The sequence below is a fragment of the Eulemur rufifrons genome, chromosome 16 (genome assembly GCF_041146395.1).
Source record: "Eulemur rufifrons isolate Redbay chromosome 16, OSU_ERuf_1, whole genome shotgun sequence".
NCBI classification, from domain to species: Eukaryota; Metazoa; Chordata; class Mammalia; order Primates; family Lemuridae; genus Eulemur; species Eulemur rufifrons.
Window position 1 is genome coordinate 77,825,434 of NC_090998.1, and position 504,793 is coordinate 78,330,226.

The 504,793-nt window shown below is 39.2% G+C and overlaps 3 protein-coding genes across 7 annotated transcripts; 2 read left to right on the forward strand and 1 right to left on the reverse strand.

Moving 5' to 3' along the window:
• The first annotated feature begins 486 nt into the window (after nt 1–486).
• GAS2L3 (growth arrest specific 2 like 3) lies at nt 487–27,020 on the forward strand. 2 transcript variants are annotated; one of them, XM_069489888.1, is made up of 11 exons: nt 487–1,191; nt 8,753–8,900; nt 11,914–11,961; nt 13,920–14,088; nt 15,225–15,340; nt 17,127–17,268; nt 20,332–20,395; nt 21,046–21,184; nt 23,784–23,891; nt 25,418–26,720; nt 26,842–27,020. In XM_069489888.1, the coding sequence occupies exons 3-11, from the start codon at nt 11,938–11,940 to the stop codon at nt 26,877–26,879; spliced, it is 2,103 nt and encodes a 700-aa protein (XP_069345989.1). In that variant the 5' UTR covers nt 487–1,191; nt 8,753–8,900; nt 11,914–11,937; the 3' UTR covers nt 26,880–27,020. The 2 variants fall into 2 exon arrangements, with proteins under 2 accessions (XP_069345989.1, XP_069345990.1); XM_069489889.1 differs by having other exon boundaries at nt 25,418–27,020.
• Nucleotides 27,021–98,837: 71,817 nt separating this feature from the next.
• Nucleotides 98,838–424,278, forward strand: ANO4 (anoctamin 4). 4 transcript variants are annotated; one of them, XM_069490103.1, is made up of 28 exons: nt 162,862–163,103; nt 263,023–263,214; nt 277,434–277,538; nt 288,785–288,921; nt 291,892–292,050; nt 321,984–322,084; nt 325,496–325,540; nt 335,346–335,477; nt 357,689–357,795; nt 358,193–358,248; nt 360,856–360,977; nt 362,846–362,980; nt 364,065–364,161; nt 368,645–368,705; nt 382,886–382,968; nt 386,815–386,955; nt 389,879–390,043; nt 396,422–396,458; nt 398,672–398,783; nt 399,788–399,845; nt 399,984–400,081; nt 401,751–401,893; nt 406,825–406,977; nt 407,984–408,131; nt 413,070–413,189; nt 418,664–418,769; nt 420,855–421,050; nt 423,493–424,278. In XM_069490103.1, exons 2-27 carry the CDS (start codon nt 263,160–263,162, stop codon nt 421,044–421,046), a joined length of 2,868 nt encoding a protein of 955 aa, XP_069346204.1. In that variant the 5' UTR covers nt 162,862–163,103; nt 263,023–263,159; the 3' UTR covers nt 421,047–421,050; nt 423,493–424,278. The 4 variants fall into 4 exon arrangements, with proteins under 4 accessions (XP_069346209.1, XP_069346204.1, XP_069346208.1 ...); XM_069490108.1 differs by lacking the exons at nt 162,862–163,103; nt 325,496–325,540; nt 423,493–424,278 and adding exons at nt 98,838–98,916; nt 108,059–108,310 and having other exon boundaries at nt 420,855–421,046; XM_069490107.1 differs by lacking the exon at nt 277,434–277,538.
• A 10,689-nt stretch (nt 424,279–434,967) lies between these two features.
• Nucleotides 434,968–475,956, reverse strand: SLC5A8 (solute carrier family 5 member 8). Its single transcript, XM_069490934.1, has 15 exons — nt 475,606–475,956; nt 470,193–470,258; nt 468,120–468,171; nt 460,635–460,702; nt 459,496–459,650; nt 455,779–455,919; nt 452,685–452,814; nt 450,558–450,646; nt 449,563–449,675; nt 447,031–447,098; nt 445,391–445,477; nt 442,337–442,542; nt 438,102–438,205; nt 435,407–435,486; nt 434,968–435,093 (listed from the first exon to the last, which is right to left on the reverse strand). Exons 1-15 carry the CDS (start codon nt 475,954–475,956, stop codon nt 434,968–434,970), a joined length of 1,836 nt encoding a protein of 611 aa, XP_069347035.1.
• Between the last annotated feature and the right edge of the window lie 28,837 nt (nt 475,957–504,793).

Below are 504,793 nucleotides of genomic sequence, written 5' to 3' on the forward strand. Positions count from 1 at the left end.
TCTCAGGTCTCTCTCTCTCTCCTCCCCGGACCTGGGAACCTCCCCCGGGGCCCCCTCTCTTGGGACCCGTTACCCTCATCCGGGAGCACTCCAGTAAAGCCTCTTTACTTATCCCTTTCAACTCTGCTCCTCTTTCTTTCTCTGGCGCCGGCCAATCCAAAAAAAACCTTACACTCACTGGGTTTGTTGAGAGAATGAAGGAATAACTCTAGAGAGAGACTACAATTCCAATTTAATGCCCACACTTTACAGATGGGGAACTAAGGCCCAGAGAGGTGACACGATTTGACAGAGCTAACATCAGAGGCAGGACCTCCACTAGAAACTATGAAACAAGCCACACTTAACAGTTATTACAGATCTATGTATTGTAACATTGTAACATTGACATTGTAGTTACATTGTTACACTGATGCCCAGTCTTAGTTTTTATTTCAACCCTCGGAGCTAGTAAGCCTCCCTTATTTGAGGTTAATAGGGTTTTTTTTTTTTTTCCCCCCCGGGTTCTGGTGTTTCCTGAAGAGCCAACATCCTCCTTTCGCTTCCAGTTGTGACTTGGGGCTACAGGATTCCTCTCCATCCTTCACACCCACAAGAAGACAAGGCTCCCTGAAAGATTTCTGCTTAGGATTCCATTCCTCCTGGGTTACAGTTTGTGTCTCTGGAAACCGCGGAGCCATCAGGACAGCCAGTTCCCAAGTGGATCTGGGGTGGGGAGCGGCTCTGAACAGAACAAGGTAAAACCCAGGGAGACGCCCTTCAACTGCACCGGGCAACGTCCCAGCAAGCAAGAAGCAACCCTCGGAGGCCAGGCTGATTCACCTCTCCCGCCTGTGTCGGGACAAACAGGAGGGGGTGTCGCTGAGAGGCCAGATCGGAGGACATGTTCGGCGACTAAGCCACTTCGCCTTTCAGTTAAGAGAGGCCGAGCCACCAAGATCCGCAGACGCCCGGAGGTGCAGGGCTGGACCGCTGGCCTGAGGCAATCCCGCTAGTCGCGTGCTCCAGGGGCCCCGGGGGCGGGGCCTCCAGACCACGCCCCCTCCCTCTGATTGGTCCCTTCGAAACAGGCTGCGGCGAACCGCGGCTAACCCTGAGGGCCAGCTGCGGCGGTTGGTCAGGGGCGTGCCGGCTCGGCACAGATTGAGCCGAGATGTCGCTTCGCAGGGAGAAGTGATCCTCCCGCTCCTGGTGAGTACTTCCCTGTTTGCCTTCCCTTTCCCTCGCGAACTTTTACTCGCCATCCCAGGGCTTCCTCGCCTCCGTCCGTGGGCTCTCGGGCCCCCCCCAGCGCTCTGCGGGGTCGCAGCGGAGCTTTGGTTGAGTCCCCGGACTGGGGAGCCAAGATGCTCTGCGATTGGCTGGCTGCGGGAGTCGCGTGCTCTGATTGGTCCCTGGGGCCGTCAAGGTGAAGGTATGCCTGCCTTCACCTGCCCACCCTGGTGCGCCGAGAAGGGCAACAGGTGTGCGGAGGCGGGAGCGGGGGCTGTCGGAGCAGCAGGTGCGGGCGAGCTCTGCTGGGCCGTGGGGGGCAGGTTATTGAACCGCTACCCGCCCTGCTTCAGACCCAGAGAGGAATCGCAGCCTGAGGCCAGTGCAGGGTTTGCAGGGGCACTTTCGTCCCCAAGCGCCTAGCACGTGGAGGGTCACTTGATTCTTCATCATCACTCGCGGAAAGAATTGATGAAGTCACTGACTCTGAAAAAACACCAGCACAGACTGTCATCCTTCCCTGCAGCAGGGCTTACAGTCTCTTCCCTATTTGTTCTCTGCAGTCCAGGCAGGGCCCAGAACGCCCAGATTATGTGGAACTAGGGAATGTAACTGGAGACCCCGAGGATGCTTTCCCACCCACAGCCCTCACTTCGGAGGACCGCACTGGGGGAGGCTGGCAAAAGCAAGGCGAGGCTTGCAAAGAAGTTAGAGGGAAAATTTTGGAGGGCGTGCTTCCCTGTGGAGTCACGCCTGTTTCCTTCCTAATCTTTTCAAACCAAGGGATTCAATCTTATAAATTTAGAGTGCTTTGTGGTATGTTACGGTGGGGTAGCTGATCCAGTTGTTATTAAGCGAAGAGATTTTCTTTTTTTTTTTTCCCCCAGGCCCAGTCTAGGTCAGAGCCAGGGTTTTTCTTCCCTTGTGTGGAAAACATTAGAAACTGCTCTCTCAGAAGATAAGCAGTTTGTGAACTGCTATCTGATCACCTCGCTTGGCACTTAAATAATTAGAAATTGGAATTCTCACCACCTCAGAGTCCCTTTGGGAGGAGATAGGAATTGTTTCAAATGACAAAGTGGGAACGCTAGATATGGTGTAGATCCTGATAGGTATTGTTGGTCTGACTCATCTGTTTCAAAACTCATTAACAACCGACCAACTGTCATTGATCCATAGATGTCTGCTATTTTGACGTTATTGAATTAAAAGTAGTATTTCTTTTTAGTGTGGCAGAGTTGCTAAGCATGTGGTCTCTGAAATCAGGCTTTACTGGGCGAGTGACCTTAGGCAAGTTATTTAATCTTTCTAAGCCTAAATTTCCTAATCTGTAAAAGAAGGTCGATAATAGTTCCTTCTTTATTAATATGAGGGTTATTGTGAGTATTAAATGAAATAATCCATATAACTTATTTAGCACAGTGTCCAACACACAGTTATTATTATTTTTTCTATACTGTTTAACTTGAATTAAAAGTTTTGAGCTATCCCTGAAGGGTGGGGAGAAGCAGAAGATGAAGGCAGTGGTAGTTATCATTTGCTGACTAAATTATCCCTGTAACTTATTTAGCACAGTGTCTGACACATAGTTATTATTATTTCTATACTGTTTAACTTGAATTAAAAGTTTTGAACTCTCCTGAAAGGGTGGGGAGAGGCAGAAGATGAAGGCAGTGATAGTTATCATTCACTGACTAAATTATACCTGTAAAGCACTTAAATCAGTATCTGGCACGTAGTAAACACTTGTGTTATTATTTATCAAACACATTATTACCCAGAATGTGCCAGGTACTGTGTTCTGGGTGTGTTCTCTATTTATATTATTGTTACACGCCTTAGTAATCCTGCAATGTAGTTGATGTTATCTCCATTTTTATAGGTGAGGAAACTGAAGCTTAGAGAAGGGAATTAACTTACTAGGGTCCACCCGGAATTCAGTCCAGGCCCTTTTCCGTATCACACTACCTTTGAATTATATTCCTAATATTAAGCAACTTTCCTGCATTGGGTTGTTTGTATGACCCAAATTCATTTCTGCTGTAGGTATGGGTTTATTCAGAATATTATATGAATTACAAAATAATGAGAAAAAACTTGTAACAACACTGTCAACAATATGCATACCATTAGTGAAAACCAATCATGTTTTGGAGTTTTGATGTGTACAGGATGGTCAGTTCAGAAATAATGTTTCCTAATTTACATTTGATAAATATAAATAATAGTTGGAGAATTAGTTCAGAAGTAATGTTTCCTAATTTGTATTTCCCATTTAGTTTTTGTTTATTCATTATGCTTTTAGTAAGCTACTCTTCTATTTTTTTTTTTCTGTAATATCTCAATTTAAGTTTGGCGATAATGGGAAAAGTTTCAGTTATTTTTTTCAAGCCAACCATTGATGAGGAAAGCAAGAGATTAAACTTAATATGTACTATTATGTTTTACTTTCTTATTGTAATGTGTGTGTATTTTACTTTCTTCTTATGACTTGTTGCTTTCCATATGTTGATATTAGATATGTCTTTACATACCTAATGAACTGCGTGATGGACATAGAATTTGAGAGAATAGAAAATTGGAGTCTGTCAGCCAGTTTATCTAAAGTTGAGTTTCCTTATTTTTAATTGAGATTTAATTGTGATAGAAAAATGCTTCAGAAATAATGTTTACGAGATATACACCATAATTATAACTGTATTTCTTTAATGTTTCTTTTCCTAAAAACTCAAAAAGCTTCCTCATTTTATTACATTGTTACAGAAAAGGGTGTTTGGTTAATGGAAAGCTACTGTGTATTTCATAAATGTGTTACAAATTTGCAAACAACTAGCATGTAATGATATATAGCAGATTACTAAATGTAATTTCACTTGTGCCTGTGAAAGCGTCATAGGAATTTGCAGTATTATGACCATCAATCATATGCCGGGTATTGCTGGAGTGCTGACTCATAGAGACTCCTGCTTACTCTCACACACCATAAACTTTTCTGTAAGAAAGTATAACATTAGCTATGGTGAAGGGCTTACTGTATGTAGAGTGTTGGCTGTTGAGAAAAATGTTTAACTGTGTTCAGAATTTTTTCTTTTTTATATGCACACATAATTTAGAAAAACCCTGTGATCCCAGTAACGTTATATATGCTCTTCTACAGGTTGTTTTGTTCACATAACATATAAAAAACATCTTTTCATATCAGTGGATATGTCTCTACATTATTCTTTCCAGTGACAAAATGAGTCCACTGTATGACTGTCCCATAAGTTATTTAAGCAGTTTCCTGTTAATGGACACTTAGTGTTCTTTTTTTTTTTATATTGGTGCTTGTGTATGTCTATGTTTTTCATACAGTCTTTTATCATAGGTAAAGGCAAATTGATTTCAAGTTCTTTAAGAATTTTTTTGTATCCCACAAAGTTTTATGACAAACCAAAAATTATATCTGATATAAAACTAAGTTATTCAGGTTGAATCTCTACCAGACATTTCAAGAGGAAAATTTTAAATAAAAGTTTCTCAACAAATGAGCAGTTTCTATATTTTGTAAATAATGTCATGTTTTATTAAACTGTAAAAATCTTGTTTCTTTCTCTTTAAAGTCCTCATCTATGGAAGATGCTTTTTCCTGAAATAAATGTACATGCCATCATTATCATTTCATATTTCTTTTAGTGATAGATACAAACATTTATTGTATTTGGAAGTAATTCCATTACTAATTTTAGCACAGATTTCTACAATGAAGTTGAAGACATGAAGACTATTACCTCTTTAAGGAGTTTATAAAAAAGACATAGAGTACAGTAAAATAGAAACATGTAATATTGCTATATACCCTAAATTGGGGAGGTGGTTCAGGGGAGACTTTTGGAAAAATTGAGTCTGAAGGACAGGTGAGACTGGAAAAGAGGAGGAAGAGTGCTTCATGTAGACGAAGCAGCATGTGCAAAGACCCAGAAGAGAGCATGGTGCTCTAAGTGTCTAATAAACGTTGAATATGGCCAGAGTGTAAGGGTCAGGAGTCAGGGCTGGCTGGGATCCTATAAGCCTTTGTGAGCTTTGTTAAGGAGTTTGGACTTTATCCTGAAGGCACTGGAGAGCCATAAAGAGCTTTAAGTAGGTAGTATTAATAGTAAAATGTCTTTGGATGGGCGCTTGTGAATGATCACCCGGGCAGCAGTACATGAAGAACAGGATGGAGGCTTACAATGCTGGGCAAAGTGTGCCTCTCAGTAAACCTGGGGAAAGATGATGGTGGCTTGAACTAGAGGAGTGGTGGCCATAGATATTGAAGGAAAAATTTGGAGGTAAAAGCAACAAGATATGGTCATTGATTGTTTTGACTGAGGAAAGGTATGGACTGGTGGTGGGTAGAGGGGTGAGAGAGGAAGGAATCAAGGATGTCCTAGTAACTTAGTGAATGTTGGTGCTATTCCTTAAGGGAGTATACACAGGAAGACTCTTTAAAGATATAAGTGAATGGATGGTTGATAGATATACAAAGGTAGGACCATTTGATGATGATGATGACGGTAAACACACAGCACTCTCAGTGGATTTTATCTATTAGTTTTGTATCTTTTTTTTTTATTTATTTCAAGATATTATTGAGGGTACAAACATTTTGGTTACATTTTATGACTTTGCCTCACCCAAGCAAAGATTAGAGGCATGCTCTTCCCCTCTACAACACTCACTGCATCCATTAGTTGTGAGTTTACCCCCATACACACACACCCTAATCCCTGGAGAATATTGCTACTGTGCGAGCACCATAGTGTTGATCAGTCAGTGCCAATTTGATGGCGAGTACATGTGGTGCCTATTCTTCCATTCTTGTGATAACTTACTGTGGAGAATGGGCTTAAGCTCTATCCAGGAAAATATGAGGTGCTAGATCACTGTCATTTCTTATAATTGAGTAGTATTCCATTGTATGCGTATACCATATTTATTAATCCACTCATGGATTGACGAGCACTTGGGTTGTTTTCACATCCTTGCAATAGTGAATTGTGCTGCCATGAACATTTCGGTGCAGATGTCTTTATTATAGAATGTCTTTTGCTCTTTTGGGTAGATGCCTAATAGTGCTATTGCTGGATCGAATGACATCATTTTTTTTTTTTTTAAAGCACATTATAGATAGCTAGTGCTCTTTCCTCATTGCTTCAGCATGTTGGGCTCACTGCATTGCCTAATCATATTTTGGATACATATTATTTTCTCTAGATTAAATGCCCTGACCTCTGAGCAAATCTTCCTTTCTTCACTTAAGATGTATGTTAGTTTCCTATTACTACTATAACAAATTACCACAAATTTAGTGGTTTAAAACATCACAAATTTATGATCTTACAGTTCAGGGATCAGAAGTCAGAGTCATATTATGCTAAAAAAGATGTCAGCAGGGCTGTGCTCCTTCTGGAGCCTCCAGGGAGAGTCTGTTTCTTTGCTGGGCACCTGCATTCCTTGGCTCCTTCCTCCGTCTTCACAGCCAGCAGCGTAGCACCTCAAACCTCTCTGACTCTTCCATAGGACATCTCCTTCTGTCTCTGCTTCTGCCCTCACTTCACCTTCTATGATTCTCCACCTTTCTGCATCCCTCTTATGATGGGAGATTATCCTGGGCCTGCCAGGATGATCTCCCATCTCAAGTTCATTAATTTAATCCATCTGTGAGGTCTCTTTTTACCTTGGAAGGTTACATACTCACAGGTTGTGAGGGTTAGGATGTAGACAATTTGGGGGGCCATTGTTCTGCCTACCACAGATGGAGTTTATTTAAGATGTACTTGTCCACTGGGGAAGTTGTATGAATTCCTGAGTAGTGCATTGGTCAGCACTGGCATAGCTATCCTGTCCTGTGCACCCAGACCCTCTGCCTACACACTGGCCTTAGTCTTTCTTTTTCTTAGTGATCCTCTGGCATAGCAGGCAGCTCACTTGACCTGCTGGTACCTTGACTGTAATCATATTCTACCTTGAACTTGTTGGGGTGAGAGGCAAAATCATGTATCAATTCAGGTCACATAATAATAATTAATAATATCAAAAAAGGTCCCCCGTCAGACACCTGTCTACCATGTGGCTGCTTCTAAGCTTTGCTGCCACATTTCTTCCATAGCAGAAACTTTGTGGAGAAGGGAGACAACCATTTTTTCTTAGGGACTCTCACGTAATCTCCCACCAAAATTGTTTCATAAGCTTCAAGCTTGAATACTTCTAGAAACGGTATTTCTAACAACAGTCCAGAAACTTATGCTTGGCCAAGCAATGTACAGTGGAGACACTGTCAGATTCTAGCTCAGCCACCATCATTTGTCACTAACTACTGCAGTGGACCCTTCCCCCTCCAGGCTACTCTCCCTCTCATTTTTGCTCTCACCTTTTCCACCCCTCCCTGTTTTTCCTTCTCTCATTGTTTCCTCTCATCCTTTTCCCTACATCTCCATCTGCCTTCCTTTTTGTTTCTCCCTTTCCTCTGTTAAACCCATCACTATTTCACTCCCATGTTTCTCTCTCTTCCTCAGAGAGCTTTTAAAACTGTGAATTAGGTCGTGTCACTACTCCTTTGGTTAAAACTCATTAGTGGCTTCCACTGCATTTGGAATAAAATCTAATTTCCTCAACATGACCTTATGTGATGGGGCTACCTTCTAACTCTTCAACCCTATCCTAAGCCACACCTTCTCCACGCTTCAGCCATACTGGCTTCTTTCCATTCCTGGAATGCATCAAACTCTTTCCATCTTGGCAAAAATTTTTCTCTCTGCACAGAACTCTTCCTCTTCATTCCCTGGCTAATTCCTACCATTCTTCAAATTCATGTTTTTCCTCCAGCAAAATCATTTCTAATCACTGACTCTAAGTCTAAAGTAGGCCCCTGTTGTTTCTCTCTCTCGTGGTGCTCTGTTCTTTCCTTCAAAGCAATTATCATGATTTAAAATTATGTATTCATTTGTGTATTTGTTATGTGCAATCTTCTCAATTGGTATATTAGCTCTGTAAGATATCTGTTATGTTCATCACCGTGTCTCTTGCCTATGGTGCCTAGTTCAATAAAGGGGGTAAATAAATGCTTGTGGAATAAATGAGTGAGTGTGTGCCATGTGAAAAAGGATATAGCCCAAACAGTGATATCGTCCCAGAAATAAGCAAAATTAGTAAAGAGGGCATTGAAAGGACAGACGGAATGGGGCAGAGGGCCCATGTTAAATAAATTCCTCAAGACACATGTTAGCAAAGAGAATTTTCAGTCACAGATTTGTGTCTGAGCATCCTCCTAATTATAAAGTGGTGATTTTAAAACTTTTACTTTCATTTATAATCATACTTATTTTTATGTTAGTAAAGGAAGCTCTCCAAATTATACTTAATGTCTGAGTATTAGATTTGTTTTCTTATCTTTTTGATTTGATAAGTTATATTAAACTATAATTACATCTCATCATAATATTAAAAGTAACTCATTTGTTAAGTGCTAGCTATGTGTCAGATACTTTATATGTATCATCTCATTTAATTTTTACAACAGCCATAAGAAGGAGGTGGCGATATCCCATTTTATGTACAAGAATATTGAGGCTCAGAGGAGTTAACTACCATATAGCCAGTATATGCTGGAGCTGGAATTCAAGCCAGATGTATCTGATACTTTCTGCTACCACAGTGTTGCCTTTATGGTAAGTTATTTTATACACATTAAAAATATATGAAATATGTCTGGTATGGATATAGCACTTCTATTTTCTTTATTAGGCAATTCGGAAACATTTAACTCAAAATTTTAAAGGTGAGAAACATTTTTTTTTCCTGAATAAACCCGAAGGATGTGTTCTTCATCTGTTTTTCTCAGTGAAACATTAAGAATGATGAAATTTTTTTTGACAGGTAGAAAGGCATACAGACTAGTATAGTAACACCTGTGTTCTCACCACTCAACTTGAAATAAAATATTACTGGTACAGTTGAAAGGCCCCTGTGCATTCCTCCCCAGTCTCATTTTCCTCTCTCTCCTCAGCAGTGACTATAACTTTATCATACCCTGGCAGCTTGTGTGTCTTGACAGTAATCTGGTGGCTGAATGGATGTGTGGTACAGTGGCAATTAGTATTATTCTTTTTCTGAAGAAACTTACCTTATTTCTTTGCTTTTCTTGGCCACTCTTCCTGTTTAACCCCAGATTTGTATCAAGCTTGAGCCATGACACTTTGAGCTCTCCTCATCCATCATGTCTTATCATATGAGAGAGAAATGAAAATGTACATTTCAGAGCCTGTAGTTTTGGGACCAAGGGTCAGTTTAACAGTTGGCTTTTTTCCCTATTATTATCTGAAGTCAAATTCAAATGAAGAGCCTTCCTGCAAATAAACTCGAGAATTTCATGATGGAAACTTTTTAAGATGAGTGGGTTAGGCACAAATCCTGGTCAAGTTTCAGGTGGATGAGTACATTCTGTGCCTCTAACATTTTCCCCAGCCTTTAAAAGTTGAGTATAGTATTCTTAACTTAGGGTCTATGCATAGCTTGCCTTGTAAAAGGTTCCCAGCAGGGTGAGAGAATAGTTTGGGCTTGATCACAGGAGAGGTCTTTTTCCCCAAAAAATCTAAGGGAAAAGACTTCCTCAACTGGCAAAGAATTGAAGTAGATGTCTCCAAAAAGAAAGACAAAAATGAAATAATGCCAATGAGTTGCTAATTAAGATGCAGCTCCAAAATGAAGTGTTACTGGTTCAGTATAATTGGTTTATGTGAAATAGAGTTTAAACTTTTATGGAAAGAGAGAAAAGAGGAAAATAGGTAATAAAATGAATGAGAGGCAAAGGTTGTGATTCCAATACAGATTGGAACTGGGGCTCAGAAGATACTCCTGGGATTAAATGCCTGACACAAAAATGTTTTAGAAAGACAACAGTGAATGGCTAGAAAATATCAAAAACTGGCTCAGTGTCTGGAACATAGTGAGTACTCATTAGTTAATTGATGATTGACTGATAAAAATCTCATCAGTTTATAAACGTTTTCCAATAAAAGCATATTTTCATGTTTATAATAGCTTTTCATGTGTGAAGATACATTATAATTTATCTGAGTACTATTTTATTAAAAAATGTCTTTTTTTAAAGGGAATACAGATGGATATATTTTTGTTATCTTAAAAATAGTCTTTATTATGTAAGAAGGATCAAATATATATATATGTGTGTATAAAAAGACTCTTTTGCTAAAGTTCAAGTGACTGAATGTTGTGCATGAATTCTTTATTTCTTTCATAAAACTAATTTTTTCAGATTTTCCACAAAAAGTGCAACTACTAAACATTCTTATGATAGCTTCTTTGTGAATGTGTCACTGTTCTTGATTTGCACACGCCTTATAATTTAGGCTTTCTTTTGTTTTGGGTTGGCAGTTCCAACTGTTAAAGCTCTTGTCTGATTATGTGGAACTCCATTTTAATGGGAGCAGCTTCTTTGCTGCACTTTTAAAAAATGGTCTCGGAAGCTTCTTACTGTGGATCTTTGTTGGAGACAAAGGATTATTTATGCTAAAGGAAAATGTATTCCCCACTGGATTAGCTCGTGGGAAGCATAACAAGCTCATTAGTAATGCTCACTTGTACTTTGGCCTTTTGCTGTGGTAGAGAGAAGGAAAAATGACATCAAAAAGGACATTCTGTTGTCTTTTGCCTTCCCGCAAAGAAAATGTGATATAATATTAGGCTTTTCAGTAAGGCTTAGCTAAGGTTCAACTTTGGTACCAGAAGAAATGTTCCTGAAAGGAAAGTGGTATGTATAGTTGGCACTGGGTGTGAGGGATGTCTGATATAACTTAGAGGAAAAATAACTTTTCTTTGGAAAGTGATAGCATTATAGCTTTATAATTGTATATTTTTTCTTAGAATGTTTTAGCGGTGGTTTAAAATAAAAAATAGTCCAGCTTATTATGCTGCTATAAGCAATCAAAAATCCTAGGTTTTATATAGTCTATATTATTCTGAATGTTTTTAAGCTCCTCACTTTTTTTTCTCTCTGAAAACACATTAAAGAATTGCATTAACCTAATTTAATTAATTAAAGTGTTTTTTTATTGTAGATTTTAAGAATTGCATTTTGGAGCTAAAATTGCTATTCCTTTTGTTTTTTGTCTTTGAAAATTATTATAGGAAGGCATTGAGCATTTTTGGTTCACAGTTAAAATTGATGTTTACCTTTACTACCTTGTCTAGTAGAAGAAGCTTATGGTTAAACTTGTGAATTTATATAAAGTCCAGTTGACCTTCTATGATCTCTATGAAGATAAGATGAAAGATACTTGACTTTAAATATCAATTGTTGTGATATTTATATTTATATTATGTTTACAGGGGAAAGTAAGATTCTGGGAGACTTTTATATGAGCTTTTTTTTTTTTTTAATAGCCAGATACTTCAAGAATTACTTTGATCCTAAAGCCAGAAACTACAGATTAAAGTGTGTCTCAGGTTTTCCCCTTTCAAATAAGGAGTACCTTTATAAAGTAAGAAACAAGGAATGATTAATGAATTCCCTTACGGTCAAACTATTCTAACTATAGAAAAAGCTTTAGGTTTTTAGTCAAATAGGAGAGTAAAGCACATCTCTAAATCTTATAATTTGGGGGTTTTGAGGAATAGGAAAGCTGCCATTATCTGCATGTTAATATTTCATTCTGTTTTCAGAAAAGCAGTTTCATCTCAATATAGATGACCATGCAGCCTGCAATTCAAGTAAGTGCTTTTCTTGCCAAAAAAAAAAAAAAAAAAATTTAAATAAGATTAATCACAAAATGTTTTTATTGTGCTATTTTTTTAAAGCATCACAATTTAATAACAGGAATACTATATTTTGACATTCTAGTTCTGAAAAGATTTTAATTCCAAGCTTTCATTTGTACTGAATTTGTGAGAATCAAAAATACCCTAGGGTTGGTGGGTCCGTCTTATTTATACCACCCTGGGAAAAGAATTGGAATGTTTTGTAGTTTTTTCCTTATTGCAATTTAGTATATACTTGCTGTTAAAAGAGATATTAGTGAAAGCAAATATAAGTTTTTCATTTTAGATAATTGTTCATGTGCTCTGTAAGTGCCTCTATATGAGTAGGCATTAAAATTTTAAAGGGTGGCTTTTTGTTTGTTTTTTGGTGGAGGGGCAGCAAGCTGGGGGTAATGAGACAAACCAAAATAATCTTATATTTGAATGATTTCTAGAGTTAGTGTTTACTATATTATTCTTATATCCTAATAGTTTTCTTTCTTTTGATATAAATAGAACAGGATTGAATATTACAGATAAAAGTCACATTGAAGGTTTACCTAGAAAGATACAAGCAGCTGATAATAAAATTTGCCTTGGAAAAGTGAGAACTTGAGAGTCAATCAGATTTCAGTTTTGATCATAGTTCTGCCACTCTGACTGTGAGATTTTGGCAAGTTATTTTACCCCTTCGAGTCTCTGGTTCCTTACCTCTAAGGTGAGGATAATAGTCCTTATTTTGCAGGGTAGTTTGTAAGGAATCAATGAGCTATTCCTGTGCAAATGGCCTACTATTAATAGAATGTATATTGCCTAATAAGCATTTCAGAAGTTTGATTGTATCATTGCTGCAACAAAATTTTTCAGATATAAAACTGGAGATAATACCTGTGTTATGAAAGTCTGTCTTTCCTTCATTTTTAAATAAGAAAGAAGACTTATTAAGATAAGAGTGGATGACAACTTAGAGAAAAGAATTTATTTATCAAATGGTTAAGAACAACCCTGTATGTGATCCTGCTTGTACACCTTCCTATGCTATGCAGCTATGTCCTACTCTACTAACAGAGAGCTCCATCATACTTTTCCTTTTGGAACTTGGGAGTCCATGATAGTCTCCTGAAAGGTCTTATTCTTCCCCTTTGGGTCCTCTCCTTCAGTATGCTCAGAACTCCTTTATTACTCAAAACCGCTTTTTTTTTTTTGGAGACAGAGTCTCACTCTGTTGCTCGGGCTGGAGTGCCATGGCATCAGCCTAGCTCACAGCAACCTCAAACTCCTGGGCTCAAGCAATCCTTCAGCCTCTGCCTCATCCTCCCGAGTAGCTGGGACTAAAGGCATGTGCCACCATGCCCAGCTAACTGTTTCTATATATTTTTAGTTGTCCAGCTAATTTCCTTCTATTTTTAGTAGAGACGGGGTCTCATTCTTGCTCAGGCTGGTCTCGAACTCCTGAGCTCAAACGATCCACCCGCCTTGGCCTCCCAGAGTGGTAGGATTACAGGCGTGAGCCATCACTCCCAGCCAAGTACAGAGATTTTAAAGGTTCTGATTAATCCCACAAAGATGTATTTTCCAAGGCAGGAATCATTAACCCATTTTATAGCTAAGATGCTAAGACTCTGGTCAAGTAACGCATTAAACTTACTCGGTTAACAAGTGAAGGAAAAATGTTATTTGTTGAATTGTATCCTCTTGGCTTGATAGTAGAATCCATTTGTTAATTAGGGGTTCACTTACATTGATCACAGTATTGAATACTGAAAATGTCTCAGGTATCTAGGACTATTATTTGCTTCTTGTGAGCTGCTGCAGTTTTGTCTATATGTCTATTATATACGGTTTATACTTTATCATTTAAATCCAGATGTGGATTATGATGATTTTTAGCAAAGGTTGCATTCATTCAGTTGATTTGGTGTTTTCTCTAGGTATGGTTTGGAGAAGACCTGCCTCTAAGTCCACGGAGTCCTCTGACTCCCAGACACGGACCAGGACTGGCTAACGTGTGTCAGTATGACGAGTGGATAACTGTCAGGCATGCAGCCACTCTGTTGCCCATGCAAGAAGATCTGTCAATCTGGTTATCTGGTTTATTAGGTAAGGCTTGATACAATGCCCAAAATTGGATTCTCTTATTCAATAACTATTTACCGAGAGCCTGACTGTTTGTCAAGGAGTGATTATAATACATGCTAGGATCTCTAGTGAGTGAAGTATTCAATATCCTTGTTCTTACCAAGCTTACATTCTAGTTGGGGAGGTATTCTGATTCACCCTGAATCTTGTGTCTTGAATATTGGGAAATTTGACATTTAACTGAAGAGGTCAGTAAGCTTTGAATAATCAACATTTTCATTGTTAGCATTAAAATCTTCTTTAAAAAGTACACAGGTTTTTTTTTTTTTTTTTTTTTTTTTTTTTACTGATTTTCCCACCTAATCTTGTATAAGGCATGAGACTCTGAGTGAAATGTATACTGTAGTTAAAATGATTACTATTTCTGAGGCATTGAGGGATAAAGGCATATGAAACCCAAAAGGAAATGTCAGGTTAGAGAATGTCCAGCATCATAATTTTTACTCTTCTAGAGAACATGATTAATGCTCCAAACTTTCTTCCCAGAAAATAAATTCACTTTAAATAAAGAATTTCATGTAGTATTCCAAGGTTTTCATAAAAAGCAATATCCTAAAGGTGAATATAATTGCCTTCCAAGGCAATTATACATTCACCAAACACTCACTCTAGTTGTCTGATATCAGTTGATTTCGATAGTTTTTAAAGCTTATTATGCAATAATGCTTTTAAAGAAGGTATTTCAGAGGTAACAAATTAATATTCCCTGGATATTTGTTATAGTATTATCTTTAATTTTTAAATTGCAACAAAGTCCATCTTATTTATAGGGAATCTTTTTCTTGTGTAAGCAATATTAATATGCAGTGAATTTATTTCATTCTAAATGAAATCAAAGAGATGTTAATTTTATTTTTTCTACACTTCTACCTCACAGATATTTTTGTTTCAGTGTCTTTCATTTAACTTGATATTATTTGCTGTTTTGACTGTACCTTCTAAGAGTGAATAATTTGGAACCTGATCTGATATTTGTGTAGTGTTTCAGCTATAATCTGATTCTATTTAATTAAATTTTAACCATATTTTTTAAAGAATGTAACCATATTTGAGTTTACTGTTTCTAGAAGAATCTTAACTTTGAAATATGCTTTTAGGCATTGAAGTTAAGGCAGAAAGATTATTGGAAGAACTTGATAATGGAGTCCTGTTATGCCAACTGATTAAGGTTCTTCAAAACATGGTGAAAACATGCAACTCTGAAGAACCAGAGGTAAGTAAATGTTTGACAGTATTGATTTTATGTCTTGGTACATATTAATTTGTTTATATATATTTCTTATCATTTGTACAAGGTTGTAAATGTCCACCCCAGCTGGCTAAGAGACCTTGAATGATTTACTTAACCTTTTTGAGCATCCAGAAAAAATGTTCTCTTTTGTAAAGTGGAGGTGTTAATATTTACCTTGTAGGATTTATTTGTGAGAGTTCAGTGGAATTAAATGAGATAATGTATAGATGATGTCTAGCATAGTCCTTGATTCACAGTAGCTACGCAGTGGCCAGCTCTTCTTGAGAACAATCATGATGCCTTCCTTCTAGGATTGCTGTGAGGGTTAATTGAGAAAAGAGCTTGTGATGGTTCCTGGCACACAGGTAGCAGCTGCTGTTGTTATTATTATCTTCTTCATATTCTCCATGTGTTACCTTAATGGTAAATTCTATAAATATTGGATTGAATCAATAATAATTTTTTTAGATAGTTCTTCTTCATTGACCCTAAAGTCATGATTTGAAGTAGATAAGGTTTCCTCTCTTTCATCAAACGTAGGTGTTTTTAAGAGTTTGGGGTCTGGACACTTATACACTAGTTGGTGGAAATATAAAGTAGCATCATGGTTCTGGGGGAACAGTGGGATATATATCACACTGAAAATAAAGCACGTCTTTTAATATGTAATTCTACTTATAAGAATTTATTCCAAGAAAATAATCACAAATTCACACAAATGATAGTATGAAAAAATTAGGAACAACCTAAATGTTCATCAATAAAGAAGTTGTTAAAAATTAATTATTATGCCTAAACACATTGGAATAGTATATATTTGTTAGAAATGATTATTTAAATCTGTTACTTTCAACTCCAAAAGACTCTAGCAACCCATTGTTAAGTGTATATACACACAGAAATCAAATTGCAGAATAGCATATTTATGTGACATTTTGTAGGTACAGGTGTGTGTATAACTGTGCACAGAGCTGTTTCACCAAAATGTGAGCGAGAGGATTTCAGTTTATACTAACCTTCTCTGTGGTTTTGTATTTTGCTGTTTTTTTTTTTTTTTACAATGATTATATGTTCTGTATTCAATCAGAAAAAAATTCATAAGGCTATTTTAGTTTTGAAAATTAATAGCAACAGGAAGAGTACACAGGGAACTGGTAATAGTGGTTTTCTCTAGGGTGAGAGAGGAACTGCGAGGTAGAGGTGGGAGAAAGACATTATATCCTACTTTACCTATCGTGTAAAAACATCATATTCATGAATTGCTTATTTAAGTAAAAATTTCAACTAAAACAAACAAACAAAAAATCCCTCAGCCTCAGCAGAATTATCTAAATACTCTTGGGCCAGAAAGTCAAAAAATTAAGATTCTGGGAAACATAGATCATTAATTTTCAAAGAACTTGAATTAAGAATGGCCAACTACTTCCCTATTTGATAGTTTCAAGAAACTCAGAACCAACTTTAGGAATCTGCATGTAAGGAAGTAAGCAAAAAGGAGTGTCTGTTAACTTTTAGCATAGCGGTAATTTTATGTTTGTATTGAACTATGTGTGAAGAGACATACCATATACCAGATTGTTTTCCTAGTAATCATTTTCTGGAATATACTTTAAAGTAAAATAAGATAGTTTTTGAAGATATCTTTTTTTCCCTGAAGGATACTTTTTAGTTACATGCAATGCATTGAACATTTATGTAGTATATTAAAGTGAATATCTAATGAAAAAATGCTTGATTTTTTTTGAAATTATTCATTTGTCTTTTCTAGAATTTTCCAATGGGAAAGGTGCCCTGTAAGAAGGATGCTGCATCAGGTTCATTCTTTGCCCGAGACAATACTGCAAACTTCCTTCACTGGTGTAGGCACATTGGGGTTGATGAAACTTATCTCTTTGAATCTGAAGGTTTAGGTAAGTGTTGTAGTCATTGTTGTTGTTTTTAATGTTTATTAGAATGCTTTTATATCCCTCACTTCTAATTTTTCTTACCAAATAAGGACTCAAATGTCACATCTCATTTTCCTAGGAAAGTTTATACTTTAAATATTTGTAAAACAATTGGAGAATTAGATACTAAATCAAATATATTAAGCTTTTCATTTATGGTTAAAGATTTTGCATATCTAGAATGTCCCCAAAATACTTTACTTACTAAATAAGTTGGCTACAGGAAGATTCTGGACTAATGCTTTACTAATTAATGTTTTCATCAAGAATTATTCTACCAAGTCTAAATTACTAGTAATTTCTCTTTAACCAGATAATTACAGAAACAACAGAAAGCCTAATGATGTGTAGTCATAGTATTTAGATTTACCTTGTAAACAGCAGCTGCCAAGTCAGTTATCTACATGGATTAATACTGTTGACAGTTCATTTTGAAAAGTCATGCTCTACTGAAGAATTATTGATATACTTTCTCCTTTCCTTTAAGTCAACGGAAGTATCTGTGCAGTGAGTAAATTGGTAGCTAAGTTTTATACTATATATATGTGTGTGTGTGTGTGTGTGTGTGTGTGTCAAAGCATTTATATATGTATATACATATATGTGTACACACACACACACAGCGAATTTATACTGCTGCGATGGGAGCAGTAGCATACCAAGGGCGGGGGCTGTGGGAGTCATCTGCCCTGGGAGAGAGAAGTTTTATCACTGACATTTAGAATTGCTGGTTCATGGTGATAATAAAAAGCAAACTGACTTTTAGTTGGTTTTATTATTGTTTTTAAATTATTGCCTGCACGCAGGTAAGCTGCTCCCACAGCTGTGCCAGTGGATACTCCTACCCAGTATAAAGTGTCATGGGTTTGCAGCTGCTTTCAGTCCAGGTGTGCTGATATTTATTGACAGTGTAGGTGATTTAATGGCACATCCAGCTTCTAGAGATGAAAGGGAAGAGGAAATGCTTTGAATGTTCCAGCTTCCAGTTTATTGTTTCCAAAAGGATGTAAGATAATTGTATATTTCTCATTCTCAGCAGAAGGCCTCTTCTGACTGTCCCCAAGGTCAGTATAGAACTAAATAAAGCACTGCCAATACCAGTAATTCATTTCTAGGCTGGTCTCACAGACATGCCTCTTAATTTTTTACATTTTGCTGGGAACTCAAAGCTATTTTAAGAAACAAATCTATTTTAAGGTACTTCTAAGTGTTTAGAGACAAACAGGTGTAATAAAAAATTTAGGATAAGTTCCTTTATTGGTAGGAGTTTTAGATTCAAATGTAGGCTTTTTTATTTGAAAGAGTATACTTTGTGTTTGGGGCATATAAGAGATGCTATTCATACATCAAAGAACAACTGCTGTTTCTATTGGGGAAGTCAGTATACCTGTAGTTCATCACACGGTGCACATTATTAGATTAAGATTCAGAAGTTTCCTAGAGTTTCTAACTCTAAGGACAGGAACAGAATGGTTGAATATCCCTAACTACTGTATCAGTGCATTTGTGCATTTAGCATGAGTTCTATGATCAGAGCTTTTTTTTTATTAAGGATCTCTGTTTACTTTTGCATTTCAGTTTCTTTTAACTTTTTAAAATTTTTTTTAGAATACTAAATTTTATTTCATGTACATTTTATCACAATTTTAAAAATTAAAATTAAAAAATAAACAAATGATAGCCAATAAATTTCTGAAAAATTTTTATTTTTAAAAATTGTGTTCAAATATACATAACAGACCAGGTGCAGTGGCTCATGCCTGTAATCCCAGCACTTTGGAAGGTTGAGGTGGGAGAATCGCTTGAGGCCAGGAGTTTCAGACCAACGTGGGCAACATAGCAAGACCTCATCTCTGCTAAAAAAAAAAAAAGAAAAATTAACCAGGCATGATGGCACATGCCTGTAGTCCTAGTTACTGGAGAGGCTGAGGCAGGAGGATTTCTGGAGCCTGGGAGTGGGAGGTTACAATGAGCTATGATCATGCCACTATACTCCAGCCTGGGCAACAGAGCAAGACCCTGTCTCAAAAATATATATACACATAACAAAATTTACCATCTTAACCATTTTTAAGTATATTAGGTTCCTTTTTTAATAGCATTTAAAAAATTGAGATATGCTGTACATAACATTAAAATTCATAGTTTTAAATTGTATATACTTCAGTGGTTTTTAGTATATTCACTGTGTTGTACAACATTATCACTAATTCCAGAACATTTCTGGAAAACCTATACCTATTAGTGATTTGTCCCAATTACTCTCTTCCCCCATGTTCTCGCAACTACTAACTTCTTTCTCTATGGGTTTGCATATACTGGACATTTCATATAAATAGAATCATACAATGTGTGGCCTTTTGTGTCTGGTTTCTTTCACTTAGCATAATGGTTCATTCTTGTTCTAACATGTAACAGTACTTAATTCCTTTTTTGTTTTTTTGTTTTTGTTTTTGTTGTTTTTAGAGACAAGATCTCACTCTGTTGCCCAGGCTGGAGTGCAGTGGCACAATCACAGCTAACGGCAGCCTTGAATCCTCGGGTTCAAGTGATCCTCCTGCCTCAGCCTCCTGAGTAGCTGAGACAACAAGCACATTCCACCACCTCTGGCTAATTTTTCTTAATTTTTATGGAGACAGGGGCTCACTATGTTGCACAGGCTGGGTTTGAACTCTTGGCCTCAAGTGATCCTTTCACCTGGGCCTTCCAAACCTCATTCCTTTTTATGGTAGAATAATGTTCCATTGTGTAGATATACCACATTTTTTATCCATTCATCAGCTGATGGACATTTGGATTCTTTCCACTTTGGGGCTATTATGAATAATGCTGGTATGAACATTTGTGTACAAGTATTTAAGTGAAAATAATAACATATAGAAAAAATGAAAATGTCTTTTCTAAGTTTTCTCCAAACAAGTAAACCCACTGTCTTCATTATTCTTTTATTTTATAATCTTCCATGCCATAAATTTATTTCCCCACTTAATTATGCTCCTGAAAATATATGGTCTTTTTTTTCCACAGTTTTGCACAAAGATCCAAGACAGGTGTATCTTTGTCTTCTTGAAATTGGTCGAATCGTGTCAAGGTATATATTCTACAATATTTCAGAATTTTAATGTCAGAAACATTTTTTAAACTACTTAATATTAGCTAAGAACACTATTGTCTATAAATAAAAGAAAATAATTCTTGATTGAAATAAAGTAACCTATTTTCCTATTTTATCCTTCTTTTTGTTTCTTTATTAACTTTGTTCTATTTGCATGAGCATATGTCAACATCTGCTTTCTCAATATAACTTGCCTTCATTTAATATTAAACTGTGAAAGTGGTTACTTAATATTTTTAGTTTAACAATAGGGCAAGAGCATGTAGTCTTACAGCAGTTCAAGGCAAAGCAGGTCCTCTGAGGACAGAGAGGATCTGGTTAGAAGGTCGATCCGTACTCATCCCCATCTTTACTCAACAGCTGATTTTATAGCTGCCTTTCTGGATCCTGGGTAGAATATTGGAAGCATCCAGTAACCCAAATATATGCTATGATGTAAAGATTATAATCTATTTTTGGCGATTTATGAGACATTAAACAGCATTTTCAAATGTCCCAGTGAAACAACTGGTAGAAGAGAATTGTACAGACCTTGCTTTAAAAATAAAATATAATCTATCTTGATATTCAGGGAAATGCTTGGGTCATCTTTGCTTGACTGATCAGATCTCCTGGTTGGTTTTCAGATATGGGGTTGAGCCACCAGTATTAGTAAAACTTGAGAAAGAAATTGAGTTAGAAGAGACCTTGCTTAATACTTCTGGGCCTGAAGATTCCATCAGCATTCCAAAATCGTGCTGTCAGCACGAAGAGCTACATGAAGCTGTAAGTATTGCCACATCTTTCTTTTGCCCATGATGTCTTGAAGTCTCAGTTTTATTGCTATATGTGATATTATGTTTAAAAGAAAGTGTTTCTTTCTTTTATCAAGCCATTGGTATATTGGTATATTCAGAATATACACCAGTACTACTCTCCACTCCCTGATTAGTTCAGGGTGCTATATTTTAAAGGTGATTTCTGTAGTGTGTGTACAATGAGGACTGGATGTGCAGTTGAGGAGTGGTGGGGCTAGTAAGCTGGAACCCATCATGAGTACCATAGGCCACGAGGATTCATTGATTCTGTTTTTAACATGGTAGTCTTATAATCTGATTTACAAATTATAAGGATTCATTATCTTAACAGAATAATCATTTTATGTGATCGTTACGATGATTATGTAGCAAGAAGAAAAATATTTATTTTGTGAAAAATATGTATATGTAGACAAACTGTAGAAAAAATGAGTATGAAAATAATTGATAGTCATGTAGTACCTTTGTAGATTATTTTATTTTCCTTAGCTATTTCCTTTAGTGTTATAATGTAAATTATGCAATAAATAAAACCAGAAGAAAGCATTTCTTATCCACAGCTCTTACTTCTTTCAGGCTCACTCCCTCATTTAGATTGTGGGTTAGTGCTGATTTGTACTGCTCAGTATAAATGGTACTTGGATATTTTAAAGAAGGAAAATAAAAGACTTCTTATCTCTGCATTCTTGTTATAAAAACTAAAAAAGAACACATTCCTCTATATATGTGCTATATGTATACATTCAATGCCCATCTATAAATATGGGACTACAGATTTCTTGGGGTCATGTTTAAAATAAGGAACAAATATTATCTGATTCATCATTTAGGGTCCTGTTAAGAGGTATACATCTGAAATTCTGTGTACTTACTGAAATTTTTACAGACAGAAAGTAGTGACTAAAAGAAATATCTCCTTTCAAATTACTTTGGTCAACTAATGTATATACATGCTTGTAATCATTGTAAACTCTTTACCTGAGTTCAGTTTATTTTTAACCATTTTATGCGTATGGTATGTATATGAATGCACACATATACTCAGGCTATGAATAAGACAAACTTGATTGAATGACTTGTGAAAATCAGTTCTATTTGTTTATAAGCATGTTATCTTGTTCGATGAAGGATATAGAAAAATAAACAAATTCTGGATTTTTCTTTATGAGGCCCTGGAAAATCCACAAGTGTCCATTCATTTGGGATAGATATTTAAGACAATCATTTAAATTTCTATTAGTGCTCAGCTAACTTAGGCATATCTAAAGAGACCTTCTTCTATGAATACATCATGCCTAAGATCAATTTAATTTATTTAGATATACTCTGTGTGACAGGTAATTGAGAAAAATATTCATGACATTGTTTTTTCAAAAATGTAATTTTAGGAAAAGCCAAATATTTTCCATAGTGGTTGATGTATTTTTTTTTCCAATCAAAGATATTTCAACAAATATCTTCATTTAATAAATTTATTTTCAGTTCCATGTTTTAAATATAGAATTCTTGAGTTTCTTTTTATATTTACTACAGTGTTACTATTTTAAAAAATATTATATTTACTGCAATAAAATTCTGGCTGGGCACTGTAGCTCATGCCTATAATCCCAGGGACTTGGGAGCTGAGTGGGGAGGATCACTTGAACCCAGGAGTTTGAGACCAGCCTGGGCAACATAATGAGATGCCGTCTCTAAAAACAAATAAAAAAATTAGCCAGCCGTGGTGGTGCACACCTGTAGTCCCAGCTACTCAAGAGGCTGAGGCAGGAGGATTGCTTAATTCCAGGAATTCAAGCTTGCAGCGAGCTATGATGATGCCACTGCCTTCTAGCCTGGATGACAGAATGAGACCACGTCTCTAAAAAAAAATAAAAATAAAAATTCTGTAAGCTTCTTGAGTGATGGAAGTAGAGTTTTCCCTGACTCCCATCTCCTTAGCAGGCTATGGAAACAAAGCAAGCACTTTTAGAAAAACCCTTCTTAAATTGAAATTTTAAAGACTTTTACTCATTCTTAGCAAATAGATGTGAATATGTCTTACCCATTTTAACAATAATTTTAAACAAATCTAGATATTCTCCTGCAGTATTAGTTTGGCACAGTGTTAAGGGAGAAGTGAAAATTCCTACTTAACCTTTATCTGACTGACCTGACTTTGATTTGACACAGATATGTTAATTCAGAGTCTAAAACAATTCAAGCTAAATAATGAACTCAATATGTTTTCTAGAACTCAACAAATGTGTTTTTAATCAACTTCCTTCTCTTACCTGTTCGAAGACCTTTAGCAGTCAGTTGTATTAATACTCACTGCGAGCCTGATTGCACTTGGGAGAAAAGAGAGAGACTCAGACTTCATCAGTGTGGGTTTTTATGTTAGATTCGCAATGTCTAATCTCAGTATTTGTTAACAAGCAAAGGAGAAGAGATATGAAGTAGCTGGACTGCCTTTGAATTTTTATCTTTGAGTTTGATTTTCCTAGCTATCAAATAACATTGCATTTTGATTTTAAATAAAATGCTTTTTGTAACAAGCGTTGAATTTTGTTATTTATGTTTAATCTCAGGTTAAACATATCGCTGAGGACCCTCCTTGTAGTTGTTCGCATCGATTTTCTATTGAGTACTTATCCGAAGGACGGTACCGACTAGGGGATAAAATTCTCTTTATAAGGGTAAGTCTGTTATTTACATTTACATCCTATTTGCATATAGACTTTGTTTTGAAGTTGAGTTGAATGCTTTACCAATCTCCTTTTGCTCCCCTTTTACTGTTTAAAGAAATTAGAATAGTGGCTTCTATTAATAGAAGAATTTCTCTATACAGGAAAACTATAGAGTACTTGCTTTCATGAGTACATAATGAATTTACGTAAACATTTTTAACATAGCAAATAACTAACTTCAGGAGAGCTAAGACTATTTAGACATTGAATGTAATTGGGGAAAACAATCCTTTTATATCCCAGGGAACTTATTCCATTTTTCATATTTTATAAAATGGAATAATTTTCCATCATAAGAAGAAGAAAAAAACAAAACTAAACATATAATAAGATTGAGTATCCATAGTAAGAAAAGGAAATAGAAACATTGCAGTTTATAATAATACATACTTTGGACCTTAAGCATAAAATCTTCCCATATGCTGGTATACATGTTCATTTCCTTCCTTTTTCTGATCTATAATTGATTAATTGTTCCCTTTGCTGAGAAGGAGATTGAAATTTCACCTGTCAAGCATTCTTTCCACTTCTGATACAAGTGCTGATTTATTTCCAATTTAGGAAAATAATGGAAAAGTATTTACAAATATAATTTCAACATCCATATTTTCTTTTATTTCATGTACTGTTATTACTTCCCCACCCCCACCCAACTCACACAGAAACATCCACATGCACTTTCTTTTAATTATCTTTCTTTTTTAAGGCAACATGATATGGTGGTTCGCAGAGCGTAGGACTTAAAGTTTGTGGACAACCTCATACAATTGTGCAAATTTGTCTACTGAGTGGACAGGGGCCTGAAATCTAGCTTGGGCTGTATTGGCAGAGTCAGGGTATGTCGTGTCCCTACCGAAGTGCCATTTGAGTTAGGGGCAGCCCAGTGCATTTGAGGCCAGGCCAACCTCTGTCACTTGGACAAATTCCTTAATCTCTCAGAGCCATAATTTTCTCTTCTGCAAAGAACTAAGAATAACTTATACCGAAGTGTTTTAAGTGGATAGAATACATATGGACATAGTTTATTAAATTATAAAGTATAAGCTTTAGTTCTTATCTTTCATAATTATTTTTTTCTTTATTATGAAGCATTTTCTTCTGTAAGTCCCCATTTCTCCGCTTGTCCCTCTCCTTCCTTCTCTTTTCTCTCTCCTTCTTTCAATATTCAACTCTTTATTGAATAATATTGCTCTTGCAATTTTGTATATTAATAACTTGGATATTTAGGATGCAGGTTATATGTAAATATCTTCCTTACAAACTGGAAGACTTCGTATTGTTAGTTGCATAATTCAGTATGAGTTAAATTTATTATACTGAAAATATAAGAAAGAGATTGTCGATTTGTAGTGAAGCTGTTGGCAAATACTCTGAATTTCATAGATCACAGACATTACAAATTGTGACTGCTAATGAATTGTAACTGTGAACCTCACAGTTTTATAGCTTTATGTTTTCTTTTCTTTTGGGGGCAGATGCTTCATGGAAAACATGTCATGGTTCGTGTTGGTGGAGGCTGGGATACTCTTCAAGGATTTTTGCTTAAATATGACCCCTGTCGAATACTACAGTTTGCTACACTAGAACAAAAAATTTTAGCATTTCAAAAGGGAGTTTCTAATGAAAGTGCACCTGATTTGCCTACCAGAACACCTCAGCCTCCTGAAATGAATCCTTTGTCAGCAGTTAACATGTTTCAGAAGCAAAATTCAAAACCTGGCACACCGGTTGGTGTTCCAAGGGGCAAAGAAAAACAGACACGTCAACCAGGTGTATTGCCACCATCATCTTCACCGAAAGGAGGTAATTTGGGCTCAGTGTCAGTCCGTTCTAAATTGCCAAATTCTCTAGCAGCATCTTCTCATCCCAAACTCAAGCCTTCCAAAGGCATAACAAAGAAACCACATGCTCCTTTGAACAATGTTGCTTCTTCAAATCCAGTAGGTAAAAATACTTCTTCACCAGCTTTATCAAGAACTGCACCATGTGCATCCGAGTCACTGAGAAAATGTATCGCGTCCCCCAGTACCCCTAAGGCCAAGGTTATTCCAGCCAAGAATTCAAGAGATCTGCCTGATTCTACACGTTTGCCAAGTAGGTGTTCTGGAAAAACGGAACCAAAGTATTTGAAACACAACCATATTTCTTCCAGGGATGGTGCAGCATTTCACTTAGCTGCACATTTGAATTCATCATCAAAGTGTCCCAAGTTACCTAAAGCAAATATACATGCAAGGCCTAAACCTTCTCCCTCTTTCCAGCCTTCTGCAAAAATGACAAAACCTAGTTCCAAAACCATAGCCACAGGTCCAGGAACGAGGTCTCAGCCATCTGACAGAGCCCCACAGGCAAAGCCAATCCCTGCACAGAAGCTTAAATCAGCCTTGAGTTTAAATCAGCCAGCTTCTGTATCCTCAGTTTCTCCTGCAAAAGCTGCACAGGAATTGAAAGATAAAAATACAGTTTCAGTTGCCAAAAAGCAGCCTCAGAATAAAAGTACATGCCAGAAGAAAGGACCCAGCCCCTCAAAGTCTCCCGGCCGTACCCCTCTGTCCATTGTGAGCCTTCCCCAGTCTTCTGCCAAAACACAAACTGCACCAAAGTCAGCACAGACTGCCACTAAGGGCCAATGTTCAGCTAAAGGATCTTCAAAAAGTAGTAAAACCCCAACTTCGACCAGGAAACCACCCTCATCTGTTAAGGAAACAGATAGTGGAGATAAAAAACCTACTGCAAAGAAAAAGGAAGATGATGACCATTATTTTGTCATGACTGGAAGTAAGAAACCTAGGAAATAAATACATATGTGTCATTTTAAGAAAACAGAGGAAAGGAAGAAGAGAGTGAATGTGTTAGTTTTACATCTTAAAGTTTCTCCTGTTTGTGTTTGTCCAAATAGGTGCAGACAGTAAGTACAAGATAGAGGTTGGAGGTTGAAATGAGAAGAAAGTTCATTAGAATTCACCAGAAGTGCTCTTTTTGAGGTAAACAGTGTAAAATCACCCCAAGTTTCTTATAAATCATAGACATGTATATGATTTTCAAGCCATACCGTTTTTGTTAACGTCCTTCCTTGAAGGGAAGCGTAACAGTTAAATAACACTACAGAAATTATAACTACAGTAGTTATATTTTTGAATACGTATTAAATGTGGAGTTTATATACCTGCTAATATTAACAGTGGTGCTCTTACTGTTAGTTAATTGCATTTTAGTAAAAAAAAGCAATGGTTTGGCACTTGTCCTACAAAAGGCACCTAATTTAATTTCCGGTCAGGATTGCCTGATTCACCAATACTAAGTACCAGTGACTGCTGCTAATTAGCTTGGCACTACTCTGAGTTAGGTATAATTCTTATTTAAATATTTTTAGGCCTTCCAAATCAGAAGGAACTGATTATTTACTTGGCATATATTAACATTGGCAATATTTTGTTACCAATATTTTTGGTAAAAAAAAAAAAAGCCCCCAAAAACCCAAATTATTGAAACAAATTGTAATTTGGTTAGAAAAAGTTTTTTAAATATATTATCTGTAAAACCTTAAGACACCTTATAATTTAGATGGATGTTGTGCAATGTGACAGGGGAAACTGATTTAGTAGCTTTTATCATGTTAAAAATAATTTTTAATAGTGTCAGCTCCTATGAGTGCAGATATAAATTTTTACATTAAAATATTTTAACATCAGAATGTTTTAACACTCTTAAAATTAAGATGCTATTAAGAATCTCAGAATGATTTATTTATAATAAAAAATTCTATCATGAGATTAGTATTTGTCTTTAGACAGCACAATACCAATTTAAATTAGTTTCTTCCAATTATGTTAATTTTCTTTAATAAAGTCATGCTGCCTCCAGTTTTCCAATGACAAGCACACAGCACACATAAAACATTTTTTGCTCTGTAGGCAGATTCTCTCAAGAAACATATCCAGATCATGTAATGACTGCTTAGACACCACCAACCTAAAATGATACCTGTAAATAATTTATTTTTAAGGGATTATGATTATTTAAAATTATTAATGTACTTTGAGAAATTTTAAGGGTGTTTTAAATAACTTCACAGTATTATCAGTTATCATTGGTTATTCAGTATTGAGGTTTCTGGTTTTCTATTTATTTTAGTGTTTCCTAAAGAAAAAAATAATAGTTTACACAAATGTACAATCATAGAAGAAGCATTTTAGGCTGGCTACTAATGTTCTACAGATTATAAAGCAAGAAAACGTCATATAAAAATAAGTGATCTTTTGCCTGAGGAGTGCAGTTAAAATCAAAGATATTTGCAGACTAGTTTTGGGAATAATTCATGCTTCTCTTCATAAAACAGGGAGTCCCCAGATATTTGGTTTAGTTCTATTGATCTGGGCACTGAAAGAGATAATATTATAATTATATCTTTGGAGAGTGAAATCAATGTTCATGCAGTGCTAGAAGCTTTACATTTTTAGTGATCAGAAATATTTAATGTATCTTTTAGAGAAAGAATTTTATCATCAAAAAGGAGTTTTTTTCCCTTATAAGACCAAACAATACTTCTGTATCAGTAACTTTCAAAACTTTTAAAATAAATAAATAAATAATTACATGGTATGATACCCAACCTATGAATCCAGGTAGATTTACAATGTATAATTTACATTGTTAATAATATGTACACATTAATTTTTGTGTTGTGAATAATTAGAAATAAAAGTATCCCACAGGCATCTGGCACAAATTCCAGAGTTAACCAAAGAATTATTTGAAAAATTGGAAGTCAATTTATAAATAGTTCTAGTCTTCAACAGTAGGGAATTTCTCCAGTTATATTCATGAGGGATGAAGTTTTATTTATATATAGCTTACCCTTCCAAAATAAAGGTCTTGTTTGAATAAACAATGCCTGAAAGATAATTTCTTTGAAGATATGTTTAAATTCTCCTAAAGAGCTAATATTTCTCGTCATTTTCACAATTTTTAAAACAGCTTTTACGTTGTTGAAGTTGGAAAGAAGGTTTCATTTCTTCTTAATAGTAGTGCAAGATTTTGTAAGGTCTTTTTTGTGTTTAATAAAATGAGTATAAAGTTTAAATTGCTCAAGTACCTGGGAGAAGAAATAATGTGTGCTTTCAAAAATGGGGAATATTTTTATTTTTATTTGCTATAATTTGTTAACTAACATATAAAATTAAACTTCAGAGAACAATGAAATGCTGATTATTTTTACATTGTTTGGGCTTAGAGTCGGTGTTTAATGCTTATGTCTTCAAAATGCCTTGATAAATTAGATGACCTCTCACTTTCCTCTCCATACTGAATTTACAATTCTTAATGGATAAGGGGATTTTTTTTTTTAAGGAAAAATTATTGTTCTTTCGGCAATCTTTTAATCTCTGATTTAAAATCTGTTACTTCTTTAAAAGGCTTCAATAACAGGTTGTTATGATACATTCTCACATCCACGTTCACATATTGACTCCATTCAAATTCACATTTGTTTATATTTTCTTGTGCCAGCAGTATTTGTATTAGATTTTAACTTATATTTTCTCAAGTATTAAAATTTAAACATCTACACCAAAGTCTCAATTTGTTTTTTTTTTTTTTGTTGTTGTATTCTGCATAACATTCTGTTTGCTCAATTCATGTGGGAAATTCCATATATGAAGCATTCATAATTTGAGAATAGTTTTAATCCTATTGCTATTTAAAATGCCTTTTTTATATTTGTGGAATTTATTTCACTGCACCCAGGAGATTAGAAGGCCTTGCCATTAAGCAGCAGTTTTTGTCCCCTACATTGCTGTATCTTCTACATATTTGTTCTAGAAAGACCAGTCATATTTAATAATTGTTCAGATAACAGAAATAATTTATCAGTTATTAAATAGAATTCTGTAGATCACACAAGCATTGTGTTCACAGAAGTCTACTGGTAATAGGAACTTCCACTTTTCAATTCCTATAATCCTGTTATAATTTCACACTTTGATACAGTGAGAATATTCTTGAATATTCACCTTTTTCCTTTATGACCAGAGCAATTACAAAATAGAGTTAATCCAATATGTATTTTCTGTGAAAACACAACTTAGACAAAATTTGTGTTATATTTTCCTAACCCTTTGTGAATGTAAAATTATTAAATTTATCTTATGAAATTTTAGGGAATATTAGGAAAATATTAACAAAACATTTGCCAGTTCATATGAAAATATGAAGACAAACATTTTACTAAATTTAAGCTGTTTTCCTATAAGTATACTGTTTTGTTCTTGTAGAAAAACACAGTAAAACTCTATCTTGAGGAATTATTAAATAATGCATGTAAAGGTTTAGCTATAAGGATATAAATCATAGCATATTAATATTGGTATAGCCGTAAATTAAAATACTATATTCAAGAATCTTAGGTTTATACAGCACTTTGCAAGTCACGAAACACTTTTAATTACATAGCATCCAATCTTCTCAATTCCATGAGATGAGCCTTATCTTCATTAGAATATAAGCTCCATGAAGACAGGAATTGTGTCTATTTTGTTTACAAATGTGTTCCCAAAGCCTAAACCAATGCCTGGCACATAGCAGGCATTCAAACTGTTGATGAATAAATGAATGAATTCTCAATTTACAGATGAGAAAACTGAGGCTCAGGAAAGTTGACAGTTACTCAGTGAATATAAAAATACCTGCTGGAATTGAGTGATTGAATTTTATTTAAAGGATAAAATCATTTTACCTATTCATACCTTCCTACAAACTGTTGAGTTGCTCTTCAAGTTAATATACAGAAAATAGGACTTGTGTGGCATCTTTAAAAAACATCTGGACTATCACCTCCTGTTTTTTCTTTGTCTTAGAAAAATCTTGATTTAATTGTTTTTGAATTTATATATTGTAAGCTTTAATACTTAGAGATTAGTGTATTCTTATGCTTTTAGTTTAATATTTATAAACCACTTTGCTATGTTCTTAGAACATAAGCACTGTTCTTAGAACAATGAACTATTGCATTCAATCCCCTGGACAATATAATAAAGGTGCTCTGTAAATATTTGGTGGATAAATGAATGAGAGAAAAATAAGTTAAATCTAGCACAGAATGCTTATACAGTATTAGCAATTAAAATTAATTTCCTCATAATGTAGTGAAAATAGATAGTGGTAAAAAGGTCACCTATAGAATGTCCTTTAAAAAAAACATTTAAAAATAAGTAATTGTCCTCTGAGTAAGCAGGTTTCATAGGCTTCTTCCAAAAGGAATAAATTTCACTTTCTCTCACATAGCCTTGAAAATATGGTACAAAGCTGTGTTACATAGATCCCTTCAATAATTCATCACACCGTGTTAGGTGTGTGCCATTCCAATAAATAATTGTTGAAGAATAGGCCAAACTGTGGTGTGTCTTGAAAGAGGAGTGAAACATGACATTTAAAATTTTTATTATTTTAATCCTACCACTGAAATAAAATGAAGGTAAGTGCCTTTAAACAGCAATTTGCGGTAGTTTCCATTTACCTTAAGCATCAGCAAAAGCAATTATTAAGAGTACACCAAGGCCGGGCGCGGTGGCTCACGCCTGTAATCCTAGCACTCTGGGAGGCCGAGGCGGGTGGATCGCTCAAGGTCAGGAGTTGGAGACGAGCCTGAGCAAGAGCGAGACCCCCGTCTCTACTAAAAATAATAGAAAGAAATTATCTGGCCAACTAAAATATATATAGAAAAAATTAGCCGGGCATGGTGGCACATGCCTGTAGTCCCAGCTACTCAGGACGCTGAGGCGGAAGGATTGCTTAAGCCCAGGAGTTTGAGGTTGCTGTGAGCTAGGCTGACGCCATGGCACTCACTCCAGCCCGGGCAACAAAGCGAGACTCTGTCTCAAAAAAAAAAAAAAAAAAAAGAGTACACCAAGACCCATGACTCCTTACAGGTCGAAACCAAAACGAATGAAACCAAAAAACTGAAAACAAACCCTGCTGAGAATTACAGCCTTTGCATAAGGCTCTGAGGCTCAAAGGGTAGTTAAGAAGGGAGAATAGTTTGGAGTCTTAAAAGGATATTCCAGCAGGAAATGGGAGCCAGGCGCTTTTCCCTTGAGTTTACCCACTCCTTTTCCCCATCCCCAACTTCACCTGGCTCACAGTTACCCTTCATGTCTCAGCTTAAATATTACTTGTGCAGAAGCGTCCAGACCCTTCCCTCCAACCCTGGGTTGGATGTGTCTAGTGTACCTTCTTCCCACCTTACGTGTTTCCTATTATTGTATTGCATCTGACACTGTAATTTCCCATTTGCCGATCTAAACTTCTCCCCAAACTGAGAGTGGGAACTCCGTGTCTCACTTGTTCACAATTGCATCCCCTGCATTTAGCACGGGCCCGAATGTGTGTGGAAGAAAGAAAGGAGGGAAGGAAATGTCCTTTTACTGGGAGAAATAAGCCATCAGTGTGTGTAAAGAGAACCCCTAGATTAATTTGTTGACCCACCTACAGTGCAAGGATTTTTCCTGAGAAAATGTCATGGCAGAGTGTGGCGAAGCCTGCAAACACAGCCTGCTCATTTTTGGAGGAGAGGAAAAAAGAAATGAAAAGAGGGCGGTAATAAGAGAGGCCTCGAAGTTACAGATTTCTTTATTTACGTAACACTTAACTAGAGAGTGTGGCATTTTTACAGAAGAAAAATGTTGAAAATGTCCAAATTTACCGTCTAGATTTTTGTTTTAAAATGTTTTAGGGTTGTGAGAGGCTACTCAGACCATGACATATTGACTTAGATTGACCAGTGTCCTGCTGCTACTGAGTCAACTCTCTCATTGAACAGATGAGGAAACTCAGGCCAGGGAGCTTATTGATACAGTCTATTAGTTCCATTTCTTTAAAACCAACCTCTGAGCAGCAGACTGAAGTCAAAATGGTAGAGGTAGTCATCCCATGGGGCTATTGGGATCATCCCAGGTGCTGGCCCCTTCAATGAGACTCAATGCATTGGGTCCAGCCTGCAGATTCCTTGTGTTAGCTGTATTATGATGGGTTCTAAAGCAATCTACTTGGCCACGATGCAGTCAAACACCAATTCATTCATTTGTTCATTTAGCAAATAATTTTTCTGAGTGCCTGCTCCGACATTTGATATCTACTCAGACACTAAGCCAGGTGCTAGGAATACAGTGACAAGCCCAATCACTGCTCTTAGGAGATTACAACCTTCATTCAAGTGGGTTTTTTAAAAAAGTGTGATGTTCTTTTTGACTGTAGCCCACTCCTTTCCTTGTGACTTATTTCACTCATGGGATAAAATACCTCCACGAGAGCAGCTTGTGTTTTCTTATATTGCTTCGGATCAGGAGCCCATCAAAAGAAAGAAAGGAAGGCTGGTCTCCTGGCAGCCCCTTCAGTTACATGGAAGAAGCACAGCTTTGAGCAGACGCTCCTATGATTTGACATCTCCATGTCTTGTCCTGCTGCCCCAGCAGATGAGAGAGGAAACTTGTCCTGTAAAAAACAACACCTTCAGTGTCTTTTGCATCCTCCTAGCTGGCCTGTAGCCCAAGGGACCCAAGGGCATCCTGGGAAGAGCTGGTGTGTGTAGTTCAGCTCTATTGGCTGCACGAAACAGAGATTCACCTCAGCATTCTCTAATAACCGGTTATTGTATGGATACACACAACCAAAAGGACAACAGGAATCTGGCAGCAACCCATAAATATTTGTACAGTAAGCCTCACGGAAGCTGACATTAAAGAGTCATTCAGAAGTCTAGAGAGTTCTAGAGACAGGTAATCTTATCTCCCTTTCTGCAGCCTGAGTTCCTGCTTCTTCACTCTGGTGCTCTGCCATGAATGTATTCTTGCCAGTGTTCAAGTTTCTGTTCCTCCTTGTGTGCTCTCTTGTGTCTTCTCCAAACAAACATGAACTGATACCACTTGCCAGTTCAAGGTCTCAAGAGAGAATCTGATTGGCTTAATTACCATTGTTCCTTTGGGGCAGAGCTCCAGAGTTTTGCTCCAGTCGCTGAATCAGTCATCAGACAACCGATGAACTCACTGCCTTTAGATCATGGACCCATCCCCTTGACCAATCAGCATGGGCAGTAAAACACCAATTGTTCATTTGCTCATTTAGCAAACATTTTTTCTGAGTGCCTACTCTGACACTCAGTGTCCGCTCAGACAGGTCGCGTGGCCTAGAGCATGCACTTCAGCACAAGGAAAAGCCTGGTTTGCTTGTCTCAGCAGAAGCCATAGCCATGCTGCACATGTACAACTCTAGGGAGCACCATTCACAGTGGGTTCTAGGTGAATGGCGCCCCCTGGAGTTGTGCAGTGGAGTAGCCCTGCGGGCCCATCCAGTTGACCTTACACACTGTGCCTGTTGTAATCTTCCTACAGCTCAACTTAAATCCTGACACACCACTGCTCAAAAATCTTCCTTGGCTTCCCACTGTAACCTGAATGAAGGCCACATGCTTTGGCTCTATCCACCCACAGGTCACAATGGAAGTCGCTCTTCCTCTTCTGAATTTCCACATCCCTCCTACACCAAGTAGCACTTTTTATCCTGCATTTTAATGAGTTAAGAACACCGTTACCTCTTTGATGAGTGAGAAGTTATTTCTTACTTGAGGGGTTAAATTAATAAAGATTAATTTGTTGCAAATGATGGAAAACTCCAAGTTGAAATGGCTTACATTTAAAAAGAGAATGTATTGGCTTCCATAAATGAGAATTGCAGAGAGGACTTCCTACTGCTTCAAGCATAGCTGGATGTGGGTTGAACTGAAAGCCTCTTCGGGACTCCCTCCCTCCCTTTCCATTTGAGGAAGCTGAAACCACAGAAGGCCTGGCTGGTGGAGCTGGAGCCAAGGAGGAGACACGGCAGCTGCCAGAGATGCTGCCCACAGCAGAGAGACAGGAAGGAAAGCACTCTGGCTTCTCTCTTTTCCTGTCCTCTAGCGGCCCTCTGGGGGCTTCCACTGGCTGACCCTGGAGTCTGGGCAATGCAGCCTGCAGGGCTCAGAGCAGGGGAAGGGGAGGGTATGGGGTGGGTCTGAGAGCAAATAGGAAAAATCACCTGCAACAGTAATACCACAACAGTAAGTGGTGGAGCCTGGCCTTGAACCTGTAGCTGGAGCTCAGAATCCTGCCAACCCATATGCTGCAAAGCAGCACAAAAAAGCATTCCAGCTGTGTGAGCAACGGCCAGGAGGGAAATTCTGAAATGTGCATGGAAATAACAGAGAGTTCCTTTAGGTTGCTGTGTAAGGTGCTTGCAGAACAGTAGGGAATAGGAGGAGTCCCTGCTGCACAAAGCCTGAAGGTCTTGGCTGGAGTTTGGTCTTTTTTGAGGGCGCAAAAGGGAAGCTATCAAAGGAAAAGAAAAAGTTAGGGCAATTTATTTATTTACAGTTACAAAAATTTCAGAAACAGGAAGGATATCCTTGGACTCTCTTCAAATAAAATCAAGATACGAAGTGAAATAATGATAAAGAGTAAAAATCACAAATATAACAGAGTTGATTTGTTTCCTAATTTTTGCATGGTTGCCATCTTTGATACTGATAATGGAAATTAGGAATGAACATTCCTTTATTCACTCAAGTGGAAACCTACTATGAGCTGGGTACTGTATTGGGGCTTTAGAGTGTGTTAACATGAATCATTTGTTGGGCTTTTTTACTGTTTCCCTTGTCTTTTGAAGTTGTAGGAGGGCACCCCATGTAATGACCTTTGGCCTGAACAGAGATCCATGGTGTTCAGAAAGTGCATAAAATGGTTGTTCACTTTGTACTCACTTTGTGGTTTTAAATCTCAAGGTCATGTGCTCTGGCAGGCTTTATTTGAAGTTAAGTGGTGTGACCTCACTTGCAAATAATATTGATGGAATGTGCACAAAAAAAGAAGTGCCAGTGAAGAAGAAAAATGCCTCTGGGTGAGGGCAGAAAACTGGGATATTTTTGCATCTTTCATGAGTGAGATTGACTGGTTATTAAGCCACTTGAGTCTTCTTTGAATCACAGGCTGAGGATACCTGCCATTTAATAACAAGTATGTCATTGGCATCTTCAACAATACAGATGCACTAACTAAATGTCTGACTGAGGGCCATATGATATTTGGCACATCACAAAGGGACACTATATATTACATAAATTAGGTATTTACAAAGGTGTAACTTTACAATTTTGAATCAACAAGCAGTCAATAAATATAAATCCTCAGATGGTCAGAAAATTTAGTCCAACCTCCCTCCCAGCCTAACACTTATAACTCATGCATTCATTCATTTATTCATTAAACATTTATTAAGCACTTGCTTAATAAACAAAGATTTTAACAAAGATTTATTAATTGCCTACATGTGCTCAGCTTTGCATAATGGTGAACAAAATAGATATGGGCCAACCCCTCACGGAGCTTCCAGCCTAATGGAAGTAGCATCTATATCCACGGTTTGATGCAGACTGTGCTGTCAAAAAGCTCAGTCTTTAGCAGGGAAGACAGACTTGTAGTAAGCATGACTGCAAACACAATATGAGTGCATGAAAGTATGCATGGGAAGGAGTGGTGGTCTCTTGGAGTGTCCAGGGAAGGCTTTTCCAAGAAGCTCATACCTTTTCAAGGTAGCCAGACCTTGAAAAAAAAACAGGACCTACTGGCTATTGGAGAAATGCATTTTAAATTGAAAAAGCAATAGGATGCTGAGATGTGGAAATGTGACACATCACTCACAATTTGGAATGTAGAGCTCTGAGCTCTGAGGGTTTGGGAACAGATGGGCAAAGCCAGGTCATGTGGTCCCTTGTGAGCCATGTAATAGAGTTCTGTTTTATGGGGAGGCTTATGGAGGCAGTTGACTGATGTCAAACAGAGGAGTGACATGACTGGATTTGCCTTTTTGGAAAACCACCCACCAGCATTGTGACTCCAGGAGCTACTAAAGAGACAAGATCAATGTAATTTGGCCATTCTCTGGATGTGTGTACGAGGAAGATAGTAAGTACTTGATAAACATTTGTTGAATGAATGAATGACTATCAGATCCTTCATAAAAATGTAACAAACAAAACATTACCGAAAAATAAAAACCTAATGACTCTATCATTCATTTACTCAATAAGCATATACTGAGTAAATACTATTCGACAAGCATTGTGATAGTTTCTGAGTATTCAAAAAATAGTTACACCTGGAGTCCACCCTCAAAAAATTCACTGTGAGAATAAAATCATTACCCTATGGAATCAAAATCTGGTAAATATTTGTATTTTTACATGCATAAAAAATCAGTAAGGAGTAGTACAAGCAATAAAATTTTGTTAAAAAGAAAACAAGAATTCACATCCCTTAGATTTCAACATTTAAAAAATCTGATAATACCAAACCTCAGTGAGGATGTGCAGCCACAGCCACCTTCAAACATGGCTAGCAGGGAGGAAAATTAGCAAATCACTTTGGAGAGCAATTTCCCGGGTAGCTAGCAAAGGTGAAGATGTGTGTAAAAGACAATCCAGCAATCCCAGCCCTATGTAGAAAAACTCTCAGCCACTTGCACGTGGAGACATGTACAATCATGCTAATTGCAGCACTGTTTAAAATGAACAGCTAGAAACAACCAAAATGTCCCATCAATAGCAGAATGGATAAATAAATTATGGTTGTATCCAAACAGCAGAATCTTCTGGAGCTGTGAGAATGAATGAACTTGAGTTATAATTATCCACATGACTCAGTCTCACAAATATATTGAGCTAAAAAAAACACAAGTTGTAGAATGATAATGCAGCATGATTCCATTTCTACAAGGTTTAAACATAGAAAATAATACAATATCTTATTTGTGGATTGATATATATGTAGTAAAAGTATGAAACATGCATGGTAGGGTGACCAACCACCTCAGTTTGCCTAGGACTGTCCCTCTTTTAGCACTGAAAGTCCTTTATCCGGGAAACTCCTCAGTCCCAGACAAACCGAGGCAGTTGGTCACCTTAGCTGAAAAAGATAAACACCAAGCTTATAAATAGTGGTTACTTCTTGAGGGAGGGAAGGAAATGGGATTGGGTAGAGGTGTACTGGGTGTGATTCTGCTGAATTTGCAATGTTCTATCTCTTAAGCTGCGTTATGGGTATGTGAGTGAGATAATGCAACCTGGTCAGGTTAGGAACATAAACACAAAAGAATAAAAATAAATTAGAAAAAGAAGGGGTATCTCAAAGCAGTCATCTACACATACGCTTAACAGATCATGGAGGAAGGGCAATCATTTGATCTTCAATCATAACCTAAAAACTGCCAAGAGCAAGAGCCATCTCCTCTGAGATGTTTCTTTGAATGTTTCTCCCTCTATGCTCACCATCCCCTCCCATTCCTTGCACCTGGATAATGATTGCAAACTCCAAGATTGCAGGGCTCCCTCTCCCGAAATGCAACTAGACACACACGCACACATGCACACACATGGAGTCAACATTCCCACAGCGGTTTCCTAAACTACCTGAAAATGTCTCATGTCTTATTTAGCCAAGTTCCCTGAGGGCTGGCACCATTTGGTACCACTTTCTAAATTGTGCTGGTAGGAAAGGGGCGTGGTCCAGAGCCAGGGCCCTGGAAATACTTTTAAATGACAGTTTCACCACTTACTACCTGTGACATTGGGAAAGTAACCACACCTCAATTTCCTCAACTATAAAATGAGGGTAACAGTCCTCATAAGGTGGATACAAGGACCAAGCAAGAAAATGCTTCCAAGGCATTAAGTACAAAGTTTGGGGACATATTCTAAGAGTCTGATAAATGCTTGGTTGGTAACATTTTAAAAAATTAAAAGTAATGACTTTAAAGGATAGGAACAAAATACATTAAATACATATTTCAATACTATGCAAATTATTTTAAACTGTGATGTAGGACTAAAATAAATCTAGCGAGGAAAGATGGGAGGAATAAACTTCACATTCTTACCAAACCATCTGTAGAAATGTTAAAATTAGAACATTCTTATGACAGAGAATTGTCATGTTCGTGGAACTGAATTATGAAAAAAAAAAATGGTCAGGTTCTGTTTAATGTAACGGTTCCTATGAGAGTAATTAAAATCTGAAGCTCTATTTCTTTTTTTGGAAGTAATGTCTGCTTCAAATGAGCTCTAATTGTCCCTATTTACACACTGACTGCAGAGTGCCCATCCTGCTGCAGACAGCTCTGTAATTAGCTCCATTCAAGAACAAAGCAGTGACCATCTTTCAGCTGCTTTCTGGCTTTTGAGCTTAGGAAGCAAAGAAGAGATTTTTGGCTCTCTTGCAAAATGGAATTTAAATCTGCCACAAGCAGCCAGTTGCAAGAATGATAATTACACAGTTTGTTACAATTGATTTATATAAGCCCCAGGAAAGAATGAAGATCTTGCGTCTAAAATGGTCAAATGAATAATCAATGAAATGTGAAATTTTTCTTCCTTGGGATGTTATTTGGCTGCATCTAGAAAAAACTGGTAATGTTGCTCTATTACTCATACAATGTAGAAACAAGCTATTTTGGTGATGTCTTTTAATCATTCTCATAGATCTCACCCTCCTGAAGAGTTACTATGACTTGCTTCACATTCAGTATTCTGCACCTTTTAGTTGAAGAACTTTCATTGAAAAAAAATCTTAACAAATTGAATTACAACTTTTAAAAGAACATATGCATAGGTTAAAACTGTGCTACTGGGTCCATAAAGCTTTTATCCCCCACCAAAATCTTTTACAAAGAGCATGTAGACTGGATTCATGTCCTTCTTCCCCTGCTACACACACACATGTGAACACACATGCACACACATGCACATACAGACGCATTCAGCTCAGAGGAAATGGAATGATTCCACCTTTGTGTGTCGCAAGCAAATATTTTATTTTGCCTGTTTAATTCAATTAGAAGTCTTTTTATCATGTGAATTTAATCCATCTACATTTATTGTGGCTACCGATGTATTTGAACTACCTGCCCTCTGAGTTTCTCTTTTCATACTTTGTCTTTTGCTTCTTTTTTCTCCCTTCCTGTCTTCTGTTCTCTTCCCCCCTTTTTCTTTTTTACCAGTTTGCAAACATTCTATTTCTATTGTTTCAACGGTTACATTAAAAACTTAAAAGCATATAAAATACGACTCTCAAACAAAACAAGGAACTTGGCAGGCTTATCTTCTTTCAGCCCCACCCATCACCATCTTTTCATGTTGTTATTATTATCCAGAATTTCAGGTCCCTTCTTTAAAGAAGAAAAAATAATTATTATTTCTATATTTTGCAGCCAGTAATTATTTCTATTTTACAATCAATAATTGCATCCTTCCTCATGGATTTAGTTTTCTTGCTTTAGAAATTCTGTCAGGAAAGAGCTTTGGATAATAAACTAGCTTAGTCTTTGCATAAAGATGTCTATTTTATCCTTACTCTCCTCACTCTTTCTTTAAAAAATTATACTTAGCTTTGTGAACAGGAAATACCTCCACATGATACAAAATTCAAGTAAGTTAAATGTTGTTCTAGTTGCTACAGAATTCTATGTTGAGTACTGCTTTCCTGAGGTGCTTTGGAGATACCACTCCATTTATTCTAGCATCTACTTTTACTCATTAGAAATTTTGCATCAATCTGATTGTCACTCTTTGTTGTTTCTCTCTGGTGGCTTTTAAGATTTTTCTCTTTTTGCTTGAGGTTCTGCTGTTCTGCTTCTACAAGGTGTCTAAGAGTGGAAATTTTTAAAAAAGTTGTTCTGTTTGGCACTTGGTATACTTTTTTATCCTGAAGACTTGCGTCAGAGCATTACAATCTGTCTTTCGTGTCTCTTAAATTCACCTTCATATTTTCTGCCACTTTACCTCTCTGGGCTGTGTTTTGGGTGATGTCTGCACCTTTCAATCATTAATTCTTTCTTTATTGAGTCCTGTTGACTTTTTAATGTCAGTGACTATTTTTTTATTTTCCAGGATTTTTTATTAGTACTTTTTAATAACTTACTGTTCTTGATTATAACATCTATTTTTAGATATTCTCTCCTTTATCTCTTTCAAGATTTTAAACATAACTCAAAGTCCTTTGGGGATTCCTGTATTTCTATTTCTTTGGGTATAAATTTGTTGGATGTCTTTTATGGATTTGGATTACCTCATGAGTTTGCAAGCTTGTGGCCTCAGCCCTCACTCATTACTCTGGAGGACTCTCTTTTCCTGTTCTATAGAATCTTTTTCTCTCTTTTTTAATGTGACTATAGGTTTTTAAATTTAAAAATATATAACCTATCATTTTGATGTATCTGAGCTAGAAAAAAAGGTCCACTGTGACTGGAAATTAATTTATTTGATTTAAAAAAAAATCAAAGTCTGCTGGTACATACCTGTAGTCCTAGCTACTAAGAAGGCTGAGAGGGGAGGATCCCTTGAGCTCAGGAGTTTGAAGCTTTAGTAAGCTGTGATCACATCACTGTACTCTAGCCTGGGTGACAGGGTGAGACCCTGTCTCTAGAAAAAAAGAAAATCAAAGCCTGAGAGAAAAGATACAGCAGAAAAATATATCAACACATTTGGATAGAGTGAAATAGGACACAATGAAAAAAATTTCACAGATAGATTATAGCTGTAGGACATCTCTATATAAACCTGAGTTTCTACCTCTGTTTGGATTAGATGTAATTAAGTGCAGTGTTTTTCCGAAGATGTACAATTGTAGATTATGGAGACATTCATTTACTTTTTTAAATTCAACAAACATTTATTGAATGCCCCTGCCCAGATCTGTGCTGTGTATAGTTATACAAAGACCAGTAAGCCTCAGCTTTTTTCATCTTTAAATAGAGATCATAGTATATTCCATGCAAGGTGGTCGTTAAGAGTAGAGATGATGATTATAAAATACCTAGCAGAGTGTCCCCCACACTGTAGACATTTAATAAATGGAGTAAAAATTCCTATTAGTGTTATCAGTTGTCTTGGTCATTATGGAGATGGTGTTAGTTTGGAAGATAAACAGGTAAACAGATACTTAAATACCCAAACACTTATAAGACAAAAAGAAGGGACTGATCAGCCACACTTGGGATGGCTGGGCAGCCTTTGTAGAGTAGAAGGAGAGAGGCAAGGACATTTTGACGAGAAGCTGCAACAGTTTGGAGGAGAGAAATGAGGGCCTCAAGCCGACAAGGAGGGTAGGAGTGAAGAGATGGGAATAGATACGAAAAACTGTTATGAGGTAAAACATACAGGGCTTGGCAACTGACGGAAAGTGGAAGTTCAGTAAAACCACAGCTGTGGGACTTGGCAAGTTATTGTATTTAATCTCCCTGGGACTTAACTTCCTCAACTGTAAACTGGAGATAAAAATAGGGCCTACCTCGTGGGATCGTATTGAATATTAAAAGAGACAAGACATACAAAGCATTTTAAAAAGCACCTAACTCATATACAGGCTCAATGAATAACTATTATTTTCAGGTGGGCTGCGGAGGGCGGGGGGGCGGGGGGGGAGTGGGCAATGCAGCCCGGATTTCCGGCTCAGCGATTGGGAGCTGGGGCTGCCGCTCATGGAGGGGGAGCAAGGATGCATCAAGCTATCTGAGGGGTCAGGTGTGACGGGCCGCCTAGGAGCTGGGCATTTATTTGCCTCCTTAGACAAACCAGCGCAGAGCTTTCGTGCCACAGCTGTCGGCAGGCAGAACACACAACACAGGGAGTGAAATGTAGGGCCTAAGGCAGAAATGTCCAAGGAGGTCCCTGGGGAATCTCTGGTCACCTTAGAGCCACAGTGAGAAACGCATCGAAGGAAGCTGAACAAACTCAAGCAGCATTTTAGGAAGCAAGTCTAAAAATAGCTAACTCTGCTTCAAAGCCGAGAGGAAGACGCCCTCCACGAAGGGCTCAAACTCTTGATCCTGTGGTTTTCAGGTAGGATTTTGTGTAAGTTTCTATTATATTTGCTAATAGCATACCCTCGTGCTTAACTGTTTTTTAAGTTGTGTTATTTTATGTCATCCTGTAATAACTTTGGCGGATAAAAAAGAACAGACATTGTTATCTCCATTTTACGTATGAGAAAATTGAGGCTCAGGGAGATGTTATTTGTTCCACTCCCCACAGCTAGAAAATATGGCAAAATCAGGACTAATGCCAAATATTTTTACTTCCACTTTTTTGCTCATTCCATGTCTTGTTACTGTTTCTCGATATACATCTTATTAGTGAGGAGCCGTTCTTCCCATCTCATGATATTTCCTATTTCCTTCATATGAAGGGGTTGATTAATTTAACTCCTGGCCTCTCTCCCTTTCCTCACGCCACCCCAAGGAGGTAGTAACTTATCTGATTGGTTAATTTTGGAAGAGTTTCCCCGTTTATTGCTTTATGGAGGGAGCCTGGCTGACCACAGCAAAATTCTACTCTGCTCTGCAATTTCAAAAGGTTTGGAGGCTGGATGCGGTGGCTCACACCTGTAATCCTAGCACTCTGGGAGGCCGAAGCAGGAGGATAGCTTGAGCTCAGGAGTTCGAGAATAGCTTGAGCAAGACTGAGACCCAGTCTTTACAAAAAACAGAAAAATTAGCCGGGGGTGGTGGCCTGCACCTGTAATCCCAGCTACTTGGGAGGCTGAGGCAGGAGGATTGCTTGAGCCCAGGAGTTTGAGGTTGCTGTGAGCTAGGCTGACCCCACGGCACTCTAGCAGAGGACAGAGCAAGACTCTGTCTCAAAAAAATAAATAAAATGTTTGGGGCAGGTGGGTGGGTGGGAGTGGAGTAGGTTTTCCGGTTCATTTCTGCCTGGAATTTGGAGCTTAAATTTCCAAATCCTGTCAGCAAGCCCATTTGGTTAACACCCTAACTTTGCCCTTCCCTTTAGCTTTTATTACAAATGTCCTTGTTATTTTGGCTTCTATCTTTAGTCAATATTTTATTTCTCAACTTGCTCAGAACCCAGACAGAGAAGAGGGTCACTATTTGTTGGGCATTCCCTTGGAGACCTCCTGAGGAGTTTAGAAATAAGAACAAAGGGTGAGTTCAGACAATCATGGCCAAATACCGCAATAATCACAGGAATGTTACGTGACTCAGAAAATACATTAGACATTAACAGAAGTTAGCTTGGAGAACCCACTTATGGTATGAGTAGCAATTAATAGATGAAAATGCTGAAAATGAAACCCATTCTCTTAGGGGAAAAATCAATGGACTTGACAAATTAACCTCTATCCTCTACTTACGTCTCTAGGAGAAAAATAAAATCAATATGAGTCAAGTATGCAGCGGTTCTAAGAAATAGCATCAGAAACGAAAACTAAGATGAAGCATAAGCTTTTGGGAAAAACAAATTTCTATAAAATAATCTTCCACATGAACTTCTTTCCGTAAAAAGCATCTTAAAATGCAGCCTGCCCAGATTAACTTTATCCAACCCCTCTTTCTTTTAGTGCTTACTTTATGCCAGACACGTACTTACCATTAAAACTGACACAAATGTACAGGTGAAAACAGAACAGGGTTCCTCACTGAAGAAAGAATTTTAGCAAACTTCTGAACTGAGAATAAAGATGAATTTGCAATAAGAAAGAAGACCCTTCACTTTGGACCAGGGCCAGAGAGCCCATGTATGTGTATATGCAGGTGCTAGTTCTTGTAGATGGCTGGTTCAAACGTTAGAAATACCAAACTCCTCCCTTTTCAGGTCAGAATAGTTACCATGTAACCAATCCCAGAGGGAAAGGAGCAGCTTGGTGTCTTTCTGGATCTTTCCAAGTCTCCTGCTTCTCTCTGAGAACTGTCAATGTGTGTGGCCAATGGCTTGTTTGTCTGAGCCTCTAACAACGATGTTCACCACACAGATGCCTATTTGCAAAGAATCTCTGCTGAGTTTCTGTTGCTTTCTCACTTACTAACAAAGTAACATGACATCAGCCATGTACATCATTCTAGAAACTTTGCATTGAAGATGGTATGATGTGAATACAGTAAAGATTTCAAAATAGAAATGTCACAAAGCATCCAACACTTCTAATAGTGACTTTTGTTTTCTATTTAATACTTTGGATTTTTGCTTGGCTCTCTTCAACATGACACATGAACTCTTCTCCCAGACTCTAAGCTTCCTCGGGGCAGAAATTGTGCCATAAATCTATGTACCTCTTCCAGTGGTGTGCATACAGATCATGCTCAATAAATTCCTGTTAGATGAAAGATTGGTCACATTAGCAAGAGAAAAAAGAACTCCTAGGCACCCTGAGATTTACTGGTTAATGTATCATCAGGCTTATAATCCTCCACAAAGGCATCCAAATGGAGAATAAAGATGTTTCACAGTAGGAAACAATAGTTTTACCAACAGAATTGTTTTCCTAAATAATTAAAAAGTTTGCAGGTCAACTTTAAAGTACGTGCTTGTAGCTGAAAACAAAAGAATCCTTTAGTGTGACTAGTCTAAAAATATTTTTGTCAGAAATACCTTAATTGTATTAGTACTATTGATCAATGTCAAAGAATGTTTTTATAGTTCTCAGTAAATATCACCAACTGCTTTTCAAATGTGGTTTTTGGTTTCCAAAGCCACCAGCAGAGATAACAACTTGCCTTTCATAGTACATCTCCCCTTCCCCAACTCTGGGTTGTTTCTGGGTAGTAATCTTTTTTTTTTTTAACTAACATATAAATAATGCTAGTTTGCCATTCTACTTATTCTCATATCTTTGACTGCTCCTGAGGCTGAACAAGTTCTTCTATTAATGTGCTTTGCTCATTCTTATTCCTAGTGGTCTTTGTCTTCTTGTTAACTTACATAATTGTTATTACATAAAAGTAAAATATATTAACCCTTGCCTTTTTCCTTTTTGCATATTTCCCAGTCTACCTTTTGTTTGATTATATATATATATATATATATATATTTATTTGTTTATTTTTTTGGTGTGGAGGGAGATAGGGTCTTGCTCTGTCACCCAGGCTAGAGTGTAGTGGTGTGATCATAGCTCACGGCAACCTCAAACTCCTGGGCTCAAATGATCCTCCTGCCTCAGCCTCCCGAATAGCTTGGACTACAGGTGTGAGCCACCATCCCTGGCTAATTTTTCTATTTTTGATAGAGACAGGGTCTTGCACTTGCTCAGGCTGGTCTCAAACTCCTGGCTTCAAGTGATCCTTCTGCCTTTGCCTCCCAAAGTGCTAGAATTACAGGCATGAGCCACAACTCCTGGCCTGATTATTTTTTTATATGAAGGCATTTTAAATTATGTGCATTAAAATCTCTCACTCTTCAATTACTCCCAAGTTTAGAAAGTTATACTGCCCTCAGAAGTTTGATAAATATTTATTTTTGTGGTTTGGTTTCTTTAATATATGCTCTTAATCCATTCAAAATGTATTGGGATATGTGTGTGTGTGATCAAGATCTAAATTATTTTTCTGCCGAATTGCTAACCAATATTCTAATACCACTCTTCACCACCGTTTGTACACCCCACCAACACTACTACTGACTTTTTAAAAATTATTTATTTCTTCACATGAACTTTAAAACATTATCCTTCCCTTTTTTCCCCATAAAAACAATCCCATTGGAATTTTGTTTGAGTGCCATTACTCTAGAAATAAATTTGTGAAGAACTGACATCTTAAGATATTTTTAAAATTTTCCAACATGGTATGCCTTTTCATGAATCAAAGGATTCATGGAAAGTATTTTAACTCTCTGGATAAAACTTTGGATTTTCTTTATAGTGGTCACACACTTTTCTCATAAAATTTGCTTCCAGGTACTTTATCTTTTTCTTGCTGCTGTAGCTAGAATCTCTTTCTCATTATATTTCCTAATTGCTTCTCAGTGGTATGTAGAAATGTTACTGATTTTCACAAAATGCATTTAGCTCTTATCCAGACTTTTTTTTTTTTTTTTTAAATCATGTGCCCTATCTTTTGTCAAGGAGTATTAGGAGAAGCATTCATGAGAAGAACATTTCTGTGTCATTTACAAAATTCATAGTCACCATGAATGTAGGTTTCTTTTATGATACAAAGCAATCTATGGGCTCTATATCCCTGCCCTTGAAACACTGCTTTCCCTCCTACCCTGTGGCTGGCCAGGCAATTCCAGCTGTTGCCCACAGCTGTTACTCAGGAATGCTCTTTCCTGCCCCCGCCTGCTGCCTTTGTCCCCTCGGGTTGGCCAACCCATTCAGAGTGCTGCTTGTGCCTTATAGAGTTTGGCCTCTCACCCATGTCCTCACAAAGCCACTCCTCTTGTTTTGGTGTCACCAGATACTACTGAGAGATTCCTTGTCTCCATTTGCCCTGCTTGCCTGGGAGTCCTAGACAGAATAAACCCCGGCTCTCCTTCAGAGGTGAGGAGCTAGAAGCAATAGCCCATTGTGTTTCCCCCTGAAATTCAACACTAAAATTGTGACTATATAGCTTACCTATGCTCATCTCTCTTTTCTTGATGGTCTTTTCAATCTTACAAATATTTTTCCATTGCCTTGTTTTATATACGATTTAGTATCATAAACCACCTCAAATCTTTTCTTGAAATAGGCATGATATAAATCATTAGTAAATAGTACTATTAAATAAATCATACCATATACACTATCTGGATGGACAGCATTAAAAAAAGTATAAAGGAGTGAGAAAAGCATACCCAAAAGTGTTTCTGTATGACCAATTTTCTATTCAGAAAACAAGATAGAATACTTCCAGGTGTCTACACGTGTCTATATATACATGTGGGCATATATATCTACCCATATATTCATAAGTGTACAGCTTGGTATTAAAAACATACTTGTGGGCACAGGTGATTTAAAATACTTAAAAACAATATAGTATTCTAAGTTAATATATAAATAAATGTATACACAAAATTTAAAAAATACATTCCCTTTTATTCTGTAGTAAAACTGCTTTAAATGATATGAGTTACAGTGCATACGGCATCAAATAATTCCAATAGTTTCTAAATTGTTTGCTGACTTCCAGAAATTGTTAGTGTGATCTTTTGTGTGACCTTGCTGTCACTGACTAAGTGATGTCCCCTTCTGAGCCATGATTTGACATACTGTATCAAATTCTTCCAACCACTTCCGCATTGAACCGATGGTCGTTAGGTTCCTGTAGCCAGAGACTTGGCTGCAGGCAGAGTGACAAAGCCTGCCCCTACTGCCACCGGCAGGCACCGCTCTGGATGCCAGGGCTGCCCACGGGGACTGGACCCAGACTGCCTTCACCATGGCCCTTGCCCGCGACCTGCAACCTGCTGGGAAAGCAGGGAAAGGGAGGTGCGTCTCCCTGAATACCCCTGGCCAAACTCCCAGATCGGGTCGAGGAAAGGGGTGCTACCACCAGGAGATTCCTGAGGTTAGTGCTGGTAGGACCCAGAACAATCCCCTTCCGTAAGCAGATAATGACCGCCAGGTGGCGCCAACAGCAGCAGACCTGGACAGATTAGGATCTTGCAGCCCTGGCTGTTAAAACCTCGGTTGTTTAGTTAACCTGGGACTATATGACCTTACGTTTACACAATTGATTTTTTGGGACTTCTGTGTTATAGGTAGGAGAATTAAATTTCAGACTTTTATGAAGCTTAATTTTTTCCCTTCCCATCAATGTTTTATTTGGAAAATTTTGAAACACAGAGAAAAGTTACAAGAATAGTACAATATGTAAGGAACACCCGTCATATTTTTCACCTGGATTCACTAATTCTTAACATTATGCCACATTTTTTTCTCTCCCTTTTTCTGTCTCTTCATATCTATGTGTACATTTTTTTTTCTGAACCACTTGAGAATTAGCTGCATCTTCCTGACTCTTCATTCCTAAATACTTCATTCAGCATGTGTCTCTTAAGAACAAGCACATTCTTCTACATAACCACAATCACACTCAGAAATGTAACATGGTACAATAGCATTATCTAATATATGGATATTAGTATTGAATTGCTTAAATTGTCATGATGATGCCATTTTTATATATAGTTTTAAATCTAGGATCAAAACCATAGATCATAGACTGTAGTTGTCATGATTCTTGAGTCTCCTTATTCTAGAGTGGTCCCTTAGCCTTTTTTTGGGTGGGTGTCTTTTATGAAATTGACATTTTTGGATAGTCCAGCCCAGTCTTTTGCATTTGTCTCATTCTTTTCTCATGATTAAATTTGGGTCAAACATTTTTGGCACGGATACTACAAAGGTGATGTTGCATTCTCTTAAAAACAGATTTGAAAAGATTTGAGAAGCTGTATTTTAACAACATATTTTTTATTCTAGAGAGAAAACCACTAATCATTGGCTTTTAAAGTAATTTAAAAACACACACACAAACCTTATTGGTGCTTCCTGGTTTGTCCTTCTGATTCCATTTTAACAAGTATTTCCCAGATAACAGAGAGGCTATAAAACAAAAGGAAATTAATGCCATGGATACTGGCAGACCCAAGTTCATAGGGGATTAAAATCTAATTTAAGTTCCAATTAGTTTTATTAAATTCTGTTTCTAATGGACACCTGGGTTTTGTCCAGCAAACTTTCCTTCAAAGACCTGCCACTTCCCTCTTCATGTGACCTTGGTGGCTTGTCAATAATGGGACTCAACTTCCCCGCTGTGGTGATTGGTTCAAGGCTAGGAGCAATGTGACCTGAATGGAGCCAGCATCTTCCTTGAGACATTACACATGGATTCTGGAAAAGAAAGGCTGTTTCTTCCTCTGGGATCGTGAGATAAATGATAACCTTGCCTGGAATCATTTGTGTTAAGCTTCCTGGTCTTATGGAAGAACCTCTGCAGAAGAGAATAAAATTTATACATACAAAATGAAACTGTGGAAAGCTGAGATAAAAAGGTCAATGAAGAGAGATGAAGTTAGTCCATGTGACAGTTTTTAATCCATGGATCTGGTGTTGCCTGACATTAGTTAGATCATCTGTAAATTCCTTTTTTTTTTTTAACCCCTTAAGCTAGTTTGAGTTGGATTTCTGTCTCTTGCAACTGAATCTTAACCAATGTGCTAGTGACTTAAGAATCCCTTAGGGATATTTTTCTTTGCCATTGTGGAAGCCTAGACAAGTTACGAAGGAGCCTCAGTTTCCTTGGCTATTGGTAAGGATAATAATACCCACCTCGGGGGTAGCTGTTGTGTAGATTAGGAGGTAATTAAGTAACCACTTCACAGAGCCTGGAACATGCTATGGAATCAATCAATGATAGAAACATGGACAAAAGTCTAGGGTACCTGCCAGGCTTCTGCCATTTGCTCTGTGCCCTTGAATTTTTTCTCACTCTGCCCAGACTAAATCAGACTTTGCTGAGAGCAGTGCTTGGTCAGGTAGTGATCATTGCTCACTGTCAACATCTTGGTTATAGTCTCTCTATTTGTCCTATAAGCAACATGAACAGAGCATTAATATGTCTGGAGGGCATGCAGCATTTGTCTAGTTATTATTTTTCCAGGTGAGGGAGAAGCCTTGAGTGAGGCTAAGCAGAACTTAATTGCACTGACATTTTTGGCAGCAGGCATTCCCAGCATGAGCTGAAGTGCGGGGTGGAGGTGGCAGGGAGAAAGAAACATTGGGGTCGGTCTGTTGATTTTTTGCAACCCATTTGTACCTGTTTTGGCCTCATTTGTGCTATTTCTGCAATGGTTTCCAGAAAGAAGTTGGTTCTGTCAGAACCCACAATGTCCTCATGTTTTCTGCTGTCAAAGGGGCCAGTAGCAAATAGTCTTTCAGAAAAGCAAAATTCCCGGAGAAGAAATCATGAGATTTGTGTTCATACCTTGACAACTCAAGCGTATCACAGGGATCCCAGATGGCAAGGACTCTCACAATTGCTGCATTGTTCTTGGCTCCTGCTCTAAGTACCTTAGCAGCATCAGGAAGTGGCTAACCCAGGTGGGAGCAAACAGGTATCCTGACTTACTTCAGGCCCAGGAGGTTGCTGGAGGGTGACACAGAATTGCTGGTGGGGGCAGGCTATGCCCTGGCATGAGTTTTCGGCTGGCTCTGGACTTTCTGCCCATTCCTTGGTGTGTATGGTTGGGGAGCGAGGGTGTGGCTGTGACCTCCCACACCCTAAAAATCCACCTGAAGTGGGGAAAAGCTGCTGGGCTTGCTTTGTGGAACTCAACCAACCCAGTTTCCCTTGACCCCTTTATGTTTTGGAGTCAAGGGCTGGAAGCAGGTGGTTTGACTGTACGGTGGTTCCCAGGGTCCTGGTTGAAGAGTAATCTCTTCCTCTACTTGGGTCCACTTGTATAGGCCAGGCACTGGCGGGTGGGCCTGGCAGGAGCCTCTTTGCTTGAAGAGCCATTAGATCCTCCTAGAAGAGAATTTGTCCTAAGGTCAGAGATCCAGGCACACAATTCATTGCCACAACAAAGTCCAGGTGGTCTGAGGCCGGAGTGGTTAGACTATAGCGCAGCCCACTTCCCAGGCACCCCCATCAGAGTCCTAGAGGAGGAGCTAAAAGTAACAACTAAGAGCTCCTTTCACACATCTCCCATCTGTGAGTATCTGGAACACCAGTCAGCATTGTTTTGGGCCACACTTGGGGGAGGGCCCAAAAGGCACAGAAAGAGCATTTCCTCCTGCTAGCAGAGCAGCTCCAGGCATCACGGTGGGACTTCGGGAATTGATGTAGTGCACATTAAGGGGATGGCAGCAGTGGTGGCCACACGGAGGGCCCTGAGCGCAGCCTCCAGGAGCAAAGACTCCAGCAGCTGCCATGGGCGACAGTGCCCCCTGGTGGGCACCAGAGGCAGTTCTGTGCTGGCTCAACTTGGTGAGGTTGAGACCTTGGCAGAGACCAGCTGGTGGCGTCAGGTGGCAGCACAGAAGCCTCACTGGTGAGGCCATGAGCTCCCCTGCTCACAGCTTTCCAGAAATAATGAAGGAAATGTCGAGACAGGACTCATGCCCCTGTAGCTGTGAGGGAGTGCCGTGAGACATCTGGAGAAATATGTTTGTTCCTGTCAATGTAAGCCCATTGTCAGCCTTTTACTCCCAAGAAGTGTGGCTGGGGCGGAGGGAGACAGGGGGACATGGGTGCTACCTGTAGTTTCAAATCTGCTTATTCAGATGATAACAGCTTGTGACACGGAACAGGGGAAATGAGAAATGACACAGGGTTGTTTCACTTAATTGACTGAGAAGCAGAATTTGGAGAAGCCTGATTTGGTGCCCTGGGACCCTGGACCAGCATGAAGGAATCACAGAGGGTCCTTGAATTCCCCACAAGGATGGGGAGTCTAGAGGTAGCTTTAGAAATGTCTCAGGATTGGTAAGCAAAGATTCTGGAGAGCAGGTTTGAGCTGAACTGTTAACATGAGGGATGGCCACAGCTAAACCCACGTAAGGTTTCGGGCATTCATCTACTCACTCGTATCCATAGCAGGGCAGTTCCATGATTGACAACAAAGTGAAGTAAATGGGAGGGAATAATACTTAGGAAGCTATGATACAGGCTTTTTGGAAACACCACTTGCAGAAATATTGACTATACTGATTGTATAAAATCTATTCTACTCTAGTGAGGCCAATTTGTACACAGAAGTGTAGATCCGTAATATGATTGCTGATGCCATAAAGTCTAGAGTTTTGATTTGGTTCTCAGGAGGTTCAGTGTGGCACCATCCAAGGACATTTACATTGTAATCATAACCTGGTTTGCCCTGCTTTTTACTAGACTGTGTGGCCTCAGGAGATCACACCTCTCAGCTTTAGTTCCCTTAGAGGTAAAAGGTGGATAATATCTTGCTGAGTTCCTGGTACTGTGTGCAAGAAATAAACATCTCTAGGTTTCAGCATGGATTATTAAGATAGTATTATATAATATCTTTTGTGATCTGATTTCAACAAAGTCTGTATAAGCAAAAAAATAGCTCTAATAATCACGTGTTGTGAATTAAGCTGACCACTGAAACCCTAATGGCAGGTGTTGGCATTTAGAACTTCAGGTTGGGTCAGCACTGTTTGCTCTCACTTTTCTACTGGATGCAACTTTGGGGGTTGCTGAATATAAAGCTCAGCAACTCAAATCAGAATTACAGCATAGTTGTAAATAATTTGAACTTTGGGCTATCTATCGAGGTGAGATGGTTTAATACCCAAGAGAAATAAAACACAAGTACTTGGATTAAGCACAAAGCAATAAGGGGCTGTGATTATGCATCAATGAGCATTTCAGAAAAAACAAAACCAGAAGAGGAAATGAAGGTTAAGCTCTAGTTTCCCTGTTTGATTCGAGTTTCTACCCTTGATTACCCTGTAAGTCATTCTCGGTGACTGCACTTTGTGGCTCAGGCCCCACAAAACCTGAGATCCAGCCTTGGATAGGACACACAGCATCACAAAGGCACAGGGATAAGACACTGTATCAGGCTAGAAAGACTTCCAGTAGGAGATGAAATTTAAAAATGAGAATTAAAGGATGATAAGGAGGTTAGCTCCACACATAGAGATAGAGTAGTATAACATTCCTGGCAAAGGGAACAGTCTGTGTGAATGACTGAACGTATAGGTATCCTTTGCCTAGAAATAAATTTGTCTTCTAAATCTGGGTAGAGTTTATTCTAGTTAATGAATAATACTGAGCCTTCTCCCACTGGAAATGTCACAGTGGCTAAGGGCATGCCTTGTATGATTGGCTAGACCCTGTCTGAATCCTGGCTATGCTGGTTACTTATTGCTGGGTGATCTAGAACTAGTTATTTCCCATACCTTTCTAGGCCTCAGGTATCTTAGTTTAAAAATGAGGACATTAACATCCACCTCATTAGGGTGGTTGTAAAAATTAAATGAAAATTTGTAAAGCTCTTAGCACATCCTCAGCATATGTAGTAAGTCCTGGATAAATAATAGCTTTAACGAACCATCCTCCATCACCATCATGATCAGGTGATTCCTATCCAAGAAAAAGCAGCGACTCACTGTAACAGCCACTTGAACAACATTTAGCAAACACCAAGGTGAGCTAGGTAATCTCAAAAACAGATATTTCCAAAAGAAATGCACAGCGATGTCATCTGAGATCATTACCGGTCCAAACACAGGTCTCAGCCTATGAGACCAGGGCCTGGTTTGGAGGGTCAGCCACCGAACTGGCACAGGGAATTGCGTTCTACCCAGGCAGGACAAAGAAGCAGAATGTTCATCTAGAAAGGAGTTCTAGGCGTTGTCGTCCCTTATAAGAACTGACACCGTGGACTGTATTTTTTCCCCTACAGGGAGAGTTGTGGCATGCCTGAAAGAGACCAGTTAGGATACTGTCTCCAGAACTTACTGGCTGTATAACCTTGAATAAGTTATTGATATCTCTTGCGTTTCTTCATCTTTAAAATGGAGACACTCTACCTAACTCCCAAGGTTGTTGTGGGGATTAGACAAATGACTAATCAGAATCATTTGTCAAGTGACAGAATCACTACGATTAATGGTGTTGTTCCCCAAAGGCATCCAATTCTTAGACAACTTGTTTTTCTCAGAGAGCAGAATGCCACCTACCTATAATAAATATTTCAGGGAAGATGAATTATTAATTTATTATATACTTAGATTTACAAGAAAGGAAGTTGGTTCCTTTAAAACAATCACATTGATTTGCTTAAATAGCAGAAACAGCACCCTGCCATCCTTATTTACAGACCCTGGACCCAGTTCAAGCACACAATGACACATTAGAGATGTACCTTCTGACCTGCTGACAAAATATGAGGGTCAGAAGATCAATTAAGTAACTGAACTCGTGAGTGGCAGGGAAAATATCTCAGCGAAAACATTGATCTTGATTCTGAAATGCAAGACAACGGAGCTAAATCAGTTCATGTATTCACAAACAACAGCTTCCTTTTCTGGTTTGTCTCCAAGCCTTGGGGGAATGTGACTGATGGAAGGAAAGCGGAACCCAACGGTGGGAAAAGAAGGGAAACAAGTATTTATTAAGCACTTATCCTGGCCAGGCACCCTACCTGTCTGTTTCACACAAGTAGGTCACCTAATGTCTTTCAATCTCTGAGAACCTACAATTACCCCACAGAGTGGAAAAGGTGGGACCAGAGGCCAGTTTTACTGTGAGGCTTCAGCTGCAGGACTCCTCATTTGTATGTGTCCCTTCTATATAAATACCCACCTTTATGCCTAAATTTGTATTTGTAATTTTGTATTATTCTTCTTAAAGCAGCCCCTCAACTTGTATAGACTTCAGGACCCACCAAGCCTGGGTTCAGCCCCTGGCAAGATACAGAGCACCCTGGTTATGGAGATAGTACATCTACACCAGCCAGGAAGGCTTCCAGGAGGTGGCACTTGAAGTGAGACTTAAGCAAGAGAAAGATTTCACTACAGAGAAGTGGAAGGTGGCAGGGGTTGGGGAGCAAAGAGAACAGGGTGTGTGCAGGCCAGGGGCAGGGGTGGTTTAAAACCCAGTGTATTCAGGAAGCAGTGATGTCACAGAGCTGGATGTCGAGACAGGGGTGTTGCTGTTGGGGCAGGGGGCAGGGGATTGGTGCCGGTGAGGGAGGGGCGGGAGAGATGCTGAGGCCAAGGTAGGAAGGGATGTTTGTGCTGAGCTCTACAGAACATCGATGTTTATCCTGCGTGCTAGAAGGAATCACTGAAAAATGTTTAGGATCCATCCTTTTAGGATTATCTTTTAGAAGTCCTCCCCTGGCAGCAGAATGGAGGATGGCCTGGAGTTAGAGAGATCAACCATCTGGTTTACCCAGGACTGTCCTGGTTTTAGCCCTGGAGGTTCTGCATTCTGGGAAACTCATCAGTCCCAGGAAACCAGGACAGTTGGTCACCCTCCCCGGAGGAGGAGGGGACCAAAGCTGAGAGGACCACTTTGGAGGTCATCTCAGGAATCTCCCCTGAACTCCAGACTCTGTGCATCCAACTGCCTACCTGACTGCTCCATTTTGATGTCTAATTGGCATCTCAAAGTTAATGTGTTTAAAACCTCAGGGCCTTTGCACTTGCTGTTCCCCCTGCTGGAAATGCTGTTCCCCAGAGTAGCTACATGGTCCACTCCTCCACCTCTTTCAGGCCTTTATTACAATCTTACCTCCTTAGCAAGGCCTTCCTTGAAACTCTCTTTGTAATCACAACCCCTCCCCCAATGTTTCCTGTCCCTACCCTTGCTTTGGTTTTGTTCTTAACACTTACTACCATCCAACATATTTAACGTTTATATTTTTTATGTTCAGTTTTCCCCACTAGAAAGAAACTTCAAAGGGGTAGAAACTTTTGTTTTGTTCCTTCACTGTGTCGAGGACAGTGTCTGGCATGTGGGACGTGTCACTTTACTGAATGAATTGAGTCATCCTTGATTCCTCTCTGTTCTCTCACACCCGGCAGACAGTTCATCAGCAAATTCTGTTGGCTCTCTGTTCAAAATAGACCCAGAATACAACCAGTTCCTACCATCTCCACCTCTCCCACCCTGGTCCAAGCCACGTTATCACTCACCTGGGTTATTGCAAGAGCATCCCTGCCTGGGCTTCCTGTTTCCACCTTTGCTTCCTGACAGCCTATTCTCAAAACAGCAGCCAGGGAGATCCTGCACAGATTTATGTCAGATCATGTCACTTTTCCACTCATTATCCTGCCACCGCCTTCCTATTTCACACACAGTGAAAGCTCATGTCCTTACAAGCCCCGTACAAGTCCCTCCTGATCTACTCTCCGCTCTCCCCTCGCCCCCACCTATGCTCATCTCAGCTTCTCCGCCTGTAACCAATGACTGATGGGAGTCGGTGCATCTCAGCCCTCTTCCGACTTGGGTGGGAGAGTACTGAGGTGCATTTTCCACACTGGCACCTGGACATTCCTTCTCAGTAGGATTGTGCCTCAGTGGCCCACAAGTAACTGTGTTGATAATGAACCTTCTATTGGTTGTTTTCTTACTTCCCCTACTGTATCCTGGGATCATCTTCTAAATAAATGCTTGCACTCGAATCCTCATCTCAGGATCTGCTTCTCGGGGAACCACACTAAGTGAAGGCCTTGCCGACAACTGCATGGCCACCAGAGCTGAGCTGTAGACTCAAGTTGCCAGAGTCCAGAGCCTGTGTACTTAGTCACGACGCTCTAATCCCTTCCTTCTCTTTATTAATTTATTTTTTCTTTATTCTATCCCTCATAGTGGTGATAACTTTTTTCCTAATGTTGTGAAATCATAGTAAAAAATGGTTGCTGCGCTTAAAGATTTTAAAAGATGTGCACAAAACCATAGATAGAATGAATAATAGTTAATAGCACAACAAAGTGACTGTACTCAAGAAGTTAGGGTATACTTTATTTTTTTTATTTTTTTTTTTGAGACAGAATCTCACTCTGTAGCCCAGGCTAGAGTGCAGTGGTGTCACCGTAGTTCACAGCAACCTCAGACTCCTGAGCTTAGGTGATCTTTCTGCCTCAGCCTCCAGAGTAGCTGGGACTACAGGTGCACTCCACCACACCTGGCTAACTTTTTCTAATTTTAGTTGCCCAGCTATTTTTTTCCTATTTTTAGTCGAGACAGGGTCTCGCTCTTGCTCAGGCTGATCTCGAACTCCTGAGCTCAAGCGATCCTCCCCCGTCCTGGCCTCCCAGAGTGCTAGGATTACAGGCATGAGCTACCACCCCAGCAAGGGTGTACTAAAAGTTACTTAAGTAACTAAAAGAGTCGAAAAAAAATTTTTTTTAAACCTATCCTGATAATCCCATTGAATAATGCTAGCAATCTCTTCAGATTGAAAATTTAGTTCATAATGACAGATTTGTCATAGCTGTGAAAGGACCTGTTTCCACAAGTCTGCAACCTAGTGGGGACACCATGTGACATGAGTCACGACAGGAAGAGGGGCCAAGGTGGACAGATGATGTTGGGGATCCTTTGTTAAGTTAAAAATGAATTAACTTTGGGCAGGGGCTTAGGTAGATTATAAAACTGAGACAGAAGCAGAACAGTCAAGTCCCAGCAAGAACAGAAACCAGGGCAGCTTTGAGGAAACAGGGACCAGAAACGAATACGCAATCTTTGCAGGGTGCCTAGTCAGGTTGATTCAGCGTCAGTCATTTTCCATCTTGGTGTATAGTCTAATTCCAGGGACAGAGAGGGTCTGACTGGCTGAGCTGTGACGGGGGACAGAGGAGCACCTGGATTCATGCAAGCAATGATGGATGCTTTTCCCCAAAACAAATCATCTTGCTGCTTCTAGAAGGGGTGGGGTTCTGCGCAATCAAAATAACAAATGTAATTGAGAATGAGAAAGCAAAATGTCTGCTCAGTAAAGAAAAGGCAAGAGAAGTGGAGATCGGTAGCGCCCAGAGGAGACACACAAGGCATTCTGCAAAGTCAATGATGGGTCTCCCCAGCTGCCTGCGGGGCCATGCAGTCTGCTTTGCTGCTTTTTGACATAATCTCCTGCTGTTCTCCCTTTCGTTCATTCTGCTCCAGACACACTGGTTTTCTCAGTTCTTCTATCATACCAGGTACATTAACACTTGCTGTTTCCATTTCTGGAATAATCTTCCCTCAGATATCAGCATGACTATTCCCTTATTTCCTCATGTCTTTCTTCAATTTCACCTTCCAAGAGATACCTCCTCTGACCCCTCGGTCCCTATACGTGTGACGTTTCGGGAGTGCCCTTAAAGAAAAGAGGCGTGCCTCTCTCTGTGCCTTCCTCCTTGCTGTGCTGTGTACGCGATGGGGCTGCTCCAGCAGCCGTTTCGGACCGTGAGGTTTGATGCCATGTGCTGGGATGGCCGTCGCCCATGCTGAGCTGCGTCTCCTAGATTTACCAGCCGTGTAAATCGCTCCTCCTCCCTTGGGGATCCCAGAAAAGCCAGGAGTGTTACTCTGATGGACGATCCATTTTCAGAGAGACCTCAATAGCAAGGGACACTTCTGGCTTAAAAGAGTTTCACAGGCTCCTCCGGCTGACAAAATGCAGAGAGAGAGAGAACGCCGCCGGAGCTGAGGGAATGTCGTTCTGCACAGCAGCAGGACCAGAGCACTTGGGTTGGAGAGAGAGAAAGCTCTATTGTCACAAATCCACAGTCAGCATCTTGCAGGGCATGTGGGAGGGACTCAGTGCTTCCCATGGGAATAGACGGATAAAGACTCAGAGTTCAGTGAGAGCCGTACTTGGCCCACGTGCTGGAGGGAAGGTTAAGACTCTTGAATAAGGTGTCTGTGGTGACAAGAGCAACGTGGGCCACACAGATGAGGATCTGGACAAAACCTGCTCCAAGAAAGTTCTCTTACCACATCCTTAGGAGGAAGGGCTGGGAACTCTTATCAGAACCTGCTGTGCATCCTTTGTGGAGTGCGGACAGTGAGTTTGTGCTGAAAATATAAATAGTTCATGTCACAGATTAGGATCGGTTACTCTCGATAAATCACTTTGTGAGCTACACAAATTCTTGAGCTAAAGAAGCTCTTCAGCTTTGTTGGATACAGAATCTTAACCTAGAGGATCCTACGAGAGAAAGAGAGTCAGTGTTCTCTATGGGAGCAAAACAAAGCCATAAGCCCCGGCTCAGAATTGTGTTCTATTTCAAGTGAGGCCCCATCCTGTCTGTCTATGCAGGACATTTTGCCCCAGCCCTGTTCTCCGTCACATCTCTCCACTCCCTAAGAGAATCTGTTCCAAGGTCCTAGTGTTTTTGATCCACCTCACTTGTTTTGAGTCTGTTTTATTTCTCCCAAGGTTGAATGGCAAAACACATGCTCCTCTGTGCAGATTCTGTTTGTTTCCTTGTGGTGGCACAGTGCTTCTCCAAGCACAGAACTGTAGACATCTCACCTGGAAGTATCAGAGGGTGAAGGTGTAATACTCACTGGTTCATGGACGAGCTTCTGAGGGTCCATGAGCTCCTCACTTTAATGGATCATGTCACTGTGTTCAGTTTTCTGGGCATCAGGCCTGTCAGATTCTAAAAGGACTCTGTGATTCTCCCCAACTATTAAGATCTGTTGAATTTGTTCCTATTTTTTGGAAATTTTAAACATTTAACTTCAAAGTGTGTCCTTCTTTTGTCCTCCGTTCCCCCTGTCATTTTCTTATACTTGGAAATGTGGACTTGTCGTCCTTTCTTCCTATCACTTATCATCATTATTTTTTAAAATTCTGGACTTTTCAGAGAAAACTCTTTGGGAAACAAGGAAATGGACAAATGGATAGTGTTGAAACTAATATTTTTAATCTGGGTGTAGAACATTTAGAGTAAAAATATTTAAGTATTAATGAGAAGCCACTAAGATGAATTTTAGTTAGTAAAAATATGTAAAACCAGTGAGACCAAAAATCATTATGTAGATAGGAAGGAGTAATTTTCACCGGAGAAAGGGTATAATGAGTTTAAGAATAAAGCAGAAAACAATGGAGCAAATAAGCTCCTCTAATCCCTGGCTACTGAACGTGTATCCCTGGATCAGAGGCATGTACATCAGCTGGGAACATGCCAGAAATGCAGAGTCTCAGGCCCTACCCAAGGCCTGTGGAATCAGAATCTGCATTTTAGCAAGATGGTCCCCAGGTGATTTGTGTGTGATTAAAATTTGAGAAGCACTGCTCTAATCTATTTCCCCTGTGCAAGTACAAGGCCACGACTAACGATTGCACTCTAAACATCAGAGCTAGTATATGCGGGTGGTGACAATATGCTAGACATCAAGCTAAACACTTGATGTGGATTATTTCATTAATTCACATGACAATCCTTTGAGGTAGGTACTATTACTAATCTCATTTTATAGTCAAGGAAGCTAAAGCTTAGAGAGGATGAGTGAATTGCATAGGTCTTTAGCCTGGGTCTGACTCCAAAGCCCAGGCATTTAACCGCAGCCTTAGATGAGAAATTTGCCTACATGTAAGGAGGAACCCCTTTCTTCTTCTAACCTTCCACCATGGGGTATGGATCACATGCTGCCATCTGGAACACAAAGGGGAATCTTGTAGCTGTCAGGTAGGATTTTTTTCCTTGCCAACTTTTTATTTCAAACTATAGAAAATTTGAACACCCACATATCCTTTTTCTAAATTCACAAATTGTCAGCATTCTACATTCACACTCTTTCTCTGTACAAGATAGAAATTTTCCAAACTATATGAAAATAAGTTGCAGACAGTGTGATATTTCACTCAATTCTTCAGCATGCGTTTCCTAAGGAAATTGAGCACTTTCTTGCTATCTGACACAAAATGTCTTAATATCACCTTTTACTTTTCCTGTCCCATACCTGGAGCCAGCCATGAATTTTCTCCATCCTGGCTTCTCTGAGTGGGAAATAGAATTTAGCAATAAGGAACTGAATGCCAGATGTGCTACTTGCTACTAAAGTATCATTGCTTCTGGGACGTTTTATAGACAGAGCTACAGGAAAAAAAAAAAAAGAAAAAAAAAGAAAAAAGAATTTATAATGATTCATCAATTCTAGCAAAAAAAAATCTAAAACCACAATTCCCTCATTCCACATGTGTAATATTTTCCTTATCCCATAGTGAAAACCTTGGTTCTCTATACAGTTGACCTTTGTTCAACAGGGGTTTGAACTGTGCAGTTCCACTTATGCATGGATTTTCTCCCACCTCTGCCAACCCCTGAGACCGCAAGATCACCCCCTCTTCTTCCTCCTCCTCCTCAGTCTACCTCAATGTGAAGACAATGAGGATGAAGACTTTTATGATGATCCACTTCCACTTAGTGAATAGTAGATATATGTTCTCTTTATCATGTTCTTAATAACATTTTCTTTTCTCTAGCTTACTTTATTATAAAAATATAGTATATAATACAGATAACATACACAATGTGTTAATTGACTATGTTATCAGTAAGGCTTCCAGTCAACAGTAGGCTATTAGTAGTTAAGTTTCGGGGAGTCAAAAGTTATACTTGGATTTTCAACTGGGGGTGTAGGGGTCAGGGCCCCTAACCTCTGTGCAGTCAAAAATCCACATCAAGGTCAACCGTATTAGAAAGGCCCTGCTGGGAAGCTCACTCGGAGGGAAATGGGGCATAGTGGAAAGAGCACTAGATGTAATGTGAGTCCCGATTCTTCTCCTAACTAGCTCTTTGGCTCTCTGAGCCTCAGTTTCCCTATTTGAAATATGGGTGGTAGAACATAATGATAAAGAACATAGATTCTTTCACCTACATAGGGGTCAGTGTCCCTAACCCCCATGTTTTTCAAGGGTCAACTGTGGTTCTAATCAGAAAAATCTTGTACCCTATTGCCTACACCCCATCCACCCACCCGCTATAGGCAACAAAATTCATTAGTTTTTTTTATTTATCCTTACTGATTTTCTTTTTGCAAAAGCAAGGAAATATATCTATACATGTATTTCTCCTTCTTTATTATACAAAAGAACACACGCTGAACACTTTTTTGCACTTTGTTTTTCCTCACTTGATAGTGTATCTTGCAAACTATGCCATAGCAATTCATAGAAATCGTCTTCATTCTTCTTAATAGCTGCATAGTGCTCCATTGTGTGGATGAACCATAGTTTGTTCATACTCTATGGATGGGCATCTGGGTTGTTCCTACTATTTTGTTGTTACAAATAATATAATAAATAACTTGTATTTTTTTCTTTTGTATTTGTGAAAGTATATTTTCAGGGTAAATTTCTAGCAGTGGAATTACTGGGTCAAAAGCTTAATACAACTATAATTTTGCTAGAAAATGTCAAATTTCTCTCTCTATGGGCTGTACCCCTTTGCCCTCCCACCGGCAATGTATAGCCTTATGATGATATAGAGTATATTGTCAAACTTTTGACATTTTTGCCAATTGGATAGTTGAGATATGGTATCTCAGTGTAATTTTAATTTGCATTTCTCTTATTATAAGTGAAACTGAGAATTATTCATATATTTAAAGGCCATCTGCATGTCTTTGTGTGATCTTCCTGCTCATATCTTTTACTATAAGGTAGATTTTTAATGCGTATTCCAAAAATCATCAGATTCTCTTTATAACTTTGAAGTCTAAAAAGACTTTCACAAGTCATCTTATTTGATCCTAAAGATTTTGACAACCTTAGGAAGGATAAGGACAGAACTATTGAAATGGAGCCATCTGAAAGATAGTCTTATTAGTCTGGAAAATATGGGAATACTTGCAATTATACGCATGAAGCCTCTTGTCTGATGCCGTTAGAGACCTTGAGTGGAATATTTCACGTAGAAGATTATCAACACTGGCTGAGGGCAGCTTGTACCATCCTTATAAGCATTTAATAAACATTCTAGTATGTCCAAAGTTATCACATAAAGCTTGAATTGTTTTCTGCTTATAGTTTGCCTGAAGGGAGCAAGGTGGGTTGAAGGTGGGAGGTGTCAAAGTGGGAATGATACCTGGAAACATCACAGTTGTTGGGTCTGTTCACTTGGCTAGTTTTGGGTTTGTTTGTTTTTTATTTTTTCTTTTTTTTTTTTTTTAATCCAGAATGTAACTTGAACTCTCCCCACTTTCCTTAACATTTGCTAAGTCCAGCAATTTTCTTTAAATGGTTCCCTGCTAAGAATCTTCCATTTGGTAAACCAAACCACTAAATGCAAGAGGGGTGAATTATTGCTTAGCAAATGCAGAATAGTTAACTCTGCCACAATGTGACCTAGAGAAAGATTTTTAGGAAATCAAGATCATTCTCCTCAGATAGAATAAAACTGCTCTGCAAGAAGTGAAGTTGGCCCTCTGTCAGCACATTCTTCTAAAAGGAAAGAGAGAAAGACAGATATGCTTTGTCCACAAATGAAGCTGGCCAAGCAAACTGGGGAAAAAAAAGCCAAACCTTACCAGCTTCCCAATTGATCTGAAAATCACCTCCTTGAAGTAGTAAGGTGAGAGGGTCCACACATCTCAAGTTTACAAATCGTTTTCCCTCACAGGCAGGAAGCAAGAATCTAGTGTCTCCATTAAGCTTAGAACTATCCTCAGAAATCATGTTAAAAATGCACACAAGGTTGGAAATGGAGGAGAATGGATGACTCAGGATTTCGCATGATGGATGCAAAACAGCTACCCTCTAGGGCATTCCTTTGACTAAAGCAGAGGTCAGAGATGACTAAACATGGTTACCATCCAAAGGTAAGCACTGACTATAGCTAATGGAGTATTCAAGGCCTCAGTATTGCTATAGAATGGGGTTGCAAACCCAGAGGCAAAGTCTTTGCCGAATACTAAGATGCTCCTGCTTAGGATGAACCTTCACAAAGTCAGGCAAAGAGAAATCAAGAAATAATAGATAAATGTAGTTAGTGGATAAATCAAGAACAGAGAGAAATGAGAACACACAGAAAAAGCTATTTGCATCAGTGGATCACAGGCCTCTTTCAACACATAACCACAGGGACTGTGAAAGCATAGAGGAGGTGAGAGCTGGTTCAACAGCTGACGTCATGGTACAGTTCATCAGAGGATGGTGGACAAAGTCCCAAGGCAGGAGGGAGAAACACTTTTGCTGGTTCCCTTCCCTCTGTACTCTACTGTGTTATATTCTGCTGTCTCCTGATCAAATGTGAAAAATATGTGGTCTTCATCATACCTAGTACATTGTTCATTTTTTATTATCAAGATATAATTCACATGATATAAAATCCACCCTTCAGAGTATACAATTCAGGGATTTTAGTATAGTCAGAGAATTATGCAAACATAACCATTATCTAATTCCAGAACATTTTCATCACCCCCAAAAGACACCCCATATTGGCCATCATTCCCCATTCTCTCCTTCCCCCAGTCTCTAGCCACCGCTGTGGACTTTCTGTCTCAATACATTTGCCTATTCTGGGCATTTCGTGGAAATAGAATCATATATGTGGCCCTTTGTGTCTGTGGCTTCTTTCACGTCGCATTTTTTTTTTATATTTTAAATTAATGAAATTTATTTTTTAGAGCATTTTTTTAAGTTTTAGGTTTATAGAAATTAAGCGGAAAACACAGAGCGTTTACCTCCTCATCTCCCCCACCTCTCCTTTTTGTTTTTCTTTTTACCATCTTAACCATTAAGTATATAATTCAGTAGTAGTTTCAATTACATTTACATTATTATGCCAGTATACTTTTTTCTCTCTTTAAAAGTAGAGGAAGAGGAAGTCTTCAAGCCAAGGAGGAAAAAAGTTGTGCCCTCCCTGGAACCATGAGCTCACAGCCTTTAATAAAACTCGTTTCTCATTGTCATACAGCACCCCAGAGGCAGCCCCGCTTGGCTCTGCTGGCTTCCCTTGGCCTTTCAGGAAGCGCAGAGAAAGGCCAGAGATGAGCTCTTGACTTTCCAAGAATATGCACATCCCTCTTGACCTTGGTGGTACAGCATTGATTTGTTCTCTTCCACTTTAGTAAATATTTTAAGGCATTGAATTGGATTTTAAAAATCAGAGTCTTATTTTTATCCTGCATAAAACTTGACTGAATTAATATTGAAAGTACTAAATGATTCGACTCTAAATACAGGCACTCCTTGACTTACGATGGGGTTACATCCTGAGAAGCCCACAGTGAGTTGAACATTTAAGTTGGAGACCATCTGTACTTGTTGAATAAGTTCTCCTAAAACTATTTAAATTGTTTATTTGTAAAACATTTATTTCTTCTGAGCACAAAGACCATTTGATTTATAATCTTTGGAATATTAAATATATTCTTAAACATTAGAGGTTTTTACAAAATGGGGGGTAATTTAGGAATAATTCCCATGGGACTGAATTACTTTTCCATGAGTGCAGAGGATAAATTGGATAGAAAGTATAAGGATGTGATAAGATCCTCTCTTCATTTTAAGTTAATCTATGTCTAGCAGAAAAAACATTGGATTGGCAATAATAATCACTACCATTTTTTGAATGAAAAGTGTGTGCCAGGTACTGTGCTAGGCATATTTACAGTTTTATGAGTTAGACGCTATTATCATTCTAATTTCAGGAAGATGATGAGGCTAAAAGAAATGAAATAACTTGCCCACATTCCTCTATTTTGTAAGTGAATTTAACTCCAAAGTCAAAGTGGTTAAGCACTTGCTGACAAGAGAGTTAGATCAAGTAAATTCGCATTCTGATTATGTGGCTTAACATAATTGGGCCTCATTGTCCTTATCTGTAAAATGAGGATATTGGACCATATCTGTGATTCTTAACCTGTAGTTGCCTTGGCAACCCATTGCTCCATTTCCTTCAAAATAACCTGCTGTGGGGAACATGGTTGACTGACAGCTCCCAGCTATTGCTGAGGCCATATACATATCAGGCTGCCCCCAGCTAATGACTCAGCATGGTAGGGGGACTGGTGCTGGCCCAAGGGGGGATTCCTCTAGTGGCAGGTTTGGCTCGGGGACTCCCCATCAATTGGCCAAGACTTTCTCAAAACTGTGCTCTGGTATGAGGCTCTTCCTACCCAATCCTACCTTTCCTCTCTCCTCCCCAGGTGTTGGACCTACATTGTGATCTGAAGGCTTTCCCCTCCTACTCCTGCCCCTACCCCATTCATCTTTCACAGAAATTTCCCTCACTAAATCTCTTGCACTTCTAATCCTGTCTTGGCTCCTGCTACTTAGTGGGCCAGAACTGCCACAATATCCATCCTGGAGGGGTTGAGAACATATTTCAAATGGTCCAGAAATTCCCATGTTCAACAAGCAATGTCCTAGACATTGTTCATTTCATGATTTTTATGAATCCTAGGTCTCACATTATATGAACTGCTACTTTCCCAGTGAATATGGATGATAAATAGAATGCAGAGTCATTTCAGAGCATTATTGAATTTATAGCTACTTTTATCACTATATATGTTTCATTCCATGCATTTTAAGAGAATGGTTGATAAAAGGGGTCTTCGTGCTTGAAAATATTGGAAGCCACCAGGCTAGATGCTCACTCAGGGTCTCTTAGGTCTGACATGCTTTGGTCCACAGCAGAGGCAGCACAGCATAGTATCATAGAGCAGCGCTAAGAGTGTGGGCTTTGGGATCAGATGAATCTTACCTCTCACATTTTCAGAAAGGGAGATAGTACTTCTCTTTTTCCTAAATCATGTGGTTCGTCCTTCTGTAGAAATTGCATGCCATGTTTAATATATCCCGAGTTTTTTGAGCTTAGATCTTTGTAACCAGCTGAGCTTTTATTTATTTGTCTGGAATAATCTTGTCCTTTGTGTAATATCCTTTCACAGCCAATTTGTCTTTGATCCTCAGACTAGGGTCATGATGGCAACATGAAGAATTGAAGAAATCTTCTATCATTCACACAACCCCATTTCAAATAGATGACTGTTTCAGGAAGATTTAGGGGTTTGAGGTTTTAGGGTATGGCAATTTTTGGTATAATAACAATTATTTATTGGAGTGCTGATTTTATAGTTGATAGCAAATCTTATGGGGTAGCTCATTAGTGGGACAGGTGCAAAGGCAGCTGTTCTAATTAATGTGTTAGGAATCCCCATCCTTGATTTCTATTGAGGATTATAGAAAAGCTGTGCTATCTCCCTGATTATACAAAAGGACTGGACTGAGGAGGGTTAATCATTAGGACTGTAGTTAGCTGAAAGTAATAAAATACATGACTTCAGTAACTAAAATAAACAGGAGTTTATTTTTCTTATGTAAAACAAAGTCAGGAAACAGATGGTTGCTGGTGTTGGTTTATCAGCTTGACAATGTCTACCTTTTGATCCCTAGGATTCTTGGGGCCTTTCTTTCACTGTCCCAAAACAGCTACAGGAATTCTAGTCATCATGCTCACGCTCAAGGCAAGAAGAAGGCAGTGTTGGGGAAAAGCATCACTAGCAGATGCCAAGCATTGGCATGGACTGTGTGCTATGGCCCCCATCTAGCTGCAAAGGAAGCTGGGAAATTAAGCGCTTAGCTGGGCGTCTTGCTATCTTGGACAAAATCAGGATTCTCTTAGTAAGGACAAGTGGGAAAAGTATATTGGGAAGTCAACCAACATTATCTGTTCTCAGAGGTAAGCCTAGGAAGGTAATTGGTGTTTATGACTTGGAGCCACTTTCTTTTTCATCATGAGAAGGATGAGAAGAGTAATGAATGTTGTAGTAAACATGTTGGAGATCAAAGTACATCACAGTAAACTTCAAAGAGGTGTTTACAATGCTCTCTCTATTTAAACTTCCAGTGTACTGAGAAATATTTGTGGTTAAACTTAGAAATAATATTTTTAGTCATGAAGAAATTTTTGGTATAATTGTGCCATGGCAATACAATTTATCTGCAATTACAGACTTACAGAATGTAACAGAGAGTCTTAGGAAGTTGCATAACTTCTCTGAAACAATGTGTTACATTTAGGGAAGAGTACATACTAGAATCTGAAAGGCAGTTGTAATTCACTGATACTTATTGTCTCCAATTTACAAAGTTTTTAAAAAGATTTGAACTACATCAGGAGCTCAACCAGAATAAAAATAGATCTTATAGTCCTGAGGTGTGCAATATAAAATAGGCCATGCCTCAGGAGTTTCTTATGAAGATGCCTGCAGTGTGAACTTTTGGACCCTGATTCTGCAAAAATCATCCATCTTCAGAACTAGGTAAAATTGTGAAAGTTGAGCTGTGTTTTTTCTCAAGTGTTTGACATTTAATTACCTTTGTCAGAAATCGCAATTGAAATATATAGTTTTCATTTCATTTATATTTTATGTACTGCTTAAAAATCAATTGTATGTTTGTCATGGGTAAAATGAACATAACTATTTGTCTAATATCATACAGTTACATTAGTTATATACTTCCCTTCCTTGATATCTTTACTCTAATATCTTTAGATTGTTTAGACCTCATCTTTCCCTTTTTAAAAATGCAATGCTCCTTTGTACCCAGAATGGAAGGAGAGCTGGAACTTTTGGTAAGCAGCACTAGTATCTACTCCAGTCTGCTTTTCAAATGCACTCTTTTCTGCATACGGAATCCACTTCCCCATCTGCAAGAAGACAGACAACCCAATAGTTGCATTTCATCACAGCCTCAAACTCAGAGTCCAGGATGAAGCATGCTTCAGATCCAAATTTGGCTTTTCTTGATCCAGAGCCCTATGACATAAAGTTCATAAAGTTCCTAGTGCCTGGTACAAAACAACTCATTGTGACCGGTAGTCAGTGACAGTAGGTTAACAATAGCAGCAACAGAAGTGTCTTACCAAATACATTGTAACATAAACAGCATCTTCTTCATCAGGATATTATAACAGCCCAGGACATCCACTGTTTGGCAGCTCAGCATCCAGGCCCCTTTCTTGAGGAATTCACTTTTCATCTCAGTCGATGTGATTTATACAGGATTGTTCCCCTCCTCCTACCCCTGAGGGTGAGCATGTGACCAAGGCATAAAAAAAATCTATTTATTCTATCTTACCGGCCACAGGGATAGGTTCAGAGATAGATTCAGAGTTAGGTACTTTACTTAAGTTGGTCCAGGAAGACTCAGTCTTAGGACTTGCCCTGGAAGGTGGGAAAAATCCACTTCTTTTTCTCTGTTAGGGTTGCTGAGAGAACAAGATAAAAATCCACATCTGGCCGGGCGCGGTGGCTCACGCCTATAATCCTAGCACTCTGGGAGGCCGAGGCGGGTGGATTGCTCGAGGTCAGGAGTTCGAGACCAGCCTGAGCAAGAGTGAGACCCCGTCTCTACTAAAAATAGAAAGAAATTATATGGACAACTAAAATATATATACAAAAAATTAGCCGGGCATGGTGGCGCATGCCTGTAGTCCCAGCTACTCGGGAGGCTGAGGCAGTAGGATCGCTTAAGCCCAGGAGTTTGAGGTTGCTGTGAGCTAGACTGATGCCATGGCACTCACTCTAGCCCGGGCAACAGAGTGAGACTCTGTCTCAAAAAAAAAAAAAAAAAAAAAAAATCCACATCTGCAGTCACCATGTGACCAAAGGGAGAGCTTTCCAGGAATGGGGCCCAATAAGGGAGAGCTGAGGAATGGTGAGAATGAGACTGAGTTTTGCTGATAGCATTGAACCCCTGGATACAGCCATGGTTGGTGCCCTGGAATTTTCAATAACTTGAACCAATAATTTCTCCTTTTACTTAACTTGTATTGATTTTAAGTTGTGTTACTCGTAGTGAGACATTGCCAAAACAGCCACAAGTTTTTTCCTGTCTATGTATTCATACCCACTTGCCATATATGTAACTTTGAGGGCCTTTCCACTATGATTCTGGGCCTATTCATGTGACTTGCTTTGGACAAAAAGGTGCCCATAAACATGACACAGAAGAGGCTTGAAAAGCATGTGCGAAGTTGGGTTTGTTGTCTCTTGATGCTCTTTGGATCCCTCATCATTGTTGCCATGTAAATAAGTCCAGGCTACCTTGCAGAATAATGAACAATTAAATGGACCAGAGAAGACTCGTCCTGGCTGAGCCATTCTAGATTAGCCAATCCCAGCCAATCCACGGACCACAGACATGTGAGAAAGCCCTGCAGAGATCAACCAAGCCTTGTCCAGACCACAAAACATGAAAAACATCCCAGCAGTACCATGAGACTAATAAATGACTGCTGTTTTAAATTAATAAGATTTGGGTGGTTTGTTATGCAGCATAAGCTGACTGATATACTTGCCAATGAAAGAGTACTGCCTCCTGCAACCATACTATTGTTGTTCTCCTTTTATATCTTCTCTAGCTCTCTTTTAAAACATACTAATTTTGTGATAGTTTAATGTGCATGGAAGCAGGTACTCAGTAGCTATTTCTTAGATAAATGTTTGAAATGAATAGGAACCTTGAGAGACAATGTCTTAGCCCCAAGAATTTAGTCCAATGCTGAATATTTTAGGCATCAGCAAAGAGCTACTGAGAAGCTGAGCATCTTTTCTTGCATTTATTGGCCATTTGCAGTCTTCTTGTAGAGAGTGTCTGTTTAAATGTTTTGCCCATTTATTGTGGGGGAATTATTTGTCTTATTACTGAGTTGTGAGAATTTTTTATATATTTTAGACACAAGTCCTCTTTCAGATATAAGTATTAGGAATATTCTCTTCCAGTCTGGGGCTTACCTTGTTCATTTTTTTAATGGTGTCTTTTGAACATCAAATTTTATAATTTTGACAAATTCTAATTTATCAGTATTTTAAAAAGTTCATGACTTTTATGTTTACTTTTAGAAATGGTTACCTAGCCCAGATAAAAAAGAGTTTCTCCTACACTGTTTACCAGAAATGTTATGGTTTTAGCTCTTACATTTAAAGATGTGATCCATTTCAAATTAAACTTTGTATATAATGTGCGATAAGGTAAGATTCCTTCCCTCCTTCTTTGTTTGCTTCTTTCATTTCTTCTTTCTTTCTGCATATGGATTTCCAATTGTTTCAGCAACATTTATTGATCAGACTATCCTTTCCCTGTTGAATTACTGTGGAATCTTTGTTGAAAATCATTGACCATATAAATGTGGGTCTATTTCTGGATACTTTGTTCTGTCCCATTGATCTATGTGTCTATGCTTATGCCAATACCACACTGTCTTGACGATGTAGCTTTAGAATCTTCAGTCAAATAGTGAAAATCTTCCAAGACGGTTTTTCTCTTTTAAAATTATTTTGGCTATTTTAGGTCATTTGCATTCCCATATAAGTTTTAGAATTAGCTTGTTTATCTCTACCAAAAGGCTTATTGGATTTTCATATGAATAATATGAATCTACAGTTCAATTTGGGGAGAATTGACATCACAATACTGAGTCTTTCCATCCACAAAATGGTATATCCTTCCATTTATTTTTCTTCTTTAGTTTCCTTCAGCAATGTTTTCTAGTTTTAAGAATAGAGATTTTGCTAAACTTTCATGAAATTTATTTTTTAAGCATTTATGCCATTATAAATGGAAATTTAAAAATTATTATTGGTATATAGAAATAGAATTAATTTTTGTTCACTTTGTTAGTTTGTGTCTCTAAAGGAACTTGTCCATTTTTATTTAAGTTGTCAAATTTATTGGCATGAAATTATCATAATATTCCCTTATTCTCCTTTTAATATCTGTAAGATGGGCTGGGCGTGGTGGCTCACACCTGTAATTCTAGCACTCTGGGAGGCCAAGACGAGAGGATAGTTTGAGCTCAGGAGTTCCAGATCAGCCTGAGCAAGAGCGAGACCCCATCTCTACTAAAAATAGAAAGAAATTAGCTGGACAACTAAAAATATATATAGAAAAAATTAGCCGGGCATGGTGGCACATGCCTGTAGTCCCAGCTACTTGGGAGGCTGAGGCAGAAGGTTCACTTGAGCCCAGGAGTTTGAGGTTGCTGTGAGCTAGGCTGATGCCACGGCATTCTAGCCCGGGCAACAGAGTGAGACTCTGTCTCCAAAAAATAAAAATAAAAAAAAAATAATATCTGTAAGATGTATTATAATGTTCCTCCTTTCATTTCTAATATTGGTAGTTGTGTCTTCTCCCATTTTTCCTTGATCAATTTGGCTATGTAGTCTCAGTTATATTAATCTTTTCCAAGAAACAGGTTTTAGTTTTATTGATTTTCTTTATTGGTTTTATAATTTGGATTTCTTCAGTTTCCATGGTTATCGTTATAATTTCCTCCCTTCTACCTGCTTTGAGTTTAATTTATTCTTTTTGTAGTATCTTAAAGTAGAAACTTAGATCATTGATTTGAGACCTTTCTTATTTTTTAATATTAGCTGTCAAAACTATAGATTTCCCTTCAAGTGCTTATTTAGCCATAGCCTGCACATTTTGATATAATGTTTTTAAAATTTTTATTTAGTTCAAAATATTTTCTAACTTTTCTTTGTATCAGTTCCTTGACCCATAAGTTATTTAGAAGTGTATGTTTCATGTTAAAATATTTTGGGATTTTCCAGGTACCTATCTGCTATTGATTTCTAAGTTAATTCCATTGTGATTAGGGTACATACTCTGTAGAATTCAATCCTTTTAAATTCCTTTTAAATTTGTCAGAGACTTATTTGTGACACAGCATATGGTCTCAATGAATGGTCCATTTGTAAGTGTTTTTCAAGGATATCTTCTATATCCTTACTGATTTTTTTTTTTTTTTGGTCTACTTGTTCTATCAATTGCCAAGATAGGGAATATTAAAATAGCCAACTATAATTATAGATTTGTAAATTTAATTTATTCCTTTAGTTCTGTCAGTTTCTGTTTGATGTATTTTGTTTTGTTTTGTGTTTTTGAGACAGAGTCTCACTCTGTTGCCCAGGCTAGAGTGTTGTGGGATCAGCCTGGCTCACAACAACCTCAAACTCCTGGGCTCAAGCAATCCTACTGCCTCAGCCTCCCAAGTAGCTGGGACTACAGGCATGTACCACCATGCCCAGCTAATTTTTTCTATATATATTTTTAGTTGTCCAGCTAATTTATTTATTTATTTATTTATTTTTTAGTAGAGATGGGGTCTCGCTCTTGCTCAGGCTGGTCTTGAACTTCTGAGCTCAAAGGATCCACCCGCCTCAGCCTTCCAGAGAGCTAGGATTACCGGCATGAGCCACCATGCGCCACCACGCCTGGCCTGTTTGATGTATTTTGAAGCTTTGTTATCAGGTGCATTTAGGATTGCTATATTCTTTTGGTGGATTGACTGTTTTAACAGAAAATTTCTATCTTTATTACTGGTAATACTCCTTGTTTTAGAGTCTACTTTATATGATGTTAGTATGCCTCCTCTAGCTTTCATAGCAGTGTTTGCATGTTATATTTTTTCTTTAGCTTTTAACATATTGGTATCTTCATATTTAAAATGCTTTTCTTTTTTTTTTTTTTTTTTTTTTTTGAGACAGAGTCTCACTCTGTTGCCCGGGCTAGAGTGAGTGCCGTGGCATCAGCCTAGCTCACAGCAACCTCAAACTCCTGGGCTTAAGCGATCCTACTGCCTCAGCCTCCCGAGTAGCTGGAACTACAGGCATGCGCCACCATGCCCGGCTAATTTTTTGTATATATATATATTTTAGTTGTCCATATAATTTCTTTCTATTTTTAGTAGAGACGGGGTCTCGCTCTTGCTCAGGCTGGTCTCGAACTCCTGACCTCAAGCGATCCACCCGCCTCGGCCTCCCAAAGTGCTAGGATTACAGGCGTGAGCCACCGCGCCCGGCCTAAAATGCTTTTCTTGTAAACAGCATATAGTTAGGTCTTGGTTTTTTGAATCTAAAAATCTTTTCCCTTTAATTGGCATATGTAACACATTTATATTTAATGTAATTATTTATGTTTCTGTGTCTACCTTGTTGTTATTTGTTATCTATTTGTCTCATCTGTTTTTGTTCCCCCTTTTCCCTTTTTTTCTGCCTTCTTTTGGAATAAATATTTTTGTATTCTCTTTTATCTCCACTATTGGCTTATTAGCTATAACTTCTGGTTGTACTTTTTAGTGGTTATTTGAGGATTACAACATGCTTTCTTAACTCATCACATGCTAATATGAATTAATAGTATACCACTTCACATATAGTACAAAAATCTTTCAACAGTATATGTTCTACTCTTACCCTCTCTTGTCTTTTGTCATATTTGTTATATTGTTGTTATATATTTCATATCTATAAACTTTGTAAATCCTACAATATGTTGCTATTCTCATTTTTAGATTAGCTCATGGCCAGTGGAATGCCATGAACTGGCTTAATTTAGCTATCTGAATCAGTTACTGCCTAAGAGGATGGGTTTATCTTTAGACCACTCAGGCCTGTGGAAATACTAAACTGAGCACACTTTCCCTGAAACACATGAAATTTGGAAAGAAGAAATGGAAACACAAAGAAAATTTTTTTTGTTATTTTTTAAAGGGAACAGGGAGTAATTGATGTGGTCTAGATAACTAGCAATGGCCACTGGTTCAAGTTATTTCCTTATTGTTTTTTAATGAGTCTGGCTCCACTACTTTAACTGGCTATGACATACTAGAAACTCACACAGGCACATTCTAAGGAGGGCCAGTGTGTATGATTTGATTGATTAGAATATTTCATTGGTATGGCTTAATATTATTGTTGTATAACACCCATGTCAGTGTATTTTTAAGTGGACTGCTACGTAATTAATTTTATGGAATGGTGGGTAGAATTTCTCATTGCTTTGCATAACATGACTGGGAATCTAAGAAATGTAGGACAAGTATCTTACCATAAAGTTATATTAAGAAGTTTAATTAAAAGAAAATAGTAAAATGACAAACTTTCTCTTTTCTTTTTCTTTTTTTTAATTGAACGATGCTCCAAAAGGTCAAAAGCAGAAAATGTTCTATTCCAAAACAAGCTGTCACTGTCCTCATCCAGAGCTTGCAAATGAGGTGGTCAAACACTGGTTTTGCAACCGCCAGCCCTACCTACACCTACCTCAAGAATATAAAGTGTTAAAAATGAGAAGGGTGAACTATGAGACTCCTAGGGGCTGAAAGAAGAATCACAAGAAGCCAGCCAGAGGAGAGGCATTGCCGGTGTCATGGGAGGTTCAGATGGATGTTACCAGAGGGTAAATCTCTGAGGAACCTACAGACATGCCCCATGAGAGACAGAAAGGTCTAACCTTACATGGAGGGCCTAATTTGTTGCGATCCTGTGTTAGGTATTTGGAATTGGGGTTGTTTCACCAGATGGAGAAACAGTTCAAGCCAATTGATGGAGAATCTGGAAGTTCTTTCATTTAACGTGTCCTTTTCACATAAGGACTCTGCAATCTCTATTTTTTTTTTTTTAAATCTTCTCTGGGTTCTGTTTACTTTTTATTTCTTAGTCTGCTTTCTGCGGTGGAGGCAAATATTTTCCTTCCTAATCACCATATTCCTCTCACATGAAAGTTATTCTCAGTAGGCAGCTAACAAAATCCATTCAGCATTTCTCTTGGTTATTAGTTTGTTTATTTTGGATGATTTGATTGGTGTTATTTTCAAATCCCTTGGACTTCATACCCTTCCCTCCATGTTGCTTGCATTTCACTCAGTATGGAATTAGAAACTAAAATAATGTTTGAGATGAGAAGTTCTAGTTTGTTCTGTGGAGTGATTAGGAAGTTTGGTGGTTTGGAGGTTTAGGGTGGGAATGTGTAAAGCAGAACTGATATGCTGCCAAAACACACTGATACTGCATTTAAAATATTACAATAACTTCATCAGGGTTGGTAATAAACAGGAACTGCCCTGAGATCCCCCCAAAATTCCCCATTGCCTGGCACTTTGGTTCTCCTAGACTTCTCAACAACTCAGCAGCTAAAGGGTTAAGCCTGGAATATCTGGGTCTCTCGTTGATTGGTGATGCCTGGTGCAGTATTAGCTGTTAAGTATTCTGAATGTCATCCCTTGGTGAAAGGAGTGGAAAGGAAATACTACTTGGTTGGCATTCTTGAGGTTTCTCAAGGGAATCCTGAAAAACTGGACATGCTATTATACGTCTAGTGGTTAACATCTGTTGAGAGCTGTTCCAAAGGCTTTATATATACTAATTCACTCAATATTCTCAACCAACCTGTGCTGTAGGTATTACTGTTACCTACATTTTACAGATGAGGAACTGAGGTCCAGGTTAAATTATTTGCCCAAGGTCACACAAATAATAAGTGGTGGATTGGAACTTAGGATGATCCCAGAACCAGTGCTCTTTTTTCTAAATCTTCTTACGACTCTGACCTTCTGTGAGTCTCTAACAATAAACATTTATGGGGCTTCTACTGTGTAGAGTACTGTGCAAAGCACCATAGGTGAACTAAAGAGAAATAAGATCTAAAACTTGTCCTCATGTAGTTCATTATCTAGTGAATTCAGTCAAGCTTTCCATATCTTCTCCATCTCCTGTTCTAGACAACATAAATCCACACAATCCCTTTCCATGTCAGAGAGACTATGTAACAGGCAAACTCTAGAGGAAATATTTGGTGTTTGGGATTCTTATTTACAGTATTCATTGCAGATTGGAAAGGCAATATTTTCATAGATTACTTTCTAGGACACGAAAAATAGAGTTTTCATATGGAAAGTTTTGTTTTTCACATAGAAATGGAGGTTTGTAATAATATTTTTCATAAATATGAATTCAGAATAAGGCTGATCAACTTAAATTCCATCCAAGTGGTTCTGAATATAAAACATTTTCACCCATTCAGGCATTGCAACACCCAGAATTTGAGGATGAGATACAAGTACCTGTTTTCAGAAAAAAATCATGTCATTTCTAAAGAATAAAAAAATATAGCACATTTAAGGTAAATAAGATTGGATCTCATTAAATTTTTTTTCTGTATTAATGCATGAGATTCAATACCAAGGCAGTATCCCCCCAAAAGCAAACTCTATTTTATCTATTTTAAACTCCATTTTAAATTTAGTTAAATTGTCATGGGGATAATTAGTGTGATATATTATAAAAGGCTTTCAACAAGGACAGAATTCATGAAGTGGTCTCCAAACCCATGTTATAGGTAAAAGTGTTTTCTGTTATAAATTGAAGAGAGAAGGTCATGACACTTGATAAATGGAGACCAAGAAGCCAGAATAATCTGTTCTCTTCCTTGAGATAAGAACTCACTGTTCATGTTTACTTCTGCAGTTTGTTTCAACTGGCTGGTCCTGATGTTCTTAGGAAAATCTCTTTTAGCCTCATCTTTACTGTTACACCTCACTGCCTTTCAGTACAATTTACCTATTAATTTTTAAAGAAAAATATCTAAATAAGATAATACTTTAAATAGAAAGAAGACTCAGGAGGCAAAACAATGAGATGGTTTATGTGCATTCAACAAGATTAGGACGTATGGGCCATAGTGTCCAGTTACAAATCCTGGGTCCATCCATTACTAGCAGTTAATTAACCACTCTGTGCCTCAGTTTCCCTCTCTGCCAATGTTTGTAACAATAGAATCAATTTCATTACTGTGCATGTGCTTATGAAATATATATGTACTTATACATACATATAACTTAGAACAGTTTCATGGTACACAATAACTTTAATTATTTTCACTGTTACACATCTACAAAGTTTTATAAAAATATCTTATAAAAAACATTGAAGTCTCAAAGTACAAACTTGATGTATCTGCTTCTTTGACATCTTTTTTTTTTTTCAGAAAAATAATTTAATTGAGGATTTACAATATTTCCATTTAAAAACCTTAATTTAAATGTGAAGGCCTAACTGCTTTATATAATTTAAATTCATTTAACTTTGGAATTTTTAAAAACAAACGTTATCATTTTGTTTTATCTTTATTTTTCTTCAGGTATAGCAAATTATAGCATGGATCCAAGGAGGTCATTATTGTTATAACAAAAGGATATAATATTTAGTTAGAATCCTCCATCATTATAATTAGTTTTCCTTACAGGGTGCATTTCAGATATGAAATACTTGCTATGTCATTATTTTTTATCTCTGTTGGTTCAGGCTTACTACTGAAAATCTGCTGAAAACTATGTATATTTGTTTGGGTTCTCCAGGGAAACAAAACCAATAGAATATGTATATATATAACAAAACCAGTAGGATGTGTGTGTGCATATATATGTGTGTGTGTATATATATATATATATATAAAGATTTATTATTAATGTAAGATATTAGCTCATGTGATTGCAGGGCCTGAGAAGTCTCATGATCTGCCATCTGCAAGCTGGAGACCCAGGAAAGCCAGTGGTAGTTAGAAACCAGTGTATATAGTAGTTCTAAGGCCTGAGAGCCGTTGGGCAGTTGTAGGTTCCAGTTCCAGTCTGAAGGCCTGAGAACCAGGAGCACTGAGGGCAGGAACAGATCCAGGTCCCAGCTCAACAGTCAGCAGAGAGAGAGAGGGAGAATCCAATCTTCCTCTGCCTTTTTGATCTATTCAGGCCCTCAGTGGACTGAATGATGCCCACCCACATTGGGGAGGGCCATCTGCCTTACTCAACCCACCAATTCAAATGCTTATCTCTTCTGGAAACACCCTCACTGATGCACCTAGAAATAATGTTTAATCAGATATCTGGGTATCCCATGACCCAGTCAAGTTGATACATAAAATTAACCATCACACTATGGGTCTTCTTGGAAAAATATACATACACACACCTGTTTTGAATGGAATTTTCAGATGACTCATGAACCCCTGAGGCCCATCCATGGACTCTTTCCCCAACCTTCCAGTTCAGAAGAAGCACGAATTCAACATAAGAGTTTTCAGGATAACAACCCATTTTTTGGTGCCTTCACAGAACAGACATTGCAATTCTGACGCAGTTCGCTGGCCTCACCAAAGTCTTTTGTAGAGGTTTCCCTGAGTGAGGAAGATAGCTGAGATCTTCAGCACAAAACTCACCCCAACTCAGGATTCCTAAGCAATGAAACTTTTCTAACCCGCATAATCAAACCTTTTTTCCCTCTTATACATTGCTTCATTCAATTAATATTTATAGAGTACCCAGCATGGGCCAAGTACTGTGCTAGGTGTTAGGATACCCTTGAAATATAAGACATGGTTTCCTCTTTCCAGAGGGGAAATGGATGGTAAATAGATAAATTATAATATGATGTGATAAATGCTTTAATAAAGATTTTAAATCTTGGCCAGGCGCCGTGGCTCACGCCTGTAATCCTAGCACTCTGGGAGGCCGAGGCGGGTGGATCGCTCAAGGCCAGGATTTCGAGACCAGCCTGAGCAAGAGCGAGACCCCATCTCTACTAAAAATAGAAAGAAATTATCTGGCCAACTAAAATACATATAGAAAAAATTAGCCGGGCATGGTGGCGCATGCCTGTAGTCCCAGCCACTTGGGAGGTTGAGGTGGTAGGATCACTTAAGCCCAGGAGTTTGAGGTTGCTGTGAGCTAGGCTGACGCCACGGCACTCACTCTAGCCTGGGCAACAGAGTGAGACTCTGTCTCAAAAAAAAAAAAAAAAAGATTTTAAATCTTATGGGTGTATAGAGGACAATAACAGCAATATTTTAAAATGTTCAATTTGTTAAACTTTTAGTAATGGATTAAATTCTAAGTCAAGTTCATTGTGGGCAAATGGAAACTAAATTACTTTGTAGATGCAATAAAGAGTATTTGTAGGATGGTTACTAAACTACAAAATTAAAATGAATTATTAAAAATGTTAACTGCAGAGAGTCAGCCTCTTCTAGCATCAAATACAATATAACGTTCAGGGCAGTTAATGAAAGTTAAATAGTTCAAGTTCAAAACATGCTTAAAAGGGAAGAACTAGTTCCCCTCAATCAATCATCTGAAAAAAAGCAATTTTCCTGGAAAGATTCAGAACACAGCTTTCCTCCAGGTTGTGGCAGTTCATATTTTACTCCTGGAGAATGAATAAAACATAAGAAAAATTGAATGACAAGCTTGTCTTTAAGAAATTTTATTGGCAACTTAACACAGATCCTGGACCTCATCTTTCAAATGTCACTGCCTTGGCAAAGTCATGTGTGAATCCTGCTAAGACAGAACCACTTGCTCCCCCTGGAGTTTCTGTAACACCCTGAGTTTCATCTCCGGTATTCTAATTCTTCCTTTGCCTTTGTCCCGTTAAGAATGTGAGGTAGGTGGAGACCACCATCCATCACTGCAGAAGGGGACACAGGTAGCTGCCTAAAGATCTTATTATCACCTGGCAGTATGGAGGCTGAGAATACTGGAAGGCTCTTAACAAAATGGACAAGGAAGGAGGTGTATATGTCCCTCAAGTCTTCCAAAAAAGGCCAAGTGTTCTCTTTCTTTTTTTATGGTCCAGGCTAGTCTAGAACCCGGGCGTCAAGTGATCCTCCCACCTCAGCCTCCTGAGCAGTGGGGACTACAGATGTGCCCAGCTAATTTTTTTTAAATTAAAACAATTTTGTAGAGTTGGGGGGTGGATCTCACTATGTCGCCCAGACTGGTCTTGAATTCCTGGCCTCAAGAGATCCTCTTTGCCTCAGCCTCCCGAAGTCCTAATTTATTGAGGGATCTGAGTATCTCAAGAACTTGTAGTAGTGTTATGTGTGCAGAAGTTCAAGTAGCCTTAAGAGAGGTTAATTATGCTGCTATAAATATTCAAGAGCTGGAACCCATTCTACTAAGTGAAGTATCCCAAGAATGGAAAAAACAAGCACCACATGTACTCACCATCAAATTGGTATTAACTGATCAACACTTAAGTGCACATATAATAATAACATTCATCGGGTGTTGGGCAGGTGGGAGGCAGGGAGGAGGGGATAGCTACATACATACCTAATGTGTGAGGTGCGCATCGTCTGGAGGATGGACAGGTTTGAAGCACTGACTCGGATGGGGAAGGGCAATATACGTAATCCAAACATTTGTACCCCCGTAATATGCTGAAATAAAAACAAATTTAAAAAAAAGAGAGGCTAATTAAATTCCACTTTTTAGTTCCTGCTAATTAGAAAGAACTACCAAAAAGAATTAAAGTGCAATTTGCAACTCATTATGATTGTCCTTCCTCATGACTCTACCTGAGCTGAAGCGGTGGCGAAGGGAGGAGAAGACAACTTGCAAATGGCCTTGGGGCCAGCACAGGCATGGGGGGACTTGGGGGAACAGCTCCAGGCTCTGGAAGGGGCACCAGGTGGAACAGACCAAGATGAGCACCTGGTCTGTGCTGATGAGGTGGGATGGGTGGGCGTGGTGAAGGTGGAGCAGAGACGTTGCCAACGCGGGGAGGCCGGCCTAGCACGCGGCCTGGCACGCGGCCCGCCCCGAGGCTAGGTGGGCCACCACTCGCAGGAGCTGAGGGCAGGTTTCCAAAAGACTCCAGACTCAGGACACCATGTCCAGCCAGGGGTCAAGTAGAGTGTGAGGTTGAGGGGACTTGGCGGGGCGGGAGGAGGCAGGTGGGGCCTTCAAAGGCAAGGTCGAGGCGGGGAGCACCCTCAGGGATGATAGTATCCCGGGTCCCACCTGATTCCTGCTGCCTTCCTGTGATGTGGGCACAACAGCAACAATGGTCGCCGCCACTTTACAGATGGGGAAATGAAGCCTCAGAGAGGGTGTCTGGACTAATGGTTACCCGCTGGGAGTTGGTTGACGGAGCGCAAATAAATCGCAGGATCCTGAGCTCTTACTACCTGGGGCAGGCCTCGCCCTCTTCCCGGCCTGGCTCCACCAGCCGCAAACTCTGAGCCTTGCGCTCAAATGGAGGAAGCGTGGGCACCAGGATTTCATCCCACGGGCCTCACCCACCTGTCACCGGCTGTCGCCTAGCTGCCCTCGCCCAAGCGCGGGAAGGCCGGGAGGACGTGGAGGCGGGACGCGCCAAAATCCGAAGGCTGGGTAGGCCCTGCGGGCGCTGAGAGCTGGGAGCGCGGAGGGTTCCCAAGGAACGCCCGGTTTTGCCTCCGCCTGATTTCTCAGCTCTTGGCGCCTCCACCCGAGTTGGCACAACGCCAACGTAGTTAATTAGCCTTGACAGCATCACCCCCCCCCCAATTCATCCTGCTCTGACGTTTGACAAGGCCGACTCCCTGGCGACCCCGACCCGTCGGTCCCAAGCCGGGAAGCCCCCGGATGTGTTCAGGGTGTTCTCGTGAAGTTACACGTGGGAATTGCGAACTTGGGTGCGCCTGACCTGAGGTGGCATTCAGTGACCTTTCCTTTTCTCCTTCCCCCCAGGGGTGCCACGTGCTTCTCAGGTGTCTTTTGCCCTCTCCCATCCTCTTTCCCTCACCCAGCTGATTCCAAACGGAGAACTGGCACAATAGGGTGGGTTTCTAGGGAGGGCGGGCCGAGAGGAGCTCGGATATTCAGTCATTCAACAATCATTGAGTTCGCGCCCTGGATCAGACTCAGGGCAGTCAGAGTGGAACAGGGCACAGGTAAGCGCCCCGTGGGAAGACAGAAGCACGAATAACGGTGAAGGATGGTGTGCTGGGACAGGTCTGAACTGTTGAGGTCAGAACTCGGTACTTAAGCAGTCAACGACTTGATTAGTAAAACTCCGAAGGACAAGGTTGCCACTCTCTCCCGGGTTTTGGTCTCGAAGTCAAACCTTTCCCAAGACTGTCCACTGGGCTGGGAATCGCGGCCAGAGTCACAGGCAGCCGGACCCACCCCCTGATCCCCAGGCGAGCTCTCCAGTGGAACCTCCCTAGGAAGGGAGCTGGAGACGAGTCCCCGGAGGCTGTGGCGCGCCCGGGACTCCCCGAGCCCTGCCGCGTCACCTCTGTCGCCCCCACCCCGGGGGGAGGGGGCACCCTGCTTGGCGTGGGCCCAGCAGGAGTCCCTCCGGAGCCGGCCACGCTGGGCCAAATCCTCCGCTCGCGTTCGCCCAGCACCTCCCACCGCCTGCTTCGCCCCTCCTCTCTCCCGGCCGCGCGTCCTCCGCTGCGGGTTCAATCCCCGCGGGGACCCGGAGCGCGGCGGCCGGTCTGCGCCCTCGCGTCCCGGGCTCTTGCAATCAAGCCCTGGCCGGGGGCACCTGCGCGCCGGCACCTCTCCGGGGCGGACGCGGCGGGCTGACTGGGCATGCTCAGCGGCGGGGCGGCCGGGCGCCGCGGGAGCGAAGCGCATGCACTCGCCGGGCCGGGTGCCGGCCGTCCAGGGGCGCGGCGCGCAGGCGGCCGCTCTCGCCGACGCCCTGGCCAGCCTGGGCAGGACGCGGGCCAGGATGGCCTCCCTCACTGCGTACGGTAGGTAACGGCGAGCCGTCGCGGGCTCCCCGGGCGGCGGGGGCGGGTAGGGCTCTAGGAGCCGTCGGAGCACCCTGGGGAAACTTAGGGGTTCGGCTCCCCGGGAGGGCTTGGAAGGGAGGGAGCCGGGGGCAGCGCGCGCCGCCCTTGGGGGTTGCGGGGGGACTGCCTGTAACCTGGGAAGGGGTATCAGCGGGAGAAGTCCCTGGAGTAAAAACGCGTCAAATTTGGGAGAGGGTCTGGGAGCTTCAGGACTCCAGAAAAATTCCACTGGCTTCCGGCCACTCAGGGGAAAGGGTAGAGTGTTAAGTCCTCTTCTAGCGAAGAGAGACTTGGAGTTGGGAGGTGGGCGTTCAGTCAGCGTTGGTCTTGTCCCTGGGTGACCTTGGGCAAGTTATTTAAACTTTTCTGTTCCTGCGTTTCTCCATCTGTAAGTGAGAGATGAGAACCTCTCTCTGACAGATGCTGTGGAGTTAAAATAATATGCACCGAAATATGTTTTTAATGCAAAAAAGAAATCAGTTTGGAAATAAAAGTTCCATGGAAATAGAAGGCATTATCTCCCTGCCCCCACTCCCATTCTCTTATTTTTTGGTTAAAGAATTATATATATATATAGTATTTATATAGTATATATATGAAGTAAATATATTTCGGTGATTAAAGGAAAAGGGTGGCAGTTTATATGTGTGTGTGTGTGTGTGTGTGTGTATGTGGGATTGCACAATTCTGAAGGAAAACAGAATCAGTGTGAGGGTTTCAGACTCGGCTAGAAATCCCAGCCCCCTGGGGAAGCCAGTAAGGCTTCTTATCAACATTCCTGCTTGTGTGGAAAAAGCAATTCTCTCTAGTCCTTTATCAGAAATGCTATGAGACTTGCTTATAGGAGGCAGAAACTCAAGTAGACCTCCCTCCTTTCCCCTTGCTTGCAATCATTTACTGTGGTAACGTTTAAATTTGGGATTTTGAACAGGAAGGTTGTGAGCAGTTGTTGGGGAATGTTCTGCGGGGACATCCCAAAGCATGGCGTTGGTGGGAGGGAAATTAACTGCTCTTTGGTATGGAGGCTTCATTTGCCAGGCCAGTGATGTCTCTTGTTCATTTTCCCAAGGTGAAAGGGGTCAGTCCGTCTCTCTCTTTCTCTGGATTTAAGCTGTTTAAAGTGATCATTCAGCTGGCTCAGAGGATTTGCAATTGATGCTTGGGAACCACTGACAAATTGTGAGCAGATTAAGAATTGCATACTAGTGGCCTATTTTTCTTTCTTTCTTTTTAACTCAGAGCATTTTTGCTGGAATGTAAGTTGTTCTTATCCACATGTACATTTAACACTCAACATTGTTGTTCCTGGGTTACCATCTGGGGATAATTCAATATTCTGATGGTGTTTTAGACATATTCATTGGCAAAAACTCTATTTTTACACCTTTTCCTATCAGAGGGATCTGACTTCTGTTTTTTTACATCACTTTAGCTTTTATATGCTGCCCCATGGATAACTGTCAGTAATAGGTTTACCTAATGATCAGTTCTATAAACTTCTAGAAGCTTTAAAAGCTTAATTGAGCACCCAGGTGGAGAAAATGAAGTCAGAATAAGTGAAATGATTTTGAAAAGCAAGAATATTTCAGTAATTAAAGGAAAAGGGTGGCAGATCAGTTTTTTGGCAATTAAGAGTGTCACAGGTTTCTCTTTAGAACCTATAAGGGAACTAAAACAGATTTAAATAAAGATATCAATTAGAATTTGTGCTATTTTAATATATTTTTGACACATTCTCCTCTTCTTCCCATCCCTAAAATGGTGAATATACTTGGCCACAAAGTCCACATTAATTCTTAGGTCTTTAGCAATGTCAAGACATGACAAAATATTAATAAGTTAGTTCATTGGGGTTTTCAACCTAGTGAACAAGTAAAGGAAAAACAAATTTGAGCACATTCAGTATATTCTTTGGATGCTGTTCATATAATTATCTGATGAGAGCTTAGCCCAGCTCTGGGACCCTCCACAAATCATCTCTGTGACAATCCTACTCTTTAAAAAAATGTCCCCTTCCAATTCTGCTGGATTTGGGCTTAGATATCATGATGGGAGATGATCTAAATTGTTTACCTGGAATTTATAGGGTTCAATTTTTATATTTATTTGACTGATTTAATAAATGGTTTAGTCCTGTCTTTATCACAGGGGCTGCCAAGAGAATGAACAGTTATACTATAGACCATATGTTTTAGATTCCTAAGAGCAAGAAATTTGTCTTATTTATACATTTCATTAGCAGCAGCCTCCAGTAAACCTCATTAGCTTCCCTTCCAATACGCATTTTTGATCCCATTATTAGATCTTGATCTTTCTGTATTTTAGCATGAATTTTTACATTCAGTCTGCTATCTAGACTCATATATTCTAGAAATGTTAAACGAGATTAGGGTAATCAATAACTATAATGGCCTCTAATGAATGTTCAATAAATGATGTGATTTTTAAAATTCCATATTTTTAAAGCCTCAACCCTCTATACTCACCACTGACATTTCTTTCCGTGTCCTTTAAATGGTTTAGGTTCTTAACCACTTTTAGCTCATTATATAACTAGGTGCACGAGACTAAGGGTGGGTGACAAGTCTCTTTTAGAGAGAAATGACTGGGACTTGATTTGTTCTTGGCCATGCAAAGCAAGGCACAGGAGCCATGTCCCAACCTGAACTAGGAAGGGCCTTGTGGTTAGACCTGCAGGCCTGGCATTGAGCTGTCAGCTTTGGATTTTAGGAGGCTATTAAGCCTCAAATAATAAGGGGCTCAAAGAGCTGATAGAGCACAGTGATTGCTATTTCAGATTGGGAAGTCCTCTCTGAGGAGATACTTGAGCAGAGACCTAAATGAAGGAAAGGAATGAAGCATTCCATCATATGGGCAAGAAAATTCCTGGAAAAGTGAACAGTAAGTGCAAAGGCCCTGAGGCAGGAATAAGCTTGTCACATTCAAGGTTAGCTAGAAGGTCAGTGTGGCTAGAGCAGAGAAAGCAAGTAGAGGACAGGAAGAAAATGCAGTCAGAGCTGGTATTATAACTCTTCTCCCCTCATTTTCCTCCTTCCTTTTAAGTTGCTGCTTTTTTGCAGACTACTACTCCTGTTTATGTTGACATTTGCCTGTGTTCTATTCATGACCTTCTTATCTCACTCTCAACCATTTGGATGATGTTGATTAGACACTTCCCAAACACTAGACCGTGACTCCATAGTAAGATGCCTATAACCGGGGAAACAAAGTTTTCTGAGTTGTAAGTAGAAATGTGGAGTATGCCTGGACACAAAGAATAATAATGACACTTTATGTGAATTAGCTCAGTTAATCCTCACAACCACCTTTAAGACATTGGTCCAGGCTGGGCATGGTAGCTCACACCTGTAATACTAACACTCTGGGAGGCCAAGGCGGGAGGATTGCTTGAGGTCAGGAGTTTGAGACCAGCCTGAGCAAGAGCGAGACCCCGTCTCTACTAAAAATAGAAAAAAAAAAAAATTAGCTGGGCATGGTGGTACACACCTGTAGTCCCAGCTACTCAGGAGGCTGAGAAAACAAGAAATTAGTCTAATTAGCCCCGTATTTATTAGAAGAAATTGAGGCACAGATAGGTTAAGGAATTCACTTAAGGGCTATATAGTTGGGACTAAGCCTAATCATGGAATGTAGGAATCAAATGAGGGGAGAATAGATGAGAGTTAAGGACATCATTTCCCCTTCTGTGACTTCATCTTTATTCAGGTGACTCATACATAGGAATCACCAACTCAGAACTTCTTTCTTGCATGTGCTTTGCTTGTATAGTATACCCAGCTCTCTGTTAGACTTCTCTACTTGTATGCTCTTCTAGCATCTCAAACTCATTGTGTCCAAAACAATTCCCATTTTCCTCTCCCATGCCTATTTCCTATAGACTGTCTCCAACTACTCAACTCAAACTATGTGCCAGGCTCTAGCCTGAACCCAGGGTTACCGGAATGAATAAGATCTCACTATTTCTCCTCCAGAGGGCAGAGTCAGCTGGAGGAGACAGACTCCTAAATGGAGAATTATAACGCAGTGTCGTAGGGGATAGGCTGGGAGGGGTAAGGGATAGGCCAGAACAGTTCCCTGGAGGAGACGATGTTAAAAGACCGACTGGGAGAAGGAGGGCATTCCAGGGCGTGACAACAGCATGAGCAAAGATGAAGGGGAGCAATGTCAGGGGGTTTGAAGGCAGCTGCTAGCAGCACAGTGTTGGTGGAGCATGACATCCGAGAGAGGGAGTGGCTGCGAGGTTGGCTGGGGCCAGCATACTCTGCAGTCACCCAGGCCAGAATCCTGGGAGTCATTGTTGAGTCCTTCTTTACCAGCACATACTAACAGTGACATTGGGTAAATTAATTCACCTCTTGTGCCTCAGTTTTCTTATCTGTAAAGTGGGGTCACTATGAGGTTTAAATGCAATAGTACTCATACTCTGGTTTCTCTTTAGATTGTATAAATCTTTCGCCTTTTAAAATGCAATAGTACTTGTAAGTGCGTATAAGTGGTCCCTAGTAAGTACTCAGTAAGCATTAGCTGTTACTGTCAGCTCCGTCTCCTAGCCAGTATACTCTCAATCACCAAGTCCTGTTGATTCTTCTTCCTTAACATCCTTCAGCTCTGTTTTCTCCTCTCCTTGCCCACTGCTCTTATAGTCCAGGCCACCATCGTTGTTCCCTCTGGCTGCAGCAGTGGTCTCACAGCTGGTCCCCGTGCCTCTAGTCCTCTCCCCTTCTGACCCTAATTGCAAATCTGACCCTGTTATTCCCCTGCTTAAAACTCTTCAATGGCTCCCCTCTGCCTACAGGTCAATGTTTAACCTCCCCACCCTTTTCTCTTGCTGTCCGTGGCCACAGCATCCCACCCTTTATGGAGGGAGGTGATCTAAGGCTTTCTCAGGTTTCTGGACCTTGGTGCATGCTCTGAAACGCCCCTCGTCCTTCCCCCTGACTTGTGGCCTCTCCTGGAACCTCCTAGGGTAAATCCTTTCCTTAATAGGTTCTCATTTTGTACTGTAATGAGTGCCCCTCTCTGTGGGTTATAGAATTGCAGAGGGCAAGGACCGTATCTTTTATCTTTGTGTTTCTGGTGCCTGGCATAGCACCTGGCTCGTAGGAGGTGATCAGTACTTGGATGTGTGACTGACTGAGATACTGAATGGGTTATAAAGCAGGGGGCAGTACATGGTTTTTAAAACTCCATTTTCCTATTGTAAATAACAAGCAAAGTAGCTTTTACCCTTCCGAAAAGAGGAGCAAATAAAAGACCAAAAGCATCCACACGACATGGTGAGATCAGATGCATGCTGACCGACTGGGATTCACGCTTTAGCTACCAAAGAAGTCCAAAGAGCTCTTTGATGACTTCTCTTGTTTTTGCCCTCCCACCACCTGGCATGCTTGTTGTTATGCAATCCAGACACTCATGGTCAACATTGATCAGGATCGTTTTGATTAAGAAGCTGCAGCAAAGCATGAACAGATTAGTCTTTGACTTTCAGCCCTTCACATTTTATAAGTTTTTTTCCTGGGGTAAAATTAAATTCCAATTTAATTTTGATCTTGTGAAGAAGCATTTCAATTCTTTCCTTTAAAACACAATGTTCTTTGTAATAGTGTCAGTCTGCTCCAGGCTGCTATATAACATAATACCATAGGCTGGTGGCTTAAGTAAATGTGAGACATTTATTTCTCACAGTTCTAGCAGCTGGGAAGTCCAGGATCAAGGTGCTGGCAGATCAGTAGGTGAGGGACTACTTCCTGGCTTGTAGACAGCTGCCTTCTTGCTGGATGCTCACCTGGCTTTTCTTGGTGTGTGCTCATGGACAGAGTGAGTCTGTCTTCCTCTCATAAGGGCACCAGTCCCATAATGGAGTCCCATCCTCATGAACTAATCTAAACCCAGTTACCTCCCAAAGGCCCTTCCCCCAAATACCAGCACAGTGGGGTTTAAGACTTTAACATATGAATTTTGGGGGGAACACAAACAAATAGTGATGTGGAGTTTTCTATTAGAAAGTAGTTCTAGATAAACAGTCCATAGCTCCCAAGGAAGCTTCTAGAATAAACAATGCAACAGGTTTTTGTGAGCACTGTGTGTCAGGCACCGTAACAGGTTGTGGAATTAAAAGCAAAAAGTGCCTGTTTAATGAATCTTACATTGGAATGATAAGGCATGGATCTTTACCGTCTGAAGATAATGAAAATAGAATATAAGATTCTCAACACTGACTCAAGTAGGTGTAAGTAGGAAAGGAAAGGCTTTTCTCTAATTAGGGTTCATGAAAGGCTTTTGTCACAGTGCCTGCTGCTAGAGTGGAATCAAAGGGAAGCTGAGATAATAAGTATCAGGCACAGTATTTAAAATGCAGGAATGGTTTTAAGAATGATTCAAGTATTTGAAAGCTTACCGGAGGCTTTGGCAAACATAATGCCTTCTATGCATCAGGCAGGCCAGGCACTGAGGACACAAGATGGGTAGGGATGACCTTGCCCTCTGGGAGTTTGGGTCTCACTCAGGTTTGGTGCAGGATGCAGAGGAGGATGCTACTAGTGCTAGTACTACTGCAACTAGCACCCGCCCTGCCTGTCTTCTAGCGCAGCGGCAAAGAGCACATGAAAAAGCAAATGCAAAAACTTTATGAAAACCTGGCAAGCCCTATAGCAATATAGTATATGGTACTATGATGTATGTGTTTATTATCCTTATCATAGCAATAAAGAGAGCTGTTTTTATAGGACAAGCTCTGTTGAGTGGAAACACACTTTGTCCACGATGGCTGATAGATTGTCAGTACCTTAGAGAGACCTCCCAAGGTGCCAGTTTCTACCTGGGGCTGGCCTGTGTCTACTGTATTTTTTTTTTTTGAATGGATGAATTTCAATCATAATAAAAAGAAGAAAGTCTAGCCCCCAGGGAGGATAGGTGAAGAGATACAGATTACCCAGTTAGGGGAAAAGGGTAGGTCTTGAGTATGAACTTCTCTGTAAGCCTATAAAATATACAGCAAACATGGGAATCAATCAACACACTGATATTTCTGAGGAACACACACATGCAGACACGTGTACACACACGCACACACACACAAGTGCACCACAGTATTTTTTTTCTTAGTAGTTAAGGTTCTCCAGAACCTTTTATAAACAATTTGAAGTGGTTTTAAAAAATCAGATGGTGTAAGCAGTTGTGGCTCACTCTACACAATGAATATGTATTTTGTAAAGTAAATGGTATTTCTGGTGTGCCAGTGTAGGTAGTTATTAAAGGAATCATATGTTAATTTTTTCCCCCAAATCAGTAGTTATGTATCATTTGTTTGGCAAATTCTTGAGTTTTATCTATCTGTGTATATAAACAGGCTTGTCATATGATTTTAAAGGTTTAATGAAAACCTTTTCTTTTTAAAAATTCCTCCTTACTTTCTTGTGGGCCTGGGCTCTGTGGACTGCGGATTCCAGGGGAGGACTTTTCCTCAGCCTCAGGGTCGTGTGTCTCTCAGTCAGGGGAGTCTGAATCTTAAGTCTGTCAACCTCACTATGTCTAATTTATGTCCAATAACACATACATCAGGACTTTGGAGCTTTATAGTTGATAAACGACAACCAAGCAGTTGTAAGAATTAATAAAACTTCCCAAGTGAAGAGTGAAGTGAATGACATAAAGATGAGTAACTTAAAACAATTGCTTCAGTAAAATGCTGCTTACATACCAGGCTAGACTCATGTCAGGATGTCTGAGTTCTGGTTCTCCCACTTTCCAGCAATGTGACTGGGAGCAAATGACTTAACCTTCCAGGTGCTCCTATCTCAATAAAAAGGAAAGGGCAGGATCCCATCATTCTTGTATTTCCAGCAGTCTGGGCTGCCGCCCCTCAGAGTGCAGCCCTGTTGTGGTTGCCAGGTTTACCTGGTGATGTGAGACCTGCTCAGCCTTTCCTGTTCTTATGCTTTCTCAGGTAATTCTTTTAAGTAATGTCCTCTTCCCTGAATTTACTTGGAGAGGGACTTCTCCTCATGGTAGTTGTGTGATGGGTTCATTTTGTGACAATTTTCATTGAATTGTACACTTAGGATTTGGATGTTTTATTGTATGCGGGTTAAACTTCAATTAACAAATATGTTTCTTTCATTTTTTAAGGCCTATCTGCCCTCAGGGCAGGTCTTTCTCAGAAATAGCTCTCTGAATCACACAGCTCTTCCCATCCTTTCCCCAGCCTCTGTCTGTCCATATTCTAAACTAATTTATGTCCCGTGCTTTCTCCCTTCCCGACCACACTCTAATTCTCCCAGTTTCTAGCGCAAGGCAGATCATACAGGTCCTTAAAAAGTCTTTGGTTGATTCCTAAGCCCTTGAGCGCTTTGCTTGTAGACCTTAGAGTTATGCTGCAGATCAATGCTTTTCACTTTAAAGAGACTGTGAATCACTTGGCTTCTTAAAATGAAGATCCTGATTCAGTGGCTCTGGGGTGGGCCTGGATTCTGCATTTCTGATAGACTTCCAGGTGATGGGGTTGCTGCTGTCTGCCAGACCACACTTTGCAAAGCAGGCTTGTAGAGACAGTAAGTAGATAGTGCCTGAACAGCAAATGTTATCATGAGTTATTCATGTGACTTTCATAAAGTGGCTCTGGTTAAAGGAACTAGACTTGGAGTTTTATTCCTTTAATTTAAGCATTTTTGGTTGTATTTTGCTTGATATAAATCTGCTATTTATATTTGGCCAGTAGTGCAACATTAAAAAAACTTCCTTTTTAAAAATTGGCGATTTATACACACATACACACACAAGCACGCAAAAGTGCATGAGTACTAGTAGACACCCCTCCGCCCTTTCTGTCATCGTAGATTAGATCTATGATCATAGATCAGAAAACATGGCCTATAATGAGATTTATTTTTTAATTGTTGAGATTTGCTTTATTGGCTGAATGTGCGGTCTCTTTGTAATAGTTGATCATGGGCTTAAGAAGAATGTGTATTCTGTGATTGTCAGATGCAGGGTTCAGTATTTGTCCATTAAATTGACATTCATTGTCCCCTTCAAATTTTCAGTGGTTTTACTAAACTTTTGCTTGCCAAACTTATCAGTTGTTCAGTGTGTTATGATCTCCCCCTCTGATGGTGGATTTGTCATTTTCTTCCTGTAGCTCTAGTAATTTTTGCTTCTTATATTTGAGGTTATTTTATTTTGGCATATAGATTTAACATTTTTTATATCTTCCTAGAGAATTGAATCTTAAACCTTTTATCATTATTACTGACCCCCTTTATCCTTAATAATGCTTTTTGTCTTAAAGTCTTTTTCATTTAAAAATAAAATACCTACCACAGTTTTATTTTAGTTAGTATTGGTTGCTGTATCCTTTTATATCTTTTATTTTCAGCATTCTATGTCCTTGTGTTTTAGATGTTTCTCTTATAAACAGCATTTAGTTTTTGTTTTTTTAGAAATCCATTTCTCAATCTTTTAGGTAGCAAATTTATACCATTTACATGTATTGATATTACTAATATATTTGAACTTATTCCTACCATTTTACTTTGTGTTTTCTCTGTCTTGTTTTTTTTCTGTGCCTTTTGTCTTATTTATTTCCTTTTTCTAATTTGAATATTTTTGTTTAATCCCTTCTCCCGCTCTTCCCCACTACCCTACCCCTACCTTCCTTGAACACAACAAACTGGTTTGGAAATTTAGTCTTTCTGTTGTTTTAAATTGCCCTTGTGCTTTTACTTAAATCTTCCTTAACAAATCCTGTATTTATTCACTATATTTTAACTAACTTTAATATGTTAACCTTTGCCCTGAACAATATTTTGACTTTGAGCACCCAGTTCCTGGTTTGTATACTATTATTATTTAGTATTGTAGTTCTATTCTTTTTTTAAACCTACCACATTACACATTATAATTATTATTTTATACTGACAGTTTTTTGTTTAGAGTTGCCTGCATATTTACAAAAATTCCATATTCAGTGGAAATACATCAATATTCATGGTGCTTTCCTTTTTGCCTTGGTTAGAATAAAAGGTAAGATAGGTTGAGTGTTGAGATGGGCCTGATTTTCTTTCGTTATAATAGCATATTGTTTATGAGTTTATCCCAAGTAATATGAGACAAATAAAATGTGTGTTAGTTTTTTCCACACTTTTCTGCTAAGTGGACCTCTGACAACAGAGTAGATCCTGTTCCCTTTTGAGCCTCAGTTCTTAGCACATCAGATCAATGACTGTCAAAGGTGCAGTACCAGATACAGGAGGAATCCACCTAGCTCAGCTTTCGATATTAATCTGTGCTCCTTTTTGTCTTTTCCTCTGTTCTCAATTATTTTTACAGTGTAAAACAAACCTGGGTTTTGTTTCATTCTTTTTTAAATTTTTTTTTTTTTAAGTTTTTACCAACACCTTCATTTTAGACCACAAACCTGGGTTTTAATTCCAGCTTTCTGACTGCTCAGAAATGTGACTCTGGAAAAGTTCCTTAATTTGTTTTAGCCTCCAATTCCTCATCCATATAATAGGATTATCATATCTACCTTAAAAGACTTGTTTTGAGGCTTACATGAAATAACGATATAAATGAAATAATAAATGTTTAGCGTAGTCCCTGGTGAAGATCAGGTACTCAATAGCTGGTTGTCCAATCCCACTGCCTTCTCTTTTTCCTAGAAATTTTTGCAGAATTTATATTTCAGGGTTGCCCTGCCATAATATTTATACCTCTTTACTCCTTTAAAAATGTTATTGTGGACTATAATATACATATAGACAAATGGATAAGACAAACTTATAATTTAAGGCATAATTATCAAATGAATACCATGTGGCCACCACCTAGGTCAAAAAACAGAACATTTCCAGCACTGAAGAACCCACTCCCACCCCATACTCTTTCATAATTCAAACTTCCTTCTCCCCCCACCCTGTGAGACCACCATGCTGACTTTTGTGCTAATTATTTTATTACTTTACAGTTTTATCATCCATGTATGGATCTATAAACAATATAATTTAGTTATGTTTATTGTTGAAGTTTTCATAAATAGAAGCACATATATCATTTTCAGGTTGCTGCTTTTATTCCACATTGTGCTTGGGAGATTCGTCTATGAAATTTCGTATAGCTTTATCATTTTCTTTGAAATGTAATATTCCATTTTATGGCTATCCTTGCTCTTCATAAGTATAAAATAAAAATATAGCTAACACTAATTGAACACTTTCTATGTGGTAGGTGCTGGTATATAACAACTTTCTCATATAACCTTATAATGTAGGTGCCTTTATTATTCCCATTTTACATATGGAGAAACTGAGCCATACAGAGATGAAATAACATGCCCAAGGATTGGAACCAACTAATCTATTATATTACTAGATACAACTCTAGAACCCATAAAGTTGATTAATCTCATTCATAGTTTCAATTTTTTCTATTAGTTACTTGATTTTTTTTTTCATTTAATTGCACTTGGTTTCTAAAGGATTAAATGGATATTCAGGCTCTTCCATAAAACCTAGCATTTTTATTTTAATTCTAATAGGTAAGTGCATCTTCCTTCACGTCATCACTTTGTGCTGCAAAGGCTCTTTGGGCTCTTTGTACTTTTACTCTTGGAGTCTTTTCAAAATATTGCCACCAAAATTATTGCCCTAGTTTTACCATTCAGATTTGATTGAAATCAGAATAATTTTGCCATTGAAGTTTATTCACAGCCTCTTCCCAGGCATGCATTCCTACTTCAAGCCTTCTGCTTCTTTGTTGATGACTAGCACCCTTTTCTCCTTCATTCCTTTCTCCTCCCCATTCATAGCCATTTTTGTGCTTGTGGCTACCTCTCTCTCTCTTTTTCTCCGATTGTATACATTTTTGATGCCATTGGCCTTGTCCCTTGAAGGTTTCCTCCCTTCCAAAGTTTTTTAAGGATAGATCACCAGTGAAGGGCTTAAAAAGGATTAGGAATGACAACTGTAGAGTAGTTTGATATGTTTTAGGTCTGGATTTTGTTGATTCAGTAATTCCAGAGATATATATGGAATTATTTGCTAACTATACATTTTGTGTGGCTGGTTTATTTTTATTAACCGTACTTCATCCCCTCCCCCGAAAAAGTGAGATAAGCATTATTGTCACCATTTGCAGGTGGAGAAACCAGTACTAAAGGAAGTTAAACAGCTTGGCCAAGTTCAAAGAGCTCATGTGTGTAGCAAAGCTGGGCTTCAAACCCAGGTCTTCGCACTCTCAGCCCAGTGCTTTCTCTTTTATCACAGCAACCGCTTTGAAATTATAAAGGGAAGGAGAGTAAATCATTTGTTTGTTCCTTCTTTAATTTCATTTCTTCCTTTTCCTTTTTTTTGTAACCAATGAACATTTATTGAGCATTTACCTTATGCCAGGCACAGCACTAAGCTCTGGAAATTTCGAAATGAATAACGTGTGGGTCTGTCCTTGACAAGCCCGTGGTTTAGGAGATGTGTAAAGCAGTGCAATCTCGAATGCTTGGTGCTACTATTGGAGTTGTGGCTAGCTTTTCAGGAAGCACCCTAGAGGTTGGAGATGGTCTCGGAATGTTTCTTAGAGTAGGAGTTGGCCATATACACTTGCTAGAATTAGTTTTTTTACATTAAAAATAGTTTTAAAAATTCTTCTTAGCATTTTAACTTCCTGTTTATGAACCTGTAGTGGCCTTGATGTAGACTCTGAGAGCCAGCATCATTTCTCTGCTCTCTGGCTCGCCATTGCTCCTGTCAATATTTTCCAATTGCTTTCAAACTATAAGGGCACTTGCAGATCACACCCTACAGGTGACTCCCACTTCCTGGCTTCTCTGTCCAGGTGCCTGCTGTTCTTTCCTCCTAGGAATGTGCACCTACAAAGCCATGTTCTCTACCAGTCCACATCATGTTCTCATTAAAATCTGACTTAATGTGTTTCTAGACACCCTTACTCTTTAGATGCGTTGGACTGATTCTTAATAATTATTTCTTTCCCTCAGACCTGTAATTGCTACCATTCTAGATCAGAGTTTTCTTACTGTCACATAGTATTCAAATACTTTCTTTAGGCCAGTTTTGCTACCATTCAATTATAATGACTCTTCTAACCTGTAGTGTTTTATATTAGACAATGCATATTCATTTTGATATTTTAAAATCATTTGTGACCTGCCATGTTGTTATTAAGACTTAAATTTTTTTAGATAAACACCCTCCCTGCTCTTTCATCCCTCCCTCCACCCTCAACCTCTGGCAACCACTAATATCTTTATTATCTCCATAGGTTTGCTTTTTCCACAATGTCAGAGTTGGAATCATCCAGTATCTAGCTTTTTCAGATTGGCTTTTTCACTTAATAATATACATTTAAGGTTCCCTCATGTCTTTTCATGAGTTGATAGCTCATTTCTTTTTAGTGCTGAATACTGTTTCATTGTATGGATGTGCCACAGTTTACTTATCCATTAACCTACTGAAGGGCCCGCTGGTTGCTTCCAAGTTTTGGGAAGTATGAATGAAGCTGTTGTAAACATCTGCATGTAGGTTTTTGTGTGGACATGTTTTCAAATCTTTTGAGTAAATATGAAGGAGCAAGTTTTCTGGGTCATATGGCAAGAGTAAGTTTAGTTTTGTAAGAAACCACCAAACTGTCTTCTAAAGTGGCTGTATCCCCATTTTGTATTCCCATCAGCAATGGATTAGATGGAGTTCCTGCTGCTCCACATTTTTGCCAGCATTCAGTGTTATCAGTGTTCTGGATTTTGGGCATTTTAATAGATGTATAATGATATCTCATTTTTGTTTCCATTTGCATTTCCTTGATGATATATGACGTGTAGCATCTTTTCATATGTTTATTTGCCATCTGTATATCATCTTTGGTGAGGTGTCTGTTCAGGTCTTTGGCTCATTTTTTTAAGTGAGATTGTTTTCTTATTATTGAGTTTTAAAAGTTCTTTGTATATTTTAGATAACAGTCCTTTATCATCTATGTCTTGTGCAAATATTCTCTCCCAGTCCGTGGCCTATTTTCTCATTGTCTTGATAATATCTTTCTCCAGGCAGAAGTTTTGAATTGTAAAGTTTAGTTTATTATTTATTTCATGGCTTTTACCTTTGGTGTTGCATCTGAAAAACCACTGCTATGTGCAAGGTCGTCTAGATTTTCTCCTATCTTATCTCCTCAGAGTTTTTTAGTTTTGTGTTCCTGCAATGTCTCATAAACAGTTTGAACAGTACTTCTGATATAGGCCTGAGCTCTGTGCCACTTTGTGCTGTCAGTATGACCTTGGGCAAGGCCCTCAGCCACCCGGAGTCTCTCAGCCTTTCCCTCAGAGACATGGTGATGGTACCTACCTCCTGCGTTAAATGGTGGGAGTGAAAACGCTGAAATGTGATGCACCCGGGAGGTTTTGATTTCTTTTGCCCTGCTCCCTCCCCACCCCCAACATTTTCTTTTCACAATAGTGAGGAATTCCATGCACTGTGCTGCTCTTTCAGCCTTGAGGGGACTTGCATGCCACACCTCCTGTGGTTTGCCACCGCTCTCTCTCATCAGGGTTACTGCAGCAGCCTCATAAATGACCCTTTCTGCTCTCAGTTCACCCTCTTCCAGTCGGTACCCCACGCTGCCACAAAGTGAATTTTCTGAAATGAAAATGGGATCCTGCTCTCTAGACAAAATCCAAACTGGTTAATGTGTTTTATAAGACCCTTTGTAATCTGGCCACTGCTCATCTCTCCTCTTACTGTGTTCAGCTGCTAGCTCACGAGGCTGGCTGTGGCCGCGCAGCCTGCAGACATGATGCTAGCCCCCTGCCTGGATCTTTCCCCACAATCCGTCCTCCTTTTGCCTAGGCAGGTAGTGCTCACCGTTTAGGTTTTCACCGTTGATATAACTTCCTCCAGGAAGCTTTACCTGATACCTTCTAGTCTGTGGTCAGATCAGGTGTCCTCTCACCCGCCCACCCTTAGCTGCCCAAGCACCCTTCACTCCTCCATTATAAGAATGTGACACCTAACTGAAATCGCCTGTGTGTGGCTGTCTGGGTTGTTTATTGCAGTGTTGCAAGCACTCATCCCAGTGCCTGGCACCTAGCGCTGCCTGAGTGTGGAGGAATGAACCAGTGGATGAATATGAGAGTGCCTGTGTCAGACACAGAAAGCTGGTTTATTTATCGCTAGTCGTACATTTACATTGTGGTCATGGTGTCTATCAGGCTATAATTAACCTTTTTGTGTTTTGTTTTCTTAGCAGACAAAGATATGAGCAGTGCAAGTTATAACCTTTCTTCTGCAACAACGGGCAGCTACTACAGTTGTGTCAGCCAGATCACCATAGGTGAGCAATTGTGTCATTTTGTTTTATAAAAATTATTATTGCCTGGAATAGGGGGCGGAGGGGTGAGGCTAAGAAGGAGAGAGAAGGAAATATAAATGCGTAAGCATTTGTTTTCCGAATCAGCAATTGCTTGTGGACTCACCTTTCTGGGGCGCCCTCTTGTGGACTCTTATGGATGTTGCATAGAATTAGAGAAAAAGTCTAGGGAGATAAAAAGTCACCTCTGTTCTGTAGACCAACTTGTCTTTCCCAACTTTTCATCATTCGCTTTAATCCTTTCATTCATGTATCACCTGTACTATTACACACTTACTATTACAATTGAGTTACTTTTTGAGGATTATATTACTCTATTTTAAAAATAAATTTTGTATTACAACTGTAAAGAAAATGTGTAGTGAAAATCTACTTTTTCCTGTTTAAAGAGCATGCTAAGCAGGTATTAGAGTGATGTTAAAAACCAAAGTGCGACTTCCTCCTTGTTATGATCACTCAACCTTAAACATGGTTTATTTTGGTCAACAAGAGAAGAGTGACCCTCATTATTTTTCTCCTGGTTGAATCCTTCTCCTTTCCACTTCCTTTCAAAATTTTCTTGATTCCAGAATCCTGGGCGGTGACTTAGAGATCAGAAAAAAAATAATGATGATAGCAGACAACATTTATTTTGCACTCATTGTCTGCCAGCTGCTCCTGGCTCCCTACATACATTATTTCACCTAATCAGAACTCAGTGAGGAAGGGACCATTATTTCTCCATTTTACAGATAAGGAAACTTGCTCTTTTTTTTGAGACAGAGTCTCACTCTGTTGCCCGGGCTAGAGTGCCATGGCATCAGCCTAGCTCACAGCAACCTCAAACTCCTGGGCTCAAGTGATCCTACTGCCTCAGCCTCCCGAGTAGCTGGGACTACAGGCATGTGCCACCATGCCCGGCTAATTTTTTCTCTATATATTTTTAGTTGTCCAGATAATTTCTTTCTATTTTTAGTAGAGATGGGGCCTCACTCATGCTCAGGCTCGTCTCGAACTCCTGACCTCGAGTGATCCTCCCGCCTCAGCCTCCCAGAGTGCTAGGATTACAGGCGTGAGCCACCGTGCCCGGCCCCATACATTTTTCTTTTTCTCATCTTTCACTGAGCTATGCTGAGTTCGGCAATTTCAGAGAAACTGCCTTGCTGCATTATAAGCTCTTAAAGGCTGAGAATTAAATGTTTTATTTCTCTTATTACCCCTGGTTAATAGATAAAACAATAGTACCTTATAAACAGCTGCTGCTATACTGATTTCAGAATTAACAGAAAAGATTTGAATTGTTACTGCCCGAGTTTTATTTCAAACTGTCTGACATGAGATCATAAGCTTACTGATTCACACACCTCAATGGTCAAGCCAGAAATTAATTATCCAAGATTTCAAACCAGGTCTGTTTGATGTTAAAGCCCATGCTCTTAAACACTATGCCATGATTTCTCAAACTCCAGCACTGTGAACCCCTAAAAAAGAAGTAATGATGAACCTTTAGAGTTGAACAAAATGATTTTTATTACAAGATTACTTTAATATGTTCAAACATAACACTAGGTATAGACATCTTATATACAAAATATAGCCATAAAAATAAAATCAAATTTCTAAATTGAATTTAAAACACTGGAATCTAAACAAAAATACACCAATTAAGTTCACCACATTAATTTAATATAATATATGTTGTTATTTTGCTGAAATGCAATTGCTGCTTGTCATGCAATGTGGTACTGGTTGCAGTGGTGAGGTTCTTTGAGTTCAGTACAGTTTTACAGCCAGGTATTTTATAGTAACTCTGCCTTTCTGCCATCTTTCTCTGCTCAACCCGCTGTGAAATCTGTTAATGCTCACTGATGTGAGGTTATTGGATCTTCATTTGGTATGAATGCACCTTGGCATATCCATCTCTCTCCCTTTCTCATTCAGTGTACCAATTGGTGCCAAGCTGATGGGAACACAAAAGTAAACCAAGGCATTACAGTAAGGAAGAACTTGGTCCAGAGTATATGTATGTTAATTTTTAAGTGACTAACTTTTAAATGAAAAATAAAGGCAATATAAAAATTCTTGTGGAAAGCTCATGGACCCTGGTTTGAAAATGTTGAGTAACCAAAAATATTATTCCTAGAGATATTGGTTAAGTAGTGGGAGGTCAATTAGGGTTCACATGTAGACACATGGATGAAAAAAGATTATTTCGGTGGTGAACAGGGTGGAGTTCGTGTGGGCAGGTTAGTGGCTGTGACTACAGTCTTGACATGAGGCAGAAATAAACTAGGCAGATGGGATAAAAAGGCAGGTCTGGAGGACGAGAGGTAGAATTCTGGCAGGACTAGTCACTGGCTGGATATGAGGATAGACAAGTGTGCCCTGAGGTTTTGGGTCAGGGTGATGGAGAGTTAGAGCCATTCCCGGAAGTGCGGAAGCTGGGAAGAGGAGGTGATGGGGACAGGTTAGATGTTTTGGGGTTGAGGTGCCCATGAGACTGCCCATCTCAGAATGCCTCACAGGAAATTAGAAATGTGGGGAAAATGGTCAGGAGATAAAGATACTGGTGCTACCTGCACAGTCAAATCTTTGGAAGAGGATGCAATAGTAAGAGTGAGAGTTAGTTCCTTGAATCAGTACACGGAGGTTCAAGGGCCAGTCTCTGGGGGAAGCACAACTGGGGTAGAAATAATGATAGAGGTAGGAGAACCAAGCAAGCACATTTCTTAGAAAGCCCCGAGAATTTCTGGAAGGGGAGATGGAGGAGGGTGAAAGTTAGAATGTGCCCTGGTGACATCCTGAGAGCTACGTTAGCGTATGGTGGCATGGGAGCCAGGCTGCTGAGCTCTGAATAAGGAAGATGGGCTGTGAGTGGAGACTGCTCTTTTACGACACTTTTCAGCAGAAGCAGAGGGTTAGATAGTAAGGATGACATCATAGCTAACACTTTTTGGGAGCTTTCTCTTTGCTAAGCACTGTTCTAAGTACTTTTCGCATATTTATTCATTTACTCTTCATGAAAATCCTGATTTGCAGTGTTATTTTCCCCATTTTACAAATGAGGACACTGAGTTTCTGAGAGTTTAAAGTGTTTCCTAAGGACACACGGGGTAGCAAGAGCTGGGATCGAGCCCAGGTACATGAGCTCCTGTTGGATGACATTCTTGTTACCTGCCATCTTGCAGACTTGGGTCAGGGGCTCTTTCCTGGTCCAGTCAGCTGTAGCTACCATGTCAGGGTGTTGCATTGAATTGTGTCCCCCAAAAAGGTATCTTGAAGTCCTAATCCCCAGTACCTGTGATTGTGACCTTGTTTGGAAATAGGGTCTTTGCAGATGTAATCAAGTTAAGATGAGGTCATACTTGATTAGGGTGGGCCCTAATCCAATGTGGCTGGTGTCCTTAAAGACGAGAAGAGACGCAGAGACATACGGGAAGAATGCTGTGTGACGGCAGAGGCAGAGATTAGAGTGCTGCGTCTACAAGCCGGGGAACACCAAGTGTTAACAGCAACCAGAACATGGAACGGATTCTCCTCCAGAGCCTTCAGAGAGAGCACGGCCCTACTGACACCGTATTTTAGACTTGTAGCCTCCAGTGCTGTGAGAGAATAAGTTTCTGTTGTTTTAAGCGACCCTGTTGTGGTACTTTGTCACAGCAGCCATAGAAAACTAATCTCTGAAGGGGAGGTGGATATGACAGACACTTAATCTTCTCTGAAGGTGAAGGGATATCCAGAGGGCCTTGAATACTCCCTCAGTTCCCTGACTCACATGGGCTGAAACTATAAGGAGATTCATTATTTCACCTAACAGGAAGACCAGAGGCAGGCCTGTCCTTAGGATGGGTTGATTAAGCTGCTCAATGATGTTGCAAAAGACCTCCTCCCCTCTGCCTTCCTTGGTCCATTTGTCTTCGTGGTGGCAGTCAGATGGCTGCTGTGGTTCCGGGAATTGCATCCAGACATGACTATGATCAGAGGGAAAGGAACTTTGGTGCCTTCCTCAGGCCTTCACTCGAGGGGCTGAGAAACATTCCCCTGCGGGTCCTCAATAGACCCCTCCTAGCTCACTAGGTGGGACTGGGTCCCATGGCCATCCTTGAACCAGCCATTGACAAGGGAGATGGCATTATCTTGTGCCCCCTCCGGCCCACCTGAGGCTTTGGATGGGGAGGGGATGGGAATGAGCTCTTGCTTCCCTGAGTCACAGGGCCGCGTGGGGGTGGGACGGGTTCCCAGATGAAATAGGGGCTCTGTTGGGAGGAAGGATGGGGGCAGATTCTGCACAGGCAACTGCCCGCAGTCTGTCCACTACAAAGCACTTTTGCAATATTTATAGTAAAAGCTGAAAATAATTTACAACCTTAGACTCAAGGTACGAGAGGGAGGACAGATTTCTTTGGATCATCCAAGGAGTTCTTTTTAAAAGACTCATTTGTTTTCTTTCATCCCCTGCACTTCAGTCCTCCTCTTCCAGAATCGTCATCTCACACAGAAGCATCGCATTTGTGAGGGTATTCCATTGAGGAAAACAGCACGGGTGTGGATTTCCTGTTAATGTCGTTCCCATAGAGCACTATGTCCTGCCCAAAGTAGAGGTGCTAAAAAAAAAAAATCCAAGGAACAGAAAAAGGACTCTTTTTCTGAAATCATTCTGTTTATCCATGAGAGGCTTGAATAGCTCCTTATTTTCTAGTATTGAATTCCCATTTTACCCATGTAGGAGAGATTTAAGGACCTTATACTTAATTAACATTATTTTTTTCTCAAGATAGCTGACAATTTTGGGTGTTCCTTCCATGTCTTCCTTAACAATTTTGGGTCCAGCGGGTGCTAGTGTTGATGTAGAACTCAAAGGGAACCGAGACTCCTGTTCCCACCTCCCTCCCCAACAGGGGACGTGATGGGGGTGAGGGGTGGTGGGGCTGAGGGGGGATGTGCAGGCTGTCAGTGCTACCAAGGCAACCACATTCCTGTTTCTTGCCTCTTAGACGTCAGCTGGTCCCCTGGATGATTGTCCCTTCAAAATATTTTGATCTCATTGCTACTTTTAAATTGAGACTTACATTTACATCCCACTGTAATTATGGAGATATTATCATAGCTCATTTGTATCAATAACATGGGTTAAAATATTTGCTGATGAACTCCATTTCTGGAGTAAATGACGTGGTAATTTCCTGAATTAGAAAAAGAATTGTTAGCTTTATGAACTATATCTTTTCAAAATTAAGAATATGCTATAAATTAGCTATAATTTTACATAAGAAATCGTAAAACCTGAAATCTTAGAGTCCAGCGTCCTTAGAGACTTTTATTTTTGGAAGGAAAGAACACATATTTATTTACTAAGTGCTTATGAGGAATCAGGCACTATATAATTTATGTATTTATTTTATTGTATATATTTAAGGTGTGCAACATGATGTTTTGATATACCTAGTGGAATGATTACTTCAGTCAAACAAATTAACATACCCATCATCTCACAGAGTCACCTTTTTAGTGTATAGGTAGTAAGAACACCTAAAATCTACTCTCTCAGCAAATTTCTGGTGTACAATATGGTATAATTAATTGTGGTCCCCATGATGTATATTAAATCTCTAGACTTACCCATCCTACATAACTTAGCTGCAACATGGTGCCCTTTTACCTACATCTCCTCATTCGCCACTGCCCCGGGCCCCTAGTAACCACCGTTCTATTCTTTGTTTCTATATATGCAACTTTTTTTTTTTTAAAAAAGATTCCATATATAGATGACATCATGCAATTTTTTTTTATCTGTGTCTGGCTTATGTCATTTAGCATAATGTCCTCCAGGTTCATCCATGTTGTTGCAAGTGGCAGGATCTCCATTTTTAAGGCCAAATAATATTCCATTGTATATGCATACAACAATTTATCCATTCATCCATCGATGGACACTTTGTCCTTAGAGACTTTTAAGCATATGCTTTCACAGTGTGCTCTATTCTGTATAATGACTCCAGAGGAGCTTGGGAATATGGAAAGAGAAGAGAGACTTAAGCAAGTTTCTGAAGGAAGCAATAGGCAAGGGGAAAACATGGTCCTGTAATTATTCTTCTGATAGAAGGATTCTCTGGTATAAATAGCAGGCAATAAATTTTCAAATTTTTAATAAGAACATAATGGAGTATCAACTTAAATAGAACATTCTGGAATTTCATGGCCCAGTCTTTTTTCGCTTCTATGGCCCAGTCATTTCTATGGACTGTCTTGGGAGCTACGGGAGATCCAAAAGTATCGATCACAAACAAATGTGCATCAGAGAGTTAGTCCAAGAAACACCATCAGGTCCGGTCCTGGGGCTGGTGGCATTCTGTTCAGTCTTTTACAGCATCTTCTGGCTCCACCAACGTTCTGAGCATTGAGAATTTGTGTTCTCATTGGTTATTTCCAGGGGCTTCATATTCCTCACTTGAAGGATTCACTGACACTCACTGCATTGCACTTAGTCACCTTTTAGGAAAGTGACCAACCAAGATGAGTTGAAACAATTCAGTCAGTGTGTCTTCAGCATTTCCCTTTCCTCACGCAGTCCTCTGTGAAAAAGGGTTCAGACAGGAATAAATAATCTGAGAGCAATTTGTCAGGGAACAGGCCCTGTTTCCGGCTCCCAGAATCCCTCTTGGTTCTCGCTCTCTTGGTGAAAAAGTGCAGCTTAGTGGCCCAGGGCACCTGTGTTGCCTTCAGTGAGCCTGGGCTTGAGTCTTGACTGTTATTTCTGTGTAACTATTGACTTCAGGAAAGTTATATTGTCCCTTAGCCTCAGTTTCCTCCTCTGTCAATGGGAATAATAGTCCCTGCTTGACAGGGTTATTGTGAGGCTTAAATGAGGTGGCGCTGGTAGGTCCCTTAGCACCGTGCCAGGGAGTGTCAGAGTGTATTGTCATTTTTAGTGGATTTATTATTTTGTGACAGTGAAGTAGATTGTTCGTTCCTAGGCTAGGACTTCTGTGTGGATGACTTCCACATTTATGACGCTGGTCCCATTTCTCCTGATGCTCATTTCCATTTTTTTCAGCTTCCTGCCAGACATTTCCACATAGATGTTTCCACGAAAGCTCAAACGCCTCATGTTTTACAAACACACTAGACCTTCCTCAGCCCAGGCAAAGCCAGTACTTCTGATCACCATAGTTACTGTGAGGAAATCACCATTCTCTTTGTCATAATTTTCTGCCAGGGAGGGACAAAGCTACCTGGTGGCCAAAAACTTTTTTTCCATGTCAGTGTGGCATATCTCACTGGATGTCTTTTTCTCTCTTGATGCCAACACTTTAATTTGGTCCCTTAATGTTAATAACTCTCACCAGGCCTCTACTCAATAACCTCTCACCTCGTCTCTTTGTTGCCAGTGTTTAGGAAGAATTCAGGGAACAGTGGGCATCTGTTGGGTGTCAGCCCTGAGCCTGGCCTTATGCTCGGTGCTGGTGAGAGGGGAGTGAGGAAAAGAGCCAGATGGAGAAAAACTGGGAGGGGAGTTCAAAAATGACTAAGTTTCTCACCTGAGGGGTGCTCCATTCACAAGGCAAACACACGTAGAAAGGAATAAAACTTGGCTGTTAAGTGTGGACAGAGACAGTCTGATACGTACCTGTGTTCAGGTGATTCCCAGCAAGGTGTGTGAGACCTGCCCCAGACACCATTGTTCAGTCTTCAGAATCCATGCAGGCCTCCTCTCTTCTTAGCCCCTGTTGGTTTTTCTGGGTTCCTCCATATGCCCTCCCAGATCTGGACTTCCTACATTCCTAGTCCCTACATTCCAGCACCTTTCACTGGGCATCACCAGGGAGGAGGTGACAGCTTGGGGGAGTCATGAGAGGCTTCCCAGAAGAGGTAACCACCAGAGGAAGAAGTAACAGATGGTTACCTTTGTTGCCATTAATTTGATAATAACAGTTTTCACTTTGCAAACCTTTAGAGACAGTAGTTTGCCTGCCGAATGAAATCTAGTTTTCTTAGCATTTAAGGTCTTCTGTCAACTGTCTTGTACCAACCTACCTTTCCATTCTTGTTCTTTTCTGACTGCACCTATTTTCCTATATTCTGTAACTAGGTTGCAAATGCAAAGGCCTACAGAGCCTGGGCATGTAAGGCAAATGAGTGAAGCAAGCTGAGAGTACGGTATTAGGGAGTGGTAGAGACTGTGGCAGATTGGAACTCCCTTACTCTACCTCAGGGAGTGACTGCTATCATTGTTCCAGCTGACGGTTGCTGGCCATGTGGGAATGTGGTTCAGCATTGCTTTATTTTCAGGAGAAGATCAAAAGATTTTTCAAGAGAAGCCAGAAAGCTGTATTTTTGTGAGAATGCTCTAGAATTTTATTGTTGTCAATTTTAATTTTACTTCACATTTATAAAAAGGAATGGGTTAAAAAAAATCACATCTGCAGAATAGATTTGTCCCTCTAGCCTCCAGGCTGCAAACTTTGTCCCTAAGGCCAAATTCATGTCACCTTCTCTATGACTTAGTCCCTCCATTTAGAAGGGCTCTCTCCCCTGAACTCCTAAGGGACACTTTCTATCCTACTTTAAAACTGTTTCTTTCATCTTGCTTTGTGCTGTAGTTAGCTGGAGTTTAGGGGAAAGAACATATACTTTGGAGTCAGATCTGGGCTTAAATTCTGCCTCTGGCACTTACTGGCTGCTTGATCTAGGGCAAGTTGACATCTAGTTTCCTCCTCTTTAAAACTGAAATAGCAATAGTCCCTTTGTACAATTGCTATAAGGATTAGAGATCAGTTATGCAGAGTGTCTAGCTTATAGTAGGCCTTTAATATTTTTTTTATTATGGGCATATAATAAAATTGTAATTTTAGTAAACATTTTTCATAATAAAAACATCATTTATTAGACTCTGAGCTCCTTGAGGGCGAAGAGTGGGTGCTTAGCATGTGCTTAATAAACATATGTTGAATAAGTGAACAAGATCCATCAAGTGTGATGATACTTTATCTGTTTATTATAAACATGTGTCCTTATCTCAAGCTGTGATTTCAAACAAAATCACAGCTAAGACTTTTGGGAAATACAAACACAAACACAGTATAAGACTTTTCTTGCTGCTACTGACCTAATGTGCTTTTCTCACCAGGTTATGATGTTGCTGGGCCTGTTGCAATTGGGCTCACCCACTGGAAAAATCCGTACGCACAAGGCAGACCCACCCTCCCATCAGATTTGCCTCTCTTCATCTCCAAAGATGCGGGCATCCCTGTGTACCACCGATCTTTCACCTGCAAGACTGACCTGGCCACGCCTTTGTCTTGTCCAGCCTCGCTGTCCATCACTCCAGTGCCTTCTTACAGCAGCAGCAGCCAGGAAACCCTGAGTCAAGACACGACAGGTAACAGTGTTGGCTTCCTGTTGGAGATTCAGGACTTGGTGTATCTAAGGTTCCTTCATACATTTGCCCACTGACCAGATTGCATCCGCACTTCTTCCTGTGTGATGCTGTGGACTTCAATAATACCGCCACATTTACTGGCTTTTAATAGCTTGTTTATACCAGCAGGAAGGTTGGATGTGTTTAGAAATATTCGACCTAAGTGCTAGTTCTATTTGGTAAACTGTCATCTGGAAATCAACTCTGAATCGGAATTCCAAGTTCTTTCAAATGGCTTTTTTTGTTTAATTTCTCCAATGCTCTGTGTAGTGACAAGATATCTATCTTGGATTAAACTCTCATATTCAAAAAAATCATCAAAAAGTCATTTTTGAATACGGTGGTTGATACCAATTCATGTTGCTCCACTAAACTGATCTGTCAGGGGTTTGCAGACCGCTGCCCATGGGGCAAATCTGGCTCGCCACCTGTTTTCGTAGAGCCCAAGAACTAAGAATAGTTTTTATATTTTTAAATAATTGGAAGAAATTAAAAGAATAATATTTTGAGACTCGTGAAAATTGTATAAAATTTAAATTTCAGTGTTCATATTAAGGTTTTTTTTACCGAGACACAGCCACACGCATTCATTCATGTATTGTCTATGGCCGCTTTTGCATGACAATGGCAGAGTGAGTAATTGTGAAATACACCATATGGCTCGCAAAGCCTAAAATATTTACCGTCTGGCCCTTTACAGAAAATGCTTGCCAGCTGATGATCTATGTGAATCCTTGGAAGTCATGACTTAAACAGTCAGCGCGAGAAGAATGCTTACAACACCCTGTCTTAAAATTTATCACTTACAATACATCATACGTGAAATCAGCCGTAGAAAGCTCTACCTATGCTAGGATGGCTAGTTAACTTTTTTTATTTCTTAAGTCTGAATTGGAGGCTTAGATTATGCAAAATCTATCCTGCCACGCTTTTCTTCTATTAGAGACAGCACTTAGAGATAATGGTTTAGACAGTCATTTCCAATGTGTGGTTCCGACTCTGGAAATAAACCTTTGAAGGTTGGCATTCCATGAGACTCAACAGTTCACAGATGCTGCCACCTAGAGGTAAGATCCTGACATTGCTGAATTCCAGATTATCAAACACAATCTCTAAAGAAAGCAGTAGATTGCAGACTTCACTGAATGTTAAGAATCACCTTTGAACTTGTTAAAAATGAATTCCTGGGCCCATCCCAAGAGATGCTGTGTCCATGGTACAGGGTGAGCTTCAACAACCTGTGTTCTACAGGCTTCCCTTTCCTGGGATTTTGATTCCTGAGGTTCCCATGTGTATCTTGGCGGACCCCCTCCGAAGTGTCCTTAGTTAAATGGACAAATAGAAATAGAAAAGATTGGTATTAAAGCATATTGGGGAATATGTTCATAACATTAGCTCTGCACATGGCAAAACTAACCACCTTTCTAACTGTCCTGATGAAGGGTCGGTTTGACAGTAGAAAATCATGATTGGGGGCTTGAAAATTTTCGGTATAGTAAGTTTGAAATCTCCTGGGTTTTGATTTTATCATGAAGGAAAACTGACTCTGGTTGCTTTAGTTTAATAAAATTGGAAGTCAAGAAATAAAGTGTCATCTTTGACCAGTGCAGCTGAAAGGTTATGGCATTTTTTCAGCAAAAAGTAGTGTGATATGGCAGCTGCCAGATTAAGATTTTATCATGTTTCCCTTTGAGTTGCCTTTTTCCCCCCATAGGGCGTGATACTCAGAGGCAATCTGATTTTTGAAGGAGATTTTTATTTTTAACTTGCAGGTTTTCAAAAATAAAATTAAAAAAATAAAAAAAAATAAAAGCCCACAATACTCTTCGTTTCTGGGAATTTACCATTACCCATAAAATATTGATTTTTTTTCCAAGCAATTTATTTTTATTATTATTACTATTTGTATACTTATAAAATAAGCCTGAACATCTAACAATATACCACACAAGCATGTGATATCATTTTATTATAGAAAATTGGGGATGCCAGTGTCACTCCTGTAAGTCTCAATTAAGATTTTGTATGTAGACCAATTATTGGATTCATTTGATTTCTAACATCAATTTATTTATTTTAATATGTACTTTTGTGTGAAAGCTTCTAGTTTCCTTCTTATTTCTTTCTGTTTTAAAAAAAATAAAGTTAATTTTATTATTTATAATTTATTTTTTAAAAATAAAATTAATTTTATTATTTATATTTTATTTTTTAAATAAAGCTAATTTTATTATTTATATTTTATTTTCATTTTTTTTTATTTTAGCTCATTATGGGGGTACAAAAGTTCAGGTTATATATATTGCCCATGCCCTCCCATCCCCCCAAGTCTGAGCTTCAAGCGTGTCCATTCCCTAGACCGTGCACATCGCACTCATCATGTAGGTGTGCACCCATCCCCTCTCCCTACCCCCATCCCCCCCAGTCAGAACTTTAAGCGTGTCCATTTCCCAGGCAGTGCGCATCGCAATCATCAAATAGATATACACCCATCCCTTCCCCCCAGCCCCCACCTCTGTCCAATACCCAATTGGTGTTATTCCCAAATGTGCACTTAGGTGATGATCAGGGAAACCAGTTTGCTGGTGAGTACATGTGGTGCTTATTTTTTTTTTTTTTGTTTTTGCTCATATTCCATACTTTTTTTTTTTTTTTTTAATTTCATCTTGTTATGGGGGATACAGAATTGCAGGTTACATACGTTGCTCCTGTACCGCCTTTCCCCCCAAGTCAGAGCTCCAGGCGTGTCTGTTCCCCAGGTCGTGCGCATTGCACCCATCATGTAGGTATATATCCCTCCCTTCCGCCCCCCCTTCCCGAGTCAGCACCTTCAAATGTTACCACTCCCCAAACGGTGCGCAGTGCACTCATTGTGTAGGCATACCCCCATCCCCTCCCCCACCCCCCACCTCAGTCTGATATCCAATTGGTGTCTTTCCCAGATTTGTATTTAGGTGATGATCAGGGAAACCAATTTTCTGGTGAGTACATGTGATGCTTGTTTTTCCATTCTTGGGATACTTCACTTAATATAATGGGTTCCAACTCTCTCCAGGAGAACCATAGAGATGTTGTATCTTCATCATTCCTTATAGCTGAGTAATATTCCATGGTATACATATACCACAGCTTACTAATCCAATCATGAATTGATGGGCATTTGGGTTGTTTCCACATCTTTGCTATTGTGAATTGTGCTGCTATAAACATTCGGGTACATGTGTCTTTGTTACAGAATGACCTTTTTTCCTTTGGGTATATGCCCAGTAATGGGATTGCTGGGTCAAATGGCAGGTCTACTTGAATCTGTTTAAGATACCTCCATAATGCTTTCCACAAGGGTTGCACTAGTTTGCAGTCCCACCAGCAGTGTATTAGTGTTCCTGTTTCTCCACACCTACGCCAACATGTGTTGTTTTGGGTTTTTTTGATAAAGGACATGTGGTGCTTATTTTTCCATTCTTGGGACACTTCACTTAATAGAATGGGTTCCAACTCTCTCCAGGAGAACCAAAGAGATGCCATATCGCCATTATTTCTAATAGCTGAGTAATATTCCATGGTATACATATACCACATTTTGCTAATCCATTCATGAATTGATGGGCATTTGGGTTGTTTCCACATCTTTGCGATTGTGAATTGTGCTGCTATAAACATTCGGGTGCAGGTGTCTTTTTTATAGAATGACTTTTGTTCTTCTGGGTAGATGCCCAATAATGGGATTGCTGGATCGAATGGTAGGTCTACTTGAATCTGTTTAAGGTATCTCCATATTGTTTTCCACAGGGGTTGCACTAAAAAATAAAGTTAATTTTATTACTTATTTTATATTTTATTTTTGCTTCTGTTCCTATTAGAAGAAAACTCTGGGGTGTGAGATAAGTCAGTTCAACAATACCAGAATATCCTACAAATTCAGAACGTTGCCAGGCATCCCTTTACAGTTCTAAGCTATCTTTCTTCTCTATAAACTTTAGGACTGATGTAGAGGATCTAACAAGTTTCAGGTATAATATGATGCACAACTGTTTATTGTTGGAATTTTCTTACATTTGAGAATTTCCCAAACATATTTAAAAATTATTTTCGCATACTATAACTGCCTACCACTCTACAATTCTAGAAGGAATGAAAAGGACACTAAATGATGAGAGCTTGTTGAGTTTCTCATTTTATTTAGCTGTTTTAACTCTTGCCACCATCCTATTCCATCATCCTTTCCCTTCTTGTCTGACTAACTTCTCTTGTATTAGACTTTATTTAACCCCCACTTGCCACAACCTGTGAAACTTCGCATAGTGGTCCTCGATGCGGTGTTCTTTCCCCACGACAGAGAATGTTTTAATCAGTAAATAAACTGTAGCAGGTTAAGTTGGCAAAACAGTCTCCATTGTGTGGCCTGCTCTTTCCATCCATCCATCCATCCATCCATCCAATATACACAAAGTTCCCCCTCTGTGTCATGTACTGTGATAAGCCCTTGGGACAGAAAATTGAATAAGGCATCACTCCTGTCTCAGGGAGCTTAGAGTCTAGCCGAGGAGACAGATAAGTAAACCAAGTATTTTAATTCAGTGTGATAAATGTTAAGATAGAAGATTTCACATTGAGTGATCATATATATACTTTTTGTTATTAAATTATTTAATATACTATTAAAAATACTAATAGTATTAAAATATACTATTATAAAATATATCATTGAAATATTAGTAAAAATATATTGGTTGCAAAAGCTAATATTATTTCTCCAATTAAAAGAAGATAAATTTGAGAGAACCATAGGAGGAAAGTTTGGAAACTGTCTCCATCTCAGATATTCTGTGTAGGTTTGATACCCAGTTTTTGACAGTTAACTTTATAACTTGCATCACCACCACCTCAGAGCTCAAATGTTCATCACTCCCATACCCCCAGCTGATCCTCAACCACTCTCTTCCTTTGTATTTAATTCCCAGCTGCATGCTCATGCCCCAAAGAGATATTTCCATGTCTAATTTCTCTGACAAGTTTTTTAGATGTGTATTAATAACTGTCTACTGAATCTTTCAACCTGCCTGTCACCAAGATGTTTCAAAATTTATGTGCGCTGAATAGAACTTTATTCTGGTAGCTCTCAAAAGTTGAAGTTCCTACTCTGTTTAATGGTGGCACAGTCCGTTGGCTTAGTTGGGACTGCTACAACAAATATACCATATAGTCTTCTCAGTGTACCCTCCGATTATGGAAAGAGAGTGAGCTAGCTCTCTGGCTTCTTCTTATAAGGGCACTAATCCCATTCATGAGGACTTCACCCTCATGACCTAATCACCTCCCAAAGGCCCTATCCCCAAATACCATCACATTGGAATTGAGATTTCAACATATGAATTTTGGGGATATATACAGTCCATTGCATCATCCAGACTCCCAAGCCAAAAGCGGGGTGTCCTCATGCTCTGCTGGCCATCAGCCTCACAGCCAGCTGGCTAAATATTCCTTATGTCTATCTTAGAAATATCTCTACTTCACAGCTTCTTCTCCATCGCTACTAACACCATCTCAGCTCAAGCCCTCACTATCTTCACCTGGCAGTTTTGTTACCAGCCTTTCTACATCTTAATTATTCCATACCCACATGGTTAGCTTTCCCAATTCATCTCCCTTTCTTTCCCTCTCTTCCCCCTCTCCATTTCTTCCTCTTCCTCCTACCTCCCCATGCCCTCACTTCAAAATTTCTCTTCCTTCTCCATTGCCAGTAGAATAAAGTCTAAACACTTCACACATGGTACAGGCCCATAGTGCCTTCCTAACCAGCTTTAACTGACTCTCAAGCATCTCTCACAATTCTCTACAGATGCAGCCACATGGTCATTACACTGAATTCCTTATTGTTCCCTAAATACCCATGATTTTGTACATGCTCTGCCATCTATTTGGATGCTTTTCCTTGTATTCTCCTCCTAAAAATTTCCTTTTTGTTCTTCAAACTCAGCTAAGAGTTTCCTCTGAGCTTCCTCTGTGAATTCTTTCCTTTTCTGTCTCAGCATATTTAGACATTCTTTGTTTCCATTGGAAATGCTTACACACATCTTGGATTCTGCTCTTATTATACAGCAATATAATTTTTTTTTCCATATGTCTGGCTACCACAATAGATATAAAGTTCTTGAGTTAGGAATTAGTTTCTTACTCATATATATATGTGTGTGTGTGTGTGTGTGTGTGTATTTTTGTCAATGCAGAGCTTGGCATATAGGAAGTATGTTTTCCATGACCATTTAAATTGCAGATTAGACACAGTTAAAGAAAGAATTAGGCCTGAAAGATAGATATGAAGAAATTACCACTAGTATAGAGAGATATGAGATACAAAAATAAGGAGAAGGTTGCAATGTGGAAAACAGAAAGTCCAACATACATTTAATAGAAATCCTGTTATGAATTAAAAGGATATAAAGTACATATAGAGAATATTTAAAAAGAGAATGGCTGAGAATTTCCCAGAATTGATGAGAGACACAAATACTTAGATTCAAGAAACACTGTGAGTGTCAAGCAGAATGAATAAAAATAAATCCATATGTAAATATATGGTGAGTTAGCAGAAAACAAACAGAAACATCTCAGAAACAGCTTGAGGGAAAAGATAGATTACCTGCAAATGAGAAACAAACTGATGATAGACTTTCCAGTAGTGACAGAGACCAGAAGACAGCAGATTGCTATCTTCAAAGTGCTGAAGGCAGTGAAGGTAAATTCAGAATTCCACATCCAGCTAAGTGACCACTGGAGAGAGAGGTCAGCATAAGAGCATTCTTGAAAAAAGACTAGGAAAGTGCATCCTATGCACACGTCCTGAAACAATGACCAACAGCCTATTTTAGAAAAGATGGAACTTGATCTAGAAGACAGGGCTAAGATAAAAGAAATAATGAGAAAAAATATGTATATAAATTAAAAAATCTCCCTCTAGAAGAATGGTTTTCAACCTGGGATGATTTTGTTTTGCAAGGGACATTTGGCAACAATGTCTGGAGATATTTTTGGTTGTCAAAGCTGGGCAGGAAGTATTACAGGCATCGCGTGGGTAGACACCAAGGATACTGCTAAGTACTCTACAATGCACAGGACATGGTCCCTAACTCATTGTCCTGTGTTTACTGTCAATTCTCAAATCTACTTCTTCCCTTCGAGTTTCTCTTCCTGTGTGTTGTATCTTGCCCTTGCAATGGGCTGCCTCCTAAAGGGCAGTTCCAGGGCTCTATTTTCTTCCCTAGGACTGTTCCTGATGAAGTATGTCCTTAGCACCCTTTGATTTCCCCTTTTCAGGTTTCTTTGTGTCCTTTAGCTTTCCATAAATTGTATCTTATGCTGTTCTTAGGACTTTCTTGTTCACTTATGCCAGTTTCTCAACTTTAGTACTATTGACTTTTTGGCTTGAGTAATCCTTAGCTGTGGGGGGTTGTCCTGTGTATTGTAGGATGTTCAGCAGCATTCCTGGCCTGTACCTAGTAAATATCAGTTGTGACAGCAAAAATATCTCTGGACATTGCCAGATGTACTGTGGGGGGCGAATTCACCCCCAGGTGAGAACCACTGACTTACACCAATTAAGTCTGGCCCTGTTTTCTAAAGCTCTGCTTAGTGGGAGGAGTATGATGGTCTAATCATTGAGAATGGGTTCATGGGTGATAATGAGTTTGACCCTATTTTCATAAGGGCTTTTTGCAACCTGTGCCCTAATCAAAAGCATGGAGATAATTTCTTTCCAAAGCAGGAGACTTTTCTTCCCGAGGATACAGGTGACGCCTTTGACACTTGCCCTCCCTCTCCACCATCCTGACCCTTCTCTGAAATTTTCTCATAAATCAGGCCTCCTCTGTTTGTGTTCAAGACCAATGGTGATCTCCCTGCATCTCCATATGCAGGAATAAGTGAGAACTCGTCCGTTTTGCCTTGTACCTTCCTTCCCCAGTCTCCTGTGTCTCACAACTTTCCGTTTATTGGTTTCCTGGCAAAGCTGGATTTCAGAAAGAGAAAATTAATGAATTCCAACATTCCTTATGACCTTTATAAAATATCTTCCTTATTTGTGAAAAGGAAAGGAGAGGTGAAGTTACTATTCTCAGTTCCAGATCACGTCCCAAGAGTCTAACTTTTCCCTGTGTCCCTGAAGCCTGAGCACAGTACAGACTTGTCATGAGATGAAAGATGTTCACTCACCTTTCCAGGTGACCTTGTGGGCTTACTGGTGCTTCTGTACATGTGAGCTCTGAAAACTTAGGTGCCCAACTGTGGTGCTGCTATGAATTTGAAGTATAGAGTCTCTTAGAAGAGGTACCCATTTAATAACATGAATTCCATGTCTTTCAACAAATTGTGACTAGATACTTTCAGAATTGATGCCAAAGGAAACAGGGCGGTTTTAAATTTCAGAGTTAGGGTGCCACAAACAGTGACCCTGCAACCTGAGCTACTGATGTGACCATGAGATGCAGAGTAATCTGACCTCACTGGGAGACCTGTGGGCTCCTTTTTAGAGATGCCAGAGACACTCCTTGACCTGCCTCTGAGTGCATACCTTGTGCCCAGCCAGCCTAAAGACTTTCTTCTGGCGTGTTAGCCCAGCTAAATCCATGCTGCAGACCAGCTACCCTCTATAAAAAGCAGGACCATGTAAATTAGGAAGAGTTTCTAAACCATTATCCTTAAAGTGGGTCGTTGTAGAAAACAGAGTTGGGTCTTGTGTCTTTATCCACTGTGACAATCTCTGTCTTTTAATTGATATAGTTAGACCATTCACAAGTAAAGTGATTATAAATATAGTTGAATTAGTATCTGTAATATTTGTAATTATTTTCTATTCATTGCATTTGTTCACTGTTTCTTTTTTTACCCCTTCTCTGATTTTAATTGAACATTTTACTAATATATGATTTTTTTAAAAAGGAATGGCATCTACCTCCTTCTCTCTGTGTTTTTAAACATTTTATTTTTGCCAAAATAGCCCTGAAAGGGTGTTTCAATTTTAATCACATGTTATAGAATAAATTTTCTGGTTTGGTTTATATGGGATATGGGTATGAGGGTTAATTTACTAAGTTAGGAAGTTGTAATAAGTGAAACTACTTGTCAGGGCATTTATATGCTTTTTGGAAGGTGATTTGTGGTTTCCTAGGATGCTGGCTGGGTAGAAGACGTCACAGTAAAAGGACAAGTTTAAGCAGAGGTTGTTCAGGTAAGAGACTGGTGTTCTCAGTAGTGGGACAGTGTGCAAAGGCTGATTGCAGGACAGCTGGGGGTAAATGCCTCCTTCACATTTAAGGTTGAGTATTGAATGTGTTATCCGTAGAGGTATTGTTGCACAGTGTCGTTGAGTTTTCTGGGGATGTTACTCTGGTATTCCACGGCATCCCGTGGGTTAATGGACATTTGTGAGCAAGCCCAGAACCTTAACTACCATGCGTATGCTACTTCTCCAAGAGAAGCTGACATCAATTGGGAACCGCCTGCACTTTAGAACTGAAAGGACCATTGGAAACGTTCATTTTGACAAGAGAATTAATGCATAGAAATAAATCACTGAGCTTTCTTCAAGTTTCCTGTTTTCCTAAATTGGCTATATTGGTCTTTTCAGAATTCAAGGCCACATTCTGTCGTTTAACTACTGATTCCAGCACAATCTTGTTAATTCCTTCACCATGTGTGGTGGTTATTTAGTTTTAGAAGACTGAAAATATCAATGAATCAGGGAATGACTAATGGTACTTGAGGACAAAGTCGATTAAATGATGTAGCTGTGAGGATTTCTGACATAAGACACTGAAGGACTTGGATTAAAGCTGTATTGAATCTGATATGCAAGTAATTATATACTTTAAAATCAAATGGCAAAGATGCTCCAATAAAGTCATCCATTCACTCAGTTATGCAAACTCTTGCTACTCCAAGTGTGGTCCACAAGAAATAAGAGGGCCTGAGTTGGGGTTTAGCAACATAGTCCAAAAGGGATGGACATGAGGGAACTTTTGGAGATAGCTTCAGTAGCACTTGGTGATTAATGGGATGTGGTATAGAACTGAATGGATATCCCAAGTATTTCCAATGAAGTTAAAATATACCAAGGCTTCATAGTTTAGGGCAGTGATTTCTCAAACTTTAATGTGAATATAAATCACCTGAGGGTCTTGTTAAACTGCAGATCCTCATTCAGTAGGTCTGAGTCGTTGGTGATGGATTCTGCATCTCTAAGGAGCTCACAGTGATGCTGCTGCTGCTGCTTGTGGAGCTCAGAATTTAGCACAAGACACAGCAAAAAATATTATATCAAAGAATTTATGGTCACTAACAGGTAGGAGCTATGAAAGAAAGGAATAGTCCTCTTCTTAAAGGTCCTTGGCTATATTGTTATCAAAATAGGCCTCTGAGTTCCCAAAACAGAATTCTTTAAAGGATGTTTATTTGCTTTACTGCCAGTTGTAAGTAGGAGGTCTGCTTTATATCCTTTTATGAGAATGTTATTGACCTGTGAGATATAAGTGTTCTAGTTTTTTCATAGACATTATTTATATATGAAAAAACCAACAACCGTGGTATTGACTAGAGAGGGAACTTAGCTCTCTTCGTTTCGACTCCGTGGGAAATAGATTCTGAGTCAGAGATGTGCATGCAAGAAGTTTACTGGGTGCCTTCAAACTCTAGGAGGAGGTAAAAAAAAAATTTACTGGGAGATCCCTTGAGATCAGTGTGTATGAGTGTGGGCAGAGGGAAGATTTGAGCTCTGAAGATATACATACAAGGTCTCAGCCATCACATAGGGAGATCTGAAGCTGGGGCAGTCCTTCAATGTTGTCCCACAACAAAGCTTTTGTGCCGTCCGATCGTTGTCTGGATGCGAGCTGCTAGAAGGCAGTGTTGTGCTCCTGGGGAATTCCATTTGAGGGCAATACCCTAAGAGAGATTCAGCTGAGAGCCCTCAATGCCAGCACTCGTAGTGGCTAGGGGAGTATAGTGGGGCGCTGCAGCCTCCACTAAATCAGCTGGCAGAAGTGAAGTGATTAGGACGATATAAATGGGAAAGCAAGTTGGCGAGCACAGTGGGATTCTCAACTCAACCACAAGGTGGTGAGGGTCTGAGGCTTTTACTAGGAGGGAGTGAAGACTAGCAGCTTGTAGGTTAGAGTGCTGAGCTGAAGTAGGCCAGAGTTTTTGAGTTCTGGCTCATCAGAGTTCATCCAACGGGTTTGTGGCCACCAGCTGACTTGTAAATCATTTTGCAAGCGAAAACTGAGCAGAGAATCAGGGCCATGAGGTCTTTGGGGAAAGAGGTCCAGCATCTGGGCAGGTTTTCCAACCACCAGGAACTACTGAGCACCTGGATTCTGGTTCCCTCTGTGGTTCTTTCCAGCAAACAGGAACCTAACAGGTTGGGAAACGCCGTCTAAATGTTCTCTAGTTACGAGGGGCTGTGTTTTGGAAACTTTGTGCAGGTTTTGTCTTTTTCAGGTGTGGCTGTGGCATAATTTAGATTAAGCGACAACCCACACCATGTTTTTTTACTCCCATTATTTTTAGTTCTTCCTAGGAAGAGATTTATACCATTGTATTATAGTATTTTGAGTTGATTTATGAAGTTAGATATCTAAATGAAGAGGTTTTAATGAGTAAAGCTACCAATAGTACAGTATATGTCAAAAAAGTTGTTCATCCCAACTTTTTCCCTCATATTTAGCTCTGAGTTTCTAGCTGTCTGTTGGACATCCACACCCTTCTGTTCCCACAAGCACTGTCTGAACCACTTCTGGGCTCCCTGTTTAAAACAAGCTGTGTCACCATCCATCCACCTTCTAATACAGGAAGCAAAGGGTCATCTTGTACCTCTCGTTCAGTCATTGTCCATCAGTTCTTTTTCTCTTGTGAATCATGGCTAGCACCATTGTTCAGCCAGACATTGAAATTGTTCTTTGTTCATTTATTGGGTCAGGTTCTGAGCTAAAACCCGGGGTGTGAGAGTGACTAACTAAGAGATGACTCTTTCTTTCTGAAGCTCAGCATCTAGTTGAGGAGGTGAACTGTGAACACGTAACACACATTATAATGTGGGGCTATGAAGAATGTGTTCTCTTCCACCCCTCCCACATCTAATTGCTCATCAATTCTTTCTCATTCGGCCTGATAAATGTCTCTCAAGTTTACTGTCTTCTCTTTATTTTTGTGGTCATTGTCCCTGGCATGGATCAAGGTTTTCTGCTCTCTTACCTGGGCAGGGGCAGTAAGTAGCCTCCTGGCTGGCCACCCTGTCTTTATACTCCTTCCAATCTATTCCACTCCCACCCTCACCACTTGCTGTCATCGTCTAAAACATTGATCCAGATCTGCTATTTCTTGGCTTAAAAACCACCATGGCCTTGGCAATTCTTCAGTAAGTTAAACAGAATTAGCATATGACCCAGAAATTCTACTCATGGGTATATACCCAAAAGAAAACAAATTCAAATTCAAACATTTGTAGCAAATGTTCATGGCAGCACTAGTCACTATAGCCCAAAGGCAGAAACACACCAAATGTCCATCAGCTGATGAATGGATAAACAAAATGTGGTATATCCATATGATGGAATATTATTCAGCCATAAAAAGAAATTAAGTACTGATATATGCTACAACATGGAGGAACCTTGAAAACATTATGCTAAGCCAGACAAAAGACCACATGCTATATGATTCCATTTATGTGAAATATTCAGAATAGTCAAATCCATAGATACAGAAAGTAGGTTAGAGGTTGCCAGGGGCTGAGGGAAGAGGAGAATGAGGAGTGACTGCTTAATGTGTGTAGGGTTTCCTGTTGGGGCGATGAAAATGTGAAACTGGATAATGATGGTGGTTGCACATTATGAATATACTGAATGTCACTAATGGTAAATTTGATGTTATGTGCATTTTACCACAATAAAATAAATACAGCTCCCACCTCCAAACCATCAATTGTTCCTGACTATCTAGTTTGAGTCCAGACTTCATAGTACGGGGTTCAAGACCCTCATGGTCTGGCCAATCTGTCATATTAGCTTTGTTGCCCCCAAGCATCCTGCATTCCAGCTCTACCTGGTGTACTGCTAACATCTTTTGCTTATGCTGAACCCTCACCTGGAGTGCCCTATTCCTCCTCGTCTTCTGCTTGATGAAATCCAAGGTCTAGTTCAAATGCTGATTCCTCAGTGAGGGCTTCCCCACGCCCTGCGCTGCTGATTCTGTGATCCCATTGCACCCTATTCAGATAACCACAGTGAATCATAGCTGAGTATGTAGCTCTGCCTTGCCAGATGGTGAGCACCATGCAGGGAAAGTGTCTGATTAGACATTTTCGTGTGTGATACATAATAGGAGATCAATATTTATTGAATTAAATGAGTTGATTATTTAAGTCTGGGTTCTGGTCCTTAAACTAATGTTGTATTCCTAATCCTTAATTTAAAACTCTGCAACAATCACTCTACCTGTACTTTGATTACAATCATCCTTGATTATCTTCATCTAATTACCATTAATTGTCTTAGCCTTAACAAATTTCTTCCTAGTTTGCTTGCACCTGCTCAACTCAAAAATTTGTTTTCTTGGCAGTTTGAGCACTCACTTTGCTTTCAGCTGTTCTCAAGTTTGCTGTGATACTACAGCTAATGTTCTCTCACCTCTCTTTCCTATGCAGAAAAGTCCTTGGAAACCTTAACATTTAATCTTTTTTTTTTTTTTTTGTCCTAGGAAAAGTGTGATAGAGGACAAGTCTTTTACTATTTTATTTACTTTTTTATTTTTATTTACTTATTTTTGACATAAGGTCTGGCTCTGTTGCCCTGGGCTAGAGTGCAGTGGCATCATCATAGCTCACTGCAACCTCAAACTCTTGGGCTCACGCGATCCTCCTGCCTCAGCCTCCCGAGTAGCTGGAACTACAGGCGTGTGCTACCATGCCTGGCTAATTTTTCTGTTTTCTTTTCGAGATGGAGTCTTGTTATGTTGCTCAGATAGGTCTCAAACTCCTGGCTTCGCACGATCCTCCTGCCTCAGCCTCCCCAAGTGCTAGGATTATAGGCATAAACCACTGAACTGGCCTTACGATTTTACTAGAGCATTTTTGGGCCTTAGAATGACATAGTTTACAAAGAAATTCTGAATGGTCTAGCACTAGGAGATACAGGATAGTTTCCCCACTTAAGCCTAAGTTAGGTCTTCTTCTTGCGTCATTATCATTATTATTAATCACCATTATTATTTTTCCAGTGTTAGGTACATTTTTCTTACTAAATAAAATGCAATCACAAGTTTTAAAAAGTTATATCTAAGTAATTTTAGATGTTTTACTGTACTGCTATCATTGAATTTCAACGTAGTAAATTTTTTGAGTGCTTTCCTCAATTAATTTTAGAAGGGCCAAGATCTCAACATCATGTGTCCTGAAATACCACTTTACTTTGGAGCATCACTACATAAAAAAGCAGATTAGTGAAGATTCAGGATGAAACTGAAGGTGCCACTTTAAACATGTGCAGGGAACATTATTTTATAGTGTGATTTAATGATGGAACAAGCATTGACCAGAAAGTCCAAGACTTAACCTAATAAGAAGTAGAACAAGAAATTAGGTAATACCTCTTTTCTTTTCAGCCCACCCAACATTTGAGCTTTTTTTTTCTTTACTCTGCCTCACATCTTGAGAGACACACTGCTGCATAAATTTAGCCGTGCTACTTAATGAGAAACACTTTTATCCTTTGGCTAAAACTCAGAATAGTAAGCTAGAAAATCTGAGTTTTCAACTTGGTTTTATCGTTTATTTTCTCTAACTCTACTTTAAAAAGTGAGGATAATAACACCAACATCATTATGTTTTTGTGAGAATTTGAAGAGTTGATCAACTTAAAATTCTTAGAAAAGTGCTGGCATATAAATACTGCTATTATTTTTATGACCTTGAAACCAGTTACGTACTTAATTCCTCCAGTATTCATTGAAGACTCTATGTGCCTGACGTTGTGAAAAGTGCTGTAGATTTTTGTAAAAATGAAAATGTAGAGTTTCTGGCCCCTTCCAGCAGAGAAGATAGTTCCATAAATAGTTATGATTCAGTGGGATACACTCATCTCTCATTTCCCTTTCCCTCATACTGCTCTTTTGGTCTGTGACTACTATTTACAGGAATGGCTCCCATCCCTTTGGCCTCTCCAGGGACTTTGCTTTTTCAGTTGTCCAGCTTCTTTCCATTTGGCACATATAGTCACTCAAATTCTACATCTTATAAACCAGTAAAACCCAATATTTAATCTATAACCAAAACAAACAAAAAAGACCCAACAAAACAAACCCAACTCTTAACTCTAGAGACCCTGTGCCTATTTCCCTCTGCCCCTTTCTTCACAGGCAAACTCCATCAAGGGGAAGGCGGCACTCATTCTCTTCTCTTTCACCTTTAATTCATTCCCTACCTCTGCATCTGACATCTCCTCCACGGGATATGGTATATTCCTCGTGAGATGTATTCTTCACCCTGTAGATATCTTCCCATCCTTACCTTTCCTCCAGTCTCTGTTGGATATTTCAACTCTTGGGAGATCTCCTCCTTGAAGGTCCTCAGCTGTGGACTCTGTTCTAATTTTCCGTTTTACCCCTTATCCTCCTTCACTAATCTTTCTCCATATATCCCTGAAATGCCAATGTGCCCCAAATATCTGCACTTGGCTGTCCTCTCTTGCTCCGTCTGCCCTTCCTGCTTTTCTCTACTACCCCTATTTCACCCTCGATCTGTATTCTGTAGTTTTGGCTCACACCTCCCACCTGAACTTCTCTGACTTCCTTCTAGACATTTCCATCTGGATGTCCTGCAGGCACCCCGACTCAAGTTAACCCAAAACCATCTTTTTGCTCCAATTTTCTTTCTGTCTTTTCTGTATTTTCACCCATGGCGAATGCCCCCAGTTGCCTAAGCCAGAAACCTAGAATAATCATAGACTATCCTTTGCCCTAACACCCATATCCGGGGATAAGCCTATTGAGTCTGTCTCCTTCTTCCCAGCCCCTCTCCCTGCCTTGGTTCAAAGCCTTGTCACCTTTGACTGGACCATTACTTTGTTACTAGTCTTCCTCGGAGTCTCTCCCGTCTACCCTCCACACAGCTGTTGGCTTAATCTCTCCAAAGTGCGAATCTGGTATCTCACTTGGTTTTGTAAAACTTTTTAATGGTTCCCAATCATGTTGTCTAGAGAATAAAGTTCATTCCCTGCAGCACTGCCTCTTTTCAGTCTCATCTCTGGTTACGCCTACATACTCTCCTTCTCTGTCCTCCCTACTAAGGGAGGCCTGGCTGGGAAGGCCTCGGGTGCTGCAGGCCATGAACCTTGACTTTATGGAGGGTGGAGACACTGTAGACTTTGCATTTGAGGAAGGTGAATTTGAAAATTGGAAGAAACCTTTGAAGGTCACTTAATTAATTCCCAATGAGTACATGTCTGTTCTCTGAACATGGACTGTCAACCTGCCTACTGTTCTTTGTTCTGATTTATAAAATGGGAACAGTATATTGACTTTCATACAAGCACGTTGTGAAGTATAAAGTCACCATTAAATTCATCAAGGATGACACAGTCCCACCTTTCTCTTACCCCCCTTTTCCTTTATGGCTTCTGCAGCAGTTTTCCCTTCTCGGTGGGTCTTTATCCATCTATGTATATTTTACTTGTTTTGCTCAACTGCTCTGATCAGTTTGCATCTATTCCTCACTCCTTCTAGAACCATGGATTTTTAACATAAAGAAAAAAATAAATTCAACACTCAAAACTCCCTTTAAAAAGAATAGGTCAGAAAAGATCATGAGGATCACATAATACCCAGAAATGTCTTAAACGAGGCACTTTGGATTAGAGATTGGCAGTTGAGAGCCTTGTAGAGGGCCTCCCTTCTTCAGCTTTGTGCCTGTCTGCTCTGAAATACTCTGATCCAGAATTGCACTGTTCATGGAAATATTTTGGCCCCAGAGTCACCCCGCCCTTGGTCTTGGCTCATTCAGGATTAGAGTAAGGCTGACATTGAACTGCACTTGGATATGAGTTGCAAGTGCAGATGGTGGCCTCGCTGTGTAATGCTTGCCATGTGACCAGTGCCTGGGAGCAGATGGGTGCCTTCTTTCTGTACCAGCTGACACCTGGATCTTCCTCAAAGGCACAAGTGCAAGTGCAGTGAGGCAGTCTGGAGCCGGCAAGGCGAGGAGATGCATAACCTTAGCTCCTGTCACCAGTACTCTAACTGTCCTTTCTGGAAAGAACTGCTGGGGGTGTATCCTTAGGTGCAGGCATGGAATCTGGTTCCTGACAGAAGACATAGTAGTCTCCCAACTTTTGTGATTCAATAATGACAGCTACCACTTACATCACTCTAAGTAGTTCATAGTGTGCTTTCTCACACATGATCTGTTTGATGTCCACATTGACCTTATAAAGCTAGGATATTAGTTTCCTAGGTCTGCCACAACAAATGACCACAAGCTCATTTCTTGAATGAGAAATTGAATTATTGAACAGAAATTTATTCTTTCACAGTTCTGGAGGCTGGAAGTTTGAAATCAAAATGTTAGCGGGCTGTGCTCCCTCTGAAGATTCTAGGAGAGGATCCTTTCCTCTTCCAACTTCTGGTGGCTCCTGGAATTCCTTGGTTTGTGACAGTGTCACTCCAGTCTCTACCTTTGTCTATGGATGGACTTTTCTTTGTGTCTGTCTTCTCCTTCTCTGTCACTTGTAAGGACACCTGTCATTGGACTTAGGACCTATTCTAATTCAGGATGATTGAGATCCTTATTATTAACAACATGTACAAAGACACTCATTTCTCTCTTAGTGTATAGAATGGTGAGAAGGGTGCTGGTCAGGAGCACTGGCTGTATGACTCTAAATGACCCCGACCTCTCTGATCTTTCCTCTTCTATAAGTGAGGAACGTTGAGCCAATCCCTAAGGTTCCTCCTGTTTTAAAATTCTACAGATCGCTTAAAAATATATAGATATAAATGCTTTCATGCTGTGGATCTCTATCTCAGGCCCTTTTTCTTTGGTCTCCTTCTAAGACATTCAGGTGGACACCACTCTATCACCATGAAGCTCCTTTTTGTAACAGCCACATCAGCTTGGAGCTCCTCTCCTGTTTCTGCAGGCACAGAAGAGGACCTATATATACAACCATGGGCCAGCCCAAGTGATAAGAAATGCGAAGTACTCAAGCTGGCATCTTGGACCTCCTCTCCTCTCCACCTGCACCTTCTGGGCTTGTTTAGATAGTGGAGTCAAGGTGGAGAAACTCATCAAGGTAGAACATGGTTGGTTCTGGGTAAAGAGAGACTCAGGCTAAGTTTGACATAAGCACTCTTCTCTTTCTCTTCCATTGCTTCTCTCCCTTCTCCCTTCCTTCTTTCTCCTTGAGAGTTCTCTCCCCCACCTCTTTGGTTACCAGTGACTTCCTCAATTCCTTCTAGCTACTAACAGCTGAGCCCACCTTTATGTTGCCTTATGCTCCATCTCTCCTTTTTTTCTTTTCAACTCCTAAGTATACTCTCTCCCCACTCCAGGCAAAACTCCAATTATTGCAGATCCTCAATGGTGGAGATGGAAGGTGTCTGTCTGGAAGGCACATTTGACATTCACCTGCTTAAGCCCCAGGCTCATGTCTTATTCTTGGGCTGATTTCCAGTGGGTCTTTAGCATTGGGGGTCCCCAAGACCACCTCCAGGTTTGGTGACTTGCTAAGAGGACTCACAGGACTCAGCATGTAATTGTACTCACAGCTAAGATTTATCGCAATGAAACAATATGAAACAAAATCAGGCAAGCTTACAAAAAGTGTATGGGGCAAAGTCCAGAGGAAACCCGTTGCAAGCTTCCAAGAGTTTTCTTCCAGTAGAGTCACACAGGACAAGCTAAATCCCTCTAGCATCAAATTCTGACATGTATGAAGTGTCTTTCAGGGAAACTCATTAAAGACTTAGCACCCAGAGCTCTTACTAGTCATGTAGATACCTCTGCCTAGCATATACCCAAATCCCAGGAAAGCAGGTGTTCACATAAACCACACTGCTTGCACAAACTGTTTAGGCACAGTGAGCAATTACTATCATTTAGAGATTAGGGGGAACCCTCCTGAAATCCGAATTCTTAGATGCCAGCGAAGCATCAACCTTGCAAACAACCCCTTCTAAGGAAAGAGTTTCAGGCCTGCTATGTTGACTCTTCTGCACAGTCCTAGTCTTCCTTTCCTAGGTCCAAGATTCTCAGGTGCTCTCTGAGTTCTCCCCCTGTCTCCAGAGCTGCCCTTCATTGCTTCCTGGGCTTCCTTTCCTGGAGCTCATAGTGAAAGAAGCCATGACCGCCCCTGCCCTCTGTGTCTTTGCTTCCCATGCACTAAGCACACAGAGGATCTATTAATCATCAGTAGGGGGAAAGGGGTTGGAACAAAAGTTGTAGAAACCTTACAAAGTTCTCTTAATCATGAGCATAGTCTGCTTCCATTTATTACTCCCCACCAGTCATTTTTATAAGGTGCTGGAGGCCTTCCAGGTGATTCTAAATGTTGGGTTTTTCAGGACCCACTAATTAACCCACTAGATTTTGGGACTAGGTGAGAGATAGGTGCAGGTGTTCAGCATATGAAAGTGCCCCTTTTTTTCCTGATAGGGCTGTTTGGAGAATGTGGCCCAAGCTGGATAATGCTCCCCTCTGCACTTTACATCCAGACCCTGGGACCACCCACCTCAGGCATAATCTGAGCCAATGGAGCAGCCACTGATGTCAGCCAGTCCAGGTGGAGAGGGAGGAAAGCAGACCAGAATCTCTGGTGCTTTTGACTTTTGACTAAGTGACCTCTTTCCAATGAAAAAACATGGCTCCCCTGGCAAGGGCAGGAGACCAGGAGGGTCAGTTATTCTAGAAAGTGCTCTACAGGAAAACCTGGAGGATAAGTGCGCACCTTCCCAAGGACAAGTATTTACCTTCAACACTAGGTGACACTGTAGTTGGAAGAAAGTGCAGGTGGGCTCTCTGTTCTGCTGGTGGAGGTCTCAGGCCCTTCTAGAACCTGCTTCTTAATTTCTTTCTAAGGCAGGCCCTATACAAAAAAAGGAGGGGATGTTCTGATATTGACACGTCCTGAACACGCAGTCTGTGCCAGGGCTGATGCTAACCTGTGGACGCACATCCAGCCTCTAGAATGCAGTTCCCATGCAGGCAGGAAGTTCTTCCTGTTGTGTTCCCTGCTGAGTCCACAGCACGGAAACAGTGCCCAGAACATTGTAGGCACCCAGTGGTTATTTGTCAAATGAATCAATTATCCCACTGAGTCCTCCGAACAGCCTTTTGAAGTACTGATATATATATATTAGATAATTGTTTTTAGAGAAATCTAAGTCTCAGTGAGATTAAATAACTTGCCTAAGACATGTAACCTAATAAGTAGGTGAACAGGGATTTAAGCCAGGTTCATCTGGTTCTTCTAGACTATGCCTACTTGGTTTGCCTGTAGCATTCTGGGTGTAGTGTGCTACACTGGCAGGAAATTTGTCTTCTGTAACTTTTGTTCAGTGTCAGCATTGGTCACAAGGGTCTGCAACTACTGATCAGCAACCAATGGGCCTGGCAACACGTCCCCCCAGCAGCCCATGGGACTGCCCCTGCAAGGGATTTGAGTAGATCCTCTTTTCTTAGTTTGGAGCAGTTTTTCCATAACAGAAGTGAAATAAGGCATATTTTCACCAAATGAAAAGGTTAAACGAAGGCAGCTAATTCACACTAAGGAATAAGTGCTCCTGAGGGTGTTTGTTACCTTGGTAAGCATCCACTTCCCTGCCCTGCACCGCTGCTCCCAGCTCCTTCCACATTGTTCCCCTTCTTCACCCATAGCCAGCTGTTTACAAAGCCTGACTTCCCAATGGGCAGCTCTTGCTAGAGTCCAGTCCTGCTGCAGGAGCTGCTGCTGGCATCCCGCATACTCCATTTTCAGTTCACATCGGCCTGGGGCCTTTATTTTAGGTCCTGTGGGCTTTTGTGAGTTGGCCTTGAATTTTAACAATACTTCTAACTCCATTTCTTCCATTCATCCATCAGTCCTCCTCACATTTATTGAGGACATGCCAGGCTCGGTGTTATGATGTCCTGGCAATGTAAGGTGAATACATACTCCCTTGGTCACGTGGGTGGTTTGTTTTCTGAGTTCTAAATAAAACGCCTAGGAACCACTTTTTTTCCTAAATCGAGGACCACATGTTATGCATCTCGAATCCCTGTAGCATTTGATTTTGGCCTTTTTTTCTGTTGGGGAATAGAAGACAAGGGAATAGTGCTTAGGTGAGCAGTATATCAAAATTCATATTTTCCATTGCTATAATTCCACAAGATCTCAAGTAGTGTGCGTTTTGGCATTCTGCAGATTGGAGCTTGAATATCTCCTCCTACTGTCATTTTGTCGTGCAGCTTCATTCCACTAATCACATTCATGCTTCCAGCATAATAATGGTACTCAAAGGCAGCTAAGGTATGGTGCAATGTGGCATTATTGGGCATGAACTACTTGGATTTGTTTAGGACTCTCTGACAAATCAGTTATGGAGCTGGGACTTAACTAAGAACCCAACTCAAAATCCTGACTTTTTGATGGCCCCCTCCACAAGTTTACTTTGCTCTTCCCTCAGGACATCAATAAAGTGTTCATGCCTCAGAGTTTTAAGAAAACTCAAGGTTTTGCCAAATTATCATTTCATCTCAGTACATCTATTTCTTTAAGTAAATAAAGCAATGCAACATTTTTACTCACTTTAATGGGTGTCCTTCTCAGACAGAACACTTTCTCCATGGAAACCCTAATAGCTATAATAACATATAATCAAGTAAGCACTACCATTAACTTGCCCATAATCAGCAATGGCTGCTGGACTCACCTCTCGTTATCCTCAAATAGGAGTGTAACCAATAGTATTAGTTTTTACTTTATACACAATTAGCACTCTTCCTTCCAGAACATGTTTGATTGAATGATGCCCCAAGGAAGCATATGAACAAAAATGGTCACCTGGTAATTATGCATGGCTATCTGGAGGGTTTTAGTTTAAATGGAGCCTGCAGCTAAGCGTATTAGGTCTCTTCAGAGGCCTACTTGATAATGGTGTATAATCCTTTAAATATGCTGTTTAATTACTTATGCTAGTATTTTGTTGAGGATATTTGCATGTATGTTCATCAGGGATGTTGGCCTGTAATTTTCATTTCTCGTAGTGTCCTTGTATGGCTTTGGTATCAGGGTAATGTTGGTCTCATAAAATGAGTTCGGAATTGTTCCTTCCTCTTCAGTTTTTTGGAATAGTTTGAGATAGATTGCTGTTAATTCTTTAAATGTTTGATAGACTTCACCAGCGGAGACATTAGGTCCTGGGCTTTTATATTTTGGGAGGGTTTTGATTGCTAACTCAATCTCTTTTCTTGTTATTAGTCTGTTCAGATTTTATATTTCTTAATGATTCAGTCTTGGTAGGTTGTATGTTTCTAGGAATTTATTTCTTTTAGGTTATCCAATTTGTTGATGTATAATTATTCATAGCAGTCTCTTATGGCCCTTTGTATTTCTATGATATCAGTTAATATCTCCTGTTTTGTTTATAATTTTGGTTATTCAAGTATTATTTTTTTCTTAGTCTAACTGCAGATTTGTCAATTTTCTTTATATTTTCAAAAAATAGCTCTTAGTTTCATTGGTCTTTACTATTTTTTACATTAATTAACTAATTAAATTCACAATTATATATATATGAGGTAAAATGTGATGTTTTGATATGTGAATACATTGTAGAAAGATTAAATCAAACTAATAAACATGTTCTTCACCTCAACTAGCTATCATTTTTTTCGTGGTGAGAACATTTTAATCTACTCTTTTGGAAATTTTGAAATGTACCATTTTTTTTTAATTTCAGAATATTACAGGGGTAGAAATGTTTTGGTTACATGAATTGCTTTTGTACAGTTTCAGTCAAAGTTATAAGTGTGTCCATCACCCAGATAGTGTGCTCTGTACCCATGAAGTTAATTTAATCATCCCCTCCTCCTCCTTCCCACCTGCTTGAATTCCATTGAATTTTACTACCATATGTGCATATGAGTATTGATCAATTAGTTCCAATTTAATAGTGAGTACATGTGATGTTTATTTTTCCATTCTTGCAATATTTCACTTAGAAGGATGGTCTGTAGTTCCATCCAGGTTGTTACAAAAGGTATTAGTTCAACATTTTTTTATGGCTAATATTCCATGGTATACATATACCACATTTTATTAATCCACTCATGTACTGATGAGCACTTGAACTGTTTTCATATCTTTGCGATACTTAGGAACATATTTAACCAAGAGGTGAAAGCCCTCTACAGGGAGAACCACAAAACGCTAAGGAAGGAAATCCCAGAGGATGTAAACAAATGGAAAAACATCATGCTTATGGATCAACAGAGTCAACATTGTTAAAATATCTGTACTACCCAAAGTGATTTACAGATTTAATATAATCCCCATTAAAATACCAATGTCACTTTTTGCAGATCTAGAAAAAATAATTCTATGCTTTGTGTAGAACCAGAAAAGACCCTGAATAGACAAAGCAACCTTAAGCAAAAAGAACAAATAAAGAGGCATCCCCTTACCAGACTTCAAGCTATATTATAAGGCTCTCATAACTAAACAACATGGTACTGACACAAGAACAAAGACATAGACCAATGGATCAGAACAGAGAGCCCAGATATAAAACCATCCTCATATTGCCATCTGATCTTTGACAAAATAGGCAAAAACATACACTGGGAAAAGGAATCCCTATTCCATAAATGGTGCTGGGAAAATTGGATAGCCACATGTAGAAGACTAAAACAGGATCTGTAGCTCTCACCACCCACAAAATTAAAATTAATTCACAATGAATAATAGATTTAAACCTAAGGCATGAAATTATAAGAATTCTGAAAGAAGTGGTTGAAAAAACTCTTATAGGTATCAGCCTAGGCAAAGAATTTATGAAGAAGACTCTAAAGGCAATCGCAGCAACAACAAAAATAAGTAAATGGAACCTGATTATATTAAAACTTTTCCACAGTCAAGGAAACAATCAATAGGGTGAATAGACGAACTACAGAATGGGATAAAATATTTGCATGCTATATATATTTGATAAAGGGCTAATAACCAGAATCTACAAAGAACTCAAGCAAATCAGCTGGAAAACATCAAACAACCCCATTAAAAAGTGGGCAAAAGACATGAACAGAAGCTTTTCAAAAGAAGATAGACTAATGGCCAATAAACATATGAAAAATGCTCCATGGCTCTAATCATCAGGGAAATGCAAATCAAAACCACAATGATCTCATTGATATATCACCTAACTTTAGTGAGAATGGCTTTCATCAAAAAGTCCCCAAAACAACACATGCTGCCATGGATGCAGAGAGAAAGGAACACTTACACACTGTTGGTGGGACTGCAAACTAGTACAACCTCTATGGAAAGTAGTATGGAGATACCTCAAAGAACTAAAAGTAGACCTACCATTTGATCCAGCAGTTCCACTACTGGGTATTTACCCAAAGGAAAAAAAGACGTTTTATAAAAAGGACGCTTACACTCAAATGTTTATACAATATGTTTTTATTAACTCTAGTCACCATGTTGTACAATAGATCTTACTCTCTTCAATGTGTCTTATTTTTGTGCTACACCCAGATGATGTAATCTGTCACCCAGATTCCTTGGCTCTCATTAAGGTATTTTTATGTATGGATAGTTGTTCAGATCAATGTTTCTTCAAGGGGACAAGCACTGGAAAGTACTGTTCTGCCACCTGACGTCACTCCCTGACAAAGCATTTTAACTTATATGCCTATTTTTCTGGCTCTTTCTTTGGTCTCTGAGTGCCCCTAGGTCACAAACTGTGTCATTTCTGTATTTTCGATGGCTAGCACAGTGCTGATGCATAGTCAGTCGTAATGGATTTGTTGAATTGAATTTCTTTATTTGGTTTGTTACAGCTTTGGGTTGTAAATGCTATACTTTTATGTTAATGTTTTTACTAGTATCTTTGAAAGACAGAAGATTTGATATTTTTTAGCAACTTTTTTTTTAACCACCAAAGTATACCTGCAGATGGGTATCTTAAAATGCTACAATTTCCCCAAATTTTCAAATTTCCTATAGTGAGTACATATCATAGGTAAACCTTTCAGGGAGTGTGGGTGTAGCATTAAATTTAATATCACAATTCTGTTTTCATAAAATCTCAGAGTCTTTGACTCTCTTAAATCTAAGTAATTAATAGCTATTAAAATGTCATGTCATGAATCTCTGTGTCGATGATAGTATCTAATTTGTGAAAGACCATTGTTTAGGTATTTACAATGTGTTGGATAGCTCTCTATTGAAACAAGGAAACACACCAAAATACAAAGACAAAGAAAAAAAAAAAAGAATCTATTCACACAATCTTTTTTAAACCTACAAAACATCCATGTTTTCTCATGGGAAGATTTTTGAAACCAATTTTCTTGGATCACATTCATTTAATTATGAAATTATGCATCTTCCTTTTCCTCACATGGATGCAAGAACATCCTGAGAGGTATGCATGTGTGATTTTCATACAAAGGAAGGATGCTAGTGATCTAGCTGGGTCCTGAAATTGATGTGAATTCTTAATAAATAATGCAGAAAAATAAACAGGTATTCATGAAGTAATAAAAATGTAATTGTTACTTTGGTGTTATGATCTAACCATGAGAGTTTATAGTGTGGTCATCCCACACTGGAGCAGAAAAAGGACACCCTGGGGTTTCATTCTCTCCTCTGTCCTTACCAGCTATTGTCTGTGAGCAACTCCCTTGGAATCTCTGAGCCTGATTTTCCTACTTGTGAAATGAGGCTGTTAGAAATTTACAAAAAGTGGTGTTGTGATGCTTAAATGAGTATGGAATATCTTGATATGAACTATAAAAATATAAAGGATTATTGTCATAGAAGGGAAGGTCATCCGGATGATAGATTATTTTTAAGAAAATTTTAAGTCAGTTGGACATAATTAAGTGCAGATGCATCATAGAATGATATATTTTCATTCCTATGTCTAATATGACCTCTTCTTCTCCCACCCCGTAGCTCTGTGTGGCTCCATTAAATTGCTTGAACTTAAAATACCTACCATAAGCGACCTTTTATGGAAGCTTAGGAGCCAGAGCCAAATTATAATAGTTGGTTATAGGATATTTGTTTAACACATATTTCTGAGAGTAAAATAAACTTATAATTTTGAGTACTATTTGATGTATTTCCACGTAATTTTTTTTCTTAGCCAAATTCTCTAATTTCAAATTTCTCTGATTTGAAATAATTCAGCTTAGAGACTGTTTATTATGTAGCTAGTAATAAAACAGATTATGTTACTTTTAGGATTTATAAAATGTTTGTTTCTCTGGTTAAATATAGTGATAGTTATGTAACACACAGTGTTTTCCCTATTTGCTTTGGCTACCAGGAAACTCAAAGCTCAACTTTCAATTATAGTGACTATTTTAGCCAATGTCATTGTTGTTTGGAGGTTTGTCTTTAGATACTGGCATCAGAATCACCTGGAGCTCTTGTTCATTTGCATTCTGGTCCTCACCCCAGATCTACTGATGTAGAATTTTTGGATTCTGGGCCTAGAAATCTGTTTTAGACAGAATACTGGTTATTTTTAGGCACACTAAAGTTTGAAAATTACTGGCTTCGGATTTCAGATTCTTGTTTCTTTCTCTCATTACATGGGTTTTGATTTTGTTTCTATCTTAATAGCTATATTATCACTCTTATAATAAACCACCCATAGCTTTTTTGGAGGTAGGAAGGACAGAATAACTAATATCATAGATGTTCATTTGGAAAAGCTTATAAAAATAAGATAGAGTCAGAGTAAAAGAAAATAGTTTCTCCTAGTTGCCTTGTTTCTCTTTCCTTAGGTGTAAGAGCTGAAAATCAGCTCTTGCATTGTAGAAGGTGAGAAGGGACCTGCTGGCTCATATTTAACCCCCTCTCTCCGGTAGGAGTGATGGTGCAGATGTTATAAAAAGGCCCTGGAAATCCATAGATTTCATAAATAACACAGTGAAGTCTTGACTTTTTTACTTATTTACTTACTTATCTGTATCTAGTTTGATTATAGGACCCTTTCTTATAAATGGACAGGGACTCTTTATTTGTTTTATATCTTTTAGGCATAGCACAGTGCTTAGCACTTAGAACACAGTTGGAAAGATGGAAGAATGGCAGGTGAATTAGTGGTGTTGTCGGGCATCCAGAATACAAACTGAACCTATTGGTTTAAGTTACTAAGAATTCTTATATCATTAGATATGCTTATTTTTAAAAATACACATTTTAGAGCCAAATCTAAGTTATTTAAAAATATGATCCAACACTTTTCAAACCACCTATTCTACCAAAAGAGGAATGGGTTAAATTAGAACTAACAGATTTTGGCTGGGGTGACAAACTGCTGTGGGCAGGAGAGAGGGGTCAGTGGGGGATGTCGGGGAGGACCTGGTCAGTAAGCTTTTCTGGGCTCAGATCAGTGGGTAGGCAGAGAAGCTAGAGTGTGCAAATGACAGGCAGAAACTGCTCTGCTGACTCTTGCAAAGACCAGTGGGTCTGTCAGGGGCTTAGCAGAGCTAGAGAGAGTTGAGCTGCCAGGTGTCAGAGTAGCCAATTAAGACAACAAGCCAAAGTGAAAGTCACAGTCAAGCCTTCAATCGCTTAACTGCGATAGCTTAAGCAAGTGGCTAAGCTGGAGAAAGCACCGATCAATCCCACCCCGTTCCATTTTCCCCCATGGACTGGGGCACTGGTCAAAGGTTGGCTGGGTCAGCCTAGACATGGGAGTTATCTCATTGCTGAGGCAGCCCTGAGCAAAAGACTCCTACAGTTTTATGGACCCAGGGGCCAGGAGAAGGGAGAGGAGAAGGGATAGGCATGAAAAAGTACTGAGTACTGAGTCAGAATGGAGGAAAGTATCTTCAAGGTTTCCTCTACCTCTGATAAGGAGGTCTTGGCAGAGCCACCTGAGGAAGGCCTGGGCGACCTATGGCCCCAGATAAAGAGGCCTCCAAATGAAGACACCTGGGTTAGGAATGTAGGTGTACGTAAGAGTGTGGCCAGGCAGGTGGTACCTGGGTCCTTGACTGCAGCTCCCTGCAGAGATTCCCATATATTGTGCACCAAGTCTGGTGTGGGGAGGGCAAATTTCCCCCCTGAGTTCTGCCAAGTGAAGTCTTTGTCATTGCCTATGATCAGACTTGAGAAATCCCACATAGGATTTTGGCCAACAGCCAGGTTCCTCGAGGACTTCAGTGTGAAATTGGCTCCATCAGGATAGCATTTGGAGGACCAGAACTGGGCTGGGCTATTTCAGGGGTAAGTAGGTATGTCAGCAATTAAAGGGCATTTAGCAGGGCCTGTCATATATGTCACATATATTTATATGGCGAGGCGGAGGCGGGGAGGTGGACACAGGGCCACTATTATTATCACCATCAGAACATTCAGGTTGGTACTAGTTGAAGAAGCATGACAGGGGAATATGCTCTATAACTGTCTTCAGATACTTGAAGAAACTATCAAGTGCCTATAAGAGGTGGGCAATATGTATTTGTTGATGAGTTAGGAAGAGTAAGAGAGAGTTTCATGTTGATTCAAAGTGCCACATTACATATACGCCTGTGGTTTCCTACCTCTTTTCTTTAAATGTGCATACTGTTTTGGCCCTCTGCCTGGCCTGCTGGATCTCCCCACCCTTAAATCTCCACTTGTCTTTCATCACCTAACACAGATGACGTCTGATTCACAGGGAGACCATGTAACATAGTGGAACAACTATGGGACAGGAAAACCTCAACCCAGGGATGCCAGATCATCAGGGAGCACTGATACTTCCTGAGATCTGTGACCAGGACAGACACTGCCAATTGATTGAAGAATTTTTTCCTTTGGAGCCTGACACAGCTGCACAATCCCAAAGCTGTGCTTTAGTAAACTGCTACCAACTAGTTAAGTGGATACAAAAGAAGAATCATATTGCCCTGTTGACCTTCAGCCTTTCATTTCTCCTGGTCAGAAGTAACCTCTCCTTCTCCTTTAATTTTTTTAAAAATGGGTTTTCATTAATTTTTGAGTAGATATAAAATATTTATAAAGTATAAGGAAGATATAAAAGATCACATGACCTCAAACACCTGTATATCCACTGTCCAGTTTAGACAAAAAAACTTGAACATTACCTTTGAAGTGTCTTGTGGCCTCTCCTTAATTCTGTCCCCTTCTGTATCCCACATTAGAGGTAACCAGTCTCCTAAATTTGGGGTAGTCTTAGCGCATTTGGGATGCTATAAAAAAAACCCATAAACTTATCAGCTTATAAACAGTATAAATTTATTTCTCACTATTCTAGAGGTTGGGAAGTCGAAGACCAAGGTGCCAGCAGATTTGGTGTCTGCTTCCTGGTTCATACATGGTGCCTTTTTACTGTGTCCCCACATGGTGGAAGGGGCAAGGCAGCTCTCTGGAGTCCCTTTTATAAGAGCACTGATCCCAGTCATGAAGGCAGAGCCTCATATCTAAAGGCCCTGTCTTCTAATACCATCACCTTGGAGTTTGGGAATTCAACATATGAATTTTGGATGGACACAAACATTTAGACCATAGCAAGGGTTTATAATAGTTTTGCTTTATTTTGTAGTTTTGTATATATACATTCATATCCTTAAACATACAGTTTAGTTTTGTATATTTTTGAGCTTTATATAAACATCTTCACATTATATTATTTTTTGAGACTTTTTTTACTTTAAGATAAACTGTGTGAGATTCATCTATGTTGTTGTGGACAGATACAATTCATTCATTTCTGCTATTGTACAGCATTCCAATGTATTAATATATTGAATGCACTTATCCATTCCACCATTTATGGATACTTTGTGTGATTCTAATTTTGGGCTATTAAGAAAAATGTTGCTATGAATCATCTTGTGTATGTCTTCAGGTACATGAGTTGTTTATACCCAGGAGTGGAATTTCTGGGCCATAGGATATGAACCTGTTTAACTTTATTAGAAAATGCCAAATTGTTTTTCAAATTGGTTGTATCAATTTATACTTCCACCACCAGTACATAGTAATAATTTCTGTATAATTATGATGGTGATGATGACTGATGATGATAGTGAACTCCCATAGCATTTACTGAATGCCAGGCACTACTCTAAGCACTTACATGCAAACTTGTTTAATTCCTATGACAAGCCTGATGTCCTAGTTGTTCTGCATCCTTGCAACGCCTGAAATTGTCTGACTTTTAAATTTTGTCAGTTTGGTGGATGTGAAATGGTGCCTTACTGTGGTTTTATTTTCTATTTCTCTGGTCGCTAATGAAGTTGAGCATCTCTTTATCTTCGTATGTCTATGGAGTGCCTGTTCAAGTCCTTCCTTGTTTTTAATTGAATTACCTTTTTAATTATTCTTTAAGTCCTAATATCTTTTCACTTTTCTTTTTTTTTTTTTTTTTTTTTTTTTGAGACAGAGTCTCACTTTTTTGCCCAGGCTAGAGTGAGTGCCGTGGCGTCAGCCTAGCTCACAGCAACCTCAAACTCCTGGGCTCAAGCGATCCTCCTGCCTCAGCCTCCCGAGTAGCTGGGACTACAGGTATGCACCACTATGCCCGGCTAATTTTTCTATATATATATTTTTAGTTGTCCATATAATTTTTTTCTATTTTTAGTAGAGACGGGGTCTCGCTCTTGCTCAGGCTGGTCTCGAACTCCTGACCTTGAGCGATCCACCCGCCTCGGCCTCCCAGAGTGCTAGGATTATAGGCGTGAGCCACCGCGCCCGGCCTTTTCACTTTTCTTTGTTTTAATTTTTATTGTAGTTTATGTCCTGTCTTACTTCTTTGATTAGACTGCAGGCTCCCTAAAGGACTGACAGTATCTTAGATATCTGTGTTCTCAAAGAGCCAAGCATTATAAACCGAACCTGGTTATTGTACAAGAATATTTATTGAATGAAATAATTAGAGATGGACAACTTTTGCTTTATAAAATGGTAATCCTTCTCCCCACCCTGGCCTTAGACATATTCCCTCAGAGGTTAACCTAAGTTTCTTCCAATTCCAAAATTTCTCAATCTCTGGGAAAAGCTCTGACCTGTACAGAAAGAATCCCTTTGTATTCGGCCTCTAGGCCTTGTCCTACTAGCTTCCCTGGATCCCTTGGTCCTTTGCTTAAAAAGCAAAACAAAACAAAACAAAACAAAGTTTATTGTGAAATGTAGCACAGATATGCAGCCAAGTGCATAAAACATAAATGTACACTAAAATGAATAATTACATAGCTCCCAAGCCATTTTTAAAATAGCCTCTGTTGTGATGCTAGGTTGAAAATCAGCCACCTTTAGAAATTCAGCCCCTTGGTATGATGAAAGTGTTGGCAAGCTACCGCCTATGGGCCAAATATGGCTCACCACCTGGTTTTGTAAATAAAGTTTTATTGGAACATAGTCATGCTCATTTGTTTTTATGTTGTCTGTGGCTGCTTTCATGCTGCAATGGCAGACTTGAATAGTTGCAGCAGAGATAATATGGCCTGCAAAGGTGACAATATTTACTATCTGGCTCTTTATATAAAAACTTTGCCAATTCCTGTTGTAGAGTCTGACTTGGAAAAATAACTGTCTCTATATCCTGTGTGGTTTTACCCACTCAATAAAGTTAGTCTAACAAATCTCTGTTTGAGAAAAGGAAGTTAAATAATTATAACATTCAAAAATATTAAACTGTATGTTCTATTTTAATGAAATATTAAGAATAGCCAGAAACTAAACCCAAAGCAAATTATCTCTAAATCTTGACCTCCTTAAGGGTCTGCTGAATTGCATCAACAACATTTTATAACCAGAAGACCGGAGCAACCCAATAATTTTTTAGGTCACAGGCTGTAACTAATTGAATAGCAAAAGAGATCAACATCTTGAGATTATATCCCTGGAGAAGGTAACACCTGAAACAGATTGAGTTTTATGATTAACTTATTCCTTAGTGAGTAGAGGTTAAACATCCAAATAGATGAAAAGACCTAGAAGGAAACAGAGTAGAGCACACATAATTCTGTAATTGACATTTGGAAAACGCATGTGCACACTGTGCCCTGCCCCTCCATGCCCATGCGCACGCGCACACAAACAGAAACGAAATGGGCGCTCTGTGTGTGTTTTCTGCTTGAACAGGAGAATGTTGGCTTTAATTCTTTTCTACAACCGTCAACTTCCCTGTAGCAAAACCAATTTGGTTTCCTTGGACAATCTCATAAATGAAAAGAAAAGGTAGCGAATAACTGCCCACAGGGGAAATGTATTTGACGACAAATGATTGTATAAAGTTCATTTTTCAAAAATCCAGTGTAAGCTCTCCTTCAAACTGTATTTCAATCCAAAAGGCTCTAATGCTCAGGGGGAGGTACTTTTTGTTGTGCTTCTCTGAAGCAGAGAGAGAGTTGTAATCTGAGAAAAGGATACACAGTTCAAAACCTGATTACACTGCCTTCCTCATCCATCCCTCCACAACTTAAAAAATATACATAAAAAACACTTTGTTTTTCAAATATGCGTTTAAAAAAATGCTTGTTTGAGGCTGAGCAAAAAACTGAACATGTTAAAATCACTGTCTTTTAAATATACAGAGAATTATTTTTCCTTCCCCAAAGGAGCATTTGATGGAAGTTCTGCTCTTTGGAAACATATTCCTTGCAAATGATGTGTAGAGCGTAGACTCACAGAGTTTGAGATCAGAAGGAGAGCATACATCCAAACTGAAACCGTCTCATTTAAGAGAAAAACTAATCCATGTGTGTGAATGCCTATTTCTTTTATTATTAGTTGCTTTATATCCTTTATCAAAGCAGGATGGCAGTGGGACCCAGTGGTTGGGGAATAGTGTTTGCTATTCAAACAGATCTGGGCTGGATTCCTAGATCCATCATTTCATGATCGTGTGACCTTGGGGAAGTTGTTTGTGTTCTCAGAAGCTCAAGTGTCTCACCCGAATAATGAAAACAATATTGATCCCTACCATTGTGTTGTTTTAAGTATGAAATGGAATAATATATATAAAAATCTAAACATGTAGCCTGGAATGTTGTCAAGGAATGAGAGAAATATGAGCACAACATTTATGTGCTTGTTAGTAGCCACTGCAGGGCTAGAGGTAAAGCCGCTAACTTCTAGTCCAGATTTTTGTTTCTTTTTTTTCTGATTACCATTATGACTTCTTGAAGTAAAGAGCTTTTTATTTGTGTGTTTGTTTTCTAAGAGAAAAAATAATCTCATGGCTTTCTCCCAGCTGTTGTGTTTTTAAGCACCTATGATTTTTAAAAATTTGCAGTCTATACTAATTTGTACCGTAGCCACTGATTTTTCTTACCAATCGATGAATGTAGGCAGCACTGAGAAAAGGAGCCCAAAGGCTGAATAGTTAACACTTAATGAGTGCTTATTTTATGCCAGCCACCACTCATTCATGAATTAGTATAGGGTAGCAGTATTATTATCCCTGTGACACTGGAGGGGAAAAGGAAGCGCTGAGAGGTAAAGTAACTTGTCCAGGTTTCATAGTCAGGAGTGGGTAGACTTAGCTGGCTCCATGCTTGCTCTGGGCTTGTTTCTGCATCCTGGATGCCCAGATTTCCCCAGCCTGATCTGGGCAGTGACCAAGTGCTTGCCAGAGCTGAGGCTGTCAGAACCACTTCTTCATCCTCCCTGCAGCTCTGCAGACCCACCCCAGAACTTGGATAAGTTAATGGTTTGATTCATAATCACTCCAGGGCTTCAGCACCAGAAATGACCCAGGGCCCTGCCTGCCTGGACAGATGAGAGAGCTTGCCACTTGAGTTTACTTTTCTTCCTAGACCTTTTGCTGGAGGATACAGGTGTAAGGCTCTAGCATAATTGCTGGAAATGTGTTAAGATACTTTTGTGGACTGTGTTTGGATAAGAGTAATTTTTAATGTGAAGGGGCTACTTGAGTTTGTTGTAAAAATAATAGTAGCCTTTAGGAGTTAGTTTAAGGATTAACTTAATTAAGATTTCTTTTTTTTTTTAATCCCCTTCTCCTTCAAGGCCCACCCACTGGTCACCTGACCTTTTGCCGTTCTTTCTTTTACAAATACTTAAAAAAAAAAAAGTGAAGCCTTTTTCAAAGAATTTCTGGCCTTTTCTTTTCCTTTGGGGGTAATTTTTCTTTTCAGACTAAACTTTGGAGGACCAGCTGGGGGTGAGAGAAAGATGAGCAAGAAGGATAGAATATGAGGAAAATATCCAGGTAGTGGTGTTTATAGTGCCCCTTTAGGGACATTCCTTATCAAATGTCTCTCTTAGATGGGACAACAGGTGTTCAATCCAGTTTTAGAGTTATAAGGGCCCTAAAGACAATTTAGTCCTCATTTTTGCAGCCGAGAAAGATGAAAAAAAGCAATTTAGTGACAGAGCTAGGACTAGAAAGCAGGTCTCCTGATTTCTGTGCCCCCTTTTATTTTTTATACTGACTGTTGCTGGGAAGAGCAAAAAGCTATGAGAAAGAGGCAGCCCTTAGGATTCCCTCTTGGTTGAGAACTATAGCTCTAGCATTCAGTTTACCTAATATTTGGGTTCTCCCATAAGGAGATTCCGTAAGTTAGAAGCCTTTTTCTAAGTTTTATGTGAGAAAAGGAAAAGGTTGCCTGTCTTGTATGTAAAATTTGGCAATAAATAGTGCCATTATTTTGTAATATTATTGCTTGGAATTCAGATTTATAGATTTAATCCCTATCTTTCCACTCTTTCTCACAAAATGAATTTTAGCATCTATAAAGATTATAATTTTTACTCATATTAGTATTTCCCATTCAGCAGTTGTGATTTTCTATCTTGATATTCACTTGTGTTCAGGAATGCTGATGCTAAAAGGGCCCGGCACTCTTTCTTGGTTTCAGAAGACAATGCTTAAAATTGTTGAAAACTTCCTTTTCCTTTCTGTTTGCTATAGACTTAAATACTTTTGGTGACAAATGAGGGTTCACGTATGCTTGAATTTTCTCTGGGATCTTAAAGTACTTGAAGGCAATGTGAATTAGTAAGGGAGACAAGTATAATTTAATCAACTATGTAAAAAGTAAATACTATAGCAGTCCAGTTCTGGAATATTCAGTGTTGTCTTCTGCCACCGGGAAGAATCCAAACATAAGAAATCCCAGTTGTCCAGAAAAGGAAACTCCCACAAGCCTCCTTTCCCAACCTGGGTTGGGGTTGCCTCTGCTGCTGGAGGTTACATGGAGTGGTGGAAAAAACCTACTAGACAGACTGTCAGAAGATCCAGGTTCATGGGATCGCTGCCCTCTACCCTGTGATCTAGGGCAGTTCACGTCACTTCTGTGCCCCAAAGTCCTCTCATTGGCAAACTTGAGTTGTGGCTTAGAGCAATGGTTGTCAACCCTGGCTATGCATTCTGGTCAGTTGGAGAGCCTTTTTTTCCTTAACATTTTATTATAAAGTTTTAAAACATACAGAGATGTTGGGAGAATTTTACAGTGAACACCCACCACACAAATTCTACTGTGAACGTGGTATTAAACTTGTTTTTATCACGTACCTCTTTATGTATTCATTAGTTGGGAAGCCTCACTAACATACTCCTGTATGTTGTGGAATATACCTTTGGGATGAGGCAGGATGAAAAAGGGAGATTTCTGTTTTTACTTTATTTACTTGTATTGTTTGAGATTTTATTTGTTTTAACATTGAATATGTATTACTACTATTGCTATTACTAAAAAATCAAAAAACAAAAAAATCCTGCTATAACAAAATAAATGCACCCTGGGTCTCCAACCCCCCAGGGTTTGATACAGGAGGTCTAGGGTGGGGCTTAGGCATCTGTACGTTTTGAAGTGTAGCCAGGATTGAGACTACAGGACTATGCATTTCTTTTTTCTTTTTTTTTTTTTTTTTTCGCGGAGGAAAAGGGGTTTATTAGGGAGAACTGGCTCACAGGGTTACAAAGGCAAAGTCCCACAGTAGGCCTTCTGCAAGCTGGGCAATGAGAAAAGCTGGTAGCTGGCTCAGTCCAAGTCTAAGGCCTCAAAACCAAGGAAGCTGACAGCGCAGCCCCCAGTCTGTGGCCGAAGAGGACTATGCATTTCTAAAGTGCCACTGGGATTTGATATTCTGAGGGGTTATGAACTTCCCTTCATTGCCAATTTGATACTCCCCTCTGTAGTAGATTGGTTCCAGTTTCTTCTAGATTGGCTCCAGATCCTTCCTGGTTCATACTAGGCATGCAGCTGAGTGCTGCTATTGACATGGCGATGAGTTTGTAGCCAACGAAGGAACACTGTAGGTGGAGACAACCTCAGGTTCATAAGATGCAGCCTCACTTCTTGACAATTACCTTTTTATTCTTACTGATTCTACCATGGCAGCTGTTTCAGACCTTCATTCTTAAATCCTTAAAACCACCTCCTTTGCCTCTTTCTCCATAGATAAGTTCCTAGTTTGCCTCTACTGAGTCCACTGCCGGTTGCTTTGGTTCACATGCCAAGGATACTCTCTCCAGGGGAAACTTCTCTAATCCCCAACTCTGGGTTGGGTGTGTCAAGCTCATCAAACTTCCTGGCCTTTCCTCCTTTGAGGTACTTGTCTCAGCCATGTTGCCATTGCGTGTCTGAGTTTCTGTCTTCCCCACTGTGCTGCCTCATTCATTTTTTAGTCCCAGTTGGTGACACATAGTAGGTACTTGCTATGTAGGCTCTAGATATTTGTCCCTCCATATCAGTAATGTATGTCATTGTGAATTATTTGGTATCCTTGATGGGATTCTTGTGCCCCCAAAAGGCTATTTGTATTTGCCAGCCATTTAGAAATGAATATTCTAGTATTCATTAATGTTAAGAATTTAAAAATCTAGTTTTTCCTTAAGCTTTTAACAAACAAACTTTATTTTTCAGTTTTAAATTTATAAATGTTTATGGTCACTTATAAAAAATATGTTGGTTACTATTTGGCTTTATTTAGTTAACTAAATTCCCTTAAACATTTTAAGACATTAATAATGATAAAATTATGGGTGGTTTTTTGTTTTTTTTTTTTTTTTGAGACAGAGTCTTACTCTGTCACCCTGGGTAGAGTACAGTGGCATCATCATAGCTCACTGAAGCCTCAACTTCTGGGCTCTAGCCATCCTCCTACCTCAGCCTCCCTAGTATCTGGGACTACAGGTGTGCCCCACCACACCTGGCTAATTTTTTCTGTTTTTGGTAGAGATGAGGTCTTGCTCTTGCTCAGGCTGGTCTTGAACTCCTGACCCCAAGTGATCCTTCCACCTTGGCCTCCGAGAGTACTAGGATTACAGATGTGAGCCACTGCACCCGGCCAAAATTCTGTTTTTCAAGACTTCATTTTCCTGCCTAGCAAATGAAATCTTCCTAATTCTTACAAATCTAGTAAAATAAATGTATTAACATAGTGAAACTTAAGTTCCCCTTATATTGTAGGTAGAATGTAGCAAAATTCTACCATATCCTTTAACTTAAAGTCACAAGTCTTAGTTACTCAATCACACAATTTACATTAGAATCACAACGTTCATCTAATAGATATTCCAATGTGCCAAACTCTCTTAAACATTATAAACACTTTAAAATATCAAACATAAAAATATTTATATGAGAGATTTGATTTATAACATTAATTCCATGTATTTCTAAGTTCTCGCAGGCTTAATGGATATTTATCCACTAAGGAAGCATTTCTATTAACAACTGCAGAGCTGTTTTGCTAGTTCTTGAGGTTGGGAGTTGCCAAGTGTCCAGGTGGATTTTCCTTACAACCACAGGGGATGCATAGACCCCTCTTACACAGAAGCTGTACTAGTGAGGTCTCCAAATCCACATGTCCACCTGGAATGGTCTTATAGCCTCCATGCATTGGATTCTGGTTGTATCTTCTCTAGTCTAATTTAGGTCTGTAATCATCTACCTGGGTTGCTACCTGAGTAGATTAGATTTAATTAATCTATTTACTGCTTGATTTCTTTTTGCTTTTTGGCCACAACACTTTTAGATATTTAAATAATATTTTATTGTGTTGTGTATGTCCATAGTTCTTGAGAAACAGCCTTTAATTCTAATGACAGTTAATAATTGTTTTGCTACAAAGGGCTGCTTTCATTTTCCTCACCATGGATGTATGTTTTGGAAGACTATTTAAAAAGACAGCATTTAATGAATGATAATTTGTGATCACTGTCTTTTGGTTAAACAAAGACAAATTTAACTGTCTATCAGAGTTTCTTATCAGCATGAGATAATCGGTATTACAAAATGGGTTGATATAATTCCAGTCAAAAGGAAATAAATCGTTTCTGTTTCTGTGCAGCCTGATAGGAGGCAAATGTATAATTTCTGTTAGTCTTATTGGCAAACCGGAGATTGTTTTTCAAATCCTCATCACTTCCTTTGTGGACATCAGGTTCAGGACCACAACTTAGTCTTATCAGTCTGTCTTCTTTCCCTTCTCAAAGGCTGACTCATCCCTTCTCTCTGTCTTCTTGGGACCTTTCTTATTCATTGCCTTTACTTCCTACATCTCTGATCTCCACCTTTCACTGTTCTCTTCTTTTGGCCCATACACATCTCACATCTTGCTTATGTTAAAGAAACTCCTGCTTGACTTTGCATCTCCCACATATGATTGTCTGATCTCTATCCTTCCAATGACTGTCACACTTTTTCAGTGTGGCTCATGGAAGGTCCCTATTCTTTCTCTTGTTACTACGAAAGAATATAGCTTCTGTATGTCTTTTCTACCTTGCCCTTTCTAGGATCACCTGATTATAGTTAAACACCATGGATTCCTCTTGGCATTTCCTAGTCTGCTCTCATTTGTGTGTGTGTGTGTGTGTGTGTGTGTGTGTGCTTATTGGCTTCTGTGTCATAGCATTTCTCTGCTTCTCTTCTTTCTTCTCTGACAAGTCCTCAGTCACTTTCTCCAACTCCGTTTTCCTGTGGAGGCTGTGAGGGCATATGAGGTGTACAGGTTTTAGAGTCAGACAGACCTGGGTTTGAATCTCAGCTTTGTCATCACCAGTTATGTGACCTTGGACAATGCTGAACTTCGCTGAGCTTCAGTTTCCTCATCTGTAAAATGGGGATAATAGTACTTTATGTGTAAGTTGTTGTAAGGATTAAAAGGACAGTCCATGTGTAAACATAGTGTCTAGTATGGTGACTGATATTTTATAAGCTTTCTTCTCTTTGTAGTTTATAGTAATATGAGCATTACCCAAGGTTTACTGAGGCATTCTCTTTTCCATGAAATAGTCAGCTTTCATTCTTTGTAGTGACTCCAAAATTTGTGCCAACTCATGTATTTCTCAACCTACAGATTCATATTCCTGCCAGTGTGCTAGTTTTCTTCACTTGGATGCTCCATTAATCCAAGATTCAACATTATTCAGGCAGTACTCAACCTGTAATTACTTCTTTGGTTTACAGAATCTCAGTCCTCACAGTGGCTCTGAGGTTGAAGTCTTCCTCCCTCCCTCACTTCCTTCCTTCCTTCTCTATTATAGGTCATTCACTGTGCTCTGCATTTAGGGTGCAACATGGAGCAAAGCAAAGGCAGTCTGAAGCCTGAAGTGAGGTGGAGTTTTGAGGAAGTGTGGTAGGTGCTGTGACAGTGGGAATGCAGTGGGGACACTTCACAGGGTCCCCAGCAGAGGTGGGGACCGAGTTTAAATTTCTTCTCCTATTCCAACTTACCCCATTTCCAGTAGATCCTCTAAGTCCTATTTATGAAATATCTTGTCTCTATCCCTTCTTCTCCATTCCTACTACAACTATTTCATTTAGCCCAGGTATTCCAGGTATACTAGTTTCAGCTGGACATTCCTAAGAGGTTCCCAGATCTGTCTCTAGTCAAGGCATCTGCTTTCCAATACATCTTCTAAGTGGCTGCCAAGGTCACTTCCTGAAGCACAAATCTGATCATCTGTCTCCCTTATTGAAAAATCCTTATTGGCTACACCAGTCAGGACTCATAGGAAACAGAAGCCACTCTGAGTATTTTAATCAGGAAAGGATTTAATGTGGGATAGTTGGGAATTATCAAATCATAGGAGACTTAGAGGGGCAGGCACAGGAATGATGCACCAAAGGTCTACCTCTAAGGTCTCTATTGCAGGTCTGGAGTTCAAGAACTTCCAGCCATATCTGCTGTTCATGGTTCAGGAAGGCAGAGATGCTACTAGCTCACAGCTGCTTTTCCTCACTCAGAACAGTGATGGACCCTCAAATGGTGCTGCAGAAAAACCTCATAGCTCAATGATCTTACTTGTCAAAGTGGAAAATAGCCCATAAAGGTCAGGAAGATGGTCTCCCTCTCATTTTCACCTTTCAAATGTATCTAATTGGTGGAACCTAATTGTCCTTCAGAGTCCTAGCTTCAAGGAATCTAGTAAGTGCAGGTTGTACCTTACTGCCTCTGCATAGGAGGGGAGACTAGAGGAGCAAGGAATGGAGGGTAAGCAACACACTCCATGGCCTCCATCCCACTAGGCAACCTGCTGCCTATAGCAAATGCAATCTAATGTGCAAAGCTGTGTGCAGTTTTGTCATTGTTCATTGTATTTTGCTTAACCTCTTGTCTTCTGCCATCTACAATTTCTATCACTGGCAAATGTGAAACAGATACTTGCTGAATGCATGAATGAACAGATGAATCCACTCCGACCCAGTTCTCTCTTACCCTCTGGCCATAACTTCAGCAGGCATGGTCTTCCTGGCCCGTCTTGACTTCCTCAACCTGCCAAAATCCTGCCCTTTCTCTGAGGCCCAGCCAAATCTTCCCTCCCAGGGGATCTCCTAAAATCCCCTTGGAACACACGGGTTCCCCCTTCTGACACAGTAACTGTTTTCTTCATTGATCTGGCACTGTCTCTCCATCCTTACCTTATGCTTTATTCACTGCTTCCTTCCCTTCTCTCCAGACAAAACAATTGCAATTCTCTTCATCTAAAGATACTCACTTCCCTCTCTTTTATTTTCTTGTAATTGCACTTGATATTCGATAATTTATAGATGTAGTTAAATCTTTTGTAGCTGCTTCTCTCCTGCCCGTACTCTTGCATAGAGCTCCATATGCATTTTTTTTCCCCCTCTACTAACACACATTTCCTGTTTTAGCCCTAGGCAGTCATACAAAATAAATCTAAAAAGGGAGGAGCCTTAGGAGGAAAGAGGAAGAATTGTTTCTTTTTAAGTTTCTTTTTAATTTTTTTAGTGGAATTCACAATATGTTCAAGTGTCCTGGTTTGTTAGCTCTTGACAATGGAAACAGTGTTATAGGAATATTCTGTTCCTCTAACATTCATAGTTTGGATTCAGTGGTGTAAAAACTGGGCTGTGTGATTTGTCTGTGTGTTCGTCAGAGTGAAACCCTTAGAACTTGGTTTGGCTTTGTGTAGGGTGCAGGGAATCTCATCATTTCTTCTTCTCTTTCTCTTTCTTTCTTTTTAAAGACCCTTGTTTTCCAGATGTAGCTACTTTATAAGACAACTGAAATTGGTTTAAAAAAAAAAAAGACTATACAGTCTACAGGGAATTTCACTTTTGTTTTTTTGTGTTGTGTTTAAATATATTTGTTAGAGGAGTTTTAGGTTCACAGCAATACTGAGCAGAAGATGCAGAGATTTCCCATATACCTCCTGCCCCTACACATGCACAGCTTCTCCTACTATGGACTTCCCCCACCAGAGTGATACATTTGTAGCAATCGATGAACTTATATCCACACATCATTATCACCCAAAGTCCCTAGTTTATCTGAGGACTCACTCGTGGTGTTGTACATTCTATATATGTACGTGTCAAATTTATAATGACATGTATCCATCATTGCAGTATCATTCAGAGTAGTTTCACTGCCCTAAATATCCTTTGTGCCCTACCATGTGTCTCTCCCTCCCCCTAACCCCTGGCAACCAGTGACCCTTTTATTGTCTATAGTTTTGCCTTTTCAGAATGTCATATAGTTGGAATTATATAATATGTAGTCTTTTCAGATTGGCTTCTTTTGCTTAGTAAGGTGCATTTAAGGTCCTTGCATGTCTTTTCATGGTTTGATAGCTCTTTTTCAGTGCTGAATAATATTCCATCATCTGGATATACCACAATTTAGTTATCCATTCCTCTATTGAGGGACATCTTGCTTGCTTCCAAGTTTTGGTAATTATGAATAAAACTGCTATAAACATCTGTGTGTAGGTTTTTGTGTGGACATAAATTTTCAGCTCATTTGGGTAAAGACCAAGAAGTGCAATTGCTGGCTCATATGGTAAGAGTATGTTTAGTTTCATAAGAAACTGCCAAACTGTCTTCCAAAGTGGCTGTACCATTTTGCATTCCTTCCAGCAATGTAGATTTATTTTTGTTAGAGGTTCAAAGGACTTTCTTAAAAATTTATAAAAGGAAAAATCCATTCCCATAAAGGTGTAGAATGTTCAGTGTATGGCCTAGTTTTATTTTACCAAAATCTGAGCATGTCACAGTCCTTTAAAATAGGACTTTTCATTCTACTTTCTCCTCTCAGCTCACATAATAGAACTTGAAATTGGTTACAGAGAAATGAGGGGAAATTCTATAGTAATGGCAGACTAGATAATCACATCTGTAGCACTGATATTATCATTCTTTCTTGACTTTCAGTGTATGGAGCAGCAAGACTGAAAGAATGTGGAAAGGAGGCCAGGTCCCTGCAATCACTTGGGTGGGCTTCCCTGCTGGTTTGAATTTAGCTAGACCAAGGGGAGTGTAGTTCTTTAGGTGCCGATGGTCATTGCAGTTGTGAGTAGAGGAGTTTTATTTATTCCAGTTCTTTGGATGCACTGTAGCTAATTACCTGTGAGGTAGAGAAGTGGAGGAGAAAATTGTATAATCCTCAAGCTGATGTGGAGCGTTCCTTGTTAGCCCCAGGTCTTGCCCTGCTCTTTGAGTGACATGCCTTCCTGCAATAGTGCCTGTGTATTGGGGCAGGTTACCCAGCTGCCAAGGAACACCAACAGCCCATTGGCAGCTCCATTCTCTACGCTGAAATTCTGTGTTCAGGAAGACTTTTTTCCCTCCAAACTTAAATGCTGGTGAAATCTTCTCCAAGAAGCCTGTTTTGCCTGAGAGAATCAATACCCATTCCTCTGCCAGGCAATTCCAACTAGAAGGTATGTGTGGAATGCCTTATTCTCCCCAAGGTGCCTCAATTAGTTGAGTTAGCATTAAAAGCCAGGAGTTTCAGAGGATGAATCTTTGTGGAGTAAATTAATGCCTGTGGTATTTTATAATCTTAGGAAGAAGGAGAAATTTTAGATTTAAATTTTTAAAAATGAGCTCATTAGAAATATGCTCAGAGGGATTTTTTTGTTAATACTTTGGACTGAAGGGGTTGTTTTCTTTTTAACCAATCATATTCAAAACAATTCTACAGATACGCACTGAGCATCCATATGTGGCAGGGATTGAAATAAGCTGAGAGGTTAGAAAGATTGATAAAATAGTCTTCCATCCCTCAGGAAACATATAGTCTAGTAAGAGAGCCAGACAGGCAAAGAAGTGCAGTCTTTTTAAGACCATTATCTGAGTGTCTCCAGGGAGAGTTTATCTCTGGGGATACAAAGATGAATAAAACTCAGGATGGGGACTTCCCTGAAGGATGTACCTAATAAGACATTTATAATACTGGGTGATCGGTGCCAAAACTTGGAGATGGTTAACTCCATTGAGGTGTAGGGAGGGAGTGTCAGAGAATGCTTAGAAGAGGAGAGGGGGAGATGTTTGAGTGGTCCTTGGAGAATTAGTAAGAGTTCTCAAGGGGAAGGACAGGGAAAAGGAATTCTAAGCAATGGAAAAAGACTGTGCCAGGACCCTGAGGTTGTAAACAGCTTGGGGAGTTCTGGAATCTGAGTGTTAGGATGTGAATGAAGGAGAGCTCCACTGCAAGTGGCAGTGATGGCAGGAGGAACAATACTCCTATTGTCACAGCAGTCACAGGCTCTCACGTGACTAGGCGAAGGAGCACACCTCATCCTGCCCATGGTAAGAAGCAGAGAAAAATCTTCTGTGGGAGAAGGCATGCTGGTGTCTCCATTTAAAAGTCTTCAGGATTGCACAGCATGAGACTCAAGGCAGGGAGGTTGCTTCTGAGACTAGCACATTAGCCCTGGGGAGAACTGACAGCTAGACTGGGGCAGTGGTAGTGAGATGAGGATGGAAGGAAGAAAGAAATGTTCAGGAGGTGACATGGACAATATGGGTCCAATAAGGTGAGGATAATGCTGAGATTTCTAGCTGCCCTATAAAGTGGCCAAAACAGTCATCCATGTAAGAGTTCAATAAATGTCATTTTCTTTAGGTGATAGAGTAGATAGTGATGCATTTAAATGGAAAAAAGGAAAGCCAGAGGAACTGCAAGTTTGAGAGGATAGGTTTGGTATTGGGTCTAGGATGCTTTTTTTTTTTTTTTTTCCTAGCTACCTGTTTTCTATTTCCTGCTAATGACAAATAAATTCATAAGCCTATTTGGTAGACAAGCATGCTATTGCTAATTGAAACTATTCTAATTGAAATGACCATTGGAAAGTAACCTTCATACATTATACAGGATTGTCATGGTTATTTATTTATTAGGTCTCCTCTAAGGCTGGGCCAAGGCCAGAAACAGGCATGACATTGTCAGGCTTGGGAGGATTTTGTGTATCTTGCCTTTGAGACAGCTCCCTAGGAGGAAAGAAAAATTGCCTAGATTCCTGGGCTCCCTGAAATTATTTGTTCTAGTTGATGCTTCAGAGATCAAGGACCTTATAAATTTCTTCCCAGGCTAGTCTTGGACCAGAACAATTTTAGCATAAAATAAGGGAAAGAAAATGTGAAGTAGGATCCAGTGAACTTCCTGATTTATCGAACAAACATAATTTAACGTTTTTGCTGAGTACCTGAGTTCCAGCTGTATAGGTGAGTGTCAGCATGCCATTCTTGGTCATTCCTGTTTCTACAGGGGGCAGGAGTTGGCATATTATTTGTAGGTTCCCCCGTCCTTGGATTGCATTTTAATGTCTATTAATGAGTGTTACACATTATTAAATATGTATACAAACTTGGACATTGTGGTGCTACCCTAAGTGCCATATTAGGTGACATTCTAGATTTCATTCCCACTCAATAGTCAAAGATAATTGGAAGTTTATACAGATGTAGAGAACATGGGAGCAGTTGTACTAAGATTGATCATTCTGTAACTGTTCAAGAAATGTATATCGAGTGTGTGTTATATTCTGGACACTATTTTGGACTGAAGAACTGGTGTGGAGCACAAAAGAAACAGTCTTTGCTCGAGTGGTGCATACATTATGGTGCAGAGGATAGACATTAAACAATCGAACAGAGTGGTTACAGATAGAAATGTTATGAGATAAAGGAAGAGAGTAATGTGCTGGAAAATGATTGGTGGAGTCAGGGGTCTTTCTGATGAGAAGCCATGCCAGGATCTAGGGAAAAGGAGTTCCAGGTAGAGGAAACACATACACAAACCCTGGGGTAGGAACGAGCTCAGTGATTTCAAGAAATAGAAGGAGGGCAATGATTGGAGGATGCCGATATTATAGAGTTGGGGAGAAATGACTACATCTTCCCAGCCACTCATGAAATGCTTATTGGAGACTCATAAGAGATGTATATATATTAATACTCTATATAAATACCTATACCTCGTCTCATTTAACAACACAGTGATGTAGGCATTGTTATTCCTGTTCCTGGGTCTCAGAGACCAGGTCTACATAGCCAGGAAGTAGCAGCGTGAGGCAGAGTGTCAGGGCCTTCCCCCTCCACTCTTTCCACCTCACCTTAACTGCAGACCCACGGGGTGGAAGCAAGGCACTGGGAATGACACAAGTGCCAAATCATTGGCCTCCTAGGCTGGCTTGCGTAGGATACCCATCTGAACAAATTTTGTGATGGCTTTGTTGGGATATTAGCAACAATAACAATTATAAAACAATGATGACAACAATGGCAATAACTATACCCACACTATGTACTTTTACAGTTTGTAAAGTACTTTACCATACAGCACCTCATTTGTAGCTCCGAAAAGCCCTCAACGATAAGCAGGGCAAGTTTTATTCTTCTCCTTTAGGTTAAGAGCTTGCCTGAGGTGACACAGGGCACAGGGCTGGGGCTGGCTCTTCTGATTCTAATCCAGTGCTCTTTCCTTAAACCACAGAAAGTCCTGATTGAAGAGTTATATATAGTTCATAAGCTTCTAGGCCTGCAGACTCCCAGAAAACAAGTTTATCCTTTCTTCCAAGTGCTTTGGACTGTAAAGAAGAGGCATAAAAGATGAATTCATTCATCATGTACTTATTGAGCTCCTATCGCGTGTCAGACACAGGAAATGTCAAAGAATCCCAGTTAAATAGGTTAAAAGGTACTAATTTAGCACAGTGTTCTATGTTATTTGTATTTGATAATATAAGACTAGAAAAAACATGATGGAAATACAGAGGAAGAAATGATTAAATCAGTCACTTTGGGGAATTTGAGGAAGGCCTCAGCATGAAGATGACATTGAACTGGGCCTTGAAGGATGAAGAGTAGGATTTCTCCAGAGAAAAAAGCAAGGAAGGTTATTCTAGGAAAAAAGGATTACCGTGATCCAAGAATATGGTGTCTGTGGGGAATAGTAAGTAATCAGGTATAACCGGGGCATGGGATAGATAGGAAGTAGTGGTGGAAAATGATGATGGAAATGTAGACTAAAGTCAGGTCGCGGGAGGGCCTTGAGTGTCAGGCTCAGGAATTGTATTTGACTGGATCATTCCAGGCTTGTGGGAAGGGGATGGCATGATTATATTTGCTCTGTTTTAGATAGAAAATGCTAAAGGCTGGGAGGAGTTGTGTGGGAACAGGGGAGAGGTTACAAACCATTTTAATAGTTTAGGAGAAAGAAGGAGGCCCTGAATTGGTTGTAATCCCTAATTATTGAGGAGAAATATACAGGTAACATTGATGAGACTTAAGGACTGATTGGATGTGTAGTCATTCCAATTGCATTTTAAATGCACGTGATAGTTTTCTAACATTTGCACACATGCACTCCTTATTTTGGCTTCCCCAAACTCACCCTAATTCTCCCTGAGTTTTTAAGTCAGCTACTGATTTATTTTTCTATCTTACAAACAAAAAGGAGAAAAACTTATAGGTCTATGATCTTATGTATTCTTTCTGTGTGATTTGATTTTGATGATCCCATAGGATTCTTCTGGCTGAGGAATGCTGAGTACAAACAAATTTTTCAAGACTTGGATACTATAATTATATTTATATGCCGCTGATACCTTTTATTATTTGGAACTGTTGTTGCATATTTGAAAACCCGTCTACTAAGCACTTTGGGGAAATTATTCTCAGCCATTGACCTCTGGCAGGGAAACATTAGCAGTTCAACCTCTTCTCTCTCCGCTTCAGGCCTCCTGCTGAATGTTGAAGGAGAATCCAAGTATTAGATAAGGGACCATACTTTAACATTTGTGTCTGTACCACACTTTTCTGTAATATTCCTTCCTTCTATTCTTCTAGTAATTCGGGACTGCTCATCCTGGCCTTAAAATGTAATTGTAGGGTAGGAGTTGAGGAAAATAAATCAACAAATATAAAATATTTTCTCTTTAAATCATATGCATCAAGAATTTATTTCTTTTGCATAAGAGGTTTGCATATAATTTCTGAGGTAAAAGGAGTTTTTCTGCTTTAATTTGGACTTGTCTCATTCCCACTTCACACAAATACATGTAACACAGTGGGAAGGGTCCCCAGATAGTTTCATACATTTGGTGGGAAAACATTCCCGGGGGCTCCTCCCATGTTAAATCAGTATGTTTCCATGAAAAAGAGGAAGTATTCTGAGGCTGTTCCGGTCACTCCCATCCTGGCTTTGCCACTTGGGTGAGCCCCTTCAACCTCCCTGAGCCCTGGGTGCTCCATGTATGTAATAATACTCGTGTCCTGGGAGTGTTGTGAACACCCGAAAAGGTGGGTGTAGCCACCAGAACAAAGTCTAGCACAAAGTAGGGGTCAGTAAGTATTAGTTCCTTCAGACGCTGGCTTAAAGAAGTTAGATGAAAGAAACACAGGCTTTTCTTATGCAGATTAGAGCTTAGTTTTCAAAACCATTAATTGGCAGAATGTTATCTAAAATTCCTGATTCTGATACCTCCATTAAGAGATTCTGATGTCAGAAATGGAATTACATGGCCATTTATCCTCTTGGTGGTATAGAAAATAGGTATGTTTTTACTTTTTCTCCTCAGGCTGGTTACAGAAGGTAGAACCCAGTTTCCATGAATGGTGTTGAAAGTCTCAGCTTGAAGAATCCTTGTCTTTAAGACTTTAGCAAGCTCTGTCAGCAAGCTGCTAGGAAGAAAATTTCCTGAAAAAGCTGTCTTTTTTCTTTTTAAACAAGTAGCACATATAGGTACACAAGTCAACTTACAGTCTGAAAAAAGGCTTTAAATCATGCTATTGTAGAATATTAGCCAGATTCTTTTGGCCATTCAAATGGCCATCCAATAAATATTTATTAAGAACTTATTTTTTTAGTAGTAGTAGCTAACATTTACTGTGTATATGCTATGTTCTAGGCACTGTGCTTAGATTTGGTTATTTCATTTAATCCTCACAAGGCTCTATGAGATAGACACCGTTACTTTACACAGACACACACACACACACACACACACACCCCTTACATGTGAGGAAGCTGGACTTCAATAGGCTTAGTAACGTGTATAAACTTACACAGCTAGTAAGTGACAGAGAGCCCAGAACCAAACCCAAGTCGTCTGACTCTGTTTGAAGTCTACAGTCCCACAGTCTATGGGAGATTTTTTTTTTTCAGAATATTATGGGAGTACAAACGTTTTGGTTACATCAATTGCTTTTGTACAGTTTGAGTCAAAGTTATAACTGTGTCCATCACCCAAATATTGTGCATTGTACCCATTGGGTGTGAATTTACCCATCCCCACTTCCCCCCTCCTACCTGCTTGATTTCTGTTGAATTTTACTACCGTATGTGCACATGAGTGTTGATCAATTAGTTCCAATTTAGTAGTCAGTACATGTGGTTTTTGTTTTTCCCTTCTTGTGATATTTCATTTAGAAGATGGTCTCCAGTTCCATCCAGGTTGTTACAAAAGGTATTAGTTCACCATTTTTTTTTTATGGCTGAGTAGTACTCCATGGTATACATATGCCACATTTTATTAATCCACTCATGTATTGATGGGCACTTAGGTTGTTTTCACATCTTTGAAATTGTGAATGGTGCTGCCATGAACATTTGAGTGCAAGTGTATTTTTTATAAAAAAATTTTTTTTTTTCCTTTGGGTAGATACCCAATAGTTGTATTGCTGGATCAAATGGTATGTCTACTTTAGTTCTTTGAGGTATTTCCATACTACTTTCCATAGAGGTTATACTAGTTTGCAGTCCCATCAACAGTATATAAGTGTTCCTATCTCTCTATGTCCATGCCAGCATCTGTTGTTTTGGGACTTTTTGATAAAAGGCATTCTCACTGGACTTAGGTGATATCTCATTGTGGTTTTGATTTGCATTGCCCTGATGATTAGAGACATTGAGCATTTTTCATATGTTTATTGGCCATTAATCTATCTTCTTTTGAAAAGCTTCTGTTCATGTATTTTGCCCACTTTTTAATGGGGATGCTTAATTCTTTTTGCTGGTTTGTTTGAGTTCTTTGTCGATTCTGCTTATTAGCCCTTTATAGGATATATAGCATGCAAATATTTTATCCCATTTTGTAGGTTGTCTATTTGCTCTATTGATTGTTTCCTTGGTTGTGCAGAAGATTTTTAATTTAATCAGGTCTAATTTATTTATTTTTGTTGATGCTGTGATTGCCTTTAGAGTCTTCTTCATAAATTCTTTGCTTAGACCAATGTCTGTAAGAATTTTTCCAACCTCTTCTAGAATTCTTATAGTTTCATCCCTTATGTGTAAGTCTGTTACCCATTGTGAATTTGTTTTTGTGATTGGTGTGAGGTGTGGATCTTTTTCAGTCTTCTAAATGTGGCTATCCAATTTTCCCAGCACCATTTATTGAATACGGATTTTTTACCTCAGTGTATGTTTTCATCTGCTTTGTCAAATATGAGCCTGTTTTTATATCTGGATTCTCTGTTCTGATCCATTGGTTTCTCTTCTTGTGCCAGTACCATGCTGTTTTGGTTACTATAGCCTTGTAGTATAGCTTGAAGTCTGGTAAGGAGAGGTCCTTTTTGCTTAAGTTTTCTTTGTCTAGTTGGGGTCTTTTCTGGTTCCATACAAAGCATAGAATTATTTTTTCTAGATCTGCAAAAATGACATTGGCATTTTAATGGGGATTGCATTGAATCTGTAAATCATTTTGGGTAGTATAGACATCTTAACAGTGTTGTTAGGTAGGGATGAGTGTAGGCAGGTGGCAGGGCAGGCAGTTAGACTTGCAGGTGGCAGGGCAGGTGATAGAGAGATGTGGTCAAAGGCCAAGGGTCAGGACCAATAAAAATAGAGAAAAGAAATCACAATAGCAAGAACTTGAGGTTAGGGACTTTCCCAGGAATATGCACAAAAGCTAGGAGCTTATGACCAAAGGTAACCTTTCCCTCATTAGCATAGTAATTAGTCATACCCACTATTGCCATGACAGTTCCTGAGCCAGCCATACAGGGACAGAAAATGGGAGGGTACATGATTCCGGGAATCTCCCCCCACTTTCCCAAAAAGACATGAATATTCCACCCCCAGCATAACATATCATTAGGGATTAACATAAAGGACAGACCCTAACCCTGGAGTGACACTGTTCCTTATTGGAGCAGTCCACTCTCTACTGACTTTGAGAATATGCTGTACTTTCTATACTCTGTCTTTAAGCTCCTGGTCATCTCCACTCGTGGGGACAGAACTGTTCCTCTCTGTGGAATTTACTTTCACTTTGCATTAAAAGCTGCTTGTGTGGAAGTGCTTCATGTCTGTCATTACTCTGTGGCATCAGCCCTGCTTGCAATTCTTCCAAGCATGGAGCCAAAGAACCAGGACAACATCTCTCCCTAGCCACCCCTGACAATGCTGATTCTGATGATCCATGAGTGTGATATGTTTTTCTATTTGTTTACATCCACTGCAATTTCTTTCCTCAGTGTTTCCTAGTTCTCCCTGTAGAGGTCTTTCATCTCCTTGGTTAAATATATTCCTAGGTAGTTTATTTTCTTTGTTGCTATTGTGAAAGGTATTGAGTCTTTGATTTGATTCTCAGCTTGATTATTGTTGGTATATAGGAATGCTACTTATATGTGTACATTGATTTTGTGACCTGAGACTTTGCTGAATTTATTTATCAATTCTAGGAGTCTCTTAGCAAAATCTTTGGGGTTTTGCGGATAGAAGATCGTATTATCAGCAAAGAGCAATAGTTTGACCTCTTCTTTCCCCATTTGGATGCCTTTGATTTCCTTCTGTTGCCTGATTGCTCTGGCTAGGACCTCCAGCACTATGTTGAACAGAAGTGGTGACAGTGGGCAATCTTCTCTGGTTCCAGTTCTAAGTGGGAATGCTTTCAGTTTTTCCCCATTCAGTATGAGGTTGGCTGTGGGTTTGTCATGTATGGCTTTTATAATCTTGAGGTATATTCAATATTTTGCTATGCCTAAGGGTGCTGAATTTTGTCAAATGCTTTTTCTGTGTCTATTGAGAGGATCATATGGACTTTGGTTTTGCTTCTATATATGTGGTGAATCACATTTATAGATTTGTGTATGTTGAACCATCCTTGCATCTCTGGGATAAAGCCCACTTGATCATGGTGGATTATTTTTTTTTTTTTTCATGTGCAGCTGAATTCGGTTTGCTAGGATTTTATTGAGAATTTTTGCATCTATTAAGAACTTATTTATATAGTAAGTGCTGATGCTACACCTCTGAGCAAAACACAGTCCCTGATATCATCCCAAGTTTAATTGACTTGGATAAATATTTTATGCATTATAAAAATTAATTGGTGTTTGTTGCTGTCTGAAATGGGAGGCTTTTCTATCTTTTAAGCAGGGAGGAATAGAGAAGAGACTGAACTTTAAAAATTAATTGCATTTGAGTTAGTAACTGGATACCCATTTTTATTGACCTAATTGTCTTATAGATGTGCAATTATTTAATCTGCTAGGCAATTTGTATTTCTGCAGTATTATCCTCTTCATGCATCATTATCACCCTGTATATTCAAGGTATTGAACCTGTTTCACAAACAGTATTAATCTCAATTAATTTAGGAGCATTAAATAATATTCGCTTGTTAAATATATTCTTTGATATGCCTCCCATGTTTATGCAGTGTCAGAAGCTGTTGAGGCTGATAAAAACAAACATTTGGTTAAAGAACCTTCTCATATATTAATCTGATTTTTAAAATTACTTGTGCATTTATATTTTGTAAATGGTTTTGGTTATGGAAAACACCTTATTAGGCTAATTCAGAGGTTTGAGGCTGAAGTCCAGCCCCTTGGCTTGGTTTCATCTGAAGAACATTAAAATAGTAGAACATTTTCTGTCTTGGCAAGAATCATAGTGTTGAAATTTTAAACAGAGGACTTAAATTTGTCCATGAGACTATAAACTTCTTGAAGGCAAGGACTCATCTCTGTCCCTCAATGCACAGTTGATATTCTTTAAATGTTTGCTGATTTGAGTTGAACTGAGGTGCATAACAAAACAGAATTTGAGAAGCAAAGTCTCTCAGGTTTTCTTTATTTAATAGACATAGGACTGCCCTGGCAAACCATCCTTTCTTCTTCATTTAAAAAATTTCACTTTATTATGTTCGTCTTTGATGTGGAACATTTTTATGGCTCCTGCTGTGACTCATTTTGGTGTTGAGTTAACTGCTTCCTTGGAGCACAGCCCTTCCTTTTAAGCTGTGGTATTCAGGCTCCCCAAAGGCAGCTTGCCTATGGGTAGAGATCACAACAAAATGTCCAACTTCTATTTCAACTTCTAGGTAAAAACAGAGAACTAAAATTAAAAACCATATATCATGTAAGTCACTTGAAAAAAAAAAAAAAAAAAACGAAAACCCAGGGGCATTTGTATATACCTATTAACTATTGACCAGCAAAAGGAAGTTATCTTTTCCGCAGAGATAAAAAGGTGACTCAAGGCAATCTCCCCAAGTTAAAAAAGTTTTGAAGTTTTACTGTGGAGTCCAGTAAAACTGGCATTTAACTTCAGGAACTACCCCCCTATATAATGTATTCATCACAACCAAACACAAATTAATTAACATATATGTCCTAAATTTATAAATGCAATATTAATGTAGAATGGGGAAAAAGGTAAGTGGGAATAGTTGAGAATTCTCCACACATCCCTCATTTACCACCAAGGGATTTGTTCCTTTGCGCCTTCTGTTAGTGTAACTTAGATTTCCTCAAACTTCAGTGTGCTCATGAATTATTATTGTTTATCCAAAACACATATTTTCTATCTTAGAGGGGATTTAAGAGATCTCAAAGGGACATGTTAATTACCTTTAGAAACTCACCTCTAACCATACTTCTATACATATATTACACAAGAAAACTAACAAAGACCAACAGTCAAATTCCTGGAGAGACCTTTAACCCTTCTCTGTGTAAATTTTTTACTTGTGAAATAAAAAGCCCGGTCCCTGGCCATGTCATCCTGTACTTAGGGCATAAGGAAGCTTAAGTACAAGTTGCCATTATTGTGCTCATGGTGACCTCTCGGAGGCATGTCAGCAGGGCTGTCTTGTCTGTGAGATGTCATCAGACATCATTTAGGATGAGCTTCCAGTCTGGCTTCGTACAGAGATGCCATGGGATACCTCAGAAACTTCCTGAGTGGCTAGTATAACTATGAGGCTTTGGATCTTGGTTAAATACAAGCAAATTTTAACAGCAACCTGGTAGAGGGTAAAATGCCAATCCTGCCAAACTTCTGTTCCAGGCAGGGGGCTGTCCTGCCACTCTCAGAACTGGCTGTCATCTGCTCCTCTCTTGTCACACTGACACGGCCCCCTGGCTGGGCTGATTGGTCGCTGGCAATAACTGATATGGAATACTGATTTGTCTCTGGCAGTTCCTTTCACTCCAAAGAGGCTGCTTTCTACCCCTCTTCTTGCCTTCCCGAGCCCAGCCTGGTGCCCACCTTCCCCCAACCCTACCACCCCTGCACCCCAGGGGGAGGACCAGTCCTGGCGTGATGCTCTGAGGAGGTGGTGAAATCCACCAGGCTGCTCTCACTCCGGCTCGCTCTCGGGAGAGTCCTGTTCCAGACTTCTCAGGGTTTTTACAGCACAAACAACTGCATGCGGCCCGAGGGGAGGCTGAAAAGGACTTGTGTGTGGTGGTTTTACTGCCTCTCGTCACTTTTGTTGGCCTCCTCCTGACTCCTGGAGGTTCAGGCTGGATTTCTTTCTGCCGGAAGACACTGAAGAAAGATCCCTTCTCCTTCTGTTGACTCTTTCTATTTTTATGGTAAGTGCTTGCATTGAATGAGCTGCTCGGCTGCTGCAGTGAACTGAACCGGCTTGCTCTGCTCGCTGTCTTCCCAGCTAAGCTTAGTGACCTTCCTTCTGCATTTCTTCTGTTTTCACGGAACCTTGTCTGGGGCGATCCAGCTAACTAAAATGCCAGGGTCCATTTGCCTGGATTGTTTGTCTTTTTATGTTTTTTCCCATAAACGTGAGCTCTTCGGCTGTGATGGAAATATAAGTGCTCTCTCTTTGTCCTTGAAGCAGCAGCCAGGGAAATATGTTCACGATGGTAAACTGCAGCAGTGTGCAGGGAGGATGACTGACAAATTTGGGCAAGATCAACCCTCAGCATGCTGAGGGCACCCTCTCAGAATCGGAAGGGCTGGGGGTGATCTGCCCACATACCAAACTATCTCATCATTCTGGGTGAAGATGAGCACACACGTGTGAGTTATGTGGAGTCTGCTGTGGGCAGCTTTGCTTTACTCACCTGCCCGTGGGTCCAGAATGACCCTATATCTTGTGGGGTTTGTAACTTGGGCAGGAACATTCTCGGCGGGAGGAATCCTGCGCTGGCAGATGGAGTAGACTGCATGACCTCATTGCTTCTTTCCCTTCCGAGTCTCAGGGTACCCAGCTCTGCAGCCTCTTCAGAGGGTGGTAGGGCAGTGATGAGAGGAACATTTTTGAGTTGACAACATAGTTTTGTCCTCTTGCTGGGAGATAAAATGCTTTGAGGCTATTGGAATGGTTAGACTTTTCTAAGAGAAAATAAGCAGGTTTCTGATGAAGAATATGCATGTGGCAGATTGTTTATTCCACGGCGTTACTCTTAGAATAGTGCTCTAATTTTTCCCCTGGTCTCCTGCGGTTTGCTGAGAAGAGCATCACAACTTCAAGTCTATGACTGGCTGCTGCTTGACACCCAAAGGAAACCAAGAACATTTTGGTAGTTTCACCTTGTTGAACCTGTGCGTTGCAGGAGTCTCGCCTTACGGGGGGATTTTGTTGTTATTGTTGTTAGCAGGTGTGTTGAATTATTTTAATCAAATCAGAATTCCAAAGAATAAGCTTCGCAGTTGTAATTCTGCTTAGTTCTTTTCAAGTCTTGGACTGGAGATGAGTTATCTTACTTAATATTGTGTGGGTTTCCCAATTACGGTCCATGTCACTCTAGGGAGGGTTCCCATCAAATGTAATTCAGTCTCTGATTCATAACCACTGTACTAATACAATGTGATTTTTTTGTGATAAATGAGGGGGAAAATGTAGGGTAAAATTGCTGGCCTCTCCCTGTGCTGATTGGGAGTTTGGAATGTAAAGTTCCTTAACTGTCTTGCTCATTTTCACCACTTTTATTTCCACTGTTCATGTGGATTTTTCTTAAAATAGTGGTGATGACATCAGGCATATGCTTTCATCCTGTTCCCTGGGTCCAAAGTAGATACATTTGGTATTTTTGTTGTTTTTTTGCTGAAGGGTTCCTTGCATATATGAAGGCATACATTTAAAGAAAGAGTAAGAATTTGTAGATCTTTACATGATACTCCAGTTCAAGAGTAAAGCCAGCACATAGGTTAACAGCACCAAAAAAAAAAAAATTTTTTTAATACTGTAGTCTCTGAATCTTTAAATAATGTTTGAAATATTTTCAGCATTGTTTGGATTAGCTGTTCTAATATCCACTCTTTCCTACATTGATTGTGGTTTGCAGCAATACTGTATTGGACTGGCAGACTTCTCTGTTTCCTCTAATGTTCTTTAATGTTCTGCTGTTTACTTACATCCTTAATGGTGTTTTCTTACTTAGCTTAATCTTTTTTTTTTTTTCTCCAATTGAAAGGATTTTATATGGTGCCTGGCAACTCAACTGGAGATATTCATCAAGATGGAAAGAGTTAGAATCAGCTTGGGTGTCATGGAAATAGACTCAGTATTTCACACTGCAGGCAATTTCAGATGCATTTAGAAAAGATTTCATTTTAATTAGTAGCAACTTCAGCTTAAGGAGAAAAAAATTCCTTAGGCTTCCTTTATTTTGCTAAACAAATTGTTTACCTATGTGGTCAGAATTGTATGTGTGTGTGTATTACACACAGGTATATACACATACAAGCATATACACAAATGTACTGTTTATTTACTTGTGACTTAAATGTATACATATTTTTAATAGGTATAGCATCCTTATTTAGAGAATAGAAGGAAATTTCCTGAGATATTGCTGTAGTTAGCTTTTCTTTTCTTTCTTTCTCTTTTTTTTTGGTAAGGATTTCCCCATTTCCTATAGCCTACCTCCAGATAATGCCTTTGGGAATTTCTTTGAATTGGGAGAGTGTATTCTTCAGCGTTTCCTTGTCTCACAGCATGATGTCATGTTAATTCCTTTGCAGGGTCTCTAAAGGCAGCATAGAAAACTACTGCAGGAAAAATTGACAAAAGCTGTGCTGAGTGGAGCCTGTAGCCTCTTGGTGTGATGAAGTCACTGCAACATTTTACTTGTGTGTGTTTATTTTGCTGCTGTGCCTTGCAACTGATTTTGCTCGCAGCCCTAGCAAGTTGAAGTTGTTTAAAATGGGTCTAGAAACACCTAGATTGGTGTAGATGCAGTTATTCATTTTTCACACTCTTTAATTATAGATATCATCAAAACAGTGCTTTTACTGTTTCCTTTGGTGGTGTTTTAATTTGAAAATTGCAGCTCAAACTATGAATCAAATCTTCAACTTTTATCCTCTTACCTCTCCTTTCTCTATTCCTTAGTTCTATTACATGTTTATGTATGTGAACACGCATATATGTACACAGACAAACTCAGAGAATGAAAATTGTATGAGGGTTGGCTACAGTTTCTCTTTTAGTAACCAAACTCCAAATATTCAACTTATAATCATGTAACTGAGAGAAGACATTGCCCCCATTAATACAAATATAACTTCATACTTCTGCAGGCATTCTTGTCATTGAAACTATTTTCCATAGTTGATTACCAGGACCAGAAATAGATTCTGTTTTGCATTTTAATTAATGACATTCTGGATCCATCTAGGTTGTACTGCCCTCAAATCTTGACATGTTTACTGTCTGGAAGGTTTTTGTGTTAAGAAGGGGAGTTTATGAGTGTTACAAAGTAAAATCATTTGATTATGTGATACAGTCTTCTTTTGGGAACTGAATGAATCTTATCATTAGGATGTTGCCTGAATTTTTTTTGTTGCTTTTTCCAATATAAGTCAGTATAATCCCTTTTACCATCTCTCCATGAGACCCTTTAACAGAGTAAAAAGAGTCATGTGCAACTCCCACATAAAGCTTCTTAGAGGGAAGACCATTCTTTAGCAGAGATTCAAAACCACTTCTAACACCAGCTATGGTGATCTACTTTGAAAGGAACTCGCTATTCAATTGGCAACTCAGACAGATTGTATAAAATAGGAGAAATGCTTCATGAGCTGGGTTGAAAACTGCATTTTTGATCTGTGCCTCTCTACTGAATTCATTTAGGGCTATAGTCACTAGATTAGTTTCACAGGGGAAAAAAACCCCAAAAAACACATGTCTTCAGTAGCAAAATAATCTATCCAGACTGTCATAAATGTTTATGTTGCAAGTTATACCTCTTGGGTGGTAGAGGGAGATAGCAGATTTGTGGAGGGGAGCCAAATCACAGCCCCAAAGTAATGCAAGACAAAAGGGGAAAATTCTTCCCAAATTTAGCATTTAATTCTCCACACAGACTGTTTGCTCTTAAGTCTGAAGAACCAAGAAATTGACACATAATGACAGGTTTTGTGGGCTTTTTCTCTAATAGAAATCTTTGACACTTAATTAGGCATCCGCTGACCAGCCTTTTGGCTTGTGTGAGCCAGCAGCCATTCTTATAGATAGCAGACGCATTGTAATACGGTAGGAATTCACTTACATTTTTCCTGTTGGTCCCCCACTGGGGACCTCCTGTGAGTGTCAGAGAAGGAACGAGTGTATGGAGACCATCAGAGACCATGGCCAGTTGCAGAGAGATATCTTCAGGACCCCTGGGTTCCAGTTCAGCCCCACCACTAACTGGCTGCGTGACTCAAATTCTGTATCTGCTACATTAATTAGGCTTGGGCCAGATCATTTCAGAGGGCTCTAAGCCAGCCATTAAAGATTGTGAAATGTTATTTTACCTCTATTTGTTACCAGATGGATGGTCATTTTAATTGACCTATATGAGACATTTCTGGAGGGGGTGGGCTGCACCTTTCTTTGACCCTACAAAGCCTCTGAGACTATGACAGTGACATGAGCATCAGAGTTACTCAGAAAAGTGTGAAAGTGGTGACCGTTCATGAACAGGGCTCATATGTATATGATGATTACCGGTGTACCCTGGGACATTTTGAAAAGTCTCTTGCTATCAAAAGGGACCTTGAGAAGTATCTTACCTGTCCTCTCATTCCATAGACAGAAGTGATGCGACGTCCCCTGCATAGCACCTGGGCGAGATGACTTCAAGGCAAGGTGCATGTCATTTACTCAGAACCCTGCTCCCTTCCCAGTGCGAGGCCCCTTCAACTGTACACAGCTGACACTTACTGTCATTAATTGCTCACAAAACTGCTTTGTGGCATCTCTCTCACTGGTGTCCATTCTTTCTGGGTTCATTTCATGCAAATTACGTGGCTGTACCAGTCAGAGTGAGTCACATCAAGCAAATGTTTATGGAAATTTGTTTATGCTTGTGTGGAAATGCGTTTTTTTGATGTTGAAATTCTGCTTTTTCTATGAACATTTAAAGAATTTTACAAACACTGTGGTTAGTTTTTCCCTCTGTGTCTATACTATTTAAATGATTATTTATTTCTGTTTTGTAGAGGGGGTGATGTTTATGGATTGATTCCGTCATGCATTCATTCATTTACCTAGTACTTATTGAGCGCCTGTTGTTTCCCCCCTAACGCTAAGCAGTGGGGATGCAGTGGTGAAACAGCCTGACGTGGCCATTACTCTAGAGGAGCTCAGAGTCTACTTATGCATTGTGGTGTTTGTTGTCTTTTGATTCTCTGTTTACTATTTCATACATCTTCTCAAAGAATCCGGTCGAAAAACAGTTTGCTTGGGCAGTTTTTGCCTGTGGTTATTCCACTGAGAAATTCTTTTCATAAAAAGGCACCTTTGCTGTCATTACAACATATATCTTCCAGTTTTCCAAAACATTATTTTTAGCTTCTGATTTTGTGACCTGCCTGAACAAAAGAGATTAATTAGCTAAACTTGTTTGTACTATGTTGTGATTCATGAAATGACAATTCCTTTCTTTGGCAAAACTACCCTGTTCCCTAGAATCCTAATTTGATTGTCTGGAGAGCATAGTGTCCATGGACCTAATTGCAGATTAAAGACCAAACTCCTTGGCCTGACATACCAGGCCCACCATAATGTATTGCTTCCTTGTTGTTCTGTCTCTTGTTCTGAATCTCCATGGAATGCTCCAGAAGTAACAAAAGCATTTGCAGTGCTCAGAAATATGCAATGCTCTCATTTGCCTCGGTGCCTTTGCACATGCTATTTCTGCTGTCTTGAATGTCTCTCCTTTCTTCAGACTACTAAACTTTCAAAGCAAGTTCAAATATCCTGTCCCCTGAAATCATTTTGACACCTTTTTTTTTTTTTTTTTCTTCTTTTGCCCAAAGCTGAACTAGGTAGACCATCTCTGTTCTCTTATATCCCTCAGGACTTTACAGACTGTATGGTAATTATTTGTCTTCTTGTCTCTCTCTCTCTCCCAAACAGACTTTTTGTTCATTGAGGGCAGAGACTATATGTTCATCTCTGTACCTCAAGGGGGCCTGGTTCAGTGACCACGGTGTGGCAGACACCCAGTAATCCTTGAACAAACAGATGGGAAATCACCATCTAAAACCTATGGCGCTGGCATTCGCAGTCACTGCTCTACGTGGAGAACTTAATTTTTCAAACCAATGTGAATATATGCGTTATACTGAAAAATTTAAAGAGATTGGCAGACATCCTGATGTAGTCCACTAGAAATTCTATGTAAAACCCCAGAAAATATCTCTGCCTCCAAATGAGTTTCAATAAAGTAAACGACACGAATTTATTAAGTGCCTTCTATAAGCAAAGCATTGCGTTAGGTCCCAAGGAATGAAAGATTTTTTTTTTTTTTTAAGCATAATTCCTCTCCTCCAAAAAAAGGCCACAAGCTAGTGAGGGTTTGTCCCATGTATAAATGACCTGGTAACAAGGCAGACTGAGATTCTAGTAGGCCATATACTTGCAGATAAGGAAGAGGGTAGAAAGGGCATTCCACACAGAGGGTCTGGCTTGAGCAAGAGCCAAAAGATCTGATGGGAGTGTCAGCAATGAGGTGGCTTTGCTGCAGCAGGAGGTGGGGGCAGGGGATGAAGAAGGAATTCAGAAGAAGATGAGGAACCTTTGGGTGGGGGAGATGGGAATGATATCGGAAGATCTAAATGCTATTTATTATTTTTGAAAGCACGGCCGGGCGCGGTGGCTCACGCCTGTAATCCTAGCACTCTGGGAGGCCGAGGCGGGTGGATCGCTCGAGGTCAGGAGTTCGAGACCAGCCTGAGCAAGAGTGAGACCCCGTCTCTACTAAAAATAGAAAGAAATTATATGGACAACTAAAATATATATATACAAAAAATTAGCCGGGCATGGTGGAGCATGCCTGTAGTCCCAGCTACTCGGGAGGCTGAGGCAGGAGGATCGCTTGAGCCCAGGAGTTTGAGGTTGCTGTGAGCTAGGCTGACACCACGGCACTCACTCTAGCCCGGGCAACAGAGTGAGACTCTGTCTCAGAAGAAAAAAAAAAAAAAAAAAAAAAAAGAAAGCTGGGGGCTAAAATTAATAGGGTCCTGAAAAAGCCAAATGGAAATTTGTTTGGAATCTCTCCTCAGGTTTAATTAAATCAAAAGTCTGTATTCTGCAGGGAAGGAGGGCAGTTGCGCAGTGCATAACCGCATAAGACGTTTGTTTCTCACCCATCCTTTTGCCCTTCAGGGCATACTTTGACATTCAAAGTCATCACAGGGAAATGAAGCCAGGAAATCTAACCTAAATCAATCAATTTAGACCTGGAGAGAGTTTAGGATTGAGATCACTGAGGTGCCTGTTAACAGACTGTCCAGCGTGTGAAGAACCCCATGGGTCCTTTGGTGCTTTATTACTACTGTAATGATTTAGTTAGGTTTTTACCTTTGGCAGTTGACTTTGGGCTATTTACAAGGAATACAATTATTTTATGAACCGTTGAGATATGCATGCATGGGTTTGTTTCACACAGGTGAAAAAGTAGCTTAGAAAATTCTATCTGTAATAGATTCAGTTCATCTCCAAAGCCTGCTTTCTGCTGTGTCCCTCCCTTCCTTCCTTTTTTCCTTTCTTCTTTCCTTTCTTCCTTCCTTCCTTTTTTTTCTTTTTTTGTATCTTTTTTTAATTTCAGCATATTACGGGGGTACAAATGTTTAGGTTACATATATCGCCTTTGTCCCACCCGAGTCAGAGCTTCAAGCATGTGCATCCCCCAGATGGCACACACTAAACTCACATTACTAGAATTTTTTTTTTTTTAAGACAGGGTCTCCCTCTCTCACCCGGGCTAGAATGCAGTAGTATCATCATAGCTCACTGCAACCTCAAACTCCTGGGCTCAAGTGATCCTCCTGCCTCAGCCTCCCAAGTAGCTAGGACTACAGGCATGTGCCACCACACCTAGCTAATTTTTCTATTTTTGGTAGAGTCAGGGTCTTTCTCAGGCTGGTCTCAAACTCTTGGCCTCTGGCCTCAAGCAATCCTTCCACCTCAGCCTCCCAAAGTAGTAGGATTGCAGGTGTGAGCCACCTCACCCAGCCCCTCTTTTCTTTTTCCTAAAAGAATCAGTGAACATATTCTTAGGGAATGGTATTTTTGTAGGTTTTATGCATCTCAGAACTGGATCTGATCAGATGACTCTGTACCTTGAAATTAACCTAAAGATTGAAGAATTTGGAAGAAAATCTCTAGATATCTTGGCCAGAGCATGAAAGCGATTACATTTTTCTTATGGAGTAAGAGATGGTGAGATAGAAAAGAAGATTCATTCAATCATTTATTCATTTATTCATTTCACAAATACTTACTGGCTACTTACCATGCTTCAGGCATAAGAAACAACAGTGAACAAAACAGTCCATGTCCTACCTTCATGGGACTAACACTCTGGTAGGAGTGGGAGGAGGAGACAGACAAGCACATTAGCAAATACAAGGCATGTCAGGTCGTGAGGAGCACTATGGAGGAGCAAAATGAAGACTGTTCTGGCTACTCTTATTTTCACATTTGGCTCTCATTAGAGTTAATTTATGCATCACGTTTAGATTATTTTCTTTTCTCCATTCATTGTTAGCTTACCGTTTTTATATTTACTTTCTCAACTAGTCTGTCATAAACCACAATCTTGAGGGTTTTTTTCCCCTCCTAGATAAAAGCAATTATTGGAGCAATTGGAGTACTATGAACAAAAGTGATAATCAAACATTTCATTCTTGTATTGATTTCATGGAAAAATACTATGGATATCAAAGGTTATGAGTATTTTTCTCAAAGGTAAATTTGTCAAAATTTATATGAAGAATATGAGATAGAAACAGATCTGTCTCTCACTTAAGTCTGAGAGGAGTAGATTGGGGTGTTTGGGTAAAGGGGAGCTTTGACTATAGGGAACTTCAACCCTGGGAGGGGGCAAAGAAATGGTAGGCATCACCAGTGGGCACAACTCTTTTGGAGAGGGAGATGGGATTGAACTAGAAAGTGAACATGCAAGAGGTTTAGCAAGGAATTTCTATTTTGGAGGTAAGGAGGTAGGGAGAATAAAGCCAGTGAGATGTATGTATGTCAGTAAACAACAATTTACAAAAATAGGTTCTGCCTGATGTAGAACATCTGGGTGAGCTGATTAATGGAGAAATGGTGCCTTGAAACAAAAAGCAATATTTAGGGATTTCCAAAAATTCCCATTCTATATTCTGTGTGATCTTTAATTAATTCAGCATCAGTATTCCATTCTATTCCAAGCAAGCTTTTGGCCAATACTTTCTATCTTGCTTCTACAAGAATTAGGATTTACAGGAAAATATTTCCTGGTGGTGGAGAGCTTGGGCTCTGGGGCAAACAGTCTGTTCCCATCCTGGCTTTGCCACTTACTTATCTTTAGACATTGGGCAAATTATTAGTTTCTTTGTGCATCATTGTCCTCAATTATAAAAATGGGGTTAACTAATAACTCCTACCTCAGAGTTGTCATAAGTGATAAATGAGATTGTACACGGAAAGCCCTTAGTGCAGTGCTGGCAAGATGATCACATTATCTGACAATTGTTAACTCATTATTATCATTATTTGTCTCTGATGTTAGCAGTTTGGAGAAGTTCTTGTATGTATGTATGTATTTTCTTGCTTAGCAGAACTTTAATAATTAGGATCATACTTTCTTCTTCATGTTTGTGATTAATGATTTTAGGATGAAGATTTTGGGAGGGATCTAACCATTTTTGTTATCAGTCTCTTAGATGCTTATTGTTATTTGGAATTTACTTAGATTGTAAATCTGTATCACGGAACCTAAACAGGGAAATTGGAGGACAATGTTGGCCACAAGTCCCTGGTAGGAGACCTACTAGTCATGGTAAATGACATTTTGGTAGGAAAAGAGAAAAGTGAAGTGGAGGAGAAAAGGAGGAAGATAGCAGCAAATAAATAAATATCTCTGTTGACATTCAAGAGGACTTAGGGATGGTTGCTCCTCTGGTGGTGTGTAGTCCAGACAGGCTAATGTTGCAACATAGCTTGCAGTTTTCCAGGAGGGAATAACCAAGGAGGTGCGACTTGCATAGATAGATGCAGGTGGTTATGCAGTAAGTTTGTAAGAAATTTTTAGCAAAGAGTAATCAGAGCCCTGACAATACAAGAAATTGGCATCTTGGTAGGACTGGCGTAGGAGAGGAATAATTTGGGGGGGGGGGGTCAAAGAAAAGGACCCACACATCATGGATCTTGGCTGTGTGGAGAAAATGAATTAAATATGGCTTCATATTATAAATCGCCTAACATTACATTCAAGTGTTTTTAGCTAAAATTGAGCGAAAGGGCTTTCTAAAGCCTAGGTACTTTTTTTTCCATTGGCAAAGGCTTATAAAATGTTCCAGGGAGTTGACTCAAGGACAGTTCTCTTATCTTTGGAAGTTATCTTTGAGTGATGCAGTGCTATCAATTTCAAATCATAGTGTATTTCTGTAAATCATGTGATGTGTTATATAATGAAACTGAAAATACATATGTGAAAGTTTTTTATGGATCCCAGCCAGGTGCCCCTTTTGTCGGACCTTGACTTTTGAAGGTTTTTAGGCTGCTTATGGGGAGTTAGATTTCTCCTGCAAAATTGAAATTGAAAAGCATACCCACAGACTGCCCCAGTCACTGTGCACTGTGAAAATTTCCATAGTATGAGATGAGTAAAAATCAAAGCTGAACAAGAGTGGGGAGTGTTCTCTTGCATACCTGACCAAAGGTTCTAGTTTAACCCACATTATTGTTCTCCAGTTAACTGTACAGTAAACTGTGCGCAGTCCTCATTGTATCGGGTGAGTTCATTCTTTTTAAATTTAACCTATTGTTATCATCATAAATCACAAAGCTAAAAAACTCTTCAGTTATTATACAGCCAGAGTGATGGATGAGATGGACTACCCTGTACCATGACAGTCAATGTAAAGCCTTTCTTCTGTATACAAACACACACACACACACACATGCACACACACATACACACACACACATATGCATGTCTAACTCCTCCCCTCTCCCCCATAGACCGTAGTAGGCTTTTTGAATTATGAATCACTCTTATTTTTCCTTTTAATTCTTTACATCTAGCTCAATATCTGGCATAAAGTAGGAGCTTGAAAATGGTTGTTGACTGAAATGTGGAAACAGGTTTTGCTTTTTGTAATTGCTTTGTTGTTGTTGTTCTGTTGATTAAATACTCCTGTACCCTGTTTAGTTTGTGTATTACTTTTGGAGACCCAAATGATGGTACCTTGTGTTCTTGGTAACTTGATTTTATGTGACAGTCTATAGCATATTCATGACTCTGAGCTTTAAAAAAATTGCAATATTTTATAAGGAAGTAGCTCTGTTTTCTTTAAGGATATAGCAGCAGCATGAGATTATAGGAAAAAAGCTCCACCATAGACATATTTTTATGTATATTACCTTATACATACATAATAATGTGTATACATACATAATAGTAAGAAGTAAAAGTAACGAAGAGGTGGGAACAATTAAGTTGCATGCCAGAATGACCTAAGCGTAAGACACAGAGGCCACCTTTAGCTTTAAGCTTTCTATCATCCAGAGGGAAGAGGACATGCTTGTGGGAGGAAAGATAAACCAGTTGCTCAGGATGATTTTAACTACTCTTGGCACCAACATCAGACAAGATTTTCTCCCAGAAGTCCCCGTAAAAAGTACACTGTATTTTGTTATGAAAATCATCAAGCTTTGCAAGGCTGATTCTTCTAAACACTTTTGTTAATAGCAGAGCCTCAAAGCAAAATTTTATAAAGGGAATTGGCAGAGTTCTACCTAGGTACCAGTTCTCTGCCGATCTGGTTTGGCTCAAGGATATGAAAAGTGGATGGACTACTTGTCATTCAAGCAATCTCTCCTGTGTATCATTTATCTCAAATGAGGTTTTGAGAAATACTGATGCTGAATTTGAGGTGGTATCACTCTCTGGCAAATAAGGGCCTAGTGTGCAGCTATTCTGTGTGTCCAGTTAAGAACAGACTTGGTGTCTCAGTACTGTCAAATTAAAGGTGGGGTTGGCATCCTTTTGAGCAAGATGAGTTGCCTAACAAAGACATTTTCCTAAATAGCAGATTGCCCTTTTTATTTCCAAGGGGGAAATGGGGGAAGCAAGAAGCTAGGCCAGGATTACACATAGAAGATTTTTCGGACTCTCATTATTGCTCAGACAAATGGGTGATCCACTCCAGGGGCTTTAAATAGGTGCCCTTGGAGGGGAACCCAAACACTCAGCTAAGTATGGAAGGTTTTAAGAGCATCAGTTCCGCAAAGTCTGGACTAAATGCTCAGTCTCATTTCTCACCTCTCCATTTACAATCATTTTCTCCATTTTAGCAAAGCAAGACATTCCTCTTATCCATCTTAAGTCTTACTATAGTGCATTGTGCAGGGGTGTAGAAACAGCCTGGCCACCAAATAGAGCAGCAATTTGAAATATTGCAGAAAAGTATGGTAGTGTGAACAATAAAAGACTTTCCAACATAAACATATGCTACATTGGGATAAAATTCTGTGGGTGAAGTGGGCTGGATATGAGTTAAAGGAGAAAAACTAGCTATATAAATTTTCCAGCTGATAAAGAGGAGTTTGAGCATGGTCAGATATTTTTTAAATAGATGAAGGTGGGGTACAAAAGCTTTGTTTTAAAATCTCATTATTTACATATGCCAGAAATTACATTCTTTGTAATCCTATAAGCTTATGATGTCATCAACTTAAAACTTCATTGGGCGGGGCAGATCTTCCAGAGAGGATACGTAAATTTTTGTTTTGTTTTTGTTTTCAATCTTTGGGTCATACCCAGACAAACATGTTTGAAAACTACTAATCTACTCTATGTAGTATGGCCAAGGTAATTTTAGCCAGACTCCTGCTTTACCTAAAGAAAAACCTCAGTTAAAGAGCAAAGGTTAGTTTCTTCTTTAGACAAAGAACATAGGTTTGGAATAGATTGGACTATGACACTTATTACTTCCACGACCACCATCCTGGTCAAAGCCACTGTCATCCTGTGACTGGATCATTGCAGTAGCCTCCCAGCTCTAGTCTTGGCACTGTGTTTTCAACAGGGAAGCCTAGAGTTATCTGATTAAAACAGAAGTCATACCGTATCAATCCTCTGCTCAAAGTCCTGTTTTGACTTCCCATGATCCAAATGATTTCCCCACCCCATCTTATACTACTTTCCCTACACTTGGCTCACTCTGCTCCAGCCACAGGGGCCTCCTTGCTGGTCCTTCTGCACGTCACCATGCACTTTGCAATCCCAAGTCTTTGCACGGCTATTCCCTCTGCCAGAGAACACTCCTCTCCACTTTTCTTCTTGGCTGATCCTTACCTACAAGTCTTTGCTCAAATTCTCTGTGAAGACTTCCTTGACCACCTCATTTGAAATCACACCACTTCCCACCTCTTGATATTCACAATCCCTCTTGGAGCTTTATTTTTCTCCATAGTACTTACTATCTTCTAATATACTATGTGATTTACTCACTTGTTTTGATACTGTCTGTTATCATTGACTAGAGAGCAGGGATTTTGTGTGTATTTATTGGTGTTTCCCAGTGCCAGAACAGTGCCTGGCACATCGTGAATCTTTATTCAGTGAATAAGCCTGTATTTTGTGTAGTTTTCATAGATCAAATTCAATATTATATCTACATTTTATTAACTAATAGAGAATAAATAATGAATTTTGGTATAGAATCTTGAAAAGACCTAGTTATTTTTCAATGTACTGAATTTGAGTTTAAAATTTTCTTATTTTCCCTTTTCCTTAATATTGATTTTGTTAAATTTAAATTTTTAATTCATCTTGTTTGACTATTTTAAATTAAAAATTATTTATTATTTTAATCTTGATTGAATGCCTACCATTATTTCATAAACTTCCTCAAATCCATTTTAGAATGAGTGGAAGTAGATGTAACTACATGCAGCTGGGCTTTCTGGGCGGCTGCAAGACCAGAGGAGATGTGTTTATGGACACCTGGGTGTTGATTCTGCTTCCCTAGGTCTCCTCACCTTCCCACCTGGGAAATATGACCTTGCTGAAATGTGACCAGTTGGGCTCAAGAATCAAATGTTTATAGAGCCACTTCAAAAAGAAACAGGGTTGTTAGCATACATTCTTCCAGGATGTGAACTAAGCCTGAGAATGAAAGGACAGAAACTCGGTTAGAATTTGGTTTATTTTTCTTCTCTCTTTTGTTCACCTTATTACAATTTAATATCTGGGGTTTGAAATGATTGACCTTCAAAATTATTTCTCTTGCTCATTGAGTGTTCTGCTACTTTTTTCATGGTAGAAAGCAGAGCTAAAGGACACTTAAACCATGAACAAAGTTTACTATTTATGAAAATTAGTGAAAACAGTTTAGTCACACATTTACTATTCGTACTCTTGACGGACTGATAGCTTTGATTCTTTGTACATTTGCTAAATATGGTGTATTAGTCATTTTTAATCACCTTTATTGAGGTATGATTGATGTACAAAAAGCTGTACATATTTAACATATATAACTCAATGAGTTTGGAGATAATTATTCACTTGTGAAACCATCACTACAGTCTATTCCATAAACCTATGCATCACCTTTAAAAGGTTCCTCCTCTTACCCTCTTCACTTGTTATTATTTGTGTGTGTGTGTGTGTGTGTAGACCACTTAACCTAAATAAGGTCTACCTTTCAACAAAATTTTAAGTATACAATTCAGTAATGTTAACTATAGGCACTATGCTGTACAGTAGATCTCTAAGACTTATTCTTCCAAAATTGGTTTCTCTCTCATTTCTGGCAGTAACCTGCCCACCTAGAGTGGGAGGGTCATTGTCAGCACCAACAAGTAGTGGAGGGAATCAAGGAAAAAGGGAAAATTTATGCAAATATATGCTGTATCTCTCCCTATTTTGTGTAGCTGCCTTTTTTTTGTTAAATTCTGTTTTCTTGGCTAAGTAAATTCGGAATTTATAGCAGAGCTGCGTGTGTGTGTGTTGCTGGTGGCATTAGGTTGGTTGTTGGTGGTGTTGATGGTCATTGCGATGGTTTTGGTGGTGATGGAGAAGGAGGATTGTCAAGAAGGAGGAGGTAGTGGTAGTGTGCAGAGAGAGTTCTTTCCATCAATCCATAATAAGGCTCACTGTGCTATACAAACTAAATAAAATTATTTATATATATATATATTATTATTGTGGAATACCTCTAAAGTAGTCATAGTTACTTATTAAATAAATGACTGTATAGATGTCTTTCAAGAAATCCTAAGGTTTCCAGGAACTTCCTTGAGTCACTATGTTAAGGCCACTTTTCTATTTGTGGTCCTTTGTACTCAATCCAGTCTTCAGCAAGTCGAGCTGTTTGTGCCTCTGTTGCTCATGCACACGTGCTCTCTCTTACTCACATGCATTCTCTGTCTCTGTCAGGCTAAAATATTTTCAGCCTAGTGTCTTAATACCATCCCAAATTCCTCAAAGCAAAGGTGAAGCTTTTGTTTCTCCGTTAAGCCTGCCTTCCAGTGTTAGCATCTTAATGCCACATTGCACTTCCCAGCATATTTCACACACATTGTCTCATTGTGTCCTCATAGTAGTTATGGGAGGTAGGCAAGGATTATTATTATCTTTGTATGTCATTTTAAAGTTTGCTTTACAGATAACAAAACTAAGACTCAGCTGAAATGAATTATGTAAAGTCAATACATCCAAAGCAGGATCAAGACAAAGACCCAGGTTCCCCAACGGTTGACCCATTTACCAACCCTGTTCTTCCTTTTCCCATCCCCAGTGGTCCCACTTCATCCTCCCCCTCTGACACTGGCCCCTCAGTTTTAGCCCCTGGCCTGGATCCTTAAAGTCCTTGCTCTCGATCAGGCATATTTTACATATCATATAATGAGGTATATTTTGCATGTCATATGATTCACCCATTTCAAGTAAAAAATTCAATAAATTTTAGTAAATTTACCCAGTTTTAAAGGCATTACTACAAATCAGTTTTAGAATATTTCATCATCCCTATACGATTCATCCTGCCCATTTACCTTATTATTTCTATGCTTCTCTAATGTTCAAGGGGCTCCAAGTTTACATGGCAAAATGCACAGAGAATAGTAAGGACAGAGAAAAGCAGGAAGGGCAGGGCCCCAGAATTTTATCATCTAGTCCTTCATATACTTTGATTGATACAAATTAGCAAGATGTTAAAGTGGGGCTCTGTCTATCTCAGTTTTGGCTGAGATCCCAAAGGCCAAAAATAATATAATGGGTTCTCCCATATCAGTTCCCATTCGGAACATGCTAAGAGTTGTGGCGGAATGAGTTGTTGTCTGCTTTGTTCTATGTGTGGGACTGAAGTTGGGGCCCTGGTGAATGTGTGGGGGGTGAGAGAAGGGTGCTCCATCCTTCACCCCAAACCAAGTGAGAGGAGCCCTCATTGAGCTTGATGTGTGTACCCTGGCTGGCATTTGGGGACATGGGGTTCTGGAGTCTCATTTACATCCCAAATCTGAGCATGTGAAAAGCTGTGATGAGAACAGAGTGGAAGAGGGGGCTGCAGGGGGACAGCTGCCAGTTGGTGGGCCAAGATTGTGTGAGATTTTATCATGGGTCAAGTGAATGTGCTGGGATCATTTTAAAAAGGGAATCACTCAAGAGAACTGCCTGAAGGGGCTGGAGATGAGAGAGAGAGAGAGGGAGAGGGAGAGAAAGAGAGAGAGAGAAAGAATATGAAGGATTATTAGTTCCCTAACTATTCTGGATACAGAGGAATGTAGCGCATAGAGATATACAAAAATTGACCCATTACTGTATAGAGCTTTGGAGTCTGACAAGCCTGAATTTAAATCTCTCCATGGCCTGCAGCAAGTTACTTAACTTCTCTGAGCTTTAAGAGTTGTCATGGCCGGTATTTGTTGTAATAATATAATTGTTGCTTTGACAGGTCCTGGAATTTGCTTTCTAATATTTGACATTGGCTAGTGAGTAAATATTTAATAAATATGAATATTTACCTAAATATTCACATTTAGATAAATATATACAATTAGTATATAGGTATATATGGATAAATATTTAGACAAATTAATACCATGATTTAGCTAGAGAGCTAAATAGTCATTAATAGGTACCATAAACATTTAGCATATAACATTTAATATTTTGTAAAACCCATGGTATTTCATTTGCTATACTGCCATTTACTTTCTTATTTGGATTAAATTTTTTCAAATTTTTATAAACCTGTTTTCATATACTTTGAAAGTATAAGTAAAATGATTATATATAAATGGTAATTCTGATTTTTCTGTAGAATACAATTCAGATTTACCAGTTTTAAAATAAGAATATTTTAGACATTATTGTTAATAAATAAGACTTTTATTTAGCAAATAACATTATATATATCTGTATATATATATGTGTATATATTTTTGTCAGCCAAAATTGAGTATTTGTCACCACAAAACTATAAACAACTAAAAATTCTGGCATATTTATATATCGCAATAAGCAATAATACTTATCTGTTTATGCAACTTGTGTACAGATACAGATCTTGCAGATTGGCAGATGGGATCCATGGATGTTAAAAGTTTGATAAAATTTTGAAGAGAATGAAGTTAATTTTTAAAGTCTCTTTAATTCAACTCTTAATTCTTCTGTAATAGTGTTCGCAAAACATTTAAAATATTTAACTGTCACAGTACTAACCACATGGCATAATGTCATTTCATTAATTCATTGACTTATTTAAAATTATTTACTGAGTACCTACTATATGCCAGGCAAATTGCTAACCCGTGGGCGTACAATAGTGAATATATACATGGTATAATCTCTTTTCCTATGGAACTTAGAGTTCAGTGGGATAGACATATGAAGCAAATACACGAATCAATATGTAATTACAAATTGTGATCATTGCTATGAATAGTAAGAAGCAAATGGCATAAGAGAGACTAACTGGGGAAGCGTAATTTAATTAGAGGTATTAAGGAAGACTTCTTTGACAAAAGATCTGAACGATGAGTAGGCATTTGTCAGTCTAGGGTGGCTAAAACAGTATTTCAGACAGAGAGTGGCGTATACAAAGGCCCTGTGGTGGGAAGGAGTATGAAATCAAGGAATGGGTAGGTGCAATTAGGAGGCTGTGGGAGTAATTCAGTCTAGAGATGAGATCATATAGAGATGAGACTAGATTAGTGGCAGGAAAGTTAGAAGTGAATGGGTTTTAAGAAATAAGTAGAAGGTAGAGTCAATAGGACTTGAATTGGGTGTAAAACAGGATGCATTAGGTATAAAGGAGAAATGGGAAGGAGGTGTTGGTATAATAAAGCTGTTGGTAAAGTTGGATGAATTGGAATCTAGCAGATTGAACTGTTATTTTTACATGATACTTTATCTTCTGTAAACATTGCAAGGAAGTTTATGCACTTATTTTCAAGTTTTGATGTGTATATTTTTATACTATTCATTTTCCTGAACTTTTCAATTGTATGCTTCTTAGAATTGAAAATTGTCTCCTCTTTCCTTGGTATATCTCCAGAGTTCTTACCCCTATAAACTCAGTTGTTGTTCAGTAAATTTTATTTTTTTTAAAGTAGAGATTAGAACATCCAGAGATTAAAAAAAAAAAACTTAGATATTTACTTTGTGGGAAATGGCTTAGGAACAGTTTTCTTGAATGCAGAGATTTGAAATGTAATTATTTATCAATTTGCCTTTAAGTCATCATTTTGTAGGAATCTTGGAAGATATAAAATTCATAAGTAATATGATTGGGCATTTATATAGTTCCTTAAGTGTATGTTAAAGAGAGCCTTCAATATGTGTGTTAAATGGTAAAAATTGCTTGATTATCATAGATTGAGTAACCAGTTGCAGTTCCCACTGTCTCATGGGCCCTTACGTTTGCTTTTGTCATTTCTTTTCTTGAAATGCTCTTCTCACTTTTTTCCCCCTGCCTGGCACTCTAATATATCATCCTTCAAAACTCGGCTCAAGTGCAGCTTTCTTCACGAAACTTTTCTCTGTACTCCAGTTTGGGCTCATTGCCCCTGGTTTTTGTTACTATGGCGTCCTTTGATAGAAGTATTTTAAAATTAATTGTGTACATTATACACTGGATCGTAAGTCTTCAAAGGTAAGCACTGTCTCATCTACCTTTATACACAGGACTTAGCAAGGTGAATGTACTAGTCACTCAGTGTTTGCTTAGCTGAAGGACAATGTGCTGAATGAAGTTCTTGCTTCGCAAAGCTCAAAACAACCATTCAGGTATAGAATTTTACCTTAAAGATAGGCCTCTATAAAGGTTGGATGTAGAGAGCAGAACCTTAGCGGAGGACTAAAAAAAGGTTAATCTGAAAATTGCATTTTCAAATTGCTGGAGATGTAATAGATTTATATCTTGGCTACACAAAAATATTATGTCAGCCTTTGAAAAATTTGGGTCAGTGTTCGCAGTATATAAGTGGTGGAAGCTTAAATGTGTTCATCCTAAATTCGAACATCTTTGTAAATCATCCCAGGCTAATTTTCAGGTAACCTGTAAATCTTAGATTAGCCTCGTGTAGCTAAAAAAAATGGAGGGTGTAGAAGTTTTCATGTGGTGCCAATAGAGTAATTTCTTAAGATTTCAAAAATATGGTTTATTATTAATGAGCTTCATCATTATAAACAGGACAAATAATTAACCATTTAATTACCTAATAATGAAATATTTAATGGGAGAAATAGGCATTGTTGGGTGAACTTAGTCTAAGATTCAGATAATTTAGCTCTAGTCCCACGATGGCTTACTCCATGTTTGTGATGTTTAATAAATTACTGAACTTCTCTGGATTCAAATTCCAAATCTACAGGCTGGTAGTTCCCAACAAGTTGTGATTTTGCTTCCCAGGGGACATTTGACAATGTCTGGAGACATTTTAGATTGTCACAATTTGGGGGATGTTCCTGTCATTTAGTGGCTAGAAGCCAGCACTACTGCTAAGATCCTGCAATGCACAGGACAGCTCCCAACAACAAAGAATTGTCAGTTCAAGATCTCAGTAGTGCCAAGGCTGAGACTCCCTGGGCTGGATAATCTATGAGGGGCTTTTCTACTCTAAGTATTTCTCATTCTCAAACTTAGGCTGATTTTATGTATTGATATAAAATTTTAAGTGACCTGAATAATATAAAAAGGAGGACATTAGATGAATTTAGTTGTTCGGTAGGTCTTTAAATGGTGTTATACTAATTTTCAATGAATTATAAACAGGGAAGAATAAATATATCCAAAATTTACTACTCTGCACCTTTTCTGATTCAGGATTCTCAAATGTAAATTAAATATAATTGTAGAAAACCCAGGATAGACTAAGATGTTTATTCTTTCAGTCGTGTGACAGTTTCCCAGTGCTAACTGTCAGGTACCAGCAGTATTTACAGGGAAGGGGGAAAGCCATTTAATGTTGGAGAGCTTAAATACTGCAATTTAGGTGAAAACTGTATTTCAGCTAATAGCAAATTCTGGGAGATATGTATATATATCCCCATGATTTATTTATTTTTTATTTATTTTTTGTTGTTGTTGAGACAGAGTCTCACTTTGTTGCCCAGGCTAGAGTGAGTGCCGTGGCGTCAGCTTTAGCTCACAGCAACCTCAGACTCCTCGGCTTAAGCGATCCTACTGCCTCAGCCTCCCGAGTAGCTGGGACTACAGGCATGCGCCACTATGCCCGGCTAATTTTTTCTATATAGATTTTTTTTAGTTGTCCATATAATGTCTTTCCATTTTTAGTAGAGACGGAGTCTCGCTCAGGCTGGTCTCGAACTCCTGACCTTGAGCAATCCACCCGCCTCGGCCTCCCAGAGTGCTAGGATTACAGGCGTGAGCCACCGCGCCCGGCCATCCCCATGATTTAAAGTAAGATTCATCAGTGGTATAAAATGATATTTTAGTGTGCTGAATTTTATAGCTTGGGATCAATTCAGCATGAGCATTAAGGCTAGGAGGATTCTAAATTATTTTGGAAGAAACGTGTAATTTGAACATGGTGATGACTTATCTGCTCCATATTTTTTTATGAAATAAACATTGACTTAAAGAACGTGAGAACAGGTTTCAAAAGTAACAGAATAGGTACCAATTACATTTTTTCTAAGTTTTTAATTTGTTGACTCAAATGCTTTTTTAAAGACTGTGGTGAAAGCACACAAGCCTTGAGATGGCTGCAGAAGGAGAAACTGGAGTGATTTCTCTTCTTGTCTTGTTCCCTCCCCCTAATTCTTTTTCTTTGTCCTGCCTGCTCCAACCCTGTTGGAGCCCAATTCAAGTGCCTTAGTTGGTGGGGCCATGTCTGACTCAGTTGTCTTTTGATCCCTAATGTCTGGCATGTAGTATCTCTAAATCATCTCCCTGACCCCAGGCCTCGTGCTCTTTCCCTGTGGGCAGCCCTTGTGTAGTTTCTGCTGATTATAAGCTCTGGCATTGGGTCCTTCCCTTTCTCCATTCTCCTTCGTCCATACAGCTTCGTTTGGCATTTACAGCTTTTGTGGCCATGTAGCTACATTTCACCCAGCATTTCTAGATGTTTAGAGCAGAAGGGGGGCCCTCCCACCTGACCTCAGCCGGCTACATTGCTGGACCCCATTCATTCTTCAATCTGTTACGATCTTATTCCTTCATTTCGTTACTGAAGAAACTCTTTCAAACAGCTAATTGATGGTCTCCTGGTTTTCCCTTCACCCCACTCACCCCAGCAAGAAAATTGGTTTCTCAAAAAGAAAAAAGTGCTCCCCTTTCCCTACTCTGATTATCATGTAGCACAAGAATTGACAGGACATGAGCAACAGATGATTACAAAACAACTTTTTTTACTGTATGTTGAAATATGCTTGTGGCATTACTGCCTCAAGGAAAGCCAAACGCATGCCTCAGAATTGAGAAAAATATAAGTCGGCAAGCTTATCTCTAACTCCCCGTGATAAGAGAAATTGAGTGTTTTAGAGCTGTCAGTAGGACTTGTGCAGTTCTTTCCCTACTGCTATGTCAATTAATTTTTCCCATCTCAAAACCGGTGAATAGGCAAAATCGAAGCCAGCAGTTGAGATTCTGAGCTGCTTCCACCATCGGGTTTAACTCCAAAGTGTCTCCCTAGGGCCTGTTCATCCCTGGTTTGCAATGCAGGGTTGTGTTATTAATTATTTTTTAAGGTGCTGATGAGGAAAATGATAAACGAATGAACATTTCTCTTCCTTCTGCTTTGTCATCCTGACACCGATTGTGCTGGGTTGACTTTCTCATTAAGGACACAAGGTCCAGTGATTTGCATTGTGCTCAGCTGGGCATCATTTCTCGTAACTTATTTTTATCGGTCAGCATTATAGTCGGTAGTTGGAACTGATTTACCTAGCACTCTCTGTCTGCCTATACTGTGGCCAGCACACTTCTGAATAGAAGTGCTGATGATTATCAAAACTGAAGGGACAGTCCCGTAGTTTTGATTGGCTCCCAAATTTATCTGTTGATGCCCTGGAGGTAATTTTCAACTGCTTTATTTATAGAAATGGCTTAGGCAGTATAGTCATGTCTAGTCAGTTGCCATATGGTACCTTAATATGCCATCAGATGGGTAATCAAACTTAGGAGTAAATTTCCAGGAACTAATAAAACAACTGTGCTGTATAGAATGAGCTTCATTTGGGATAGTAGACGTCAGCGGCCGGAGCACAGAAAAAGGCTTTCTCTTTCTCTCAGCTATTGGAAGTTTTTAAACAGGCATTCCCACAATAGTACTTAAAATTTATTTTAAATTATAATAGCACTATGTGCTTATTATTAAAAAATCAATATAAAATGAAAGAATAAAAATGAAATGAGCTAATTAATCCCGCTGCTACTTTGATACCAGTCTCGGAGAATATGTTTTCAGATAATCATAGAGTCAGAGAAAGAATAGAGATGGAGGCCCGGCGTGGTGGCTCCCGCCTGTAATCCTAGCACTCTGGGAGGCCGAGGCGGGTGGATCGCTCGAGGTCAGGAGTTCGAGACCAGCCTGAACAAGAGCAAGACCCCGTCTCTACTAAAAAATAGAAAGAAATTATCTGGCCAACTAAAAATACATATAGAAAAAATTAGCTGGGCATGGTGGAGCATGCCTGTAGTCCCAGCTACTCGGGAGGCTGAGGCAGAAGGATTGCTTGAGCCCAGGAGTTTGAGGTTGCTGTGAGCTAGGCTGATGCCACAGCACTCACTCTAGCCCAGGCAACAGAGGGAGACTCTGTCTCAAAAAAAAAAAAAAAAAAAAGAATAGAGATGGAGTCAGAGTCATATATGTGAAGTTTAAAAAATATAAATGTGTTATACTATATGATTCTCCAACTTGTTTTTTCAATGAATTGGTCTTGGAGAGGGTTAGCTGTCAGGTTATATACGACCACCTCATTCTTTGTAACAGTAGTGTCACACTCCAGACCATAGGTGCAACAAGCCATAATTGATTCCATTATTGATAAACATGAGGTTATTGCCAATGTTTTGTTGTCATTAACAGTGAGTTAGTGAACATTCCTGTGCATATATCTCTGAGTATGTAGGCTGACATTGTTGTGGCATCAACATGTAGAAATGAAACTGATCACTCAACAGTTAGGTATATTTTGAAGTTTGATGGATATTCTCAAATTGCACCTCCCCCAAGACACTGTATTATTTGATGTGTTCACCCACTGAATGAAAGTGCTCATTTCCCCCATCAGTGTCCAGTGCTTTTCTTGATAGAAAAACAGTTTTAGGGTTTTTAGTGTTTTGACCCACAACCCTGGCCATGACCACACTCACCAAATAGAATCTTATTTTACTCTATGGAGAGAACAAAACAAAACAAAATAAAAGTAACAAGAAACCACTCTAGAGATATGGGTCTTCTGAGTAGCTTAACCAAAACCTAAGCAAGGCAAATTAAGGGTCTCTTTGTTATCCTTAAAGGCTTCTGTGTCACCTGTGCTAAGCCACAGTCAGGTAGGCGGGATGGCGTGGAGAACTCCTGAACAAAACTGGGTTGTCTTGACCAGTCAGCAAGTGGAAGGTTTTTCTTCACTTCTTTCCAGCCAAAGTCCCAACCTGAGTTTTGGATCAAATTACCATTTGAAGGAAGTCCACATCTACCAGTGTACGAGTGACAGAGAACATTTTCTTTGAGACTTAGCAGTCACCCTGCTCAGATCTTCTTAAGGGAGACAGCAGCCCCCAGACCTGGCAGCAAGAGTGTGAGAAAGACAATTAGAGAGAGAAAGAAGACTGCACACACACCCACACACGCACACGCACATAGACACAGAGCGAGACAGAGAGATGGAGGGAATATTTTTTCCAAGGGAGTCCAAAACAGTGGGTGAAGAGAATGGAGAAGAGAAAGTGCTAAGTGGACATTAACCCAGGTACTGGAAGGGAAAACAAAAATAAGTCTTACATATGATCAGCCAACAAGCTTATTACTTGATGAGGTGAGAGGTGGAGGGGCAGATGGTGGAAGAAACTTGAACTTCCAGTAGGAACCAATACCAATTGTATTAGATGTTCCCCTTATCTTTGGGCTCTTGTCTTATACTTCCTTTGTGGTCAATTTGGGTTTTTCATCATGCTTCTTTCCTCAATATTACAAAGTTTGACATATTTCTATTTGTTTTGTCATTTCTTTTCAGATCTCACAACTTGCTACATTTCACTTTGCTTAATATTTTATTTTCTTTCTCATTCTGCATTGTTTGCTTTCAAAACACAATCCTCTAAAGAAATCCAAGCTCAACCTTTTAATTCAAGTGTGTTTTTGAAAAAAAAAATCATATTTGCAGATAATGCATAATACCACGGAAGTCGTTGTATGCTGTAATTATACTGGGGTTCAATGTCATCTTTGCCACCTACTTCCTGTGTTATTTAAACATTTAGTTTATTAAAGGCATAAAAACATCTTTTTTACTGTACTAACTAGGAAATGGCCAGACAAATTATTTATTTTATAGTTTAAAATTAATTTTCTTAATACTTACATACACAGTAAATTCTAACGCAAGCCAGCTCAAATTCTGTGCCAAATCCAGGAAATCATATATAGGTGGATTATCATGGGGATGGTAAAATATCTGTTGTTTCATTTAAAGGTAGAAGTCTTCCCCCAATTTGTCATTTAAATGCTAATTTTTCTTCTCCTTTTCCACACCTCCCGTTTTCCCTCTTGTCTTGTGTTCACTTACGAGAGAGTTGGAGCATATATTGATGCTCTCTTTCACTATTGCATATAAGATGGAACTCTGAGAAATTGAAAAAGCCTTTACAGTCTCTCCCTAAACTAAAATCACAAGCCAGGTATTTCAAAACAATTTTATATTCAGCAATTTTCTAAGCTAGTTTATCTGTATGAATCAATAAATCTTTTTTCATGGATGTCTTACAGTTTTTTCCCCTTGGCTACTTGGGCTAGAACTACAAACTGTACAATCTCCAAATGATTTTGGAATCTGAAAAAGCTATGTCTCATAGTTTGAGATGACTCTGTAGGTAGCCACTGCAACAAAATCTATTTGGAGAATGAGCTAGTGTACGCACACAATGTGTATCTGATGAAATGGTAGGCAATTGAAGTTCACATAAACATGTACTGTATTAGAATGGTTCACATATAATAAAGATAATTACAGTTTTTCATACAGACCATATGAATAAAAATGCTATAAAACCTGTTTATGAAGAGTGTCATTAAAAGATAGTCCCCTTTAATATTGCTTGAGAATTTCTCTGGGTGTGAGTGGGCAGATGAGTAATTGAAAAAATAACATCAACATAAAAATTAAGGAGGTTCCTGAGTTTTGTACAGTTGGAAGCTTTTGAGGCTCTATAGGAAGACTGTGCTGTGTAGACAGAGCACTGGATTAGGAGCAAGAAGATCTGGTGTTTGACTAGTTTGACTACCGTAAATTAGTCATGTGACTCACTCCCATGAGTCTCAAACTTTTCATTTTCAAAAAGAAGAACCCTGTACTACAGAGTAAGAGCTCAATAAATGTTTATTGAATGAATAAGAATGAACAAAGCTTTTAAAGATTGCTTTCCAAGATCTGAAATTCCACTAGGAAATTGAACAAGTAATAAAAAGTCAGCATTGCAAATTTCAAAACTCCAGCCAAACATTTTTCTATTTAGTTTAAAGTTGTAGGTTTACAGATTTTCTAAGCAACAGTTTTCCTCAGATGGGCACAAAATGACTTCTGGACTCAGAGTACAGTATTACATTAGCTGGCTTAGGGATAGGCTCATGTTCTATAGAAATAGGACTCTGGATAATGCCAGTTTGTCACAGATGGGGATGAATTCAGATTTTGTCCAAAACATCCAAATGCGTGATGCATAAAACAACATTCGCAGCCAGTGGGGAAGATCTTATCAATGAAGTACACAAAGCTCTGAATGTTTACTTCACAGAGGAAATGGCTTCACAGACCAGAAAACTAAGTTGTCATAGAAACCGCCATGCCAGATATTTTGTTTTAATCCTAGTATTGACAGATTAAGTGGATTCAGAGACAAAGAAGCTATATTATGAATATTAAAATTATTTATACCTGTTTTACTTTTTAACTTAATTGATATCCATTACTAAAAGGACTTTTAATCTCCAGAGGAACAAAAATATTTTTGTGCAAATTATTCATAGATTTCTGTTGAAAAAGCATATGACATCAAATCTCTTGCTATAAAATGATGTGTTTTCTCATGTTTATTTTTCATTGTAAATTATTTTTTTTTACTTTGTATCATCAAAATAATTTCACTGATATCAATTAGTGACATAAGAAGGAATATATCCTAACTGTCTACATTTTTATACACAAAATCCTATAAGTAATCAGATAGTAACTGCTATGGTTTTAGAAAGGAAAATTAATAGTTTTACAATCTACTTAATAGTCAAACATTTAGGAAAACAGGCAAATACTGAATCACTTCATTATCAAGAAAGCTAATATTTATCGAGGGCCTGCTATTGGTCTGGGTATGCTAGACTCTTTGTGTGTATGATCTCATTTTGTCCTTTAACAACTCTGACATATAGGTAATTTCATTTCTTGATGCATAAGCTGAGGCTGAGAGATATTAAGTGATACTCTGGTAAATAGGCAGAGCTGGAGTTTAAGTCCATTGAGCATCGAAATGACACCATGCTGCTTCATGTCATACAGTTAACTAAACACAAATATCTAAGGAGCAGAAGAGATACTTTATGATAAATAAGATATAGCTGACTCTAGTAAGAAGAACTAGGAGGATGACCAGGCCTCATATGCAAAGGCTTGTACTGGACCAAGCTAGACCTTGAGTTAGATTTCAATAACCAGCCTCCTAGCCTGATGTGAAAATTTGGAATGCTTAATTATGAACATCAACATATTTCCACATAATTCACACTAATGCCATTTTGGAAAATTATTTTTAAAATGACTGCATGTGCTTTCAGCTTTTTAAAAAGGAATGATTTGATTTTGGGTTCTCAATCATGATCAGCCTATTGACTGGACATTTTCATATGTTTCCCTGGAACATTTAAGTGTTATTTTTATAATATAATAGCTACTATTTTTTAAATAAGAAGGTTAAAGTGCAGAAAATTACTTTATTATAGAAGCTGTTACCAAAATCAACTTTCTCAGGAATGTGTACTGCTGAGAAATTTGAACCAATCAAATCATTAGCCAGAGAAATATAATCATTCATAACTCAGCCAAGTTCTTATGAGAGGCAAGTTAATTGCACCATTCTCAGCTCTCCTGTAGTTGATATTATGAACATCAATTATTTGAAAAAGAGCAATGTTTACAGGCAAAAGACAATGTAACAGAGTGAAAATTTGAATTGGAATATAGAAAATGACTAAAGAGGGAAATATTGGAAAATATGTAATCAGATTTTCTGAAGTATGTGTTCAAAGACAGAAAAATAAATATTTTTGAAGATGCAGTCGAGAAAGAAAAAAGGATATGGAAAATGGAGATTGCTCACAGAAAAAGATTCACAGAGCACATTCATTCAATGTTATGTAATAATGATTTGACAGATGCAATTAACAAAATGTCTACAAAAAGCCCAATGGTATCCATTAACATTGATGCATTGAGTTCCACTAATTCATTCATGGATGTATTATGGCCAACACCATTTTTCTTTTTATATTTGGACCACATCAACAGGTTGGTTGCTGTCCATGGTACTGAACCAATGTTACCTGCTAGGGCCTGGTGTTTGGGAAGTTTTAGGGATGGTTTCCTCTTCCCAACTGCAGTGCCCAGTTCCCTTTATCCTACATTGTGCTTGGAATGTAAATGCAACATATTAAGTCTATTAGTAACATTTTTTGTTATTGCAGTTTCCAAGTTTCTTAATAGGGGTCTCCAAACTTAACATAGCTAAAACTGATCTACCAATATTGCCCCCAAACCAGTTCCTTCTGCAGTGCCCCCCATCTCAGTCAATGGCAACTCCATTCTTTGTTACCCAGGCTAACATATTGGTATAGTCCTCTACTCTACTCTTTTTCTCACATCCCACATCTATCAGATCTACCTTTAAAATATATTCAGAATCTGACCAGTTTTCACCACCTCACTGTGATCATCCTTGTGCAAGGCACTGTCAGCTCTCACTACAACAGACTTCTAACTGGTCTTCCTTTTTATGTCCTACCTTTCTATTCCTTCTTTCAAAGTCTGTTCTCAATACAGCAGCTAGAGTAATCTTGTAAAACATAAGCCAGGTCATATCACTCATTTGCTGAAATCCTGCAGTGGCTTCCTGCTTTCATCAAAGTGAAAGCTAAAGTCCTTATAACAGCCCTTGCATGATATGGCCTTCTTAACTCTTCCTCATGCACCCTGTCTCCTTTGATGATCCGTGAGCAGACCCAATTATGTTCTTGCTTTAGGACATTTGTACCTGCTATTCCCTGTGCCCATTATATGCATGGCTCATGTGCTCACTTTTAAAAAGAGATTTAAAATCTTTTTCATTGATGTTCTTCCTGATCTTCCTATTTAAACTTGTTAAAATCAAAGTAAAGAAATCCCTCTCCTCATAACAATTTATATTTTTAGTTAAATACATGGTTGTTTGTTTCTCCCTCTAAGACGTTAGCTCAATGAAAATAGGGATTTTTGCTTTTGCTGTTCTGTCTACTGCTATGCCTAGAATAATGCTTGGTACATAGTAGGAACTCAATATTTGTCAACTGAATGAATGGAATAGTATCCACAAATTAATGATTTTAGGGGGAATAAAATGTCACTATTTGAGGATATAAATAGACATATCACCTCATTCTGTCAGATTATTAATATTTTGGGTAACAAAGAAAAATGTTTTTAGTGTTGGTTGATTTATGGTTAGGATTCTATATTTGGAGATGCTAAAGTGGGTATGAAATCCAGCCACTGTAGATGCAGAGGACTTTAGCTGAAGCTCTGGAGCTGGTGAGGTCCCCAGGATAAAGCTGACATGAACCCCCTGATCCTACATTTCTTATCTTCATTATTCACCCCCACGTCTAACATATGTATGTTACTAGGGAAACAAGGTTTCTAGTGGTGTGAGGCAAAGATGGGTGTCCCCTCAAGCCATTTCAGATGGATAGAGGTAAGCTGTATCTATAGTCTTAGTTCTAGAAAAAAGGTTTGATACATGCTCCTGTTAAAAAAGATTTGATAAATATGCATCAGCCACTAGGGGGTGCTGGGCATTCATAGTCAGAGTAGGGTCTATGGTCTCATTGGGCTTACCTACCAGTCTTACCTACCTTCAGACTATTTCCTTGTTTGTATTCTTTTAAGCATTTTGTGTAAAACTTACATTTATTTAATATTTCCCCCACTCCCGTTTTGTCCAGTATGTTCCCCAGTTTGAGAGGGGAGTTATGGACACATCTAGTTTCTCACCTTAGGAACTGTGTTTAATCATTGACAACTTTATTTCCATCTGCCAAGTGACTCCTGGGAGGGTCAAGATACTGGGTCCCCACTGGTGCTTTTCCTCAATTTCCTAAAAAGTGTAATAGTCTTTTAGGTGATTCTGCTTATGTGTATATGAAAGAGATTTTAAGAAAAATGATGTTCAAAATGAATAGTATTCATACTTATGAGTCCCTATTCTCTCAAGTTTTTAGTTTTGTGCTATTTTAGTTTAGGAAAATAGCAGTCCATGAAGCACCACTTTTTATTCTTTTTATCTTTTACATGTCATTGATTGTAATGGTAACAAGGACACAAATATCCATCACCAAGAGTTAAACAGAAATCAGATAGAAGCAAGGGGTAAAAGGTAAAGATAGAAATGCATATACAAAGAATATTCTTCTTCTCTGCAACTTAACATAGCTTACTAAATCCTTCATTTAAACCTTGGTCTTACAGTGTACTCCGCTATTCATGTGGGAAAGACATATATTTTGGTTTCTTTAAATAAACTTATAGATGGAAAAGCTGAATCAATATATGTTGTCAAATGAAGTGGTTAAAATCAGCTTCTTTGATATTAATAGAGGTTGGTTTAAAAGTTAACTGTGCTGCTCATTAGGGGGGTAACTATAGGGAAGTTACTTTTTAACTCTCTCTTGATCCTCAGTTTCCTTATCCATTAAATGAGTTTTATAATTTATACTTTGTAAAGTTATTGTGAAGATTCCTGGAGAAACATGTATTTATACATATATAATGACCATCAGCACAAAGAAAGGCGTGTAGTAATTGCTCTATAGAAGTTAGTCCCTTTCTCCTTTCATGTAAAGATTTTTAATCTGTTAGATGATCTCAGTCCTAGTGGAAAAGTTTGAAATTGACTTTGTCTTCCCTTAACATAGTTTAATATATGCGTAAATCACTAGGAGAAATTCTGTTACTAGAATTTTTAAAAATGTAAGCAAAAATTAATATTTTGCTTTATGAAGTTTTTTTTACTACTTCTGGGTGGACTTCAAAGAAGAAATCAATACAGGACAGTCACTTAATATCAAAGTTTTATATATATAGAATTATGCTTGATTATAGTAGCATGGGCAGAATCAGTTGAAGATATAGTGAGCTGCACCAAAAACCTTAAATGAAATTCTTTCTTTGGCTTGATAAATGCCAAGACCTAATCCTCTGTGAAGTGGGTGCTATACCTTTCAGTGATACATTATCCACGTAAAATTATCTGTTCCTCTGGCGTATTTTCTATGGGTTTTGAAGGTCATGTGCCCACGATTTGTTTAAGATGCTGTATTGTGGTAGAGTGGTGACAGCTTTACACTTAAATCTTGGCTCTTCAACTCAATAATTATGTGATCTTGAACAAGTCCATTAATTTGAAACACAGCTCTTGCCTATGAAGAGCAGTAGTACAGTAGTCCTTCTGCCTATTGCATTTCATTGTATTGAGGCTTGTGTGAAATAATGTATATGACAGCACTTTGTAAACCATAAAGTGCTCTCCAAATGGGAGATGGTTTCTCATTGCCAGAACTGTGGCAGCTTCCTTTACTTATTAAATCACATTCCTAAAACAACACAAGTTGCTGTTAAAGTGGAGAATATTTTAAGGGGCCCAAGGTGATCTAGGAAGCCGTTTTCTTTACATTTTGTTTTCTAAATAGCAATGGTATGAAGTCTGTGAGATGGGAAAATAGGGAAGGAATTAGGGGATGCTTCTACATTTGCCTAAGAAGAGGAACAATGTTTAATGTATTTTGGAAATTAGTGCTCAGAAGTCTGGGTCACCTTTCTACTTGAGTGTTTCAATGTATTTATTGAGTAGGACCCAGGCAGATGTTCTTACTTAATCCCAACATGCCTTTGCCATTACTCTGGGTAACCCCATAGTTGGTTCTGTCATCACAGACCATCGGCCCTCTGCCCTTATAGCCGATGAACTGCCCCTGGGGCTGCTTCTTGGGTAATAGTGGACATCACACGGGCCCCCTAGTCTCTCTTGCAGGGTTCTTATGTCATCCTTCCTGCTCAGATGAGGATTTCCTGCCAGGGGTTTCTCCTGCCATTGTTGTAATCCAGCCACTAAGTTAACGCTTCTCACATTTTATTTCACTACTACAGTGCATTTATAAGTCGTATTTAATTTGACTTATGTTCCTCGGTGGTTGTACCATGAGTTCATTTTAGCTTAAGTATCCACTTTGAGCACAAAAAAGTCTGGATCGGAAAAAAAGCAGATTTTACTTTTTTCTCTTTCAATGAGTATACCATAAGCTTTTATAAAAGTATTCTACAGAAATCTGTTCCTTGTGGAAAGTAGGCTAGATCCATCCCTCAGTGACTAGCATAAAAATCTATTTCTGCCTCACTGAGAGTTTAACATGTGTACAGTACATTTTAAATTTTAATGTGTCTGTAACTCGTTTTTTTACAATGCTTTTTTTAATGTATTGTAACTTGGCTAAATATGCCATTTCAAACTGATATTTAAAACTGTACAAAGTTCCTGTGGTTATTGATAAAAGTACTTAATAGAAAACGCCGTGACATTTAAAAATTGTCTGGCTATATTGTATGACTTTTCCTTGAGGTTGTTGCAAACATCCCACAGTCAACATTTAGCCACTATTCCTGATGCCAGGTGCCTTGCATAAGGCATTCCGAGTATGTTGGTGCCTGTGTCTTGTGCGTTTAAGAGGTACCCGGAGAAGACTCCTGGCCTCTCCAAAAAGTTTGCTCTATCAGTTTCCTGATGCAAATTTACCACAATTCCAAGTTGATTCCTTTTGCATTTTTGTTTTTGAACAGTTTGTTTCACGAGTAAAGTCATTCAATGAGTATTTCTTGTGTGCCTGTTATATAACAAGTACTGCATAGTTACTATAATCAGTTGTTTCAACTTGTGGAAAAATAGCTGGTTTTGATGGGGTTGGGGAGAAAGAAAACAATTTGAGGGCACCGGGTTCCTGAATGTGGTGAGAAAGGGCTGGCAGAGAAGAGAAGGTGTTTGAGACTTTGACCAGAGGAGATGTTTAATACATACTTATTAAGTAAGATGTATTTAGTAAAAATAAATCTTTGGTCCTAGCTTCTTTAGGTTGTGAAATATCAGAATGCCTACTTCCCTGGGTGTCCAGAAACATGGGCTTTGCATGGCTGGCCCTGCCACTCAGCCACTTAGCTGTGACCGTTTGAGCAAGACATTTCACTTCTCTGGGCTACAACTTCCTTATGACTAGAGTGATAGAGTGGGACTAAAATGATTTAAAAAATTCTGTGAGTCTTTTAATTTTTTTCTGAAGCATGTCACTTGCATTTTAATGATAAGGCTGATTGTTAGTATTTCTTGAGAAGTTCACAAGTCGTGGGCTGGTACCATCTTTATTCCTATATTACAGATGAAACAATTTGTAAATTAACAATCCCCAAATCTGTTCTGATGTTAGAGCCAGGATTTGAACTGAAATCCGTCAATCTCAGATATGTTCATGTCCAACTGTTATGCTACACGGCCTCCAGAGTGAAGCTGATGAAAATTTGAAATTTTATATTTAAATTTATGTTTCTTACCAAATTTGTTTCTATCCTCACTTTCATTCCTGAGTCATGGTCAGAGATGGATAGTCATAGCCTGAAGATTTAAATTTAGATATTCTACCACTTAATCTCATTCTGCCTCATACTTAATCTCTAACTTTATTTAGCACCCCTCCAATTAAGCAGTTCTTCTGTTAGTCATTTGATCTTATATCACAGTCTTGCTTAAACCCTCTTGAAACCATGCTTTGATCTTGTCTCAAATCTAAGCTCCACCTTTGTCTTACTAGTTGTAGATCTTGAGGAATGTGTCTAGCAGAGTACCCGACTCATAGTAGGAGGTTTTCATGTATTGTTTTTTTCCCCCCTTGCCGCAGAGCCTCATCCTTCTCCAACCATCCAGATCCTGTCTGCTATTCAGAGACTAGATCCGATCACATCTCTTTCCTGGAGCGCATGGACTCCCGGTCTCCTCTGAGCCAAATGAGGAAACTTATTTGTCACTTAGTAGATATTCCTCTAAATTATTATTTTCTTTTTCATGTTGTATCATTGGAGTTCCTTGGGGACAAGCAATAGAAATGGATTTGGCTGACTTGAGTGAAGAGAGAAAACTTTGGGAAGGCTGTGGTAGCTCACTGGATTCATCAGAGCCTGGAGAACCAGCCCTGGAAATGGATGGGAACCAAGGAGAGACCACATGGGTGAGGAGAGAGGCATGGGCAATGGTCTCATAGCAGGAGCAGCCTGATGAGCAAGCCACTGCCCGGATGAATGAATTCTAGCTGCCTCTTCCACTGTCGTTGCAGTTTCTCAGGGTGCAAATAGGAAGAGACTGTGTGATGGCTCAGCCCAGCTATACCAGGGCAGTTAGTGGAAGGATTGGCCCTAGGTGAGGCCAGGCACCTGAATTTATAATCCCCAAAGACTTCACATGGCCAAGGACAGAGAAGCCCGTAAAAGGAAATCTGGATGCTGTTAGGAAGGAGAAGCAGATATGGCCAAACCAACAAAATGTTCTCTACCAGTTTTGCCCTTCAAGCTCTAGAAATTTTCATTTCCTTGAGAGCCTAGATTATATTAGGCTAGTTTTTGGAGCTTCATTTTTGTTTATAGTATGTTTATTCCTCACATATTTATTAATCCCTTATTATGTGTGTACCAGAATCTATCTTAGGTGCTATGTATACAGCAGAGTATATGTAAATATTCCTGTCTCCTAGAAGCTTGTATTTTGGTGCCAGGGTGAGACAGACAATAAGCAAGAGGGGATTTTGGGTTGTATTAGTGATGTGTGTTATGGAGAAAAAGACATGGCAGGGCAGTAGAAAATGCTGTGGTAAGGACTTGAAGTTTTAAAAAGTGGTCAGAGAAGGTCTCACTAAGAAGGGACACCTGAACAGAAACTTATGGATATAAGGGAGCTAGCAATGCAGATATTTGGGGAAGAATGATCAAGGCAAAGGGAACAGCAAGTGCAAAGGCCCTGAGGCATGTGTTTCCTTGGCATGTTGAGGACCAGCACAGAGGCCAGCGTGGCTGGAGTGGAACGAAGCAGAAAGAAAGTAGTTGGGGATGAGGTCAGAGATGGGAGATGGAACCAAACACCACGGATGTAACACATGAAGAAGATGTGGCTTCTGCTTCCAAGGGCCTTATGATCTAATGGGAGTCACAGACGCGTGAGGATGTACTTCAGTGCATTATAACAAGTACTGAAATTAAGCATGGGGCAGGGGCTAACTACACTGAGGCAGGAAGAGAGGCCTGGCTAGGTCTCTACTTGGCTGTGAGCTCTTTGAGGGAAGGATTTATCTTATTCATTTTACATCCTGGGTGGCTTGTAGAGTTCCTGGCATGTACCTTTTTTATGTACTTCTCAAATTCATTTTGAGTGACTGAACAATATATAGCATGGGCACAATGTGTAAGAAATAGCAGGATTTTCCTTACTCAGGAATAGCGGAGGCTTAGAGAGATTAAGAAAAGTAGGAAAGCCACAGAGGACGGAAGAGCTGAGAGTTGAATCTATACAGTCTGTTCTCTACTCAGTACTTTTTCTGTCCTTGGAATCATTGCTTTGATGTTGTGAAGTAGTGAAAACAGAAACTACTATAAAGATTTTGGAGAGGTAAACACAATGTCTGTATTGGTTACATGTTTTATAACATTAGAGTAGTTGGTCATCTTACTTCAATTTAGGGTTCTGATTTATTGGTTTATTTGTGCTGTTTTATCCCCATGTGGAAATTTTTAGAGACAAGGTCTCACTCTGTCACTCAGGCTGGAGTGCGGTGGCACAATCATAGCTCAGCATAAACTTGAATTCCTGGACTCTAGTGACTCTTGTGACTCAGCCTCCTGAGTAAATGGCACTGCAGGCGGTACACTACCACACCTGGCTAATTTTTTAACTTTTTGTAGAGACAGGGTCTTGCTGTGTTTCCTAGGCCGGTCTTGAATGCCTGGCCTCAAGGGATCCTCACTGTAGCCTCCCAAAGCACTGGGATTACAGGCGTGAGCGACCATACCCAGCCCCCCATGTGGAAGTTTTTGTGCTTGTCGTTATACTTTTTCTCTACAATGTACCCAAACAACACGCAAATGTAAAATGGAACTGCACTACTGTACGGCTGCGGGCAGCTGCCAGAAAGGCTAATAATTTGAATTTTTCTATTTCAATTGGTGCTGCCAGTATATTCAGTCACTTAGTATTATCTAACACTGAGTGGCTCCTTCCACGATGGCCTCTTGAATCGTGAAGTGGAAATTTGGTGCCCTTATGTAACTGAGCACTTGTATTATTTAATTAAGCAAGGTGCTACATGAATCAACAAAACAACCCAGGCTGAATATCAGGAAAACACATTTCAATTAGTGACAGCAGGACCAGTGCCTGAGGGCTCCATTCATCGGGTAGAAAATATGACAATGCCAGGAAAAAATTACAAATTCATTTCTTGTAACATTCTGGGTGCTAAACTAATATCTGGAGTCAGTAATCTTTGCATATATATTTTGCTTACTTCCTTTTATATTGCATCTATCAATACCTTTTTGGAGTCCCCACAGATGGAAATGTTAATCTGTTAATATTTAGAACACCTAGTAAAGGCTCATCTGGGCTCAGAAGTCTATTTATTAATCAATTTGAAAAATATTTTGTGTCTGGCACTGTACTAGGCATTAGGGGTGAAAAAATGAATATAATAGGAAGTATTTACTTAAGCTCTGTCTTAACAAGAAAGAGAGAAACCACTAGCTATCATACAATGTGGTAAGGTCTGTGGTATAGAATATTTGACAGAACTTTGAGAGTCTACAGAAAAGAGAAACTCCTTTAACAAGGGCACAGGCAATGCTTCTAAGGGAGTTTATGTTGAAATGGAGGAAAAGGGAAAGGGATTCTAGATGAAGGGAACAGCATTAGCCCAGGCCTGGGAAACTGAAAACGATGGCATATTAGTCTTAACATAGAGTATAAGTCTAGAACTCACAAGGGGAGCTTGTTCAATAATGTCCCCAAAGGAGAGATTTTACACTGGAAGAGAGGCAGGCTAGTGACAGGATGTTAGAGAAAAGTAATACTTAATGAGCAGTTAAAGAAAGAATGTCAGAGAAGCCAGGCTTTGCCTTGTGTTAGAAACAGGCCTGCCAGCAGATGCCTTTGGTAGTAAATGGTAATAACAATAAATAAAATATTTGTTTTAATAAAAAATAATAAAAATGATGATAGTAATGGCAATGATAGTGGTAGCTAATGCTTTTTGAGAACTTACTCTGTACCAGGCACTGCTCTAAGAATTTTTCATTTAATCCTATTACAACCCTATGAAAAAGTAGTATTGTTATCATTTCCCTTTTACAGATGAGGAAAGTAAGGCACAGAGACTTTGAAGTCACTTGCCCAAAGTCACACAACTAATAAGCAAGGGCTTTACGACTCCAGTGGAGGCAGTTTGGCTCCAGAATTTATACTCTCAACTCACTACCATATTTTGTCTTTTAAATAGTGTAACCATTGTGTGGGAGAAGTCTTATAAAAATTAGTCTCTCATACCCAAAGTTCAGGGCAAAAAACCTTTGAGCAGTCAAGTCACATTAAAGTAGAGCTTTAACAGACCTTTTTCCTTTAAATTTCCAAGTCAGCATGAGATTGTCTGATAACAAGCATCTTAGACACCAAGACATCTTAGACACCATGCAAGTCTGTTTCTCAGAAAGCCCCCTTGCTTCTTGTAACTGCCACCTCCTTTCTAAGCTAACAGACCAGCTTAGTGTGCTCAACACGAGTGAGCCTTGGGCATTCCATATTTCACAGGAGCGTATCGGGCCTGCTAGTGGCCATGGAAGGGGGCATGGTGGGTGTGCTGACCCTTGTGATTATTGAGCATGGATTTAAGATGCCAGATGGCTGAGATTGGAGGTGGTGAAGATGAAGGGATGCAGTAGCAGGGGGTAACCCTTGCAAATAACCACGAGGAGCATGGACTAAAAAATGAATTGGGTTTTAACTCAGCAGGATATGACTGAGCCCCAAGATGTGTTCTGCTTTTGATGATTCTTAGCTGATAGTCTTATAGGGAAAAATAAAAAGAATGCACATTCAGTATAAAACCAAAACACATTCACCGTCAGCATAACAGGAATATGGAAGAAGAGGATGTCCACAGGACCTGGAAAAGTCAGAAAAATCTTTGTCAGAAAAAGATTAGAAGTGGATACATGGAGGAGGAGGTAGCTTGATCAAAGCTGTGGTGTTGGGAATGCATATGGTGGATATAAAAGATAGGGAGGAGAGCAGCCTAAGCATCAGGCCAGATGTACGAAGAGGAAGGTGGGAAATAGTTTCATAAATACAGTGAGGTCAGATTATGTGGCCTTCAAAGGAGTTTGGTGTTTGAACCATGGGAAAAGTGAAGCCAGTGAGAATGTTTGAACTAGGAGTTAATGATGAAAGAAATGTTTGAAAGTCATTAATCCTAATATGTTGGATGCAGAGAGACTGCAGGTGGGAAGGGCAGTTAGAAAGCTGCAGTTACCTAGCGTTTGAAGTGGGTTAAAGCCTGGAGGCAGATCTAGCCATGGGACTGAGCAGCAAGGAGCAAGTCCAATGTATGCTGCAAAGCAAGGATTGATAAGGATGTAGTTATTAATAGATGACAGAGAAGGGAGACTAAAAGTAGGTTCCATATCCCACCTTGAGGCTCAGAAGACTGAGAACACCACCAATCAGTTGCTTAGGAAGACAAACCTATTTTCATCATTAATTAGAAAATTATTTTTCAGAATTGATTCTCCTAAGGATTCTATGCCGTATTTTATTGTTCCCAAGATGTACATCATTATGTCTTTGAGATCGGATGCATCTTATACTTGCTGTTGGCCAGACCACAGTTGTGATGTCATTGCTTTCGATTGGATTTGTACAAGAACTTGCAGAATAGGTGTCAGCGGCTCAGAAGAAAATATTGGAGATGATATGAGGTCACTCCTTGAAGAGCTGCTGTATCCCCATCACCTTCACAATGGCACAGACAATAATTTTGTATGGAAAAACACAGAGATTGAAAATGCCTAGTCAAAATTGATTTAGGAGATTCAAACTCTGCAAATGAAGAAAGTTTAGGGATATATTAACCAATTTATTTCTTTTTAATGTATGTACAATAATATATATTATAAAAATCAATCTAAGTAAGCTTAAAAGTGCTTCTCAATGAAGATAAAATAAAAATTTTAAGTGATAAGAAAGCATTCTTTCATAGTTTCATTAGCTGTATTTTTCCACTAGCATGGGGACTACTGATGCCCTGTCACACAGTCTCAATGGCATAGGGTCTGCATAGGTGGGCTGGCACTGCTGTTTGGCCCAGGTTCTCCCCCCAAACCTAGAACCCACTGATGCAGTCACCCCAGGCTTCCCAAGTGGTTCTTGTGGCATCTCCCACTCTGTTTGGCTTCCACACCAGGGGGGAGGCATGCTAGCCCCCAGTCACAGGACAGTACACAGGGGATCATCTCTTCCCTCCCCAGCTCAGCAGGGGTGATGCAAAGACTAGTGCTTGGAGTCTGGGTCCCATGTGACTTGGCTCCATGTACCATAACAATGAGGATGGCATCAGGTGCAGAAATCTGGGATTGGCAGGCACCAGCTCTCTGATGCACCTGCTCTTTGGTGGAGTGTCTCTGCACAGACTCTGAGCAGCTCCCCAATCAGCCCAGAGGTCTGCAGTGAAGAAGGGAGACCCCGCACAGATCAGGCTGCCTGTAACTTTTGTTTCTCTCCTTTTTTTGTGGGGGTAGGGTGGGGTGTGGAGGGTCTCACTCTGTTGCACATGCTGGAGTGCATTTGCATGATCATAGCTCATTACAGCCTTGAATTCAGGTGGTCCTCCTGTCTCAGCCTCCTGAGTAGCTAGAGCTACAGGTACATGCCACAATGCACAGCTAATTATTTTTTTCATTTTTTTAGAGACAGGATCTCACTATATTTTAGGCATGCTTGGAACATTGGTTGACAAAACTCAATGGCCACCTCCATTTCTCTAGCCAGAGGATCTTAATAGGCCGTGAGACACAGAAATACCTTTATTAAAAAGATGCCTGTGTCTCACCTCATACTTATTGAAACAGAAATTTTGGGAGAACAGCCCACAGATGGCTACTATGATTGTAAATATACTTGGGAGATTCTAATGTATCCCTGAGGTACTGCTGTTGTGCTAACAAAGTCTAAAATACCATCTTAAAAAATGCTACGACCTAACTTTACTGGCTCATGCAAATCTTATCATTTGATACTGTCATGACCTCCAAAAACTATTACCAAGGTAGAGCTCCCTACTCATGAACACATTCGTTCATTCATGCAACAAATACTCACTGAGTGCCTGGTATGTTCTAGGTACTATGCATAAGGTGAATAAGACAAAGTCTAGATCCCACAGAGGTATGTTCTAATTTGGAGGAAGATAACAAACAAATAAGCAGAACCATCTCTTAGGTAGCGGTAAATGCTCTGAAGAAAGGTAACTCTGGGCAAGGAGATAGAGAATAATGGAGAGGGGGTTGTGAGCTGTTTATAAGTAGAATGGTCAGGGAAGCTGGGGAGGTAACATCTGAGAAGAGTCCCGAATAAAGTGAGAGACTAAGCTAGAGGAAGATCCAGGTAGTCCAGGCAGAGGGAACAGCACATGCAGAAGCCCTGAGGCAAGGATGAATTTGGACAGTTAGCCTTCCTGTTAATTTAAAATCATTGTTTGATTTTGCAAGACAGTTAGGCTAGTCTTTCAGAAACTTGGGATATAATTTATCAGGGCCTGAAGGCTGAACTTGATTAAAATAATGGAGCTTCTCATCATTTTCTTCTCTTAGCTTCAATTACTTTTTAACAGTATTTAGTCTACCATTTGCTGTTTGCTCTTTGTAGGAGACAATAATTAAATACAAGTTGGATGCATCATCTATGCCATTTTTGTTTGTATGTTTTAAGAAAAGTACATTGCCTCTTTGTGGGGGTCTGGAAAATTCCTGGTAGCTGAGTCAGCCAGATTGGTGGACACAACACTGGCATATGTCTCAGCCAAATACCCTGTATAGCTTCTGACAAATGCTAAACTACTGCTACGTGTCCACCCACCACTGAGAGCCAAGGACATAATATTCTTTATTCATTTCCTAGCCCTGAATGTCTTTTCTTTTTGTTTTTGCAGCCTAACCTTTTTGTCATCTTTGGCATTTTTCACAGGCTGCAGCTCATTCCTGGCTTTAGTTAAATGTTTCTGACATTCTTCATATAGGTCAGTGCGACTTCTATATTTCATTCTTTGTCATATGCTTCTCCTTCCATCTTTTATGTGGTTGTTTTGAAGTTTGAACCCCTCAGAAAGTCTCCTCTGAGGGAAAGTAGCCACATTATCATCTCTGGAAGCCTGTGCTCTTTTGTCTCCTTTCTGAAGCTATTTGCAAGTGTGTGTGTGTGTGTGTGTGTGTGTGTGTGTTGAAATGTCATTCTTTAGAGTCTCCAATTCCTTTTTGAGGTAGGTAGTTTCCTATTTAGAACTTTTGAGTGTAATATCATGTTTGTTTTACTTCTAATTTTAATGAATTTTATTAAGATCTTGTCTTCATCCATTTACACTGCTATAACAGAATACCTTAGACTGGATAATTTATAAATAGTAGAAATTTATTACTCACAGTTCTGGAGGCTTGGAAGCCCAAGATCAAGGCACCAGCAGATCTAGTGTCTGGTGAGAGCCGCTCTCTGCTTCCAAGATGGTGCCTTGTTGCTGTGTCCTCACCTGGCACAAGGTGGATGGGCAAAGAGGCCTAGATAGTTCCCTTTAGCCCTTTTATAAGGCACAAATCCCGACCATGAGACTAGAGTCCTCATGGCCTAGTCACTTCCTAAAGGCTCCACCTCTTAATACTGTTGCATTGGGGATTAAGTTTCAACATGACTTTTGGAGAGGACACAACTTTCAAACCATAGCAGATCCTAACTTCATGCCTTTCTTTTCTTTCATGGACAAGCTCCATGGTGACATAATTTCTTTCTTCCAAAATTTCTGTCACACCAGCATCACACTAGCCAGTGGTGGCTTTCTGTTAGAATTATGATAGAGGAGCTATTGCTCTTCTTTTAGCATAGCAATTAAGAGTGTGGGCAAATCTGGGTTTGTATCTGACTCCGCCACTTACCCTCTGGGTGACTGTAGGAGAATTGTGAGGAAGATTTAAATAACCCACACCAAGTGCTTAGGACAGAGCTTGGTATATTTTCAGTCATTGATAATTGCTAGTGGTCATCACACTATCATTATCAACATCAACATCATGATTCCAAGAGAAGAAATTATTGCCAAGGCAAGAATTAACAGGTTCTCTAAATAAGTATATGGATTGTTGACATTCCCTATCACCATAATATTGTAACTATAAAAATGTTTCTAATCTATATTCAGAAAATAGCCTTCACATCTCCTGTTCCTGAGAGCTTCAGTTTTATTTTATACAATAGTTTAACTGTCCTCAACTTCTGGCCCCAAACTTATGTATTCAAACACTCATTAAGATGTTCAACAGAATGAAGGGCCTTACTGATAGTCAAAAAGGCACCCTTTAAAAATATCCTGTCAAAGTACCCTATTATTTAGAAGACAGATGAACTATCACATGACCACAGAAAATCTTGTTATTGTTAGGAATGACTATCGTTCCCTCAAATGTATACAAAATCACTTTGAACTTGGTTAGAATTTTTGCATAAGGAGAAAGGAATGGCTCAATTAGTCATATTAGAGTAAATAATTATATCATGCTGATAGAGCGGTATGGAGTAATCTGAGAGTGATTGTGGGTGTTTAGATTTCAATTTGAAATATATAATGAGTTCATACTGAAAAACTGACCAGAAATAAAGAATGCTGGCATTATTAGATTATTCTCTTCCGATAGAAGTTGAGCTAAAAATAGACATACTGCTTGCTTTATTTCTGTTCCTTTCATCTAAAGTCAAGACAATGCACATCAAATATGTCTGTGCTGCATTCATTCATTCATTCATTCAGCAGTTGTTTAATGAGTGTCCACTGTGTATCAGGCACTGCTCTGGGCATTAGCTCACAGAGGTGAATAAGACAAGCAAGGTGTCTGCCTTCATGGGGCTTACATTCCAGAGGAGGGAATTAGATGTTAAACAAGGGAATAAGTCAGGAAGGTAATTTCAGATAGTGCTAAGGACTGTGAAGAACAGAAAACAGGATAATGGGATGGGTCATGCCAAGAGGGAAGAAATGAGATGCCTAAGGAAGAGACGGGAATGATGAGAAGTTTCAGATCTGGGAGAAAATACTCTGAGGTGAAATTTCGTCTTGTATTTTATCCATATGGACTTAAAAGCCATTTAGGGGTTGCAAGCAGGAGGGTAACATGGTCTGGATTTCATCTCACAGCAATTGCTCTGTCTTCCTAAGGATAATGTATTGGAAAGAAATTAGACTGGATATGAAGAGACCCATTTAGAGTCTGGTCCAGAAGAAAGAAGATGATGGTTTGGAGGTGAGGGAAGTGGGGATGGAGAGGGGTGAATAGATTCAATGTGTATTTGGGGGAATAATTGTTGGGAACTAACAATAGCCACAGCTGTGTGGAGTGTTGAGCTAAAGGGATGCTTCTGACCTGCCTACCAGGTGCATGGTGGAATCCTCTGTTAATATCAGGAAGGTGGAGGAGCAGACTTTTTGGAGAGGGTGGATATGAAGAGGGTGGGATGGAAAATTAAGGTTGGGGATTGAAAAGCCTATGAGGCATTCACATGGAGGTATTAAGTAGGCAGCCAGAGAAGCAGTCAAAACAAGAGGTAAATTTGGGAGTGTCAGCAGATTCTTAATGTTAATACTGTGGGAATGGAGCGGTCAGCAAAGCAGAAAGGAGAGAGAGAGAAAAAGAGGGCCCAGGAAAAAGCCCTGAAGAAATTAGTTTAATTGGTGGGCAGAGGAAGAGGAAGTTATCAAGAAGATTGAAAAGAAACAGCCAGAAAGGAATGGGGAAAACCAGGCAGATGTTTTTTTGCAGAATCCAAGAGGAGAGCATTCAGGGGGCTAGTTGTCACTCATGTTAAATTCCCACTGGGAGAGTAAGAAGCTGAGAGCAGAAAAGGGCCACTGTAGGGGCCAGGTGGAAGTCATTGTGCTGTAAGCAAAAGTGGCTTGAGTGGGGTTTAGGTGGGTGGAGAAAAGGGATTGCGGAGGTTTAGGGAGTGAATGGAGGGGAGAAAGCAGAGGGAGAAGGTGAGCACACATTGTTCTTTTCAGAAGCTGTGAAGGGGCCAGAGAGAGGAGGGGGGCCAGGGAGAGGAGGGAGACCTGGGGGGAGAGGGGATGTGAGTCACAGAAATATTAGAGATTTCTGAGATGGCACCTGAAAGAAAAGTTGATCTGGGAGAGGACTGGGTATCATGTAGTAATTACTCTGGGGGTTAAAGAGAAGAAATGGCTTGGGGTCAAGGTCTTTATTCCGTTTTTAGCTTAAGGCAATCTCTCTTTCTCCTTCCTCCGTCCCTCCCAGGGGACATGGTTTGAGCACACATCCATGACTGAACCTGGCCTGCCTGTCTTTGCACATTACAGTAAGTAACATGAGCTAGTACATTTCCTTATTTTCTTATGGCTTAAGATATTTTCCATAGAACCTTTTTACTGTCTATATGGTACATATGTCTATATCTATATGACACATTTCTATATAATCACATAGATATATTGTCCACATAGGGTTTCATGGAATTACAGAAAGCATAGTCACCCTGTAGTTCACTCTAATAGCCATCTAGGCTAAGGAGAAGGGGAAAGAAATGAAAAACAGTAATATATTTTATTATAGAGTTGCTTTTAGATAGCATATATGACATTTATTTTACCATTTCAGTGTAAGGTAACAGATATTTAGAACTGGAAATGAAATCAGAGGTCATCTGGTTCCTCTTCTTCATTGAATACAGGACATGGATGCCTAAAGGGAATGAATGACTCATAGAAGGAAAAAACGTGGGACCTGGCCTTCAACTTAGAAACCAGGGCTTTGGGGCCACACAGACCTGGATTTGAATCCTGGGTCTGCTATACTCTATACTCAAAGCCGTGAGACTATGGGCAAATTATTTAACTGCCCTGTGTCTGTTTTCTAATCTGTAAAATGAAATTATAATACATTGATTTTATAGTTATTGTGAGGTATAGATGAGATGGCAAATTAATTAGCAAGGCATCTGGCATCTAGAAACCCTTGGATTAGTGTTAACTCTATCATGTCACAAGACCTTGAATGAATTAGGAGTGAACTCTGAAAAAAACGAAGATCTTTATAATATATAATGATCATAATATCCTCTCTTATCTTCTTATTGTTAGTTTTTGAGTAAATAAATAATTTCATTTTTCAGTTGAAGTTATTATTCTATTCAGGTAGTTATCAATTCACAAGAAGTTGTAAGAAATAATGCAGAGATAGCCAGGCACAGTGGCTCACGCCTGTAATCCTAGCACTCTGGGAGGCCAAGTTGGGAGAATCACTTGAGTTCAGGAGTTTGAGACCAGCCTGAGCAAGAGCGAGACCCTGTCTCTACCAAAAATACAAAAAATTAGCTGGCTGTGGTGGCACATGCCTGTAGTCCTGACTACTCGGGTGGCTAAGGCAGGAGGATCACTTGAGCCCAGGAGACTAAGGTTGCTGTGAGCTAGGCTGATGCCACGGCACTCTAGCCCAGGCAACAGAGCCAGACTCTGTCTTAAACAAACAAACAAACAAACAAAACCAAATAATACAGAGAGAACTTGTGTACAGTGTACCTAGTTTCTCCTAATGGCAACATTTTGAAAAACTGTTATATAATATCACTCAATAATTTGGTGTTATGAACAAAACTATTTTTATTGATGCTAATATCTAATAAAACATTAGAAATTGTGCTTTAGCCCACATCTTCTCAACCAAGAAACAAAAATTATGAAGCTTCCAAATTGTTCCATTACTGAAACAGAAGTATGGATAGCATACATTTCAATTCTTTTCTTTTAAATTATTATAATTTTACATAATTGAGAGCTAAAGCAATATCCTGATTTGAGTATCTGATGGAAGCATTAGATGAATGGATCTAGTGTGGCAGACTTCTGACTTTGCTCTTGCTTGGTGACCTTGGCCAATGCACTTAACTTTTATGTTTTAGAGCTAATTATAAATTGGGACAAAAATACCCATCTCTGCCTAATTCATGGGAATGTTCCAGATGAATTATATACCTTGTGTATCTATTCCCTGCCTATCTCTACTGCCTCCTTTCTTGATACATTGTCTGTGTTTTCCTTTTGCTCTCTGCCCAGCCATAAGAATTTTGTTAGTTCTTAAAGCATACCATGTTCTATCTCATTTCTGCACATTTGCTAATGCTGTTCCCTCTACCTCTTATGCTGTTCTTTCTACCTCTACCTCATTCCCTTCCTGCCCTGCCTCCCAATCTATGCACATACTTATCCTTCCTCCTTCTCTTCTTTCCATCCTTTCTCTCTTCCTAACTCCTGCTAATTTTTCAAGTCACAGCTTTAGCAAAGTCCCTAAGGAGAAACTCTTCATAACCCCCATAATGGATTAGGTCCCTGCATTGTTCATTCCCTTAGCATTCTATATCTCCACTTTACAGCACTTTACCAAATATCCTTGTTGTGCTTTGTCTAATGTTTGTTTCCACCAGTATGAGAAGTAAGCGCAGGGAGAGGACTGTGGTGTTCACCACTTTATCATATTTATTGCAGTGCCTGCCACAGGATGGGTGCCCAATAAATACCCATCGAATGAGTGAATGAACACATTGAACAAACATACGCTTGCTTTTTGGAAGGAAACACTGTGCAGATCAGGTGGAATTGTGGCTGTTATTTCTGTTTAGTATGTGACTCATGTAGATTTAAGTCTTTTAAATGTTTAAAAATATATCTTTATGTGGTAGTTTGGTTTTCCTAATTTTTTTCCTTTCTTCTGTTTTCATGTCAGAATTACTGTGTAATTATGCCTTGCAAAATACCTCCAATGGTAGCTAAGATGAATTTTAGAAAGGAAGACAAGCCCAATGTGGAGATGAATGTTTACCATGGTGCATTAAAGCATTAAAGAGTTGTGAATGTGAAGCTCTTGCCAATCTTCAGTAAACATTGTGTTATCTTGGTACAGGGGCAAGTTGCCACTTCTCATTTTGCCTCTGGTGGTGAAAAAAATCCCCATTTTAAGCTAACTGAGGTGGTATGTGCTGTGTGCATATGAATGCCAGATATGAGGCTCTTCCTCCAAATATGTGGCTGAGATAAAAGTAATGTTAAATTGTACCCTCCGCTTTGGTGTTTTGCACTGACTTAAAAAAAAATCAAAGAAAGAAGAAATGTTTGTATCTATGACAACTGGGCTCTCATTTGTTTTTTTCCTTTGTAGGATAAGATTTATAAATGTTCGCCTTTAGGGGACTGGCCTTGATTTATCCCATTATTCCTGCTTTTTGTTTTCTTTTTCTCTGGTGTTGAGCAGCCCAATAAAACCAGCTTCTTCCGTACTCACCATTTCCATTAGGAGGGAAGAGCAGAGAAGTGTCTTTCTTGTTTTATTCTCAGTTACTAAGAGGCATTTTGATGCTTGAGGAGTCCATGTCAGTAGATCCTAGATATCAGTGGTTCCTGTGGTTGGTTTACTGTCAGAACCCCCAGGCAAACTTTTAAAAATGCAGATTCAGGGCCCCATGCCCTAAAATTCTTATTCAGTAAGTCTGGGTGGGAACTGAAAATCAAGCTCTTTGGTGATACTGATATACAACTAAGTTTTGAAGCTACTGTTTGGGAATCCTAAATGCTTGAAAACCTTTGTATCATTTTGGTGTCTTTGGGCTCAAATCCCAACTGACAAGCATGGTCCTCTATGATCTCAGTTCTCCGGTCCCACTGCTCCAGCTTCATTTCTACTCATGACTCTCTCACACTCTTCTCTCAAGCCAAGCCAGCTGCCTGTAGGTTCCTGAATGCACTGTGGATTTTCTTAACTTTTGGATGTGATGGAGCGTGTTTTGCCCCCCTCCATGGACTGGGTAATTCCCACTTGTCTCTTGAACTTCTCTTGCCTCCTCTGAGTGAGCTGGGTGCCCCTTGTCTCAGCTCCCTTTGTGCCTTGACTCTTCTCTTTCCTTTCACACTTATCACACTATATTGATTTGCCAGGCACACAGTGGATGCTAAATAAATAGGTATGAACTGAATGAGTTGCTTGTTTACTTTTCTGTCTTCCTTCCTATATTGTGAGCTCCTGAAAACAAGACTTGCATCTTTTCCACTTTGTAAGTCTAGTGCATGTGTTGGCACGTGGAGAACACTCAACAGATAGATCATAGTTAAATGGATGAACATGTGAATTAATAACTGATAATGAGAATAAAAGAATCCTGTGCTTTAGGTAGAAGCATCCTGCAGTAGTTAATATTGTTCTGAGCCTGTTACAATAGATACATATTTTTCTAGTATTAAAAAAGAACTTGGGCCATTAACAGTAATTGAAACTATTAGTTAGAAAAACAGAGAAACGTACCATTAAATTGTTCTGTATGCATTTTTCAAGTGTTTTAGTTTATTTTTATATAGGCAATACCATCATATGTTACAAATTCTAAAGGTACAAGAGAGTATACAGGGAAAAGTTTCCTTCCTGCCCCAGTCCCCAGCTACCAATTTCTCAATTCCAGAGGAAATCAGTGTTTCAGTTTTATACCTTTTTTTAATTAGTTTTTTTTTTAATTTTAGAATATTACGGGGGTACAAACATTTTGGTTACATGAATTGATTTTGTACAGTTTGAGTCAAAATCATAAGTGTGTCCATCACCCAGATAGTGTGTATTATACCCATTGGGTGTGAATTTACCCATCTCCTTCTCCCCCCTCCCACCTGCTTGATTTCCACTGAGTTTTACTATCATATGTACACAAAAGTGTGGATCGATTAGTTCCAATTTAATAGTGAGTATGTGTGGTGTTTGTTTTTCCATACTTGTGATACTTCACTTAGAAGGATGGTCTCCAGTTCTATCCAGGTTGTTACAAAAGGTATTAGTTCACCATTTATTTTAAGGCTGAGTAGTACTCCATGGTATACATATACCACATTTTATTAATCCACTCATATATTGATGGGCATTTGGATTGATTCCATATCTCTGCAATTGTGAATTGTGCTGCTATAAACATTCAAGTGCAAGTGTCTTTTTTATAAAATGTCTTTTTTTCCTTTGGGTAAATACCTAGTAGCAGGACTGCTGGATCAAATGGTAGGTCTACTTTTAGGTCTTTGAGGTATCTCCATACTCCTTTCCAAAAAGGTATACAAGTTTGCAGTCCCACCAGCAGTGCATAAGTGTTCTTTTCTGTCTACATCCATGCCAGCATCTGTTGTTTCGGGATTTTTTGATAAAAGCTATTCTCACTGGAGTTAGGTGATATCTCATTGTGGTTTTGATTGGAATTTCCTTGATTAGAGACATTGAGCATTTTTTTCATGTTTATTGGCCATTAGTCTATTTTCTTTTGAAAAGCTTCTGTTCATGTCTTTTGCCCACTTTTCAATGGGGTTGTTTTATTTTTTTCTTGCTGATTTGCCTGAGTTCTTTGTAGGTTCTCGTTATTACCCCTTTATTGAATATATAGCATGCAAGTATTTTCTCCCATTATGTAGGTTGTCTATTTGCTCTATTGATTATTTCTTTGGCTGTGCAGAAGCTTTTTAATTTAATCAGGTCCCATTTATTTATTTTTGTTATTGCTGTGATTGATTGCCTTTGGGGTCTTCTTCATAAATTCTTTCCCTAGGCCAATAAGATTTTTTCCAACCCCTTCTAGAATTCTTATAGTTTTGTGCCTTAGGTTTAAGTCTGTTATCCATCACGAATTAATTTTTGTGAGTGGTGAGAGGGGTGGATCCTGTTTCAGTCTTCTACATGTGGCTATCCAATTTTTCCAGCACCATTTATTAATTAGGGATTCTTTTCCCCAGTGTATGTTTTCATTTGCTTTGTCAAAGATCAGATGGAAATATGAGGCTGGTTTTATATCTGGGTTCTCTGTTCTGATCCATTGGTTTCTGTTCTTGTGCCAATGCCATGCTGTTTTGGTTACTGTAGCCTTGTAGTATATCTTAAAGTCTGGTAAAGTGCTGCTTACCAATTTGTTCTTTTTGCTTAAGGTTGCTTTGGCTATTCAGGGTCTTTTCTGGTTCCATACAAAGCATAGAAATATTTTTTCTCAATCTACAAAAAATGACATTGGTATTTTAATGGGATTGCATTGAATCTGTAAATTGCTTTGGGTAATTTAGACATTTTAACTGTGTTGATTCTGCCTATCCATGAGCATGGTATGTTTTTCCATTTGTTTACATCCTCTACAGTTTTATTCCTCAGTGTTTCATGGTTCTCCCTGTAGATGTCTTTCACCTCCTTGGTTAAATATGTCCTTAGGTATTTTATTTTCTTTGTTGCTATTGTGAAAGGGCTTGAGTCTTTGATTTCTCAGTTTGACTGTTGTTGATGTATAGGAATGCTACTGATTTGTGTACAGTGATTTTGTAACCTGAGATTTTGCTGAATTTATTTATCAATTCCAGGAGTATCTTGTCAGAATCTTTGGGGTTTTGTAGATAGAAGATAATATCATCAGCACAGAGTGATAGTTTGACCTCTTCTTTCCACATTTATGTAACCTTGATTTCCTTCACTTGCCTGATTGCTCTGGCTAGGATTTTCATCACTGTGTTGAATAGAAGTGGTAAGAGTGGACAACCTTATCTGGTTCGATTTCTAAGTAGGAATGCTTTCAATTTTTCTCTGTTTAGTATGATGTTGGCTGTGGATTTGTCATAGATGGCTTTTATAATTTTGAGTTATGTTCTGTCTATTCCTATTTTGTTAACAGTTCTTACCATAAAAGGGTGCTGAATTTTGTGAAGCACTTTTTCTGTGTCTATTGAGAGCATCATGTGGTCTTTGTTTTTGCTCCTATTTACATGGTGAATCACATTTATAGATTTGCATATGTTGAACCATCCTTGCATCTCAGACTACAATGGAATAAAATTAGAAATCAGTTCCAACTGAAACACTCAACTTTACACAATGTCATGGAAATTAACCAACCTACTGTTGAACAATTATTGGGTCAAGGAGCAAATTAAGATAGAAATCAAAAGATTCTTTGAACCAAATGACAAAGGGGACACAAGTTATCAAAATCTGTGGAATTCAGCAAAACAGTCCTAAGGGGAAAATTTATAGCATTAAATCCCTATATCCAAAAGACAGAAAGACTACAAATCAACAATCTAATGAGTTGTCTCAAGGAATTGGAAAAACAAGAGCAAACCAATTACAAACCCAGCAGAAGAAAATAAATAACTAAAATTGGGCAGAACTAAATGAAATTTATAACAAAAGAATTATACAGAAGATTAATGAAAAAAAGAGTTGGTTCTTTGAAATGATAAACAAAATCAACAGGCCTCTCACTAGATTAAACAGAAACAGGAAAAAAAGAACCCTAGTAAGCTCAATCAGAAATGAAAAAAATAGATATTACCACTGAGAGCACAGAAATACAAAATATCATCTTTGAATACTATAAAAATCTCTATGCTCATGATCTTGAAAATGTTGAGGAAATGTACAAATTCTTGGAAACATATGACCTCCCTAGGGTCAATCAGGAAGAAATAGAGCTTCTGAACAGACCGATATCAAGTAAAAAATTGAAGTAGCAATAAAAAAACTCCCAAGAAAAAAAAAATCCTAAACCAGATGGTTTCACCACCAAATTTTAGCAGAACTACAAAAAAGAACTGGTACCTATGCTTCAGAAATTATTTCATAACATCAAGAAGGGAGGAATCCTTCCCATCTCATTCTGTGAAGCCAGTATCACCTTGATACCAAAGCCAGGAAAGGACACAACAAAAAAAGAAAACTAAAGACCAATATCCATTATCAATATAGATACAAAAATTCTCAATAAAGTCCTAGAAAATTAAATTCAGCTACACATTGAATAAACAATCCATCATGATTAAATGGGCTTCATCACAGTTTTCCACCTTGTAAAAGACAAATGGTAACACAGGCTGCAGTCTGTTTCTGTTCTACTCTTTGCTTTTTACTTACTGGTTTGTCTTATTGGCAAACTTCTTATATGAATGAGTACACAAGGATCTTTTTATCTGTTTTACAGCTTTAACGTATTCTATTCTATGAGTACATCCCAATTCATCTTACTAGTCCCTTAGATTTTCAAGTTGCTATTTCAATCTCTGTATCTATAAATTTGTTTCCTCATCCATGTCATTTTGCATATACACATGTATATGTAGGAAAATTTCTAGATCTATACTTGCTAGGTCATTGGATACATGCCTTATAATATTGCCAAATTGCCAAAAATAGGGATTATATCAATTATCCTGTTAAATATCATCACAAACCTTAAATATCTGGGACCTTGTGGGTTCTGGCCATCAAGCACATGGTCTTTCAGGCTCTGCAATATGTTCGATAATACATATCTTTGGTTGAAATGAATTGAAGGTATTTGAGGCAACTGGAGCTTTGAAAGCTACCTCAAAGTTACCATTGAGGCTGGGTTTTTAGAACGTTAGTTTTTATAGATTAAATTCATCATTTATTTGGAGATATTTAATTAATTAATAATTAAATACAATATCTAATGAAACCTAAACATTTTCTCATTGGATTTTCACCATTATTTCTTCCATTGATCCTTGGGAAAGGGAATTTTGTTATATATGTTTAAAGTAAGGAATTTGGAAATTGTAGAAAATATCAGCAAAGTTGACTATAGACTGAAATAATTAAAAAATTGGCTTAGATGGATGTGATTCTTCCTTGTACACCTATGGTCATGCCTACTGAAGAGAATCATTCTCCTCCTTCTAGTCTTTCCATTTTGATAAGGAGTAATGATAAAAGGTGATGCTTTCTGATAGAATTTCCATAGTGTTGGTGCCAGGTTCACCGTCATTTTCTGTCTTTTGGTTTGTATTTTTGTTTTGGGGCTATCCATTTTTCCCTTAGGTAACTTTTCTAGCATCAGAAAGTGATAATGTCTTTCATTGCTCATATCTAAATGAGAGGTACTAATTTTACCTGAAATACCTAATAGAATGATTAATATTCATTGTGACTCATAATTAATATGACAGAACTTAGAATTATGAATGTCATACTTTAAATGTGTATTTTTATTTTCTTTTAAATAATATTTATTTACTCTGGGATTTCTTTGGTCATTGATAAAAATTTAGGAAATTCAGAAATATATTTTTAAAAGAAAAGAAAATGTCTCTAATTTTATCATATAAATGAAGAAATTATTGATATTTCATATATTTTCTTTGACTTTTTTTATTTTTTTATATATATTTTTTTAGCTGTTCAAATCATTTTTTTCTATTTTTAGTAGAGCCTGGGTCTCGCTCTTGCTCAGGCTGGTCTCAAACTCCTGACCTCAAGCGATCCTCCCGCATCGGCCTCCCAGAATGCTAGGATTACAGGCATGAGCCACCGCGCCCGGCCTTTCTTTGACTTTTTTGATATAGATTTTTTTCACAAACTTGAAAGCTTACATTGTGTAATCCATGTGGCATCCTGCATTTTTTCAACTGTCATAATGTTACACATTTTACTGGGTTGTTAAACAATTTCTAGATAATCTTAATGGGTTATTAGTAGTCTATGTTATGTATACAATATAATTTATTTAACTATTCTCCTCTTATGGGACATATGTTAGAATATGTTGCAGCTAATAACATTATCTGTGAATGTAAGTCTGGATTTATGACTACTTTGCTATATATATATTGAAAGTGGAAATACCAGGTCAAAGGGTATAATTATTTTTTAAACCCTTCATATAAAATGTCAAAATGCTTCCAGTAAGACTCTACTAATATATATCTCCATCATCAATTTATGAAATTGCCCATATCACTATATTCTTTCAACATTGTCATTTTTTAAAACCATGAACAATTATATCTTCATGCTTAAATTTTTCATTTTAATATTAGCGAAGTAGAGTATTTTAAAAGGTTGTTATCCATTTTTCTTTTTTTGGTTAAATATCTATCCTTGCCTGTCTTTTTGTCTTTGGGAGACTGACCTCTTCTTCTCAGATATTTTAATGCTTTTTCTAGATAAGCAATATGTCTATGCAATTCCAGTTTGCCTTTTGATTTTCTCAAACTAGGCAAGTTCAAGAATTTTATTCAGATCAAATCTACTGATCTTTTCTTTGTGAATTCTTTCTTTGCTTTTGTGTTTAGAAATCATTTCCACATCCGCAATGCACATAGGTATTTGTCTATATTTTCTCCTATATATTTTAATAATTTCATTATAGAATTAAAAGTTCTTACAGGCATGATTCTATTATGTGTCAGTTGATGGAAAATGCGAAGGAGCAAAGCAAATGAAGTAGGAGGTTTATGTGAAGTGCGGCTGTGAAGGAGGCTTCACTGATCAGAGCACACCTGAGCAGAGACCTGTGGTGGGGAGGGAGGGGGCCAAGCCAAGCCACGTGATGTGCTGAGCAGAGGGATCACAAGTGCAAAGGTCCTTAATGGAAGCCAGCTCAGCACACTCAAGGACTATCAAGACTAGTGTGGGTGGACCAGAGTGAGTGAGTGGGGGAGAGCAGGAAATGAGGTCTGACAGGGAATGGGCTGGGGGTAGGAGGATTCCAGCTCTCATAAACCACTTTGGGTACTTGGGTTTTTACTCTTAATGACATGAGAGCCATTGCAAGGACTTAAGTACAGGAGTGACCTGACATATCTTACTTTTTAAAAGGATTACTATGGCTGCTTGTTAAAGCATATGTCTATGCTTTATGCTAAAGGAAAATGTCCCGGGCAGAGCAAAAATCATGTCAGGGATGCTAAGGTGGGAGCAATCTGGCATGTGGGAGGAGCAGTGACAAGGCCAGTGTGGCTGAAAAACGGGGAAGAGGAAGACAGAGACGATGTTAGAAAATGTGGGAGGTGGGTGGCAGAAGCCTTGGAGAATTAATATTCTTTCAATTTCTTAGTTTCTTATTGATTAGCTAGTTTCTTTATTCCTTCTTGAGTTAATTTTGATAGTTTATAGTTTTTCAGAAATTGTTGATTTACATTTCTGTTTTTTTCAGTATTCAGCTGTGTTTCATTTTCTCTTAGAACTTTTCATCCATCTGTACTTATCACATATATCCTTCTTCCTTTTGAAATTTGTGCTTTCTGCTTATAAATGTGCTAAAATCTACACTTAATCTATTACAATGTATTTCCAATAAATAAGAAAGGAATGCATGTATCAATTAGGTTGTAATGATATATATATATATATATATATATATAACAAGTCCTACTTTAGGGCAGCAGTTCCCAACCTTTTTGGCACCAGGGACAAGTTTCATGGAAGACAATTTTTCCGTGGACTGGGGTGGGAGGGGATGGTTTTGGGATGAGTCAAGCACATTACATTTATTGTGCACTTTATTATTACATTGTAATATATAATGAAATAATTATACAACTCACCATAATGCAGAATCAGTGGGAACCCTGAGCTTGTTTTCCTGCAACTAATGCCACTGCTGATCTGACAGGAGGTAGAACTCAGGTGGTGATGCAAGTGATGGGGAGTGGCTGTGAATACAGATGAAGCTTCCCTCGCTGGCCCCAATTCCTAACAGGCCACAGGGGTTGGGGACCACACCTTTAGTGGTTGAATCAAATGGGGCTTTATTTTTCTCACATTACAGGAAGTCTTGAGGAACACAATTCAAGGCTAGTTCAGCAGCTCAAGGAAGGTATCAAGGATGATGGCTTCTTTTCCTGTCCTAAACATGTATGTGTGTGTCGGCCTCATGTTGACAAGATTGCTGCCTTCCTCCATACGTCAAGTTCTACATTCCAGGCAGGAGGAAGGAGGAAAAGGGCAGAAGACAGCTGAGACTTTCCTTTTTTTTGCTGGAAAACAAATAATTTTTCTGGAACCTACAGTATTAAGCTTCTGATTACTTTATGGCCAGAACTGGGTCATGTTGTTCCTAGCTTCAGGGAAGTTGGAGAAGCAGCGTCTTGAACTGGGCACATTGTTGCCTTGAACACACTCTGTACTTTCTTATTGAAGAAGAAGGAACTAACAGTGTTTGCCATAACAGATAGCCTATAGAAAAATTGGTACAGATAAGTCTTAAAAGAAAAATATACAAATATACATGTTCTAGTCAATACATATATAAAATTACAAAATCTTTAATATTCTAAAATGCAAACTAAAACAATTAGTTACCACTTTTGTCTATCATGTTGGCAATTTAAATAAAAGCGATGGCACTCAAAGTTAGTAAGCTTAAAGTGAAAGGGCATTGTTTTGTACTGCCAGAGGAATTATAACTTGGTGTAACCATTGTGGGAGCAATTTAATAATTCATGTGGTGTGTAAGGGTATCTTATTTAGGGTTTGTTTTGCATCTCTCTGATGACTAATGAAGTTGAGCACCTTTTCATAGGTGTTGTGACCATTTGAATTTCCTCTTTGGTGAGTTACCTGTTGAAGTTTCTTGCCCATTTTTCTACTTAATTATAATCTTTTTCTTATTAATATGAAGAAGTTATTTGCAGGATATAAGCCATTTATCTAGGATATGGATTGCAAACATCTTCCCCCAATATGTAGCTTGCTTTTTCAAAGCTCTCTCAATAATTTCTTTTATGAACAGAAGTGCTTAATTTTAATGTTGTCTAATTTATCAGTCTTTTCTTTTATTGTTAGTACAATGTGTATTCTGTTTAAGAAATCTTTCTTCATCCCAAGTTCATGAAGCTATTTTCTAATGTGATTTTCTAGAGATTTATCGTTTTTACTTTCATTATTTAGATGTAAAACACATCTACTAAAAAGACTGTTCTCTCCCAATTACTTGGTAACATTACCTTTGCAATAGTTTCAATGCTTTTATATGCATTGGTTTCCATTTGAGTTCTTTTTTTCTGTTCCTTTGGTTTATTTGTCAATCACTGCATCAGTACTGCTCTCTTACCTGTAGTTTTTAAATAACTTTGATATCCAAGATTTAGTAAGTTCTTCCTCATTTTTTCCTGTTAGTTCAGAACCTATAAAATCTTTCATCCACCTTTACTCTAGAAATTACAGCATACTTCCTTGACCTATTAAATTCTGATGTCAGCTGGAGTACACATAAATGTTTTACAAGTATACTTATAAAAGGCTAAAAATAGTATCTCTATCCTCTTCCCAAATAGCACACGGATCTAAATACTGTTACACTACAGTCTTCCCACTCTTATGTATAATATTATGGTTATTCAGTATTTTACTTATACCTGATTTGTGATCATCCCCAAATTAACCCTTATTACCATTGTTTTTTGTTTTTGTAGTCAATAGTTTTATGTAACCAATGTGATTACCAGTTTATTTACTTGTTATTATTATTTTGCATTTCACACATTCCTTCTGGATTCTGTTTGGCTCCTAACAAGGAGCATTTTAATGGATAGCTCTATGGGTGGTAAAAATATTTCTGTCTTAACTTTGTTGAAAATACCTTAGTTTTGCTTCTTTCATGAATGATGGTGTTGCTGAGTATAGAATTCTCAAGTGACAGTTATTTTCCTTCAGTTCTTGGAAGACACTTTCTCAGAAGTTCTAAGGAGATATTTTGTCATTGCTCTCTGGCATCTTTTGTAGCTGATGAGAAGTCTGTCAACCTAATTATGGTTTCCTTGTTGGTAATTGTTGTTTTCCCCTATTTGCTTTAGCTATTTCCTCTTTTCTTTAAAGGAGTGAAGTTTTAGTCATGGTGCTAGCTGTGTTTAGATTTAGAAGTACTAGAGACCTGTCTCTTCCTTCAATTGTGGAAAATTTTTTATCATTATGTAGAATATTCTCTCCCCCATTCTCTCCTCTTTCATTTTGGAACTTGTGTATACACGTAGTGGACTATTCTATGCCTGATGTTTCTTAATGAATCACTCATATTTTTCTTATTTCTTCATTTCTCCTTGCTGCATTCTGCATGATTTTCCCAGGTCTCTCATCTGCCTTATTAACTCTGTCTTTAGTGGATTTCTTTTTGGTTCATTTTCAAAGCAATCTTGTGTTCCCATAGAGTTGTGTCCTAGCCCTTTTTATTCATTCCATGTATTTATTTTATAGTCTCTTTTAGATTTTTCTATTTCTTCAGTTCTTGAGGTACAAATTATTGTCTTTATTTTTATCTGCTTAATCTTGCTCATCATATTCCATTTCCTTCTGGTTTTTGGTTTTTGTAGCTTTTCTTCTTTTCTGCAGGAGGTTTGATTATTATGGTTTTTCACGTGTACCTTAGTAGGGTTTCATGTGTCATGGCTTGTGCGTGGTGCATGGATCCTTTCAGAACCAATTCACATTTGCTTCTAACTGACCTTGATCTTGAACTGGCTTCTATTTTAATTCCTCAGCTCAGGATTCACATTCCATGCGAATGTGAATTTGAATTTTATGCCCACCCATGATCAATCCTAGGGTTTAGATTTCTAACAGGCGATTTCTTTTTTGCTCCCTCATGGCATTTTGTAATCATGATTCCTTGCTACTTTCCTGGGTGAGTGGACAGTTTACCCCATGTCCTATTATCTAGTGGCCTGGTGACTTTTTGAGTTCTCTGACTTCATGTAGCGGGACTTAATACCAGCTCTCACCTCACACGGTCCCCAGTACATTTCTTTTATCTCCTCATATACTTTATGTCCCAAGCCACTATGTTCTTATGCTGTCATCTGAAACCCATTTGGACCACAAGTGTATAAAGGCCTGCTTTACACAGGAATGGAGTGGTGCCTTTTTTGTTTCCACAGCTGGGATATTCCATTTCTTCTTTTCAAGCTTGGCTCTCCATTATTAATACTGTCTTTGGTATGTTTGTATGCATCACTTCTATGTAGTAGTAATATCAGCTTGGTTCATCACATCCTTTTCTTCTCCTTTATTTCTGTTTTTATCTTCAGTAACTTCTATTTTTTGTCCTTAGCTTTTATTATAAGTATTTACCAACATAACTTATGCTAACATTTGAGGAGGTTTATAAAAAATAGAAAAATTTCCCCATAATCCCATAATTGGGGCAATATGGTCTATTTTTATCGTCTAGACATCCTTTGAATCTTTATTCATGCAATCATGCCATATTTTTAATTTTGTGTCTCTAACTCTCTTCTGGTTTATATTTTTTTCATATTTCTAAGTAATGTTCAAATTACTACTTTTAATGGCTCTGTGATAGCCTCTTGAATTGGTGTACTTTATCATGCTTGGAAAGCTTCTTGTTTCCTGTTTTTCATTCTTATAAACAATTTTTCCAAGAATATTTTTGCATATATAGCTTTTTGCATTATTTTCTATGGCTAAAATCTCAGGAGGGAGGATGTTAAATTAAAATTTCTTATTTAGGCATTGCCACTTGGAACTTTGAATGTTTTTTCTCATTTTATGTGACATCACGAATACATTCACACACTAACAAAAATTTTACACCTACTGTGTGGGAAGCTCTGTGCATTTTGAATGCCATAGTGACAAACAGGACCTATTTCAAGTTCCAAGGTGCTTGCAGTAAAGTCAAGGATATAAACATGTTAACAACTTGTATATTAGGGCAAGTGGAGCAAGTGCTGCAGTCAAAATCTAATCAAAGAAGGAATTTTACAGAAGAGCTTGCATTGCAGCCAGGAGTAGAGGAAGGAGTGGAATTTCCCTGGACAAGGATAGGCTGGACAATGTTCCATGGTGAGAGAACATAATGGACAAAGAGCCAGAGGCATAAAAAATCTGCAGTGCATTTGGAGGATATTGAAATTGATGGTATGTTGTAACAATGGGTGAGGTAAAGCAACAGGTGGGGAATGAAGTTGAAGGAAGGCTTTTAGATTATAGAAAACTTGGAATACTTCGCTAAAGGATTTTGTATATAATCAGCCAAAACTTTCCCTTCTGACTCTAATTGCAAATGCTGGTTTTAGAAAAACATGCATTGTAGATTCATGGTAACTTTTGGTTGGCATAACCAACCAGTCCCTTATTTTATAAAGGAGGAAAATGAGTGCTATAGAAGTTAAGGAATTTTTCCAAACTTACACTGGTAACTAGGAGTATATCTGAAGGTAAACTTGCTCCCTCTTTCAGGAAATATTTGTTGAGCATCTGTTCATGGCTCTATACTAAAGCACTGGGAGAATAGAAGGTGAATAAAATATAGAGCCAGCTCTTACAGCCAGCTGGGGAAAATAGACAACTCAACAATTGTAAAATGGCAGGATAAGAACAATGATAGAGATGGGCAGAGGGTATTCTGAGAACACAGAAGAGGGGAAGCTTTTTCAACTTGGCAAGGGGAGGCAGGAGTGGAAGATGATGGCCATATTAAATCATAAAGGATGCGTAGGAGGAAGTTTACCAGATTATACCAAGACCATGATGAGGGAAGGATGTTTCAGCATAAGCAAAGTCATAGGGTAGGAAACAGCATGATAATATGGGAACCAAAGCAGTTTCATATTGTGGGAAAAATCACATGTGAGGCAGAGTGGCAGGCTCTAAAGTGGGCTCCAGATAGACAGTGTTTCCTATGGTAAGCAGCAAGGGCTTGATCTTTTAGGGCAGCTGAGGATCTTCAAATATTTAAGAGGGAAACTTGGCAGGACTTCCTGATTGCTTGGATGTCAGGGTAAGGTTGTGAGGGAGAGAGGAGCTAAATGGGATTCTCAGGTGGATTTATCCTTTCTTCTCTAGTTAGTTGAGTTCATCAAGATTTAAGGTGGTAGCGGTTTTGTTACAGTAGAAGCAATGCCGTGCAGTGTCATGTGGTGGTGGAGAAACCCTCATTAGGCATATGGACACTCAATGTCTCTGAAATGCCTGAGAAGACATCCAGGCACATTTGAAGGTCACTACCAGAGGCCCTGCACATTGTCAAATTTTCAATAGTTCTTCTTCATTGCTAAGAAGCCTGAAGATGTAAAAAATGCATTTAATAGAATTCAGAAAATCTTCTTAAAGGGGTAATCTCAAATGGACAATAGTCAAAGCAGAATCAGAAGTTTTTATGGATGGTAGACCTCATCAGTACAGGATAATGACAATACTAGATGATAATAATAGTGACTAATATTTACGAGGCACTCACTGTTTTGTACATCTGATGCTAAGGGCTTTACATTCATGATATTACTCAATCCTTACTACACCCCTTACATGGGGAAAGAAAGATACAGAGAATATTACTACACCCCTTACACGGGGAAAGAAAGATACAGAGAATATATTATAATTACTTGCCCAAGGTCACTAACGTTAAGGCAAATGCTGAGTTATGCCAAGTCCAGAGCTCTCACTCATAAACTCCAGGCCATACTGCCTTCCTGTGAAGCTGATATGCAGACAGGTATGGTGCCACATTGAGATTTTCTGGGTTCATTTATCAAAATGATGACATCACTGAACCATCCACATGTAATAAGAGGTGAGTCTGCTACATCAGCTGTTTTTGAGGAACAGTAGGATATGGTATGAAATAAAGAGGTTGGATTATTTCTGAAGCCCTCTGAGTTTGTAAAAGCCCTGCAAACTCCTTAAACTAAAATTATAAAATAACCTATGTCACCGATTTTCTTTTGAAAGAATTTTCTTACTAAGTTAATGTGAGAAAACAAAATCAAGTCAATTGAAGATAATATTAAAGGCTCTTCTTTGAAATTTAAACCATGAGAACCAGAAAAGAAAATGAAATTTGACTATCTCTTAATTCTTCAGCAGGGATGCATGTATGAAAACATAATTTCTGTCATTGGTGATCGCAGAACTTGAGATTGAGGACTTCGTGAATTGGGAGAGCAATTTTTAAGCTAGAGTAAAGAAAACCCACGTAGTTAACACAGTCATGAGTTGCTTAACGACAGGGACGTATTCAGAGAAATGTGTTGGTAGGTGATTTTGTCATTGTGCAAACATGATAGAGTGTACTTACACAAACCTAGATGTGATAGTCTGCACACCTATGCTATATGGTATAGCCTATTGCTCTTAGGCTACTAATCCGTACAGCACGTTACTGTATCAAATACTATAGTCAACTGTAGCACAATGGTAAGTATTTGTGTATCTAAACATAGACATGGTACAGTAAAAATGCTGTATTATAATCTTATGGGATCACTGTCATCTATGTGGTCTCCCATTGACCAAAATGTCGTTATACAGGATATAACTGTATTTTATATTTGCTAAGATAAAACTGTAGACCTCAGACTGAATACAGAACATTGACATTATCTATATGGACACAGATATGGACTGTATAACTAATTTCCACTTAAAATACCCTTTGTTTCCTAAAAACTTTAATTTCCTTCAGAGTTTAAAAAAATCTCTCTTAATTTCTTCTGCACATAAAAAGGCTTTTGTTTTTACTTTCTTTGCCTGGTTCTCTACTCAAATATTCAATGCCTGTGTGACTTAGAATTCTTACAAGATTTAGGTTTCTGTCTCCGTACAGATATGGAGTGGTATTTCAGGATTTGGCGTCCATTTTTCCCTCAGCTTCCTGTTTCTTGCCAGTAGCTTCATTGCAAAAACCACTCTCTACCATCTGCCTTCCTTCCTTTTTCTATTTCCATCCCCAGTTCCCTCATTTTCTAATTACTCCCAACAGCAATGACTCAAACATACATTGGAAGCAAGATTCCCACAGTTGCCAAATAGGGATACGAAAGTGTCATATACCAGATTTTCACAAAAGATTCATTGTACATCTGGATTTTCATCTGCCAGGGAAGAAAAGAAACACTCAAGGAGAGTCAAGTCTTAGAGCAAAAAAAGTAACATAATAAACATTTGGAAATCACACTTTCAAACTTCCATTGTATCTTTGTGGTAGTCTTTAGGGGTGTTCACAGATTTGGTTCCCTCCCTTTTTGGGATATACTACAGTACAATTCAATGCTAGTATAGTATACTACAATAGAGTAGCAATACAGGTTCTTCCCCACTGCACTGAATTCAGATATGACCATATGACTTTAGCCAATGAAATGTGAGTGGCAGGGTCAGGTGTCACTTCTCAGCAAAAGCTTTAAAAGCCAATAGCTTTAAGATATACTTTGAGGTAGTCTAATTTTTAACAGTGGACGCTCTATCAACTTGAGTCTCTAAGTGACAATTCGAACACCTCCCCACACGGGGCTGGCTCATAATAGACAGGTAACATGAGCAAGAAATACACCTTTGTTGTTTTAGGTCACTGAGATTTGTCGAGTTGTTAAGGTGGCAGAACCTAGTCTATTCTGACTAATACACTGAAACACTCCTAGTGTTGTAGGTCTGTCAAAAATGTATAACTTGCAAATCGCATAATACCTCCTGTACATGGATGAAAGATAATCTGGAGATTTAAACATTTAAAGTGTTTTTAAAATATTTACTCTAAAAGAATGCAATTTTTTTTTGTATCCATATACTAGCACTTAACCTATCGCACAATAGTTCTGTGTTTATAGATCAGCCACTGCTCTGGAGGCTCCGTCAAGGCAGGGATAATGTCTCGGTCTTCTTAAATCCTGGGCACCTAGCACTATGCATGACATTTAGTAGATACTTAATAATGTTCATCAGATTAATAAAAAGGACCAAAAAATTTGCCTGGCACATGATAGGTGTTCAATAAATATTTGGTACAGGTGCTAACTATCTTAATATTTATGGTTGTACAAAGTACATTTATGATATTTTACCTTCTTTGTAGTTCTTGGGCTAATATTTCAGGCCTAAAGAAGCAGTTTAATGTGGATTCAAAAGTTGTATTTTCCATGCCCCCCCGGGCCTTTAAAGCCTTATTCAAAGATGTACCATTACTGCAACTTTGGCGGGAGGGATGATATGTTTTCATATAAACTGGTTTGGAGTTGGATGCTGAGCTTGCATCTTGATCACATTTCCATTAAGCATTATAATTAGGAGGAAATTCTGCTGCTGAAGTGTGGCCAGTGCACAGTTATTGATTGAAAGTTTGTTATTTCACCAGGAATTGTGAAGAATTTTATTTGGTTTAAAGAGTGCTTAATACACGTTATTCTGAAGTGTTGAGAAATTATCAACTTGGCTGCTTTGTGTGCTCTCCTTGGTCCAGTGAAAGCCTCCCTTCACTCCCTGGCCCCTGCCAGCCCCCATTTTATTTGTTTCTTCCCATAAGGATTTCAGGCATCTGGGAACACATATGTACACAAGGCTATTGACATCTGATGCCTGCCTGCCTACTTCCTTCCTCCTAAATTAAATCCCCTAAATGGGGTATACTTCCCCACGTCTCTATCCTTTGTCTGAGCAGTTTCTCTGGTGCCCCAAAGGTTCTTCCCCAGATTCATTCATTCATTCTCAAATATTTATTAAGAGCCTACTCTGTGCCGGGCATTATTCTAACCTTGTAAGTGTAGCTTTCCTGGAACTTACATTCTGTTGGAAGAGAGCAATGATAAACATTTATTAGCATAGGCCTACGTAGGGCCAGTATCACCAATATCACTGTCTTTTACCTCTACATCTTGTCCCACTGGAAGATCTTCAGAGGCGATAACACACATGGAGCTGTCATGTCCTAGGATAACAATGCCTTCCTCTGGATACCTCCTGGAGGACCTACCTGAGGCTGTTTTACAGTTAACTTAAAAAAAAATAAATAGAAGGAGCTCACTCTAAAATAAAGGTAAAAAGTATAGTGTAGCAAATACATAAACCAGTAACATAGTCATATATTATCACTATCAAGTATTATATACTGAATATAATTGTATGTGCTATACTTTTATAGACTTGCAATGCAGTAGGTTTGTTTATACCATCATCACCACAAACATATGAGTAATGTGTTATGCTATGACATTATCATGGCTACAATGTCACTATGTGATAGGAATTTTTCAACTCCATTATAATCTTATGGGACCACCATTGTATTTGTAGTTCATTGTTGAATGAAACATCGTTTTGTGGCATATAACTGTGTATGGTAAGTCAAGTGGCTACAAGTGCTATAGTAAATAATAAAGAAGGGAAGGGGGTTTATATTTATGGAGGTGGAGTAAGGTGGTGGTACTAATCATGCAGGAAAAGGAAATTCTAACTGATAAGGTATTATTTAAAGAGAGCAGATACCTCAAGGCAGTAAGGAAGAAAGCCTTGGGCACATGGGGTCAAGAAGAGCTGGAAGAGTTCCCAACAGAGGGAACAGCAAATGCAAAGGCTCTGAGGCAGGAACATGCTTGGAGGGTTCAAACAAGAGGAAGCAGGCCAGAGTTATAAGGTATGGGGGGTGTGGGCTGGAGTGGGTTATACAGATCATGCAGGGCTTTTTGGTCAGTGTGATTTGGTCTTTAGCCTGAGTAAAGTTGGAAGCTACTACAAGTTTTTTGAGCAGAGGGTATCTTAAAAGGAGCTGGCTGAAATAATGAGAATAGATTTTAGCGTGGCCAGAACAGAAGAAGGATGAGTAACTTAGAAATCTGTTTGAATAATCCAGGCATGAGATGAAGGCATTGACTTTCAATAATCAGCTCACATGTTTGCTCTACTGGGAAGCCTTTCTAACTCCCCTAGGCTGAGTTGGGTCAACCTCTTCTGAGCTCCTATAACAAACTTACTCTTGAAATGAAGGCACATAGCTGAGTCCATTTATATCTGGAGGCTGTCTATATAGCAGAGAGTTCTCTGAATTAATTTCCTGTTAGAATAAAGTTTACTTAAAGATAATAGATTAAAAGGGCTAACTTAAAGTATTAATATTTATTATGTAAAGTATATATGTATATTACATTATATACATTAAAACCTAACATAATTGCAACACTTAGAATTTTAACCAATAAAAAGATTTTTGGGGAGGAGTATTTTGATAAAGTTTAAAATTGCCAGAGGATAGTAATAATAAAAAGTAGACTGACTCATAATGGATTTTATTATTATTTTCAAATTCTTTATAAAATACCCTCTTAATGCCTACACCCAAGGTGGGCTGATCTCACTGCCCTGCCCTTGGTATATCACTGATGGTCAGAACTTTTTCTATTGCAGGTGGCAGAGCACCCAGTTCAAAGTGCCTTGAGCAAAAGAAAATTCCAAAGGCACATCTACCTTCAGGCAGGTTTAATCCAGGGAGCTCAGACAGTGTCATCAGAGCTGCTCCCCATTATTCCAATCTGTTTTCTTCTGAATTGACTTCCTTTTCAGGAAGGCTGTCCACTCTTAGTTGTGAGGTGGCAGACAGTGACTCTAGCCTTCTGCATGCCGTGCACCAGCTCACTGCAGCTAAAGCATCAAAATGTGACTCTAACAATGTCATATATCCATCCTTGAATCAATCATGGTGGCCAAGGGAATGTGATACTCCAATTGGCCAGACAGGCCTGTGTCACTTGCCCCTTTTTGGAGCTAGAAATGGGTTGGGTCCATTTCACATGAATTACCTGGAAGTAGAGGAAGGGAGGCAGGCCCTCGAGGAAAATTAAGATGCTATTAAGAGAAAAAGAGAGAAGATATTGGGTAGTTTAAGCTACAACCATGTACGACAAGCAATTATTTCCTATTTCTACCCAGATTCTGTCCTAAAAGGATTCCCACTTGGAAAATCAGGTACATGGATGTGAAGTTCTCACCCCTAAATTGATTGCCCCTACAACTTCCTCTCCCTTTAGGCTTCACCACCACCTCCCACACACATATACACACCCACACACAGACATCTTTCATAATAAGCCCTGATTTGCCTCAGTGTGTGTTAATATGAGTGTGTGTGTGTTCAGAAAAACAAAAAATAATTCCTCACAAAAGCAGCATTTTATTTTTCCCTGTTGATGCTATATAAATCTGGGTCTCAGCAGGAAACAGATGGAACGCTCAAATTAGGATAATTTGAGAAGAATGTAATAAAGGGGCCATTTGCAAAGGTGTGGGCAGGATATAAGAAAACTGCAGGGACAGTTCAGCACTAGTAACTGTAGCTCTGTTTACCTCCCCCAGGCCTGTGAGGTGGGGCAGGAGGGAGCCATTGCCAGAGCTTTCAGACCTTGGTGGGGGGACACAGCCACTGTTAATGATTCCAAGAGGAAGGAACTGGGGGAGTATACCCTTATATCTCTCCCCCTTAGCCATTCTGTCTTCTGCTGGTGCCTCCCACTGGCAGAAGCCACAGGACAGGGGAGCCCATTGACTGAGTCCATTCCAGTCAGCCCCTCAGAGTGGAGAGCATGGTGGAGAAGGGTGGAGAGCCAATCTGGAGGGGCATTGGGTGTTATCTAGAAGAGTCCATCTGTTTTGTCCCTCAGTATATGTGCTTGTCTTTAGTCTAAGTGCAAAGTTCCTGTGCCCTTCACAGAGGACACAGGAAGGCTCATTGTTGGATAATTTCACTTCAGTCCTATGCCCTCCTCAAACCAAGAGGGAATAAAGGAACAATGGAAAGCATAGCTGCTACAGTTCTGGATTCTGAAGCACAAGCTATCTACTGCCACCACCACTTCCTGATCCCCATAGCGTCTCTAGCTCCTTAGCTGGAGGGGGCTGGATGGCAGTGATCCAAACCTTTATTCCTACAGAATCTCAGTCCTTGGTGGCCCGTTCTTTGTTGGGTTGCTTCAGTGTTCCCTGGTTCCAAGCATAGTCCTTTATGTTATATCAGCATCCCAGTTTCAGTCTGGTAGTTGGAATTAATCAGTAAGACCTTCTCTGCATGTTGGTTCAATAGCATGATGAACACAACCTATCCTGGGGAAATCTCGGCTTCTAACTTAATGGAACTGTGACTGTGTTTCCTGATAGAAGCCTTTCTTCCTTAGACACTAGAACTTCCAAGTTCAGGTGGTCAAGGTCAAGATCAAAGTCATGGGGATGAAAAACAAAAATTCCACAAGTGGATTATTAGGTGTTAGGGTTAGAGTTAAGATAGGAACACTACTACCTCTCCTTATTTCTGGACCTGTGCATTCTGAGGAGGAGATAAACTATGTAAAATGCTGTTTATATAAAATTCTCTTTTAATGAATATACTGAATCCTGTGTGACAGCAGCTCAACCTTGTTGAAGTTGTCTCCTGGCTACCACTGAGCCTTCACCAGCCATTCCACCATTTGTTAAGCTTCTCGGAACTGGGGAACATGGTAAGACCAGGGAATCCAGGATCATGAGTGCAATCCTGCACTTCTTTTGCCTTAAAAACACATTCTCTTCTCAGAGGCAATGTTTAATGAGATACCACAGCAATGGATAGGACATTCTATAAGTCCACAAATAGTGGCACTGGCTGAAATTCTCCAGATGGTAACATGGCAGAGAGGTCTGATGCTAGCAGTAAAGATATACTATTATCCCCAATAAATGAAAGCAAATGGACTCTGATTTTCCTTACTGATAAGGATGGGGGTGCATTTGCCTGGTCAGTAGCTGCATACCAGGTGTCTGTGTCTGTGTTGATTTCTCCAGTAAAAACATCACTTCTGGAGTCACAGCTATGATTGGTGATATTACTTGGTTCAGTTTGTAATTGTCTCTTAATAGTCTTCATAGATCATCTTGTATTAGAGAAACAGAATGAGAGAGAGAGACAGAGAGAGAGAATAAGGAATTGGTTCATGCAATTACGGAGGCTGAGTAGTCCCAAGATCTGCAGTCAGCAAGCTTTAGACCCAGGAGAGCCAATAGTATAGTTCCAGTCTAAATCCAAATGCCTGAGAAGCAGGAGAGACAATGGTGTATGATATAGTCTGAGTCCAAATCCAAAGGCAGGAGAAGACTGATGCTGCAGCTCAGATATAGGCAAAGAGAGTGAAGTCTTCATTATTCACCTTTTTGTTCCATTAAGGCCTTCGGTGGATTAGCTGAGGCCCATCCTTATTGGGGAGGGCAACCTGCATTACTCAGTCTATCAATTCAAATGTTAACCTCATTCAGAAACACTCTCACAGACACACTCAGAATAATGTTTAACCAAATATATGGGCACCCCATGGCTCAATCAAGTTGGCACATAAAATTAATCATCACGTATCTGGCTTTTGCTGAATTAAATGAAGATCAGATAGGAATCATCATGCCTGCATTCTTTGAGTCTTGGATAGTAGTGCCAAGCTCTGCATTTCCTCCAGATGTGTGGCATTGTTTTTAATGTATTCTATGGGTAGGGGCAGTTCTAGGAGGGCCATTTGCACTCATTCATTGCTCTTAATAAATCAGTAAACCAACAAGGTGGGGGGGGGGTTGCCAGTTGATAAATATGTCTACTTCTACTGTACATTTTGGTACTGGGAAAACAATATCAGGATGGGTCTCTGGTGCCATTGGACCCACTATGAGATGAACTCAGGCCAAGACTTTATCACCTGTCTCCACAAAGCCCCCCATTTGAATGGTTCACCACAGTAATATTTCAGAGAGCTCTCCAGAGAGCAGCTTAAGTTTAAATCCATATCTAACCTGTAGAAGATATGAGTATTTCCATTTCTCCAGTGTATAGTCACTCTGGAAACAGCCACAGGATCATGTGTGGAAGGTCTCAGGGGCAATTCACAACATGCACCTGAGGCAGCATTGCAGGTCCTCCTCAGAGTTACCCATGGCTCCCTCTGTTGAGAAGCTATGGGTCAGTGGGACTTGGCAGGAGGCTGGAATCCCCACTGTAGTGACTGCATTATGTTCCAGCCCATGATACCTAGAATTTTCCCTCTTGTATGTGCCAAGTAGCACTTTAGTACTAGTTGTCCATCTATTTCTATTTTATTTCTTAGAATCCTGACATCATTCAGTCATCAGCACAGATCCCTGTGGATCAAGACTTTGGTTACCATTCATCCCTGCGGTTTGTTGCATCCCTCTCATTGCTGACAGTTAAGTGCTACCAACCAGTTGGTCCCTCCCGCTCTTGGATGATCTCTATTGATATCAAAGACTCTGATTCCATGTCAAACAGCCACTCTCCCTCCCATTTCCAGGCTGCAGGGAACAGCCCCCACACAGAAGACAGCTACCACAAGCTTTTTAAGAATGCTCCCCCTCCCCCAGTCTTAGTGAAGTGTGAGAGTTGTGTTTAGGGAACAGCTATTGCTCATTGTAGATCCACTTCAGCACCCTCCTCTCTGAGCCTTCAGATTACTTCCTCTAAGCAGGGGTTGGCTCAGGGCCACGCTCAGGCCAGATAATAAGTATTTTAGTCTTCGTGAGCCGAGAGGCAAAACTCAGCAAGTATTCTTGCCAAAGGCCAATAATTTTGTTTGTTTGTTGAACATTTCAAAATTTTAAAAACCATTCTTAGTTTTTAGACCATACAAAAATGGATGGCAGGCCAGATTTGGCCCATAGACCGCAGTTTGGCAACTCCTGTTCTACAGGATTCTGGGGAAGTCCAATTTGACCCCATAAACTTAGACCATCTTTTTTATTATTATTTCAAAATATTAAGGGAGTACAAATGTTTTTGTTACATGGATTGCTTTTGTAATGCTTGAGTCACAGCTATAAGGGTGCCCATCACCCAAATAGTGTTCATTGTACCCGTTAGGTAGGTTTTTGTCCCTCCCCTTCTCCTCCTCCCCCTTGCTTGATTTCCACTGAGTTTCACTTGTTTTTCCATTCTTGAGATACTTCACTTAGGCTAATGGTCTCCAATTCTGTCCAAATTGCTGCAAAGGGCATTAATTCATCCTTTATTATGGCTGAGTAGTACTCCCTGGTATACATATATCACATTTTGTTAATCCACTCATGAATTGATGGGCACTAGGTTGATTCCACATCTTTGGAATTATGAATTGTGCTGCAATAAACATTCGAGTGCAGGTGTCCTTTTTACAAAATGACTTCTTTTCCCTGGGGTAGATACCCAATAGTGGGATTGCTAGATTGAATGGTAGGTCTACTTTTAGTTCTTTGAGAAATCTCCATACTGTTTTCCACAGAGGTTGTACTAATATGCAGTACTACCAACAATGTATAAGCATTCCTTTTCCCTGCATCCATGCCAGTATCTGTTAATTTTGGGCTTTTTAATAAAAGCCATTCTAACAGGAATGAGGTGATATCGCATTGTGATTTTAATTTGCGTTCCCTGATGATTAGTGACATTGAGCATTTGTTCATGCATTTGTTGGCCGTTTGTCCATCTTCTTTTGAAAGCTTCTGTTCATGTCTTTTGCCTACTTTTTAATGGGGTTGTTTGGTTTTTTTTTCTTGCTGATTTGTTTGAGTTCTTTGTAAATTCTGGATATTAGCTCTTTATCAGATACATGGTTTGCAAATATTTTCTCCCATTCTGTGGGTTGTCTATTTGCTCTATTGATTATTTCCTTAGCTTTGCAGAAGGCTTTTAATTTAGTCAAGTCCAATTTATTTATTTTTTTGTTATAATTACCTTTGGGGTCTTAGTCATAAATTATTTGCCTAGGCTGATATCTAGAAGAGTTTTTCCTACATTTTCTTCTAGAATTCTTATGGTTTCATGCCTTACATTTAAGTCTTTTATCCATCTTGAATTAATTTTCATGAGTGGTGAGAGATAGGCGCCCTGTTTCATTCTTCTGCATGTGTTAGGCCACCTTTGAGTCCTGGCTTTGACTGGCCAATTAGGAAGATTACTGACACCACTCCCTGGTGCTCAAGCTAAAACATTAAATCCTAAATCCTGGGTGAGTGCATCTCATCAATGAATTCAAGCAGATCAAGCCTTATATTTTGTCCTCCTTGTCCCAGTGCCCTTAGAAACTCAGACATGCTCTCTTGACTCCTGCCAATACAGATTGGTGAGGTTCTGTAAATCTTATGTAAGATTTTTTATGTAAGAGATATAGGTTGTCTCATATTTCTCTCTCTAAGCTGTGCTGTAACCTAACTTAGGCGTAGATCTAGAGGCAATAAGAGGTGATAGGACTGAGTCCTGAGGGAATGACCAACAGGTTATTATGTAGGGAAAGGCTGCTTTCTTAGGAAATATCTGTTCCCATGGGCAGCAGGGTTTTGTAGGTTCAAAGTTTTCAGCTTTGTCTGTGTCTGTCCAAATGATCCCATCCCGTTTATCATGGTCACACTCTCTTCCCACCAGTGCCTTACCTTGATATCAGACACCTGAGAGAGCTGATCATATAATTGGTGCTGCAGCTCTGCAACCGTTAGTCAGGCTCTGGGCTTGTGCTCTATCTGCCCTGCAACTCTGGAAGAAGAGAGATTGCTGTAACTGCAGCAGATGAGTTGTTTTGATTTTCTTCTATGCATACTCTCAATTGTACATTCAAAGATTTCAATTTCTCATTTTCCTTTTTGTATACCTCCTGGGGCTGTGAGGAGAAGCCAAGAGACTCATCACCACAGCAATTAAGTGTCTCAGCTGCTGACCTCCCAGAACCTTCCCTTCCACCTGCACTTCATCTCCTGCCACTGCTGGTGACAACTTGAGTAACTGATGTCACCATTTGCCCTGGATTATTTGTCTTCCGTTTCCTCCTGGCAAGGAAGTTCTGACTGTGTTTCTCAAATGCATGAGCAATCCAATCCCAGAATCCCATTTCCGGATCTCAGTAGAAAACAGCTAGCATGCTCAAATTAGGATAATTTGAGGAAAATTTCGTAAAGGGGTATAGAAGCTTGGCACAGTGATGAGAGGGAGCAGTTGCTGGGACTTGGAGACAGACGTAACTGTGTGGAGAATGTTGCCAGAAGTAGCTGAGATCCTAAGTTTAGGGACACAGTTAGTACTTTTGACATTTTCCTCTAATATTTTATGCAGTTATACAGCAAATTCTATTTCAAACATACCTTATTTAAAACTCTAGAGCATCATATGATTCCTGTTTTTAAAATTCCACAAAATAATTATTTCCCTTTCTTTAGTTATCCTTATCATATTCTACAGCTGATGGAATTCAGTTAAGCAGTATTGGTTGTCTATTGAAAAACTAAATTAACACAGTGAGGATTTATTTTAAGTTTTCATTAATTTTTTTGAAGCATAGACCTTGGAACATGACAGTTTGTCATTCCATATATTTGCAGGATTTTTTTTTTAAGAACCATCCTGATCTTCTATTTTCTTACTTTCAGATACCATCACAGCATAATTTATTTTAATCCCTTAGACTGTGGGTCACTTTTATCTGATGATTTCTTTCATTTAAACCTTAATTAGGGTTTGCAAAGTCTTTTTTTAGACTGCAGGACAATAAATAGAGTTTTGTAGTGTGTCAGGGTGATCTATAGTCCAGGAAATCAATATCCAGGTTTCTATATGCAGAGACTATCTATTCAAGGCAGAAACTATTTTCTCATTTGTTTTTGAAATCACTTTAGGTTTTCAAATGTATAATTATATATGATTCCATAAGTTAAGAATAGGTTTGTTGGTTTTAAAGAAGTCTTCTTTGCCACAGTGATATTTTTCAGGTGTTGTTGGGTTACGTCCTTAGTTATCTAAAGCATGAGTACACTTATTCTCTGCCTTCATTGCATCATTACTACCCAGGACTAGGAGATGACCAAAAAACTCATCTAACAAGTGGCACACGTACTTCTTAACATCACTATTTCCAAATATTAATTGACCCCTGGGAATCCTTTCACTAGGGTGGTTGCTGCTGGTGGTCTATCTCCATTCATCACTTTGCGATTACTGAGTTTTTATTATCACCTTAAATCTTTGATGAGCTGTTGTTCCTCAGAGAAAGGTCATTTATCATGTCTGCTCTACTGAAAGAAGGACAAAATGAGACAAAGAGGTATTATATAATTCATTGCACCTATGAAATTTTCTAGGCCATATTCCAAAATAGATAGTAATTTCTTTAATCAAGCTCTGTATAAAATAAATGGGGTGTTGTTTGGTGAGAACCTCCCCTCTCTTCATGCCAAACTTGTTAGCACCCTTAAATTTACAGCTTGCAAGTCAGCTTCTCGATGTCATGGTTTTTGAGAAGGCTGGAGGCAATTAGCTATTCCCAGAGCTGTGCCCCAGTGCACTTTGTGTGCCCTTCTGTTAGCACTGAACACCTGGTGGTTTGTAATGTATCTTTTTACAAGTCTTTCTCCTGTCGACTGAGTGCTCTGAAAGCAAGGACTGTTAATTATTCACCCCTGTGTACACAGAGTGTTTAGTCCATTTGGGCTGCTATAACAGAATACTACAGACCAGGTGGCCTGTAAACAACAGAAATTCATTTCTCCTTGTTTTGGAGCCTGAGATGTCTAAGATCAATGTGCCAGCAGACAGATTTGGTGTCTCGTGAGGGCCCACTCCCTGGCTCATACACGGCCATCTCCTCACTGCATTCTCACATGACACAAGGGGAAAGGGAAATCTCTGGGGTATCTTTTATAAGGGCACGAATCCCAATCCCATTCATGGGGGGTCTGCCCTCATGACCTAATCACCTCCCAGATGTCCCACCTCCTAATATCATCACATTGGGGATTAAATTCCCAACATATGAATTTTGAGAGATCCTAAACATTCAGTCTTTAATAAAGGCTGCCTAGTGTGTGGTGGCCAAATGAGTAGATTTTGAACAGAAAACTTAGCTGACATGTCTTTGAATTTATAGGTGATAGTCATTCACAACTCAAACTAGTGAATTTGTGTTTCATCAATGATGCCATTTTCCTAGTCTTATGGCCAAATGGCCGCTGTATTACCTTTCTCACTATTTTTCATTCATTTATCCAACATTTATTGAGTACCTACTAAATGCCAAGCTCTGAATGAAGCTTTGAGAAGCCAGGAAGACTAAGTCCTTGTTCTTGCCTTTCTCTTTAGTTAGGAAGACAGGTGTAACAAGACAGTTGCACCACAACATTACAGATGCTGTCACAGGCAGAGTGGAAACAAAAGGAGATTGAGCTGAAAGATGCCTACCAGCCCCTAGGGAGAGTAAATACATAATCTCAAGTTCAGCTCCATTTCTCACCAATCCTGGTAGAATAAGTATGGTCAGGAACATAGGTTTATGTGTCCAGGTAGGCATTTGCATTTCACTTGGTGATGCTAAATGATTATGATGATTAGTTGCAAAATTAACATACATTTTCAGCTAAGCCAGCCATTAGAAATAAATATAAGCCCAATTTAGCTACTCTTTCAGCTTCAATAAACTAACGTGTTACAATAAGAGCCTTGTTAATTTGTACATTGTTGGGGAAAAGGCACAACAATGACCTGATTTGCACTTTAATTTATGTTCAAGCAGCTGTAATTTTGTAAAAATGGGACACGTTCGCCATCTGAAAAGTACTTAGTTATGTAATTCCTACAAGTCATTGAAAGTAATTATTGTATCATTATCCAAAGGCTTCTCTGAGGTTCCCATAGGAAGTAAAGTATATTCTGTCCTAAGCCATCCAGGGCCTTTTCTGCCCACCATCCACTTATTTAACAGATACTTACTGGGTGCCTACTATGTGCCTGTGAACAAAAAGATAAAAACCCCAACATTGTTCTTGGCCTGACTCCTAGTGAGGTCACATGTGATAATTTATTACTGGAAAGGATATGCTCAGAGGCTCCCTCTGACATCCTGCAGGCTCTGATTCCTAAGCCAGTCGTTTGTGAATCGCTCCCCACTTTTGAAACTGCACACAGCCCAGGAGCTGATACCAGAGAAGCAGTGAGTTGTATTCATTAAAGTAACTCCTGTTGTTGTGGCAATAAACATTAACATCCCTATGTCTTAGCACAATATAATTTTCTCATTCAAGTCAAGTCCAACTGTCCTGAGGGGAGGGTGAAGCTCTGCCCCACTTCCAGGGGGGTAGGGCCAGGCTCTGCCATCGTCAACACATGGTTTCCAAGGTCAACCTGGGACACACCAACCAGCCAGCAAACCATGAAGAAAAAGAGTGGCTGAGTTCATGCAGGAAGGTTCTATGAGCCGAGGCAGCAAACATCACTTCTGCCCAAGTGCAACTGGCCAGAACTCAGGCCCATGGGCACACATACTACAAGGGAGCCTGGAAATGTAGCCTAGCTATGTGCCCAGGGGTGGGGAAGGGAGAAATAATTGGGTTTGGTGAGTAACTAGCTACAATGATGCTAAACTTTTTGTTATTAATCACATTATTTACAGCTTCCATTTATTGAGCAACCAAATTGTAGTAATAAGAACTTTATACTAAATTGCTTCATAATTTTCACAACAACCTCATTCACCCATTTGTTCATTGACAGATATTTACTGTACTCCTGTTTTGTGCCAACATTGAGCTAGAGTGGAAGCAGTAGACGTGGTAAAAAGTTGGTCAGATTGTAAAGCTAACGAGAGTCGCTGACGGATTGGATCTGGGATGTAAGAGCAACGAGGGGAATCAAGAATGACTTTCAAATTTTGGGCATGAGCAACTGGGAGGATGAAGGATGATGCCATTTATTGAAATCAGAGCATTGAGGCAGGCAAAGGTTGGGCGGTGGGAGGTGAGGATGGAGAACTCAATAATTTGCTTTTGGCCATGTCAAGTTTTAGATGTCTGTTAGACATTTTGGTGGAGATGCCAAGGAGACAGTTGGATAAACAACTCTCTGGTGCCCGGGAGAGAAGTTGGGAGTAGAGATTTAGCTTAATGTCATCACTAGAGGTATGGTTATTAAGCCTTGGGAGCAAATGAGATCCTCAGGGGGACAGCATAGATAGGAGAAAATTCGATGTGGTGCTTGTGGACTCTCTAAACTTTAGATGAAGAGAAACCAGAGCCAGCTTCATGGCCTACAACCTGTGCAGTCCCACAGGACTCCCACACATGGAAGGGTCCCACATTGCACCTGGCTTAATGATTTGCTGTTGCAGTCTTGAAATTCTTAATAATTTTAAAATAAGGGCCCCAAATTTTTATTTTTCATCAGGCCCCACAAATTATGTAGCTGGTCCTGGGAGGAATCCTTAGTGAGGCAGAGGAAACCCATGACAGCATAGGGTTCTGAAGGAAAAGAAAAGCTTTTAAGATGAAAGACATTGTGAGAGATGGAGGAACACAAAGACAGAGAAATAACCATGAGATTTATCAAGATGGAATTGCTAGTGACATTGGCAAGAGCCATCAGAGTGGAATGGGGAAGACAGAAAGCCCACTGGAGTGAACTGAAAAGAGGAGAGCTCCTGTGCACACAGTTTGGTTGTGGGCAGAGAGCAGAGCAACGGGATGGTAGCTGGAAGTAAAGAACGTTTATCTGCTAATGTGCATGATTCAGTAGAGAGGAAGAAACTGACCAGGCAGTAGAGAAAGGGAAGAATTGCAGGGGAAGGCGCCTAAGGTGGTGGGAGGTCAGGGACATGGAGGACACATGGGAGGGTTGGCTATGAGAATAGACATGTGCTTCCATTTCAAAAGCAGAGAAGGCAGATTTCTCAGCACCATGTATTGAAAAGACTATCTTTTCCCCTTGTGTGTTCTTGGAACTTTTGTTGAAAATCAATTGACCATAAATGGGTTGGTCTGTTTCTGGACTCTCTATTCCTTTCCATTGGTTGATATGTCTGTTTGTAAGCCAGTGCCATGCCATTTTGTTTACTTTCGTTTTGTAGTATATTTAGAAATCAGGTAGTGTGAGGCCTCCAGCTTTCGTCTTTTTGTACGAGATTGCTTGGGCTGTTCAGGGTCTAAAAAGAAGGAAATTCTGTCATTTGGGACAACATGGATAAACCTGAATCTGAAGGACATTATGCTAAATTAAATAAACCAGGCACAGAAAAAGAAATACTGCATGATCTCACTTATATGTGGAATATTTTTTAAAAAGATGTATATTGTAAAGATATCTGCACCCTCATGTTTATTGCAGCACTATTCACAATAGCCAAGATATGGAATCAACCTAAGTGCCCATCAATGGATGAATGGATAAAGAAAATGTAGTGTAGATATACAATGGAATATTATTCAGCCATAAAAAGAATGAAATCCTGTCATTTGCAACAAGATGGATGGATCTGGAGAACATTATGTTAAGTGAAACAAGCCAAGTGCAGAAAGACAGAGCTCGCATGTTCTCACTCATATGTGGGAGTTAAATATTAAAACAATTGATTTCATGAAGACAGAGAGTAGAATGGTAGTTACCAGAGGCAGTGGGTGAGGTGGGGTGGTAAACTGGGGATGGTTAATAGGTGCAAAATTATAGATAGATAGAATGAACAATATTTGATAGCACAATAAAGTGACTATAGTCAACAATAAGTTAGGATATACTTTAAAATAACTAAAGGAGTGCAATTGGAATGTTCCTAATACAAAGAAATGATAAATGGTTAATACCCCAATTGCCCTGATTTCATTATTACACATTGTATGCCTATATCAAAACATCAGATGTATCCCATAAATATATTCAGCTGCTATGTACCTATGGTAATTACATATAAAAATCTTTTAAAAAATAATAAAATAAAATAAATGGAAATCATAGAAGCAGAAGGTATAATGGTGATTTCTAGGGGCTGGAGGTTGGGGGTGGGGAATGGACTGATGTTGTTCAAAGGGTATAAAGTTTCAGTTCGCCAGGAAGAGTAAGTTCTAGAGATAATTTTACAGCATGGTGACTATAGTTAATAATAATATATTATACATTTGAAAATTGCCAAGAGAATAGATTTTAAATATTCTCATCACAAAGAAATGATAAGTATGTGAGGTGATGGATATACTAATTAGCTTGATTTAATCATTCCACAATGTGTACATATATCAAAATGTCACATTGTACACCATAAAAAAGCAGAGAAGGCAGACTCTACGGGTTGAAGAAGGCTGGTAATTTAGTGTTGGTTCTAGACCCTGTGCTTCTTTTTTTTCTTTAATGGAGTATGAGGGGAGTCAGCAGCTGAGATGGTGGGAGGTGTCATGAGTTTGGTTAGAGTTACTTCAGAGACCTGAAAGATTAATTTACTAGAAAAGAGTTCAGATTGTTGGGCAATCCTGTGCTGGGTTGCCATGTGAGATTTTGTGAACATCCAAATACAGTCAACATGGTTGAATGATTTTTCTCCCCAGCATCTTTAGACATGATTCATTTTATTATAGTCTGTGTCTTACAGATGAAGAGACTGGGGTTCAGGGAAGTAAGTAACTTGCTAGTAACTGACAGAATGTGGACACAAATCTTCCCTGACTCCAGACTCCAAGCTCTTGAGCACTATGTCATATTTCAGAGCTGTTCTTGAAATCATGGACTAATCAGTGTAGATTCTGCAAACTTCTGTTCTTTCCCCTAGTGGTGAGCAGGTGGGTGAATAATACTATAATTTGTATCTCAACTTTTTTTCCCTAGAATTATTCAAAAGAGGTATGTTCCTCAGCTAGTCACCAAATCCTGGCCTTGGGAATCACAAAGCAATATTATGCATTGAAGATATGCTAGTGGGGTGGAAAAAGTATTACTGAGTTTGAGTACCACCTGTCCTGCCTACTGGCCATGCAGCTTGCAGCACTGTTGTGAGAATCCATTCAACATTAACTGAGCACCTATAGTATGCCAAGCAGTATGGAAGTTGCTGAGGAGATGATGGTGAATCTGATTCAGTCTTGTGCACCAACGAATTCCAGTCCAGTGAATCCATTGAGATAATATATGCACAATATTGTGTCTAACTCAGGGTGGGCACTTACTTAATAGGTGTTAATTCTCTTTGCTTTCTCTATGCAGTTTGTTCTCAAGTATTTGATGACACCACTCATTGAAAATATCAACACTCACTGAATTAATAAATGAGGGTCCCACTTGTGTAAATATCCAGTGGTGTTACTATTTAAAAATTGGTTCCCACCCAGCTGAATCAGAATCTCAACAATTCTGAGCCAAGACAGGACTCTTACCAGTTGATTCTTCCTATACTCATAAAACTATACTGTATATAACTTTTTCCTACAACAATCCGAATAAACACAAATTATCATGATTGTCTATTGGCAATGCTGGAATAGTTTCCCTAAGGAGTGCCGTTCTCTGGCTGGCAGCTATTTTATTCTGTTGCATTGTATTTTTTAATGAAGGAAGCATCTGCTGTTCCTGGTTTATTTGCTTTTGAAAAGCAATGAGAATTCTTTAAATGAAGTGAATCAACCATTGATAAATCTTAAGTTGTACCTTCTCAATGATTCATGCTTTAATTCACCAGTCAGTATTTATTTCTGAGCCTTCAGAGCTTGAAAAGGTCTATATGTGGTGCTTGAGTTAGTGTGTTTCATGTAATCAACCCCTGGGAAGGTGTTTGTTTTGGAACACAAATGAGGCTGGATTTTATACTCCTGGAGGGGAGATGTTTTGTCTCTTATTCCTGTATCAGGGCACTTGTTGTAGGTAAGTTTGTTAAGTGAATGAAGGAATGGATCCACAGTGGGGAAAAGGAGCTTGCTTAGTATCACTGTATTTGAGTTTAGTACCATAAACCTCACTTTCTAAGAGTTCTAGTGCTATCAAAGTTGCTGACAGTGAAGCAGGCCATTAGAACATGTCCATGTGAATATTAGATATGCTATTATACACTCAGTTTATCCTTTTATTTTATATAATTTCTCTCCAAGTGGAAATCATGTTCTAGGTATAGGAACAAGAAATTAAGAAGTGTGGAGACCTGTGGGTTAGACTTAAATTCCATTAATAGAGAGGCTGACTTTGGATAACTGTTGGCCCCAGTTTCATTTGGAGATCAGGAATTGGATAATTAATCTATCAATAATTGTAGTTTCCTTGTGAGATTGGGAGACTCTCAGGGCTGAGCGCAGATCTTCTGCTTCTCTTGCGTCTATTTCAGCACCTAGTCCAGTGCTACCTGCATTGTAAATGCTTAACAAATATTTGATGAATTAGAAGCTAAGTAGTCTGTTTATTCTTTGGAGAAAAATACATAAAGAGATATTTTTGCCAACTGATGAAAATGAAGTCAGTGACCATTTCCTGTTTATCTTGTATTCCCAGCATCAGGCGGAGTGGTATGGACATGGTAGGCACGCAATAATTGTTAATTCGCTCCTTCCATCCCCCTTTACTTTCATCCTTCTACAGAAAATTATTGAATGCCTTCTAAGTGCCAGACACTTGGGGTACATCAATGAAAGAACACAGTCCAGAAAGGACAGAGCTTTTTGTCTAAGCAATTACAAAATAATTAGATAATGCCTATAATAGAAGTCTGTACAATTTTGCTGAAGCACAGAAGGAGGAGAACCTATATCCACTCAGGAGTTGGGGAATGCACTTCAAATGGTGATTGTTGAGCTACCTCTTGAAGGGGAAGTTGAGTTTGTCAGAGTAGACCAGGATAGAGGGGGTGGGGCTATGGTCCAAGCAGATAGGATGGCACATCCATGTTTACAGAGCTGTGACATGGCATGGCACACAGTGGGGTTAGCTTAGGGTGGTTGGAGAAAGGTGTGGGTAACAGAGGGAAGGAAGTATGGACAGAACTGAGAAATAGGAGATGATCCTGGGAGGTTATTAGAGGTCAGATCCTGAAGAATATCACAAATCAGGAAAAATTGGCATATGCTATTCTGGAAGGTTGATAGTAAATTCTTCAGGTCCTCTCTAAGTCGTAGCAGTGGTAGAAATAGCAATGGCTGACATTCATTGAGTGTTTACTTGCAGACAGGTGCCATTCTAAGCATGTGACTCATTTAATCTTCATAATAACTTATATAAGATAGATACTTTATCACCATTTGACATATGAGGAATTGAGGCAAAGGGGTGCTTCATTCAAGGTCACATAGCTAGTCTGGACTTTAACCCAGAAGGTCTAGCTCCATAGTCTGTTCTTAATCACTTAACTAATGTTAACTGATGTTGCAAGGCAAAAAATCTAATACTGTAATGCTGAAGTTAATTTATAAAATAATAAAATCACATACATCAGAACTTAATTCTCATGTTATATCCAAACAGCAGCATGGATCACTTTATCTACCCTTCAGATTTTTTTTAATGGCTTGACCATGTCTCTTCCTTATGATTTGATTGTTACCTGAGGTGTGCCAAGTTAAGATCACTGCCAGTGGGCCCTCACTGCTATCACCCATATGCAAGACCTCAATAAAAGATGTCTATAGAGTTAGTGCAACTTCCAACTTCCAACTTGCACTGGAAGGGTATTTAGTCTGCCTGATCCATGAAGACATTTATCTATGGGACCATCTGCTCTGGAATCCTTCTCTTCACATCCCCACACTGATGCATATATCCACCCAGTGTACTCTTAGGAGGGGCCAGATTTTTGTGGATGTGGATGCTTTTTCTTCAGAGTTTATTTGCAGAATATACTCCAAGCATTGATTGGTTCTGCTTCTCAAATTCTCCATTATTTGATAACCATCTGTGTAAGAGGATTTTCATTTAGGTTTCTACCATTAAGCCTTAGCCATCGATTGTGACGGAAGGGGCTGAGACCAGATCTGATTTTAGTTTTTACTCTGCTGCTAAAATTGTTGTGTGGTCTTGGGCCAATCGTTGAACTGTTCTGCACCTCAGTTTCCTCATCTGGAAGATGAGAGTGTTGGAGTAGATGATCTGTAAGCTCTCTGCCAACTCTAACATTCTGTACTTATGGAGTTTTTATGCGCCAACACAATTGCTAAAAGGGAAAAAAGCAGTTGTCATGGCAACTGTTATTTAATATACAACCCTGTTTCTTAATTAACCTTTTTTCCCTGAAGAAATTTGCTTATATTATGATGTAGGCCCAAAGGTCTCCTAATCTTGCCTTTAGAAAGGCTAAGATTCTAGCTCCATCACTTAAGAACTCAATGAATGAAACCAGTTATTTAACCTTCCTATGCCTAAGTTCCCTTATCCTTAAAGTGGTGTTGATAGTAATATACCTCATAGTACAGAGCATTTAGCATAAGGCCTGATGCATAATAGTGGACATATTATTGATGATGATAATGCTAATGCTGATAATAATAAAAATAGCTAACATTTATTGAGTATATACCCTGTGCCGGGCATTACTAAATGTATTAACTCATTACCCCTATGGGGTAAATTTACTATTATTCCTATAGTTAGGTCAAGTTACTGGTCCAAATTCACACAACTAGAAAGGGGTGGAACCAGAATATTTGTCAACCCTGGTAGGCCAATTTCTGAGCCTATGCTCTTAACTAGTTATGTTTCTCAATAATGATGTTGTTAATATATGATTGCAAATAGTCAACATTTTTTATATCACTTGCTGTATCTCAGAACTGCTCTATCCTTTAAGGTAGATACTGTTACCATCCCATTTTATAGGTAAGAAAACTGAGGCCCCTAGAGGTTAATTACAAACACACAGTTGGTAGTAGTGGAGGCAGAACTTGGACTCATGAAGTCTGGATCCTGAGTCCATGTTTTTAGCCATGATGCCTCAATGAGAGCTGTTATTACACCCAATTCAGTTCAGTATCCATGAACAACATAAGAAAATTATTATAGCTCTACCCATTAGGCCATGTGAGCCATTTGGTGGTCTGCTGGAGCTCTGTTTATGCTCTTCCCCATTGATTCTCTGTTGTGCCCCTAACTACCACATTAGTTTGTGAAAAGGCCAAGTAGCTACACAGGTACTTTGCCATGTCTTGCCAAATAAAGCAAAAGGAGATAAGTGCAAAAATCTATGAAATCTCAATCCATTAAGACTTGAAATTTCAAACAACAAATACAATCTGTAAAACGAGAGAGAGAGAGAGAGAGAGAGAGAGATGGTTTGCATCAGTGGATCACAATACCTGAGCAATGTTTTCCAAATATCTTAGTGGTATTGATTTAAGGAGGTGGACAAACTTGTTCTTTAAAGATCAGATAATAAATATTTTTGGCTTCGAGGCCCTGAGGTCTCCATCATGAATATTCAGCTCTGCTGTAATAGTGTAAAAACAGCCATAGATGATAGTAAACAATTGACCATAGCTGTGTTCCAATAAAACTTTATTTACAAAAGCAAGTGGTGGGCCAGATTTGGCCCATAAGCCATAGTTTCTCTTAGACTCCTAATCTAAGAGAAAGATAGTCTACTATGACAGACATTTAATGCCAATGAATTTTGGGATCAGTTGCCTCTTGGAGGTATGTATTTAAAAACAATGTTAATGACATGTTTATTTTTCCCTTCCCTCCTTATTTTCTATGAGATCTGATCTTGCCATCCCATATTTACTGAATGAGGTACTTGCAAACCATGATTAGCTTAGGCTTACATTATTTACATTGCTATGACAATGGTGCATTCCTGATTCCAGCCATCTGACTCTTTAATATATTGCAATTTGACTTTAGGGACAGGCTTTCAATACTATGTAGTAGTGATGGCAAAACAAGTTTTGAAAGATCATATAGAATGAAAATGTGAGAACATGTACCTTGCTTTGAGCTATCTCCAATCCTTTTGCTAAATAAGTAGGGGGTAAATTATTTTAAATAAATACTTAAGGAAATGGAAAGCAATTTCAAAAATATCTTAAGGAATTTCAAATGGGCCTTAAAATATAACAGTTGTCTGCCAGGGGGGTTTTCATTAATTATTAACCATATCAGAAATGTAATTAAGTTAGTGCTGAAATTGTTCAAGATCAGCTTCATAACTCAAATCACAGAAAAAAGATATATTGGTCCTACGAATTAATTATTGTAAATTTGATTAAAAAGTTACATTTCAAAGTCCATGCAATTTAATGGTATTTTTTGTCTGTTTATCAAACATTTGTTAAACTAAGTGTCTTATAGAGGTACATTGTGTGGCTAAAAATCTAATTATACCATTATTAGCATAGAGCCATAATCAGTAAATAATTAGTGGCATGTATTCTGAGGTTAGTTTTGATAAATTTTTAGACTTCTCCGAATTAACATTTATTTTATGGTCAGTTAAGTAAATTAAATATTGATTAAGAAAATTCAGGCAGGGCCAGCTTTGCCGTCTCTCTCCTTCACGGGGCCCCTCAAACACTACTCCCCCGGACATCCAGGAGGTTCGTCTGGGGAAGGCCCTTTGTCAGTGGCTGTGACCTGGGTCAAGCTGGTGGAGCAGGGGCTTGTAATCATTTTGGAGAATATTGACCACATTAAGGAGAGATTGGGATGTATATTAGTTTTTTATTGTTTTGGTAACAAATTACTATACAGGCAATGGCTTAAAATGTTACAAATTTATTATCTTACAGTTCTGCAGGTTAGAAGGCTGACACAGATCTTACTGGGCCAAAAATCAAGGTTTCAACTGGCTGTGTTCCTTCGGAAGCTCTAGGGGAGAATCTATGTCATTGTCTTTTCCAGTTCTAAGGCTGCCACTTTCCTTGGCTCATGGTCCCTTTCTCTATCTTCAAAGCCAGCGCTGTATACTTTCTCTCTAACTCCAGCCACAAACGATCCCATGTTATTAGATTGCCTGTTTCCCCCAAATATCCCAGGACAGTTTCCCCATCTTAAAGTCCTTAATCAAATCTGCAAAGTCCCTTTTGCCAGGTAAGGTGACATATTCACAGGTTTCAGGGATTAGGACTTAGACATTTTAGTGGAGCCATTACTCTGTGTCTACCACATGACCTGAATGCAGCGTTGGCTTCACTGTCTGCCCTTCCTGTTTACCGCTCCATCTTCTCAATTCAGCTTCTTGTGGTCTGACATCCACTTCTGTCTCAGCTCACTTTAAATCATCTTCTTCTCAGTTCTCCACTTCTTTGACCTTCTGTTAGCATGCAGTCCAGCTGACTCCGTTCTGCTGAGAGCAATATTGGTGGCCAGGCTGCCTGGGTGCAAATCCTGGCTGTGCCTTTTAGGTGTGACCTTTGGTAAGTGACTCACTATCTCCATACCTCAATTTTCTCATCTGTAAAATGAAGATAATGCACGTGCCTGCACTATGTATGATTGACTTGATAATTAACTGAGTTAATATATTTTTCACTCTTAGAACAATGCATGGCATGTAGTAAACCCTCAACAAATGCTAACCATGGCTGTTCATTTGCTTACTTTCCTTCTGGCTGTTGGTAGAAGTTCCCTCAAGATGTTAACTGTTATCTCTTCTTCAGAAATTGCAGCCTCTCTCAAGCTTCAGCATTCATCTCTAGGCAAAGAACTCTGGCCAGACACGTTGCCAAGCTCCACACCTCTATTTCTGCCAATGCTGGATGAACATTTTTATTCGGATGTCTCAGGGGAACCAAAAAATTGAACTTATCATTTTGCCAATCTATCAAAATATTCCATCTATATTCTAATTTCTATTATCTTTAGATCCAAAGTCAGTTTTGATTCTTTCCTCTCACTTACAACTAAACATCAAAAAGGTTATCAAATTCTACAGAATCTACTTTCAACCTGTCTCTTTATTTGTAATCCCACTGCTGCTGCTCTGATCCAGGCCCTGTGGATGTGACCCTGATCTGTTGTCCCAGCTGGTGGAGAGCAGTCTTCTGAATTCTCTGCTCTGGGAATTCCCTGCTTCCTAATTCCCTCCCCTCACCTTGCTCACATGTCTTCAGTGATTCCCCATTGTTTTAACATGAAGATTACATTCAGTGCAGCATGCAAGTCTCTTCACGAATTCTCCAACAATTAAAAAAATTCCATACAAAAGTAAGTTGTCACCATCATTACTTTCAGTCTGAGCAGGCCCGTTACTGCTCACACATCTTAAACATGCTTGAAGCTGGACACCTCTTCTTTGCATGAGTGAGCGCTGTTCTTTCCTACCCTTACACCTTCTCTGTGGGGCAGGCTCTTTCCCTCCGTCTCTGCCTATGAGAAACTGACCCAGCAATCCAGGCTTACTGACAAAACCTGCCATGCTTTTTGTGAAGCCTTCCCTGCTAGCCTCCCCCCAACTCAGCTCTCTTAAGTCTGGGGTTAGCAAACTACAGCCCACAGGCCAAATCCAGCCCACTGCTTGGTTTTATGTTTTATTGGAACTCAGCCACACTCACTCATTTATGTATTATCTATCTATGGCTGCTTTTGGAGCTACAACAGCAGAGTTGAGTAGCTGCAACAGAGATCATATGGCCTACAAAGCCCATAATGTTCACTATCTGGCTATTTACAGAAAAAGCATGCCCATCGCCTCCTCCCCTTGGAGATTACCTAGTCTGCTCATAGTCTTGTATGCCTTTGACACTTCCTTCTGTTAGAGTTACTTCTGCACACCTTTCTTCTTTGCAAGAACACTCTTTTCTTATAGACACAGATTCTGCCTTTATCATTCTTATTTCTGTCCTTGGGTCTACCAGGGTGTAGGGCTTGGTAGTTGTTGGTAGAAATAGATTACTCTGTAAAAAATTCTCACTTGTTAAATTTTGCTCACTTGCCTAAATGACTAAAATCTTACATAAAGCAAAAGCAGTGCTCCCTTCAGGGGGTTAGTGCTCTTAGCATTTGATGTTGCTGATAGTGAATTTTGTATTTCATTTCCAGAAGCTTTTTTTTTTTTTTTTTTTTGCTGCCAAGATAAACTGCAAAATTGAGTCCAAGGATCTTAAGGGATAATGTGCTTATGCTATTTAAGTTGCTCACTTGGTGGTCTCATTTAATAGATGGTTCCACTGAAATTCAGGATTGTAGAGCAAACTTTTTCACAATGTGTGGGTTTCACCATGTGAAACAGATACCTAGTTCCTACTTAGCTATTTTTGTTGCCTACCTGGGGTATGATAATATTTGACCAGGCTACTCCCTTATGACAAATGCCAAACAGTTAAGTTCATTTTAGTAAAACTAGAGTTGCCTCACTGGCTTATGAAAGAGAAACCAAATGACCTTGATTTTTCTTTTTTTAAACCCAGGAAGCATTGACGTTCTCTTCCGTGTTACATTAGATGCCCTTGCTCTTCCCCTACGTTAGTGCTGGGGGATGCGTGCCGCCTCTGTCGGACTGTGAGCTCACAAGTGCAGGAATTCTGTCTTTTAACCTCTGAATCCTCAGTGCTTGGCACAGAAAAAGCTCCTGACTAATGTTTATTAAACAAATCAACAAACAAACAATTGACAATCTCAAAAAGAACTCTTTCCCAATGTGGTAATTTTTAAGCCATATACTTATAATTCCATCTGGTTCTCATTCTTACATATCACCTATGAGAATTTCCTGTTATGATAATATAAAGTTTCTATCTAGCTATAGGGGGTAGCGAGAGGGGTACGTGGTGCTAAGTCCACAGAACACAAGGAAAACCCTTAAACTTTTATGAGGTGGCAGGAAATCAATAGCTGCTCTCTCGGTGTTTCCCTGAGTGAGAATGGAAGGATTTAGGATATATTAAATATCGCAGGATGAGGCGAAGTGAGAAATCCAGGGTTTAGATTGGCATTCGGAACAGGGAAGGAAAAAAGATGACTCAAATTGACACACAGTGAGAAAATCTTGAGGCATAAAGGTAAAGGGTGGCAAACGTGGAATATTTAAGAACCTGCCAAGGAAGTTTTCAGTGATGTGGTTGCTCTATAGGATGTAGAACCAGTAAGTGTTAAAATGGGAAAGGATCGATGTCTAAGATTCTCATCGTCATGGTTCAGTCAGGAAACAGAATTCCAGTAAACAAACAGATTTTAATACAGAGACTTCTTGTGTTGCAAAGGAGTGGCTGGGTTATGGAGATTAAGAAGAGATGGTGAAGCACTCAGGGTCTAGCAACGTGGGGAGACTATACAAAACGCCCCTAAAGAGGCAAGGGTGGTTTTAGAGCACAGCAAGTGCAGGAGCTATGGAACAGGAGCCACCCAATAGCGTGGACCTTGTACAGAGCTTTCATACATGGTCAGGGCCCTCAGAGGTGCTGAAGCAGGAGGGAGCAGGGAAGAAGTAACCCAACCTCTCTTTCCTCCCACTCTCCAGCTCCCTCGGGTACCTCCCGTTGGTGGAGGCTTCTGGGAAGCTTGTGAGGACGCTCAGGTGATATAGTCCGCAGGGGTCAGCTTCCCAGGGCACAGAATGAGTGGAAAAGGGCAGAGAATAGACTTGAGGCAAGTGGAGGCCAACAAAACATCACCAGCACAGGGACCACCCCCACCCTCTCAGTTTACAAATGAGGAAAATGAAGTTTAAATGAGACAAATGAAAGCCGTGGAAATGCATCCCTTTCAACTTTAACACCTAATGGTCTACATCCTTGTCAATCAGTGTTCAAAGGGCAAAGGCATTCAATAAGCATTGATTGATTAAATGAATAGAAGAATGAATGAATTGGAACATTTTTCTCTCTTGAAGTCCATTTTTCACCAACATGTCTGCTACGTAACATTCTCACATATAAGTGGACCGTGATGTATTTAACTACTCCCCTATTAATAGATATTTTTCTAATTTCCCATATCATGATTATAATAATTATGTTATCAATTATAATTATGATACTAAGTAGTATTTATTGAGTACTTATTATACATCAGGGACCTTGCTATATGAACACACACTCTTTTAGCCCTTATCACAAATCTTTGAGGTATGAATTTAAACTCCCATTTGCAAAGGCAGAAATTGAGGCTCACATGGTAACTCAATGATAACTCAACAAAAATTTCACAGCTCTTACAAGATAGACCCAGAATATGCACCAATGTCCATTCAACATGAAAGCCCATCTCTCTGTGGCTTCCCTGTTTTATAAAAAATTCTGAGTGGAACATTTGCCTTTTTGTACATAAGCCTTAGTATGTCTGATCATGTTCCTGAGATAACTTCCTAGAAGTGGAATTATTGGGTCTGAGAATATGATCCTATTTTTAAGTAGTAAAAAATAAGATTTAGTTGCAATTTGAAATATATTAAATGTTTATGGAGAGAAACATTTGAGTGTAAAATTTTTAGTTTTGTCAAATTGTCTAATTGCAAACGGTAAAGTAGCCATGTATGAGAACCCCTGTTTTGTTATGTTCTCACCAGTAAGTGAATAGCTTCTTTTTAAAAAATATGCTGTATGTGGCAGCTCATGCCTGTAATCCCAGTGCTTTGGGAGGCCGAGGAAGGAGCATCAGTTAAGGCCAGGAGTTTGAAACCAGCCTGAACAGCATAGCAAGACCCTATCTCTACAAAAATAAAACATTTAGCCAGGCCTGGTGGCACATGCTTGTAGTCCCTGCTACTCTGGAGGCTGAGGCGTGCAGATCACTGGAGCCCAGGAGTTTGAGGTTCCAGTGAGCTATATCAGGCCACTGCACTCCGGCCTGGGCAAAAGAGTGAGACTTTGTCTTTAAAGAAAAAAAATAATAGGTTTTATGTTTTAGAGCAGTTTCAGGTACACAGCAAATTTGAGTAGAAAGAACAGAGAGTTTCCATATACCTTCTGTCCCCACACATGCATAGCCTCCCCCACTATCACCTTCCCACACCACAGTGATATGTTCATTACAATTGATGAACCTACATTGACACATCATTATCACCCAAAGTTCATAGTTTACATTAGGGTTCATTCTTGGTGTTGTACATGTTATGGGTTTTAACAGATTTAAAAAGACATGTATCCACTATTGTAGTATCATATATTAATATTAATAGAATAGTTTTAATGCCCTAAAAATCCCCTGACTATTCATCCCTCCTTCCTCTTTGCCGTGGGAACCACTAATCTTTTTACTGTCTCCACAGTTTTGCCTTTTCTAGAATGTTATATAGTTGGAATTATAAAATATATAGCCTTTTCAGATTGGCTTCTTTTACTTAATAATATGTATTTAAGCTTCCCACGTGTCTTTTCGTGGCTTGATAGTACATCTTATTTTAGTGCTGAATAATATTCCATTGTCTGAATATAACACAGTTCATTTATCTATTCCTCTACTGAAGGACATCTTGGTTGCTTCCAAGTCTTGGCAATTATGAATCAAGCTGCTATAAACATTCATGTGCAGGTTTCTGTGTAAACATGTTTTCAACTCATTTGGGTAAATACCACAGAGCATGATTGCAGGATTGCATAGTGAGAATATGTTTAGTTTCACAAGAAACTGCCAAATTGTGTTCCAAAGTGACCGTACCATTTTGTATTTCCACCAGGAATGAATGAGGGTTCCTGTTGCTTCATATCCTTGCCAGCATTTCACGTTGTCAGTGTTTTTGAGTTTCACCATTCTAATAGGTATGCAGTGGTATCTCCTTGTTTTAATTTGCAATTCCCTAATGATATATGCTTCGATTTTAATAATTTATTTTTATTTTTAATTTATTCTTATATTTTATCTACTGATTTTTAATTGACAAATAAAAATTGCATATGTCTATTGTGTACAGCACAATATTTTGAAATATACACATTATGGAATCGTTAAATCAAGCTAATTAACATATATATTACCTTGCTTATTTTTTATGGTAAGAAGGCTTGATATCCACTTTCTTCATGATTTCCAAAAATATAATATACTGTTATTAACTGTAATGTTATACAATAGATCTTCAGAACTTATTCTTCCTATTTAAATGAAATTTTGTATCCTTTGACCAATATCTCTACAACTGACCTCCACCCCCAGCTCCTGGTAACCACCATTCTATTCTTTGCTTCCATGAGCTCAAAATTCCACGTATAAGTGAGATCATGCAGTATTTGCCTTTTTGTGCTTGGCTTACTTCACTTAATGTACTCCAGATTCACCCATGCTGTTACAAATGACAGGACTTCCTTGTATCTTAAAGCTGAATAGTATTCCACTTTGTGTGCACACCACAGTTTCTTTGTCCATTTATCCATCGATGGACACTTAGGCTGATTCCATATCATGGCTCCATCTTGGCTATTGTGACTAATGCCGCAATGAACATGGGGTACAGATATCTTTTGGACATATTGATTTCATTTCTTTTGGATATATACTGAATCCTTCTTAAAGAATTTTAAATCACCGATTATGAAGAAAAAAATACCTTAGGTAATTTTCACTGTGGATGGGCTTGTGGGGGTAGGGAAACGAGAGTGGGAAGGCTAAGCTGTTCAAGACACTCTTTACTTGCCACTGCCCCTTTCTCCTATCCTCTTCCAAGCTCAGCCACCTTGCAGGGACTAAACAAATACTCTCCAAACAAAATCAACGTAACAAAGGTGTGGAATTTGAGAGGATTTGAGAAGTTTAGTTACCTACAGTCTTCATTAGGTATCCTGAAGGAGAGTTGGTTCCAGGACACCACCCCCCCATGAAAATCCAAAAATTGCAGATGCAATTTATTTAAAATGGCATGGTATTTGCATATAACCTATGCACATCCTCATGTATATTTTACATCATCTCTAGATTATTTATAATGCCTAATACAAAGTAAATGCTATGTGAATAGTTGTTATACTATATTTTTTTAATTTGTATTTTTATTGTATTGTTATTTTTTATTTTAATTTTTGTCCAATATTTTTGACCCAGGGTTTGTTGGTTGAGTCCATGGATGTGGAACCTGCAGATAAGGAAGGCAGACAGTGCTGTGTTCTGTGCCTGCCCCTCCTTCCCTCTGTTCCTTTCTAGAAATATTTACATTAGTGCTATCATGAGCCATGCACTGTGATAGGCATTAGATACTATAAGACACAGTCCCAGCCCTGAGTTGGGGGGACAGATATGTAGACAATTATAATATAATGCAGGTGGATAAGTTTTGATATTGGTATGTTCCAGATGCTAAAAGCATACAGGAGGGAAATGTGTGCTTAGGATATTGGGGTGATTTGCAGAGAAGGAGGTTGGGAGTAATGGGATTTCTTCAGAAGGGTGATGAATGAGCTGATTCTAGAAGGTGTTGGGTTAGGGATCTGAAGGAAAACATTTTAGGCAAGAAAGAAGGTGTTTTATTTGTGAACTCACCACTTTAACCAAATTATAAGCACCAGCACCATTTCATTTCCACCTTATGAAGCAATTATTGGGGCTATGTTCACCAAGTCTCTGTTGTGTACTAACAACCCCAAATCTCACTGATTCACACCCAGAAACATCTGTCTATTTTTATCCAGGGGTCTTTAGGTCGCTGGTGTTTGACTGATCTTAAGTGGTTTAAGTGAGGCTTCTGGCTCCAGGTTGCAGACGAGGTTTGAGTCTGTTCCTGTATCTCCTTCTGGGACCAATGCTACTTGGGACTTGTGCTTTTTATGATGACAACAAAAGCACTAAAAACCAAGCCAAGACCATATAAACACATCCTACTTTTGTCACATGTACCAATACCCCTTGGCCAAAGGAAGTCATGTTGACCAAGTCTAAAACAAGCAGAGCAGGGAATACACTTTCCCTGTCTACTGGGAAGTACTGACAAGTCACATTGCAGAGAGAAGGCGGGAATTAGGAGAATAATCTACTCTGCCGCTGTGGTTTCCTGCGATGAAGTCCTTCTAGTAGAATTCAGTAGTGGGGGAAAAGGAGACTCTACTTCAGCCCCAGCAGCAGGAGAGATAGATATAAGTTACAAAAAGGCCTATAGCCAAAACATTTGAAACATCATAATATTCTGAAATAAACAATTTTAAAAAAAGAAAAAAAAGAATCTAGAGGTAGATTTGAAGGAGAGAAAACACTGGTAATCTAACTGCAGCACTTTGTCTGAATTCAAGTAGTGACAGTTAAACATTCTCACAGGCTCTTATCCTTTCTGATTCTGTAAATTATTCATATAGATATTGAGCCCAAAGTTAAATATGGGTAATATTATAGCTAGCCCTTAGCATTTTGATTTCTTTTCAAAGTGCTTAGAATGCCCAGTTAACGTGACTTTAAACATACAACTGTCACAAAATTACAAATGACAACACTTGGCAGGAAGTTCTCGTTTTGATGTGTTGGTGCTGCCAGATTTGTGTAACATGCAGATGCTAATCTGTCAAATAGCCTGGCACAGCATGAGAAGACGAAGCAGAAGGAGGCATGTCATGGCCAAGGGCCTGGTGAGGTGGAGGATGGTTGGGTTGTAGTAAATCCTCTCATCAGGGCCTCTGAGACTAAGTCCACTGTATCTTCGGGTCTCTAGGGGGTCCTACATGGGCTAAAACTCAGACCTCTCCCTGGAGTGCACCCATTCTAGTGCTCACAGGGCCTCAGCATCTGTTTTCTCTGAGTCCGCCTGAGCCCACCTCGCTACCACGGCACACGCTCTGCGCCCTCTAAAGGGAACATACTTAAGTGAATGACACATGACGTGCTCCGTTTCCTACCTGTATTCCTGTGTGTTTGAGCTTTTTCCTCCCTAGGATATGGGGAGGTAGCAGCCTATTTTATAAACATTTTGTAAAGTGTTCTTTGAGCCAAATAGGAGAGGATATTAGAAAAGCTCGAGAAAGTTTAGGAACGTTAATTCAATCTTGAGAGTAGCGAAGAGAGCTTTCACCTTCCCTTCTTGCCAGTGTTCGGGAAGGTGAATCACTGGATTTGTTTTCTACTTTGTAATCAAAGAGACAACTGGAAATAAATGTCCTCTTCCACAGATTTTCTTTTTCTTAATTAAAAATAGGGGAGTGTTATGTTGCGCTCATGGTGCTGACTTTCAAAACATAGTTTTTCAGTGGTTTGAAAAGTAATTTACCTAAGAAATGCCAAGGAGAGTGATGCAACACATAGACACTCTCGCCACAAGTTGTAAAACATTGACAGAACTACAAATGTTCCTATGGCACACAGCGCCTCTGAATCACAGGAGTGACATTTAGAAGAAAGCAAATCACTTTTACACAGGCGCACTTCTAGCTGTGTGGTGCAGCCAGAAATAGTGCACATTGGAAGTGGGCCAGAGAGAAAGAGCCCCTAAGAATTTCATGTTATTGAGAAAAATTTTCACTTTTTAGACAGAATTTTTGAGAAGTAAAGAAACTATATGAGAACCTTGAAGAAAATCTGAGCTTTTGTTTTTGTTATCAGGCTATTAAACATTTATTATGTTTCTGTGGACTCACTGAGTCTCTCCATAGAAAACTCAGACCAAGTAGGACAGGTGGGCTTGAAATTTAGGAGACAGAGCAAAGCAGGAGAAATGACTTGTGGATCTGACCACACAGAGATGACAGTTGGAGATGGAGACATGGAGTGTGTAAGATCACCGAGGATGCATAGAAGGTAGAGAATAAAGGCCAGAGTCAAAACCGTGGAAAACCCACCGTGGTGGGCTGATAATGGTTCCCAGATATCTGTCCACATTCTGGTCCCCGGAACCTGTGAATGTTGCCTTATTTGGAAAAGGGGTCTTTGCATATGTGATTCAGTTAAGGACGCTAGGATGAGGAGATTATCCTCGATTATCCAGGCGGTCCCTAAATGTCATCACAAGTGTCCTTATAAGAGAGGGGCAGGGGGAAATGAGATATAGAGAAGGTGATGTGATCACAGAGATGGAGACTAAAGTGATGTGGTCACAGGCAGGAAACACCGAGCACTGCTAGCAGCCATGAGAAGCTGAAGGAGACAAGGTACGGATTCTCCCCCAAAGCTTCTATGGGGGAGCCCTGCCAACACCTCGATTTCAGATGTTTGGCCTCCAGAAATGTGAGATAATAAGTTCATGTTGTGGAACCCCCATAGCTGTGATTTGTTACAGCAGGCTTGGGAAACTAATACCCCTACCTCTGAGAAGAGGAAAGGGAACAGAGTTTAGGAAGGTAGGAGAGGTAGCAAGAAGCTGAAGTGTTGGAGAAACCAAAGAAAGAGTTGAAAAAACAGCTGAGCAGAGACAATGGTATTAAATGCTAGGGAGAAGGATGAAGATTGAGGGAAAGTCATCAATATGACAGAAGATCATGTTGGCAGCTAGCTTGTACTGAGCACCTACTGTGTGTCAGACACTGCCATAAACAGTTTGTAGGTATAAACTCAATTAATTTTCACAACTCTATGAGGTATGCACTGTTATTAGCCCCATTTTACAGGAGAAAAAACTGAGGCACAAAAACCCATTAGATAACTTGCACTAGGTAATAAATGGTGTGGCCGAGATTTGAACCTAGAAACTCTGATTCTGGTATCCACATTTTAGCCACTACTTTTACTTCCCTCTCCTCATCCCTAGAGGTGTGTGTTTCCCCAGGTTCTGACTTTAGGTCTTTTACCAAGTACCGTAGATGATAGGTTTAAGAGGAAAAGGTACTTTTGTAAAGACAATTTGAGGTGGAAAGGAGGGAAGTTTAGAAACCTTACATCACCTGGGTTCCATCTTCTTAGCTGAGTTGGAGAGCACTTTCTCTGCTGAAGCTGAGGGAGGCAGTGAAGTTTCAGGCCTCAGGGCGTCTAAGAAAGATGGTAAGGATATAACAGAACAGAAAGCACGAAATTAAAACTTTGTTGCACAGGTCATGCTCAGTGTCACTTCCTTGACTTGCTCTTGGCCCATGCTCCATCTATGCCCAAGGTGTCTTTGCACCAACTAGGGTGCAAAATGCAGGGGAGAAGGGACTGAAGACAGATTGTCATTTCACACCTGCCCTATGCAAAATACTTTGTCCAGAGCTGAGGAAGGAATCAGAAAAGTACATAATATGATTCTTGCCCTTAGGGACTCTGGAACTAGTTTGAGAAATAGGCCATCCACGTAAAGGCAGGTGAAGGAGAGTTCAAGGGCTCTTGCATGACAAGGGCTCATCGCAAGCTTGGAGACTGGCATGGGCCAGAGGAACTGGAAGGGCATCCAGGGGAAGGTACAGCTCCAGCCTGCTCTTACTGATGAGGTCTTTGATTGCTGGTCAAGAACCAAGAGGACATTTTTAGCCTGGATGGTGACATAAGCCAAAGATGGAAAAGGGGAGAAAGAGACAGTTCTAAAAGAGCTTCGGTCAAAGAAGTGTCAGCATTTTGCACCTTCTAATCCCCACTTGGATAGACCTCTGTGAAGTTACTGTTCAGAACCACCTCAGACTCAAAACAGTTAGTGTATGTATTGGTATTGAATTTGTCAGACTGCATGGCATAGTGGAAAAGAGCAGGGTTAAAATTCGGGTTAATCACTTGTTGCGTGACCTAAGACAAGTAACTTCTTGAGCCTTAGGTTTCATGTCTATAAGATATAAATACCAATTCTGTCTTTTATGATTGTGATGAGGCATTAATGGGATGATGATCAATATCTAATGCAGTGCCTGGCATTTGATAGATAATCAGTGTCAACAGTTTTTTCTAAAGTAATTAAGAACAAATTGAATGATGCAATTTATTGGCTGACAACTCATTTCTAAAGATGAGACTTCTGAATCTTCTATAAATGTTAATGTTTTCAAGTATCTGGAGTATATTTGCTGCCATGTGTAGTAGCTATTGTGTTTACCAATCCCTCTCTCCATGGACTTAGCCCTTGTATGAGGAAAGCTCTCACAGGCCAGGTCCTTTATCTGTACTTCTGAGGACTCTTAATTCCTGGAGGACTGGGATGGATTTGCTCAGGCTTTAAGGGTTCCCCCCAAATTTTCATATAACATACCCACTTTCCTCATAGCCATCTTTTCCTGGTAATACTCATGAATTATTTTTTATTTTTATCACTTTTATTATGATCTACACTATTATACTTTTTAAATGTAGAATTCAACAGTTTCAAGTACCTATGCCAATTATTTCCAGGGTGTAATTTTTATTCTCATTTATGTCATTTTGTGCTTCCTTGAGGGAAGTTATATAAAAGCTAGAAGTGCCACGCTGAGTCAGAATCCTGTTCCCTTCAGGCCAATAATCCTCTGCAAAAGGGACAAGAAAAAATGTTTTTAGGAGAGCAGTCTATTTCATATTTGCAGACTGAGACTGCATGTATCCTCTGATAGTGACTTAAAATGTCTCTTTCATTCCCTTCATCTGTCACCTACAAATCTGTCTACATTCTTCTGGAATCTTGATGGGTCTACAGATGTTCACTTTGCACCTCTGTGGAAATGTGGAACATACAACCGTGGTACAGAGCATGGTAGAGAAGAAGAAAATAGGCTGATGCTGTCATGCCTGTCCTACTAGAGAGAGAGCCCTGGGAGTAGAAGGCTTGCACATGCCCAGGTACCTGGCCATCAGAGCTGGGCATGCATTGCTAGGGGAAGCCAGCCAGGCTGTCTCCCAAGGGGCCGCCCAGCATGGCAGTCCTAACCTGGTGAATCTCCTGAGACTGGGGATCAAGGTCACAGCATTGTGGGCTTAGAAACTGGATCTTGGGGGCAGGTAGACATGGACACTAGTGTGAGTACTCTCTCCCTGTACTGGAAGCTGAATCCTAACCCTAGGCTGTCTGGTGAGCACTGTCAGAATGAGGACAGTGAAGTGGACAAAGGAGAGTAAAATCATATGTCAGGACAGTCTGGCTGTGCAATTGGAATTCTTGAATTTTGAGGCTATTGCTCAGATGGGCACTGCCCATGACTGTCTCTGTGACATTGTATGCTGTTTGTTTGTTGGTTGGTTGTTTTAATGCTTTCTTGGCTGACCAAACTCCATTCTGATTTGAGTCATCCTTCCTTCTGATTTGTTAGAATTTAAAAATTAGCTCCGGTCATGTTCTTCTTTTTCCTCCCCCCTGGGGAAATTTAAGGTGACTCTTCATGCCTTTGACATGACCTGTGATTGCTGGTTTTGCAGTTTACCTCTGAGCAGTCTTGTTACTTCTCTCATTTCTGGGATTTTAGTTGATTTCTCATTGTATCCCCCAAGTACCGATAATCCATAAACCAACTCTTTTACCTCACCAGGTCTCAGTTTCCTCAGCTGTAAAAGGCACCAGATTAGTTAGCTAAACAGTAATGTAATTGCCAACTTTAAATGTCTACATTCAAGTTTCAACAGATTCTCCTCTTAATCAAAAATTCTGTGGTTTGGTGAAGCTTAGCTTTCCCCTGTTGGATGACAAGATTCCTGACCAAGTCCTGATGGCTTGTTGGCATTAAATAAGGCTAACACCTTTTCTGGCTCTTTTTAAAGAACAGAGCTGGATTCAGTCATCCATGAGTTTGAATTCCAGCTCTGTGCTCACAGTGCTTCTTTGGACAATTCATGTCAACTTTCATACTTCAGTGGGGCTTCTAGAATGATTTTATAATTCTCTTTTCCATCAGTATTTATTAGCAGGATTTCTTCTCCTGTGAAAAACTCCCCTTCATCAACTCTCTGGTTGCCTTGAAATGTGGTTACTAAAGGAAAGGCAGAATAAATGTTTGTTTCTTTCCCTTTATCAATTTTCTGAGTAATAAATTGGTATCTTAGCAGCCTCTAATGGTGATCAATGAGGGTTTTTCAAAGATATTCTTTGAACTCATAGATTTTTTTATACAGTTGCATGCATCAGTAAGTAGAATCCATATTAATGTAATTTATGTAAGTTAATGCAATCAGTATTGCTTTTAATGAGATTGACATGATGTCTGGGATTCACTTTAAACTACTTTAGTGCCTAAAAAGCAAACCAACAAGGGGAGTTGGATTGATGAAACAAGTTTGGAAAAGTCAGCATTTGTCGAAGTTGGGTGATGAGTACACCACGTTCATTATACTGTTTTTGCTCTTAGTACATTTGAAATTTTCCTAAATAAAATAGTTCTAAAGATGCATGTAATTCTAAGGTTATCAAAGCTGTAAATATGAGTGAATCAAGTGGAGAAAATTCCTTGCTTTTTATTGAAATTCCAGATACCCCAGCACCAATTCCTAAGCCCCATAGACCCTGACAACAGCATGCCAAATATGTTTGTGTTTCCCAGGGTTTTGAAAATAATTTTGATAAGAGTTTTCATATTTGATTTTGTTGGATCTTACATAATTAAAAGTCTTGTTATGATAACTAAGGAAGTCCACTTTTGAATGAAGCATCCCTTAAGAATTTGCAACACAGTTGCTCCTGCTGTCCGGATTTCATACCAGAAAATAACTTAGCGTTTTAGCCATTCTGAACTGACTTCTTCAGTCTCATGGTGCTATTTCTTATTCCAGGTTTAAGTTTATCTATTCATGGGGCTGAAAAGCGTTTGCAAATCCATCAACGGCGAAGTGTGGCAAGCCGCCCGGGGTCACACCGCCTGCCCGTGGTCAGGCATTCCTCACTCCCACCAGGCAGAAGGTCAATAAAAATGGAGGCCAGCTCTTCTGGAATCACTCATGGAAAAACCAAAGTCTTCCACCCAGGTAATGCATGGGGAAGTTCAACAGGGACCCATCTGAGCAGCAACCTGACACAGCCTGCATTATATTTTTATTAAACGATTATGCCACATGTCCAGTTAAGCTTGCTTTTTGGGGGGAGTCTTGTTTTTATCCCTCTTTTCACCTCAGTAGGTGATAAATGTCACCAAAACCAGTAAGAGAAGACAGAGCTGGATGTACCAGAGAAGGTCAAGGCTACATTCCACATATAGTGGTAGAATCTGAATGAAAATCAGAGTGAATAAACCCTTGCTTGGTTCAGAAAAACTTCTTGTATAATATAACAAAATAGAGATTTGGCCATTTTCCTGATAATTTGCTCTAAGATAACCCAGGAAAAAATTTCAAGCTAAAAATGCCCACTTTGAAACCTAAGTTGACTGTACTGACTTGCCCACATCCTCCTACAGTAAAGAGAGAAGACTGGAGTCGTTATATTAAGTTTTAAGGCTTCTGGGAAGTATCTGTGAGCTCGTAAAAATGTTAAAATGATTCTTCATTAAACCAGGTGAAAAAAGTTTTATGTGCTTATTTTGGGGAGAAGCTCATTTTCATTCATGCATTCATTCATTCAACAAATATTTATTGAGTGTCTGCAACATGCTAGGCATTGTTTTGGATGCTGAGGAAGCATCAGGCAACGTTCCTGCAAAGGGATGTTATAGAAATGTTAAATTGTGAGGGAATTCAGAAATCATTTAGAATAACTGTTACCCATCCCTATTCCTCTCTGTAATGTCCTGGCAGGTGGCCACCTAGTCCCCACTGAACCCAAGCCTCCCAAGCCTCCATCTTCAGCCATATCACACCATCTCCTTGTTCCCTAACCTCACCAAGAAACCCTGGGGCCATTGGGCATGAATTCCTGGAGGTCCGCCATCTTCCATCTTCAAATATATCACTGTTTACTTCCATCCTTCCCCCTTTCCTCAAGTTTTCAGAAGATGAAGGGCTTCCCACTGTCCTTGACCAAACTTTCGTCTGTATCCTTTAGCCTTGGCCACCTCACCTCTCTGGAAGTTTGCTTAGGAGAATGTGTCCCCTGTTTTCATCTCTCTTTCCCTCTTCCATACTGATGGTTACTTCCCTCAGTCCATGACAAGTCTCAAGCTTCTCCTATTCTAACCATCTTCATTTGACACCATATCCTCTTCTCTCTTCCACCCCCTTTTCCTCCTCCCTTCTAAGCCAAACTTCAGAAAGAGTCACCTACCTTTGTTTGCTCTGCTCTCTCACTTCTCATCACTCTTCAACAAACACAATTGGTTTCTCACTCCTCTGCTCCATTGTGGCTGTTGTTGAGGGCCTCAGTGACGTTCTTTCATCACAACCTGGCGGATACCTGCCAGGCTTCTCTGATGCACCAGGTCAGGGTGGACCACGCACTTCTCCTCAAAACACTGTTTCCTTGGCTTCCATGACAGACTTCTTGGTTTTCCTCTGACTCCTCTCATTTGTAACTTTCCTGATTTCCCAACCTCCAGCCTCTCTCTTCCGCTTGCTCCCTGGCCCAGTACAGCATTTATATCAAATACAGAATAATTTATCTCTACCCCAGATCATGCCCTTCACTGTGCTTGTCCTGTGGATTTTATGGTCCAGATCAAACCTCTTAGCATGTTAAAAACAAATGCACTTTATTATTTGGGCCCTGCTGCTTCTTATGCTTCACTTTTTGCCCTCTCTGCCTTAAACTTTATTACTGCAGTGCATCAGTCAGGGTTCAACCAGAAGAGCAGGACCAGTGGAAGATATATTCTAGAGATTGGTTACAAGGGATTGACTTTCATCATGGTAGGGGCTGGCGAGGCAAGTCTAAATTCACAGGCCAGGCTATCTGGAAGGGAAGGCTTGAACTCTTGGGACTGATGCTGCAGTCCACAGGTGGAATTTCTTCTTCTTCAGGAAAGCCTCAGCTCTGCTTTGAAGGGCTTTCAACTGATTGAATCAGTCTGACCTAGATTATCAGGGAGCATCTCCTTTACTTAAAGTCAACTGACTTTAATCACATCTACAAAACACCCTCACGGTAATACCAGATTAGTGGTCATTGAGTAATTGAAGACTGTAGCCTAGGAAAGGACTCATCAAATAGACCATCAGATCTAGTCACATTGATGAGCTTTCAGTTCTCTGAATACCTAATGCGGTTGCATGCCTCCCAACCTTTGCTCATGCTGCTCTCTCTAGGATGCCCTGGTTCTGCTCCACTGTCTTTCAACATTTTGAAATTACCTATCTGTGCACTGAAAGGTCTTCAAGGGAAGGGCTTCTGGATTATATAACTTTGTACTTTCAATAAATATTTGTAGGATAGGACCGAACTGAACCTTCATTAGCTGTTTTTTAAATTATTACAATAGCTTTGTAATTGATCTGCCTGCTTTTCTTTCAATGAGTACTTGAGATACATCAATGAACAAAGGAGACAAAAGTCCTCGCACTTGGGAGTTCACACAGTAGTTGGGAGAGATAATCAAAATAATAAATAAACTACATATTAATAATATATAAAAACTTTATCACATATATAACTATGTTATAGTTATAATTATATTCTATATTATTATTTATAAACTATATATAATAGAATGAATCTATAGTGTTTAGGAAGGGGATAAGAATTATGGAGAAAAGAAAAAGTAGGGGAATCAGGTGGTAGGAAGCGGGTGGCACATTGCAGTTTTAAATAAGGTGGTCAGAGTAGGCCAAATCGAGGAGGAGATGTGAAATCAAAGACTAGAAGTTGCTGAGACAGCCATGTGGATATCTGGGCAACTTCATTCCAGCAGAAAGACAGTCAATAGACAGATTCTGGGGTAGGAGTGAGTTTGGCAGTTTAAGGAACAGCATGGAGGCCCCTGAACCTCAAGTGGAGTGAGTGAGGGGACACGTCATCTCAGTGAGGTCACAAGGACCAGTGGGGCAGGACCTTGTAGGCCACTGTAGGAACTTTGAGCCCCATATGAAGTGGGAACTCTTACAGCTCTGAACAGAAGAATCCCATGATGTAACCTATATTTTAACAGGATATAATATAGACTATAGGGGAGAATAGATTTTGGGGGGAGGGTAAAAGGAGGAAGGTCAGATAAGAGGTCTCCAAAATGATCCAGTGGAGAGATCATGGTCACTCTTACTAGGAGTGGCAGAAGTGTTGGTGAGAATTTGGATTCTGGATGTATTTTAAAGTTGGGACAACAGAATTTCCTAATGGATTGGATGTAGGGGAAGAGAGAAAGAAGAGCTACGGATGACTCCTAAGTTTTGGGACTGAGTAAAATCAACTGAGATGGAGAAGGCTGCAGAAGAAGTAGATTTGGTGGGTTTGAGGGCAAAGGTGGGGCTGAGATCAGAAGTTTGATTGTGGATATGATAATATCATAAACTGGTAAGATCACATGGGTAGTAGTTTGATCTCCCTGTCGGGAGTTTGAGAGATGGGTCTGGGAAAAGATATAAAACTGACAGTCACTGAGGTGTGATATGCTATTTAAAGCTATGAGACAGAAAGAGATGATCAAGGAAAGAAGGACAGAGGGAGAAGGGAAGAGGATCACAGGCTGAGATCTGGGGCTTTCCAATGATAAAGGGACAAAGAGGACATGAGCCACCAAAAAAGAAAGCCAAGGAAGTATGGCCAGCAAAGATGGAGAAAAACCAGAAGTTCCACCTCTTGGAAGTTAAATAAGTTTATCAAGAAAAGAAGAGTAATTATCTAGGTTAAATGTTGTTGAAAGTCAAGTAAGATGAGGACTGAGAATTGACCACTGACTTCAATAAAGTGGAGGTCAATGGTGATTTTGCTAAGAGCAGTTTTGGTGAAGTGGTGGTGATAAAACCCTTATTGAAGTGGGTTTAAGAGAGAATGAGAGGATACAAATTAGATGCTGTGAATGCTGGCAACTTTTTTTGAGCAGCTTTGCTGTGAAAGGTAGTGAAGAAATAGGGCAGCAGCTGGAGGATAAGTAAGGTCAAGAGAGAGTTTCATTTAAAATTGCAAATCTCCAGTAGATGATTCATGATGTTGAAGAGAGGGGGGAATTTGTGATGTGGGCATCAATGAGAAAGGATCCAGGTTAGTTTATCTGTGATAACAAATAACAAGTGGGAAGGAGGAATATGTGGATGTTGGAAGGTATGATGAAGGTCTAAGGAGTTCTTTTCCTACTATGTCAGTTTTTTCTTTAATGTGGGAAGAGGAAGGTCATTAACAAGAATGAGAATGGAGCAATCAAGGTGGGGTGGGGGAGAGAGAAAGAAAGAGGGGGGGTATAGACAGGGCAGTATGTTTGCTAGCTTGCATTAAAGGGCATTTGAAATTCATAGTCATGAAATTAAAGTAGGACTAGTTACCATCATTGTGTATTTTTCCTTATTCAGCTACATAGTAAAGGCATGGAATGGGTGGAGAGTTTAATTTGATCAGGATTGTGGTTTTTACCAAGGAAGTAAGAAAAGAGAGCGTAAATCAAAGGTGCATGAAAGGGAGTGATTGCAGTGATTAATGAGGCGATTTAATCTTAATAAAGAGGGAAGTGAAAAGTTGGTAGGATCAATCAGTTGGAGTTCCAAGAGGATTTGAAAGGTTGTGTTGGGGTTAGGGTAAAAGAAGGAGGAGCTGAAAAGATAAGAGGAGTGGTCAGAGAATGGAATGCACAACAGTGATATCCTGGGGTGGGAGTGCTGTTATTGGCAATGACAAGGCCTAGACCAGGGTGTGACATGAGAGAAGGTAATAGGGTAGAGGGCAAGATCACTGGAGGAAAGAATTCCCAGGGACTGAGAGGCCAGGGTGTGAGAAGGAGCATCTACGTATATATTGAAGTGGTCAAGAATTGAGTAGTTGTGGAAGACTTGATAAGCCAGGCATTAACCTCATCAAGAAGTAAGGGAGTATGGCTTGAGAAGTAGCAAGTGAGTACATAGATAAAGGGTAGAAGGTGATGCAGTATTACAACATGAGATTTGAGGCTGGAGGTGTTTGGGAAAGGTGGAAAGAGAATGGTCTGAAGGTGGCTCTGAGACTCAAGGAAGATGTCCACTCCTTCAGATCTATTGGCACCAGGGATATGGGAGAAAAAAGAGTACCATGCAAAAAAGCCACAGGAAGCGGTGACCTTTGGAAAGATCCAGGTTTTCATTTGAGCAAGAAGATGAATGGAGAAGAGACTGGTGATGTTCAGAGAATTCTGGAGGGCCCAGTGGAAGGATTTTAGATGTTGGGTAATTGCCATCAGTGGCTCTTTCTATGTCATTTTCCAGACCACCCCAAAGTTCTCCTGCAGAGAAGATAATTAATATCAGCCCATCTCTTCTTAAAAATCTTTATGGCTATCCATAGGATAGTGTGAGCCCAGTTTTTCAAGCCCTCTACAATTTACCCTCTCCCTACTTTCCCAAATATATCCCCTTTGATACTGTCATTACCTACCTTATTCTGCTTCAACCATCAGAAGCTTTTCCCTATTTCTCAAGTGGACTTTTATTCTTCCATTTCTCTGCCATTGCTCAAGCTCCTGCCTCATCTTGGAATGTCCCTTCCCCTAGTAAATGTCTATCTAGCTCTTCTTGTTCCTCAAAATGTAACTCAAATTCCACTTCCTCCAAGAAGCTTTCTAGATCTCACTAGTCAGAATGGATCTCCCATTTCATCCTTCCACAGAACCTGGAAGCCTTATCAAAGTCCATCTGTTTTTATGGTTTTATATGAAGTTCTCCTGGAAGATAGGAACTGTCTTCAACTCATCTTTATACCTTCCATTACTCCTAACACCATGCATTATTTAGAGTAGGGTCTTCATAAATGATTACCTGTGGTTTGTAGAAATCTGTTCTACCCACCAGATATAGGTTTGAATTCTGAAGTTATACAGAGTAAATCAAATTCTTCTTTCCTATAACAATGCTTCAGTTGTTTAAAAACTCATTCTGAGCTATTTTCCAAGTGAAACATTTCCTAGTTTCTTCAGCACTTCCTTGAATGCCGTGATATTCATATTCTTTACTATCCTACTCTCTGTTCTTAGAAACAGTCTTATTTCATTACTGCCTCTTTGAAAATGCAATGCCCAGAATCGTTAGAGTCAGATCCAGACACAGTAGAGTCAGTCTGTCCTTTCCTTTAATTAACATCCTGTGCTGATATTAATATAATAAAAATTAAATCAATGTTATGAAGGCATTTCCTAATGGTGTAATGTCAACGTGGGATAATTTGGCATATCTCAAGTCACTGGTCTCACCTTATAAACACATCACTGTATTTATCTCTCCATCATTTTATCATAGGTTCCTAAACCCTATATACATTGACTATTGGTTGAAAGTATGAATAAAGCCAATTCTTTACCATTCTTTCCTTAATAATAATTAAGGAAAATATATTAAACAAATTATAATTAAAAGCCTATTATCTAAAAATGTATTTATAAAATTCATATTAGTCTGGCAAGGTAGCATGTGATTTAAGTTCCATTCTCTTTATTTTTAGTGTACTTGCACTAATTCACCATAGTTCTCTGTTGGGGAATTACAGAAGAGATCTCAAACTGAGTTTCTTATTTGTAGTGAGTCATAGATCTTAGAAGCAGCATGGATACTGTAGTCATATTGGGCCTATTAAGTTATCCATCTATTTTTTTATAAAGTGAATAATCTTAGTTCCCAAAGTACACTCTAAAAGCCCACTCAGACTGGTTGTTAAGTACAAAAAGAAAGAGCATGAGAGTCTTGTAGATCTTCTGTGTCATCAGCCTGAACAATTTCAGTTTGTTCAACCCCCTTTGAGTTTAAAAATATTTCTGAGTGCCTACTATCTACTAACAAATATTTATTTGGAAGATGCCCTCCTTGGAGCTGGGATGATGCAATACTCTATTAAACATGGCCCTTAAGGAGTTCACAGTCGTGTTCAAGACAGACAATCTGTCAGTGTTCTTTGTTATAAACAACAGAAACCAATTCTTTAAGCAAAGAAGGAATTTAAATTTGAAGAATGTGGATGGAAAACCTAAAGAACCAGCCTTGAAAAGGGAGCAGAAATGAAGAAAAGAAATTTTATTTGACTATCTGGGATGAAGGAACTCTTACCATTTTTCCTAGTTTTGCATCATTTGGCTCAAGTTTTGAAGACGGGGGAGAGAGTCCTGTTGGCCATGCGCCTTTCCCTTGGTTGGATAGTGATGAGACAAAGGATAGAGTAGAAGACCCCTCCCTTCAGCCTTCATAACGGGAAAGCAGGACCCCTTGATTTCTCCTGCCGCCTGGGCTGCACACAAGAGAGGGAGAGGTACTTCCCATAAAGGAAACAGAGGTGATGTGAGGAAAGAGAAATGTATGTGGAAGAATATCCGCTATAGGGATGTGTACTTAACCTGCTATGATAGAAGTCAAACAGTGTTAAGGCTGAAACAGAGATATAAATAAAGTTATGAGAGCATCTGACTGGGGAGCTGCTCAGAAGGATTCACATCTGGTCCACAAATGTGACTTTGAATTCAGCTAGGATATCAACAAGAGAGAGGGGAATGACCATCCAGATGTAAGAAAGAGTGTGATAATGGAGACAATGCGTTATACTGGTTCTGAATGCAAGCTTTACTGTTAGGTGTTTAAAACCCAGATATGTTAACTGATCTTGGACAAATCACTTCATTTCTCTGAATCTTAGTTTCCTCATCAGTAAAATGAGCATATTAATGCCTACCTCACGGTATAAGGGTTGTCAGATTAAATACAGGGCTCCCAGTTAAATTTAAATTCCAGACAAAAAACAAAGTACTTTTTGAATATATGTCTCAAATATTGCATGGAGTACATTTATAATAAAAATCACGGTATTTATTTGAAATTCACATTTAGCTGGGCATCCTGTATTTTTATGTGTTATATCTGGCAACTCTATATAGCCTTGTTATAGCAATTGAACAAATTAATTCACATAAAATGCCCAGTATCATCTTTGACACATACTAGGTGCTTAGTAATAAATGACAGTGATCCTTTTTGTTGTCACTATCATCATAAGTAAAATTCAAAGGCTTAAAAGTGACTATGTCCCAGAATCCTTCCTCAGTCACTGTATCGTACAGCAGTTTCGCAGTTAACTTGCGCTGGAATACCAGTAAGATGGTCTCTCATTATGCTGTGTCAACACAGAAGCCTTTCACCATCTTCTTGACTTGTATGGTTTCCTTTTCCTTCTGGTTGTTTCAATGGTTTCTCTTGTGTATTGATTTCATTTTGACCTTACCCTTTAGCCATGCATAATTAATTAATATTATTTTCTACCCCCCTTTATAGGCCAATAATAAAAGTATTAAATGGTACTAGGCTTAGGAATGCAATTTAAGGGTCAAATGCAGAGTAAACTGAAACATTGATTTTGATTTTTTGAGTTTGAAACTATAAAGCTTAGTGGATATGGATCAAATTATCCCAGGTAGTGACTGTGCCATATAAAATAGAATCAGAAGCTTCTAAAGCCTAAACTATTTCTTTTTTTGCTTCTCCTTTATCTATTAGGCCCATCATACAGCCCTAGAGAAGTGTCATTAATCACAGAATATGCCCTTTGTTCTCTTTTAGGATTTGTAAAATGAATTTTGCTGATCTGTTTCATTAATTTCCCAAGTAATTTCTAATATGATTTCTTTTTTTCTCACTTTTAAAACCTAAGTGGCTCTTTCCTCCATTCTGTATGACTATTTTTCTCTGAGATATGTGTGTGTATATATATATATATATATATATATGGTATTTAAATGCTGGGACACATTGATTTCACAGGAAAGAACCTTTAGGATTTTGTTTCTAGTGAGCTAGAATGGTGGTAGTGTTGTCTTGTACATATACACAGGCATTAAATACATCATTTGACAATAATAAAATTATAGCTACAATTTATTAAGCACCATATTCCCAACCTCAAGAATTGTCAAGCTATTTGCATTTTTTATCTCATTTAATTCCTGTAATATCCTCATGCTATTATCCTCATTTTATGAATGGAGAAACTAAGGCACAGAGAAGGGTAAGTAAGTAACTTGCCCAAGGTCATACAGCCTGTAAATGGTGGAAGCAAGATTTCAACTCAGGTGTCCTGATTCACTCATTCAATGTGCTGATACCTTCTTCTTCAGACAACTTGGTAGCAACATTTCTAGCAAGTTAGCATTAAAAAAAAGCCTAGGAAAATTTAAATTAGTGGCTCTACAATAGTTAAAACCTTAGCATGAGAAGACCATACTAAAGAAGGAACCAGTTAGGTTCTATTGAGCACAGATGTTGTCACCTTAATGGTTATTATTTCTTTATGTATAAGTGATGTTCCGCTTTGTAGCTTCTCTTTTTGTTCTACTCTGCTCTGGACTTTTGTTTTTCATCTTCACTTTTTCTAGTTCTGATTTTATGAAACTCATTCCTTTTCCCGCAAGTTTCAAAGATTACTTTCTAGAACCAATGTCAGGGTTTGAGCTCAAATTAGAGAACAGACCGAACTCAGCAAATATCTTTCATAACCTGTTTTATCCCTTAAACGGTCATACCAGAGGCTGTTGGGAGAGGAAGAGGAGAAGAGCATTAACCAGAGATTTTTAAACAAGAAACACTTATCTCTAGTTCTGCTGAGATGAGAGTCAAGATACAACTCATGCTTTAGGGGGAAAAAATAAGGAAAAGGTAAATGTATGGCCAGTCTTTAGAATAATAATCATGATACCACCATCTTACATTTAGATGATGTTTAGGTGATGTTCTTTTGTTTCCAAAGGGCTTTCCCAAATGTTTCTCCTTCATGTCAGTTAAGTTCTCACAGCAGTCTGTGAGGTGGAATTACTCTACTATTTCACTGTGGCACAGGAAATGAAATTACTTGCCTGAAAGCACAGAACTGGTCATTGATATGGCCCCTGACTAGAACCCAAGTCTTTAATTTCTTATGGGTATTTTTTCCACTGTACCAAATGTTTTTCTTGAAGATGAAAATTAGTTGAGTGTGAAATTTTGGTGTTTTCTCATCTTCTTTTTAGAAAACAGACATTTTATTGGATAGGGTGGCCAAGACTTGTTTACTGAATCTCAGGAAACGGGCTACTCTACTGGAGTGAATCTGAAGCTTGGATGCAATTACATCTTCCTATCTGTGAATGGATTTTTGGTGTGGCTGGAGGATAAGGTCTTCCACAAGACTTTGAAATTGTATGGAAGAAAACCCGTAAGGGCTGCTTGGGACTTCTGTTTTATTTCTCATTGTGTTGAAGGTGAATGTGGTGCCTTTCAGAACAGTTAGTGCCATAGTTTAGAAGAAACACTAATCATCCTACGTTTAATCGCTTCCTTTTTAAGTGGGTGTTTTTAGACGTGTGATATGAGTCTAGTCAATAGGGGGCTGCTTAGGAAAACAAGCTATTTTGGGCCTTGGCAAATGTGGGCATTGGTGTCTGTGCTCCTTGATATCATTTGCTGAGTAACTAAATTGTGTTTTCTAAAAATATACACCAAGTTCTTCTCTTATTTGCATTTTCTTTTTCCCTTTGCTGAGGGGCATATACACATATTTTGACCAACGTGTTACATTTAGAGAGAATTTCCTGAAAAATCTTTTCACAGCCATTTGAGCCTACAAAGTGAATGAAGAAAAGGCATAGAAAAGGCAGCCACAAAGAAAACCAAATGAGTAATTTCTGGAAAGAGTATGGTGTTTTGTGGGATTTAAAACTGCTTGTTCTGCCTGAAGCTATTCCAAATAATTTTACATTTAAGAAGCTTGGAGAGATTTAAGTACGGCGGTCCCCTGTACCCGTGGTTTCTTTTCTGTGGTTTCAGTTACCCGAGGTACAATACAATAAGATATTTTGAGAGAGAGAGCGAGAGACCACATCCACATACCTTTTACTACAGTATATTGTTATAATTGTTCTATTTTATTACTATTGTTGATAATTTCTTACTATGCCTAATGTATAAATTAAATTTTATCATAGGTATGGATGTCTAGGAAAAAACACTATATATAGGGTTTGGTACTATTGGTGATTTCAGGCATTCACGGGAGCAGGGGGTCTTGGAATGTATCTCCCAAAGGCAAGGGAGTAGGGGACAACTGTAACTATTGTATGTAACTATTGTATATTGTATATAGCTCCAGATCATACAACTATAACTCATAGAGTTGGGACTTAAAGGCCTAAGCCCTTAACCATGATGGATAATCAGTTAATGTGAGTTTCTATTATGATTAATTGCCTGAGTTATTGCTGAGAGACTGACTCACAAGACAGGCAGAGTCCCCAGCTTTTATGAGGTTTATCATCTTGAAAGGGCTAATATTCCTTCAATATTCATCTGAAGTCCTTCTGTATATAAAGACTTATCATTCCAGTTAAGAGAATAAACAACGTTGTTCTAAGGCTGAAAATCTCAGTTTCTCTTCTGTAACCCCTCCTAAACCTGAGACTCTCTCTTCCCCTCATCTGCAAGAGTCCTTGTTATCATGGCATAGATGTCAGCATCTAGGAGATTGGAAGACACCACAGAGTTCTACCTCCCTGACTCACAAATCCTTCCTGCTATTTGAAGCTTTGCAGTTCTGACTCCCAGACCCTCCTGGGAATTTTTAGTGCATGGATGCATTGTAATTTAGGAGATCACAATCTTGTTAATCCTAGGAAACATGGAAGTGATTTTGTTGAAGATCAGCCATTATTGGCTGAAGTAGTAAAATTATTATTATTAATAACATTTTAGACCTGAGAAACATCTTCCCACTATTAGCCAAAGGTGGTTCTCCAGTCAGGACCCAGTCCAAAGTCGGGTTGTTAGGACTATGCATCATTAATCATTTGAGGGAATAGCTTTAGCCTTATAGGAACTAGTGTGGGTGAATCAACCTGTTGATTCCTGCTAATACAAGCCAGGCTTTCTTTCGTAAAAGAATGAACTTACAACATCACTAGATTTATAGTTACATAACACTAATAATGTAGAAGAGCGTCACATGTATATCTGTTACAATAGCACTTATGAAGCATCCTCTGTTGTGAAACTATTTTTAGTGTATGGCACAATAAATAGATTTTGGTAAGCACTATAAATAAAGTTAAGAAACAGAGATGGAAAGTTTTCTCAGAACCAGTGTACTATCCCACATGTAAATCCAGGGTTCCCAGTGTCAGCTCCTCTAGAAGAACTATATTTATTTCCTTGCTCTCTTCCTTAAAGATCTATCTTGAGCACTGGCTGATGCAGGTGAAGTCTGTAAGGACACGTGGGACCTGCCTCCCTTCTTAATACTGTTCTGTATCTTGACACTGTCGTAGGAACACTGAATTCACCTATGGGGAGTTCAAAACAAAGCTCTAAATTTCAAAAATGGTATCTTTGCAGCCTCTTAAGTACAAAAATACTACATGAGAAGATTTATTTTAGATATGTAGCTCAGGTTTTGAAATATCACTGCCACCTATTCTGTAAAAAAATGCTGCATTTGAGGATTTATATAAAATATACCTCCCAGGACGATTTTTATTTGTAAAATATGAACAGCATGTAGACAGAAGCTCAGATTTGGCATCATCTATTATGAGGAAATCACATAAAATATCATGTGTCCTCCTAAGCCTACTTTACATATTCCCAACATTTTATGTCACATGGGGAAGATAAGACTGGATTTGTCAGCCTTTTCTTTCTGTTTCAATATAAACTAACTATTCCAAGTCCCAAATTATAGGATTTTTTTTTTTTTTTTTACTGAATTGTTTTTATTTAACCTAGGCCACAAACTTGGAATAGGCCCTCATTTTGCAGAAAATGATTGTCATTTAAAGTTTTTTAGTGAATCACCCTGATCTAACACGATGGGCCAAATTATTTATAATACATATACTGTCTATAATTTTTACTAGAACCTCCCCAAATTTTCATCCTCTTTATTTTATAAATGAGGATGGTAAGAGTTATTGAGCTCATGATTTACTGGCTCAAGGTCACATAAAAGTAAAATTCAAATCCGGGTCCGTTTAGTACCAAAATCTTCTCTTTAGCTCACTTGTCTTAATTTGCAAATATAAGGTCTGTCTAGATTTGATTGAATAAGCAACGGAATTTTCAGTAATTTATTTAATCTCTTGGAATTACTAAGAACAGTGATTTTGTAGGTGAGTGGAGGGCAAGTGGGGAGGGGCAGTAGCGTCAGTTATATTGTCATGTATCATAGCGGAAAACAAGCAGCAGTATATAAAATTGATAAATCAAGAAACAATGCAATGCACATATAGAAGTATCCAACAGAAACTCTTAAATGTGATCAGACTGGGGAAGAAGACATGGCAAAAGGGGTAGCTGTTGATTTTCATTATAAGCCCTTTGGTACTCTGAGATTTTATTTATTACTTGATACAATTTAACAAGATTTTACAGAAAAAGTAAAAAAATATATTATCTAGAGTATGTCTTTCATAGTAGTCTACAGATAGCCTATCAAGGTGCCTTAAATTGTGCGTATTTTCTTAGCCTATATCCATTATGGTTACTAGTAATGCGAAATTGTAGTAAAAGGAGCAACTAATATGTTCAAGGTGTTGTTCTAGGGTTTGTAGGAGATAAAAGGTAGATGCAATTTGGTCCTGGGCCGAAATGTGTTACAGTCCAGTTGAAGGTGCTGACAGTGAGGAAGATGTCTAGATGGGAACACGTAGGAAATCACATGTTATCTGTCTACTCCACACTGTGCTAGGTACTTTACCTACCTTATTTTTCATGGAAAATATATGCTATAGAAAAGATAAAATATAATTTTGAAGAAGATGGTACCATAAAGTATTTGTGTTAAATGTCACTTTTTAATTCATGTGGAAGCTGAAAATAATTTTAAATGTCCTTGAGTGGAGGCTAACATGTTAATTCACTTAGGAAATTTTCAACAAATGCTATGAAGTATGTTGCATTGTAATAAACTTGTTGCCTTATTTTTGCATTGGAAATACAAGTGAACCTTTATGGTCCTATAAGGAACAAACGGCTTGTGTGTGTTCCTCTTCTTCTTTTATTTTTTTTAAAGTCATTTGCACAAGAGGGAGGATCACTGGCACATCAGCTAGCTGTTCACTTTGGATTTTGACATTGCTTCTTTTTGGGACCCTAATGATGGGCTCTCTGATAACCGGTGCAAACTCCATGAATATCTTTCATTTCTCTAGAAGCAGGTGTGGATTTGCAAGGCTACCAGCTGGATATGCAAATACTACCTGACGGGCCAAAGAGTGATGTGGACTTTTCAGAGATTCTTAATGCAATACAAGAAAGTAAGTTTCACTCAAATTTTAAAAATTCACCGTGAGTGGAGAAACTATTAGAATACTTGGGAGGGGTGATAAAATTAGAAACCTTAGATGCCAAACTTTGGAAAATAATAATAAAATGATGCCATAAAAGAGACACTGTGAAAAATAATTTTGAGACTACAAGAGGTGGTTTAATTTTTGAAACTAAACCACACAATGTTTTGAAGAAGCTGTAGCGGAACTATGAATTCTGTATACTGTATTTAGTATGTTATAATATTTAGTAAACCTCCAAGTATTGTAATATTTTAGATTTCTTGATTAATCATAATCAAAGAAAAATTCTTTAGAAACCAAAATACAATTCCTCTACTCAAATGTAAGCTGTAAGAAGTAAATGCTGGTGCAGTAAGCTGACTTCAGAAGCCTATTCTCCAGAAGGAGTATCTGGAGTCATTTATGATGTATTGTGTCCCAGAAGTAAAGCCCTCTCTTCTGAGCATTTTGATTAATCAAATAAATAGTCTTCTTAGACTATTTTATTTATGTTTTATAATTTTCCCTCAGAATTTTATCAGGATCGTCACGTTTACTCAAGTTACAGATTTAGCTCTGGCCATGAGTGATGTGGTCTCACAATGCTCGGTCATTACCGTTCACGTTTCCTTTTCAGAGCTCTAATTCTAGATGATGACAGTCCTCTTTTATTTTTTTGACACTCCTCTTTTAATATGAAATAGTGTTATATAATGTTGGATTTAAGAGGTTTTGATATGAAGAGCATTGCGTAAAGAACCACTGCATTTTTTTTTTCTGCTTTTAGTTTTGGGACGTTACATTTCTATACTAATTTTCTTATGAATAATTTTAAATGTTTTTCTAGTAGTTATTCCCATTTATCATTATACTATCCTCTTGACCTGATGAGGTGTTTAACATCTCCACCTTAAAGATGGGACAACTGAGGGTGGGAGAAATTAAATGACAAGGTAACCTGATAGTAATGGAGGCCAGACTGGAAGGGAGCCTGTCTGTTCCTTCATTTCATTCCTTTATGAATGCGCTCCACGTGGGATTTGGACACACTGGGGTGAGGACCTTGAAATGGAAGATGAGGCTACTTTTGAGAGAAATATTATTAATGAAGAATATAAGAGGACCAGCTATTTTTTTTCTGGTTGAACAATCCCTTTTTTATTAATGAATAAAAGAGAAAAATTTTCCCCAGGAGAATAAAAATCAAATTAATAGGCATTGGAAAGAAAATAACCTTTCATGGAAAGTTATAAAGTTATGTAATTACTTCATTTGATTTGAAAGATGGATTGTACAATGCGCAAAGGATTTTTTTAAAAATTTCAATAAATGATAAAAAAGTTGGCTTCTCTGAAAGTGTTAGAGATAAACTTAAATTTTTTTTAGGGCTAAATGAACTTACATCAAAATGAACTTATAAAAGCTTATAAGGGACTATTTTTACAGTAATTTTTTTTGAATCTTAGTAAAGACACATTTGTATATGATGTTAAGTGTTCTATCATTTAGAATGGTGGCCACTTTATGAACAGGTAGAGGAGTATAAATTTATGTGTATTTAATAACTAAATTTAAAAATAAGAAAAAGGAAATATTACTTGACTTTAAAATGCAAATCAAACTCTATAGATTTATGAATTTTCTAGTGCTTTGAGATTAGCAAGATGATGGAAAAATTTCACTGTTTTCTACAAATTTAGTGATGCTGTCTCTTTGTACATACATAACGTTCAAGATCAAGCTAGAAGAGTTTCTGCTAAATACAGAATTAAATAAAAATGATTAGAAAAAATGAACTACTTTGGGTTTTAAAATTTTTATTATGGCTTTACATCTTGCTGCAAGAATTTCCCCACCATGCTTCTACATTGTAAAATACATTTACATTATTTTTGCCTATAGTGTGCATGCCCTAAGTGGAGCTTCATCTATTCTAAAGATGTCTCGGAGTGGCTGGCCGTAGTCAAGTTGTTTTTCAAATCTTCTGTATTAGATGTGGAGCCTATAAGACAGGAAAGAATTATTTTATCCATTCATCCCTCCATCTCACCTGCCATGTGCTAAGCACAGTACTTTAAAGCAGTGTTGAATGTTTTTGTACAAAGTCCAATCCAGGAAAAATAAAAACATTTACAGATCACATCTTGTTTTGTCGTTCAAAATGAAAACAACTTGATTGCTTTCTTGGAAAAAGGCATTTATACGTGGAAGTATAATGTAAAGGGATATTTATGTGTGTGTGTGTGTGTGTGTGTGTGTGTGTATGTGTTTTTTTTCCTTTATGTTATTTTTCCCTCCCTCTTTATTCTCATCCATCACTCCTCATCCCAAGATGGCAGCCAGGTCCCTTGAACTTTTTTGTTTCAGCAGAGTTTTGTCTTGCCTGAAGTTCCTGGCTTTTGTTTTCTGAAAGCCTGAGCTTCTGAGGGACTGATGCTTGGGAAGGAGAAGAAACTGGGGCAGAGATGGGAGGAATTTCCTAAAACCAGGTCCCTCAGGGTGTCCTGCAGAAGCAGCATGGCTTCAGGCAGGATGGATGGAAAGGAGGGAGTGGCTGTGTTGTGTGCATGGGAGACTGCACTGGAGCCTTCTCAACTGCCAGCCGTGGCAGAGAGTCCCCAGCATCAGGAAGGAACTTTGGAGGCTCTGGGAAGGTGGCAGTCTCATCTTTCTGTTTCTTTGTTGTATCTCCAGTGCTTTGAACAGAGGATGGAGTGTGGTAGGTGCTTACTAAATATTTGTTAATGAATGAGTGAATGAATGAATTCCACTGTAGACTTGGCACGTCAGCAGCTCAGTAGTAACCGAGGTGGCTTGGAGACCTGACTGGTCTCTCTAGATGTTGTGCTCTTTACAAAACTCCTGGAACCTTTGCACAATCCTGGACACATGAGGCAGGAGAGTGGGGGTGTTAGCAATAACTGAGATTAAATTTTCCACCAAGCCAGTGGAATGGGAACTTGGAGACAGATTTAGTTTGATATGATGATAACAAAGTCACAGGGCAATTCTTATTCTTGAGTTTGTCCAGTAAGATTCAAACCCTCTACTCATAGTCTAAAGATTTGAGTGACTACTCAAATTTTATACATAGCAGCATCAATTAAAACCAAAAAAAACTTTGCTTTATAATCACCAAACCTTGCTTTATAATCACCAGTTTTAGAATCTGAACATTTTTAAGAGGTAGATATTTTAAAATATTTCCTTCTGAAAGCTCTGCAGTCCATGGATCAGGTGTATGTGTGTGTATGTACATGAGCATTTATTCTATTGGCTAACCACTATGAAGTATGTCATTCAAAGGTTGTACTCAACCTTTTAATTTTTGCTTTATGTTATTACCAATGCCCAGCCCTTTCTTGAGACCATTCACCTCCCCCCAGCCTTTCTTCTCCACCCCTCTAGTTTTGTTCTTAGTTTTTCTTTTCTTGATCTCCAGCATAGACAGATACAGACTGCAGGGACTCCTGAGTGGCATTCATACCTTGGAAGACATTATTGTTTTATATTCCATTAGGTTCTAGTGAAGGGAAAAGGGCAAAAGATAGTGTTTGAAATGAGAACTTGAGAGTTAAAGGATTATTGGATCCTTGTTATTCTATGGTCTGACCCTTTGTGCTTGGACCTGTGCCTACATAATGACATAGCTGTTCCTACATTGGGGGTGGTCTGTGCTTCTGTGGCTGAGGAGACTGAGTCATTTCTCAATGACGTCCAGTGAGTCATTTTGAATTCAATTTCTTGAGCCCTGATTTCCAATTTTATTTTTAACCCGTGTGGTCATGCTGTTTCAGAGGGAAAGATGGTGGCGTGGCTGGGGGGCGGCGTTGGCATATGTTGAGCATGTAATCTTGTCTGACAATGTTGTGGTTAACCTTTGACCTGTGTGATTTTATGTAGCCTTAAACTCTCTTTGCCTCAATTTCCACATCTGTACCAGGGAAATAGTAACGGTAAATCTGTCTAATGCCCATAGCATAGTGCCTGGTGCATGGTAAGGGCTGTGTAAGTGTTGGTTGCCACCTTCATTTTCATTCTTCATATCAGTCCTGTCAGGGAAATGGTATTATCCCAACTTAAAAGATAAAAAAAAAAAATAAACTTGAATAAGTTAAATAACCCAATCTAATAGCTAATAAGTGGATGAGCTCACATTGGAACTCAGGTATGTCTGGTGCCAAAGCTCATGCTCTTTCCAAAGAAGGGGAAGTTATGATCAGTAGACTTTGAGGATCTTTAATGCAGAACATCACTGACCTCATTTCATGCTGTGAAAAGGTAGCTACAGCTAATGAGCAAAGCTTGAATTAGGTACACAGGCTCTTTTCTAAATACCGTTGCGAGGGTTGGAAGAGGAGGTGCCATCATTATCTGACTTGTTATAGAGTAACCGAGGTGTCTGCCTTTTCTTTAGAATGGAGTAGTAGTAAGTGTAGCTCTTCACAGGAATGTGCTAAACCAGTAACAAGTTAATGATCTTGGCCCCATTCAGAGCATGCTGGGGTGCATGCAATGCCATCGTCTGTGCTGTTTTGTACACATCGCCATTATTGAGCCAGGAAATGGCAATGAAATTATTATTATTTTTTTTTTTAGTGATCATACATCTAAAAAAATCTCACGACTTTTGGTTTATTTGTTTGCAAAGGTATATTTTAAATCTCAAAGTATTTCAAGTAACTTTCCATGGCAGAAGGAAAGTACCTGCTGTCACATCTATAACAATTAGAGCTCCAGGTTTTCTTTAGGGAGATGTTAACAGAACCATTTAATTATTGCCAAATATTGCCACACTCGCTGAAGTTTCTAAACTTTTTTTAAAGCAATAGAATCTGTTCTCCTCCCAAAATATTAATATATTTTAAACACATAACCCCAATATACAAAACAGATATAAGCTGAGCTGTTTGGTATAGTTGGAGGTGGGCTTTGCCCACTCAGTTTCCTCTTTGTCCCCTCCATGGCCCCAGAAGCTCCTCAAAAGGATCCTGAGGTTCCAGGGAACACATTTTGAAAACTGCTGGCCTATTGGAAAGGAATAAAGCCAGCTAAGGAGGCATTTATGTCCTTTCCAATTACTTTATTTATTTATTCTGAGTTCTTTAAATTAGGTCCTTTTTTTTTTTTTCCTTATTGGTAAACCAGGCAATCTCTGCCTTAGGGATACTGTCAGATGCATTTGAAGAGTAATGAACATCTCAAGAGTTTTGGGCTTGTTAGTGTCATAAAAATGCTAAATAGTGTTTAGCTTTTAAAATCCCAGTCTATATTGCTCAAATCTGTGCTGTGTCTGTGCATTTCCCTGAATTTTTAAAAGCATTTAATTTGATCTATCTGTTAAATTTTAGGAAGTGTCAGACCTGTCGGGCTACAGACATAAAGTCTAGCTTTATTCAGATAAATGTTAAAATGACAACAAGATAATTGTTTGGTGGTTAAATGACTTTCTGTTCTTGAAAGCCAAACGTGATTTAAGAACAGTGAAATGCTTCCCACAAAAACAAGAAGCCAGCTAGGAATAGCGTGGTTTCAGGAGTCAGAACTGGGTTAGAATTCATCTTTGTCACTTACTAGCTGTATGGCCATACTTAACATTTCTGAACCTGGCTGCTTTCTGATAATACCCTCTTGCAGGTTGTGAAAACCCTTCACACACAGTAGGTTCTCAATAAATTATCCCCTTCCCTTAGTCTCCCTTCTCCCTTCCTACATATTTAATCTCTGATTCTAAAACAGAAACACTTTCAAGCACTCTGTGATAATCAGAATAACAAAAACAATGTTGTAATCTTACAATTAGCTACTATTTATTTTAAAATAAATATTGAGTGTCTCCTATTTGCTAGTTTTGGAGTCACCTTAGCCTTCATCTTAAAGGGGACCCTAGTCTAAACATAGAGATTATAAAAGAGTCTGGTTAGTGTTAAAATTGAGAAATAAACAATCTTTTTTTTTTTTTTTTTTGCATTCTAATTGTTCCTGAAGGTGTCCTTTTTTGTGTTTTCTAGTGATGCTTTGAGGTCAATATACAATGTCTTCAGAATTCTGAGTATCAGATGTAATAATTTGTAACTTAGGACAAAAATAGGATAATGAACTGGCACTCTGGAGAACAAATATAGTTACCTGGATTATGCTGCAAAGCCCTCTCGTGTCTTCTTCAGTGACCTGTAACTTGACCTTCTTTTCTCTGCATCAGAAAATATGGAGATTAAAGTACTCCTGTACTGTAATAGAGTATTATCCTGCTACTTTGGGAAAATAGGAGAAAATTAAAGAAAGGAGCAGTGAATCAAACTTTGGGGTTTGTATTTGGGGTTGTATTTCTAACTCTCCTTTGACTATTTCTGAAACACATTTATTGTTTGGGGTTTTTTTTTTCCATTGCCTTCAAAGCACGATGTGCGAGGGCTTCCCACTCATGTCTTGTGTAGCAACTAACACTAACTATTGCCTCAATGAACAAATGGCATAAAATTATTCATAAATTAGTTAGTTTATTTATTTGAGTCCTAGCCATATATTTATGATCTCTTTTCCCTAGAGAATGAACAATAGCTAACATCTCAAATGATTTTTGCTGGAGGAATAATTTAAATAATAATTTAAATAAATATTTGATGAGTAGATTCAGTACTACCAAAGTAAATTCAACTTTCCATCACATAAAGAATGTCAGGACCTGCCTGCACGCTGGCCCTCTGACTTTTCTGCTCTGTCCCCATCCTGGGATAGTATATAAAGAGCCAGCCCTCAGAAATCACTTTTGTATGCTGAGCTTAATGCCTTACTCAGACTCTCTAGCTGATTTTTGGTGTCCTAGGCAATTTGAGGTCCTTGACCCCTGTTGTTCAGTTGTAATATGTAACTCCCTGCTGTTTCGTTCCCAAGTCTTTTTTACTCTCGGTTCCTAATCTTTGCAATAGAGTATCATTTGAGTATCTCCCTTGCCTTCCCAAATGCACCGCATCCACCTTTGCTGACCCATCTGTGCTGCCCCGTTCCGCTCACACAGCCCTTCCTGAGTCTGCTTGCAACGCAGATCCATTACTTAGGTTGCATGGATTTTTTTGCATTTTCTCTCCTTCTTGTCATTCTTAATTGACTCCTCAGAGAATTTGGCTCTCTTTCTCATCTAATGAGCATAACAGCAGCAACCTACCAGGAAGATAATTATCAAACATTTTTAGATTCAGGAAAAAAATATAAGGGAAGTCAATGAGTGCATTGCGCACCGTTTGGGGAATGGTAACACTTGAAGGTGCTGACTCGGGAAGGGGAGGGTGGGGAAGGGAGGGATATATACCTACATGATGGGTGCAATGCACACTACCTGGGGAACAGACACGCCTGGAGCTCTGACTTGGGGGGAAAGGCGGTACATGGGCAACGTATGTAACCTGCAATTCTGTATCCCCCATAACAATAAGATGAAATAAAAAAAAAATATAAGGGAAGTGATGGAATCCATTCACCGGTGAACTTGTTTGTATAAACAGCATCTTTGTGACACCCATGTCTATGGATAGAGAGGCCCCACTCCCACCCTGGCTGGACAGTGAGCTCTGTGACAGCAGGGGTCACCTATACCTGTCATGTCCACTCCTGCAGGCCCAGTGCTAGCCCAGCACAATGTCTGGCCATGGTAGGCACTCCATAAATGCTTGTTGAATAAGTAGATTTTTAAAAATTGGTTAACTTTTAGCAGTTAAAGATTGCTTATTCTCCTTAGAGAAATGATATAAGTTTGTATCAAATATTGTATTTTGTTCCCAAAACTTACCTTGTACTTAAACCTGATAATGTCAGAAACAGGGTGAAATATTGATGAGGGGCACATGCTTCTTATCCTGTAGAGTGTTTGCATGGTCTGCACAGTCTTCTTCCCATATACAGCTGAGCATACTGTGTTCGGCTGAGCATTCTCTGATAGTTCAGCCTTTCTAATCTGCTGAAGCCATTGAGAGGCTGGCAGGTGATAACGATGCCTTAATATCACTTACTCTCTAACAATCAGATTGCCATGACACACTGATTTCCCTGAGCATTCAGATGACAGCAGCCCTGTGACTTCCAGACAGTAATTCTGATGTACAGCAATAGGGAAAGTGAAGGGTTCGCTCCCTTTCCCAAGTTAGCTGCTTCCTTAGAATAAAACAGTTGGGCCTTTCATACACAGTAGGGTTTCTCAACCTCAGCACTATTGATATTTCGGCTGGATCACTGTGATAGGAGCTATCCCATGCATTGTGGGGTACATAGCAGCATCCCCTGCCTCTATTCACTAAATCCACTATCACTGCCCTCCTCACCCCAGTAAAGACAATAAAAATGTCTCCAAACAATGCCAGATACCACCCAGGAGACAAAACTCGTCCTAGTTGTGAATCCCACTAGAGAGCTTTATTGAACTGATTGTGCCAATGCCTGAAAGTAACTGGCTGAGGGTGGCCTGGTATTTCCTATCCTTGGCAAAAGCATAGGGGCAGTTATCATGGGTGGATGAATATATATATATAGATATTCAAGAGTTTCTCCCTAGTGTGAGCCAGTCTCCTAGATACGAATCTCAGTGTCCTTGTTGCCATGCCCCTGTATCTCATACCCCATCCCAACCTATAACAACTATTCCGACTTGTAAATGGCTCTTCTGCCTTCTTGGATTGATAAGGCTAAAATGCTAACTTTAAAGTCCCAGAGTCTAGAATTGACATACCAGAATTTCTTGTGGTTCTGCTGTGTAAGCCACTCTGCTAACACATACATTATCTCGTTTAATCTTGGTCGCCCTGAGAGAGAAGTTTGCTATCCCTTTCTCACCAGTGAGGACACAGAATTGCAAATTTTCCTGGTTAAGTGGCAGAGTTTGGGATAGCAAGTGGGTCTTCTGACTTTGCTAAATGGTATTTTTATCTCATTGTTCAAATCAAATCAACATCTGCTTTAAATTTAATTTAATCTCTAGCCACTTGAAAATTTAATCACTATCTACCTGAAACTGTGGAGTCCTGGCTTGTGAATAAGAATCATGTTAAGAAAAACATGTATGCAGAGTCCTGGAGTTGTAGAATGTCAGAGGAAGAAGACTCTCTGACATCTTTAGACTGTGACCACCTTAAGAGCATTATTCTGTCATTTAACAAATATGTGTTGAAGGCCTACTCTGTGCCCAGGCCTCTGTACACCAGTCAAGACAGACAAGGTCCCCACCTTTATGGAACTATCAATAAGTGAATGCAATAAACAGACAAGCAAGAAAATTATAGACTGTGTTAGGTGCTGGGAAGGAAATCAACAATGAGAGGAGAATGATTAGAGGAGGGGGATCTTTCTACATAGGGTGGTCAGGGAAGTTGTCTTTGATCTTGTCACTTTCCCAAAACACTGGACATACTACACTTCCTCAAAAAGTGTTAGTTCCTCTCTTTGAGCACCTAGCATAGTACCTGGCACAGGTATGAAACAACCATGATATTTTTTTCTCTGTAGCCTTGTGGTGTAAAAACCTATAGTAAGTGTATTAGTTTCCTTTCGGTACTGTAACAAACTACCACAAACTCAGTGGGTTCAAGCAACATAAATTTATTGTCTTACAGTTCTGGCTGTCAGAAGTCCTAAAATCAAAGTGTCAGCAAGACTGTGTTCTTTTTGGAGGCTCCAGGGGAGAATCTGCTTATTTGCCTTTTTTCTCCTCCAAAGGCCCCCTGCATTTCTTGGCGCATGGTCCTATCCTACATCTTCAAAGCCAGCAGCACAGCATCTTCCAATCTCTCTGTCTGATTTTGACCCTCCTGCCTCCCTCTTTTAAGACCTTTTTAATTGCATCAGGCCTAACCATGTACTCCAGGACAATGTCCTCATTTTAGATCACCTTTGGGAGGTCCTAATTCACCCTATCACAGTAAGCAATAAATGTTCATTTTATTCCCATGCCCGTTTTATTTTACAGATGAAAAATTAAAAAAGTTAAATGAATTGCCGAAAATCACATGCTTGGATATAGCTTTAGAACCTGGTCACCCCACGTAGGTAGATCATCTCTATTCTCTCTACATTCAAATTCAGCTCCTTTCCTTATAGTGTTTGCCACAATTTACATTTCTTTGTTTGTTTTGTTTACTTACTACCACAAAGTCAGGAAGCCAGGTCACTTGTATTTATCAGGGTGCAGTCATCAAACAGCTCTGCACTTGACACAAAAGATGCACATCTCTAAAATGTTTTTGAATGAAAGAATGAATGCTCTATTCCGTACTTGGGTAAGAAGAACCCAATCTCCCATGAGTTATCTTGTGCAGTGGCTTCTGACAGGTTATAAACCCTCAGCCATTTTTAAAGCATCAAAAGAAAAAGCGAACTGCAATGTTGGCCCATAATTCAAGTAGGTAAAGAAGGGACCCACACCTGGCATTGTGTTCTCTCCTTCTCCCCTGGTGCTGAACTTTCCTTTCTGATGTGCTGCCAGGCACTATGCATTTGACGTGGTAGTCCTTACCTAGAACTCTGGTATACAACACTTTATATATTGACATGTGGTTAATATCAACAGTCTTTTGAAAGAGCTCAGGTTGTGTCTCAATGGAGTTTAATAGTTCTTTTATATACATACCAGGCATAGGTAATAGGTACACAGAATCACTTCATTATTTCAATTCATGATAAGAGAAAGAAGGAAGGCAGAAAACCTAACTGCATGCTTTATTATGGCATTAGGTTTTCTCTTTTCAGTCTTAGAGAAGTAAAAGAGGAGGAAAAAAAATCACACTTCCTCCTAAATAATGCAAGTGACACATTTATGGGTTTACTGAACAAGCTGTATGGCACTTAAATGAAAAAAATAAAAATAAATTATAAAGTAGAGGTCCTCTCCACCCCAGAAAATGAGTTCTTAGAGGTCTTAAATGAAAGTACCTTATGCTAAACAACTATGTGAAGGAAAGCTAAATAAACGCAACACCTGCTATCACAGAAGACAAATTATATTTATATTATGAAGGTTCTTTACTTGCTTCTTATTTTCCTTAATCTTGCTTAATGAATGCACTGTGTAGTCCAACGTGTTTTACACCTGACATCCTTTTCTCTTAGGAAATAATATACCTATCACTCAAGGTGGCATTGAAACAATGAGAAAATGTGAAGCCAAAGGGAGATGTCTTCTCTTTTAGTTTTGCTTTCAAGATCCCAGATTCTTAACTCCACTTGTAATGTATTTACTTTGGTTCTAGTGGCCAAGGATGTCAATATTCTTTTTGATGAATTAGAAGCTGTCAATAGTCCTTGCAAAGATGACGATTCTCTCCTTCACCCTGGAAACCTGACTAGCACTTCAGATGATGCCAGCAGATTGGAAGCAGGTGGAGAGGTAAGAGTATATGATTTCTTTAAAAATCTAATTCTTGATCCAGGCTGGGACCTGTGAAACATGTTTCAATGGACTGTTTAAGGTCGTAATCTTATTTAACTGTAGGCTCCTGGAAAGTAAGGAGTAGGTTTTTATATACTTTTGATATCCCCCATGGGTCTGGCGCATTGTTAGGGACCCTAAATCTACCTATGCTCAAAACAAACGTTCAGTGGGTTGTGCTACCTTCTTCTATTTAAAGACATTAAATGTATACAAAGGAAGATTCTTAAAAACCACCTGTCATTTTAAGATCTCCTGTATTGTGGGTGTCGCTAACCAGTAAAAAATAAGCTTCACAAGGATGGACTTTCTTGTGTAAATCCCCCCGCACGTAGAATAGTGACATAAAATGCACAAGCATTTAGTAGATTGTGTTGTCTGAAACCTCTCTGAGTTTCCATTTGCCTCTGTAATCTGGAAACTTCATTGCAATTATAAATAGACCCATCCGTTCATGTGCCATTGTGGACAAAGAAGTATTTTGTTGGAGGCATTCCCATTGCTCAGGTTGTAGCTCACTGGAGTTTACTGTCTCCTTTGGACATGCACTGGATATAGGTAACGGACACACAGAATCAGAGTAATTCATTTATTGCATATTCCTAATGTTTTTTGCTATTCCAGAGCCAAATAACCATTAGGTCAAATAGGGAAAATTTAGGTGACTATTTACCTAAAAATACCAAGTGTTGGTAAGGATGTAAGCAACTGAGAATTCTTATATTCTACAGGTGAGAGTGAAAATTGATACACTCTGACTCTAGAAAACATACTTTCATTATCTCGTAAAACTGACACTTGCAGAACATATAACGCTAGAGAAATTCTTGATAAGGCAACTAGGAGACATATATAGGAATATTCATAGCAGCATTGCTTATAATAGTAGAAAAATTAAAAAAGGGTGAAGCAAGTCAAATGTCCATGGGATGGACAATACACAGATAAATAAATTGTAGAAAAGTCATTCAGTAGAATATGATATAGTAGTGAAAATGAATAAACTATACTTGTATTTAACAATAAGAATAACTCTTAAACAAAACATTGACAGAAAAAAGGTAAGTCACAGAAGACTTCATTCCACGTGATACCATTTTTTGACCATTTTTTATACAGCACAAAACAAATAAATCCAAAAAAAAGTTGATAAGACTACACATGTATGTTGTAAAAACTATTTTTAGAGCAAGAAAATAAAAAACACAAAAATTCAGAAAGATGGTACCTATGGTAGAGGTATAGGATTGCAAGTAGCACAAAACAATTGTTTATCCTTTCTATTTGCATGCACTCTAATATTAATTTTCCAGCCCATTAAAAAACAACTGGAGTTTGTAACCTACAATTAGGTTGTCACCATAATTTGAAAAATAGCATTCTAGTTCATAAGTTAGACGGTGGTTCAAGGTGCTCATTTTATTATTTTGCTTCATAACTTACATAGAAGTTACAAATATTATTTTGTAGTAATCAAATATTACATTTATTAAAAAGTGAAGAACAAAGGGAGCAGGTTCAATTTTCATCCAGGCTCCTTAGGATTATTGTAATAACGTACAACACTGAAAGAAATAAATCATCACGTATGGGCTGGTTGGAATGGAGCCAAGTTTCTCTGGCTAACAGATTTCAAAATTGTGTCTGTTAACCTAGCCAAGTGGAAATGGAGGATCTATCTTTTTTCTGGGTCACAGAATACATCAGTTTCCAAATAACGGTAAGAAGGCGGCAAAGGTGCCAGACCTCCAAGCCATAGCTAGAAACCACATTCTTGCACAAATGCCATGATGCCACCTCATTTAAAAGTAAACTCTCAGCCAGGAGGAATGGAATTCCCACGTGCCAGGTCTTGGTGCAGATGTTTTCAATCAATGACCAGTCCTCACTGACTATTTTTTGGCTTTCACATTGAGAGGCACCCAGGAGTCTACCCAAATAAACGTTTTATTAACAAGTATTTGCCAAGAAAGAAGACTGTCTTGTGGATTTGGCACATGAGCACTTGCCTTCAACAGAGCTTCAAATATATGAACACAAAGGCCGGGCGCGGTGGCTCATGCCTGTAATCCTAGCACTCTGGGAGGCCGAGGCGGGTGGATCGTTTGAGCACAGGAGTTCGAGACCAGCCTGAGCAAGAGCGAGACCCCATCTCTACTAAAAATAGAAAGAAATTATATGGACAACTAAAAATATATGTAGAAAAAATTAGCCGGGCATGGTGGTGCATGCCTGTCGTCCCAGCTACTCGGGAGGCTGAGGCAGGAGGATTGCTTGAGCCCAGGAGTTTGAGGTTGCTGTGAGCTAGGCTGAAGCCACGGCACTCTAGCCCGGGCAACAGAGTGAGACTCTGTCTCAAAATAAAAAAAAAAAAATGTTTAAAAATGAATATGAAAACCTGGTGGGAATGGTATCTTGCTCTTTGCAAATATTATCACTAAATACTTTTTGGTAAAATATCTACTAGAATGTGCATATGATAAACAATATAAAAATAAAAAACAAACTAGTATACATGATTTTTAAAAAAATAAAAAACATGGCTTCAGTCAAGGCATCGGGAGGAATGTTGTCCCTCAGCAGAACAGTGACCTGAGCCACCTTCGGCAAAGCCCTAACCTTTCTGAGACAGTTTTCTCATTTGTAAGTTAAGGGCATGAGACAAGCTGCTTCTGATGTCCCTTTCAAAGCCCCTTCATTATGCCACATTATAGCCTTCAAAGTATCTGTGCTAAGAGTTGATGACAGAACGAGTTTTGCCTTAAAAAAAAAAAAAAAAAAAAAAAAAAGGATAGCTGTTATAGTATTTGTGGGAAGAGGTTTGTGAAGCCTGGTAAAAGTAAATAATTTTCCCAGTTCAAAGGTGTCATCCTTTCAACCTCAGTTTGATGAGTGGCTTTAAACTGCTCCTTTTCTCTTTGTGTGCAGACAGTGCCGGAAAGAAACAAATCAAATGGACTTTACTTTAGAGATGGAAAGTGTCGAATTGACTACATTCTTGTGTACAGAAAATCCAACCCCCAGATGGAAAAGAGAGAAGTATTTGAAAGAAATATTAGAGCAGAAGGATTGCAAATGGAGAAAGAGGTAAATAGTTTGCTTGGATGAGAAAAAATATATACATCTATTCATATCAAGATGCAATAAAAAAAATAAGCAATTAGTCATGATGTTAACTGAACATTTCCTTTAGTCAGAGTTTGCCAATCTTCAGGGTTTGGGGAATGTTCCAGCAATTAGACTTTCACAGTACAATTTGCCTTTGAGATAATTTTAATGCCAACTAGTTCCATGAAAATCAAAATTATATGAAGAAACAAAAGATCTGAATTGCCACATAATCTGAAATAATGGAAGTCCTTCCTCTGATCCATTCTGACTTTGTCAAAATTCTGATTCCCATCAAAACTAGATAGCTTTGTTCAATTCATGAAAGATTTATTATTTAAACTTTGTAAGTATTCTCTCCATTCCTAGGGCTCCTTCTGTACAGGTCATTTCATGACTCATAAGTTAAAACTCAAAAAGCTTAATGCTTTTCCAAGTAATACTCATTACTAAAGCGAAGGCAAAACTCCCGTTATGTATCCTAAAACGTGATCCGTCCTGCAGTGTTCACCAACCAGAATTGGAGCAGGTAGCTGCGGAGGATCGTTCTGCCTTTCGTACAGTTGTGCTGCATGTGCAGTATTGACCACGGTGTGATAGATGGACTGCTTGTATGATTTTGTCTGTATATAAAAGAATTTTGTTTGTTATAATTTTTTTTAAATTTTAATAATTAGGTGTTTATTTCATGTATACTAGAAAAAATAGCATTTCCAAAAAGAGTGATGTCACCAAATGGCAAAGCTTCATAAAAACTTATCTAGGCATCTCTCCCCTCCCCACTTTCCCCAAAAAATTCTTTCCTGGGTGGCAGTTTCTGTATTTCTCCTTTTCCCCATAATCCTCTATACACTACCAACAGCTAGGTCTTCCTCTTCCTGGAAACTTCTTTCCAAGCAGCCTTTCCTGTGCCTGGCTCCAGTCTTGCCCTGCCTTTGCGCAAGTGGCACAATTTGTCTCCAACTCAGCCTTTCTGCTCTGCTTTGTGTCCCCACGTTCTCAGCCTGCTCAGCAAGAGATGGGGCCTTTTGTAGGTCCTCTTGCTTGGAAGGCAGCAAGAAAGTACAGATAGATTAATCTTTCCCTGCCACAGATAGTTAAAGTGCATGTCCCCTGGTTTAATAATAAACCAACCTATACCTGTGTTGTGTTATTAAATTTAGAAACCATCGGAAGCACTCTTATTTAAATCAATATTTTATAAACAGCTACAGCAGAAAGATAACAATTTTAATGGCTATTTCAGCTTTCAGGAGCTCCGTCAACCTTTTATAGGACATAAAAGAAAGAACTTAGTTCAAAGTGGAAAAGAAAACAGAAAACCCCAGGGAGCTTACTGTGAACCCGTGTACATCTGAAACGATTGACGCTGAATACATTTTATGAATTATTAGTGTCTTCTTCATTAGGCATGTGTCATGGTGTCCAACAAATATAAGAAACATGTTTCACAGGCTGAGGTTTATGTTTCCAAACAGATAAAGGTAGGCTTTGTAGTTCAGTCTAACATCCTCGTCTCTTTTAACACTGAATTTCAAGAAACACGACTAGTAGAATCCTTAATTCATGATAAAGTGAGGACATAGTCAAGTTTAATCTTTCTAAAAACCTTTGCCTCAGCCTGTATAGTCAGCAGGTAAGTGCTTGCTTTGGTACCCTGGGTATTTAATTTTCTGCCATTCAGCTTTTATATGAGCCCAGAGAAAGCAACTCACAGCAAAGTTCCCAAATGAATTATCAAGTCCAAGTGATTTGCTTCTTAGTATCTGCCTACTTAAAGTAATTTCCTTCTTAAAGGTAAACTCATATTTATTAATTCACATTTTCTATTTTTGATTTTTTAAATTTTTATTTGTATGTCCATTATTGATCCTCTGGTACCTGATTTGAAATCATTGTCATCAATAAGAGGTCTATCCTTTCCTTTGTATAACTAATCAAGTTGTGGATTACTTGGAATGTGTGAGTAGCAGTTGTATTAATGGAGCACCCTCTCCCTTTAGAATCTTGTGGAACATGGGAAAAGACCCCTAACGTTACAGCCATTACATAATAGCTGTAATTAGATACATCATACCATCTTGATGATGTTTAATTCATTCAACAAATATTACATGCCCACTCTATGCCAGGCATTGCTTTAAGCACTAGGAACTCAGTAGCAACAAATAAAACAGAAAAAAAATCCCTGCCTTATTGGAACTTAAGCACAAAATAAATAAATAAAATATATAAAATAACAGTAAATGCTAAAGAGAAAAAAGTAACTCAGAAAATATTAAGAGGGGCTTGCAATTTTATAAAAGTTGGTAAAAGTGAGTCTCTCTTTCATAGAAAGAGAACAGCAGGTGCAAAGTCCCTGAAGGAGGAGGAGCATTCCTGGTGTGTTTGTGGAACAGTGAGGAGGCCAGTATGACTGGGGTTAATTGATCAAGTTGGAGAATAGTGAGAAATTACACCAACAAGGCAATGGGAGTCAGATAACATCACCCTTAGTGATTGCTGGGGGACGTTAGCTTTTCTCTGAGTGACATGGGAAGCCACTGGAGAGTTTTGAGCAGAGGTATGACAAGATGTAGTTTTGTTTTATTAAGTCACTCTGGTTGCCTGGTAATATTTGACTGTGGGAGGGGGAGAGGTGGCAAGAGCAGAAGCAGGGAGACTAGAATCTGTCCTATAAAATTATTGTAAGAATCTGGGAAAGAGATGATGGTGGCTTGGTCAAGCACATAGCAGAGAAGATATTGAGAAGGGTAAAAAATAGAGCTGATGGGAGTTGCAGACAGATCGAATAAGCAGCGTAAGAGAAAAGATGAATCGACAGGCTATTCATCTGCCATATGGTATTTATCTAAGCAGTTGGAAGAAAGGAGTTGCCATTTACGGGGATGCAGAGAAGAATGGGTCTCATTGTAGACTTGTTAAGTTTGAGGTATCCCAGTGGAGACGTTGGGTGGGATAAAAGAGTCTGAACTTCAGGGGAAGATCCAGGCTAGGGATACACATTTGGATGAGATCTCCAAAGGAATAATTGCATATAGGAAAGAGAAGAGGTCCAAGGATTGAGCCATTGGACACACCAGTGTTGCAAATTTGGAGGGTAAAGAACAACCAGCATAAGAGACTAAGAAGGAGCCACTAAGGAAAATCGAGAGGGTATGGTCCTGGAAGAAAGTGTTTAAGGAGGGAAGGAGCGATTGACTGTCGCAAATGCTGCTGATAGGGTAAGATCACACTGAAAGTTAATCATTGGAGTTAGCAATGTGAAGGGTTTGGGTGAGCTGGGCAAGAGAAGTTTCAGTGGAGAGATGGAGGTAAAAGCATCATTAAAGTGTATTCAAGACAGAATGGGAGGAGAAAATATTTAGACAATGGGTATGAATAGCTCTTTCAAGGAGTTTTCCTATAAAGAAATGGAGAGAAGTAGAGGGATAACTGGAGTATGAAGTTGTGTCAAGAAAGAGTTTCTTTTTATGTAAGATGGGAGAAATAACTGCATGTTTTCATGCTAATGAAAAGTATCCATTTGAGAGGGAAAATTGATATTGGGGAAGAATGAAGGAAGAATTTTTGGAGCAATGTCCTTGAAACAATAAAGAAAAGAATGACTACAGCTTTGCCCATTGTGTGGACCGACCTACCTGCATATACGCCCATAGATGCTACCTTCCCCCAGTGCTGAAGATATCCTGTCTATACTCCTAGCAGAGGCCAATCCTTCACTTTGTGCCTGAGATCCCATCCCCTTAGTCCCACTCAAATGCATTGCCTCCCCCTAAAAAATATAGTAAGCTTTAAAAACTGAAATGTACAAAACAATGCAATTTGTTGAAACCATTTGTTTTTGTTTTTGTTAACCTCTCAGTTGAAAAATCTAACTGTAGTAAACACATACACACAGACACCATGCACTCATGCTTGAGTATCTTCGACATTTTTCTTTAAGATGACAGAAATAGTATTATTAAAATTTTTGTGCTCATATTTATCAACCACTTACTATTATCATATCCATTTTACAGATGAGACAATTGAGGCAAAGCAGTAACTTTCCCCAGGTGACTTAGCTAGTAAGAGACAAAGTCAGAATTAAAACTAAGTATACTTAGTCTTTTCCCTTATATTGTGTTGATTCCTGATGTCTAAAGGTGAATCTCAGGGTTAAAGAGATTAGGAGATAGGCTGAGAAGACAGGTGGAGTTATGGGAAAAAAAGGTAAAGGAACTAGGAAAATTGAAGGAAATAATGAAGTTGAGTGCTCCCCAGACTGTGGTTCTTATGAACTTTGGCTTCCAGTAGCCATGGATTTGAATCTGGGTACAACCACTTAAAAGTTGAGTGGTTTTCAGCAATTTACCAAACTTTTCTGGATCTCAGTTTCTATTTTTAATAATGAAGAGAATGCCATTTACCATGAATTGTTGTGAGGATTAAGTGAGCACCTATATGTGAATACATGGTAGTGTAAGTCTTTGTTTTTTCCTTTTTCTTTTTCCTTTAATTTTTATTTCATAATATTGTTTTGCTTTCAGTGTGTTTATTCAGTTACCTTCTATTTAAGTCAAATGATATTAATTTTCCACTTATGACTGACATTTAAGTTTTTGGAAAAGAAATAATTATTTTAAAAAGGGTGTTGATATAAAGAAACACATGAAATTAAAACATTGTAGATGATATTACAAATTTGGCAAAAAATATAAAGGTGGCACAAGAATGATGGCAGTCTGTGTTACCTGGCTGGTCCTCATGGTGAACAGACCCTAGGGTTTATGATGCCTGCTTCCTTTTTATACCTTTGTATAATCCCCTCCCCTTGAGTTCAGGTAGGACCTGTGGCTTGTATCTAACCTACAGAATATGGCATTTGCCATAATAGATTATGGCGAATGTAATGGGAGGTCACTCTTGTGATTATTTTTTGATATATAAGACCCCATCTCAGCAGACTGAAGTTAAAGAGATCCTCCCTGGCTGGCTTTGAAGAAGTAAACTACTATGTTGTGAGGCAGATGCTAAAGAGGGCCACCTGGCAAAGAAAGGTGGGGTGGCCTCTAGGAGCTGAGAGTTGCTCCCGGCTGACAGCCAGCAACAAACAGGGACCTCAGTCCTACAACCACAAGGAGATGAATTCTGCCAACAACAGAGAGATCTCGGAAGCAGGATTTTCCTCAGTCGAGCCTCTGATGAGACTACAGCCCTGGCCAAGAGCTATATTGCAGCCCAGTGAGACCCTGAAGCAGAAGGCCCAGCTCAGCCATGCCTGACTTCTGACCTACAGAAACTGTGAGATAATTAATGTGTGTAGTTTTAAGCCACGAAGTTTATGGTAATTTGTTATGTGACAAGAGATAATTAATACAGTGATTAAAAGTCTGGGGTCAGACATTCTGAGTGCACATCTGGTTCTACAATTACAAGCTGTGTGCTCTTGGGACAGTTAGCTTATCTGTGAAATGAGGCCAATAATGGAATCTGTCTCTTGTGTTATTATAGTTAAATGAGATCATTTATATCAAATGTTTATCTCTGCACCTCTCACGTGGTAAGCATTTAGTAAATCTTCATTATTACCATCATTACTGTTATCACAACAGCTAAATATGGCATGTTAACACTCTTACTTTCAAAGTAGTTTTCAAGGCAAACTTTTTAGGAAATTTTTCATACAGTTTACAAATCCTTTAAAATGTAACCATTAGGAATAGCAATATCAACTAGCCATGTACCATTAATTTTTATGCATTAATGAGATTTATAGTTATCTTTAATGCTCTTGGAAGAGCTCAGAATGCATTAGGTAACAAGTTCAGCATGGTCAAGGTTCAGACATCTGCTTTAAGAGGATTTGCTTTTGCATTCATTAGGGAATGAAATTATAGATAAACTCAGAGCTAAAAAAAACAAAAACAAACAAAAAAAACCACACCAAACTGTACTTTATTGTCCATCTTAGTCTTTCTTTACCCCCATTCAAGGGAAAATTTTACAAATGTTTCCCTATTTAAAGCGCTAAGCTCGTGCACATTGCTTGCTGCCCTCATAAGCTTCCTACCCAAACTACTCTTTCTATTTTTCATCCCCATTTACTGTTCTGCAATCACATCCAGCCTCTTGCTGTAGATGCTCTCAGTGTCCAGAGTTCTGAGGATATGAGAAGAGAAGAACTAGTGCTTTCTCCTTTCCTTCACAGTTAAAATCATGATAATGAGTGTCTAAAATAAATGAGTATCAGGGCAACCTGAATTACCCAAATCTCTGTCCTCTAGTGCTTTCTGGCCTCAAAAGAAAGAAACGCAGACCTTACTGTGCTTAATAATCTCCACTTTCTTATATGCTACAAATATATATTACCAAGAGTCTAAAGTTGGGGTGAAGAGGAGGGAGAATTAAGGATAGTTATAACCAAAGAATGAAGAAAGCAGTTGTCCTCTGAACCTCAAAGCCTTGGAGATTCCATGAGTGTCTTTTCAGGAGTTACCAGTGTTTTTTTTTTTTTGTTAACTGGTATCTTAGGTTGGATTTCCTAAGCAGAAGCAGAGCCTGAGATAAGGATTATTAATAAAATTGTTTATTGGTGAGGTAGTCTCAGGAGAAAGAGGAATGAGAGAACCAGATGAGAAAAGCTAAGCCGAGAATGTGGCCTCAGCTAGAGACTAACTTCAGCCTGGTCCGACAGGGATGCTCTGGAGAAGAAGGTGCACCATGGAGCTGGTCCACCTTTATGGCAAGGGCACCCACACCAGTCGGTCACTGGTTGAGGTCTGTAGAGGTGGAGGGAGGCAGGTGCTACTTCTGTTTGGCTACGGGTCATTGTCCAACACTCATGGCAGCTCAACTGCCATCAGCTGGACACCATCAGCATCCACTATCACTGGTATTGAGTTAGTAGTAGAAATGCTGCCACATCTGCAGTATTCAGACAGCCCACTCTGAGATCCCAGCAATCATGGAATTCATGTGGGTCCTTGGACAGAGTGACGAAAGAGAGAACAAGTACACGCCAGCATTTATTCTATTTGAATTTGCCAAGTTTTTCCTCTAAGTTTAGGATGCTACATCTTAAAGGTAAAGATTCCACCTGGCTGGTGTAATCACTTTGAGGGCAGAGCCTTTGTCTTACTGGTTTTTACATCCCAAAGCCTTCTGCTATTGCTCAATTTGTGGAATCTTGATTTGGTACAAAAGATGGTGAATAGCTGATTTCCACAGCCGTGTTTGGGTAATACCAGTCAATTCAGCTCCAGGCTTTCTCAATATTAGCACTATTAACATTTTGGGCTAGATAATTCTTTTTTGTAGGGAGCTGTTCTATGTATTACAGGATGTTTGCTAGCATCCCTAGTCTCTACCCACTAGATGCCAATAGGACTTTCTCCAAGTTATGACAACCAAAAATGTCTCCAAGCATTGTCACATGTTCCGGTGGTGGAGGTGGGATAATTTTTCTTGTTTGAGAATCCCTGAAATAGACCTTGATCCAACATTATGTAGTTTGTTGCAGTGTCCATCAGGTAACTAGAGGAATTAAAGGCAGCTATTCCATTCTTTCATCTACACGGACCAAATTTAAATACTCTTAACATCAGACTCTTGAATCAGAAGAGAGGCCTACGCATTTGAGGGGAGGACTAGGATCCCTTAAGACTGGCCCCTCAAACCAGACAACTGGGATTTAGCTTGACTTACTCCTTCGCCACTTTCTAACTAAATAACTGGGGAAGGGTTCTAATCTCTCCATGCCTCAGTTTCTTCATTTATTGAATGGTAGATGATTCCTATCTCATGGGGCTATTATGAGGATACGATGAGTTAATAAATTACAATATGCTTAGGAAGGAGTCTTGCACATATTGAGTGTTTCAACAAATGGTTGTTGTTGGTATTGGTAAAGAAGGAAGTGGCTTCAACCACTGCTGATCCTGTTTCCCAATCTCGGGCTTTCAACTCTGTTACCTCTTGGACTGAGGGTTCTGTGTGTAGGGAAAGCTGAAAGGATCTGGTGGATGGCGAGAGATACCAATGGTAAGTCCCACCTCATCACACGGGCTCAGTCCACCTGCCACTGCCCCATATCAGTCTGTAGAATCACAGCCTGTTCTCACTGGTCCATCTTCTTAAGGTGGTTTTATCAAATTGGTGATAGTTGTGGGAGGTACTTTCTCATCTGCCCTTTCTCTCCCTTCTTTCCTCCCTCTCCTACCCTTTTGGTCTTTCTCTAATTTCTAAGACCAGTTTAAAGATCTAAAGACTTCATTATCACCTCAACTGCTTTTACTTATTTAGGAAGAGAAAGTTTAATCACAACATTTCTGTTTTCAGGTCAAGATGACCAGTACAAAGTTATCTTGAACTGATTTACTCAAAGGATTATTCTCAACCAATATGTATTTTCTATGATTCATGCGTATTAGTTCACTCAAGACAGAAAAAGTTTAAGGAAAAAAATTATTCATTGTACAAGACATAGCTGCAGCATTGAAGTTATGTTATGAACTATTATTACCATCCCACCAGAAGAAACTTATTTAGTCTAAAAGATCTTCTCAGTGGTCTAAATGGAACTTTTCTGATGTAGGGCATATTTTGCATTGTCATCATTATGTACCAAATGTGCACATTGTATTGTATTTATGAAAGAAACCAAGTCCTTTCTTTATGGTGTTATTTTTGTTCCTGTTGTTTTGACTACATTCTATGTCCAATTGCTGAAAATTATAGAAATTTTATATTACAAACATTAATGACATGGAGAGATTTAAAAACTTTGAAGCAGTCCAGAGACCTGCAGATTCATGGTCTCTTGATTATAATCTTTACAAGTGAAAAATTTGAAAAAGATGAATTATAAGCTGAATATTATTAATCAAACCTGATATGCCTTAGTTGCAAAAGTGATAATACAGCACCATCTCTTGAGGCAGGAGCCAAAGTTAACTCACTTTCTATTGTGTCTTAGGCATATTTTAAGAGCAGTCATACCTGGTGACTCCATTTCTAGATGGAGACATTCATTTATTCATTCATTCATCAAATATCTAATGAATGTCTGCTATGATTAAGGGAAGAGAGGCATTAAATAAACAAATATGTTAGGTGTGATGACTGCTGTGAAGAAATATGCAGGAATTCTGATGGGGAGTCACTGTTACATTTTGGGAGTTCAAGAAAAGTCTCTATAAGGGTAAACTAAGCACAGAGAGAAATTGGAATTTGTATTCCTAAGCCTAACTCTGTAAAGCAGTTCAGAGTTTTCCTACTATTGGGATTACCTTTGCCTTGTGTTTCTCCTTATGTAGGCTGGGATGGGTGTAGTAAGAATAAGGGGACAATTTAATGAAGGTGGGGGTACTACAGGAGGGATAACTGGCTGCATTTGGCTAAGGGCAGGGGAAAAACTGTGGTGTTTGCGTCTAAATGAACCCTTACAGGGCACGTGAGCCATGCTGGGACCTCTGAGAGGCCTGACCTGGTTGCAAACCCTTCCCTAACTTGTCCTTTGCCATTAGTCAGTTTAGCTTTCATTCTGGGTGCTACCTCTTCAATTTGTCGGCCCGTAAACCCAAAGTTTCTTCTTGGAAAGTCTTCTCTAGTGCTTATAACTGTGTGGCCCCTCTTATAGTTGGGGATGTGCAGGAAAACCAGCCACTCTGTGTCTTCCAAGAACGAAGTGTTCAGTACAGAGGCTTCCAACACTGCTGAAAAGGCTGGAGTGAAGGTCAGGGACACCAGCTCCAGCCTGCACCATCACAGCGGTGGGTCTCGGGAGTGGCACAGAAGCCACCGGGGAGCTCAAGGATGTCTGACTGCAGCACAGATGATTCTCAAAAACTTGCCTCACATCTCCTACACAGCTGTTTCTAACTACCTGCCTTGGGGAAGAAATGGCCTCTTCTCATTGTAGACTTTAACCCAGAACCCACAGGGAAGGGGTTGTTGTGGTCTGATTATAGAATGGGGGATGAATATATAAATATAAAGAAATAAATAGACATATAAAGATGGTATAAGACTATAGTGTTGAAAGTATTAGTTGTTTTATTTTTATATTTTTTGTCTCGTAGTTATTTTTTGGTGTGTGACTTTTTTTGATGTCTTGAGGTAATTTGTTTTATTTGTTAACAGTGATTGTTTAAGGGAGGTGAATGTTTGTATCTCAACCTCTTGATTTTATCACTGTGTGTAGACAATGAGACGCCTTGGCTTGTGTGTAAGACCACAGGCCCTTGGCTATTCATCACAGGGAACAGGTTATGTGATTAGCAGGCCGTGTGTGGACCTATCGATTATCAATGGACCATGTGTGGACCTATTGATCTCTGGCCTCAAGGAGTACGTCTAGTTTTACTGACTCTGGGCAAAAACCAATTTTTTGCCTAGGAGTGGCCCCTACAGGGGTTGCTGGAAAATGTAGTCCCAGCTTCTCAGCAATGCAGAGAAGGCCTCAGAAGGAGGTGGCAGAGGCTGGGCATATGGCTCACACCTGGAATCCTAATACTTTGGGAGGCTGAGGTGGGAGGATAGCTTGACTCCAGGCATTCAAGACCAGCCTAGGCAATAGAAAGACCCCCATCTCTACAAAAAAAAATAAAAAAATTTAGCTGGGCATGGTGTTGTGCACCTGTTGTCCCAGTTACTGGGGAGGTTGAGACAGGAGGATTGCTTGAGCCTAGGAGTTGGAGGCTTCAGTAAGCTATGATGATGCCACTGCACTCTAGCCCAGGCAACAGAGGGAAGCCCTGTTTCAGGATAAAAAAAATAAATAAAACAGATGAATAGCAGAGATGCCAAGTTGACAACAAACAGTACAATGTGGCCATCAGCCCTCCTCCTAACAGGTTTGACTACCACCTGTCCCTTCACTTAAGGCTATGCCAGCCCCATCTCTGTGATACCCAAATGCTTTTATAGTCGTAAGACACGAACTCTAATACCTGCTTTCGAGATGACAGAGGAGTCGCTATTTCTGGTTTTTCACTTGGGCACGGCTGAGTAAATTGCCCACAGTCAGAGTTTCTCCCTCCCCAACACCCACATCTTTGTTCTGATGCTAACATTAGGCAATTGTCTTTGTTCAAAGCAGAGCTGAATTCGCTGAGACCCGATCATTAATCGGAGTGTCAGCAGCAGTCACAAGCCTGCATAAGGAAACATCCTTGTATTTGTGATACAGGGATTGGGAAAGAATAAAGGAAAGACAAGCTGAAAATTTCTTTCCCCATACCTACCCACAGAGGGATAAAAGAATCTTCCCTCCACCACTTCCGGCCCCTGCAGTGTTGAGAGTATCAATCTCCTGCACACATGTGTTGTCTGCTATATGCCAGGCACCTGGCGAATACATTTTGTTCTAGTTGTCTATTGTTGCATAACAACTTCAAAATTGTGGCTTAAAACAATAGTCATTTATTTTGCTGTCAAATCTGCAATTGGGCAGGGCTCAGCAGGGACAGCTTCTCTCTGCTCCATGGAACATCAGCTGCGCTGGCACCGCTCAGGCCTAGAGGACCCCTGTTAAGACGGCTGACTCACATAGCTGGAAAGTTGGTGCTGGCTGTCAGCTGAGAGCTCAGCCAGGGCTGCAGACCTAGGGCCTCCGCACAGGCTGTTTGGTCGTCCTCATGACATGGTGGCTGGGTTCCAAGAGAACAAGGTAGAAGTGCATTTTTATGACCTAGCCCTAGAAGCATTTCTTCTGCTGTACTCCACTGGGAGAGGCAGGATCAAAGGGAATAGACATAGATTTCACCTCTTGCTGGAGAGTAGTAGTAAGGTTCTAGAATGTGTGTGGGATGAGAGAAAATGTCAGGGCCATCTTGGGAAAATATAACCTGCCACAATATATGCTCAGTGTATGTGGGGAGCTCACTGACTAGCGATGAGGTAGACGTGAAACCGATGAATAGAATGGTTTGAAAAGTTTCTATGAAAGTGCTATGGGAATTTCATACTCTGCCCAGAGGTTTCGGGAAGGCTAAAGGAGATGACCTGGGTCTTAAAGGATGAGCAGGTATTTACCAAGCTGGAAGGTAGAAGAGCATGGCATTCCCGATGGGGAACAACATGAGCACAGGTGCAGTGAGCTGCTGATTGAGGCCATCGAGGCTGCTCTGCACATCTCTGCTTCCCAGTGGGAGTGTGAATCACATGAGGGCAGCACAGGTTGCCCCACTGTGCCTGGCTCTTCACTTCATCTTGACTTAGCAATTTCCCATGAAAATAATTCACATCAGATGTAAATGTTCTTCTAGGCCTGAATGACAGAGCTAGCTAGATATGCATTTTTTAGTCTTTTTTTCAACATGCTCTAACCTACTATCATTTTTTTATTTTTTTCACACACATATAAAATTTTAATTTACTTAACAAAATTGAATGATAGTTTATGATAAATGTACAAGGCCAGGCACCAATTAACATTGAAACTGTTAGTCACAATAACTATTTCAGTGATTTTTTGTTATTTCAAAATATTTTGGGGTGCAAATGTTTTTGTTACATGACTTGCATCCAGGCTATAAATATGCCCATCACCCAGATAGTGTTCATTGTACCCATTACGTGGGTTTTCACTGCTCCCCTGCTCTTTGCCTCCACTTGACTTCCAATGACTTTTACTCCCCTCTGTGCACGTGTGGGCCCATTGGTTCCAGTTTATTAGAGAGTGCCTGTGATGTTTGTTTTTCCATTATTGAGATACTGTGCTTAGGATAATGGTCTCCAATTCCTTCCAAATTGCTGTAAAAGGCTTTAATTTTTCCTATTTTTTGGCTGACTAGTACTCCATGATATACATATACCACATTTTGTTAGTCCATTCATGAATTGATGGGCACTTGGGTGGATTCCACATCTTTGCAATTGTGACTTGTGTTGCAATAAATATTCAAGTGCAGGTGTCTTTTTTATAAAATGATCTCTTTTCCTTTGGATACATACCCAGTAGTGGGGTTGCTGGATTGAATGGTAGGTCCACTGTTAGTTCTTTGAGAAGTCTCCATACTGTTTTTCATAGGGTTGTACTAATTTGCAGCAACCAATAGTGTATAAGCGTTCCTTTCTCTCTGCATCCACACCAGCATCTATTGTTTTGGGACTTTCTAATAAAAGCCATTCTAACAGTGGTATGGTGATATCTCATTGTGGTTTTAATTTGCATTTCCCTGATAATTAGTGATGTTGAGCATTTTTTCATATGTTTGTTGGCCATTTGTCTATCTTCTTTTGAAAAACTTCTGTTCATGTCTTTTGCCCACTTTTTAATGAGGTTGTATCTTTTGTCTTGCTGATTTATTTGAGTTCTTTGTAGATTCTGGTTATTATCCCTTTATTGGATGTAAAGTTTGTAAATATTTTCTCCCATTCTGTAGATTGTCTATTGGCTCTATTGATTATTTTCTTAGCTGTAGAAGCTTTTTGATTTAATCAAGTCCAATGTATTTATTTTTGTTGTTGCTGTAATTGCCATTGGAGTCTTAGTTGTAAATTCTTTGTCTAGACCAATATCTAGAAGAGTTTTCCCTACATTTTTCCTAGAATTCTTATGGTTCCATGCCTTATATTTAAATCTTTTATCCATCTTGAATTAATTGCTGTGAGTGGTGAGAGATAGGGGTCCTATTTCATTTTTCTGCATGAGCTATCCAATTTTCCCAGCACGATTTATTGAATAGGACTTCTTTCCCCCAGTGTATGTTTTTGTCTGCTTTGTAACAGATCAATTGACTATATTTATATGGTTTTATATCTGGGTTCTCTATTCCATTCCATTGGTCTATATCTCTATTTCCATACCAATATCATGCTGCTTTGGTTATTATAACCTTGTAGCATAGTTTGAAGTTTGGTCATGTGATGCCTCTAGATTTGTTCTTTTTCCTTAAGAGAGATTTAGCTATTAAGGCTCTTTTCTGGTTCCAAACAAAGCGTAGAATTATTTTTTCTAGATCTGTGAAATATGATGTTGGTATTTTGATGGGGATTGCATTGAATCTGTAAATCACTTTGGGTAGTATGGACATTTTATCAATGTTGATTCTACCAATCCATGAGCATGATATGTTTTTCCATTTGTTTGTGTCATCTGTGATTTTTTTTCCTCAGTATTTTGTAGTTCTCCCTGTAGAGATCCTTCACCTTCTTGGTTAAGTATATTCCTAGGTATTTTCTTTTCTTTTTAGCTATTGTGAATGGTATTGAGTTTTTGATTTGAGCATCAACTTGATTGTTATTGGTATATGGAAATGCTGCTGATTTGTGTGTGTTGATTTTGTAACCTGAGACTTTGCTAAATTTATTTATTAATTCCAGGAGTCTCTTGGTGAGTCTTTGGGGTTTTCTAGATACAACACTATATCCTCAGTGAAAAGATAGTTTGACCTTGTCTTTTCCAATTTGGATACTCTTTATTTCTTTCTTTTGCCTGGTCACTCTGGCTAGCACTTCCAGCACTATGTTGAATAGAGGTGGTGACAGTGGGCACCCTTGTTTTTTTTCAGTTCTTAGGGAGAATTCTTTTGACTTTTCACCATTCTGTATTTTATTAGTGGTGGGTTTGTCATATATGGGTTTTTATAATATTGAGGCATGTTACCTCAATGCCTAGTTTGTTGAGAGATTTTATCATGAAAGGGTGGTCAAATGCCTTTTCTGCTTCTATTGAGATGATCATATGATCTTTGTTTTTGATTCTGTTTATGTGGTGAATCACATTTATTGATTTATGTATGTTGAACCATCCTTGCATCACTGAGATAAAGCCCACTTGGTCATGGTGTATTATTTTTTTAATGTGCTGTTGAATTCAGTTTGCTAGTATTTTATTGAGAAAATTTGCATCTATATTAAGAAGGGATTTTAAGAAGATTTTTTTGTTGTTGAATCCTTTCCTGGCTTTGGTATCAAGGTGATACTGGCTTCATAGAATGAGTTGGGGATGATTCTCTCCTTCTTGGTATTATGGAATAATTTCTGCAGTATGGGTACCAGTTCTTCTTTATAAGTCTGGTAGAATTTGGCTGGGAATTCACCTGGTCTGGGGCTTTTTGTTGTTGTTGTTGTTGTTGTCGTTGTAAGACTTTTTATTACTGCTTCAATCTTGTTGCTCATTTTTGGTCTGTTCAGGAGTTCTATTTCATTCATTTAGCTTCTTCACAGCCAAATACATCCCACTTTTTTTTTTTTTTAATGAGACAGAGTCTTGCTCTGTCACCCTGGCTAGAGTGCAGCAGCATCATAATAGGTCACTGCAAACTCAAACTCCTGGGCTTGAGCCATACTTCTGCTTCAGCCTCCCGAGTCGCTAGAACTACAAGCACATGCCACCATGCCCAGCTAATTTTTCTATTTTTTGTAGAGACAGAGTCTTGCTCTTGTTCAGGCTGGTCTCAAACTTCTGGAGTCAAGCAATCTTCTCACCTTGCCCTCCCAGAGTGTTAGGATTACAAGGATTAGCCACTGCGCCTGGCACCATTGCATTTCTGTTCAAATAAAGAATCATCTCATTGCTGATTTCTTTCAGGCCAAGTGTTTATACAAACTGAGCCAGCTGTTGCCTGCAAACTTAACCAAGATCACGATGGTCTTCCAAGAAGATAGTGTTCATTGCTCACTAGAGTCCTTTGTTTTTGAGCTCCATTCTCCGTTCTCTTTTTTCTATACATGTTGACATTAAAAAGAGTTTTATAAAAGACCAGGAGTAAAGCAGGCAGAAGAATGAAACTATACTACACACAATTTTCCTTGACCTTAGCAGTCCAGCAGGCAGGAAAAAAAATTACATGTGGTGAGACCTCAGGCCCATTAGTATTTCAGAAATGCATTATGTTGCCTCTTGGGATATCTCTTCCTCCTCAGTCTGTAGGTTCCTTGGCTCTGCTAGGATGTTATTTTAAATTGTACAGTAATAAATCACTTTGGTGTTCATTTGAGGCCACCTTGATTCAGTTTCTCAGATTCTAATAAGTGCCTTCTGAAATCTGGTCCTTTGCTCAGTGACTCATGGATAATGCTGTATAGTTTTAAAAGAAGAACCTGTAGACCTTTCTTATAAGTGAAGTATTGCAAGAATGGAAAAACAAACACCACATGTACTCACTATTAAATTGGAGCTAATCAATCAACACTCATGTGTATATATGATAGTAAAACTCAGAGGAAACCAAGCAAGTGGGAGTGGGGAGGAGGTGATGGGTAAATTCACACCTAACAGGTACAACACATGCTATCTTGGTGATGGACATACCTATAACTTTGACTCAAACTGCACAAAAGCAATTCATCTAACCAAAATGTTTGTACCTCGCTAATATTCTGAAAAAATAAATAAATAAAAAATAAAAGGATAACCTGTTTGAGATGTCCAATGTTGCTTCTGATTACACAAAGGGATCTCCCACCCTGCAGTTCTCTGTAGAAATTCCAGTTGACTGAAAAACTGTTAGTCTTGATTCTTTATGTCACATAATGCTTTATGTGGTTGACAAAACAAAGATAAGCAATCAGCAAGTAAGTACTAAATTTCAGTTTGTGATTTTCCTTTTTTTCTGTTTTTCTATTTATACATAGCAAAACTGTACCTTAATGCCCCTTTAAAATTAAGTCTTTTTAGGAAAGACTAAACTAAGTAAGTTCTAAGTAAACTTTTAAATACCTAGAGCTGATACTTGGAACTGAAACTTCGTTTGAATGGCATCTTAGCCCATTTTGTCTTGCTGCACAGAATACCTGAGACTGAGTCATTTATAAAGTAAGGAGGTTTATTTAGCTCATAGTTCTACAGGCTGGGAATTACAGGAAGCATAGAGCTGGCATCTGCTTGGATTCTGGCAAGGGCTTTTGTGCTGCAATATAACATGGCAGATGTCAAAGGGGAAGTGGAAATCTGCAAAGAGACAAAACCCAAGGGGTGTCCTGGCTTTGTAACAACCCACTCTCTCAGGAACTAATCCATCCCCACAAAGACTAATCCAGTCTTGCTAGTGTAGGAACATACTCAGGCTAGTGAGATCAAGCCACCCAGGAGAGCAGAACACTCCTGACCCTAACACTATCAGGCCCCACCTCCCAACACCACCACACTGGGGATCAAAGTTCAGCATGAACTCTTGTGGGGACAAACAGACCATATCCACACTATAGCACACAGGTTTAAATGTTCCAAAAATGTCATTAGGAAGTATATGGCACATGATAACAAGCCTGCTGATGAATTGCTCTTCATTACTTAGCTTCGATTCTGTAGTCCGTCATCATGACCACTCACTCACGTGCACCTGAATTCTCTCACTCCTTCCTTCCTTTGACTTATTTGCCTGGAAAAGCCTTGACCTTGATTAAACCCCACCTTCTCTGTGCCTGCACCTGAGTGTTTGAATGTTCTGGGAAAAAAAAAAAAAAACATACTGACTGGTTCACTTTAAATCATGACCGCAGTCTCAGATGGGTACCAAAGAGAGCTCAGTCAGCCTAGGAGTTTTGCTTTCTTCCTCTCTATAACAATTAAGTCATTTTCTTTCTCCCTCCCTCATTCTCAACCCCTTCTTTCTTTCTTTCGTTCGTTGATTCTTTTTTTTACATTTTAATCATTGAATTAATATCTAGTGCCTGGCCCAATTCTAGGCCCTTGGGATACATCAGTAAACAAAACAATGAGCCCTCATTCTTGTGAAGCTCACATTCTAGTGGGGAAGACACTGAACAGTAAACATAATAAATAAGTAAACAGCATAATATGTTAGAAGGTGATAAACAGTATGGCAAAGGAAAAAGTAGAACAAGGTATGGGTGTCATGGTGCTGTGGGTGAGGGGATAGTCATCCTAAGTAGGGTGTTGGTTAGGGGGCTCACTGAAGGTGACGTGTGACAGCAACCTTGACTAAGTGGGGAGCTGGCCCACTGTCACTTCACATTGTCATCTCTCCCACTCCTCAACTCTCTCACCTCCTTTTTCTGCACCTTCCCCACCCCCACACACAAACAAAGGCTCTGCTGCTAACCTTGCCTATACTTGGAGAGAAAATAGAAGTAATCAGACAGAATCTTCCGTGACTCTCCCCACACTCTGCCTTTCCTCCTGTTACTACGCAGGAAGTGTCTGCACTATCCTGGGAGCTCTTCTATTATTCGCTGAATCTCCTCTCATTTCACCTTCTCAAGGACTTTGCTCCTGTAATTGTCTTCTCTCTTTCCTGCATCATCAGTTTTTCCTCTCTACTCAGTCATCACAAACGTGCTCCTGGAATTCATGTCTTAAGGAGAAAAATCCCTTGACCCCCAAACTCTCATCTGAGACCACCCCATTCCTCTTCCACATTTCACAGAAAAACGTCCCAAAAGATTTGCCTCGTGTTCTGTCTCCATCTCCTCGCATACCATTCTCTCTTCCACTACCCAGTCTGGGCTTTCTCCTTCACCACTTCACAGAAACTGCTGTTATAAAGGTCGCCTAGGAACCAGTCCTGCAGTCACGCCATCTCTGTTATCTTACTGGCCTCAACAGCCCTGGTAAGGAAAGGGGGGATCATTCTCTCCATAAAAGCATTCTTCTCTAGGCTCTGGAGACATCTCATGCATTCCTGGATTTCTTCCTTCTGCATTGGCCCTTTCTTAGTCCCCTTTGCTCACCCTCCTGTTCTGTTTGATCCTCAAGTATTAGGTTGTCTTAATACTTGACCCTGAGTCCCCTATATTTATATATTATAATATAAATGCATTATATATATAATCCCGGTAATGCATGCAAGAGGAGTTACATCAACATTATGCCAATGAGGAAGTGATATGAGTTGAGGTATATTCTATCAGTTATATTTCTCTGTTATCAAAAATCATATAAGCCCCATTTCTTGACAGTTTTTTCATGACCTTTAGGTAAAAACACTTGGTAGACTATACCACTGCATGCACTGTGGCATTCTCTAATTTTGATCAGCATTTCACCAAGAGATAAATATAATAGACCTAGGAGGGATGTCATAACCTGTTCCAAGTGCATGAGAGAGTATTTCCAAAGTTAAATTGCTTCTTCACTAGCAGAAGACACCCAATTCTTCTGTCTTTTCTGGGTCATGCTTATGTCATGGCTATTAATCCCTGCAGCTTACTAAGGACACAGTGATTCATGGGTTACTGACTGGGTCATAACTGTGAATAGTTATCAATGGGTTAATCATTTGTGATAATAAAAAAATATAACTATGGTGATAAAGTTGTCCCCAAGTTCAGCTTATCTCATGTACCATCTTAAAGGAATAGAGAAAACATTTATGGTGGTCTGTAACAAGTGAAAGGACTTTTGGAGTTTTAGAGATCAGAACTGGCACTGCTTACTTCTAAGGAGAGATGTAGTACTGCATGATAGGAGTACCCACAAAGGGAGCATTTTCTCTCCCAGTGGACATTGGACCAACCTCTGTTCATATCCACCAGTGTTTGCAGTTAGGGTAATAGTTGCTTTACTAAGTTGTGAGTTTCCTGAGATCTAGGACCATGTCTTGGCTTCTTTATATCCCTATAATCAAACATAGTGCCTATGTACTAGGAAACATAGTACATAGTAGTTAGGATTATCTTCAGATGTTAGTTGAATGACTATGAGTGGTTTTGTTGTAAGGCAGATATAACATTTGTTTTCCATAATATTAATAGATCTACTATTTTCCTAAGAAGATGATGGAATAAGTTATTCTATATCAGTGTGAATTAATTAACACTATATCAGATATAATCCCTCTTCCTAGTGGTCTTGTGGATAGATGTGGGCATATGATTACTTCTGTCCAGTGAGCTGGGCACAGAAGTAATATGTGTCTTTATGAGACCCTCTGAGCTCTGCCCTCTGACCCTCTGGCAGAATGACCCATTAGCATGCACCACTAAGTCACTAAAGCTAACTGACCTGCAACAGACATGTAGCATGAAAAAGAAAGACACCTCTATCATAGCACTGGCCAATAGAAATAATGTAATTTAAAATTTTCTAGTAGCCACATGTAAAAAGTAAAAAGAAACAGATGAAATTGATTTTAATAATGTTAAAAGGTAAAAAGAAACAGATGAAATTGATTTTAATAATGTATTTTATTTAATCCAATAAATCTAAAATATTATCATTGCACCATGTAATTAATATAGAAATTATTGATATATTTTACATTCTTTTTTTTTTTTTTTGGCATGTGTGCTAAGTCTCCAAAATCTGGTGTGTACTTTTCACATACACACATCTCAATTTGAACTAGTTATATTATAAGTGCCCAGTAGCTGCATGTGGTTAGTGGCTACAATACTGACAGTACAGCTGTACTGTTTTAAGTCACTGATATTGGGGGTTTATTTGTTGCTGTAGCATAACTTAGTCCATCCTGACTGCTACACCAAATGTTGATTTTCCTCCGACACTTGGATGAAGCTAAGTTTCCTAGGCTTGATGTAAGGATCACCAGGGTTGATACAAAGTAAGCGAGAGTATGTCACATCAATATTCACTTACTGGCAACACAGAAGACCTATGATGAAATGTGGAAAGATTTGTGCTCAGCACTGGACATTGCCTGATTGTGGCTTAGAGGAGGGTTTACTTGAGTGTCTTGTAAATTTAGCCACATCGAAACCTCTGGGGTGGCAAGGTGAATTTTTTTCCATCTAGTAATACTGTTTTAACAAGGTAATCAATAATGTGAGAAAGCTACTCATAGTCTAGATCCCAAGATGTTCATAAATGAATTTAAGAAGGATTCATTCTCGATGACTATGTGCTTGGTAATATACTGGGTGCTGGGGATACGGCTGTGGAGAAGCTGTACAGTCTTACAGAGACAATAATAAAATATATAATTACTGCATTAATTAATTAAAATACGACCTGCATTGCTGCCAAAGAGATTACTTCAAACTTAGAGGCTCAGCACAGCCTGTGTTCAGGCTCCCATAGCTTTTGTGGGTCAGGAATCCAGGTATAGCTCAACTGGGTCCTGTGGTCAGGGGCCGTACGAGGCTGCCTCCAGGCTGTCCACCAGGCTGTGTTCCCTCCTAGAGCTCAAGGTCCTCTCACATGGTTACTGGCAGACTTTAGTTCCTTGTGTTATAGGACTTAGGTCTTCCTTTTCTTGTTGGCTATCAGCCGGGGACTATTCTCAGCTTCTAAAAATCCTTCAGAATTCTTTGCCCTCATAGGCCTTCTCACAACATGGCAGCTTATGTCTTCAAACCCAGTAGGAGAATCTCTGACCTCTAGATTGTCTTTTAAGGACTTACTTGATGAGTTCCGGCCAATCCAGGATAATTTCTCTTTTGATAAACTCAAAGTCAGCTGATGAGTACCCTAATCACAGGAGTGACATCTCTTCAACTTCACAAGTTCCGCCCACACTTGAGGAGTGGTGCTCATGTACATGGGGTGTGTACGGAGAGTGGAAGAGGGGATGTGAATCTTGGGGACCATCTTAGATGTCCACCTGCCACGCAACTTCAGACCTGAAGGAGTGGGAATTTATCAGGCAGAGAAAACAGCATGTGGGAAGACCTTGAGAACATTAGAGGCTTGGCAATTTAGAAAGAAGAAGAATGAAGTCTGGTGTGGCTGGAGCCCAGAGGGAGGAAAATATAAGGGAGCTGCTAGGTCATGCATCGGTCACTTTAGTGATTTTACAGAGAATGCATTTTTAAAGATGTCTCTGATGTCATTGAGAACACACAAGGCAAGAAGGGAATAGAGGGAGGACAGCACGAGGCTGCTGCAGTATTCAAGATGACAGATAACGGTGGCTTAAAGGAGGGCGGTGGCAGTAGAGATGGAGAGAAGAGGACAGATTCGAAAGGAACATAAAAGGTAGACTCCATAAGTCTTGGTGATTAATTGGATATGTCATAAAGAAAAAAATGACTCCTGGACTTGAACCAGACTTGAGCCAGCCACTGGGTGGCTGGTTGTGCCATTTCCTGAAACTGGGGCCACTGAGAAGAAGAACAGTTTTGCCAGAGAAGTGGGTTGATTTAAGACACATTGAGTCTGATGTGCCAGTGAGACGACAAGGACAGGTATCACCTTGGCCATTGGCTGAGTGATCTGGAGCGCAGAGGAGAAGTCTAGGCCAAAGGCATGAACCTTGGAGACATCAGATGATAGGTAACATCTGAAGCCATTGGGAAAGGATGAGATCATCTAAGAACAACAGGTAGAATGAGGCCAGAGCCTGGAGAGGGTCCTTGGGGACCCCCACTTAAAGGTCTGCTGAGGAGGAGTGGCCATTTCACACACCTATCTCCTGTTGCTGATACTAATGTCATCTTCATGAATATCATGATGATTTATGAACATACAGTATCTCAGAGGCTTTTCTCCACCAGAGCACTGTGTATGTGTGTGTGTGTGTGCACATGTGTATGTATGTGTGCACGTGTGTGTGTGTGTGAGAGAGAGAGAGAGAGTTGTAGAGAGGGAATTGCATCAGAATCAACTGAAGAGTTTTTTTGAACTGAACTCACAAATTCTGATGGGTGCCTAAGGGAATCAAGAATAACAGACACAAAAAATCTTTTTAGAGATATATGCCCTCATTTTTTAGAATAAACTGGAGCTCAGAAAAGTACAAGTCATTTGCCCAGTGATACACAGCTGGTTAGATGGCAGTCCCACTGAGAGAAGCTGAAATTGCCTAGCAACTACCTGAGCCTTTTAAGCCCCCAGGAATGTACATTTCTCTATCAGTTTCACATTCTAGATTCCAGACACATCGAGAAATTCTAGCATCAGTTATGGGTTACCAAAATGTCCACCAAGCATTTGGTAACTGTAGGAGGAAGAAGGAAATTCTCATTTATTGAACCACAGCTATATAACCATGTCAGCTTCAGAATAACCCTGTAAGATGGGTATTGTTTCCCTATTTTACAAATGAGGAAACTGAGGCTCACAAATTAAATAATGTACCCAGAAATGGCAGAATCAGGCTTGAAATTTGCTCTTACTCCTGGCCTTAGGTTAATTTTAGGATGTTTAGAGGGAACCATATGTACGCACTGTGCTTTGGATTCCAATATGCAATTAAGCATTTCTCCAAAAAATAAAATGTCAATGAGTTCATGAGCCAATACATTTGTGTGAGCCCAGCTTTCCTCTCGTGGCACTTTCCTCTTCTGAAGGCAGACTGCATTGGTGAGAATCCCAGCTCCAGCCCTTTCTCACTGTGTGACCTTAGCCAAGGTATCAGACTTCTTTGTGTTTCAGTTCTGCATCTGCAATAAGTTAAGATAATACTAATGCCTATTTCATGGGGCTGGTGTGAAGATGAAATGATTTAATGTCTACAAAATCTCTGAGACACCACCTAACAGGTAGTTGCAGTGTGTAGCTGCTCCCATCTCTACAACTGCTGTTTGTTCACATTCACTATGATTTTTTTTATCCAAGAGACTTATCTGAGTTCCCAATTAATATCTCCTTTTTATCCCAGAATTTTAGGATTTTGCTTTGCTCTTGTAACAGCATAGTTATAAGAAAGTGATATCCTGTGGTCCCCTAAGGGGATACAGAACAGATGCAAGTGGCCACCCAGATTTGATCCTTCACACTCAGTAAATTGAAACGTCAAACATATTTATGCCTCGGGGTCTTTGCCTTTTACTCTTCTCACTGCCTGGAACATTCTCTCCCTGTATTACAGAACAGCCTCCTTCAGTACTTTCTTCTCTGTTCAAATGTCACCTTATCAAAAGTCCTGTCCACACTTCTCTAAAATACTATCTCTTTCCCAGCATTGTTTTCTGTTTCTTTACCCTCTTCAAAGCACACCATCAGAAATATTATGTATCTATTCAATCACAGGCTGTCTTCCCAACAGAACTTGAGCTCTGCAAGAGCAGGGACTTGGTCTATTTTGTTCTCAGCTGTATTTCCAGCATCTAGGACAGTCCCTGGCACGTCATAGGCCCTCATAAAGGTTTGTGGGATAGGCAAATGGATGAGCGAGTGAATGCTAAATTGCAATTCACATGGCGGGTTACATGGTCATCTGCAAAGACCACCATGATTTCCAGGTACACTGTCACCTGCACAAATTTGGGGCAAACTGAATGGTTCCAGCCTCTCCTCCTGCAGGTAAGGGTACTACCATCTGTCCAGTTTCCAGGCAAAACAACTTGCACATTATTCTAGATCTCAGTTTTTGTTTTTGTTTTTTTGTCACTCTCCTCATTTGATCAATCCCAAGCCTTTTCGAATCTACCTCTACTAAATCTCAAGTCTGTCCATTTCTCTCTTTTCTCTGGTTCTAGCCACCATCTTGTCTCACGTGGCCTACTGGATAATTTTCTTATTGAACTTCCCACTCCTGTGCTCCCTCCAGACCATTCTCCATAAAACATTTAGCACACACTCTCTGAAACGAGTGATTCCTGCCTGTAATCCACTAGTGACTTCTTAGTGACCTTAGAAAATAAATTCAAGCTCCTCACCACATTGCACTTGGCCCAGCGTGGTCTGTTCCCAGCCCTCCCCTCCAGCTCCATCTCAGATAACTCTCCCCACCTCACACTTTACAATGTCCAGTCACCCCCACCTTTCAGCTCCTAATACAGTCTCCGGGCCTTCATACTTGCTGTACCCTCTGCTGGAAATGCTTTTCACTTGGCTCCTCCCATGTCATCTGGTACATAGAAGCCATTCAATATATTCTTGTTGAATGAGAGAAAGAAAAAAGGAATGTTCTCTGTGAATCTTATCTATTTCTACTTCAGGTACTTCTCATGCTACTTGTTATAATAATTTCTCCAGCCATTCTTCTAGGGATATTTTTTCCTAAACTTTTCTAAATGGTCATTTTTCTTTTCCCCCGAGGTTCTAACCTAAGGGATTCTTATTGCAGCATATTAAGGAAACAACTCTGGTTTATATAAATTATTTTCATTTGTCTTCACCTTGGCACTTGCACACTTGGATTTATGTGGAAAGGAATACTTAATGATGAGGAAAGCTCTATCTGGAAACAGCAGTGTAATCACTCAGCAGTAGAGAAGAGTGATATATGGGCCACATAATTAGCAATCATCTGTTTCACATTTATTTTTTAGGGCTGAAGTTGAGAAGGCATTCAGTAACAAGCGGTAGGTAATGCCTTCTCAGTTCTTCTTTGAAAAACTGAACATTAATTATAAGCCCCATACACTAATTTTTTTCTCTTAAGTATGTAAAGTCTCCTAAGTCTATACACACACGCATGTAAACAGGACTCCTGAATACATATTCATTGTCATTCAAGGGAATTCAGTTAACAGTTTTTCTCAAGATAATCAAAATAACTTTTAATAGCCTCATATCAAAGCTCAGTTCATTAGTAGCTTGATTTTACTTTACACTGTGAAGTGCCTCTTTGTTTTTGTTGCTTTGTTTTCTAAAATATGAAATTCTTTTAAGATTACTTTGTATAAATTGATAAAGCCATAATTCAGAGAACATGCATCTTAAATGCATGCACGCTCCATGGATTTGTTTAAACCTCAGAAATTATCAGCTATATTAGGTCATTAAATATGAAATGTCCGATTTTGAAACAACCATGTAGTTTATAATATCTCAAACAGGAAGCAGTACAATTAATCAAGGTATGTGCCTAAACCATCGACACAGTTTTGCCATCTTAATGGTAGCTTGCTTATGCCAGAAGCCAAGAAGCCCAGAGAGTGACTAGCAATGAAAACGTGAAAGGCGTTTTCTACAACTTGTTGAGAATTGAATATTTTTCCTTGCAAGAAGTGGTCCAAAGCCTGGAAGAAGTGGTAGTCAGCTGGTGCAAGGTCTGGTTAATGGTAGATGACAGAGAGTTTCCAAGCCCAGCTTTTGTAGTTTGAGCAGCGTTGTTTGTGCGACATGTGGTTGAGTGTCGTCTTGCAAGAGGATTGGCCTATCTCTATTGACCAATTTTGGCAGCTTAACCACAAGCATCCTCATCATTTCATCCAATTGGTTGCAGTAGAAATCCACTGTAATTGATTGACCAGGTTTCATCAAGCTGTAGTTGATAATACCAGTGCTGGACCATCAAACAGACACCATTAGCTTTTTTTGATGAATATTCAGTTTTGGACTGTATTTTGGTACTTCGTCTTTATCCAACCATTGTGCTGAATGCTTGCAATTGTCAAAAATAATCCATTTTTCATCACATGTAACAATATGCTGTAGAAATGGTTCACCTTTATGTCGTGATAGCAAAGAAAGGCAAGCTTTGAGACAATTTCTCTTCTGACGCTTGTTTAATTCATGTGGTACCCATCTATACAGCTTCTTTACCTTGCTGATTTGTTTCAAATGGTCCAATATTGTTGGAACAGTAATGTCAAACCTTGCTGCTAATTCACTCATAGGTTGAGATGGATTTGCTTCCACTACAGCTTTCAGCTTGTCATTATACATCTTAGTCTCAGGTTGTCCACATGACTCATTTTCAAGATTAAAATCACCAGAATGGAATTTCTCAAACATCAATGTACTGTGCCTTCATTAGTCACAGCCTTCCCAAACACTTCATTGATATTTTGAGCTGTCTGTGCTGCATTGGTTCCATGATGGAACTCATATTCAAAAATAACATGAATTTTTTACTTATCCATGGTTTCACAAAAATTGTTATAAAAAACTTTGAAAGATAATCACAAGCCAAAACATGCATTTGAAAGAATGAAGATGTACCTTCACAATTAAAAAAAAAAAAAAACCAGAGATGTCAAACTTAGTACTTAAAGAAATCAGACATTCCATACTTAATAACCTAATTAATTCACAAGAGAGTCAAGAGATACAGGTATGGATCGGCTCTGTCTGAAATAAACATTCGTTTTGGCTGGGCAGCGGGGGAGTCACTTGATCCGTTTCTGTTTCTTCCTCTAAGAAATTGAAGGAAAATCTCTCCCACAAGGTTTGTTTGGGAACAAAATGAGGCAACATGAGAAAGTGCTTTGACATTGCAAAGCACAAAAAGTAAATAAATAATAAATAAAGTAAGTTACGGTGTTATTGTTAAAATAATAAGAAAAATAATTTTATCAGATTAAATAAATCAAAACAGCTACGCTTTTGTGCAGAAAATGGTTGAGACTCCACTTCAGCAATTTAGTTGACTCAGTATTTGTTAAGATAATAAACTTGGCTTTTCCACACACAGAAATGTGGTATTCAAGATGTTTCCTAAGTGAAATATTTTGATATATTCTCTTTAATGTTTTCATACATGCATGAGAGATCTCCAAAATGATTATTCTTACACTGATTGTTTATTTTCTGTAAAACTAGCAATCACAGTAAATCCATGGAGAGAATATACCCTAGGAATTATATTCTACTCTAAATCAAGGTTTGTTTGATTCAGCGAATCAATCACATTCCCAAAAGTTGTCTTCCTGTGTTGCAGTTTTCCTCTTTCTCTCATAAAAGATGAAAGAAGAAACAATGGTAAGTATAGAACGTTGTAGGAAAGCTAAATGAATTTAAAGAATTCTCACTATCACAATTAAAATTTCCAAGTGAGGAAGCCAAAAACCTTCCCAGACTCTGAAGTGTATCTTAAATAAATAAAAGGAGACCCATTTTTAGGAAATATAGTCTCTCTTCTGCTTTGTAACTTGGAAAACTGTACTATGTATTGAAGAGCAAGCAGCAATCTTTTCCAAAGCCAAAAAAATGCTCAGTTGAAAAGCTATGAGACCATCTCAGATCCCCAAGGCATCAGTGCATTGAAGGCATAAATGGGGCAAGACTGACAGTGCGTGTGTGTGTGTGGTGTGTGTGTGTGAGTGTGTGAGAGATGTTTCTGTATGTTCTGTACAGGCACTGCAGCCTGTGAGCTCATTCATATCCCCTGACTTAGCTCTAAGCACCTGTGTAGGGAGGACTGGCTGTAATAGGTTACTGCACAGAAAACCAGTTTTTACAAAGCGACAAAGCATTGGCCAGCTCGTCTTCAGTTGTTACTGGCATGTGCATCCCCTGGGTAGGTGCCTTATTTGCAATAACTTCGTATATTAGCTCCAAAAGTCATTTCTTTGACAGTCACTTCCTGATTCACAGGACTCACAATGTTTGCTTGGGCCAGGTAGAATTATTCACATTTTACTAATCATATTCATGGATTAGACAAATATTGGGCGCATGCTGTAGCAAGCACTGTGCAAGGGCCAGAAGATTCAACTATGAAAAACAGAAACATTCCTTGTCCTCAGGGGAGTTAAACTCAGGGCATTACTTGTCCCAAGCTGGAAGATCAAACCTCATTTCTGCCTTAGCTGCCAGAAAGCTTGATTTTTCAGACCAATATCAGAGGGTGCCCACCACCATTAAGGAGATGGGCACTGGCTTTCCTGCCCATGAGAAATTCAGCTTTGTACCAGGATCCCTGACAGCATTGTAGTTGACACCAGTTTCATGTTCATGCTATCTTGATGAGTTCATATAAATTAAGTACAATATTTATAAGCCCACCAAAAAGACCCTGAATTAAAGTATGAGAAATGAACTAAATACCATTATACGTCATCTGCAATTTAAAAATAATTCTCTGGAGTGCAAATTTACCCCATGTAGAATATAAAGTTGAGCTTCTATTTTTGTCAACTGTGCAAAAAAAATTGGATTGTTATAAATACAGTACTAGTGTTAATATTTATTAGTATTAGCCACAAAGTCCTAACATATCCGTCAACATTCTTAAAGTGTAAAAACGTAAATGCTGTGCAGTCTAGAACAACCTTATATGAGAAAGATGAGGATAAACAAATGACCACTGTGCTAATTTAAACCTGTTTGACTCACTGTTTTCTCACTCTCCTTCTACCTCCTTCCATAGCCGACCTCTCCGCATGAAAGGCGACGTCCAAAAAGAAATCTCCTAATTGCTTCTTCATGCACCTTTGGCCAGAGGCATAGACCAAAAACTGTTGGGTGGTTATCAGAGTGTGACATCCCTAGTTTTACTTCCCTAAGTTCTGTGTTGCTAAAAAGCCCCGAAGGAGGCAAAGGTTTTGGGCCAGAGAACACAGTCCTTTAAAGAGTGTGGCTGGAAATCCACCCACCCCTCCACCCAGACTTAAATCTCACATCTCTTAGGGCTCTCTGTCCCCACCACTACCACCTTTTGCTTTTGCCTGGATGAATGAGGACATTTCTCCTCTGTGCTTTTGCCGTGACTCTTCCTTATAATTTATTCTCCATGCAGTAGCCACAGTGATCTTTGAAAACCCAAATCAAAGTGGCTTCCCAGTGTCCTTGAACAAAATCTACTGTCTTGTGCCTTGTGAAGCACTGGGCACGCTTGTCTTCTGCTCACTTTCTCAGCCTCTTCTGATGCCACTGTCCCCCACTTAATGCACCTCGGCCAATCTGCTGGCCTTTTTCTCCCTCAAACAACCAGACAATTTCCCAACCTAGGGCCTTTGCACCCAGTACACTCACCCCATTCCCTTCACCCAGCTGCCTCCTTCTTCTCCTTTAGGTCTCAGCTCACATGTCACCCCCAGGGCGAGGCCTTTCCTTGAGCCCTTGTCCCAAAGTAGTTTGCAACTCCTTCCCCATAACTTTCTCCCATTACTTTGTTATCTTCAGAATACTCATCATTATCTGAATTTATCCCTCTCCTATAAACTTGTTTTTTTGCCTATCTTCTTTTCTTTAATATTTTTGCAGAATGTAAATGTCTCTTGTACCTCTTTTGTTCACAGCTGGGTTTCCAGCTGACACACAGTGCCTGACACACAGTGGGATATTTGTTGAATGAATATGTGCACCCTCAAGGGCCTGGCTTATTACTGAGAAATGCCCCAAATCATAAACTCCATACAGGTTCATACATTCTAACTTCCAACTCAATTTAAACCGCAGGACACTTGGATATACTTTTCAATTTAGTGTCTTTTTTCTGTTTCAGTCTTCTCTAATAAATAGTGACATTATCTTTGTGAAGTTGCATGCCCCATGGGAAGTCCTTGGAAGATATGCAGAACAAATGAATGTAAGAATGCCTTTCAGGTAGGTGTAAATGTATTTCTCCCCCACTCTCTCTGCTGCTTCACTATAAACCTATTGTTTTCCTCTCTTGGAACAAATAAATCTGAAATGCAGACTGGGAGGCTATGAGAGGAGAAAATCCTTCAAAATTTTAGAACATGCAAATAAGTCTCCATGGCCAATAATGATTTTAAGCCTTTATGCAAAAATTTCTGGCTAATTCATTTCTTAGCAGGTAGATATTTCCAGTGCCTGTAATAAAGAAGTATTTTCCAAGTGGCATTTTCATTTCCAAAGTGCCATTTTTAGAAGTCCTGTGTACTTCTGCTTTGAACAGCCAGGCCCCAGGCATCAGGGACACAGAGGGATATGTTCATGCTCCTTACTGACCAGTTCCCTCTGGAAAGACATTAAAATCTACTTCCATAAAAACAAGTTCAAGAAATTTCAAGAAAATGTGATCTTTTTAAAAAAAAAAAACCTATTTTTAAATTTTTAAAAAAGTCATGAATACTGTGCAAACATGAATATTGATATTTGTTCCAAGGGGAATAGAAAATACTTGTATTTATTCCTTCATTATTTAAAAGAGTTAATTTACCTTCATCTCACAATGAATATTTTTATTTTCCCTATGGATTAAGGAAAAGTGATCTGCATTTGCTATATAGATATAAAATGATGTATTAAACCTTAAATTATAAATGCCAAGATATGTGGGGGGGTCCATAATGGAATCTGCTAAAGGACATGGGGGGATTTAGTACCAAGGACAGATGCAATGGGCCTTAAAGAATTAAGTGCTTTTGGTTTGCACTTTGCAGGTAAGACCAAGTCGGATGACAGGAATTAGGCCAAGTGGTACCAACTCTCCAACATACCCCTTAATGAGCTGTGGAAAGTTATGGAGTCAAAGAATCAGCTACATTCATAGAGACAGAGAGAGGAGCCAGGGACACATTTAGAAAAGGGCAATTTCCATTCATAGCCCTGTAATACATCTCCCTGGTGCATCTTGTCTTCTTTGTTTATTGGCCTTTTTGTCCTAATACCAAGTCAAAGGAGAGGCTGGGATTTCTAGCATCTGTTTCCCTGGAGGCAAAATTCTCAAAATAAATAGATATAGTTCTGATGTTATGATTTATTTTTATATTTAAATGTTAAAAAGGAAATCTGAGAACACAAGGACTTAAAAAAGAAAACAATATACACACATATATATACACATACACTCGTATATCTCTCTCTACTAAGAGAGATAAGGAGTATCAACTTGGTTTCCATTGAAAATTGTTATACTAAAATAATTGACTAAAGCCAGTTATTTATCAATGATATAACTATCTAATATGGATTAATAATAGCATATTGTACCTAAGAACCAAAAGAGAATGAAAGAAAACATTACAAAATATGCTTGAATAGAAGTTGGTATTCCCTCCTCAGTATAAATCTCAAAAAACCTTCTGCCAGAACACACTTCTCTAACAAAGAACCCAGGGAGATTGTGGAAATTTGAGCCATGTTAATGCAAAGCAAGTTCCCTTAGTACTTGCAAGGATTTCATATCTGAAGGGCCTGGCCACGTCACAGATAATGTTTCTGCACGCCCATTACAGAGCAGAAATGTGCTGCCTCCAAGCAGCATTGACACCCTTTTTGTGCAGCATTAGAAAAATGTTAACCAAGAAATAAAATGAAAATGAATGTGAATAATAATCTTCTTTTTAGATATAGGAATTCCTATAGGACAACAATTCTAGAAGAAAATATTGTTAATGTGTGATGCTAATTATCCTCATTAATACTGATACGGTTTTACCTAAGCATAGCTCCACTTGTTGCAACCTGGTGCATTGAAAATTCATGCTATCCACAGTTTCAGACAAATAACTCTAGCCTAAGGACATATAGGCATTTCCAAAGGAGGAATTCTCCTGCCATATCATTTCAACATAAAATACAAACATCATTTTGGCCTAATTTAAATACCCCAAAGAACCTTATGCATGTTTATTATTTTCTGTAGACTGCATTCTGAATCCCAAGTTTAATCTTCTTGGATTTTTATCCCTATAATGATTAAAAGGAAATTGTAGAATAGGTTTCTTATGAGAAATTGCTGATAAAACCTGATTTTTGTGTATGTCCTTGGATATATTTTTGGTTAATTAATAGACCTTATTTTTAAGAGAATTTTTAGCTTTACAGAAAATAGAGAAGATACTAAAGTGTTCCAATTCCCTCTCTTTCCCAACTCATAGTTTCCTTATTGTAACATCTTGAATTAGTGTGGTATACTTTTTGCAATTGATGGACCAATATTGATACAATACTATTTACTAAAGTCCATAGTTTACTTTAGGTTTCACTCTTTGTTTAGTTCTGTGGGTTTTGACAAATGCGTGTCACGTATCCACCATTGTAGTATCATACCAAATAGTTTCACTGCCCTAAAAAATATCCTGTGTTCTACCTATTCATTCCTTCTCCCCTGACCCAAACCTCTGGCAAACACTGATCTTTTCATTGTCTCAGTAGTTTTGCCTATTTAAAAAATGAATATGTTTTTAAGTTTCCACAAGTATGCAAAACATTTTGTAGTATATAAGCTTCCCATTTTCCAAAAGCACAATAGTTCAGTAACAGTTCAGAATATACATAAACTGTTTGAGTTTCATCACTGGCCCATAATAAAGCATCTACCAACTATACTCTCCATTCAAACTATACCCAGAAAATTCATTTTTAATATTTTGTAAAGGTAGATATACAGCAATATGACAGAACCTCAAGTCTTATTTTTTAATTCTTTTTCCAGAATTTTTTGGTTTTACCTGTTTAATTTACTATAACCTATAATTTATATAAGGGCTGATGGTTATGTAAGTTTCCCCAAGGTGGTTTATTTACAGCTGGGTGTTGATGCTAAATTAGTGTCCATCTGATACTGGTTGATATACATTTTTTTAATGTTACCCCTATCTATATCATGAGAAAAGTGTTCTATAAACTTAAAATGCTATATAAATATTAGTTAATATGATAGTGTGCCCATTAAATTATGTATGTTGCCCCCTAATCCATCTCTTTTTCCCTGGGGAAAAATTTTACTTCAGCTGAATCTGTACAAATACCAATCACTGCAAATAATCACTCTGCACACACTTTGTAGGCAAGGCACAACCATAACAAAATTATGGTAACGAAGAGAGGAAGAAACATCATGAAAACTGTCTCATAAGATTTCATGACGCAAAAACGCATGCCCTGTGTTCCCACTACATTTCTCACTGTTAATCTCTTTTTAGTTTTTTCTTCTTCACCTCTTACAGGCTTCTATCTTCAATCTCCTTTCCTTCCTTGCTAGTTCAAACTGTAACTGACGATGGGTTTTCTTCTCGACTGGCTTCATTTTTGCTGTTCTTCCAGGAGAAAAATCTATTACCTGCCCCGCCGGTACAAGTTCATGAGCAGGTTAGTATTCATACTCCATCAGGATAGTGTTTGCCTGTCTGTTGGCCTGTGTACTCCAACAATGACAAGGAGCTACAAGCTAGGGAAGATGCGCCTTTGTCATGTGGGAAAACTGGCTGCCATGCACATTTCAAAAATAGCTGTTTCAGGTTAGCCTGGGGGGAAAAAAAAGCAGAGATGAAAATGTCTCTCTCAGTCTTCCCCATGACTTCTGCATACTTGGGAGGATGCCATTCATCTGCAGGCCTGTTGGGGCTGTTGTATGTTTAGTCCATTCTATTAGGTAAATTGTCAAAAATTCCATCCGTTCAGAGCACCTTTGGTTTGGATGTTATTTTTTTCACACAAATTCCTCCCTCTGCTACATGAAATTTGAAAGCTCAAAATACAGATAGTCACCCTTTAAAAAAGCTATTGGCTGTTTGTCTTCCATAGGTGGGGCCCTCCTGTATTAGTAATATTTTGTTAATAAATAATTTCTTAGTTATTAATAACTTATGAATAATGACTTGTTATTGATTAACTAATTATTAAGTTATTAATAAATGCAGACACATACCCTCACTCAGGAGCACTTTCTACCAAAAAAAAAAAAAATCCTACTGGGTAAAGATTGCATTTACTATACTTTGTATTCTCCCAAAGCTTGTTTTTCCTTGTTGTTTTTTGAGAACCCGGGGTAAGGGGAATGTGTCGATGATGATGTCCTCTAATTGGGTTCTGTTGTGATCAATGGCAAATCTAATTTTAAAATCTTAATTAATCTTATATTTCCATTCACCCTGAGCTGAGTTGATGGTTAAATTGGGAAAAAATTGAATTTCTCTGAAAATCCTCTAGTTATGTCAGTTGTATGAGATTTAGAATTCAGGTTCTGGATCCTCTGTGTATATGCTATGCAGAGTGATAAGTAATAGAGTAATTGATTTATTTTGGTGGGTTTACTGAAATGCACGTGCACTCAGCAAAGTATGATGTGAGAATTGTCATACAAAGAAACTAAGATGTTGTTTCTCTAAGTTTTCTAGTGTGGCAACTTATCAGTAGTGCTTCCTTCATTAGGCAGTCAACGTGGCATTCAGATTCAAAACACTTTACCCTGTATTGGTAGTTCTTAAACTTCAGCCAGCATCAGCATCCCCTGGAGGGTTTGTTACAATACAGATCTCTAGGCTCGCCCCCAGAGTTTCTGATTCAGTAGATCTTTGATGGGGCTGGAGAATTTTCATTTCTAACAGGTTCCCAGCTGCAGCCAGTGCTGTGGGTCCTGAGACCATGATTTAAAAACCACTGGTCTGCATGACAAGTCCACCTCCACCTTCCCATTAAATTAAGGATTTGACTGACTATAGATGGAAAGAACAAAAACCCAAATCAAGGAAAATCTGAAGGAAACACAACAAGGTGAAGAGAAGCTTTTCCCAACTTTGATGGCACAATGGAAAAATCGTTTGTACCCGATATTGTTTCAATCTGCTGAATGAAATATATTCCAGATTCTAAAAGGAATGTAGGGTGAGAAGAAGTCTCATTGTTGTCCAAATTTGCCAATTCGGTAAAGTTAGTGTGTGTGGGACAAAGCACATCCTTTGGGACCATAAAACCTATGTTGGCACTAGATGGCTTTAGGCGAGTTACTCCGCGTATCTGAGCCTGAGTTTTCCTCATTTATAAAATGAGGGTACTAATTTCTACCCTGTAGGACTGATGTGAGGTTTAGTGACTGGTGTGTAGTAGATGTTCATAAATGTTATCAGTTGGTGATTATTATGTATAATGTTTATAAGAACAACTTTATATCTTTGCATACCTCCTATTCTCTTTCTGCTTTTGAACTTATCATCTCCTCTAGTCTCCTCTTTCTTCTGTCCTTTAGTAACCAGTCCACTAACTGTTCTGATTTTACCTGCCGAGTAGTCATTTTCCCCATTTATATTCCCTATCCTGGCCTTGGCTCCACTATTTGAAATGTCACCTAACTTAAAACCTAAGGATCCTTCTGGATGTTTCACTCCCTCATCTAATCAGTCTCTCAAGTTCTGCAGGTGCAGATGAATATTTCTAGAATCCACTCTTCATTCTCACTGCCATTGCCTTAGCTGAGCTCCCATCACCTCTGGCCTATTATACATCAATTTATCTTTCTTCCTCTGTTTTGACCCCCTTCCAAACTAGAAGAGAGTCATCTTCCTAAGTAGCAAATCTGATCATGTCATATGGTGGCTACCCTAGAGTGATCAGAATAAAGCTGAAAGCCTCAGATTAAACACAGATTTTATAAACTGTCTTCACCCATCTCTTCCCTCCTATGACTCTCTGCTCCATCCATATTGAACTACTCATGGTTCCCAAACACATTATGCTCATTTGGGTTTAGGTGCCTTTGCATATGGTGGTCCTTCTGGAAGGTCCTTTCCCATCTTCTTGACCAAGGTAATGCCTACTGAGTCTTCCAAACTCAGTCCACGTGTTTGAGTCTTTTGACCAGGTTAAATGATGCTTCTTTTCTTTTTTTCCATTGACACCCATGGCCCCATCACTGTGTGCTGTAATCTGTGATGTAGATGTCTATCTCCCCACCTGGATGGTATTTGAAGGCAATGATGGCTCATTCAATTCCATATTTCTAGTACCTAGCACATAGCAGATGGAATGAGTGAACAAAGGAATCTACACACACACACACACACACACACACATGTGGATTAGAGTGGAGAGAAAGATAGTCATAAAGAAAAGAAGCATAGAAGAACCAGGTCTTCCCAAAGTGTCAGACACAGACTTGGGACTGAAACATTTGCTCAAACCCAAGGGGGAGGAATGGGTAATGAGTGCTTGAAAGAAAATGCTGAAAAGGGAACTATAGAATCTCAAGGTTGGATGGGATATTAAATGTCATCAACTCCAACTACTCATCAGATATTTAAACCTCTGATGTCTGGTCAGCTAGTCCATGTCTGAACATCCCTGGATATTGGGAATTCCATGACCCATCTGTGGGCAGCTCTGACTGTTAGAAAGTTCTTTCTTAAAATATGCCATAATCTTTGTCTCTTCTCTTTAGCATTCTCTCTTTGATTGTAGTTCTGCCCCCTGGATATATGTATAAAAATCTATAGAACAAGAAGGCAAAGTATGAGAGAATGATTATAAAATTATAGGCAAAAGGTTTAGCACTTAGAGGCTATTTGGAAATTGAGAGTTGGGGAGAGAGAGGTTCCCACACCTAAGGGATTGGGAAAATATTGTTGGAGGTAAAAGAAGAATGAATATCCAGAAGAGATACAGGTGTGGTGAGGAAGATCATGATTTTTCTTTTAATAATTCTGTATTATATAACTCACAGTAGGGCTTTGAAGTGTTGGTGTCCTGGAGGCCTCTGGAACTGGTGACAATGCTAGAGAATGCAATTTGGGAGTCAGCATCATAGGGAAGTATATGGAAGTTCCCAGGAAAGAGTGAAGAGAAGAGGGCTTGTTGCAGATTTTCTGAGAAATTGCCACTAACCCTCTTCTCTTCACTGAAATTCCAAACTGAAGGGCATGTGTTTGACTTGCCATCCAGTGGTACCCCAGTAATGAAATTCTGACTTCCAATATTCTAAAACTCTCATGCCATACCAAATATGGATATTTAATTCAGCTTTTTGTTTCATCCATATACATGATATTGAATTTCATCAATCCATGAAGGCATCCCTGAGACAAATATATAGCCTAAGAATAAGAGAAATGTATTAAAAATTAAAACATTTCCAAGCAAGCAGAGAAATAAAGCATTTTTTCCCACAAATACTTTACTTTTAAAAGTCACCTGATTCTCATAAAGCACACTCATGTAGTTCAGACATGTATTTCTGGAATTAATGCTCTTTTTATCCCTATACTTTGTCTATTAAATGCCACTTTGACTCTTATCTTTGCTCAGGCTTATAGGAATTATAAATTACCTATCCAATAAAAAAAGGAAATTTATCATCTGCCTTTTCTTTCTTTCATAAGATATTGCAAATATAGTCTGTAAAAGATGTGATTACAAAGTAACAAATCTGATTCTTGTGGGTGGCTTGCAGCTAAAGTCTCATTTCTACTTATTCCTTACCCCCCACCCCGCCATACATATTCTGCCTGACTTTATCCTTTGCAATGCTTGACAGCGTGAATGCTGGACTCAATTGCATTGTATATTCAGTGTAGCCACAGTCTTATCAGATGAGCATATAGGCAAAATGACAAAATGCCTTGTATATTTCCATTCCTGTTTTAAAAAATTAATACAGGTAAATGTTTCAGAGCCTTTGGACTCTTTGTAAAGTATGTAGGCTGTGCCCCAAATAATAGCCTTGTGACCTAAAAGAATCACATTAGCTTCCTAAGATCACTAATTCCTATCCAGGTAGAAGCTGAAAATACAGGACATTTGGCTCTAAGAAAAGGAAAAAGAAATCGAAGCCTCCTGTTGTCTGTTATCAGTCCAGGAGGGCTTTATTTACTGCAATGTAGGGCTGTGTGCTGCCTCCATTTAGAAGAAGAAAAAAAGCTCATCTGTATTTTTCCTCTAGGCATATTGTCCCTGAAAATGTAATCTGTTAGAAACATGATGCTATTATTATAATATTCTTATCTAGGGAAAAGCAGGTGTTTTTGAAGTAGGCCTGTTTCATTTAATTCAGTCTGATTAAGTTGTCCTTAGTGCAAATTCCCTCCTGGGTTGTTAGTGGCTCCAGGGAAAGGACCTGTCTTCCACTTTCTCGGGGTATACCCAGAGCATCCGCACTGGGACTCTGCACATAGTAGGTGGTAAAGGCCTCCTAACAGGTTAGCATGTTGGGAGTGAGGTCCTTTGCACGTGGCCTTTTCTTTAATCATCACCTCTTCCAAAGTGGGTAGGATTATCTCCCCTTTACAGCTGAGGGAACCAAGGGCCAAAAAGATTAAACGGAACTTTCCCAAGACCCCCCTTGGGAAGCCATGGCAGAAGTGACAAGCCTGTGCCCATCTGTTTGTGTGACATTTCCAGCTCCTCCCAGGTACCTGGAACCCCACTTGCCAGGAACCAGTATTTTGGGGGGAATCTGAATTTACCATCAAAACAAGCTTCTATTCAAGTAACTCATCTTGCAGTCCAGATACTAACTTGACAAGTCAAGGCCAGACATGCCCAAGTGGATGATCCATCTTCCCTGTATTGATTTGCTTATGTAGTCTGTAAGAGCCCTTTTGCTCAGTAAATGGCAGAAATGGAACAAAGTGCCAACATATCCAACTAAAATCAATACTAAATCATTAAGCCAATGTTTTCTCTTTTCTTTTCCCTGTTAGTGGAGACTTTATTAAGTAAGCTCCACTCCCATACTAGAAAGAAAAATGGGATGCCTTCTGGTTAACTGGTTTCCTGATTTTAGTATAGCCAGGTAAATTTCGAATTGCATATTCAGAGATGTTTATTAGACACAACATGGGAGCACAGATCTCAGTATACAAGGGAATATCATAGCTTTTGAATTTCTGTTGGGAAGAGAACTCTACATAAAAGTTCATTGTCATTATTTTCTTCATCCTGGAAACTACCACATTATTGAGCCCTTTGTATAATCCAGCCAAGGCATTGTGCAAGTTCTTGATACTCATTATCTTATTTATTCCTCACCACTGACTTAGGCTATTTGTACTATTAGCTCAGAGAGGTTTAGCTATTTGCCCAGCAAGATCTCTGCGACTGGGATGTGAACCTGCTTCCAGCTGACTCCAGAGTCCATCATTGTATCTCCTAACAGTTATCCACTAGGTGTTGCAAAGAGGAAAGCTCTTCATTAACTCATGTTTGTTTAGAATGACATAACCAAGATATTATCACCCAAATCACCAACAACATGTAGTATCTAAAGAGCTTCTGATTGATCATCATTTTAGAGATGAGCTTAGTAAGGCTCAGTGAGGGTAGAAGACTTGTTCTAGGCCACAGTAGTGTGTGATGGCAGGATCAAGAATTCAGCTTGAGCCTCATGCTTTCCAGCCTAGTGGCTCTTTGCACTACATGTTTCTCCTCTGCATGGTTGAAGCAGATCCTTAGTGAAGTCTGAGCGTGGCACAGTTTGGACACAGCACAGTATTTGTGGAAAAGCAGCCTAGGGGAGCTCTCACTCCTTATCCCACCACAGAGAAATAAACTCTTTGTTCCCGGAGCCGCCTAACTGGGAGGTGGGAACAGCGTGTGGATGGCAGCCTTAGCACAACAGGAGCCTGGCTAACTGTGGCCAGGTCTCGAGGGGAGGATCAGACCAAGACGGTTTTAAGAGATGTATGAGTTTCCTATTGCTGTCATAATACATTGCCACAAACTCAGCTGCATAAAACAACGCAAACATATTATCTCACATTCTGTAAGTCAGAAGTCCAGGGGAGGGGGGACTCAGCTGGCTTCTCTGCTTGAGGTCTCCCAAGGCTGACATTAAGGTATTGGTGGGCCTGGGCTGTTATCTGGAGACGGGGGTCAATGCACTTCCAGGCTCGGTCAGGTTGCTGGCACAATTCAGCGTATGCAATTGTAGGACTGAAGTGTCCCTTTCTTTACCGGCTGTTGGCTGAATGTACATCTCAGCTTCTGTAGGCTGCCTGCATTCCCTGGATCCCAGCACTTTGCATCTTCAAAGCCAGCGATGGCGGATCAAGCCCTTCCCATATTGTGAATCTCTCCGATTATCCTTCTGCTGCATCTCTCCTGTCTCCAGCCGGAGAACATTCTCTGCTTTTAAAGGTTTCAGTGGTTAACTTGAGCCCATCTGAGTAGTCCATGGTGCTCTCCCTATCTGAAGGTCTGAACCTTACTTAGATCTTCAAAGTTTCATTTGCCATGTAACATAACACAGTTACAGGTTCTGGGGGTTAGGGTATGGACATCTTTTGGGGGCAATTCTGCCAACCAGAAGAAGACACAAACCTCTGACCACATTTGAGTGTTTGTTCCTGTCGTTGTGAAGAGCACGCAGCATGGACAGGCATGTGTGATGGAACCCGGACCACCCTGGCTTCGGCCACGTGCTCCTGCTCCAGCTTCCCAAAGAAGGCCAGTCTGCACCCTCCACTCCCATGTCCAGCCAGTGTCTCAGGGCTTTTGTTTTTTAATGTCTTTCTTCCACCCTAGTGTTTAAAAAGCCCAGTTCCTCCGCTCCATCATTTTTGCATTAGTCCCGTGGGGTCCTCAAGAAATTACTAGTAACGCTTGCTATCTGCCCGGCAGCTTCTCCAAAACATTTCCTACTCACCATGTTTTATGAGCCTCCTAACCATCCTGTGAGGTCAGTAAGATAATGGTGATGGTGATGACTATCATTACTATTTATCCCCATTTTATAACCCTGGAAAATAAGACTCAGAAATGTGAGTGGCTCGTGCAAGTTCTCACAGTTGATAGGCAACACAGCCAGGTTTTAGGCACCTTGATTACAAATCCCAGCTGCCTTCCATCATGCCAAACAGCCTCCTCTCACTCCCTTCTCACTTCCTCTTACGCCTCCTCTTTTTTCAATTAATCATTTTCATTACCCTGTTCTGCTCTCCGCTTCACTATCTCCACATTTCATTTAGATTGTGGTGTCACAAGCTGGCTGCTGAAAGCTGCCATTCACTCCCATAGAGTATTTAGGCCTGATTTTTTCACAGCTTTGTTTGTGTCCACGCTGAGCGCTGTCCCCAGCTGGATTTAATTCATAGTCATTGCACGCAGAGCCTAGATTCTGTGGGAATGTGAATTTTGCAAAGTGTGATCCAATTAGAGCTGCAGACCAGAGATATGTGGGAGGTAAAATCTCTATCATAAAAAACCTTTGGGCCAATGTCCTCTTTCTCGAATGAGTTTTAAGACAATCAGATGAAATAAAGTCAAGAGCCACAGGGAAGGCCACTAGCCTAGGAAGTCTCATTTATAAGTCCATTTAAGGACTAAGTCATTGAACACAGACAAAGGATAGATGCTGGTGAAGCACAAATAACTTTGAATTGAAAAGCAAAACAGACCTAAGTGTTAAAAGGCAAGTTGATTGCTCAAATTTTTAGTTTTGAAAACAAATAGAAAAATGGTAATAATAGCCAGCACTTACTGTATACCAGACATTATCTTGAAGACTTTATGTATATATTAATCAGTCCATCATCACAACTCTATGAATCGGGTATCATTATCATGCTCATTTTACAGATAAGAAAATTGAGGTTGAGCAAAGTTCAATAACTTGCCCAAGGTTGTGCTGTTCGTATCTACAGAGCAAGGATTTGAATCTAGGCACTCCAGCCCCAGAGTTCAGGTTTTCAGTCACATGTCATGCAGCTTCTCTGAAGCCCGTCGACTCACTGTATTTTACGTCTACTTCTGTGTGTGTGTGTGTGTGTGTGTGTGTGTGTTGGGGGGAATTTCTCTTTGGGAGGAAGGATCTAGAGCAGCTGCGAGATTCTTTCCAGTTTGGCTGTTTAGTGTTCTGAAAAAGAACAGTGATCACCAGACAGAGCTGGTGTCCTGGTGAGGCTGGAACAATACTGAGAATAAAGTGAAGGAGCAGTTTACCAGTATTTTTCAGTTTGGAATTGATTGGTTATATGAAAAATATTGCCTTCAGCTGGGAGTTTTACTCTGATGATTAATTTTATGTGTCAATTTGGCTAGGCTCAGGGGTGCCCAGATAGCTGGTAAAACATCACTCCTGGGTGTGTCTGCGAGGGCCTTTCCAGAAGAGATTAGCATTTGAATTGGTGGGTTTAGGAGAGAACATGACTCTCACCAATGTGGGCGGGCACCATCCAATCTACTGAGGGTCTGAATAGAACAAAAAGGTGGAAGAAGGGTAAGTTTGCTTCTGTTTGAGCTGGGATATCCATCTTCTCCTGCCCTTGGGCTTCAGCACTCCTGGTTTCACCACTGACTCCTAAGATTTTGGAGGCTAGAAGTCCCACAATCTGCAGTTTGTAAGCAGGAGGCCTAAGAAAGCTAATGCCACAAGTCCCATTCTGCATCTGAAAGCCCGGGAACCAGGAGCGCCAATTATCAAAAGCAGGAGAAGATTAATGTTCCAGCTCAAGCAGAGAGCAAATTCGTCCTTCCTTCACCTTTTCATGAAGCCAGCTAGGAAACCACGGCTTGAAAACCACCTTTAGGACACTGTTGTTGTTTTCCTTGACTTGGCCTCATTGTGTGCATTAGCTAGAGTGACACATGTGTGTCGTGATGCCCCAGCACCATGATAACTGTGGAGTCAGCTTGAAAAGAAAGCAGTGAAAGCCAGAGATCCTGCTGCCTGCCGAGAAGCTGCTCAGGGAAGGTGTCAGAGGCAGGAAGCTAATGTGGCATTGAGCTCTCTGTGCACACTCAACCTGCTGGAATATGCTGCCAGTGCCCCGTCCTCAAAGTGAAATACAGCTAGCCTCTCTGACCTCAGAGCTTTTCCAAACACAATATGAGTTTCTAGAACCAACGGAATATGAGAAGTTCAGGTCTCAGCTGCTTTGCTTAAAGGCCTGTCAGCTTCCTTTTCAAAGCCTTCCAGCCTTGTTATGACTACTTGGTCAATTATTGGCATGTGAGTGGGCATCTAACTCATGACTGCTATTTCATAAATGATAACACTGAGGCCACTTGGTGAAATCAAAACACTGGGATTCCAGTTCTCTTCTTGCTATCTGTAAAACAAATATCATGAGTGCAACGAGAGTGCTTGGAATGTGTGTTGTGTAATTATGGCTCTGTGGAGCCACCCTGTGTTTTGGGGTGATGCTGACGTGCTGTACCCTTTGGTTTTGCCTTCCATGTACCACAGGATCGATAAACAAATAAGCAGGTTTCGGAGATGGTTACCTAAGAAGCCAATGAGGCTGGACAAGGAGACACTGCCAGACCTGGAGGAGAATGACTGCTACACTGCCCCTTTCAGCCAGCAAAGGATCCATCAGTGAGTGTTTCGGGTCAAAGCCCCTGTCTTACTAAGGACGTGTGGCTGTGATAGAGCCTTACCCTGCACGCCTTTGATTCCTTGGTGCGTGGAAGGAACGGCATAGTGCCCTTCTCCCCTAAAAATTCTGTGAGTGCTCATATTCCTTTTATTTTAGTCAGGGGAAGCTAACTGCTGTAGCAAACAATCCCCACATCTCATGGCTTAAAATGACACAATGCTTGTTCATCTGCATGTTGTGTGAATGAGTTCCTCCGGGGTAATGGAGAGACCCAGGCTCCTTCAGTCTTGTGGCTCTGCCCGCCTCCTGTGTGCAGAGCCCCCTGCAGGCTCCTCTGCATCTAGCCAGCAGATGGGGGAAGGGGTCTACATCTTTTCCTCTTGAAAAGAACACTTGTTGTTTCCTGGTTTTTATGTATCTCAGTTCACTTCTCAGTTTCCCTTTCTCCAGCAATTCGCTAAGTTGCCTTAGGAAAAGCTGCATCACCAGGCAGCCCACTTGCTGACTCATCTATCAGACTATCTCAGAACAGTAATTTGTCACTTTTGACATATGAGTAGGGAAAAAAAATGTTGGCTAAGTAACTGAGCCTGTGAGGAATTGCAAAAGTGATAAGAGAATTTACTCTAAAACTTCTGAGATGACAGGAAATGATGGCCTGACGGCAGGGCAGGCAGGAGAGAAAAGTGTGCCGAAGACTGTAAACAAGGAGAGAAGCACAGCCTCTCACAGAGGGCAGAGATCAGGCAGCCCTGCCTCACTCAAGCAGCCTTCAGGAATTCCTGGCCCTCCCTGTTGCAGCCGTAATGGCAGCCTCAGTAAAAATGAGTTACCTGAGGGAAGGAAAGGGATAACAGATTTTTTAAAAATACATTTGGCTAATTTTGTGAAAAAGTAAACCAAATGGCAATTGTCAAGATGTTTCAGGGAGTGTGTAAAATGGGGGTATCTTCCAGCAACAGAGTATCAGTTAAAGTCTGTGGATGCCTAAAGAACAAAGGAGAGAAGAAAAAAAATCAAAGATCAGATGTTCTGCATCAAAATTGTAATACTCAGTAAGATCAATCTAATACCAGGGAAGCAACTCAATAAGCCTCTAAAATAGCCAAACCTTGGATCCCCACAGGTTTTTCTTTATCTCAGTTCATTTCTGAGATAATATACCAGCCCAGCCATATTATGTGAACATTTGAAAGGGTCATTGAAGAAAACAAAACTCACAGCCCAGCCTCAAAAACTTAGTTTAGTCCTCCACAGAAAAATAAGAACTGGGAGGAAGATAATGTTAATTCAGAGATCAGGATCTATAGGTTTTTTTCTTAAGAGACAAAGACATATAAAAGCTGACATATTCCCAGTCTTAATTTAAACCCTCACCATGTCTATGTTGTTCATCTTGGAAGTTTTTTAGGCAACTGATTATTTCTTACATTCTTCTGAAGTGGAGTCTGGTTTACATGCAGATTTTTCCTGTGTTTCTTACCTGCTTGAAAGAGTTCCTAGCACAGTACAGAACTAGATGTCAAAAATTTTGGATAATAGATGGATAGGTCAATGATGGATGGATATATGGGTGAATGTGCAGGTGGACAAATGAATGGAGGAATAAGCCAAGTTCACGGTGTGCACTCTGGGGTTTTGTTTCACTTCAGAGGGGTATAAGTGAATTAAAGAGCAATGATGGATGGATAAATGGATAGATGGATGGAGAAATCAATGAAATATATGGTATGTGCTCTGGGGTTTTGTTTCACTTCAGAGGCATATAGATATATGGAAGAGGAAGGTTTCTCACCTCTTCATGCTGGTAATGTTCCATGATGTTCTTGCTTTAGAACAATACTTCTCAGCATGTTTCTCAAAGTCAGAAGCACCTGGACACCCATCAGGATTTCTGGGGACCAGAACCAAAAATCGTATTTTTACAAGTAATTTAAAATACATAATAAATGAAGGAAGATCACACATGAGATGGGGATATTCAGCCATCTCTCTCCCATATTTGAAAAGCCTTTTTTTTGACATGTTTGAGTATTGATTTGCCAAATAATTGATTTGTTCAACAGTCATTAGTTGAGTGTTCACTTCTTTCCAGGCAATGTCTGGATTCAGAGGATATAAAGATAAATAATACACAGTTTTGACCCCAGCCTAGTAAAGATGCTGAGTATTTGAAATAATTGTGAACAGTATAATGAGTGTGACTTAAAGAGAGTGTTCTCAGTTCTCCGTATTTGGAGGGAGGTTGGTAAGTGGTGAGGGTTGGTCGTAAAGAAGAAAATGCTTGATAGGGGTCTTGAAGGATAAGACTTGCCCAAGTAAGTAGGGGAGAACAGAATCCCAAGGAGAGAGAGCAGTGTGTGTATGAAATAACAAAGGCATGAAACAGGATGGAGTGTTTGAGGAACCACAGGTAGCTTTCTGTGGATAGGAGTATAGGGTGCGAGTGTTATTGTTTGAAAAAAGGAGAATGATCAGTGAAAGATGAGATTTCAAGACAGAAGACCAAGGAAGAAAAAGTAGAGGGATGGCTGAAATGAAGCAAACTGAAGGACCAGACCTCAGGAGACCGAGAGAATAGAGACAGTTATATCTTGCAAGTGGGAGATGAAAAATTAAATAAATATCTTGAATGTTATCAGTGGGAATTCTTTCTCTTTGAAAATTGTCATGCCACATGGGTAACATCCCTTTGATGAGTGTGTAAAAGTATGACTTGAAGAATGCTTGCTGTCAAGTTGGAAACAATTGTTTGGTACGGTCAGAAAAAAAATTCCCTAAGGATGCTTTGAGAGTGATATTAATGGATTTAAACTAGTCAGAAGTAGCTGGTTAATAAGCTCTGGGAGTTATAGCAGGATCTCCTAGCTTTCCAAATACAGTCTAAAATCCCATGTGACTTCTTAGTTTTGTAGAACGCTTCATATTGTGTTTGTCTTGGAATAAAGGAGAATAATAGAAATTTAAGCATGTTGGGTGGGAAGTAGGGTGGAGTGGAAGGGCATGAATAGTATAGGAAAAAGAGAAGAGAGAATTGAAGGTTTAATAAATATGATCAAAGTGGGAAAGAGCCTTAAAAATACCTTGCTCTCAGGATAAAACCTAGACTCCTAAATTGACTCACTAACTCTTGTTTCCATGAGCTGTTTTCACCTTCTTAAGTCACTTTCCAACTCTTTTGTCTCCTGTCTACACAAGCTCTTCCTTCTGCCTGGAATGCCTTTTGCTTAGGAGTCCTTCTCTCAGATTTCATGAAAGACATTAACTCCAGGAAACCTTCCATGATTTCTAACCTCCACCCCCGATTCTGGCGTAGTTTCACTCTTCTGTGTTTTGGTAATATTTTTCTTGTCCTTAATTAATAGCACCATCCATTTTAATTGCTTTCTCCTAGACTATAAGCTCCTTGAAAGACTATGCCTGTCTCACCCACTTTTGAACCCCATAGAAGGTGCATAATAATGATTTGTTTACTGAATAGATAGAAACAAAAATAGGAGAATGATGTGAGTAAAGAATAAAGATGATCTGAAGTTCGCTGACTGCACACTCATCTCAAACCCAATTCAAGACGTCTTCTCCTCAAATGTGGTCCACCTTCCCTGTTCCCTGTCTCAGTAAACAGCACTGGTATTTGTCCACTTGCTCAAACTGGAGTCTGGAAGCTATTCTAGGCACCTCTCTCATCTCTACTTCCCACATGTTATACGTCTCCAAGGGCCGATGGTTTTACATCCTACGTGTCTCTTTATTCCAGCAACTTCTTCCCATCTTTGCTACCATTATTTCACTTCTGAAACCCAGAAATAATGTAACAGGTCTCCGTGGTTCTACTCTTGCCCACCTCTAGTTCATCCTCTCAAGTGCATACAGAACAATGTTTTCAAAATGTGCTCTTGATCATGTCAATTCACCGTGTTTAAAAACCTTAGAATAAACACCAAAATTATTGCTATGACTTGCAAGCCCTCAAATGGCCGCACCATCTGCCAACTACTCTCCAGCCTTGTCTGCCTTTCCTGCCTCCCACCCTGCACTTGTTATGATCCAGGCACATACAACCTCTCTCAGTTCTTTGTTTTTTTTTTAATTTGTTTTTATTTGTATAAATTTATGGGGTATAATACAATTTTGTTACATACATAGATTGTGTAGTGATGAAGTCAGGGCTTTTAGGGCATCCGTCACCAAGATAACATACATTGTGCTATTAAGTAATTTCTTATCATCCAGCCCCATTCAACCCCCTCTGAGTCTCTGTTGTCTATGATTCCAAACTCTCTCAGTTCTTTGTTTTTTTTTAATTTGTTTTTATTTGTATAAATTTATGGGGTATAATATAATTTTGTTACATACATAGATTGTGTAGTGATGAAGTCAGGGCTTTTAGGGCATCCATCACCAAGATAACATACATTGTGCTATTAAGTAATTTCTTATCATCCAGCCCCATTCAACCCCCTCTGAGTCTCTGTTGTCTATGATTCCAAACTCTCTCCGTTCTTTGGATATACTCTGCCTCAGGGCATTTGCACATGCTGTTTTCCCTCCTGAAATTTTCTTCCCAGTCCTTACCCCTTTGCCTAGTTTATTCTTACTCATCCTTCAGAACTCAGCTGCAAAGACTTCCCACTGGAATCCTCCCCCAACTCCATCCTTCCCCACCAGTCCTTCCAAAGATCAGATCTCTTTGTTCTCTATTCTTTTAGCACGTTTCCTATATAAAATTTTTCACATTTAAAATTTTATAATTATTTGATTATTAAATGATTGATGCCCATCTCTCCAGTTAGACTACCTATTCTATGGAGGCATGGGCCATATTTGGTTTTGCTTATGATTGTATCTCCAACACCCAACACAATGCCTAGCATACAATAGTGCACAATACTTGTCTAGTAAATGAATGGAGTAAAATTAAAAGTAATAGATAGCACAGAATAATATAATCATAAATCTTTGTACTTTGAAATTCATTGTCCAAAAAAATTAAAATTGAGAATCAATTATAAAACAAATATCCTAGCATTCTATTTGAAAATTTATCTATGCTTAAGATGAAATAAAAGCAAACCTGTGGGTGTACATGTCTATAAATCAATGTACAAATGCCGTTTGGTCATTTTATATGGTATTACCAAAGGTGGGCCTACAGGTAGGAAAACTCTTACTGTATGCCAGACACTAAGAAATTTAATTCTCATAATGACCCTCAGAGGGTGGAGGTATTATTAGTATCACTCTTTTACAGATGAGCAAAGTGAGGCACAAACAGGTTAAAGAACACCTACACTAGACCACTTGCCTAAAAAAATCCCAATTGTCAGTAGTTTAACAGTGTAGAAGTTTATTTGCTATTCACATACTGTCTAATGTGGGTCATCTTGGGAGGAGGCACAATGTCTCTGTTCCATACAGTCATGCAGGTACTTAGGCTCCTTCTATCTGGTAATTCTGCCATCCCCTAGATCCCTTACAGACAAGGGAAAAGAAAGATGAGTGGTTTTTTTAGGAAAGTTTTCTGGGCCAGGCTTAAAAGTGTTGTACAGCACTTTCACCCACATTTTATAGACCAGAGCTCAGTCATATAATCACCACTAAACAAGAAATGCTGGAATAGCTAGTCTACCTGTGTGCCCAGGAGAAAACAGGAAGCAGGTTTGCTGAACAAATATGTAGTCTGTCTGAGTGATGAAGCAGGAATTCAGATTCAGACAGGGAGGCTCCAGATCTCACACTCTAAGCATTATGTGTTACTTCAGGATTTCTCAACCTCAGGACTGTTGACATTTGAGGTTGAATAACTCTTTGTTGTGGGAGCTGTCCTGTGCATTGTAGGATGTTTAGCAGCATCCTTGGCCGCTACCCACTGGATGCTAGTAGCATCCACCTCCCACTTAGTGGTGACAATCAAAAATGTCTCCAGACATTGCCAAATTTCCCCAGGTGGTGGTGTTAGGAGGGGTGTACCATCACACCCCTCCCCCCAACCTTGAGAACCATTGCTCTGTTATCTTTCAACACATGACGCCCTTCAGGCAGGAACACACACTCAGAAATCTGTGATAAATTAAACTCTAGTTGAATCTGATGACTATGACAGACAAGGTCATTCAAGAATTAATTTATTCCTCTTCACCTCCCTGCCCATGAATGTCGCTTAAGTAGCACTGCCCTTCATTCTTAAAATGGCATTGGCAGTAACACCCTTGAGGCAATTACTTTCTAAGGTCAATATTCGTAATAAAGGTTTTCTGCTAGTAGACAGAAAAAAGGAAATATGGAAAAAAGTCATGTCACTTTTTATAACAGATATGTAGTACATTCTTTCAAGAAATAGATTAATTTTGAATTGCCTTTCAGAAAAATGTGCTAGATACATGCAGATAGAAAAATGTTCTTCCTTGCATTTTCATTATTTTTATCATTATCATTACTTTATTTATCTTTATAAAAACCCATGAAGAGTGAGGTTAAATTAAATATTGGCCACTTCCTAACAGAAGAATCTGAAATTTATGCTATGTTCTATGTGCATACATTTAAATACATACTCATTCATTCATATGCTTCAAGCCAGTTGTTCTGTGTGCTTGGGAATCGATGGTGAACAAACAGGCAAAGATTCCTGCCCTCTTGGAGCTTACATTTTAGCTGGGGGCAACTGGCAATAAATTACTAACCAGTGCTTGTCAACCAGGGGTGATTTGGCAATGTCTGGAAACATTTTTGATTGTGAACTCAGGAGTGAGAATCACTACTGGCATCTAGTGGGTCGATGTGGGTGGCCAGGGCTGCTGCTGAACATCCTACCGTGTGCACAGGACAGCCCCTCCAGCAAGGAATCCTCCAGCCCCACAAGTCAATAGTGCTAGGGTAAACATTTGTTAAAAAGTCCATTTAAAAGCATGTGAAAAGGTGATAAACTCCATGCGAATAGAGAAAAAGAGGAGTGGGGAGGGTTGGCATGGGGGTGCGGGTGCAGGTTGTGTTTCTAAAAGACAGTATTTATATTCTTCAGGCTAGGCTTCTTATAGAAGTTGTGGTTGGAGAAAGACTGGCAGGAGTTGAGAAGCAAAGGAGAGAGTTCCAGGTGGGGGGAACGGCCAGAGCAAAGTCCCTAACCTGGGAGCACCTCTGGGTGTGTTTGGGGAAGTAAGAATATGGTAGCTAATATCTATATGGTGCTCACTAGGTTCCAAGTAACTCACAGTTATAAATTCATTTGGTCCTATGAGTAAGGTGTGGCCATTATCCCCATTTTTACAGAGGAGGAAAATGAGGCACAAAATGGTTAAGTAACTTACTCAAGGTCACACAATTGGTAAGTGGTAAGGTTTGGATTGCAAGGCCAGGCATTCTGTTCCAGTCTTATCCTATTACCATTACACCTTGGGTTTCTAAGGCTGCTGAAACAAATTACCACCAACTGAGTTGCTTAAAACAACAAAATTTATCATCTTACAGTTCTGTCAGTTAGGCTCCAACATGGGTCACACTGAGCTAAAATCGAGGTAAGTCAGGGCTGCCTTCCCTTTTGGAGTCTTTGGGGGAGAATCTATTTTCTTTGCCTTTTCTAACTTCTAGAAGCTGCTGCCTTCTTTGACTCATGGCCTCTTCCTTCATCTTTAAGGCCAGCAGTGGCTCTGACCTTGCTTCTATCATCATATCTTCTTCTTCTCTGATTCATCTGCTTTGCTCTTCCATTTGTAGGGATGCTTGTGATTCTCTTGGACCCACCTGGATAATCCAGTTAATCTTTCTATCTTAAGGTCAGCTGATTAGCAACCTTAATTCCGTCTGCAACACGAATTGCCCCTTTGCCATATGGCTTAACCTATTCACAGGTTCTAGGGATGAGGGTGTGGACAGCTGTGGGGGCCATTATTCTGCCTTGCACAGCTGTATAAATTCGCCAACCAGAAGGTGTCAAGGGTCTGGAACAGAGGACAGGTAAATTTTGATGGAAGAAAAGAAAGAAAAAAGGAAGGGATAGGGGGATGGAGGCAAGGAGATGGCAATAGTTTGGGGGACATTAAATGCAATGACATATGTGAAAGTCTGGTACCTGGCACATAGAAAGCACTTAGCAAATGCTAGCTATTATTATTACTACTACTGTGAGCCAGGAATATGCTGGGAATCCTTGGGAGAATCTCTGAAAAGTTGCAGGCATTATGTAAAGGGAAGGTTTGAGGGGGCAAAGACTGACTGTGCACAGGTCAGTATCTGACCTGAACTGGAAATAGCATTACTTTTAAACAAAATGTTATTCAGTGTCCCAGATACTTTGCCATTTCACATTTATTTATCAGTGACATGTGCCTATTTGGTTTTGAAACCCTCTCAGTATAGATATCTGGAGATACTGATTCTTCTAGCACGCGCCCTTTACTGTATGTTCTTTTCAGAGCATTTGGAGTTTTTCTGTTGTTTTCATCGACCTGAAATCCTTAGAGAATCCTCCAGGCAAAGAGATACCAAGATTGATTTAGGTAGGATTAACGTTCTTTTAGTGCCCCTATGACTCAAAGCAGTCTCAGAACACTTGTTTTATTGCAGTTACTTATTTGGCATTAGGCTCTTCAATATGCAGGTTGTCTATATTGATCCATAGAGTCAGGGGAAACATATCTAAGATCTGGAAAGGTTGAAACTGAAATGAAAATGAAACAAGCCACACCGCTGAGATGTGTGCTTCCCAAGATCATGTGTCTCCTTTTAAGTAGGACATAATGACTTTAAAGGGACAAGAAGGTCACCTACTCGTGTGGGAAAAGCAGACCTCTGGGTGTCTGGGGGTCCAGTAGGTAGTTGGATATGTTATCTCAATATTTGTGAGACTATCTGTGAATAAGTCACTTGGAAATGTTTTACTGCATTAATCTGTAAATACATAGTTTGTTTTTCCCTTTATCAGCTCACTCATTCAGCAAATACTTTCAGTGTCTATTATATGACAAGTATTATACTACAGTAGAAAAATATATATGTCACTATGTGTTCGTATGTATATTTATGTTTGTATGTATATATTTTTAAAATTTTTAGCCTTAGCATACTAAATTTGATGGTCCAGAGGCTATTTTTCTCATCAAAATGGTAAAAGGCAATTTAAAGCACCTATAGGAAAAAGGGAAGATGTGTTAAATTTAGGTGCAATAAAATAAGAAAGGGTTAACATGAAGGGGAAGGAAGGGAACTAGGATCACATGTGTTGGTGGAGTGTCCATGTGTAATCAGTTGTGCATGAAGTCACGGGAACCACAGTGGTCGGAGGGAACAAGGAAGAGCAGAGGTGATAAAACTATAGAGCCACACAGATGGGTCCTCTGAGCCAGGCTCTGTGCTGCATCTTCTTCATCATCATCTTTTTTGACCCTTGCAACAACCCTGCGACATAATTTTATTATCCTCATTTTACACAGAAGGTGTAACGGGCTCACAGACATTAAATACTTTATCCAGGGCCACACAGTAGCGAGTAGACTTTGGGGTTAGAACCCAAGTCTGCCTAATTGCAAAGCCATGCTCTTTCTGTGATACAACAGCTGACAGTTACTGAGTGCTCACTAGACACAGGGCTACCCATGAGACTAGTAGTATTGTTATGGCCACTTAGAAATGGAGAAATGGGATACAGAGAGGGTAAGTCACCTACCTGAGCTACATAGTGGGCAGAAGCAAGAAGCCATTCTGAGCAACTGGGGATAAGAACTGCAGGAAGCGAAGCAGCTACTGCCTCCAGGGCTGGGGGAGCAAAAAGAAGAGGTGGGGGCAGAACCAAGGAGCTCAGAGGAGGAGAGGCTGCCTCGCTGGGGCTGGTACCTCAGGGGTGTGGGGCAATGGAGTGAGCCTAGTTTGGGGAGTGTTTATTTTCTTTAAGCTAGAAATTGGAACCAACTGCCATTGTGAGGATGGAGGATCATTTCTCGTGCAACATTGACAGGAGCAGGCAGGCAAACAAGAAGAACCAAGTCCCTTCCACCTGTTTTCCCTGCCAATCTCCCTTTCATGCCCCGTACTGACAGAGCAAGTCGTAGAGACAGTTAGCAAAGCAGAAATATAGTTTTCAGAGTCTCTGCTCCAGCATCATAGAGAAGGACATAGAAGCGGTAATTAGATAACTTAATAGACACCACACTCTCTAATACCTGGAATTTTACAATTTAGACTTTAATTCTTTGGCTAAAGTCATCCTCAATTAAAATAAAAATGTCCCCTGGAAAGAGGAAAATTTCAGTGCTGTTCTTTGTTTACACCCCCTTATGAATAGTTTAAAATAAAGAAGGGGAGAAAAAAAGAGATAGGGAGGGGTATTTTGGCTGTAGCAGGGACAGATAAAGGATGCCACAAAGATGGTAAAGGCGGAAAAAAGCCAAAGGGGGAAAAAAATGAAAACAGGGGGATCATGGAAGGTAAATTTCACCAACTTCCAAAATTTTCAGATGCTTGGCAGAGGTTCTAGGACTTTACTGCTCACAGCAATACAAACAAGCTGCAGGGAAGTAGATAGATCTGTCCCTTCAGTCAACACTCATGACAGCTCACCTTCGATAAGGGAATGTGAAAACAAGACCCATGCCAGAGACCAGACTGAGATGCTAGTCATGGATGAGTCACTCAATAATAAATTTATGCAGCGACAATTGCCTAAGTAATTCAAACAATCTTACTATTGACTGAATTATAGTAGCACCTTCATTAGTGGAAAGCTGAAGGCTTGGCTTGTTCTAAATTGGATTTTTCTGGTCTGAGGATTAATTAAGAACCCATTTATGATGCTAAACTTGTTTTACATATTTTTTAGAAAAAATAATTTCCTCTTTATTCTGAATTACTTTTGAATAGCAAATAGAACGGATCTCTAATAAATTTGAATATTGCGATGCTTTCACGTTTTCATTCTCAATATTTCAGTTCAGTCTGTGTCAGGCATCAGTTCTGTGACAGGCACTGTGTAGGGCCAGACGAAGATGAGTGAATCACAGTCTCTGTCCTTAAGGGTTAGTGATGGAGCTCCAAGGAGCTCTGGTTAGGAACACAGGCTCTGGAGTCAACTGGACCTGAGCCCCAAATCCCGGGTCTGTAACTCATAAGGCATGTGATTCTGCACTTCAATTTCTTCATCTGTAAATTGGGAATAATAATACCCATATAATATTGTGAAAGTTAACACATCATATCAGTTCCTATGGTAAATATTCAATAAATGCCATCTATTTTGTTAATAATGTTGGTGGAAATTGATATCTAAGTATATAATATATGTGAATTCTATATGTGTTGATTTTCATGGTCTGGTCTTAGACATAGGATTTGATCTAAAGTATTCCCAATCCCAGGATATCATTTTTTTCTCTCTTCCTCTTTTTCTTTTCTACAGCATTCTTTCTCCTTTTCTTTCCCCCATCATTTCCTCTTCCCACCCCCTCCTCTTCTTCTAGAATTATCCAGATTACTGTCCACTTTCCCAGTTCTCTTGGTTGCACATACCTAGCCAATGCCAAAGGTACTGTTTGGTCTACTGTATCTCACCAATAGGTTTTCAATCTCTGACCAAATTAATGCATATCCTTTTGTTAGGTAACTGACTTTTTAAAATACTATTTCAATCAACAATTTTCCAACCTTTTTCTGCCATGACACATGGTTATGTTTACTTATGCAACATACTCCCTCATGTTTTTCTGTTCCTGTAGAAAACATACTAGAATACATGAGAGTAAAATGAAGCTATTAAAAAGGCACCTCAAATCCATTCTCATTTATTTTTAAAAAATCATTCCCAAATGTAGGCACTCTAACCATTATTAGCATCAAATTCACTGTAACACACCTCACCATTGATCATGTCACATTAGGATATTGTGACATATGGGTGAATAAAACCCCTAAATTTGAATTTTACTTCTTTCTTAAGACCTGTCCTAATGTACATGTACCCTTAGACCCACCTATGCCATTCCTAAGTATGTACATTGTCCAGAAACACTTGCACATGTGCATTTTACAAAATGTTCACCATAGCAATGTTTATAATAATAAAACTTTGGAAATAGCCTAAATATTCACCAGCAAGAGAATGAGCCAGTAAACTGTAGTGTCCCCATACAATAGATTTCTAAGCAGCAGAGAGTATGACGGGACTAGAACTTCTCGTATCAACATGAATGAACTTCAGCAAGCAAACAAGCTGCAGTAACGTAAGTATAGCATGATGCCATTTCTGTAAAGTTATAAAACATATAATACTATATTTTTAGGAATACATACATATTGTAGATTATAAAAAATTCCTGATAGTGTTTACCTCTAGGAGAGAGAAATGCAGTTGAGGAAGGGCACATCAGGGAACTTCAACTGTATTTGCAAACTTTTATTCCTCAAGTTAGTAGGAATACAGGTGTTTAATATTATTCTCAAGTGCATTTTTATGTGTCTAAAACTATTTTATTAAACAAAAAAGACTTCATAAGATCTGATTTCAAAATAGCATGTACTTATATCATACATTGGGGCCTGTTTAAACCATGAGAGTCAGTAATTCCTATAAAAAGTGACCGATAGAGAGCTAATAGTAAGTCATAAAGCCACCATTTAAGAGCATGATATGCACATAAGTACACTGCATGCAACATCTCCTAATCTCAAACATCCTTTTGAAGTAGGTATTATTGTTGTCCCCATCTGAAAGATAAGAATCCTGAGATTTAGAGCAGTTACTTTTCTAAATTCAAACAGTTGGCGCTTGGCAGAACCAAGACTCAAACCCAGGTTTGTTTTATCTTATTTTTCAATTATACCAGAATCTATTGACTTCCCACTACAGAGAATAAGGATTTGCTGCTTTTCATTCTCACAAACTCTTACCACAATTCTTCTTATCCTTTATCCTTTGAATGTAGCTATATCACAATTTTATTACATTATCATAATGTATATCAGTGTTTACGTTATTATGACTGTACAAATGCTACTCAGAACTAAGTTTTATAGTGCAATATGAATCATTTGCCTTTCCTGCACTGTTTTTGATTGAACTAGAGGAACTCATTATCTTGATTTTTAAATTTCAAAGTTTTCTAAGTACTTATCATTAATTCCACCCTGAACTCTGCCAATTGTTTGACAGAGTGTGTCTAAATTGTCTAAGTTCAGGAACTTCAGATTCATCAGATATACAACCAATTTCATCTTCTTCAGAAAATCACTCTGTACCCTTATGACAAGTTCCAATCTGAACTTGTTTTCCATTCCTGGTACAAATTGTCATCCTGGGATCTTTCTATTCCAATATCCTAGGATTCTCTTTGTCTTTCATCTTTGTTGCAACTTCTGTTTCCTGGATCTGATTTATTCTACTCTTTTATTGCACCCTCACTTTCCATCCTCCAGTGACTTCCTGATAGAAGTATTGCATGGCAGATAATTTTTTGAGATCTGGCATACCGTTATGAGCTGAATTTTGTCCCCTGCAAAAATTCACATGTTAAAGTTCTAACCACCAGTACCTCAGTATGTGATTCTATTTAGAGATAGGGTCTTTAAAGAGGTAATTAAGTTAAAATGAAGTCATTAGTGTGGGCCCTAATCCAATATGGCTGGTATCTTTATATGAAGAGGAAATTAGGACACAGCCACACGCAGAGAGAAGATGATGTGAAGACACGTAGAGAAGACAGCTATCTACAAGTCAAGGAGAGAGGACTCAGAAGAAAACAACCCTGCTGACACTTTGGATCCTGGGCTTTCAGCCTTCAGAACTGTGAGAAAATAGATTTCTGTTGTTTAAGCCACCTAGTGTGTGGTGCTTTGTTACAGCAGCCCTAGAAAACTAATACACATTTATTATACTTCACTCATTGTGATAGTTTGGCTAGGTATAGAATTCTATACCCAGAATTCTATAATTTCCCTCAGAATTTTGAAGGTCTTGTTCCTTTAATTTCTAAAATTCAATATTGCTTCTGAGAACTTCATTGCAATTCCTAATTCTCTCTGTGTAACTTTTCTCCTTACAGAAGCTTATATGATTGCCTCTTTGTCCCCAGTGCTTTCAAGTATAACAGTAATGTATCTTGATGTGGCTCTGTGATCATCTATTTTACTGGATACTCAGTGGACCCTTCAACCCGTATACTCTTGTCTTTCAGGTCAGGCAAATTTTCTTGAATAATTCTTGAATTTGTTAGACGATTTGTTCCTTTTCTTTCTTTCTGGAATTCCTATTTTTCAGATATTAGACTTCCTGAGTTCACCCTAAAATGTCTTTATCTTCCTTTCCTCTTTGATAGTCTATATCGTTTTGTTCTGGGAGATTTCCTCAAGTTATTTTCTGGAAGATTTCCTCAACTTGTATTCAAATGATTCTATTGAGTTTTTAACTTCTACTATCATTTTTATGATATTTTATATTATAATAATATCTTATGTTCATAATGTTCTGACTTTTTAAACATATTTTGAGCTTTATTTTACAATTGCAATGTCTTCTCAGCTCTCTAAGCATACTGATTTTTTTTAATGTTTCATCACTTCAAATAGCCTAATTTTCTCTAACGTATTTCTTTCTTTATTTTTATTTGTCTCTTTGTATTATTCTCTTTCTTTTATGTTAATAGATTTTCTCAGATACCTACTAAACTTTGGCTGACTGTCTGTATTTAAGAATAGAAAATGTAAAACTTTAGTAGAATTTCTCAGTAATAGGTGAGTCTAGTCAAATGTGGGCCTCATTGTAGGGAAATGGCTGGGTGGTTTCATTTTAGACCCTCGAATGTCATTATCATTAGATCTTTCATCTTAGGCTGGTCATATTCCCCAGGGAAATCCCTGCCAGTCTCCTTCCTGGAAAGTCAAGGCCTGGTTGGCAATGTTCTGGAGCCAAGTTAGAAATGACCACTTGAATAAGAAAAATGTCTCACATTGCTTTATATTCTAGTAACTTATCATTTTAATCCAAGAAATAGGCTTGAAAATCTTTACCAAGCAGTCAGAACTTCCGAAATTATATATTTGATGATCTAATAATCTTATTATCCTTTTACTCATAACAAGTGTGCTGAAGATAAGAAGTTAGTTATTGTACTGCATGCAATTGCCTAAAGTCCAGAAAACTCTCAAAATAGGCCTTGTCACATAAAAAAAATTAATTGGCTGCTTTGTTCCTACTTAGATTGTCATTAATTTGAGGACATAATTTAAGTGACACTGTATCACCTTTGCTTCTCCCTGTTAGAAAAGAAGTACCTATTTAAAAAATCTAATTAAGAAAGTTTCCCGAAATATTTATTTTAAGGCATTAACCTTCACTTTTCTTTTTGTATTATGAAATAATACAACTTCAGCCATTAAAAAAAACTGGTATATTGGTTATCTATTGCTACATAACAATACACTGCAAAACTTACTGACTTAAAATAAAAATATATATATTTTATTTGCTCATTATTCTTTTGTTTCAGCAATTTGTGCTAAATTCAGCAGGGCAGTTCTTGGGCTGGTTTCTCCTGCAGTTAACATGTGGCTACAATTGTCTCTTTGCCCAACTGGACTGGGTGGTCCGAAATTGTCTCATTCACAGATCTGGTGGTTGGTGCCAGCTCTTGGCTGTATTACTTTCTACACATGGCTCATCTTCAGAGAGGCTAGTTCAGGCTTCTTTACCTTGGCAGTCTTGAAGCAGCATTCCAAGTGGGTGGGCAAGAATGGAAGCTGCAGAGCCTCAGCCTAAAAATCATAAGACTCAGTTCTACCATATTCTGTTGATTAAAGCCATTCACAAGTCCCACTCATATTCGAGAGGTAGATGATGCTACCTCTTGATGGAAGAAACAAGAAATTCACAGCACAATGAAGTGTGTACACATGGGAGTAGGAGGAATTGTGGCCATCTTTTTTCTTTCACTCTAGTACAGACTGCCCTCTGGGAGTAATTTATTCAAATTTTTTCCACACAGAAAATGTACTCATCCCCATCCCAGGATCCCCACAATTCTTATCCCAATGTTTCATCAGACTCAAAGTCCAGGATCTCATATTCTCCATCAGTTAGTTAAGGATGAAAATCCTTGGATATAGCTCCTCAGACATGACTGTTCATGAATCAGAAACTAGTGAATGAAAAAGACAAGTTATCTTCTCTCTACATTTTCAACATGTAATGACTGGACAGGGACAGAATAATTACAACAGATACTACCATTCAAAACAGAGAACAAGAAGAAGCATATAGCAATCACTCGCTCAGGTGAATTCTGAAATCCAGCTGGGCACACGCTTCAAGCTCCTTTACTACAGAGGCAAGAAACATGCCTTGATTAGTTATCTGGTCCTGTTTCCTACTTTGCCACAAGCCTCGGGTTTTTAAATTTATAGCAGTCAATAATATGACTGTATTTCCAAAATAATCGTACAAAACTGTCTGTAGGTAGTTAAATGCTTCTTGACAAAGTTACCACTTGAAGTTTTAAACCATGGAGATTTTCATACTTTTGAGAATACTTGTTGTATAAATCTCAGAAATTCCATAATATATGTAAAAAATCAAATTGAAAACTCTCTTCATTGCCTTTATTTCTCCCAAAGTAGTAACCCATACAAAGCATAATTATAAAATGAAACTGATTTTGAGAATCTTCCAATTAGAAAAAAATATAAAATTTATCTATAACATAATCTGACAATTTCTGGAACATCTAGTGGATCTCTATGTGGAACACATGATTTACTTATTTCCTTGGGCCCTAGAATAGAGTACAAGGCAGACCAAGCCCTGCCCTCATAGAACTTGCATTCTGCAGGGGGAGGGAGGTAAACAACAAAAATGTAGATACATATTCCCCCACCCCAGCCCCATTCTTAAAATTTTCAAAGAGTAAAACATAGGAAAAAAATAAAACAAGGTAATGGGAAGGGAGACAGAAATTTGTGGAGCAGGAGATTGGACTATCTTAGCTAGAATGATAAGGAGGCAACATTTAAGTTGAGACCCAATGTTGGGAAGAAACAGATTGTGCAAAAATCTGGGAAAAGCATGGGCTAAAGCCCTGGACAATAACAAGTTGGGTTTGTTCAGGGGCAGAAAACAAGGGCCATGTTGCTTGTTTACAGTGGGCAAAGGTAAGAGGAGATAAGGTCATTGGTGCAGGCAGGAACCATGTAGGACTATGTGGAAAGGAGTTTAAGCTTTCTTCCAAATCTATGGGAAGTCACTGAAGAGTTTTAAGTTGAAAAGAATAAGATTTTATTCATGTTTTTAAAAGGTCATTGTGGTTGCTGTTTAGAGGATGAACTGGGTGAGTGAAATTAGATACAACAGTTAGGAGGCTATTGCAGTAGTCTTGGAAACACCTTTGAAGTAGAAGGGTGAGAAAGGGTGAGATTCAGGGTAACATTTGGGATGAGAGACCCAAAGACCTTGATGGATTGGATGTTGGACATGAGAAAGAGGGTCAAGGATGCCTCTCAAGTTTGCAGCTTGTGAAATTGGCACAGGAATGCCATTTTGTTGTTGTTGTTGTTGTTGTTAGGTCTAAAAGACTAAGGGAAGAGCAGATTTTTCTTTTAAAAGGGTATATATCAAAAGTTCTGTTTTGGAAATGTTTGGTTTGAATTGTCTCTTAGACATCAAGTGGGATGTCAAATAGGCAGTTGGGGATAGCAGTTGAATCATCTACCAGCGAGGCTTGATGACCTGCCTCTATAGTCTGAAGTCTCATGTTGTGACTACCTAACCCTATCTTCGGGCGACTAAAAGATGTGACCCTCATTTTCCTGACAAGTAAGTGTGTTCCAAAGAAACTCGATGACTTCCTTGAGGCCACAGGGCTAAAGTAGAAGAGAAGGATTTGGACCTGGTCTTCTGGCAACCTGTACATAGTCCTGTAGGGTACTCCTCACCCACTCTCCTCTTTAGATATTGTAATCAAAGGGAGATACAGTGTGAAGAGCCCGTCTTGCAGGCTGTGGGTAGGTTCTGCCATATGCCCAAAGTGCCATCCACAACTTAGGCAATTGTTTATCTGTGCTGTCCATACAGTATCTACTAGCCACATGTGGCCATTTAAATTATATTTTATTCAATTAAATTAAAATTCACTTTCTCAGTTTTACTAATCACAGTTCAAATGCCCAATAGCTACATGTAACTAGTGGGCACCATATTGGATAGCACAGATTAGAACATTTTCATTATCTCAGAAATTTCTACTAACAGTACTGGAGTCTAGATAATTCAGACTAATCTAACATTTCCCTCAGTTATAAGAATTTGTGAAGAAAGGGTAGTCTTATTCTGATAACTGTGGTCTAAGAAGAAAGTTTAGAAAAAGAAATCAGTTATCTGTTTTAAAAGTGGCACATTTTATAATAAGTGAATTTTAGAACTAGCACTAATGAGTACCTTTCCCCAATTCTTACCGTTGAATGTTTGCATGTTTCTTATTTTATCTAATTAGAATATAGGCTTCTCTGAGGAAGGGAGGTAGGTTCTTTTTACCTTTGCATTCCCCTATCTCAAAATACATACATCCCTTCCCACACTCTAACCACTTCCATATATCCACACCCTGGATGCACACTGTTTTGCACAGAACAAGCATAATATTTACTTGTTAAAAGACCCAGCATATTGCAATATTTTATATGTAAAGAGGATATATGCATAATTTTGATAGACCTGGTCAAATGGCCCTTGTAGAGTTTGCACCAGTTCTCTATCCCCCAAGCAATATGTGGGACTGGGGCCGAGTTTCTAAGGCAGCGTGGACCCCTGCTCAGAGACTGAGCCCCAGGTGTCACAGAATTTCTTTAGCCAGAATTTCTCAGCTTACTGTGCATGTGTGTTTGTGTTTGTGTGTGTGTGTGTGTGTGTGAGAGAGAGAGAGAGAGAGTGAGGGTGAGAGAGAGAGAGAGAGAGGTTCCATTTGGAGAAAGTTGTTTGTGGCTAAGAAAAGTGTGAGAACCATGACACAGGGAATCATCACTGTTCCTTCTCATAATCCTCCAGTTTGAAAGAGTGACAGAGAACATGAGACTGTTCCATATCCCACGAGAAGATCCTTAGACATGCAGTGTGGAAGGAAGAGATAGAGTGGGTACAAAGATCTCCAAGAAGCAAGAGTAGAGGCCAAGGTGTAAGGAAATGAGATTGCATCTCATAGCCCCCAGCGTTAGCTAGTGTTCTCCAAAAGTTCAGTTCATTCGAGCCAACTTTAAGGGTTTGCTGTGTGCTAAGCTCTTTGCTGGTGCTGGGAATTCAGAGATGAGCATAGCTGGTCTCTGCCCTCAAAAAGCTCATACAGAGAAGTGGGGCATGGAGGCAGGCAATTTTGATATGAAGTAGTAGAAGCAACAGCAATGCCTATAGCTGACTGTGAGAGCTTCTTAAATGCCAGCCAGTGGGCTCAGCACTGCCTGTCATCTCCGCTAATCTACAAAAACCCTATGAGAGTGGTTACAGTGTTATCCCCATTTCACAGATGAGGAAACTGAGACCCAGAAACGTTGAGGGATGACCCCAATCCTACTTCCTAAGTGGCAAAGCTGGGGTGTACACTGAGGTCTGTCTGACCTCAGTCTTTAGCAAAAGCAGAGGTGATGTTGAGCACACCCAGAGCTAAATGCCCATCTTCCTTCTCCTGCACTCAGTGGTGTTCTGCTTGCTTCTCTACAGCACCACACTACATTTCACAGTGCGGCGTCAAGTCAGAGCCTGGGGGGAGATATGGCCTGAGCTGAGGTTCAATGGATGCACGGAAACAAGAGACCAACCTCCAGGAGTCAGGAAGTTCCTGCCATAGAGAGGGAGGCAGGCAAGCAGAGTGGCTGTGCAGGCAGCCTCTGGAGCCAGACTACCTGAGTTCAACTCCTGGCTCTGCTCCTTTTTAGCTGAGTGACTTTGGACAAATCACTTAACCTCCCTGATACTCCACCTGTAAAACGGAGCCAATAACTACTTTACCTCGTGGGTTATTTATTGTAAGCATTCAATGAATTCACATACTCAGAGTGTTAAAATAGTGCATGACACATGCCCTGTACGTTTGCTCCCACTATAGAATCTCAAGGCTCCAGGTATGACCTGGATGTAAGGAAAAGGGAAACAAAAATTTGAAGCTTGTCTTTGGTGCTTATTATGGAGAACTATTATGTGTGCTCAGAAATGTAATGTCATGCTGTAAAAAGAGATGGAAGCAGAAAACCATTTAATGGAGGAGAGACATGGGCTTTTAGCCCTGAATCTTCTCGTCAAGCATGGTTGTACTTATCAGCTTTCGGTTATCATCTAGGATTGTGAGTCAAAATGTGCTTTTTATTTGTTAGCTATTTCTTTATGACACCTTTACTTTGTATTAAAATGTAATGGCTTGTCTCAAACAAGGTGAAAAAGCAGAGGAGGGTAAAATACAAAGCATCACATTTGATGTGACTCTTGGTTTTCTCCTCTTCCTCTTTAATGCTATAAAATGTTTTCAGATATCCCAAGAGAGAATATCAGATAAACGCTGCAGCTTCCTCATTTACCCACCAGCATTTGTCTCTCATCCACCAGGGCAAATTATTTCCCTCCAAGAGCAATATTCTGTAAAAGAATCCAAGAGAAGTGAAAGTGGGAAGAAAATACTTCTCCAAGAAATCAGTTCACATGATTTACTTTTTGTGTTCATATTCTGTGGCCTTTCTCTCCTTTATCTGTTGTCCCAAAATTCACATTCCCAAGTCTGTTTCTAAACCAAGCTCCTCATCTGGACCACACTTCCTCTAGGCCAAGTTTATTTCTTCCTCTCATCATCTGAACAACTCCTGAGAATCCATCTTCTTGAAGAAAAACATTGAATAGCAATTTCCCCAATATCTAAAAGACCTTCACACAGCTGTGCACCCACCACTCACTAGATCTTAGGGCTACGGAAGTTATGATTCAGCCTTTTGTCCTGAATAAGCTCACAGTCTCAGGTGGAGAAAAGGCATGCAAAAGGAGGTTGATTCAGCCCTTCTCTGCCACACGATCATGTTCATTTCCTTTATGCTCTGTCTTCAGTAGACTGTAAGCTTCTCAAGGACAAGGGTTTTGTCTTTATAATCATTACCTTACAGAGTGGCCTGTGTAAACATTTTATGAACAAGTAGGAACAAATAAATGACAACACAGAATGATCAGTAAATTGATATGCTTGCAAAATAAGAAATAGCACAGAGAAGGGAGTAGTAAATTCTTTTGGGGAAAGGAGTACAGTTGGAGGGGTCGGGAGACTTGCTGGAGGAGGTGACTTCTGAGCTGGGTTTTAGGGGTGATGGCTACCAACGTTTATATGACTTTGCGTGGTATCTGACTTATAGGAAGTATGTAATAAAAGTTTGCTGAGTCGATAAACTTTATAATTTATGAAGCAATTACTCTTACAATATCTCTAATATTCTACCATTTATCACATTCCCAAGAAGGGAAGAAATAGCCACTTTATACTGAATTATGTAGCCCTGGAAGCTCTATCTGTTATCCCTCAGTAGGATAGGAACACCTATTAGAAAGCCCAGTATGTGTATCAGAGGGGGACGGGTGTGTGTGTGTGCATGTACGCTTGCCCTTGACAAACTTTAGAGACTGACTGGGCCACTGGCTGAGAGTGAAAGCAATCCTAAGTGTGTGCTTTAGAAGAAGGGTTCCGTATAGGAAAGACTATGGGAAAGGGGGTGGACAGGAGTGATTTCCAACGGCTGACCTCTCACCTCACCCATGAGCCAGACCGGAGCTCATTCCTGTGTCTGCCACTCAAGTCAGTTTCAGGTCTTAAAATTTCTGAAAATCCACTTAGTTATGATATGGCAGGGGGAAGAATAAAAGACAAGAGGAGATAAAAACAAAATGAATTTTTAGTTGACCTTATCTAATGACCTTGCTGAGAAAAAACAAGATACAAGACCTAGACTTGCTATTAGTTTATTTTAGGTCTTCTTAGTTTTATTTAGTTCCAGATCCTTCCTAACATGCTGATGTTAATGCTCAGGATTCTGAGAACCAAAACTGCTCAGACTTATGAGCCTCCTACTCTGGTGTAATCTCTGGGATCTCTAATGCTGCTCCAGACACACCTTCTCTATGACTGATGGAAGATACCTGCATCTGAACAACACCAAATTATAACCAAGATTAGATCTCTTGCCTCCAATTAATTCTCAACTTGTGTTTTTAATGTGTGTGCAGCTTCATCATACACAACAAAGACACGTTCTTCAACAACGCCACAAGAAGTAGAATTGTGCATCATATTTTACAAAGAATAAAGTATGAAGAAGGAAAAAACAAAATTGGTAAGTAGTATGTTAGTATAGCAAACTACATTTGGTATTTGGGGATTTCAGACTTCTTCCTTTGGTTTTAAGTTTGCATTAATTCTAGCCATGCTTGTCATTCATAAAACCTCTACTCCCTTGATAACACCTTGGATATATTCAATCTTTGACAATTAGATATTTTAAAATTTAAAAAAAAGAGAGAAGAAAAACTGATTTCCCGGCCCTTGATCCCAATTTCCTAGGAGACAGACAGAAAAGCTTTCCATCTAAACTGTTGGTGCCCCCAAGGGGGTCTGAATCACTTTTGAAAGCTTAGATTGTTTTCTACAAAAAGTATCACGCTTACATTTGTCTTGAACATTGTGAGGATTAAGACTGAATATTAATCACGTGGACTTTTGTGTTGTTTTAGGTCTGAATCGTTTGCTCACCAATGGCTCCTATGAAGCTGCATTTCCCCTGCACGAGGTATTGTGCTGCCTTGAGTCCTTATCTTTCTTTCAACTTCTTGTTACTGAAATCAGCTTCTAGGGATAGGCATTAATTGAATTTGTTGATATGACGTTTGTTCCGAATGAGTTTAATTTGTCCAATGGGTAATTAGGGAGCAGTCTACTTGCACTGTTATATCTCTTCCAGGAGTCACTCAGCATGAATTAAAATTAAAATTAAAAAGGCATTGAAACTTTGCATCAAACATCAGACCCAGGGGGAAACAAATAAATGTATAGCTATTCCTTAAAAGAGTGGGTGGAAGCCATCTTGCAAAGTCTCTGGTAACCAAAGGGTGATTAAATGGAAATTAATAGTATTGTACTCATTGTTCACCTAAAATGTATAAATGTTGATATTCTCCTTACTTGCTGCATGGTCTTTGCCATATATAGCAACTTTCATATGTGTAGCTGTGACTACCCTTAACTATTTTCCCCAATAGATCTTGGATTGTTTAACCCGGGATTCTCCTACACATGGGTTTCAGGAACATAATCCTCTTGAGTGTTGAGAGATTACTGTCGTTTTTGTGGTATTGCGCCCCTACTCTGGTCACTGCATGACACAGAGAATACAAAGATAAATGTCACAGCCTCTGCCCTCTGGGACCTCGCAAACCAGCCAGGGTGAAGCTACTGTGAGAGCCATCTTCAGTACAGTCTTCTGTTAGAAACGATGGTAACAACTTGTCAATAAACACATTGGAGGACAGTTCCAACTCTCTAAGTTGGCAAGTCTTTCCAAAACATACTTTTTGTTTGGCTCGCAATGTTTCTTCTCTTGATCTTAAACACCAAGAGGATGTAAAAGGTGAGGTAGACTTTTAAAACCTTATGTATTAAGAAAACTGGCAGCTGTGATCTGAGACCCTGTTTACAGACTACCAGGAAACATTTTTGGAGTACTCCTTTTACTGACAGAAGCAAACATTTTGACACAAAGGGTTGCTAGAACCACAGACAGGTGTTTCTGAATTTCAAAGACAGATTTCCCCCCAAAATATCATGTAGCTTCCCATAGCAATTAGTTGGCCTTGCCCAGAAAAGGGTGTTGGTGAGAACCGCATCGTCCCCCCTCCCAGTCCCAGCCATGATACCGACAGTGTCTGAGCAACGGTAGGCTCAGCAGCATCTGTGCAGGGAAGTGCGTGGGTGGGAATGAGGAGATGCAGCCACAAAACCCCAGAGTAACCAACTCGTAGCCTTCTCTATGACTTTCCCATCTCATTAAAGCCCTATATTCCACAAGAAGAGAAATTTCAAATTAGTAATAGCAGCAGCAATAATAGCATCATTGTTCTTTTGACTTTTTCCTCTCTGTTTAACTTAATTATATTATTTAACCTCGTAACAACCTACAGAGGCAGGAAGGCAGGAAGGGCAGATATTGTTGCCCTTGTTTCACGTTAAAAATTTAAATAGGGGTTTAAAGAAAGGTTAAACCTCCTCTAAATCACACGCTGAATTGGTGGTTGTGCTGAGACTAACCTGAGTTTCTTTACTCCCAGCCTTGTGTTCTTGCCATCAAGAAAGGACTTTTCACGTTCATGTGAACAATTAGTTTGCCTCCAGAAAGTACATTTTCTGGTTGTGAGACTAGCATTGCCACAAACTGACCTCAGAAAAGCACCCACTTCTCTGGCCCTTGGTCTCCTCCTTTGTTCAGTGAAGAGTTTGAATTAGATTTGAATTATTAGGATTCAGAAGTGACTTCTAGCTTTTACATTCTAGGATTTTCTTGTAGATAAGGCCATGTGACTAGGTTATAGCTACAGCTGTTTACCAACTACCCCATCTTAAAAGAAGTAGAGAAGGCCGGGCGCGGTGGCTCACGCCTGTAATCCTAGCACTCTGGGAGGCCGAGGCGGGTGGATCGCTCAAGGTCAGGAGTTCGAGACCAGCCTGAGCAAGAGCGAGACCCCGTCTCTACTAAAAATAGAAAGAAATTATATGGACAACTAAAAATATATATATAGAAAAATTAGCCGGGCATAGTGGCGCATGCCTGTAGTCCCAGCTACTTGGGAGGCTGAGGCAGGAGGATCGCTTGAGCCCAGGAGTTTGAGGTTGCTGTGAGCTAGGCTGACGCCACGGCACTCACTCTAGCCTGGGCAACAAAGTGAGACTCTGTCTCAAAAAAAAAATAGGAAAAAAAAAAAAAAAAAAAAAAGAAGTAGAGAAGAGAACTAGTGAGCCTTGGGCATGGCCTCTGGGCCACACACTTTACTCATTCAAGCCACAGAAGAAACCCAATAAGGAAGATATTATTAGTTCCATTTTGGATTACGAAACCAAGGCTCAGAGCATTTAGGTGGCTTGTCCAAGGTCTCCTAGCTAAAAAGTAGCAGAAATGAATTTGAACTCAGTTCAAACTTGCTTGATTCTAGCAAGCATGAACTTTTTACTAGACATCATCATCAGCAAGACAATGTCCAGAATAACCCATCAAACTGCCTTCCCTTTCATAAAGGATATGTTTCTTCATCATGTCACCCCTACTCCTGCCATAAGACACTAGTATCACCATTACCTTAAGGCTTTTATGGGTATCACCTCACTAGCAGTGTTGTTTCTATCCCAGGGAAGTTACAGAAGTAAAAACTCCATTCGAACCCATGGAGCGGAAAACCACCGACATCTACTCTATGAGTGCTGGGCCTCCTGGGGTGTGTGGTATAAATATCAGCCTTTGGATCTTGTAAGGTGAGTTTTTAACCAGCTGCAAATATAAAGCTTGCACAGAATGCTTAGGGCAGACTGTCAGCTGGGACAAGCCGTCATTAGAGCAGAGTATGGAGTGTACAGCTCTCACTCAGACCTGGCTCCTTCACAAGACGGCAACTCACCGGAGGACATCAGTTATTCTGGGTAAACCTGCCATCCCTCTGATGAGGACGGAGTTTCCTCCTAAAGGGCCTTAGAAAGGGACCCAGGAAGGGGCATGTAGGATCAGCCAGGCCTCCCACGAGACTCCATAAGGAGTAGGTCATCCAGTGACTGTTACTGACAAACTGTCTTGTAAAAAGGTAACACTGCTTACATATATTACTGACAAAATATTAGTTACTATCAATGCAAATAGGGCATAAGAGATACTGTCATTCCAATAAATATCAGGCTTATTTTAGTTTTTATTTAAAACTAATAACCTTTAAAGATATTTTTAATCTACATGTCAAAAAACTTAGCTTTTAACTTATGATAATTGTGCAATGAAAATGTATGTTTTTTTTAACTGTCTATATCTGTCCAAGTTTCTACCTTGGCAGCATTATGCTCTGACATCTCATTGTTTATTTAAAGACTGGTTATTGAGATTGGGTAATAGCAACCCATACTTCATGGATTCCTTACTAAAGAGAAAGTCATGCCTCATTTCTTAGAGTAGCTGGATATGTTTCACTTATACCAGGGCCCTAAAAAATAAGCCCAGAGGGGAGGGGGAAAGAAAGACAGCTCACTTTGTATTTTATCTCCTTGGGTAGTGATCTTCCTACCAGAGCCCCTGTTACCCTGTTACCAGGTATTTATTCCTGATGTTGCAAGGACAGTGATGAATTGTGACTCTTGTGTTGGTAAAAAATGATCCAGATGATCTGGGTGCATGGAAAATATTTTCTGAGATGGGACCATTTTCCTTTGTCCAGACTCAACGTATGATAAACAGTGGGAAAAAAACAAAATAAAAGTAAATTCTCTTCCCAGCCTCAGTGCCATAGTACAGGATTACATTGATTAGAAGTTACAGATAATTGCTGCAGGCAACACATTTCCTGTCCATGATGGTGTTTTGATTTTGTGATTAGTCAGTGAGTATTAATTAACTGTCCATTGTGTTTCTAGTACTGTGCTAAATACTATCGGCAAAGACAAACAGAAGCCAATGTCTCTGGCTTTGAAAAATTCAGTTCCCCTTAGGAACATAGACCCTGTATACTTGAGACAACTAGAAAAAAAGACGAGACCACACATAATCAGGTAAAATGTGTGACGGAGGCCATAAGTTTTACATGAATTCAGAAAAAAATGGAAAGGATGGATGGAAGTCAAGAGCTGAGCCCTGGAAGAACAGTGGGATTTGTGTTGGGCAAAAGGAGGGTGGTGAGAAACACAACCAAGCCTTGAGGAGAATGAAGGTGTGTAGCATCCAACGAAGCTCATCTCTTAAACAGTTCTTGTCCTGTAGGTTTTACTTCCTCCATATCTCTCAAATCTGGCCAAATCCCAGCATCTCCACTGCCTTCACCTGTCACCTGGACCACAGCAGTTGCCTTCAATTCGATTTCCCTTTTTCCACCCTGGCCCCTTCCAATCCATTCTGTGTTCTTAGAATAAGCTTGTGGATAATCATGTTCTTTTGTGAGAGGGCCAATTCTCGTTCTGATATAGAGTAGTAGGAGTAGAAATTTAAGCCCAGAGCCTAGATTTGATCAAATGTTCCGTTCTCCGGGCTTACCTTGTCTGCAGTCTACCAGTAAGGCCACTACAAATTAAAATGGTTGACCGAAGTGTCACAACGCTTAACTTTACACACTGCACTGTAATTTGCAAGGCTGTTGTGTCTTTAACAGGCGGTACTTTGGAGAGAAGATTGGGTTATATTTTGCCTGGTTGGGCTGGTACACCGGCATGCTCTTCCCAGCTGCCTTCATTGGATTGTTCGTCTTTTTGTATGGAGTCGTCACTCTGGATCACTGCCAAGTCAGGTACGGGGAGCTCTCGGGTGAGCCTGCCTTTGCTTATACTTGGAGATGGCTGTTTGAGCTTTGAGGATGTTCACAGACTGTGGACACACTTAGTTTTTCACCCTAACTTCCCTCCCACTCTCTCATGGAAAAGTTGAATTAGCAAGGTCCTCTTCATCCATTGCCCTTGCAATAGTCTTGTAGTCGTCAGCTACCATGGAAGCAAAAGTCACATTTACAGACATACAAACCACTCTGCATCCATGGAACAAATCACTTTCATTCACTGTTTAAAAGTGCTCTCTTTTTGACTTTTTCACCTTTCTTTCAACTGACACCACAAAATAATGAGCTGACAATCCTTTCTTATGGATTCTATGTTTTTGTAAGAACCCTTTAAACCTAAGCCGGAAGGACATCTCACAACTTGCTAGTGCCTTGGGAATGGTTCAGTGTCAACAAGCATTATCTTGGTTGTGTCACCAGAACATAGTTTAAGGTATTCATGGAGATCTTATTGCAAGGCTGAGCAATGATCTTAAATTATAAACGTGCCTTTCTAAAGTAATTACAAAAATAAAAGTGAGTGATTGAGTCTCTCACCTACAAAAATATTTTGCTTTCTGGTGAAATTGTTAATGAAATGTAGTTTTCTCCCGGGGCAGGACTAAAATCCCTACTCATTTTTATTTATTCCTCCATATCAGTTTTAATTGATCGTGCACATAGAGATCGAGACAGGCATTTTTTGGTGTCTTGTTTTTCCCATAATTCAGTATGAAATTGCTTCAGATCTATGAAATGTTGTGAAGGACTTTTGTATAATTTGGGATATAACAATCAATGTTTTGCTATATATATTTGTCTGAGTTTAACTTATTAATATGTAAAGCTGAGGAAAAGCCTCATAAATAAATAGGTTTATCAAAGTATTAAAATGTATATGAATTTGTTTACATTAGTAACAGACAAGGCTAAGAAGCATCTGAGGACAAAAATCTAATCTACTGGATCTTATTTACTAGTTGCACATTCTGGTGACATGGGAAGGGAAAAAAATGTTCCGTGTCATCAAAAAGCAGTCCTTCTCTGTTCTCTTTTCCAGTAAAGAAGTCTGCCAAGCTACAGACATCATCATGTGTCCTGTGTGTGATAAATACTGTCCATTCATGAGGCTATCAGACAGCTGCGTTTATGCCAAGGTAATTTCAGATATGCAGCATTTTAGGTGGATTGAATTTAACATACACCTTGCTGAAGGATGGTGGGTAACTATATTACATAATTTCTAATCTTTGATTCTCAAGTTAATGTTGCAGGATAGACTTATCTCCATCATTCACTATTCTAACCCAGATATCTTTCTTAATGCACACATATTTAGACGTATGGCTCTAGACACCATCACAAGAAGCTTCAGCATGGCACAGTGCAAAGGGCACAGTTGCTGGAGTCGGAGAAATTTAGGTTGAAACTTTAGTTCTGCTCTTTACTACTTGTTTATCTGGGAACAAGTTATTTAACCTCTCTGAACCTCAGTTTTCTCATCTGTAAAATGGAGAACATGATGCTTGTTTTGCATGGTTGTTGTTAGAAGTGAGATAAGGTGTGTACCAAGTACAGTGCTTAGCAAATAGTAAGATCTCAGTAAATGACAGCTGCCATCATTTTCCTCCTCTTCATCATCTTTATTGTCAAAGTGACCTCAATTCAAGGCTAGCTGAGCTGCTTACCTGCTTATACTTGCATATGTGCAGCCTTTCTGAGAGTGAGCTTTCTCATCTCTAAAATACAGGTCCTCTCTGTCCTGCCCTATTGGCTTGTCATGAGGACTGAAGAAGAGAGTAGATGTAAAAGTGGAAAAAATACATGACACTACTATTTCTATTACATGTTATTGCATGTCCCTTTCTCATTGTGTGCCTTACTTTATTAAAACGTTAGACATGTTCATCAAATTGCTAGGATTTTTTTACTTAAGGGTGTTGTCACTAACTTGAAACAATAACTAGAGTTTGGATTAATGAAGACTTTTCCAAGACCTATCAGCTTGCCCAGATTCCAGATATACAAGGGGTTGGCAGACTTTATTGAACCTTTACAATCACTGCAGCCTGGATCTATCTAATTACTCTGTTGGCATTGCAGAGTTCTGTTCATTTTAAATGAGAGAACATTTGCTAGGCAACCCAGGATCCGACCTGTCTATAATGTCTCAGTACTGCAGGTGGCTGGTCTGTGTGGGAGGAGCCCAAACTGCAGCAGTGAGCTGTGATTTTAGAAAGATTTTGGCTCTTAGCATATGTTGCAAGGGACCAAAAAAGCACAAAATTCTCTCCTTATCATTGGAGAACACACAGATAGACCCAAGTAGATGTGGACAAATTTAACAGAGTGACCTCGGAAAATAGAGATTTGGTAAGGATCAAGAGTTTTGTCAGTAATATAATTTGGTTTAAAGGTCATGAGATAAGCCTGAATGTCTGAGGTTTAAAAATTCTGCTTTGGGGGAATCCCAGAAGCAGAAGCCCAGTTTTTTTTTTTGTTTGTTTTTTGTGGTTTTGTGTGTAGGTGTGTTTTATTGGATTTTTTGTGTTTTTTTAACGAATGAAGATATACCTGAGTGAAATTCTCTTTTTAGGATATCCTTGATAACTCTTTAAAGGGATCATCATAAATAGTTTAGACTGCTTAGATTTTATAGGGACTTATTTTGGCAGTTATCTTCCCTAACGTAAGATCTATTATAGAACAATAATAGTTATGATAGTTATAGCTATAATAATAGCTTGGCAACCTAGCTTTATTATTTCTAATTCTCACAGCAACTTCAAGATAAGTGTTAATATTCCCATTTTACTCAGAGACTCAGAGAGGTAAAAATTACTCACCCATGGTCACACGGCAATGAGTAGCTGGGCCTTGGCTTATTGGACTGCAAAACCTGTCTTCTTTACTCCTGTGCCATACTGAGCGATAAGATGTTTAGGTTCTGGATTTAACATTTGCTCTCACTTAGAAACTTAGTTAAATTAAGGATAAACATCCCCAGAATGACAGAACTGGAGTTATACAGGGTTTCCTTTAGAAATATTTATTTCACATGTCAGAGTGATTTCAAGGGATTGTGGATGCACAAGAATATTGGATCAAATCAGAGCCCAGATCCAGTCAAATCAGCAGCCGTTCTGTTGATCAAGGATGCTTTATCCTGGACACTTGAATTTGCAAGAGTCAGAGAAACCCAGCTCCAACTGGCTTAGGCAGAAAGAGACTTAATGGCACATTTCCTCGGAGCAGATACTGGGGCAGCTCACACTACGTGAGAGGGCCTCGCGGCCTGCGACGGTCTCTCTCTGCCCAGGTGATCATCTGCAGACAGGTCCTCTTCAAACAAGGGGAAAGTGGCTGCCGACTGCCCTGGCTCCAGCCTTGTGTCTTCCTCCCTTTATCTCCTTAAGCATATTTTTTGTGAATATTTTAAATTCTTGATCTGTTGTTACAGAATATCTATTTCAGGTGTATGTTGCCTAGTTGAGGATTTTTTTTGGGGGGGGGTTGTTGCCTTCCCTATATATTTCGCTATTTTGGACTATGTGTGCCTGTTCCCTGGAGGTGTCCACTGCTTGAGTAAGGGTCAGAAACCAGCCCCAAGTCTGTCATTCTGGTGAGTTACAGGGAGGGGAGGACAGTGTGCCCAGGCACCATTGTGTGCTACCACTCTACCAGAGGACTTTTCTGGTCAGAATTTTATTTTTAAACCTGCTTAGAACAAAACAGAATTGGGAGGAGGCCCTCTCACCTGTAATGTACCAGCCCTGGGGTTTAAGAGGGAATCTACTGAGAAGGGAATGCCCCAGGGCAGCAGCTACTTTCATCCCTGTCTCAGCCAAGCAGGACTTTGAGCATTTCTGACATTGTTCCAAGAACACTGGCAGCTGTGGTTTGGCCCGCGCAGCTGATTGCACAGGGAGGGGAAACTAATTGTCCAATGACTGTTTGAGAGAAAGTCTCAAGTAGAACTTATGTATTTCTCTGTCCTGTTCTCTCCTTCTGCTTGGAATCTGCCACCTACCTCTCACACACCACCACCATCACATACACCCACCCACACCCACCCCCCACACACATACGACACACATACAACACACATACCAGTTCAAGGCAACCTTCTGTCTCCCTGGGGTTTCTCAGAGTCTTCGTTTTTTGTTTGTCTTTGCATATTGTTAGTTCCTGGAATCTACTATCTTCCTTCTCCAGGGTTGATTTTGGCATAGGGTGCCATCTGCCTAAGCTGGCTCAGCATCTTGTTAGGAACCAGAAGTCCCTATAACCTCACTCCTCCTAATTCACATACTCCCAAACTGATGTCCACAGCAGGAAACTCTCTCTCCAAATGTTTGCCTATCGGCCCCAGGGAAGTACTCTGATGGATTCCCTTTAAGCTGTGTGTCCCTTGGGATCAGCATGAGCGAGATCTGTTACCTGGAGAAAGGAGAATGGAGAAAAAATGATCTGGGCAGCCAAAAACAATGACAACCACAATCCATTCTAGAATGGACACTGATGGTGCAAGCTAAAACTTCCAGCAACTCCCAGTAGATACCCTGAGAGAGAGCACAAACCAACCACACACTACTGGAACTTCCAAGCTTGATTTGATACCAAGTGCCCAATATACACCATAACACTCCCTCTAGCACATGAAATAGACAGGCTTCAGACATTTGTCTCATGGTAGGTGTTTGAATGCTGCCCACCTTTCCTATGTTCAAAGAAAAAGAAGGCATAAACTTTAGGAATAATCAGAAATACCTCACACTCTGGTAAAACAGGAAAAAAAAAAAAAACCTTGTTTATACTTGGCACATTCTCCAAGGGACAGTATACTTTATAGGGAGCTATAAAATACCAAAAAAAAAAAAAAAAGGTTATGCTTTATGAACCTATCAGTCATCATTTCAATGTGTCATGGACAGTGGCATGATTTATACTGGAGGCAAAAATGAGCTTGGCAGTTTCGCGGTAAGAATGGATATTTTTGCTTTCTACCATGGTGTTTGCAATAGAATATATTATCCTAGCAATAAAGTATTGTTAGCTGTCTTTGTGTTATGTGCAGCAGGTAAATATGATGATTACCTGAGGCTTTAATAAAGGTGGAAGTGGATTTGCTTAATGGTTCTGCTCCTTCTTTTTTATAATGCTGAAATCCAGAGGGCAGCCCAGAAAATGTTTGCTCAAAATTACACAAACAAGATAGCCATATTTTCAAAGCGAATAAATGAGGCATTAAAAACAGTGCTTGGGAAGTTGGAAACCTTTAAAGTACCAACAATGGTACCTTCCTGGTCCTACATATAACCATATCCGTGTACATATGTAGGTGTATAAGAGTTTTTGTGGGGCACAAAAGGGAACTGTTAGGAGCACTATTGGGGCTGCCAATAAATGTTCAACTAGATGACACTCACTCACAGGGAACAAATTCTCTCTTCCATATCTGAGCTACTTCACAGTCAGAGGAACCCACTTCTTTCTCACAATCCAAAACGAATATCCCCCAAAGAAACCCTGTAAAACTCATCGTATCATCACAGCCATTTTTATAGAACTTGAAAAAAAGTCTGAACTGGAATACCATATATGAGAAATTAGCTCAATGCTGATTCATGTTATTCCCAGGTAACCCACCTTTTTGACAATGGAGCCACTGTCTTCTTTGCTGTTTTCATGGCAGTCTGGGGTAAGTGTTCTTCAACCATAAAACTTAAGTCCCCCATATGTACTCCGTGATCTGTTCCTTTAGAAGTCTCACTTTGGATGTGAACAGAAGTAAATTGAGTTGACTATTCTATTAGCAACAAGTTGGTAAATAATTCATTTTGTTTATTTTTAAGTGATATTATAGAGGAGAAACATGACTTCTCTTAAACCTTCAACAATTTCCTCAATGCTCCATTATTAGAGTAAAATTCATCTTCTATTGGAGACAAAAATAAAGCTCATAGTACAACAAAAGGTCAGAGGAGAACCAAATACCCATCTCAGTATATATAGACTTTCTATTATGAGTGGCCAACATATGAGCATCTGCCTTTGGCTTTCTTCCAGCTCTGGGAAAAATGACTCCCAAAAATGAGAACTACTCACAGGACTGAATTCAACCTTTTGATACCAGTTCAAGCTAATATCCCCGTTAAGTGTGATGGAAAGTGTGATAGAAACATTCAAATCTTTGGAAGCAACAGGACTTGATTGAAATTTCAACTCCTTCACTTATTAGGCTGTGTAATTTTTGGCAAATTACTTAACCCACCTCTTTGTAAAGTGAATTTAATAATAGATACATAGTCAAATAATTATAAAGCTTTAATTTAATGGTGTAGAAAAATATCTGGACAAATTCATAATCAACAATGAATGGCAGTTACTTTTGGAGAGGAGGACTCATGGGAGAATAAGTGACTAGTGATGTGAGACAGACTTTTTGCTATGTATTTTCAGTTTGGTTTGAATTTTTTATGATTATACATTTCTCCTATAACTTAAAATGTCAAAATCTGAATTTTGATGTTACAAAACTCTACTAACTTTAGGCTTAGGCTCATCTTGTTTGTTATGTCTTCTATGAATATTAGAATCTTCCCCATCTTTCAGGCCCTAGCTGAAATGTCATCTGCTCCAGCCCGAAGATGTCTTCTTCCTTTGAGCTTCTTCCGTAGCATTTGGTTTATGTCATTCTTAAGGCACTTACAATTATTTGCATACACAGATTATCTCCCCTAGTAGGTTTATGGTCCTCAAGGACCATTATGGTCATCAGAGACATCATACATTTCTTCAGGAGACAGATTCTACTGTATTTGATGAATGGATGAATAGATGGATGGATGAATGGATGGGTAGAAAGAAGAAAAAAGAGAAGAGAGAGGAAAGAGAAGGAAATTAACAAAAGGATTTGTTTATGAAACAATGAATGTATTTAAGTGGTCTTTTTTTTTTAGATAAGTGGAAATATGAAACCTTGTTCTCTTGAGGAGGTTTGTTCTAGATATGTTGTATCTTTCCTACCTAGAGACCATCAAGGGAAAATTTTCCCACCCACCATAGCTCTGTTGAAGGGACATGTTTTGATCTCTGTGACTCCAGCCCCTCTCAGCAAGTAAGCATTTGTCCCAAGATCAGCCAAACCACAGGCTGGTGAGTGGCCTGGGGGAAGGCCTGAGTTTCTTCCCAGATGGGGACTGATAGGGCCACCCAGATTATTATTATCAAGAATGTAGACTGGGAAATGTGAAGGGGGACAGGGAGTTGCCAGCAGGAACTGACACTGAAAGATGCACTGAGAGCAGGAGGGAGGGGAGAAGAGAAAGAAAGATTGAAATTGACCAGCAGGTAGAAGTACGGACCAGGAAGAATTATGAAGAGGCTGAAGTTGTGAGAATCAGAACCTAGAAATAGGCAGAGGCAACAAACTAGAGGAAATGATATGGAACAGAAGGTGCAGAAGCCAACTGGGGGATGCAAGACAATCTCCCAAAAAGAAGCGAAGACAGAATATAGCCAAGTCAGGCTATTTGTGGAGTATCAGGATGAAGACCCAGGCTTTCCTGTGGCTGAGGTCTCTCAAGCTGTGGGCTTCCATATCTTAGCTCTGAATAGGCCCAGTATCTACTCCTATAGGATTCTTGCCTCCCTTAATGGACCTTGTGAAAAGCTCTCACTATTTGCACTATCCTTCCTGTGTCTCTGTCCCTTGCAAACAATAGAAACTAACCCTAAGAGAATTTTGGTCACAGGTCTGAGCTCTCAGATCAAGACTATGTATCTGGTTTTTCTAGAAACTATTAGTGTCAGTAACCATGATGAAGATAAGCCATCCAGCATTTAAGCTTTTCCACGGTGAAGGGACTTTGGAAAAATATATTCATTTCTTAAGCCAGTGGTCCCCAAACTTTTTCAGATCATGGCACACATAATAAATGAAAACAATTGCACAACATACTGATATACAAAGAAGATCCTGCTCATGGCCAAGGATAGAACTTCCCCAAGCACCCTAGCCCCAGAAGCCCCAAGGGATGAAGGGATTATTATTATTATTATTATTCCTGGCATACTGGTATCATCGTATGGAAACTCTGCCTGAGCTACTAATCTGCTGGGTAATGAGTTGATGCTTTCTGGTATAAAGAGTGGTAAGCTGGTGGTATTCTGGAAGAACTAAAATGCAAAACTCCCTTACTCACTTCAGTATTTCACCTATTTTGGATATACTTTGACTGAAATAGCCATTTCTTCTCTCACAATTTACCTCCTGAGACTGCATAGAAGTAAATTTTGGTATGATAACATTTGTCTATAAGGCAGAGGTTGTTACCTTCCCCAGTACCACCATTATAAAAGGGGTTGCATCCCTTCTTTGAAAATTGTTGTGTTTTATGCGGCAGATGACAAATAGGTTTTCTTTTATTTCCTTGCCAATCTCAGCGGATTGGTGCTGGCTGCCCAGAGCATGGAGTTGAGAAGCTTCAGAGGTTGCAAGTGGGTGGATTGGAGATTTGACAGCCCTTGTGCTTTGGCGTATACTCAGTCAGATTCTGATAGATGTCCTATAATAAACTTTGGGCACAAGGGAACCTTTTAGGGCCACTCCAGGCAAGGCAAGTCTGGAATAATTCACCTTCTGAATTGCTTTCTTTTAGTTGACAATTCATTGCTTACATCCTGTATTATTCCCAGAAATGTGCTAGTTTGAGAAAAAAGAATGATTTACCCCAGGTGTTTCTTTGTAGATAGGGATATGCCTTTTGCAGAAATCTAAAATAACCAACAATACTAACAGTTATAATACTAGCATATATTGAGGAATTACTATGTGCTGAACACTGTCCTAAGTGGTGTATGTGTATCATCTCATTTAATCTCTACAGAAACTTTTAAGAAAGGTACTATTAATATCCTCATGGGATAGATAAGGAAACTGAGGCAGTAGCTAAAGCATGGCAAATCCAAGAGTCAAACTGAGCAGTCTTAGGTCCTGTACTGCTAACATCACGTACTGTTTGTATCCATGTGCTTCTGCTTTGGAGATCTGAACCTTAAAATAAAGGACTATTATGCTCATCTTGAGCCCCATTTATCCTGCTTTGAGGCAGTGATGTTCTATAAAAGCGTGTCAGTTCTAATGGAGCTCAGTTTAATGGTCTCAGGATCATCACTTATGATTGACAAGTTACAACATTTAAGAAAACAAATGCACTCTGTTTCCAGGAAATTGCTAGATACAGAGATGATAACAGATGTAAGTGGTTTACAAGATCTCCGAAGGGACAGGGTTGATGTGTTTGTTTTGTTGCCTTTTGCTTTGTGTATTCACCGGAGAAACAATAAGGCTCCTTTTGGAACCAGTTTGGAGCAGCTGGGGAGGGGCTTGGTGTTGGGTTAGAAATCTTGACAGAACTCCCCTGCCTTCGTTCCAGTTCACACCGTGTGCTAGCAGGGTTCCCTGGGGACCTGGAACCTAGGGCTCTGGGCTTGGACTACAGCATGGCCCCTTCCTCAGTGCTCACTTCTGTTCATAAAGGTTCAAAGACAGAATAATTATGGACTGAATTAGCTTCTCTCCCTAGGAAAAAAAATTGAGTCACCAGGGAACCAGATGTTGACAGAGACCTGTCAGGAGTCAGATTATCTCCCTCTATTCTACATTTCTGGGGTTTTTTTTCCTCCCTCCTCCTTGTTTTCCTTTTTTCACTTTTAGGGTTACAAAAAATTAAATTATTCTCTGTAAACAAAGCAAGATCCTCAGAGCTTTCTAATCAAAATGACAAGATTGTGGTTATTTAGTGAAAATTCAAAGATTCTGTATGATCCTGCTTATAAATGGTGAATAAAGTATGTCTCATTTAAAAACAATAGATTTCATAATAATTGGCCTTTTGTTTCTAGACATTTACACTAACTTTATTTTTTATAATCTCATCTGTAGGTCCCACAAAAAATGGTGATTATATATTCAAAAAAATATGTTTACTAACGGGCCTATCATGTATATATATGCATTCCCATATGATACTTCATCAATTTCTTATAACCCATCGGAAAGAAATGACTATCCCTAGCTTATAGATGAAGCTACCGAGGTTCGGAGAGGTTATGCAACTTACCCAAGATTACCCAGTAGCTGATAAATGGTGAAGTCTGAATTTTAAACTACATCTGATCTGCCTAACCCCAGAATCATTCCAAAATGTGTCCACCATGCTGTGTACCTTCTATAGGGTGTATTGATTTAGACCACATTAACTCAGCACACTGCGTACTCATTCTTACTGGGCACTGGATATGTAAAAACGAGTAAGATGTGCTCTCTGCTCTCAAAAATCTCATAGTATATTGAGGGAGAGTTGGTAATTATAATACAGGGTATTAGTCCACTTTACAATGGGCCAGTGAGGGTCCATGCAGTCAACTTCCCGAGACAAAAGGAAAGGCAGGCAAGGTTCACCCAAGAAAAGATATTGGAAACAAGTCTTTGCCAGGCAAAGGAGAGAGGTTGGGGGAAGATGTGGATAACATTCTAAGCTGAGAAAAGTATAGGCAAAGCTTTAAAAAGGAGAAGTTGGGTGTTCAGTGTGATAGGGACATAGAGTGTGTATTTGTTTCCTAGGGCTGCTGTTTGTAACAAAATACCACATACTTCCTGGCTTCAAGCCATAGAAATTCATTCCCTCATAGTTCTGAAGGCTAGACAACCAAAATCACTGTGTCAACAGATTGGTTCTTTTTGAGGGCTCTGAGAGGAGGATCTGTTCCATGTCTCTCTGGTAGATTCTGGTGACAGCCAGCAATCCTTGACATTCCCTGGCTTTTAGGTTCATCACTCCAGCCTCTGCCTCTGCCTTCACCTGGCATTTTCCCCGTGTTTCTGCATCTTCACATGGCCATCTTCTTATAAGGATGCCAGTCATATTGGATTAAGGGCCCAGCCTACTGCAGTTATGACTCATCTTATCTAATTACATCTGTAATGACTCTATTTCCAAATAAGGTCACATTCTGAAGTTACTGGGGCTTAGACATTCACATGTCCTTTTTGACAATTCAACTCCTAACAGAGTGCGTGTTGAAGCTGAGAGCTGCTTATCACAGGCCATTGGTGGCATAACAGAGAACCAGGGCTTCATCCTGTGAGCAGCAGAAAGCCAACTGAAGTCATAAGCTGGGAAGTGACATCATCAATTGTGTTTGGGAAGCAAATCTGGCAAAAGCATGGGGGGAGGTGAAAGTGGGGCCAGTAAGTGGCAGGCAGGCCACTTGGAAGGCGTTCCAGCGTTCGCTCAAAATATGATGCAGAGTTGTGCTAAGGAAAGAGCTAAGTGACAGAATAAAAACCTTATGCAGAAAATGTTTTCCTATCTTTAGTTATTTGTGATGGGCAAAAATCAGGAACCACCTAAATATCCAACAAAAGAAGGACAGTTAAGTCAATTATAAGCAGCCATTACACATTTGTCTTTCAAAGCATGTGATAACACAAAGCTTGTATTTTTAAAATTTGTTAAAAGTAAGGTATAAAGTATTCAAATAAAGTGTGATTTCAAAGACATTAAATATGAATGAAAACAGAAAGACATGATGTCACAATATTAACAGTGGTTTGCTTTGGGTGGTGGTATTATGGGAAGCTTTTTGTCAACTTGATCAAGGTATAATTAATATAAATAAAATCCAGCAATTTTAAGTGTATGATTTGACAAGTGATGTCAAATATATATAGTCATGAAACCATCACCATAATGATGATAAAGAATATTTTTATCCTCCTAAAAGTTTCCTCATGCCTCTGCTGTCAATCTGAAATCTGCTTTCTATTACTTTAGTTTCACCTGTTCTAGAATTTCATACAAATAGAATCATTCAGTATGTATAATAGCATTTGGTGTCAACTTTCACTGCAATTAATGCTGTTGAGGTTCACTTATGTTGTTGCATACATCAGTGGTTTATTTCTTTCTAGTACAGACTAGTATTCCATTGCCTGGATATACTACAATTTGTTTATCCACTTACTGGTTAATAGACATTTACATTCACTTCAGCTTTTAGCTATTATAAATAAACCTGGAAATTCTTGGTTCTTCTAGTGGTTTTTTTGGACATTCTCATAAAAGCCTTTGTATCCATTATCTTGGGTTAATAACCAGAAGTGGCATTGCTGAACCACAGGATAAATGAATGCCTAACTTTATAAGAGATTGTTTTCCAAAGTGGCCATACTACTTTTGCAGTCACTGCAGCATTCTATGAAAGTTCCAGGTGTGCCACAAACGCTTGGAATTATCAGTCTTAATAATTTTGTCATGTCAGTGGATGTATAGTATTATCTCGTTGTGGTTTTAATTTGCATTTCCCTAATGAGTAAAGACATTGAACATCTTTTCATGAGCTTATTTGCAACCTGCACATCTTTGTTGGTGAGGTGTTTGTTCAAAACGTTTGCCCATTTATTGTTGGGTTGTTTGTCTTCTTTTTAAAAGAATTTTTTAGGTATTTTGGGTGGAAGTGCTTTATCATAGATATATTTGCAAATATTTTTGCCCTGTTTGAGGCTTGCATTTTTATTTTCTTAAGGATGTCTTTTGAAAAGCAAAAGTTGTTACTTTGGGTATACTCTAATTTTTTTTTCTGTCCATGCTTTTTGTGTTTTATTTAAAAAAATCTTTGCCAAACTCAAGGTCTCTAAGATTTTCTTCTATGTTTTCTTCTAGACAGCTTACAGTTTTAACGCATGTATTTAGGTCTATGAGTTATTTCAAGTTGATTTTTTTGTATATGGTGTAAGGTAAAGGTCAAGTTCATTTATTTCTATGTGGACATCCAGTTGTCCTAATACCATTTGTTGAAAAGATTATTCTTTGTCTCCTTGAATTTTCTTGGTGATTTTTGGTTGAAATCAATTTGCCATGCATGTATGTGGGTCTATATGAAGAATTTTTATTATGTTTGATATGTAGGTATACTTTTTCATCAATAACACATTTATTATGGCATAATAAATCTTAAAATCTTATTTTTCTTTCTAAAAATTATTTTTCTACTTTAGGTTCATTGCATTTCCATATAACTTTTAGAATTAGCTTTTCAATTTCTACAAAAAAGTGGACATTTTGATATTTGGTTGAACCAATAAATCAATAAGGGAAGATTAAAAACTTAATATCAAAAATTTCTATCCATGAATGTCATTTAGCTTTGCATTTATTTAGGTGTTCTGTAATTTCTCTAAGTAATGTTGCATCAATTTCAATATATAAGTTTTGCATATTTTTAAAAAATGTATCCCTATATATTTAATATTTTGATATATTTTTACAAATAGTATTTTTTCTGTAATTTTAATTTCCAGTTGTTCATTGCTACTATATAGAAATACAATAGACTTTTGTGTATTGACCATATATCCTGTTTTTTACTAAACTCAAAATTAGTAATACTAGCTTTTTTTGTAGATTCCTTAAAATTTTCAACACAGATGATTATAAATCAATACAATTTTTTTCTTTCTAATCTGTATGAGTTTTCTTTCTTTCTCTTGCGTTATTACACTGACTAGTACTTCTAGAATAATGTTGAATAGAAGTTGTGATAGCAGACATCCTTGCCTTATTCCTAATCTTGAGGAGAAAGTGATTAGTTTTTCACCATTAAACATTCTAAAAACTGTAGGTTTTCCTAGATGCCTCTTACTAAGTTGAAGAATTTTTCTTCTATTACTAGGGATTAAGGATTTTTATCATGAATGAGTATTGAATTTTGTCAAGAACTTTTAATCCTGTTTTTAAAAAATGGTTAATATATTAATTAAATTGATTCATTTTCAGATAATATGATGACCTTGCATTCCAAGGACAAATCACAGTTCATCATAATGTATTATCTTTTTTAGATGTTGCTATACTTGATTTCCTAAAATTTAGTACAGCAACAAATTAGGATTTTTGCATCTGTCTTTGTCAGGGTTATTGTTCTGTAATTTTCTTTACTTCTAATGTCTTTTTGGTATTGAGGTAATGTTGACCTTACAGAGTGAGTTAAGAAATGTTCTGTCTTCTGGAAAGTAGAAACGGTATTATCTCTTTCTTAAATATTTGGTAAAATTCACCAACAAAGCCACCTGGGCCTGGAGTGTTTTTTTTGGAAAGCTTTTAATATAATCTTAATCTTTTTAATGGATATAGGGCTCTTCAGGTTAGCTATTTCTTTTTGCCTTTGAAGGCGGCTATCATTTCATCTAATTTGTGAATTTGTGAACTTATTGGCAAAAATTTGTTCATAATATTTTCTTATATTCTTTTTAATTTCTGTAGGAACTGTTATGATGTCACATTGTTTATTCCTGAAATTGGTAATATATATCTTTTCTGTTCCTGTCCACTCTTTCTAGAAGTTTATCAATCCTATTGATCTTTTAAAGAAGCAGCTTTTGGTTTTAATGTTGTTCTATTGTTTTTATGGTTTTTTATTAATTTGTTTTTATCATATATTTTCTTCTTCAAGCTTAGTTTGCATTTAATTTGCTTTCCTTTTTCTAATTTCTTAAGGTAAATGTCTGGTTATTGATGTGAGATCTTTCTTATTTTCACATATAAGAGTCTAATGCTGTACGTTTCCTCTAAGCACTGCTTAGCTGTATCACCCAATTGTGTTTTCATTTTTAATCAGTTCAAAATATTTTGAAAAGACTATACAGCAATTCCTTTTTATCCATGGTTTTGCTTTCCACAGTTTCAGTTACCCACAGTTAACTGCAGTCCAAAAATATTAAATAGAAAATCCCAGAAATAAACAATTCATAAGTTTTAAATTTTGCACTGCTCTGAGTAGCGTGATGAAATCTCACACCATCCTTCTCTGTCTGGCTCAGGACATGAATCATCCTCTTCAGTGTATCCATGGTGTATACGTTACCTGCCCATTAGTCATTTAGTAGCTGTCTCGGTTATCAGATCAACCTTGCAGTATTGCAGTGCTTGTGTTTAAGAAAGCACTTATTTTACTTAATAATGCTGCCAAAGTGCACAAGTAGTGATGCCAAAGAGAAGCTAAAAAGTGCTTTGTTTTAGTAAAAACGGAAAAGTTCTCAACTTGAGAAGGAAAAGAAAAAAGAAAAAAAATCACCTGCTAAAGTTGCTAAGGTCTGTGAAAAGAACAAATCTTTTATTTGTGAAATTATGAAGAAGGAAAAAAAATTTGGTTGTAATATATAGAGAGTCAGATACCATCCATGGTTTCAGGCATCCAAGGAGGGTATTGAAATATAGCCCCTGTGAATAAGGGCGTGCTTCTGTGGATTCTGTTGGTTGTGGTGTTCTGTATTTCATTTCGGTTTACTTCATTGATTATTTGGTTCAGGTTGTCTATATTCATACTAATTTCAACTATATTTGTGAATTTTCTATTTTGCCATTCAGTTCTATTAGTTTTTGCTCCATGTCTTTTAAATTTGTGGTTGTTATATCTTTTTGATGAGCACTTTCCTTTGTCATTATGAAAGTTTCCTCTTTATTCCTGGAAATATTTCTTGTTCTCAAATATACTTTGTCTAATGTTAATATTGCTGTACCAGTCTTTCTCAATTTGGATTTGTATGGTATATCTTTTTCCTTCCTTTTACATTTAACCTATCTGTGTCTTTATATTTAAAGTAGAATTTTATAGACATACAATAGTAGGGTCTTGATTTTTTTAGCTAACCTCTCTGGGTGCCAGTCGCTGTGCTACACTCTCGGAGTATAAAGACAGCTAAGATACGGCCCTTATTCTCAAGGAGCCCGCAGCCAGTGGTAGAGATGGTCAAGGTTTTGGTTTCTATTGTCTGTTTGTTTGTTTTAATGCTGAATGGTATGATCAGAGCCAACCTAGCTCTGTGCTAGGTTTACACAACTCAGCATGGGCACAGAGAGGATTCAAAGGGAGTAGTTACGGAACACGTAGAACTAAATCTGAAAGTGAGAGTAGGAGTTGACCAGATGGACCCAAATAGGAGAAAACATTACAAGCTAAAGAAATAGTGTGGGTAAAACTGAGAACGTATGAAATAGCTCACGTGTGAAACTGCTAGTGACTTAGCCTGGAGGTGAGGGTGCAAGTCAGGACAGGGAGAGCTGAGCACGAGCAGGGTCATTAGGCTTTGCATCCTGAGCTGGTGACAGGGATTTTATTCTATAGGTGATGTGGCTGCACTGATTCCCAAGGCACCTGGTTGGATCTGGATTTAGAAAAATCATTAGCAAGATGCAAAGATAGATTGGAATCTAAGAAGTTCAAATGCTAGCAGTAAGGTCAAGCCTTCTAATGCTTCAGCTGAGAAAATTTTTGCGGTTCCACATACCAAAAAAAGAAAAAACTTGGCAAAACTCTTAGGAATTTTATCTTTTGAAAATCAATCCATAAAAGAAATATACTTTTTAATCAAACTTATCATAGTGCTGGGTGGTACAGGAGAAAGATATATATATAACATAAAGATATATATATATATATAACAAATGTATATATAGCATAAGCCAGCTTTGAAGGAGACAAAGAAGAAAGTGTGAGCTTATAATGTAAGGTAGCATATAACTAGGGACACTCAAAGGACAAGGGGCTCCCAGGGCTATAGCTATTTAGGGAAGGGAATTTAAATCATGGAACTGGGGCTTTGCCTAGCAAAGAAATGACCTATCTCACTTTGAGTACATTTCATAGATAGAGATAGAAATGGATTCTTCTTCCTCAAATGAATGGGCATTTTCACACAAAAATACTCTAAGAGAATAGCAAATGTATAAGCAAATAATTTCTTCTCATCCCCCCAGGTTCTAGAATGAAAGAGAGGAGAGGATTGTTAGCCAAAGAAGGGAGAGTGCCAGGGTTCGAATCTTTATGTTCCTTATTTGTTGAAATTCTACCCATCTCCCAAGGTAATAGTATGATGAAGAAGAGGAGCCTTTTGGAGGTGATTAAGCCAGAGTCCTTGTGATTGGATTAGTGCCCTCATTAGAGACCCCAGAGAGCTAGCTCGCCCCTTCCACCATGTAAGGGCACAGCTAGAAGGTGCAATCGATGAACCAGAAAGCAACCCCTCACCAGACACCAAGTCTGCTGGTGCCTTGATCTTGGACTTCCCAGCCTCCAGAACTGTGAGAAATAAATTTATATTGTTTACAAGCTACCCAGTTTATTGTATTTTGTTGCAGCAGCCTGAACAGGCTAAAACAGGGAATTAATGGTTAGAGTCTCTCTGTCCTCCAGGCAGGCGTCAGCACATGCTGAGGAGGAAAACGGTGATGGAATAATTTGACAGCCACTGGCTCATCTTAGAAGTTAGTTCCTTCAGGCAAGAACCACAGACGAGTTCGTAGCACTTAGTGGGAGCAGCAACTGCCAGTAATATAGACTGGATATACATCTTAGAAGTTAGTTCCTTCAGGCAAGAACCACAGACGAGTTCGTAGCACTTAGTGGGAGCAGCAACTGCCAGTAATATAGACTGGATATATATCCTGTGGCCTGAGGCTGTCCCAAAATTCCTCCATCAAGCATCTCTGTGTCCACGGAGTATTTTCCTGACTCTTATGGAGAATAGCCACACATTCAAGGACTGGGCTGCTTGTCTCTTCAAGGCTGGGGACCCTCTAGAGACCAAAGAGAGAAGATCTTTATAAACTAGCATTTGCTTGAGGGGTCAGAGGACCTAGTAAAGGAATTGTACCAGGGACAGTGTGCAAAGATAAGAAAATTTGGTGAGGCAGAGGGCAAGTGTGCAGAAAGGCCTGCTTACAAGGTTGGCCCTGGGCTGGCATCGGGAACTTGGATTTCAGGAGAGTTTCCACCACTCTAATGGCTAAGAGTAACTCATAAACTATATATATAAACAGTATGATTTATGCTTTCCTTCTGGGACTCTGGAATTTTAGTACGTGCTAGGTAGAGGGTACCCACGTGACGAGCCCCCAGTAAAAACCCTGGGCACTGAGTTTCTAGTGAGCTTCCCTGTTAGACAACATTTCACATGTGGTGTCACAACTTGTTTTGGAGGAATGAAGAACATCCTGTGTGCGCCACTGGAAAGAGAACTATTGGAAGCTTGTGCCTGTTTCCTGCAGACTTCGCCCCATGTGCCTTTTCTTTTACAGCCTGTCACTATAATAAATCTTAGTCATCAATACAACTATATTCTCAGTCCTGTGAATCTTCCTAGTGAATCACCGAACCTGGGAATGGGCTTGGGGATCTCTGAGACAGCAACACTGGCATAAAAGACTCCAGTAGAAACTGGCTGCTCAGTGCTGGCACTTTTGGAACCCCCAACATGTACATTTATTTAATTGCTGTCTTCCAGAATTAAACATTTGATTGTGTCAGGTGTATCTTTCTTAACAACTGTTAAGTATTCCGAATTTTTCAGATTTTAGAAAGGTACTAAACATACCACATGTTCTGAAATATCCCAGTAGGTCTGGGGAAGGACTCATGCTCAAATACATTAATATGGCTGCTTTCAACACATGACCAGTCTCACTAAGTGGAATAAATGGAGACATCAGGCCAGGTCAGAGCTCGCCACCAGATTCATTTGTGCCAAACTTAGGGAAAAAAAATTAAAATTTTTAGAGCATTTTAAATTTTAGCATTCCAAGTAAGGGAGTATGCTTATCAGGAAATTAAGGATTAGAAAAGTCAATTGATTTGCCAACAGTAGCACCGCTTGTATTTGAGTTGAATTTCAAATTTAGGACTGTCTAGGCCACATGCCAGAGAACTCTTATCTATTACTTTGGACTGTCTTTCTAGTCACTTTTAAAATTGTGTCTTCAATGTCCGAATACTACTAATGAGGAAGTAGTGTGAAAATAAGGGGAAATGGAAAAGAAGAAAGTAAATATCTTTCTTTGGAATGGGCATTTGGGTATTTGCCTTTCCCCGTGAAACTTATCTCACATATATGACACATTTTTGCCTTCTGTAAGTCGAACTGCACATGAAGGCCCAAAAGAGATAGATCCACCAGTTCTCTCTCTGGGGGTGTCTCTGGGGTATCCCTGGTTGTCATCACCCCCAAAGGAGAGTGTGTGTGTCTGTGTGTGTCTTCATTTGCATTGCGCCTTCCAAGGCAGCAGGAGGGTGTCTTATTTTTTCCTCTCTCTTTTATTGCATGATGCTCAATAATTCATTTAAGTAGATTTTTAAAAAATTAAATTGAGTAGAAAGTTAATTTTGGCTGAATGAGGATAACTCCCAGATTTCTCTGGGTAGCGAGGCCAGCTAGCTTACACTTCCTGGGAAAAGTTCTTAATAGACACCTTTGCCTTCATTGTGGCAACAAAGAGATGGTTTGGAGAAAAAGAGAAGCAACAGGACTCCTTCTTCCAATCAAATACCTTCCTTCCATAAAATAGTAAAATATATTTTACACAGGGATTTGCTGTGAGCAGGATTTGGGGGAACAAGAAGTCACTAACAAGGAGACACATGTGAACTGCTAGGTTTTGCTTATGCTTTTCTGTTCCTTCCTGCTCCTTTCTTTTAAAAATGAATTCTCTATCAGTTAGAAAGATATTTGTAACCCAGTACTCTGTGTTCTTACATCCTAGGAGCTTTGTTATTCTAATAAGTCTGTTCTGCCTCAACTTGCAAACCAGCTTTATTTAATTCTAAATGAAATCTCTCATTTTTCATTATGTTTGATGCAAGCTTAGTAATTCTCAGAAAATGGTCCTTGTTAAATGAAGTTAAGCTAGAAATTCTGATATTCTGAGATGCTTACACAAACAGCTGTCATTCTTTGCAATGGCTTCATTATTCAGTGACACAGTTAATAGCCTTGTTTTACTTTTATATGAAATTGTCTTTGTCTTTCTCTGCTTATTCCAGCGACAGTTTTCCTGGAGTTCTGGAAAAGACGGCGAGCCGTAATTGCGTATGACTGGGACTTGATAGACTGGGAAGAAGAGGAGGTTTGTATCACTTACCTGTGAATTTTTTAGAAAGCAAATCACCAAGAAGTATACAATTCCCTTGAATCATTACTCTCAGCTCTGTGACAGAAGTCACGTTTGCTCTGAAAGCATTTTCAGTACCTGCCTTTGTAGGAAATTTCAAATAGTATAAGAAGGGACTGGCAAATTTTTTTTTTTTTTTTAGAAAAAGCACTTTGATTCCTTAGTGGAATAAAATTCCATGACTAAGTGAAGCATTTCACTTGTGAGTAGAGGCCCCAAAAGAATTGGTAGAATGTTTTTTTTTTTTTTTAGTTCCCTTAAATATCATCCATTTTCTTTACTTCAGCAGAAAAAGGGTGTTGGTTTTATATCTCTAGGCACATGGAAGCCAACCTTCTAAGAGAATTACTCCAAGGAAATGTTTCTGTGAGCACCTCAGTACCCAGGGAAGTGCCCAGGTGTGCACAGCTCTGAAGTGTCACATCAGGTGGTAAACGCTGAGGAGAAACCACTCCTAAGCAGCTGCCTTTGGGGAAGTGGCTAAAGGCGGGGCCGGCTCTAGACGGAACTGCCAAGGGGGGGCAAACTCGGTCCCTGAGACCTCACCTTCTCAGCTCATTCCCCAGCCTTATCACTCTCCTTTTACCCTCTTCTCGGCCAATCCACTGTGCTCTTTCCTGACCTCTGTCTGGCTTGAATACTCTCTTCTTGCCCCTTTCCTGTCAGAAGTCCCAAGTACCCACCTGGGCATGGTCACCACATTCCCCCATCAGACACTGCTTTCCTTTGACGCTGGTCCGGGTCTCAACTCTCCTCTCCTCCCTGTCGTTCCTTATCTCTGACCTCACCTGAGTCTCGTACCTCAGAGTCTGGCGATGCCGGCAATCAGATAAACCCATCATAGACAAATTAATGTGTATTTTCCTTGCAGAAAACATATGTATATATCTTTATATACTAAAAGGAATCTTCTAGAGATACAAATGATGAGAATTTTAGCACTGGTAGGCTTGGAGGGAGAAGTAATTTTGAGAGGCTTTTTTTTTTTTTTTTTGGTTTCCTTCAAATCGCACCTCATGAATGGCTGCTTTTTCTCCTCATTCCCATGAACATGTTGGTTTTTGGTTTGTTTTATTGTATATATTTAAGGTGTGCAACATGATGTGTTTTTTTTTTCTTTTTTTGAGACAGAGTCTCACTCTGTTGCCCAGGCTAGAGTGCCGTGGTGTCAGCCTCGCTCACAGCAACCTCAAACTCCTGGGCTCAAGCAATCCTTCTGCCTCTGCCTCCCGAGTAGCTGGGACTACAGGCATGCGCCACCATTCCCGGCTAATTTTTTCTATATATATTTTTAGCTGTCCATATAATTTCTTTCTATTTTTAGTAGAGACGGGGTCTCGCTCTTGCTCAGGCTGGTCTCGAACTCCTGAGCTCAAATGATCCGCCCACCTCGGCCTCCCAGGGTGCTAGGATTACAGGCGTGAGCCACCACCCCCAGCCCAACATGATGTTTTGATATATGATACTGGGATATTCAGCAATCCTTGTTCTTCTGATAATGCTTTTTCTCATATCCTTGTAAACATTGAAAAATGATTCTCTGGGCTTGAAGAAGCGGCGCTGGCAGACTGTGGAGTCTAATGGCAGCAGCTGGGCTGCATTCAGAACTTCCTCCTGGGTGGCGCCATTCTGCTGTTTCTGGTTATAGGTGTTCATGGGAACAGTTCCCAGGAGGATGGAAAATGTTCCTTCCTAGGAATCCAAGTCACCACTAAGCCACTGTGTCACTTTGGGCAGTTACTTCACCTTTGGACTTTCTTTCATCTCTAAAGAAAAGAGATGTGACTAAATTCCCCTTTTCGGCTATAAAGTGTGGCATTATTTGAGTAACTTTGACCAAACCAGTCTAAAGTCACCACTGGCACTTGTGGTGGGCCCAGGATGTGGGTACCCTTAAAGTAAACATGTCCCTTGTCTGTCTGGAGACTTCTGTCTTCCCAGCCACTGTTAAAAAGCTTGGAGAGCTGAACTGTTCTGTTGCTCAGCATACCTTTGTACAGAAGCCTACCTCTGTAGCCACAAATGGTTCTAGTTCTCAGTTTGGGATTGATTGTGAAACTGCCTTACTTCTAGCCCATGACTCCCAGCTTATTATGCAGAAAACCCCAGATTCACTGCATACCTTCTTCTGGGGTAACCTAGTACATTAGTTTGCTAGGGCTGCCCTAACAAAGTACCACGGGCTACATAGCTTAAACAATAGAAATCTGTGTGTTCACCATTCTGGAGGTTAGAAGTCCAAGATCAAGGTGTCAGAAGGGTTGGTTTCTTCTGAGGGCCACGATGGAACAATCTGTTCCAGGCCCCTGTCCTTGGCTTATGGAGGATGTCTTCTCCTGTGTCTTCATCTTCCCTGTGTGTATCTGTGTCCAAATTTCCTCTTCTTATAAAGATACCAGTCCTATTGGATCAGGAGCCACCCTAATGACCTTATCTTAATTACCTCTTTAAAGAACCTGTTTCCACGTATGGTCACATTTTGAGGTACTGGGGGTTAGGACTTCAACTTATGAATTTGGGGGACACGATACAATTCAGCTTATGACACCAAGGAACACAGACCTGGCTGCATGACTGGCCTCTGTTTTTGATTGGCTAGCTCGAGGGCTCTTGATGACACTTAAATATTGAAGCCTAATAAATTGAGAGTTTCCCAAAGAAACAAAACAGTCTAAGCCTGTTCTGTTTGTATCCTCAAGTATAACTGCCCAAAATCAATGAAAGAGGCAGAGCCTGCTTCTAACTGCATCTCCTACTGATTCTCCCCGTGACCTGCCCTGAGGGAGATCCGGCACTTATGCTGTGGCATGAGTCAGGCTGAGCTGGTACAAAGGCCACCCGTCACGCTGCACAGGTGGCTACGACCAAACTGTGCTCACTCTCCGTGACCTCTCTTCTGTCAGCTCTTTCTTTGCTCTCTGTCAAGACCTTCTTCCAAGTCTCAAGTCTTTCTGCATAGATTAACTCGATCTCCATTCCACCAGAGTTTCTGCTTGTCCATCCTCTTCTGAAACACTCTGATAAAACATATACTTGATCACCCAGAGCCACATCAGTACACCCTTGTGCTAAAATTACCTTTTCCTGATCCCCATAATTGCTTTTTAGTCAGAAGCTTTCACATTTGGATGGGGCTTAGCTAAATAAAATAAAAGCTTGATTTAGAATTAGAGGAGCCTCGATTTTAGCTGGTTTTAAAAGGTGTTTACCTTATTTTCAATAACAGTTAAGTATACATTTAAAATCTATTGTTTCAAGATGAATGACTCCCACAGGAGCATATCAAAAAGTAGATCCACCATGTTTTTAGTTACCTATATCTAAAAATGCAAAAAAAAAAAAAAAAAAAAAAAAAAAACATTCACAGGAGAAAACTAAGATTTATATTGTCATTATAACTTGCAAACTATTTTCCTGTTCAGAAGCCTTCTTTGTCCTGGTGTCCTTATCACTCTCTGGCAATAAAAGTAAAAGCTTATTAGTTGTTCCAAATCACTAAGGACAGAACATGTGGTTGTTTTTAAAATATTATTCTCATCTTCTTTCTTCAAGCTTAGTTTAATAAGATAACAGAGAAATGTAACTATTAGTCTAAATCACGTTGCTTTTGATGATAGCAAATCTTGATCTTCATTCTTTAGATTTTCTTCGAGTGGCCAATTTTCAAACATTTAAACCTGAGTGGTTGACTGATTAGTGTGGCAGTTATTGACTCAGTTGTACGCTGGGGTAAAATGGTATATTTTTCTTATTGTGTGAACACCTCTTCAGTGCATAAAAATGTATCTGCTTGTCCTTTAGGAAGAAATACGACCCCAGTTTGAAGCCAAGTATTCCAAGAAAGAGCGGATGAATCCTATTTCGGGAAAGCCAGAACCTTATCAAGCATTTGCAGATAAATGCAGCAGACTTATCGTTTCTGCATCTGGAATATTTTTTATGGTTTGAAACATTTTTTTTAAATCTCTTTATTTGTTTCATAAAGTACAAACCTGCAGCACAAAAACAATAATGTTCATATCAGGCAGTTGCATAGTTCTATAAAACATTTTTCACTTTGTATTATTTAATCCTCCTAATGGCTCCATTTGGTGGTCAGGGATGGTATTGCTATGCCCATATTACAGATGGAGCAGCTGAGACTCCAAAAGGTTATGAGGCTTGCCCAGGGTCAGCCAGTAAGTGGCTAAGAGCTCTGGCCCTTTATTCCAATATGCTGTTCTTGCCATTCACCATGTTCCAATATGCCATGCCAAAAGGACCTAAAAATTTGAGGTAGGATCTCCGGCCATATGTTTCAAACTTTTTCCCATGCCCATGTAGTAAGAAATGCATTCTCCGTCATAAGCCAGTATATGGTATGCAAGTCAATGTCAAAACCTGAATATGATAACTAAAACAATGCTCAGCTTTACAATATGCAAAAAACTCTGATTTTTTTTCTGTTTTGTTACATCTATATTTTTACTACCAGATAAAATCTCCTAAAATTGATTTCCTGACTCACTAATGGTCATATCAGTTTGAAAAACACTAACTTAGAGCTGAGTTATTAGCTTTTCCTAAAAAGAAGTCATTTAGAGATGAACTTTTATATGATTAACTTCTGAATAAAACATATGCAGATTTTCCAGAAGTGTCATTGTAGAACAGTAAAGGATTGTTAGGACCCTCCTTCCTTTTTTCCAAATGACAAATGTATAAATACATGCCTGAAGCCATTGGATTACAAAGAACAAAACCATGGCAAATCCAGGCAGTCTACCCACTTCTGCCAGTGAAGAAACCAGGGAGATGGAAGGCTGAGCAGCTTGCCCAGAGTCCCTGGGCTCAGACCAAGGTTCACATCCATGCAATTCTACAGATGTCACTTTGTAAGAAATTGTTTCGTGCTTTGCCTTCTACACACACATTTATATTTATTGACTTGTTTCTCACACAAGACCCATAGACATAGATTAAGCTTTCCCTATTCTACAGATGGGGAACATGAAGCACAGGAGGCTGAAGCCATGGAGAAGACAGGCTTGCCCAAGGTCACATTGCCGGGTAATTAATAGCTGAGCCAGGGCTCTGATCCTCTGACTCTGAGTCCAGTAAGCTGTCCATCCTACCACATTGCCACTCTTGTCTGAATTTCAGCATTGATTTTACCTGTCTTCTGATCAACAACTCCAGGATTAAGTTCTGGGCAGGTTTTAATTTCTTTATTTGATTATTATTATGTTGTTATTTTGACCAGTTCCAGCTAGGGCTTATACCCAAGCTTTCAGAGCATGTCACCCTTAAAAATAAGCAGGAAATAAAATTTGTACAAAACAAAGGAATACTTATGTGAAGAAAGGACTCTCTAAGTCAGCAGAGGCCTTCCCGAGGCCCGGCTTTAGGATCCAGCTTGTGATAATTAAGTGGGCTAAGGTCTCTACTCTAACACATATTAGGTAAGTCACCTAGTGAAAGTCACAAAACTTCTTGGAGTCTCATGTTTGCATTACAATTGGCCCTTATGTTCATGGGTTCTGCATTTGTGGATTCAACCAACTGCAGATGGAAAAAATTTAAGAAAAAAAAAAAAGAATGATTGTATCTGTATTAAACATATGCAGACTTTTTTCTTGTCATTATTCCCTAAACAATATAGTAAAACAACCATTTACATAGCATTTTCATTGTATTATGTATTATAAGTCATCTAGTGATGATTTAAAGTAGGGAGAATGTGCATAGGTTATGCAAGTACTATATCATTTCATGAAAGGGACTTGATCATCCCTGGATTTTGGGTATTTACAGAGGGTCCTGGAACCAATCCCTCCTGAGGATACTGAGGGGCAACTATATATTTCATAGAGATAAAGGATATGCTATATTGTTCTCAAATACCATGAAATCTTCAGGGAAAGATGCTTCAGTCTATGTGTATATTCGATTAATAAGATAGTAGGTATCCATCACATTGTTGGTCCATTCAGCAACAAATAACTGAGCACCTACTATGCATCTGTAGTTACACTAAGGTGCTGCATAAACCACGGTGAGCAAAACATACCATCCCTGCCCACCTGCCCTTCTGGAGCTTACTTTCTAGTGGGGGAGACTGACAATAATCAAACAAATTATTAGAAATTATAAGTAGTATCCTGAAAGAAGATATACTCATATGGTATAGGTACCATATAACAACAACAAACAGTCTGGGGGTCATAAAAAGCTTTAATTATGAACTGGTGCTTAAGCTGAGAAGTGAAGAAGGACAAGTAGGTGTTAACCAGGCTGTGCGAGTGTGAGCACGTGTCTGTGTGTGTGTGTGTGTGTTTGTGTGTGTGTGTGTAGCAGGAGATTGGGTGGGTAGGCCTTGTAGGCAAAGGAAATGGTCTTGAAGATTAACGGTGTTTAGCCCATTTGAAGCAGTATGAGAAGGTATGGGGTCCTCAGAGGGAAGGGTGAATGGTGCCCAGTGGGGCTAGAGAGAGTCTTGTGGGCCACAATAAGAACTTTGCTTTTACCCAAGAGTAATAGGAAACCAATAAACAATTTCAAACAGAAGAGCAGCATGATAAGATTTCCATAATAAATGTTTGTTCATCTGTTCAATCTAACATTTGGCTTTAAAAGTGTTACCCCATAGCTTACACAGTTTCTCAACTTCCAAGCAGTGTGATTTTCCTATGTGAATAACAAAGAAAATACAGACAAGAGAAAGTGTTAACCACAATGAAAAGGATGCATTTCACTGTGATGTCTTGAGTCAGTACCACCATGGGGTTATTTTCTTTTCTCATCAGAGGATTTGCCAGGAATGTGAATCTTCTTCCTGAAACTTTCCGCCAAAGGGCTCACTGGGTCTCCTGTGTCTTCCTGCCAGATCTGCGTGGTGATTGCCGCCGTGTTCGGGATCGTCATTTACCGGGTGGTGACTGTCAGCACTTTTGCTGCCTTTAAGTGGGCGTTAATCAGGAATAACTCTCAGGTTGCAACCACAGGGACTGCCGTGTGCATCAACTTTTGTATCATTATGTTGCTGAACGTGGTAAGTGAGCTACGAGGTAACTAGCCAAATGGATCAAAATATGTGGGCTGCAAGTGATAGTTTTCTTCTCTTGCTAAAGGGACCTGGCCTCAGAGAGGTGGGTCACTCATGTGGCACTGATGTCCTGGCAGCAAAGTGCCTGGCATGAGATGCACTCAGCTCTGGGGGCTTAAAAGGCTTGATTCAAATCCAGGCTCCAGGATATTTTGCAGTGTAAGATTGGGCAATACAATCTCTCTGACCATTAGTTCCCTTATTTGTCTGATAAGATCATACTGTATACCCCTTGGGGAAATTTAGAGAAAGAATATATGTAGAACACCCAGCTCAGAACCTGTGACATAACTCGGCAACGTTGGTTCCTGTTTCCTTGAGAAAACGATGCAAGGAAACTATCAAGGTGGGACATGTTGCTTTTGTTGATTTCCAGCCTTTTTTCAATCGCATATTTCAGCCCAGATCTTTCCCCCAAACTCCAAACACATATATCAAACTGCCTACTTGACCATCTCCACCTGACACTTGCAACCCCAAATTCCCCATCTTTCCTCCAGAATCTGCTCTTTCCACAGCCTCCCCCATTGGAGTTGCTCAGGCTAAAACCCTTCCATGGGTGGGGAACCTGTGGCCTTCTGATTTCAAGATTGTTCTTTTTTAAGCACCAAAGGAGGCAAGAAAAGCTTCATCTTTCTCTGCTGCACCCCTTTTAATAAAAGGGTTTGTTCTGTAAAATTTAGATTCAGTCAAAAGGCTACACTTAAGGAACTAGAAGGCCACGCGTGGCCTGAAGGCCACAGGTCCCTGGTCCAGGCCCCCAGCCTGTCTTACCTGGATCACTGCAGGAGCTTCCTAACTGGTCTCCCAGCTACCCTGGTGTAGGCTCAATGCAGAAGCGAGAGCTTTTCACATGGGAGTCAGCTTGCGTCACTCCTCTGTTCACAAGGTGCAGTGGCTTTCATCAGCCTTAGAGTAAACATTCATGTCTTCACAGTGGACTCCTAGGCTTTCCCTCATCTGGCCCCTGTGACATCTCTGACCTAATCTCCTCCCCCACTCACCCTGATTCACCTGCCTCAGCCACATTTGTCCCTCAGATGTTCTCACCCAAGAACCTTTTAGTTGCTATTCTCTCTTCCTGGAACCTTCTTTCCCTCAGGGTCTGCATAGCATACTCCCTCACCTCCTTCATATCTTGTCCAAATGTCCCTTCTCTAAGAAGTGCTTCCCTGGTCCCTCTATTTACAGTTGCAACCCACTCCTGCCATCTGTCAATTTCCTATCTCCTGGCCTGCTTTATTTTCCTCTATAGCATTTATCATCATCTAATATGCTGTATATTTTACTTATTCATTTTGTTTATATCTATCATCACCATTTGAATGTAGGCCTATACGAGCAGGCCTGTTTCTCTGTTTTGTTTTTGTTTTTCACTGTTATTATTCTCTAGTACCTGGAACAGGGCCGGACACATAAAAGATACTCCGTAAATTGTTGTTATTGTTTGTAGAACAAAGGGTAGTAGCTGACATGGTTAGACTTTGGGGTCAATCTATATATAAAAATACTGACTTGGGTTTGTAGTAGGGAATAAACCAGATAATGTATGTGGAGTGCCAAGCATACTGTAAGGCATGGAGTAGACATTCAATTAATTATAGTTCCCCTCATCCTTATTTATACTGAACCTGAAATCTAAGCCATAGTGCTGAGATGCTCACATCATTAGAAGAAGGCTTTCTAAAGGCCAAGAAATTTAATACTATTATCAATACAGCTTTATCTATTTAGACTGGCACGTTAGTTCTTTAAACAATCCTGACTTCCATACGCGATAAACTCTGAGTGATTCCTAAGACAATTCAACCTACCCAATAACAAAGAACTCTATGACTCCTAGGTGAATTAGCAATTACTGAGCTAATGAAATACAGGTAATTTATTAGTAGTACTATCAAAATACACAGGAACTTCTTTATTGTTCTAGGGGGAAAAAGTTTCAAAATCCAGGAGTTATAAAAAAGAAAAAAGAGCTGTTGCTGATCATTTTGATGTGATGATGGTGCGACTGCTTGGCAAGTGGGGAGTGAAAATAGGTGTTTGCCACGCCCTGGATATCCCCCTTCTTCCTCCCACCAGGACTCAGTTAGTCTCAGTGTTGACTGTGGAACACACACTGTGATGGAGAGTGATCCACAGTGAAATTAACGAAACAGCCAGAGGTGGAAGGTTCTGCGTCTGGGTAGGATGCAATGAGTTAATGCTGACTGTACTTTTATCATCTCTTTACTCCAATGCCTTATTGAAGTTTAATTTATACATCTTCTTAAGAAGTAAATGTCCATGTACATGAAGTGGATCTATAAATATATACTTGCCCATACATTTTCTGCTTACATTGCAAAGCACCTACTATGTGCTGGGAGCCAGGCAACAAGACATTTTACGTGTTTTATCTCACAAAGTATTTCAGAGTGGCCAGAATGGATGATGTAGAGGGCACACACTGAAGCTAGCAAGTATTATTCTTAGGAATGCCTTCATGGTTTATTGTCATTTATTTTAGATACAATGTGAGCACCTCTGGTGCTCTGATTTCCCAGCCAACATCAAACTAAAATAACATAAGATTGCTGAGGCAAGTATACTGACGAGAACAGGAAATGGCAAGCCACAGCAAGGAGAAGGAAAGAAAAGGAAAAAGCATCATAAGAACTCAAAAAGCAGCGTCAGCCAGGACCCTTTTGTTCAGGGGCCACTTGCCTCATGCTCTTCAGCCGTCTCTGATGACATCTCATCCCAGCACACACATTTACATGCCTGTCATATGCCCTGAAGCTTCGTAGGTTCCGTTATGAGGGCGACCAAGTGTGTAATATAGTTTGAAATGGTTTTCATCAGAGTATCTAAAATAAAAATGTTTACGTCCTTAGAAAGAAAATATCAGCATAATGATGACAGACTAATGACTACAATGTAGCTTTGACCAGTTCAGAACTAAACTCTCCTAGCTTCTGAAATTTCTTGACTTAAGATATTTTCATGACCCAATAATATAGATTTTTTTACAACTATCTAAATTGTTTTCAACTACTTAAAATTTCGACAATACTGATCTTGCAAAATAAAATCACCATATATAGACATTAATTATTAATACTTTTTTATTAATTCAATATAAAAACCTTGAGAGCTAGATTAGTTTTTAATTTATATTTGTTAAAGACTAATTTTTTTTTTTTTTTTTTTTTTTTTTTTGAGACAGAGCCCCGCTTTGTTGCATGGGCTAGAGTGAGTGCCGTGGCATCAGCCTAGCTCATAGCAACCTCAAACTCCTGGGCTTAAGTGATCCTACTGCCTCAGCCTCCCGAGTAGCTGGGACTACAGGCATTGCCACCATGCCTGGCTAATTTTTTTTCTATATATATTTTTAGTTGGCCAGATAATTTCTTTCTATTTTTAGTAGAGACGGGGTCTCACTCTTGCTCAGGCTAGTCTCGAACTCCTGACCTCAAGCGATCCACCCGCCTCAGCCTCCCAGAGTGCTAGGATTACAGGCGTGAGCCACTGCACCTGGCCTAATTTTTAAATAATATAATTATTATAAGTCACATATTCTGTTTCTGACTTTTTGCTAGATTTGTCCAGTCCTAACTGAAGAAGCAAATCTATAAGGGATGCGTACTTTCTGGATTTGATGATGTATATTTATGTTCATGTAGCATGTACTTTAAAAATAGAATTCATATTATTTCACAAAACTTCTTTAGATGCTAACAAAATATTATGCCTCTTAGTAACTAGTTAAGGGGTACTTAGTAGTTTACATTTTATTTCCTGTCTTGAAAAGTAAATATATCAAAAATAGAGTCAATAGGAGTAAATAGGATGGATTTTCTTGCTACTAGTAATACTGTTTCAATTCTGTTCTGCTTCGCTAGTGATCAGAGAGCATCTCAGCATGGTGGCTGCCAGCTAAATAGGCCAGCAAAGGACGTATCCCAGGAGGAGACGAAAAAGTTATGACTGTCCTTTTTATCCAGCCATAGCAATATGAATCAGGTCTTTAATTATAGTTGTAAACAGTGAAAACCACAATCTCTTCTTCCAAAAAGAAGCAAGCCAGAAAATATGACTGACATCAGAACGAGATCACATAACGTCGATCAGGCTGACAAGATAAAATTAGAAGTACACATAGCTTCTTTGTGTATGCATCCGTAAGATCAGAAAGCTTTCTGTCAGTCACAGATGTTAACAATCAGAACTTGTGCCATACAGTTTAGAAAACTTTGATGTTCAGCTGCTCTTATCAGAACAAACCATCCATGGTTTCTATCCCAACTGCCTAATGAGATAGAAGACTTTTTCCAAAAACCTCTCATCCTGATCCCTTAGCCGCCGTGAGCCCCTCTGAGTACGTGCCGTTCCCTGCTGCGTCCTGTCCAAAGTCTCACTGTCAGCACCCTCGTGTCTTCAACTTGTCTGTCAGGTATTCACAGATGCCACGGATCCCCACTGCATCCCCATACACTTCACCTTATTTTCCAAAAAGTTATTATTAATCATATGTTGACTCTTATGTTCTTCCTTTTTAAAATTTCAATTTTTTCAGTGTTCATACCCAATTCACAACGGTGCATCATCAGATCCCAGGACATTTTAGACAAGTGTGCAAAGTGAGGCACTTTGACAAACATGTGTCAACGTGCAAGATATGAAAGATAAACTAGTTAATCAAGAATTGTATGTTTGAGAAAGATAGTCTCATGAGTCAAATCTAATTTTCATTGATAATTACACCATTGAACAATTTTAATGTTACAGTGCATTTGGAGTATTAAAATGTTTAATTAGAACATCTGTCCTAATCTGTTGTTTACCAGGATTTTGTTTTTATGATCAAATGGGTATGACTCATTTGTAACACAGGGTTTCTTATTGAAAATTACACCAAACTCCTTTAACACTGGACTCCAAGAGTCTGAGGTTTCTATGTACAAGATTTGATCCTATGACCGTATTAATTGTATTTTAATAGAGCAAACCACAGTCATTGCTGAAAGCTTGGAGTCATACAATCTGAGTATTTTGCCTGTTTCTGTGGCTAGCAGAAATCTCAGAAAAGAGAATTCTCAGATAAGAGAATAAAAAATTTAGGACCTTAAGGTCAGTGAGTTCAATACCCATCCCACCTACATACGAGAAAAGCAGTGGTCTGAGGAAGAGGTGCGGTAACTTGCCCAAGTCCTGGATGGTAAAGCTATAACTTCAGCCTGGGGAATTTACCCAGCGTGTTTTCACTACTTTTTTGTTTGTTTGTTTATTTTCAATGAGGCAGAGCTTGTTCTGCAGCCCTGGCTAGAGCACAGTAACATCATCATAGCTCACTGTAACCTCAAACTCCTGAACTTAAGCAATCCTCCTGTCTCAGCCTCCAGGTAGCTGACTACAGGCATGTGCCACCGCACCTGGCTAATTTTTTCTGTTTTTGGTGGAGGTCTCACTCTTGCTCAGGCTGGTCTCAAACTCCCAAGCTCAAGCGATCCTCCCACTTCAGCCTCCCAGAGTGCTGGGATTACATGCGTGAGCCACCACACCTGGCCTGTTTTCACTACTTTATAATTTTCATATTGTTCAACTCTATTAAACTATTTTCCTTTTCCTTTTCATTTATCATCCTTCATTTTAGAAAGAGCACTTGCTCTTTCTCTCAGTTTATGCCCTCTCTAGGGACTGTCCTAGAGCTGGATTTGCTCTAAACTATATCTTCTGCACCTTGGCACATACACATGTGCACACGTGTACACACACACACACACACACACACACAATTCCCTCAAGACCATCTATTTACCAGATGGCTGGGTGAGTTAAGGATGTGTGAGTTAAAGATGCATCAAGTGCACTAATGGAAAAGCAGAGTAGTATAAGCTCTGGGAGTTCCAATAATGTTTAATCACCCCAGTGTTTATGAATGCTGTAATCTAGAATTTACAGCAGTCCATAAACAATAGGATTGCAGAATCTTATTGTTGGAAGTGGTCTTAGAGATTTTACATTCAGGATGCCAAGGCACAGGAATATTGTCACTTGCCCAGTGTTACTTAGAAAGCTGGTAATTAGTGGCAGGTAGCCTTGTTGCCACAGAATTGTTCACCTAAAAATAAGAAGGGAGATTTAAAAAATAACTAAATGGGACATTGTACATTTCTTTCTTATCTTGAAAGGGCACAATGGTTCACAATGTTTTCATTGTTTGAGCAATGGATGATTAATGAAATTATTTTCACTCATGATTTGATTACCTATTTCCTTTATAATCATAGATTTTAGAACATCTACAGTTCATTTGTTAAATATATAAAATTTCTTTTACAGCTCTATGAAAAAGTTGCGCTGCTTCTGACAAATTTAGGTAAGTGGAACCCTTTTTATTTCACGATGTAGTACTGTGGTCTGGAAAGTATGTTTCAAAGCTTTCTTTCTCAAACACTGCTGAAAAGAAATATTCGCTTTATTTTAAATTGTGTACAATTTTTTTCTTTGCCCTCAACAGGACATTTTAAATATGTCTAGTAATTGGAGGATCTTTTCTATCTAAAACTTTAAAACCTGTCACAAACCGTAACTGTCATGAGCTAGTGTGCCTAAGTTTTCTCTTCATGTACAAAAAAATAACATCAAATAAGTACCTATGTATCAAGTATCCAGTGTCATTTAGATAAGTGTTCATTTGCTATTGCCTACAATTTTAATACAATAAAATTTAAAATGTGTTTAATTTTCAGCCAGGAATGGTGGCTCATGCCTGCAGTTGCAGCTACTTGGGAAGCTGAGGCAGGAGGATCATTTGAGACCAGGAATTCGAGACTAGCTTGGGTGATTTAGTGAGACCATATCTCAAAAAAAAAGTATTAAGTTTTTGATAGTATGAAAAATCACAGCAAATTTTGCTTTGATGACTAGGAGCCTTTTACCAAAAATATAGGCAGGCAAGCCATCACTGATATTTATAGAAATAACATTCATCTGGACAAGTCACCCTAAGAATATTTCTCTGACCCCATAAAGCACCAGAATAATCCGGTAGCCAGCAATAAGTTATACATTTACCACATTTTTCAAGATAAAGATTTTGTCCCAATTTTATGAACAAGGTATTAGTCATTGTGCTCTATGCAGTTTGAGAAAATTACTTGTTCCTACATATAAATTGCTTTAATGCATTCTATGTATAGCTTGTCCAGAGGGGGAAAAAAATCACAAAAGTGCTTTTATTTATAGTAATCACTATAATAATAGATAATATTTATTGAACCTTTCTATGTGCCAGATACAGAGCTAGGCATTTTACATTATCTCTTTTAATGTCATTGAAATCTTCCATCGCCACCACTTCTGGCCCAAAAAGATAGAAAGAAGTTTATGTCCATGGACGAAGTAAGTGCATGTTGGTAGATTGGGTTCAGTGGCATCTTGGTGCAGACTGGTAAAGATGCCAGTGGAGATTCAGTCCTGGCCCATCCATGCCTGAGACACCTGGGAACTCAGCTGGCTGGCAACCCAGGACACCATTCCATGTAACCACGGGGTCAGTAGCAGAAGTGAAATGAAGCTAAAACCCTCTAAGAATCTTTTGTCTTTTCTGCCCTCAACAACAGTACCACCTTGTTCTGAAACTGGCATTTAAAAGATTCTAAATCAGATTCTCTCCCTTCCCTTCTCAGATGTGTTCCCAGAAAGCATGTTGAGTTATAATTCATGGAAAAGGAATTGGTGGGGTGAAGTGTTAATTGAGCAATTAGAAGCTTGGGGAACATGGAAACAAAGAAAATGCTGTTGCATTAAATCCATTTTCTTAGACATTGTTTAAGGTGACTGAACAGCTCCCAGGAAAGGATAAGTGCATTTGGCATGAGATTTCCAGTTAGAGGGTTGAGCTTGCGGGCAAATAGATGCATGTTTTGGTTTACATCACAATGTCCAAATGCTTTATGGACGTCGAAATATAAGCAGACAAGAATTGGCCTCTGACTGAGGTCAGGAAATGGTAAGACACAGATGGCCACGTGCAGTAAAAGCCCTGAACATAAGCTCATGTCTTTGGAATTTGTGAGTGAGGATGGACAATGATGGGTGAGGATAAAGGTGCAGGATCAGATACCGTCAGCATCTGTGATAGGGACCTGACTCCCTTGTACAGCAGGCTGGCATTAGCACTGGAACGGGAAGTCGAGACCAGGGAATTCTTAGGAGCCGGGAGGGGATCTGACTCGACACAGGCCCCACCCCAGGGGCAGAAACCAAGAGGAAAAGGAAAGGAGAACCAGGGCTGGGAAGGAGGCCCCTTCAGCCTGGCTGTCTCTGCTCCGGGATCTCTGGGCGTCATTCTGGATGTTCAGTCCCCTGGGATAGCTCCATAGCCACTTATCAGATCCTCGTTGGGGCTGGTCTGTGAGCTTGAGGATCCTATGGAAGGTCTGGAAGATTCCACCACACGCCGTCGCATGCCAAACCGGAGTCTCCTGCGGCAGTCTCTGCCCCGCCCGGCCTGTGCGGAGAGGGACAGAGGCAGCTGAGAGGGGGTCGGATTCAGCCTCTCAAACTCTGCTCCCCTTTTGTCCACAGAACAGCCTCGCACGGAGTCCGAGTGGGAGAACAGCTTCACCTTGAAAATGTTTCTTTTTCAGTTTGTCAATCTGAACAGCTCCACATTTTACATCGCGTTCTTCCTCGGAAGGTAAGAACCTGACCCCTTCGCACCTCCCCAAGCCAAGGACAGGACACTCGGAGGTCACTGACCAGGGGTGATAGAGAAGCCCCCACTTTAGGGTGATTTATATGAAGTGTAAAAAGAGCAGAGCATCTTCCTCCTTTTTCTTCCCAAACCTCAAAACCACCTCACGTCCCAGGGAAATAGTCTTCACTCAAGAGTGCCTGTGCCCCTTTTATTATGAAGGTAAGCAGAGGAAAATAGCACACGTGAGTGATGCCTTGAAAACTCTGGCCTCTGTCTGCACTGAATCAGGCCCCGGGATCTCATACCTGAGAGCAGGTGGCATAAGGGGAAGGTGGCCTGCAGCATGTCCTGGATCCCTGACTTCACAGAAGAGGGAAGGACATCCCGACAGGAAAGGGGGCAGAAACAGGGTCCCAGAGGATGCCTGGAAACTTTTAAATCCAGCAGTTATGAGGATGTGGGAAAGCTTCCATATTTAGCAGTAATGTTGCATGAATTCCATCGCATTTGGAAGCGTTTCTGAGGAGGTGGGGAACAGGGAAGGGCCGGGTACAGGGTTTTGGTGAGATGGATGCAGCAGCCGCTCCTCAGTTCCAATCTATTCCAGTAGCACGAAACTCTAGTCAAATAGTTTAATAATGTTTAAAAAAGATAGCATTACTGTTATTCAAAAAAGATCCAGTGTGTTTAAAGTCAGGAGTAAAACTGCTGCTTACACAGGCCAGAGCACTTGACATTCAGCAGGAAATGTTCAAAGTCACAGCAAGCTGCAAGAACTGGCCTCTGCGGTCAGCAGCTGGACAGAAAGGCTAGAAGAGAAACGTCCTCTGGAGAATTCCAGAAGCTGTCATCCTGACAGCTCTAGAGGGTTTCCTAATTCCTTTAGACCTCATGCTTAGGGTACCAGTAACTCACATTGGAGGATGTGCTAAACCAAACCTAATATTCACTGAAAGCTCAGACCTACCGAATGCTCATGGCTTGTTTTTCTCTGTGTGTTGAAGATTTACAGGACACCCAGGTGCCTACTTGAGGCTGATAAACAGGTGGAGACTAGAAGAGGTCTGTATTTTCCCTTGTTCCTTGCTTCCTATGGACTTGCATTAAACAGCCTTCGGGCAACTTTGTGTAGATTAGAAACCAGACACCCTTTCTTCCTCTCCATTGATTCTGGAATTTCTGTGTTTGCTTACCTTGCAGTGCCACCCTAGTGGATGCCTTATTGATCTCTGTATGCAAATGGGTATTATAATGGTGCTAAAGCAGACCTGGAATAATTTCATGGAACTTGGCTACCCGTAAGTACCCTGGTATCAGTAATGGAGAGGCAGCATTGCTCATTATTGGCTTTTCTAGGTGTGGCAAGTAAGATAAGCAATGCAGACATATATATGTACTTGGAACTAAGTGCTCACATTTAGACATTCAAAAGCAGTCATGAAAATAATAACCATTGGCTCTTTTGGAAGATTTAGTACAATGCACATGAACAAAAGTGAAGAATTCTTTAAGAAGTCTCTTTGGGTTTCTAAATATTGGATACTTGCTTGCTTTAAATGATGCCTGTGACCCTCTGGGCTCCAGCATTCAAGTCCCTAGCTGTGTATGACACATTAATTATACCTCCACTCCACCATCCCTGTGATAAATCAGGGATGGTAATTTTTTAAAAACTACCTTAAATTCAGACCATACAGAAAAAGAACTTATGGAAAGGAGAAAAGTCTAGGGTTTCAAAAAAAGAGCAGGAGTATTTCTAAGTCAGCATATCTTAACCAGTTGACAACAATGGACAAAAACTCACATCACTTTTGTAAGGATAACCTTGAATTCTGCTGTGTTTGCTCAGTTCCAGTCAGTTAAGTTTTAAGGGGGATGTAAATCATCAACGCTTCTATTTCTGCTATAGCTCCACACCTGTCGGCTTCCATGTCAGCGCAGTGTCTCTGTAGGGACATAGAGAACCCCAAGTTTCAGGGAGGACCACTCAGCCAGAATAATTAGCTGAAACGTGGTTCACTTCAGAAAGTCTTTTCTTAGCTCCTTCTCAGAACCTTATTTTTAGAAATCTTATTCCAGGTATTTAATGTCCCCTATAAATCTTTTTTTTAAAATAAAGCATAACATACAGAAAAAACCTCTCAGCTTTAAAATATAAAGCATAATCAAAATGACATAGACATCAAGGGAGTTATGGACATAGAGCAAAACTGTGAAGTTGCCAGGGTTTGTCTTTGATTCTCATTCCTTTATTTCCTTTATGTCACATGTTTTTGTTTTGGCATTTCTATTCCTGGATACCCTCAGCTTTTTCCTTGCCCCCTACAGAACACAGACCTCCCTCTCCCCCATTTCCTCATGCTTTCCCACATTATAAAATGCAGTCCTGAACAATGCTAAGATTAATGTGCTAACCTCACCAATGTGAGGTGCCTTTTACTGGGAGTCAGAACCCCTGTTGAGCTCACGCCAAAAGCAGAGAAGTGCGGTTGTGGAACTGTGACATCCACGTGCCAAGACAGGAAGCATTTTGTGGGCTTGCAGATCTTCTAAGCCCCTGAAGTCAGACTATGCAGGTCAGCACCCATCCAGTAAGATTGCTCAAAGGTCTTAAATTAAGCTGCTTAAGCCAAATCTTCCTCTCCTCAGATGTCTGGGTGTTGCCTTTGTACTGCGGGGTCAGTTTATAGATATTCTCAGTCCTCTATTTAACCCTCACAGGCAACGCCAAACATGAGACAGTTTCATGAATCATTCAAATAAATTAATCGATCATTCTGTTTACTTGCAAGTAGAACTGCTTGAAGTATAGATTCCATTGTTATTTTCTTCCTAACCTAGGGCTTTATTTTCTTGATAGCCTGTCCTGAATTTTGCTAAGCTATGGTTCTATATTCTAACTCCCTCTTATTATGTAAGTCTCATGAACAGTTCCATTATTTGTAAGAAATCGATCTTGTTGCACAGGTTAATTCAGAATTGGTGGACTAGAAGAAAAGTACGACAGGAACACGGGCCCGAAAGGAAAATAAGGTTCCCACAATGGGAAAAGGACTATAACCTTCAGCCGATGAATGCCTACGGACTCTTCGATGAATACTTAGAAATGAGTATGGAAATATTCTACTTTATCCTATTAATTATAAATGTAAATTTTAGGTCTCTGGCTACATTCAGCTAAGCATACACTCATTAGCATCAAGGCCATCAGTGTGTAGGGATTTCTGAGCTAAACACAGAGGAAGCAGCGTCCTGCTTAAACTATGCTACACTTTCATTTAAGGAATCAGATGTGTCTAGCATTAAACCAAAGCTATTTCTCTTAGCATGTATCTAAGACCATGGGCTTTGGAAACAGATTACCTAGGTTCAAATCCCAACCCTATCATTTGTTAACTGCAAAACCTTGGGCAGTTACTTAATCTCTTTTCATCTCAGTTTTCTCATCTTTAAAGTGGGAATAATGGTAAGAGTAATCACATCATGGAGTCTTTATGTAGATTAAATGATTAATGCATCAGAAGGGCTTAGAACAATGCGTGGCGCACAGTGTGTATGTACTTGGTACATGTTAGCTATGTCATTATTATTATTATCATCTCCTGGGGGGAGCTAATAAAATCCCTTAGCAGAAATATTGAGAATTTGTGTGTGTGTATATATATTTTTTAAATTTATGTTTAAGTTCTATAACATAGAGATAGAAGTGGGGGTGGGGTGGGCAAGATACATAACTTCTGAAGGAATCAGTTCTTTCTGGGCAAATCTGAAAATTAAAGGAGTAGTAGAATTGATGCTTATTGTTTCTTAGATTGCTTGTGTTCTAAGTATCTACTGATATCTTTAGAGTTTCAATTACAGAATGGCAGAATGATATAACTTGGAGAAGAAATCAATTTGGGCATTAAAAATAATAAAGATAATTCATTAGGAAAACTAACCACTTTGAGGTCTCTTAAAGGACTCTTCTGCTGTAAAGAAGGAAGTGAACAATAATGGTATATTGAGTACTTGACAAAAACCTTTTACATGGATAGAATTGGTAGTGCTCCAAATACTGAAGTGTCTCTGCAGCATGAAACAAATCTCAGAAACATCACAGGCAGACTAGTGAATCCTAACTGCTCACATCTGTTCTTGTTGTTTTTGCTACTTTCTTAATGATTTCCCTTCTTTGTTATATTTTTTAAAATATATTCACTGAAGTAAAATATATAGTGAGAAAAGAGTATAAATCATAAGTGTACTGATTGATGAATTTTCACAAATTTACACATAAATATAACCAAATCTATGTAGATGAGGGTTTGGCAAACTACTGCCCACAGGTCAAATCCATTCCACTGCCTGTTTTTGTAAATAAAGTTTTATTGGAACATGACAATGCCCATTTATATATATATTATCTATAGCTGCTTTTACATTGTAAGAGTAGAGTTGAGTAGTTGTGACAGACTGATGGTCTGCAAAGCCTGAAATATTTACCATCTGGCTTTTTATAGAAAAAATTTGCCATCCTGAGAGCTAGATCAAGAAATAGAATATTATCAGTATTAAACTTCTTTGTCCCCTCTCCCATTTGTAACACCTCCCTAACCATTTTCCTAATTTCTAATACCCTATATTAATTTTTTTCATCTCCACGTAAATGGAATTATAGAGTACATACTATTTTGTAACTGGCTTCTTTCATTCAATGTCAGGTTTATAACATTCTTTCATGTTGCTACAGATAGTAAAATTTCATTTTCCTTGTTATGTAGTATTTCTAGGATGTAGACCTGAAGCAAATTTATGAAGCAGGCAGAGTTTGTATTTGACACTCACCTCCATCTTTCCTTTTAGTCATGTGGGGTTTTTTTGCACTTTCACTCCCAGATATACCCCAAATTTCTGCCCTACCCCCATCATAGACCCCATCCCTACCAATCCCTCAACCCTCTCCCATGTCATGAAATGTACTCCTGAGCACTCTAGGTATTAATGTACAAAATAAATACATGTTATTAAAAGTCAAAGCCTTTGTCAAGTTTGAATCAAAAAAGACAAATTTACTTGTGGAAGCATAGGCATCAGTGTGCCAAAAGAAGGATTATTTTATGAATTTACAGATCTTCTAGGCTCCTGAAGATCGGACTGTACCACTATTTATCCATCCTTTCTACTGGTGGTAGACACGGGTTGTTTTCAGGTTTAGGATCTTATAAATAATACTGCTATGCACATTTTTGTGCATTTGTTTTGATTGACATATGTACATATTTCCATTGGGAATTTACATAGGGGTGGAGTTACTGGACCATAAGATACGCATTTGTTGATATTCAGTAGACATATGAAAATGGTCTTCAAAGCAGGATTGTGTTAATTTACACTCTGACTAGCAATATAAGAGCTCCATTTATTTCTCATACTTACTAAAACTTGTATCAGTCTTTTTAAATGTTAGCCATTGTGGTTGATAAGTATCAGTATCTTATCATGATTTTAATTTAAAATTTTATGACAATTGGCCGGGCGCGGTGGCTCACGCCTATAATCCTAGCACTCTGGGAGGCTGAGGCGGGTGGATCGCTCGAGATCAGGAGTTCAAGACCAGCCTGAGCAAGAGCAAGACCCCATCTCTACTAAAAATAGAAAGAAATTATCTGGCCAACTAAAAATATATATAGAAAAAAAAATTAGCTGGGCATGGTGGCAATGCCTGTAGTCCCAGCTACTCGGGAGGCGGAGGCAGTAGGATCGCTTAAGCCCAGGAGTTTGAGGTTGCTGTGAGCTAGGCTGACGCCACGGCACTCACTCTAGCCCAGGCAACAGAGCAAGACTCTGTCTCAAAAAAAATAAAATAAAATAAAATAAATAAAATTTTATGACAATTAATGATGCTAACCACCTTTCATATGCTTAGAGTCATTTGAATATCCTCTTTTGTGAATTTACCTTCAAGCCCATGTTTTATTGGGCTATCTATCTTTTTTCTTAATGGTTTGTTTGTCATTTATATATTCTGGATATGAGTCCTTTGTCAGATAGATATGTTGCAAATAAAATATTCTTTCCCAGTCAGTGACATGATCCTCAAGCTCTTAATGGTATCCTTAAATGAACAGAAGTTTTAACTTTGTTCTTCTTCAATATTGGTCCCATGAGTTTTAGAATCATATTTCTAATTTCTATAAACATCTTACAGAGATATTGGTTGAAATATTTATGTATATGCATATAAAAATATAAACAAATACACTGCAAGGATGCATGCAAAAGTCATGTCAGCTGTTGCCTCTGTGAAGGAAGAGGAGACCACTCGAAAGCAGAAATAAAAGGGACTTTTTCTATATAGCATTTTATTTATTATATTTCCGAAAAGATTTGAAGCAGGCATGACAAAACGTTACCAAGAGTTAATACTAACTCTTTCATGGGTATGTAGAAGTTTGTTACATAATTCTCTGTGTCTTTCAATGTTTAAAAGTTTTTGCAAATGATTTTTTAAAATTTATCTACCTCTATCCTACAACAAGTCTCCTCCCCCGGTGGACCCCACCGAGAAAGCAGCAGTTAATGGACAACATAGTGAATCACTTTAAGACCAATAACACGTAGGTCACATCTGTGCTACGTGAAAGCAATTGTTTGGTTGGATTGTAGGCCATAAAATATTTAACTAGATAATTAAGTTGGTTTTGTGTCAGATAGACAAAAACTATGAATGAACTAAACATATTTTCCTTTTAAACTTGTGTTATTTTTATTGTAAGCACAACTTTAAAGAACTATTCTTTAGTGAGTCTTACATCTTTCTGTCTATAACATCCAGTACTCTTAGTGATTGTAAGAGTCATCTCTCACAGTTTCATTTCTACCTGATGGGTTTTCTTTACTTTCCTGGCCTTTATTCATTGTAATTATGTCAGTCACCAGCATTTATCTGTAGGTGACTGACAGGACTAACAAGTCCCTTCCATACACAAAACCCCTGTAGTGGGTATATCAGAAATAGAAACATAAAGAAGTTGCCATTCCTACCTTCAGGAAGCCCAGTGCAAGAGGGGGAAAAGATGGGCAAAGAATCACAAAATCAAGACAAAGTCAATCTTATGGTGATGAGCAGAGTTATAGGAGCTACAAGAGGAGGCAATAGTTCATTGCAATTACAGATGAAATAAAATTTCATCAGAGGACTAACACAAACCACAAGTACTTATACAATGTGTTCCCATAAAACCAGAAGTCAAACGTGACCAGACTAGAGTTTTGTTTGGGAAACCCTGCAGGAGTGTGGGGTCTATTTGGACATGAGGCCTGGAAGTTTGCTTGGCGTGAAGTTATTGAGACCCTTCAATGGCATGGTGAAAAGTTTGGGATTTATTCTGTAGCCAGTGAGAACCTACTGAAATGTTTTGTGTAGGGAAATACCGAGTGATGGGCTTGAACCAACATTTTAGGCACACTGACAGCCGTGTGATGGGGGAGGCAGGTGAAAGTTTGGAGGCAGAGAAGCCAGTTAGACAGAGTCTGAACTCCAGCAGCGACAGTGGAGAGGAGGGAGAAAGGAGAAACATTTTTGGAGAGTAGTTGTTAGGAATCGGCAGCTGATGGTTCTGAAGGCTGAGCTAACTGAGACCTGGTTTTTACACAGGATGACTCTAAGGGGAGAAAGGACAAGAAAGGAGGAACAGGTTTAAGGATGAGATTGAGACATTAGTTTGGAGAGTGCTGTTCTGTAGCGTACCGACAGACCACTGGAAATTCCCTGAGAAGAATCAGGGTTATAGAGAAAAAATTAAGAATCCTTACAAAGATTGGCTCAATATATGACTGTATACCTTTTACACCTTATTAGAAAGTAACAGCAACAAAACAGTGATTAATACATACTTAGCATTTGCCTTCCAGGCTCCTGGCCGTCTTTCTGGAAGACATGTCCCCTGTGCTTCTGTACTGGGAAAAATAGAGCTTCAGACAATGACATATTCAGATCATGATCCCTTTGAGAATAGTAGTAGAAAACCAATACTCTCTGTTCTTTTTTCTTCTCTAGTTCTTCAGTTTGGATTCACAACTATCTTTGTGGCAGCTTTTCCCCTAGCACCACTTCTGGCCTTACTGAACAACATAATCGAAATTCGACTTGATGCTTACAAATTTGTCACACAGTGGAGGAGACCTTTAGCTTCAAGGGCTAAAGACATCGGTAAGTTGTATTAGGGTATGTTTTTCAAAAGATATTAAACATCTGATGGATAAAACAAGAAGAGCCGCCAACTTTAGATTTTTACTTATAGTTTCCATGTAAAATGATTCACCTGATTTTTGTAAAAAATAATTGTATTAATTTTAAATAATATTAGACAAGAAGTAAAGTTGCCTGTTTGGAAGTTTATAATTTCCAGTGCTGGAGAATTTGTACTTAAATAGATTCTCAATTTGGTTATTTCTATCTTAAGACTTTGGAATCTAAAATTTTCATTTATTATCACTTCCTTTTTAAAATAGATCTTCCACTCGCTTAACTTTGTTTTTTCTCTTTCCTAAATGTTTGCCTGATTCACATGAAGCATTATCTAGTTTTTCTGTTGGCAGAGATGAGCTTGGTCTTTGTCTAGAGATGCTGAGTTGAGTCAGATGCAGACTTCTTGAGAGGCAGCTGAGATCAGAGACTTTTATTCATTTCTATGTCCAGTGCTTAGTGCAGGGCAGGCAGGCGCTCGGCCAATGTGTGTGGAAGAGAATTGAATATGGACGTTCTTGCTTACTGTGGTCTTTTAACCTCCATATGAAACAAACACACATTCAGCGAGCACCTACCCAGGGTCAGTGTGTCAGGGCTGGGCCCACAAAGATGAGCAGGAGGGACTCCGTTTGTACCTTTAAGGATCTCCCAGTCTGGTGGTGGTTGGACGTTGTGTGCGCTGATCTTACATGGCGTTTTGGTGCCTTATCATTGACCAGAATTTTCTGCCTTATGTCTGATCCTGACTATTAAGTCATGAGCACATTGGCACTTCCACAGAAACTCCTTCAATGCCAAGGTGTTTGCAAGCGCAAATTCTCACTCCTGGTTGCAAGTGTCAGTATGTGGAAAGAGGAAGGAAAAAACTCACCAAAAGGACTGTTGAAAATGAGTTACCTCCATTGTGTTCATACTTATTACCTCTGCTGTTGTGTGTGGAACTAATAAAATACTTCTATTTGAATAGGAATTTGGTATGGAATTCTTGAAGGCATTGGAATTCTCTCTGTTATTACAAATGCATTTGTCATAGCGATAACATCTGACTTTATCCCTCGCTTGGTGTATGCGTACAAGTATGGACCTTGTGCAGGCCAAGGAGAAGCTGGGCAAAAGTAAGTGTACTGTAAAGCCACTATGAAATCTCTATTTCCTAGCCACTGTGTGGTATTGAACACTCAGACGGAATCCTCTACACTAGGGAATATGGAACAGAAGCCCAAGATGAGGGGTCTGTGGTAGGGAAGATGGAATTATGACACAATAACATTATCCGCCAAAGAAAACACATCCTAATCTACTGAAGGCTTGGAGGCGGGGCTCGTGCAAGTCAGACAGGTTTTAGATGGAGTCCAGTGTGAGAGCAGCAGTTAACCATTTTCCTCGCCCGCTGACCTCTGCCACTCTGAATTCAGAAACGTGTGATATGCTCATGTGTGTAGCCAAAAAAATGATATATGATGTGATAGGTAGTTATGTCATTTTTATGAGTTTGTAAAAGGACAGATACAGTCTGATTCACATTGCGTCATTATATGTAGACCCTGCAAATTTTACATGGGAAATACGGAACCATGTACTGAGTCCCCAGTGAGTACTCAGTAAATAAATATTTGTGGGATAAGTAAGCGAATGATTTTTTCCTGGCCATTGACCTGCCCAGTGTCTATATTAGCCCAGGCAAATTGGGTAGACTGAGCCCCCCGGAGGGCTCAGTTCTGTGGCACTGCCTCGGTGGCTCCTGAGGCCAGGGCACTATATATCTGGTCAGATAAAGCCTCCTCAAAATTATAACATGTCCCCTAGCTTTCATTTCTGTACCTTGGGAAAAGGACAAGAAGTGTTAACATATTTTTAAAATCCCTGTTTGGCTAAAGCCAAATTCAAATTCTAATTGTGGCATTTAGACGTCTGTAGGTCAGAGTAGGGTGTGTTTTGGGATCAGAGGGTCTTCTTAATGTCCCAGAAATCATCCTACTTGGGCTGCTGCCTCCTTATACAAGCAGCTCTGCCTCCCGGGTCACTGGCCTGAGCCAAATTAATTGGTCCCCTACAGCCGTTGTATAATAATTTGATCAACTCCAAGGAGTAAGGTGCTGCCAGAACAAATCAACTGAATTCATGCAAACCTGGACTGGGTCCAATTTCATTATTAATCCTTCATAAATGGGCTAAGGCCTGGATGATTGAGGAATGTGATAAAGATTTACAATCCAGCTATCCAAAAGGCTTCTATCAAGTTCTTCACTACAATAACCATGTGGCCATGACACAGTAATTATTTAGCAACGTTAAGTGACCATATCATCTCATTTTAAAAGAGATTCAAAGACTGATGTTATACTACCCAGGCATTTCTTTCTAATTGCAACTGTGCTCGGTTTAGCCTAAAAAAAACTTACCTTCACTCAAACCACTTTCACATGTATTTTGCATTTGGTTCTCAAAACAACCCTGGGAGTGGGACATGCATTATTATCCTTACTTTGAGGAGCAGGAAAAGATTAAGAGAGGGTCAGTCCCCAGTCACAAGGCAGAGAACTGGGGGAGCCCACGCAAAGGTAGAGCCTAGACTCACAGGTGTGCTGTGTCCTGTCCCGCCAGGGCCCAGCCCCTCTAACCGTAATCCCCGGGGGTTTAAGCCTCAATGGTCATTTTAATTCTTTCCTAACTTCAAACATGGTAAAACCTGTCTTATTTTTTGGGTGAACCAAAAACTAAAACGGGAACATTTATGCACAGTTGATGGCAAATCAAAGCTTTAGAATTTTAACAACCTATTAGATTTAAGACAATGTTCATGGTGATTAAAATATGTCTTATAGCTTCCTTGAATCAGTTTTATTAAGCTCTCCAGGGATTTTCCTTTCCTTTTTTTTTTTTAACCTTTCCCTTTGAATTAAGAACCTTCTGCCACTTTCAATTTATGTAACTGCCTTTGTCTTTTAATCCACTGGTCTTTTTTCACGTCTTCAAATAGTTACATTTGTGTATATTTCTTCATGAATTTTATTTTCTGCCCCACTGACCACTCTATTACTTTTCAGATTTTTTTTTCTTTTTCCAATTTAGAAATGCTTTAGAAATGATTTCACTCATAGAGTAGCAGCATATTGTCAAATTTTAGAAAGTTCTAGGCTTTGGGGTAGTACAGTGATTGCTGGTTCATCCTTTTCTCATGTATTAAAGGATGGAAAACAATAAACAAGGTGTCGATTCTCACATTTAAATGAATGTGGTCTTCTCGGAAGTTACTTGAAAGAGACAGGCATCCTAATCCAAACACTACCTTACAAAAGACATTTTCTGAATTTCTTTTCTTGGAAATGCTTTCAGAGGCCATCCACCAGCCCTTTAAGAAAATGGACGTTATAACTTTGTATTCACAGAAATCCTTCTTTTTTCTGGTGCTTTTTTTCTTGGTCCCTCTCACTTCTCCCCAATCATCAGTGTAGCCTCATCTTTCCTCTGTCTCACTGTTCTGTGGTGGTTGGTCACGGTGAGGGTACGTAGAGCTCCTGCCAGTCAGCTGAGTGATAGACATGGATCTGCCACTGTCTGTGACCTTCCTGCTCTAACAGTAGGTCAGCGAGTTGACACGTGGAAGCCACCGGCTGAACTTTATACAGCACAGTGTGGGAAATCTCATTTCCCCGAACTGATGACAGCCCCAGCTATTTGATGTTGGCAATAGCTTAGATTCTACCATGCTGAAAAGGACTAGTAAAATGCCTAGATGGTTTGGTGTCAGCAGTCCCTCTTCTTCCTGGTTATGGAAATGATATGGAAAGAAGACTTCCACAGCTGGTAGTTATGTATTTACATACTAGGTCTACATTCAAGGCTTTGCACAGGGAAGGAGTAACCACCCATTAAAGACACATTTTGAACTTGGATTTATGACTGCCATTACATGAATACACTTAATAAATAGGTTCAAAGATACACCTGCTTTACTTTGGGGGAGAAGGTGTTGTTCATGAGACAGGTGTTTTATTTGAATTTAGATTCTCTCAATGGAGTTTTTGAACAGAGCAACCAATGGGCAGCAGCTTTAATCTCAATAAAGCCTCAGGGCTGCTTTGTGAGATAAGAGTGCAGGAGCCATCATGGATATTCCATTTCAATGCTGGGCCTGTTCTTCACCAGTTTCTAGAACACCTTTCCCTTGCTCAGCTCCTGAAAAAGTGCTAAAACTGGCCCCCTCTCTGTGACAGCTGATAGTCATCAAGGCTCTCGTTTGTTTTCATGTCAAGCTCTAGACATTTCATAGATGAGGGAGACATAACGCTGAATTACCCCATCAGGGAGTGGTAGGGGACCCTGCTGCCAGGAGATTAAGGCGTGTTACACACCCACAGACCATTTGTTTCACCCATGAGTGACTGACAAATGGGTTCTTCAGCTTGGTTCATTTTTCTTTAATGCCATGATAAAGCCAGTGGTTTTTCTTGAGTGAGACGACACACAGAACACATGTGCTCTCAGGACTACATTCGTGTCATCCTTTTGGCTTAGCGTCCAATAACAGCTTGGGATAATCACTCCAGACGTGTTAATGAAGAGAATGTGAAGATCATGATTTATTCATTCAATCAATAATTATGTATTGACCTCCTGCTAGATGCAAGAAATAAATAAAATGAATAATTGCCACTCACATTTATCTTACTATTGACTAAGCACTGTACCACATGCTGTGCCTACATCATTTCTTGTAATCCCCACAGTCACCCTAGGAGGTGGGCACCTTTGTCACTTAAAAAAGTTACACAAGTTGCCAAGATTGCATGGCTAGAAAGCAGCAGAGCTAAGGTTTTACCCCAAAGCCTGAGCTTTTAGTACTGTACTTCCTCCTAGTACACAGTGCAGGTTGTGTGCTTAACAAGCTTCTTATGCCTGGGAAGTCCATGCAATAGTTTTATTCCTGGTTCATTCTCAAGATAATGTTCTGCATGTAAAACACTATTTAAAGAAAAATTTATAAAAGTTGTATCTAAAAGTGATAATTTCATGCAAAATTTCAAACATTGCTATTTCAGTAAATGTGCATGTTTACCACAGTGTTCAGCATGTAAAACTCTGTTTAAAGATAATGTATAAAAGATGTTTCTAAGAGTGCTACTTTTTATCATACTTATAAAAACTACTATTTCTTGAATGGAATTGTTAATAGAATGATTGATAGAGTCATTGATTTTATCTACCCATTCAATCTAGAATGAGCGATAGAATTCCTGGTACTTTAGTTTCCCTCCAATCAAATCAATTGAATTCAATATTTGCTGGATTCCTACACTGCATGAGACTCTCCTAGGTCCTAGGATACAAAAATACCTGACACCTGCTTTGCTCTCCAAAAACTACAGCCCAAAGGAGAAGACATACTTGTGTGCTGCCAACACTAGTACAAGCTCTATGGTAATTGTGAACTAGGTATAGTGGCACTACAGAGAGAAGGAAAGGAGTGAGTCATGCTGACTGGGGGATTAGGATGTCTTCCCAGAAGGGAAGGCATTTCAGTTGGCCACTGAAGGATAAGTACTATTTCTACTCGTAAAAGAAGAGGTAGAGAATTCCAACGGAAAAGACAACTTGAGCAGAGGCAAGAAAGCATATGGTGCACTCAGGGAATATAGTCGAGCATGACCGCAGTGTGGCATGTGAGTTAGGGAGGGGATCATGTTTACACCAGTCATATTTGGGGCATTTTGAGAAAAAATATGTATAAAATATCACTATGTGTGTGTCATCAATGAAAAAAGCTGTGACTTACATGCAATTCGTGCTCATCACGCAATGCTGTCTTTAACCTATTTCACTGAAGCAGTAATTGGGGTAGAGATGTTCTATATGACAATTCTGCTCCAAAAGGACTGGAACGAAAGAAATAACTTGTTCCTGATTGAACATGCCCAGGGCTGCCTGTGACAAAGCAGGGCCAGCTAAAGGCACTGAGGACCGCAGGGACTTCTAGGAAACAGAGCCTTTAGTGGACTGGCTGCAGAGAAGGAGATCAGTATGCTAACTATAGAATTTGTTTTCTCGTGTAGATGCATGGTTGGCTATGTGAATGCCAGCTTGTCCGTGTTTCGGATTTCTGACTTTGAGAACCGATCTGAGCCCGAGTCTGATGGCAGTGAGTTCTCGGGCACTCCTCTCAAGTACTGCAGGTGAGCGTGGCACTCTTGGCATGGCTCTGCCTGCGCAGGGCTGGCTCTACCATGGGGAGGCTTTGCTCCAATGGCCCCTGCTGGCTGAGTGAGTTTAAAGCAGTGGTTGTCAACCTTAACAATGCATTAAAATCACCTGGGGAATTTTAAAAGCTTCTCTGGCCCAGGCTGAGACCCAAACCAATTAAAACAGAATCTGGAGGAGTGGAACTCAGATATTAGTATGGTTAAAGAACCTCAGGTGCAGTCAAAGTTGAGAACTCCTGGTTTAAAAGGAAAAACTAAAATTATAGTAGCCAAGGGATATACACCTGGTCCAGGGACTCAGGGACAAACAATCTCTAGGTGGTTTGAGCAGCAGCTATTGAGGGCACTTGTTTTTGTTCTGCTTCTCTCTCTTGCCCGTATTGTATAGCATCACAGTTCAAAGGCTGAACAACTCATATGTACAAAGAGACCCAACCTATTAAGGTTCCACCACAGTTGCCTCTGCCACACATTCTTGTTCTCTCTCTCTCCCTCTCTCTCTCTTTTTCTCTCTTTAAAAGAGGAAATTAATTAAACTGTGCCTCTTGATGTGTATCCACACAATAACACATGACGGGGAATTTATTGAGCACCTACTATGTGCCAAGAACTGTTAGTTCATTTAATAGTCACATCTACCTTCTAAGGTAGGCAGTATTATCCCATCTGACAGATGATATAACCATTCACGAATCTCGATGAAATTACTTGTTACAGCTGTTGAATTCAAGTTCAAATTGTATTAACACCTTTTATCTTAATACTCTAATGTTATAATAATTTTGTAGATTTCCCAGGAGAACATTTTATGCTCTCCCTGTAATAAAAGCATGACAAAGGACAGCCACGGAGTCCTAGACCCTTTGACATAGGGACCTTTGTAAGGATCCACTTCAATCGCTCGTTTTACAGAAGGGATAGCTGAGGACCAGAGATGGCAATTGATTTGTCTGAAGAGAAACAGCAAGGCTAGTGGTAGAATTCAAGGCTCCCACCTTTCGTTGCTGTGTTCTTCCAAGTAGCTTCATTAGTACAGGTGACACAAGAACATGGGTATACACTCCCCACATGCCACACTGGCCTGGAAGGGACTCTGGACAGAGTCATAATAGTGAGGCTCCAACATGGTTCTTTCTGGCATTGGTATATAATGTCTATGGATAGTGATTTTTAGCTTTCCATGAAGGCAAATCAGGTGATCATTCTTTTGTAAATTAGCCCCCTAAACTACTTGCTGGAAAATAATCTATTTTCTTTGCCCATTTTCTTTCTTTTGCCTGTAAATGTTTTTTCGAAGAAATGGGCACAGGCACAGAAACTAGCTGTTTGGACCAATAGTAGCCCATATTTACCCACTTAGTCCCAGTGTAAGAAACTAGATCCTAGAGAGCAGAAACTGGCTTGGCCTGCCTGCTAGAACGAATGACGCTATGTGCTCACTGTGTGGGGAAGACAGGCATGGATCCCACTGACCCTGGGCATGGGCAGTTCCAAGGGGACAAGAGAGATGTGAGAAGCCAGGTGGTCCCTGTTTCTATTCAGGGACAGCACACTCTCCACCCCCTTGAAACACTCATACCAAGTTCCCAGTGTGCCATTGGCTGTCAGATCTCATCAGGTGGCCTATTTCCTTCTCCCACATGGAAGAACAAGTAAAATGAGGAGAAAGAGTAGCTGGACTATAACCCAGTATGGCTCCCTGTTGGAAGAGTAAGCAATCAAACAACGACAATGGATGCTTTCTTCAGGAGATTTTCCACTTGCTTGTCCAGACCATTTCACACATGATATTATTTAGCAAACATTGTTAGAGCCATATAGGATTCCAAGTATAAAATGATTCAAAATAAAATGCCAATTATTATTTAAAAGTAAAAACCTTGTACTCATTAGAAAATAAGATAAAATACAGAGCTTTTCTCTTCTTTTCCTTCCTGACTCATAATTCTTCCTGCCTGTTTCACATTGTGGCATAAAAGTACATTCCATAGATTATGAATATGAATGCAATTGTTGATACTGTCATGATTAATTTGAATGATGATGGTTTTGTGTAGCCTTTTTATTAAAACTTCCCTAAAGGAAATATTTTTAAAATTTCAATTAAAAATAAGATAAAATAACATTTCAGGCTTATTCAAAGGTTCTAAATTGTGGTATATACACACACACACCCCATCATGAAAAATAGAAACATGGGACTTTTATTTTTAGTCATATAGCAGGTGAGGCACCAAGATCAGCTCTCAGGCTTAAAATATCTAAACATGTAGAGAAAATCTTGAAAATACCTCAAATGCATCAATGATACGGGAAGAAAATTTGACATTCTAAAGCCAAAACTAAATGAAGGCAGAACTTAGAGTGGTACACAGAGCCTTGCAAACAACTTTACCCAAAGGCAATTTGCTGAACTGAGTGGGCTGGAGGTTTGTTTTTCAGGGCCTTCTATGGTTAAGAAAGGACGAGAAAATATAGGAATGACCAGCCCATGAGTAAATCTAAATATATACTACACAAAACAACTCTAATATAGTCACACTACAGTCTATTATACAGCAACGAAAATAATTGAGCTACGTGCAACAGTATGAATGAATCTGAGTAACATGATAGTGAATAAAACCAGTTCCTAGAAAACAACATACAGTAAAATATCCTTTCTATAAAATTCAAAAACAAACAAAGCTAGTATAATATTCGCACAAATGTATATACACATATCCATGTACATTAATGATAAAAATGAAATTCAGGATAGGAGAAGCAATAGATGTTAGAGATTTACCTTATGTGAAGACATAATATAAAATTATAGTAATTAATCAGTGTGGTAGTGTCACAGGAATGGATAAACAGAAAATGCAATAGAATTGAGAACCCAAAAATATATCGGATAATAATTAAAGAGGCAATCACAGAAAAACACATACAATATGATTCCATTTACACAGAGATCAAAGCAGAAAAACTTAATGCTATTTTATTTAGGAAAATCTGCTTAGGTGGTCATACTATAAAGAAAAGCAAGAGGGTGGTTGTCACAGAAATTAGAATAGGGGTTACCTCTTGGGATGGCTGGGAGTAAACCAGGGCATTTCTTTCTAAACCATTGATCATGTTCTGTCTTATCTTGAAGGGGGGATATGTGAGGTTCACCTATCATTCTTTCAAACGTCCGTATCCTTTTATTTTCACAGTTTAAAAATCAGAATAAATTATATATAGCACTACACCTGGTGCTAGGAACATAATCCTTGTAGGCCAGTCATCCCTTTCTCCATTCCTTGAGAAATAGAAGCAGCTTTAGGGGATGCACTAACTTAAGCCAAAAGGGAAACACCCTCACCTCCCACATGTAAAATTGAAGCCAAGAAATTAAAAGTATCACTTTCAAAAAACAACTCTTGAGTTACTTGAAAAAATTTCCTCCAAACATTAATGCCGCTGGACGGACTACTTAATGTCTTTGAAGGTCCTGGACTAAAAGATTAGAGCAGTAAAACTTTGACTTTAATAGCTTTGAAACTTGGCTTCATGGCTGTCTCTACAGCAGCAGAGGGAAGTGTTTTCTTTGTACAAGTTCCAAAAAACATGCAGCCACAGTTGTTTTGCAAATAAATAGCACCACATCAAAAGCAGAGAAGCAGGGCACAAATGACATCTGTGCGTGGCCCTCTCCCAAGCCTCCGCCTGATGGCAAAGGCCGGTGGGATTGAGGACAGGCTAGAGCAAGAACTGAGAGCTCCAACTGCAACAGTCATCTGCAAACTCGGAGTAGAGCAGAGCAAGCGTGTAAAAGTTTCCAACAGGGTGAGACGGCGAGACCCTAATGTTATCGACAGGGAAAACTGACCTGCAGAAAAGAATTCCCAGCGTTAGTGAACACTGTTGCATAAAAAGTTTAAGGAATCAGTGAAGATGACTCTTGAAACAATTTCAGGTCCCTCCTTTTATAAATATACGTTTGTCTGACAACCAACCCTATATACAATAGAAAGCATACCGCTATTGTACCTCTAGAGTATTTACTTGGGCTACATCTGAAATATAGATAATTAAAGATGAACAGAGGAATTACATTTGTTATTTTAATTGTGGAAAACACACTTCCTGATTCTTAACTAGCTGTACTCTGCAAAAAGTAAATGGAGGTTAGAACAGTCCATGTACACTTTTAGCCCTGAATAAAATTATTCTTCCTAAAATTCCATGCGTAGGTATTGGACCTATGACAAGAATAGATAACCATATATTGGAAAGAACAGTGTTTTAGACAATTAACTAATCCTTATCACCATAGAGAGAACCAGCAGTTTTAAGGCATTAACAGTTTCATTCTTAATTTCAGCACCAGGTACTCATAATAAATGTCACATTAATGACAAAATAATCATGACACATTTTTACTACATATCCACACACACTAATTGCAATTAAGATGATGATTGTGATGATGAGGAAAATGGTGACAGCTCATATATTTGTAGTCCTTGATACATTTCAAAGATAACATAGGAAATTAGTCTGCATCCTCCTATGCAAATCAGTGCCGACCTTAAGGATAGCACTGTCTTATATGAGAAGCCGAATAGTCATAACTTTTATTTAGACAAGGGAATTTGGTATGTCTTCACAGCAGAACTATTGGAATAACCAGTATTTCTAGATTTCTACATTTTTGGAGCTAGGGAAAAGAACACTGGGTTCAAATACGTGAAAACTGTCTGATATTGAACAAGTCATTTTTCAGTTTTCCTACCTGTGATAATAGTAACAGTACCTGGATTAAGGTTCCCAAGTTAGTGCCTGGTCTTTAATCAATAGGTGGTCAATGAACATTTGTGCAATTTGATGCTGACTCAAAAGTGATGTCTGGAGAACACATTAGGAAGGGATTTCATGGCAAGTGGTGGAAATCCAGTATAAACTGACTCAACCAGAAAAATTTGTGGGTTTAGGTAACTGGGAGAGTTAAGGGGTGATATGAACTTTAGTAGTGACCAGATGCCAAGAGGACGGTGACTCTCTGCTTTGCTCCGTTGACTTCCTTCTCAGGCGGCCTCACTCTCTCTCCATACAGTTTGCGATGGCCACCAGCTGTTGCCGGCTTTTGCCTTCTGTGGGCTTAGTGATGATTGCTAAGTGACAGTTCTAGCAGAAGTCCTAGTGATGAGTTTCACTGCTCAGGTCTGGCTCATCTTTTGAGTTGGGGTCAGGGAGGGGGCAAGCCCTAGCCAACCCACATGGATGATTCCCCAGAGGAGAAGAGATATTGTTTTACCAGAAGAAGAAAATGCTGGACAAACAAAATGCCAGATACCTAGTAGAGAGAAACTTTTCAGACTTCTCTCCCATTGAATGAGGACTACATGGTGGGAACGGAAGCGACTTGGGAATTAGAAAACTCAGAGTTTGCAATGCAACATTCTCCTGTGTCTTCACAGATACCGGGACTACCGGGACTCTCCGCATTCACTGGTGCCCTATGGCTACACGCTGCAGTTCTGGCACGTCCTAGCAGCTCGACTGGCTTTTATCATTGTGTTTGAGGTAAGTTTCTCAACCACACCCTTTATTTCCCTTAACATAATGAAGTCACTGTGAGTAATGAATAAAAATAAGTGGTGGGGACTTTGAATGTGATGATCTACTTCCAGATGCAGTATTGTCATATTATGTAATTTCTCTTTTATCTTCCTTTTCTTTTCCTTAATTGAAATATTTGAATTTTCCAGGAAATATTTGAAAGTCCATTGTTGGTTATTAATGGATAAGTCAGAACTCATTGGTCCTAAATTTAATACTCTAGGGCCACAGTTCTTAAACTTAGTTCTAAATGTAGTTCTTAAACATAGTTCTAAAACTGCATTTTGCCATCCCAGAGATTCTGATACATCATGTCTCTGACTTGCTTTTCGCAAGCACTCTGAGATGATTCTGACGCAGGTGTTTAAGGACCACAGTTTGAAAAACATTGAATGGGGTATGACAAGTGGTACCTCTGGGTGTGTAGCATTATGGCATTCCTTGTATTCAAGCACACAAATAAGTTTTCATTATCTAAGACCCAAAATGGAATTATAAGGTAAAATCTACCTAGTATTATAATAATCTATATTATATGTCATTAAAAATATATAATCTATTTTCTTTCAGTCTTTAAGAAAATTGCTATAAAAATGGGTTACAATTCTATAACTCTAGTCATAAATAGAAATTTCATCTCTTGTCACATTTATTGGAGCCATATTAATGCAAGCCAAGGTTGCCTTTTAGCTTGGACCAGAAGAGCTTTTTCAGACTATTTGCTTTTACCTTCATTTCAGGGAACCGAGAGAAAGCAATATAAAGCTGCTCTTCCCTGGAAATTAGCTTATCAATGACTGAGTCTCTCTTTAAAGGAGATTTTTTTTTTAATGAGGCAGCGTCTCACTCTGTCACCCAGGCTAGGGTGCAGTGGTGTCACCATAGCTCACTGCAACCTCAAACTCCTGGGCTCAAATGATTTTCCTACCTTAGCCTCCTGAGTAGCTAGGACTACAGGTGTGCGCCACTAAGCCAGGCTAATTGTTCTATTTCTTACAGAGACAGGGTATCACTCTTGCTCAGAATGATCTCAAACTTCTGGCCTCAGGCAATCCTCAGCCTCCCAAAGTGCTAGGATTACAGGCATTAGCCACCATGCCCAGCCTAAAGGACATTTTTTTAACCTACCACTATCTTAAAGTTTTTCAGACAAAATAAAACAATGGGTCACAGTAAGTTATTATTTGGCTTTTCAAGTAGAACTTTTCACTTCATTTCAATATTTTATTATAACTACTTTAAAATACTAGAAATACACAGAAAAGCTTCATACTTGGCAGAATCATGTGTGATCCACGCATCATCCAATTTATCAAGTTTTGAATAAAATGAAGAATACTTAGCAGTATCATTTGAACATGATTTCGTCTTTATTTAGTACTTTAGAACAGTAAGGGCTTTAAATTGTCATCTACATCTGCTACTTTATTGGTTACCAAGATATAGTTGAACAGAAATGACAGCGATTCTAAAATTCCAGCTGTTAATATTTCAGGTAAAGAATTTGTGACAGTTTACCAAAAAGAAAAAAGTTTCTTCCTGAAATGATCACTTCCCTAGGCCCATTGATAATTCTTACAATCAAGATTTGTAAAGCATTTGGCAGTCTACAAAGTATTTTTAAACATTTTCTTCTAATTTTCACAATAATACCCATTTTATAGATGAACGAAATGAGGCTCAGAAAAGTTAAGTGACTCATCCTCAGGTAAACAGACAGCTCTTAAGCAATGAAAGCTACTGAGCTGGGATTCACACCCGGGTTTTCTGATCCCACAGTATGTGTTCTCTGGCTCTCTGAATTCTCCAACCATTCTTCCCCACCTTCCTTCCTGACTCCTCTTCTTTGTCCCTAGGTGGTGCCATCACACCAAGTTCAGATCTCACCTACTCTTTAATCTTCTTTGATTACACACACCTCCCCAGCCCCATCCGCTTTCCAGATACCCTAGAGGGTCCACATTCCTTCTTAAGCCAACTCCCAATGCTCATTCACACTAAGGATGGACAATAGACCTGACTCTGTTGCATTCTCCTCTGTGTTTTTAGCACCTCGTATTTTGTATAAAGCACCTCATTTCATATCTGATCCCAGACCTCCCAAAAGACCTAAGGGATCGAATGAGAAGAGAGAAGTACTTGATTCAGGAGATGATGTATGAAGCAGAACTGGAACGTCTCCAAAAGGAACGAAAGGAGAGAAAGAAAAATGGGAAAGCGCACCACAACGAGTGGCCGTGACCAGGTAGGTGAGAGGGGTACTCATGACCTGGGTTGAGGGAGGGCGCTTTCAAATCCCTGAAACAAAGCTCGCCCTTATTGCAAAAACGGGTATCAAAATAAACTCCTTAAAGACCAGCTTGTTTCTTACTTTGATAATTGCAAATGTGCCTTGATCCTCCCCTCCCACACACCTCCTGCAACTCTTCTCTGCCTCCTTGCCAGACTCTGGCCTGGCAGTCAAGGGCTTCATGAGTTGGCCCAGGTGTTCCCTGAAATTAAATCTTTCTCTGCCTTAAACTCCAGCCAGGCTGTTCTCTTTAATACCGTCAGGGAAACATGCCCCTTCTTTCTGGCTGAAGTCAGCCTTTCCTCTCACCCCTGATGGGCTTCCCTCCATCACTCATTTACTGTTTCCTCCTAGGCTGATCCATGTCACACTGTACCCTCTAAGGTTTCCTCTGACTCATCAGCCCTTGAGACTTACTCCTTCTAAATGTCTCTGGTTACTGCCATCGGTACCACATGTATTAAAATATACTTATTTGTATTGTTAATTTATGATTTTCAAATTATCAGGATTCCTCAACACCATCTAAGCATCTTTAGGGAAAGCTCTATGGATTGTAATTTTATTCTTCCAACTGGCTAGCACAGCGTTAGGCACATGGCTCCTGTTAAATGCACGTTCAATTGATAATTCAATGGCTTAAGACTGAATACATTGTAAGAAAGCTCCATAATATTCCCACACATCCCATCAGAAAATTATTCTGAAACTTTCTCTCTAGCAAGTCAATTATTAGCTGTGTGACCTGGGACAAGTTACTTACCTTCTCTGATCCTGTTTCCTCAGTGATGAAATGTTTAGATGAGCTCTTCATTCTGATACTCTGTGAGTCTACTTTTATTACTGAATTTCATTTGCCTTCCTTGCCCTTCAATTTTCTCTTCACCACTTAATTGAAAACTTTGAAGACATCTTTCAAAATTTGGCCTCCAAAAGAAAAGTGAGATATACAGGGGAAAAGTATGATTTTCACTTTTCCTGTAGGTTAAGATGCAGTGATATCTGCCCAGATGTTTGTTATTAAGTTAGTAAAGTTGTCTCAACCTAGATCCCTGTTTGAAGTCCAGAAGGTTACTATGAGCTGGATGTGAGGGTGGGTCTGGAGGAAATAACCAAGACCTCATAGGGTTAAAAGTCATATATAATTGAATACTAGCCTTGCTGTCAATTCCAGAGTAGGCTTTAGAGGCAAGAAATGTTTTGCTGCTTAGCAATTTTATCATTTTCCAGATCTGCTATTTGGCTATGTTACCTTGGCAAAGAAAATTACTTACCTTTTCTGAGCCTGCCCATTTGGCAGAATGAATACACAGCTCAAGAAAGGGAATGTATGTGAGACGTTGACTGCGCAGTAAAGTAAGCTGTAGAACACTGTGCGGGGTTTGTATCATAGTCCTCCCGATTCGAGACCGGGTTTTCCAGTCTGCGTCTGTATGAACTGGGGCATTCACATGGATTCAGTTTCCACATTTGCAAAAGTGAAAAAGGTGAACTAAACAATACTTTAAAAACCTTACCAGCTTTAACTTTCTGGGATTCTGTGATTTGCTCCAAGCTTCTGGCCTCCCCCCACCCAGTCTGATACCCTCTTCTCTGGCTCTCGTCAGTCTTTGGAGGAGAAAGGCTGACTGTGTCCAGAGGCTTCGGGTGGGGTGGGAGGCAGACATTAGTGAAGGGAATTGTTCCCGAGAGCTCCAGCGGCCAGAGATCAAAGTGCAGCGGCAGCAGTATCCACACCTTGGGGACGTCCTGGGCTGTAGGGCCGGTAACCAAGAGGGAGTTTCTTCTGGCCTCACCACTACTGGCTACTTGCTTCCCAAAGAGGCCATTTCTAGTTTGTTTGGTTTTTTTAGAGATAGAGTCGTGCTCTGTCACCCATGCTGGAGTGGAGTGGCATAATCATAGCTCACCATAACCTTGAACTCCTGGGCTCAAGAGATCGCTTGATCCTGCCTCAGCCTCCCAAATAGCTGGGACTACAGGCACACACCACCACACTTAACTAATTTTTTTTCCTAGAGACAGGGGTCTCACTATGTTGCCCAGGGTAGTCTTGAACTCCTGGGCTCAAGCGATCCTCCCACCTCAACCTCCCATATTGCTGGGATTACAGGGGTGAGCCACCTCGCCCAGTGCATTTCTAGTTTTTGCTTGAAAAGGATAGTGTTTACCTCTCTGTCCCTATTCCCCCAACAGTAGGCAGGGTGTCGTGTTGCTTCAGACTGGCTTTCTGACTCAGTCTGTTCATCTGTAAAACAGGCATGATAATGTTTATACCGTACCTGACTCAGTTTGGAGTTACAAATTCTTTGATGATGGTAAGTACAAACTATTCACATCATGTTGTTAAGCGATTGTGTGCACATAGGATCTTCACTCCTTCTTTTCTCTTTCCAGATAATAGTTCCTTTCCAGGCCAAGAACCTGAATTCCGTTTACTTCTCCCAGCTGTGCAAAAGCACATTCAAGTGAATGACTAAAAATGCAACCGCCGTGCATGTTGCATACACTGGCAGCCGCGAGGGGGCAGCACCCAGTGGAGGACTGGCATTGGAGTCATGCGGCTGTGAAGTCACGTTGCAGTCCGGCACACAATTGCTATCTATCCATAGACCATTCTTGACCAAGCAAGCATGCACATTATGGGCAGTTACATTCTCAAGTTTTTAAAACCAAGGGGAACTTGTATACTGGGCCTGTTTTTCAGCCTGTTTGCTACCTTTTTTGCATTCTATCCTGTGTGAATTTTACAGACACTGGGCTAAAAAGGGTATTTGGACACCTGGACACACATTCCTAGAATGTCATCATATGGTCCTAATTCCATGTCACCAACGACACAGACAAGACCCTGTTTACAACTTTTTCTTTCCTTTTTTTTTTAATTTCAGATCTTTCTGAAAAGATTATTATATATGACATATCTATAGCTATGTGTATGGCCATAGATGTATTTCTGTGTGTACATATGTATAGTCATGTATTCCTACATATGTACATACAAATACAGAGATATATAAAGTACATAGAAATTCCTTACTTGTAAATAGCCAAAAAGTACTGACGTGAATGATGAATTTTCACATTTAAATAGTCATCAACATGAAGCCATGTTTAATGCTTGTATAATGTGATGCAATAAAATTTAAAATAAATTTATGCACATGGAATATTTTCAGCTGACTCCTTTGAAATTCTGTTAAATTCTCATATAATAAGAGGAATCATATAGCAGAGTGAGATCTTGAATACAAGGGGAAATTCTAAGGGACTTCGCAAGAAACCAAATGTTTATTGGATGAATGCATGCAAAAACAAACAATATAGCCACCAAAATATTAGCATATGTTTCTGATGCACTTTTTTTTCCTAATCTTGATAGTACAATATTTTAAATATAAGGCATAATGAGTAGGCCAGAATTTGAGGATTTGCTAACCTATCTAATCTTATGAGTCTTCAAAAATATTCTACTTCAACACTAGAATCTTCATTAAAGCCTCATCAGCTGTCTGGATCACTCAGGAAAATAGTTACTTGGATAACAAAGTTATCCAAAGAGTTAGGAAGGTGGGGTGGTTAATCTTTGAACTGGCCAAATTTGATGTTAGCTGATTTTTTAAATGGAAACCTTTCTATAAATATACATTTATAGTACAAATTGGAACATATTTACCCTTCCTTTGAGGACTTAATGTCACCACTGTAAAACTCCAACTTTTCAACAAGTACATTTCCCAATAAGTCCTGTCTGCCAGGCTCCCCAAAAGTCTCCTATTGCACAAATTGCCCCCCTCACTGGGACTCTTCCTGTTCATTGCCTTGTTCCTCGCCTAGCGCATGTGTAGCTATCTTACTTCTCCGCACAGCTTGTAGTGATATAGGTCGAGACATCCACCCTCACCTTCCCCGTTGCCTAACAGAGTTTAGTACCTACCCTCAAGTTTTCAGTGCTTCTTAAAAATAAATGAATCGAAATGGGAGACACGCTTTTGCTTATAGCATGCAATCAATTTAAACTCACTTTCCTGTTAACATATATTTCAACATGAAAGAACTATAAGAACATATATTTCAACATGAAAGAAGTATAAGTCCTCAACTTCATATAATCCTCTACTGAAGGAGTTAAAGCTACTCACATCACCTGTGACATGTTAAGTGCCAGTTATTATTTTCCCAAAAGGGACAGTAAGTGATTTTTTTCAAGATTGCCCATTGACTTCTGGGATTTAGATGCCAATTTTATAATATTTTGAACAACAAAAAAAAAATTTAAGGAAGGCTTGCTTAATAATGTTTCCATTACATGAGTGGTTTTAAATACTTAAGTATTCAATTTAGATCCCATTAATCTCCTGGTAGGGAGGAGTAAATTGTCAAGCTGTTGTCAGTGGGGCACAGCCACACTCAGCTTGCATGTTCATTAGTCCCCAAGGAAGTAATCTGTAATTTTTATTAATTCAGACCTTACTAATTAGGAAGTTGGGATCATTTGGATGGGTGAGGTCCATTATGAAAAGAAATACTATGAACACAATAGAGAAAATATTCAAACCATTTTTATATTTATTATTAAATACTATATTACTTACACAGACTTCAAAAATATGCACTCAGGGAAGTATTCTTAAATATTAAAAGTATAAAATAAAAACAAAGTGTTTGCTCTGAAGTGTGAGTGAAAAGGGAGAAACAGGCACCTAAGGTTCTGGCAACATACTATTTCTTGACTTGAGTAGCAGTTCCACAAACCATTTTTAAAAGAATATACATAGTTTATTTGCTAATTATTAGTATAAACCTGGGTTGTCTTTTCCTACTAATTATTATTATCTCTCCCAGTAGTTCTCACCCTCTAGCATGCACTGGAATCACGTGGGCCCTATCACTGCTGATGTTTCTGACTCAGTAGGTCTACAGGGGGCCAGACAATTTCATTTTCTAGAAGGTCCCCAGATGGTGTTGATTCTGTTGAGTGGGGACCACATTTTACAAACTACTGATTTAATGAATATTTTATGGCCATATTACTTTAATATACTCTACAATTCAAGCTGAGCTTAATCAGTTTTATCTGACTGATATTTTAGGGAATATGAACCTGGTAGCAAGGTAGGTGGGCAGCAATTTCAAACTGTGGTCTTAGTTACAACAGCAATTATCAGTTGGTCATATCATTCAATACAAAGCACTGCCTCCACGGGCCTCCCAGCCGAGCAGAGCACTGGGTGCTTCTCGATGGATGGGGCCAGTGCACACAAAGGTCCTTCACCTTGACCTGCATTTTGCAATAACCCAGCAGGCTGAGAATAACTCCCACATCTAACCCTTACCCTTGCCACTTTAGGAAAGAGTTTACATCAACATGTACAATAAAGCAAATCTATTAAGATTATGGGCTCTGGAGTCAGACGAAACTAAGTTTGGATCCAAGGTGTATGACCTCAGACAAGGGATTTAACTTCTACCTCGTAAGGCAGAAGTCATATGTTGCCAAGATCTCTCCTCAGTGAAAGACTTCTTCCGCCAGCTGTAGGCAGTGACATTGGCAAACTGCCTCCAGCTGTCAGCCCCTGCCTCATTGCAGAGGGTCATCTGACTGCCTCCAGCTGTCAGCCCCTGTCAGGCCTGCCTCATTGCAGAGGGTCATCTGGCCCAAGGCCACACTGCCTCCTGTGGCAGTCCAGTAAGTGACTAATTGATGCAGGAATATGAAAGCCCAGCTATCCTGGAACAACTGGGGAGGTCCCTGTGGGGAGACTGTGCTTAGCCCTGCAATGTAGCCCAATCTCCACCTCTGCCCAAACCTGCTTCCTCTTTTTCCTTCCCTGAGTGTTGATCCTAAAGGCACTCCTTAATAAAATCCAAGCTCATTACACTCCATATCAGGGTCTGCTGCCCAGAGAATCACATCTGTGACATTCATTTAAAAAAATGAACAAAAACCCTAAGATGCAGGAATGGTATGGATTCATTCATTCAATAAATATTGAGCCAGGCTCTGTTCTAGATGCTAAGAATACAGCAATAATCACAGATGTCTGACATTAAGAAATCACGGAAAGCATTAAGAGGTTGAAATCAATTGAAATCAGTTATAGTATCAATTGACTACTCGTTATCTTCCTCTCATCACCACTTACCCACCTGCCTTGTATTTTCTTCTAATTGCCTAGGCCTATACCAATAATATTCACATTCTGTTCTGAAACCATAAGATAATGATTGTCTGTGTAAGTAGATCTCGGCCTGATTGAGCTTTAGTCCCATGTGGGTTCAGTTCCTGCCTCCATGCTGCCCTTGGGAGATTGGAAATCATCATACTGCTCTTCCACTACCCTGGGTTGTGGAAAACTGTGAGCCTATTTAAAGTCCTATTTCCCTGGATACCTAAGGCAGCAATTTCTGCTTCTATGCTCATGAAACATAATAGAGTCTAAATTCCCAAGGCCCTATGCTGACCCAAACACACCTACTGGGGTCTTGTGCCTTTACTGGAATCTCGTGTCTTTACTGGGGTCTTGTGGCTCTAAGCCACAAGGAGATATGGGGCATGGGTTTTGTCGGCTTTCAAATCCCACAGACCTATGGTGGTTCGCTGCTGCCATCCCAGGGCTGAGCACATGAAGTAAACATAGAGACACTTTCTCAGAGACGTGATCCCACATTAGCTCTCACCTCTTCCCTCCAAAACTCCCAGCACAGGATCCATTCTACTCTAGAGCGGGGAACTTAGCTCCTACTTTCTCCTTCCAAGATGTTTTATCCTGGTCAACCTGAGAGGCTAGACTTTTGGTACCCAAAAGCCAAAAAGAAATTGCTATTTTCTCTGTTTTTTGCTGAAGCAACCCTTTCATGAACTACAAACATAAAACATCAGGCCTGATTACTTAAATGTGAAGAATAGCCAAGAAGGCAACAGAGTGATCTGGAAAGTGGAGGAGATCATTGGTTAAATGCTCTGAATATCCCACCACCCTGCTCTCCTCTGTACCTTCTCACGCGCCTCTCTCCTCTGCTTGATCACTTCAGCCGTAGGCCTCCTCCCTGGGCCAGCCCCTTGCCTCTACAACAGCATGAAAAGCAAGGCTTTCCTTGAGTCTTTCCTACCATTTATTTTCAGTCTTGCCTTTGCCTGGGTATCCTGGCTTCCACCTGTTAGATTTTACTTCTGTTTAGATCTCAAGCAACTTTTCTCCATAACTCAGAGACTGTCAATTAAAAAAAAAAAAAAAGAAATCTCCAACCCACAGAATGGAAGAAAATATTTACAAAGTATGTACCTAAGGGACTTGTATCTTGAATATAAAAAGAACACTTACAATTCAATATTAAAAAGACAATGAGTCGATTTTAAAGTGGACAAAGGATTTGATTAGACATGTTTCCAAAGAAGATATACAAATGGCCAATAAACATGAAAAGATGATCAACATCATTAGCCATCATCAGGAAAATGCAAATCAAAGTCACAATGAGATACCATGTCACATGTGTTAGAATAGCTATAATAAAAAAATACAGATAAAAACAAGTGTTGATCAAGATGTGGAGAAATCAGAACCTTCATACACTGCTGATAGGAATATCAAATAGTGCAGCTGCTTTGGAAACAGTATATATAAATGGTTAAGCTCAAAGTCACCATATGACCCAGCCTTTCCACCGCTAAGTAAATACCCAAAAGAAACGAAAACATATACCCACACAGAAACTTGTACACCAATGTTCAAAGCAGCATTTTTCACAATAGCCAACAAGTAGGAACAACACAGATGATGATCAACTAATTAAAGAATAAATAAAATATGGGATGGCTATCCAATAGCATACAGTCATGTGTTGCTTAACAATGGGGATATGCTCTGAGAAATACATTATTAAGTAGTTTTGTCATTGTGTGAATATCACAGAGCATGCTAACACAAACTTAAATAGTATAGCCTACTACACACCTAGGCTACATTGCACAGCCTATTGCTCCTAAGCTACACACCTGTACAGCATGTTACTGTACTGAATCCTGTAGGTAACTAACACAGTAGTATTTGTGTGTCTAAACATATCTAAATATAGAAAACATAATGTGTTGAGCTCTGACATTAAGATGGCTACAACATCACTAGGCCATGGGGATTTTTCCTCTTCACTATGATATTAAGTAAACATTTAAATCAATTATTACTATTTGAGTAACAGAGGTCAAAGAGCTAATGGGAGTGAGGAGTGGTGGAGTATAGATAATGTACATTCTTTAAGCAGGCAGATCCCAAAGGGAAATGAAAGTGGGAAGGAATAAGATATACAAGTCACTCCTTGTTTGCATGGAGGGCAAGGAGTGAAGGGGCAGAGAGAAATCAGGAAAGTTACCCGCATGGTCCCTCCGCATGGGTGAGAACGTCAGGACTGGGGACTACTCGCCACTGAAGAGACAGCTGTGTACATTCGCACGTGTAGAGCACATCAGAACGACTGGAACTGGAGCTAAGTGTAAGATCCCCCATGGAAAGTGTCAAGAGCGAAGGAAATGATATGTAAGCTGAGTTCTAACAATTGAGCAGATGTTTTTCAAACAAAGGTCTGAGAAGTGGACCTAAGCTGGGCAGCCTAGACAAAGGGGACAGCGTGTAAAACAACAAGGAAGCAAGAAAGAGGGTGGTATATTTAGCAAATCATGGGATGCTCAGTGTGACAGGCCCACGTAACACGTGAAGAAGGATGGCAATAAACACTTCTGAGAAGCCCTGCAGGCTAAGGGACGGGGCTCTTATTCTGCAGTCAGAGTTCTTCCAGTGAAGCAGTGAATCATCAGATTTAGTTTTCAAAGAGACAACTGTGGACTAGAACAGTGGTTCCCAGGCCAAAAGCACCATCATCCTTAGGAAAATTATGAAAAAGATAAATTCTCAGGACCCACTCCAGAGCTGCTGAATCAGAAGCTCTGAAGGTGACGCCCAGATACCTGTTTTAACCAGCCCCGCCAGGTGATCGCGATGCACACTGAAGTTTGAGAAGCTCTAGAAGAGAACGAGACGAGCGCAGTGACAGACCAGATCACCGTCCAGAAGAGAACAAAGGTCTGGATTTAGGAAGCCGAGGAGAGCAGAAATGGAGAGAATCCGGACTCCTGACGCACACATGTGGAAGTGGATCTGGAACTCCACGAGAAAATCCTATTAAATTGATATCCGGTGCCCTTGGGCAATTAAGCCTAAACAAGGGTAAGAGGTGAAATAGGCCTTTTTAAATGAAGAAAAAAAATAAGTGATTAAAAAATGGAAATGAGTAACAAAAGGTTAGCAATTTTAAAATATTAATTATTTTCTTTGTAAGTTTAAATTATAGAGATCCGATTTAACCTTCATAATGAAAGGTCATGTAAAATTCCCTCTATATGGAGAATTTGCATTTTTCTCAACCAAGAATTGAGTGGGTAGGAGATAAGTATGTACTTTAACTTTAGATGACCCGTAGGAAGAACAGAGACGTGGAAACTTCATGCCAAAGTGGAAACTTGGCAACTGCTTCTTTGATCATGCGTCTCCAACTGGGTTTAAACACAGTCACCTTTGGCACCCAACTTCTCTCTAGCTTAGCTGCCCACTGAGTTTTATACCCCACAAGCAAAATATAACTTCGAGATATAAAATGTAAATTTAACACTTCAAACTGATACTTTTTTAAGAGAAAGAAAAAAATGTTCAGATTAACAGCTTCTGTTTTTATTTTGAAGTCCTGATATCAACAATTACTTGGACCAACTTTTAAAATATTAAATTACCACAATTAAAAATTGGGTTGAGGCAAAAAAATTCAGTACTTTTGTATGCCTTATTTTACACTTTCTACTTTCAAATACAGTGTTACTTAACTAAAAAATAAAATATTCTTCTGTGACAAAAGTTCTGCATGTTTATTTGCTTATACTTTTACAAAGTATTACAGAATTTAGGAAGAGTCCTTTCTGTGGTGAATTGGGTAAAAATATCTTTCTGTAAAGGCTGATTAGAGTAATTATATTCAATTTGACATTTATCCCTCCAAAACAGGCAACTTCAAAGACATTTGTAGAGAGTTTAATCAGCAGATTGAAAGATCAGATTTGCAACCATATTTCACATTGTAATGTTCAACTCTCCCAAGCTTCTTCATAAACAATGAGCACAAAATTTAAACGTAAAAGCATAAAGTGAATTTTCAGTACCTAAATGATCATGCACTCAGCTGACTCTTTATCAACAACCTTCATGGGAAAATTCAGAATTTCCTATAAGAATCAATCCAGATATTTACTTCTCCCATCTCCACCCCATCCCTGTCCCATGTATCTATATCATGGACACTCAGTTGTTTCAAAAATAAAATAACTATACCATCTGTGATTATCATAAATAAAACAAAATTTTGAAATCTTTACACTCATATATTTAATAGTTCCTTCATCCTAATGTGTGTCAATATTAGAAACCACGTGGAGAAGCTAAACTGTCCTAAGACTTATTTAAATAATCATTCACAATTCTATAGTCCTTAATATTTCAAAATGCTATGAAAATATATGGTCATCATTCTGCATTATAACACTTCCTATGCTACCGGTATTTTCATTTTACCTGTAGATGAGAACGTTCAGATAGAAGCGTCAGGACATTTCCCTAAAAGAAACACAACCATGCCGTGTGACTGCAGGAAAATCAACCTTAGCATCTAGTGCAGGGTTCTCAAACTCCACACTACTGACATCTTAGGCTGGATAATTTTTTGTTAGGGGAGGGGAGCTGCCCTGCCTCATAGTAGCTTTAGTAGTAGCTTTCCTGTATCCTACCCGCTGAATTCTACCCAGCAGCTCCGCTCTCCAGCTGTGACAACCAAAAATGTCTCCAGACATTTCCAAGTGTCCACGAGGAGCAAAACTACCCCATTGAGGACCACTGGTCTGAAGAGAAAATGATTGCATAAGCAACTAAATAGATGAATATGAGTTTATGCTGCTCTACATCTCACTTATACACTTTTCATTTCTCTATGGAGTGAATATGATTTATCTATATCTTCCTTTAAAATTTATATTTCCTCTGTTGTAATAATCCACTGATTCTTAAATATAGTTTAATATTCCTGTGAAACACATTTTTTAGAGAAGGCACTATCCCTACATTACGATGTTGCAAATTAACAGCTCATTTTTTTAAAAACTAGCAAATGACCTTTGTCTCAAACTTTGATTCCCAATCATATTGAGTGTACAGTATTTGAGTCAATAAAGTGCTGTTCTGCCAAAGAGGCCAACCTGATCTTTTCTACTCACATTATTCCTGTGAGGTAAGTAGGGGTTTAGTCCTATGTACCATCATTAGAGTAGATCAAGGACAAATTCAAGGGTATGCAACTTGTCAACAGCAAAACAGACATGGACACACACAACTGTTATGGTTTTTTCCCCCCTTAGTGTTATTGTGATTCAAAATATCTAAGAATAGCAGATTATTTAATTTACACTATAATATATTAACATTTTACCCCTATTTGATTTTATCCAAAAATATAGAAACTAAGATACATTATTTTTAATTAATAATCACATTACTGTGCTTTCTTAAGCAATCTATCTGGCACTTTCATGTGTTTATAAAAGTACAATATTTACAGTTCCAAATGTTACAAAAATGTACTTCGTCTAAAGGAAAGTGAACAAGAATGGATGCATCATATTTCTCATTAAGAATACATTGCATAACCCCTTGGCAATCAGATAAGAGAAAAAGTTAAATAACCAGATTTTGATTTCCAAAACTGAAGCATTTGACACACACATGCATTTAGAATTATCAAATAAATAGCGATAGTTCAAATTACAAATGCACAAAAACACAAAATTATGTGTTTCTACTCATTAAAACAGTGTAGAAAGATACACAAAAATTTGATGTTTGTTTACAAATATAGTGATTTAAAAAATAACATCTATCCACATAAGAAATATATGAATATATAGTTAACTTAAATGTTATATAGACCTGTTTGCTTTAGATAAATGCTACTTATTATTTTAATTTCTTAGTGTTGTCTATTAGCAACCTCTAAATGTACAGGACATGGTTATCTAAATAGTTTAGATCAGAAAATAAGCACAAAATTATTTAATTATAAAGCATTTGTATGTATCTAAATATTTCTTGTATTTTTGTAAAAAATTGAAAAGTTTTAAAAAAACACTTTTAAACAGTATCTAATGTGGGAACTGTAGAAAAAAATAAGTTATTGATGAAATCCTATAACCAAACTCTTAGCTATGAACACAGCAAAATAAAGAGCTAAGCAACTTTGTTACTTGAAATTTTAAAACATGTAACAAAGCATATATTTAACGAGTCTAGAATATGAAAAAAAAGCAGTGCTTGCCTATGTAATTTAGCTCTAACTGGATGAATGTACTAGAATTGCAAATTTTCTAAGCCTATGCACCTTTAAATTTAATTGACTGCAAATTAGTTGACATTCAAAAGTTCAACTTAATAGCATTTAATGTAGTCATCTAACTCCACAGAACTTAAATATTTTTAATAATATAATGTTCTAAATCATCAAATCCATAAGGACCTACATCAAGTATACGTTAGTACCAGGCTCATGGGACTTTATAATTTATAGGCTAGGACTTGATGAACCAGGATTTGGGGTGGCATAATCCACACTGGGTGTCTTGAGACACATCCAAGCCCAAGGCAATAAACAGAAAATTAGGAAGGCAAGCACAGGAAAAGTGCAGAGCAAAACCGAAGTTGGGGGCTCAGAAACTAGGAAGTAGATAAGAACCATGGTCCAAGGAAGGAACTATAAGCAGTATAAGGCCAGAAACTCTAGAAAACAAGACAAAAGGCACAAGAATAGATGTGTAGCACCTGAAAGACCTTGATCATTGGGCCCAGGTTCTTTCCCAGACAGGATACTTCTTTTTTTTTTTTTTTGAGACAGAGTCTCGCGATGTTGCCCGGGCTAGAGTGCCGTGGCGTCAGCCTAGCTCACAGCAACCTCAAACTCTTGGGCTCAAACAATCCTTCTGCCTCAGCTTACTGAGTAGTTGGGATGAGAGGTATGTGCCACCATGCTCGGCTAATTTTTTCTATATATTTTTAGTTGTCCAGCTTTTTTTTTTCTATTTTTAGTAGAGACGGGTTCTCGCTCTTGCTCAGGCTGTTCTCGAACTCCTGAGCTCAAATGATCCTCCCACCTTGGCCTCCCAGAGTGCTAGGATTACAGTCATGAGTCACCGCACCTGGCCAGGATACTTCTTGATTATCATCTTCCTGAGCCAGAATCAGTTCCATGGTTAATATGTGCCCTGAGCTGATAGGGGGATAAGAAACAAAGATCTAGACAACGTAGATCTGTTGTCTCCAGAAGAATAGAGTACATGGTAGGAGAGAGAAAAATTTTTCCAATATTAATTATGATTTTGGTAAACCCTCAAACTTATATGCTAGTACCAAAAGCATTGAAAATATTTTTCAGTAATGCCCAAACTTAAGCATATGCCTCTGACCTTCAAGTACAGGTGCATATGTGCGTAATTGGCCTTTCAGCACACACGGAGTCATAACTTTCACAACTATGGCTTCATTGAAATAAGAGAGAGGGAAATGCCTGTGCTGAAACTCTTCACTCCAGAATAACATTAATTAATGAGTGTAGGAACTGAAGAAAATCAGGACTTTGTTTTAACAAAAATTTAGCCCCCAAAACATTCTTGATAGACTAAAAATAAAAGCAAAAAACAAACAAAAAAAAAAAAATGAAGCCTGATCCAATTATCTTAGAAAATACATAAAATTGAGACACTATTTAAGATCATGTAGTATCAGAGCTGCTTCACAAACGAGTCCCATTGATCTTGCCACTTTGATCTGTGAAGTTCAATTCAATATGGTTGAAAGCAGGATTATCAGTTCCACCATCTTCCATTGGATAAGATTTATAGCTTAAAACATGCTTCTTCTAAAAGAAAATGTTAGCATGGTGATTAGAAAAAAGAAACTGTTCATTCATTTAATTCTAACTAATTGTTACTACCGTCTTTATTCCTCTAACCAGTTTTGTAATCTACTGAAAGAGAGAGATATACAACAGGTATAGCCCATCAGAGGTAGAGAGATATACAACAGACAGCTCATCAGAGGATGGGATATACACCTGGATATATATCTTTCTTGTCCATCACTATTCAAGAAAGAGGCGGAGAACTAACTAGCGTTCTATACAGCTAATCAAGCCCAGTCGCCTAATTTAAGGTAAATGAAAGCCAACTCACTTTCTTAAAAATATCAAAATTGGATAAAAAGTCCTCTTTGGTTAGCATGAATCTGCTGTCTACGTTCTGTTTTCTTCCTCCTGAAAGAAAATATAGATTATTTACAATGTTAAAAAGATACCTGTAACTGCACAATGACATTCCATCATGTGGGCATTTAACTTATGCATATTCAACTCGATGTACTACTCATAAAACACAAAGAGAAAGAGAAACTTGTAAATAGTGCTAAAGACTTAGCTCACTGTACCCTTTCCTCAGTCAACCTCAGATCCTACAAGCCTCTCACTATGATAAATATGAGTTCTATATAGAACCTCTGCTGTTGCTGTTCTAGAGATAAAATCAACTTTAAATTAATTCATTCAACATTATTGAGTGTCTATTGTGTGCTAGAGACTGTGGTAGGTGCTTAAGAAACAGAGAGAAACAAAACAATCGCTGGACTCACAGGTTGTGGTCTACTTTGGAAAATATTTATCCCCATTTTACTGATAAAGAAAGAGGCCCTGGTGCATAGTAAAGAATCAAGTGGGGCTGAAATGCCAACCAAGTCTGTATGTGTAGCCCGAATTCTTATGGAATTTCTAGTACACTACAGGAGGTTTTAAAATATATTTGCCAAAGAATATCAGAATTGTATGTTTCTAGATTTTTTTCAAGGTGCTCACTGCTGCTATGGAGTAGGAATCAGTCATTTATGAAATTAATGAAGTTGAAGTTTTTTTTTATGGATGTCACTCACCTGAGTAAAGCATTACTTTTTAAAATTAAAGATATAGCTATATATGGTTATCAGAATCAAAGCATTTAAGGGAAAAGAAAGAGTACTCAAAGGGAGTTCTCTGACACCCACTTTCTTAAAAAAAAAAATGAGTTGAATAAGGACCAAAGGTCGAATATTGCAAGGAGAATGATTAGGTATATTCCAGATACAAACAATTGGGTAACTGATGGGAAAAGTTTAAAATAGGTCTTAAAACATATGAAAACAGGCAAAAGAATAAATCTGCTGTGCTGGCCATTTTGTTTATGAGAAAAAAACAAGTTCTTTCGGGAAAGAAAGAGAATACTTTCGAACAATTGTTACAAACTTCATAATTATAAATACAAATGTCACAAAAGTTTAAGAGACACTGCTGTATCCAGGTACCAGAAAACAATTGACAGTAGTGTTCTGTCAAGTGTCACACTGCTGCTGGCTCTGTAGCATAAAGCAAACAAAGACATCAGACATAGTTGGACAGAGCATAGGACATCTGACCAGTTACAACACAGTTGACAAGGAGGGCAGTGTGGCCTTCCCCTAGAGTGGTTGCTAGGGGTGTATATGCGTGAGAGGGGTGTAGGGAATTAGGGAGCCCAGCACTTCTCACCAACTCCACATTACTACCCCAGTGCAGACCACTGTGATCTCTCACCTGGATTACCACAATGGCCTCCTACCTGCCCCTGTTCCCTTATAGACTATTCTCAGTACTGGATCAGAGTGCTCCTTTGAGAATAACTGGAAAAGTAAGTGAAAAAATATCCCATAGAGCAGACCTAAAAGACACAGAGATGGAAAACAGGAGAGAAAAGACAAGAAAATTAGAGGAACTATCCACCACTCGAACATTTGATTAATCGGTTTCCAGAAAGAGAAAACAGAAAATGACAGGAAATTGCAAATAAATAATATAAGAAAATGCCCAGAACTCAAGGACATGGATCTTCAGATTAAAAGGGCCCTACTGAAGGCCTAGATGGAGGCAGTCATTATGCAAAAATGGGTCATATGCAAAGGGTCAGCAGGTGGCATGGCACTGTCACTCAACAGCAACACAGTAAGCTAAGAGAAAATTAAGATATACTCCCAGAAAAAAAAAAGTTATTTTCACCTTCATATTCAATACTCAAACAAGTTATCAGTCAAGCATAAGCTAGATTAAAGGAATTTTTTTTCAGACATGCAAAATTTCAAAAATCTCTTCCCTTGTCTACCCTTTGTCAAGAATGTGCTATAGGATGTGCTCCATTCAATGAAGGGAGTAAACAAAAATGAGGGGAACCCAACACAGGAAGGACACAGAGTGAGGACAAAATGAAATCTCAGGCTAACAGTTCTGTAGCAATCTCAGAAAGCAAGTTATACTATGTATATGATCGATTTGATTTTTTTAAACACTCTTTAAAAAATTTATGAAGGTCAAAAAAAGCCTTCTCACTATTTAGATATAAAGGTTATAATTATTATTCCTTACATGTATATACTTCTTTACAGTTTACAAAGAATCAACACAGAACAACAGAATGATCAAGGCTCAGAGATGCTATGAAGATGTCTAAAATCCTGAGCATGTAGTAGCCACACACAGTGTTTCCAAGTATCTTATTTTTATCTTACAGCCACCTGTGAGGTAGGGAGGTTAATGATTATTGTCCTCATTTTACACATCAGAAAGCTAAGGCTCAAATTAGTTATGTGATCGGCCCAACTTCATACAGCTACTGAATGGCAGAAGCAAGATTCAAACAGAGATGGATCTTTCGCTTTCAAGTTCAGTCCCTCAAATTTCCCAGGAGTAAAATAGAAGAAATAATTAAATTTGTTGTTAACAGGATCATAGTAAAATTACATAAATAGCTATAAAACAGATATAGTAAAAAACAGGTATAGAGGTAAATTCAACAATATTAATGTTTAGATAGTTACCTGTTGATAAACTGAGAAATATCCCCACAAATAATGTTACCAACGTTCCAACAGCGCTGAAATACAGGTATGATAAAGAATACCAGTTATCCATCAGTGGAGTCCTAAGAGAGAGCAAAACATAACTATAAGATTTCATATAATGCAACTAGCAACTACCAGTATGTGCCAACGCTTCTCATGGCAAGGTCAAAATATAATATTTAACAATGTTTTAATGTCATAATCTGTTATCCCAATTTTATCTTATTAGATCGGAAATTAAAAGTATGACTTCATTTAGATCATGTACTAAAATATTTGGGTCATGTTTATTCACTCAACTCTTAATAATGTCCCAGGTGCTGCTCTTGCCACTGGAAGAGTCAGCCATAAATAAAGCAGAAAAGGTGCCTGCCCACATAAAGTTCACATTCTAACAGGAGGATAAATACAATCAACGAATCAATAAACATATTAATTTCCACTGGTGGAAAGTGTCGTTAGAAAAATGAAACAAGATGATGTGTCATTAACAGGGAGAAGAGGGAGAGACCACATTACAATGAGGGGTCAGAGAAAACCTTTGGGAAAAAATGACATTTGGACTGAGCTCTGACTCACAAAAAGTTCTTGAGGAAAAGCATCCCAGGGAGGTAAATACCAGCTGACCAAAGTATAGTGAGCAAGACACAAAGTGGTACAAGACAAGTGGTAGACGGAGGACTTTTTGTGGGGCTTGCTACAAGTTGAGACTTAACTCCATGGGCAATGGCACTCGTTGCAGCATTTTAAGTGAAGGAGTGATAAGATCGCTCTACAATCATTTCAACAACTGTTGCTCTAGAGTCCCACTTTCAACTTTGATAAAGTTGCTCAATTTAGATGAACCATCCTGCCAAGAACAACATATTAAAACTGGGGGATAGGGAGGGAGGCAGATTTTTAAAAACATCAGAGAGATTAAGCCAATGAGAACTTAAGGGGCCAAGAGCCCAGAAAGAAGGAAAACAATTGAGGTGAGCTAATGGAATTAAGAGAGTGTGATGTAGAGCCAAAGACAAAATAACCCAGACTAGAGAATCAAGAAACAGACCCGCAGGAAAATAGTTATTTGGTTTATATGGGTTCAATTGCCACTACATTGCAATGGAGCAAAAGGAGAGTCTTTTTAATAAATGGTGCTTGGTTAATTAAATATCCATATGGGGAAAAAAATAATCTTGATCACACCATCCACAGAAATCAATTCCAAAGGGATTACACTTCCTAAATAGATATGGTTAATAGTAAAACTTTTAAATTAAAAATCCAAGGAATATCTGTATGACCTCAGGGTAGGCAAAGATTTCTTAAACAAGACACATAAAGGACTAACCATATAGGAAAAGACCGAGAAACTGAAATTAATTAAAAGTGAGACATTCTGACCACAAAAAGGTATCATTGAGAGAGTAAAAGGCAACCCATGGAATGGGAATGAAATATTTTCAAAACATATCTTGTATTTAGAATAGAACAAGAACTCCTACATAAATAAGAAAAAGATAGAGAGTCCATTTCGAATGGACCAAAGACTTCAATAGCCATCTCACAAAAGTAGATGCCCCAATGGCCAATCAACATATGAAAAGGTATTCAACTTCATTAATTATAAGAGAAGTACAAATTAAAGCCACACGTGCTACCAATATATACCCATCCAATATTGGGAACTGAAAAGAATCAAAACTGAATCTGGCCAATGGAAACCAGTATCTAGGCAACCAAAAGCTCTCTAATTCAATCTTCAGCCATGTTGCTCACTGCCCTTGTATTCCAGCCTTACCAAACTAGCGTGATTGCCCATGATGCCATGTTTCTTCAGACCTTCATGCCTTTGCACTTGTTTTTTCTTCACTGTGCAACATACACTCCTCCTTCTATATGTCCCCTGGGCTCAATCTTGCCAACTCATTAACTCCAGCCCATGCAATACTCCTCTTAGAAGGTTTCCTTGACTCCACCCAGGCAGAGTTAGGCTCTTCCTCTTCCTGGCTCCCATGATATCCTATGAATACTACTTATCATGATGTGTTTTTTAAATATTTATTTTCTTGTCCAAGTCTCTTCTGGTCATTAGTCATTTTCTGTGATAAAAATGGCCTTCCAGACCTTCCCCCTCATCTAGCCAAACCTCTGCTTTCTTCAACTAGTACTATGTCTCTGCAGTCTTCATGTTAGTCTACGCTCCGACTTTGTCTATGCTCATTCTTTTAACAAATATTTATCAAGTATTTATTAGCTATTTACTCTGTGCTAGTTATTACACTTATCAAGCTTACTGGGTTCATTGCTTTGTGTATATTTGTACACACTCTCTCCAGCTATATTATAATTTCCTGGAAGGTGGGAAACAGTGGAGGAGGATGACTTTCTTCAATGGGTATTAAATAAATGGCCAGCACAGTTCTGGGTACATGATCTATGCTCAAAAATTCTTTTTCATTAGATTAAATATTTCATAAATAAGCTAACATATAAAAATGACTATTATGGTACCAGGCACATAGTAAACCTCAGCTAATTTATTTGTTTCAGGAATCCAAATAACCATTTTGCTTAGACGCTTAAATTAAGCGTGATATTTACATAATCAGGACAAATGCTAAGCAAAATTGTGAAACAAGAAATACATCCCGTATGTCCTCCCACTTAACCTTGAATTAATCTTTACTCCCTTTCTGACTCTCTCTAGTCAGTTTCCTATCACCCGTCCATTAGCGCTTTCATGCCTGTCCAGATTTCTCCCCATGTGTCTTTGCTGCTCTCTCCACAGACCTTCACCTAAAAAAACTCCCCCAAATATGCCTCAAGCTCTAGAACTTCTTTTCCACTCTATCATGCAGCACTTATCTGCCTTTCACTCCCTTGGAAGTCCCACTGGCAAGCATTCTTATAGCTGAATTCCCTCTGGGACATGAATTGCAAATAATGGCTATATATATGGTCATGTCCCTTTTCCCAAGAGTGTGTCTATTTCAAGAGGGAGACATCATGTCTTTATCCAAAAGAGATGACTCTAATGGTGTCATTTGAGACAAGCTGGCACTGCGGCACTATTTTCGGGACAATGGGCTTGTCTTTGCATTCCTCAAACATATCCATGGGGTTTGTGCTTTAAGGCTGCACATTTATATTAATATATCCACCAAGGAAAGTCTTGCCCTCACACCCACTATACAAAGAAACACAACTCTACCCGTGGGTCTACATCTGTGGTCACCAACCCCTGGGACCCAGAGCAGTACCAGTCTGTGGCCTATTAGGAATCAGGACGCACATTAGGAGGTAAGCAGCAGGTGAGGGAGCAAAGTTTCATCTGTATTTACAGCCGCTCCCCACTGCTCACATCACCACCTGAGCTCCACCTCCTGTCAGATCAGCGGTGACATTAGATTCTCACAGGAGCACGAACCCTATTGTAAATTGCACACTCGAGGGATCTAGGCTGCATGCTCCTTATGAGAACCTAACACCCGATGATCTGAGGTGGAGCTGAGGCGGTGATGCTAGTGCTGGGGAGTGGCTGCAAATGTAATAAATGTAATGCATTTGAATAATCCTGAAACCATCCTCCCCCATGACCCTCACTCCCTGTCTGCAGAAAAATTATCTTCCATGAAACTGGTCTCTGGTGCCAAAAAGGTTGGGGACCACTGGTCTATTTCATTTCATTAAATCAGAGAATCTCAGTATCCAGGGGCTAAAAAATGTACTGGGTAAGTGAAAACTCTGGTGGCAAGATTGTACCAGCAACTCACTGCTAGTGCCTAGAATGTTTAACTAAACAAGTAGTGATTATTTAACATATTTAGATAACTGTAACTTTTGGTCAATAAAGGCTATACTTAAAAAACTATACAAGCAATATTTATTTTATAATTGTGCTTTTAATTTTAAAAGTTTTTCAAACACAAAGACAATTCATGCAGCTAGAGCTGGTGTTTGGTAGCATTTACTCATGATAGAATCTTTTTTCATTAATATTTAAGTCTTCTCCAGATCTGTAGACAGGGCAGACATTTCTACAGAAATTAAGAAAATATGGCATTTTTTTCTATTGCTAAATAAAATATTATAGCCAGCCACGTGGGTTCTACCCACGTCAGAATTAGGCAAAATCACAGTGTTGTAGGTAAGAAAAAAGCAACTAGAGTTCTCTGCCTATTGCATAAATTTTTAGAAATAGGATATTATAAAACTTAATTCAATACCTTTCAACATTGTGGATTTGAAAAGCAGTAGTAGAATATGGCATTTCTGTGGTTGTCGTCAAATTCGTCCCATTGTATGAGCTGTTGCAGCCATAGGTTTCAAGGGTTAAGGGTAATGTTCTCTCAGGAAGTGCAGGGTAAAGTTGAGCTCCAATTCCAACCCATAAAGAAATGGCAAATCCAGCCATCAGCCCAACAAATGTTCCCTGCAAAACAAGAGTGCTTTTAAAAGAAACATAACACAGTTTGCTTTGAGATAGAAATTGACTTTAGAATGTCAAGTTCAACATGGTCCAAACCAAATTGACCAGCTCCCCTCCTACAAGTACTCTCCCCTGCAAGGTCTCTGCCTCGTGTCAAGGGCACCAGAGGCCCCTTTCCCTCCACCTAGAGCCCTATAGATGCTGACTCCATTCCCTTTTTCATACCCCTATCTAGCCAATCACCACCTCCTGCCCATTTTTCTTTACAAATGTCTCCTACTTCCATTCCTTCCACTCTGTTTCCATGGCCAGCACTATACCTTGGCCTCATCACTTCACACCCAAAAAACTACAACAGTCACACAGTTGACTCCAGGCCAGTCGATCCCTCTATTTTTATAATCTGGGAACAAACGGCATGCCGTATAAGCACCAGACTCTGAAGACAAAAGCGGACACAGGGTTTATCCCTCTACTTAACAACATGCACGACTGTGATTGTGCTGCAGGATAATTAGGGAACACTAACAAGTAGTTTTCACAAATGACTGCAATAGTGCACACAACCAGACCAGATGTCTCTAGAGACAAATGGAGATGGAATGGGGGAACTTACTTGGCCAACTGTCCCCTCTGAAGACTTTTGGTTTCTCAATCTTTGGAAGACTCGGTTCCCCCATACACACACCCCTTCACCAATAGCCCAAGTGTTCTGCCAGCCCTTAATGATGTAAGCCCTGGTTCCAAATTATGGGGTGGAAAGCAAACCTTGAGCTGGGAAGCTCCTCCCTGTGAGGAAATTTCTCTCATTCCTTTACAGATAAAGATCAGTCAGACAGGGCAGCCTGAGCCTCAGGAGCCACATCGAGAAGAAAGAGAGGGACATTTGAGGTAAGTGGGGAAATATGAATAAAATCACAAGGTAGGAAGAAAAGAATGGTGTATTCCTGAGAGCGTGAGAAGGATGCTGGCCAGATCAGGGAATTTGAGGTGGGCACAAGGACTGTGAGCTCTTTCCTATGCTGTGAACTCGTGAGAGCAGAATTAGGTGTCTTTATTTTTGGTGCCCCAGAACTTAGCACAATGCTGGACGTCAAGTAGGAAGACAATAAATGTTTTTAAATAACATGAGATTGGAATAGTAGAGTGGTCAGGGGCTGACAAGCCAAACTTAGCTTACTCTCAGCACATACATGGCTTGATCAAGGATCCACAAAATTATAAAACCCACAAGGGCAGAAACATGCAGTGCTCTACTCCCAAGACAGTGCTCAGCCCATAAATATTTATTGACTAAATGAACAAATGAATGAATGAATGAGAGGGAGGGGGGAAAAAAGGAGGGAAGAAGATCACTCCAAGGAATGGTAGATAATCTGCTGGTGAAAAACTTGGATACGGTAAAAAGACGTATTTCCTATGGCAGGAATGACAGTGCCCCCCACCCCCCCCCCACCCCCCCCCGCCAAAAAGGGCATGTGGAACTCAGGCAGATGCAGCGCCTCTGAAGGCAATTCATGGTGGCAACAAGCGTCAAAAACAGGAAGTTGATCTTTTCTTATTTTTCAGATACTCGACAAACCACCAAGTATTTCATCATGCAAAGAGTCTAATCGAAGCTTCAACATTCTGAGGTGAACACAAACAAGTCTCTTTTATTGTGATTAATTTCTACCAAACAAGCTTTTCATATGACATTGAGATTTAATACTAATAATACAATAATAGCCCTTATTAGTATCTGCCTTACCAATTCTTAATGCCTTATGAGGAAAATGGAATTCTGAACATGAAGTCATAGTTCTGTAGTTATTCTATATCTGTCTGAAACAACTGTACGTACATTACCAGTTTTTTCTGAACTTCATCTTGTAACAGGACTGAACCCGTGGACTTTCTCTTGGCTTTCAGAGAAATAATTTCTCTCCCATTTTTTCCAAACAAAATGTAGTACTTCTAAGCACAGATATGTCTATATAGAACAACAGAGATATTACCTCTTTCTGGATAATATTCCCAGTTACGATCACCCCTTTGGAACTAAAACATGTTGTGGAAGCTACAGCTTTAAATATCAAGAGAGGAAACTTTCTGGCCAAAGTGGTATAGATCTCATTGCTTCTCTTTGCTATACTATGTATTTTTTAAAATCATGTCCTTTAAGAGATGAGGTGTTGCTCCGTCACCCAGGCTGGAGTGCAGTGGCATGATTATAGCTCACTGCAGCCTCAAACTCTTGGGCTCCAGTGATCCTCCCACCTCAGCCTCCCGGGTAGCTGGGACTCCAGACAGATGCCATCACGCCCAGCTAACTTTTTTCTTCTTTTCCTTTTTTTAGAGGTAGGGTCTCACTATGTTGCTCAGGCTGTTCTTGAATTACTGGCCTCAAATGATCCTCCCACTTCAGCCTCCCAAGTAGCTGGGATTATAGGAGCCATCACACCCAGCTCTTTGCTGCACTATGGTTATTCACAAGAATTCCCAGCTTTATTGTCCTTAAATCTCTCATATCTGAGCCCGTTCATCTCATTCTTTAAACCCTAGCTATTAATTTTTAAGAAGGGCAAGAAAATAAGCATACAAAATATGTTGCTCCTTTAATTATATTATGAATATTTAAAATTGCACTATATGGTTCCAGCAGTTTCCATTTAGCTTCACACATGCAGGGTCTAGTGCAGAGCACTTCATTGCACACTCCCTCAAAGTCAATATGGGTAATGTAAGTGATGGACACAAGTTTCTAATGACAGATCTCAGAGGAACCATATTTTACAACTGAGAAAAAAGTGTAGAGCTGTTACTGCAGTTGGGAAAGTAATGCGCACACATATTCACTCTTTATACTTACAAGTGAGTTGGCAAAGGGAACCAAAATGCCCAAAGCAAACATGCCCAGAAGTGGTCCACCAATCATGCCAAATATGCTGAGTGCTGCCTACAAAAATACACAAAGTCAGCAATTAGCACATGTAAATCCAAACTAAAATGTTTGAAAGTAATTTCATCAGGGTGACTATTTAAAATATTCAGCCTCCTCCTGAAAATCATAGTTTTATTCATGGAAGCCTTGTCATTGGCAAAGAGGTAATTAGAACTTGGAAGCTTCTGCTTCTCCATCTCAAGTATCCATCTGTTCCTCCAAGAAAAGGCAACAAAGTGCAAAGAAGATAGAGAATCCTGGGAAAATGGGAGCATCTAATTGAATGCATGAATCAAGAATGACACCACTCCTCTCAGTCCTGTTCTTGCAGGTATTTATAAATCACAGCACTCCTTTGTGCTTTGATAGTCTCAAAATCTTCCTCAAAACAGGATTGTGGACAAGTACTACTCAGTGGCCAGAGATAGTAATGAAACCCATTTTCCATTCCTGATTTGGTTCCCTAAGGATGAAGGAGAATGAAAGATATGATTTTTAAAAAATTGATCAAATTGAGTAGAAATAGTTTTAAAATCCAATTGGATAATTGCAACCTTTGTTTTGATATAGAGATGCCAAAACTGTGATAGTGAAAAAGATTTACAATCCAAAGCATGAAGATATGCAAGTAACTGAAGCTTCCAACAGATGTATGTTCCCAACAATAAAATGCCTAGTTTTTAAGAATGGACAGAACCATAAAAGAATTAGCCAGATGACTAAAAATAGCAAAAATTAGCTGGGCATGGTGGCACATGCCTGTAGTCCCAGCTACTTGGGAGGCTGAGGCAGGAGGATCGCTTGATCCCAGGAGTTTAAGGTTGCTGTGAGCCAGGCTGATGCCACAGCATTCTAGTCTGGGAAACAGAGTGAGACTCTGTCTCCAAAAAAAAAAAAAAAAACTGGAAACAATCCTGATGTCCTTCATCAGGTAAGTGGTTAAACAAACTATGGTACATCCATACCAGAGAATACTATCCAATAATAAAAAAGAACAAACTAATGGTACATGCAACAACTTGGGTGAAATCTCTAGAAAATTATGCTGTGTGAAAAAGGTTATATACTGTAAGATTCCCTTTATGTAACATTCTTGACCGGAGGAAATTGTAGAAATGGAGAACAGGGGTTTCAGGGGTTAAGGTGGGAATGGGGGCAGGAGGAATGTGGATGTGGCTACAAAAGGGCAACAGGAGGGATCCTTGTGGTGACGGAAACGTCTTGCAGCTTGCCTATACCAATGACAATTGGTTGTGATATTGTACTATCAAGACATTATCATTATTGCAAGATGTTTTCTCAAGATGTTACCATTGAGGGAAACCAAGTAAAGGGTATATGGGCTCTCTCCATATTATTTCTTACCATTGCATATAAATCTACAATTATCTCAAAATAGAAAGTTTCATTTAAAAAAATTGTAAAGAGGTAGTCATCTCTGCCTCTTGATATGTCTATGCGTAAATATATATCGAGAGAAGTATGGAACGATGGTCACATCAACTTTAAAAAAAAAAAAAAAAAGAATTTAGTGATCATGATTTAAGCCTGCAGGAGTCAGCCCTCACCTGTAACAGAGTTCCCATTGTCGATGCCAGCGCAGCCATTCCGATACACAGGACTCCATACAACACACCTGGATGGATGACACAACAGCAGGTGTAAAATCTAGACCGGAGATTTAGAATTCTCAGTAGAATAAGCTACCACACCTTTGATTCGAAGGTGAATAATACGACTGTGGTGAAGAATGGCCACGTACATCAGAGCCAATAAGAAAAGGAAACAGCTGTTGTGCGACAGGATCAGCAGTGTGTGACGAGGACAAAGCCCTTACATTGTGTCCCAGGATTAGTTACAACAGTAGGTTACATAAGTACAGAATCCCTAGAATGAACTATAGGGATTTTAAAACTAAGTACTACACTGTATAATTAGTCTAATCCTCCATAACATTTGGATACAAAGGAAAACTCAGGTCTCTGTTTCAGCCTGCCAAAAATAGGGCACCATTCCACTCTGCCCTGTACAACGAGGCAGGGGAGGGAAGTAATAAACAGTAGAAATTAGAGTGTTCTGACTTTTAAGCATTCATTTCCCCGGGAAGTGGCTATCCATACCAAGGGGTGTTTTGGGACCTCTAGCCCCCTCTTAATCTCCACGAGCACTCCCAAGCCTTTCCTATTAAGCTAGCAAAGAAAAGGAACTTCAAGACAAGTATCTTATTTTCCCCCTTCTTGCCACGTTGTTTCCCTAAACATCTTTACAGAAATTTTCAAGCCACCATTGGTGGTCAGACTATGGATTTTTTTTCTTCCTCTTTTGATTTTCAGTATTTTTCAAATTTTCTCGAGGTATATGTATTGCTTTCAAAATTATAGGAAATATTAAGCAAAAAAAAAAAACCTTTATGTTTTGAGTTCCATTCAGCAAGTCACCTGAAATCTGTCAAGGTAAAAAAGTCACAAAAAAAGTGAATGGGAAATTGGCTTATAAAATTATTTCATTCCTTATATTATGTTATTTCTATCTTACTATACTAGCACTCATACCTTTGTTAAATATATTGGGTAAATAATCTCATTGCACCTGAAGGAAAAATTTTACATTAATGTTTTCCAAAGAGCTCTTGTTGCAATGATTTTTATGTCTCTAAATCCTAATTTGAATAGTATTTCCAACATCTTTAGCTTGATTTCTCTCCATTTGACAGGCCATGAATGGTCACCATTATGAGGTTTGGTATTCGAAGTTATCACAAACATACCCAACTCATCTACCAAGCTCTTCTCTATGATGTTCTTACTGCACATACCTCAAGATTATGAGGTCATGGTACCCTTCAAAATAAATGAAAATCTCATCTATATTCGCTGAGTTGAATTGTCATTCACCAACATCATTCCATGAGCACCAGGCAGTTCCTTTTGTTTTATATGCATTATCTCAAAACCTCATTAGTAACCCTGAAAGGTATTTTTGTGCTCATTTTCCACATGAAGAAATAGAGGCTCATATGGGTTACTGGATTTCCTCAAGGCTAACAGCTAGTAAGTTGATGACGCAAGATTGGGTGTATCTGGCTTCAAAAGCATCTATTCATTTTACTAAACCACACAGCCTCCATAATCCCATAATGAACTACATACTCTTTAGGAAGCATTGTATCATTCTGAAATTACACTCCAAGATTAAAAGTTGGTACATCATAAAATGATGCATCGCTATTTAAATTTAGGGAACACCTAAAAATATAAATTAAGTAATTATTCCATGCTACAGTCATGGCAATTATATATAGAATTATGGCTCAAAACAGAGTATCATTTACTATTTCTTTGACAGTCCATTAGTGTTACTGTGTTGAGGTTGAAGATTCTTTTTGCAAAAACGACTTTGTTAGTCATTCATTCCACATGAAGAATGAAGTACACTGGCAAGAGTTCTTTGAGTCGGATATTACATTTAAGATAACTGGGAACTGGAGATCTTTAAACCTTTCCATTGAAGCTTGTATTTAATTCCCTCATAAGGTTCTAAGAACAGAACTTGAGAATTCCTTGCACAATTTTATAGACCATCTTCAGGACACTGTACATGAGCAAAGAGAACAGACAATCAAGATGAGTCAAAGATCACAATACCGTTTCTTTATCTTCACTTCGTACATACAGACCATGTACCTGAAGCTAACATATAGGAAAGGTCATAGAGAAAAAGCGTGGCTCTTGGTTCCAAACTAAGGATATTTCTTAGAACTGTTGCCTAAAGTTAAGAAGGGAAAGAGTTTAATTTTTTGTGTGTATGGCTAAGAATTTTAACATAAATTTGGGACAAGAAGAAGGCAGGAAAGAAGAAGGGCCAAATACAGTAGGGCCCCTGGGAATCATCCTTTGTGATCCACTGACAACTAATTGAAGTGTCTCCCAAATCTTGACTGCAAATACAGCAGTGTCCACGTGAAGTTGCAAGCACATATATGAGGATTTACAGTCATACTCAGAGGTTCTTACACTATATGTTCAGTGGAAAAGAATTTCTGGTGTCTCAAAAAAATCATCTCTCTGAGCTAAAGTGGAATTATGAAAACAGAAACTTACTCATTCCTTGGGAAATCCAAGACAGAGACCTTTCTGAGAGCGATCTGAAGTGAGGTTTTATTAGATCTTCCACAGTTACTGCTGCTAAGGCATTAATACTGGAGGACACTGTGCTGTAAGGAGAAATACAACTTTTGATTTATAATATGTTACCTCTAATAATACTTTAGGATGAGAAAGGGCGGAAACAAATTGTCACTTCTAAAATATAACCAGATTTCTATAATGTGATATTTAATGATCACAGCCTCTCTTTTTGGAATCTGTTATCATCCAAGAATGATTCAGGCAACATCCATAGGACTGATAATAAAAGAGAAAGGATATGTTAATGTTGCCTCCATTTTGAAGTTAATCCTCAGTGTCTATGAAAAGTATCTACATAAATTACTCAGAGTGACTATATACAACAACTTTAAAACATATTTTTCTTTGTGCATAGAAAGGACTGTCATAAGCCCTCCCTAACATAGGAGCATAAATATCAACAACATTAATTTCCTGAATCCTCCCTAACATATGCCATGCATGTTGATAAAAATTCCCTGTAGCAAACACAAGAATAAAGTGCAATGAATAAGTTCAATCACAAAACACAAGATTCCTTGGGCAGTGTATATTATTCAACATGTAAATGGAATATTTAATTCTAATTTTCCAGTTGACCATGCTTTTGCGACATGTATGTTTTAAACCAGGCTGTAGATACCCATTTCTGATAAACAGTGAAAGCTACCATCAACTGATCATCATTACTGTGACATTATAAAGTACACGATGATATATTAGACAGCAATCAAAAGTGGAGCCTGATGACAACAGGATGACATCTCACAGAGGAAAGAGTCTGATTGACAGAGAGGATACCTGTGGCAGATGGCTACTTTGGGCCATTTGTACCCATGCCCAGAATTCAGCTTTACCCCCAAAGTATCTCATAATAAAAGAAAGATCCCCAAAGGAACACCATGTGTTATTTGGGTCATAGTTCATACCTTAATGTTCCACTATAAGCACAGGCCACAAAAAGTCCAGGAAGTCCTGGATAATCTTGCAGAATGTCCAGTACCAAATAAGGCATGAGCTGAAAAATTCCAAAATTTACTCCTGAGTACTAGTTGCTACTGAATAAAATTAATTAATACCTCATTTAGCTTGGTGTTCTTCAGGAACTTAAAGGAACTATTCCACACAACTGAAATTTCCAAATACCTAAAATTAAACTATTTAACTGCCAAAACTTAAAGGAATGAATAGCACAGTAGTTTAGTAAACAGATGTTGGATTCAGACAGATGTGGCTTTGTTACTTAATTTCTCTGAGCCTCAGTTTCCTCATCTATGAAATAGTAGTAATAACACCAACTTCATACAGTTGCTATAAAAGTTAAATTAGATAATCTACATAGAGCTTTTAGTATAGTATTAATAACAAGGTCCAAAATCCTCTACCTTGTCATCATCTTTCTATAAATCTTCACTGTGATTACTTCATATCTGAGTGGTTCCCTTAAGAATAGGTAGAATCAATGAGATAAGATTGATAGACAGGAAAATTGTAAAAGTATATGTAGGCACCAGCCCTGCTTCCTCAGAGGGAATCCAGCAACGTGTACCAGAAACACATCTTTGCTCTCCTAAGGATAAGATTTTGACATGATCTTCCACGGCCTTATTTGCATTGTATCCTCAGTGGGATGTTAATTGAATTGGCTCATTAACACAGTCCTGGAAACAGCCAGTTAGAGGGACCCTTAGCAGAGGCTCTCTAAGAGCTTGCAAGCAAGACACCCTGAATGTATCCTATGACAAAAAGACTCAAAGATAGGAAGTTGCAGGGACTTTATTTTTGCCCGGGTTAAAGGGAGGGTGTAGTAGAAAACTTTTTTAAAAATCTCTCTAATCTTCATGACACAAATTGGAGACCAAAAGAATGAGAAAAATCACAAAATATTCTTGAATAGAGGCAATATAACAGAAGTGTCCATCCACTGCCTCCGTCTTCGTAGTAAACACGACTCTGGGATTCTCTGAGCGAACAGGAAGTGTGTGTTTATCAGAGAGAGGGCACAGGTTAAGACAGGGTTGAGATATGCAGCTCAAGGATGTTCTCCTTTTCTAATCCCACAAAGTTGTATTTTCCTGGGAGTATATGATGCATTTGCACCACCATAAAATTCAGTCTCTCTTTATTCTAATGAGTCCCCTGGGTGCTTGATCTAGAAGCAAGTCTTGGAAAATAATTTTAGCAAGTACTCAGACTTTGGAGTCAGATAGTCCTGGGTTCGAATTCTAGTTATACTTTTTGAAAGATAATATATGGCAAAGAGGTTCAAAGTTAGGACTCTGGTGGCAGCTTGCCTGGGTTTGAATCCTGGTTGCAGGTTTACTAGCTAGTTACTTACTTAAACTCTTCTGTGCCTCAGTTCCTTCATCTTTGAAAGGGAGATAATCATAGTACCTATGCCATAGGGTGGCTGTGAGAATTAAAAGTTGAAATTTATATAAAGCATTGATAGTAGTGCCTAGCTCATGGTCGGTATTTGGTAAGTGCTCCTAGTTACTCTTATTTATTAGCAATGTGACCTTGGGCAAGTTATATAACCTCTCTGAGATTCATTTCCTCATCTATGAAATTAGAATTACAGGGTTGTGAGAATTAAAGGAAGCATGTAAAGCTCTTGGCACAGAATCTTATTACATAGTTGGTACTCAATAAACGTGCACTTATTAGATCTATTTCGACATCATAGAGAAACTAGAAGATAAATTGTTTATAAATGAGTAATCTAACAACGCCCACAAAATGTTCTACAGTGCCATGGTTTATGTAGGTTTTTTAAAAATTGTGTTTTTACATTTCTATTTCCAGCTTCAATCTATTTCTATTTAACATTTGACTTGAATTTTTTCCAGGTATTTCAATATTTTAATTTTAGATGCAGCACTCTTCATTCTTGCTATATCGGCTAAAATAAATTTTTGCCAAATGCTTTATAGAAATTAATGATTCTTGTGTTCCCACTTGATGTTTCTCTACAAGAACATCAACACTGCTTCCTCCCCACTAATAAGTTTTTTGAATATCACTGATGCACATGGAAGAAAGACATGATACTGAACCTGGTCTAGTGCAGACACTTTCTTGGCTGTCCAAGGATCACAGTCTTTGTACCTGGAATAAAGGCCGAGCCCACAAAACACTGAGCAGATGAGGATTACCCAGAGTCCCACGAGATTGATGTAGAGAGACCTAAAGGAGTGAAAACAAACCAGCAAAATGACAATTGTAATTCCTATCCCAAAGATTAGGAAATCCATTGCATGAGCAAAAAAGACCTTCATGAGTCTACTCAATAAATGCACATTACCTTTTGGTTATCAAAAATGCTACTTATTTTATTCTAGTCTCATATTCTGTTTCTGACATTAAGCAACAACGTACTTGGAAATATTTGGAATAGATAAGGTTGTCTCCCATAACAAGCGTTTCCTCCTGGTCAGAATTCCAGGGGCATTGTTAGCTTTATAAGGGAACTTAATTATACTACTTCAGGTCTTCTTGTCATGAAATAAGGATTTTAATAGTCAACACAGCAGTACCTATTACTCATTTTCCTTTTAAAACTAATGTAATTATAAGCTGCTAAACATTGTTAGCATCTACATAGCAACTCACCAAACTTGTTTAAATGTTATTTATAAGACCACACATTAAGTATGAATGCAAACTTGTATTCCTTGGACAGATACCTTTTCAAACAATGTTCAGCATTATAATATATTCTGTGTGCTCCAGTAGAGCATAAAGGTTTACACAACAGCACGGGAGTCAGACTGAGCATAAATCCTGGCTCTACCACATAAGACCCTGGGCAAGTAATTCAGCCTCTCTGATCTCCAGCTTTTTCATTTACACGTAGAGTTAACAATGACTACATCACAGAGTTCTACAGCTAAATGAAATAGTATATGTCATATAGCACATGACTTCCATATAATAAACACTTGTTAAATGGTAGTTATTGATATTATTAGTGTTAATGTCATTGCATGCTATGTCTTAATAATCAGTTGAATAGCAAACACTTCTCTCACTCAGGTGGCTACATGTTCTTTCCAATGGTGCCATAGTAGACAGTGCTGAGCCGCCCTGGGCTGAGGAGAGGTATCATCCTCCAAGGCCGTGCCGGGGGGCAGCCTGCATCCAATGACTAGTGGATTCAGAGGTTTAATGGCCCAGTCCCTTCATCCTACGTTGGGACAAGTCTAAAGAGCCACTGTAGCTCTAGAGCTCTGTGGAGACTGCATTACAGTGCAGTGTCTCCCTCCAGCCAATCCTGCTTTCTTTTCTTCCCTTCTACAGGTAGTGATGCCCTAATAAACTCTCGCACGCTAACTTCCATCCCAGAGTCCACTTCTGGAAGAACCTGCCCTGCAATAGGTGCCAGACAACAAATTGCCAGCCTCTTCCCTTGAATTGACTAACATTACAGTATATTTTGTTATTATCTCATCTCCAAATGACCAGAAAATTATGCCCAGATGCTCAAACAGCTCCTCGCACTTACATCTGAATTTAATACTGTTGAAATCATGCTGTCTTATTTGATTTTCATGCCATTTAAATTGATCACTTATCAACATCTGATAATGTCCCTTGTCAATCAATGTCAGTAAGTCTTGGCTTCCTGACAGCAATCCATTCTTCCCACAGCACCAGTACCAGAAAGCAAGTGAAAATGATTCCCCTGGGTTCAAAGAGTCTGCCTTGCTCAGGAGATCCACTGGGATATTCTAATGGGAATTAACTTTTATTAAGAAAGCTCTAGTGCTGTTATTTTAGCTATAAAATTAGGCTTTTTGAATTTCAGGTTCCCAAAGAAACAGAAGAAGAATCTGTACACAACTACTCTGGGACAGGTATCAGCTCTAGTACAGATTTAAAAGCCCAATAGACTACTATATATGTAAACTACTTTCTTTCAAAATTCCTTAAAATACCAGAACACCTAAGCTCATTTGGGGGTGAGGAGGATTCCATATCCAGTTATTACATTCACATTTATATAGATCTTTCATTATGAAATTTTCCAAAGACTTAATTTCTAAACCAATTTACTCTCACTATATTGAGTTCTGACATATGACATCACAATATGTTCATCTTCTCCTCTGAATAGGAATAGAATTGCCACTCCTCCTACCCCAACCACCCTGTACTCTTACTCAATCTGTCTAGAATTTTTAATCCCTTAAACACATGTGAGCAGAGTCAACCTTATTTCTCAGCTTAGTGAGGGCACTAAGCTGATCTGAGGCCTCCAGAGAAAGAACCAGCCACCATTCCACACTCTTTGCTAAGCCAAGAGAGGCTGGAGAGTCCTGGCCAGGCTGTCCTTCCTACCTCTGTGCTTTTGTCCAAATCACTCCACCTACCTAGAACGCCTGCCCGCTTGTCTCCACCTGCCCAAATTATGATTATTCTTCATATTCAGTCTTCCAGGTCAACAGGAATCTCTCACCTACACTCTGCCTTCACATTACATCAGTTGGAGTGGAAAAACGAATGCACATTTACTAGACTTCCATCATGTGTGTGCCAAACGCAGTATTGCATGATACCTCCCATGAGACGCAACTATTTCTTATACTTCTTTTACAAGTTTAGAAACTGCATCTCAGAGGGACTAAGTATTTTCCCAGGATCAGTCAAGTAGCAAGTATTAGAACAGTATTATAAACCCATAACTGTGTCTGAAAATGAAATATAAGACACTATATACACTCTGGAACATTTTCTCTATTGCTATACTGTTTCATGAAATTGTTATATCTCACTAGTATTATTTTGCTATTCATATACTGGCATATATTTTCCTAATTTGATATTAACTTCCTTCATGACAAGCACCATATATTTATAATTTTTTATCCCCATAGGTCCTTATACAAACAGATGCACAATAAATGCTTATTTATTTCATAAGGTTTGTCTTACTTTAAGAATTCATATAAATATTTTCAAATATCCGATTTAAAACATACAGTACCACTTTGTTCTGCTTGGTCCTTTTGTAACCAAGTATCCAATTTATCTCTTGGAATTTCTTGATACAAAAGACTTAAACTTGAGTAATACTTGACTTACGGAAGTGTTTCCATAAAGACAATTGATGTGTTATTAATGATTTGTACACCATAGTGTATGACTTACATTTTTGCCTGGAATCTGCTTTTACAGGAAATATATCTCTGCACTTGGGATTGGTTGATACCATAGATGCTGGTCCACGTGAAAGTACCTCCTATAATAATTGTCCAGAATGTGTGTCTTTGTAAAGGATTAGGATTAAAACTAAATGAAAAGAAACAGAAGACAAATCTGAACTGTTAGCAAAAGACTAAAGAAAAAAATCCTCCTAGACTATTTTTAGAAGCAAGAGATGTGTACTTACATACATACATAAATATGTACAAATGTATTAAGTAATATAAAAGGTAGAAATATTTCTAACTTAAGTTCAATGACATAAAAACTTATTTTCAGAGATCTGGAAAGTCTAGATGGGATTGGAAGGAAATGAATGTCCTAATCATTCTAAACATTTATATAAGTTGTTCTCCTATAGTCTTAAGAAACTGTTGTGTAAACCAATTTGACATGCTATAATCAGAGAAGAACATAAAACACACAACACAGAACACAGAGGCAGGAGGATACATTCCTAAGTGCACCACAGCAATAAATTTGGTACTAAAATTAAAAAAAATTAACACATTTTGTGTATATAATTCCTCTCTCAGCACATGTAGTCAGAGTGCTAATTTATATTCAAGTTCAAGAAGTCAGTCAATTAATGCAGTTTAAAGGTTTTCATTTTCTAAAATTACCATATGCCAGTATAATCATGTCTTCATTATAAAAGACTGTATGCATAAGCTAAATACTAATAGTTTAAAACTACTTTATGACATGTGCATAAACCAAAAATATTATTACAAAGAAAGTTCAACTTCCATGCTTGAAATATCTTTTAACCATTTTTACTGGAAGGAAAATGATTTTGTTCATCTCTGACACACGACATGAGCTTGAAAACTTTCTGCAAAATTAGCTTGCATGGACACTTTTTTTGAATATATATTTTCTTTTTTCAAATTTCAGAATATTATGGGGGTACAAACATTTTGGTTACATATATTGCTTTTGCATCACCCAAGCCAGAGCTAAAAGTGTGCCCGTCCCCCAGACAGTGCGCTCTGCACCCATTAGTTATGAATTTACCCATCCCCCTACCCTCCTTCCACCTGGCCAGCACTCAGTGAATATTACTACCATGTGAGCACCTAAGTCTTGATCAGTCAGTACCAATTTGACGGCGAGAACACATGGTGCTTGTTTTTCCATTCTTGTGATACTTCACTTTGAAGAATGGGCTCTAGCTCCACCCAGGATAATACAAGAGGTGCTAGTTTATCATTTTTTATGGCTGAATAGTACTCCATGGTATACATATACCACATTTTATTAATCCACTCATGTATTGATGGGCAGTTGGGTTGTTTCCGCATCTTTGCAATTGTGAATTGTGCTGCTGTAAACATTCAAGTGCAGGTGTCTTTATTATAAAATGACTTTTTTTCCTTTGGGTAGAATGCTGGCATGGATATGGAGAGACAGGAACACTCTTACACTGCTGGTGGGACTGCAAATTAGTACAACCTTGGTGGGAAGTAATTTGAAGATATCTCAAAGAACTAAAAATAGCAATACCATCTGACCCAGCAGTCCCACTACTAGTCCTCCACCCATGGATACTTTTTGAAAATTATGAAATACTAGATATTGAAATTGTGCAAATCCATTTCAGATCTTATATTTGAGATCAGTTGAGTAAAGTGTTCTTATTTTACACATATCCTCCTATCAATTCTGAGTGATTAACAAAATGTGATATATATATATATTTTTCTCATGGAGTACTACTCGGCCATAAAAAGGAATAAATTAATGTCTTTTGCAGCAATTTGGATGGAACTAGAGACTACTATCCAAAGTGAAGTATCCCAGGAATGGAAAAATAAACACCACATGTACTCTCTAATAATTTGGAACTAATCGATGGGCACACATGGGCATAGAGAGAAGTAAAAGTCATTGGAAATTAAAAAAGAAGGAGAGGGAAGAGGGGAGGGGTAAAAACCTACCTATCAGGTACAATGGACATTATTCAGATGATGGGCACACTAATAGCCCTAACTTAAGCATTGTAAGAGCTATCCATGTAACAAAAACATTTATACCCCCTTAATATTTTGAAATAAAAATAATAAATTATTGAAAATGGTTGGAACTGATTCACTGACATTCCTTCCTGCAAATTAACACATTGACCCTGTCCAATTTCTGAAAAAGCTCTTCTCCAACTTTGATGCTTACTTTCAGAAGACCAGAAAAGGGCCATCAAGTGCAAAATGGCTTTTCTTTCTTCTTGCCAGTGATTGCAGGTTACCTGTCTCAAAGCAGGGCTGCTTAAAAGAAAAATAAGCTGGTCCAGGTCAACATGAGTCCCTTTCTATATTGAACATGATGGACAAGGACAACACTATTGATCCAAAATGGAAGGGTTTTTAAATATTCTTTTGAATTATGTGATATATTTGGGATGAAATATCTAGTTTCCCCATTGTTCTTCCTTTACGAGGCAGGAGGATCGCTTGAGCCCAGGAGTTTGAGGTTGCTGTGAGCTAGGCTGATGCCACGGCACTCTAGCCCGGGCAACAGAGTGAGACTCTGTCTCAAATAATAATAAAAAAAAAATCCAGAAAAGGTTGAAAGGTAGGGCAGGATGATAAGGCAAGTGGAAAGATGAGAAAAGGAAGCCTCTTAGAAGGCAGACACTAAAAACCATTGATTCCATTTTGACAATTCTTTGCTTTAATCAGCCATGAGAGTTTCTCTTTAAGAAAACTGAAGAGCTGTTTAAGACATGTTATAACATGTGCTATACTGTCACTTAAGGCATAAGCCATAACTTTTCTAGGCAATTCTCTAGAAATAATATATACTATTATATAATGTATATTATATACATATATGTATATAACATACACATACATATGATTATAATACACAATCATAATAAACTATATTAATATACTATATATTGTCAGATAAATATCAAAAGAGAAACTCTCATGGCTGATTAAAACAAAGAACTGTCCAAATGGAATCAGTGTTTTTTAATGTCTGCCTTCTAAAAGGACTTGCCTTATCATCCTGCCCTACCTTTCAACCTATTCTGGAATTTTTTTTTTTTTTAGACAGAGTCTCACTCTGTTGCCCGGGCTAGAGTGCCATGGTGTCAACCTTGCTCATAGCAACCTCAAACTCCTGGGCTCAAGCAATCCTCCTGCCTCAGCCTCCTGAGTAGCTGGGACTACAGGCATGCACCACCATACCCAGCTAATTTTTTTCTATATATATATTTTTAGTTATCTGGTTAATTTCTTTCTATTTTTTAGTAGAGACGGGGTCTGGCTCTTGCTCAGGCTGGTCTCGAACTCCTGACCTAGAGCGATCCTCCCGCCTCGGCCTCCCAGAGTGCTAGGATTACAGGCGTGAGCCACCGCTCCTGGCCTATTCTGGACTTTAATATCTGGAAGAAAATACTCATTTGCCATAAACCCCTTCTCAGGAAGAAGCATCATCTTAAGTACCATGTAACTAAGTATCACTTGTCTGTTTCAACCTCTTAAAGAGCACGTGGAAAACCCTACACATTTACTCGCCAGCTTCAATTTGCTATGCCACGTCCTTAGTGGTTTTGTTGGTTTGTTTTCGAATGTAAACTTATTTCAATAAAGAAATTATTTTTACAGAGAAAACAAAAGATATGTTCTATTAACCGAGAAGTAAATAGCAACTTACTTCCAGAAGTTTAATCTTCCGCCATCATAGGCATCACTTAAAATAACGTCCATTCCACCTTGAACCACCACAGCCCGTATAATCACAGTTGCAAATCCAGCCACCATGATCCCAATTTGAAAAACATCCGTCCAGATAACTGCTTTAAGACCACCCTTGGAGGGGAAAGTGTATTAGGATTAATGCTTCTATCAGATGTTATTAAGCATCCACACACTTACACGCTATGCCTGACGAAAATGATGAAAACGTGCGACTTAGCCAAGAGGTGCACTCAAGGGAGATGGTCAGGTTGGGAGAACCTTCACAGAGAAGGAGATATTTAAGCCAAGCCTTCAAACATAAGCAGAGGCAAAGATGGAAGGTTCTCCCAGCAGAGAAAACAGCATGGTTAAACGCATAGAGGGATCAAATTATATGCCATATTGAATGTGGCCAGAAATGTATTTTGGAATGAAGTGGAGTGGTGTGGGAAGATTGCTGGGAAGAAAATTCAGAGTCAGACTGCAAGTCAATATTATGAAATTTACCTACAGACAGGGCTGATATTTAATCAGTATGCATTCAGATGGTCATACCAGTTGTTGAAAAATTAAAATTGTTTTATACTAGCCACTGCCACAAACTTCCCAAGTGTTCCCCTGAAGTCCCTATGACCTAAGCTGAAGCAGCCCCTGCCCGAAGACCCTATCTTCTAAAAGATCAGCAAATAAAGGGTTAAGATCTAGACTTAACCCTGTGCATCACTGCTAAGGACCAACATGCCTGATAATATCAGTGCCATGCTGTACTGGTTGTTACGTATTTTCTCATCGCTGCCTATAAACAATGAGAAGTTATCACAGGTTTTTAAGCTGAGGAATAATATGAGCACAGCTGTAATAACTTGGAAACAGCAAGGATGAATCAGGAGACAGGATTAGCAACCACTACAGTGGTTCAAATGAAAGAAAAAATTCAGTTATGATCCATGTTCTACAAGGGATCAAATTTTACCCCAGACTATTCCTTACAAGAAAAAGTTATACTGTGGGAGGTCAGGAGTAGGTATGAACAACCCAGTTTGCAGCATACAACTATTGGAATTTTCAGTTATGCAGAGCAAGTAGGTAGAGTGAAAAGGGAATGTGTTGACGTACCATCGTGCAGTAGAATGTGCAGACCACTCCGGTTGCCACGACTGCACCCCACAGATCAAATCCTGTGACTGTAAGACAAAACAGAATGCATGTGTAAGTGTGAAAAATGCATAATAAATACTTCCCAAAAATTATCAGGGAAAGAAGCTATATCATTTATTGTGTATCTACCTCCATACCCACTTGCCTAAAACTGGGTCCAAATCTCATAAATGTCAAAAAAAATGGATTTTAAAGTTATATTTGATGAATTTCTATCCTCAGACACCATATACAGATCCAACATTGGCCAAATTAAATACATGGAAAAGCATTTATGTTGTAGTTAAGCTAAGAAATTGCTTGATACTGTGAGGTAGTTGTTCAGACTGAATGGGGTCAAAGGGTATTAGTCATCTCTCTCCCCATTAGACGTGGTTCAGATAAACACACTATTTTGCCAGTCCTTGAAAGACACATTACTAAGATGCATGCTACTAAGATGGGACCTAGATGGAGAGAAATTTGTATAATTTGCTATCATTTATCTGAGAAGTGGAATAACATGTTATATTTTCTAAATGAAGGGCTAAGTCAAAAACAAACAAAAAATGGTTACCTGTAGGAGAGGAAGGAAACAGGGTAAGGGAAACAGATATAACTTAGACTTCTCTAAATATTTTGATTTATAGATTTGACCTTAGAACCATGTAAATATTCTACATAATTATACAAAATTAAATTAGAAAAAACTCAAAATCAAAATGAAATAAATTGAACCTAACTGTATATGAAATTTATGACATTACCACACAGAGAAAAATATGTCACAAGACTTTAAAACACAATTTAACATACATCCTTACTAGGATACATCCTATGGGAAAAAAGAACTGCAAATAAAAAAATTTTAACTGTTTTTGGCCATCATATTATCAGTTACAATTTTGGAACAGCAATTCCAAATTTGTAACTAATAATATGGTTATCAACTATGCATATTAAAATCACCAGAGGAAATTTTAAAAATCCTGTTAACTGGGCCACTCAACAGGCCAATTAACTCAGAATCCCAGGGGTGGAGACCCAGGAAGCAATATTTTTTAAAGTTCCCCAAGTGAGTCCAATTTGTAGCCAAGGTTGAGAAGTCAGGAGGCAACTTGAGGAGGCTCATGCTGGACAAGAATGGGATAATTTGAGCGTAGATAATAATATTAACCTTGATGGTATGAAATAACATCAAACCTTTAAGTCCATGAGTTCATAAGGATGTTTTTTTTAATTTCAGTTAGTCTTGGAAGATGGTAGGGAACAAGTTTATTATTTTAAAACCTTATAAGTAAAGGAGAAAAATCAGACATTTATCCTGCCTTTCCTACACAAACTATTTTTCAAGGTAACTAAATAGTTGATCAGAGGAAGTTTCTCTTTATAGAAGTATTCCATCTAATCAAGGAAGATGGAATAATAGAATTAGAATGTCCCATTTGATAAGCCCTAATGAAATAATAAACCTAGAATGATCATCAATAGCTGCTAATAATATTTTTAGAAAACAACCTGACATTCTGTGACTTCTGAAGGAAACAAACTTATAGACAGTGCCTAGGAAATGTTCTCTCTAAAACGTTGAACTGGAGTCTGAGAAAACTTCTAGATCTAAATACTACTAGTTTACAAGAAATACAGAGGAGTGGGGACATTAAATGACCCCATAGGGACACAGTCAGTAAAACCAAGAACCTGGAAAACTTGACAAAACAAAAAACCCAGTTTCTCCAACAAGTAAATTGCAATTTAAATGGGAAAAAAAAAATGGGAGGGAGATTATAAGTTCAAAAAGACTTTAAAAGAGCTTCTAAATACAACCAGTAAAAATTGACAGAGAAATTGGAGAAATAGAAAAATTAATAGTTATATTTGGAGATTTTAACATTCTTCTCTAAGTAATTGATACAAGTAAAAAAAATCAGTAATGATATGGAAGATGTAAACAATAGTATTAACCGATTGAACCTTTGATCTTTATAGAACATGACATTTAATAAGCACCCAGTATAGATTCTTTTCAAGAGTACATGGAATGTTCACCGGCATAGACCATATCCTGGGCCATAAAACAAATCAATAAATTCAAAGGATTAAAATCATAATAGTTCTCTGACCAAAGAAGTATTAATTTAGAAATAAATGACAAAAAGATATGTTAAAAATCCTCAAATATTGAAAATCAAGCAACACTTCTAAATAACCCACGAGAAAAAGAGATCACAAGAGAAATTAGAAAATATTTTAAATTGAATAAAAACATAAGGTATCAAAATCTGTGGGCTGCAGATAAAGTAGTGCTTAAAGAAAAAATAACTTTAAATATTTACATTCTAAAATAAAAAGTATTTAAAATCAAAGTAGACCTAAGCTTCTACCTTAAGAAAATAGAAAATTGAAATCCAAAGTAAGTAGAAGAAAAGAAACAATAAACATAACAGTACAAATGAATGAAAGAGAAAACAATCAACAAAGCTAAAATGGTTGTTCTTAGAAAAGATTAAAAACATCAATACAAGGATAGAAAATAAATCAAGATAAAATGATAGAAAAGGTATCTTATCAGTATTAGGAATAATTAGAAGGGACATCACTATAGCTATTACAAACACTAAAAGGACAACAAAAGGATATTACAAACAACTTTATGCCGATGAATATGATAAGTTAGATCAAATGAATGCATTCCCTGGAAAACACAATTCACCAAAACTGACTCAACAAGAATTAGAAAATATGAATAACCGTATTAAAGAAATTAAGTCCATAAATCAAAACCTTCACATAAAAACAAACATCAGGCCCAGATGCCTTCATTGTGAACCCTATCAAGCATTTAAGAAAGAAATCCTTCATAAAATATTAGCAAATGAACTTCAGTAATATATAAAAAGGATAATATGCTATGACCAAGTGAGGTTTATCCCAAGAATGAAAAATTGGTTTAACGTTCAAAAATCAAATAATGTAACTTTCCACATTAATAGTGCAGTAAAATAAGAAAAAGAACTAAAAGGCTTAAGGATTAGAAAAGAATTAAAAATTGTCTCTATTGAAAAACAACATGAAAATTCTAAGGGATCTCAAAACCCTACTTAGTGAAGAGGATAAAAAAAAATTAATAAGTAAATTTAGCAAGTTCTCAGGACAGAAGACCAACAAATAAAAATCAATTGCATTTTTACATACTTGCAATGAATAATAGGAAAAGAATATTATAACACAATACCATTTTCAATAGCATAAAGAACGTCAATTATGTAGGAATAAATCTAAGAAATATGTGCAATATCTCAACATCAAAAGCTACAAATCATTAAGAGAAATTTTAAAAGGCCTGGGTAAATGAATAGATATGCTATCCAATGTACTAGAAGAATATCTGCTCTTGTGGAGTGTCTGTATAAGTCTTTTGATCACTTTTTATGAGACTATTGGTCATTTTAAATTCATTTGATTATTTCATGAACCAACAAACCCAGCCTCAATAGTCATCAGGAAGATGCAAATTAAAACCACAATAAAATAATAGATGATACCCATCAGAATGGCTGAAATAAAAAATAAGAATACAGAATGTTGGCAAAGATGTGGAATGACTGGAATTGTCATATATTGTGGAATGGGCATGTAAAATGGCACAACCACTTGAAAAAGCTATTTGGCAATTTCTCTTAAATTTCATACATACATCTACCTTGAGTTGACTCAGAATAGACACATGTTTATTTTTATACAACTTCCATGTATCAGAATAAAGAACTTGAAAATAAAGCCAAATACCTACAACCAACTGATCTTCAACAAAGCAGACAAAAACATACACTGGGGAAAGGACACCGTATTCAATAAATGGTGCTGGAAAAATTGGATAACCACATGCAGAAGAATGAAACTGGGCCCATGTATCTCACCACATACAAAAATTAACTCAAGATGAATTAAAGACTTAAATGTAAGACCTGAAACTATAAAAATTCTAGAAGAAAACCTAGGAAAAACTCTTCTGGACGTTGGCCAAGGCAAAGAATTTATGACTAAAATCCCAAAAGCAAATTCAACAAAAACAAAAATGGACAGATTGGACTTAATTAAACTAAAAAAGCTTCTGCACAGCAAAAAAAATAATCAACAGGGTAAACAGACAACCTACAGAATGGGAGAAAATATCAGCAAACTATGTAGCTAACAAAGGACTAATATCTGGAATCTACAAGGAATTCAACAAGAAAAAACCAAATAACCCCATTAAAAAGTGGACAAATGACATGAACATTTTTCAAAAGAAGACATATGAATAAACATGAAAAAATGCTTGATATCACTAATCATCAGAGAAATGCAAATTAAAACCACAATGAGATACCATCTTACACCAGTCAAAATGGCCATTATTAAAAAGTCAAAAAACAATAGATGTTGGCAAGGATGCAGAGAAAATGGAATGCTTATATACTGTTGGTGGGAATGTAAATTAGTACAACCTCTACAGAAAACAGTAGGGAGATTTCTCAAAGAAACAAAAACAGAACTACCATTTGATCCAGCAATCCCACTACCAGTTATCTACCCAAAGGAAAAGAAATCATATCGAAAAGATACCTGCACTCACATGTTTATTGCAGCACTATTCACAATAGCAAAGATATGTAATCAACCTATATGTAATCAACCTCAGTATCCATCAACCAATGAGTGGATAATGAAAATGTGGCACATATATATGCATGTATATACACAGAATATTACTCAGCCATATAAAAGAATGAAATCATGTCTTTTGGAGCAACTTGGATGGAACTGGAGGCCATTATTTTAAGCAAAATAACTCAGAAAGTCAAATACCACATGTTCTCCCTTCTAAGTGGGAGCTAACTAATAGGCGCACGTGGACATAGAGAGTAGAATAATAGACATTGGAGACTCAGAAGGGTGGGAGGGTGGAAGGGTGGTGTGGAATGAGAAATTTCCTATTGGATACTAAGTAAACTAATCAGGTGATGGTTACAGAAAAAGCCCAGATTTCACCATTACACAACATATCCATGTAACAAATCTGCATATTACCCCATAAATCTATAAAAATAATTTTTCAAAAAGGAAATGAAAATAGGTGTCACAAAGCAAAGCACTCAAAACCTGTACAAGAATGTTCTTAGCAGCTTCGATTCACAATAGCTTAAAACTGGAAACAACCCAGTGTCCATCGATAAAAGAATGGATTGAAGGGGCACAACGGCTCACACCTGTAACCCCAGCACTTTGGGAGACCAAGGTGGGAGCATCTCTTGAGACCAGGAGTTTGAGACCAGCCTGAGAAACATAGTGACCCCCGTATCTACAAAAAAAATAAAAAGTAAGAAAAATTAGTGGGGTGTGGTGATGTGCACCTGTAGTCCCAGCTACTTGAGAGGCTGAGGTGGGAGGATCGCCTGAGCCCAGGAGTTAGAGGTTGAGCTATGATCCTGCTACTCTGCATTCTAGCCTGGGTGACAGAGTGAGACCCTGTCTCTAATTAAAAAAAAAAAAAGGGGAATGGATAAACAAATTTTGATGCATGCATACAATGAAGTACTACTAGCAACAAAAAGGAATGAACTATTGACACGTTAGCAGCATGAATGAATCTCAAAAATATTTTGTTGAGCAAAAAGAAATCAAGCACAAAAAATGCTTTATATGATTTCATTTACATAAAATCTAAGAACAGAGAAAACTAATTTATGGTAGTAAAAATCAGAAAGTGGTTGCTTGGAGTGGTAGGGGGGTTATTAGAAAGAATCACGAGAAAAATGTCTGGGATTGGATGATAGACATATTCTATATCTTGGGTAGTAGTTACATGAGTACACACAATTATTAAAACTCACCCAACTATACACTTAAATTTGTGCATTTTGTTGTATATAAGCTAGGCCTTAACAAAAACTGGTTTTCAATTTCAAAAAGCAAGAAAGAGAAACTTAAGAAATACCATCTAATTGTGAATACATAAACTTATTTCCACCCTGATTCTATCAAACACTGAAAAAAAATCAGGGAAATCTGAACACTGACTTAATATGAAATTAAGAAACTAATATTAATGTTTTAGATATAATGATGGTATAATTATGTTTAATAAAAACAGATTCTTATCTTTAAAAGACATACTGAAATACAGATGAAATGATCTAACATCTCAGGTTCAGAGCAAAATAATCTAGTGGGGGAAATGGGAGAGAATTAAAATTAACCATGAATTGATAAATATCAATGTAGAGTGATGAGTACATTAGGGTTCCATGCTCTATTCTCTCTATTTTAGTATTTTTTTGAAGTTTTCTATAATTAAAAAGTTAAAAAAAAAAAAAGAATGAACCTAGAAAATGTTAAGATCCAATTCAGTTGAACAAGTTTTTATTGAGCACTGTTGCACACCATGTACTGTGTCTATGCCTGTGCCTTGTTCACGGTAAAATATAGAATTGACACTCTAGTCATCAAAGTGCAGTCCCTGTCTCCCTAATTTACTCCCAGGGAGTGGCTCGAGCCTGATAAGAACAGAATCTTTGATTTCTTCACAGACTGAAGTCAGTGCTCTGATTATTCCCAGAACTGCACTTTAAAACCCTAATATCTTTAATTACACTTAAAGCCAATAGGTAACTTATGAAGTTTATAACTCAGTTCTTGACATGAAATGATCCGGTTATGGTGCTGGTAATATTGACATGGGACATGCCCTGGCATTCAGAGTTCAAGAGCACATTACATAATGGAATTCCTCTTTGTAATGATACTGTTGTACTTTATAAATGTAGGTAATAATTATTATCATAAAATCAAGAAATTAGAGTGTAGAGTTAGTAGGTTTTCTCTATATTGTATTAACTCCAGGAACTGCACCGCATTCTTCCCCTCAACATTTGTCCATTCTACAAGGAAGTTTTAGAGATAAACTCACTTCCGATTGATAAAAATTCAAAGGACATGGAAGTTTCCCCGAAACCTTTTAAAGAAATAACTAGCATGAACCTTTGCCTCAATAAACTATTCCAGTCTCGCTGCTTTTATCTGCCCAACTCTAGAGAATGCAGGTAATTTGTTGATCAGCACCGTCTTCTTAAATGTATCAGTAAGAACTACAGTTATTTGTCCTTTTATCACGAGGAGCAGTCTGATATTGCAAATCACACAGCTCTCTTTCTCTTACATTTTGGGCCATATTAGAAGTGGGGAGAAGAAAGGCTTCTCTCCCTGCCAGATTTTATTAATACAATGGACCTGAGCAGAATTACAGGAAAATCTCCTAGACACTAGTGTTGACACTCAACCTACTCGGCCCCCTCGTAAAGCTGACGTAGGTTACCGGAAGCATTCCTCCACCTGCTCATCTCCCCATCTCCCCAAGGAGAGAGGTTTATTAAAAATGAACCCCAAAATGTGAGTTACCTAATTGGCAACTCTAAAATGTACCTTGATTCAAAGCCAGTGCGGGAGCATAAATAACAATTCCAGTATACAAAATCTAGGGGGAAAGAAAAGAAAGCCAAATTAATTATATGAATTATAAATTTCATTAATTATATGTATGAATTATAAAATAAAATATTGATTTTTTCCTTATAACTTCAATTGTGACTTAAAATAGCAGTTTCCATGTACTTAATTAAATTTGCTTATAACTTGAAAATGTTATTTAAATAAGGTTGATTCTTCTCTTTTATTTTTGGTGTGGTCATAGGTTACAAACATTTTTTATGACCAACTTTATGCAAAAATATGGACTTTTTATGTGGTGCTTAGGGCAAATGGTCACTGATCCACCAACTCAAGCTTGAAATCAAGTTTCCTAGATCTAAAACAATTAGAAAAAAGAAAAGATATTCATTTAAAAAGAGGATGGACCCTCAATCATATGTCTTTAAACTATTCTTAATTACTGCATAATTGAGAAGACAGTAAACATTTTTTAAACTGATTTTTAAAAGTTTATATATCCATAAATTAAACAAAAGTGTAAATTTGCACTAAAAATTCTAAAAGCCAACAAAAACTGTATTCCACCTTTTTAGTATTATTTATTATTTTCAGTCATACAGTCAGCAAATATTTGTTGATTTGGGATAAAACAATGAGTAAGATAAATGCAGCCTTTTTCTCAAAATATCATTTTCATCGCATTTGATCTTTCAAATATATCACATAGAAGCCAATTCTGTGATTAATTCCATAAAAACACATTATAGAAAACATATTAGGTATTAAATAATTAATAAATAATAATTAATATTAAATAATGTTTGATTATATTACATAAGTAAAGCTATGAAAGTCTTTCAAATGGGAGGTGCTAAAGTTCCTCTCTTTTTGCAAAAATGAACTAGCTTTCCACAGTCATTATTCTGTCCAAGTTGAAGCTTTATTAATAAAAATGTGACCATGGGCCACCTTCCTAACACCCTTGTCCCCACTTATTTCTGTTGACATTTCTAAGATCCAAAGAGGATCTGAACAGTTGGTGAATGCTGGCTACCAGGCACGGCTCTGTATCGAACCCTCTACCAGACCCCAAAGGGCACCTTCCTTTTACACAGCAAGTGTTAAGGACTGATAAAATTTAAGTTGTGTAATTTACAAATACATGTAATGGAGTCAAGTTAAATAATTTACAAAGGCACTCTGTCTCGCTGCAGCAAATACTTAGGTAGCTATTGATGGGAGAAATGAAATTGTAATTAGAGATGATAATGAAAACCCTTTCCTCCACCTACATTACCAAACCAGCCCTAAAGTGCTTAGCTACCAAGAGGAAGACAAATACAGGGGACATAACAATGATCATTACAGTCCTCCAGCGCCGGATGTGCAGTGGGAAGTGTTCTCTAGCACTGGCTACTTGGCAAATCCTTGCTTTTCCTTTGCGTCAATCAGTAAATCCATATATGCATATTCTAGAATTACTGGATTATTTGTCTTTAAAAACTCTAGAGCTCGTGACGATCAGGTCTTATAGTTCAATTTTTAAAAGAGCACTGATTTTTAAAGTATGCTCTCAAATGAAGAAAACTATTTCCTGCTGTCTTCCCATGTCAGTTAATTTTTTCATACCTGTTACTCAACATGTAGTAAAAATACTCTGAAACATGCAACTTGTTTTCCCCTTGTTAGAATTCCTCATTTCAGCTACTACAGCTCCCTCAAATATCTTTGTCATCTAGAAATACCCTTACTGTCACCTTGGTGGAGGTGGGGCAGGTGGGATAAGGGAAAATTATATTTTCCTAATGTTGCTTGATCAATGTGATATTTAACATTCACTTAAATCATTCTGGTTTTCCAGGAAGCAGCGCATTTACTGAAACACTGTTTAATGATCTCAACGGCTTATGCTGTGTAGTGACAAGTGTTTTCCCTTTTTGTTTCCTCATATTTTCAACATCTCTTTGTTATCCGTCACATGTTTCCCAAAAAAGCTTAACTCAGATGCCATGGTTAAAAACATTTTAAATGACAAAAGATAAAATAAATTAATGGAGAGCTACTTACTGTTTGAACAATGAAGAGGATTGTTCCACAGAGACGAACATATTTGTTAAATCGAAGTTCTAAGTACTGTCACCAAAAAAGGAAAGGCAGTTATTATGTGAATCCTCTGGACAGTTTTTTTTTTATCATCACCTTAAGAAGAGTTAGAAATTTAAGGCAATTTTATAACTGATTTGTATTTTCTATTTTATGTTACTATTATTTTTATTACATACGGCAAAATTGACTCTTGTTTTAGAGTACAGATCAATGGGTTTTAACACACACATAGGTTCATGTAAACCCCATCACCATCAGGACACAAAACAGTTCCATCACCCCACAAAACTCCCTCATGCCTCTGCTTGGTGGTCAAGCCCTCCTCCCACCCTCAAACCCTAGTAATCACTGATCTGTTCTCCCTCCCTAGTTTGGCCTTTTCCAGAATATCATACAAATAAAATTACATTCTATATTTTTAGGGTGAACAATCTATTGTTCTCCTCTTTTTTTTTTTTTTTTTTTGTATCTACTCCTTACATCTCCCTTGACTCATTTGGGGAATCACCCCTTTCTGACAGATTGCAGGCAATTGTGATGAAATTGTCAATCAAGGTGCCCTGCCTTTACAGACCAAGAGGAAGTCACATGACACCAGCTCAGCCAATCAGCTTCTCTCCCAACAGGTATTTGAATCTCAGAGGCAAGATACAAGAAAATGAGAGCAGACTGATCCTGACAGAGTGGCTTCTGTCCTTTCCAAGGCCTTCTTATTCAGCTTTTCACTCTGTTCTATGAGCTACCCCCATGTCCTTCCACGTTTTTTTTCTTTCTTTACTCTAATTACCCAAGTCAGTTTCTCTTCAGAGCCAATGATTCTGCCAATTTCTCCCACTCTCCTTGAAATCTGCTATATCTGCTATATATATGGCCTGCTTGTCTCCTACATTATATAATATACCATAACATAGGTTTTACAGAGTTAGAATCATAGAATTTCAGTGCTGGGGTCTGAGACAGTCTTTAACTTGAATATTATTACTAAGAAGTTTAAGGCTGACAACAGTCTTCATATAGCAGAAAAAAAGAAGGAAAAACTGGCATTAGGTAATAATCGAAGGAAAAGACATCTGACATTTTTGCTCCATAATCACAGCTAACACGGAGCATTTGCTGTGTGCATCTTCCCAACAAGTCTATGAGGTAGGTACTATGCATAAGCTTATGTTAGAGATGGGGACACTGGGACTCAGAGAGAATACCATGTTTGCAACCTAGTAATTGTCAGGACAACACCACAAATATAAAACCTTCGATGCCAAAATCCATGCACATAACCACAGTATTACACATACGTAAGTAAACAACCTGACCACATGTTTAAGACTCAGTAAGTGAGTGGGTGGCACTGACACATAGTAGGGCCTCCAAAAATCACTCATGGGTGACAAATACACAACTCAGTATAGTGCATTGAAGGAAGAGTTTGAGACAATCACTGTCCAAATCAAGGTTTCTTCTCTTTAAAATGAGGAGCATAGGCCGGGCGCGGTGGCTCACGCCTGTAATCCTAGCACTCTGGGAGGCCGAGGCGGGTGGATCGCTCAAGGTCGGGAGTTCGAGACCAGCCTGAGCAAGAGCGAGACCCCGTCTCTACTAAAAATAGAAAGAAATTATATGGACAACTAAAATATATATAGAAAAAATTAGCCGGGCATGGTGGCGCGTGCCTGTAGTCCCAGCTACTCGGGAGGCTGAGGCAGTAGGATCGCTTGAGCCCAGGAGTTTGAGGTTGCTGTGAGCTAGGCTGACGCCATGGCACTCACTCTAGCCCGGGCAACAGAGCAAGACTCTGTCTCAAAAAAAATAAATAAATAAAATAAAATGAGGAGCATAGTAACAATTCTTTTCCCTCTGAATGTAGGGTATGGAGACTTTCCAATGATATAAATGAATGGGAAAATGTCATAACCTGTTCGTTCACTCAAAAGTAAAATTTTAAGAAGCTGGTGGTGTCCAAATCCATGTGCCTCGAGAAACTTAAATCTCAGTGAATTACATATGTCAAAATCATTCAAGGATATTTTGGAAAACTTTTTAGAAAACTGGAGAAGTTTCCAAATCCTGGAAACTGGACAGTGTTATTGCTTCAAAGTTCTTTTAGTAAACCTCTAAAAACTCCTAAACACATGAATGAACATGAATAGATAAAGAAGTCTTTGCCTTCTAGGTACAAGTATACAAATTGCTAGAGACTGAAGAAAGCTTAGGAGAAAAAATGTGACGGGGTAAGAATGTAGCAAGCTGAACCAAACAGCTTGTATATATTAATATTTTCCCCAAGATCAGTTGATCCAGGAAAACCTATGGTTTAAGCTCACACAAGACCAACTCCAGACAGAACCAAGAAGTCTCAGCCAATAGGTTATTAGGCTGCTGAAGAAATACATGGAGACCTAACCAGAAGCCCAACTCACCGTACAGTAGGCTTAAAGAATAGCTCTAGAATTTCCAGACAAAACTACAGACAGACAGTATGTGCTTACAGTCAACCAAGATCATTCCCAGTCCTCAGAACTTTGAATAACTTAGGGACACTAAGACTTCTGTTGATACAAATAAATAAATAGTAAGGTCTGAGCAACTCAGTTCAAACGCAAATATAGCTGGATCCAGAAAGATCCTGAAGAAGTGTTGAATTAAATTGGATTCTTGCATTATACTTTGTGCCACTCTGTGGCTCTGGAAGTTACTAAACACCTGTCAGGCCTACATTTTGAAGGCAGTGATAAATTGAAAAAAGTGCTTGTGAACAGCCAATTTTAGGTAAAGAAACGTAAATAGGGAGAGATTTCATACTTGATCAAGAATGCCAGGGTATCTACTACTCAATGTACCACGTACTCTGTATAAGTGGCTCCAACTCTCAGCATAAAACAACAAACAAATGTTTCCACAAAAAAGCCTTTGCCATGGCCAATCATCAGGCTCATAGCATGTTGCCTGGCTTCCCTGTCCTCAATTGCCTGGCCCCTCTAGTGGCGGACACCTGTAGTGTGACCACAACGCCCTGTGTCCTGTATTGCTTCCCTTGTTCTCTCTGTCCTGGTATAAGTCCTGCTTGAAGTTATAACAGACTCATCAGAGCCTTCAGAAACAGCCAGTGTGCTCCCAGGCATATGTCTACTTTGCTTCACACTCTCTTAGTAGCTTAACTTACTCTGAGTCTCTTTGCCTGCACAATGGAGCTCTGACAGTACCTCCCTCCTAAGGGCTGTTCTGTATTGAGTCAGATAAGGTATGTAAAACATGCAGCCCAGTGCCCGGCATGTATTAAGCATTCAGTGAACTTTAGCTTTTTGCCAGTATTTAGGTGGTTCCTCTGCTAACTTAACCTCTACCACTGTAAACGTGTGGGAATTCCGTTTCTGTTTGAGTTAACGCTGCAGCTCTGAAGACGCATGGGTCAGTGATTACAAGAGTAGCATTCATCTGTGGGGACTGAAGTCCTCTGGCCAGACTTTTAAAAACCTTTTCCAAGTTTTGGAGTTGGTTAGCTACAGTTGGTTAGCTACTCAAATGCCTGCAGGTCCCATCAGGTAATATACATGAGTGACATTGGCCAGGTATTCATCTATTAACATGTTGGACTATTCCTCACATCCACTAAGAAATATGTTCTCTCATATATCCCTGGAAGCAAGAATTCCCTTCACACCTGTTCATTTTCCCTTTCACATTTTTTTTTGAGACAGACATAAGTGCAAACAAAGATTTCTCCACCATAAGAAAGGAACTATGCAAACACAATAAGACCTCAGTCTAGAAGTTAATAGAAAGTGAGAGCAATGGCTATAAACTAGAGTTCCTGAGGCCACAGGGAATGCGGGCCTGGTGTCACCAGTCTTCTGAATTTTCAAAAGATGTCAGAGTTAAATAATAAATTATTAACATTTTTTTTCCAAAACACAATAAGGCTCAAAAAAACAAACAAACAAAAAAAACACACAAAAAAACCATGACTGAGGACTAAACTCAGCCTGGGGCAGCCAGTTTGTCACCTCTGAGCTAAACAGAGAAATTCCATCCTGCTCACTGCTGGGGTGATGAGTGAGCTCTCCCACACACACAGTGACCAGAGTGAGTGGAACGCAGTGCTGCCCCAGGGGTGCCTCACCCTGGAAGATGTCACTAGAGCCCAGGCAGAGCTTGTCAGCAATGCTTGTTGTGCCACTGGGGCCCTGTCCCCAGCACCAGTTGAACCAGCCTCACTAGGAAACCACCATCTAGTGGCCCTGGGTTGGAGCCGTCTGGGTAACAGCCTATTAAAGAGGAAACTTCTGCAGGTTTGTCCACGGAGCTGGTGGATCAGTGTCTGGGTGAAAGTAACCACTGAGGGCATGGAAGTGGCCACATGGCTCCCCTGAGCTTTTGCCCCACTCCCCATTCACCAGCTCTTTAAACTAAACCAAAACATTCATCTTCTTTGCAAAGCCCTTTCCTGCAGACAACTTGAGAAAACCTGTAATCAGGGAACCTGAGCAATAGAGGAAAGACAGTTTTCCTTAACTATCTTTCCATAGAGAAAACTGGGCTGTTTGAGAACCTTGTCGTCTAATTTTCCTACTGATGCCAAGGTAACGACCACCACCACTAGCACCACCACGATGATTATGGCCAGCATCTATCCAGCACTTACTATCTTGTGCCAGGCACTACTCTAAATGCTACACCTTGCATCATCTCATTTAATCCTCCCAACAATCGGATGAGGTAGGTGGTGGTCTTATTAGTCTTTCTGAAATGAGGAAATAGGCACAAAAGGTTAAATAAATTGGCCAGTATCACCTAGCTAGTAAGTGGTAAAAATCTGGCCTGAAACGCAGGTACTGAGACAAGAGACACAGCACCTTAACCGCCTAGGCTCCTGCTCCTGGAGGAAAGGGTGTGGGGTGGGGGGCGCGGGGGGAGCACAAATCCTTCACCAGCTCTCCTGGAAAAGTGAACGGTGCTGAGGACCTGGAGCTGGAGGAGTCATTTCAAGGAGGAGCTGGGATTTGAGCGACTTACCCTTCCCCACAAATACAAAGTTTTTAAGTCTTTCCCCTTGACTGGGAATGAAAGATGTTAAAGGTAGAAAGGACCTTAGCGAGTACTAGTCCAGTCCACTCCCTTTACTTTGGAAGCCTCTGTTTTCACTGCGCTCAGGAGAATAAATCCCAAGATTCGCCCCCCACCCCCGCCCTTGCAGGACACTTCTCCCCGGAAAGGGGGGGAGAGCGGAGGGAACGGGACGGGGTTGGGGGAGGGCGGGTGATGAACGTGGACAGGGAGAGATTTCCAGGTGGTGGCGAGAGTGTGCCCCTGAGAAAATTCCTCCAGAAGCCTGAAGAGACCCCCACCTCCACCGTCCCAGGCCACCCTCCCCCTTTACCTCGTAGGTGCTGGTAATTCCCAGTTTGTAGAACACCGGGAGGAAGATCTCCGCGGTGAGGACGATCACAAAGAAGTAAGTGAAGGCAAAGATGCTGTATATGGCCCCAAAACGGTAGACCTCGGAGGGGGTGCCCAGGACCGTGATCGCCGACATGAAGCTGGCGGCGAGGGACAGCGCCACGGGCACCGCGGTCATTCTGCGGCCGCCGATCAGGAAGTCCTTGGAGGTCTGCTGGCCGCCCCCCGCGAAGGCGTAGTAGATGCCGATGGCGGCCGAGATGAGCAGCATGCCGGCGAACACCACGTAGTCCCACACCACGAAGGTGCCGATTTCCTGTGGCGTTTCCATGGCCCCCCGGCGCTGTGGCCTCGGCCGCCGGGCGCTCGCTTCTTATTCCTGGCGGGAGTGGCGCCCTGCGAGGGTGGGGGGACTGCAGGCGTCCCCCAGGTGTCCGTCCCCCAGTCCCCCAGGTGTCTGTCCCCGCCGACCCTGAGCGCCCCGCCAAGGTGGGAGTGGGGGCACGGGCTGGCAGTTGTCCCTGCGCCCACCGCTGCGAGCCGGGCCCCTAAACCCCAGGTCTGGGACTGAGCGCGCACCAGGTGCGGGACTGGGTGGGGTGGCCGGGATCGCCGAGGCGCCAGGGACACCCAGGCAGGTGAGAAACTGGAGCCTCCAGCCACGTCCAGCGAATCTACAGAGAGCGCTCAGCGCAGATTTTACCAAGTGGCACCAGAAGGGACGCACCCTTTAAATGAGTAGGCGACCGTTTGGGGAGTGAGGGACGAAGGGCAATTGTCACGCCTGGAATTTGAGCTTTCCAGTTCAACAGTCCAGTCTGGGTCCTTGCGGGATGTGCGGAGAGTTTTGAGATTTCTTTACTTGATAGGTTAATGGGTGACAATAGGTTGATGTGGGTGACAGTCTGCAGTGAGCTGAGATCACAGTCCTTAGACAGGTAAACGTTTATAAAGGAGAGGAAAAAGTCTGTGCTATTTATTGGTTGCCTTCGTTTTTGCTCAACAAACATTTCTGATGCCCTACAGTTTGTGGTAGAAATGATAGTTGCTGTAATATTAATAATAATTCCTACTGTTTAATCAGCCTTAGGATGTGACACATACATGTTTGGCACCTTTTATTAAAATACATTAACATAATTCTATTGCTCTTGAAAACTGAATTATCTCCATTTTTCAAAAGAGGAAAGTGCTTTAAACTACTTTAAAATGGTTAAGTCACTTGCCCAAGGAAATAGTGATTAACATTTTTAATCTAGGTCTGATTTCAGAGCTTATTCTCTTAACCATAGTGCTATACTTTTTGGAGTCCAAATGTAGATATGTGTTAAAGGTAGGCACAAATGTGTACTCTTAAATAAAGACACTTGCAAGCACACAGAAGAGAAGAGCATTTCTAGAATCAGCACTCAGGACATATTTTAAGTGGCTTGTCTTGAAATATTACTAATAACGCAGGAGTCATGCTCACAAAGTAATATAATTCTCAAGTTTTCCTGCTAAAATGTACACGCTAGCCAAATGTGCCCAGCCATAAGTCTATTTCTGGCTGTCCTTGTTCATTTTCACACATCTCTATAATTTACCAGTTGATCCTTGGTAAATAATCCACAGAATGCATTTAGTCCAACTTGGTGTGAAGAAAGCTATATCAGATTTTATTTTTTGTAAACTGGTGTTATTTGCATAGCATTTTCAGAAGGAAATAAAGAGGGAAATAGAAGTTAATCCAAGTAATTCAATCATTTAAACAAATATGTGGTTTGGAATTATGTCCCACCTGTGTGAAATTTACTGTATTTACATATTATGTTATATACACATGTTTACATATAGTCTTTATTTAAAATAATACATATATATATCTTTGTCAGACACTTGGTGAAGGAAGGATGGGATTTTGAGTTCACAGAAGTTCTAAATACAATGCTATGATAAAGATTTGCTTGGGAGTAAAGAATATTTAAAATTGTTAACAAGTCAACAGTTAAGGGAGTTATATGAAATTTAACTTTCATTTAAAATTTCATTGGCTTGTTGTCTAAAAGTTATTATAGTAGAAAAACTAGATCCTTCCCTAAACAAGGTAGATGATATTAGCTATAAAGTACAAATCTTCACTTTTTTTGTTTCTCTCCAGAACTTTCCTATTATTTTAGCTTTATTCCTCTCACTAATCAATGTACTTGTAAGCATATAAAAATATATCATGTGCTTATTTATGTAATGCCTTATAACTGTATAGTTCTTTCAAGTTGTAGAAGTACATGCACATTTAATATTTTGTGGAAAATGGTGGTTTAAAGACAAAAGTGTATATGTACTTTTTTTTTCAGCCCCATGTTTTGGAGCATTTTTAAAATTTGGCAAAACATCTTTTTTCCCCAGAAAAGTAATCAGTGGCCCTTTGCCACATCTGTAGGCCATTGATACAGATATTGAGAAGCAAGTTTCCCTACAGTGACATTAGGTTGCATTTCCTATCACTCACTTCCCATTACTGCGAAATGTTTATTTACTAATTATCCTGTAGCAAGCAAACAAGGATGACATTTATATCAAAAATTACAGCATTGCATTATAAGCTATTTCATATCTTGTTGGAGTAGGTTTCTTTTTTAGAAATACAGGAGTTTTTCTGAATGGCCTCTTTAATTTTTTTTAAAGCAAAGTAGTTAGAGGGAGGCCAAGGAGAATGGATTTATATTAATAGATGGTGGTAATTATTTCCAAGTGGAAAAAGGACCTAGAATATGCTGAATTGTATCACAGCTAATGCAAGGACAGAATCTGCTCCAAGAGCTCTTGAATTTTCACCAGAAAACCTAGCCATCCCCACTCATCAGGGAACATGCCCCCCAATTTTCTCTCCCTCACATGGTTCCTTTCTTTCACTACCGCTCTCAACTCATCTCCTCCTATTAGAATCTTACCCATCATTTAAGTTGGAGTCAATTGTCAAAATTTGTCATGAACTATTTCGCTGTTCCTGATCCCACCTGCTCCACAACCAGAGGTGCTCTCTCTCTTTCTTGGGGCGTTCTTAGCATGTTTATACTCATTTCTTGTCCTTCATAGTGGCACAGTATTCTAGCTGTTTGAATCAAGGCTCTTAACGAAGGAGTATCATCTCATGGATTCCATGAGGCCAAAAGCAGGACTGGAAAGCCACTCCACGTGGCTGCTTTGTTCTTCCCTCTCTCTCTCCAGATGGGTTTTCTCTGCATTGCCACTGGTATTTGGTCAGAGATATCAAAGCCAGTGCTCATATGCCCTCAAATCAGCGGACAGTAGAGACTGATTAGTGCCTTTGAATGCTAATTTTAAATCCCTTAGAGAGGAAATCGAGGGTTCCGCTTGGGTCACATGTCCCTAAACGTCCAATCTAATAGGCTGGAGCCAGAAGGACAGGGTCCCCTCTGTGGCTGCCCAGATTCACCCTGAGGGTGGGGAGGCGGGGCTAGGTCTCCACTTAAGAGGGTGGTAAGCTGGCGAGGCACTCTCACAGGTGTCTGCTCTGCTAATCATTCATGCCATTTTACTGTCTCTTGGGAGAGATCATAAGCTCCTTGGGAAAAGGGACTGTTGCTTGCTCATCATTGTAAATCTCCAAAACCCAGTACTGGTTGTTGTGTAAAGAAAATGCTAACCTTGTTATTGTACTGATGCTACTTTACAATGCCTGTTGGCATTGAGAATTTCCCCAAAATTTATAAAAGTGAAATTTGGAAATCTGAAAGTGATCTTATTGGACCCTGAATCTAGGCTTACTCATGTGCCTTCTTATCAGAGGGCAGGGAAAGCCTCTTTTCTCTCATTTTGAGAGGAAAATTAAAGGAAGATATCCTCCCAACACGATTCCCTGCTGTCTGCTTATTCTTTGCCTTGACAATGACAGTTGCTAGAGAGCTTCAAGAATATCCTTTTGAAATGGCAAAGGAAGAGAAGGGTATAGGATTCCTCTACAGAGTGCTTGCTTAATGTCCCTTCCACTGAGAAACCCTGTTTGAGTAACTTGGGAACTTAGAGTGAGTAACAATAACAGGTGTCATCACATAGCTTGAATTGAGAAAGATGTGAATCAATCAACACTTATAGCATCTCCACCCCTCACATCTGTTCTTTTATTTTGTTTCTTTCTTATCTGGGTCTCACTCTAACCTCCTCAATGGAATCAGTTCTAAGTTGGACCACCAAGTACTTTTATTAAGTAATAGAAGCAACTCACTCAATAAACTTGCAGAAGTTTCATCTGATGCTCTGGAGTACGTCCTGCTAGATAATGAGAGCTGTGAAACTCCTCCAGGTTCTCCTTTCAGCGTTTAGTAAGGGTCAACTTTTGTGCAATCATTGAGGTAGTGGGTTTCTCCAGAAAGGAATTCCCCCCGTCTTGCCTAAGAGAGTGTAAGTCTGATATTAAGCATGCTGGGAGTCTGGTAGGGGAAAGGATGGGCAGGTCGGGCATGGGGTGTCTCACTATGCATTAGGCAAACTTCCTCTAATCCTTGTTTTCCAGGAAAATGCTTCACTCCAGCCCTTAGTTGTAACTAGTGTCCTCAAGCCAGAGTTGCTTTTTTTTTTTTTTTTTAGTTTAACCTCTCCAGAAAGAGTATCTTTAGTTTTCTGCCAAGAAGTGGGGAGGGGCAGTTACTTAGTTGCCCAGCCTAGCAAAGGAGAAAGGGTGTGGTCTCTAAGAACTCCTTATAAAAGTCTTCCGGTTTTTCATTCTACCCCATATCTTCACCTTTAGAAACTTATGGCATGTTTGGTTTTTGACACTTCTTGTGGGGGTAGGGGAGAGTACTATAGTACAAATTGTTTTGTTCTTGTTGGCTTCCTTCCTTTAATGTATTTAGCAAGTGAAGAAAGCTGAAATCAAAGTCAATTTCCACTTGTTTATCTGCATTCGTTCTTCCAAAATTGTACTGAATACAATTGATAAGTGGTATTTTTCTGCAGTCATCTCTTTTCTCCTTCTCTTTGTCCTTATAGGCTAACCAACATTTTTATTCCTTTGATGCCATTTTAGTGGAGTATATACAATCAGCATATTTGACTAGACATTTTTCCTTCTTTGTTTATAATTTTCTATATCCAAAGGAGGATTTGAGATTGCTTGTAATAAAAATACATAAGCAAAAAAAAGTTGAAAATTAGGGAAAACAACCCAAATCAAGTAGTGCCAGAAGGGAAATATATCATGCTTAATATCAGGCGTACACTCTCTTAGGCAAGACTGGGGGGAATTCCTTTCTGGAGAAACCCACCACCCCAAGAGAACAGACCTACAAATACTGACATTTAGGAGTTCTATAAAAAGACAGGGGCCCCCACCTGACCATCCTAAAGTGAGGCCCTCCAACGACAAGTCCAGCCTCAAAACACAGAGTTTCCGAGTAGCTCATGGTCCCTCTCTCTTTAAATTGAATAGACAGTTAGGGATCACTAGCCATTTGGAAAAAAACCCTTTCACATAGGAGAGTCCAAAATAAACTGTAAAAGAAACATTAAGCAAATAGTCGATGCAGGTGGCAAAGGAAACCCTTTAAAAATTAGACTTAACATTTTTCTGAGAAAAGAAGGAAAATTTTGCATTCATAAAATGTGAAAATTTTGCTATTAAAATGTCAAATGCAGAAATAAGAAGGAGCTCTTGGGAATTAAAAGATATAGGAACAGAAATTAACGATCAGTGGAAGAGTTAGAAGATAAAGTTGAGGGAAACTTCCATAAAGTGGAACAAAAATATCCAGAGATGAAAAATAGGAATGAAAAGAAAAGAAAATTAGATGTTCAATTCCTAAAACATTCCTAGAATTCTCTAGGGATTCTAGAGAGCAAGTAGAGGGGAGGAAACTATCAAAGGAAAATTCAAGAAAATTTCTAAAATTCGTAAGAACATATTCTTCAGATTGAAAGTGCTCACTCACCAAGTGTGTAGACAGTGACTTTAAAAAGACCCACATCAAGAACCAACATCCTGAAATGTCAGAACCACACAGAAACAATTTTAAAAGTTTCCAGAGAGAGAGAGAGAGAAAATAGGTCATGTACAAAGATCAGAAATCAGAATGGCATCAGATTTCTCAACAGCAACACTGAAAATCAGAAGATGATAAAACAATACCTTCAAAGTTTTTTAGGAAAATTATTTTCAATCTAAAATTCTATACCCAAACTATTGACTCAGTGTGAGAGGAAAATAAACATGCTTTCAAATATGCAAGGTCTCAAAAACTGTATTCCCTACACATCATGTCTCATGAAACTTCTGGAAGACATGCTCGATGAAAACAGAGGGGTTAGAAATGCACAGACAGGAAGACATGGGAGTCAGGAAATGGGTGATCCTGACAGAACGAGTGAGCTGCTAGTACCAAATAGAGCAGGTTCAAGGCTCTGTGTGGAACCATCTCTAAGAAAAAACAATGGAACATCCAGGTTGCCTTACGAGTTTAACCTCTATGAGAAAGGAGTTTTAGAAGTTTCTTCTAAAAATGCGGTGATAAAGTGATGGCAGATACATGGAAAACTAAGCAAAATGTTTCCAGCTAAACACATTACGTTGCACAGCCACCAAATCGACAACTCCGGAGTGTGCAGGCGCTTTACACCCGGTGGCCATACAACAACAACTCCCTGCAGAGGTCTAAGAGGCATCTCACACTCAGCATGACCAAAAGACTAAAACCCAGACTTTTGATATCCACTCCCCCACTCTGCTCTGCCGGAGATATTCTTGTCCAAGCCCATGGCAACACCACCCACCCGGTTAGTTGCTCAGACCAAAACCAGTGTTTGCAGTGGTTATGGATCTCAACTCTGCAGCCACAATGCCTGGGACCAAAGCTCAGCTCCAGCATTTCCCTACATGGATTAACCTTAAACAAACCATTGAATCTGTCTGTGCCTAAGTTTTCTCATCTGAAAATGGAGATGACAACAGTGCCTACCGTGTGGGATTGCTGTAAGGGGGTCATTCATGAATGTATGTTAAAGCATTTAGAGTCTGGCATAGGGAAGGCACGAGAAAGGCATTCACTATTGTTTTTATTAGTATATGTAAAGCATAGGAGCAAGGCCTGCATGGAGTATGCGTTGGAACTTGATTCCTCCTTTTCTCTTATGTATCACAGCCAACTCAAAGTGGATCCATTTGGCTTGATATTCAAAATACAACTAAAATATGACTACTTTCTGTCTGCACTATTGTAACCCTGACCCAAGCTACCTCCTTTTCTCAGCTGAATCCCACGATAGTTTTCTAACTTATCTCACTGACTCAGAGCCTACTTTTTATATATGTATCTCATTGGGTCTCCCCTTGCTTGAACTCTTCCACTGGCTTCCAAAGTAATCAGCTCTTGAGCACAGCCAGCACCTGGCTACCTGGCCAGCATCAGCTCCTACCACTTAGCCCTCCCTCAGGGGCCCCCTCACACCAGACTCAGTGTCTATATGATTCAATGTCACCACGCCTCCATCCTCATCCCCATCATTCCCTGTCCTCCCTGTCCTATTTTTCCTACCACTTATCACATTACACTATTCAGTCCTGACCTGGATAGTACTCTATGTGGGGGGGGGGGCGGGAGTGGTATACGAAGTGGACTTTAATGGGTTTAGTTAGTTCCTCAACTTTAGCTTATGAGACATTCTTCACATTTAGGAGAATGGATTTAGATTCCCTGGGCCTAGGAAACCACTGAGCACATTCAGCGTAAGTTACCATGCATCATCTTTGCAGTCTTCGAAATCATGCGGGTTGCCTTAGGTTTTTCCTTTAAAATACTCACAGAAATAACCATCTTGGACATCATTGTCATCAATGTCTTTAGACATTATGGTTCATCTTTTCTTTTTGTCATTAAACATTGAATTACATAGACACTGAGTATCATAGAGATGCTTTGTGAGCATAGACATTAAGTCCTATGATAACTATTACTCAGGGGATAATTGTGTCTATTTTAATGAGATTGGTGTTATTTTAGCATAAATGGGTGTTAATTGGGGAGCTCAAGAGAAAAAATGTTTTTCCTGTCAAAATTAATGTTAGGTACATTTTCAACCTATGAGAATTCACTCCATAAGGACCTTTATTCAGGAATGAATTATCCTCATTGATGGAGAAATATTGTACATTACTTGTTTATTTATGTATTCCATGTTTACCCCACTAAAATGTTAGCTCTGTGATGATAGTGAGGTTGTTTTACTTAGAACAGTGCCCGGTGCATGGACACATTCAATAAATAAATAAGAATGACTATTAAATATTTACTTAAATTGTAGGTAAGAAAATACTTTGTTTTGTTTTAAAAAACAGAAACACATAATTAATGGCTATGGTTATATTAAACATACGAAAATAAAGAAATGTTAGAAGGGAATACTTAAGAACATAATAGCTATTAGAAGGTTGTGATTATGGGTGATTTTTTTTTTTGCTAAAATTTTCAACTTTTTTGAAATATTACATTGTTTTATTAAAAAAAAGGGGGGTGGGTGCAGTGGCTCATGTCTGTAGTCCCAGCATCTCAAGAGGATGAGGCAGGAGGATCACTTGAGCCCAGGAGTTCAAGGTGGAGGCTAAACTGAGCTATGATTGCACCACTGCACTCCATCCTAGGGCAACAGAGCGAGACTCTGTCTCTAAAAAAAATAAAATAAATAAAAAGTATCAATAATATCACAAGTTAAAGCATATTGAACTGTAAGTCCAAGACCTGGATTCCAGTATGGATTGTGCTGGGTGATGTTAGGTAAGTCTCTGAATCTCTCTGTGCCTCTGTTTCCTCTTCAGTAAACAGAAGGTCACAGAACTTCACAGCTCCAAAATCCCGATTCTCCCTTCTGACAACATTAGCCACTCCCAATCCTTCCCTCTGTCGTTTCTATTTTTCACTCTGGGCCAGAGGGTAAGAATGTTCTAGACATCAGTAGGCCAATCTAGGTAGGTGGAACGTTTTTCATTACTAATAATCTTTATGATGATACTTTTCTTTAAAGCCATAGATTCTGCTGTACTTGAAATGACTGCTCTGGTTCCTGGAAGTGGTGATGGGTGATGTGACCTGCTGGGCTGACTGAATTCACTGTGTGTTCCAGGAACTCATAGAAAGCCCCGAATCGGCCTGGCAGGAGGAGGAAGCACAGAATGTTCCATGGTATTAGGCTCCTGCTCTTCTGGTTTGGGTGGGGTGATGGGCTGGCCCCAGGCTGGTGCTGACTTTCCTTTGCTTTCCTTATGTAGGACTTTTGCTGCCCTGAAAATTCTCAGAGAGAATCTCAGACAGGGCAAACTAGCTTCTGCGGCCCATCTGATTGGGGGAATCTACCAGGCTAGAAGGTCACCTCGAAAACCTTGTATGTTACAGGCTGTATTTCACTTTAAATTGAGTCACTTCAAGTGCATGTGTGATCACTCAGCGTGTCATAAGACGAATGAATTAGGCAGGGTGGTACTTGGAATTCCCATGTGGTGAGTGAATTCTTTTCACCAAGCAGTGACGTGGAACTCAGTGGACTCTCGGTTTCAAAGTCTCTAATCATGGAAACAATTTCTTTAGTTCATCTACACCTCTGCTTGTGACGCCTGCAAGTCCCACATGATCGGTAAAGGCGCCACACCTTTGTGCCAATATATTATATTTAGGTCATTAAATATGAAATGTCCGATTTCGAATCAAAAGTGTAGTTTATTATATCTCAAACAAGGGGTACAGTTAATCAAAGTATGGGCCTAAACTGTCGACACAGTTTTGCCATCTTAACAGTAGCTTGTTTATGCCAGCAGCGAAGCAGCCTAGAGAACAAGTGGCGATGAAATCACAAAAAGTGTTTTCCACAGCGTGTTGAGAATTGAACATTTTTCCTTGCAAGAAGTGGTCCAAAGCCTGGAAGAAGTGGTAGTCAGTTGGTGCAAGATCTGGTGAAGACGGTGGATGACAGAGAGTTTCCAAGTCCAACTTCTGTAGTTTGAGCAATGTTGTTTGTGTGACATGCAGTCCAGTGTTGTCTTGCAAGAGGATTGGCCTGTCTCTGTTGACCAATCTCAGCCACTTAATCGCAAGCATCTTCATCATTTTGTCTGACTGACTGCAGTAGACATCTGCTGTGATTGACTGACCAGGTTTCATGAAGCTGTAGCAGATGATGGCAGCACTGGACCACCAACAGACACCATTAGCTTTTTCTGATGAATATTCAGTTTTGGACTGTGTTTTGGTGCTTCATCTTTATCCAACCATTGTGCCAAACATTTGCGACTGTCAGAAAGAATCCATTTTTCATCATAAATAACAACACAGTGTATAAATGGTTTGCCTTTATGTCTCCTGTTAATTTTCTTCTACAGAAAAAGTAACATTTCCCTTTTTAAAATAAAATTGGAAACTACTGAAAGCACAAAGAGAAATGACTCTAAGGAAATTCACGTTGAGTACAGAAGGCATATTGTGTCAGGAAAACAGCGACTATACAATAAGCATTATTAAAGTACTTGAAAGGATAGGAAAATACCTGTTCCCATGCATCAGCCTCAGCTCTCTCCAGACTATATGCCATGTACGTCCTGGCTGTTTTTTTGCTTGGGTTTTGTCATGACAAGTTGCTATTACTAGATAATGGTCAAAAACAGAGTCATGAGGCAGTAGGGTGCTCCTGAAGAAACTCTCATACCTCCCACTGCTGAAGTCACAGGAAACAAAGTTAAGACCAGGAACTGGTCCTCAAAGGCCAGGCTTCACCGGGGAATTTCCCTTTTTTCAAATTGTTGTTTTGGTAGTACAACTTCTCTATTTATTTTATTCATTGTTCCTTACGATATTTGAATAAAACCAAGTTGATTTGATTCATTAAATAAGCATTGGTTGATTTTAGAAAGGTTACAAGGAACTATTTATTTGTTAATATAAGAGAAGAGATTGGCCAAGGTGTAATAAACAATGAACACTAATGAAATCCGCATACTTTTTATGCATGTTACCTGCTAATGTGTCCTTTTCTTGGATGTAATGTAATGAAGTCTGAGAATACAATCAGGTAAACCCTTTTTTAAAAAACGAATCTCATAATTTAGACATGTAAATGATGGCTATTCCCTTCAAAGTAGTTGCCTTGAGAGACTATATTCTAGTCTTGTAATGCTGCCATTATACAAAGCAGTTTCAGAAACTGCTCTTCTAGAATGATCTTTAGCACCTAGGTAGGGGTATCCAGACAAAATACAGGTGCCCAGTTAATTCGAATTTAGTGTGAGCATGGAACATATACTACAAAATTATTCATTGTTTATCTGAAATTCAAATTTAACTGGGCGTCCTTGGTTTTGTTTGGTTTTATTTGTTTGTTTGTTTGTTGCTGAATCCAGAAACCCATGCCTGGGTACCTCTATGTAAAAACTTAACTGATGTCAGTCTTCCATGGAAGGAGGCTGTGATTTAGACACAATCTAAAGTCTTTCAAAGTGAAGTCTGATGCCAAGAAGGATAATGCCACTTTTGGTTAAAAATAACACAATACAGTAAGCAGACAGGTTTTTTGAGGGGTCTTATAAACTGGCTCTCACAAAAATGCTTAAAGAATTTTCTGAAATGGCTTTAATCAATGGCACAATTTGAAAGAGTAGTTAGCCTCTCAAAATAAATCAGGGAAAAAGGTAGATTCTGAGCAGGAACAAACAAAACAAAGCCATAGACTTGTGTACAGTATCGCATGTTAGTGTCAAAGATTGGCATTCAACTACTGAGCCTTTTACATACTTGGCTCTACGAATCCTGGCTTGGTTTTATCATTTGCATATAACCTTAAAAAGCCTTTTGCTGTGCTTTGGAAGAAGTGTACAAGAAAGAACTCTTTTCCAGAGATAAAGGAGTTTACTCCTTGGTGAATTAACTTTCTCCACGAAAAAATTTGATCATATATGATACTTTCCTGTCCCCTTTGGTGCACTGTAAACTTCAGAATCTATGTCATACTCCTATTTCCAAAGTTCTTGGTGGTGTGTGACTTCATAAAGTATTAGTGTGCTGTAGGTACTTTTTCATCTTATTGTTATTTTTGTTGTTATTTTCATAATGACATCATGATGTTGGCAAGGCAGGAATTATTCTCCAACTTTTGCAGATGTGGTTATTGTGTTTCAGAGAAAGTAAATGATTTGCTATCAAATAGCATCAGAAAAAAGCCCATTGTACTAAATGGGTGCTTTTTACTTTAGGCAAAGCTGTGTCTGAAAAAATACAAAAAGTTGAGTAAAGAACATTTTGAATTTTCCTACAAACTTGGGGGTTAAGTGACAACTCCAAAAAATAAGGTGAAAGCAATATTTTACTGAAGTGAAACACATTTGTTGGTTATTGGGTTCTACCCAGAAATTTAAAAATTAAGGCTCTATCAAAAGTAACTGAAATAACAACCTGAATTGATGTGCATTATTGATAAGTCACCTGAATGTGTGGTCCTGAAAACATCATAAGATCTGATAAAACTTCACTGGAATTAAGTTTGTTAGTTGGCAAAGTTTTCCTAAACAGGACATGAAAAAACTAAAAATAAAAGGAAAAAAATTGATAGATTATGTTAAAATTGAGTGAAAAAGCAACCACAAATTTTCCTTTGGATAACTATCTGTATTTTACATAAGGAAGCTTTCAAATGTACTGTTCTTCTCCCTTTCCCCGCTCCATGCAACCCAAGCCAACCACTCAGAGAACCCTATGCATCTAAACACAGCAATTGGTCCTAATATTAGCATGTATCTCAAAAAGAGTCAATCAGAGTCCTTTTTAATAGATCTGATGTTGAGGGTGTTTGGTACACCCTTAACCTGTCGAGTATATAAGTTAAAAAATCTCATTTTTACTTAAGTTTGTTGGAGTGGGTCTCTGTCACTTGAAGCCAAAAGAGTTCTGACTAGTCAAGTGGTGAGGTCTCTGAAGGGTGTGTTCAGGTAACACAGCTGATCATCAAATTATGTTGTAAGGAAGATGGTTCTAGTTAATAATGGAGCTTCAGCTGGGTGGTGTATGCAACCTTTCCTACTCAGTACTCGTATTAATGTATCACTGTGTAACAAATTACTACAAATTTAGTGGCTTAAAACAACACACACTGACTACCTCCCAGTTTCGGTGGGTCAGGAATCCAAGCATGGCTTAGCTTGCTCCTCTGCTTCTCAGGCCCTCCCAAGGTGCAATCCAGTGTCAGCCAGGAATGGGGTCACATCTGAAGGCTTGACCGGGGAAGGATCTGCTTCCAAGCTCGCATGGCTGTTGGCAGGATTCAGTTGCTCATGGCTGTCAGACTGAGAGTCTCAGGTCCCTGCTGGCTGCTGACAGGAGGCCACCTCATTTCCTCGCCACGTGGGCCTCTCCAACATGGCTGTTTCATCAACATGCGCAAGCGGAGAAGGGATTGAGAGGATCTGTTAGCAAGACAGAAGTATAAATCTTATGTAACATAATCACAGCAGTGACATCTCATCATCTGTGCCATATTATAATGGTTAGAAGCAAGTTGCTAGGCCAGCCCACAGTCAAGAGGAGGAGATTACACAGGGGCAGGATTACCACGAGGCATGGATTATTGGAGACCATCTTACAATCTGCCACAGAGTTCAAGTGTTGAATACAAATTTAAATAAGATCAGTTTGAAGGGGCTAGCCCCCTAGGCTGTGCATTTTGGCCTGGTATATATTCACAGCTGGTATAAGTATCTACTAGGGCTGCTAGGAGGTTCTTGAAGGTCAAAGAGCTTGGAAATGAGGCATAGTTAATCAAATTAAATATCTAAACTAAAGGGGAAAACCACACTGTAATAAGATACCCCTGTATGCCTGAGACCTTGAGAAACCAAAGAAGTATAGTAAACTTTATGGAACACCGGCATGTCAAGCATTTTAAATTGTCTTTGCATTAGTCATCTATTTGGATTCCCCATAAGTCCTTAGATATGCATCAGAAAAGGCAAGGTAAATTGGTTAAGATCACAGATATTTAAACTCCAAGTTAAAAACTTGAAAAGAAAATTATATGTAACATTATATAAATTATTATATTTATAATATAATTTTATATATTTCTGTGAAATTTATATATAACATACAACATATACATAAGTAATACATATTACATATAGGTTGTATATAATATGTTTTTGGTTTTGTTTTCCTCCTGTTGGTATCAGTTTCAATCTATGCTCTATATTCTTATCCAACTGTTGTGGCTTTGAGATCAGCATTTGTTGCTATACCTTTGGCCAAATAAAGTTTCTAATAATTATCACTGGTTCTTTTTTTAAAAAAAAGCAATATCAATGACCAATATTAATCGTAACCAATAGGGATGTATAATATTAATATTTTGTCACAGGTATTTGCTATTCTATTAAAATTAATGGTTTCTGGGGCCCTTCTTTGGTGCCTCCTTTTATGTTATGAAAAGAAGAGCCTATTTTTGTTGAGTGCCTATTATTGAGAAGCATCCCAATTTACAGATGAGGAAATTTGAGGCTCAAGAAGGTTCTATAAATTATCTAAATCATATACCCCGTATGAAGCAGAGCCCGGATCCAATCAGATCCCAATGGTCACACTCCCTTCACTTGGCTGACCAACTTCTAGCATGGCATAATAGAAAGAAGACCTGGTTTTACTCATCACAATTCATGGACCTTGCACAATAGGCCCTCAGGAATGGCTGCACCTAAGTGCATCTAAGTCAAGTTCCTTTCTCACAGGTCAAGGAAGGAGTGCAGTGTCAGGCAGACAAACACTCCACTTACCCCCTTCACTTATCCTGAGTTAAGGCAAACAGCTGTGAGATTCTTGTTACAACTACAATGCAAAGTGCTGCGTCTTTTCAGACTAAATGTGGATTGCATTCTCTCTGCTTTGGTAAAGGCTCATTATTAGGGTGACTTAGAGCCCTTTCATAACTCTGAGATACACATGCTCTTAAGGGAAGCACCTTTACATCATAGTCGGCTGACAATTGGCCTTTTATTTTAAAAACTGGCAAAACATCACAGCTTTGCCTCCCTCAATTACTCTTTGTTTTCCTGTCCTTTTGGAGGTTTCGTTAAGTATTAATATGACTTTTGTTCCCCCTCACACCAAGGAGCTTCAGGCAATCTATTTATGATTTCTCCGTGCTGTCACGTCACTTCTGTGAAGAACATAATCACTAGACATGGTTTCCCCAGTTTCCCCACCGTTCAAAGGGACGCAGTGAGGAATCGCAGACTGCACCTTACTGAATAAGACGGGCAAAGTGGCAAGTGGTGAGTGACTGGCAAGAAGCCAACATTCTAGGAAGGAGAAGAGCAGACTGTGAGCAGATGTGGATGGTCACTGATGTTTAGGGAGTGGAGGAGAGATGAGGGGGGACATGTGGTAATGGAGGGCCAGACCCTGGACTAAGCAATTCCCATGGGAGGTGATTCGTTCCCGTCGGCAGCAGCTGATCCAAGGCTTGAGAGGCTTTGGAGATTATTCACTTTGAGATGGGGTGGAGGTCTTTTTGACTACAAAATTAGAAACACAACATGCCTAAGGCCCTCCTGTGAGAGGCCTATACACGTGAGGTATCTCAAGGCTTAAGCTCCCTGACAAACCCATAAACCCTCTGAAGGGTGTATCATCCATTCAACTTAGAAGGAAGCTCAATGAGGTTAAGTAACGTGTCCAGTTACAGAGCTACCCAGTAACAAAGCAAGGATTCTAAGCAGGCTCCTGAAATTCTTAAAGAACGTCCCAAATTCCCCAAATAGGCAAAGTCCCATTTGTCATGAGGACGACCTCCCTTGAAGCAGCAGCAGCACAAACACCTTGATGTGGTTCTGCAAGTTTCCTGGCAGGGCCCAGCGCCCCTGTCAGAACCTGCAGAGCTTGGGGCTGTGGGATCCTGCCAAGACCTCTAGAGGAATTTGTGTTTTTCAGATTCATAGGTTCTGTAAGGAAAGCCACTGATGAGGAAGAAGAAAAGACAGCTTTTAATGACTGTGCTCTTTGTGTCCACAAACCAAAAAGCAGGGGAGAAGGAAAATTCTTTTTAAGACACACATATGTAATTTAGCCACAGTGGAGAAGTTCCCACTCCCACTCCCACTGGAGTTGTTCAAAGCTGGGTGCAGGGATGTGCTGGTAAATCGGCTCAGGGAGGGGTGGAGGTAGGGAGAACCCAGGTTTGTAGCTCTTGCTGATTTCTGTGGTGTCAGTACTCTCCCGATGGCTGATTTAAGCTACCTGTGGTTGTTTGGCTTGAAACAATCCTGAGTATTTAGTAACCGGCTCTAACAAGCAGGTGGGAGCAGTACCCCACCGGCTGTGATGGTCATGGCCTCAAGTCCCACAGTAATCAGGAAGGTGTTTTCTAAATCTGAGTCAACTATTCTTGGCCCTGAAATCTTGTCTAGTTGGCACCGTGGAAAGAGGATTTGAGATTGTTAAATCTCAAGAATGTCATCAGGGAAATGACATTCTTCAGGGTTCCTCATGGTCCACTGCTTCCTGCAGCAGGTACTCAGCTAGTGATAGGGGCATGAACCCTCGGCCCTGTCCCTCCCTAACCACCAGGTTTATTGCTCTCACTGGGCCCCCTGCAACCCCTCAAGCCATTGCCCCCCTGAGTAAATACAATAGCCTGGATAGAACAACTGGTAAAATCCAAAAGGAACTAGTCCAATCTCCTCATTTCACAGATGGGGAACCTCAGCCAAAGAAGAAGAAATGTGTCAAAGGTCACATAGGAATTTAAGTACTAAAAGTGGGACTAAAAGTTAAGTCTCTGGTCTGTCTGCAGTCCTTTCTAACATCTGGCTGTTCAAGCAATTAAACCTTATAATAAATATTTCATGATACTATTTGAATAGTACCCTATCTTCCCGATCAACTTGGTAGCAACATCAGGAAGGTGATAATTTGGCTGTTGGGAGCCCTGACTTCTTTCCCCTGCCTCTGCCTGTTTAAATTTCCTAGAGCTGGAAACATGAATCACTGCGCAGATAAGTTTAGCACTGCCCAAGTCAAACAGCAGCTGGATTCCCCACAGAAAGCAGAGCCCAAGACACAGGCTTGCACCAAGACAGTTTATTTGGGGATGTAATCCCAGAGAAGCAGGGAAAGGCAGAAGTAGATGTTATTAAACTGTGGACAACTGGGACTTGAGCCCACTGGGACCCCGTGAGGAGTCTTGTAGAATGCATTTCAGAACTAGGGTGACCAACTGCAACATGGGATGCCCGGTGCTAACCCAGGAAAAACTCAGGTCCCTGGAAAGCCAGAACAAGTTGTTATCCTTTCAGAATCATCTGCCCAAGAGTCAGAAGAGAGGTACATTTCTCCACTAGTTCCTGTCCCGCAGTGGGTAAGTTGCCCCAGGAGATGCCAACTTCCTTGCATTTGCACATTTGTTTATATGAAAGTCAAAACACATTTCTTCAAATGCCCAAGGACATGGAAATGAGAGCAGCCTCAAGGTGAGGCAAAATGAGATCCAGCAGCCAGGTGAAGGAATGTAGGTTCATCCGTCCGGCAGCAGGTGCTGCAGCAGTGGCTGGAGTCAAGGTAGGTTGAGAGAATGTGAGGTGGTGCTCAAGACGTGTCCAATACAGGGCATGGAGGCCATGCAGACAGTGTTGCTCCCTAAGCTGGTAGGAGTTCAGTATCCAGGGACCCTCTGGGACCTGGGATTTGGTAACTACCAAAGCTGATGCGCAGTTTACCAGGATGCTCTTTCATGAAAATACCCATGGGAAGATATGTGGCTTTCCTTCCTTCCTCCATTGCTTCCTCCTTTGACAAATATTTAGTGAGTACCTATAAGATGCCAGAGACTATGCTAGGTACCTAAGATATAAAAATAAAAATAACTAAACACAATCCTTGCCCTCGAGAAGTATGTAGAGGAGGGGCCAACCAGAAAAGAGACAGCTACAATATAACTCTAGTAGAGAGAATAGGCAGAAGAAGAATAAGGAAAAAGAAAGAATTCACATGAGGAAGTAACATATAAGCTGAATCTCTAGGGATAATAATAATAATGATAATAGCAGATAACTTGGATGGGATGCTTACTAAAAACCAGGCAATGTTCTAAGGTTTTTATAGTATTAATGCAATTAATATTACAGACACCCTATGAAGGAGGTGTCATTATTATCCTCAATTTAGAAATGACAAAATTAAACCACAGCAAAATTAAATAAGTTTGCCAAGGTTTAAGGCACAATGGCACAGACTGCTAGCTATTCATTCACCAAAACTCATTTTCTCCTCTTCCTGGCACACAGCTAGACTATGTTTCCCAGCCTCCTTTGCAGGTAGGTGTAGCCATGTGGCTGCATTGTAGCTAAAGGAATGGGGGAAGAAGTAATGTGTACATTTCCAGGCCTAACCCATTAGATCCTCCATATCCTTTTCCCCCTCTGGATGTCTGCAAGGGGTGACCTTGGCAAGCATGTGTTGAAAATGTTTGCTGCTCCATTAGTTTGAGTCCCTAAATAGAGAAGGGTGTGTCCCACTGATTGTTCACCTGCCTGGGAATATTATTTGACCAAGAAATAAACTTTTATTGTATTTGAGCCATTAGAGACCTTTGGGTCTTTTTGTTACAGCAACAATTCCACCTATTTTATGAATCTATTTGTTAAGGTAGTTAATCTATCACAATTAATATAAGTGCATATGAAGACATGGCAGAAAGTTAGGTTGAAAAGATAAATGAAGGGCATCATGTACCATGTCAAAAAGTTTATCTTAATTTTTTCCCAAAAATACTGATGAATTCTTTTTCTGAGATGGAGCAGAAGGAAAATAATGGGTATATGTAGCTCCAGTTGGGTAGAGTGGATAATTGAGGTTCACATAGCTAACAATCTTTTTCATGGGCAACAAGAGGCAGCGCTGTCCTCCTGAGGGTGCGCTGGATGTGTGGGTGTGTGGTGGGGCGTGTGGATGGGAGCATGAGAAAGGAGGTGAAGAATTAGAATAATGTGAAAGGCAGTTAGGAGAACAGACTTTGGAGCTTGTATCAGTCAGCTTCTGGTGGGACAAACAGGTACCACTCTAGGTATTTCAAGTAGAAGGTATTTGATACAGGAAATTAGGTGCTCACAGGACTGGTGGAAAAGCCTGAGAAAGCAAAGTTCAGTGGGATCCCCACTAGCTTTTAATTTCATTGCCTTAGAGCCAGAAAGCTGCTGCCATCCAACTTAGAAGCCTGTGGGAAACCACTGCCAACTTCAGAGACCTCCACCATCCCCAGGTGAAATGGCAGGGGAACATCGTGACTGCTGAAAAAACTCATGTGTGAGAAGTTACTGGGGCTTTCTAAAACCATAACTGCAAATCCTCTGATACTCTTTTTATCAAGAGATGTGGCCTGTGTCCTTTCTTCTGGAATCTGGGTGGGCTATGGTTGCTTCGACCCATGGAGTATGGTGGAAATAAAGCTATGTGACTTCTAAGGTGAGTTCATAAAAGGCCATGAAGCTTCTGTCCTGCTTGCTGAGAACATTTATTCTTGGAGCCCTGAGCCACCACGTCTGACCACTCTGAGGCCACCATGCTGTAAGGAAGCACAAGCCATATGAAGAGGCCTATACGAGGCAGGCAAGAGTCTTGGAGAAGGCAATGAGACAATGGAAGGCCAGGGACAGGAGATGCAATGGTGGAAGCAGAGACCAGAGTGAATCAGGCCATGAGCCAAGGAATGCTGGAAGCCTCTAGAAGCTGGAAAAAGCAAGGAAACAGATTGTCCTCTCAAGCGTTCAGAAAGAATACAGCCCCATGGATCCATTTTAAACTTCCAACATCTGGAACATATGTTGCTTTAAGCCACTAAGTTTGTGGTAGTAAGTTGTAGCAATAGCAAAAACTACTACAATTGCTGGCACTAAGCACACACTCAGTAAATGTTTGTTAGGAAGTAAACAAATGAACCAGACTACAAGCATTTCTTCTTAAAAGAAAATGTGGAATTATACTCTAGCATAATTGTAAAAAATCCATTTAATCTTTGCCACCTAAATACTAGGTATTATGAATTTTCTGTTCTCCTAAGCTCCTAAACCCAGACTAAATAAACCAACTAGAAAAATGCTATATTTTTAAAGAAAATATGACAGCTATAATTTATTGAGGACTTTCTATGTACTTTATTCACCTTTTCTCATGTAATCCTCACTACAACCCTGTGAGGTCCTAGCACTACTACCATCATTCGTTTAGGGGTTAAATTATTTGCCCCAAGTCTCATAACTAGTGACAAGGCCAGGATTAGAACTCAGGCTGACTGACTCCAAAGTGCAAGCATGTAGCCACTGCTGTGTCCTGCCTTGGTGTGAGAAGAGAACAGCACAGGATCACGGAAAGCCTGCCGCACTGGGAGTCACCAGGTAAGGGTCTGGACATGCCTCTGCCACTAACTCACTGTGTGGCTCTTGGCAAGTCCCCTAGCTTTGGGGCCTGTTTTTTTCTTCTGACAAAGGTGAAGGTTGTGCCAGATGACCTCTAAAGTCTCATTCTGAACAGAGTATCTGTGTCTATTTCTTTTTTTCTTTTTTCTTTTTTTTTTTTTGAGACAGAGTCTTGCTCTGTTGCCCGGGCTAGAGTGAGTGCCATGGCGTCAGCCTAGCTCACAGCAACCTCAAACTCCTGGGCTCAAGCAATCCTTCTGCCTCAGCCTCCCAAGTAGCTGGGACTACAGGCATGTGCCACCATGCCCGGCTCATTTTTTCTATATATATTTTTAGTTGTCCATATAATTTCTTTCTATTTTTAGTAGAGACGGGGTCTTGCTCTTGCTCAGGCTGGTCTTGAACTCCTGACCTCCAGCGATCCACCCGCCTCGGCCTCCCAGAGTGCTAGGATTACAGGCGTGAGCCACCACGCCTGGCCTTCTATTTCTAGCTTAAAAAAATATGCTAAGTGAGTGGGATAAGGACAAGGTAGCATCATAGCCTGCTTGATGCACTGAAGGAATCTGTGGTTTGGTGAGCACCTGCTTAAGTTCCAGTACCCATTTGCTCATTTTATCTCTTTACCACCATTATTTAATAAAGGGAACAAGGATGAGTATGGCAGACTGATTGCAAAAATGGCTCTAATTCAAAACTCCTCCCTGTAGTAGTCATACTCTTTGAAATGGGAATTTTCAGCTCTTTCTGTAGAGAGGTGGAGACCATTTCCCCATCCTTGAATATGAGCTGTCCTTGTGACTTTCTTTGCCCCATAGAATATTGTGGAAGTGGTGGTGTGATTGTTCTGAGCTTAGACCTTGCACTCTGCCAGTCTCTCTCAGAACCTTACCTTGCCATGAGAAAATCCCAGGCTAGCCTGCTGCATGATGAGAGACCAGGTAAAGCAGAGATGAGTAGTCAAGTCATCTAAGCCAAGGCTGTGCTAGGTTAGTCAGCTCCCAGCCAGTCTGCCAGCTGACCACAGACATATGAACAAGCCCAGCCAAGATCAGCCAAGGCCAAGCCAAAATAGCAGAACCACTCAAAAACTGTAGACTTGTTGCATGCCAGGTGGTTGTTTTTTATGCTGCTTTATCATGGCAATCAATAACTGATACAGTGAGCTTCCAAGTTTCCAGGTGAGGCAGAAAGTCTTATATATGTATTAATCAGAATAATTAATAAATCAGAAAACAGTAATCTAGGTTGCAAGTAACAGAAATCCAACTCAGATTTGCTTAAACACTCAAGGGGATTTATTGGCTTGTGTTATTGAAAAGTCCAAAGGTAGACCAGCTAGATCTAGACACCCAAAATTTATCATCAAGACTCAATTCTCTCTTCTGTCTTGGTTCTACTTTTGTCTGTCTTAGCTTCATTCTTGTGTAAGTCCACCAGCAGTCTCCAGCTTTTACTCTATTGCATTAGTCACCAAGTAGAAAGAGGGTTTCTGTTTCCCAATAGTTCAAGTAAAAGTCCTAGGTTCCACTTTCCTTGGACTAACTAGGATCACATACCTATCCTTCAGTCTATCACTTTTTTCCCCAAGGGGATACACTCACTCTCATCTAGACCTGGGTAATGCATCCAACCCTGGAAACAGGGAGTGTGTTAGTACCAAAACCTTATGGATTCGGAATGAACAAAGAGAGGATTTCCTACAGGATAATTGAGGTAATTCTACCCCCAAAAGTAGTGGGGTGGCAATAGATGAAAATAGCATGTCTACTACAATCCTCCATATTAGTAATGAATCAAAGAAAAAGAGAGTAAAGTGATGACTGCTCAGCGTTGACTCTTTTTCAGAAAAGTAGGTAGTTCACTCCTACCTGTAAAAACTTTCAACACTGATGCCCAAGTAGCCATTGCAATGCATGATACCTCCTCTACCCCACACAGATAAACTACATCTCTCCATCACATAAGTGAATAATAAGACCAAGTGGCCATCCACATCAAAGGAAGCGCTTGCGACAGTCATAGAAGTGGTGGGGTATCTGAACTGATCTCAAAGACTCTTGAAGTGTGTCTGTGAGCTACCTGAATTATAAAATTACTTCCAAGTCCTCCTAAATGGAGAAGTAGCGTAGTGCAGTGGCAAAGAGCTCCAATTCTGAACACAGCCCACACATTTGGGTCCCAGCTCTGACTGCTTTATGAGGCTATATGGCCTTTGCCAAGTTACTCAGTCTCTCTGTGCCTCAGTTTTCTCATCAGTAAATGGGGATAACAACAGAATTTACCTAGTAGGAAGAGTAATTAAGTCATTATGTACAAGGCACTTGGAACAGTGTCTAGTATGTAGAAAGAGCTATAAAGTGCCAGCTATTAATCACCTGAAGATGCATGTGGCGCCAAGTCTTTCAGAGCTGGGGGAAGAAAGTCTGGCACCATCAGCTAAAGGTACATGACCTCAACTGAGTCCCTTAGTGTTTCTGGGATTTATTTCCTTCTCTATAACATGATGGAAATTATATCTACCCTGCTTACCTCACAGGACTCCCAGGAAGATCAGAGGAGGTAATGGATACTAAATTCTTTGAAAAGGTCAAAGTCCCTTATACATATGAAGTCTCATTAATACTAATTATCTCCAAAAAGATTATCTGCTTTGTGTGTAATCAGGGCAGTTTTTCATCCCACGCTGTTTTGTGCAAAGAATCGTAACAAAAGAAAACATGCTGCTGACATAAAATAATGGATTCCCCAACCAAACCTAGTCCAAAAGTCATTAGAATTCTTTTGTGACTTGAATTATCCACCACCACCTTTTGTACCTGGCATGAATTAAAGTTGATTGTAATGGAAAGGGTATTAAACTGGTGCCATGTGCATTTTCCCAGGTGATTAATAGCTGGCACTTTATATTAATAGCTCTTGCTACGTACTAGACACTGTTCCAAGTGCCTTGCGTATAATGACTCAATTACTCTTCCGACTAGATAAATTCTATTGTTATCCCCATTTTCTGATGGGAAAACCGGGGCACAGAGAGACTGAGGGGGTCAGGACACCTGGATTCTAGTTCCCAGTTCTGCCATTAATTTTATGCATCATCTTAGGTAAGTCATCTTATTTCTCTGGGTTCCCCTAGTCTGTAAAATGAAAAATGGATAAATGCTTATAATTCTGTGACTGTATAGCTCTTGTGGCAGAGGTGTTCCTGGGCATGATGGGGTCTGTTCGCTTCTTAGTAGGGCATTACTCATCACTTGGGTTAAATTTCCACCGAATTTCTGGAAAATACATCTTCCCAGACAGCACTTCATTATAGTGTATTTGATTAAGGGAATACGTCCACAAGTATACACTGAGCCCCACAATGTATTTGTCTCTGTAATTCCCTATAAATACAAGCCAAATTCAACTTATAGATGCTCCAGAAGGGGATGGCATTCTTCCTTTCTCTGGTCCCACAAGGCATCAGGCACTGTCCTCTTCCATGAACTCTCTTCCATTGTCCTTGCCTTAGGACTCTCTGTCAGCTTTTTGCTAGAGGCTGTTTCCAGAATTTTCTATGAGGGCCTATAAGGCCCTATGTGATCTGCTACCCACACATCCTCTGATTGTCTCTCCTCTTTACTGTTTTCCAGACATGTCCTGAACCAGCCTGGAGCTCAATCCTGCCTCAGTGCCTTTGCATTTGCTATATTCCTCTACCTGTCTTTGTCCACATAGTCCCATGGCTCCCTCCCTCCCTTTTTTCACGTTTCTACTTAAATGTCATCATATCAGGGAGGCCTTCCCACCTTATATAATATAAAAAACTCCCCCTACTTTGCCCTGGTGCTCCCTGAATTTGGTACCACCTAAGCTATAATAACAAAGAAGTGCAAAACCAAAGTGGTTTATATTAGATAGAAATGTATTTCCATCTCATTTAACAGTCAAGAATTGAACAGCCTAAAGCTGGGGGCTCTGCCATCTTTTACTCTTGGCTTCTGAGAATTCCTCAATCAATATTTCTCAGCCAGTGGGAAAGAGAAAGAAAGAGTCCAAGATAAGCAGCTTCATCGTTCAGCAAATGACCTGGAAGTTACACAAAGCATTTGCACTCACAACCCATTGGGCTGAACTTGGTCACAAAGCTATACCTAGGTGCAAGGTGGAGAGAGGGGAGTGAGGTTGGGGAAATGTAGTCTGTAATTCATGGACACATAACCAAGTAACACTTGAGATGGGGCCCTTTTCCTAAAAGATGAAAGGGGGAATGAATTCTGTGGAACAATTATAAGATTCTGCCACACTCTTCTTTCCACCGGCTATATTTATCTCTGTAGCACTTATTGCATCTGACAATCTATAAATTTCCATGTTTATTTTTTTCTCCCCACACTAGAACCTGGGACTCATGAGGGTAGGAACTTTGCTTGTTTACCACTGCACCTTCAGCCCTTACACCAGTGCCTGGCACATAGTATGCACTTATGAAATATTCATTGAGTGAGTAAATGAATTTTTTTCCCCCAGCTGGTGTCTGAAGCACTCACTTCTCTTTCTGATTCATTTTGGATCTCAACAGGTCCAAATTTTCCCAGTTTCTCGTGTTCATGAGATTCTTGTCCTACTTCATCTTGGGGCTCCCAGGATTCAAGAGCAGGGTGTTGTCTTTTCAGATCCCCTCTCAGGTGGCTGTGATGTTCTCCAAAAGACTCCAGGTTGAGAAGAAGAAGGAATTAGGGACAGATGCATTTTTTTTTATTGATAAATTAATGGACTTTACTTTTAGAGCAGGTTTAGTTTAAAAAAAAAAAAATTGAACAGAAAGTACAGAGAGTTCCCATATTAGTCCAAGGATGCTAAGGATAACATTAATGGCCAATACTAACTTGAAAGAGTGTGGCTTTGTCTTAGGAATTAAAAATAACGAAATTTGTCTCAACCATTTTGAACCTTTGCATACACTGTTCCCTCCACCTAGATAACACCATTTGTGTCCCTGCTCCTCCCTTGCCGTGCTAACTCCTATTCATCTTCCAGGTCTCAGCTTAGACGTCACCCCCACCCCGAAGCCTTTTCTGTAGTCTACTTCCGTTTAGGCTGGTTAAACTCCTCATGTTCTCTCCAAGTCCCTTGGGCTTGAAATTGCAGTGTGCTAGGTGTGAAGAAATGTGAATTTAAAAGAGCCAATCCTTCATGATGAATAGAGTGGCTAAGTGCTGACTAAAGGTCAAACATGTGCTCTGATTCTCCTGAAAACCCACACCTCTGTTCAACTTTGGAACTGTCAGAACTCACCTGACCAACCAATCAGAGCTCAGCTGTATCAACCAATCAGGGCTCAACCGTGTCAACCAATCAGCGCTCAGCTGTTTTGACCAATCAGAGCCAAGCAAGTTTGAGGCTTTCATTTGCATAAATGGACCTGATGGGGAACCTGGACAGGAACTTTTTCTATGAAACCTGAATCCTCCTTTTGTTTTCTGGAATACACCTTTGTTTTACACCTAAGGCTGTCCCTCCCTGGTTTTCAAACTGTTCGCTAGAACAATGTCTCTTTCCTCTAAATCCCTTTTCAAAGATCTTTTGTTCACCTAGGCAATAAGGAAACAAAGATTAAAAAGCAAAACGTCCAGGAGCTCCCTATAAAGCTAAAAAGGAAAGAATAAAAGAATTATATGCAAAAGTTTCCTGGCTGGAATGAATGAGGAAGGCAGAGACAGGACAGAAAAAGGAAACAGAGGATGGTATGGGGTATTCAAGGTCTTGGTACAAGGGTCAAAAGCTAGGGGCAGGGAGATACTCATAAGGAAACGGTGGTGCTTTTCACAGCTGCTTTGGATATTCCACAGGACCTCAGAAACTTAGCTTTGGGAGAAACCTTAAAAATCCTATTATGTAACCCACAGCCAATTCAGGAATTATATCACTCTTAAATTTGTCAGGGTTAAATTAAGTATTGTATGCTTTGTTAGTGCAACAAACATTCATTAAAAAACTCTTAAGTTCAAGGGACACACTGGTGATACAAAGTTGCAAAAGTACATGGTTTCTGTTTTTAAGGAACTTGTCAGGTAGCCAGATAGTAGAGGATAAATGGTCATTTATCCATTCAGCAAACCACTTATTTCATGCTCTATGCACCAACACAATATCTTGAAAGATTGCTATTATTAACACTTCCATTTTATAAATGAGGAAGTTGGGTCTCAGAAAAGTTAGATGATTTGTCAAAGGTTGCACAATCATGGTGCCTGGCACCACTGTAAGCATCTTTCATTAGTTAGCTTATTTACCCTGCACAACAACTGCCTACGAGGTAGGTACTTCGGTTAGCTTCATTTACATATAAGAAAATGGTGCTAAGAAAGGGTAACTTACCCAAGGTCATACTACTAATAAATGGCAGAACCAGGATTCAAACCCAGACAGTCTGGTTCCAGAATTTATGCTCTCAAATACCATGTTATATTGATATATTGTTAAACCAATTAAAGTTAAGTCAATATGTGATTATATATAATAAGTAATGTTGACCCACAATAAGTGGCTGAGGCAAAAATCTCAATCGATGGAGGTTTATTAAGCCAAAGTTGAGGATGCACTTGGAAAAACACAAATCACAGGCAAAATTGTGGCTGTCTTTCCAAAAGGGAATTTGGAAGTTTCAGCAATTAAAGGCATAGAGAAATTTAAAATAAAAAAGTGTGTGTGTGGGGGGGGGGTGGTTAGTGAGACAAAATGCTTAATTTCTTGTGAGACTCAGGAAAATCTACCTTTTACATAAGATGAGATGAATGTTGGAAGAGAAAAAGAGAGTGAAGGAAGCATCAATTATGTAGATGTCCCTGGGTAAGTGGAAGAATGTTTGATCCTATCTTGTCTCTGTCCTGTACCTGTGAAGATAAACTTGTAATTCATTATTACTGTGGAATCAAACAGACTTTAGTTGTAGTAGCTAGATGTAGCCTGCAGATCCAAAGCTACAATTTGCATGTCATTGCTTATGGGAGGCCAGCAAGGAATTTCCTTAATGAATGATCTGTTGGACCAGTTCTTCACAGGTGTTTGAGGCCTTTACCTTCTCTTTTGTATAAAGAGTTTGGGGGGTTGGGGGGAGGCAGTGGTCCTGAGATTTTTATTTTCTTTTTACAGTAACAATGCAAAAAAAAAAAAAAAAAGTCAACATAACTTCTGTCACTTCTTTTAGTTTGATTTTTCATTTTTCTCTCCATTCCTTATTGTCCAGTTAACTCTATTACCAAAAATAAATAACAGAGAAGGAAAAATACACAATTACATGGGGGTGATTTTGGCAATAGGTTGGGAACATTGCTTAGAGTGGGAGCTACTACCGTCAAGAAGCTTCTGTAGGCTTCTGACTCTCTGAAATCACCTACACATTTTCGTGTGAATGAGCTTACTAGCATTTTTCTGGAGAAAAGTTTTACAGCTTTCTTAGATTTCTCTGAGGACCTGTGACCCATAAAAGACTAAGAACCCTCTAGAGAAAAAAAAAAAAGGCCAATTATTAGCTTCCTGGAAGCCAACCAAACATTGGGCACTTCAGTATTTTATTATAAAAAAATAAAAACTATAAATGCTATGAAGGCATTAAAATATTTAGAACTACCCTGTGATGACATGGAAAATGTTGATGCTATAATGCCAATGACAACAATTTGAAAGTGTTATGTCCACTTTCTCAATTCTGATTACCTCCTCAATCCATGTATATTTGGCTTCCTTTCTTCCAGCTAGACTGTACTTGTCAAGGTCGTCAGTGACCTCTACCTTGTCAGATCCAGTAACCACATCTCTAGCCTTAACTTTCAGTATAGTTGGCCACTAGCTCCGCTTCCATGCCATGGCTAGTCTGTTTCTACCTTAGTAGCTCTTTTTCCCAGTCACAAAAACCTCACACTTGAGATATTTAGATGTATTTAAGGTATCTAAGTCACACCTTTAGCCTTGACCGCTACACTGAGCTCTATACAGCAATGTATCCGATTGTCTACTTAACATCTCTCCTTGACTATCTGAGATGTAAACACCTCAGACAAAATATCTATTAATACAAACAGAATTAGTAATACTATTACTGTCTTTCTCGCTCAGCTCCCAGAACAGTGCCTGGCCCATAGAGGACTTTCAAGAAATAGTTATTGAATGAATGAATGAATGAATAAGTGGGAGGTAAAATAGTTAAAAAATTATTTTTAAAAATTACACATATATGTCTATGTATATATAAACCGTTTTTACAATTATCTTTAAGAACACAGAGACAGTAAAGTGGTAGGAAAAACACCAAAACATTAACAGTGGTTGTACATGAAATTAAAAGATTTTTCTTTAAAACTCTTGTTTTCCAATTTCATTTTTAGAGCATATTGGTTAAGAATATGAGAATTTGGAGTCTGAGTGAAGACTGCCGTTTACCAGTGGCACAACCTTGGTTTCCTCTTGTGTCAAAGGGGCTTAAAAATACAACCTGTACCTACTTTGTATTTATTTAGCATTCCCAGTGGGCTTTACTGTAAAATTATTATTGGAAAGAGCTTTGCACGGTGCAGGGTACATAGTGAGGGGCAGTAATGTTAGCTGATAATGATGACAGACATGTTTTCTTTTATAATGAAAACACATATTTTTCTTGCAAACTTTGCCGGAGTGAAATCAACTGCGCCCCCTTTACAAACCCGCTCCCTTAGCATAGCCCTGACCCCTGCCGGCTCCCGGGGAAGGCTGCGCCTGCTCTGGC

Excerpts from the sequence above, each read along its gene's own strand:
- GAS2L3 (XM_069489888.1), top strand. The coding sequence starts at position 11,938 with ATGACCATGCAGCCTGCAATTCAA. Across the intron at positions 17,269-20,331 it reads CTTTGAATCTGAAGGTTTAG|TTTTGCACAAAGATCCAAGA; the intron begins GTAAGTGTTGTA and ends TTTTTTCCACAG. Across the intron at positions 20,396-21,045 it reads ATTGGTCGAATCGTGTCAAG|ATATGGGGTTGAGCCACCAG; the intron begins GTATATATTCTA and ends GTTGGTTTTCAG.
- ANO4 (XM_069490108.1), top strand. The coding sequence starts at position 98,841 with ATGAGCAGTGCAAGTTATAACCTTTCTTCTGCAACAACGGGCAGCTAC. Across the intron at positions 358,249-360,855 it reads CTGCATTTCCCCTGCACGAG|GGAAGTTACAGAAGTAAAAA; the intron begins GTATTGTGCTGC and ends TTTCTATCCCAG. Across the intron at positions 364,162-368,644 it reads ACAGCTGCGTTTATGCCAAG|GTAACCCACCTTTTTGACAA; the intron begins GTAATTTCAGAT and ends TGTTATTCCCAG.
- SLC5A8 (XM_069490934.1), bottom strand. The coding sequence starts at position 475,956 with ATGGAAACGCCACAGGAAATCGGCACCTTCGTGGTGTGGGACTACGTG. Across the intron at positions 459,651-460,634 it reads GCACATTCTACTGCACGATG|GGTGGTCTTAAAGCAGTTAT; the intron begins GTACGTCAACAC and ends TTCCCCTCCAAG. Across the intron at positions 452,815-455,778 it reads AGCAGATTCCAGGCAAAAAT|GTCTCTCTACATCAATCTCG; the intron begins GTAAGTCATACA and ends TCACTCCTTTAG.